Here is a 576,716-nt window from a genome sequence, read left to right as displayed (position 1 = left end):
TGCAACGGATGCTGTTCAACGCAAGTGTGAAAGTACCCTAAGACGGCAGTCTATTACAATCAGGTCAAGCAGCAGATGTTGGGGACAACAAAGCTACAGAGCAGCAGAGGGCGAAAGCGTCTCTCCACTGATTGGGATGACCGTCATCTTATTGGAATGTCACTCATCAACTGTAGGATGACATCAAATGACCCACAAAAGGAATGGCAAATGGCAGCTGTGGTGACGTGCATGGCAAGAACAGTTCTTAACAGGCTCCTAGAGGCAGGGCTCAAGTCATAGCTAGATGGCTGAAGTTTGCCAAAGACCATAAGAATTGGACCATAAAGGACTGGAGTAAGGTAATCTTCTCTGATGAGTCTAATTTTCAGCTTTGCCCAACACCTGGTCATCTAATTGTTAGACAGAGACCTGGAGAGGAGTACAAGTCACAGTGTCTTGCACCCACTGTGAAATTTGGGGAGGATTGGTGATGATCTGGGGATGCTTCAGCAAGGCTGGAATTGGGCAGATTTAACTTTGCGAAGGACGTATTAATGAAACCGCATACAAGGTTATCCTGGAAAAACATTTGCTTCCTTCTGTTCAGGCAATGTTCCCCAACACTGAGGACTGGTTTTTCCAGCAGGACAATGCACCATGCCACATAGCAAGGTCAATCAATGTGTGGATGAAGGACCACCACATCAAAACCCTGTCATGGCCAGCCCAATCTCCAGACCTGAACCCCATTGGAAACCTCTGGAATGTAATAAAGAAAAAGATGGATAGGCACAAGCCATCAAACAAAGAACTGGTTACAATTTTTGCACCAGGAGTGACATAAGGTCATCCAAAAACAGTGTGAAAGACTGGTGGAAAGCAGCCAAGACGCATGAAAACGGTGATTAAAAATCATGGTTATTCCACAAAATATTGATTTCTGAACTCTTCCTGAGAAAACATTAGTATTGTTGTTTCTAAATTATTATGAACTTGTTTTCTTTGCATTATTTGGAGGTCTGAAAGCAATGCTTTTTTTTGTTGTTTTAACCATTTCTCATTTTCAGAAAATAAATACAAAATGTATTGCCTGGAAATTTGGAGACATGTCAGTAGTTTATAGATAGAACAGAAGAAGACAGGGCAGCACTCACCGATAATCTGGGACTATTTTATTTTTCAATGCTGACAGGTGAAACGGACATGAGGGAATGCAGGGAGGGGGGCACGAGGACGACGGTACCGTTTCGCACCACTAGGGGTGCTTTCACGGGTCCATACCATACCATACCATGTCAGTAGTTTATAGAATAAAAGAACAATTTACATTTCACTCAAAAATATAAAGAGAAAAATCAGAAAAACTGACAATTTTGCAGTGGTCTCTTAATTTTTGCCAGAGCTGTATGTATGTATATATTTTTAATGCTGCAGCAGTGAACTGTTTAAAGAAAACCAGTAGAGTTCTGACCTCTCTTTAAATAAGAATTTAGAGGAAAATTTTGTGTAACCTGTTAGCAATAGAATGTAAGTATGGGGAAGTATTCGCTGTGTACATTGTGGTTTAAAGTTTTCCTTTAAATGTAGTGTTTTCCGGCTAGCGGCAGCACACGTACAATGTCTGTGGTCTTCATACTTTAATTCACAGACTGTTCTGAAATCTGTTTTGCTGAACATCGGCCTGCACTGACATCCCCTCTCAGGCTTCATAAACAGAGATTACATCCTTATCCCTTTAATCTTTTTTTACAACCTAACAAGACATCACATTGGATGTCTGCAAAATTGTATTCAGCTACTAAGGCGGCTTTCACACTACGTTTTTTTTAACATGCGTCAACGTTTTTTTTAACGCAAAAACGGATCCAGTGCAAATGCGTTTTCATTTCAATGCATTTGCAATGGACTCGCGTCAACATGCGTTCACCTGCGTTTGCGTGCGTTATAGTGAGGATCCAGCGAGTTGCAGTTTTTTAACTTTTTTCAAAAACTCTACTTGTAGCGTTTTTGAGCTGCGTCCAAATACTGCAAATCGCTGGATCCTGACTATACAGCACGCAAACGCATGTGAACACTGGCATGCTGATAGACAGGATCCTGCTTGCTCTACTGAGCATGCACAGAAACCAGCCTGGCGTGATCAGTCTCTCTCCCCCTTTCCTCTCTCCCCCTTTCCTCTCTCCCCCTTTCCGAGAGCGGCGGACGCTCGTAACCAAGGTAAATATCGGGTAACCAAGCAAAGCGCTTCTTAGTTACCCGATGTTTACCTTGGTTACGTGTGCAGGGAGCCGGCTCCTAGCAGCTGCTGACGCTCGTAACCAAGGTAAATATCAGGTATTCAAGCAAAGCACTTCACTTAGTTACCCGATATTTACCTTGGTTACAGCTAACCGCAGCTGTCAGATGCCGGCTCCCAGTCTCACATTCAGTTCCCCTCACTCCCGATCACATGACTCCAATGCCCGCCCATAAACTTCAAGTGACAGGATCCTGCAAAGTAACACATGCGTTTTCATGTGTTTTTCTCCGCAAAAACAGGATCCGCTTTTGCAGCAAAAAAATGTTCATGACGCATGTTAAAAAAACGTAGTGTGAAAGCAGCCTAAAGCTGCCTGAGGCTATGTGCGCACGTCGCGTAAAAACATGCAGTTACGCTGCGCTTTGTAGCGCAGCGTAACTGCATGCGTCCTGCGTCCCCTGCACAGTCTATGGAGACTGTGCAGGGGCCGTGCGCACGTGGCGTTTAAGAGCGCAGCGCTTCGGCTACTGCTGAAGCGCTGCGCAAAAAGAAGTGACATGTCACTTCTTTCCTGCGCTTTGCCGGCAGCTCCTGCTCTGTCTATGGCAGGAGCTGCAGGCAGAGCGCATGGAATCGGCGCTCACTACGGACATTTCTGCAGCGATCTAAAGCGCACATGTGCTCTTCAGATCGCTGCAGAAATTTCTGCAGGGCTTGTACGCAACGTGCGCACATAGCCTGAGAGTCATTGTTCACGGTGCCAGACCATGGTATATTATTCCTTTAGGGCTAATTCACACAACATTATAACAGTTGTATTTTGTCAGTCATATTAGCGCTTGAAGCCCCAGCCCAGCTGTGAGTGTCCTGAACTGAAATAATAACAGGTATGCTTGATGCTTAGTTGGCTTTTTTTATAAACTGGAACCGGAATTGAAGTGTAATTTTGACTGTATGGTTATCCGGTACGCTATCCCGTTACTCTAAAATCGCAGCAAAAATTATGCAGTTTTATCACAATTGCAAAGAAACGTAGCAAAATGATGCACTATGTGAACCTAGCATGTGCGTTAAGGAAGGCGTAAACTGTATAGAAAATGCCGCTAGTGATCAGGGAATTTGGGTGAGAAGTGGACCGGAGGTTATAGCATGAGACTTTGGCCATGATACTGGTCTCGTGACGAACGTTCCCTAGGTGCCAATGCTACTTTGTAAATTGGATGCCATTGTATGGATGGCATACTGTGACCGCAACAAGCAAGTTGCAAGACTTCCACTCCATCATATTTTTTATTACTTGTCGCAGAACCTTAGTGGTGTTCTGGACTTCAAAGCAACTGGTTGAATGATAGTCGTCATGTAGCCTCAGCTTAAATGCCCAAAAAAACAGCTACTACCATTTTAATGGTACATTAACTTAATTGAAGCTTTTTTTAATCAGTTTTATCACTTTTTAGAGCTGTATATATTGTTAATCCTCTTTATATTTATTAGATGTACACAATGCCATGTCATATTTGTTGGGATTTTTCATGTTCCTTTCTGATGGTCCTGGCCGTAATCCATGTCGGGGAGTGATAGAGCTAGAGTCCTGGAGTCATGAGTCTGCTCCGTGTCTCAAGAGCTTTATAGCCACAACTTAAGTGTGCTGAAGATCCACTTCTATACCTAGCAATGATTGTCATTGGCCCATTCACTTTATTGTAAGCAGTTTTTGGTTAATTGTGTGATGGAGCTATTACTATACTAATAGGAGTAATAACAATAATAGTCATATTCTAGGGCCGGAAATGCTAGAAAAGTAATATTTGCAGTATTACTGGCCCTTATTTAGGCTTTAAATCAATCTTATTTATTCCAAGCTTCAAGACAGCTCAAGCTCATGTGCTTCCAGCCATCCCAAGGTTATTAGTCATGACTTTGATTAAGGTTCTGCTCCCTTACTAGCCGTCACAGAGGTAACCCTGGAATGACTCCTATTAAGGACTGGTGAGCGGACGTTTTGCCTACTTATGTAGAAATAAAGCATGACCTACATTTGGAATATTGATTTGAGATTCATGCCATTTCCTTCATTGCAGTGTTACCAGGACTGCAGGGCCGGAAGAGAGGGACACTGAGTCACATCCATTATTGAACTAGCGGCAATGGAAGCAAGGCATTATTCACACACTCCCGTATTGTAGATACAACTACTATTACATATGAAGGAAAATACAGGTTTTTGCCATGTAGCCATCACATGTGACATGTAATTGTTTCATCTTCAACTGAATACATGGGCGTAGAGTTTGCTTGCCATGCAGCAGTTCCCATCACAATAGTCTTGCAACTAAAATACGTGCTGTTTTTTCCCGAAAATAAGCCTTACCCGACAATAAGCCCCAGCAGGAATTTTTGGTGTAAGAATTAAATATAAGCTCTACCTGGAAAATAAGGCCTAAAACACACGGCATGAAAATCGGTGTGAGTGGAATGCGATAAAACATCGCATTCCACTCGAACCAATATTAGCCTGTGTGCCAGCACCCATGAGCGATTATTTTTCAGCCCTAATCGGACAAAAAAACAACATGCATGCTGCAACTGTAATGTGCTCCTTTTTTCTCTCGCACCCATTCAAGTCTATGGGGCGAGAGAAACATCGCACTGCACTCGCATTAAACCGGTGTACCGCGAGTGCAGGGCGAGAATGGCAATAGCCGGCCACGGAGGAGAGAGTGAGATAAATCCCTCCCTCCACTCTGCAGCACTAGCCCGCCCCTTCTGAGAGCTGGGTCCACCCATCCCCCCCCCCCCCGCAGCTGAGGTCCGATCACATGATCAGACCTCAGTCTCTGTGACACTCGCATGACGCTCGGCTCCCGCTGTGCTGCCAGCATGAGCCGAGTGTCATGCGAGGATCGCACTAGTGCCCCATATGACCCCCAGCCTAAGCCCTATTCTTGGTTCAATAATGAGGTGTCCATGCAGCGAGAAAAGTTATAGAATACTGCAGGACACTTCATTAAAGACAATACACATCCCCATAAGAAAGAAGACAGACCCTGCAATCATACTTACTCAAGAGATGCTGAATGGGGGGGACCTGCGGAAGACCCACCCACATATATCAGATCGCACACCCACACACACATCAGATACCATACACTCACCACATCTGATGATGCCAATTGCTTCTGGCCAGCAGGGGACCTGGGATACAGTGCAACTGAGCACGAGGACCTGTGGCAGGTACATCTGGTGTTCCACCGCAGGTCCTCGCGCTCCACTGCACTGCGTCTCAGGTTCCCCTGCTGCCTGCTGGCCGAAGCAACATGTATCACCAGATGATGTGTGTGCAATCTGATGTGTGTGAGTGTGCCGGACAGAAGCAGGGGAGGACCGCTGTGGAGCATACCTGCTGGGTGCACCTGACAAATATATCAGGAGGACCTGGGAGTGATGCAGACGTCCAGGGTCTGGTAAGTATAAGTCCCCTGTGAAGGGGGTCTCTGCTTTTGTTTGGGGGGGTGTTAAACTTACCCGCAACCCGTGTTTCCCTGAGACTAAGCACTACCCTGAACATAAGCCCTATCGCATTTTTTAGGGCCAGCATTAATATAAGACAGTGTCTTATTTGCGGTAGTTTCACCAAGGTACAAAACACAGACCAAAATGAAAAATCACAGTAGAGTCCATGGCTATTATGGATCTCATCACCCTCTGTATGGTTGGGTTCACACAACCGTGTTTTCTCCATTGAGAAAGTGGTCTGATTATGCTGATCAGAGTGGGATCCGTTTTTTTCGGAGGTGGAGAATAATCTAATAATAGTAATAATAAGTTCTCCAGTCTGTCTGTATGTGAAAATTGTACTGCACTCTGATGTCATCAGAGTGTGGTCTCATTTTTTTCACAGACCCATAGCCTTGAGTGACTGAGTTCCATCCTATTCTCGGAGGTAAAGCCTTCATGCTGAGGTTTATTTTCTCGGGCCTGTGCACTGTCTCATTGAGTTAAAAGTGCCAGTTTCTTTAGAAGATCTTTTAGTTCCATACAACTACAAGATTTTAATTTTGTTTCTCCCACTGAGAGCAATCAATCACTGCCTCATTGAATAACATTTTTTGACACATTGTACTGGTAGAGAAAATATGGTCATCTGCACGAGCTAGTGGATATGGCTATGTTACTAACAGTAAAGCTTCATGTGTGTATTACAGGGAATCTGTCACCAGCTTTTTACAACCCCCATCTGAGCATAATGTAGGAAAGTGACCCTGATTCCAGCAATGTATCACTTAGTTTACTGAGTGCTGCAGTTGTGACACAGAGTTTTTAGATGTACCAGAGCTCAGAAAACTAACACCGTCTACATCAGAGCTTTCTGTGTATGGTGACTGTAAGCTGCCAATCAGTGCTAGAATTGTGGTAAGGCTAGCAGGCACAGGAGACCTAGTCCAGGCAGTGATAATACACTCATTGTACTGAAACAGCACACGGCGAGGTAAGTGACACATACCTGAAATCAGTGTCTCAGCCCCCTTAAATCTGCTGACAGATTCGCTTTAGATGGCCGACAACTGAATTGTAAGACCAAATCCTATCCCTCCAAACTCCCAAACACAGGATCACTTGGCCTTCTCAATGAGAGCCCCCAACCGGCTCCTCTGGCAGCAGCTTATCTGGAGAACACAAGTTCCGTCTTGCTGATCCTTCTTTCTTTCGGGTGAAAGGAGGCCGCCATACACATTGGATAGTTATGTGATCCTGTTGATATCAATGGGTTTGGCCACATCTGTCTGATGTGTAAGGGGGCCTTTAATAAAGCACTTCTAGAAACATTTTTCTCTTCTTCATCAGGTGAGTAGTAATGATGATGATTTATTTTATATCTGAATCATAACATTATTCTCGAAGCCCATTTTTATCTTGGTAGAACTGAGTAATAAAATAGTGGCGATCAGTTGAGCCATCTTTTCTGTGATGTCCAGTATCGGCCTATGTCGGTGCACATTTACGCAGCCTGTATTGGAGGAGCCGTTTCCTTCAGCAGGTATAATGCATTATTCTGAGGATCACCTGGTCCCTAGGATGCGATTCCCCTCCATACTAATGAACTTTAATAACTTCCGCAGAGCCCTTATTTCACTTGTCATAGTACAGTCATTTTATGTCTTTTCTCTTTTCCCCGGTTTTGAGCTGGATTTACAGAGCAGTCTTTGCATTTGCTTTGAAATAATCTGTGCAGACTGCCAGGCATCTGCTGTGCCGGGCACATTTGGTATAATCCTGCCAACATTAGAAATGATGAAGAGCGCTCATAGTGTAAAGTCACATCTAGTCAGCTCGTTGATATTGAATGCATAGAGAGTATCATTTTCCACACCGGATTTTGGATGCATACTTGCATTCTATTTTGTCTTATAAGAAGCCACCGGTAGGTAATGCTTGAAAATAACCCCATAGAAAAGTGAAGCCCCTGATGGAGTGTCGGGGCCTTCGCTTGGTAAGTAATGCGTATTATGTTGTTTTCAAATGTTTGGAAAATGGACAAGCACTTTAATGTGTATATATATTTTTTGGATACTTAAAATGGGCTACCTCTTTAAATATCACCATCTTTCCAAATTAGATAAGTTTTATTCCAACAAATGGTCAAAAAATGTTATAGGCACATCACCATAGGATTCCACCCTGTGACCGCCATCAGTGGCAAGTAAGCATTGTTATGCTCTTTGTACAGCCTTCTATCGCCCCTCATTTCGCATACAGAACTTCCCATGCCTTTCCTCATTTTTAGATTTACAGTGGAACCTTGGTTTACAAGTAACTTGGTGTGTGAGTATTTCACTATACGAGTAAAGCTTGCTGCAAATTTGTAACTCCGTTTACGAGAAAGCCTTGCTGTACGAGCAAATACTCACCGCACACACTTCCGGTTCCATACTTTCACCGCGCTCTAACCTGCTCTTGCAGTCTGCACAGACACACACAAACATGCGCACACACACACACATATTATGCTCACCTTCCGTTCCCTCGCCGGCCTCCTGGGTCTTGTAGTTCGCCGGCACAGGATATGTCTCGGGTAACCATCGCGACAATGGAGGAACTTCCGCTGTCAGCCGCTTCTCAAAGGCAGCGTGCAGACCAATCAGAGGCAAGTGGCTCATACCTTTGACGTGAGCCATCTGGCAGCGGAAGTTCCGGCATTGGTCGCGATGGTTACCCGATATGCATCCTGTAGCAGCTAACTACAAGAACCAAGAGGCCGGCGATGGAACGGAAGGTAAGATGAGCATAATATGTGTGTGTGTGCATATATTTGTGCGTGTGTGGGTCTTTGTGTGTGTGTGTGTGGAATGGCACAATAGGGGACCAGGATAGGACATTGCACAAGTTGTGGAACGAAATGTCTGAGCTTGCATTATTTCCTATGGGAAATTTTGCTTTGCTAGACGAGTAACTTGGTTAACAAGCACACTCCAAGAACGGATTGTTCTCGTAAACCAAGGTTCCACTGTATTTTTCTTCCTTTAAGGCTATGTTCACACCACCGTTTTTTCAGTCTGTGTACTATCCATAGAATACGGACAGTTTTCAGACCACTGTTATTCAATTGGGCTGTTCAGATGACCGTATCTTTACACACTAGTCTCTTCTGTATTTCGGATCACCCATTTAGAGTCCTATTATTATGGATACAGAGGAAGCTGGTTTTGGTCTTGTAAATTCCATTAACAGCTGATGTATAAAAAATGAGTGGCATAGGGATTACAATCCAGATAAAAAAAATTGTCTGTCTCAATAAAAATGAAAAACCATTCATTTTTATTTTTTCTTCGATTAATATTAGACGATTTTTTTTTTTTAATTTAGACTTTATGTGATGATAACCCAGAGACCTCTAATGGTATGTTCACACAGTGCATTTTGTCATTCCACCGGCAATGAGGAAGGAAGGAGGTGGGCGGCATGTTCCAGCCGCTCATCTCCGCCCCTCCTCTTCTACTGGACGGCTGCCGTGTGACGTCGCTGTGACGCCGCATGAACCGCCTCCTTTCTAAGGCAACAGCGACGTCGTTAGGCAGGTAACTCCTAGTGACGGGGGTAAGCGAGGTTGTGCGCCACGGGCAGCGATTTGCCCGTGACGCACAACCAACGGGGGCGGGTATGCTCGCTAGCGATATTGGTCCCGATATCGCAGTGTGTAAAGAGTCAGATGGCACTCACCCATTCAATTCTGTGGTCTGGGGAAAAAAATCAGACTGCACTCTGATGACCTCTGAGTGCGGTCCAATTTTCACAGACTGACATTATAGAGAAGGTGGAAAGGCTGGAGTGAGTCTGGACCACAAACATGATAGCCTGTTGTAAAAAGGTACTTGAAAGCATAGGAACCCATAAATGAACACTTGTAAGCAATATGCAGTGCAATTCTAATTTCTAGAAAAACCTCAGATATGTGTAATGGGACACCCGTTCAGTGGGGCAAACCTGAAATACATGTGTGGGAAAGCTTTACGATAGGCTTGACCCTGTCTCCTGAGTCCTTTATGACATTTCTAGTGTTACCCGATCTAGCAGCCTGTTCATTATGCTTTTCAGCACCCTTTTGGACAGACAAATTATGTTTTTCCATTGTCATTGATGGGGCTTTGTTTCTACTGACTGGTGTTTACAGACTATCCCTAGTATTTCTATCACCATAGATTTGAGGTCAGACACATACCAGAATCGGTGACAGGAAGGCCTCTTGAAGAAGAATGTAGAATGAATGAAGTCAGGAAATACCCACCCGAGAGTGTATGCTTGTCTCCTTTCACATGTCTGAGATGACCAAGGCACATAATGACTGAAGTAATAACTTGCATAGGAAAGCTCGAGAGAATGCGTTGTCATTTTCTTGTTTAAGTGGTAAATGCTTATCAATAAATCTTCTAGTCTTAAAGGTGTTGTCTAGGCTTTGTATGAGTGTGTACTGTCAGGATTCTCCGGTGCTGACTTCAGGAACAGGCGGGTGCATAGCCACAAGTATGTGATTTACTTACATGCGATCACATGCCAACTAGCTGTACGCATCCTCACTCAATACAAGTGGATTGAGTGACACCAGATGTGCAGTTGGAATATGGCCAGAAGTATGCAATTCACATACTATTGTTCACATGACTGCGCTCTCCCAGCGCTGGCACCGGAGAATCCTGACAGCATGCATACTGCGCACTGTGAGGATTCACAAGTCTGCATCACAAAGAGTGACTGCAGACATGCACCTTTAAGTCTGGACAACCCTTTTATCTTTATACCACCTGTCAGTTGGCTTATTTTGTGTCAGAACTGTGCAACCACAACCTTTTCGTTAAGCCTTGCCGTCTGTCAGTGAAATCCCATCCCCATGTCTGACAAGCCACAGATGGTGCAGATTGATGCAACATTTAATGTGTAGTGTAACTATAAGAATAACTCCTCTTCTGCAGCTCCTGGCACAACTGGAGGCCAGTGCAAAACAGTGTCGCACCAGTAGCAAGGAGTACAATACATGAAGCAGGGGTAGAGAGCAGTACTGTATATGTAGTTCAGAGGGAGAGCTGTACAGTACATGTATTACACATAACGGACATACATGGCTGTGTTACATATCGCATCTTTACAAAGAAGTACAGTACATGCAGTAGCTGGCAGTACCGTATTTACCAGGCCGGGGGGCTGCATTACATGTAGCACCTGTAACAAGCAGTACAGTACTAAGCACGGTGGCTCAGGGGTAGCACTGTTGTTTTGCAGAGCTGGGATCCTGAGTTCAAATCCAACCAAGGACCCTCCTCTGGAAGACGTTTGTATGTTTTCCCCGTGTTTACGTGTTTTCCTCCCACACTTCAAAGACATACTGGCAGGGAATTTATATAGTGAGCCCTTACATGACAGCAGTGATAATTTGTGTAAAGTTCTCTGTAAGCGAGTAAAATAAATAAGCAGTACTGTACACATACTACTGGTAGCGGGCAGTACAGTACACATACTACTGGTAGCGGGCAGTACAATACACATACTACTGGTAGTGGGCAGTACTGTACACAGACTACTAGTAGCGGGCAGTACAATACACATACTACTGGTAGCGGGCAGTATAGTACACATACTACTGGTAGCGGGCAGTAGAATACACATACTACTGGTAGCGGGCAGTACAGTACACATACTATTGGTAGCGGGCAAAAAAAAGGAGGGGAGCCAGCACTGCTTATGAGTGGCATGCAACAATGAAGAAATAAAAAGTGTAATATTCACAAATTCATTCCTACTGTAACAGTTCAATGAGATTTTTTGCAAATGATTGATCAATGATTTGAGCCCCCCTGCCCCGTCACGGCAAATTTTCATATGGTCCTGCTCATTATATGAGACCTTATGGTACAATAATAATTTATGATATAGCGTTAGGGACCCCCCTATAGAGATTTGCTGTGACGGGGCAGGGGGGCTCAAATCATTGATCAATCATTTGCAAAAAATCTCATTGAATTGTTACAGTAGGAATGAATTTGTGAATATTACACTTTTTATTTCTTCATTGTTGCATGCCATTCATAAGCAGTGCTGGCTCCCTTCCTTTTTCCGTTTACTGGTCAGGTGGTTGACCGCCACCATGCCGTGCACGCCCAGTGTGGTTTGCAAATTCCTTCTGTCGCCATCAAAATTCAGTTTGGTGCTTGTTCACACACAGCCACCGCCCCCTGCTCCAAGGCATCATTATTTAAACACCACCTGCCTGAACCTTGTTCCGCCCTCATCCATGTTTGCTGGTCTGGCACTGTGAGGGCCAGTCCTGACATTGTGCTGGTGTGTGTGGTTCTGCCACACACACTGGCACCTGGGCTGCCTTTATTCGCGGTTGTCAGTCCTGGCAGCATGGGAGCGGTTCAGACATGTCTCGGGTAAGTGGTGTTTTCATATGGGCCTGCTCATTATATGAGACTTTATGGTACAATAATAATTTATGATATAGCGTTAGGGACCCCCCTATAGAGATTTGCTGTGACAGGGCAGGGGGGCTCAAATCATTGATCAATCATTTGCAAAAAATCTCATTGAATTGTTACAATAGGAATGAATTTGTGAATATTACACTTTTTATTTCTTCATTGTTGCATGCCATTCATAAGCAGTGCTGGCTCCCCTTCCTTTTTTCGTTTACTGGTAGCGGGCAGTATAGTACACAGACTACTGGTAGCGGGCAGTGCAGTACGCATACTACTGGTAGTGGGCAGTATAGTACACAGACTACTGGTAGTGGGCAGTATAGTACACATACTACTGGTAGCGGGCAGTGCAGTACACAGACTACTGGTAGTGGGCAGTATAGTACACATACTACTGGTAGCGGGCAGTGCAGTACACATACTACTGGTAGTGGGCAGTATAGTACACAGACTACTGGTAGCGGGCAGTGCAGTACGCATACTACTGGTAGTGGGCAGTATAGTACACAGACTACTGGTAGCGGGCAGTACAGTACACATACTACTGGTAGTGGGCAGTATAGTACACATACTACTGGTAGTGGGCAGTATAGTACACATACTACTGGTAGCGGGCAGTACAGTACACATACTACTGGTAGTGGGCAGTATAGTACACATACTACTGGTAGTGGGCAGTATAGTACACATACTACTGGTAGCGGGCAGTATAGTACACAGACTACTGGTAGCGGGCAGTGCAGTACGCATACTACTGGTAGTGGGCAGTATAGTACACAGACTACTGGTAGTGGGCAGTATAGTACACATACTACTGGTAGCGGGCAGTGCAGTACACATACTACTGGTAGTGGGCAGTATAGTACACAGACTACTGGTAGCGGGCAGGCAGTACACATACTACTGGTAGCGGGCAGTACAGTACACATACTACTGGTAGCGGGCAGTACAGTACACAGACTACTGGTAGTGGGCAGTATAGTACACAGACTACTGGTAGCGGGCAGTGCAGTACACATACTACTGGTAGCGGGCAGTACAGTACACAGACTACTGGTAGCGGGCAGTACAGTACACATACTACTGGTAGCGGGCAGTACAGTACACAGACTACTGGTAGTGGGCAGTATAGTACACATACTACTGGTAGCGGGCAGGCAGTACACATACTACTGGTAGTGGGCAGTATAGTACACAGACTACTGGTAGCGGGCAGTACAGTACACATACTACTGGTAGCGGGCAGTACAGTACACAGACTACTGGTAGTGGGCAGTATAGTACACATACTACTGGTAGTGGGCAGTATAGTACACATACTACTGGTAGCGGGCAGTACAGTACACAGACTACTGGTAGCGGGCAGTACAGTACACAGACTACTGGTAGTGGGCAGTACAGTACACAGACTACTGGTAGTGGGCAGTACAGTACACAGACTACTGGTAGCGGGCAGTATAGTACACAGACTACTGGTAGCGGGCAGTACAGTACACGTCGGACTAGTGGAGAGCTGGTGGTCTCTGCCTGTAATATGGCACATGTACCTAGCATGGCCAGTATATACGGTAAGGTGGAGGAGCTGTTCATTACATGTAGTGTAGTGGTACAGGAACAATAGTACATGCTGCACAGGTAGATGGCTCAGGTTTACCTATTAAATAGCCATTGTTGCCAGAGATGGAGGCATTAAGGTAATCTACCTCTTGTGAAATCTGACAAATCCTATGTAAACCACACAGCAATATTTGTTTCCTATTTCCCTATAACATCCCTGCTTTCACGCTACATCGTAGGGGGTAGTACAGCCTGCTTAGTGCTGCTACCATGAGATGCTACGTAAGAATATGTTATTTTGTGTTCCACCTACTTACTGCAGCTTTGTACATTTGTGATTTATTGTGCACAGCCTGTACCACCACAGTAAGCCAGTGTCACAACATAGATCAGCTGTGATTATAGCTTTTTTCCCTTTTAAGCTTTAAAAGCAAGTAAGATCAGTGTGGCTTAATAAAATAGAACATGGGCCTGTAGCGCTAAGAGCTATATACTGGAAAGGTTTCCTCCTCTGTGTCAGCAGTATTCTTGTCACGATTTCCTTTACCGATGTCAAGTTGAAAGTCCACTTTCCGAGCACCGCCATGTACTTACAGATGGTTTCTAGCTTCTTCCAAAAACATCACAAATTGGTATCGTAGGATGAGTTATCTCCATCATTGTATGAAATGTGCTGCAAGATCCTCAGCATCCCTGCATAATAGATGCAGCCTGATCACTGGGATCTGTCTTATAAATATAGTGCCTATTTAGGACAATACATTGCTGGGACTGGTCCTAGTCTCCTTTTGGGCAAGTCTGACTGTCCTGTTAAAAATCAATTGGTACTATGCTATTATGTTCCCGGATGTTATTGGCATCAGGTATAACGTGGGGTTTTTTTTCTGTTTTGTTTTGTTTTGACCCAGCAAAAAAGAGAAATTGAGTACGTGTCAATCATAAGTCTGTAAACAGGTTCTCCAACATTCTGTATGTAGTATTAAGAAGGGCAGTTCAACTAATAGGTGCTAAGGGGCCTATAATATGCCGCTGACAACAATACAGATCCTGGGCTATTGCACAAATGGTCCAGATGGTGGCGCAGAATCGCTGATTGGTAGCCATTGAGTTACAGTGCCTTGCGAAAGTATTCGGCCCCCTTGAATTTTTCAACCTTTTCCCACATTTCAGGCTTCAAACATAAAGATAAAAATGTTAATGTTATGGTGAAGTATTAATAACAAGTGGGACACAATTGTGAAGTTGAACAAAATGTATTGCTTATTTTAACCTTTTGTAAAAAATAATAAACTGAAAAGTGGGACGTGCAATATTATTCGTCCCCTTTACTTTCAGTGCAGCAAACTCACTCCAGAAGTTCATTGAGGATCTCTGATCCAATGTTGTCCTAAATGACTGATGATGATAAATGTAAGCCACCTGTGTGTAATGAAGTCTCCGTACAAATGCACCTGCTCTGTGATAGTCTGTGTTCTGTTTAAAGCACAGATAGTGTAGTGGCCCGGTCCAGATTGTGTCTGTTTCTTTAAGAACATTTACTTGTATGTAATATTATGCTATATGTTATAAGTAAAGCATTTTTCATTTGTTGTGTTCTAGCACCATCTACTGGTGAAAACTGTAAGAATCTGAAGTGTTCATTGGGTGTTATCCTATTTGCTAGTTTTTGGTCACATGGCTCAATAGGTGGAGCTATTCTCCAGCCTCTGTCTAGAAACAACTGGAATGAGCTGGTTCTGGCTGAGTCTCCTCTGAGGGAAGACATTATGTGGAGAATCTCTTCACCACAAGACTCCTCCTAGGCCCGAGGCCTAGAATTTCATCATTTCCTGATTTTTACAGCCAATATGCTGAAGGCTTCCTATCCTGACATTGTGCATCTCTTCAGACAGTAGGGCATACTGACTATATACCAGACCCTACTGCACGCAGATTGGGGAAGTTTGAGGGTCTCCCGCCCCACTGCAATATTAGTGGCTTTCATGCCATTGTCCACGCACCAGGCGTCCGCTCCCTGTAGCACGCTGGGCAACTGTCTTCATTTGCTTACAAGTACTGCACGTGTCTGAACTAGCAGTGAAATTAACCCCAGGACTCCAGGTCTGTACAATGTTATCATATCTACCCTCTAAACTCAAGAGACTCTGAACCTAAAGTATACCAGTATTAATTCTGAAACAAATCGTGCACTTAAAGCTCCAGTACCCTAATTGCACTTCAGCATTCAACTCCAAGCTGTATTTGCCGTGGCCTACCCACGAGAGACTGTGAAACATATATTCCGTATTGATTTGCTTTGTTCCTGCTATATTAAAGCAACTGTTATCCCCAAGACCGTGTCTGTGGACTGTCCATCAGTTGTGGATACTGTGTGGGGGGGGATAGCAGGGAACATCTGGGCCCTTACAATAGCATCATGAAGACCAAGGAACACAACAGGCAGGTCCGTGATACTGTTGTGGAGAAGTTTAAAGCCGGATTTGGTTACAAAAAGATTTCCACAACTTTAAACATCCCAAGAAGCACTGTGCAGGCAATCATATTGAAATGGAAGGAGTATCATACAACTGCAAATCTACCAAGACCCAACCATCCCTCAAAAATTTAATCTCAAACAAGGAGAAGACTGATCAGAGATTCAGCCAAGAGGCCCATGATAACTCTGGATGAACTGCAGAGATTTACAGCTGAGGTGGGAGAGTTTGTCCATAGGACAACAATCAGTCGTAGACTGCACAAATCTGGCCTTTATAGAAGAGTGGCAAGGAGAAAGCCATTTCTCAAAGATATCCAGAAAAAGTGTTGTTTAAAGTTCGCCACAAACCACCTGGGAGACACACCTAACATGTGGAAGAAGGTGCTCTGGTCAGATGAAACCAAAATCAAACTATTTGGGCACAATGCCAAACGATATGTTTGGCGTAAAACCAACACAGCTCATCACCCTGAACACACCATCCCCTGTCAAACATGGTGGCGGCAGCATCATGGTTTAGGCCTGCTTTTCTTCAGCAGGGACAGGGAAGATGGTTGCAATTGATGGGAAGATGGATGGAGCCAAATACAGGACCATTCTTGAAGAAAACCTTTTGGAGTCTGCAAAAGACCTGAGACTGGGACGGAGATTTGTCTTCCAACAAGACAATGATCCAAAACATAAAGCAAAATGTACAATGGAATGGTTCACAAATAAACGTATCCAGGTGTTAGAATGGCTAAGTCAAAGTCCAGACCTGAATCCAATCGAGAATCTGTGGAAAGAGCTGAAAACTGCTGTTCACAAACGCTCTCCATCCAACCTCACTGAGCTTGAGCTGTTTGCAAAGGAAGAATGGGCAAGAATTTCAGTGTCTAGATGTGCAAAACTGATAGAGACATACCTCAAGCGACTTGCAGCTGTAATCGCAGCAAAAGGTGGCGCTACAAAGTATTAACTTAGAGGGGCCGAATAATATTGCACGCCCCAATTTTCAGTTTATTATTTTTTAAAAAAGTTTAAAATAAGCAATAAATTTCATTCACCTTCACAATTGTGTCCCACTTGTTGATTCTTCACCATAACATTAAAATTTTTATGTTTATATTTGAAGCCTGAAATGTGGGAAAAGCTTGAACAATTCAAAGGGGCCGAATACTTTCGCAAGGAACTGTATATAGAGTACTTTATACCCATGCCTGTTTCCGCTGGAAGTGTGTATCTTCCTGATTAAGTTAATTTCGACTTGTACGTTCTCGTGTCTTAATAGATTTTTTGTCTTAATTTGTCATTATGTGTTCTTAATCTTTTAATGAGTTCCCCTGTGGATTTAATTTGAGTCTTGAAGGATATCATGTTAATCACCGACTCGTCCAATGCACAAAATGTCACTGTTACAGGAAAGATTCTGATGGCAGGTATCCAATATCGAACTTATGTACAGGTGTACAGAGGATCCTAAATAGGAAACATATTCTTTTAACTCGTGGCATATTCACACTACATTTTCCTCCAACGTTTTTTTATGCAGAAAACGCACTTAAACCGCTCAAAGTAATGACCATATGAACAGCACGTTGTTTCGGCATAAAAATGAAAATGTTTTGAGCTACTGTTTAAATGCCTCGTGCTGACAAAAGATGATAAAAGTTTTAAAGAAGGTCATTCTTCTGGCATTTTCCAGTAGGAAGACACTCAATATTCTAGCGCTTTCTATATTTCATTAGTGAGTGATACTAAAAACTGGCCGGAAAAATGCGCAAAAATTCACCAACTAAAAAAGCACTTAGGAAATTAAAAGAAAAAAAACAGCTAGAAAAAGACCCAAAAGCGATACAAAACCCCAGATGGAAGGCGAGTTGCTTTTTATTGCTTTTGCCTAGTTTTGTGTGTTCTGCACCCCATTCACTGCTCTCTTGCATGGTTTTTTTTTGTAGTCTATTTTGTGTGCTTCCTGTTTTTTTTGTTTTTTTTTTATTATTTTGTAGGTGGAGTCTAGCAATGTGTTAGCCAAATTCATTAATTTAAAATTCACAAAATTTAGTGCAACTTTAATCCAGTCCCCTCCCTCACCAAGTCTCTGCAGTGTTTTTTTGAATATACTCAAATTCTGGCTCAATTTTTGTGTGTGTGTGTGTGTGTGTGGTGTGTGTGTGGTGTGTGTGGGGTGTGTGTAGGGTGTGTGTAGGGTGTGTGTGGGGGGGTGCCCCTATATGGTGCCAAAAGTCGCAAAAACGGTTAAAGACAGGAAGAAAGGTTGTTTGTTTTGTTTTTTTTTACTTTGCACCTAGTTCATGAATCGCTTGTGTCACATTGATTAATTTGGCCACAAAAAAGGCAACTAATACCACCAGATAAAAAATGGAGCAACGGTGTGACCATGCTCTTAGGGTATATCAAAACTAAGCAGTCAAAACTATTAACTTGCTTCTAAAAACTTATTTTGGGGAGTTTTTGGAATCTTCTTTTTTTTTTTTTTTGTTTTTTGAAATTAGCTTTGAAGTATCTCTTTAAAGTGTTTTGGAAGAGTGATTTTCTTCAGCCTTTTGATTGGATAGTGCCTAGTTTGGCATGTGTCCCAGCATGAGTCTCTTCAGAGAGTGACATGTACTATTTTCCCCAGGTGTTTTTCAAAACCTGAAGCAGAAAAAAAACGCTCAAAATACTGAACAAATCAACAGCAAAGTGGCAATAGAAATGGATAAGTAGAGTAATTTCAATCATTTTTTTTTTTTTTTAAAAGGGAACCTGTCTTGTCAAAAACCACAATTAAAGTGAACCAGTCACCAGATTTGGGGCGTATAGGCTGCGGCCACCACCAGTGAGCTCTTATAACATGCCTGCGCAGGACCTCAATACTGGCCTGTGTGTATGACGTAGGACGCATCATGCACGCTGGCTTCAGAAGAAGAAGGGCCTGGGCTCTTATATACAGCATGTTAGAATGCTGTATATAAGAACCCAGTGGTGATGGCTGCAGCTTATAGGCCCCAAATCTATGACAGGTTCCCTTTAACCTACAGAATAATAGCGTTCTGAAACTGTCCAGCTGCCACACTGAATCCCTGCTACCAGAAGGAAACAAACTTTATACCTCCCGGCATCCTTGGGCATTCAGTCATACATACTCAATACTTGGTCTTCTGAAGCAGCCCTGCGAAACACATGTCAGGACCTGTCCCATGCTCCAGTATTGGCGTACCCCTGGTATTTGACAGTAGGTATGGTCTCGAGGTGTCTATTCACTATTAATGTTTTCTCTAGTCCCTTCCACGACAGCATAGGAGGTTGTCTCTCCACGCCCTAATTGGGACAGGAAGCACAAGAGGTTTAAAAGGACCCTCCCACCTCCCATAGCCAGTGTCTTTCCTGTCCCCATGGGGCATGGAGGGGTTTTCTTTTTCTCCTATGCTGTGGTGGCCGGCGAACTACAGTATATATATTTTTTTTTTTTTTTGTTTGTTCCTACCTTAAGCCGGGCAGTATCGGTCGGGCCTTCGCCACTCCTCCCCTACTGTTCCCTCACGCTGTGGGGGACCGCTGCTCCAGCCTTCCGGAACTCCTCTGGGGTGATGCAGGCTGTGTAGCTCCCCGGCCGGCGTCCTCCCTGAGCCGCCGGCCGCTTCCTGCATGCACGCTGCTGGGCGATCCGGAAGTGCTACCGCGGGCGGGACTTCCGGTCTAGCGAACTTCCGGTTTGGCACTTCCGGTCGCGGAGGCAGCGAACGGCCTGTCAGAGACCGGATGCAGGAGGCGGGGAACGTTCCCGGTCACTGGGGGGGGGCAGGCCCTTGTGCATAAGGGCTGCCTTGAAGACTTCAGGTTCACGGTAAGGATTGCTGCTCTGCTCCCTGACATGTCTTCCCCTGCAGCTGCATCTGCAGAGCCCAGTGTTCCCCCTGCCACAGTAAGTACGGAGGGGGGGTGGTCCCTCATGCATAGGTCTCAGACGGATATTTATGGCTCTTTCTGGTCTGTGTTTTCCAGGAGGACAAGGCCACTAAGAAATTTGACAAAAATGAAAAGTCAGAGAAGTCTGAGAAGTCAGAGAGGTCCGATAAACCAGATAAACCTGACCGCTATGAACGGACTGAAAAGATTAAAAAGTGTCCAGTCTGTGTAAAAAAGCTACCTGCAGTCTGGGATAAGAAGCTTTGCCAACAGTGTACGGACCAGATTATTAGGGCTGAACAACCGTCCCTGGTAGACGAACTACAGTCCATGATGAAGCAGGAAATTCAGGCCTCACTAGCCTCCCTCCCTGCTCCTGGCCCCTCTTCCCCAAAGAAAAGGAAACTCCAGTCAGCCCTGTCTGATCATGAGGATGCTGATTCCGCCTCGGAGGGTCCCGATGAAGGTTCTTCCTCCGGGAGGTCTGACCAGTCCTTCCTTTTTCCCTCAGAAGATTTGGGGGATCTTATTGGGGCGGTTCGGAGTACTATGGGGTTAGAGGAAGTGCAGTCTCTTTCCTCTATCCAGGATGAAATGTTTGCTGGCCTGAAAACCGTCAAACAATTAGGGTTTGCGGTTCATGCCAATATTCTGGATATTGTCTCTCAGGAATGGGAATTTCCTGAGAAGCGTTTCCGGAGTGACCCCAGACGCCGGTTTCCTCTGGAAACTTCTGAGTTACATTGGGAGGTCCCCAAAGTAGATGTACAGGTGGCTAGGGTAGCCAAACAAACGGCGCTTCCTTTTGAAGATACTTCCCAACTTAGAGATCAGATGGATAGGAAGGTAGAGGGCCTCATGAAGCGATCCTGGGAGGCATCGTCTTCTACCATTCAGGCCAACATTGCCTCCACTTGTGTATCCCGGTCCCTACTTAGGTGGTTAGACCAGTTGGAGGCTCATATTTCCCAGGGTACCCCTCGGGATGAGTTGCTGGAATCCCTTCCCTTACTTAGGAAGGCTACCAGTTTTTTGGCAGATACCTTGGTGGAATCAGTCCGCCTGGCGACCAGGACCTCGGTTCTATCTAACTCTGCCAGACGTGCCCTCTGGCTTAAGGCCTGGAGTGGAGACTCCACCTCCAAAATGAGACTTTGCTCCCTTCTGTTTAAAGGGGATTTGGTGTTTGGGCCTGCCCTGGATGATATTCTGGACAAGGCGAATGATCGTAAGGCCTTGCCTGATCCTAGACCCCCCAGGAAGCGGTCCTTTCGTCCCTCGAAGCCTCAGGCCTCCCAGCCCAGAGGGAAAGGGAAGGCGGGCCGGTGGAGCTATCCTAAGGGTAGAGGGAGAAACATCCTCATCCCTCCCCATCAACAACGTCCTCAGCAGGACAAACAGTGACTCGGCTCGGGTGGGGGGACGACTCTCGGCGTTTCTTCCCCAGTGGCGGTCCATCACCTCCTGCCAATGGGTTCTGGAGATCGTCTCAGAGGGTCTCTTAATAGAATTCATCTCCCCCCCTCTTCCGGGTCTCCGAGTCACGGCTTTGGCATCGCAGGGTTCCCAGGCTCTACTGTACGCAAAGATTCAGGAGCTACTGCACTCGGGGGTCGTTTCCCCAGTCCCGAGTCAGGAAGAAGGGATAGGCCACTACTCCCGTCTCTTCCTTGTCAGAAAGCCGTCTGGCGACGTCCGGATTATCATCAATCTACGGCGTCTCAAACGGCAGGTCAGGTACCGGCGGTTCAAGATGGAGTCCGTGAAATCGGCTATTCCCCTGATAGGTCTGCACCACCAGATGGCCTCCATAGATCTGAAGGACGCCTACTTCCATGTGCCCATCCATCCGTGTCACAGGCAGTACCTCAAGTTTGCGGTTCTACACGGGGAGGAAGTGCTTCATTTCCAATTCAATGTACTTCCCTTCGGGATCTCCTCGGCTCCAAGGATCTTTTCAAAGATCATGGCAGAGGTGGTCGCCTTCATACGATTGCAGGGTATCTGTCTGGTTCCATATTTGGACGACTTTCTTCTAGTGGCTCCCTCCGCTCAGACCCTCCGGAGCCATGTGGAGAAGTCTTTTTAGGAATCCTTCGGTCCTTGGGATGGATCCCCAATCTCAAAAAATCACAGTTGCACCCTTCCTCCACTCGGCAGTTTCTCGGAGTGCTGCTGGACTCCGACAGGCAGGCATCCTTTCTCCCGGAGGGCCACAGGGTGGCCCTGCTAGCCAAAATCTCAAAGCTTCGCCATCAGGCTCGCCCGACCCTTCGAGCGGCTATGTCGGCTCTGGGTTCTATGAAGTCCTGCATTCCCTCAGTCAGGTGGGCTCAGGCCCATTCTCGGTGTCTCCAGGATCATATCCTGGCGCATTGGGACCGACTCCCGTCCTCCCTGAACAGACTGTTTCGCCTCTCAGGGACCGTCTCCTCATCCCTTCTCTGGTGGCTGCGGCTCGGGCAAACCCCCCATTTCAGGGGGTCTGGAGTCCTTATGTCAGCTCCCAATCCTCCAATTACCGGGAGCTCAGGGCAGTCAGGGAAGCCCTCCTTGCGGCTCGTCCGGGACTCTCACGTCCTGGTCTACTTGGACAATGTCACCACAGTGGCACATCTCCGCCATCAGGGCAGTACACGATCGAGCGCCCTGAAGTCTGTGTCCTCCCGGATCTTCCACTGGGCGGAACAGTCCGTGCTATCCCTTTCTGCAGTCCATCTAAAAGGCTCCCTAAACCTTCAGGCAGATTTCCTGAGTCGTCGGGATGTTCATCCGGGGGAATGGAGTCTGGATCAAGCGGTGTTCTGCTCTCTGGTGGCAAGGTGGGGTACTCCGGAGGTGGACCTCTTTGCTTCGGCAGGAAATCGCAAGGTCGCAACATATTTCTCCCTGAACCCTCGGGACAAGGCATTGGGGGTGGACGCCTTCTGCCACGTTTGGTCCTTTTTGCCTCGCCTACGCTTTCCCCCCACTTCCTCTTCTCGCACGGACCCTGAGGAAGATCAGAGACGACGGAGCCACAACTATCCTGGTAGCCCCTCTGTGGCCTCGGAGGAGTTGGTACAACCTGATCCTGACGCTCGGGATAGACGGGCCGGTCCTCCTGGGTTCCGACCCCAGTTTACTATCCCAGGGTCCGATTTTCCATCCGGATCCCCAGAAACTCAAATTTGCTGCCTGGCTTCTGAGGCCCGGGCACTGAGGGCCCAGGGACTTTCTGACAGGGTTGTGACTACTCTACAGAAGAACCGTAAACCAGTGACTAATAGTATTTACAATAAAATCTGGATGTAATTTTCCTCCTGGTGTGGCTCTCGGCCTCCTGACCCGCTCCGGCCTAACGTTGCGCAGATTCTAGACTTCCTCCAGAGTGGATTAGACCTGGGCCTTCGGCCTAGCACCCTGAAGGTTCAGGTCTCGGCACTCAGTGCAGTCTTTGACACGGCTCTGGCGGATCATCGCTGGATCCGCCGTTTCTTTGTGTCCGCTGGTAGACTCTGTCCATGTCAGAGGGTCCTGACGCCTCGCTGGGATCTCAATGTGGTCCTTACCGGACTGTCTCAGTCTCCCTTTGAGCCTCTGTCCTCCTGTAACATCCGTTCTCTTGGTCACAAGACTGCCTTTCTTTTGGCTATTACGTCTGCTCGTAGAGTCGGGGAACTTCAAGCATTGTCTATTTGGGAGCCTTACCTGACCGTCAGAGATGACAGCATTGTCTTTCAGCTGGACCCTTCCTTCCTTCCCAAGGTGGTTTCGGATTTTCACCGTTCTCAGTCCATCATCCTGCCTTCCTTCTGTCAGCATCCTAGGACTCCGGGTGAGGAAGTGTTTCATTCTTTGGACGTTCGTCGGACAGTGTTGCACTACCTGGATGTTACTGCACCTTGGCGTCTTGATCATAACCTATTCATCCAGCCCTTTGGTCGAAATAAGGGCAGGAAGGTGGCTAAGAGTACCGTCGCCAACTGGATTGTGCGGGCCATTAGAGACGCCTACCTCGCCCAGCATCTCTCTCCGCCTACCGGATTCACGGCGCACTCCACCAGGGCTACCTCTGCCTCCTGGGCTGAACGGGCAGGGGCTTCTCCTGAGCAGATCTGCAAGGCGGCTACGTGGTCTTCCCTCCATACTTTCACGAAGCATTATCGTTTGGATCTGGATTCCAACAGGGATTTGGCTTTTGGCAGGAAGGTCCTGCAGGCTGTGGTCCCCCCTAGGTATCAATTCGTTGGTATTCCTCCTATGCTGCCGTGGAAGGGACTAGAGAAATAAGAATTATTCTTACCATTAATTCGGTTTCTAGGACCTTCCACGACAGCAGGTAATTCCCTCCCTTATCCTCGATATTCCTGGATGTGTTTGTACTTCTCATATGCTATGGGTTCTTTGTAAGACACTGGCTATGGGAGGTGGGAGGGTCCTTTTTAAACCTCTTGTGCTTCCTGTCCCAATTAGGGCGTGGAGAGACAACCTCCTATGCTGTCGTGGAAGGTCCTAGAAACCGAATTAACGGTAAGAATAATTCTTATTTTGTACACATGCTTTCTGTATCTGGTACTGTCTGTAAGTGAATGGCCCTGATGAGACCTCCTCTGTCTACTATTGTTAACATATGAGGGTTTTTTCTTGTTGTTTTTTTTACTTGGACTGTGATCCTCGCTATTTTGTATTTATAACCCTATATGTTCTACTAGATATCATTGTCAATATATAAGGGTCTCCTATTTATTAGGACTTTGTTCCATACTATTTTGTATATGTGATCCTTTATGCTGTTTCCCCCTAACCTGCTATTCTGGTTTTTGTAAATCTTTTCATTTTTATGGATTTTTAATCCACTAGCCATCTTTGTCTGGCTGTACTTATGTGCACTTTATAATAAAAGCAGCTTAAAAGACTACGTGGCACGCTATCTATGTGTTATTACTTTCTTCATTTCTGCCATCAGGCTCCCCATTTTATCATTGTTTATATCTAGTTAATGAGCTACGGCATTTACTATGAGGACCTTATATCTTGGTATTTTTTTTATACTCAGTACATAGTGACTATCTGACTGATGGGACCTTCAATGATCCTGAGAACTGGGCTGTGGATGCCAAGAACCAGACCCTGCAGAGCCCCGCTTTAAAAGGAGAGGCGGTCCACTTGCTTGGCCCCAGACTCCTCCACTGCTTAAGGGAGTGCTGAAATAAGTCGAGCGCTGCACTTGGCGGTTTCCATCAGTCCCATAGGTGGTAAAAAAGTGGTGACCGAGCATGCATCCATTAAAGATGAGGCTTTGTAGAGCCCAGTTCTTGGGATCTACAGCTCCGTTTTTGGGTTTGGCTGAAGGTTCCATTTTTTTTATACAGTCCTAGTTTTTTCTGCATTACAAGATACATTGTTGTGAACACAAGTAAGAATGACAACATTGGGTGTTGGATGTAAATTTGAGAATACAATAGATGATGACCATTGAAATTGTAATGGAGTATATACTTCCCTAAAACAGAGGTAAGATTAAAATTTAATAAAAGCTTCTCTGTTTGTGTTAGAAAACCACACCTATTGTTTCAAGCCACACACATTTGGATACCACACCCATTGTGTTAGTCATACCATACTCATTTTAACTCCCTCTTTTCTGCACCATACAAAATAGAAGTAACAATAGCTAAATGTAAATGTGCTTCACAAGGGACAAATACCACACCGTGACCAGACCACATATTACAACCATATACTGACCAAATACTACTATAATGATCATTAATAAAAACCACAATACTAATTACATCACTAGTGACATTACAGACAGGAGCTTTGTAAATAGGGTACAATTGTACAGTTTATACAGTGATAACCGGTGACATACACCGGAGCTCTGTATATAGTGTATAGTATACATGTAATACTGTGATCACAGGTGACCTTATACACAGGAGCTCTGTAGATAGAATATATTATACATTGTAAGTGTACATGTAATATAGTTCACCAGTGACATTATGCACATTAGCTCTGTATATAGTGTCAGTGTACTGGTTATACAGTGATCACATTAAACACAGGAGCTCTTAATATACTATATAGTGTCAGTGTACAGTTAATACCGTGACTTACCAGTAGTGTCTCTAGTTGAAGTGATGCATCTTCGCTTTTCATCTTCATCCGGCGCAGAGCGCTCTCACCTCTTCCAGCCAGGATTCATCTCTGCAGGAATTGAAACAGTCATCTATAACTGTTCGTTTGATTAGCCCATTTCCCACTTTTTCCCCTATTTCTACACTGTGCCATATGAAGAAAAAAAGCAACATAGTGCTGCCCCTCACAGTAACAGGACCTCCATTTTTTTTTCCGCACCCTATTGAAAATTGTATCTTCAAAACTAAAATATATTACAGTAGTAATTATATCCTTTCATTAGCCCCTACGGTACTTATGTCCCCAAAGTAATAATTTATGTTCCTCATTCTGGCCACCACACAGTAATTATGTTACCAATCCTGGTCCCTTTCTGTAATAATCTCCTCCATTTTGGGTGCCTTTCTGTAGTAATGTGCCTCATCCATTGCCTCTTTATTTAATCATTTTCCCCATCCTGGCCTCTTAAAGTAATAATTTCTCTTATGTTGGGCCCTATGTCCCCCATCATGGGCCCCTTCCTGTAATATTGGCCCCCATCATGGGCCTCTTCCTGTAGAAATGTCCTCTATCTTGGGCTCTTTCCTTTAATAGTGCTTCATTCAGGACTCTTCCTTTTAATGTCCCACATCCTGGGCCTAATTATGTAGTAATTTACCTGCTCCTCATATGTCCCCCATATGTACTTAATCCTGGTCCTTAGATGTCCTCCATTCTGATCTCCTCATGTCTTCCATCCTGGTCCCTACATGTCTTCCATCCTGGACCCTACATTGTCTTCCATCCTGGACCCTACATTGTCTTCCATCCTGGACCCTACATTGTGTTCCATCCTGGACCCTACATTGTCTTCCATCCTGGACCCTACATTGTGTTCCATCCTGGACCCTACATTGTCTTCCATCCTGGACCCTACATTGTCTTCCATCCTGGACCCTACATTGTCGTCCATCCTGGTCCCTTTATGTAATCATTTCCCCATCCATGTCAGTGACCTCATACACTGGCACTGTTCACGCCAACGACCGCAGCCGGCCTCTAATAGGCTGGGGGGGCTATTGTAACTATTGCACTGCAGGAAGCTGGTGACTTTCTGCACTGCACTATATTTCAACTGAATGTGTGCCTGAGAACGTACAGACAGTTGAAACCTGGGTGCCCCCAGTATCGGATTAGGTCATTGCTTCTTGCCGATTCTGGCAACTGGCTGCAATTTTACCAGTCTGTTCCCCCGAACCGGTGAGAACCGGCTGAGTTTCACCACTGACCTAAAGAGATTTTAGTTTTTTTCTATATGTCTTTGATATAAATGCTAACATTGAAGTAGGTTGTATCAGGGCTGACATCAGCATTCTGAATTATAGTTATTTATCTGCACTCGTTCTGTCTGTGGATTTGTTGCTTATTATTATGCTGTAAATAGGCCCATTACCTTTCTGTATACATATAGCTCCATCTTTAACTACTCAAGACGTTTAGGGGTGAAGAGTACCCAGGCGACATCTATAGGTCATTGTCCCTTGACGGTTAATTATTATTTTGTTCTAAGTTAGAGTTGAGCAAGTTCCTAACTATTTGTACTCACTATACTCATAACGAGTTCTGTCTACTACTCGCATATTCATTCCGAATAGCGTGTGCACTGCAAGTCAATGGGGAAAAACTCGCAAAGTGATGAGTAACCTGAATTCCACACTATTCGCTACTCAAGCGAAAAGTACGGCATTCGAGATACTCGTTACATTGCAAGTTTTTCCCCATTGACTTGCATTGCACACGCTATTCGGAATGAATATGCGAGTAGTAGACAGAACTCGTTATGAGTATAGTGAGTACAAACTCACTCTATTCTAAGGCTGCGTGGCCATGATCAGTGTTTGCAGCGGTTTGGACACAGGAAGCTTCAGCTGCGTCCAAAACACTGCGTTGTACAGTACAAGCATAGTGGATTTCTATAAATCCTGTGTGCACTATGCTTGTTTTTTCTGTAGCAAACACTGTCCTGTGGTGCATCTTTCCAGACCCAGCATGTCAATTGTTTGCTCCGGAATTGCCTGCGTCCTCCGTGGGGAGAGCACAAGCAGGAGACCGCAGCGCACTGAACCCTGATCGTGGGTAATAACAGCTGTGGTCTCCTGCGGAGGAGACGCGCGGCCCCACGGCTCAGGACTCGCTGCACTCTGACCGCAGCGAGTCCTGATCATGGGCACATACCCTAAGGGTCTTTACCAACATGCGTTATACTCTATTCTGCATTGTAGTTTCCAGAGGCACAGATACTGCTGTCACAGCTTCCCTTTGTCTCATCTAAAGATCATTCTGATGGAAAGGATAAAACAAATTATAGATATTATCAGATTATTTTGTGCCGTGTATATTTACCATTCTTTTACAGCATTGGCAAAATGTCACTGTCATTGTCCGGTTGACAGCAATTAACATGTCTTAAAGTGAATGTGGTGTAAGAAAATAACCTTATTGTTTAAATAATTTTTTAATGTTAAAGGGAACATGTCACCTCAGAAAATCAAGTGTACCTGCAGGTATGGTATTAATCTGCAGGGAAATAGTGCCCAACTGCCTTACTGAAGGAGCAGCTACTGGAAAAAATAAACTTCTTTCCTCCCAGGAGCCGCAGGCATGTAAGCATGCGTCTGACAATTTGACAGATCTTTTCTGTACAGACGCTGCAGAGCTGGCTGTTCATCAGCTTGCTGAGGTGTGCTTACAATCGTTGCTCACAGTATAGTGTAGATGTGAGTGATGACTGGAAGTGCCCGGCATTCAGAAATGTGATCACCGCGGACACAGGTATGTGCATCACTGCTGGTGACGCTGCATTGAATAGCACGTTAGTACACTCCTTGGGCGTGCTAACATACTAAGAGGGTGGCTAGTCAGGGGATATAATGCCCTTGGGACTAGTCCCCTCACTTATTAGCATAAGATAAAGATCTTTAGAAATACTTTTTCTAAAGATCTCTTTATCTATGCTAGTGTATACAGGGATGGTTAGGCAGGGATTAGCAATATGCACCTAGAACTTCTCGTGGTTCTGGGTGCATATTGGACCTGACAGGTTCCCTCTAAATGCATGATTTGCTACAAAACGCCAAAATGCGTTTCCACAATGTGACCCAGTAGAGAGTATGGCTCCCACATGCTTGTAAGCACTCCCAACAACACCTGTGCATGTTCCTGATGAGATGGTGGATGTTCTCCTGGGGGATCTCCTCCTAGATCGTGGACCGGGATGTCAGTCAGCTACTGGAAAGCCTGTGCTGCTACTTGTCAGTGTCTGATGCATTGACACAGATTGTCCCATTGGATTCAGGTCTTGGAAACATTCGGGCCAGACAATGGCATCAATGCTTTCATCATCCATGAACTGAGGTTGGGCATTATCCTACACCAGGAGACCTGCTACACCAGCATAAGCTTTGACAGTGGTTCTAAGGATTTCATCCCAATACTTTATAGCGGTCAAGGTAATGTTCACCATCACATGGAATTTTATGCAACCCTCCAGAAAATTGCATCACCTGACCATCACTGACCCACTGCTGCATCAGTCATTCTGGATGATGATGTAAGAATCGTTCACCATAGCATCTCCAGACTGTTTCATGGCTATTTCTTATGCTAAATATCCTCTCACCTGTGCAAAGAACTGGACACTAAAGTGAGACTAGCCAATTCCTGTGAATTTTTGGCAAATGTCAGTCACATTTCATACTGCTGAGTTTTATGCACGTCACCCATTATAAGATGTCAGGTCTTCATGACACCCTCTTAGAGACTGATTCTTGCAGTTTGGTCAATGGGTATCCCGTTTCTCTTCACATAAAGGAGCAGGTACTAGTCCTGCTGTTGGGTTGAAGTCATATTTTTGGTGCAAAAAAAAAAAAATATTGTGACTTGTGAAACCTTTTACACCAGTTTTGTGGCTTAAAAGCTCTGATGAATCAGCCCGAAGAAATAAAGACCCTTGGCCTCAATTTCAAAGGCATTTTGCCGTTTTCTTCCCTGTATAAATGCATGTAGCTTATGTTTATATTTAGTAGCGTTAATATAAGCATTTTTGCGTTTTTCTGTTGTTTTTCCCTCTTGTCAATGATAGGAGTATGCCATGAAGAATGGATATTGGTGCATAATACAGTCATAAGGCTGCTTTACACACAACGATATAGTTAGCGATGTGACACGCCAGATCGTAGATACGATTTGCCGAGATCGCACATAGGTCGTTTTTGTAGCGCCGGCCACAAAACGACCTATGTGCGATCTCGGCAAATCGTATCTACAATCTGGCGTGTAACATCGCTAACGATATCGTTGTGTGTAAAGCAGCCTATAGTGTGTGTAGAGCAGATATATTTGTGTTCTTCATTTTATTGACTTTTTGTATCTCATTGAATTAGTAATCTTTTTCAGACTGGCCCGTGCCATGTTGCATTGGTCAAAATAAAAATGGCATTTTTCTTTATTTGAGGACGTTTGCCGGGTTCTATAATGCTGGCTTTTTGAATTTGCTGTAGCTGTCTTTTCTAAAGCGGACTGACATCACTAGAGGAAAGTATTGTACTTGGAGGCCTCACTTTTCTTCCGCAGTCTATGGACTAGCATATTAAGTAGGTGGAAATGGACAAGAAACCTTTTACAGGCAAGCAGGGAAGCACATTTTCCATGGTGTAATTGCATATGGCTTTAAAGATATTCCTGCAGACGGTTACATATTGGAATGAGTCTTCATGTGTTGTTCCTGTCTGAACTGAGGCTTCCCTGCCCTTTTATCATGATAAAGGTATGTTGTTGTTAAAGTAAATTAATCTGTCAGCAAGTTTTTGCTTTGAAATTTTAAAACCACAGGAGATAGAGGCTGACACACCGAGTTCAATGATGTAATTTATTATTCAGTCTTATTAACTAATAGTGAAGGTTTTCTCACCTGGGATTATCATTACTTTGTCTCTGACCAAGCCCCTCCCCCTCTGATTAGTACCTCACTGTCTATAGACTTTGTATATAGAAAGCCTAGAGTGAGTGGATTAGTTGTCTGAACTCTGTTGCATTTCTAAACCTAAGGGTACTGTCACACTAAGCAACGCAACCAGCGATCCCACCAGCGATCTGACCTGGCAGGGATCGTTGGTGCGTCGCTACATGGTCACTGGTGAGCTGTCAGTCAGGCAGATATCCACAGCGATCAGAGATCAGCCACCAGCGACCTGTGTAACGACGCTGTGCTTCGTAACTATGGTACACATCGGGTTACTAAGCAAAGTGATTTGCTTGAATACCCGATATGTACCTTGGTTACCAGCGTCCGCAGGTGCCAGAAGCCGGCTCCCTGCACACGTAACCATGGTACACATTGGGTTACTAAGCAAAGCGCCTTGCTTGGATACCAGATATGTACCTTGGTTACCAGCTTACCGCAGGCTGCCAGAAGCCGGCTCCCTGCACATTCAGATCGTTGGCTCCCGCTGTCAAAGACAGCGATGTGTGCTTCACAGCGGGAGAGCAACGACCAAAGAATGGTCCAGGACATTCAGCAACGATCGGCGACCTCACAGCAGGGGCCAGGTCGTTGCTGGATGTCACACACCGCGACATCGCTAGCAAGATCGCTGTTGCGTCACAAAAAACGTGACTCAGTAGCGATGTCGCTTTGTAAGACGTGGCCTTAAAACTCTGTCTCAACTGCTAATCCCAGTAAACTAAGTGATACATTGTTGGATTCAGAGTCTCTGGCTACATCATTCTGCTCTCAGATGAGGTAGCAAAAACCTGCTGACATATTCCCTTTATTGCTAGTCTCTTGTCTTCTAGCACCAGCTCAGTAAAGGTACATGTACCAATATGACAGTAGCAGCCGGTCTATATATTTAGGGCAATTTTTTTTATTTATTTTTGTTCATAAATAGATAACATTGATTATTCACAAGAAAATTTTCAAGATCAATCTGCAGTGGTTTAGTCCTTCATTGTAATCTTCACATGCCTAAATATTCACGTATTGTGGTATTTGTAAAGCTGTAACGCTACTGGTACAAAATCGCAACATGCTAAATTGTGCGGCTATAGTGTGACTCCATTATTTCATATCAGATAGACCTGACATGAATTATCTAAGGTGGCCGCTCGTATGAGCCCACCACAATTATACCGCTTGTACTTATACTGAACCTCTCATATTGAATCTAGTATATGATCTCCATGCAGGGGAATTGATCAGTGATGTACTATTTTGTGGGTAATGTTTCAGTAAAGCCTGCATTTTATTAATTGAAATCCCTGCTTTTTGTAGCATATGAGTCCAGTGGGCGGTCCTACTCAGTGATTGACGACTATCTTTTAATGCACAATCATACAAGGAAGACTGTCAATCACTGAGTAGGTCCATCCTCAGGACTAATACATACAAGCACAAATACGTTATTCTGAATCTGTTCCAACAAACCTATATATCATTTTGCTCAGCTTCTCTACATCATGCTGTGCTCAGATATGACTGCGCCTTCAACGTGACAGGTTCCTTTCTATCGCAAACTATTGTCTTCTGCCGAACCCGCTACAATGATGTCTCCAGAACACTAGAAATCCTAACTGAGCAACACTTGAGAGGACTACGAGATGAAATAACCTACCGTATTTTGACTATTTCAACCAGGCATCATTTTGGCCAGTTGTTGGCTGTTTTCGGCTGAAACAATGATTTGGCATTTTGGACTTTTTTGGCGACTGAAACTACAGTGTGTATAGCATAATTGTCTTATTACGATTCACCTATGTTCACCTATTAAGTTGTTTTTTTTTTTTTAAATTCACATTGTCTCTCATCTGCCCGTTTAGTCTAGCATAATGGTGGTCAGAACATTTGTACGAATGATCCAACATACCATTGGGTGTTCCTAAAGTGTCGTTGTGGCAGCTTCAATGCAGTTATGAAGGCAGCCTCTCTTCGTTGTGAGCGTACATTACCATGAACCAATATTGTTTGGGCTCATCTAGTAAGGCTCCCAATGGATTCTTCTCATCAGTGCCGATGTGACCGTGTATAGCCTATAATGGCAGAGACCCTGCTTGTGTGTTCAAATCCTCGGGGTATAAATTAGTGTTAATTTATACCTCCATGTTTCTGTTATATTCTTGAAGGTGTCGTTGGAGGAAGGCATGTATGATGAGAAGGACCTTCCTTGTACCCAGAGTAGCTGAATAAGCCCCATCATGGTAATTCGCTCCCTACTGTACTGGTAACTCCACACTAAGCATACACTAATATTCAGATAATATTCTAAAATAGTTGGTCGAGATCCAGTCGTCTTCATTCCCTGACCTGTAGCAACCTACTGTACAATATATTGTCATCTTCATGTCCCTGTAGGCACTTGTTGTGTCTCCGCTGGCTTTAAGTAGGGTGTTGGCATAACAACCAGGCACTACGCAGGCCTAATGGATAAGCCTGAGTTCACCTATGTGCACAATAGCAATTGTCTGCTGTTTATCTGTAGAAAACAGACAGTTCTCTCAGGAATAAAGGAAACCTGTGAACATAATGTATCTATTAAATAAACAATATGCATTAGCCTATATAAAATGTACTTACACCTATCAGGGTCTTTATAGCGTATGTGCTCACGATCAGGAGCAGAGCTCTCTGTTTCCTGGACGTGGTAGGTCCTGTCCTGCGGGGCAGCAAGTCACCTCCGCAGGAGACCGCAGCTGCTTGTGTCCATGATCCGGGCTCGGACAGTTGCGGTCTCTCGCTGTGTTCTCCCTGCAGAGAACGCTCGCGGCTCCGCTGCACTAACTTGACATGCTGCAGCTCGGAAAGCCGCACCGCAGGTCAGTTTTAGCTGCAGAAAAAACAAGCACAGTGGGCATGGGCTTTCTAGAATCCCATCTAGTAAAAGAAATGTATACTGTGCCATGTGCTTTATTTATTTATTGTTTATTTTCATTACAAGTTTGTATCTGAGCGCCACAAATAGTCATCATAATTCTTAGTTTCTACGGTTTAAGCCAGCCATAAAAACACATCTTTTTAGGCAAACCTATCTCTCCACATCGCTAGTCTAACTTTTTACCTATTGTGTACCCCCCTATTTCCTTGTAGATTTTAAGCCTATTAGCAGAGCCTCACTCCTTTTCTTTCAATTGTTATTACTGGTTAATGTCTGATATAAATTGTTCATGTAAGTTGTGAAGTGCTACTGAAATGTAAAAACCAAAAATGCTATATATTATAATAATTTTATTCAGAAATTTTGGATGACGCTACCAAAACAGTGTGGAAAGACCTGAGAATAGGTGCACATGAATACAGTGAAGACCATGATTTGTGCATATCGGGATGAGAATACAGGATGGGAGGACAGACCGTGACTCCAACGGGACAGCAAACCAATGGAGTGCTCAACGAAGAGTGCTGTATAAGGCTATGTTCATATTATTAATTATTATTATTATTATTAATTATTAAAAATATTATGTTTTACCCTCACATCAGTGCCTAGGTTTAAATCCCTGGAAAATGGGATTTGGACGTATGTGCTAATGGGGTCATTGACTAAGTATGCATAAAGGGTCACTGTGTGCTCTGTAAGATATTTTTGGGCAAATATGCCTATTTGAGTCAGGCTCCAAGACTCAGCCGACTCTGTTCTGGAGCCCACCTCAATCAGTTGTACATGGCCGAAAATGTCTGACAGAGCACACAGTGACTTTTTGCGTAATTTCAGTTATTGGCCCCATCATCGCATACGTCTTAATCCCATTTTCCTGGACTTCAGACTTGAGCTACAATGAACCACTGATCGTAGGCTGAAACACAATGTGAACCTAGCCTAAGTTGCTCATTGTGTCCCAATTTTTGCTATAGTCACTAAAACATTGGATAATCATTTGGACAGAATTGGTCTTTCCTTTCCTTGATGGTTCATTTTTAGACCTCATTCAGACGACCGATTTTCATGTGCATATTCTATCCATGTTCGTACCCATTATAATCTATGGCGTTATTCACAGGTACATGTGTTATATAGTTGAACATATGTCTGCAAAAATCAGAGACCTGTCCTTGTCAAAATTAACTATACAAGTCTATGTTGACCGCACACATTGATATCTGTGTGTAATCTGTGTTGTCCATTTCTAACATTTTAATGGTATGACTGTGTTTCCCAATTCCAGTCCTCAAGACCCGACAGATCATGTTGTTGGGATAGCCAAGATGAGGTAATTATAACCTGGGCAATACTAAGGAAACCTGATCTGTTGGTGGGTCTTGAGGACTGTCGTAGGAGAAGCTGATGGTTACAGCTGGCACCAATGACTGATCATTGATGTCTGAATGAGGCCTATGCGTGATTGATTAATTTGACTCATGGAATTATATAAATTTGGCATTCGGGTACATAGCCATCTCTCCAGTAATTGGTGACAGTTTTTAGACCAACTAATTGTTAGCATATTTTACTCCACTTTTTTGGCGTAGGTAATTCCTAAACGTGTGTAACTTTTAGCATGTCTCACACATTATTTTGGTGCAAAGAACTATTAAATAACATGCACATAAAATGCGCCATTAACCTTTCACAAAAATAGGTAAGAAAACTTGCATAAACACGATTATAAATGTTCCCCAATGTGTTTAGTTAACCTCCTAATACAAATGTTCTACTGTTCACAGGGTGTTTATCACTTCCTTCTGGGTTTTTTCCCGGCGTCATGGCTCTCGTTGGGCATATTTCAGGAATATTCCTATCTTGTAACTGTACTGCAGCAAATGGGGCAAAAGATTGTGTATTCAATGGACATACAGAGCAAGGAGGTGTATAAATCTCGTGCAAAGGAGGAACGTGAAGCAGCAGGCTGTAACCACCCAACGCTGTCTGACTGGTGGCAAAAGTGAATTCTCTATATTATTATGCATCATACTGCTAGTTTATACAGCTGGGTCAATATACAAATTGTAACACAGGTACTGGCATCCTCAGACTATTCTGCCCTCATCCCCTGGCAGAGACCCAGCACACTCGCCCTCCTGGCCGCTCAGCAGTGGCTGCTCTGTCCCCGGTCCGGGACGTCTGCTCCAAGGGTCTGTGTGTGCTGCACAGGCCTCCTGGGAGCACACTGAGCGCATGCGCACCTATTCTAAAAAGGGTCAGCTCGCCCAAACCCGGAAGTGCCTCTCAACCTATGGCTGGGAAGCACTAGGTATTTAAGTCACCCTGCCCTTATTGGTGGTGCCTGGGCAACATGGTCTATGCATTGCTAGTTGTCAGGTCCTTTGTGCTGATTGCTGTGTGCCGTATTTGAAACACCCATCTGTTCCAGTACCTAATGTATCCCTGCTGCACCTATCCTTACCAGCTGTATCTGCTGCACCCGCTGCTGCATCCATTCATTCCGGTCGTGACTGCTGCATCAGCCGTCCTGGCTGCAACTTGAATTCAACTCAATTTGAGAATGTCAGTGTTGTACCCCTGGGGCCAGCTGTCATAGCACCATGTCTCTCTGAGGGGCACCTGGTTGCTACTGGCAGCCAAATCCACCCTCACCATCAGAGGCGCTGGTGAATACCCAGTGTTTGCTGACGTTGCACCCCACAGGTGTAATGTGGCTCCACTGGTACCCATGAGTATTACACAAATAAAACTACAGTGTATATACTGTATTGGGCAAAGCTTTAATCTCCTCACCGTCAAGGTAAAGTTAGTAGGCACTTGGTACAGTTGCAACTTTTAGCTCTGTGCCCCTCTAGCTACACAATTTGCCAGAAAGCTAAGAGACAAAAACAAACAGGATTAGGTCGTCAAACCAAAATGGTCTACTTCTTCAAGAGGTTCATGATCACCCACTTCAAGTGGTAATGCGCTAATAAAAGTTATAAAACAGCTGCATTAGGAGTAAACTGTATTTATTAAGATCACGAGAAAATGCAACAAAAGCTGAAGGAACAGGAAAACATGATGTGCCTATTCCTATTGTCTGTTATCGTATCTCATCTATTGTGCATTAATCTGATGGATGAGTTTGACGCCCGGGTGCATGAGCCCTTGAGGTCTTCTAACAACCATGTTTTAGCAATCTGATTTCGCAGTAAATGAACAAATCGCCTCTTATCTGCAGAATCCACAGTGTTGGGAGAGCTTGTTCTGAATGAACAAATGCAATTCACACTCCTAAATGTGTTTGTATACAGATACAAACTTTCTACGGAGATCATCGAAATTCCAATTAATTTCATCAGACTCTTCACAGTTTTTATTACATGTATACTATAAAATTAAAAATGTGCCACAGGTTGTGCAGGTGGATTTACTCCATTGCATTGCTGCTAGGTACTGCTGTGTTAAAGCTGCGTGTTGGGTGTCACGCGTGGCATAACGTAGATATCATTGTAAAATTAAAGATCACCATGAAACTAAGAGAGACTTAAGGTGATATGCGCCCACCTTATGAGAATGTACTGCTTCCAGACCAAAATATGGTAAATCAGATGCAGGTGCGACCAAACAAAATTGCGGTAGTAGAGATAACTATGGAGGGCGCTGCCCTACACAGATGGGTGCTTAAATAAATAAATATATAGATAGATAGATATATATATATATATATATATATAGATATGTATATATATATATATATATATTTATTATATTATATTATATATATATATATATATATATATATATATATATATATATATATATATATATAATATGTTTGTGTATATATATATGAACCAATGGTACTGCTGACTTAGAAGACAGGCACAGTAGTTTTGTCAGGCTGGTTCACTGAAAATGGGGCTATGATTTTTGACATTGTGCCTACCTCACCCCATAGTAAAACCTTATGTGGCTCGGCGTAGAAGGAACCATACTGAGCTACATTTGTGCTGAGTGTGGAACGTGTATGAAACCAATACAAGTAAGTATCTGTGTTGGTTGGGATTTGTATCCAAGAACAAAGACAATTTGCCATAGTCCTGAATTGACTACCTCTTCTCCAAAATTGGCTGGAGAGGAACATCCACATGGAACTAAAGCTGAGCATACACATTAGATGGCTGTCAGATGATTATTTGTCCAACAGCCAGACGTCCGTCTCAGCCAACTCTCCTATATACAGGAGCGTTCTGGGAGTACAATGCGATCAGCAGTCCAAAATCTGACATCGGCAATCAATTTTTCTGTCAATCATCAGTCAGTGGGTGCCCGTATATGACCCGCCCCAGGGCCGTGGGGTACTCAGTTCCGGGTGTTGGTTAATCGGATTATGTCACGGGGGCCTGTGCCCGGTTCCGTGGCCCTGGTGGTCGCTGAAAGTCAATAAATAATAAAATTAAAAAAAAATAATGAAGAAAAAAATAAATAAAAGTATTTCGTGACGCCACCTACGGTTCCAGTATGGTTACTGGGGCTGCAGGTCAGACCTCTGGGGTGATGGTTAGACAGCCAGTTGTTTACGCTTCTCGTAGGTGAAGCGGGGTCCCCAGGGCAGTTTTAGTAGTACACAGATATGGTGGCAATTTTTCCTCACAGCCTTTTCAACTGTCACTTTAGTGCAGCAGCCTATGGCTCCTCAGATGAAGAAATAAAGTGCGTCACACCAATTCATTAAGGCTGGTTTCACACTACGTCTTTTTAACATCCGTTGAAAACGTTATTTTAACGGAAGTACGGATCCTGTGCAAATCCGTTTTCACTTCAATGCATTTTCAATGGACTCGCGTCCACCTGCGTTCGCATGCGTTTGCGTCCGTTAGACGCAGGATCCGTCCTTTTGCGTTATTTTAACATGTTTCAAAAACGCAACATGTAGCGTTTTTTTGCTTTGTCAAAATAACGCATCTCACAGGATCCTTCACATTGCGCCGCGAGCTGCAATGCATTTCAATGAGTGCTGGATCCTGCCTAGCAGAATGCGTTCAGTTGCGTTGTAACAGGATCCTGCTTTTGTACTGAGCATGCCCAGAAAGTACTGAGCATGCCCAGAACCAGTCTCCAGTGATCTGTCTATCTCTCTACTCCCTCCCTCACCCCCTCTCTCTCTATCTCTGTCTTTCCCCCTTCCTCTCTCTCCCACCTGAGAGCTGCGGACACTCGTAACCAAGGTAAATATCGCGTAACCACTTCTCTTAGTTACCCGATGTTTACGTTGGTTACGCGTGCAGGCAGCCCTGCTCCTAGCAGCTGCAGACACTCGTAACCAAGATAAATATCGGGTATCCAAGGCCGATGTTTACCTTGGTTACCAGCGTCTGCAGCTGTCAGAAGCCTCCTCCCAGTCTAGCTCCCCTCACTCCCGATCACATGACTCCAATGCCCGCCCCTAAATATCCAGTGCAGGATCCTGCAAAATAACATATGCGTTTGCATACGTTATTTGCTGTAAAAGCAGGATCCGTACTTCCGCTAAAAAAACGTTTTCAGCGGATGTTAAAAAGACGTAGTGGGAAACTAGCCTAACTCTGACCAGATTTTACTTGCAGGTGTTAAAAAGGGGTTCAGTTTCTGATGTTACAGTTTTTGGGTGATCTGGGAACAGTTCAGGATCTCTGCACCAGGTTAGTTGTGTGGCCTCCCTGCTGCGCTGTGTCTCTCCTTCGCACTAGGCTGCCTGTAGCTATACCTTGTCCCTCTCTCACTGTCTTCACCTGTATGGCAGGCGGCGGGAGCTTCTCTAAGGGGCACTGCTGTACTCACTGCGGTCCCTAAGCTCTGTGTAGCGGCTTTGCCTTCAGGTGCTGCTGCGGCCAGGAGATCTGCAGTCTCCCTGGCCCCCGGTCTTTATTGCTGGGCAGATTAGATCCCTCACAATCTCGGACACCGGTGTCCGATAATCAGCGCTGTTCCTTGGGGATGAACCGGTCAGGCTCCACCTCCCCGGTCACTCCTCTTTTGCCTCACTCTTGATCCCTCAGGCGGTCGCACAGTTACTTGTGCGGGCTAAGCACTGCCCTCTCCATTTTGATGTCTTCCGTCACTCTCTGCTCGCACAGTCTCCTTTTTTCCAACTGTCAACTGTCTCTCTGACTCCGCCTCCAAACCTGGCTTTAAAGGGGACCTCACCTGAACTCGACTTGTAGAGCTCCCCCTCCAGGCTTGGAGTGGAAATTTTGTATGTGGGATTACCTGATGTGGAGATCCTTCCCTGCCCAGGTATATTTGTGGCAACTGAACCCTGGGGTGCCACATATACACATTAGACTATTAGACTGTGGGCTGAACCCATTGATACTGATGGATTTGGTGACATTAGTCTGTGTTTGGCGCCGTAAGGGTGAGTAAGTATGCCAAAATTCATATTTGGCAGATTCGCTCAAATTTATCTGGAAAATTCTATCTGAAGCAGGTCATAATAAGCATTGAAAAAAAATAGAAAAATTATTTTTACCTCGCCGTCACTAGTTCGCCAGCTTCAGTCAAGTCTTCAGTGACAACGCTTTCACGCCTCTGGTGCTGAGGTTACTCCGCAACATCATGACTTAGCTTGGCCTAGTCAGGGTTGGAGGCACTAAAGAAGACCAGAGTATGGGCTGTATGCTGGGACAGGTGAGGACCGGGTGAGTATAAATTATACTCTCTAAATTCCTGCAAAATGGCACTTGAAATTAATAGCAAAAAATTTTTTTTTGAAAAATTAGATATATTTGTAAAACTCGATGAATGTAATTCACCTTGATGCAGTACATTTAGCAGAACATGGGATTTCTTACAGTGGAAATTCAACCCTGGCAAAATCCATACCATATACTTGTACTAATCAATCTTATGTGTATCGCTATAGGTTTACAGCAGCATACATTCATATGCTGAGGATTTCAGAGCTGGTCACTTTCTGCTGTGTATTTTCTTTTTAGCATGTGGATAAATTTTTGCCCCCCCAAAATATATACCGTATTTTCCATATTGCTGGTATCACGGTCAGGCCCTCACTCAGACTTTGTGATGTGGGATGGGGGACTATAAGTGTTACATGGCACCCTACAGTCACACACACACACACGACACTTAATGCTGCCACCACTAACCAATAATGCTGCCACCACTAACCAAAAGGACGGTAATTCCCTTGTCATGCATCCAATGTGTTCACTGCCCACAGGCCATAAACAGGTCACATGCACCAGATACCACTTGGTCTTTATGGAGACACTTAGGGGTACTTTACACGCTGCAACATCGCTACCAATATATCGTCAGGGTCACGTCGTTAGTGGCGCACATCCGACACCGGTAGCGACATCGCAACATGTAACACTAATGCTTGACAGATGGTGTCAGGCACTCTTCTAGCATCTTTTCAGTAGTTCTGCGTCTCACAAATGTTCTTCTGTGTGATCCAAACACCTCAAATTTCGATTTGTCTGTCCATAACACTTTTTTTCCAATCTTCCTTTGTCCAATGTCTGTGTTCTTTTGCCCATAGTAATCTTTTCCTTTTATTAGCCAGTCTCAGGTATGGCTTTTTCTTTACCACTCTGCCCTGAAGGCCAGCATCCCGGAGTCGCCTCTTCACTGTAGACATTGACACTGGCGTTTTGCGAGTACTATTCAATGAAGCTGTCAGTTGAGTACCTGTGAGGCGTCGATTTCTCAAACTAGAGACTCTAATTTACTTGGTACTTGTCTTATTGCTCATTTGTGCAGCGGGGCCTCCCACTTCTCTTTCTACTCTGGTTAAAGCCTGTTTGTGCTCTCCTCTGAAGGGAGTAGTAGACACCGTTGTAGGAAATTTCATTTTCTTGGCAATTTCTCCCATGGAATATCCTTCATTTCTAAGAACAAGAATAGACCATTAGCCTTCTAACACAGTTAGCAAACACTATGTACCATTAGAACACTGGAGTGGTGGTTGTTGGAAATGGGCTTCTATACACCTATGTCGATATTGCATTAAAAACCAGACGTTTGCAGCTAGAATAGTCATTTACCACATTAACAATGCAGAGAGTGTATTTCTGTTTAATTTAATGTTCGCTTCATTGAACAAAAATATGCTTTCCTTTCAAAAATAAGGAAATACGGTTTCTAAGTGATTCTAAACTTTTGAACTGTAGTGTATATAATCTGAATCTTGCTTAAAAAAGATATTACAGCCAAAGGATGGTGCTAATTTGGGGTAACAGCTATAGTAAAGGTGGTGTGTCAGAGATGAAAGTCACATGCTAATTGATTTCCCCCAAGCAGGATGAGGGAGATATTTACATTTCACAGGTATCATTAGATATTTGGGAGCCAGTGGACATAATATATATATCTCTCTGTGTATATATTATATATATATTATATATAACACATTATTTTTAGTTACACAGGACTTTTTATACAAGACAGCACATGTAAATTACAATGGGCTATCTTCACTACCGTTTGTAAGGTCATAGTGGATTTATTTTCCAAATGTAAAAATCTGTTGTGTATATAACCTGTCGGAACATTCGCCAAAACAGAATAATCATACTCCTTGTCATCCTAGAGCTTTGCATTGATAACTGCCCTGTAGGACATATGTAGTGAAGTACCGTATTTTTCGCTTTATAAGACGCACACCAAATTCAGAACAAGAAAAGGGGGGGGGGGTTGTGTGTCTTGTAATCCAGTCGTGTCTTACCGGAGGGGGCAGTAGCGGTGGTGGAGGAGTCGCAAGAGGCAGGGGTGGGGGGTATCCCAGAAACTGTAGGCTGTGCTGGTGCAGCGGTGGGGGCTCGGGCTGCAGCGGTGGCTCAGGCTGCTGTGCTCGGGTAGTTGTTGTGGCAGTGGCTGTGTGCAGTGAGGGCTTCAAAAAAATGGCACCCGGAGTCGGCGCAGATTGATCTCAAATTCGCAAGCGCCACCTCCAGGTGCCATTTTCCTGAAGTCCGCTGGAGGGAGAACAGTGGTCTGGAGGCGGCGCCTGCGCAGATAAGTGCTTGAGCTGAGAGCTCCATCTGCGCATGCGTAGTCTCCAGGCGCCATTATTTGAAGTCCAGCTGCCGGAGATCCCACGCAGACACTGAACAGCTGCTGCAGCCGCTGTAGACCCTGCACAGCCACTGCATATAGCGCACAGCCGCACCAGCCACCGGAGACCCCGCACAGCGGCTGCAGACACTGCACAGCCGCTGCAGCGCCTACACAGCCACCGCAGCTCCTGCACAGTGCCTTAGCATTCCCCCAGCCTCTTGTGACCTCTCTCCACCACCACGGTAAGTGGGAAAATTTGCATCTTTATAAGCATGTGGCGTAACTTTGGAACGGATGGGCACAGAAGAATATGAAAAACTGTTCCAGAATTGGTGGAGCAGCGGCAATTACAGGTGGTACTCCGTTTAAATAAAAAAATCAGTCAAACGGTTTTCTTAACCCCTTCACCAAGGTTTTTCGTTTTTTGTTCTTTTGGGGGATTTTTTTTTTTATTTTTTGTTTTTTTGCTCCCTTTCTTTCGAGAGCCGTTACCTTTTTTTATTTTTCCGTCAATCTTGCCATATGAGGGCTTGTTTTTTCCGGAACGAGTTGTACTTTTTAATGAAACCTAAGTTTTATCATAAAGTATACTGGAAAACGGCAAAAAAATTCTAAGTATGGAAAAATTGCAAAAAAAGTGCGATTGCATAATTGTTTGAGATTTTATTCACAGTATTTACTATGTGGTAAAGCTGCTGTGTTGGTGTGATGCCTCAGGTCGGTATGAGTTTGTAGACACCAAACATGTATAGTTTTACTTTTATCTAAGGGGTTAAAAAAAAATCAGAAGTGTGTCCAAAATAACAAATAGCGTCATTTTTTGGGATCTATGGCTCAGTGATTTATTTTTTCTTAAGCTGGCGTTTTTAACGGTACCATTTTTGCGCAGATGCTACGTTTTGATCGCCTGTTATTGCATTTTGCGCAAAATTTGTGGCGACCAAAAAAACTTAATTTTTGTCGTTTGGATTTTTCAAGCCACTACGCCATTTACCGATCAGATTAATTGATTTTATGTTTTGATAGATCGGGCATTTCTGAATATAGCAATACCAGATATGTGTATAGTTTTTAATTTTTTAACCCTTTAACTTTCAATGGGGCGAAAGGGGGATGATTTCAACTTTTAAGTTTTTTTAATTTATTTTTTTTTTTTAAACTTTTTTTTTTTTTTTTTTTTACCTCTTCTCTTTTTTTTTAAAATTTTACTAATCCCCCTAGGGTACTATAAGGATCAGCAGTCTGATTGCTCTTTTTTTTCTGTTGATCACAGCTATACAGCTGGGATAAGCAGAAAACCTCACCTCTTGTCACTGGCAGCAGCCTGCGGGGTGAAAGAGGAAGTGAGTCATGTGAGCTACAGGAGTCGTCACATGACCCTGTGCTACCATGACAACCATCGGCTTTCAGTGATCATGTCACTGCGACACCGATGAAGCCTGGTGAGTACAGCATATGGAATAAATGGTGCTATAATAATAAATAATAATAATAATAATAATAATAAATACAGATTTACCGGGCCGGGGATTTAAATAGCTGTCACATTTTGACAGCGCCATTTAAGGGGTTAACAGGCATGGGCAGAATGCGGATCCACTCGTACCTGCGAGGACTTCTGTAAAAATCAGCTGTTTTTGTGCGCTTATCCCTGTCGGCTGCTGGCAGCAGCCAGCGGGGATTAGACTATAACCGCTTAGGACTAGAGTTGAGCGCGGTTCGTGGTTCGTGGTTCTCCAGTTTTAGGCTCGAGTGATTTTTGGGCTGTTCGAGATCGAACTAGAACTCGAGCTTTTTTCTAAAAGCTCGATAGTTCTAGATACGTTCGAGAACGGTTCTAGCAGCAAAAAGCAGGGCTTTTTACAGCTACAGTGAGCAGGAGCCATCGCTGGCAGCCTGCCACAAGCTGGTAACCAAGATAAACATCGGGTATCCAAGCAAAGCGCTTTGGTTAGTAACCCGATGTTTATCTTAGTTACGTGCAGGAAGCCCACACTTTCCCGCTCAGCTCGCTCCACCCCCTCCTGCCCGCGGCATGTACACATACATACACATACACAAACACACACACACACACACACACATCGCTCGGCTTACCTGCGGTGATGAAGTCCCGCCATCCCGACCTCAGCGCTGTCACTGTCCTCCATGGCCGCCGCTTGTCACATCACCTATCGCTTCCGACCCGAGACTGACACTGGCGGTGACGTCACGGACCTCTCGCGATACTTGATGTGAAGGCGCCGGTAATTGACCTCAGTGACAGGGGCTGTCAGTGTGCTGGAGATCAGCGCAGGTAATGTACCTCACTGACAGCAGCACTTGTCACCCCCCTGCAGTGACCTGGGCTGACCCATTGATGTTAGCTCAGGTCACTGCACTGCTCTCCCAGCCAATGGGGAACATCCTGCTCTTCATTGACTGGGACAGTGTGCATCGTCATGGCAACCCCTTGGATTACACCAGACCTGGAATTGTTTTTCAATCTAATAAATTGGTTAAAGAGGGAATGTTTTGGGGAGTGTTTTTTCAAATAAAAATGTGTTTGTCGTGTATTTTTTTTTTATTACTGACTGGGTTGGTGATGTCGGGTATCTGATAGACGCCTGACCTCACCAACCCCAGGGCTTGATGCCAGGTGACATTACACATCTGGTATTAACCCCAAATATTACCCCGTTTGCCACCGCACCAGGGCGCGGGATGAGCTGGGGCGAAGCACCAGGATTGGCGCATCTAATGGATGCGCCACTTCTGGGGCGGCTGCGGCCTGCTATTTTTAGGCTGGGGAGATTCCAATAACCATGGACCTCCCTAGTCTGAGAATATCAGGCCCCAGCTGTCTGCTTTACCTTGGCTGGTGATCCAATTTTGGGGGACCCCTACGTGTTTTTTTTTTTAATTATTTATTTAATTTAAAATAACAGCGTGGGGTGCCCTCAGTTTTGGATTACCAGCCAAGGTGAGGTTGCCAGCTGTGGTCTGCAGGCTGCAGCCGTCTGCTTTACCCTAGCTGGCTACAAAACTAGGGGGAACCCTATGTCATTTTTTTTTCATTTTTTGGCTAAATACAAAGCTAAGCACCCCTTAGTGCCACATGAAAGGTACCAAAGGGTGTTCCACTTTTTCTCCATTTTTTTCTCCACTTTCTCTCCACTTTTTCTCCACTTTTTCTCCATTTTTTTCTCCACTTATTCTCCACTTTTTCTCCACTTTTTCTCCACTTTTTCTCCACTTTTTCTCCACTTTTTCTCCACTTTTTTCTCCACTTTTTCTCCTCTTATGCTCCACTTTTTCTCCTCTTAATCTCCACTTTTTCTCCACTTTTTCTCCACTTTTTCTCCACTTTTTTCTCCACTTTTTCTCCTCTTATGCTCCACTTTTTCTCCACTTTTTCTCCACTTTTTCTCCACTTTTTCTCCACTTTTTCTCCTCTTAATCTCCACTTTTTCTCCTCTTATGCTCCACTTTTTCTCCACTTTTTCTCCACTTTTTCTCCACGTTTTCTCCACTTTTTTCTCCACTTTTTTCTCCACTTTTTCTCCACTTTTTCTCCACGTTTTCTCCACGTTTTCTCCACTTTTTTCTCCACTTTTTCTCCTCTTATGCTCCACTTTTTCTCCACTTTTTCTCCTCTTAATCTCCACTTTTTCTCCACTTTTTCTCCACTTTTTCTCCACTTTTTCTCCACTTTTTCTCCACTTTTTCTCCACTTTTTCTCCACTTTTTCTCCTCTTATGCTCCACTTTTTCTCCACTTTTTCTCCTCTTATGCTCCACTTTTTCTCCACTTTTTTCTCCACTTTTTCTCCTCTTATGCTCCACTTTTTCTCCACTTTTTCTCCACTTTTTCTCCACTTTTTCTCCACTTTTTCTCCATTTTTTTCTCCACTTATTCTCCACTTTTTCTCCTCTTATTCTCCACTTTTTCTCCACTTTTTCTCCACTTTTTCTCCACTTTTTCTCCTCTTATTCTCCACTTTTTCTCCACTTTTTCTCCATTTTTTTCTCCACTTTCTCCACTTTTTCTCCACTTTTTTCTCCACTTTTTCTCCTCTTATGCTCCACTTTTTCTCCTCTTAATCTCCACTTTTTCTCCACTTTTTCTCCACTTTTTTCTCCACTTTTTCTCCTCTTATGCTCCACTTTTTCTCCACTTTTTCTCCACTTTTTCTCCACTTTTTCTCCACTTTTTCTCCACTTTTTCTCCACTTTTTCTCCACTTTTTCTCCTCTTAATCTCCACTTTTTCTCCTCTTATGCTCCACTTTTTCTCCACTTTTTCTCCACTTTTTCTCCACGTTTTCTCCACTTTTTTCTCCACTTTTTCTCCTCTTATGCTCCACTTTTTCTCCACTTTTTCTCCACTTTTTCTCCACTTTTTCTCCACGTTTTCTCCACGTTTTCTCCACTTTTTTCTCCACTTTTTCTCCTCTTATGCTCCACTTTTTCTCCACTTTTTCTCCTCTTAATCTCCACTTTTTCTCCACTTTTTTCTCCACTTTTTCTCCACTTTTTCTCCACTTTTTCTCCACTTTTTCTCCACTTTTTTCTCCACTTTTTCTCCACTTTTTCTCCACTTTTTCTCCTCTTATTCTCCACTTTTTCTCCACTTTTTCTCCACTTTTTCTCCACGTTTTCTCCACGTTTTCTCCACGTTTTCTCCACGTTTTCTCCACTTTTTTCTCCACTTTTTCTCCTCTTATGCTCCACTTTTTCTCCACTTTTTCTCCACTTTTTCTCCTCTTAATCTCCACTTTTTCTCCACTTTTTCTCCACTTTTTCTCCACTTTTTCTCCACTTTTTCTCCACTTTTTCTCCACTTTTTCTCCACTTTTTCTCCACTTTTTTCTCCACTTTTTCTCCACTTTTTCTCCTCTTATGCTCCACTTTTTCTCCACTTTTTCTCCTCTTATGCTCCACTTTTTCTCCACTTTTTTCTCCACTTTTTCTCCACTTTTTCTCCACTTTTTCTCCACTTTTTCTCCTCTTATGCTCCACTTTTTCTCCACTTTTTCTCCTCTTATGCTCCACTTTTTCTCCACTTTTTCTCCACTTTTTCTCCACTTTTTCTCCTCTTATGCTCCACTTTTTCTCCACTTTTTCTCCTCTTATTCTCCACTTTTTCTCCACTTTTTCTCCATTTTTTTCTCCACTTTCTCCACTTTTTCTCCACTTTTTTCTCCACTTTTTCTCCTCTTATGCTCCACTTTTTCTCCTCTTAATCTCCACTTTTTCTCCTCTTAATCTCCACTTTTTCTCCACTTTTTCTCCACTTTTTCTCCACTTTTTCTCCACTTTTTTCTCCACTTTTTCTCCTCTTATGCTCCACTTTTTCTCCACTTTTTCTCCACTTTTTCTCCACTTTTTCTCCACTTTTTCTCCACTTTTTCTCCTCTTATGCTCCACTTTTTCTCCACTTTTTCTCCACTTTTTCTCCACTTTTTCTCCACTTTTTCTCCTCTTATGCTCCACTTTTTCTCCACTTTTTCTCCACTTTTTTCTCCACTTTTTCTCCTCTTATGCTCCACTTTTTCTCCACTTTTTCTCCACTTTTTCTCCACTTTTTCTCCACTTTTTCTCCTCTTATGCTCCACTTTTTCTCCACTTTTTCTCCACTTTTTCTCCACTTTTTCTCCACTTTTTCTCCACTTTTTCTCCACTTTTTCTCCTCTTATGCTCCACTTTTTCTCCACTTTTTCTCCTCTTAATCTCCACTTTTTCTCCTCTTATGCTCCACTTTTTCTCCACTTTTTCTCCTCTTATGCTCCACTTTTTCTCCACTTTTTCTCCACTTTTTCTCCTCTTATGCTCCACTTTTTCTCCACTTTTTCTCCACTTTTTTCTCCACTTTTTCTCCTCTTATGCTCCACTTTTTCTCCACTTTTTCTCCACTTTTTTCTCCACTTTTTCTCCTCTTATGCTCCACTTTTTCTCCACTTTTTCTCCACTTTTTCTCCACTTTTTCTCCACTTTTTCTCCACTTATGCTCCACTTTTTCTCCACTTTTTCTCCACTTTTTTCTCCACTTTTTCTCCTCTTAATCTCCACTTTTTCTCCACTTTTTCTCCACTTTTTCTCCACTTTTTCTCCACTTTTTCTCCACTTTTTCTCCTCTTATGTTCCACTTATTCTCCACTTTTTCTCCACTTTTTCTCCACTTTTTCTCCTCTTATGCTCCACTTTTTCTCCACTTTTTCTCCACTTTTTTCTCCACTTTTTCTCCTCTTATGCTCCACTTTTTCTCCACTTTTTCTCCACTTATGCTCCACTTTTTCTCCACTTTTTCTCCACTTTTTTCTCCACTTTTTCTCCTCTTAATCTCCACTTTTTCTCCACTTTTTCTCCACTTTTTCTCCACTTTTTCTCCACTTTTTCTCCACTTTTTCTCCACTTTTTTCTCCACTTTTTCTCCACTTTTTCTCCTCTTATGTTCCACTTATTCTCCACTTTTTCTCCACTTTTTCTCTACTTTTTCTATGGTCGGTCTACCCATTAGCTCTGCCATGCATAGTGTAGCTCTACACCTACTGCACATGTTACTTTATGATTGACATCTCTTTCGTACCAGAGCTGTCTAAGTCTACTCTGACCCCATATTTGTCATTACTATATTGTCCTTGTACTGTATTATGACATTTGTATCATGTGTTTCATTTCTTGCTGTGTTGCAATTTTTTTGCTGCATCCCAATTGTACCTCTACATTGTTCGAGTTTATGTTATTGTTCTCTCACTCTTATGTGATACTGATTGTCATTTTTCATGATTACATGCAGATAAGTCCAATCTGACGAAGGCTCAGGCCGAAACGTCATTTGTAACTTGTTTTGGACAAAAACATATATGCTTATGAAAATTTTTTTTTCTTAATACGGACCATTAAAGAGTGATTTTGCATTACTATCCGTTGTGACTTACTGACTTAGTCTGGGAGATATAGAGTGCCGAGGTTACTCACTAATTTTATCTATTATTACCTCTGAGCACCTATATACCAGTGAGCAGAGCTTCCTCTACAGTAGTTCTCCTGATTAGGCATGCCCTTACCTCATGAGCAGGGCATTGCAGCTTTGGTAGCAACCATTACGACATGGACTCTGCTGCTGTGGACCCGGGGAGAGTGAGTGCAGATTCATTGCACCCACACTCCTCACATGAAGGGTCCGCACTCCTAGAAAATGGGGGATACGTTCCCTGAGTGTCTCCCCCCCATATTCTAGACGGTCCAGAGTCGTCGTGGGACCCCTTTATTTTTTTTCTTACAATAAATTGGTGAAAGAGGAAATGTTTTGGGGACTGTTTTTTCAAATAAATTTCTTTTGTCGATTTTTTGTTTTTGTTAGTACTGACAGTTTATGATGTTGGGTATCTAATAGACGCCATGACATCACAAACTGCTGGGCTTGATCTCAGGTGACTTTACAGCTAGTATCAACCCGATTTATTACCCCGTTTGCCACTGCACCAGGGCACGGGATGAGCTGGGGTGAAGCGCCAGGATTGGCGCATCTAGTGGATGCGCCACGTCTGGGGTGCCTGCGGCCTGCTATTTTTAGGCTGTGAAGGCCCAATAACTATGGACCTTCCCACCCTGAGAATACCAGACCACAGCTGTCCGCTTTACCTTGGCTGGTGATCCAATTTGGGGGGTCCCCTACTTTTATTGTGTAATTATTAATATTTATAAAATAATTATAAAAAAGAGCCTGAGGGGACCTCCACATTGGATCCCCAACCACGGTAAAGCTGCCAGCTGTGGTTTTCAGGCTACAGCCGTCTGCTTTACCCTAGCTGGCTATCAAAAATGGGGGGACCCAACGTAATTTTTTTTTTTTAACTATTTTTTAAATAGAAAAAATTAATGGGCTTCCCTGTATTTTGATTGCCAACACATCGACCACTATTAGAATAACAACCCAGGTGGAATTACACGAAAACCACTAAAACACACCTCTATAAAAAATTTATTTTTATTCAATTTATAATAGAAAATATAGATATGACACCAGATATCTGACAAAAACACAAAGACACTGTGCTCATCAAGGCCTAGTGAAGAGCAGAGGGAGCGTGCAGAGATAGATAGCTGAATAGCTCTCAGTGAACCAGGAGGGACTACGATACTCCTCAACTCCTCCTGCCTACTTGCGGAGAGTGTTATAAAGTATTGAACACTCCCCGCTCCGGGTGGCTGTCCCTATATATCCCTATGCTCCACTGACCTACACCACCACCACCAGGTGCATTGTGAAAAGACCAGGACAACATATAATGTATTAAAATCTGTTGGTTCCTGACTCGGACTGTAGGCTATGCTACAGTCCAGATACTGTAAACAGCAGTTTAGGACAGAGCTAATGGGCCCAACGAAATCGGTGCCCACAGCTCCTCCCGACGCGTTTCCCCCCCTCCTAAAAAAATGTTCGGGGGTTCATCAGGGGTGATTAGCCAACATACACCTGTGAATAGACAAAAACAGACAGTTGGTGTCTTTCAATATACAGTCCAGCCAATCTCCAAGAAATCCCCTTCACATACGAGACTTACTTGGAACAGCATCCAAGTGTGGTGTAAAAGCAGCAGCAGGGTGTGCTTGTACAATATAACTTGACACCATCAACACAAGGGACTATAGATGTCCTCCTGTAATTCCATATAGTAATACACCACATAGGTCATTGTGTCTCCAAGATATCTATGCACCATGCACTAATCACACCTATCAGTGCATATCATGCCACTACCTTCTTAGGTCCACTTTTCTTTTCCTCCAAAATGTGGTATTAATGTTGCTCAGTGTCTCACATCACCATATCTACATATACATTGACAATACAAAAATATAAAAATATAAATATGTGAGTCAATGCTTCAAGATAACATCTCTCCACAGTATTATGGTATCTAATACTAGAATGAAGCATACCCATTGTAGGTAAATGATGCATGATGTTCTCCAGGGACATTCAACCCTTTGGCGCCACTTCTAGGCCTTTGCTATAAGAGAAAGGAAAGCCATCTCTAAAGGCTAAGGGGGTTTACATACTTAAAGCTCACATGACCAAAAACAGACATCAATGTCAACAAATATCAACAATACCTATGAGTCTGAAAGAAGGTTTTTAGATGATGGACGATACACAGTTTGGCACTTGAGATAAGGTGCAGCATGCACTCTCTAGCAGAAAAAAGTCTATCTGCCCTCTCTTAGGTTGTGGATCCTGCTCTCTTGGTTCGCTCCCTATAGAGAAAAACATATTGTATGGCTCATATGTAGGGCAGAGACATATTGGCTTACATTGCCATCTCCCTTGTCATTACCTGGGCACTGATATTTCCTTAGTGGAAGCCCCAGGTGTTTCCTTAGTGGGAATCCTAGGTCACTACTTCAGATCCCTCTAGTAAATGGACACGTCCTATAAAGACATAATATACAGATAGCACTAGTGCTAGGTTATTTCCCCCTAGGCGTATCCAGATACTGGATGTCGTATACAGTCCTGATTAAATAAGGAGAGTCACCTACCAGCAGGAGGCTCGGTCTTCAGTGACCAAGGTACCAGGCGCTCAGACGTATGAAGTTCCCCAGGGCACAGCTAGATGGCCTCCCAGGCTAAAGATCTGAAGGTCCGTAATGTCCCTGCTGCTTGTCTGCCTCTCCACTGCCATCTGCTCTTTTAAAACGCCCGCATCCCGATATGGGGGTGGGACATCCTGTTCTCCGAGATTGACATGTTGATGGGCCAATCGGAGACGGATCTTATGTGGCCGGAAGTGACGCGTAAGGGACGGATTGACAGATCCCATATCCAATCCTTGTACCTAACGCTGCAGAGAGTGACGTCTAGCTCAATTGCAGCCACCCTCAATGGTAGTAACACATAAGCGTCCCAGCAACCGCATCGGCCTAGATGGAGACAGATCCTGCCCGGCCGGATGTAATGTAGCTCGATTAGATTGACAGCCCAATGGCCCTATCCTGGTTGCTCGCATTAAAGGGGGATGTATCACTGAATCGCATCTGCCCTCAGCGATACTGCATAGGGACGGATTGACACATCCCACATCCAATCCTAATGATTAACACTGCAGAGAGTGACGTATCACTCAGTTGCAGTCACCCTCTTATCTAAGCCCCTTTTTGGCTTTAGTGTAGGATAGGAAAGGCATCTTCTCGCCAACTTTGGGGTCATTTTTACCTAATTTTAGTATAAAGCAACTCCAAGAACCCTTAGAGACAGATAATGACATCTTTACAGATTTACATCCCCCTTTAATGCGAGCAACCAGGATAGGGCCATTGGGCTGTCAATCTAATCGAGCTACATTACATCCGGCCGGGCAGGATCTGTCTCCATCTAGGCCGATGCGGTTGCTGGGACGCTTATGTGTTACTACCATTGAGGGTGGCTGCAATTGAGCTAGACGTCACTCTCTGCAGCGTTAGGTACAAGGATTGGATATGGGATCTGTCAATCCGTCCCTTACGCGTCACTTCCGGCCACATAAGATCCGTCTCCGATTGGCCCATCAACATGTCAATCTCGGAGAACAGGATGTCCCACCCCCATATCGGGATGCGGGCGTTTTAAAAGAGCAGATGGCAGTGGAGAGGCAGACAAGCAGCAGGGACATTACGGACCTTCAGATCTTTAGCCTGGGAGGCCATCTAGCTGTGCCCTGGGGAACTTCATACGTCTGAGCGCCTGGTACCTTGGTCACTGAAGACCGAGCCTCCTGCTGGTAGGTGACTCTCCTTATTTAATCAGGACTGTATACGACATCCAGTATCTGGATACGCCTAGGGGGAAATAACCTAGCACTAGTGCTATCTGTATATTATGTCTTTATAGGACGTGTCCATTTACTAGAGGGATCTGAAGTAGTGACCTAGGATTCCCACTAAGGAAACACCTGGGGCTTCCACTAAGGAAATATCAGTGCCCAGGTAATGACAAGGGAGATGGCAATGTAAGCCAATATGTCTCTGCCCTACATATGAGCCATACAATATGTTTTTCTCTATAGGGAGCGAACCAAGAGAGCAGGATCCACAACCTAAGAGAGGGCAGATAGACTTTTTTCTGCTAGAGAGTGCATGCTGCACCTTATCTCAAGTGCCAAACTGTGTATCGTCCATCATCTAAAAACCTTCTTTCAGACTCATAGGTATTGTTGATATTTGTTGACATTGATGTCTGTTTTTGGTCATGTGAGCTTTAAGTATGTAAACCCCCTTAGCCTTTAGAGATGGCTTTCCTTTCTCTTATAGCAAAGGCCTAGAAGTGGCGCCAAAGGGTTGAATGTCCCTGGAGAACATCATGCATCATTTACCTACAATGGGTATGCTTCATTCTAGTATTAGATACCATAATACTGTGGAGAGATGTTATCTTGAAGCATTGACTCACATATTTATATTTTTATATTTTTGTATTGTCAATGTATATGTAGATATGGTGATGTGAGACACTGAGCAACATTAATACCACATTTTGGAGGAAAAGAAAAGTGGACCTAAGAAGGTAGTGGCATGATATGCACTGATAGGTGTGATTAGTGCATGGTGCATAGATATCTTGGAGACACAATGACCTATGTGGTGTATTACTATATGGAATTACAGGAGGACATCTATAGTCCCTTGTGTTGATGGTGTCAAGTTATATTGTACAAGCACACCCTGCTGCTGCTTTTACACCACACTTGGATGCTGTTCCAAGTAAGTCTCGTATGTGAAGGGGATTTCTTGGAGATTGGCTGGACTGTATATTGAAAGACACCAACTGTCTGTTTTTGTCTATTCACAGGTGTATGTTGGCTAATCACCCCTGATGAACCCCCGAACATTTTTTTAGGAGGGGGGGAAACGCGTCGGGAGGAGCTGTGGGCACCGATTTCGTTGGGCCCATTAGCTCTGTCCTAAACTGCTGTTTACAGTATCTGGACTGTAGCATAGCCTACAGTCCGAGTCAGGAACCAACAGATTTTAATACATTATATGTTGTCCTGGTCTTTTCACAATGCACCTGGTGGTGGTGGTGTAGGTCAGTGGAGCATAGGGATATATAGGGACAGCCACCCGGAGCGGGGAGTGTTCAATACTTTATAACACTCTCCGCAAGTAGGCAGGAGGAGTTGAGGAGTATCGTAGTCCCTCCTGGTTCACTGAGAGCTATTCAGCTATCTATCTCTGCACGCTCCCTCTGCTCTTCACTAGGCCTTGATGAGCACAGTGTCTTTGTGTTTTTGTCAGATATCTGGTGTCATATCTATATTTTCTATTATAAATTGAATAAAAATAAATTTTTTATAGAGGTGTGTTTTAGTGGTTTTCGCATTTTGATTGCCAACCAAGGTAACGGCAGGCAGATGGGGGTGGCAACCCATAGCTGTCTGCTTTATCTGCGCTGAGAATCAAAAATACCGCGGAGCGCTACGTCATTTTTTTAAAGATTTATTTTTACAGCACTGTGATGTCCAGCAATCAAAATACAGGGAAGCCCATTTTATTTTTAGTTATTTAAATAAATAATTAAAAAAAATATATGTTAGCTCCCACTGCATTTTTTGTATTGCTAGCTAAGGGTAATCCAAGCAGCTACTGGCTGCTAACCCCCACTGCTTGGTGTTACCTTCACTGGCAATGGAAAATCCAGGGAAGCATTTTTTTTTTTTTTTGCCAAAAAGCTACAAAAAAAGGACGTGAGCTTCGCCATATTTTTGTATGCTAGCCAGGTATAGCAGGCAGGTGCTGGAAGAGTTGGATACAGCGCCAGAAGATGGCGCTTCTATGAAAATGCCATTTTCTGAGGTGGCTGCAGACTGCAATTCGCAGCAGTGGGGCCCAGAAAGCTCAGGCCAACCGGTGGTGCGGATTCCAATCCCAGCTGCCTAGTTGTACCTGGCTGGACACAAAAATGGGGCAAAGCCTACGTCATTTGTTTTCTAATTATTTCATGAAATTCATGAAATAATAAAAAAAGGGCTTCCCTTTATTTTTGGTTCCCAGCCGGGTACAAATAGGCAACTGGGGGTTGGGGGCAGCCGTACCTGCCTGCTGTACCTGGCTAGCATACAAAAATATGGCGAAGCCACATAATTTTTTCAGGGGGCAAAAAACTTCTGCATACAGTCCTGGATGGAGTATGCTGAGCCTTGTAGTTCTGCAGCTGCTGTCTGTCTGTATGGAGAAGAGCAGACAGCAGCTGCAGAACTACAAGGCTCAGCATACTCCATCCAGGACTGTATGCAGAAGTTTTTTGCCCACCAAAAAAATGACGTGGGCTTCGCCATATTTTTGTATGCTAGCCAGGTACAGCTGGCAGCCACGGGCTGCCTCCAACCCCCAGTTGCCTATTTGTACCCGGCTGGGAACCAAAAATATAGGGAAGCCCGTTTTTTTTAATTATTTCACTTATTTCATGAAATAATTAAAAAACAAATGACGTGGGCTTCGCCCTATTTTTGTGTCCAGCCGGGTACAACTAGGCAGCTGGGGATTGGAATCCGCAGCACAGGTTAGCCCGAGGTTTGTGGGCGCCTCTGCTGCGGATTTCAGTCCGCAGCCGTCCCAGAAAATGGCGCTCTCATAGAAGCGCCATCATCTGGCGCTGTATCCAACTCTTCCAACAGCCCTGGAGCCGGGTGGCTTGTTGGGTAATCATGAGTTAATACTGGCTTTGTTTTACCAGCCAGTATTAAGCCAGAGATTCTTAATGTCAGGCACGTTTGACCCGGCCATTAAGAATCTCCAATAAAGGGTTAAAAAAAGACACCACACAGAGAAAAAATACTTTAATAGAAATAAATACACAGACACATTAGAGACTCCATCTTTATTACCCCTGTCAGCCCTCCACGATCCTGCTCTTCTGTCTTCTTTCTTTCTAGTGTAGTAGTAGTGACGATTGTAGTGAGGGGCATCACTTGGGGCTGGGGAACCTCCATCCTAACTACAATGCTCACTACAATCGGGAAGCAGCGTGCAGCCTTCACTCCGTGAGTGATCACTGCTGGCTGCTAGCGGTAACGCTGACAGACGCGTTACCATAGCAACGGTGCTCCCGGAGCCGCGGTTAGCGGTGACGTCACCGCTAACTGCGTTGCTATGGCAACGGTGATCTCCGTTAATGACCGGCTGTGTCAGCCGGTCCCTAACGGAACGGGGAGTCGACCGTGTGCTAGAGCATGTCGCCGGTACACGGCGATACACATATGTGCACCGTGTACCGGAGAGATGCACTCGCAGGTCCTACATGACGTGTCATAGTCATGTGACCAGTCTGTAGCCAATGAGATAATAGCCACGTGACTGGTCACATGGCTATTTTGACGTCACGATAGGTCCTGCTTCTCTGCTGGCAGTGCAGGTCACCGGGAGGATTCAGCGATCATCGGATGGAATAGCGGCAGGAGACAGAGTGCAGAAGGGATCGCGAGGACCGGTAAGTGTTATGGCAATGTTTATTAACTGTTTGTGTACATTTATAATGCATTTTTATGTGTTTGTGATTGCCTCCCATTATAGCCTATACGTTCGAGTTCGGTTCGTCGAACGTTCGACGAACCGAACTCGAACGGGACCCCCGTTCGGCGAACCGGCCTCGAGCCGAACCGGGACCGGTTCGCTCATCTCTACTTAGGACACAATATTACTGCCCACTGTCGTTAGTGGGTTAAACATGTCTGACCCTGTGTTGTCAAAGGAGATAAGGTTCTCTTACTATATGCTTGGTCTAATCAAGTGTGCTAACCTGTGGGGGAATCCGGAAGAATTGCTGTCAGCTCAACAAACATTTGTCTGACAGCTATGTATTATAATTAACGTAACGCCAAGATATCAGTCCAAAGGTTCTACTGTGTAGGAAGGAATTGTAAATACATAGCACATGCAAAACCTTTCCAAAGTACAGATCGAGAATGCATACAAATATCATGACCTAGTTTACTTTTCATTCATGTGTAGAGACATCATACACTTAATGATAACCATATTCTTCAAATTTTTAATCCAAAGGCTGTGTAAGTGCCCATCTGTCAGACCTACACTCTGTATTGGTTTTAGTCGAGTGGTATCTCAAGTATGCGGTGCCGCAACTCACTTGCTATGTTTTTTGGGGCTATCCTGACCACATAGGTGTTCGTCATACATTCAAATCATATGAGCTGCACGTATGTATATAATCACTGAGTACCTGTATGTTACTTAAGGTTATTAGGCTGACTTCTTATTGTTATATTGCTTATATTGCAGATAATTTAAGTGACACCTTGGAGAAATTGAAGCTAACTGGATCTGACTGCGCGGCTGACAAGTTAGATGGATGTTTGGATTGTCTGCTCCAGGCACTTGGTCAAAACAGTAAGTCCCGAATCATCTTTCTACTAATTACATGGTTGCAAATGTGCTAACATTGATTTGCCGTTGATGCTCTGCAAATATACCTGATAGAAGCGGGTATGTGCGTATTCTAGCAAAGATGGAAATCTGCAGGCAAGAAATACTGTGTGAATAATAAATCACTTTCTTCACATACTGGTTTAGTATATAGCAGTATAAAAGGCAAAGTAAGACAAAAAGGGGCTCACCTTAGCTTCATTCTATATAATGGCAGGATGGTCTAATGTGAACAGGCGCCAACTCCACTGCAGAACGTACTATTTCAAATGTGTATAGGAAAAAGTAAAAACTGCATGTCCAAATACAATAAAATGTATATATTCTTATTAGTACAAATCCATAAATCGCATTTATACAGTCACCAGAAACACGTCAGTCTATTACTATATGTGATCCCATTTGCATTTACGAACTTTTTTTATGGCTTTGTACTAATAAGGAAGAATATATACATTTTTATTTCATTGGGAAGTGCCGTTTCAACTTTTACCTATAGAGATTTTGAAGTAGTATATCGTGAGTGGATTTTCAAGTCACCACACTTCCGGTCATGTGCACTAGACCTCTCTGAAGTATGTTTACACTCGGCTTCATATTATGCATGACCGGAAGTGAGGGGCATTCTGATCCATGCACACAGGAATGCGCGTCACTGCCGATGATGACGCTAGGCCATGGGCATTCAATAGCATGTTAGCTCGCCCATGTGGATGTGCTAACATGCTAAAAGGGCAGAATGAACACAGGCACTAACACCCTTGCGACTAGTCCATGCGCTCATTAGCATATCAAAAAGGATCTTTAGAAATACTTTTTCTAAAGATCTCTTTATGGATGCTACCAGATGCAAGGACGGTTAGGCAGGGATTAGCAATATGCACCCAGAACTGCTCGTGGCTCTGGATGCATATTGCACCTGACAGGTTCCCTTTAAAGACTATTTTAAATTCTGGTCCACACTTACGCTTTTTGTAGCAGGCCTCATTAACCTTATCAAAATGGTTGACATGATCAAATGTCTTTATATACTACAACATGCACTGTATTTTTCGTTTAAAACGCACCAGATTATAAAACGCACCCTAAATTTAGAGGTAAAAAAAAAATGGGGTTAGTCTTATACTCCAGTGTTGTTTTACCGGAGGGGGGCGGCAACGGTGGTGGAGCGGGGTCACAAGAGGCAGAGGCTATGCTGGCAGCGGTGGCAGATCAGTGGTGGGTGGTCAGTGGTGACAGCGGCGGCGGCAGGTCAGTAGTCGCGGCAGTGACTGCTCAGTGGTGACAGCGGCGGGTCAGTGGTGGTTCTCATCCAAGAGCTCCCACTGCGCATGCGCTGACTCCCGGCGCCATCATTTGAAGCCAGACTGCGGACAGACTAGGACATGCGCCACATAGCCACCGCAGTCTGCACAGCGACCCAGTCCGCACGGCCGGCCACACAGAGTGGCAGCCAGCAGTCCGGCCGCCCACCCGCACAGAGAGGCCGCCGGCAGACAGGCACCCGGCCGCTCGCATGCACCCCGCCGCCCGCACACACAGCCGCGCACACAGCCCCCCTGCCAATTCACCTTCCATTAAGCTATATTTGGATTTTCCTTCCAAATTTTTGGGAGGAAAAGTGCGTCTTATAATCCGAAAAATATGGTATTTCATCCTATCCCTAAAGTATTCTTTATACTTTTGATTGCATTTATTTATATAGTCCTCCAGATCCAGACTAAAATTGACTAATTTGCAGAGGCGCTTCCTGATGTCTACATTATTATTATTATTATTATTATTAGGCAACTTTTCCTAAGGGAGACATTTAGCCTATTATTTAAATACTAGAAGGTGGCCCGATTCTACGCATCGGGTATTCTAGAATTTACGTATTGTGTAGTTCATGTATGATTTTTGTTATATATATATATATATATATATATATATATATATAGATGTTGTTGTGTGTAGTTACCAAGTGTTTGTGTAGGGGCTGTACATGTTCTGGGTGTTGTCTGGGTGTGACGGGGGGTGAGAGCGGTGTTGTATGTGTGTTGCGTTGTTTGTGGAGCACTGTGTGTCTGTAGCGTTGTGTGTGTGTTGCGCGGTTTGTGTGTGTGTGGTGTGTTTTGGGGGGAGGTATGTTTTGTGCAATGTGTGTGTTGCATGGTATGTGCGTATATTTGTGTGTGCCGCGGTGTTTGTGTGTTGGGTGTTGTGTGTGTGCAGCGTTGTCTGTGTGTGTGGGTGTCTGTGTAGGGCAGTTGTTTGTGGTTCCCAGTGTGTGTGTGTGTGGTGTGTGGTGTGTTGTGCAGTGCGCGCGTGTGTGTGTGTGTGTGTGTGTTGGGGGGAGGTGCGCACTCCCAAACGTGCTCCATCCCCCATGCAGCGCACTCCCCATCGTGCTCCATCCCCCATGCAGCGCACTCCCCATCGTGCTCCATCCCCTATGCTGCGCACCCCCCATTGTGCTCCATCTCCCATGCTGCGCACTCCCAAACGTGCTCCATCCGCCATGCTGCGCACTCCCAAACGTGCTCCATCCGCCATGCTGCGCACTCCCAAACGTGCTCCATCCGCCATGCTGCGCACTCCCAAACGTGCTCCATCCGCCATACTCCGCACTCCCCATCGTGCTCCATCCCCCATGCAGCGCACTCCCCATCGTGCTCCATCCCCTATGCTGCGCACCCCCCATCGTGCTCCATCTCCCATGCTGCGCACTCCCAAACGTGCTCCACCCGCCATGCTGCGCACTCCCAAACGTGCTCCATCCCCCATGCTGCGAACTCCCCATCGTGCTCCATCCCCATGCTGCGCACCCCCCCATCATGCTCCATCCCCGATGCTGCGCACCCCCCCATCGTGCTCCATCCCCCATGCTGCACCAGCATCAGCCTCTCTGCCCCCAGCATCAGCTTCTCTGCCCCCAGCATCAGCCTCTCTCCTCCCAGCATCAGCCTCTCTCCTCCCAGCATCAGCCTCTCTCCTCCCAGCATCAGCCTCTCTCCTCCCAGCATCAGCCTCTCTCCTCCCAGCATCAGCCTCTCTCCTCCCAGCATCAGCCTCTCTCATCCTAGCATCAGCCTCTCTCCTCCCAGCATCAGCCTCTCCTCTCTGTCCCCAGCATCAGCCTCTCTCCTCCCAGCCTTCCCCAGCATCAGCCTCTCTCCTCCCAGCCTCCCTCCTCCCACCCTCCCCCAGCATCAGCCTCCCTCTCCCAGCCTCCCCCAGCATCAACCTCCCCCAGCATCAGCCTCTCTTCTCTCAGCCTACCTCTCCCAGCCTCCCTCCTCCCAGCCTCCCTCAGCATCAGCCTCCCTCTCCCAGCCTCCCCAAGCATCAGCCTCCACCAGCATCAGCCTCTCTCCTTCCAGCCTCCCCCAGCATCAGCCTCCGCCAGCATCAGCCTCTCTCCTTCCAGCCTCCTCCAGCATCAGCCTCCCTCTCCCAGCCTTCCCCAGGATCAGCCTCTCTCCTCCCAGCCTCCGTCCTCCCAGCCTTCCCCAGCATCAGCTTTCCCCTCCCAGCCTCCCTCAGCATCAGCCTTCCCCAGCATCAGCCTCTCTCCTCCCAGCCTCAGCCTCTCTCCTTCCAGCCTCCCCCAGCATCAGCCTCTCTCCTTCCAGTCTACCCCAGCATCAGCCTCCCCCTCCCAGCCTTCCCCATGATCAGCCTCTCTGCTCCCAGCCTCCTCCAGCACGCCGTGCTCCTCTGCCGACACTCACACACCCGATCGCATCCACTCACACACACCCGATCGCATCCACTCACACACACCCGATCGCATCCACTCACACACAGCCGATCGCATCCACTCACACACACCCGATCGCATCCACTCACACACACCCGATCGCATCCACTCACACACACCCGATCGCATCCACTCACACACACCCGATCGCATCCACTCACACACACCCGATCGCATACACTCACACACACCCGATCGCATACACTCACACACACCCGATCGCATACACTCACACACACAGACACTGACGATATCGCACATACGCGCTCACACTCACAACATCCGGAGATACCACATGCCTCTGGCCATGTGATCCTCCGTCAGGTCCTGGAAGGTCACAACAGCACAGTATCGAGGCCGAGAAGCAAGCGATATCGCCGGATGCTGTGAGTGTGTGGATGCGATGTGAGGTGTGTGTGAGGTGTGTGTGAGGTGTGTGTGAGGTGTGTGTGAGGTGTGTGTGAGGTGTGTGTGAGGTGTGTGTGAGGTGTGTGTGAGAGTGAGTGTGATCTGATGTGTGTGTATGTTTGTGTGTGTGCTGTTATGTGTGTGCGTGTGGATCTTCCGCCGCAGCAGGACCTTGATGCGCTTGTAACCATGCGAGCATGGTTACCAACGTATCCACACCACTCCCGTGCGAGCGGGGGCCGGGGGGGTGGGGTGGGGGTGGGGGGGGGGGGGGGGGGGGGAGTACAGTACTCACCTCCGTGACAGCCGTGTCAGTTCGGGGAATGCGCGGGGGAGGGGGGGGAGGGGGGGGGGGTACAGTACTCACCTCCGTGACAGCCGTGTCAGTTCGGGAAATGCGCGGAGGGAGGGGGCGGGGCCAGAGCTAGCGTGCATTGCGTGAGGGGGGCGGAGCGTGGCGTGGCCGAATTGCCAATGCCTGCAGGGTGCCGGGGCGAGAGGCCAATCTGTGGGGGGGGCGGAGCCTGGCCAATCCGTGTGGGGGCGCAGCCTGGGCGAGCGGCCAATCCGTGTGGGGGGGCGGGGCCATGGCGAGCCCAGCGGCCAATCAGCTTTGTGTCACCGTAAGGACACAATTTTGGAGCATGACAGACAGACAGACAGACAGACAGAATAAGGCAATTATATATATAGATTCGTATGCTATGGCCCATTCTAGAATCTAATAGTACTTGTATTAAGAAATGACTGCCAATTTATAAACCACGAAAAACAAAAAACCTCAATTTCAATTAATATTAAACTTTTATTGATATATTTTAAAATTTAGACACCCATTAATAGTGAACACACAAAGGGCGTAGATGATGAAGGGGAGGAGCTAAATATATGGGGTCCCTATAGCACCCTATGGGACCTTGCTCCTACCTACCAACGGAGGGTATGACGCCGTAACTGTTTTGGGCGCCCCCGTTCCACGTCGGCTCACCCTCTAGTTGCCCTAGATAGTTAGTGAATTAAAATAATAATTACACTACGGATGGCCATACAATAGTACTAGAATGTATTAAGTACAAAGTGCTCATGTAATCACACTGTCTGATAGATAACAGCTTCCTATCAGGAAAATCAGGACAAAAAAATCAAAAATTAAGCCCCAATATAGGTAGGCTTCTGCAGAAAAATTAGTCCATAGTACATGATCCAGTACAAATTAGTACATGGTACAACAAAGTGCTCATATAATCACACTGTGATAGATAACAGCTTCCTATCAGGAAAACCAGGACAAAAAAAAAAAACAAAACACAAATATTAAGCCCCAGTATAGGCAGGCTTCTGCAGAAAAATTAGTCCATAGTACATGATCCAGTACAAATTAGTACATAGTACATAATACACAATCTACATTAACATAATGGAGGAGCACATTAACATAATGGAAAATTCAGTTCCATCTGTCAGTTTTTCCTCCCCTGTCCCAGTGTGATATAGTATGGTATGGCAATCACACATGGATAAACTTTTACACAATCATAATTGCACAGATCTGCACTGCATAAACCGATGCTGATACATGTAATGCAATGCCTGAGGGCAATCATGCAGATGATTCTTATAGAGCAGAAAATAGGGGTATAGATAACCCCACAGGGAAGAAAAAAAATGGTTACTTCCTTTTTAGCAGCATGCTCTGTATCGCCTCTACGCGTTTCCCCTTTCCATGATATAAGGATCTTCAGGAGGCTGGAGGATTGCAGTTATCAGATGTGAATGTAGGAGTAATCCATGGCTGTGTGCCTATCTAGGGCAACTAGAGGGTGAGCCGACGTGGAACGGGGGCGCCCAAAACAGTTACGGCGTCATACCCTCCGTTGGTAGGTAGGAGCAAGGTCCCATAGGGTGCTATAGGGACCCCATATATTTAGCTCCTCCCCTTCATCATCTACGCCCTTTGTGTGTTCACTATTAATGGGTGTCTAAATTTTAAAATATATCAATAAAAGTTTAATATTAATTGAAATTGAGGTTTTTTGTTTTTCGTATATTGAACTCAATTGGTCCTATTGTATATGGTTTTTTCTAAATTTATAAACCGCACAGAAAATTTGTAGGGAAACTAAATTATGTCTTATAATGATATTTCTGATGACATTATGGAGTAATTGGGGATTAGCTCATTTTATAGAAAGTCAAAGTCGTTATTGGTCAGAACATGGAGTCCAGATAATCTGTGATTTGTTTCAGAATATCATACTCTGTTTTGAGCAAGTTCAAGTGAAATTTCAAATAGCAAGATCCCAGGATTATAAATTCTTCCAAGTAATAAATGATCTCAATGCACTATTTCCACCTCACCTTATCAATATCCATGTAGCCCAATCCCATAATTGGGTTCATCTGCTCCCAGGGTCCGAGGGGACTCTTATCTATGATATACTCTTATTAGAGCTAAATCAACTTTACGCTTCTTGTAATACTAGACAATTGGAAACAGCTGATCCTTTCTTTTGTGTAGGAACAAATTGAAGATCTAGTGGATTCCTATTTGTGGTATCACCTGCAATAACTAAGAGACCTATTCAATTATATTACATACACCAAATTTATCTCACACCTGTAAGGTTGAATAAAGGGGTCAGGGTGCCATCCCCTAGTTGTCCTAATTGTCATACATACCCGGCTGATTTTTGGCATATGGTTTGGAGCCATTGCATTGTGGACCCGTTTGTGGGTATTAAAGTGAGATGCTAGATTTCCTATTTATTAAATTGAGTCCTCCAATTTCTAGAGATCCTACTCATCTGTATATTCAGGATGCTTGGTGAGAAAGAATAGTCACACTATCCCAGAATCGTCCTACGGGTGCATTCAGACAACTGTATAAGGCTAGTTTCACACATCCAGCTTTTCGCCGGATTGGCGGATCCGGACACTCCAGTACAGTTTGATACAATACAATGGCAACTTCGGCAACTTCTGGGTCACATGCTCCGGTCACATGACAGCTTGTCGCGCTGCCATTGTACTGCATACACTGTACTGGAGTGCGCCGGATCCGTCAATCCGGCGAAAAGACGGATGTGTGAAACTAGCTTAAATCAGACCGAGATCGGACCATATTGCGTGGACTAGCCACGCTTCTTCCCACCCGAGCCTGATAGGTGAAATATATGAAAGCCGTAAATGAGTGCTGACTTATTTAGTTATATCAGCAATCATGCCATTGTAACCCTGTCATTATTGAGTTCTGAAAATATTTCTATACTATCTAAATTTAGTGTGTGTAAATGAGCAATTGATCTATATGAAACAGGGAACTTAGAGAACAATTCTAGACTGGCCACTCATCTGTGATAAAATTAACTGAATAAAACAGTATTCTTCTTGCTGAGGTAAAAAAAAAATTGAATCTATCACATTAAAAAAACAAAACAAATCCTACTATAATGCCTACCATCACTGATTTTGAAATTGGTTAGAAATGTATTTGTGTAGACCCACAGTTTACTGTAAACACCCACAGTCTTTATGTAGACCCCCAGCCTTTACGCGGGCTCCCACCCGGCCTTTACGCGGGCTCCCACCCGGCCTTTGCGTGGGCTCCCCCCGGGCTTTGCGTGGGCTCCCCCCCGGGCTTTGCGTGGGCTCCCCCCCGGGCTTTGCGCGGGCTCCCCCCGGCCTTTGCGCGGGCTCCCCCCAGCCTTTGCTCGGGCTCCTCCCGGCCTTTGCGCGGGCCGATAGCCTAAAGGGCGCTTTACACGCTGCAATCTCGCTAGTGAGCGTACTCGCCCCCATCGTTTGTGCGTCATGGGCAAATCTCTGCCCGTGGTGCACAAAATCGCGCGGACCTGTCACACCACTTACCTGCCTAGCGACGTCGCTTTGACCAGCGAACCACCTCCTTTCTAAGGGGGGCGGTTCGTTCGGCGTCACAGCAACGTCACTAAGCGGCCACCCAATCAAAGCGGAGGGGCGGAGATGAGCGGTACGTAACATGCCCACCCACCTTCTTCCTTCCTCATTGCCGGTGGACGCAGGTAAGGTGAGGTTCCTCGTTCCTGCGGTGTCACACACAGCGATGTGTGCTGCCACAGGAACAACGAACATCGTACCTGCAGCAGCAACGATATTTGGGAATAGGGGGCATTTCACCGATTAGCGATTTTGCATGTTTTTGCGACGATTCAAAATCGCTCATAGGTGTCACACGCAACAACATCGCTAATGTGGCCGGATGTGCGTTACAAATTCCGTGACCCCGACGACATCGCTTTAGCGATCTCGTAGCGTGTAAAGCGGCCTTAAGGCTGATTAGAGAATTAAGAATTACTGTTCAGATGGAATATGACTGCCTCTTTGATCAGTACTTTATCCTGCCCCGAAGAGACAGTGTTCCATATGTGTGTTGTTTTTTTAAGCTCCTATTACAGTTGCAATTTTATAAACTGCTGACTTTAGATATGTTACTTTATTCTATGACAGACCTCGGTATTTTTATATTAGTCATGTCTTCCATAAAAAGTACAAAACCACCGACATTCCAGTTTTGCTTATGAAGTCTAAAAGTAATATATATTCAGATATACTAAAATAATAATTAAGACTAGTTTTGAGTCTGTCATATTTGACAATAGCCTGTCTTGCTTTAGTCATACCGTTCAGACAAAAATTTGTTAGACACCATCATAAGAAATAAAACCATACTGGAAGTCATTTTTAACTGTATCTATGAAACTCAACAGTCTTTATACAGTCAGGTCCAGAAATATTTGGACAGTGACACAAGTTTTGTTATTTTAGCTGTTTACAAAAACATGTTCAGAAATACAATTATATATATAATATGGGCTGAAAGTGCACACTCCCAGCTGCAATATGAGAGTTTTCACATCCAAATCGGAGAAAGGGTTTAGGAATCATAGCTCTGTAATGCATAGCCTTCTCTTTCTCAAGGGACCAAAAGTAATTGGACAAGGGACTCTAAGGGCTGCAATTAACTCTGAAGGCGTCTCCCTCGTTTAACCTGTAATCAATGAAGTAGTTAAAAGGTCTGGGGTTGATTACTGGTCACTGTCCAAATATTTCTGGACCTAACTGTATGTCATGCTGTATGACATATATTCGTGATGGGCGGACCCGCTAATACCCGGTATTAGCGGGTCCAAGTGGGTTTACAAAAAAAATAACCAGATTTGGGCCTGGAATTGATCCTGGATATCTGTCCGGATGCCCGTCCCCATGAAAGTACGGAGACCCGAATCAGGTGCTTAAAAATTGTGGTAGAAGGGATAGGTGGATTAGAGCAAGCACTTTATACTTGCCAGTCTCCACACTAGTGAGATTGCAAGCGATCATACCCGCCCCCATTGGTTGTGCGACACGGGCAAATCGCTGCCTGTGACGCATAACCCCGTCACACGGACTTACCGGCCCTGTGACGTCACTCTGGTTGGCGAACCGCCTCCTTTCTAAGGGGGCGGTTCTTGTGACGTCACACGGCAGTCGTCCAATAGAAGCGGAGGGGCGGAGACTAGCAGGACGTAACATCCCGCCCACCTCCTTCTTCCGCATTGCCGGTGGAGGCAGGTAAGGAGGTGTTAGTCTCTCCTGCGGTGTCACACACAGCGATGTGTGCTGCCGCAGGAAAGAGGAACAACATCGCTAATAAGCAGAAAACGATTTTTTATTTCAGGACGACCTCTCCGCGGCAAACGATTTTGACCGCTTTTGCGATCGTTTAAGATCGCTCATAAGTGTCATACACTGCGATATCGTTAATGACGCTGGATGTGCGTCACAAACACCGTGACCCCGACGATAATTCATTAACGATATCATAGCGTGTAAAGCCCGCTTAACTCTGCTTCCAGGCCACTGATTCTACTTCCGGGGCCCATCTTTATCTTCATGCATACGCACTGCTTTCCCCCCCACCGGCAGTCTTGCCGTCTCAGATTGGTTGCAGTCAGACATAATTATAGAACGTTATAAGTGCACCGCAATAAGAAAAATAGACGTTGGATGCTATCAATGCGGAGAGAAGATAATGTGCCGAAAAGAGTTAAAAAAATGACTCTTCATTTACTAGAGAGCACAACCAATATAATGATGTTATAGGAACAAACTTTATTTTTACCAAAAACCCATAAAATCAATTAAAACCACACAATGTGTATATACAGATACAATACAATTCCCAGGGAACAATAACAAATAACTACAGGTAAACAGAATCAATTAGTTATACTCTCAAGAAGCATGATAGTGTTAATATACAACAATCATGAATTACAAATGAAGCATAATATCCATTAAAAATCATCAGAGAATGTCTCCACAACATAATACACAGTCATCTGAATATGGCCCATAAAGAGGCAGTGTGCAGCAGATGGGAGGATGGAGCTGGATGGAAGAGGGCCCCTATCTAAAGTATAGGTAATGCACTGGTCACAGTAGATATTCCGGTCACAATAAGAGGTGAGGTGACATCAAGGCGCTGCCAGCAATGCCATGCAGCAAACTGAGCTATGGAATCAGCCAGTGGGGGGCACCCAAAGAGGGATCAGCGTACACATCTGACACTGACCAAAGATGCGGTAGGGCCCGTGTGGTAGTGGCGGGAGAGAAAGAGAGTAAGAACCCAGTAAGAACCCAGGAATCGACCTGAACCCCATGCGTATCGCCACTGATGCCGGGAAGTGACGTCAGCATTAGGGACGTCATTATAAATAATCATGTCGATTAGATTGTTGTATCACCTGTGTCAGTACCAGTCCTGAAAGGTAAGTAATTGGGAGCGTTGATACAGAGTAGCAAAAATGCGGCTGTGACAAAGTTGAGACAAACAAAATACAGAGAATACAGACAAATCCCAGCAGAAGTTGCTGAACCATGATGGAATATAACCCCATAATGTGTGTATGCAAGTAAATAGTGGAAATAAAATCACCAGTATCTGAAGAAGAAAAAAAAAAAGCTCATGTTTGTTCATATATAAAACATATCATAACACTGAGAAGTAAAAAAATTAGGATCATTGATACAAAGTAGCAAAATACTGCAGTGACAAGTAAAGTTGAAACGAACAAATGCAGGAAATATATACAAACCACAGCTTGATGGGCTGAACCACTATGGGATTTAACCACATAATGTGTGTACACATACAAACCATGAAGTTAAAACGATGAATATTTAGAGGAAGAAGCTCACGTTTGTTGAGCTATGGAACATATCTAATTGTTGCAACAATCCTGGGTGGCTGCAGGCTGCTATTTTTAGGTTAGATAGGGCCCAATAACCATGTGTCACCCCTGTCTGAGAATACCAGCTCCCAGCTGTCGACTGTATCATGGCTGGCTATCAAAATTAGGGGGACCGCATGACTTTTTTTTTTATTATTTAAATAATTAAAAAAAAACCCCACATGTGGTTTCTCCTATTTTGCTACACAGCCAAGATAAGAGCACGGCTGGGAGCTCCATCCTGTAGGTGTATACGTTATCTCTGCTGGGTATCATAATACCGGGGAACCCTAAGCCAGTTTTTGAAATTTATTTTTACATCAATTTACACACATACAGCGCCTCTGGTTGCAGTCAGACACATCACACAGGTTGGGGACGCTGTCGGAAAGCAACCAATCAGAAACGTGGCGACTGCTGGTGGGCGAGGGAAGCAGTGCATATGCATGAAAATAACAAGTGACAGTAAGTATAAAACACTTGTTTTATTCTTCTTTTCTTTCTTTTTTATTCGATTTTTTTTTTTTAATTACCTGGGTGGCCGGATCCAGATCATTAACAGGAGTTCCCTGAGAACTTCGGGGTCGCTTCTCGGGTTCTTTTGAACATGCGCATATCTGGACTTTTACAGTCCGGGTCCTCCCATCACTACATAAAATGTATGCTGTTCATACATCCCTGCAAACCAGAAACATTTCACTTTACTGTTGCTGTAAAATATATACACTTCTCTGGAAAAGTAACTATCTCTAGAAGACCGAAGAGATGCCCACACAGAAGTCATACGTTGGCTATAGTAAATCATTAATTGGTTTGTTGGATAGTTGTGTAAAAACAACTTGCGCCAAACTGAAATCTAGTAAAAATTGTCATCTGGGGGCATTTGATCATTTGGCATGTCGTGCATATGCATTTAACCCCTTAAATAGAGACGAGTTTGGGTGCTTTATGTATGAATTTCACTTGTACTCAGCTACACTTGGTGCTTTGCCCAGTGTGAGACGCTTGCTGTGTTTGAATGGCTTGCACTCGGGCTAACAACAGCGTTATCAGATGTAGTGTGCAACCCTACCCCCCCCAAATGGAAAACCCCTTTTCATCTGCCCATGAAAGTAATGTGCTTACGGCTGGCGGCACGTGGGCGGATACCCGCACTGCCAATAAGTGACTCCCATTGTAATTTGGGCCAAGTACGAACTCGTGAAGGTACGGTTTGGATGCAAGTGGCGAACCAAACATTCATGGAGTCGCTCATTTCTACCTTTATAGGGAATCTGTCAACAAGGATTTAAACCCAACCCCCCCCATCCCCAAATTATTTATATGCACATGTAGCTTCCTTCCTCGCCTTTTCATTGGGGGACACAGACAGTGGGTATTATGATGTCTCCAGGGAGGCGTGACTCTAGATTGAAAAAGTGTTAGCTCCTCCTCCCACAGCATATAACCTAGCTAGGCAGGAAACTAGCTCAGTTTTTTCTAGTGTCAGCAGGGAGGCTGACATGTCTGGCCTGAGCTCTATAAGTGCCTTAGGCCAGCTTATTTTGTTTTTATTTTTACTTTTTATTTTGTTTCTATTCATTCTATTTTTGATATGGGGCAATACCAGGCTGCCCTGCCACCCCCATTCCCCCCGTGTACGGGCAGAGGAAACCTGGCATGCACAAGCCGTCAGTCTTCCCTCGCGCTCAAGTGGTCGGGTCTGCGTACCCCTCCAGGCTCCCTGGAAGCACCTCACACCAAGGTAGCTCCAGAGGGCTAAGCAGAGCCGAGGACCTGCTTCAGCCTTGAGCCGAAGATGCGTCCCTGAGATCCCTGCATCCATCACCGACGCGTCTTCAGACGGAGCCAGGAGCAGGTAGGGAGAGGACGAGTCATCTGTCCCCTGCATCCAAACCGCCACCTGGAAAGGCGCCGGTGGGCCGATGCAGGCCGTGATCCCGGGGAGCATCATTAATTTAGCCCCTGGCTTCGGCCTGCATTCTAGCAATGCCCCCTCTCACTGCTCTGGAAGCCGCTCCCTCACTCAGGAGCCGCTCCTTTCCGATTGGCCGTCACGCTTAGTCCCAGCCCTGAGACCAATCAGTCTTCGGGGGCCGTCTCTCTCCTCCATGCTGCCAGGAACACTGGACGCCATTTTCCACGTGGGGAGCAGACTCGGGTGAGAGCGCCTCCTTGGCTCTGCACTTCTGCAGCACTATATACCGCTCTGCTCAGCGGTATATCGCTGTCTCTCTAGCGGTGTGCAACTGCTGGCTAGCGGTGTATATCAGCTATTAGCGGTATATACTGGCTCTGCCTGCAGGTATATGCCGACTGTTTGACAGTATATGCCATTTTGCTATCGGTATATACCGGCTGTGCATAGCAGTCACTGCTAGTGGCTCCTCACTCACACTAACAGCGGCATATCCCTATATAGGGCTGTAGGACTCTGTTGCTGACATGCGTAACCGCAAGGGTGATAAAGCTTCCCAGGTGTCCTTTACGGACCTGTACTATGCTTGTATCACTTGTGGACGCTCGTTTTCTAATGGACGAAGCTATCCAGTATGCCGGGGCTGCGATGCCCTACTACCGTGTCACAACAGACCCAGTTGCCTTGACCATGAGACCTCGCAGGTTTTGGATTCTGCACCGGCCAGGCAGCTCCCCCGTCTGATGACGTAATGCCTGCATGGGCTCTTCTAATGTCTAAAAGGTTAGATGACCTTACCGCTCAGATATCCCAGCCGTCCTCAGTCTCCCACAGCCTTCCCCCGGCCCAGCTCTCTCAGAGGAGCCCGCCTGCTTCTTCTGGTCCCTCTTCCCCAGAACGTAAAAAGGCTGTTTCCAAAAGGCGCCATTGCGACCTCTACGCCTCATCCGACTCGGACGATAGTCAGTCTGACCGAGGTTCCGTGACTTTTAGTAGTCACGATTCTCAAGACTCCGACTCTGACTGATTGAACCCTCGTCACGGGAACCTCATGCTTGTAGGTCCCTACACTATATATAATATAAAAAAAGCAAAAAAGAAAATATGGCCTGAGCAATATACAGCTGCAATTCCATCTTGCTGTAAGTAATGATATTTTCTTTTTTGCTTTTTTTATATTATATATAGTGTAGGGACCTACAAGCATGAGGTTCCCGTGACGAGGGTTGTAGGCTTACGTCTTATGGCCATAACGCTAACAAAAAACCTCAAAAACTTTTTTGTACAGGATACAGCCAGGCCCCTTTTTGTTAGGCCTTGCTATCAGAGTTTCTGTCCCTACGTAGCGCGCAGTGGGGGTACGGCTTGGCAGCCCGCCTGATCTAATAGTATGGGCGTCACCTAATAGGCTGCGGGTTTGTGACTGTGCGTCTGCTAGTGTGAACAGTGCTCTATGCAAGCCACCAGTGTGCAGTTTTACCATCCAGCCATCACCTCCTCCATATTTGGAAGTGAGTGTGAATGGCTCCACCTGCACCTGTGTTGCCTTCACCTAGTGGGGGTTTAGCTGTATCCTGCTGGAGTAGTAGTAGTCTTTTGGCCTGAGCAATATACAGCTGCAATTCCATCTTGCTGTAAGTAATGAACTTTCCGAATGGAATCATTGAGAGCAGTGCTAGCCGCCATGGAACCTGGAGGATTCCTAGCCTCTATAGATGTTCAAGATGCTTATTTACACATTCCCATATGTGTCTCTTATCAACGGTTCTTTCGCTTTGCCGTAGCACACAGTCATTTCCAATTCAGGGCCTTCCCCTTTGGGCTGGCCACTGCGCCTCGGGTCTTCACAAAGGTCATGGCGGCCGTCATGTCCATTTTACACCCCAAAGGCATCCTGGTCGTTCCCTATTTGGACGAAATTCTTGTCAAAGGGAGCTCTCTTCAAGTTTGCTCAGAAAGCATGCAGATTTGCCTAGACACGCTGTCAAGGCTAGGGTGGCTTATCAACTTCAACAAGTCATCCCTCATTCCTCATCAGTGCATCACCTTTTTAGGTATGCTGATAGACACGGCTCAGTCCTTGGTTTTTCTTCCAGAGGACAAGAGGTCTTCCCTGATCCGGGCCGCCCAATCCCTCCGCTCTCGCCGTCACACATCTCTTCGGAATGAAATGAGAGTGTTAGGCAAGATGGTGGCGGTCATAGAAGCCGTGTCCTTTGCCCAATTCCATCTGCGCCCTCTACAACTGGATCTTCTATCCTCCTGGGAGAAGAATCCAGCTTCCCTAGACCGGTCAGTCCGCCTATCTCGGTCTGCGCTCAGCTCCCTCGTCTGGTGGGCTCGAGCCTCATCCCTATCTCAAGGGAAGTTCTTCCGCCCGGTCCACTGGCAAGTAGTCACGACGGATGCCAGCCTGATAGGCTGGGGGGCGGTGTTTCTCCCCCACACTGTTCACGGACGCTGGTCTCCTTCCCAGCGCTCCCTGCACATCAATGTTCTGGAGATCAGAGCCATATTTTTGGCCCTTCAGAATTTTCAACCCTTACTATTGGGCCTCCCTGTTCGGATCCAGTCAGACAATGCCACGGCCGTGGCTTACATCAACCATCAGGGAGGAACTCGCAGCAGGGCAGCGATGAAAGAAGTATCCAGGATTCTTCTTTGGGCAGAGATGCACATTCCCATTATTTCATCTGTCTATATTCCGGGGGTAGACAACTGGGCCGCAGACTTTCTCAGCAGGCAAGGTCTAGCGGCAGGGGAATGGTCCCTCCACGACAAAGTGTTCCATCAGATCACTCTTCGTTGGGGACTCCCAGATGTGGACCTCATGGCTTCTCGGATGAACGCTAAAATACATCCCTTCATATCCCGGTCGAGAGACCCGCTAGCGCTCGGCTCTGACGCTCTAGTCTTTCCATGGTCGCAGTTTCGCCCACCCTACATCTTCCCTCCATTTCCCCTCATTCCGAGAGTAATCAAGAAAATCAAAGCGGAGGGAATCCCGGTGATCCTCGTGGCCCCGGACTGGTCCAGGAGAGCCTGCTACCCAGAGCTTCTCCAACTGCTCGGCGACACTCCCTGGCGTCTTCCCGACCGCACGGATCTTCTGTCGCAAGGTCCAATATTTCACCAGAATACAGCATAGCTGCATTTGACGGCGTGGCGCTTGAATCCTTGATTCTAGCAAAATCAGGTCTTTCTTCTAAGGTAGTTCATACCATGCTTAATGCTCTCCAAAAAGGTAGAGCAGAAAGCAGGCTCCAAAATCCGCGCCAAACCACAAAGAATCCAGATGCTTGTCAGTAAATTCTTTCTTTCTTTATTTTTTCACAGGTCTACGCGTTTCGAGGACATATATATAGGCTATATATATATATATATATATATAGGCTATAGTCTTTCTTTGTACTTTGTCCTGATGATGAGGACGGATATGTCCTCGAAACGCGTAGACCTGTGAAAAAATAAAAGAATTTACTGACAAGCATCTGGATTCTTTGTGGTTTGGCGCGGATTTTGGAGCCTGCTTTCTGCTCTACCTTTTTGGAGTGCATCTGTACTGCGGGACCGCTGCCTTCCACGGTTGCTGCGTGCCTTCATGGGGGTTGTGACTTGCACGGCCCCTTCAGGTGAGTGTGCTGGCCCGCACTTGCTCCCACGTGTCATGCCGGGTAAGACCCTATTTTGCGCCTTTTTCTCCACAGTTATCCTTAACATGCTTAATGCTCGGAAGCCCTCTTCCGCCAGTATCTACCACAGGACCTGGAAGACCTATCTTTCCTGGTGTGACCGTCATAATCGGTCGCCCCTTACCTTTTCAATCCCTAATGTTCTTGCCTTTCTGCAAGACGGTCTGGACTCGGGTCTAGCTCTCAGTACCCTTAAAGGACAAGTTTCTGCCTTGTCAGTATTTTTCCAGAAGCGGTTGGCTTCTTGCCCTTAGGTCCGTACCTTTCTTCAAGGGGTGGCACATTTGGTCCCTCCTTATCGTTATCCTTATTACCCCTTAGATCCCTGGGATCTGAATCTGGTTCTCGGAGCTCTTCAGCTTCCTCCCTTCGAACCTCTGAGAGAAATCTCTCTTCAACGACTGTCCTGGAAGGTTGCCTTTTTAGTCGCCATTACCTCTCTCAGGCGAGTGTCCGAACTAGCGGCTCTTTCCTGTCGCTCACCTTACCTGATTTTCCATCATGATAAGGTGGTTCTTCGGCCTTCCCCCGCCTTTCTCCCGAAAGTCGTATCTTCTTTCCACTTAAACAAGGACATTGTGTTGCCATCATTCTGCCCGATCCCGCTCCACTCTTTTGAAAAAGCCCTTCACACTCTAGATCTTGTCAGGGCTCTGCGGATCTACATCTCCAGAACAGCGCCGTTATGCAAGTCCGATGCCCTCTTCGTCCCCTTAGAAGGACACAAAAAGGGCAATCAGGCTTCTAAATCCACGATTTCTCGATTGATTAGGACTGCCATTTGTGAGGCTTACAAAGCACGAGGTGTTGTTCCTCCTCAATCTGCGCGGGCCCACTCTACGCGAGCAGTGGATGCTTCCTGGGCTATCCGCCATCAGGCTTCGGCGGCCCAACTTTGCAAGGCCGCTACCTGGTCCAGTGTGCACACGTTTACAAAATTCTACAGAGTGCATACGCATGCTTCCGCGGATGCTGCTCTTGGAAGACAAGTCCTTCAGGTGGCAGTGGCTCATTTATAAGTGGCCACTGCTCGGTTTCTTGACAGTGTTGATCAATGTGTTCACTGCAGTTCCAGTCGTTAGTCAGCTCTTAGTCTGATGTTATACACTGTTAATAGTTCAGCTCCCACCCAGGGACTGCTTTGGGACGTCCCACTGTCTGTGTCCCCCAATGAAAAGGCGAGAAAGGAAAGGACATTTTTGTGTACTCACCGTAAAATGTCTTTCTTGGAGCCTTTCATTGGGGGACACAGCTCCCACCCTTGTGTTTTCGCTGTTCTTCTCCTACTGCTTTTACACCAAACTGATCTAGTTTCCTGCCTACCTGGGGTTATATGCTGTGGGGGGAGGAGCTAACACTTTTTCAATCTAGTGTCACGCCTCCCCTGGAGACATCATAATACCCACTGTCTGTGTCCCCCAATGAAAGGCTCCAAGAAAGACATTTTACGGTGAGTACACAAAAATGTCATTTTTTAAAAGACAAGTCCAGCAATATCATTACCTAACCAGTATCTTCCTCCATTGCTGAGAGACATCAGTGTTTGACTTGATATGCAAATGAGGCTGAAGGATTATGATAGATCTGAAGCCTCTGTCACTCCAGCTCTATTCCCTGCCCAGCACGCCTCGTACAGCTTGACTGATGGCTATTTTGTCTGAAGTCACTATATGGGCTGTAGGTCAAGCAGGAGGAGATGACGCTGGGCGCAGAATAAATCTGGAGTCACATGCTTGTTTGTTGTATGATACGATGGATTATACCTATCGTGCTTAATTGATGCTTGCACTGTTTGCCTGCTTCAATTAATATTTCATCTTTTACTGTTATTTGATTCAATCAGGTCCTGCATTGGCACCCCTTCATCTGTGACTGGGTGTAGAACATTTAGACCATGTTCCCATATATCGTAAAAGCTGCTTTTTTGCCAACTGCATTTGTTTGAGTAGAAAATCTGCTTCATTTAACAGACCAAGAAAAGTGGATGAGATCTTCTGAATACTTGTGTTCACTGTGTGCTTAAAACCCTCATTGAACTGTGCACTTTTTGATCCATTTTTATTCAATATCTGCCTCTATGGGAAGTCCAAAAATAATCATGTAAAAAACACAATTGCGTTTTTAAATGCAAAATTCCATCAAATCATAAACACATGGTATTGTGAATTCTTGTGCCAAGACCTGAAGAAAAATTGCAGCTTTTTCACATGTTGGAACATTAAAAAACCTTACATAAGCTATCATTAATGGAGCTGTGGCCATAGATGTGTACGGACATTCAGCATCGAGGGATCGGTTGTGATGGCCAAGTGCTATGTGGGTAACCCTTCACTATCCTGTGGTGTGACATGGTGAGAATCCCAACTTCTAAGTGACGTGTACTGAATATGGCGATAACCTGCACATCAGCTGTAAGATGCGTAGTTTCTTCTTTCCCTGCTTTATATGGAGCCTCAGGATTAAGTCCGTGCAGCTGTGATTACTTCTTCTTCTCTTTCCATTGGCAATAATAATAGCAGACAGCCTTCCACACTCTGCTGCCCTATGTATTAATCTCCCACATTATTTTAGTGAGGACACTTTATTTAATAAGTGTAAACGAGATGCATTTCCACATGTGCGTATCTGGATTTTATCATGGCAGATTAGTGAAGGTAGTGCGTTATACTGGTTATTTCACATTGTATTAGAGGGTATGGGCGGCACGGTGGCTCAGTGGTTAGCACTGTAGTCTTGCACCGCTGGAGTCCTGGGTTCAAATCCCACCAAGGACAAGATCTGCAAGGAGTTTGTATGTTCTTCCCGTGTTTGTGTGAGTGCTCAGCGGAGTTCATCGTCACATCACTGCTGTGTGAGACCCTGCGGTGACCTGGGCTGACCTCATGAGGTTAGCTCAGGTCACTGCACTGCTTCTCACAGCAGGGTGTGAATGCACCCATTGACAACATCTGCAAGGAGTTTGTTCTCCCTGAGTTTGCGTGGGTTTTCTCCAGGTACTCTAGAGATATTCTGATATGGACCTTAGATTGTGTGCCCCGATGGACAGTGTTGCCAATGTCCCCATGAACATTAATGGTGCTATATAAGTGACTAAATTATTATTTATTTCCTCTTTACTGCACTTTACGTTGCCATGAAAATGCAGCAGATCCTTCAAGCGTCAAATCTTATGTTATGCCCATCCTCTAGATAAGATAACTCTGCATTAATGCTTTTACAGTAGAAGGAGACTGTAAGTGAAATACCTGTTACATTTCTGGTGCTGTTTTTAGGGTTGACATCTTTTAGAATATTTAGATCCTCAGGGCACAGTTTCTTATGAAAAAAAAAAACCTAAACACTCTTTATTCCAGTCCAGCGCTAAGTTTCTGATGCTCCTTCTGCTGCTCTGTTATTGGCTGCAGCTCTGAAATTAGGTTAATGGTTCCCAGCCAATCATTGAGCTCGGTGGCCTTGCCCTCATAGATGGAACTCCGCACTCAGAGCCGCTGAGCTCTCTGATTGTCTGCAATACTGAACCCTACCATTATCGAATACCAGAACAGGGTAAACTCCGATATGAACCCGGGGAGGGGGAATTAGGCCCTTTTTTTTTTTGTTATAACATGCTGAGCCTTGGAGACAATTCCTTTGTTGCCCATACATGAGTACTTCTTAATCACTTCATCTCTACCGAAGACCAGTTTCATAGGTCATCATTCATGGTCTGAGTACTCACCAAGTCACAAGTCTCATAACCCGAACTCAAGAGCCTTCAATATGACTGTGATACTGTTGAATTCGGCTCAGGAAACCTGTGGCTGTTCTGGATATTGTGATCTATACTCAAAACATGAATGATGGACATGTAAAACTGACCAAAAGAGGTCATGATCTACAATGGCTCCTTCCCATGTTCTTCCTTATACAGTAACTCCTTTAATGCAGTATGATGTATAGGTACGCCATTGCTTGGGGTGCTGAGCTGAGCTCCCTCATTACATGACATAGCCGGCATTTTTGTGTAACAGCAGTGGTCGGTGATCACTCTAATTGCTGCTGGTTAAATGCTCGGCCATTAAAGAGTTAAAGTGGACGACACGATGGCTCAGTGGTTAGCACTGCAGTCTTGCAGCGCTGGCGTCATGGGTTCAAATCCCACCAAGGACACCATCTGCAAGGAGTGTGTATGTTTTCCTTGTGTTTGCGTGGGTTTTTTTTCCAGGTGCTCCGGTTTCCTCCCACACTCCAAAAACATACTCATAGGGAACCTAGATTGTGAGCCCCAATGGGGACAGTGTTGCCAATGTATGTAAAGCGCTGTGGAATTAATGGCGCTATATAAATTAATTAATATATTATTTATTATAAAGTAGATTTGAATTATTTTGGGCTTGAGAAGGCTGGTATACTTACTATGAAAATCCATGTCTGAATGGCTGTATAGTCCTTGTTAAAAGCTTAGGCTACTTTCACACTTGCGTTGAACGGTATCCGTTGCATTGCGTTGTGTGACGGATGCAACGGATGTGTTGCATATAGTGACACAACGGATGCAACGGATGCTGCAAAACAACGCAATTCGTTTTGATTTTTTTTTTTTTTTTTTTCCCGGTTTTACCAGCGGCAGACTATAGTGAACGATCAGCTGATCGTTCCCTGCAGCCGGCCGCTGGGTGATCAGCTGATTGCTCCCAGTAGCCGGCCGCCGGGTGATCAGCTGATCGCTCCCGGCCGCCGGGTGATCAGCTGATCGCTCCCGGCTGCCGGGTGATCAGCTGATCGCTCCCTGCAGCCGGCTGCCGGGTGATCAGCTGATCGCTCCCGGCCGCCGGGTGATCAGCTGATCGCTCCCGGCCGCCGGGTGATCAGCTGATCGCTCCCTGCAGCCGGCCGCCGGGTGATCAGCTGATCGCTCCCTGCAGCCGGCCGCCGGGTGATCAGCTGATCGCTCCCTGCAGCCGGCCGCCGGGTGATCAGCTGATCGCTCCCTGCAGCCGGCTGCCGGGTGATCAGCTGATCGCTCCCGGCCGCCGGGTGATCAGCTGATCGCTCCCTGCAGCCGGCCGCCGGGTGATCAGCTGATCGCTGTCACTTGCCGGCGCCCGGGCATGCCGGCGGGCGGGCGCTCAGCTGAGCGCTGTGACTTGCCGGCGGCCGGGCATGCTGGTGGCCGGTCATTCAGCTGAGCGCTGTCGCTTGCCGACGGCCGGGCGCTCAGCTGAACGTTCGGCCACCGCGAGCCAAAATAAAGTTTGATTTAAAAAAAAAAAAAAAAGAGCATGCGCAGTGAAATCCAGAGGATTCCGCTGCTCAAAATAACGTTACATGCTGCGTTCCTCCCGCTGGGCGGAAGCAACGGAGCGTCGCCCAGCGGAAGCAACGCAGCTCCTTTTGGTACAATCCGTCAACCATACAAGTCTATGGGAAACAGCGGAATCCGTTAACGGATTCCGCTGTTTCCCAAAAGGGCGGATTGTAACGGAAGGAAAATAACGCAAGTGTGAAAGTACCCTTACCTGCGTAATATTAGAAGTCGGACTCCTAAAATACTCGTTAGTATTTAAAGAGTCATTCTAATTAGAATTTTCAATGAACGTACACCAGCCTTGTCAGGTCTAAGATATTTTTTAAGTCATGTAAACTGTTTGTATTGTGGAATCTGGCGAGCCTTTCATTTTTCTTTCATTTGCAATCAGAAAAGCTCTGTAACTAGTTCACAAATGTCCTCTACATAAAGCTTCAGTTTTGTTATTCAGAATATATACACAGTTGACCACTAAAATGGGCCTCTCCTTTAATCATGGCTCTATCATCTGTGGATGTGTTTTTAACATATTGGATAATAAAAGTGAAGTTACTGGATTTTTCTTTTTCTGTGATATAGTAACTTTGTGCAATTGAGGGATGGTATGAGGAGGCTGTGGACTAGCTGTTCCTCACAGATGAAGGTTTTATTATAGCATGCCCTTACTTGGCCCTTGCACAATTAATATGGATATTGAACAAAATTCGTAAGCAGCTTACATATAACATAATTCCACTCCAGTTTATGGGTAGAAATTGGATTGTTCTTAAAAATACATGTATCGCTATTTCTTTGTGCAATTTAATTGTGCAGTTTAAAGAGAATCTGTCAGTAGTATCAACCCTCCTAAGCTGTCTGCATGTACAAGGAAGATGAATAAATTCCAGAATAATCCACAATTTAACATGTAAATTAGTTGATAAGAACTTAGGGCACATTACCAGCGTGAGACATGTAATGACTGACAGTTTGCTCTCCTGATATACATGTCTCACATTTGGTAATGCTTCATTTATTTAAAATGAGCTCTAAAGGTAGATTCTCAGAGAGATCTATGTCCTGCTTGTAGATCTTAACAGATCTTTTACATGTTAAAGGGGTTGTCCACTTCTTGAACAACCCCTTCTCATTCCCCATGTTTGGCCCAATTAAAATAAAAAGGCATATACTCTCCTCCCGTGGCAGCACAGTTCTAGCAGTGTCGGCTCTCGCAGGAGCTCAGGTGGGGTTGTTATGTCACTGGAGCCCTGCGCCCAATCATACATCTGAAGGCAGCGAAGAGAGAAGCTGGCGATAATTGAATGTGGGAGCTCGCGCGACATAACAACCTTGCCTGAGCCCCGGAATAATGAGAGCCAACACTGCCGGAACATTGTCGGCATAGTGGCGAGTATATGGCTTTTTTATTTTAATTTGGTAAAACATTGGGAAAGAGAAGGAGTTGTAAAAGTAGTAGACAACCACTTTTAGAAAAAAGTTGGTTTTCTCTGAAATAAGACATCCAGATCACAAAGTATCATTTTATTCAACTTTTGTATGATTTACATGCACATATGCACAGCTTAGGCCTCTTTCAGTTTTTTGCCTTCAAGCACAATCTGGCAAATTGCAGATAAAACTGATTAAAACGGATCCGCGTTTGATGCTGCCAAATCCGTTTTTTTCCTCATTGACTTGTATTAGCCGGATTGTGCCGCTTGGCCTCGCGTTTCATCCATCGTTTGCTGGATCCAGCTAAATTTGTATGTGCAGCCACTGGAAGGAACGTCCAAAGCAACGTTTTTTTTTGTGACCGTCAAAAAACCGCAAGGCGCCGGATCCGGCACAGTAATCTTTTTTTTTTTTTTTTTTTTTACAATGAAAGCCCATGGGCGCTGCATCCATCGTAATCTGGCAAATGACGGAATCATGCGACGGATCAGTTTTTCGTTTCTGGCCATGCCCAGACATTGTGTAAATTCACTTCTGGTCACAAAAAAGTGTTTTTGTCTCTCTTCTCTTCTCCTCTCCTCTCCTCTTCCATAGCAAATAACCTTCGGCCTGAAGAGAAAAAATGAGACGGATCCGTTTTTTTACCGCATCCGTGGCATCAGTTTTCACACAATCTGCGACAGATCCGTCACATCAGACACAAACCGGATTGAGCCTGATCGCAAAAAAATGATGTGTGAAAGAGGCCTTACGAGGGTTGATGCTACTTGACACATTACTTTTAAATATACAGTATAGAGAAAAGATCAACTAACCTACAAAAGCCTACAGGGCTTCGGACAGTGCCAAAAATGGTCTCGTATATGACCTCACCAATGTGATTGTCTCACTTTTATCTGTCATTTTAACTTAATTTCCCTCAAAAATTTACATTAGAGGGCTTTTTTTATTTTTAAGAAAAGTAATTCCCAAATGATAGAATTGTGTAAAATAGTAAGATAAGATAGAGAGTGGTTAGGAGGTAGACGTTTAGTCAATGCTATGTACAGTCATGGCCAAAGGTTTTGAGAATGCTACAAATATTAATTTTTACAAAGTCTACTGCTTAAGTTTTTCTAATGGCAATTTGCATATACTCCAGAATGTCATAAAGAGTGATCAGCTTAACAGCAATTACTTGCAAAGTCAATATTGGCTAAGAAAATGAACTTTAACCCCCAAAACATGTTTCAACAGCATTGCATTCCTGCCTTAAAAGGAGCAGCTAACATTGTTTTAGTGATTGATCCATTAACACAGGTGTGGGTGTTGATGAGGACAGGGCTGGCGATCAATCAGTCATGATAAAGTAAGAATGATACCTGTTACGAGGGGGACCCGGGGAAGCGTGCCAAGATGGGGAATGGACAGCTTCCGCCGGTCAAGGTCCACTGTGCGGTGTAAGGGACCGCTGCTATGGTGGGTGAAGAGTGAGCGGGTTGCTGCTAGCGATCGTCTGGAATGTCACAGACGATCTATGTACACCGGTCTGCCCTAACCCGTGTGGGTTGTATGGCAGGGATCACACGGCTCGGTGTACCTGTTGCACGGGGAAGCACAGAGGTGCCCACGCACGTGTGCCAGTGGAAGTCACGAGAATATGGCACGAGGGTAGCACAGAGGTGCCCACGCACGTGTGCTTTCAATAACCAGGTGAGTCCAGTGGAGACTCGAGGAGCTCACCTGGGACAGGAACACGGCCTGTAGTAGGAGCTACTGCCGGAGCAGCAAGGCAGGGACACGGCCTGCAAACCAGGTGCTGCCTAAGCAGCAAGGGCCAAGCCCACAGAGGAAGATAATGCCTGAGCAGTGGCGTGGCAGCACGCTGCCAGACATCCAAACATAGAAGGACGGTCGCGCGCCGCCATGATGGCAGGAGGAGCTTTTAAGGAGGTGTAGCTCCAGCCAAGGGCGGGCGCGAGGCGGAGATGACGGACTTGACCCAATCAGGATCCACGACATCCCAGCCTGGCCAGTCAGGATTCACCACGTTACCAGCCTTGTCATCAAGCCGTGTGACGTCAGTGGGCGAATCAGGATCCACCAAGCATAGCACATGCTCACCCTCCTGCCTCTGGGAAATAGAGGCGGGATCCTCGGTCTCACAATGTGTAGAGATAACGGGAGTCTCACTGCTTCCCTGAGCAGCAAACCTCTGCACATTGCGCAACCTCACAGACCTTCGAGGCTGCTGAGCAGGAGGAGCTGCGGCAGGCAAGGAATGGGAGACCACCTCATTTCTTGCAACAGGAGTACCACTAGGTGTCACCCTTGTGCTGCCTCTGAGGAGGTTTCTCCTGCACTCTGCGCAGTCTGGCAGACCTTCGGCGCTGCTGAGCAGGAGCACTCGTGGCAGGCAAGGAGACTGTCTCATTCCTTGCCACAGGAGAGCCACGAGGTGTAACAGATACCACTGGACACTTTAAAAGGAGGTTGGTGCTTGGTATCATTGTTTCTCTTCAGTTAACCATGGTTATCTCTAAAGAAACACGTGCAGCCATCATTGCTCTGCACAAAAATGGCCTAACAGGGAAGAGTATCGCAGCTACAAAGATTGCACCTCAGTCAACAATCTATCGCATTATTAAGAACTTCAAGGAGAGCGCTTCCATTGTTGCCAAAAAGGCTCCAAGGCGCCCAAGAAGGACCAGCAAACGCCGGGACCGTATCTTAAAACTGTTTCAGCTGCGGGATCGGACTACCAGCAGTGCCGAGCTAGCTCAGCAATGGCAGCAGGCTGGTGTGAGTGCTTCTGCACGCACTGTGAGGCGTAGACTCTTTGAGCAAGGCCTGGTTTCAAGGAGGGCAGCAAAGAAGCCACTTCTCTCCAGAAAAAACATCAGGGACCGACTGATATTCTGCAAAAGGTACAGGGAGTGGACTGCTGAGGACTGGGGTAAAGTCATTTTCTCAGATGAATCCCCTTTTCGATTGTTTGGTACATCTGGAAAACCGCTTATTAGGAGAAGAAGAGGTGAGCGCTACCACCAGTCTTGTCTCATGCCAACTGTTAAGCATCCTGAAACGATTCATGTGTGGGGTTGCTTCTCAGCCAAGGGAATCGGCTCACTCACAGTCTTGCCTAAAAACACAGCCATGAATAAAGAATGGTTCCAGAATGTCCTCCAAGAGCAACTTCTCCCAACTGTCCAAGAGCAGTTTGGCGCCCAACAATGCCTTTTCCAGCATGATGGAGCACCTTGCCATAAAGCAAAGGTGATCACTAAATGGCTCATGGAACAAAACATAGAGATTTTGGGTCCATGGCCTGGAAACTCCTCAGATCTTAATCCCATTGAGAACTTGTGGGCAATCATCAAGAGACGGGTGGACAAACCAAAACCAACAAATTCTGGCAAAATGCAAACATTGCTTATGCAAGAATGGACAGCTATCAGTCAGGATTTGGTCCAGAAGTTGATTGAGAGCATGCCAGGGAGAATTGCAGAGGTCCTGAAGAAGAAGGGTCAACACTGCAAATATTGACTTGCTGCATTAACCCCTTCACGACCATGGACGGATATATCCGTCATGGAGCGTGTCCCGTTAGCTTGGCCTGTTTTCAACAGCTGACGTGTGCCTGCTAGCCGCGGGTGGAATCGCTTCCACCCGCGGCCATTAACCCCTTAAATCTTGCTGCCAAAGTCTGGCAGTAAGATCTAAATGCGCGCGGCCATGTTTTTTACTTACCGCCGCGTCCACCGGAAGTCACGTGCGTGATCACGTGACTATTGGTGGTTGCCATCGTAGCACAGGGTCATGTGATGACGCCTGCAGCTATGATGTTTCACTTTCGTTTTCCCTCGGCACGGAGCAGAGGGAGAAAGAAAGTGACTGTATCTGCTGTTTACAGCTGTATAGCTGTGATCAACAGATAGATAATAGCGATCGGATTGCTCATCGCTATAGCCCCCTAGGGGACTAGTTAAATAAAAAAAAAAGTAAGTTTTAAAAAATAAAAAATAAAAAAAAAACCCTAAAAGTTCAAATCACCCCCCTTTCCCCCCATTGAAAATTAAAGGGTTAAAAAATAAATAAATATACACATATTTGGTATCGCCGCGTTCAGAAATGCCCGCTCTATCAAAATATAAAATCAATTAATCTGATTGGTAAACGGCGTAGTGGCAAAAAAATTCCAAACGCCAAAATTACGTTTTTGGTCGCCGCAAGTTTTACGCAAAATGCAATAACAGGTGATCAAAACGTAGCATCTGCACAAAAATGGTACCATTAGAAACATCAGCTCGAGACGCAAAAAATAAGCAGTCACTGAGCCATAGATCCCAAAAAATAAGAACGCTACGTGTTTCGGAAAATGGCGCAAAACGTGCGCCACTTTTATTGGACAAACTTGTGAATTTTTTTAACCTCTTAGATACAAGTAAACCTATACATGTTTGGTGTCTACAAACTCGCACCGACCTCAGGCATCATACCCACACATCAGTTTTACCATATAGTGAACACCGTGAATAAAACATCCCAAAAACTATTGTGCCATCACACTTTTTTTTGCAATTTTTCCTCATTTGGAATTTTTTTGCTGTTTTCCAGTACACCATATGGTAAAACTTATGGTTTCATTTAAAAGTACAACTTGTCCCGCAAAAAACAAGCCCTCATGTGGCAAGATTGACGAAAAAATAAAAAAGTTACGCCTCTCGGAAGAAGGGGAGCAAAAAACAAAACCGCAAAAACAGAAAGTGCCTTGGGGCTGAAGGGGTTAACTCATTCTAACTGTCAATATAACCTTTTGGTACTCATAATATGATTGCAATTATATTTCTGTATGTGATGTAAACATCAGACAAACACAATTAAAAACCAGAGGGCAACAGATCATGTGAAAATATAATTTTGGTGTCATTCTCAAAAATTTTGGCCATGACTGTAGACAAAGTAGTCCTACGCTGGTAATCTAGTATTCGTTATGCAGTTTGGGTTCATACATGTTCAAACGTGTGAATAAAAATTACTGGCGACACATCTACCTGCATGGGACTACGCTGTCTATATTGTAGCGAGGTTACCTAAACGTCTAACCACTCTCCAACTTACATGCAGAAGAGACGTGACTGCAGCAGATAACCATACTGTGTGCATTTATTAAAGGGAACCAAACATCAGGTTTTTCGTCTATAAGGTGCAGCCAGTGCAGTACTGGCACTATCAGGCACATTGTTTACATTTCATTAGTGGGCAGCTCGAGTGTTTAGGCAGCGAAATCCAACTTTATAAAGTTTGAAAATTCGTGCACTTTTTGATTGACGTGTGCACCTCTTTCCTAATGTCCGGGCGTGTTATGCACTTGTATCCCCGCCCCCTCCCCCCCCGCTGCCTGTTCCTCCCTCTCTCTGGTTGTATTTAAATTTCCCTCTTCAGTAACATGACGTCGGAGTTGGCGCCTGCACATAGCGCTTATCTCTGGCGCCATGTTTCTGAAGCCCGCAGTACCGTGCAGCCGTGTGCACGAGAGGGCGGTGCATGCGCCCTCGCTTCTTCAGATTCCGTTGTGACCGCGGGAGCGCACGCGGTTACAACAGGACTGGAGATCAGCTGACAGGAGGATGCGATTAGCTGCAGCTACGCTACCAGCACAGCAGCCACCGGGGCTCAGGTGAGGTGAGTTCACAATGCTCTGTGTGCGCCCCTGCGTTGACCTGGGCTCACCTTCTGGATGCCAGGTCACCGCAGGCAAGCACTCACAGCTGTGTGTCCGTGCTCTGTGTGTGCGCAGTGTGTGTGCAGTGTAGTGTGCAGTGTGTGTGTCTGTGCTATGTGTGTGATTCTGTGCAGTGTGTGTGTTCAGTGTGTGCGTGCGTGTGTGCGCAGTGTGTGTGGTGTGTGTGTGCAGTGTGGTGTGTGTGTGTGCGCACACTGTGTGGTGTGTGTGTGCGCACGCTGTGTGTGGTGTGTGTGTGTGTGTGCGCACACTGTGTGGTGTGTGTGTGCGCACGCTGTGTGTGGTGTGTGTGTGTGTGTGTGTGTGTGCGCACGCTGTGTGGTGTGTGTGTGCGCACGCTGTGTGGTGTGTGTGTGTGTGTGTGTGTGTGTGTGTGTGTGTGTGTGTGCGCACGCTGTGTGGTGTGTGTGTGCACACGCTGTGTGGTGTGTGTGTGTGTGCGCGCACGCTGTGTGGTGTCTGTGTCCTGAATCCAGGCCTGGCATTACTGGAGTTTCCTCCGGTAGCCAGTCCGACGCTGCACTGAAGTGTGTGGTTTTTTTTTCCAGATGATATTGGATCCGGATTGGACGGCGCGGGACCCTTGACCCAGGATTACTGCGGAGGGGGGTTCTTTATTTCAATAAAGATGGAGTCATTAATTGTGTTGTGTTTTATTTCTAATAAAAATATTTTTCTGTGTTGTTTTTTTTGTTTTGTTTTTTTTTATCTTTACTAGAAATTCATGGTGGCTATGTCTAATATTGGCATGACACCATGAATTTCGGGCTTAGGGCTAGCTGATAATACACACCTAGCCCTAACCCCATTATTACCAGTGAGCCACCCGGCATCAGGGCAGCTGGAAGAGTTGGATACACCGCCAGAAGATGGCGCTTCTATGAAAGCGCCATTTTCTGGGGTGGCTGCGGACTGCAATTCGCAGCGGGGGTGCCAGAAAGCTTGGGCACTCTGCATTGCGGATTCCAATCCCCAGCTGCCTAGTTGTACCTGGCTGGAGTCAAAAATTGTAGGTCTGCTCCCCCTGCCTCTCCCTCCAGCATACAGTCCTCCGTATAGTAATGTGCCCCATATAGTCGTCCGTATAATCTAATGCACCTCATAGTCCTACATATATTATAAAGCACACCATAATACTAAGTGTCTGGAAACCACTACATGGAGGCAACAGAACCTATTCCCAAAAAACATTTTAAAATGTTTGTTTTTTAATTTAAACAAAGGTATTGAAATATTGAGAAAATATACAAGAACTACAAGGCTCAGCATACTTCATCCACTAGTGGATGCAGGAGAGCGGACAGCAGCTGCCAAACTACATATAGCCCTTTTTTTTTTTATTATTTCATGAATTTCATGAAATAATTAAAAAAAAAATGACATGGGCTTCGCCCAATTTTTGAGTCCAGTTCATGGTGTCACGTCAATATTAGACATGGCCACCATGAATTTCTAGTAAAGATCAAAAAAACACAGAAAAATATTTTTATTAGAAACAAAACACAACACAATTAATGACTCCATCTTTATTGAAATAAAGAACCCCGCTCCGCAGTAATCCTGGGTCAAGGGTCCCGCGCCGTCCAATCCGGATCCAATATCATCTGGAAAAAAAACCAAAACTACACACTTCAGTGCAGAACGGACTGGCTACCGGAGGAAACTCCAGTAATGCCAGGCCTGGATTCAGGACACACACACACACACACACGCACACGCACCACACAGCGTGCGCACACGCACCACACAGCGTGCGCACACACACCACACAGCGTGCGCACACACACTGCACAGAATCACACACACTGCACACACACAAAGCACAGACACACAGCTGTGAGCTCTTTCCTGCGGTGACCTGGCATTCAGAAGGTGAGCCCAGGTTAACGCAGGGGTGCACACACAGCATTGTGAACTCACCTCACCTGAGCCCCGGTGTCCTAGGCGGCTGCTGTGCTGGCAGCGTAGCTGCAGCTAATCACGTCCTCCTGTCAGCTGATCTCCAGTCCTGTTGTAACCGCGCGCGCTCCCGCGGTCACAATGGGATCTGAAGAAGCGAGGGCGCATGCGCCGCCCTCTCGTGCACACGGCTGCACGGTACTGCGTGCTTCAGAAACATGGCGCCGGAGATAAGCGCTATGCGCAGGCGCCAACTCCGACGTCATGTTACTGAAGAGGGAAATTTAAATACAACCAGAGAGAGGGAGGAACAGGCAGCGGGGCGGGGGGCGGGGATACAAGTGCATAACACGCCCGGACATTAGGAAAGAGGTGCACACGTCAATCAAAAAGTGCACGAATTTTCAAACTTTATAAAGTTGGATTTCGCTGCCTAAACACCCGAGCTGCCCGCTAATGGTATGTAAACACTGCACCTTATAGACGAAAAACCTGATGTTTGGTTCCCTTTAACTTACACACGCCCATCAGGTGAGCACCCTTCTCACCTCCCATTTTACCGCCATCCTATGATGATACCCTATGCGCGCTTGTCTCCTGCCACTCTCAGATAGTACTTCTCCTCCCTAGGTCCAGTGCTTGCTGCCCTCTGCTGCTTCTGTCTCCTTGTTTGGGCTGCAGTGGTGATGTCACAGCCACAGCTCGCGTCATTACTGCAGCCAATCAAAATCTTAGCGCCTCTACTGATATAGATGTCGTGAGTGATCGACTCCAGCAGTGATTATAGCTGTCGATGTGCCTTCACTGTTGCAAACAAAGCACTGAGATAGACGAGATCTATACATTAACAGACCACTTTTGTAAAAGTAGAAGCCCCCTTTAAATTACATGACCAATTTTTATATAATGGCCCACATTTAAGAAGACTGACATGTTGCATACAGGACTTAGTAGTGTTTGAAATCAAATATATTTGTTAAGAAATGTGGTCTCTTAGACCTTTTACTTTTAATCAAAAGAAAAAGTTGCAAATTTAACTTCAGATTTGTTGAACCTTATTGGTAAAGAAATGGTGTAAACCGTATTGTAAAAGTGGCCTGATCTGCTTTGACTGCATTGTAGAAGGATGAAGCAGATCGGCATACATAAAGCCCTGGCTGGATTATTCACCAGGTGTAATTCTCATTGTCTGTTGCAGTCGTCCCAATCTGTGAGGCACCCTCCACTTTTTGGCAGCGGGAAGCGGGAGGGGCAATTTTGACAAAAATTATTATATTGTGCTCAGGCTTTTTCCTGAGTGCATCAGACCTGTTGAAATCCACCAGACTGGCTTTTCTGCTTTTGTTGAAGATAGAATAAGGTAATTTTTAGAAACATTAGAAGCCAATTATATCGCAGTAAAACGTAAGAAGCCATTTTCTATTGAATTTTCTATTGAATCCGTGGACAACAATAAAAAACAAATGTTGATTGTGTTAAGAAAATTAATAAATATACATAACAGCTTATATGTATTTTGTTGGCATGTATTTGTAAGGTCCGAAGAGAATCCAGTGGGTCACAAACCGAGACAGAGGCAGAAATAAACAAGAATTCCTTTACTAGGTTGAGAATAAGAGTACGATCCAGAATAAATTATGATTGACTTAAGAACTCCTCAAAGCACCACATAAGTGAAATTAACACACTCAGCTTTTAGCCGGAATCAATGCGCCGATCTCAGTGTTCCCGGGTTATGTATATTACCAGAGGAACTGGGAATCAATTTACCTACTCACCAGGTTGAACAAAGAAAAAAAATTAACTATAAAGGCAAGAGGTGTAAATCCAATGGGGGCACTCTGAGGGAACCTATAACTTATCACTGCTAATAACAAGCCTTAAATTTTACCATCATCTGTTTTACGCTGAACAAAGGGATACTCTGGTATCTTAAAGCTATGGTACCATTAACCTCCACGGACGTTTGACACAGGCCTGTGGTCCCAGTTCGCTGTGTATAATTCCAAAGAAGGAAGAAAAAGGAAACACAAAAATCTTCTTGCTCTAAGGATGTCTTCACCCCAGTCCTGCCACACAGGGACCCCGGACTAGTGTGACGCCCTGGCAAAACCAGGTAGTCACAAAAGTGTCCATCCTCCTAGTCACCACCAAAAACCCACCCTCAGGCTCAACACACAGCCATAAAGCCTAGCCACCCCCTTGTGATAATAAGGACACACCAGTGGGCGGTATCAGGCGAATGAGAATGCCCACCTAGGGGTCCTGAGGTATCAGAGGCGGGAACACGTCAGATCAGTTTGTTATGCTTGAGTGAAGTGAAGTTGGAGTTCAAGTTAAGTGGAGGAGTAGTGAGTGGAAGTCAAGTGCAGACTGAGCAGTGGAGTCAAGGGTAGGGGCCCCTGGACTACCTGGCTAGGTGGCAGACAGTGAACAGGGCCACAGGCGACGGAGATCCGGTCGCGGGAGACCTAAAGTGGAATGGGGCAAGGTCGTAGCCCGCCGGTGCCGACAGCAGGAATCCAGTCCGGAGGCCGTGCACAGTTGGGGTGCCTGGACCCTAGGACAAGGAAGGTTGCATGCCCCTTGTTAATTCACCAGCATAGGACAAGGTTTCAGGCCTTGTTCTCCCGAAACCCAGAGAGCGAAACGGAAGCCCAACGCAGGGGATAGGGTGTCCGTCAGAACCCACAGAAATCCCAAGGGTCAGATTTCGCGGGCTACAGCTCCCAAACACATACAGAACCGGGAGTGGACTTCTCCATTCCATGCAAAGTTGTCCAACAGGAGAGACAAACATAACGTGCAGGAGGAAGGGACACCTGTTCACTAACCAGGGTGTGGGACCCGAATACACCCTCCAACGGCAGCCGGTCATTGGCAACTTGGTTTACCACTGGACTTGTGTGAAATTACTGAACTGTGAGTACACCATTGACCTCCGGTCCAGCCCGGCGCGCCTCCTCCAGCAGCCATCACTCCCGTGTACTGACACAGGGCCCCAGGACTACCCTTCCCTACCCGTGAAGGGGATTCCATCTAGCTGCCCCGTTACACCAGCCCCGGGCGCCCCATCACCAGGCAGCGGCAGTGTCACCATCCCTCAACGCGACCCATGGGTGGCGTCACAGACAAAATCCCCTGTAAATACCCCCTTTATGACGGTTGTGAGGACGGACGGACGTCCGGGTCCGGTCACCACTCCAGCTGCAGCAGTAACCCAGATCCGAGCAGCCCCAGAAGTGTTAGCGGCCCCCGCCCGCAACACTTAGTCGATATTAGCCAATTACTCCACACACAACACGCTCTCAGGCCCGGATCTCTGTAGTAATCCTCAGACAGAACACAGGCTTCCTCAGTCCAGAGAACAGCCCTCCCCTCAGGAAATTGGAGATCCTTCCTCTCACACAACGCAGTCCAGTTCCTTCAGCACCGCTCCTGGTTCTTTTTTGGGGAAAAGAAAAAGGAAAAAAAAAAATAGTCTCCAACAGTATCTCTGATCTCTTTCTCTTTACGGGCTCTTTAAGCCCGCAATCACGCAACTGTCTCCCTGAGACAGCCCGGGCTCAGCACTCTCCCTCTGAGGTAACTCCTGCAGCTACGGGGTCTCTGACCCAAAACCCTGCTGATCAGTGCAGGCAGGCAGAGCTCACAGGGTCCTACTGTACTGCTGACACAATCACATTTCAGACTCTCACATATTTGCAGGCTCGGACTGGTCCACAAGGGAACAGTGGCTCTCCCAGTGGGCCCTGTGCAGGAGCAACCTCCAATACATTTGATTCATTATGTACAGACAAAGCCATAATCTCCTCATTTAATCACCAAATTGCCTAGCTTATTATTATATAAGAAGCATAGATTAATTTGTGAGAGAGAACAATGTAATGTTTTGTATGTACCTGAAGAATGAGCCCCCAGAGTCAATGTTATCAGTGGGCTCTTGCCCCCTTGTCTGATGGTGGGTGTATGTATGTATAATCATAGCATCAATAGATGTCAATGTTTTGCAAATGATAAAGAAAATGAAAACTACATTTTCAAAACCTCTCGATTTAATTTGGAAATGCACCATAAATACTTTAACATGTTGTCAATAAGGTTATTAATGGCTGTCTGAAGGAATGTTCTACCACGCTGAATGCACACAAATCATCAAGAGCCGCTGCTGGCAGCTTCCATTGCAATTGCCGGCCAATGACGACTAAGATGTCCTCGATGGGAGCCAAGTCTGGAGATGCTGAAGGTCATTGTAGAACATTTAGACAATACAGGCAATTCCTAGTAGCACAAGCAACATATGACCTAGCATTTCTGAATTGAAAAAAACTGCTACTGGGACATTTTCTATAAATTAAGATTTTTTTTTTTCCATTTTTTTTTTTATCATCAGCATGTCTAGTGATCCTGTGATTTCCATAATTCTGCGATTCCTTTTTGTTTGCTGATGCAATATTAATGATGAAGTGTGCATGCGTGCTTATGTTTTTTATATATGCATGTTGCAGTTATTTCAAAGGGTATGCAACCAAATATTAAGTTAAGGGTGCAAACAATTGTGTGATGCTCATTTTTGGGGTTTTGTGTGAAATTTTACCCAATTTGTCTTTTTTTTTTTTTTCTCTCTGTGCATATTGGAACAACACACAAAAAACAACAAAGGAAATGTGTATAACAATATATGTAATTGCAATAATGCAATCATTTTCTGGGAGAAAGCCTTAATTTTCTTGAACAATTTAAAGCGTGCCAACCCTTTCCACCATGATTGTATAAATAATGTGTATGTATGTATGTACCGGTATGTGTGTGTGTGTGTATGTATGTATGTGTGTGTATATATATGTGTGTGTATGTGTGTGTATATATATAATATATATATATTGTGTGTGTGTGTATATATATATATCTATATATGATATATACTGTATATATATATATATATATATATATATATAATGTGTGTGTGTGTATACTGTGTGTAAATCTATTTTAAGCCACTGTAAACCTGTATTGGTGTAATGACAATTGCTGTCAGTTTGGCGCCTAGTCTTCTAGTATCAGAATTTGTATTAATCTAGCAGAATATTTTTATTTTTTCTTTCAGATGTACAGAGCAGTGAAAAAATCCTTCAGAGTGGCATTCTTCAAGTCTTTGCAAGTCTTTTGAATTCACAATCTTCATGCACAGCAAAAATAGCTCACATCATAGCCGAAATAGCAAAAAATGGTGAGGTTTTCCAGGAGAACTTTAACTGCTGGAACATCTTCAGTTATTCACCTCATTTGTCAGTATGTTTTTAATTCATTTCATTTCATTTTCGTATGTAGAGATACTTAATTTGCCGCTTTATTTCTGTTTACCTTTACCATGTTTTTCGAATTATAAGACACACCAGACCATATGACGCTGCTAGATTTTAGAGGAGGAACATATAAAAAAAATTGAAGCAAAAACTGTGATCTTGATGCACTGTTATGTGAGGGGATCTGCTGATGACACTGTTATAAGGGTAATGTCCCCCAAATCTCTACCAATATATCCATCCTGGTATATATTTCCTCCATTGTAGTATATATGTCTCCCATTCTGGTAAATATGTGGCCTATCCTGGTATATGTCTGGCCCATCCTGCAATACATGTCCCCCATTTTGGTATATAAGATCACCATCCTGGGCCCATCCTGTTATATATGATTCATCTTGGGCTCATCTGAGTATTTATGTCCCTCATCTTGGTATATATGTTCCCCATCCTGGTATATGTGTCTCACATCATGGGCTCAGTCTGTTATATACCGTATTTTTCGGACTATAAGACGCACCGGACTATAAGACGCACCCTGGTTTTAGAGGAGGAAAATAGGAAAATAAAATTTTAAGCAAAAAATGTGGTCATGACACACTGTTATGGGGCGAGGATCTGCTGCTGACACTTTTATGGGGGTAATGTCCCCAAATTCTCTACTAAGGTGCCGCATCCTGGTAATGATCCTCCCTGCCTGGTATAAACAGTATATGTCCCTCATCCTGCTATATACCGTAATCCTGCCATATGGCCGCATCCTGCTATATACTGGCATGTGGCCGCATCCTGCTATATAACCCATCATGGCATATGGCCCCATCTGGTTCATAATATGCCCCCATCTGGCTCATAATATGCCCCCATCTGGCTCATAATATGCCCCCATCCGGCTCATAATATGCCCCCATCCGGCTCATAATATGCCCCCATCCGGCTCATAATATGCCCCCATCTGGCTCATAATATGCCCCCATCTGGCTCATAATATGCCCCCATCTGGCTCATAATATGCCCCCATCTGGCTCATAATATGCCCCCATCTGGCTCATAATATGCCCCCATCTGGCTCATAATATGCCCCCATCTGGCTCATAATATGCCCCCATCCGGCTCATAATATGCCCCCATCCGGCTCATAATATGCCCCCATCCGGCTCATAATATGCCCCCATCTGGCTCATAATATGCCCCCATCCGGCTCATAATATGCCCCCATCCTGGTGTATGGCCGCATCCTGTGGCACATAAAAAAAAATAAACGTTCATACTCACCTCACTTTACCTCACTCCCTGCAGCATCGCTCGTCCTCCCGTCTGTGTCAGCGGCAGCGCTGATTGGAGCCGTCCCCATTACCCTGCTGCATCGCGATCATCTCCTGTGTCTGTGCCAGTGTCCCGGAGGCTGCGTGTGGACACGTGCGCACAGCGTTGACGTCATCGCTGTGCGCGCCGCTAGCTCCACTCAGCCGCCGGCACAAACACAGGAGATGATCGCCATCCAGCAGGGCAATGGGGACGGCTCCAATCAGCGGCGCTGCCGCTGACACAGACGGGAGGACGAGCGATGCTGCAGGGGAACGGTGAGTACTGTACACTGATTCACTGCTCCCCGCGCTGATGATGATGCACGGGGTGCAGTGAATACAGCCGCACATGATCACTCCAGGCCGTAGTTGCCAGGGGTGATCATGCGAGCCAGCTGTTTATCCCCCGCCCATCATCCCGCCCACCTGTCAGCGCCGGCTTCAGCGCTGAGGGATGATGGGCGGGGGATGGGCGTGCATATTAAATGAGCGGGTCCACGTGGTCACGGCAGGCTGCTACAGCCTGCTCGTGCCCCCGATGACCCGCTCCACCGCAGCACCCACATTCCCCGCAGCCACATTCAGACCATAAGACGCACCCCCCACTTTCCCCCAACATTTGGGGGAAAAAAAGTGCGTCTTATGGTCCGAAAAATACGGTATATTCCTCACGATATGCCGTACACATAAAAAAAAAAAAAATGATTCTACTCACCCTTCCCTACACTCCCCCGGTGCACAGCATCCTCTTCTAATGTCGGCAACTGACTTTGTCTTGTTTAGTGATGGACAGCGCATGACGTCACTGCCATGCGCCCCCAGTCACACACTGACATCAGATGTCGGCTAATCCAAAATGAATATTCACTATGGGCTTGGGGAGCAGTGAATATTCATATTGTTTTTAATATGCCGCTGCAGGAAGCCGATGTCTGGGGCAATCACGTGTGTCGCTATTAAAGAGAATGAATATTCACTGTTCCCAACTCCCATAATCCTGCCCACCTCTTGGCACCGGCTTCAGTGCAGAAAGGTGGGCGGGATTATGGTCATGGGAGCAGTGAATATTCATTTTCTTTAATAGTGGACACACTTGATCATCCCCAGACATCGGTTTTCTGCAACGGTGACCCTTTTCATGCCTTCTGCGACTTTCTCCACCACTGCCCCACCCATCCAGCACCACAACTAGCCAGGTACATGCAAACTATAAGACGCACATCCCACTCTCCTCCCAAATGATAGGGGGGAAAGTGCTTCTTATAGTCCAAAAATATGGTAATTTATGACATTAAAAGGCTCTCATTTTACGCATCCACCAAGCCTGTGTATTTTTCCATATTTTGTCTTTGCCAGAGCCTTAGCCCCATTGAAATGTATTTGAGTTTTTAATTAAGGATATTTTTTATTGTTCCTGTACTTAGCTGCACAGGCTAATTTATTAATTGAATGAAGGACTGAATCATCTACATTAAAATTTAAAGAACCCTCTGCCATAAAATAGTCATTGATTTTTTTTCCTTCTTTGTTGTACTGTAGAAAATTGCCCATATAAATCACCTTTACAGTTCCTAACCTGATAATTCTTGTTTATGCCGTTTATAAATGGCCATCGTATATGTCATTTCAGAACAATTGCGCATCCCATGTGTGGACGCGGGACTGATTCCACCTCTGGTGCAGCTCTTAAATTGCAAAGATCAGGAAATCTTGCTACAAACTGGTCGTGCCCTTGGAAATATTTGTTATGATAGCCGTAAGTACATCATGTTTGATTTCTGTATCCATTAGTTATTCTGTATTTATATGTCCTAAGCCCAAATTCAGTTTGAGCTAGAAACCCAGCAAAATGTGAGTGGATTTTCCCACCTAAAAACTAAACTGTGCATAGGTGATAACATGTATAATTACTGGGGGTCAAGGATGGAGCGGAGGCGCACATACTCAGCCACCGCCCCATTACCTGCTATTGGGCTTAGAGAACTGCTATTACTGGCAATGTATTTAGTGGAAAACCCCATCCAAGGATCTTCAGGGACATATGTATCATTGGAAAATAGTCAAGAACGGCCTCCTATAATTTACAGTCGTTGTAGAGCCCTAAAACAAGACTTGGATGGGGAAATTAATAATGCATTTCCTTCTGCAGTGTAATGAAAAGCTCGCTGCCACAATATATGCTTCATTTATTAGGAGTTACCCTCAATGCATTTAGCACATCTGTAGTCTACTTTTACACCAAAACAATGAAATCTACACATTAGTACGAGCTGGCATAGGTTAGTAAACAAACATTTTAGAAGATGTGTTGCGTTGCGATTAGCTATGTTGTACCTGCTAGTCCTCACACAGTTAAAAAATGCTTCATAGTGTCGAGGTAATGATGAATTCTGTACTATCTGGTTAATTAAATGGGTTACTACGCAAACCACTCCTTGTTTAATACTGTAGTCCCCAATGTATAAGAAAAAATTACAAAAACCTATCACAGTGTCGCAATTCTTTTGGTTCGTAAGAAATTGTTACGCCGTGTGAGCGCTGCAGCCTATCATTGGATACTAGTGGGCTGCAGTTCTCGCACTTCTTTCAGACGTTCACAGCTTGTCAGATGGAAGAGTGATTGAAGCATCCTGGTAGTGTCAGCTGATTGACTATAGGGTTCACATGGCATAAAAATGTCACCGGACCCCTGCCGCCAACATTGGGGGATCAGTGCCAGTGCTGGAGACTAGTATATGCTACTTGTACTTTACACTGGGGAATATAGTATTTAAGAAGGGGCTGTCCAACTATTAGATAGAGAGGCTAGATTTGATTCTGGTCCAGTTTGGCTAAATTCATAATATATTAGTCAGACTGCAAAGTGGTTAGCAACATAGACAGTAAGGCTAGGTTTCCCCGATCAGTTGAGTTTTTGACGCTGCAGAAACGTCTGCACCATCTCCACACTTTAGTTTACTTGCATCTTTTTTCATTGAGTTTTTGTGTTTGTTTTTATTGTGTTTTTGTCGCTGAATTTTAATGCATTTTTGAAACTGCATTTTTATTGCGTTTTTTGGCTCTGGTGTATCATCCCTTAAATAAAACTTTTATTTTGAAAGCTTCCTGGCATTGACATAGTTTGGTGTGGATTACGTGCGTTATTGGTTTTATTCCATTTCTTAAATATACCAAAAACGCATCTGTATCTTTTACTTGTAAATCTAATGCAAGCCTATGGGGAAAATCCGCCCTGAAAACTGAGCGTTTCCGCAAGAGAAATGCTTGGAAAAACGCACGCCAGGTGAGTTTGCAGCGTATGAAAGAAGCACCCCGTGGACATGAGATTTCTATAAATTCCATCCACTTTGCTGGTAGAGTAAAATGCAGCGTCCAGAACATGAGTAACACCGATTGTGGGACCTAAGTGGTGCACATGGCTTGGACATATTCTCTTATCTCATGTCTTGTTTCTACATGTTTGTGAGTGTTGGTGACGCCGCCATCTAATGACCTATGCATGTGATCTAATCTGTTTGCTCCCACTTGTATTCTCTGCGTATTTCTACTTTAAGCAGCTGCTCTTCTGCTGATGAACCTCCTCCGTCCCATTGCATGGACCTGGGCTGCACCGCATCTAATCTCTCTCTTCTCTCCACTGCGACCAATATGTTAATTCACATAGCTGGATGTTCATCAGTCTCTTAGCTACAAAGCTGAAACAATGGTTTCCAGACGTAAATGTGCCACTTTACCTGGCGGGAAGCAGTTCAGCTTTTGTGACCGTTTCCCGTGGTAACACAGAGCTAAGAGGCAGGTGTACAGATCCCGCTAAGACACAAGACGCTGTGACTTTTTCTCTGTTTTTCCTTTCCAGGGCACACCTCGCCGTTTCTTCTGTCTCCTGCATACTTGTCTGCGCACCACTCTTGTCTGTGTTTTAGGTGATGGTTGCTAAATAATTCACCCACAGGCTTTTGCTTTTAGCAGCACTTTAAACACTTTCAGATACGGCACGGAGAATTCTTTTTTACCTAGGGCACTTGCGTAAAATGAAGGAAGATTATATTTTTACATGTTGCCTTTTTTATTCTTAAAATTGTACTTCTTTTTATCGGATGTGATTTTAGTATTTGGAGATTCAGCAAGAGCAGTGGGGCACTAATTTGGGATATATTTTTCCCTTTTTATCTTCATAATACTTTTTCCAGAAATATTTAGACTGTAGATACAAGAATATGAAAAGATATTTATTAATAGGGTTGTCTCAACTTCCTTTCTCCAGGCGTGCACTTTATACTTTTCAGGGGACGTGCGTTCCTAAAGGTTGACCATTTAGTCCAGTAGCATTGTGGGGCTGCTGGCACAAGCTGTATCATCTCCCAGCTAGCAAGGTAGTTTTTTCTCTAAAACAATGGAAAAATGTAGGAGCACTGACGCTAATCTGTTCCAGCAATCTAGCCAGCTTCAGAGTGCCGTGCACAGGCTTTACAGTGCACCAATCACTAGGAATTTGCTATATAACCTAAACTCAATGCTATACTGGCACGATCATGCTGATTCTATTCATACCATTAGTTGTCAGCTAGGATGTATAGGTTTTAAAACATAAGCAAGTAAAGTTTGTAAAATGAGCAGCTTTTTGAGTTTCAGCCGCTGCTGATCAGTTGAAGGCTGGGGTGGGTATTGATTTGTGATTCCCGTCTCCCTACTTGTTCATCTTCCCCTTGTTATTTATGCTAATTCTTTTATGGAATCATTTTAGTAAGTGACTAGAAGGACCTGTGCTGATGTCATACCCATGTGACCAGAAGGGGAAGGGCCTCAGCCAACATAGCTGATACCAGTAAGCAACATTATTTTTCTGTTGGCTGAGGCCCCTCCCTTTTTGGTCACATGGGTATGACATCAGCACAGGTCCTTCTAGTCACTTAGTAAAATGATTCTATAATATTTATGCTAATTCTAACAGGGTAGACAGACAAGCAGGGGAACGGAAAGTACTATGAAAACCCACCCCAGCTATCAGCTGATTGGCAGCTGCTGACACGCAAAAAGCTGCTCATTTTACAAACTTTACTTGTTTGTGTTTCAAAACCTATACATCCTAGCTGACAACTAAAGGTATGTATAGAATCAGCCTGATAGTGCCAGTATAGCACTGGCTTTACGTTATATAGGAAAATCCTAGTGATTGGTGCTCTTTAAATCATAGAGCCTGCCAGCCAGTGTGCACTCATTACCAAGGTAACCAGCCACTCTCTGGTTCGAAGGGCGGCTGTAACCTAAGGAACGAGTGGTGCATCTTCAGAGCAAAGTGAATTTTTAACTCAAAGTAAATTTCAAAGTTGCTTATTTTTACAAGCAATATGCAATTTAACCACATAAGAACTTGAGATAACCCCTTTAAATTATCTTAGATTGTCTAGTGTAAGTGTCTGGCTCAGACGACCGTGTAAACAAAAAGCCCTTATGTCCTCCGTGGCAAAACCAGCACCGAAATGAGAAGTCTACTTTACTTTAATTTGCTCTTTTATATGCTTCAGTTCCTAAGATTGTAATTTTTTGACTGTAAGAGTCCAAATCTGCGCACGTTACTTAGTACCCGTGCACTCATTCCAGGCTTGGAGTTCTCAGGGAACTCCGGGTAATTATCCGGCAACCCAGGTAATTAAATGAAAAATTAAAATAAAAAAAGAAAATAAAGCAAGTATACTTACCAGTCTTCATGCCGTTGTAACTACTTCCGGGACCGCTCATTAACTTCATGCATATGCACTACTTCACCCGCCCATTGGCAGTTTCGGCGTCTGTGATTGTTTGCAGTCATACACGCCCCCACCCAGTGTGACAGCTTCAAATTACAGATGTTGTGTGTGTATCTATCGTGGTGTAAAAATAAATAAATCGACTTAGGTTGCTGCAGCCACCAGCCGAGTGCTTATCTTGGCTGTATATCAAAATAAGAGGGACCCCATGCGGCTTTTTTAAAACATTTTATTTAAATAAATATATATTTATTTTAAAAACAGCATGCAGTGCCCCCCCCCCCATTAGATGCAATAATCCTAGCACTTAACCCGACTCAACCTGATTGCCCTGGTGCGGTGGCAATCGGGGCAATTATGGTTTAATGACATCTCACAGTTGACATTAATCCCTAGATTAGTAATGGGAGGCATCTATGAGACCCCCCCCCATTACTAATCTAGTGAAAAGAAATAAAACACGAACACAGAAAAAATCCCTTATTTGAAATGAAATACAAAAACCCCACTCTCTTTTGCCCTATTATTAAAATCCCTCCAGGTCCAACGTAATCCACCCAGGTCTCTGCGAGTTCGCCCATCACTAGTATTAACGTATTTTGGCCACATTGTTATTCTGATATATTTGACAGGTTTTGATACATTTTAAATGTTCTACACAAAACCAACTACTAATAAGTAGCAGTTCCACTATATGTTTGTCCACGTCTCATCTATGGCTGGTATAGAGACAGAACTACAGTATTAGTAGACCCTGTAATGTGAGCATTAGCAACATATTAATTATGAACTCCCAGCCCCGACTTTGCACATAAAACGTTCAGGGCCTGTAAACCTGGTGTTCTGTACTAAGCATTTTGTTTTTCTGTCATACCTGACCTCCATCAGATACTTTGTCTTGCACCCATATTATTTAATGGGCTCATTGATCTTTAGGCCGCTGTCACATTGTACAGACTTCTCAAGCTCTCAGAAGAACATCCATCTTTCTGATACTTGAGGGTGAGCTTCACCTGGACAGCATCTTAAGTCTATAGTAGATTGAAGTTTTCACAACGTAAAATAGGTAAAAATAAAAAATAGGCCGTATAACAAGTATAAACCATTTCACACAGCAGAGCCACAGCTCCTATGGTTGGGTATGCAGAGTTATTTTGTGTGCTCTCAATATGATTTCAACTTTCCCATTCAGGTTTACGTAGTTAAAACAATAAAAAAAAATCCCATGGCTTAATTTAATGTAAAGTTTGTAAAGTCTACAACCCCTCCAGCCATGATGTCCTTTCACTTGTTGAAATATGCTCTTTGTGGGGAAAAAAAATCCAAAATGGATGACAGAAGTTAGATCGCAGGGGACCCCACCGATTACCAGCACTACACGGAGGAGCTGTTTGTATGCACCACGCCATACAGCACAAAGGTTCCAGAAACAGCCGAGCGCTCCCACTGAGGACCCACATACTGGGAATCACTGAGGTCACAAGCCACGAAGCATTTATCACCCACACTGGGAATAGGTAAATGTTCTTTCGGGAAATCTCTCGGGTAACCATTGTTTTAATTTTTATTTCATAAATCAATAGTACACATGAAAATAAGCAACTTTTTAATGTATCTTATCAGACAAATCTGCTTCTTTCTCTGCCAAAATGGATCAGTCATTATCAAAATTCTTCATTCTGCTGTAAAATTTGTATTCAATGAAGACTTTCTTATTACTGAGCTAGAAGATGGCAGTTCTTACTCATGAGAATCCATGACTATGGGGGGAGCTGTGGGCTGGGGCGGGGAGCTGTGGGCTGGGGCGGGGAGCTGTGGGCTGGGGCGGGGAGCTGTGGGCTGGGGCGGGGAGCTGTGGGCTGGGGCGGGGAGCTGTGGGCTGGGGCGGGGAGCTGTGGGCTGGGGCGGGGAGCTGTGGGCTGGGGCGGGGAGCTGTGGGCTGGGGCGGGGAGCTGTGGGCTGGGGCGGGGAGCTGTGGGCAGAGGGAAAAGCTAGAGACAGAGCTCCTCCCTCTTCTATCTCCATAGAATCTCAGAATTGGACATTTTGATAATGACTGATCCATTTTGGCAGAGAAAGAAGCAAATTTCTCGATAAGATATATTATAAAGTTGCTTATTTTCATGTGTCCTATTGAATAATGAAATAAGAATTAGAATGATGGTTATGCTTTAAAGTTGGGTTTATATAACACACATATTCATATACTATATTGTTAAATGAAAAAAACAAATGTTTTTCTTACAGAGTATGAAATAGTTAAAGCGAATCTGTCCCCGGATTTCACAGTATAAGCTGTATACATTATTCAATAGATCTTAGACCTGAGCTGGTTTACTTACTTTGAAAATCCAGATTAGAGCGGTTGTATAATTGTTTCTGACAGTTTTCCCACCTGAAATTAAAATGAAGTTATTATGCGTCTAGACACAGCCGAGCATTTTGGCATCATAGAGGAAAACTCTCAAAACAGATTAGACAGCCATTATTTTGAAGGGGATTTCACAGTACATCAGCCTCCTCAGGTCTAAGAGATCTATTGTGTACTGTGAAATGCACAGGTCTCCGGACCTGAACTTGATAGCCTGGTATGTTTTGAGACTTACAAGTTCAGGTCAGGAGACCCCTGCCAGTCCTTGCATCATGAGCAATACACAAGCTGTGCTACCCAGGCATCGAAATGAGCCTTCAGGTTGATTGATTAATAAGCATTAGGCCATATTCTCACAGCCTTATGTTCCGTCCAAGTGCTATGTGTGAAAAAAACACCCCGCACTCGGACCAATGTTATTCAGTGGGGCAGATGAGCGATTTTTTTTTTTTTATATTTTTTTTTTTTACACTGAAGGAATCTGTATGTGGAAAAAAAAATCACTGCATTCTCAACTTCCCTATATATGGGTGTAAGAAAAAATCGATATAACATCCAATATTAACGGATACATTGCAACTCTGTAACTGTAAGTGGGCCCGTAAAGTATTAACTGCCGCAATAAAAAAATGGATTGTATGTGGACAGCACAAGGATGACAAGTGTGAAAAAAAATACCACTTTTCTAGAAGAAAATCAGACCGATATTTATATTTTATATATATATATATATATATATATATATATATATATATATATATATATATATATATATATATATATATATATATAATATATATATATGTAATGTGTGTGTGTGTGTAATATATACACACACACATCTATATATAGATAGCTGGAGATATACAGTATATAGATAGAGATAGATATAGATAGATAGATATGTCATGTAACCCTTATTCTTAGACTGATTAGGAGTCCTCCATATAAATGTACGTTCAGTTCATCCAAGAAATCCTGTATTTGTAATGGGGAGAGAGAAGTAAGTTGCTGCATGACTCTTCTGGTAGTGGCATTTATCTGATGAGATCAAAGGGATAAATCTTTTATTTTCAAACTACTTGATCTCCCCTGGCCTCATTTGTTTGGGTGGCGCGCAGAGGCCCCATACATATTAGATGGTCGCTTGGTGCGGTGGACATTAATGTATATGGAGGTCTTTATTTGTTGAAGTTGTTGAATATTTTATTTGCTGGACAATAGTTTGATTCTTTGCTTTTTTAAATTAATAGCAATAGATTAATAAAGTGACTGATGTGATCACACTTCCTGTATATAGAAGCCTGAACACAATGAATGGGTTATGGAAGCCATCTAAGGCTAGGTTCACACTTCTGTTAAATTGTATCAGTCACAATCCGCTGCTCTGGTAAACAACGGAATCCGTTTGGCGGATTCCGCTATTCCCATAGACGTGTATGAGCGGCGGATTGTGACTGATGATTCTGCGTTGCACCCTCCGCCCGACTGATCAGTCGTGGAACGACTGACCGCCGGGCGGGAGGAACACAGCATGTATCGTTTTTTGAGCAGCGCGATCCGTAGGATTTTGCTGCGTATGCGCTTTCTGGCTCCCTGCACCCGTAACCAGGATACACATCGGGTAACCAAGCAATGCGCTTTGGTTAGTTACCCGATATTTACACTGGTTACGTGTGCAGGGAGCCAGTGCTAAGCGGTGTATGCTGGTAACCAAGATAAATATCGGGTAACCAAGCAAAAAGTGCTTTGCTTATACCCGATATTTACCCTGGCTGTGCAGGGAGCCTGACACTTCCCCGCTCGGCTCCGCCCCCTCCCGCACACACACACACACACACACACACACACACACACACACCTGTCCCCAGCCCTGCAGTCCCCACGACATTGAAGTCCTCAGCGCCACGGCCCCGTTCGGCTCCACCCACCCCGAACTCCGACCCCCGCACACAACGGACTCCGACAAAGAATTCTGTTCTTTGTCATCCGTTGTACAGCGCATCAGTCACATGTGTCAAGCGATGCATGTGACTGATGCAAAACAATGGAAATGGGAACTTAGCCTAAACAGTACATTATCAGTTTGTCACTGTGAAACGCTGTTTGCCATGAAGTGAATATATACAAATTTCTAGGACCCGTGTGATCAGTCGCAGAATTTAGAGCTACCATGTAGCAAAAGGGAGTAAATGATAAAGAATAGAAAGATAAAAAGAACACAAAAAGGATAATACATAAAACATTGTAAGCGGAGCTAGATGTGTTCATGTTGACACAATTACAAATGAGAAGTCCAGAAAGTAGATAAAATGATGCCCAAATCTAATAAAGGAAGCCAGGAACATGGAGGTATTCCAGAAATAACAGTCAGGCTTGCATATGCCAAAATTCACATTAATTAGGGAGCAAGTATTTTAAGTCACTGTCATCTGCATAAAATGTATAAAAATGTTGCACACTGCATAGTAAGAAAACAATCTGCGTAGTGAACCCTGCTCTTACTTTCACCACCTAATAGCTGTAATATATGTGTGCCAGTAATTTTCACATATTGAAGAAGCAGCCAGCACTGAGGCTTTTCCATGCAAATGTGATCCTTAGGGTACCTTCACACTTTAGCGATGCAGCAGCGATCCGACCAGCGATCTGACCTGGTCAGGATCGCTGCTGCATCGCTACATGGTCGCTGGTGAGCTGTCAAGCAGGCAGATCTCACCAGCGACCAGTGACCAGAGCGACGCTGCGCTTGCACGGAGCCGGCGTCTGGAAGCTGCGGACACTGGTAACTAAGGTAAACATCAGGTATGGTTACCCGATGTTTACATTAGTTACCAGCGCACACCGCTTAGCTGTGTGTGCAGGGAGCAGGGAGCCGCGCACACTGAGCGCTGGCTCCTTGCTCTCCTAGCTACAGTACACATCGGGTTAATTAACCCGATGTGTACAGCAGCTACATGTGCAGAGAGCCGGAGCCGGCAGCACAGGCAGCGTGAGAGCGGCGGAGGCTGGTAACTAAGGTAAATATCGGGTAACCACCTTGGTTACCCGATGTTTATCTTGGTTACAGCTTACCGCAGCTGCCAGACGCCGGCTCCTGCTCCCTGCTCGCTTCATTTGTCGCTCTCTCGCTGTCACACACAGCGATCTGTGTGTCACAGTGGGAGAGCGCCTTTGAAGAAAACGAACCAGGGCTGTGTGTAACGAGCAGCGATCTCGCAGCAGGGGCCAGATCGCTGCTCAGTGTCACACACAGCGAGATCGCTAATGAGGTCACTGCTGCGTCACAAAAAGCATGACTCAGCAGCGATCTCGGCAGCGAGCTCGCTGTGTGTGAAGCACCCCTTTAGAAATCCAGAAATAACAATAATTGTCTCTGGAATGAAAGGTTAGGGATAAGGAAGCTGGGGCAGAAAGCCCCCGTGATAAGGCAGAATGGCCTCCGCTACTGATCTGACCAGTGGACGATTACTATATTGATCTTCATTTCCACCATTCTGTTTTGAGGTCACACATTTTATGCTGATTTTAATTTTATAATGTATTTGTATAAGGAGCTGTGTTCTAATTTAATAAACGGTAGAGTTCTGACTGCATGCATCTGCCACCAGAGGCGCTAAAAACATGGATTTTTATTATTCGCATTGAACGCAACAATAACTTCATTTGCAACCAAAATTATTCAACCCCCATTGCAAATTAGGTTCGTTAGCAAAATTTATAAAACTTTTTGCCGTTTGCAATAAACCAGTCAAACAAGAACAATTTAAAGAATCTCAACATAACTAATATAACTAGTGGGTTCTCCAAATTCAACACAAAAATAAACTTAATTCAATCTCTTTATTACTAGCATTTTACTACTTAGAAGAGCACCTTTTGGCTGTTATGAGCTCATGCAAATGTAACACATACCCAGACACTAGATTTAGGCAGCGTTTCTGAGAAATTTTAGCCCATTACTCATACACCTTTAGTTCACTAATTTGCTTGGGTTGTTGAAGGGGCAAAAAAAAAAAACAAAAAAAAATCAAGAGCAGAGTTAATAGCCTTACGCATAAAAGGAAATAAATAATAGGGTATAAAAAGATAGGAAAGGTATTGATGTTCCTAGATATACAGTTAGAAAAAAGAAGCACTGGGTACACTACCTGGTCGTGACAGAAAGTCAAAACTATCACCGCAATCAGATACCTGAGGACCCTTGAAATCACTTCAGCAACATTTAGAGGCAGCAGTGTCAGTTTGTACAATACACTATACACTGAGGGTCTCCATACCCGAACTCCAAGCCGTGCATCTCTGCGGACCTAAAAGAACAAGAAAAGTTGGCACTAAACTGCTCAAAACCTCTAATTTGTGGTTCAATGAAAATAACTTGAACTTTTTGCGCTTATGGATCAGTAGTATGTCTGAGGGAGAAAATAATTACGCATATGCTGTACAGAACAACATGCCTATAATGAAGAATGATGGAGGCTTGGTAATGCTCTGGGGCTGTGGTGCTTCCTCAGTCTTGTAAACTTGCAACATGAGGAGGGCAAATGAATGCAAGAAGTATTAAGAAATCAAAAGAGAAAACGTCACGCCATCTATGAGAAAGTGAAAGCTTGGATGTCATTGGCCCTTCCAAACAGGACAGTGATCCCAAGCATACTTTAAAGTCAACCCAGGCTTGGTTTAAGAAATGTCCAGAAAAATCCTGTAATAACCATCAGTCGCCTGATTTGAAACCCATAGAAACTCTTTGAGATTTGGGGAAGGAGGTTTCACCATACATATCCAAGAATTGGTGAACTGTTGCTTATAGTGAATGGGCTAAGATTCCTAAGAATCGCTGCCAAAGCTGATGAATCTAGTGTGCAACAGATCAGAACAGCCAAAGGTACTGTACTAAGTAGTGAAATGCTTGTGATGAAGGGGTTGATTCATTCTGGGAGTGCAGTATTCAACAACAGTTACATTTAGTGTTGAAATTTAAGAAATCCCTTGTTATGTTATTTGTGTTGAATGATTTACGTTGTTTAATTGTTCTGCAAACTACAGACAGTTTCTACATTTTGGTACTAAACTTAATTTACAATTATGGTTGAACATTTTTGACTGCAACTGTATATAAATCTATAGTGGCAGCTGCAGGAATGCGCTGATGGGCCCGTTTAGTGTTAGGCCTTTATGGTTGGAAAGACATGCCTGCTGGATAATAGTGGTATACTGCCATTTCCAACTGTACAATACAGATTTAAAGGAAATGACTAATTTTATGGTTCCAAAAAAATGTCCAAAAAGGAGCCTCCCCCACCAGCATTTAAGTGCCACCTGTGCTAGAACATTTCCTCCACCCCTTCGATAATTTCTATTCTATTTTCATCTGGTGTATCGTGGGAAGGTTAGCTGGTGTAAGCAGTTTGGAAGGATCTAAACTACAGCAGAATTTAGTAGCAGGTGAAAAAGTTGTGTTCTGTTCTGACCTAATGTTATATCGATCACACACAAGCTTTGTGCATTATCTATTTTCTAGAATCTCATGCTATACAGTAATATCCAGTATATTACAGAAGAATATTTACTATAAGGCCGGGGCCACACAGGGACTAATGCGATCCTCGCATGACACTCGGTTCACGTTGGCAGCATAGCAGGAGCCGAGTGTCACTGCGACTGAGGTCCGATCATGCGATTGGACCACAGCTGCGGGGGGCGGGCCTGCTCGGAGGAGGGGCGGTCCAGTGCTGAGGAGGGTCGGGCAGGCGCTGAGGAGGGGAGGGAGGGATTTATCTCCCTCTCTCCTCCGTTGCCGGCTATTACCATTCTCGCCCTGCACTCGCAGTACACCGGTGTACCATAAGTGCAGTGCGATCGTTCTCTCGCCCCATACACTTGAATGAGTGCGAAAGAAACCAGGAACACATTACTGTCGCAGCATGCTGCGATTGTTTTGTCGGTCCGATTGGGGCTGAGAAAATAATGGCTCATGTGTGCTGACACATAGGCTAATATTGGTCCAAGTGGAATGCGATTTTTTTTTTTTATCGCACTCCACTCGCACCGATTTTCATGCCGTGTGTCCTATTCCTAATATATAGTAGGACCTTTTAGTTGTATGGTACTTGGTAAAATGTTTGGGGGGCTTTTATGGTATCGGCAGGGGCGTAAATAAGATATATATCCTCCTATAAGATTGATTGTATAGTGTGTAAGTTGAAGTGAGGTTTCCATTGTATTTAATGTGCCTTTTTGTTTGTTTCCAGATGAGGGCAGGCGAGCAGTTGACCAAGCGGGTGGTGCACAAATTGTAGTTGACCATTTACGGTCAATATGCGCATTAACAGATCCAGCAAATGAGAAGCTCATGACTGTCTTTTGTGGCATGCTGATGAACTATAGCAATGAGAATGGTAAACCAACCGCTTTATCCACACCATAAAGGCAGCTCAGTCATGTAGACGCTACCCTCACCATTGTAGTTCAGTATTGTATATTGTAGACTGAATAGAAAGAAAGCCCTGTGCATTCCCCAATGCCATAGCCGTGCACTCAGCGAGCGGAGGTTGGAATACGATAACATCATTCTTTATCTGTTCCAAAATCTGGTGTCAGAAATGTGAGAGAGACGCAAAGTGTTAACTACAAGATAATTCCCTCCATTATGCTTTTAATTCAAGTTTCAACATTGTTCTGCCAGATGGATGTGCACTGAGTCTCCGAAGCAATCTGTTCTGTGCCCGGCTGTTCTGTAGGGATTTTTATATGGGTATTCAAAGCTCCTTCTTTCTTGTTGTAATTATTCCCTTACCTATTGTGTTACTTTTTCCTTTAGGTGGAGCAAGCAGACATTTAGATTGTTTACACTGTAAGATCACTTTGCCTCTATTGATTCCTGACAGCCGCTTCCCTTCTTTAGAGGAATCGCCTTAAAATAAAGTGTTATTATTCTAAGGATCTGTATGTCCTTACCAAGATCAAATGTATACCTGTCATTGTTACCTGCTAGCCATATTTACTACAAATCCCAATATTATGTCAATCGCATCAATATATTTCTTTGTGTTTTGCAATCAATTCATACAAATTAAGAAAGTTAATTGGGAAAATATAGACCCATTTTTGCTAAGGAACGATGCGAAATCTGTTCCTTTCACAGTGATAATCGGGACTGTAGTGTCTTGAGAAAATATTCATACCCTGTGAACTTTTCCACATTTTTTTCGCTTTAAGCCTGCTTTACACGTTACGATTAAGCATACAATATCGTATGCGATCATAACCGCCCTTATCGTATGTGTGGCACGTTCAATTTGTTGAACGTGTCACACAAACGATTATTTGCCGTCACACGTACCCTTCCATACGACCTCGATGTGGGTGGCAAACGTCCACTTCCTGGAGTGGGAGGGACGTTCGGCGTCACATCGACGTCACGCGGCAGTCGGCCAATAGGGGCGGAGATGAGCGGGAGGTAAACATCCCGCCCACCTCCTTCCTTCAGCATTGCCGGTGGGAGCCGCAGGAAGCAGGTAAGATCTGTTCATCGTTCCCGGGGTGTCACACACTGGGATGTGTGCTGCCTCAGGAACATTGAACAACCTCACGTTCAATTTTTAGCAATTGAACGACGTGCATGCGATGAACGTTTTACCGTTCAATCGCAATCGCACGTAGCTGTCACACGCTACAATATAACTTACGATGCCGGATGTGAGTCACTTACGACGTGACCCCGCCGACACATCGTAAGATATATTGCAGCGTGTAAAGCCCGCTTTACACCCAGAAACGTAAAAGTATTTTGCTGTGATATAATGTGATATACCAACACTAAGTAGCAAGTATTTGGGAAGTGTAAAGGAAATGATACATTGTTTTCTAAATATTTTAAAAAGGTTTATCTCCAAATTGTGACGTGCGTTTGTTTTCAGCCCCCCTGAGACAATATTTTATAGGACCACTTTTTGCTGCAATTACTCCTGAAAGTTTTTTGGCATATGTCTTTAGAAGTTTCGTACATCTACTGACTGAAATTTTCCCAGTATTGTTTAAGTAGCCCTAGCTCAGGGAGAGTGGATGGAGAGTATCTATGAACACCAGTTTTGCAATGGGATTTAGGTCTGGACTATTCAAAGACATGAATTTGCTTTGACCTAAACCATTCCTTTGTTGCTCTTGTGGAATGCATAGAGTTGTTGTCTTGCTAGAGGGTGGACCTACACCATAGTCTCAGGCGTTTTTCTGCCTTCAACAGGTTTTCCTCCGAATTGCCCTGTATTCAGCTCCATCCATCTTTCAGTCAACTCTGACCAGCTTCCCTGCCTTTGCTGAAGAAAAGCCTCCTCACAACATGAGGCTGCCACCACCATGTTTGATGGTGGGAATGGTGTTTTCAGGGTGATGTGTACTGTTAGTTTCCACCATACATAGTGTTTATCATTTATCGCAAAAAGTTCTACTTTGGTCTCATTTGACCAGAGCACCTTCTTCCACATACTAGCTGTGCCCACTACATAGATTTTTAAAAACTGCAAACAGTACTTCCTATGGATTATTTTCAAAATGGTTTTCATCTTGCTACCCTTCCATAGTGTATAGATTTTGCGAAGGAGAAAATGCACCAAATAATCATCCCAACTACAGCTTCAGTTGCTTTATCAGAGAGATGCTTGTCACCCCTTGTGCTTTATGATTTGAGGAATTATGGCTACCAAGTAGCAATGTTGGCCTATTCTGTGTTTTGCAGAAAAATATTTATTTTGCAAAATTTTTTTCTATTGGCTCATGTATTTTATTACTGTAGAAGGTATGGTGCTTTTCACTTAATCAGGGGCTCACATTTAACATCAGCACATTCATGGTGTGCTAAAACGATGTGTAGAAACTTGGTGTATGTAGAACAATATTTTAAAACGTTTATACAGTTGAAACCAGAAGTTTCCATACACTATGTAAAAACACACATCTGCATGTTTTTCTCACTATCTGACATGAAATCAGAATAAACCTTTCCTGTTTTTTAGGTCAATTAGGAACCAAACGTATTTATATTTGCCAAATACCAGAATAATGATAGAATGTTTTAAGGCAGTTTTATTACTTTCTGCAAAATCAAAAGTTTACATACATTTCATAAGTATTTGGTAACATTGCCCTTAAACTGTATGATCTGGGTGAAGCGTTTTGGATATCCTTCCACTAGCTTCTCACAATAGTTGGTAGGAATTTGGGCCCATTGCTCCTGACAGAACTGGTGTAACTGAGCCATGTTTGTAGGTCGTCTTGCTTGCACCGGCCTTTTCAGCTTTGCTCATAAATTTTCAGTAGGCTTGAGATCAGGGTTTTGTGATAGCCACTCCAAAACATTGACTTTGTTATCCTTGAGCCACTTTGTAACCAGTTTGGTAGTATGCTTTGGGTCATTGTCCATTTGGCAGACCCATTTCCACCCAAAGTTTCTGACTGATGTCTTGAGATGTTGCTTCAGTATTGCCACATAATCTTCTTTCCTCATGATGCCATCTATTTTGTGAAGTGCACCAGTCCCTCCTGCAGCAAAATAACCCTACAACATGATGCTGTTACCCCCGTGTTTCAAAGTTGGGATGGTGCTCTTAGGCTTCAAAGCTTCTCCCTTTTTCCTCCAAACATAACAATGGTCATTATGGCCAAACCGTTCCATTTTAGGTTCGTCAGACCACAAAACATGTCTCCAAAAATGAAAGTCTTTGTTTCTGTGTGCATTTGCAAACATTAATCTGGATTTTTTCTTTTTCTTTTGGAGTTATGGCTTCTTTCTGGCAGAGTGGCATTTCAGCTCATGTTGATACAGTACTCGTTTCATTGTGGATAAAGACACAATCTTACCAGCTTCTGCCTAAAGGCCCCGTCACACACAGCAACATCGCTAGCAACAACGCTGCTGAGGCACGACTGTTGTGACGTAACAGCGATGTTGCTAGCGATGTTGCTGTATGTGACATCCAGCAACAACCTGGCCCCTGCTGTGAGGTCGCTGGTTGTTGCTGAATGTCCTGGACCATTTTTTAGTTGTTGCTGTCCCGCTGTGAAGCACAGATCGCTGTGTGTGACAGCGAGAGAGCAACAACTGAATGTGCAGGCAGCAGGAGCCGGCTTCTGCGGACGCTAGTAACCACGGTAAACATCGGGTAACCAAGAAGCCCTTTCCTCGGTTACCCGATATTTACCTTCGTTATCAGCGTCCGCCGCTCTCACGCTGTCAGTGCCTGCTCCCTGCTTCCTGCACACATAGCCAGACTACACATCGGGTAATTAACCCGATGTGTACTCTGGCTAGGAGTGCAGGGAGCCAGCGCTAAGCGGTGTGCGCTGGTAACCAAGGTAAATATCTGGCTGGGGGCTGGTCACTGGTTGCTGGTGAGATCTGCCTATGTGACAGCTCACCAGCAACCCGTGTAGCGACGCTCCAGCGATCTCTGCCAGGTCAGGTTGCTGGTGGGATCACTGGAGCGTCGCTTTGTGTGACAGTAGCTTAAATCTTCACAAGGTTTCAGGTGTGCATTAAAATACATCCACTGGTTTGTCTAATTAACTCAGATGTTGCCAATAAACTTATCAGAAGCTCCCAAAGACATGACATCATCATATGGGCTGTCCTATATTGTTTAAAGGCATAACACGCTTAGTGTATGTAAACTTTTGCCTTTGAAGAAAGTCGGAAAAAGGTTTTAATCATTCTCTCGCTCTCTCTCTCATTATTCTGACATTTGGCAAATATAAATAATTTAGGTTCCTAGTTTACCTAAAATGGGATAGTTTTATTCTGATTTCATGTCAGATAGTGAGAAAAACATGCAGATGTGTCTTTTTATGATAGTGTATGTAAACTTCTGGTTTCAACTGTATATATATAGGGAAGTAAATATAGATATCTTATGTCCTTTATATTTCAGTCCCATGTAGGTGAATTAAGCTTTCTTAAAGTCCATTGTACACTTGGTTTGAATAGTCATTGTGCAGGGACAAATTCTGTTGCTCCCATCATTCTAAAGGCCCCGTCACACTAAGCAACATCGCTAGCAACATCGCTGCTAACGAACAACTTTTGTGACGTTGCTAGCGATGTTGCTGTGTGTGACATCCAGCAACAACCTGGCCCCTGCTGTGAGGTCGTTGGTTGTTGCTGAATGTCCTGGGCCATTTTTTAGTTGTTGCTGTCCTGCTGTGAAGCACAGATCGCTGTGTGTGACAGCGAGACAGCAACAACTAAATGTGCAGGCAGCAGGAGCCGGCTTCTGCAGAGGCTGGTAACCAATGTAAACATCGGGTAACCAAGAAGCCCTGTCCTTGGTTACCCGATATTTACCTTTGTTACCAGCCTCCGCCGCTCTCACTGCCTGTGCTGCCGGCTCCTGCTCTGTGCACATGTAGCTGCAGCACACATCGGGTTAATTAACCCGATGTGTGCTGTAACTAGGAGAGCAAGGAGCCAGCGCTAAGCAGTGTGCACTGCTCCCTGCTCTGTGCACATTTAGCTGCAGCACACATCGGGTAATTAACCCGATGTGTGCTGTAACTAGGAGAGCAAGGAGCCAGCGCTAAGCATTGTGCGCTGCTCCCTGCTCTGTACACATTTAGCTGCAGCACACATCGGGTAATTAACCCGATGTGTGCTGTAACTAGGAGAGCAGGGAGCCAGCGCTCAGTGTGCGCTGCTCCCTGCTCTCTGCACGTGCGGTGGTAACCAAGGTAAATATCGGGTTGGTTACCCGATATTTACCTTAGTTACCAAGCGCAGCATCTTCCACGCGGCGCTGGGGGCTTGTCACTGGTTGCTGGTGAGCTCACCAGCAACTCGTGTAGCCACGCTCCAGCGATCCCTGCCAGGTCAGGTTGCTGGTGGGATCGCTGGAGCGTTGCAGTGTGACATCTCACCAGCAACCTCCTAGCAACTTACCAGCGATCCCTATCGTTGTTGGGATCGCTGGTAAGTTGCTTAGTGTGACGGTACCTTAAGGTTTGTGCGGGTCATTTGGATTTATTACCCAACAATTAGCAAGTGATAACCTTTGAAGTGTCATGAACAGTAGCTTACCAATTACGTTATTTTTTTATTAATTATTGGATCATCTCCTGTCAGTTAGTGTTTTTGTCTTGTCTGCTTTAGGCTCCTTTCACTTTGCGTTTTTCTCTACGTCCACAGGTCCCGTCGGAGGATCCATCCGAACCGACCCTCCCCCACTCTGCCAAGCGTGTTCCAGACGCATGCACCCGGCAGGGCCATTCACTGTTATGGAGCGCACTGCGTTAGTGTGTGCTCTGTTTCATGCAATTTTGTGCACATATACGTTTCTGCAGACGGACATCCGAACGTAGACCACCTACATTCGGGTGTCTGTCTGCAGAAACGTATATATGCACAAAATGGCACAAAACAGAGCACACGCTAACGCAGTGCGCTCCATTAACAGTGAATGGCCCTGTCGGGCGCATGCGTCCGGAGCACGCTTTGCAGAGTGGGAGAAGGGCGGTCCGGACGGATGCCCCGACGGGACCTGTGGATGTAGAGAAAAACCCAATGTGAAAGGAGCTTTAGATATGATAAATACTCACTTCTGATATTTGGGTTATAATCACAGTTTAAGGAAATAAATTAAAATAAACTGTGTCATGTGATCTATAATATACTTTTAGCCTATTTTCAAATATTTTGTATTTGTGTATTATGTAAAAGGGATCTGCCAGCAGGTTTTTGCTTTGTAATCTGAGAGCACCATAATGTAGGAACAGAGTCCTGATCACAGTGATATGTCACATACTTGGCTGTATTTTGCAGTTTCAATACATCGTGTTTTATGGACATCAGAGGAGAACTATGGGACAACTGACCTCGTGCCTGATAGTCCAGCCACTTCCCCAACACTGATTAGCAGCTGTCTGTCACTATATATTGTACCTAAAAATCGGTGGTGTTGATGACGTTATACACAGCTCAGGAGGGAAAACCGTTATTCTGTCATGCCTGCTGAACCCAGTAAAATAAGTGATACATAGTTGGAATCTGAATCTCTGTTCCCAAGTCATGCTGCTGACAGATTATCTTTAACACTTAACCTATTTCAGAAACTGTCAGTGTTTACAATGTCCCCATTTTCACTTACACTGCTGTCACCATCACGCTAAATTGTTTATTGCTTTTTGTCCTTTGTGTGTCTGTGTTAAGTTCTACACTGATGGGTATGCTATTTTTCCATATACAGTTAAGGGATTGTCCAGGAATATATATATTTTTTTTTATTTTTTTTTACTTTGGGCCTAAGAAATGACAGGCGTAGTTGCTAACTATCTGCCTGTTGTGCTTGGTTCAGATCTCTGCCAGTACAGAACAGTCACAGACCGCTTCTGCCGGTGACTCTATGGCTTCTACTGATATTGTGTCAACACAACAGTAGCTTCCCTTTCACTCTTCTCCATTGATTGTGCGGGACTGCTGACTTTATGCTCATTGACAGCCAACAATCTAAAGGCCACATCACACTAAGCAACATCGCTAGCGACATCGCTGCTAAGGAACAACTTTTGTGACGTAGTAGCGATGTTGCTAGTGATGTTGCTGTGTGTGACATCCAGCAACAACCTGGCCCCTGCTGTGAGGTCGCTGGTTGTTGCTGAATGTCCTGGACCATTTTTTAGTTGTTGCTCTCCCGCTGTGAAGCACACATCGCTGTGTGTGACAGCGAGAGAGCAACAACTGAATGTGCAGGCAGCAGGAGCCGGCTTCTGCAGACGCTGGTAACCAATGTAAATATCTGGTAACCAAGAAGCCCTTTCCTTGGTTACCCGATATTTACCTTAGTTACCAAGCGCAGCATGCTTCCACGCGTCGCTGCTGGCTGGGGGCTGGTCAATGGTTGCTGGTGAGATCTGCCTGTGTGACAGCTCACCAGCAACCCGTGTAGCGACGCTCCAGCGATCCCTGCCAGGTCAGGTTGCTGGTGGGATCGCTGGAGCGTCGCTTAGTGTGAAGGTAACTTAACTGCGGGGAACCAGCTATCAATCAGCATGATGTCTGCAATCACACCCGTCAACAGAATATCCCAGAAGCGGAAGAGCTGCTCTGTTGACGTGAAGCTGCAGACTTGCCCAAAGGAGCAGACGCGCAGGTAGTTGGCATCTAATTGCCTTTTAGTTCTTAAACCAATAATTAGAAAAAAAATCATCCCGGACAACCCCTTTAACCTGGAAAACCGTTCACAGCATAGGGAGTGTATTTATTTTTGGCTTATAAAAGTTGATGTGTATAGTTTCTGCGCACTTTTCTTGCACACTGTAAGTCTATTACATAGAACAGAAGTTTCCCTTTAGTAGGGTATTATTGGATGTGGTATTTAATGTGTGTTAATGGTATTCACCTTTTAAACTTTTTCCCATTTTATGGTTTCATATTTATGGCAGCACGTACAAAACTACTTGGAATGGAACCGATTTCCGTCTGTTGCTTTTAGTGTCATCAGTCAGCATTTTAAAAATGAGTAGATTAAGTCATATTCTCTGGTTTGTTTCTAGATTCTCTGCAAGCTCAGCTCATAAATATGGGAGTGATTCCTACATTAGTGACGCTCCTCGGAGTTCATTCTCAGAATACTCCGTTGACAGAAATGTGCCTTGTTGCCTTTGGTAATTTAGCGGAGCTTGGTAAGTATGCTAAACCTGTATACACTAGATAGTACAATATGGTTTTGAGTTTTTTTACTTTTTCAATGCATCTAACAAAATGTTTAGCTTGGTATCATTGTAAATACATAAAAATAGTAGAGTTCACTGCTCTGCAATATTGACCACTTCTTTGTGAAACTGATAGGGAAGGCTTTATCTAAATAACTTGATTAGCCAATTCTGCTTCTATTCCGCTATTGTGATTCGCTCATCCCCATGAAGTGACCCCTCCCCTTCCCCCAAGAGCCCCGTGACTTCTGGGATCCAGTGATGACACATCAACTTCCAGTTGACCGGACATCACCACGGCCGGCCCCAGTCTTCCTGAGTGGCTGGGCTGTTGGCAAAGTTTCACCGCTCGTCACAGCCCAGCATCACTCATGCTTGCGGCACCCTGGAGTGATGGAGGGAGTGCACGACATGCTGCACTACAATGCACTTGTGATGAGTGTCAAAACTCCGCCCACAGCCCAGTCACTCAGGAAGACTGGGGCCTGCCTCGGTGATGTCAGGTCAACTGGAAATAGACGTGACATCACCGGATCCCGGGGGTCACTTCATGGAGATGCGTGTTCCGCAATAGTGCCGTTCATAGGCAGAATTGGCTGATTAAGGTATTTAGAAAAAGCATTCCCTATCAGTTTTACAGGGATGTGGTCACTACTGCAGAGCAGGGAACCACCCCTTTTAATGCATTGAATTTTCAATGTAATTCTTCTAGTTATCTTAGTTATTTTAAATGAATGGACACTGCTGAAAGAGTATTAATGACAGACGTTTTACCTAAGGCATTATGTACGCAGCAGTTGCACGTTTTATGCCATTGTATGACTCTGGGGTACAAAGACAAGGGAGATCACCTCTTGTGAACTGAGTAGCGTGTAGAAGTATAGCTGGACCCCAAAAAGCTTTTATTGGTGCTCATTCTCTGTGATAAATTTTGTGACTCTTTAGACTCTGTTACAGTATGTTTACATCATGTGTTGTTTGGCTTAATTTGTGCCATCATTTTGGCACCCTTTTATTTCTCAGCTTGGTAAAGGTACCATCACACTTAGCGACGCTCCAGCGAGCCAACCAGCAATCTGACCTGGCAGGGATCGTTGGAGCGTCGCTACATGGTCGCTGGTGAGCTGTCAATTAGGCAGATCTCCACAGCGATCAGAGATCAGCCACCAGCGACCCGTGTAACGATGCTGTGCTTGGTAACCATAGTACACATCGGGTTACTAAGCAAAGCGCTTTGCTTATAGTTACCCGATGTGTACCTTGGCTACGTGTGCAGGGAGCTGGGTGTCGGCTTCTAGAAGCTACGGATGGTGCTAACCAAGGTAAATATTGGGTAACCAAGCAAAGCACTTTGCTTGCTTACCCGATGTGTACCTTGGTTACCAGCATCCGCAGAAGCCGGCTCCCTGCACATTCAGATCGTTGCTCTCTCGCTGTCAAACACAGCGATGTGTGCTTCACAGCAGGAGAGCAATGAACAAAAAATGGTTCAGGACATTCAGCAACGACCGGCAACCTCACAGCAGGGGCCAGGTCGTCACTGGATGTCACACACCGCGACATCACTAGCAAGATCGCTGTTGCGTCACAAAAACCGTGACTCAGCAGCGATGTCGCTAGCGTTGTCGCTTAGTGAGACGTGGTCTTTAGTCATGCCTCTTTTCTGCCTGATTGAAAGTGTACAAATTGCATCAGAATTGTGGCGTATTTAGCTTGGAATCCTGTCCCCACCCTCCTAATTGTCTTAGTACAAGTAATACATTTCAAGATTTTTTTTTTTTCATTTAGAATCAAGTAAAGAGCAGTTTGCTTCTACAAACGTTGCAGATGAACTTGTTAAGCTTTTTAAAAAGCAAACTGAGCATGAAAAAAGAGAAATGATTTTTGAAGTTCTTGCTCCTCTTGCGGAAAATGGTAAGAATAAGTGATTCTCATTGATTTCCGAAATGTAATCTGTTTTAAAGTGATAATGAACCATTTTGTTTCTCTTCTATTCTTCCCTGCTATCAGTGTCTTGTGTATGTACTTCCAGACAGCTGGGATCACTTCCAGTTCTATCCGGATTCCTAAGGACGTAGCCAATTATAAAGATCAGATTAGTAACATAATATAAAAGTGTTATATTTGCACAGATGGAGAATTTCCTAGTCTTATCTATAAAATAGGTTCCCTTTTAAGCAGATTTCCTATCATGTGGAAAAATGCTACTGCAAGTTAATAGCATTCTGAACGTGCCCAGAGGAAATTAACTTTATTTCTCTGGGCAGCGTTCTGGTTTCAGTCATCAGGGAGGCACCAGTGCGGGTTCAGTCACCGCTCTGTGTATGCAGAGCAGCGGCAGTAATCACTTTTCCCGCACTGACTGACAGCCGCTCAGCACTAGAGTAAGCTGCCAGTCAATGCGGGGGCACGGTTACAGCTGCTGCTCTCCATATTCAGAGCTTTGACTGAACCTGCGCCGTCCTGTAATTGGCATCATCTGTATCTACAAAAACTTGTAATCAGTCCCTCTGTCTATTTAGAGGGTGAAAAGTAGTCACCATGCTCTTTGGTATTATGCTGTGTACCACACTGACCATGAACCAAAGAGAGCAAAGGAGAGGGTTGTCTAAGGAGCTTAGAAGGAAAGCTTTAGACCAACATGGTAAAGGCTATAAACCATCTCCAAACAGCTTGATGTTCCTGTTATTATAGGTGCACATATTATTCAGAACTTTATGTATATGGGACTGTAGAGAACCTCCATGGACATGACCACAAGTGGGAAAATTGATAACAAATTGAAACGACAGATAATACGAATGGAAACCAAAGAGACTAGAACTACTTGTAAAGAAATTAGAGGTGAACTCGAAGGTCAAGGTACATTAGTGTCAGATCGCAACGTCCATCATTGTCTTGTCAGTTGAAAACAACTGCTATAAGCAAACTTTAAAAAAGTAAGACTGGAATTTGCCAAAGTACATATTGACAAGCCTGAAAACTTTTTAGATAGCGTCCTTTGGACAAATAGGACAAAAATGGGACTTTTTGGCAATTCATAAGAATGAAGCATACAAAAAAAGCAACTTTGTACCTACTCTGAAACATGACAGTGGCTTGGTTATGTTTTGAGACTGCTCTGCTGCATCTTGCACAGTGTGTCTTGAATCTGTGCAAGGAATAATGACGTCTGTAGACTACCAAGGCATTCTGGAGCGAAATGTGCTGTCCTGTATTAGAAAGCTTGTTCTGAGCCACAGATTAATAGACCTAAAACAGGTTAAAGGGAACCTGTCACCTACTCTCCTGCGGGGCGATATGGTAAGGTCCGATGCGCTTAGCTGCTCTCTGTTCTGGCGCCTCCCCTCTGCTTGCAATCGCCTTCATCCTTACTTCATGTGGATGACGTGTCCTAAGTCATCCACACAGTTCCCTCCATTACACACTCACACTTTGTTCTGTCCTGTTGAGGGTAGAACAAAGTACTGTAATGCATAGGCGCGGGATAAGGTCAAAGAATGCCCACGCCTATCCATTACAGTACTTTGCTCTGGCCTCTGCAGGGCAGAGCAAAGTGCGTGAGCGCAATGGAGGCCTCTGTGTGGATGACGTAGGATGCATCATGCACATTAAGCAAGGAGGACTGCAATGTCACAAGATGGAGGAGGTGTTGGACCCAAGAGCAGCAATGCTCATCGGACTGGACCATATTGGACCGCCCCACATGTGAGTAGGTGACAGGTTCCCTTTAATGATAAAACTCACAGCTAAAAACATCCAAAAATGGTTAAGAGCAAAGCATTGGACTATTCTGAAGTGGCTTCTATGAGCCCTGATCTAAATCGTATTGAGCATCAGTGGATGGAACTGAAACATACAGTCTGGAGACAACGACTTCACACCCGAGACAGCTGGAGCAGTTTACTCACAAGGAGTGGGCCAAAATTACTGTGGACAGGTGCAGAAGTCTCATTGAGAATTACAGACAGAAATTGTTTGCTGTGATTGCCTCAAAAGGTTGTGCAACAAAATATTGTGTTACTAATAGGGATGATCGAATATCACAAATATTCGGCAATATACGGTTTCGCGAATATCCAACGAATAGGTCGCCGCTATGTGAATATTTGATGCGCAGTGTAAGTCTATGGGAAGCCCGAATAGTTGCTATTTGGCAACTATTCGGGTTTCCCATAGACTTAGGCGGGCTTTGCACACTACGACATCGCAGGCCGATGCTGCGATGCCGAGTGCGATAGTGCCCGCCCCCGTCGCAGCAGCGATATGTGGTGATAGCTGGCGTAGCGAAAGTTATCGCTACGCCAGCTTCACACACACACTCACCTGCCGTGCGACGTCCCTGTGGCCGGCGACCCGCCTCCTTGTTAAGGGGGCGGGTCGTGCGGCGTCACTGCGACGTCACACGGCAGGCGGCCAATCAGAGCGGAGGGGCGGAGATGAGCAGGATGTAAACATCCTGCCCACCTCCTTCCTTCCGCATATCCTACGGAAGCCGCAGTGAGGCCGGTAGGAGACGTTCCTCGCTCCTGCGACTTCACACACAGCGATGTGTGCGGCCGCAGGAGCGAGGAACAACATCGGACCATTGCGTCAGCGTAATTATGAATTACGTCGACGCTGTACCGATGATACGATTACGACGCTTTTGCGCTCGTTAATCGTATCATCCAGCCTTTACACACTGCGATGTCGCATGCGATGCCGGAAGTGCATCATTTTCAATTTGACCCCACCGACATCGCACCTGCGATGTCGCAGTGTGCAAAGTGCCCCTTACATTGCGCATCGAATATTTGCAAATAGTCGAATAGCGGCGACCTATTCTGCGAATATGGGCGTAGCCGAATATTTGAGGTATTCGATCATCCCTAGTTACTAACACTTTTGTCCAGGTCATTTTCATTAGTTTGTTGGTTTTTTTTTTTTTTTTTAATTCTTTTCAACCATAATTCTAAAGCAATGTCTCGTTTTCATTAGTTGCTATTCAGTAAATTTAAATGGACTTTTCTCAGTTTCACGGGTCTCACATGATGTAACAACTTTACGTGGGCCCCGAGAGCAAGTGCTGACACTGCTGGAACAGCACCGTAGGGGAGAATAAGTGATTCTATTTTAACGGGGCAAACACTCAGATTGAGAAGGTGCTGTCCTTGTAGTAGACAACCCCTTTAACAGAAGGGTACCAATAATTTTTTTTCTACTTGTCTAATCAAGAAATCAGATACTTTACGTAAATACTGATAGTTTACAGCCGAAAATCTTGCTGATAGGTTCCCTTTAATTAATTCACATAAATTTACACTAAAAACAATGGATACTCCCTTCTCATAGCTGCGCTGTTTTATGACATCAGCACTGCTATTTCCAGTGGGTGATGTGACAATGTTTTGTCACGCGCCTGCTGCTGCCAATCCGCTTTGACTGAATATTGCTGTCCTGCAGACAAACGGCGTCCACCGATTGGCTGTCACACAGCAATGTCAAGTCACTCGCCAAAAAATGCAGCTTCAACATTGTAGTAAAGATGTGACTGTCAATGTGAAAGGTACAGTGCGTATCCACTGTTTTTATTTTAATTGGGGTCCTGAATTGGTTAAGCAATGGTTGTTCAGTAACAGACAACCCTTTTAAATGAAACGTAATGGGGTATTCTCATCTCCAAGATCCTATCCCAGTATGTAGTAGGCATAATAATAATAATAGCAAATTCCTTCAATTAGAAATGTTGCATAGTTCTGATATAGCCATATCTCTTATCTCGTGTGCAGGACATTACAGCCTAGGTATCTATGGTTATGACCACACGAACTGTCACTAAAATGAGTGAACGTAACCATGGATACCTAAGCTGCAATGCCCTGCAAATGAGGTAAGTGTCATCGTGAATTAGAAGAATTATACTATATTTCTAATTGGAGGTATTTGATGAAATTATTATTCTTAAACCTACTACATATTGGGATAGGATCTTGAAGATGGGAAAACCCCTTTAATTTTTGGCTTTTATAACTTGTTTATTTCAGAAAGTATATTTCTATTAACCCAGTGCCCTCATTGTTACCTTTTTATACTCAGTTTAGATGATAATGACAGATTCTGTCTTTACTTTGCACTGAAATATGAAGAGTGCTGAAAGGTTCCTTCTTTCATTGTATGTATTGAGTGCTACCTGTTCCTAACAGTTTAATTGCTTGTAACACATGATAAACAACTCGCTACCAACTACTGTGTTATGACTTGTCTGAAAAGCCAAAGTGACCTTTCTGTAAGACGCGGAGTGCTGTATTCCCGCTGACATGGCTCCTACTGAGACTTTCTGACAGAGGTTGTTAACACAATAGCAGAAATGCAATTTGCAACCAGAAAGAAACCATGATGTGTTGTACACAAAGGCCTGTACATTCCTTATCTGTCATGATATGGCTGTAGTGTATATTGAAAAGATACAGCTACATTATGCACTACCCTGTCCTGGAGGCATCATTGCCTATTGAAAAGAAGAAAGTCCGCTGACCAGCCATAACAATAAAACTACCGGCTTAATAGTGCATTGAAGAAGGGACCAATGTGTAAAAGAATATGGCATTTGTTGCACTGAGACACCTTTTTCCATTGTTCCATGGTCCGGATCCTTGTCTGGGGCTTTCAGAGTGAATGCTCTTCAGCTATCCAGCCCAATGCACAGCTGGCTACAATGCATTTTATGTTTTGACACTTTTCTATTGTAGTCAGCGCTGATGTTGATAACCATTTGTGTTGCAAAAGGTCTGGGATTGCAGCTGTAGTTGTGGTATTGGACTAGACGAGCTAAACTCTGCTGTCCCTGCTCATCAATGTGATTGGAGAACTCATGGCCCTAGTCACTAGTTCTCCAGTTTTCTTTAGAATTGTATGTTGAAACAAAAGAAACTCTGTGGCATGAGAAAAGTCTATCATTTTTCCACAGTTGACTCTTACCACTATTCCTCAGGTAGGTAGCAAATATGTAGTCGATGGGGATCTTACTGTTGGGGCAACCACTAATCACCAGAACGGGTCCTGAGCCCCTAGTTGTTCCTTGAGTTTCAATGCAATGTCAATCGACCATGAACGCTGCTGATCCATTTGGAGACCCTTCAGTACTATGCGCCATACGATTATGGTGGAGCAGAATGCCATAACAGTCAGTGATGAGCATAAAGTGTGACAATTATCAGCGTGATGATGATTCTGGTATACTTGTGTTAGTGGTGAACATACCATAAAGTGACTCAAAGCTGAAATAAAAGCACTTATACTTTTAATATTGGGATCTTTACACGTATAGAAGTCATATCTATAGTACAGATTGCAACTTATTTTATACTAAAACCTATTTATTAGCTATGTGAATGAGGGGGTCCTCAGTCCATCTTTGGCATGGCCAAGGACTCGGTACAAATGTTCTGCCATCTTCGTTACAATCTTTCACAGTTCCCATTATATTGAACAGTGATCACTTTGGAATTCTGCTTGGATTGAACTTCCAGCCTTGCACACACTGACTCTGCAGGAGTGGAGCACACACACACAGTGTCAGTGTGGGCGATCTCCGGGTAGCTGACGCTGAAAGTAGTGGGGAATGAGAGCACGCCCAGACTGACATGTGGGTGTGATCTCCGCTCCAAATTGAGCACTGTTATTTATCAAAAAGGGAGGTGGGGAGGATTGTAATTGAGGGGGCAAAATGGTGCACTGAACCCTTGGACGCCCCAAAGGTGCACCGAGGACCCTTATTCATATATGTAATTAACAGTTTCTGTATAAAACAAAATTAGTGAAATCCTTTTTTTTTACAGATAGTCTCCTCTATGAATGTGTAAGTGATTTATTTTGCATTTTGGGGAGTGGTAGTGACACTCCCTTTATTGTATCCACCTTGACATTGCCCTAGGTACAGTTGGTCTTCCCTTTCTTCTCTATGGTAAATGTCATCTGCTGCAGAAGGAAGAATGGGAGTACCAGACTCCACAATTATACTATTCTATAACCAATGGACAGGAGAAGCAGCAGCCCCATATACACTGTGTGCGGAATTATTAGGCAAATGAGTATTTTGATCACGTGATACTTTTTATACATGTTGTCCTACTCCAAGCTGTATAGGCTTGAGAGCCAACTACCAATTAAGTAAATCAGGTGATGTGCATCTCTGTAATGAGGAGGGGTGTGGTGTAATGACATCAACACCCTACATAAGTTGTGCTTAATTATTAGGCAACTTCCTTTCCTTTGACAAAATGGGTCAGAAGAGAGATTTGACGGGCTCTGAAAAGTCCAAAATTGTGAGATGTCTTGCAGAGGGATGCAGCAGTCTTGAAATTGCCAAAGATTTAAAGCGTAATCACCAAGCAATGAAGTGTTTCATGGCAAGTAGCCAACAGGGTCACAAGAAGCGTGTTGGGCAAAAAAGGCGCAAAATAACTGCCCATGAATTGAGGATAATAAAGTGTGAAGCTGCCAAGATGCCATTTGCCACCAGTTTGCCCATATTTTAGAGCTGCAACATTAGTGGAGTATCAAAAAGCACAAGGTGTGCCATATTCAGGGACATGGCCAAGGTAAGGAAGGCTGAAAAACGACCACCTTTGAAGAAGAAACATAAGATAAAACGTCAAGACTGGGCCAAGAAATATCTTAAGACTGATTTTTCAAAGGTTTTATGGACTGATGAAATGAGTGACTCTTGATCGGCCAGATGGATGGGCCAGAGGCTGGATCAGTAAAGGGCAGAGAGCTCCACTCCGACTCAGACGCCAGCAAGGTGGAGGTGGGGTACTGGTATGGGCTGGTATCATCAAAGATGAACTTGTGGGATCTTTTTCAGTTGAGGATGGAGTGAAGCTCACTCCCAGACCTACTGCCAGTTTCTGGAAGACAACTTCTTCAAGCAGTGGTACAGGAAGAAGTCGATATCGTTCAAGAAAAAAAAATTATTTTCATGCAGGACAGTGCTCCATCACATGCATCCAACTACTCCACAGCGTGGCTGGCCAGTAAAGGTCTAAAAGAGGAAAAAAATAATGACATGGTTCACCTGATCTGAACCCCAAAGAGAACCTGTGGTCTCTTATAAAATGTAAGATCTACAGGGAGAGAAAACAGTACACCTCTCGGAACAGTGTCTGGGAGGCTGTGGTGGCTGCTGAACGCAATGTTGATCGTAATCAGATCAAGCAACTGACAGAATCTATGGATGGTAGGCTGCTGAGTGTCATCATAAAGAAAGTTGGCTATATTGGTCACTCATTTTTTGGGGGGTTTTTTTGCATGTCAGAAATGTTTATTTCTAAATTTTCTGAGGTTATATTGGTTTACCTGGTGAAAATAAACAAGTGAGATGGGAATATATTTGGTTTTTATAAAGTTGCCTAATAATTCTGCACAGTAATAGTTACCTGCACAAACAGATCCTCCTAAGATAGCCAAATCTTAAAAAAAAAACCACTCCAACTTCCAAAAATATTAAGCTTTGATATTTATGAGTCTTTTGGGATGATTGAGAACATACTGTAGTTGTTGATCAATAATAAAAAAATCCTCTAAAATACAACTTGCCTAATAATTCTGCACACGGTGTAAAGGAGTTGTGTTGTCATAGACCAGAACAAGAAAGGAGTTTAAATTGTAGTTTCCTCAGACTTCATACATGGGCAAGTAACCTTTGAAGTGTAATTCATGAAATCGCTGAACCTCTTCATGGTAGACCACAGTATTCTGTAATCCTTTACTGTCCATTTCTGAAATTCCGGCAGTGACTAAATACATTTACCAAGCTGCTATATATTGAAGAAAAATGGAGGGCAACATTTTATAGCCTTAAAATTCCACTTTTTTCAAATCTATGTTCTTGTGTTGCCATGGTTATGAAAGTTGAATACTTTTTCTACTCCTGATTACCGCAAAATGCCTGAACACTTTTGTTATAGCTTGTTGAAGTGATTCACTTGAGTCACTCATACAGAAATAACTTGGGAAAGTGGTGACACGGAGAACATCTACATTAATTATGCAAAGAATAAAAAGGTTGAAATTCTTCATAAGCTAAATTTTACCTGAACCTAGCTCTGAAATTGTACACAGCCTCCTTAACGGGAATCTGTCAGTGGAATCCTCAGTACCAAGACAGGTTATTAAACTTGAGGTTATGTAGCTTGGAAAAACAAAGGCTTGGGGCGATCTTAATACAATGAACAAATACATGCGGTGACAGTACAGAGCTCTCTCTAATGATCTTTTTACACCTAGGCCTGCAATAGGGACTAGGGGGCATCCACTAGGGCGGCACAGTGGCTCAGTGGTTAGCACTGCAGTCCTGAAGCGCTGGGGTTCTGGGTTCAAATCCCACCAAGGACACCATCTGCAAGGAGTCTGTATGTTCTCCCCTTGTTTGCGTGTGTTTCCTCCCGGTACTCCGGTTTCCTCCCACACGCCAAAAAAACATACTGATAGGGACTTTAGATTGTGAGCCCCATTAGGGACAGTATTGCCATTTTATGTAAAGCACTGTGGAATTAATAGTGATATATAAATTAATAAATATTATTATTATCCACTACGGCTAGCGGAAAGGAGATTTCATCATAATCACAGATGCAGATTCTTTACTGTAAGAGCAGTGAGACTATGGAACTTTCTGCCACATAATGTTCTAATGGATGATTCACTACTAAAATATAAGAGAGGCCTGGATGCCTTTCTAGAAAATATTATTACTGGTTATGTGCACTAGATTCTATGAAGGGGCGATGATCCAGGGAACTAGTCTGATTGCCGTATGTGTAGTCGGGAAGGAATTTTTTTCCCTTTAATATGGTGTTACTGTTGGCTCCATGGGGTTTTTTGTCTTCCTCTTGATTAACATGTTTATGTTAGGTCATGGGTTGAACTCGACGGACCTAAGTCTACTTTCAAGCTTAAAGACTATGAAACTATGAATCACAACCCTCCTAAGCAGTCTGTATGGGCATGCAAGTCCTAGAAAGTTGAATAAATTAACACCTTGATATCTGCGATCCTATGTCTTTTTCCAGAGAAATCCACTTTTTTCTTATATGTAAAAGACCTGTAAGGATGTATGGACCAAACACAGATCAATATGATGATTTGCCTTCATAGCTTATTTTCCATGAAAGGGAGCATTACCAGTGTGTGACATGTAATGACTGACAGTCTGCTCTCTTAATCCCACACATAAGGTTAGAACTAACAAAGTACAATAGAGCTAATAGTACAGCAGAGCTGAATCTTGACTCATTATAAACATTTGCAGCAGCATGTGCTCTCTCATATTGCTGACAGTTCTGCTACAGAGCTATTCCTGTAGCACAGTACAGCAAAGTTGAACCTTGTCTCATTACGAACACAACAAGCACGTCTGCAGCTGTTCTCTCACGGAGCTGTTAGCTCTGCTGTACTTCCCTTCCATCACATTGGATGCCTGTGAGATGGAAGCTGAAGTACTGTGAGAGGACTGCAGCTATAAACGCTTACTGCTGCTGTACTGTTGGCTCTGATCTTACTGTGGAGTTGTGTGTGACAATTGAGAGAAAAATGTCAGTCATTATATGTCTCACAATGGTAATGATCCCTTTCATTTACAATAAGCCCTGGAGGTAGATTGTCAGAGAGATCTATAACAGCTCATTTACATATAAGTAAAATGTGAATTTCTCTGGAATAAAACATTGGATCACAGATATCAAGGTATCATTTTATTCAGTGTTCTATAACCTGCATGCCAACATAAATGACTTAGGAGGGTTGATCCTACTGTCAGATTTCCCTTAAAATTGTTCACAAGTCTCTAGACCCATGTATTTCACCTATAGGAGTGAAAGTTCATAAATTGCAATGGTCAAAACAGTGTTTGAAAGAATAGAATCACATCCTAGAGGTGGCATCCTACAGGTGGTATATTAAAATGTTTCCTCTGGAAGTGGGCACATTCAGCAGTACCTAGTGCTGTCCATGTCTGAAAGAAGGTTCTTAGGAACAGAATGACGTGTCTTTATTCTTAAGTCCCTCCAGTTGGTGTTCAGTCACAAAGTTACCACAATCTCCGTAATACATATGGAACATTTCTTGGTAAGAGTATAAGCTGTCCCAATTGCCAAAACCATTTTCTCCTCAAGGGGAAGGCAGACAAAAGGGAGAAATAATTTTTATTTTCTGGTCAATTGACAATAATGTACACCATCAAGTCGTAATATTCCCAACACAGATAAACTAATGTTGTGATGGCGCCCCCTGATACCCAAAACAGCTCTAACTTTTAAAGGGAACCTGTCACCAAATTTGGCCCCTATAAGCTGCAGCCACCATTAGGGAGCTCTTATATACAGTATTCCAGATTACTGTATATTAGTGCCTTTTATTATTCTCACCTAGGTAATGGTCTAGTCCGATAAGTGTCGCTGCTCTCCGGTCTGGCGCCTCCACTCTGCGGCGATCGACGTCCTCCTTCTATCCAGCACAGTACGGATGACATGTCCTACGTCATCCACACAGGCTGACATTGTGGTCCTCTGCAGGCGCACTTTGATCTACTCTGTTCAGGGCAGATCAAAGTACTGTAATGCACGGGCGCGAAGAAAGGTTAAGACCGCCCAGATGTGCACTACAGTATTTTCATCAGCCCTGAGCAGGGCAGATCAAAGTGCGCCTGTGGACCGCAATGCCGGCCTGTGTGGATGACATAGGACACGTTATCCATACTGGGCTGGGTAGGAGGCATTGGACTGGAGAGCAGCAACACCCATCGGACCGGACCGCCCCCTAGGTGAGTATAATAAGTGATTTTTACGTTCTACATCATGGCCCGGGCTCTTGTATACAGTATTCTGGAATGCTATACATAAGAGCTCACTGGGGGTGGCCGCAGTTTATAGTTGGCAAATCTGGTGACCGGTTCCCTTTAAGGAGGTGGCCTTCATAAGACCTGTGAAAGTGTAGTTTTTATCTGGCACCAACACATTAGCAGTTACTCTAAATAAGGCTACATGTGCACACTGCTTTTTTTGCTGCGTTTTTGGTGTGTTTTTGGCTGCAGTTTATTTGTCAGAACTTTCTGACATTTGACTTCCCAGCAAAGTCTATGAGAAGTCAGATTTTCTATGCGCACATTGCAGTTTATTTGTCAGCGTTTTATTTGTCAAAAGTTTGTGACAAAAAAAATGCAGCATGTTCATTCTTCCTGCGTTTGTCAACATTTGTCGCAAAAACGCAGGTTGTGAAAAAACGCACCAAAAACGCACCAAAAATGCACCTATAATTACAAGCATTTTTTGTGACATTTCCAGGCTCTCTCCAGTGTTGGCTGCAGTTTGTGAACACAAAAAGATGCAGCGTGCGCATGTAGCCTAAGTCCTGATATTATGAGGTCGGTCCTCTATGGACCAGCACATGGATCAGACAGAGGATACAGGCATTCCCTAGTTACAGTTTACTGGATGTTCTTCCATTTGCATACTTGGAACACCCCACAAGACTTGTCATTTAGGAAATGGTCTGACCCTGTCACCTTGTCATCACAATTTGTCGTTCAGTTCCTTACGCTAGCCCATTTTTCTTGCTTTCAACACATCAATTACAGAAGCTGACTAGTATAACCCACTCCTGTAACAGGTGCATTTGTATTAAATTGATCACTAGTAATAAATATGTTTATTTTTATTAGATCATCTAGAACTACATATGACCAGCTGGACATTATTAAAGAGGACCTGTCACTTGGCATAAATATGTCTTTACCTGGTGTAAATGCTGCTGCTCTCCTGAATCTGGGGATATTATTTTGTTCCTCCATTGTAAATATATGTTCCTATTGTCCCTCCTAGTCTTTTTCGCCAGGGTTCATGGTTCTCACCTATTGTCTTCTTGAGGGCCAAGTCCCCTTGGCCGAAAAGACTATCGTCATATGACGGAAAAAAGGGGGCCATAACTCAGAAATGGGGAGGTGCAGGCACAAAAAATAAACAATGCCAGATTAAGGAGAACAGCACCATTTAAGCCAGTTATAAGAAGACATATTTGTTTAGGTCCTCTTCAACCTTAAATTTAAAAATAGCAATTAGTCGGTCAGTATCTTCCCTGAAATGATCAATCGGTGAAGGGGCAGAAAGCTTTTTGAAGGTCTCCTAGGTTTATGCGTCCAACATGTTAGTTATTCTCAATAACTTAAATTTGGTGAACTCTGTTACGTGTATATGTCTTCAGCCACATCTGAATATTGTCAATAAGAATAAAACCAGCTTTTCTGTGGGGGATAAATCTGAAATGTCTGAGGCACGCTTGGCATCAGACAGGCGAATTGTGTGCATGTCAGCTGTTCTGTGTTGGAAAAGCTTTGCCATTTAATATGCACTTAAAGCAACATCTGTTACACAAAATAATCATCCTGACAAGTGACTGCCTCTGGAAGGTTGATGTTTATTTAAGGCGCTGCGTGGGTTTTGCATTGAAATGCATATTGGTAATCTACATAATATTAACATTTGATGCTCTCTTGTATGCAAAGATCTGGCATTGACTATCTAGTACAGTGGAATTGCACTGCCAAGGTGGGGTAGACATATTTACCTGGACTTGTGTTCACAATGCAAAGAGTGAAACCGCATGCAAATGTATATGGAGTGCATGTAGATCTTACCATCTACATACAAAAATATTGTCAGTCAAAATGGATTTGTCTTTGACTTCATTTTGAAATCTTTCATTCCATAGGTTAAAATTATTAGAGGGCTGTCTGTTTTTGGTTTTTTTTTTGTTTCTTGTTTTTTTTTTGTTTTAAGGTTACCAGAGACTAGGGATTCTTATAAACGCATGAAACACATTGTTGCTCTGATAGGCCGTAAGTGATGACACCCTAACCACAATGCAGACAATTGGTGGCCTCAGGAGTCAGGTCACTGGCGATCAAGATCTGTAAATAGAACAATATATGAAATAGGAAAGAAGGAAGCGCTGTGAAGGAGCTTAGTAAATTGGATCCTTGCAAAAATTCCAAGGGCGCTCACCTAGGGGGGGTTGCACACCCTAGTACAACAGCGGTGAATTGTGAAACAAAGTAGGACAATAATCAAGCCAGACGCTGACACTCCACCTGATGAAGATAGTTTGCCTACTGAAACGAAGCGTTGTGGTTTATGCTCAATAAAGGCTTTTAAAAGACAGAAGAAAATCTCCTTTTTGGCCCTCCACCGGAACATTTGTAAATAGAACAAGGCACTTCTGAAAGGGCGTGCTGATCAAGTAGGGTAATATCCCTTAAAATTATTGCGACACTTAAAGATCCAAGATAGAATTCTTTATTGGTTAACGAAATCCACATTTAATTATTACACTTGTCAAAACTCCAAGCAGCAGAGACATGGGTTCCAGAACAGCCTGATGAATATTATTAGAAGAAAGCGCTGAGTATAAGGCGACAACCCGCTGCGGGAATAGAGCAAGTGAAAGGTTTCAGTCTGGGAATCATGATGTTCTCATTTCTAGTTCATTGGATTCCAGCAGTAAATGCGACTTTTTTTTTTTTTTTTTTTTTTTATAAGCACCCCTACACTTTTGTAACTTAAAAATAAAAACTACCTTTAAGGCTAGGTTCACACACTGCGTTTTTTTGACGCTGCGTTTTTGTGCGTTTTTTGCGGCAAAAACTGCACAAAAACGCACCCGCGGCAAAAAAACGCGGCAAAAAACGCACGCGATTTGGTGCGTTTTTTTGCTGCGTTTTTGCTCACTGTGTCCTTATGCGTTTTTTATCAGTGAACAAAAAAAAAAGGTCTGATGTCATTTCCTTCTTCAATGTGTTCTTCATTCTCCACTAGTGTATGCAGAAGAGCAGACAGCTGCAGAACTACAAGGCTCAGCATACTCCATCCAATATTGTATGCAGGAGAGCAGACAGCAGCTGCAGAACTACAAGGCTCAGCATGCTCCATCCAGGACTGTATGCTTGAGGGAGAGTCAGGGGGAGCAGACCTACAAGGCTCAGCATCCTCCATCCAATAGTGTTTGCAGGAGAGCAGACAGCAGCTGTCGAACTACAAGGCTCAGCATCCTCCTTCCAGGACTGTATGCAGGATTTCTTTGCCCCCCCAAACAAAAAAAATGACGTGGGCTTCGCCATATTTTTGTATGCTAGCCGGGTACAGCAGGCAGGTACGGGCTGCCCCCAACCCCCAGCTGCCTATTTGTACCCGGCTGGGAACCAAAAATATAGGGAAGCCCTTTTTTTTTAAATTATTTCATGAATTTCATGAAATAATTTTAAAAAAAAATGACGTGAGCTTCGCCCAATTTTTGAGTCCAGCCGGGTACAACTAGGCAGCTGGGGATTGGAATCCACAGTGCAGGGTGCCCATGCTTTCTGGGCACCCCCGCTGTGAATTGCAGTCCCGCAGCCACCCCAGAAAATGGCGCTTTCATAGAAGCGCCATCTTCTGGCGCTGTATCCAACTCTTCCAGCTGCCCTGATGCCTTGTGGCTCGCTGGGTAATAATGGGGTTAGGGCTAGCTGTATAGCTGGCCCTAAGCCCGAAATTCATGGTGTCACGCCAATATTAGACATGGCCACCATGAATTTCTAGTAAAGATAAAAAAAAACACAACACACAGAAAAATATTTTTATTAGAAATAAAACACAACACAATTAGTGACTCCATCTTTATTGAAATAAAGAACCCCCCCTCCGCAGTAATCCTGGGTCAGGGTCCCGCGCCGTCCAATCCGGATCCAATATCATCTGATCGGTTTGCTGGAAGGCAAAGCGATCAGATGATGTGTCAGGATCAAGTGCCTGAATCCCATCACACATCAGCTGATTGTATAAAAGCCGATTATACAATCAGCTGATGCATCGGTGCAAAAACAAAAAAAAAAAAAAATAATACTCACTTATGTGCTGATTACCGGCAGCTCCTGCAGCGATGGGGCGGGAGTCTGATCCTGTCCGATCGCTGCAGCAGCTGCCGGTAATCAGGGATGAAGTCTCCTGACGCATCCGCTGATACCGGCCGGGCGCCCGCGTCACCGCGATACTTACGATCAGCTGATGCGTCAGGTGACTGCATCAGGTGATCCATCGCCAGGTCCTGCATCCATCGGAGGTTTCCCGGCCGTCTGCACACAGCCGGAGCGGGGGTGGCGATACCGTGAGAGGAGATGGGAGCGGGCATGGCACCGGGAGTCTGCAGACAGGTGAGTATAACTTTTTTTTTTTTCTACTGTTAACTTTTGTTTTCGCAGCCGCTTCCACCTCCTGCCTGTACATGGCGCCGCACGGGAGCATACATGCACAGGACTGGAGGTGGAAGCGGCGGTGACGGTACCGGGAGGATTCACGCTTCTGTATATACTGACAGAAGGAATCCTCTTCCTGTACACGTCACTTTACTACCCACCTCCTGCGTTTATAGCTGCATTTTTGGTCTTAGAAACGCACCAAAACGCAGCTATTTGCGTTTCTCATTGCGTCTTTCAACATCCCATTGAACTCAATGGATGAAAAGCGCAGTGAAAAACGCGGGAATAATTGACATGCTGCGTTTTTGTGGCACCACAAAAACACAGCTGAAAAAAAACAGATGTGTGCGGACAGCAAAAATGAAAACTCATAGACTTTGCTGGGGAAGCAAAGTCCTGCAGTTTTGAGGCCAAAAACGCACCCGAAAAACGCGCAAAAACGCCGCGAAAAACGCACTGTGCGCACATAGCCTAAAGCTTTCTTCCAAGAAAGAAATTTCCATAGAATTCAGCTATTTGACTAAAGGCTATCACAAACAGAAGTCTTGACAGCCAATGAATCCTAGAACCGTGGAGGTTCACTGTAGTTAAAAATCTTGAAGCCTTTAAATCTTATCGCTGTCAGCTTGTATCTCTGCAGTCTTGTCATTAATAGTATATGCTGTTGTTTTTTGTAGATGCCATAAAGCTTCAGCTGGTGGAGGCTGGTCTGGTTGAATGTTTACTTGATATAGTCCATCAAACTGTGAATAGTGAAAAGGATGATGACATGGCGGAGCTGAAAACCTCCTCTGATCTAATGGTCCTTCTGCTTTTAGGAGGTAAGTACACGTCCAATTTAAGAGTCCAGGAAGACAGGTGCTGAGCGAGAGGTGGCATATGTCCAAGATGAGAATCACCAGTTAAATCCCACTGTCAATCCGACAGGGGGATTTAGCGCACGTCGTTCTCCGCCCCCATTGGCGGCCCTGTGACATGATCACTGGGTTCTGATGGGTTGTCATGACAGTCGGGGGTCAGCTGATGACTCTTGTCACTGTGATGACGTAGTTCCTGTGGACATCGGCTGAGCACTCTGTACAGGACAAGCGATTGGCCTATACTAGCTTCAAGTTCTCTAAGGGGACTAGTAAAAATTTATAAAAGTGTACAAAATTTTTTTTAAAAAAATATGACAAATTAAAAGTAAAAAATTCACATTTGGCATCGCTCAGAAATGCCCAATCTATCAAAATATAAAAATAATCTGATCAGTTAAATCCGTAACAAAAAAAATCAAGATGCTAGAATTACGTTTTTCTGGTTGCTGCAACATTGCAATAAAATCCAATAAAAGGTGATCAAAGCAGCGCATCTACCCAAAAATATCAGTAAAAACGTCAGCTCAGGTGCAAAATATAAGCCCTCACACAGCCCCAGATCGCGAAAAATGAGAACGCTACAGGTCTCGGAAAATGGGGACAAAAGCGCAAATTTTTATTGGCAAATTTCAACATTTTTTTCACTACTTAAATTAAATAAATATATTCATGTTTGGTATCTACTTGTAGTTGTACTGACCTGGTGAATCATAATGCCAGGTCTGTTTTACCATATAGTGAACATAAGTAAAAACCCCAAACACAATTCTGAAATTGCACTTTTCTTTGCGATTTCCCTGCGCTTGGATTTCTTTCCCCGTTTTCCAGTACAATATAGGGCAGAATGAATGGTGTCGTTGAAAAGTAAAATTTGTCCAGCAAAAAACAAGCCTTCATAGGGCTATATTGACGGAAAAATAAAAAAGTTATGACTCTTGGAAGAAGGGAAGGAAAAAACGAAAAATGGAAAATCGCCATTTCATAGTTGGTGAAGGGGTTCAGGTCCATTAACCCCTTCACGACTGGCCGATTTTTCGCCATTCTTCCGAGAGATGTACCTTTTTTATTTTTCAGTCAATATGGTAATATGAGGGCTCATTTTTTGCGGAACGAGTTGTACGTTTAAATGAAACCATAAGTTTTACCATATAGTGTACTGGAAAATGGCAAAAAAATTCCAAATGCAGAAAAATTGCTAAAAAAAAGTGCGATAGCACTATGGTTTTTGAGATATTTTATTCACTGTGTTCACTATATAGTAAAACTGATGTGTGGGTGTGATACCTCAGGTCAGTGCGAGTTTGTACACACCTAACATGTATAGGTTTACTTTTATATGAGGTGTTAAAAAAAAATCGGACGTTTGTCTGAAAAAAAGTGGCACACGTACGCCATATTCCGTGACCTGTAGTGTTCTCATTTTTTGGGATCTATGGCTTAGTGACGGCTTATTTTTTGCATCTCGAGCTGAGCTTTTAACTGTACCGTTTTTGCGTAGATGCTACATTTTGATCTCCTGTTATTGCATGTTGCGCAAAATTTGTGGTGACCAAAAAACGTAATTTTGGCGTTTGGAGTTTTTTTTGCCGCTGCGCCGTTTACTGATCAGATTAATTGATTTTATATTTTGATAGATCGAGCGTTTCTGAACGCGGCGATACCAAATGAATGTGTATTTTTTATTGTTTTAACCCTTTAATTTTCAATCGGGCGAAAGGGGGGAGATTTGAACTTTAAGGTTTGTTGGGTTTTTTTTTTTAATTTTTTAAAACTTTTTTTTTAACTTTTTTTTTTTTTTTTTTTTTTTTTATCAGTCCCCCTATGGGGCTATATGGATCCACAATCCGATCGCTCTGCCATATCTGCTTTGCACAGCTATACAGCTATAAATAGCAGATATGCTCACTTTTTGCTTCACTCGGCTCTGGGCCGAGTGAAACAGAAAGTAGTTCATGTCAGGTATAGGAGTCATTACATGACCCTGTTCTACCATGACAACCACTGAAAGTCACGTGATCATGTCACGTGACTTCCGGTATCGGGCGGTAAGTAAAAGTTTACTGCCGATGCCGTTATAATGGCGCTGTCACATATTGACAGCGCCATTTAAGGGGTTAAACGGCATGAGCAGATAACGATTCTGCTCGTGCCTAGCAGGCACACATCTCAGCTGTGAAAATCAGCTGAGATATGCGCCGATCGTGGCATGCTGAAGGCAACAGACCGCGGGCAGTAACATTTTGACTGCTAGGACGTAATATTACTACCTGCGGTCGTTAAGGGGTTAAAAGGGGTAATCATGTGAAAATAAATTTTCACCTATGTGCTGAATAGGTGATAATTTGCTAATCGGTGGGTATCCCACTAAGGGACCCAGACTGATTGACAGATAAGGAAATTAACCTTTGGTTGGTAGAAAACTATTGTAAAGTCTTTTTGAAAATTTAATTGTATGTACTTCCAAAACAGTATGTAATGGAATGGTTGTAAAAAGAGTTGAAATATATATATATACCGTATTTTTCGCTTTATAAGCCGCACTTTTCCTCCCAAAAATTTGGAAGGAAAATGGGGGGTGCGTCTTATAATCCAAATATAGCGGTACCTGGGGGTCCTGTCTGTGCGGCGATCGGGCGGCCGGGTGCCTGTGGCTGCGTGCAAGCGGCCGGGTACATGTGCTTGCATGCAGTGTCAGCCGGGTACCCGTGTCTGTGTGCGAGCGGCAGCCGGGCGCTCTGTGCGGGCGGCAGCCGGGCGCTCTGTGCGGGCGGCAGCCGGGCGCTCTGTGCGGGCGGCAGCCGGGCGCTCTGTGCGGGCGGCAGTCGGGTGCCGCCCGCACGCAAGCACAGCTACCCGGACGCTTGCACGCAGGGTGGGCGGGCAGCCTGCTGGCTGCCACTTTGCGTGCGGGGCGGGCAGCTGTGCAGCAATTTACCCAGTTTGTCCGCGCTCCCACTTTCAAATGATGGCGCCGGGGGAGCTCTTGGGGGCGCCATCACTTGAATCGGGACCGCAGACACACTGGGAAATCGCTGCATCGGTCTGCTCCACCACTGAGCCGTCACCGCCGCTGCCACCACTGAGCCGTCACCGCCGCTGCCACCACTGAGCCGTCACCGCCGCTGCCACCACTGAGCCGTCACCGCCGCTGCCACCACTGAGCCGTCACCGCCGCTGCCACCACTGAGCCGTCACCGCCGCTGCCACCAGTGAGCCGTCACCGCCGCTGCCACCAGTGAGCCGTCACCGCCGCTGCCACCAGTGAGCCGTCACCGCCGCTGCCACCAGTGAGCCGTCACCGCCGCTGCCACCAGTGAGCCGTCACCGCCGCTGCCACCAGTGAGCCGTCACCGCCGCTGCCACCAGTGAGCCGTCACCGCCGCTGCCACCACTGAGCCGTCACCGCCGCTGCCACCACTGAGCCGTCACCGCCGCTGCCACCACTGAGCCGTCACCGCCGCTGCCACCACTGAGCCGTCACCGCCGCTCCCACACTGAGCTGTCACCGCTGCTGCTACCACTGAGCCATCATTTGAACCGGGACCGCGGACACTGGGACATTCACTGCACCGGCCTGCTGCACGATTCACCCGCCGCCGCTGCTGCCGCCACCACGGACCCCACGGCTCCTGCCACCACGGACCCGCTGCCACTGACCCGCCGCGCCTGCCAGCACAACCTGTGCCTCCTGTGACCCCGCTTCACCACCACTGCTGCCTTCCTCCGGTAAGAGAACACCGGAGGATAAGACGGACCCCGTTTTTCTTTTTTTTTACCTTTTTTTATGTCTAAATTTGGGGTGCGTCTTATAATCCGTGCGTCTTATAAAGCGAAAAATATGGTATATAACATATATGTATGTATGTATTTATATATTACACAACATGTCAACATAGCCTAAGGGGAACCATCTATTATATAAATAGTAAATATTTTTGCCGTATATAAAAAAAAGTGAATATACCCCTCACATTTTTGTAATTATTTTATATCTTTTCACGAGATAAAACTGAAGATATGACACTTTGATGCAATGTAAAGTAGTCAGTGTCCACCTCCGTGGTGTCATGTCACCCATTAGTGTTAGTTGTAAATTCTAATAAGTGTGTTAAATTTGGTGTTATCGCTCACACACACTCATAATGGTCACTGGAAGTTAAACATGGCACCTCATAGCAAAGAATTTCCCTGAGGATGTGAAGAAAGAATTGTGGCGCTACATAAACATGGCCTAGGCTGTAAGACGATTGCCAACACCTGAAACTGAACTGCAGCACTGTGAGCAAGACAGGTTCCACTCAGAACAGGCCTCAACATGGTCGACCACAGAAGTTCAGTGTACATGCTTAGTGTCATATCCACAGGTTGTATTTTCAAAATAGACATATGAGTGCTGCCACACAAACAATACATCAAATTGGTCTGCATGGCTGTCGTCCCAGAAGGAAGCCTCTGCTAAAGCGGATGCACAAGAAAGCCCACAACAGTTTGCTGAAGCAAGCAGGCCTGTACTGTGCGTTCGTTCTTTCACGGATGAAACATCCGAGCACCTGTGATACTCGACCGAGTACCCCGATGCTTGATAGAGTGCCGAGCATGCTCGCCCATCGTTAATGGCCCCACAATATATTGACACTTTGGGCACAATTTGGCCATTGTCACTTAGGGGTAATAGCGGTGTGTTGAGTTATTTAGAAGGCACACCAAATTTACACTGGTATAAAAGCTTCACACTAACTACTTTACATTGCATCAAAATGTCATATCTTCAGTATTGTCCCATTAAAGATATAATTATTTACAAAAATGTAAGGGGGTACTCACTTTTTTATATATATTATACACACAGATGGTTCCTCTTAGGCTATTTTCGCACGTTGCATTTTTGTGGTGCAGATTACGTGTCGTTTGTCTAGTGTACATGTACAGTGAAGGAAATAATCATTTGATCCCTTGCTGATTTTGTAAAGTTTGCCCATTGACAAAGACATGAGCAGTCTATAATTTTCAGGGTAGGTTAATTTTAACAGTGAGAGATAGAATATCCAAAATAAAATCCAGAAAATCACATTGTATAAATGAACCGGTAGAGATATAGAATATAAAGGGATTACGATACACTCACCTTTTCAGGTTGTGCAATTCCCAATCCCTATGTAGCACATTCAGTAGCGGTATCAGCCGCAGCCCCGAAGGTGTATAGGATGTAGTAGGACGTAAGTAGAAATCGGGTATATACCGCTCTGATACTAAACGGTATATTAATATAATCTCTTTATTGTTCATACAGGTCTACGTGTTTCAGAGACATCAGTCGCCTTCCTCAGGACTACAAAAGAACCTTCTTTTGATGTCCTGAGGAAGGAGACGAATGTCTCTGAAACGCGTAGACCTGTACAAACAATAAAGAGATTATATTAATACACCATTGAGTATCAGCGGGGTATATACCCGATTTCTACTTTTGTCCTACTACATTGTATAAATTATATAAATGTATTTGCATTTTGCAGAGAGAAATAAGTATTTGATCCCCTACCAACCATTAAGAGTTCTGGCTCCTACAGACCACTTAGACGCTCCTAATCAACTCATTACCTGCACTAAAGACAGCTGTCTTAAAATGTCACCTGTATAAAAGACTCCTGTCCATAGACTCAATTAATGAGTCACTCTAACCTCTGCAACATGGGCAAGACCGAAGAGCTTTCTCAGAATGTCAGGACAAGATCATAGACCTGCAGAAGGCTGGAATGGGCTACAAAACCATAAGTAAGACGCTGGGTGAGAAGTAGACAACTGTTGGTGCAATAGTAAGAAAATAGAAGAAATACAAAATGATTGTCAATCGACATCGATCTGGGGCTCCATGCAAAATCTCTCCTCGTTAGGTATCCAGCATCTTGAGGAAGGTGAGAGATCAGCCTAAAACTACACGGGGGGAACTTTTTAATAATCTCAAGGCAGCTGGGACCACTGTCACCAAGAAAACCATTGGTAACTCATTACGCCGTAATGGCTTAAAATCCTGCAGTGGCCCCAAACTCCCACTGCTCAACAAGGCACATGTACAGGCCCGTCTGAAGTTTGCCAATGAATATCTGAATGACTTGGAGTGATTGGGAGAATGAGCTGTGGTCAGATGAGACAAAAATTGAGCTCTTTGACCTGAACTCAACTCGCCATGTTAGAAATGCTGCTTATGACCCAAAGAACATTGTCCCCGCTGTCAAGCATAGAGGTGGAAACATTATGTTTTCGGGATGTTTCTCTGCTAAGGGCACAGGACTACTTCACCGCATTAATGGGACAATGGATGGCATTATGTACCGTAAAATCCTGAATGACAATCTCCTTCCCTCCGCAAGGACATTATAAATGGGTCGTGGCTGGGTCTTCCAGCACGACAATGACCCAAAACATAACAGCCAAGGCAACAAAGGAGTGGCTCAAGAAGAAGCACATTAAGGTCATGGAGTGGCCTAGCCAGTCTCCAGACCTCAATCCCATAGAAAACGTACGGAGGGAGCTGAAGCTCCGATTTGCTAAGCGACAGCCTCAACATCTTAATGATTTAGAGATGATCTGCAAAGAGGAGTGGACCAAAATTCCTCCTCACATGTGTGCAAACCTCATCATCAACTACGAAAAAAACTTGCCAACAAGGTTTTTGCCACCAAGTATTAAGTCTTGTTTGCCAGAGGGATCAAATACTTATTTCTCTCTGCAAAATGCAAATACATTTTCATAATTTAAGAAATCAGACACTCACTGGTTTGTAGCAAAATCAAAAGACTGATTTACTCAGGCATAGGGAAAAGGTGCTGGGATTGCGTGCACATGGACAACGGCCTTTTCGCAACGATTACCGATGCTTCCACGGGTCCAATACGGTTAGTTTTGTTGACCATAAAACACAGGAAATGTATGATTATGTGTTTTGAAGCATTTGTGCATGTCCCCATTGCTCTTTATGGTGACAAACGCTGCAAGAATGCTGAAATAAGTGACATGCTCAAGTTTTAAAAAATGCAGCAGTGAAGGCTTTGAGAAAGCAATTTAACGATGAGTACATAAATTCTAATTTCTTGTGTGCTTCAATGGGGGACACAGGAACCATGGGATGTCCTAAAGCAGTCCCTGTTGTGGAAAACTAATGGCAGTACTGCAAAAGGAAGAATAACAATCACTCAGGTTACTACACAAGCAACTGCCACTTGCAGTACCTTTCCACTAGGATTTGTATTCATTAACGCAAAAGTAAGAGGTCCATAAAGATGTGGACACTAAGTAGAGGCCCAATGTATTAGAACAACAGATACTTTGAGGCATGTGTCCCAAGGAAGCTTTTACCACATGGGAGGAGTGAGCCGTGACCTGGCAGGGGTAGCCTATCTTAGCCCAATCTTCCACATGAGTAAATAGAGCCCCAACACTGGTCCAATCTCTGCAAAAGCATGCTGGGAAGACCAACAAAGAGCTGTGAGAGAAAGCTAAAGCTACACAGCTGTAATGATCTCACATTGTGTAAGAGCCTCTCAGGAAGATGAGACAAAGTACCTAAAGGATGGAGAGCTATCTCCTCATTAAGGTGGAAGACTGAGAACCCGATAGGGAGAATGCAGGGTGCTGAGTTGAAGACTACTCTGTCCCAGAGGAGGAGAGAGACAGGTGAGAGCCACAACTCTGAGCCTCGCCTGATGGATGAGATCACTAGGAGGACTCGGACTGGCTGAAGAAGCCTATATGAGTGTGACCTTCCAGCATCTCCCACTTCAAAATAAAACTGATTAGCTGGGTGACGCACTCACTATGCCGTCCCCATACACGTTAACTCGGTGTGTAGGGTGACATGTAGGTAAACCCCCTGTCTTAAGAAATAGGCTGTGAAGTTGTAACCTTCTCTTTACAGATAGTAGATTGTGGCAGCAAAGGCGAAACTACAAGATGCAAGAACAGCTGTATTTCAGAATATATAACTGTACAGTACATAGAATACAGGTAGTCTGGAATATACAGCATAATGTGAGGCAATAATACAAGTTGTCGATTATCTAATACAACAAACGTACAATAAAACCCAGCATTGTAACATACAGATTGTACTCTTTCCAGCTATGCTTGGAGCTTGGCTGCACAGAGTACAAGGTACAAAATGACTGATAAGGTGACTTCTGGATCAGAAGTGAGGAGAAGAAAGGCCAATGCCCAAACTGTGACAGAACAGGACCACAATGCACAGCAAACTAAACCTAGAGCAAATACTTGAAATCACCAGCAGACAGTGCTGTTACCAAGCAATATAACATAGACAGGATTCAATGCAGACAACATAATGTAAGAGATGATCTACATATCCCTGGATAGCTAAGGCCAGAACACTCACCACTGAATCTATAGGGGAAACTTCCTTGTAAAAGTTTAATTCATCAACCAAAAGGAAGCAACATGAAAATATGGACCAGGTGAGATACAGCTGCTGGACCACCGATAATGTTTCTTTCCCGGCAAACAAAGAGCCTACATGTAAGTAGAGGGTGACTTTGCAGAGCTGCGAGCAGCCAGTGGTTTGTAATAGTGTGAGGTGAAGCCAGACGGTAGCCTGGAGAGGTCAGGCAGCAGCGTGGCAAAAGCAGTGGTCGGCGCTTCTGGGGAGTTCGGATAGCGGCCTACCAGGTGAGACCAGTTGCGATTGAAGGTGCCCCCCAAAAAAATCGGCAGGTACCCATGGATGTGGCATCTTAAAGCTGCTGGTGCTGCCGATGTTCAGAAGGAGCGTAACCTACTCGGAAGGCAAAAGGCAAGCCTGATTGGCCAATGGGAAAGGGAGGTGCGACCTGCCAGGAGCTGGCTTGGCCACAATGAAGCTGTGGAATGAATGAGAATCACAGCCATGTTTGCTGTTAGAGTGACAGCATATCACCCATGGTTCCTGTGTCCCCCAAAGAAGTTGCTTAGAAAAGGGTCTATATATTTAAGCTGTGATGAATTGTGTTGTGAGTTATAAAGATGTTTGAGTTATAGAAACTATCCAGCTGCATTATGGGTTTACATTTTTTCCCACTTTGTGACAAAATTGGATACGATCACCTTCGAAACATGTTTGTTTCACTTCCTTCTAGGTAAGTTAGGCCTGTACAAGATTATCCTGAATAAAAAGTAAATCATTTTATTGCTTTTTTTTTTTTTAATTTTGCTTTTCCTATATCTATGAATTGAGGTTTGTGTTGAAAGTTGTTTTTCTTTGCACAGATGAGTCAATGCAGAAGCTGTTTGAAGGTGGAAAAGGCAGCGTCTTTCAGAGGGTTCTGTCCTGGCTCCCATCACACAATCATCAGCTACAGCTGGCTGGTGCCCTGGCAATAGCCAATTTTGCTAGAAATGGTAATTATCTTTTTGTTTTATGAAGCTGAGTTCATATCTATGGTACAAACGCCATTTTTCTGCTCCATCGTAGAAACAAGAAAAAATATTTTTTAAGTTGTGATGGATCATCAAATGACGGACACCAGCAGACAAGTACTTCATTTTCTGGAGCCATTTCAAGGGTGCCAACACTTTCGGCCATAACTGTGTATCCCTTACTAGTACTAATTTAAAGCAATGTTATCTGCCAGGCTTGATAGTAATATGTTTAATTTAGATGGAAACTGCATTCATATGGTGGACAACGGCATTGTGCAGAAGCTCATAGATCTTTTGGACAGACATGTGGAGGAGGGGAACGTAACGGTACAGCATGCTGCTCTTAGTGCTCTACGAAACTTGGCAATTCCTGGTAAGTGATCCAAGGACTAACATAATTTCGTATTGAACTGGTGTTTGTATTGAATTATCCATTGCTTGTCTTTTTCTCAACCCCGTAAAATAAATTATTATGTTCTCTCATATGATGTGTAAACTAATCCATCATCGTAAAACAGTCCACAAGTGGGTGTATCCTGATTATCCTGTTGACATTCAATCTGCTTAAAGAAAATGGTTTAGCACAAACTATTTTTTGTTTAATTATCCTCTAGGAATTAAGTTACAATCTTTAACAAAATACTTTATTAATTAATTTCACTTCCTTTTGCCCTAAATACCATGCTGCAGTACTTCAATGTCCAGTCCATGTTCCTTTAAAAACTCCATTTAACTGCTGCTCTCGAAAAATCAAAATACTATATTCAAGCAATCTGAATTTCAGAGTTTCCCATAGCTGAGTACCAGGCTAGGGAGCAAGAAATCGCAATTAGGGAAAGTATAATACAAAGAGTGTTTCAGCACGGCGTGGGGATCTGGCTGAGCAGCAGTTGAAAGCAGCTTCTAAAAGAGCTGCATTGAAACATCATTGCAGCATTGTATATGGCAGAAAGACAGAAGCAGGGTAAATTAATTAAGTATATTACAAAGATTCATAATTTTGTAAAGATATAAAACAAAAATCAGTTGTGACCCAATTTTCTCATCTATTCTTGTCAATTTTATACCATTGTACATTTTGTTCATCGGATTTTTCATGAGTCAAGTTCAGGATATTTCCATTACTTCACAAAGCCACCAAATCTGTGTCAGTGCCGCATGTCAAAGATCTCTAATGGGCCCCTGTCATTACGACCCCAGGAAGCACTTACTGACCTAGCTGTGCGAACATTAACATAAAATTGCTTTTGTGCCGTCTTACGAGCAGCAATTTTCTTTTATGCTTGATCTTTTGTTGAGCGAGAGATTTTATTAAAAGATGTAGCACGAGGTGAAAAAAATAAAGCAGAAAATGACATGTACAAGTAAAGGTAAATTAGGCTGGTATTCTGACACATAATTATAAGCCAACATGAACCAGCCTGTGCCCTTTCCCATAGATCTATGTAGGCCACAGAAACGTGTTCACATAAGAATAGCTCGTGTTATGACATTTTCTTTTTATCTTTTCATAGTGGTGAATAAAGCAAAAATGTTGTCAGCTGGAGTAGCGGAAGAAGTGCTGAAGTTTCTGAAGTCCGAAATGCCTCCAGTACAGTTTAAATTACTGGGAACACTACGGATGTTAATAGATGCTCAAGGTAAGACCGAGCTGTGGAGGGTGCCGAGACTTATCCAATGGGTAATGCTGTGTTCCTGTGCGGTCAGGGGCACAAATTTGTGTAATGAGATTCTAGAACCTACTAAAGAGTATGTCACCCTTACTTCCCTTGTGTGGAGAGCCACATACAGTATTCATGGCTGCCTTTCTATTGATAGTAGCCACAAACAGAGGCCAGAAATGAGAATGTAATCCTTTAATTCAACCCTTGACTTAAAATAAAGTGAATTGAATGAACTGCAAATGATGACTCTTTCTCTACATCTTCCTTCAGCTGAAGCTGCTGAACAACTGGGGAAGAACACCAAACTGGTTGAGCGTCTTGTAGAATGGTGTGAAGCCAAAGACCACGCTGGGGTTATGGGGGAATCAAACCGGCTGCTCTCCGCTCTTATACGGCACAGCAAATCAAAGGTCGGTAAACATTTCAACTGTGGAAAAAGCTAAAAACTCTAAAGGAAGTTTTCTACAAAGCAACTATTGTGCTGATGCGCAGGTCCTTCTGTAAGTTGTGTTGTGAATGCCCACTCTACATAGGAGAGGTTTGCTTAATGGGAAGAAACTAGAAATTGGTAATTTTCCGAGAAATAATTCAATTAGTAACTTAAGAAACTACTATTATGCCATCCAAAAATGGCCCAGATTTGTAGATAAGATGGGTCTACAATTTTACTAATGTAATAGATATATGGCTGAACTAGAAACAAATCAGCGATCCTGAATCAAGCCTCCGTCAAAACGTTTCCTTAAAGGAATTTTGTCATCTTATTCATGCTGCCCAAATCATATGCAACATGAATCAGAGCCTGGCTGGACGATTCTATCCAGGTATATTTTCCTTTCAAACACTCCAACGTCCCAGTGATATGCATGATATACATGCGTGTATATATATATATATATATATATATATATATATATATATATATATATATATATATATATACACATGTATATACATGTATCTATGTATGTATGTATGTATTCATGTATGTATGTATGTATGCATGTATGCACACACACACACACACACACACACAACACACACTATATGTGTGTATTAGACCCAGCCATAGCCAGAACTGAGACTAGTCCTGCTCCGCTTCCAGCCCGCCTTTTCCAAATACTGTTGCAGAGAAACCAGCTGGGGGCAGAGCCAGTCTAGTCTGGCCTCCAGGTATCGTCCTCGGCCAGCTATTTTAACAAACCATATCAGCTTGTGGGGTTTTTTTTTTGGTTTTGTTTTTATTTCACCTCTGGAGTGCTGTTTTAAATGCAAATCTACTGCACCTGTCTTATACTCACCTGCCATCCTCTTCATCTGTTTCCACCATTGCTCCGGTCAGTCTCCCGTGATTTGTGACCTGCCCGGTAGCTCCTGTGTTTTGTGGAGCGCACTGGACGTCACAGCTAAATGCAACTCTATGAGAGCCTCGTTCTGGCCCTCATAGACTTGCATTGAGCGCTTGTGACGTAACTTCTGACATCCAGCCAGTCAGAAGTTATGGGTACAAGATATCTCCATGGGAACGGAGCGATGTCTGTAGAAGGCGCCAGAGGTGCGTACACAACAAAGCACCACTCCAGGGTTGAAAAAAAAAAATCTTTCGTGGTGTGGGTTTTTTTTTTTTTTGTTTTTTTTTTTTTCCTTTTTCTGTCAATTTTGCCGTATGAGGGCTTGTTTTTGCGGGACGATTTCTACTTTTAAAGAAACCATAATTTTTACCATATAGTGTAATGAAAAACGCCGGAAAAATTGCAAAAAATAATGCAATTGCATGATATTTTTGGGATATTTTATTCACTGTGTTTACTATATGGTAAAACTGATGTGTCGGTGTGATGCCTCAGGTCGGTAACACTTCGTACATACCAAACTTGTATAGGTTTACTTTTATCTAAGGGGTTAAAAAAATTCAGAAGTTTATCCAAAAAAAGTGGCGCACTTTTTGCATCATTTTCCTCGTCACATAGCGTTCTCATTTTTCGTGATCTATAGCTCAGTGACTGCTTATTCTTTAGCGTCTCAACCTGACGTTTTTAATGGTGCAATTTTTGCGCAGATGTTCTGTTTTGATCGCCTGTTATTGCATTATACGCAAAAATTTGAAATAAAAAAACCGTAATTTTGGCATTTGGAATTTTTTTGCCATTTGCCGATCAGATTAATTGATTTGATATTTTCACAGATCTAGCATTTCTGAATCCGTCGATTCCAAATGTGTGCATTTTTTTTAACCTTTTAATTGTCAATGGGGCAAAAGGGGGATGATTTGAACTGTTAGGCTTTTTATTTTTTTTATTAATTTTTTAAGACCTTTTTTACTTTTATTTTTTTTTTTTTATTTTATTAATTTTACTAGTCCCCCTAGGGCACTACAAGGATCAGCAGTCTGATCGCTCATTCATTTCTGTTGATCACAGCTACACGGCTCAGATCACTAGAAATGCTCATCTCTTGTAACAGAGGCTGGTCTGCCGGCTATTACAGGAAGTCATGTGAGCTACAGGAGTCATCACATGACCTTGTGCTACTATGGCAACCATCGGCTCCCCGTGATCACTTCACAGCACCGCCGATGGAGGCGGGTAAATGCACGGTTACCGCTGAAGGCATTTAAATCGCACTATCACAGTATGACAGCGCGATCTAAGGGGTTAACAGAGGCGGGTGGATCGCGGATCCACCCGTGCCTACGAGGCACCCATGTCAGCTGTTCAAATCAGCTGACATGTGCACGAATCACCTCCGGTTGCCCGCAACAGCTTGAGATATGTCCTCGGTCGTTAAGGGGATAGAGTGCACTGTTGACAGCAGTAGCCGTTCGGTAGCCCATTGCATGTAGTCATTGCTGGATTTTTCTCCTTCTAGAATAAGAAGCTAATGCTCCTACTGTACTGATGTGTGACACGTCTGGCCACATTTGACTACAACTTTCTTATTAGTTTGTATTTGACCATTGGAGACTTAAATGATAACCATTTTTTGCAAATCTGTTTTCTTTCATTGCTGCTTTCTCTTTGCCATAGGATGTAATTAGAACTATTGTGGAAAGTGGTGGCATCAAGCACTTAGTCACCATGGCAACCAGCGAACATGTAATAATGCAGAACGAAGCACTTGTTGCCCTGGGATTAATAGCAGCATTAGAATTACGTGAGTATTTTAAAGGATATATTCCTTCCTGTTATTAACTTACTGATGCTGCTCTTCATTTGTTGGGAATTATGGCCGCTAATCCTTTCCTTTTTCTCTTACTTATGAGGTGCAGAGGTTATACTGATCTTATAAATTATCTAAACATTTGTCCACCACAGTACATTCTAGATTTCACAAAATATATGATCTGAGTTTTTACATTTTCAGTTTTACTGTCACACAAAAATAATGATGCGCGGACCCGCAGATACCCGGGAGCGGTGGGGTCCAGCCGGGTTTAAAACTAAAACCCGGTTCCAGGTGGAATTGATTCCAGATATCTGCCCAGACGCCGCTCCCCATATAAGTCTATAGGGACCAGAATCCGGCGCTTCAAAATGGTGGTAGAATGGAATGGAGTATTGGAGCAGGTTCATTATACTTACCAGTCTCCCTTGCGGCTGTAACACTACTTCCAGGACCAATCATTATCCTTCATACATATGCACTGCTTCTCCTGCCCACCGGCAGTCCCCGAGTCTCTGGTTGTAGTTTGACTCGCCCCCACCCTGTGTGACAGCATATCTGACTGCTTTCAATCACAGACTCTGTGTGCGTACCTATAGTATAAAAATAAATAAAATTGGCTTAGGATCCTCCCATATTATGATACCCAGCACATATAAAGCATACAGCTGCAGGCTGCAGCCTGCAGCCATGCGCTTATCTTGGCTGTGTATCAAAATAAGATGGTCCGCAAAATGGCATTTGGTCTCCACTAATTTTGATACCCAGTCAATATTAAAGCCAAGAGCTGGGGGCTGGTATTCTCAGGATGGGGAGGATCCATGGTTATTGGGCCCCCCAGCCTAAAACTAGCTACCCAAGATTGTCGCATCCATTAAATGCGACAGTTCTGAAACTTTACCCGGCTCATCCCAATTGCCCTGGTTCGTCTGAGACCCTCCCCCATTACTAATCTGTAAGTGAAAAGAAATAAAACACAAAACACGAAAAATCCTTTATTTGAAATACAATACAAAAATAACCCAACCGCTTTCTCACCCTTTATTAACCCCAAAAATTCAGTTCCGACGTAATCCACATAAGGTGCCACAACGATTCCAGCTCTGCTACATACATAATGAAGGCACAATGTGCGGGCTCAAAACATGATTGTACGCTGTGAGATTCAGGTAGAGACTGAGCCACAGCTAATGAGGGGTGATGTCATTCAGTTTATTTGTGGTCACAACTGAAGGTTCCCATGGCACCCCCCCAGCTTTGACTGCAGGTAAACTCACCTTATGTGACTTCATTAAAATCAGTGACCACACTTTAGGTAGTTCACTGAGTTCACCAGATTTCAGCACCAAATTTGCACCTCCTGGCAGAAAACCATACCGTTATGATGTGGTTTTGCTATGTTTTTTTGGCCAGGAGATGCAGATTTGGTGCAGGAATATGGTATATAAACTTCAGCGCTAAATCTGCATTTCTTGGCAAAAAAAATGAACAAAATGGTTTTGAAGCCATTTCAGTGCAGCATGATATAGGGGCAGAGCATTTGATTTCAGAAATGTCACATACTGGCCTGCTTACTGTAGTTTCAAGAAAATCAATATTTTTTCAGCAGGAATTTATCACTTAAGGACTAGTTGTCCTGTGCCACATAGTCCACATGCTCTGTGTAACCCAGTCCCCACCATTGGTTGACAGCTTTCTACCTATTCACAGTGTGCACAGAAAGCTGTCAATCAGTGGTGTGGGTGGTGTTATACAGAACTGAACATTTAGAGAACTGGTAGATCTGCAGGAGAAAAAGCAGTGATTTTATCAAAATTGCAACAAGCTGCACAGTATGTGATGCATCACTGGAATCTGGGTCTCTGCCCCTACATCATGATGCTCTCAGGGCAGCAAAAGCTTTGTAACAGATTCCCTTTAATGGTTACTCTGCTTCAGATAATTTGATCTCATTTGATGTAGTGCTAAATATGGAATATGCAAATCACTTAAGTAATTATGTTGAGATACCTTGCATGCAAATTAATAAAGTGCTGCCCACCTGTTTTCTCCCTTCTGTCTAACTTGCTGCACCCTGCCTTTTCTAAAGTGTAATGTGTCACTAGTAGCAGAAACAGATTATGAGAGTAGCAGCGAGTCTTTGTCTCTCTACTCCTATATTCATGTCTGACAAACAGACATAATAGAGGTAGGCTTTCAGTTTAAAGGGGTTCTCCGAGAATGAGATAAAAGGGTGTCCCTGGTATAATTCAAACTGCAGTCTCTCCTAGTCATGTGTCAGAACTAGCTACAGACTGAAAATATATAGCTCCCAAGAGCTGTATCACACGTACCTCAGCCATGCTGTCATATGTGAAGAAATATATCCCTTCCTCTTTGACCATAACAGGGTTATCTCCAGGTTCATTCTCCTCAGTGTATTTGTTTTGTAGTTGGGCATAGTTAGTCTCTGTGCACTGCTATAAATTTATCAGACTGACAAAGGAGGGGGATGAATTGGGGATCTCCTCGTCATGCACAACATGAGATAAAATATTTTTTCACACATTGCAACCAGTAGCTGACTGAGGTATGTGATCCAGCTTTTGTGAGTTTACACACAGAAGCTGTATGTCTTCTGTCTGCAGCCCGTACTAACACGTGACTAGGAAGGGCTGCAGTTTGAATATCAGGGTCGCCATTTTATCTCCTTCTCAGAGAACCCCTTTAAGCTGTTGGCCAGTGACCATAGTAATGCATTCTGGGAAATGAGAGCAAGGAAGTTGCTGCACATAAAGTGAAATGCTATCTTTTTGCATTATGTATTTTTTCAATAATTTTTGGAACATACTATTTGTTAACGTGTTTTTATGTTCCTTAGGGCTAAGCCACACGGCGAGAAAAACAGTGCGAGTGGAGTGCGATAAAACATCGCATTCCCCTCGGACCAATTCTAGCCTGTGTGTCAGCACACATGGGCGATTATTTTCTCAGCCCTAATCGGACTGAGAAAACAATCGCAGCATGCTGCGATTGTAAGCTGAGTCTCTTTCTCTCGCACCCATTCAAGTGAATGGGGCGAGAGAAAAATCGCACTGCACTCGCGGTACACCGGTGTACTGCTAGTGCAGTGCGAGAATGGCAATAGCCGGCTACGCAGTAGAGAGGGAGAGAAATCCCTCCCTCCCCTCCTGAGTGCCGGCCCGCCCCCCGCAGCTGAGGTCTGCTCGCACGAACGGACCTCAGTTGCAAAGACACAGGCATGACACTCGGCTCTGCTGTACTGCCAGCACGAGCCGAGTCTCATGCAAGTGGATCGCAGTAGTGCCCGTGTGGCCCCAGCCTAACAAGTACACGGATAGCAATGAAACACAATTAAAATGTTCAGTGAAATCCCAAGGTAAAATCACAACATATAGGGCCAGCATACTATGCGCAGGCACATGTTATGTCTGTCCCGTGTTCTTGTTTCTGACCCTCTCTCATCTGTCTGTTCCAGAAAGCGCAGAATGTGAGCTAGAAAGTGCCAAGCTGGTCCATGTGCTGCACCGACTGTTATCAGATGAGAGGAGCGCTCCAGAGATAAAGTACAATTCCATGGTTCTGATCTGTGCTGTAATGGGCTCTGGTAAGTCAAATACCAAGCGTTATAAATTGGGGTATATTTAATAAATATATGATGGAATCTGGGATATTTGATTTTGACTCTTAAATAGCAGAATTTATTAAGTGATATTAGTTTTAAGGGGTTATGCCGTGCCTCCTTCTTCTTCAAGTCAGGCAAGTCACATGTCAAGGTAACCGTACACACCCGACAGCTATAATGGCACGTCTTTGTAATTTGCATAGGACTCTTATTTCCTGAATTCATTGAATATTTGAAATATTTCTTGCTTCTGTTTCGCAGAGCCCCTGCACAAGGAAGTCCAAAGCCTGGCATTCCTGGACGTTGTCTCCAAACTACGCAGCCATGAGAACAAAACTGTAGCCCAGCAGGCCTCGCTAACAGAGCAGAAGCTGACCGTACAGAGCTGAGAGTGGTCGGCCCACATTGTCCATCCTGCTGACTCCATTGTCTTGTGTGCTCTGCCCCAGCCATATCCCCTCCAACTGTATCACTTGTGCATGTGTTATGTTGCCACACAAACAGATGAACTGCTGTAGGTACAGTCGTAGGCACAGAAAGGTGAAAACTAAGCCAGTCTCTTCATACTGTCTCCCTTGTATACTTGTTGCTTACCTCAAAGGGGAATATGTGCATGTTGTAGTCCTCTAATGTAAAAGTGATACTCACTGACCCCCGTAACAACCCTGACCTGCATACTAGAGTATTACTAGAGTCTGGACAATACAGGAAATTGCCAGTTCTTTTTGGAATTGGATTATCATATGTAGTCACAACAGCTCCATTTTTGGTGCTTTGGTTGCAGGCTAGAAAGGGATTATATTGCCACTCATTCACTAGTCTTGCCTGTTGCTGTCAAACTTGTGGTACAATGCCCAGAGTCAATTAATAAAAATACCAATGCCCTCTTATTTTGTGTTTGTGTTTCATCGCGTCCTTTTCAGACAGGCTCCTTTCAGATGTCAGTGTTTAACCAGGTACAAGCCACACGCATCGATAAGGTCATACGTGTGTACAATTGTGACAACATGTGACATCAGTGTTTGCATATGTCTGACATCAGTGTGACGCATACTAGAGAAACCACGGGTCTTTGAAATAAAAATATTTTCTATGTTCACCTGTATCCAGCGCTGTTTTCTTCGGCTCTGCTGCCTCCCGCTTCTGACTCTCGCTCATTATATTCATTGATTACTCACTGCATGGAGGATCTGAAAGTCGGAGCATCGCGGGGACCGCATCACCAGGGACAGGTGAGTATTTAGAAAGCAGTGTGTGCAGTAACATCCAGGAGGTCATTGGAGTTTGTAAATAGAATATGTCCAGCTCACCGATCAGCTGCTTGCTGATAAACAGGTCCAGCAGGAATTAGAAGAAAAGGGAAGTCCAGGGCAGTCCATAAATTAAAATATCCCAGTTTATTGAAGATAATAATAAAAATTCCAGCAAGTAGCAGCTCATGTCATGGTAATCCAGTTAGAACTATCTACAGTTAGGTCCAGAAATATTTGGACAGTGACACAATTTTCGCGAGTTGGGCTCTGCATGCCACCACATTGGATTTGAAATGAAACCTCTACAACAGAATTCAAGTGCAGATTGTAACGTTTAATTTGAAGGTTTGAACAAAAATATCTGATAGAAATTGTAGGAATTGTACACATTTCTTTACAAACACTCCACATTTTAGGAGGTCAAAAGTAATTGGACAAATAAACCAAACCCAAACAAAATATTTTTATGTTCAATATTTTGTTGCGAATCCTTTGGAGGCAATCACTGCCTTAAGTCTGGAACCCATGGACATCACCAAACGCTGGGTTTCCTCCTTCTTAATGCTTTGCCAGGCCTTTACAGCCGCAGCCTTCAGGTCTTGCTTGTTTGTGGGTCTTTCCGTCTTAAGTCTGGATTTGAGCAAGTGAAATGCATGCTCAATTGGGTTAAGATCTGGTGATTGACTTGGCCATTGCAGAATGTTCCACTTTTTTGCACTCATGAACTCCTGGGTAGCTTTGGCTGTATGCTTGGGGTCATTGTCCATCTGTACTATGAAGCGCCGTCCGATCAACTTTGCGGCATTTGGCTGAATCTGGGCTGAAAGTATATCCCGGTACACTTCAGAATTCATCCGGCTACTCTTGTCTGCTGTTATGTCATCAATAAACACAAGTGAACCAGTGCCATTGAAAGCCATGCATGCCCATGCCATCACGTTGCCTCCACCATGTTTTACAGAGGATGTGGTGTGCCTTGGATCATGTGCCGTTCCCTTTCTTCTCCAAACTTTTTTCTTCCCATCATTCTGCTACAGGTTGGTCTTTGTCTCATCTGTCCATAGAATACTTTTCCAGAACTGAGCTGGCTTCATGAGGTGTTTTTCAGCAAATTTAACTCTGGCCTGTCTATTTTTGGAATTGATGAATGGTTTGCATCTAGATGTGAACCCTTTGTATTTACTTTCATGGAGTCTTCTCTTTACTGTTGACTTAGAGACAGATACACCTACTTCACTGAGAGTATTCTGGACTTCAGTTGATGTTGTGAACGGGTTCTTCTTCACCAAAGAAAGTATGCGGCGATCATCCACCACTGTTGTCATCTGTGGACGCCCAGGCCTTTTTGAGTTCCCAAGCTCACCAGTCAATTCCTTTTTTCTCAGAATGTACCCGACTGTTGATTTTGCTACTCCAAGCATGTCTGCTATCTCTCTGATGGATTTTTTCTTTTTTTTCAGCCTCAGGATGTTCTGCTTCACCTCAATTGAGAGTTCCTTAGACCGCATGTTGTCTGGTCACAGCAACAGCTTCCAAATGCAAAACCACACACCTGTAATCAGCCCCAGACCTTTTAACTACTTCATTGATTACAGGTTAACGAGGGAGACGCCTTCAGAGTTAATTGCAGCCCTTAGAGTCACTTGTCCAATTACTTTTGGTCCCTTGAAAAAGAGGAGGCTATGCATTACAGAGCTATGATTCCTAAACCCTTTCTCCGATTTGGATGTGAAAACTCTCATATTGCAGCTGGGAGTGTGCACTTTCAGCCCATATTATATATATAATTGTATTTCTGAACATGTTTTTGTAAACAGCTAAAATAACAAAACTTGTGTCACTGTCCAAATATTTCTGGACCTAACTGTAGTTATTATCATTATCTTTAATAAACTTGGATATTTTAATTTATGGACTGCGCTGGATTTCCATTTTCTTCTTAGTCATTGGAGTTCCCAGTGAACTCTGATGACATCCTGATGACACACCCGCTACAGTGGGTGTCACCCCGGTGACTTCATGGGTTCATCAGAGTTCATTGGGAGCTCCAATGACCTGGACGTCACTGCACACACACTGCTTTCTGAAAATTCACCTGTCATCGGCGATGCTGTCCCTGGCGCTGTACCCGGCGATGCTGTCCCTGCGATGCTCTGGCGATGCTGTCCTCAACGATGTCCCCGGCAGTGCTGACCCCAGCGATGCTGTCCCCGCAGTGCTCCGGATTCCGGGTCCTCAGTGCAGTGAATAATCAATGAATATAATGAGCCGGGGACAGAAGCGGGAGACAGCAGCACCAAAGACAACAGCGCTGGATAAAGGTAAATATAGAAAATCTTTTTATTTCAAAGACCCGTGTTTTCTCAAGTATCTGTCACACTGATTTCACACGGATCACATCAGTGTGCGATCCGTGTGACAGCCGTACTGCTGGAGAAAAAACGGACATGTCTCTGTGTGTGCATGCGGGACCACGAGGGGTCACATGGTCAGTGTGAAAACACAGCCGTGTGAGTAACACCTGAGAATAACATGGGTACGTGTGGCATCCATGTTAAACGGATGTCACGCGTACCTGAAACACGGACCTCTGAAAGGGGCCTTATATTGTTTGAGGAGTCTTCCCTGAGGATTCAGTGTTTGTGTGGATTTCCTTCCAATCATGCTGCATAGTTACTTGGCTTTCATTGTGTATAGGTAAGTATTAGAATGTGTGCCCCCCTGAGGACGAGGACTGATGAGAATGTTGACAATCTCTATACACATCAGAGGGGGGTTTCTTGTTTTATGTTTTTTTATTCATATGGCTCCCGCAATTAACTCACAACTTCTACCATAAAGGAGTTTTCCAGAATTAGAGTTCCTGGTCAGTTTTATAGGAATTCCATTATACTTTACTGTATATCCTGGGTCTGGAATATATGCATGGTGAGAATATACAAATTCTGTACTACACGTACGGATGGATATGGCTTCTCTGTCACGATTAGTCACGCTCTTGCTGCACAGTTATACCTATTGTAGATGAACACTTGTACACCCGTTTCTCAAACTCCAGCCCTCCCGACCCCCAACAAACCTTGTTTTCAGGATTTCCTTAGTATTGCACAGGTGATGAAATTACCGTATTTTTTCAGACTATAAGACGCACCTGACCATAAGACGCACCCTGGTTTTAAAGCAGGAAAATAGGAAAATAAAATTTTACGCAAAAAATGGAGTCATGACACACTGTTATGGGGCGAGGATCTGCAGCATCCTCATTCCACGCAGCCCTACATTCAGACCATAAGACGTACCCCCCATTTTCCCCCAACATTTGGGGGGAAAAAAGTGCGTCTTATGGTCCGAAAAATACGGTATTATGAAGTCATCAGAAATTGACACAGGTTATCTCACCTGGGCAATACAAAGGAAATCCTGAAAACAAGATCTGTTGGGAGCTGGAAGGGCCGGAGTTTGGGAAACACTGATCTATATGGTATACATTTTCTTTTCAAAGCACTTCTGTGTATTGTAATAATCTAGTACTCATTCATCTTTTACTGATTCTCTACCTTTTGGTTTGCTCCAATTTAGTGGCTTTCGTATAGGTGCATTATTTCTGTTAGATTTTGCACCATTTTTTAAGATTTTTTTTATGTCTTTTTGTTTTTATTTTCACATGACAACTTTGTATATCTAGATGTTTTAGGTATAATTATGAAATACAGCTTTTACCAAATGTTTCATTTTTGGGGTGCATCCCACTCCAGTCCCTTACTGGAGCAAAGTTTCTAGAGTTTTAATTTTGGCTCATTTTTAAACACACATTCGACTTTTTAAAAAGTTTACAACTTTTGATACTAATAATAATAATAATAATAATCTTTATTTCTATAGCGCCAACATATTCCGCAGCGCTTTACAATTCAGGAGGAACATATACATATCATATACATAAACATATACAAACAAGTAACAATTATAGAGGCTACAGTATTTAAAAGGAAAAATGGCAACCCTGCTCGTGAGAGCTTACAATCTACAATGAGATGGGGGGAGGGGCAAGGTACAAGTGTTTATTTAAAATGACAATCCAGCCAGCTCATGGGGGATAGATGATGGCTTCCTGGACCAGTTGGCAAGAGCCTTGAGATGCATTTGGGTGCCAAGGAGTTTGACGTGGGGTTATGTATACTATACTGAATACTATCAAAGACAAAGATTTATACATTTTAGATTTGGTGCCAAATTCATGGACAGTGTGCACTATTTTAAAAATTTGGAATAAGAAAAATTAGCGAATACCTCAAGAAAAAATGAAAAGTGACTTCAGGAAATTGCAAATGTTAAATCCGGCCCTCTTATTATCAGTCATAGTTTGCATTTATTACAGAAGCCACAATTTATTTTTCCCTGTCCAATATATCTAAATCTTTGATGATGGCCTCTCACCGTGGTCTCTGTTGTAGAGACTAGTGACATGATCTATGCCAGAGTTTCTTCTGCCTTGAGAGTCTGCAGTTTAAATGTCTTCCCTTTCCTTTGGGGAAGACAGGGTTAATGTGAGTATTCCTTACCAGCAAGCATTCTCATTACCTTCCGGTTTGGACCACTCCCAGTCCCTATATATACCCTCTGCTTCCAGTAGAGGGTGCAGATTATTCTCTCACTAATTTGGATGCATGGCCTAGAGGTGGAAGGAGCTGGTGGAGCCCTCTCTCTAAGTTGCTGTGTAGGCTGCAGTCTTGGTGCTGACTGCAGCAGTGTGTTGTTTTTCTCCTGTCTGTCTTTCTTTCCCTTGAGGTTTTCTTAGTGTAGCAGTGGGGCTAGAGTGCCAGCCAGCACTGCCAGCCAGCACTGCCATACCTGCCAGCACACTAGTCGGACCTACTACAGAGTCTGCCAGGGTCTCCGGTATCCTGTTCGGCAACAGGTATGGAACCTGTATAGGGACTGGCTAGGAGTGTAGGGTACAGCTGCAGGTCAGTGAAGGTGTACATCTTCCTCCTTACTAGCGCTAGGGTCCACCGTTTTTATAGTGTCCCCCGTGTACCCTTGTTTTGTTGCGTGTCGTGCGCCATACTTTCCATTGTCACTCACGTGACATAGCCCTGAATAGACCAAGTAAGATGTTAGCAGAGCATAAGAGTGTTCAATGATGTACAGAAAACCTATAGTTTAGTATCTTAAAAGCTAGAACCTCAAAGCTTTAAAGAACATTTCTTGTTCTGGAGGACCTCTCTTATTGCATTACATAGACAAACCATTGATTATCATTGATTATTCTTCGTTGGCACTGCAGGGAAGTTGAATACCTATTCATCAAAGCATTATGTGAAACTCTTTGAAAATCGCTACATTTGCTCACTGAAGAGTTTCACAAATATTTTGCGACTTTTGCCTTTGTTTTGCCAATTTGGTTCATCTAAGGCAAATAGATGGCACGTTGTGATGCCCCACACGTCAATTTCACAATGAGCTGCGGCGTGCCATACGTAATAGACTGAAATAAGATTTGTGGCTCATCGTACAGAGGCGCACACCACTTTTCAAACGCTCTTGAGTAAGAGGCGTGCGCCTCTTAATCAGGCGCCTGTGAATCCTGTATGCCTCCTCATCAAGGCTGTTGTGAACAACACCAATCTTGAGGAATTGAGACCTTACTACCTCATTTTCCCTCATTATAGCGAATTCCTGGGGGAGAGAGTACACTGTATGAGCTTAATGTCAAGGGGCTCTTTTAATAAGGAGGGTTTGTCCAACGCCGAGAACCACTTTGATCGTTAATATCAAACCAACATCCAAAGGGTGGGAGAAGAATTTGTTTGTTCTTCAATGATTTTAAGGTCACGTGATTAAGACTACAGATTTTTTTAAAAGAGATAACAATCTCACCAAATTTTATCGATATCAAAAAGGAAAAAAGAAAAACAGGTCAAGGTCACCCACTATGTTTCTATAGACCACTACCTTTCTAGTATTAGACTTGTGCTACATGATTGATGTAACTGAAGAAGCATTATATCTTCTGGAATGACCCAAAAATATGGTGGAGCGTTTTATCAATCTGACAGCTGAATTAATGGGATAACCCACTATTTCAGTTATCTGTAGGCACTTCATCTCTGAAATACTGTCATACGTGTAGCCCTGCTTGAGTCAAGGTGTAGATATTTGCAGAGGTTCATGGTTGTAAGAATTAGAAATCGTACTAACATTCCTATTGTAGGTTGCAATGATTCCGGACATTAACATATTGACATACTTACAGCTATGTGATCACTTTATTTCAGTGTTCCATGTTGTGACATTTTCTGGTCATGAGATGGTGCTAATCGTTTATTTGATTTGATTTGGAATCACATCAGATTGTGCTAGAAAAGTTATAACCTGATCATAACTCGTACGGTAGCAAACAATTTGATTATGTAACCTGTAATTACCTTTGCTAAGATAAAAAGAAAATATATGGTAATATATATTATTTTTGCCAGCACTGGCCATTTTAATCCTATATTCCACAAGGAATTGAGGTCAAATGTGGATTGTGCATTTGAAGTCTGATTTGGGGTAAGGTTAGTAGCTGTACACCACTGCCCTCTGGTGGCAAATGTGTAGATTGCAAGTTATGAGATGAATATACTGTACACTGCTCAACACTAAAGTCTCACAACTCACAACATAATCTTAAGTCTAATAAACTTTAGAGATTTCAGTCTGTCCAGTTAGGAATCATAAGCAATTTCACCTGCCTTCCTGCAAATGAAAGTGACACTAAATGCATTGAAGCCAACGGCAAGATGGCCTCCAAAAAGGGAATGGTTTTGCAAGTGCTGTCCACAGACAATCAGTCTCTCTTTATTCTTTTTGCTTGATTCGTCTTTAATTTGGGATTTTGCTAGAGTCTGTCACTAATAATAACATAATCCAGTACCTGCAGAACTTTCAGGTTGCACAGGTTGTCTTGTTCCTCAAAGATGGCACATATATTAGTGCCCTCATAAGAACATTTGCTATTTCTCCCACCACAAACCTGGCAGGGCATCGACCAACCAGTAGGATCGTTATGTGGTCCTTTGTACATACAGTCCCTGTTAGAAGTTCTGTCACTTATTCATGTTGTGTAAAGAAAAGCGTATAACCTAAATTTAAATTCATCCTTTGGTTTCATAAATTACTCTTTTGAAAGCCGAAACCCTCCCAAATTTGGTTTAGGTTATGACAATAAAGTTGCTGAAATATTGATCATTTAATGAACACAGAAAAGTCAGATTTTGGCAAGATAAAAGTTTTGTCGCCCACAGAAAATAATGTGAAATTCAAAAAATAATTAACTTCTAATACAAAGATATGTTGCATAACATTGGTGACTGAAGTTATGGTGCTATTAGAGCCATATTTAATATTTTGTAACTTCCATGAGCTTGAAGGACTGCATCCATGCGGTTCAACAATGATTCATATAATTTATTGATGAAGTCATCAGGAATAGCAAAAAATGCAGTCTTACATGCCTCGCAGAGTTAGTCTAGATTCTTTGGTTTTGTCTTCCAAGCTTCCTCTTTCATCCTACCCCAAACATGCTCAATGATGTTCATGTCTGGTGACTGGGCTGGCCAGTACTTGAGCACCTTGATCTTCTTTGCCAGGAGGAACTTTGTTGTAGAGATAGACGTATGGGATGGAGCACTATCCTGCTGCAGAATTTGACCCCTTTTATGATTGGGAATGTAAGAGGTAGCTAATACTTATTGATATTTTAGGCTATTGATATTGCCTTCGACCTTGCAAATGTTTCACACACCCTCATACTGAATGTAACCCCAGACCGTGATCTTTCCACCACTAAACTTAACTGTTTTCTGGATCCATACGGGCTCCAGTAGGTCTCCTGCAGTATTTGCAGCTGCTGTGGTGTAATTCAACTGAAGATTCATCAAAGAAATCCACCTTCTGCCACTTTTCCAGCGTCCAACTCTTTAGCAGGCTGTGGGACTTGGTAAATGTCACACGTTTTTTTTAATTACCTTTTGTTTAGTGCTGGTTTCTGGGCACTGATTCGACCATGGAGGCCATTTCGAGACAGAATCCTACAAACTGTTTTAGTTGACACAGGGACTTGAAGTGACCAGGCCTTTTGGAGCTCTGCTGCAGTGGAAGAGGGGCTGGCTTTGGATTTTCTAACCAACAAACGTTCCTCCTGAGCAGTTGTCTTGCGGGGTCTGCCGGACCTGGGCCTGTCAAAAACATCTCCAGTCTCTTCAAATCTTTTTTTAATTCTTTGTACTTGACGCTGAGACACATTAAAGGTGCTAGCCACCTCTGCAGAGGATCTGTTCTTCAGCCTCTTGATAATCAAGGCTTTGGTCGCAGGGTGGATTTTTGGCATGTTGTCAGATGTCAAGTTGCAGTTCATCTGAAGGTCTGGGGTGCTGGGTTTCTTTGTATACACACCCACTAATTAACTGATCATTTAGTGAGCACAGGTGAGGATATAAACTAGGATTGGGTGCATTATATGACAAGGCGACAAAACTTTTGTCTTGCCAAAATCTGACCTTTCTGTGTTCATTAAATGATCAATATTTCAGCTTTGCAGCAACTTTATTTTCATAACTTAAACCAAATTTGGGAGGGTTTCAGCTTTCAATAGAGTAATTTATGAAACCAATGGATGAATTTAAAGTCAGGTTATAAGCTTTTATTTACATAACATGGATAAGCGACAGAACGTCTATCGGACTGTAGGAGAAACAAGAGGAGAACTTTTGGAACCCTACAAAATGACTTGTAGGGGGCTATTGGTGTGCGTGCTTCCTGTTGTGGCACATGTGCTCAAAGCACTGCATCATGCAAAACTGGAATTTTCAGCTTCACCTTTAGCTCCTTGTTCTCTCAAAAGAGCAAAGGAACAATTCCCTCTGAGCAAATGTGACAGATGTGGACAAGTCTTGAGATGCCGTAATTAACCGTATACTGCTTGCAACGTCATCCAGCATGCCCAGTTTAGCAGTATGTCGATGATGGTCTGGGAAGTCATATTCTTGGAGGGTGTCACAAACTTCCTCAAAGTGCAATAGAAGACCTTACGATGGTGCAGTAGGCCCTTGGTCTCTAATAGTGCAGGGCAATACTTATCCTCATGCAATCAAAGTGTTCAGTCAGTTTCTGGATGACAATGCCAATGATTGGTCTTAATGTTCCCAGATCTGAATCCAAATGATAACCTATGGGATATTTATCTGTACATACGACACCAATTAGTGCCAGGTTATTCAGGAACTCACTGATTCCTAATCCCGTTCTTAGGTGATCCCAAAGACACCATCCGCCATCTCATTAGGATAATACCCAGATGTAAATAGTGTATACAGCCACATTAGGAAATTGATGCAAATTGGATACACTTGTCAGTGCAATTTTTTGCACTCTTGCAATTTCATGGTGAGTTGGAATCCAGCCACAATTAACGGATAATTGTTTTTATTAACTGTATTCCTGCCTCACACCATAAGCCTTCGGCCATGGTCTTCTCTTCAATGCACTTGTCTCCGTAATGTTTTTCATCAATACTGTATATACAGTTCAGAAACCTCTTAATATTGTATATGACCTTGTCTTGTTGCCGAATCTGTTCCCAGGCAATTTATTCATGGAGTCCACCATAAGACCTCTGAAGGTGACCTTTACCATCGGACACCAATATGTTACCATTTCCTTTAAGCTGTATTTACATTTAAGGTAATTATGAACCAGCAGTCTTAAAAACGTTTGCTTCATGATGATATTGCCATGTAAGCAGGCTGTGGATCAAAACACTCATTTATTGGATAAATAATATTTTGTGTACCACATAAAAGGATCGTTCTCTGTGGTGTATTGTCGTGTATTTATAGGATTTGCACATCTGAGAAGCTTTGCAGGCACACTCAGAGATATATTACAGATCGTTTCAGAGCTGGGAAATTTGAGGCAAAGTCCATACTGTAAACTTAACGTTCTATATAACATAAGGATCCAGAAATTATAGGCAACAACTCGAAAATGATGCATTTAAACACAGAGCACAAGAGTCTTTAGATTCACCAAGATATAGAAATACCCCATAGACACCGTAATGCAAATGTATAAAACATTTTATTTAATAGCGCACAGGGTATTACAAAATATACAGAACAACAATCATGAAAAACCGGAATGGGTAAGTGAAGGAAGAGGGGAGAACCCCACGTGACCCAGGATAGATGTCAAGTATTATATAGGACCTGCTGATACAGATATATATTATTGTAGTAGCCTCATGCCCCTAGGAAAAGCCCACATGGGGGCCGAGGATCCATTGTGCCGCTAGTTAATGGCCCAATACATAAACTTATGGCTTTCTATCAGGCCATACCTCAAATATAACTGCAGGCCTATATATAAGACTGGCACAATGGCCAAAGGTCGCATTACAACTAGGCTATAACCTCATATGCAATTCGGAAGTGCCCAGACAGTGTCGCATTAATCAATCACTAATAAGGCATGAGGGCTTACCACAAACAGGCAGAACGTCCGGGAATCCTGGAGGGCACGTGGGGACCGACGTCCCAACACGTGTTTCGTCAAGTACTTCGTCGGGGGACGATAGTTAAAAAGTGCAGGAAGTGGGGTTTAAGAAGGGAACCTGATTATCAATGACACGCCTCCATTTCCCCATGTGCACTGAAGTAGGTGACCGCTGCAGAGCGCGCCGTGGTTCAGTATCGGCGGCCGGAAGCCGACGGAGCAAGAACTTCCGGTGACGTCACCATATGGTACTTCCGGTTCCCCGCCGCAACGAGCGTTGCCACGGACGCGAATCAACAAGCGGAAACCACTGTAGTGCTGGGTAGGATGGACCTGCCCCTAATGGAAACGCTAATCCAACCTCCACAATCCCATCAACAGCAATATGGTATATAATGCGTAAACATATACTAAGCATTTTTTGTATATGAAATATCCCCTCATAACACCTATCAGGGGAATTATAAGGCACATATATGTTATGCATTATTCATATACAATCACCAAAAGTGGTGCGTATTTAAAGAAGATAGAGGGAAGAGGAAGAGGATAGATAGAAAAGATAGGCAGACGTCTGCAAGGGAGTATAGATGTAAGAACATAGACATAGATGTGTACACAGCGATTTCAGCATGAAAACAATTACAGATATTCCATGTCCATGTACGCCACAGTTCCGTAGCCTCCCAATTTTGGTTCTGTAAACGTATACGAGCCTCCGTTTCTTCCAGGTCGAAATTGATAACAGAACCCGAATGGAGGGGGCGCTTTTGGAGGAGTGGGAGAAGGGGGGGGGGCCAAGATGAGGGAGGTTCATGACAAAAACAGGTCCCTTAAAATTAAACAAAAGATAAAAAGACACACTGTTAAAAGAGTCATAAGATCACCATATATGCAGCATGAAAAGGTAACATTAAAAATACACTAGGGGTTACGTAACTGTTCACACCTCTGTTACGTATTCATGGTGGACTCAACCACCCCGAAAACCAACTCTCGAGTTAATTGAATCCGACTGGGAGGAGCTCAACCCCCCTCTTTCTTCTCTCCAGTCGGACCCATTTAGGATACCATTATTATGGGGATAAGAACGGTAGTTATAAAAATGGGGCGAAAGAAAGCCGTTCATTCAGCCCATCTGGAGCCTGAGTGCCCAGAACAAAAATCCAACGGCACTCCACCTGTGCCAGCCGTTTTTTGAGGTCACCGCCCCGAATTCCCAGATGTACCCTATCGATACCACGGACCTGAAGGGATGTAGGGTCACAATTGTGAACCTCCCTAAAATGTCTGGGTATCGTTTTTAGGGATTCGGGATTGGTGGCCTCTTTGGCCGCCAGAACATCACGCACATGCTCCCTCGTGCGAATTCGGAGCTCACGTGAGGTCAAACCGACATATATCTTGTTACAGCCACACGTGGCGTAATATATTACGCCAGATGTGCTGCAAGAGATATATGCCCGAATGGAAAACTCCCTCTTACCGTCCGCTGAGCAGAAGGTTGTGGCCCGAATGATGTTCTGGCAGCCACGGCAGCTACCACAAGGGTAGCAGCCGACACGTTGGGGGCCACATCCAAAAAGGGGGGTTCTTTTGGCAACATAGTGACTATGCACCAATGCATCCCTGAGACTCCTCCCCCTCCTTGCCGTCATCAAGGGGCATTCTGGTAAATAGCCACGAAGAGAGGGCTCAGTATGGAGAATGGCCCAATGTTTATTTAGTACACCTCTGATTTGGTCCCACTGTCGGCAATAGGTGGAAATAAATCTCGCCACTGGACTAGACGTGGGTTTTGTGATTACATTCCCAGATAGAAGCTGGTCCCGCTGGGAGTGTTTAGCACGCTGGTAGCCTTTTTTGATGGATCTCTTACTGTACCCCCTCATTATGAACCTCTCCCTCATATCCCCTGATACGGATTCAAATCCATCATCCGACGAGCACAGCCTGCGTAACCGCAGAAACTGGCCCGTCGGGATGGCGTTCACCGTCGACCTGGGGTGACCCGAGGTGGCATGGAGGAGGGAATTAACCGAAGTGGCTTTCCGGAAGATGGTAGTAGAGACCGCCCCGCTAGATTCCACCGAGACTCGAATGTCCAAAAATTCGATGGTCCTTGGTCCGACCTGATGAGTTAGGTAGATGTTATAGCTGTTGGAGTTAAGATGACGCACAAAATCCTCCAGCCCAGAGCCGGTTCCCCCCCAGACGACCCTTGTGTATTTTTAATGTTACCTTTTCATGCTGCATATATGGTGATCTTATGACTCTTTTAACAGTGTGTCTTTTTATCTTTTGTTTAATTTTAAGGGACCTGTTTTTGTCATGAACCTCCCTCATCTTGCCCCCCCCCCCCCTTCTCCCACTCCTCCAAAAGCGCCCCCTCCATTCGGGTTCTGTTATCAATTTCGACCTGGAAGAAACGGAGGCATGTATACGTTTACAGAACCAAAATTGGGAGGCTACGGAACTGTGGCGTACATGGACATGGAATATCTGTAATTGTTTTCATGCTGAAATTGCTGTGTACACATCTATGTCTATGTTCTTACATCTATACTCCCTTGCAGACGTCTGCCTATCTTTTCTATCTATCCTCTTCCTCTTCCCTCTATCTTCTTTAAATACGCACCACTTTTGGTGATTGTATATGAATAATGCATAACATATATGTGCCTTATAATTCCCCTGATAGGTGTTATGAGGGGATATTTCATATACAAAAAATGCTTAGTATATGTTTACGCATTATATACCATATTGCTGTTGATGGGATTGTGGAGGTTGGATTAGCGTTTCCATTAGGGGCAGGTCCATCCTACCCAGCACTACAGTGGTTTCCGCTTGTTGATTCGCGTCCGTGGCAACGCTCGTTGCGGCGGGGAACCGGAAGTACCATATGGTGACGTCACCGGAAGTTCTTGCTCCGTCGGCTTCCGGCCGCCGATACTGAACCACGGCGCGCTCTGCAGCGGTCACCTACTTCAGTGCACATGGGGAAATGGAGGCGTGTCATTGATAATCAGGTTCCCTTCTTAAACCCCACTTCCTGCACTTTTTAACTATCGTCCCCCGACGAAGCACTTGACGAAACACGTGTTGGGACGTCGGTCCCCACGTGCCCTCCAGGATTCCCGGACGTTCTGCCTGTTTGTGGTAAGCCCTCATGCCTTATTAGTGATTGATTAATGCGACACTGTCTGGGCACCTCCGAATTGCATATGAGGTTATAGCCTAGTTGTAATGCGACCTTTGGCCATTGTGCCAGTCTTATATATAGGCCTGCAGTTATATTTGAGGTATGGCCTGATAGAAGGCCATAAGTTTATGTATTGGGCCATTAACTAGCGGCACAATGGATCCTCGGCCCCCATGTGGGCTTTTCCTAGGGGCATGAGGCTACTACAATAATATATATCTGTATCAGCAGGTCCTATATAATACTTGACATCTATCCTGGGTCACGTGGGGTTCTCCCCTCTTCCTTCACTTACCCATTCCGGTTTTTCATGATTGTTGTTCTGTATATTTTGTAATACCCTGTGCGCTATTAAATAAAATGTTTTATACATTTGCATTACGGTGTCTATGGGGTATTTCTATATCTTGGTGAATCTAAAGACTCTTGTGCTCTGTGTTTAAATTAAACTTAACGTTCTGTTCCTCACCTGATCACTGAAAATATGACTCACTATCCTACTGAAAGAGCCATTGTCGTTAGGGCATATTCCGGCCATGAAGGGGCGTACTTCGTCTACAACAATTTTTTTTGTAGCTGGTACTTGTTATAGGAAAATCCACATGATTGCCAAGATCCAAGATTTCCCAGGAGAACATTGCGAAGAAAATCAAACTGCTTCTTCCAGATTGCCTTCTTCCCATAGTGTATCTCGGTTCGATCACTTCTCTAGGTAAGTGACACTCACTTAACTGGTCTTTCACATAACAGAAAAAATATTCTAACTGACGAAGTATGATTCACCCGACCAGGTCAGTTTTCCACTGCTCCATGATCTAGCTCTGATGTTCATGTGCATGTTGTAGGTGTTTTTGTCAGTGGACAAGGATCATGTGACGAATCTGGGTTATGACACCTTTCCATCATAGTTAATATTAACTTGATTAGCAATTTGTGCTACGGAAGCTTTTCTGTATACTCAGAGCTGATGGGCTAGACATTGCCCCACATGCACATCAGTGAAGTTCAAGAACTCATGACACTTGCTGGTTCACCAGTTGTCCTTCCTTGGACCAGTGTTGGTAGGATCATATGGAGATGCTCTACCCCATTAATTTAGCGACCACAATTTGGTCCTTGTCAGAATGTGTTGCATCCTTACACTTGCTCTTTTTTGCTTCAATCCCAACAAACTTCAAAAACTGAGAATTCGCCTATCCCGAATACATCCAATTCCTTGTCAGATTTTTTTGTACTCGTTCGTATTTTCACCTGACAGTAGTTTAAGGCATGCATGGCACCACATCAGCACTGTGTGGCTGAGGTCTTACTATTGTTTCCCTCCCCAAAATCTTAATTTTACAGGGAAATATCTGTTTCACCTTCAAGATTGAGTTTTTCACCTTTAATGGTATAATGACCTTGTCATAATGTTATCACTGTTTAATGGCAGTTTAGTGTGAATGTAGACTTAATGTTATGCCTTCTTAGTGCATGTTTATGTATTTATACGTAATATACCATGATATGTCTCTATCTCGTACTTGAAGGATTGAAAGACACAATTTGGCTGAAAAGTGAAAACTTTTATTTATATGGCCCGTTTCCCAAGAACAATCACACTGGATCAGTTTTTCAGTTTCTAATAAAACATTATAACTCGTTGGGGACCTTATTTTATGGATATTGCACTGATAAATTACTTGTTTAGAAGCCTTGTCAGCAAAAAGTTTATAGCTTGCTGAACACTCATGTTTTATTATTTCACCAATATGAGAAAAGCATACCCCAGTGAAGGTTACTTGCAGTCTGTAATATTTTGTGGATTCCTAATGCTGCATAGGGTAAAAGTTCTATATTACAGAGCAAAATAACTTTTAGCCTTTATCAGAAAATAGTCCGATAAACCATGCAGTGTGAACAGTACAAGTTTTAGATTGTGTTCTTAAGCACGCCTCATGGTGAAAAGCAGTCCTAGTGAAAACACCAGACATCAAACTAAAGGAAAAAGGAAGCGGCATGCTTGAGAGCCCTGGCAGACAGAGACAGAAGAGGGCCCCTGTGCAAGAATATATAGAGCATCGGAAGCGATATGCTAATGACGCTCTGCTGCAAGCGTCAACCGAGGGTCATGCAACTGTGATGCGATCTTTCGATTATATCACAGCAGCGGAGAAGATAGAGGGAGCGCTTCCTCCCCATCTTCTCCCCTGCCTGTGTCTCTTCATATATCTCATTGCACTTGGATTACATGAAAGTGCAGTGCGATGTTTCACATGCTCCCATAGACTTGTATGGGGGTGTGTGAGCCGAGAATCGCTGCCAAACGCAGTATGCTGCCATTCATTCTGTATGCCGCTATAGCATGACAAATCAATCACAGATGGACACTGCCCTATCGTTTTGTACTTGAGGTAGAGCAATCCAATGTTTTATTGGATTGCACTCGTCCATGCAAAACTCAAGTGGAACCGTAGCCTTCACCTGTTGATTTTCATCATCTTATGCAAGTCTATGGGGAAAATCAGCATATTTGCAAGAGAAATTGACATATTTTGGATTTGAAACATGCTCCACAGATTGGTTTATTCTGATTAAGGCCCCCTTCATACATGTGTAGAAAACACGTATGTGAAAAACCATTGCCGATGTCATCCGTGTGTCTTGTATTTTACCATCAGTGTCATCCATGTTTTTCCGGTATGGCTATAGAAATAAAGATATACTTTAACTTTCAATGTTATACATGTGCTGTACGTATTTTTCCACGAACCTATAGACTTGTAATGGCCTTTGTCATCTGTGCTGTCTGGAAAAAAACGGACATGATTCCAGGTGTACGGTGTAAAAACGCAGATATGTGAGCAGCATCATAGGTTCTAATGGGTACGTGTAGTATTCGTGAAAAAAAATGGATGCTACACGAACCAGAAATATGAACATATGAAGGAGGCATAAAGAAAAACCCAACTGGCATGACATTTTGCTGGAACTCTAAAGTGCTGAATTTTGGCGCCGTGAAAATACATTGTCAAAAACTCTTTTTGGGAACTTGGCCTAAAGGTCCAAACACAGAAATGTGAACTTTAGGTGAATGTTGGAAATAAAGCAATAAAAAAAGGAACCGGGCACCGCCACTCCCAAAAGTAAATTGCTATTTGATCTTGGTTCAGCAGATATCGGGTGCACCATCCACATAGAAAAGACAGTCCACATGTATTATCCAGTAAGGAGGAAGAAAGAGGGCAGCACTCGCCGAAACTCTAATGCGATTTTTTTATTCCATGTTTGGACCCGTTGAAGCACAGCAAGTGCGAAATGGCCTGCCGTTCTTCGGTGTTGGCTTTTCCTCACCCTCCCCAACCACTTGTACCCGTTCCTCACATGGAATAAAAAAATGGCATCAGAGTTTCGGTGAGTGCTGCCCTCTTTCTTCCTCCTTACTGGATAATGAATGTTGGAAATGTTTCATGTGGCTACTGACATTGCAGAGAGAAGTCTTAAAATAAGCATGAAATATTCACTATTTAAAAGATTATAAGCTTACATGGGCAAGTGGATTACAGCAGAAATGATATGGGTGTAAGGTGTAGATAATGCATTTAGATGTATTTAAGATAATCAATTTGCATAGGAAGTTGTCATCAGGCCATTTCCATGTAACAGAAATACAGCATGTTTTTTGTGCACAAAATCTGCTGCTTTTACCAGTCCAATCAAAATCAATTGTATTTGATTTCATGAAAACTCCTGCTCTCTCTGTATTCCCTGGTGCATTTTTTCTCCATAGAGAGACAAAAAAACACGTATAAAATACAAAACGTAAAAAAATCAAGCCACCACGTCAAGGTGTATCTAATCAGGATGGACCCTAACTCTAGTACTTCATCTCACTATGTGTCAGCAGACCTGAAAATAGACTTGGGCAGAGCCATTGCACTGCGACAAGGCGTACTAATCAGGATGATCTCGATTTCCAGTAGTTCACCTTGCTATGTGCTGCTACTAGAGATGAGATCAAAATAGTACATGAAGTAAATAAGTAGTACATGTAATTTACATGTACCACTACTATTTATTTACTGCAGGATATTTGCTCATTTTGCTTTTATCCTAGGTTTTGTCTGTTAAATGGTCACAGTGTGAATTTGCACTTATGCCAACAGTTGTCTTTTTAAGTTCAGCATCAAAGCTTTCCTGTACAAAAAAAGCGATAAAAAAACTCAGCTTCAAATCAACACATAATGAAAACATAGTAATCAGACAAATAACACCTGCAGAAAACATGCAGATAAAAAGTGGCAGAATAAAATGCTGTGTGAACAAGCACTTATAGTCAGTATTCATCCATATAGAGCTAGCTGTGCTAGAAATACACAGTGCTGCCTTCTCAGTTTTAATTTTAAAATGTGTTCTAATTATTTAGGCTGCGTTGATCAGAAGCACATTCTGGCGATGGTATAGTCACTATGTGGCCAAAAAGGATAATGATTATAACTAAAATCTAGTGTTAAGCAAAATGACTCCCATTGTCCATGCCCGAATCCTAGTCCAGTCTTCCATTACAGACAGATCACTGCAGTCTTTCACTTCTGTGCCTGGCATCATGGACGCTGCTTACAATTGCATCACCGTAGAGTTATGTATGGGTCTAAAGGCCACTTTACACACTGCGATATCGGTACCGATATCGCCATCGTGCGTACCCGCCCCCATCGGTTGTGCGACACTGGCAAATCTCTGCCCGTGTCGCACAACATCGCCTGGACCTGTCACACATACTTACCTTCCCTGCGACGTCGCTGTGACCGGCGAAACTCCTCCTTTCTAAGGGGGCGGTTCGTTCAGCGTCACAGCAGCGTCACTGAACCGCCGCCCAATAGAAGCGGAGGGGCGGAGATGAGCGGGACAAACATCCCACCCACCTCCTTCCTTCCGCATTGTGGCCGGGTGGCAGGTAATGAGAGCTTCCTCGTTCCTGCGGTGTCACACGGAGCGATGTGTGCTGCCGCAGGAACGAGGAACAACTTCGTTACTGCTGCAGTAACGATATTTGAGAATGGACCCCCATGTCACCGATGAGCGATTTTGCACGTTTTTGCGACGATGCAAAATCACTCATAGGTGTTACACACAACGGCATCTCTACAGCGGCCGGATGTGCGTCACAAATTCCGTGACCCCAACGAGATCTCGTAGCATGTAAAGCCCGCTTTAGTTGAGCTCAGTATAGCTGCAGGCTTGGTTCATCTTATAGATATCTGAATCTGAATCTTACCTACTTTTCCAAAATTGAAAAGCAAAATAACCATGACATTAAAATGTAAATACTCCCTTCTAAGTTCTAGAACCACAGCAGAAGAGGCTCAGAAAGAGCTGGCACCTATTTCACATAAGCATTATTGCTATAAAAACATCTAGATTATGGATCCTAAATACTGTTCCTACATATTGTTACCCCTCAATAAATCACTTGTAAGGTCACATCTGGAATATGGGATCCAGTTTTGGGCTCCACATTTTAAGAAGGACATTCAGAAGTTAGAATCAGTTCAAAAGCTGAATGGAAGGCCTCCCATATGATGACAGGTTTGAAAAGTTAGATATGTTTAGCTTAGAAAAAAGACGTCTCAGAGGAGATCTCATTTATATGTATACATGCATGTCTGGCCAATACAAAGGACAGGACATGACTTATTCCTCCAAAGACAATACAAGGACCAAGGGGCATACCCTGCAAGTGGAAGAAAAGTGATTCCGGCAGCTAAATAGGGGAGGGTTCTTTCCAGTTAGAGCAGTCAGACTCTGGAATCCCCTACCAACAACAACATTGTCGGTTATAAATGATTTAGTGACAAATTGTATAATTAGTGGAAAAAGGCTGAACTAGATGGACCTAGGTCTTATATTTCAACCTACGTAGCTATATAACTAAGTACATCTACACAACTAGAGTATTTGACCTCTAACTATACTGTGTTTTCTGGAAATCTCACTTTTACTGTGTATGCAAAGAATTTAGTCATTGGTTTGCCAAATAAATACTCCATCCATCAATAAATGGCTTAATGGGTCAGGGAGGTTTAATATTTATATCACAACTGCCTAACTTTAAGTTGGGAAAAAATAAATGTGCATGATAGAGGGGTTTTTCATAAATACATGCTTTCTACATTAGCAGGGAAAATCACTTATAAACTCACCCGATGCCAATAATTCCAGTTTCGGTCAGTAGGTGGCAGCACTGAACCCCAAGTTTAAGCAAGATTACATTAGCTTTCGATAAGAGCCATGTTTCATGTTTGTTGTTTACATATATAGAATTTCTTGTTTATTAGATGAGATATTCAGACTAGTTCAAAGAGTTATTCACAAGGTAACACGTTATCCCTAGAGTTGAGCGAGTACCTAACTATTCGTACTCACTATACTCATGAGTACTGTCTAACATAGGCGTACCCAGCAAGAGGCAAGGGGGGGCAGCTGCCCCCCCCCCTTAGAAGCAGGGGCACGGTGTAGTGGGCTGGTGCCTGTAGGGGGCCGCTGTATCTGCATCTGCATGCACACACTGCTGAGGAGTGCGGCGGTGACGGTGACTGCAGCTTCCTCCTTCCGTTCCTATTCAAATGTATTTGCGTCTTTCAGACGTAAATACATTTAGACAGCGTGCCGGGACTGGGCCCCGCCCCTGACGTGCAGCAACGTGATGAGATCAGCACCTTGCTGACGTCATTACAGTGCTGCGGGCGCCACACAGGATGCATCAGGCAGCGGTAAGCGCTCCATAGAGGAGCCGAAGAGACAGATTTAATTAATGGGGATGAGTGTGGAGGGGCTAAGGACACATAACGGGGAACATTTGTGAAGGAACACAGCTTTGTGACAGGCAGAGGGGGAGTACTGTATTCTGAGGGAGGGGGGAGGCACGAGTGTGTAGTGATGGGGTAGTGTAATTGGTGTGTGTAGGGGGTGATGGGGGGGTGCAATGTATTATGTCTGGGGAGGGAGTAATGGAGGGTGCATTGTATTCTGTGTGGGGAGGGGGTAATGGGGGGTGCATTGTGTGTGTGTGTGTATGTGTATGTGTATAAAGAGGGTGATGGAGGTGCATTGTATTGTGTGGGGAGGGGGTAATGGGGGTGAATTGTATTTGTGTGTGTGCAGGGGGTGATGGGGTGCATTGTATTGTGTGTGTGTAGTGAGTGATGGGGGGTGCATTGTGTGTGTGTGTGTGTGTGTGTGTGTGTGTGTGTGTGTGTGGAGTAATGGGGGGTGCATTGTAGTGTGTGTGTGTGTAGGGGGTGATGGGGTGCATTGTATTGTGTGTGTGTAGTGAGTGATGGGGGGGTGCATTGTGTGTGTGAGTGTGTGGGGAGTAATGGGGGGTGCATTGTAGTGTGTGTGTGTGTGTGTGTAGGGGGTGATGGAGGGTGCATTGTATTGTGTGCGTGGGGAGGTGGTTATGGGGGGTGCATTGTATTTGTGTGTGGGGGGAGGGGTTATGGAGCGTGCATTGTAGTGTGTGTGTATGTGTGTGTGTGTAATGGGGGTGAATTGTAGTGTGTGTGTGTGTGGAGGGGCGCAAAGTCATTAATCGAGCTATGATTACATTTAATTCTCTTAAAATTTCTGTTTCATTCACCTTTTCCGTTCTAATATTTTACAACCTGAATGACCATGGCTTGCCCCCTCCTAGTTTTGATCCTAGGTACGCCCATGCTGTCTAATACTGGCATATTTGTTCCAAATAGCATGTGCAATGCAAGTCAATGGGGAATACTCGCAATGTAACGAGTAACCCAAATTCCGCACTATTTGCTACTTGTAAGAATAGTGTGGAATTCTGGTTACTCGTTACTTTGCGAGTATTCCCCATTGATTTGCATTGTACATGCTATTCGGAATGAATACGCAAGTATTAGACTGCATTCGTTATGAGTATAGCGAGTACGAATAGTTAGGTACTCGCTCAACTCCAATTATCCCCTGTCCATAGGAAAGGGAATTTACTGATCACTGGTGGCACCTCCAGCTATCCCAAGATCGGGGCTCTGCAGCACCGAGAATGAAGTTCTGCATCCCTATTATGAATAAATTGCCTGTGCAGATGCTTGGCTTCCTTTCCATTCGTTGTCTATTGTACTGCTAAGCACAGCGCTTGGCTATTTCTGGTAGTCCTATAGCCTTGGAGAGGAGATTCAGCATGGGCATCTCAGCTCTATTCAAAACGAGGCTGTAGAGCCCTATATCCGAGGTTCCAGAGATATGTTGTAAAAGGTTTGATGAATCGGACCCTTTGTGCCCAAATCATTAAGGTGTCTATGCCAAAATATATACCTTAAAAAGATTGCAATATTTTTTTTTTTGTTTATTTTTTTTTTTAGTAAAGAAAAAAATAAAAAAGATCTGAAAATGACAGTGCTCCTATTGAAAATATGTGCAAGAGGTGGAAAGGAATAAGGCTGGAGTCACACTTGCGTATGGCATCTGATGTGAGAGAATCGGAAGCGGTCTACTAATGATCCTCAGCTCAGGCTCTGCTGCGAGCATGAGCCGGGCATCATTCAGAGAGATTAGTCTCCCTCCATTGCCCGTCTGTTTGTATATCGCACAGCAATCAGATGTCATCAGTGCAGTCCAATGTTTCACACCCACCCATAGACTTGTATGGGTGCGTGTGATGTGAGACTCACTGACATTCTCAGTAAGCTGCAATTTTTTTTCTTCATTCTGATTAAAGCTGAGAAAAAAATTGCAGATCTGAGCTGCAGCATTGTCTTACATGGGGCCGAGTGCAATGTGACATTTTCTCGCCTTGCATTAGTGCGAGTCATATGCTAGTATGACTCCAGCCTAAGGAGAACTATGGAACCTACACCCTGTGAGGCCTCTTTCACATGTCTGTGCAAAAACACACATTTTGCACGGTCCGTGGTGTAGGTGCGTATGTGTGTGCGAGTGTCTGTGTGTGTGTTCAGCGTGTGTTGTCAGTGTGCTTATCCGTGTGACATTCGCATAGCACACTGACAGCATGAACGTCTATACTTACCTGTCCGTGGTGCTGATGTCTCCGGCGCTGCTGCTGCTTCCGGTCCTGAGAGCAGTGCATATACAATGAGCATAATTAGCGGGATCGGAAGCAAGTGACAGCAGTGGCAGAGACAGCAGCGCTGGAGAAGGTGAGTACAGAAATTCATTTTATTTCACAGAAACATGGTTTTCTCTAGTACATGTCACACTGATGTCACACTGATGTCACACGGATCACATCTGTGCAGTCAGTGTGACACCCGTGCTGCCGGAGAAAAATGGACATGTCTACGTGTGGAGCACATGGACACACTTATGCTCCAAACAAACACACGGTCCATGTGAAAACACGCAGGTGTGCGCAGACCCATGGATTTTAATGGGTCTATGTGTGCCCATGTCTCCGGTATGTGTGAAAACGGGGGTCATGTGTACTATACACCTGTGAGAAAGTCCCTGGAACCCTGGTCGAATGGCGCCCCCCTGTGGCCAGACGCATAAGGTAACTGCTTGATCTGTATGCCTGCTTGTGATCCATAACTTACCTGTAAATGTACTCTGACCTATGTATATATATTCTGTAAATTCCATACTGTATATATTGTAGTTTCTAGTGTGCCTTCAGCCGATTAAAATATATCATTTAATCTTGGGCTGTTCTGTTATCTCGATCCTGAATTCCACGTCTGTGTGCTTGGCATAATAGTTATCGAAATCGATTGGTGGCAGCGAGTTTATGCCAAGGATCATTGTGGGGCAACCAGTGAGATCTGAGGGAGGTTTAGATATATTCCGTCCGCAGCGGTCGGGGGAATATATACCTTACTCTCACCGGGAACCCTTCAATCATCGGCATAGTAGAATAGCAGCCTTCTTGCTTATTGTCAGGCAATTCCATAATTGGCCTGACTATAAGAGGGGCGCTAGAGAGCGCGTCACGTGCTTGGTCTGTTGGGTGGTGAAAAGGGGGGCTGTAACCTTCACTTCCTACCCCCCGTTTCGTTTTCGTGACCTCACACATACCAGAAACACAGACGTGTGAAGAAGGCCTAAGGGCCTGAAAACCACTCTCAGGCCTCTTTCACACATCAGTGATTCTGGTACGTATGTGACAGTTTTTATATATACCAGAATCACAGACATACGCAGACCTATTAAAATCCATTTGTCTGTAAACACGTGATTTTTTACTGACCGTGTTTCTGTGCGGCGTACATGCGTGTCCTGTTTTCCGCACTGAGACACGTCCATTTTTTCTGACATCACTGATGTCCCACGGACCACACTATGGTGTGATCCATGAAACACATACCAGAAAAACACGTACATTTAAAACAAAAAGTTTTTTAAACTCACCTGTTTAGCTGCTGCTGTCTCCTGCTTCCTGGCTGCCTAATTATGCTCATGAATATGCGGTTATGCACTGCGCAGCCAACCCTGAAGTAGCTGCAGAGGGGACACAGTGATGGCCAGAGACATCAGAGTCGAAGATTCAGCACCACAGACAGTAGGAGTGGGAAGAGGTGAGTTTGAAGTACCTGATCTCCATGTGATATCACGCATTGCACATGGAGAACACACATGTGCCATGAAATCATGGCACATGGAGGGACATATGCGCTTTTAATACGTCTGTGAAAAACGTCTGGGTGAAACAAGCCTCACACATACCCAAGCCTTCAGCTTTTACCCGGACATCTGCCTTGATGCTGCAAAGAGAGCACTGAAAGAATAAAAAAGAAGGGACAGACGGCAATTCGTAAACCGTTTTGGGGGAGCCGCCATCCTCAGGCATAAGACATATGCAATAAAAAATACAGAATTAATTTTGACTCTTATCGAATTGGTCTTTATACACCCTCCCTTCATCATCCTTATTAGCCCTCACAAGACTGCATGCAATTAACCATTTGTGGGGCAAGGTGCTGCCAACACCAGTGTGTTAACTGGGAAAAAAACAAACATGCAATAAACTATTCATGGGCAGAATACTGCCATTACCAGTGTGATAACATTACTGGAAAAACTTTAAAAAAAAAAATAATAAACAAAAAACATGCAATAAACCATTCATGGGGCAGAATGCTGTAGTGACCTTAATGGAAATAAAAAAACAAAATATGCAATAAACTATTCATGGGGCAGAGTACTGCCATCACCAGTGTGACCTTACTGAAAAAGCAAAAAAACAAAACAAAACAAAAAAAAACAACCTTTTATGTTGACATTAAAAATCTTTTTCACAATACCCATTGATATCCGTGGGAGTTATCCATCTTTACACACAGAAAGAGGAGTTAATGGTATGCAGCTGTGTTACAACTCTGCTGACCCGCCATCCTGACAGCGCATGTAGAGCTGAAGGCTTCACACCACGTTCAGCGGGACGGCAGCAGTGTGCGCATCATATATTGAAGATAATCCTGACAGGGATCCCTTGCACCAGGATACAAGGGTTGAGGGCCACCTGCTTCCCCCCCAGCATATGAGTTTCCTCATTTCTACCATCACCTTCCACGGTTTACAAATTATCGGCTGGTGCTTCTTTCTTTGTTTTTTTTGCTTCTTTCAGTGCTATTTTTTTTTACGGAAGTTGAAGTTGTTACAAATTTTTGTGACTTATGGCGCTTTAATGCAAGTCCCAGCTAGCTTTGCCAAAATGGGTGTACCATGGGTGGGATGGGGCATTGAAACCTGCCCAATTAATTCATGAAACGTTATGCCATTTTAGTAATTTACACATGAAATGTACTTCAGTCCCTGATTAAAGTACTGTACATCTCTGGCGAAGGCACCTAATTCATTAAGTGGCATGAGCCTCTTAATGCACAGCTTACTCCTGCTCACTTCTCTATGGCTATGTGTGCACACTGAGTATTTGGTGCAGAAATTTTCTGCATCCAATCTGCACCTTCTAGAAGAAAAAAAGCACCATAAAAGCATGCATTTTTTTGTTATTATTTCATAATGAAGGCAATGAAAGGGAAGGCTGAAAAATGCACCAAGAATTGACATGCTGCAGAGTATCTTCTGCATCAAATCTGCAAAGAAAAAATAATCAACATGTCCGCATTACTTCAGAATTCTCATTGGCTTTGCTGGCATAAAGATTGTGACATGTAGATTTCTGACAAAACTGCACTTGAAAACGCAGAATGTGTTGCGAGAGGCTTCAGTCGCCACAGAGGTACTGCACCTCGGCCAGAGGTGTGGTATCCCATCCCTGGGTAAGGAAGAGGTCATCCACCAGTTCACACAAAACACAGACACACACTCATTTAGCAGCTCCCCTCTGGGTCAGTCAGGGTTAGGGCCTGGTGATATTAATGCTATGAATAGCCACCACTGGTGATGGCACCTTCCTTCCCCTGCCCGACCTGGCTGGGGGTGAGTCTAGTTAGTGTAAGTGGACTGTAGAGAGTTAGGGAGTTGAGAAGGAGCAGTGGAGGAGTGAAGACCTGTGGGTCTTGAGCTGGGGCAGCTTGACCCAGGCGCAAGACAGAAAAGGGTCCTTGGGCCCACGGTGAGTGCGCCAAAACCCCCTGTGGACTCGTTCCACATACAGAACATTGGAGTGGAGGGACTTGGCCACAAACGGGGATCCGGTCCGTAGACTAGAGGAGAAGAACCAACGTGCTCATTTAGTAAAACCGGAGGCTTAGGTCACTTCAGAGGCCGAAGCCTAACCCGCACACAAATCCGCTGGAAGGTGACACATAGGACTAAAGGGACTAGGCCGACAGGCTCCACTTGTGAAGGATCCGCGGACACAGTCTCAGGGCACTGTGTGCGTAGGCGCAGGACAGGAGGGCGAGAAGTCAGCGCAGGAAGACGACCAGGGGAAGGAACACACAAAGGGTGAACCGGTATTGACCTCAAAACTATCTGGGATCGATTGGAGCCCATCACAGTGAAACACAGCACTCCAAAAGAGGTCAATGACTAGTCATGTTACCTTGAAACCTGCTACAGTGAGTAAAAACCCTTGAGACTGCATCCCTGTGTCACTCCCTTTATTCGCCTGTGCCCGAGCCCTGCACCCCTGCCATCATAGACTACTACTCCCATCTACCCTGGGGCCCAGCTCTACCTGTGGAGAGCTATACCAACCAAGCTGTGCCATCATCAGCCCCAGAGGTCCCATCCCGCAGCGTCGGCTATCACTGGCCGAGTACCACAGGTGGCAAAACTACAAACTATAACTACTACCCCCTTCATTGCCCTCTTTACTTTAACTGACGCCACCAGGGTTACGGAGCCAGGCCTAGCCACCGCAGCATCCCAGAACCATAACCGCGGCCCGGTAACGACTGCCCCATGGCCCCGATGCGGGCACGTCATTTGCACACACAGCCTATTAAGACTGGTGTGTACAACGCTGGTCTTAATAAATCAGCCTCTACTGGTGATAATACAGTATATGATCATGGTATGCAAGCATTATTTTGCTCCTGTATAATTTCATAATACTGGTGTAGCGCCCCTGAACCCATCAGGATGCTACAAGGTTCTGCATCCCCACCAGGATACAGGGCCTTACCCCCTTAGGGACCCAGAACCCCAGTGCCAGTAACACCAAAAACCCAGGTAATCCCAGTTTTCCCCAAAGATCCCCCATACAATGGTACCCAGATAGGGTGGGACCATGGATGGCCGCCTAGAGGTGGAGCCACTCCAGTCCACTAGTTGACCAGGTGGGAGGGGCAGACTGTGCATTAGGCGGACAGAAGTGGACAAACCACAAAACGAGGACCCCCAATGTTCTATACCACGGGGACCAACTTACCAGAGACAGGTGCAGGGGAAGAAGGTACCAGAGAAACCAGACTGGCACTGGGATGAAGGGAACCTAGAGGCGAAACCAGCCGGCCTCGAGCCCCCAGTTACGAACTCAAAACAAGTGAGTAAAAGTGAGTAAACCAGTTGCACTGAATATGTGTGTGAACTCCCTTCTTCCGACGCCTACTGCACCATACACCTGCTGGGACAAATCCCTACTTGTGGAGGGACCACCATACTAGCTGCCAACACCACCGGCCCCAGTAGAGACATTCTGCAGCGGCGGCTCCCCAAAGTTAGCTGAAACACCACAAGTGGCATTACAAGTGAACATTATCATAATCTCCCCTGTAAATATCCCCATTACAAAAAGGGCCCAGGGCATGGCCACCACCGTGACATTCCCAAGAGAGACACTGCCCGGGACCAAGTACCCCATATCCCTGGGTGCTATACTGGTCTTCATAGTGTATTGTGTTTATTAACAGTATGACCATAATATTTGTTATTCAATAAGTGTGTGAATTTATTATCTAGAAGTATAACATAAAATTATCTTATTATTGTGTTTTCAGAGAAATTTATATGTTTGTAATTTTTATTTGTAAGGGGCCATTGGGTTCATTCGTTTGTGCAACATGCTGGTTGGAGGTGGGGGATGGATCCAAGTTTTGGCCTGGAGCCCAAACGAGTCTACACCTCCTCGCCGCCACACTGCTTCTGGAGCTTCTCGCCGTCCCACCCTTAACATATTTCTGCTCTCTCTTGATGCTGAATTTCTGATTGATTTCAGTTTATTGAAATAATAAGTCACAGCTGGCAGCTGGTTTCTTTGAAGATGGTGATGGGCTCACCAGGAGTCCGGTGGCAGCATACCATTTCGCACGCAATAATTTAACTTAATTACAAAACTTAGTGAAGTTTAAAATTGATGATAAAAAATAAAGATGTTGTCTATCCAGTCCATAAAACTTAGATTGCTGACGCTGTTGAATTTATTGGTTGGGCTGAAACAATTACGGTCAGCTTTTATATATCTTCTTTTCACTATCTTTTGACCACAGTTTACCAATATTCTAATGCCTCCTATTAGAAAGAAAATGCTATACATCCCCAGTCAAAGATAACCTTAAAGGGATTGACGCACTGTTCTTAGTATGGTTCATCAATATCTGATCAGTGGGGGTGCGACACCCATAAGCCCCGTTGTCCTCAGTTGTAGAGCTGCACAGCATAGCTCCATCAAATATATAGTGGCCACGACCATGTACTGCACAATCGTCTCCTTTTCGAATCAATAGGAGGTGGATGTGCAGTACCTGACTGTATATAGTTGATGAAGCTGTGTTATGCAGCTCTGCAATTAAGCCTATCCGGCCTCTCATACCCCCACTACCTATTTTTAGGAGAGGCCATCATAAGAAAAGTAGCGGACAACCTCTTTAACCCCTTCACAACCTTTGACATATGGGTACGTCAGAGGTCATGTCCCCTGCTTTGATACAGGCTCACAGACAAAGCCTACATGTTTCCCATGTCGGCTGATCTGATCACACTGCAATTTGATCTGTTGTCCCACCAGTTCACTTCAAACTGGGCCAAAGTGGCCTTTCTGATGTCCCATCTGGGAGGTTTAGGCTCTCGCCTAGATCAACCCCATCTGGGAGAAAAGAGACCCCATCATTGCGGACATTCATGTCTTCTTGGGGGCCTTCGGCAAAGGTCTTTGATGAGCCAGGTCAAATTTCCTCTGCAGTTACCTTCCTTCTCAGGCTGTGTCAGGGTAGCCAGACTGTGGGACAATATGCTTTGCTATTTTCTGCCCTATCATCAGAACTAGAATTGAGTAATAAGGTGCTGAAAGCCACTTTCTGGGAGGGTCTGTTAAGAAGGATGGACAATGACCTGGTTGGCCGAGATACCTCTGCTACCCTTGATCGATATCAGGTTCCTAGAACACACTAGAGAGGTGACATGTGAGAGGAGATCCCTGCGCCTAACTCCATCATTCCAGAGACCTCTCTCCAATGCAGGTTGGCTGTGTTAAGCTAATCGAGCAATGACAGGAACATCATTGTGCCAAAGGGACTATGCTTACCGTATACTGTGGAAACAGAGCATCTCATCCCTTCTTGTCCTGGAGGACAGGATGCAGTTCCCTGTAGCACCCTGATGTAGTCAGGGGTGCTACACAGCAAGCCGTGGTGGAGAAATATCAGATTCCAGTTCCATGTCTGCAAAGTTTCTTTGATGGTATGGTCTGTGAATTTCAAGGACTTTAGGCATCTTTAGTGCATCTTTGAGGTCACAAAGACGCACCTAAATGCATGCATTTCCTTCTCCAAGCAAAGTCTATGAGATTTTGATTTTGCTGTCCACACTGAGCATCTTTTGTTGGCTGCATCTTGGCTGCATTATTGAAGATGCAGCCAAGATGCAGCATGTCAATTTTTTTGTGGTTTTCCAGCATATTTGAGCCTTTCCAGATTTGACTCAAAAAATGCATTGGGGAAAACGCGGTAAAACACTTCGAAAACGCGACAAAAACACATTGCATTTTTAATGCGTTTTTGCCACGGTGCTTTTTTTGGGACAAAAACGCTGCATCTTTGTGGTAAAAAAAAAAAAAGATGCCACGTGGTGTGAACATACCCTTATCCAAGTTCATAAACTTTGCTAACAAACAGGTGGAACTATGGGTCGAAATGTAGCATACGGAGACAACTTCCTTTCTGGTGCTTCCAAAACTGTCATACCCTCTCCTCCTGGGTCTGCTTTGGCTCCGAACTCATGAACCCGTTCTGGATTTGAGTTCCAGAAAGGTGCTCTATTGGGGATAATCTTGCCACGAAAGGGTGTCTCAACTCAGTATGATCTGTTTGTCTGACTGTGACACCATCTAGCCTTCAGGCTTGACTCCTGCCTTTGGTCTTAAACTGATAAAAGAGTTCATTCAGCATATCTTCCATCTTCACGATTTCCCACTTCACATCGTGTATCATAGGGGCATTCAGTTCCCATCCAGATTATGGAGAGGTAGGTTTAAACTTTTCAAGGTGTCCTTGGATTTTTCATCCACATACCTTCCTCTGTCCAATGTCCAGGTAGAGCAGGTCAACCAGATTCTTAAAACGTTTCTGCGACATTTCAAAACTGCGCCCCGCGACGACTGGGCCACGCTGTTGTTTTGGACGGAATTCTCATACAATAATTACCTTTCTACATTGTGTATGGTGAACAGCCTAACATCCCTATCCTGATGACAACCACTTCTGGTATCCCTGCAGCCAACGCTCTAGCTAGGGATTTCTCCGAAATCTGGGAGCACACTAACACCTCTCTTAAGAAATTGTCCAAGTGGATGAAGGAATATGCTGACAAGAGGCACAGAGATTTGACACATTTCCATCCTGAGGACAAGATATGGATCACCTCGAAATATATTCAACTCAAGATGCCATCTTATAAGTTGGGTCCACGCTTCATTTGACCTTTGAAGTCATCAAGTGGATCAACATTATTTCCTACAAACTGGTTTCCTGTCTCGTTACACGTGTCCAACTCCATGTTTCCCTTCTCAAGCCAGTTGTTATGAGCTGCTTCTCTAAGGATCCTTGCTCCGCTCCTACACCTGTCTGCTCTGAAAAAATCTTTGTGGTGATGAACATCCTGGCTATGTAGAAAATCAAAGGAAAAACCTTATTCCTAGTTGACTGGAAGCGATTTGGTCCTGAATAGAGGTCATGGAAACCTAAGGAAAATATTCATGCCCCACTTATTTAGATGAGATTCCTTTTAGGCCTTTTGAGGAGGGGGGTGTCAGCAGGGGGTACAGTAACGCTGACGTCCCTGCATGGTCCAGCCTCCTCTCCTTGGCAGAGATTTCAATGTACTTAACACTGCAGGCAATCTGCTCACTCCCCTGTTCCTTCCCCAGTCTTTACGCTCCAGGACCTGCGCAAGTTGCACAGGTCTCCTGCCAACATCCTTAGGGCGGGCGCACTTGTGACGCCCTGGGCAAGCCAGGGGTCACAGGTCATCACACCACCACACCCTACACCCCAGTAGGAACACCAAAGCTACCGAAATCCTTGTTGCCTTCCTCCAGGGGCTGATGTTCACACCAGGGGGTGGGCCAGGCGGTTGGCTCCGCCCACCGAGGAGTACACAGCCCTGGAGGCGGGAAGAACCAGGCAGAAGGAGTCTGGAGTTGAGTTGAGAGGAGGAAAGTAGAAGGAAGTAGTAGAGAAACAGAAGAAAAGAGTAAAAGTGTCAGTAAGAAAGCCTGAAGTTGGTCCGGCTGTGTGCCTGGACAGTGTCAGCAAGGTCAGCAACCGCAGTGACAGTCTGGAGGGGGACTGCTCGGAGGTTGCTGGAAGGACCGCGGACGGGTAGTGGCCGAACAGTCAGCACCAGGGCAGGGGCCTCTCGGACCCCGGCAAGGCTAGGAGTCGCCGTAAATTTGCCAAATCCGTCAGTGAAGGGGACGTCTGTCTCCAAACAACCAAGTCCCGATTGAAGGCAACAGTCCAACCATTGAGGAGAGACACCGCCACCGCCAGGGCACCAGTTTCTCAGGGCCAGCGCCTGCGGGCAAAGTAGGGCTCCTTCGGTCCAGCTTGAAGCCGGGGAGCGGGTTACCGGTGGGAACCCATCGCAACCATTGTAAACTTAGGTGCAGGACAGAGGGACCGTCACCGTCACCTATTGGGGAAAGCAAGTGCAGCCGTCCGTGGGAACCGTCTTTCCAGCCGTGTGTTTTACCGAGAACTGTGTCATCGTCTCGGGCTGAGTGAGTACCACAGTGCCGCAAGGCACAGCGCTGCCCCCGCGTCCCTGCGCCCACCAAGCCCTGCATCTCCCACCTCATCACTGGGCCCCGGGATCACCAACCCCTACCCACGGAGGGGCAACACAACAACTGGCTGCTCCATACCATCCTTCCCGGGATCCCCATACCGAGCAGCGGTGGTGCTAACAAATCACCACAACCGTGGGTGGCGTCACGGACAATAAACAATTCCCCACACCCAAAAACAACCCCTTTTCACTCACGGGCGAGTAGCGCCGCTCGAGTCCCCGGGATCCGGCCCATCGCTCGAGCCACCGAGCAGCGGCAGCAGCAGGCCGCAGTGCCAGCCGGACCCGAGCAGCAGAAGGGAGAGCGCGGCGTCCCCTCCTCCGCCCGCGACACACTCTCCACCTCTTAAAAGAGTAGCATGTTCTCTGAAAGTGTTCCCTATTTATGGCTGGTAGACACTGGGTATTTAAGACACCTTCCTCTGTAGGGAGGAGCAATTAGGTTCCTGGTCAGTTTGATCCCATTAGTACTCCAGTTTGCTGTCTGCCTGCTACGTGTGGGCCTGCCTGTCTTTTGTACTTGAAGCTGTCCTGTCCATCTCCTGTACCTGAAACTGTTCTGCCAGTCTCCTGTAAATTTATCTCTGATGATGGGTTGTGCGGAGTCCCAGTGTATAGGCAAGTGAACAAAAGTATACTAGTATGAACTGCCCATGTGAAAGTCACCTAAGGTGAGGCATTAATTCTCCATTTGGCTTAACAGTTCATGTGTTCATCACTCAGTTCTTACTCTGGCAGAACGACACTAAAGCTCGGCTTTGTCCTGCTTTGACTTGTCTTTAAAATTTTACAAATAAATTCAATGCATTCTATTTCCCAGATTCAATTAAAATATTAATCATGTTTATGCAGAAAGCAATAGAAGTGGTTTTATTTTCTCTTTGTGTTATATTTCTGCTTGTGCCTAGAGGCCATGTACAAGTTATATGGACAACAGGCAGATCACGTTCATTTGACTGTAGAAATATGCAGACAACTGATTGCGGAAAATCATCTAAACAATGCAGAGGCTTGTACAAAGGAACTGCATGAGAAAACATGGAGAGAAAAAGGGAAGATTTACCAAATATATTTTTAACACTTGCAGTTACACCTGAGGCACAGTTCAATTTTGCTTTCTAAAAGAGGCCCTGTGAGGCTTTAGTTTGTTTGGATTCTGTAAGACATTTTCCAGTTTTATAAAAATTATACTTAACCCCTTAGAGACAGTGTAGACTATGTATCGGGGTGGTCTCCCTAGGATACAGCGAAACCATGAACGAGGAAAGCTACCAACACCAAATTTGCCACATAAATTTCTACTGAAGAACTTTGTTAGAATGCTTTTCCAACCACAAAAGAACAACCACAATATTAACTCCCACACATCCAGTTAAGACCACTGTGCTCCATAACGCAGTATGCCCGGAAGTAGTAAGTGTGATGCTGTAATTTGCCTAATCATGCACCCACCTATTGCAGTCACCAAGCATTTACCTAGATTGTACCTGGAACAATCAAATTAATGTAAGGGATGGTCGATTGGTGGTGGAGCACAGCAGTTCACATACTTAGCGAAATGACTCTAAACCCACTTCTCTACATCCCGCGGGTAACTTCAATCCAAGAATGATTGATCTACCATGGGGTTCACTTTAAGAAAAATGTGAGTACTATGCGGGCTTCTCCCAGAATACCTCTGTATGCCCCGAAGGATTCTGCTTTACTTGAGTCTCTATAAAGACACTGGTAGTTCAGGGAGTTGATTCTGCTGTCACTGACGATATAGAGTGCCTGTAACTGCCTGTCTGAGTTTAGCGCCAAACTAACTGTATGTATGTATGCAGATATAGTACATGTGTGTGGGTGGCCTAGGTGGTCGTGTGTTCCTGCCCCCGAAGACATGAATTGCATGTATGTCTTGCAATCTGATGTGTCATGAATAGTGATAATAGATAGGACTGTTATGTAGGATATAAGATAAGATACATAGGAAATAGAGATGAGCCACCCCTATGTTTGGTGTTCGGAGTTCGTATCAAACACAGACTTTTCTAAAATATGCAGGGTTCGAAGTTTGGGTGATTTATGTGTGCAAACTACTCAAGCGAGCATCGCTGTGCTCGGGTATGCTTGATGCTCAGCCCAGTAAGAGCCACTTACAGTATTTCAATGGCTCACACTGGGGGGAAAATCAGCATAAACGGATGTACCGTGTTTCCCCAAAAATAAAACCGTGTCATATTATTTTTTGCTACAAGAAATGAGCTACAACTTATTTTCAGGGGATTTTTTCCATGAACAACAATCCACATTTATTTTTCAACAAAAAAAACCCCCAACATTTATTCAAATAATCTTATTATGTTCTGGATCAATATACAGTAACTCTCCAAACCCTGTGTAACACATTTGTAGCTATCTATCTACCTATCTACCTATCTCATATCTATGTTCTATCTATCTATCTATCTATCTATCTATCTATCTATCTATCTATCTCTAATCCATCCATCCATACACACACACACACACTGCAGATACATGCCAGCCTGTCTCCTCTTCAGCTTTCGGTTCCTGCAATGACCTTTGGTCATATGATGGGATGTCATCATTATATAAACCCTGGGGCCCCAAGGAGAATGGGGGCCCTGTGAAATTTCCCAGTTTGCTCTTCCATCCCCTTACTACCAGTTCTGCATACCATCCTGTCTCTTGTTCAGTTCTTTTAGACTTCTGCAATTAAACATTTGGTCACATGACTGTGAACTCATCAAAGGCCCTTAAACAATCTGAACCTCGGAATATAACTGTTTGGGTCCTGAAAAGACTGAGGCCCTGATAAATTATGAAGTTTGATTTCCCTTAACGCCGGTCCTGACTGTAATCAAGACTTATTTTTGTAGTAGGGCTTATATTTCAAGCATACTTCAAAAATCCTGTAAAATCATTCTAGGGCTTATTTTCAGGGTAGGTCTTATTTTTGGGGAAACACGGTAGTGTGGACACAAAAAAGAAATAAAAAAAAAAACCTGCACACCCTCCACCAGACTTGTTCTGTTTATGGCTAGCTGCATGTGAGTGGAGACCCAAACTGCTAATCAGTGACTTCAAATGAAGTTCAGGTCACGTCCTGGTCCAGAAGAGAACTTTATAAAAAGTTCAGCTGAACCCCCAGGACCTAAACCTCCACGGATCCACTCATCTCTAATATGAATGCTATGTAGGATGTAGAGTCTGATAAGCAACATTATGTAGGCAAAATGTATAATGTTGGTAATGCATAACAATTTAAGATGTAGCAGAGTTATGTAAAGTATGTTTACTAAGAAAGGTCTGCTCAGCAACAAGATGACTGCAGGGCAGAAATATTTAAATGTGGGGTTATCCCACAATCTATGGGCTTAGCTTTTAGGGTAATTGACTGTGTTTCTTGGTAGTAAAGATAGGGATCCGCTAGTGACTAGTACGGACGTGCAAATCAAAGAGGTGCTAAAGGCCACAACTAGTGGGTGACCTGTGGCAACTACTACAACAGAAAAGACCAGAGTGAAACAGCGAGATCTGAGGACATATATTGACATTCTGGATGGTCAGCTTCAAAATCTAATAATGAGCCAAGAATGGACTAACCCTTGTAGAGAAAGGTCTGGGGAAGTACGCTTAGCATAAGACCCGATGTAGCTTACAGTTCATTGGGGATGGACCGAAACATGAGTGAACGTGAAACTAATAAGGAGTCCTGTGCAGCAGATTCAAAAGCGTTGTGAATCTCTGTTGGTGGAAAGACGTGGAACCATGAGTGGACTAGAATGACTTTCGTGTACGGTACTGTGATGCTAGGCTGGTTGGCGGTGTAAGGACAGAAAGTAGAGAAAGTAACGGTTGAAGAGAGGGAGACGTAAGTGTGTCCAATGGAGCCTTGTACTTTGGAAATCATGCTTAAGTTATATGTACACTGTCTCCCATGTAAAGTTGTATTGGACGAACTGTTGAACTTGTTCAGTAAAGAACTGATTAATAAGAATTGTTGGCCTCTATTACTGTCTTCACTGCGAATTGGTCCTGGTTCATCTGAAGCAACAGTTACAAAAAGCCTGCAAAAAGCTATGACCTGCACCACACAAGTCCACGCACACAGCCAGGATGATAAGCCCCCTGTAGAATGCTGGAGGAGAACAAGAACTGTGCCTCATTCGTAACTGTCAACCCGTGTACCTTCACATATACACACTTCCACTGTGATTCCTGCTCAGAATTTACCAAACTGGTTCTGGTCTCTTCATCACTTCAGACTTGCGTCCACCTGACCGACGACTTTGTAAGCAGGGGGATGGCAAATCGTCAACCGGTGCATGGTTCCACTACGACAGTGTTTCTCAACTCCAGTCCTCAAGACCCACCAACAGATCATGTTTTCAGGTTTTCCTCAATCAGGTTTTCAGGATTTCCTTAATGTTGCACAGGTGATGGAATTATTCCCCATCTAATATTGAGGAAAACCTGAAAACATGATCTGTTGGTGGGTCTTGAGGACTGGAGTTGAGAAACACTGCACTACGAGCTTGCTGGAGGGCCCTCCTGTCGACATTGTCACTGGAAACTTCTCTCTTGCCGGCAGAACTGGAACACAATGGTATCCTCTGTCATCCAGAGAAGTCTTCGTTTTCCCAGGACACAGGTGGATGGAGATGCAACATGTTCTCCCTCTTTCGGCTCTCACCTTTCTCCACCGAGATGGCCACAATCACCCACTTACTGTGATGCACTTCCTCCTGGTTGCTTGTGACGCGCCCACTGGGTCGGGGGTTACTTGTTACCAGGCTGTGGTTTTTCTCCTCGGTAGCTGTGGTGGCCTTGCCCGGTTCTGTGACCGCGGTGGTGTCAATAATGACAGGAATGGGGGTGACCTGATTTGTTTGTGATGCCACCTGTGGTGTGCGGCCAATGTTAGCCGCCACTGCGGGACTTCTCTGCTGGAGCAGATGACAATGCAGCTTGGATGGTTCAGCTCTCCACAGGCAGAGCTCAGGCCCCAGGGAGGATGATGATGGTAGTGGTCGCCTATGGCGCAGGGGCGCGATGATGAGAGCGCTGGCAATGATGAGACGACACAGATGGTGCAGTTCAAGTTCTTAACTCACGGGAAGCACACTGCCATTGGAGTACTGGGCTACAGCCGATGGGATGGGCTTCAGCCAATCCCGGATACTTCAGAGGTCGAGGCTGGTGTTTCCGTCTGTGTTTCACCTTCCGATGGTTTCCCTCCACCCTAGCTCCTAGGATGTGGAATGGGTCACGGGTGCCTTCTGCACTCCTCACGAACCCTGTGATCCCCCTTCTTTCCTAAAAACCCGGGTTGAGCTTCCAGCTCCAGACCACAGACCCCGAACGGTCCGTGTCTTTGCTGGCTTGTTCCCAAGTCCTCCCGGTGCTTGCTGCACCTCTGGAGTCCTTGACTTCCTTGACTTACTGAATTGTGTGAGAGATGGCTCCTAACTTATCCTGTGGATGCCCCGCCTCCCGGGTTCCTGAACTAGTGGGCAAGAGGTCCCATACCTCGTGATGACCACCCCTGCACCTATCCTAGCCCGGTCTCAGTGGAAGAGCTCCCATGTTTATGTGTTGAATGAGTGTGTTTGTGGTGGTTACCAGCAACGACATCCTCTGAGGTAAGTGAGTTGAAGTACCCTGTGGCGCCTGAAGCCGCAGGGGTGCCACACTTGCACTGTCCCCCAGCCTGGGCTCTGTCTGATTCTGTCAAACTTCAATTCAAACTCACAGAATAGAGTCTGTTTGACATGGCATAAATCTCTGCCAACAAAGGACCTGTTTTTACATCTCCTGACTGCACTGAGTATATCTCCATGTATTCTGTAAACAAGATCCAACAAGACTCTTTAGGGGTGTAACAGGAGAAATGGTGGACCCAGCTGATTGATGGTTAGTACTGTGGGCAACAGTGTTCTCAATGTCCCTGCAGGGTCATGCCATATACAATGTTATTGAAACAGACCAGCAGCTGTAAATAGAATATTAGTATCATGCAAATAGTTAATGGTGGGTGCTAGTCAGCTACATATTCTTCATCACCTCACAACAGAGACAATTTGACCAAACTCCATTTTTCTAATCTGAGCAGTGACACTTTATGTGGTAATAAGTCTGGAATGCGTTTGTATTTCCTAGTGATTGTAAGTTTTATTTCTTTACACATTGTACGTTATGTTAGCGGTAAATTTAAGTCAATACGTGTTCCTTTTTTTTGTGTGAAAATATATGAAATTTGATAAACATCTTGAAAAATGTGTGATTTTCAAACTGTTAATATTTTTATCCTGAAACCAGATAGTCATGTCAGACAAAATAGTTAATAACATTTCCCATATGTCTAACTTATATCAATATCAGTTTTCAAATGTCCTGTTATTTTGTTACAATGTTAGAAGGGTTAAAATGTAGCATAAAGTTTTCTTTTTTTTTTTTTTTCAAGAAAATTTACACATCCAATTTTTTACGAACCTTCATTCAGTTTTGAAGGGACATTGAGGGGCTGATATATATCGGAAAGCCCCCCCTAAGCGACACCATTTTAAAATCTGAACCCTTAAAATTCTTCTAAACTGCTGTAAGGAAATTTTTTAACCCTTCAGCAGCCACGCAATATTTAAGGCAAAGTGGATTGAAAAATATAAAGATGACATTTTTTAAACTAAAATATGACTTTAGGTGCAAATTTTTAATTATCACAAGTGATAATAGAAAAAAATGGACCTTACGATGTACACCGATGACCAAAAGGGTAACAATGTTTTGAACTTTTGACATTCATGTTCCATATCTCTCCATCCACTACAGCTTCGAACGTGAGACTACATTCATTTTATACAGTCATCTTGGCAATTTCATACATAAATTTGACTTGCAACTATTTAGCATATGATTAGTTATGCATCTTTGTATCATGTCACTGCATTGTTACTGTTTCGCTTCTGATAGTGGGAAAAAAAATTCTTCCTGTAAATTACAAATTGCAACCTGTTCTCACATTCCCTATTAGCTCAGGGTGTTATTAAGTTGATTCCCAAACGAAAAGGTCATTGGTTCGAATTGAGGAGCAGGAGAATTAATCTATGCGTGTGTTGAGCATATTGATCCCATAGGTGATACACAAATCTTTATTTCATTTACATGGGAAAACAAAAAAAATGTTCACAAGGGGTAATAGGAGATAATTGACCCCATAATGTTATGCAATTTTTCCAGAATGCAGTGATGTAGTCAGGGCCGTATTTGCCATTAGGCACTTGAGGGCACGTGCCTAGGGCGGTGCCTTCCAGGGGGGCGGCGCCCAAACCAAAATTTAAAAAAAAAAAAAAAAATTTTTTTTTTTAAATCTTCCTCCCTCCTCCAAACTCTTTATTAAATCCGGCGCCTTTTTGGAGGAGGGAGGGGGCGCACAGTCATTTATAGTCGCGTCTATAACACGCGAATATAAATGAAACTGTGAGCGTGCCGACACTTACTTCCGGGGTCAGAGGAGCTGTAATCAGCTCCCCGCCCCGACGTGCTGCCGTGCGCTCACTGTGCAGAGGTCACAGGAGCGTGAGGCAGCGCCGCGCAGAGGAGGACGGGACATGGAGCCGCCGCCGAGGAAGATGTGAGTTGATGATCCTGCCACCGCCACCACCACCGCGGAGAACGGGAGGTGCAGCCGCCGGAGATGCCGCCTGGAGCAGGTAAGCGCTTTACAGCCGAAGACAGCGCCGAACAAGCAACCCGGGGGGGGGGAGCAACATGGAGGATGAGGGGGATGGAACATGATATGGGGGCGCAACATGGAGGATGGGGGGATGGAACATGATATGGGGGCGCAACATGGAGGATGGGGGGATGGAACATGATATGGGGGCGCAACATGGAGGATGGGGGGATGGAACATGATATGGGGGTGCAACATGGAGGATGGGGGGGATCTAGCATGATGTGGGGGCGCAACATGGAGGATGGGGGGGATGCAGCATGATGTGGGGGCGCAACATGGAGGATGGGGGGGATGCAGCATGATGTGGGGGTGCAACATGGAGGATGGGGGGGATGCAGCATGATGTGGGGGTGCAACATGGAGGATGGGGGGGATGCAGCATGATGTGGGGGTGCAACATGGAGGATGGGGGGATGCAGCATGATGTGGGGGCGCAACATGGAGGCTGGGGGGGATGCCGCATGATGTGGGGGCGCAACATGGAGGATGGGGGGATGGAACATGATATGGGGGCGCAACATGGAGGATGGGGGGATGGAACTTGATATGGGGGCGCAACATGGAGTATGGGGGGATGGAACTTGATATGGGGGTGCAACATGGAGGATGGGGGGATGGAACTTGATATGGGGGCGCAACATGGAGGATGGGGGGGGATGCAGCATGATGTGGGGGTGCAACATGGAGGCTGGGGGGAGGATGCCGCATGATGTGGGGGCGCAACATGGAGGATGGGGGATGGAACATGATGTGGGGGCGCAACATGGAGGATGGGGGGGATGCAGCATGATGTGGGGGCGCAACATGTAGGATGGGGGGGATGAAGCATGATGTGGGGGCGCAGCATGGAGGATGGGGGGGATGAAGCATGATGTGGGGGCGCAGCATGGAGGATGGGGGGGATGAAGCATGATGTGGGGGTGCAGCATGGAGGATGGGGGGGATGAAGCATGATGTGGGGGCGCAGCATGGAGGATGGGGGGGATGAAGCATGATGTGGGGGCGCAGCATGGAGGATGGGGGGATGAAGCATGATGTGGGGGCGCAGCATGGAGGATGGGGGGATGGAACATGATATGGGGGCGCAACATGGAGGATGGGGGGATGGAACTTGATATGGGGGCGCAACATGGAGTATGGGGGGATGGAACTTGATATGGGGGCGCAACATGGAGGATGGGGGATGGAACATGATGTGGGGGCGCAACATGGAGGATGGGGGGGGATGCAGCATGATGTGGGGGCGCAACATGGAGGATGGGGGGGATGCAGCATGATGTGGGGGCGCAGCATGGAGGATGGGGGGATGAAGCATGATGTGGGGGCGCAGCATGGAGGATGGGGGGGATGAAGCATGATGTGGGGGCGCAGCATGGAGGATGGGGGGGATGAAGCATGATGTGGGGGCGCAGCATGGAGGATGGGGGGGATGAAGCATGATGTGGGGGCGCAGCATGGAGGATGGGGGGGATGAAGCATGATGTGGGGGCGCAGCATGGAGGATGGGGGGGATGAAGCATGATGTGGGGGCGCAACATTGAGGATGGAGGATGGGGGGGATGCAGCATGATGTGGGGGCGCAACATGGAGGATGGGGGGGATGCAGCATGATGTGGGGGTGAAACATGGAGGATGGGTGGGATGCAGCATGATGTGGGGGTGCAACATGGAGGATGGGGGGGGATGCAGCATGATGTGGGGGTGCAACATGGAGGATGGGGGGATGCAGCATGATGTGGGGGTGCAACATGGAGGATGGGGGGGATGCAGCATGATGTGGGGGCGCAACATGGAGGATGGGGGGATGGAACTTGATATGGGGGCGCAACATGGAGTATGGGGGGATGGAACTTGATATGGGGGTGCAACATGGAGGATGGGGGGATGGAACTTGATATGGGGGCGCAACATGGAGGATGGGGGGATGCAGCATGATGTGGGGGTGCAACATGGAGGCTGGGGGGAGGATGCCGCATGATGTGGGGGCGCAACATGGAGGATGGGGGATGGAACATGATGTGGGGGCGCAACATGGAGGATGGGGGGGATGCAGCATGATGTGGGGGTGCAACATGGAGGATGGGGGGGATGCAGCATGATGTGGGGGTGCAACATGGAGGATGGGGGGGATGCAGCATGATGTGGGGGCGCAACATGGAGGCTGGGGGGATGCCGCATGATGTGGGGGCGCAACATGGAGGATGGGGGGATGGAATATGATATGGGGGCGCAACATGGAGGATGGGGGGATGGAACTTGATATGGGGGCGCAACATGGAGGATGGGGGGATGGAATATGATATGGGGGCGCAACATGGAGGATGGGGGGATGGAACTTGATATGGGGGCGCAACATGTAGGATGGGGGTGGATGCAGCATGATGTGGGGGTGCAACATGGAGGATGGGGGGATGGAACTTGATATGGGGGCGCAGCATGGAGGATGGGGGGGATGAAGCATGATGTGGGGGTGCAGCATGGAGGATGTGGGGGCGCAGCATGGAGGATGGGGGGGATGAAGCATGATGTGGGGGCGCAGCATGGAGGATGGGGGGGATGAAGCATGATGTGGGGGCGCAGCATGGAGGATGGGGGGATGAAGCATGATGTGGGGGTGCAGCATGGAGGATGGGGGGGATGAAGCATGATGTGGGGGCGCAGCATGGAGGATGGGGGGGATGAAGCATGATGTGGGGGCGCAGCATGGAGGATGGGGGGGATGAAGCATGATGTGGGGGCGCAACATGGAGGATGGGGGGGATGAAGCATGATGTGGGGGCGCAACATGGAGGATGGGGGGATGAAGCATGATGTGGGGGCGCAACATGGAGGATGGGGGGATGAAGCATGATGTGGGGGCGCAACATGGAGGATGGGGGGATGAAGCATGATGTGGGGGCGCAACATGGAGGATGGGGGGGGATGAAGCATGATGTGGGGGCGCAACATGGGGATGGAGCATGATGTGGGGGCGCAGCATGGGGGATGGAGCAGAATGGGAAAATGGGGGGGGGAGGGAAAATGAGGGAGGGTGGTGGACAGTATAGCAAATGGGAGTTACAGTATGGAGAATGAGAGGCATGGTATGGAGAATGGGGTAGCACGGGGGGAGGCATGGTATGGTGAATGGGGTAGCATGGGGGGAGGCATGGTATGGAGAATGGGGTAGCACAGGGGGAGGTATGGTATGGTGAATGGGGTAGCATGGGGGGAGGCATGGTATGGTGAATGGGGTAGCACAGGGGGAGGCATGGTATGGAGAATGGGGTAGCACGGGGGGAGGCATGGTATGGTGAATGGGGTAGCACGGGGGGAGGCATGGTATGGAGAATGGGGTAGCACAGGGGGAGGCATGGTATGGTGAATGGGGTAGCACGGGGGGAGGCATGGTATGGTGAATGGGGTAGCACAGGGGGAGGCATGGTATGGTGAATGGGGTAGCACAGGGGGAGGCATGGTATGGTGAATGGGGTAGCACAGGGGGAGGCATGGTATGGAGAATGGGAAAGCATGGGGGGTACTCTGTATGGAAGGGGAACCATGGTGGGCTTGGTATGGAGGGGGCTTGATATGGAGAAGGGGCAGCATGGGGAGCGCTCAGTTAGGAGCCTGGAAGGGCTGGGTATACAGAATGCGAAGCATAAGGCTCATTATAGAGTGGGGACATCATGAGGGGGGCAGTGAAGTGGGGGCTGCATGGAGAGGTGGGGACAGTGGAGGTCATAGTTCATAAGTGAGGAAGGTCTGGAGGGTATAATTCAGTGGGGAGGACAGTGGGGGTTTTCATGTGAGGGGGCAGTGTAGTGGAAATGTTATAGGAGAGAATGTGGAGGCTGTATACTGTAAGTGACACGGTGTGGGGTCATTCTTTGTGCTGTAAGCTCAGTGATGGGCAGTTATTTATTCTTGGGCACAGTCTTGGGCTTACTTAGGGTGGTTACTCTTTAGTGAGGAGAATTATGAGTCTGTCACCAGATTTTTGCCACCTAATTTGAGAGCAGCATAATGTAGGGGCAGAGATCCTGATTCCAGTGTTGTCACTTACTGGGCTGCTTAGTGTAGTTTTGATAACATCACTGTTTAATCAGCAGTAGTTATCATTACAGGACTACTTGGTGTGCTGCAGGTAGTCCAGCATATTCATGAGCTCTGTATAACTGCGAGATCTGCAGCAGAGAAAATGACAGCAAACAGCTCAGTAAGTGACACATTGCTGGAATCAGGGGCTCTGTCTCTACATTATGCTGCTCTTAGATGGGGGAGCAAAACCTGGTGACAGATTCCCTATACGAGCACCATTGCAGTATATGCTGCAGCAGACCAGACAAGAGGGAAGTCTTGGGAGACGCAGGACAATGTGTTGCTAAGAGCGATGACATTTTACTTTTACTCCCAAAATGCCAATTAATCTGCAGACACATTTATACAGGGGACGTCGCTCTGGCATGTACAGTTTTAACTTAATATTTTATTATATATATGCAAACTGTTCTGTCCCCCCTGGTGCGGCCGATGTCTTGGTGCAGATGTGCACCGTCCTATTTGCATATTAAAGACAGTCCCTCGTCCTTAGGTGAGAGTCAGTGCTGTCTAAAATCACTTAGCATTTCTGCACGTGTCCTGACACTGGAGGAGCAGAGTAGCACTCCAAGTGTCAGTGTGGGTGCGCCTGCAGTGTGACTGCAGTGTCCGCGTGGGTGCGCCTGCAGTGTGACTGCAGTGTCCGCATGGGTGCGCCTGCAGTGTGACTGCAGTGTCCGCGTGGGTGCGCCTGCAGTGTCCGCGTGGGTGCGCCTGCAATGTGACTGCAGTGTCCGCGTGGGTGCGCCTGCAATGTGATGCAGGTACGTTCTGACACCTGGTTGCTGCCTGTATTTGACTGCCGATTCAATGAGGAAGGTTGTTGAAGTGAGCAGAGAGCACATCACAGCGCCGTGTCCCCCTCCTCACTGTACTCCTCCTGTGTTGTGTGCACACCCGCACTGACGCTTGGAGTGTGCTGCTGTGCTCCTTCTGTGTTGTGTGCACACCCGCACTGACGCTTGGAGTGTGCTGCTGTGCTCCTTCTGTGTTGTGTGCACACCCGCACTGACGCTTGGAGTGTGCCGCTGTGCTCCTCCTGTGTTGGATGCACACATGCACTGACGCTTGGAGTGTGCTGCTGTGCTCCTTCTGTGTTGTGTGCACACATGCACTGACGCTTGGAGTGTGCCGCTGTGCTCCTCCTGTGTTGTGTGCACACATGCACTGACGCTTGGAGTGTGCCGCTGTGCTCCTCCTGTGTTGTGTGCACACCCGCACTGACGCTTGGAGTGTGCCGCTGTGCTCCTCCTGTGTTGTGTGCACACCCGCACTGACGCTTGGAGTGTGCCGCTGTGCTCCTCCTGTGTTGTGTGCACACCCGCACTGACCCTTGGAGTGTGCCGCAGTGTTGGGTGCGGTGCAGTCAGGAGATCTGGTGTTATGGTGCTCACTCTCACCAATGGATCACTATTAATCAAGACAAAGGCCTGGCTAATATTTTCCTATATTAGGTGGTAATGGTGCACCCAGGCTTAGGCCGCGCAGAAATGTCCTCATTTTCATATCAAATGTGGCTTTTTCAGTGAATATTAAAGGGAACCTGTTACACCCTTTTTCAATTTTAAACTGCCCCCCCTCTTGTTAGTGACGCAACGTAAGTGATGCACATTTTCTGACTAACAAGACAATGGAGCAGTTTAATATTAAAGGTTGTGACCAGTTCCTTTTAAGCTCAACTATATGGGTGAGTTTATTTCTCCACAGATCATGTCCCCCATATAAATATTTCCGCAGTCTAGGTGTCATTTTGGGGTGACAGATTCCCTTTAAGTCAGCTTAAAAATCATCTCACCTGACGAATGAAAGTTTTTTTGCTCGTGCATCGGGTGATGGACACTGTTTAGATAAATCAGTTTCCCATCTTTGGCTGCAGTGTGAATGCTGCTTTTAAAGGGGTTTTCTCACATTGGGAACTTACCCCCTATCCTTGGGATGGGGAATAACTTTCCAATCGCTGGGGGTCCGACTACCGTGGCCCCGAGTGTTTCCCAGAACCAGAACATGCAGACAGAATGGATTCCGGGAGTAAAATTTCATAGTCCTGTCTCCTGAGCTGTGCACTTAAGAGGTCTTTTGAGCAATTGGTGGGGGTCTCAAGTCCCACCCCATGATGCCCCTTCTCCCTACTGAGCCCACCTCTGCCCTACTAATCTCCTCAGAATTAATGGACCTAAACCTATAAGATCTCGTCCAAAAGTTAAGTCTACTGCCTGGGACTAATCAGTATTGTGGTTCTTATATGGTCCACAGTCTAATGATGGCTGGTAACAACTACCAGCATCTCCTTACCATTGTTAAGGACATGCTGAGAGTTGTACGTTAATGCAATACATAGATGTATATGGGTCTAACCTGACACTGCACTTGATTGCTGTGTGAAGTTGGCAATGTATTCATGTACTGATGGTGGTTTTGGCGATGTATTGTCTTCAGGGTGGGTTTGGTGATGTATTATTGTATTTAGGGTGGTTTTGGTGATATTACTGTATTGACAGTAGTTCTGTTGATGTATTACTGTACTAACTGTGGTTTTGGTTACGTATTCTTGTATGTAGTGTGGTTTTAGTTATGTATTACTGTACTGATGGTGGTTCTGGTGATAGTCATGTGGCTGTTGTAATCTTTACCTTATCAGTCTTGATCCTAAAACATAGGGTCAGCGTGCTGGACTAAAATACAGCTATCTGCATGTCTGTCAGGCGAATAAGTAATAGACTAAAGCCCCCATACACTATAGTCTGATTTTTAGGCCGGCAGCTATCTTGCTCGGCTCTCCCATATACAGGAGCACTCATTCTGCCAAGTGTTTCTGTGTTCTTTATTAGAGCCGCTGCTGGACATCTCCGGCAGCAGCTTATCATTTAGAGGATAATAGGATCTACACTCCGTAATTGGACATGCTGGATCCTTATTCCCCTGACAATCAGAAGTTAGAGCCCCCATTCACATTGGGCTATCTGCAGAACCTGTTGATATTGGCGGGTTTAGACAACTTTAGGTTAATGTGTATGGAGGTCTTAACTACTATCTGAAGGCTCTGGGCTCTATCAGGGAATGTGCTCACGTCTTGTAGATGTCTGTGAACCCCCGGAATTATTCAGACAGAAAACACTTCAGGACAGTCATCATTTTATCCTGAAGCAAATATTTATTTTTTTTTTTTGCTGTGGCTTCTTGGTTGTTTTTTCCAACATCTTTTAGCTACTGGATTTTACTTATTTTTTAAATGAACTAGTAAGCGGCATCCAAGCAGCAGCCGCCATATAATGGCCGGTCACAACTAGTAAGCGGCATCCAAGCAGCAGCCGCCATATAATGGCCGGTCACAACTAGTAAGCGGCATCCAAGCAGAAGCCGCCATATAATGGCCGGTCACAACTAGTAAGCGGTATCCAAGCAGCAGGCGCCATATAATGGACCGGTCACAACTAGTAAGCGGCATCCAAGCAGAAGCCGCCATATAATGGCCGGTCACAACTAGTAAGCGGCATCCAAGCAGAAGCCGCCATATAATGGCCGGTCACAACTAGTAAGCGGCATCCAAGCAGTAGGCGCCATATAATGGACCGGTCACAACTAGTAAGCGGCATCCAAGCAGAAGCCGCCATATAATGGACCGGTCACAACTAGTAAGCGGCATCCAAGCAGTAGGCGCCATATAATAGACCGGTCACAACTAGTAAGCGGCATCCAAGCAGAAGCCGCCATATAATGGACCGGTCACAACTAGTAAGCGGCATCCAAGCAGTAGGCGCCATATAATGGACCGGTCACAACTAGTAAGCGGCATCCAAGCAGAAGCCGCCATATAATGGACCGGTCACAACTAGTAAGCGGCATCCAAGCAGTAGGCGCCATATAATGGACCGGTCACTGTCAGCCGCTTCATGTCTGAGGAAACCTGACGCGCTTAAAAAAAACTCCAAAGACTGAACATATGGACAGCAAGTCGTTTTACACTGCAGTGTATGAGTTCATTTCTTTAATATTTAGAGTTTGAGTTTTTTGGGCGGGTTATAGGGCGGATCTGTCTGAAAAAAAAAAAAGCTGTGTGCACATACCCGTAATCTGACTGATCAGAAGGGGGCGCCACCACTGACAGTGCCTAGGGCAGCAAAAACCCCAAATACGGCCCTGGATGTAGTAAAAAATTAATCTTTGGGCATATGGCAAAACTTGGAAAGCAAAGAGCACTATTTCATTTTTGAAATACAAATTTGGACACTGTGTTGCATTTGCAGAGCCCCCTGAAATACCAAAAAAGCAGAAACACCAACATGTAATGTGGCGCCCCTGACCTGGTCAGGCACCAGTGAGTATTGCACCCATGCTGGGTGAGTGCAAACAGGTAATCCTGAAGGCTGAGTAGGGTGTGTACGCACAGACACATAGTGACCAGGTCTGACACACACATCTTAGAGGGGACCCCTGGGCAGACCCAGGAGGGGACGTGGCCTCCACATCTCAGCTAGTGGTGGGGTGGAGAGGCTGGAATCTAGTATGGCAGTGGCAGTGAGTCAGAGAGAAGCAGTGGAGGAGGACACATGTCAGTCTGAAGCGGAGAGCGGGTACGCAGACACACTAGTCAGACCTTGCCCGTGTAGTGGTTGTTGGCGGGGGAGAACAGTCACCAGAAGTTGGACAGAAAGACGCTGAGGAAATCAGTTAGTCTGGAGGACGCTGAGGGAACCAGCTGGTCGTGTACGGAGACTTCTGGGAGGGCTAGGCATGCAGGGGAAACAGGTTCCCGAAGTAGGCTTAAGTTTAATTACCTGCTAAACCTGCCGGTGGGGTGGACAACACGTCCCACACCAACCAACACAGAGTCCGAGCATCAGCAGCAACGAGGGGGCCCATAAGGAGGATTGAGCCTGAAGCTATCCACCTTGGTCCACGCTGCCAGCAAACGGGCCAGAAAGGGGAGAAAAGGCAGATGCGACTTCCCTGGATGAATCCCACGGTACTTTAAGTCAGGGGTTGTCCGAAACAAGAAGCGCTAGGAAGGTGAGTCAGCAGTCACCCCTACACCAGCCTGAAGGATACCTGGTTCTCTCTGGTCTATCTCAGTATCGCCCGGGTTACCTCACAAAAGCAGCTGAACGTGAGTAAACAAGTTGAAAGACATTTCTGGACTGAGACTGAGTTCTTCTGCGACCTTTTGTTCCACACACATACACCCGAGCCCCTGGGGCCAGACTCACTCTCGGGAGGCAATACCACCAGACTGCAGACACCATCAGCTCCAGACGCTCGTTAAACTACAGTGGCGGTCCCTCATCACCCTGACCGCAAAACCGAGAGTGGCGTCACGACTCCTATGAAAGTGAACCTGACATACCTGTTGCCAGAAGGGGCCCTACAGAGAAGTCCCCGCAGTGTCCTGCAGGCGACCTCTGCAGCGCTGGGGTGGGTGACTCAGTAACACTATATTGGAAACATCCCTGCTTAAGGAATGTTAGGGGAAGAGTGAGTATCTGGAATCCACAAATGCCTGAAAAGTGGAAATATAACATTTTCATATTAAAATTAAAAAACTTTAACTGCAAATTTTTCAATTACCCAAAGGTTAATAGGTAAAACTGGACCCCATAAATTCTTGCACTATGTCTTCCAAAAGGTTCAATATATCCTCAGAAGTGACTGTTTGTCACCACAGCAGTGCTTAATAGGAAGAAATGCTATTTGGCTATTGAAGTTTGCGGGTGACATTTGGGGAGCATGTAAGGTGCCAGAACAACAAAAAACCTGCAAAAGTGGCATACAAATTTTTAGGCACCCACACAATTTCGTAGTCTACACTTGTGCATGAACTTTATGGGACACCTCCAGAACTGAGACCAGACTGTCATGATCCAGGACCGGTACTCCCCGCTCCAGAGTTTCCCAGACCCGACCTGGTCATGTCAGGGGTTAAGTACCATCTCCCTCGTTCTGGTTTCAGGAGATACTATTTCTGGCCTCTGCACTTGCATTCCTGTGCTGGTTATAGTTTTGCTCTGCAGCCTGTGACTGGCTGTGGTGAGATTTCCTGTTTGATCTGACTCCTTGTTACTGTGCCCTGACCTGTACCCTCCCCCGTTCGTCCATCTGTCCCAGTCACTGACTTCCCACTCTTGTCATTTGTTTGTTTTTCCCTTTGCATACCTGATCTCCCAGCTTCCGATTCAGTTCTGTTTTCTGACTTGATTTTGATCCTCCCTTTGCAGTGACTTTACTTTCCTGGCTTGACCCTGACTGCTTGACCACTCTATTGCCGCCTGGTGGTTCGGCTGTGAACTGCTTGCTTAAGTTACTCTGTTGTACTTCAGCTGCCTTTCTGTTAGTGTTACTCTGACTCTCCTTCACTACTCTGTTGCCACCTAGTGGGGAATACGCTGTACTACGTCTTACTAGCCCTTTGTACAGTATGACACAGAGAAGAGTCCAAAACTCCTCCATCTGCCTCATTAAAGTAAGTGGCTCTATCGGGGGTTTTGCATGAATCTTGTTTTGGGGAATTTACACGGAAACCCAGCATAACCTCTCAGCAGAGAGCACAGGATAAAAGTTTACCAAGCTTTTTTCCGATTTTTGGAAGCCAAAATTACAAATAGGTACTATTAGAAGGGAGATAAATAGGCCGCTGCGCATATCACTGTACAAAAAGGTACGCCACAGGGATTGGTAAGATCACTAATGGTTAGATAGTGGAGGAATTGGTTTGACTACCAGAAAAATGAAAAAATCTACTCAGTCAGGGGACAAAAGAAAAGATACCTGACGAAGCAACCCGTCTGTTTTGAAACACGTTGGATTGGGTTTTGGCCGTTCCAGGCCTCCGTACTCGATGACGTCACTCGTTTCAAATCCTCCGGCATCACACTTAGCAGTACGAGGATTCCTTCTGCTGTGTCTGGATAGATCCACACAGCACCCCACACCTGATATCTTCTCCACTGCTCAATCCATCTTAGGACCGCGGACCATGCAACGGACCTAATAAGTTTGGGGGAACTTCTTTCAGCTTTCCCGTATGCTGGTGGATTCTATCCTGTATCGTGTGCTGCATCACTGACTCATTAACCATCTGGATTGGTTTGACACTTTATGCCATCAGTGTCCAGTGTATCTATGACGTCACAAGGAGTTTATATATCTCTGTTTGGTTATGTCATGTACTGCACTTTGTGGAGTTTTTTTTATTTATATTTCCTCTCTTTTCCCTGACTAAACATATCTTTTAATTTTTCTGGGAATCAAACCAATTCCTCCACTATCAAACCATTCGTGATCTAACCAATCCCTGTGGTGTAGGTTTTTGAAGACTGATATGCGCAGTGGCCTTTTTCTCTCCCTTCTAATTATACCGATACATTTTGGTACATTGACAGAAGTGTCTTATATATACTGTGTATATACATATATTTTATTTTTTTTTGTGCACAGTTCAGCGTGTGTTAAAAGTGAAAAGATTGATTTATTTTTTGGGTCAGTACGAATATGCACTATTACATGAAATGGGATCCTATGACCTGGTATTGTTTAGAACCTTCAGATGAAAAAGACATGACTCTAACAATGTATGGGAATATCACATAGAATCCACAAGGGAAGCAGCCATGTTTTTGTCCTCTGGTGTTGAATGGTGTACTGTTTTTTTGCCACATAGTGGCTCTTAACCAAAGGATCTTTAAGGTTTCAACTTCTTCTAGTTATCATCCTGGGTGTTTGGGGCAACTAAATTGCTAGTGTATTCTCAGTAAATAATACAGACCAGTGTTTTTTCAATATTGAGCATAGTGTATCTGATCCCAATGACAGTTGGAGGTAGAGATAAAACTAATCTGATTATCATTACTGTTCTTTTTGTTGGGATGCATTAAGAGATCTTCCATTGATGTAGCTTTGGCTCTCTTGTAGCCATTTCTAATGCTTCTCCCATTATATCCCCTATATTTAAATCTCTCTTTGAGGATGGAAGATTGTTGCTCAAATTTCTGGTCTGAGAGTAAATCCGTCGAGTTCTTAGGAACTGACCGACCGGGATGGCCTTGATGACATGATTATAGCTTAACAAAGACCCAGACTTGTACTATGGTTCGAAATGTTGTTGTTGTTTCTGTAATTGTGATGCCACAATAGAGCAAAATTATCATCATCATTGGATGTTGAAGACAATTTTTCTTTGGATACTTACATAATGACTAAGCCTTTGGCCATTTGTGTGGGGGTGCAATCTTCCTAACTAGGCCAGACATATGGGTCCTTGGTTTGTTAAATCAAATTAAGCTAGTCATTGTCTCTTGCCAGACTGATTGGAGCCCTGTTGTCTGTAAATGTGTTTTCCATCAGCCCTTCTGACTGCATAATTCAGAGGAACATTATGCAGTCGGATTGAACTTGCAACTAATGAGAGAGGCAGCCCTCTCCACTAATCCTGTAAGAGAACTGAGTGGTATAAAAAGGCCTTGCTTCTGTCACCAGAGATGGATTCTACATAATCTCAGCCGAGGAATTTCAGTTCCAGCTGAGGAATCAGAAACTGCTTCACTTCAGATATTTTATATGACATCAGGTGAAGAGCTCCAGTTCCAGCTGTGAGGGATCTCAGAACTGCTTCACTTTGGATATGCTAGAGGATTTCAGCCGAGGAGCTACAGTTCCAGCTGAAGGAGCATAGAACTACTTAACTGCTCAATGCTTGCGAACCCAGGTGGGACTACTCGGCCGCCTCGCTACATATCTTTCTGTGCTTTGCCAGCTGCCTAAGCTTGCCGCTATCTCTTCTCAGTGAATGCCCGCCAAAAGCAGGCTGCTGCTGGAATAAGATAGTTGGCCCTGGAAACCCCATAGTCACGAAAATTCTAATCCCTGGCAAGACAGTGTAAAGGTGAGACCTTGTCACTTGTGCCATAATGTGTTTTGCTGTAATTGTACAATATGTTTTTACCTGTTGCTGTCTTACTATTGTGTGGTTCCCTAACCCTGTGTTGTCTGAGTAGTGTTTTGCCCTCGGGGAAGGAGTGTGAGTGTTCAGTGGGATGAGCCCTGGTCTGTGCGATCTTTCTGCAGACAGGCTAGCGGACGAGAGGACCCACTGATACTGGTGTCTTTAGAACTTCTTGTAGCAGGGTGTAACAGGTCACCTTACCCTGGGGTCATTAGATTGCCTCAGGGTACCCTGGCAACTATCGACGTAATTACAACCACGGGGCGCCGATAAAGTTAAAGGGGAGTCCTCGCCCCCTTTTAAGCACTTAGATTCCGTTGCCACAATTGACAGTAACATTTAAGGAGTTAATTGGCCCTGAATGGTTGGGGCCAATATCACAGAGGTTCAGCTGTTATATACTGTTAACACCTACGGGATTTTTGCCCGCTGGGGGCGCTACACTCTAATGCCTTAGTGCAATGAAAACATGGTGCTGAGGAATAAGGACCCTTAACCGCCATTGTGAAAAGGCATATCAGCGGTTGATAAGGGGTTAAAAGGGTTTTCTCAAGTTTCTTGTTTAGGAGTGCACTAATCCTCTGACTCTTGGCTTCCTGCTTTCCCTTGGCCGCCAGGATGGTTTTACCTCTGGCCCAAACCGTGCACTTTCCCAAAGGCCGCATGTGAGAAGCGCATGGAGACTCATATACTTGTAAGCTTTAAAGCAAAATGTTTGCAAATTCGCACTCTTGGCAGGAAACATCCACCTCAGATAACTTAGGCAATGAGCAATAAACTATAGAATTAACAATCCCTCTGTTCTTCAGAACAGAAACAAGTTTTACTAAAAGGTAATTTGCAAAGTTGCTTGTTTTTACAAGCACTTTGCATTTTTTAATAATTTAACAAGATGACAAAATCCCTTTAATTGCTAAATAAGTGAAAAGTTCTGCAATTTTCCAGTATACTTTATTGCAATTCATCATCATTTTTAACAATTTTGTTTGCTGTCAGTTAATGAGAAGCAGCAAACCCAAATATACATTACCAAGTTCTGCTCTTAATTGTCATGTACAGCCCCATGGAATCAATGGTGCTGAATAAATAAATATTAATAATAATGGAAAAGTGAATGAAACTGTGTGCTGTATAGGCAATGCTCTGTGAGCTAAACAGCCTGGACTGCAGGCTGATGGACTGCAGTAAACTAACAGAAATGTGTGCAACGCCTGCTGATGTATTTACATATTACAGAACACCATTGATTGAAAGCTTTATGCCGGCACAGTGCAAAGGCAGAAGACTGCCAATCAATGGCGTGGGGGAGGTGATAGCCAGAGCCCATGAATGTCATAGACTGGACACCAAAATGTCATCACTGAGCAGCCTAGAGCTGCAGGAGATAAATCAGACCTTTTTCAAAACTACAGCAAGAAGCCCAATAAGTGACCCACTGTTAAGGCTGCTTTACACGCAGCGACATCGCTAGCGATGTCGCTTGTGAAAGCACCCGCCCCCGTCATTTGTGCGTCACGGGCAAATCGCTGCCCATGGCGTACAAAATTGCTAGGACCCATCACACCAACTTACCTTCCTAATGACGTCACAGCGACGTCACACGGCAGGCGTCCAATAGAAGCGGAGGGGCAGAGAGCAACCGCATGAAAGTCACGCCCACCTCATTGCCGGAGGACGCAGGTACGGTGTTGTTCGTCGTTCCTGGGGTGTTACATGTAGCGATGTGTGCTGCCTCAGGAACGACGAACAACCTGCGTCCTGCGCCAGCAACGATTTTTTGAAAATGAACGACGTGTCAATGATCAACGATTAGGTGAGTATTTTTGATCATTAACACTCGCTCATAGGTGTCACGCAACAACGTCGCTAACGACGCCGGATGTGCGTCACGAATTCCGTGACCCCGACGACATATCATTAGCGTTATCGTTGCGTGTAAAGCCTCCTTTAGAACCAATGTTTTTCACCCTACTTTATTTTGCCTCAGATGAACGAACCTACTTGGAGCATAGGAGCAGCAGATATTCCTCATCATATGGACTTGCTAAACCCATTTAGTGTAACTACATGCAAGAAACTGGCTACTTTCTTTCACATGAGTTCCCAAATTGTTAATATATCTCTTTCTATTTTCAATAAATATACGGTGACAAGCGAATGGTAACAATGTTTTGAATCTTGAGGCTCCATATCTCATATCCACTAGATCTTCATTTTATAGACAATCATCTTGGCTATCACATACATAAATTTGACTTGCAACTATTTAGCATTTTTATTGGTTTGCTACTAGTGTTTGAAACATTTTTTTCTTCCTGTCTACCACAAATTACAACCTGTTCTCACATTACCTAATAGCTCAGTGTGTTATCAGGGTGATTTCTAAGCGAAAGGTCACTGATTCGAATCAAGGGGCAGCCATGAAGAAGATTTCCCAAGAAAAGAGAAATAGCATCATCCAGCTCATCGATAGCGGTCTCTTGGCCAAGTAAATTACCAATTGCCTGTATCATGTGAGTGGCATGACAGTTGGAAGAACACAAAATGAAGTTCATCCATCCACACAAAAGACAAGAGGTGGATGGCCAGGAAAAATATCGGAGTTAACAAGTTGGCTCATCATAAGGTCGATCAGTTTTGGCGCGACAAACACAGCAATGGAGGTGGTTCATATGCTTCATAATAGGGAGATCACAGGTGTCCAAGCAAGCTTCTTGCGATGCATGTTACACAAGTCCGGAATGGTGGCGTGAAAAAAGGTGAAGAAGCCTAAACTGCAATCTCATCATAAAAAGCGTTGGCTCAAGTTTGCAAATAAGTCCGAAAAGAGGACAGTAGACGATTGGAAACGGGTGATTTGGAGAGATGAGACGAAAGTCAACAGACTAGGCTCTGAAGTGTGTAAATGGGTCTTGGAAGAAACAAGGGAAACTGGGGCTAATGGATCAAGAAATTGAAGGAACTGTAAAGTTTGGTGGAGGAAACCTGATGATATGGGATTGTTTCACAGCCAAAGGCGTTTGATACTTGATGAGAATTGATGGTGGTCTCAATGCTGAGCTATATGTGAGTGTCATATAAGACGAGCTACTTTTATACACTCGAGTAGAATAGGTATGAAAAGGACGACAAAGTGTTACAACAGGCCAAGGATCCAAAGCATACATTTAGATTGGTGAAGAAATGGTTCAATGACAAAGAAGTAGAGGTGCTTGTTTGATCCCCAGATCCAATAGAACATTTGTGGGTAGAGTTGAAGGAAAAGCTGCATGCATACCCTAGTGAGTCAACCAGTATGCACCAACATTGGGACCATGTAGAAGAGATCAGATTTTGGTCAAGACATGCGTCATTCTGATCGAGAACATGCCCAGAAGGATTTAGGCAGTGTTGAAAGTCAAAGGTGGATTAACAAAATAATAAGTGAAATTTAGATTTTTAAGAGCAAAACAGTAACAATGCAGTGACAAGACAAGAATCTGCATAACTAATTAAATGCTAAATAGTTGCACGTCAAATTTATGTATGAGATAGGCAAGATAGTTGTCTATAAAATGAAGGTAGTCTCACGCTCAAAGCTGTAATGGTTGGTGAGATAAGGAAAGTTAAAAGTTCAAACATTGTTACCCTTTTGCTTGTTACTGTATATACAATGAATAAAAAACGTCTACACTCTGAGGCAGGCCCTGGAAGAAATCTGTGCAAAAACTGTGCTTTGGACCCATAGGTGAGCTATCCTAAGATTAGACCATCAATAAAAAAAAACAAACGAAAAAAAAAACAGACAACCCTTTTAAATTTTATTAATTTCACCATTTGAATGCACCATGGTGCCACCATCTCCCCCAACAGTGGCTACCCATCATTCAAGGGAGCAGATGCTGCAGGTGAAGGAAAGTTATTGAGCAAAAGCAAGGACTGTACAGCTATAATCCCTCCTTATATGCCTCTAATCCAAATTTATCCCTCCCCCAGCAGCTATCCCTACACTTTTTTCGAGGTAGTGTGCGCCAAACATCATGTCACCAGGCCTTATATATACCCAATGACGTGTTGCGGCTGACCATTCACAGTAATACCAGTAGGCAACATGGCTGCGGCATTACAGTAATTGGCAGGCAATCCCACATGTTTAGTGGCTGAAAAGAGCCACAAAACATGTGGGGCTGGGAATCGAGCATGGCGCTGGAACACCTGTGATACTCGATTGAGTACCAAGAGTGCACAAGCTCCCCAATGCTCGATCTAGTATCGAGCAGTGGTGAAATCACTCGCCCATCTCGAATAGAAGCATCTGTTATCCATAGGATGTTATGGTTAAACAATTAGTTACTTAGGACACTGTGGTATTATATAAAGTCGTCTACTGCACTATTCAAACCCTTTTTTATGGATTATATATATTGACCAGATGGAAGACAATAGAAGGCTTACTTTCCATCTCTTATCCAATCCTAAATTATAGCCTAGTCCCCAAACTGCTCTCCTCCTTTCAACTACATAATAAATGAATAATAAAATCATTGTCCCCTCCTCACCTCTCAATGAATAAAGGAACTTAACTAGTGATGGGCGGACTCACAAATAACCGGGACTGGTGGGTCCTGGTTATCTGGTTTTTAAAACTCAATCCGGACTCGACGCCGGTCCCCATATAAGTCTATGGGAAGTAGAATCCTGCGATTAAAAATTATGGTAGAAGAGATAGGGGGATAGGAGCAAGTACGCTGTACTTACCGAGGCTCTGTCACAGCTGTAACTGCTTCCAGGCCACTCATTCACTTCCAGGGGCCATGCATTATTCTTCATTGCATATGCACTGCTTTCTCTGCTCACCTGCATCTGTGAGTAGTTGCAGTCAGATGTGCCCCCACTCTGAGTGGCAGCATGTCAGCTAACTACTTCCAATCACAGACGCTACGTGCATCTATCGTGATATAAAATAAATAAAATTGGCATAGAGTCCAACCATATTATGATACCCAGCCATGTGCATATATTGGCTATGTATCAAAATAAGAGGAACCACATGCAGCTTTTTTTTTTATTATTTAAATAATTTAAAAAACTGACGTGCGGTTGCCCCCAATTTTAATACCCAGCCATGATATTGCCCGAAATCTTTGGGCTGGTATTCTCAGGCTGGAGAGACCCATGCTTATTGGGCCACCCCCAGCCTAAAAACAACAGCCTGCAGTCGCCCAGAATTGTCACATCCATTAGATGCAACAATTCCAGCACTTTACTTGGCTCCTCCTGATTGCCCTGGTGTGGTGGCAATCGGGGTAATAAGGGCAATAAGGGACAGCCTACAGCTGTCACTAAGCCCTAGATTAGTAATGGGGAGGATCTATGAGACACCCCCATTACTAATCTGTAAATGAAAGTAAATAAACACAAACACCAAAAAAAATCCTTTATCTGAAGTAAAATACAAAAAATACCCTCTTTCACCCCTTTATCAATGCCAAAACACCCCTCCAGGTGCGACGTAATCCACACGAGGTCCCATAGACGATTCCAGCACTGTTACATTTGAACTGACAGCGTGATCATGGAACATGACTGCCCACTGTGAACTCCAGACAGAGAATGATTGAGCTTCAGGTTATTTGCGGTCACAGCTGGAGATTCCCATGGTCCTCCACCTGTGACCACAGGTAACCTGACTTCAGAGGACCTCAGGTGACCTCATTAAGCTCAGTGAACTCACCTGCATCTCCTGACAGAAAACTACATTTTTTTTGCCAAGAAGTGCAGATTTGGTGCTGAAATTTTTACACCATATTTATGCACCCATTCTACACTTGCTGGCAAAAAAATTGCATCACTACTGCATCATCCCACATGCGGTTTTGATGTGGGTTTTTTTGCCAGGAAGTGTAGATTGGCTGCATGCATATGGTGTACAAATTTAATCATCAAATTTGCATCTCTTGGTCCAAAAATGTAAAAAAAAACAAAAATGTTTTTTTCTGCCAGGAGGTGCAAAATGGCATCAAAACCCCTTTTTTAATATATTTATTTGATGATAAAATGTTCACTCCAAATTCATGCACCCAATCTATACCTCCTGGCAAAAACCCCCCATTAAAATGCGGAATGATGTAGTAGTGATGCGATTTTTTTTTTTTGTCCAGGAGGTGTATATTGGGTGCAGGAATATGGTGTAACATTTTCAGCACCAAATCTATATCTCTTGGTAAAAAAAACGCAGTTTCCTGCCATGAGATGCAGGTCTCACCTGAGGTGAGGTTACTAACTTTACTGAGGTTACCTGAGGACAGGTGTTAGGGCCAGGTGGAAGGGCAGACCCAGGAGGTGGATCCACTGGGCCGAACTCCTTGATGATGGTAAGGGGTCCGGTAGCTGGAGCACTACAGGTAGCAGGGCAGTCTGTGCACAAGAGTATAATGGAGAAGTCCCTGGGACCACGGAGTCTCTGATTGTAGTCCGGGTGACGGAGCTCAGGTTCGGAAGCCGAGATGATGTCAGGCGGAGTCCGGAACCATTGGAGCGAGATGACGGGTCACCACAGGGATCCGAGATGGTACGGACTGTCAGGATGGCAGATAAGCAGCGTTCGGGGGTGCGGGATGCGGCAGGACCGGATGGCGAGGCAGGATCGGCTCTAGAAGAGAGATACGTAAGTATGGCAGAGAGACACAAGGAGACCTGACTCCTAGCTTGGGAAACACGAAGATCAGGCCCCGCCCACTTGGACATTACACCCCTTTATACCCTGAACCTGTGTGCTTTATTTCCTGTCAATGGACGCTGGCCCTTTAAGAAAGGGTCAATGACCGCGCGCGCGCCCTAATGCGCATGCGCGCGGCCCGGGTGCCAGAAGCCAGAGCAGGAAGCTGAGAGGAGGAAGCAGCACAGCCGGGCTGGGGCTGAGACGCCGACGGGCGCCGGGAGCGGGGACCTGGGCGCCTGGGAAGCGCCGGCAATGGATGCTGGAGAGCGGGGAGCGGTGGAGACCGGACTGAAGAACCGGGGAGCGAGGCAGGGGAGCCGGGGAGCGTGACAACAGGTTACCTGTGGTCACAGGTGGAGGACCGTGGTAACCTCCAGCTGTGACCGCAAATAACCTGAGTGATGTCACCGCTGATCGCGAGGCTCAGGATCTGCATGAAGTCCGTAGCGGATGACCGCCCGCTATGGACTTCACGATCGCACTCTGTGACTTCAGATATGTAGCAGAGCTGGAATCACCGTGGGACCAAGTGTGGATTACGTCGGACCTCCAGGGGTGTTTTGGGGTTAATAAAGTGGTGAAAGAGTGTGTTTTTTGTATTTTATTTCAAATAAAGGATTTTCTCAGTGTTTGTGTTTATTTACTTTTACTTACAGATTAGTAATGGTGGGAGTCTTATAGACCCTCCCCATTACTAAACTAGAGCTTAGTGGCAGCTGTGGGCTGTTATTAACCCCTTATTACTCTGATTGCACCCTGCTGGGATTGTCAGATCTAATGGATGCAGCAATCATGGACGGCTGCAGGCTACTATTTTTAGGCTGGGGGTGGCCCAATAAGCATGGGTGTCCCCAGCCGGAGAATACCAGCCCCCAGTTGTCGGGCTTTATCATGGCTGGGTATCAAATTTGGGGGGACAGCACGCTGTTTTTTTTAATTATCTATTTATTTTAATTGTACGATTTAGACCCACAGAAAGGGTCTGTGATTGGTTGCAGGCAGACGCTGTCACACAAGCTGGGGGCGCGTCTGACTGCAACCAATCACAGACACTGATGGGTGGGGAAAGCAGTGCATGCGTGAGGCTAATAAGCATCCCCAGAAGTGAATGGGTTGCTGTGGAAGCAGTTACAGTCGCGCCGGAGCCTCGGTAAGTATGAAGTGCTTGATTCATTCTTATTTCCATAGTTACATAGGTTGATAAAAGACCTAGGTCCATCTAGTTCAATCTTCCTCCACCAATTATACATATTGTCATTAAGACATTTATAACCGACAATGTTGTGTGTACTGAGAAAATCATCCAGCCCTTTTTTAAAAGCTGTTATAGTATCTGCCATTACTACCTCTTGTGGTAGAGCATTCCACAGTCTGACTGCTCTAACTGTAAAGAACCCTTTCCTATTTAGCTGTCGGAATCGCTTTTCTTCCACTTGCAGCGAGTGCCCCCTGGTCCTTAGTATTGTCTTTGGAAGAAATACGTCATGTGCGAGTCCTTTATAATGACCACAGATATATTTATACATATAAATGAGATCTCCTCTGAGACGTCTTTTTTTCTAAGCTAAACATATCTAACTTTTACAACCTGTCATCATATGGGAGGCCTTCCATTCCTTGTAGTAGTCTAGTTGCCTGCCTTTGAACTGACTCTAACTTCTGAATGTCCTTTTTAAAATGTGGAGCCCAAAACTGAATCCCATATTCCAGATGTGGCCTTACAAGTGATTTATAGAGGGGTAACAATACGTTGGGATCTCGGGATCTAATCTCTCTTTTTATACACCCTAGCATCTTGTTTGCTTTTGCAGCTGCTGCCTGACATTGAGTGCTGCTGCTCAACTTATTTGTAATGAGAATACCCAAGTCCTTCTCCTGTTCTGTAGCCCCGAGTTTACTTCCATTTAATGTATACGCAGCTATAGGATTACTCCATCCTAACTGCATTACTTTACATTTATTAATATTAAATCTCATTTGCCAGGTATCTGCCCATTCTGACATCTTATCCAAATCATTTTGTAATATTGTACTATCAAGGTCCGTTTTTAATATCCTACATAGTTTGGTGTCATCGGCAAAGACTGACACTGTACTATCAATCCCATCCACAAGGTCATTAATAAAGAGATTAAAAAGAATTGGTCCTAGCACAGATCCCTGCGGCACCCCACTGCTGACTATGGCCCATTTAGAGAATGTACCATTTATGACTAATCTTTGTTTCCTATATTTTAGCCAATTCCTTACCCAGTTGCATATAGTTTTGCCTAGTCCTTGCTTCTGGAGCTTTAGTATAATGCTATTATGTGGTAGGGATTTTTCATATATGCACAGCATACCTCTTTCCATTGCCTTTAACAGCAACATACATTTCTAATATAATCATAATACATAATCACATATTATTATTTGCACTTGCTTATTAATGTATTTTGTTTGCTATCATGTAAAAGGTCCTGTATATGCACTTTCGGATTTTTGTGTTCTGCTGCCATAATCTGGGATTGTCCCAGTCTCATATCTTTTCTATATGGTTGTTACAAGATTTTAATTTTTGATTCAATAAAATATCTTTTATATATTCTACTTAATTTGGTCACGTTTTTCTCCACGGGTTATATGCCTATACTCAGTGGAGGGATTATTGGATTTGGTATTATGTGGTACAGTATCAAATGCCTTTGCAAAGTCCAAATAAATCACATCAGCTGCATTACCAATATCCAGATTTGCACTTACCGCCTCATAGAACCCCAACAGGTTGGTTAGACACGACTTGTCTTTCATGAATCCATGCTGTTTGTCAGGTATTATATTATTTTCTGCAATATATTTTTGCATGTCATCCCTTAAAATGCCCTCAAAATTTTGCATACTACTGATGTCAGGCTTACTGGACGGTAGATGCCTGGATCTACCCTCTTACCTTTCTTAAATATCGGTACCACATCAGCAATCCTCCAATCCTGAGACACCAACCCTGTTACAAGCGAGTCTAAAAAGATGAGATACAGTGGCCTGTCGATTACTGAGCTCAATTCCCTCAATATTCGTGGATGAATGGTATCTGTCCCGGGGTATTTGTCATTGTTTAATTTACTCAGAAGCAGGCATACTTCTTCTTGTGTTAAATTAATTATATCGGGTAGGTAACTTTGATTTTTAACTATTGGAATGATCCCTGGAACAGTCAGTTCCTTTAATTTTTTTTATTTCCCAAGCTGCCGAATGCTGATCAACACCCGGAATCTGGGTCCGATACTCAGGTAAGTTTGAAACCACACAGATCCGGACTTTTACAGTCTGGGTCCGTTCACCACTAAACTTAACCCTTGCAGACCATTCTTTTTCGAGTACTGATTGCACTATATAAGTGGTTTAAAGGGAACCATAGAATAGATTAAATCAATCTGCTGCAGCATCCTGATGGCTTCTCCTTTCGCCAATCCAATTGATTGACAGGTGTGGCCTGATGTACACACATGAAACAGATCTGTCAATCAACTAGAGCAGTATTGAGAGAATCCGACCTTTAACCCCTTAACGACCGCGGGCCGTAAAATTACGTCCTAGCGGTCATAACGTTACTGCCTCGGTCTCCTGGTAGCAGCTTGCTGCGATCGGCGCACATCTCAGCTGATTTTCACAGCTGAGATGTGTGCCTGCTAGTCACGAGCAGAATCATTATCTGCTCGTGCCGTTTAACCCTTGTAATGGCGCTGTCAATATGTGACAGCGCCATTATAAACGCGATCGCGGTAAAGTTTTACTTACCGCCCGATACCGGACGTCACGTGACATGATCACGTGACTTTCGATGGTTGTCATGGTAGCACAGGGTCATGTGATGACTCCTGTGCTAGACATGAACTACTTTCACTTTCGCTTTCCACGGAGGCCAGGGAGGCAGAAAGTGCACGTATCTGCTGTTTACAGCTGTGTAGCTGTGATCAGCAGATAGTGCAGAGCGATCGGATTGCTGATCGCTATAGCCCCTTAGGGGGACTAGTAAAATAAAAAAAAAAAGTAAAAAAAAAGTTTTAAAAAATTAAAAAAAAAAACAAAAAAACATAAGTTCAAATCACCCCCTTTTCGCCCCATTGAAAATTAAAGGGTTAAAAAAATAAAAAATATACACACATTTGGTATCGCCGCGTTCAGAAACGCCCGATCTATCAAAATGTAAAATCAATTAATCTGATAAGTAAACGGCGTAGCGGCAAAAAAATTCCAAACGCCAAAATGACGTTTTTTTGTCGCCACAACTTTTGCGCAAAATGCAATAACAGGTGATCAAAACGTAGCATCTGTGCAAAAATTATACCGTTAAAAACGTCAGCTCGAGTCGCAAAAAATAAGCCATCACTGAGCTTCAGATCCCGAAAAATGAGAACGGTACGGGTCACGGAATATGGCGTAAAACGTGCGCCACTTTTTTCAGACAAACTTCTGAATTTTTTTTAACCCCTTATATAAAAGTAAACCTATACATGTTTGGTGTCTACGAACTCGCACTGACCTGAGGCATCACACCCACATATCAGTTTTACCATACAGTGAACACAGTGAATAAAATATCTCAAAAACAATAATGCTATTGCACTTTTTTTGCAATTTTTCTGCATTTGGAATTTTTTTGACATTTTCCAGTACACTATATGGTAAAACCTATGGTTTCATTGAAACGTACAGCTCGTTCCGCAAAAAATGAGCCCTCAAATGACCGTATTGACTGAAAAATAAAAAAGTTACGTCTCTTAGAAAAAGAATGGCGAAAAAAAAAACCGGAAAGCGAAAAATCGGCCGGTCGTGAAGGGGTTAAGCTATATTTTTTCTGAAACCTTGCAGTGTTTAAGATAAAAATATACCCAGTGCAATTGCGTAGTCAGGCTGCAACTCATGCTGTCCACAGCTTGATTGAGATATATATATATATATATATATATATATATATACACACAGTACAGACCAAAAGTTTGGACACACCTTCTCATCTCTAGAAAAACTATTAAGAGGAGACTTTGTGCAGCAGGCCTTCATGGTAAAATAGCTGCTAGGAAACCACTGCTAAGGACAGGCAACAAGCACCAGAGACTTGTTTGGGCCAAAGAACACAAGAAATGGACATTAGACCAGTGGAAATCTGTGCTTTGGTCTGATGAGTCCAAATTTGAGACCTTTGGTTCCAACCACCGTGTCTTTGTAGAAAAGGTGAACGGATGGACTCTACATGGCTGGTTCCCACCGTGAAGCATGGAGGAGGTGTGATGGTGTGGGGGTGCTATATTGGTGACACTGTTGGGGATTTATTCAAAACTGATGGCATACTGAACCAGCATGGCTACCACAGCATCTTGCAGCGGCATGCTATTCCATCCGGTTTGCGTTTAGTTGAACCATCATTTATTTTTCAACAGGACAATGACCCCAAACACACCTCCAGGCTGTGTAAGGGCTATTTGACTAAGAAGGAGAGTGATGGGGTGCTACGCCAGATGACCTGGCCTCCACAGTCACCAGACCTGAACACAATCGAGATGGTTTGGGGTGAGCTGGACCGCAGAGTGAAGGCAAAAGGGTCAACAAGTGCTAAGCATTTCTGGGAACTCATTCAAGACTGTTGGAAAACCATTTCTGGTGACTACCTCTTGACGCTCATCAAGAGAATGCCAAGAGTATGCAAAGTAGTAATGAAAACAAAAAGTGGCTACTTTGAAGAACCTAGAATATAAGACATATTTTCAGTTGTTTCACACTTTTTTAAGTATTTCATTCCACATGTTTTAATTCATAGTTTTGATCCCTTCAATGTGAATCTACAATTTTCAGAGTCCTGAAAATAAAGAAAACTCTTTGAATGAGAAGGTGTGTCCAAACTTTTGGTCTGTAAAATATATAAATATATAAATATATATATATATATAATATATTTTATATATATATATGTATATATATATATATATATATATATATATATATATATATACATATATATGACTGTACACAATGTCTAATATTGGAAAAAAAATATTGCAATCTTCTCGGGTACCGTGGGGAGCTGCAGTGATGTGACTGTTCATATATAGGCACTGATATAACTGGAGGCTAATGATAGTAGCATGTGTTGTCTATAGGATGTTATGGTTAAACAATTAGATTTTAAACCTTTTTTGTGGGTTATACATATTGACCAGAGGACAGAAGAAAACTATTGGCATACTTAGCATCTATAGTGAGTGCTTTCCAAACATACATACGAAAAATGGATGCAAAAGATTTTGTGAACAGAGACTAATATTGCTCAAAGTCTGTCTGTCAGGTTAAAAAAAAAACTACAGCATAAAAGCTTACTGTAAAACTGCAATCATACATACACAAGAATCTAGATAAATATCACATACACTCATTTATACACAGAAATCCACACAGAAGGAATTAACATAGTTTATACACATAGGGGCCAATTCATCAAGATGCTTATGCCAGAAATGTGGCGTAAACACCGTAATAAGTCACAATATTTTTGCACAACTTGCAGTTCTGCAAAATTATTCTGACTTTTGGCATTAACATGCCAGTCCTGGCCAGCTACACCTTTATGCGGCCAATCACTGGTTACACCAGGACGTCTGAACTAAGCACTCATCCTGAACTGGCGAGGACCTCCGGAGTGGCCTGCATTGGATCTACCGGGCTGCTGGAACATGGATATACCTCTATGTTTTAACACTAGAAGTCCCAGAGAGGGGTCATTTAACATTTTTACCTTTGGAACCCAGAGACGGGTCGAATGACCTGAAGGATTTTAGCTAACTTCCTATAATCAGTCTATTGTTCTGTAATTAAGGCCATTACTGTCGCACCACAGGAGGTTGTTGTTTTCCATTGAGTTTAGCCATTTAGTTTCTAGTTCTATTCAGTTTGGACAAAAGGGTACTTTACATGATGCGACATCGCTAGTGATCTCGTTAGCGATGTGAAATTCTAGAGCGCAAGTGCGATCTTTCGAGATCGCACATGCGTAAAATGACCTATGTGCGATCTCGAAAGATCGCACTTGCTATCTAGAATTTCACATTGCTAACGAGATCGCTAGCGATGTCGCAGCATGTAAAGTACCCTTTAGGGTCATTTGACCCTCTTTCGGGACTTCAGGGGGGAGCTCGAAATTTCTGTGACTTCTAGTGTTAAAACTATCCACATTTAGTAAAAATAATTATTTCAAAGTTGGGCAACCCCTTTAAATAGAATGCGTGAAGTCTCTATGGTAGCTGCTGTTGCCCCCGAAACCTCCACCTTTTCAGACTGTACTTTTACACATTTTTTCCGAAGATACATCAGTCAGTTGAATGCAGCACAGAAGATGATTAGGAGATCTGATTATTCAGATCATGGATTACAATTGATATAAAACATGACTGATCATATCCAAAACCAGAACATGGCAGCTCAGAAAGTGCAAGAATATGCATTAATGTGCGTGTGTCCGTAATAAATCTGCTTTTTTGTCTTCAGGACACGGAATAGGTTTTATACCGCACCTGTCACCCGCAGTGGAGCAGCTGCTGTAAAGTTAATGGTCCTGCAAGCAAAACACATGGAAGAACTAAGACATTTATCTGCATTGTAATGAAGCTTGCAACAAGCAATCAAATAATACAACTCAGGACACACTACATCTTGTCTTTATTGTATATTTAATTACAACTATTAACAATCCCAGGCTGCACTGATTGCCTGGACCTTTAAAAACTGTACAGTTGTACTTTCATTGTGTCAAAGTGGTAAAAAAACATCCATCGCTCTCAAAGAAGTGAGAACATTCAGAATGACTCACAATAGGATCAAGAAGTGATAAATAACTTTACAGGTTATATAACTGTATAAAACAGAGCAAAACACTGGCAGGCCTGAAATCAAGCCTATCATTCACTTAGCACAAGGTCAATGGTTCTTGAGCAGTCATCATTTCTTTAATGGTATCTTTCACTTTATACGCTGCACACCCTTCTACTATACCATCGATATAAAATATTAAATATTGTATGCCACCTCTGCTCTGGTATAAATACAGAAAACTGTTATAACTATTATAACTATAACTCACTTTTCCTTTAAAGTGAATCTGTCACCCCAAATTATGTGATATCTGTCCCTGTGCAGGAGCAAACAGAACTCACTCTCTCCTCACTTCTGACATTGCTTTTCCTCCTGGCTATTACTTCAGTGCAGGAGTGCGCACAGAAATCACTCTCTCCGTGCTTTGGCCATCACCCCGACTCCTCAACTATCACTTCAGTGCGGGAGCGAGCACAGAAATCACTCTCCTCTCTTTGGACATGACCTCGACTCCTCTGCAATCTCACTTCACTGCAGGAGCGGACATAGAGATCACTCTCTCCTCTGCTATCTCACTTCAGTGCGGGAGCGAGCACAGAAATCACTCTCTCCTCTCTTTGGACATCACCTCGACTCCTCTGCTATCTTACTTCAGTGCAGGAGAAAGCATAGAGATCACTCTCTCCTCTTTTCTGACATTACCCCGACTCCTCTGCTACCACTTCCGTGCAGGAGCAGACTCAGAAATCACTCTCTCCTCTCTTTGGACATCACCTCGACTCCTCTGCTATCTTACTTCAGTGCAGGAGCGAGCATAGAGATCACTCTCTCCTCTTTTCTGACATTACCCCGACTCCTCTGCTACCACTTCCGTGCAGGAGCAAACTCAGAAATCACTCTCTCCTCTCTTCGGACATCAACCTGACTCCTCTGCCATCACTTCAGTGCAGTAGGAAGCACAGAGATCACTCTCTCCTCACTTTGGACATCACCCCGACTCCTCTGCTATCACTTCAGTGCAGGAGGGAGCACAAAATTCACTCTATCCTCGCTTTGGACCTCGCCCCAACTCTTCTGCTATCACTTCAATATGGAAGTGAGCACAGAAATGAGTCTCCTCGCAGTTGACATTATTTCATAAGCTATACCTGAGTGATGTGGTCAGCAATGAGAGAAGGATTTCTGTGCTCCCTCCTCCACTTAAGTAATAGTAGAGGAGTCTTGGTGATGTCCGAAGCAAGAAGAGAGTGATTTCTGTGCCTTCTCCTGTACAGGAAAGTGATTACATAACTGAGGCTTTTCTTCAGACAACGCTGGCTACGGGCAAGCCTACGCTATCAATCAGAATGGAAAGAGTGACATTAAATATGTGGGTACAGCAGTGCATTTTTAGCCATGCTAAGGGTGAATGAGCACCTTCATTTGCATATTACAATAAAGTGGTAAAAGATGAACAGATTTAAAAACAAAAAGAATGAGTTTATTGTTGCCCCATCTCCGCCTTGTCCTACAAGGCGATATGGTTAATTTGAAGTGTAAATTTGGGGTGACAGACATCCCTTGGAAGCACAGAATAACTGATGAAACCAAGCACAGGCCTAGCATTAAAGTGCTCCTTCTCACCTGCTTGTTTTCACTCTATCCCCACCCTGCCTTTTTTGATTGACAGCTCTGGCTTGATAGAGCAAAAAAATGGTAGAGGTAGATGGAAAACAACTAGGTGGGAAGGTGCACTTATTTGGTGTGAATAGTCATTTTGTGCTGGTAGAGTTCCTTTAATGGTTGGAGAGTATACGATTTCCTAGATGTACAGAACATAAACTGTGAGAGGTTTTTCCTGTAACTGATCTTCACATTAATTATGTCATGATGTATTTCTAATAAAGCTGTGTGATTTTTCACATGAAAGTCATTGTAGTCATCTCATTTCTCTACTATAATCTTGAAAAATATACAAATTTTTGACTGACAAGATAACTAGTATTCCTGTGGTTTTCAGTCAGGCATAGAACTTTAATGACTTGTGTCAACCCCAAATGAAATGTGTTGTCCATGATTAGAAAAACATTCCAAAAATAGTGCTGTGCACAATCGTTTTGCAGCATTTGACAAAAAAAAATAATAAAAAGTAGAACCCTGTACAACCCTTTTAAAGATTTTAGGTCAGTGCTAATAGGTCCCTTTAATTTATCCAGCCCATGAGGAAAAATGTCAACATAATGTGTTTTGCCATTTAAACAGGAATATAAAAAATAATAAAAGGTTATAATAATGTAAAGTCAAAAATGTTAACTAAAATATCTAAATATATAGTGTGTGTTCCACCCATTGAAGTTAAAGAGTTATTCCCATCTCTGCCTTTCATGGTCAGAGAGTAGAATCACCGCTTGTAGGTCCCGGCCACAAAAGGTGGAGTCAAGAAACCAGCGGCACACATCTAGACTATTGCTCCCATCCAAGAAGAATGGGGTTACGGGAACAACACAGCAACGCGATCTGTACTATTGGCATAATTCTTATTCATTCCAATCACAGTTACACAAAGAGCGTAACGCAGTTGCATTTCCGCTGTTTTTGTTCCCCTGCCTCTAATGACCAGGAGCTAGAAGCAGTTACTTCTGTGTCCGAATTACAGGCAGAGATGAGATTAACCTTAATTTACCACAATCCGTAGCCTTTTTATTCCAAATCTGCCATGGATGGAATACTGGATTCGAAAAGTGAACAAGTATCTTTTGAATCCTATACACATGCATGCGCTTTTTTTGAGTACATATTTATTTGTATGGTATAAAAATCAATCGGCATTTTTTCTTTTCGCTTAATTGACTTTTCTTTTACATCTTGTAGTATATGTTGTGTTTTAGTTGCCAAATTCTTCAAAATGGTGCTTATTTCTTCATAAATTTTGCACAGAATAAAACATGTTTCTTTGTTTTTGCCTTTTGCTTTTTTTTCGCCTTTTCAAAAAAGTTGCATGATGCGTTACAATGTCACGTGCAACTCTAACATTTATGCAAAAAAATTCTGCCATACAAAATCACTACACGGAGATACTAGACTATATTTATGTTAAAATTTTGCGGCTTTTTAAAAAGTTGGAAATAAGAACTAGGCAACAAACATCTGGATTACAAAAAAACACACGCACATTGGGGCACAAAAAAATGAACAAAAGAACAAATAGAAAATAAGCTTCAAAATAGTTGCAATCTAGAAGAAAAATTTGGACTAAGACAAAAGTAATTCTTAAAAGGCTGCAGACACACGACCGTATATTCTCTCTGCCAGAGAATCGGATCAGTTATGTTAATGACACTCCGATCAAACGCTGATCAGAGTGTCAGCTTAATGTGATCTGATAGCATACTGTCAGGAGATGTTGGAGAACAAATTATCTCCATCAACTCCATTCTGTGAGTTCGTGGAAATTGGATGTCATTCAAGTACAGTTTGATGATCTTCACACACCCATAGACTTGAATGGGTGCACGCCATCCAAGTTGCGAAGCCACTCACAGCATGAGAAAAAAAGTGCTGAACATTACTGCCCCATATTTTAACATTGGATTGGGGGCTATTCGATAAAACATCGAAAATACTCGTCCGAGTTCTAAGCTCATGTGAGCGAGCCATAACATGAGGAATTAAAAACATAGATGCAAATGTAATAATGAATAGAGCTCATTGTTTTAGTGAAAAAGGTACAAGAGGCTGTACAGTACGATGTGCCAGTGCGGAGAACTCAAACTGTGCCCTTTCAATGCTTTTCCTGGCTAATTTGCATATTTCTTCAAAATTTGATTTCTTACCGCTGGCACATCAGATTGATAATAAACATATACAGCCATATCACTACTTTCAGTAGTAAAACCATTTAGAAATATTCTTTTTAAAACACCAAGGGTAAAACTAAAAAGGTTTGCAGAGTAACTACTTCACAGTTTGGCCCTTTCACAGGTCCGTATAAAACACCTATATGTGGCACAGTTCGTTTTTACCATGCGCATTCATTTTTATCACCCATCCTTGTGTATGTTTTTAAAAAATGTGTGTAGTTCGTGTTTTCCGGTGAGGATATAGAAAATGAAATTACAAACCTTCTCCTATACTTTAAATGTTAAACATGTACAGTATATGGATGATTCATAGATGGCATACTAAGTGACCAGAGGAAGCTGTGCTTTGGCTCCCAGGTTGTATCAAAAACAGATATTTTGAAATGTTATCATCTATGGCCTTAGAGTAATATTCACTACTCACAAAAAAGTTAGAGATATTTGGCTTTCAGGTGACAATTATGGAAAATGTAAAATGTTCACACTATACTGATATTTTTTGAAGAAAGTAGGGCATTTAAGTAGAATCATGCAATGGTGATTTCCACATTTCAAACTATTTATTGAAACAAAAGCCAACAACAGTTGTGGGTATGTCTTACCCAAAAATGTCAATGTCTCCATAACTTGTTATGTGGCCTTGAGCATCAATTACAATTTGACAACAACGTCTCATGCTATTCACAAGTGGTATTATTGTCTACTGAGGCATAGCATTCCGATTCATCTGATCCCATAGGTTGTCTATGGAATTTAGGTCTGGATAAAGTGCAGGCCAATTCATTTGTGGTACCCCAGTCTCTAGCAGATGTTCCCTAATGATGCGACCTCCGATGAGCTTTGATCATTGTCATCCATGAAGATGAAATTAGGCCTTAGTTGTTTATGCAGAGGCATAATGCCTGGATTAATGAGGCTATTCAAGTAGTAGGGGCTTGTCACTTTACCATACACAAAGTGTACGGCAGTTCTGTATTGACTAGACACACATGCCTACAATGTAAAACCACAACCACCAAAGGCTCATCACCTGATATACCGCGCTCTCATTGATGCCTCCAACATCATTGGTCGCCATAATTTCTGTTCAGATTGAATTGAGTTTCATCACTGAACAGCACTGAGGACCCAGTGTAGATGCTCCCTGGCTCATACAAGACCATTGTGCCTGTGCCTGGTGGTGTGGTTTGGTCAGGTACCCTTGCAGATCATCTAGCAAGGAGACCAGGCTGATGTTAAAGGTTTCGAATGGTCTGACGTGACACTTGGTTGTATGGCATTCATCATCTGTTTTCAAAAAGTTTTGTTCACAATGAAGCAGTCATCATTGTGGGATGTGGCCAAAGGACATCCACTTCTATGCTTTTCTGTGACTCTCCCAGTCTCTCTGTATCTATGTTGAAACCTGCTAATGACACTCTGTGACACTTTAAGTTCAATGGCCACTTACGTCTGAGAACATCCTGCTTGAAACCTCACAATAGTGAGGTGCTGTTGATAAATTGTTAGGTGTCGACCTTGTCTCATGATCACAAAATATGAACAACATGATGAGGAGGACTGTTTAACCCCTTAGCGACCCATGACGTACTGGGTACTTCATGGATCGTGTGCCGGTAAGCCCCGCCCCCTGCCGCCGGCAGGCGGCCGCGATCCGCGCACATATCAACTGTTATCAACAGCTGACATGTGTGCCTGCTAGCTGCGGGTTGAATCGCTTCCACCCGCGCCCATTAACCCCTTACATTTCGCTGCCAAAATCTTGGCAGCGATATGTGTATGGGCGCCGCCATGACAGTGACTTACCCCGCCCCCACCGGAAGTCACGTGACATGACCACGTGACTTTCGGCGGTTGCCATGGTAGCACAGGGTCATGTGATGACGCCTGTAGCTAACATGACTCACTTCCTCTCAATGCCGGAATACAGCCGGCATTGAAAGTGAAGCAGCAAATCTGCAGTTCTCAGCTCTGTAGCTGAGATCTGCAGATAGTGCAGAGTGACCGGATTGCTGATCGCAATAGCCCCCTAGGGGGACTAGTAAAATAAAAAAAAAGTAAAAAAAAAGTTTTAAAAAATTAAAGAAAAATAAAAAAAAGCTAAAAGTTCAAATCACCCCCCTTTCACCCCATTGAAAATTAATGGGTTAAAAAAATAAAAAATACATACATATTTGGTATCGCCACGTTCAGAAATAACCGATCTATCAAAATATAAAATCAATGAATCTGATCAGTAAACGGCGTAGCGGCAAAAAAATTCCAAACGCCAAAATTACGTTTTTTGGTCGCCACAAATTTTGCGCAAAATGCAATAACAGGCGATCAAAATGTAGCATCTGCGCAAAAATTGTACCGTTAAAAACGTCAGGTCGAGACGCAAAAAATAAGCCATCACTTTGCCTCAGATCCTGAAAAATGAGAACGCTACGGGTTTTGGAAAATGGCGCAAAACGTGCGCCACGTTTTTTGGACAAGCTTGTTAATTTTTTTTAACCCCTTAGATACAAGTAAACCTATACATGTTTGGTGTCTACAAACTCGCACCGACCTGAGGCATCACATAGATACCTCAGTTTTACCATATAGTGAACACAGTGAATTAAATATTCCAAAAACTATTGTACGATCACACTGCAATTTTTCCGCACTTGGAATTTTTTTGCCGTTTTCCAGTACACTATATGGTAAAACTTATGGTTTCATTTAAAAGTACAACTCGTCCCGCAAAAAACAAGCCCTCATATGGCAAGATTGATGGAAAAATAAAAAAGTTACGCCTCTCAGAAGAAGGGGAGCAAAAAACAAAAACGCAAAAACGGAAAGTGCCCGGGGGCTGAAGGGGTTAAATAACAATCCTAATTGAACCCCAAAATGAATTGGTGATTCATGGATGAAACACCTGTTGTGAATTTTGCCATCAAACTTGTTGTTAGAGAACAGCAAGTTGTGCAAAAACTACGGAAAGATTGAACAGTTGGACATGTGCATTCAAAAGTTTAGAAAAGGTCACATTAAGTTCACATGACAAGGATAGAGGGCATTTTAGGATCATCCTGAAATTTCACCCAAAAGCCAAATATCCCTTTTTGTGAGTAGTGTAATTTAAAGTAAACTTGTCACATCCAGAAACACTATTTATGTACAAATTCTGCAGTGTTTTATGGATAAATCCTTTGTAGCCAGTTTACTAGAGAAGTGGCTGCAACAAGAAAATGTGCATGCTCATTTCTAGAGATCAAAGGACCCGTTAAAATTCGTTTCATCTGGACTGTAGATAAAGTTCCGTTTTGGACCTGAACTCCAGTGGAAGTCACTGATTGGCAGTTCGGGTCTCCGCCCACATACAGCCTGCCATAAACTAATAACTTCTGGGGGTGGGTGGATGGGGTTTTTCCATTTTTTTTTTTTGGTGCACACTACATTGATAATTCTGAATTTACCCCCAGTGTGAGATATTTAAACACTGCAAGCGGCTCGCACTGAGCGGAGCACCGAGTGTATCCAAGCACAGCGATGCTTGCACAGGTGGTGACTTGCATACATTAAGCATCTAAGCTCCGAACTTGAACACTATTTTTTTTAGTAAAGTCCGCGTTCGGTATGAACACCAAACTTTACTTTTTAGTTTTGAACATATCTACTGATTTCCTGTAATAGGGTTAATGCAGGGAGCTGTTAGAGTCACCATTCAATACACAGTAAGTGCCACTCCACGATGCATTGCCCTGCACACATACACTGCATACATGCTGCAGAGCTGTCAATCATAGTACCAGGGAGTGGTGACAATGTGCTCACAGTATAGTGAGCAGTGACTAACTGTTCCCTGTTTCACCCCGAAATGAGCGACTGCAGAGGGAATATAACTTCATTTTCTCCTTGTAATTGCTGCTCGAGTAAGTCAGCTACATGGGTGTTCTAAGCTATTTATCTATAGAATTACATTATATCTGCAGATAATGAGTGTTTCGAAACTGGTTAAGGCAGACTGTTATTAATAGTGATCAGCAGAACAGCAGTAGTCACTGAGAGAGGAGGTTTCATTGTTGCTAAGCAACCTAAAGTTAAAAAGTCTTTTTATGTTTCCTATAAAAATGTAGTTGATCTTTTTCGCTCTCGCAGTAGGATACTGATTCACAAGGAAATACATGTGGTATGTCAGATATTTGCATCAAAGGTCTTTGAAGACTGCAGATTATAGTAGAGATAATGACTTCAACGCTTTCCGTTTAATTTTCTCGGTCAAACAAAACTCCACCGACTTTAAGTGACTCAATTACCCCCACAATTAATCATTTATCAAATGGTGATGTGTGTTTTGCCAAAAATGTCTGTCATTCTGCCGATTACATTTCCAGTTTGGTGATTTTGTGTGACAGTCGTAGGACAGGCACAATGACCACATTAGCACATCGCCGCGTCTTACCAAAACATCACCAAAAGCACAAACAAGTTGTGAAAGAGAGATCTCTGCCCTAACAAGGTGTATATGAGACGCTGGCCGTGATATCACGTGGGGCCGTGGACTGGAATATGAGAAATATATCATTTACTGACATCTGGTGTACTGTAGTATATACAAGACAGTGCTATCATGTAAAACATACCGGGCCGATCACATCTCTGACCATTGTGCTATCAATAAAGAAATGATATATCTGCCAATAGTGTGCGATCATTGTGTGCTGCATGATAGTGAGAAAATGTTCTTTTCACAAGTATTCTGTAAACCTTATCACATGCAATCAAAAACACAATAAAAGCTCCAGGATTGTCCGTTTCCACCATCACTTCTCTGTAAAGGATTTAATGCTTTGTTGCATGGAAAAGATCCGAGCTATTAGCTTGTGCCATTAGTTATGAGAAAAGCCGCCAAGGAATTCTCCTACACCGCTCAAAAATGGGATGTGAACATTCTTGGCCCTGAACCACAGTATCGAGCTGCCAGGCTGAGGATCTGCTTCCAGTGTCTTCTACGCAGCTTGGTCTCTAGAGGATTAGCTTTACCAACTGGCTCTGACAGCTTCAATGTCGCTTACCAAATTCTGAGCAAGACATATGCCAAATATCTAGGAGGGAAAAAACAGAAATGCTTGTATTATGTGAACGTGGGACATATAGTGTACAAATTATGTTAGGACATTCATTCACTGTCATGTATGCAGCACCAACATATAGGAACAACTAGGAACAATCTCTAGAAGGCACCCAGTTTTGAGAATTTTGAAGAAATCGACAAAAGCACAAAGAGAACAAAAAAACGTCATGCAGTATTACCTTTGGGTGGGTTCACACCCAGAAATCAAATGTGCACGGCAACTACCAACCATGGAGAAAATATGCAAGATATACTGTGTATATGTATATATATATACACATATATATATATATATACCTGGCTCATCCCAATTGCCCTGGTGCAGTGGCAATTGGGGTAATAATTAGTTAATGGCAGCCCATAGCAGCTTCTAAATCCTAGATTAGTCATGGCAGGCGTTTATGAGACACCCCCTCATCACTAATCTGTTAGTGAAAGTAAATAAACACTAACACCGAAAAATCCTTTATTTGATATAAAAGACAAAAAAACCACTCTCTTTCACCACCACCACCCTTCTTCACCACCCCCAAACACCTCTCCAGGTCTGACGTAATCCACACGAAGTCCCACAACGCTTCCAGCACTCCTACATCTGACACTCACAGTGAGCGCCATAGAACAAGACTGCCCGCTGTGAGCTGCATGCAGCAACTGAAATAAGTCACGCTATGAGCGGTGACGTCACTCAGAATAGCCGCTGCCACAGCTGGAGTCTTCCACCTGTGACCTCAAATCACCTGAGTGACTGATATGAGCCACGCGATTAGCGGTGCCATCACTCATGTGATTTCTGGTCAATGCTGGAGTCCTTGACCTGTAACCACAAATCAGGCCGTGATACAGAGACAGAACTATGAGATGAGAATTAACTCGGGTGAACCTCTGATGTCACAACAGTGGGCCAAGCACAACTGCCTGTGTTGTGGAACTGACGTCAGAGGTTCACCCAAGCTCATGACAGAACACAGAGACACAGCCGTGCGATGACAATGAACTTGGGTGAACCTCTGACATCACAGCTGTGGGCTCCGCCCTATTGCCTGTGTCGCGGCACTGACATCAAAGATTCACTCGAGTTCATTCTTATCGTGTGCCTCTGTCTTTGCCTGCTGTCAGCAGGCTGTCATGCTCTATGATGCTGCTGTGACAGGACATGGATTTAGCAGAGCTTAATTGCTGTGGGACCTCATGTGGATTACTTTGTACCTGCAGGGGTATTCAGGGGTTAATAAAGTGGTGAAAAAGGATGTTTTTTGTATTTTATTCCAAATAAAGGATTTTGTGGGGTGTATATGTTTATTTTTTTTCACTTACAGATTAGTGATGGGGCGGTGTCTCATAGACGACTGCCATCACTAATCTAGGACTTAGTGGCTGCTGTGGGCTGCCATTAACTCCTTATTACCCCGAATGCCACCGCACCAAGGCAATGGGAAGAGCCGGGTCCAGCGCCAGAATTGGCGCTTCTTATGGATGCGCCACTCTAAGGCGGCTGTGGGCTGCTATTGTTAGGCTGAAAAGGGCCAAATAACGATGGCCCTTCCCACCTTAGTAATATCAGCCCCCAGTTGTCTGCTGTACCTTGACTAGTTTTAGAAAAATTAGGGGACCCCACGTCATTTTTTTTTTTTTTTAAATAAAGCAATAAAAATAAAAAGTGTGCGATCCCCTTTATTTTTCATAACCAGCCAAGGTACAGCACACAGTTGAGGGTTGCAGCCTGCAGCTGCTGCTGTTCCTGTGCTGGATATGAAAAATGGGGGGGACCCCGCATCATTTTTTACCCCAAAAAATGAAAAAAAAGGTCTGTCCAACCTAGTTGTTGCTCTGTCGAACTATTCTGTTATTTCTTTCTATCTATTTTGTATGTTCTTTCTTATCTATTCTATATGTTCTATTATATATGTTATTTCTAGCTATCTATGCTTTCTCTCTATCTATTCTAGCTAGCTATCATTTATCCTATTATATTTATTTCTCCCTTAAAAACACACTGTCAAAAACGCATCCAAAACGCATACGTTTTGGGTGCGTTTTTTTGTCAAACGCAGTGTTTACAGTTGTTAAGTCTGCCAGAGGGTTCATTTTTTTGTCAAATTAAAAACACAGCTTGCGCACATACCCTAATATTCTACCTGCTGGCACTGCTGGCTTTTCCAAATGTACTTGTTTAAAGGGAAGGTGTCGTAAAAAAAAACAAAAATTCAATACCTGAAAAAAATATAAAGTATTAATGTTTTGTTTAAATATTATTATTTGTTTTTAATTGAGCAAAATATAAAAAAATTAAAAAGTTTGATATTTTCCACTGTTAAACACTAGGGGAGCAGCTGCTGAAAACCTACAGAAATCCCACTGTAGAAATAGTGTTTACAACAGATAAGAGAGAATGAAATGTGGGGACACAGTGCGGAGCCATTTTGTTGGTGACCAGAAATGTCTAAAGTGTCACCAAGGACAGCTGGAGTATCACACAGGACAGGATTAGATACACAGCTCAGAAGACAGTATCACACACGATAGCATTAGATACACGGCTCAGCAGACAGTATCACGCAGGATAGAATTAGATACACAGCCCTGCATACAGTATCACACACGATAGGATTAGATACACAGCCCTGCATACAGTATTACACAGGAGAGGATTAGATACACAGCCCTGCATACAGTATCACACAGGATAAGATTAGATAAACGGATCAGCAGACAGTATCACACAGGATAGGAATAGATACACAGCTCAGCAGACAGTATCACACAGGAGAGGATTAGATACACGGCTCAGCAGACAGTATCACACAGGAGAGGATTAGATACATGGCTCAGCAGACAGTATCACACAGGATAGGATTAGATACACAGCTCAGCAGACAGTATCACACAGGAGAGGATTAGATACATGGCTCAGCTGACAGTATCACACAGGATAGGATTAGATACACGGATCAGCAGACAGTTTCACACAGGATAGGATTAGATACACGGCTCAGCAGACAGTATCACACAGGAGAGAATTATATACATAGCTCAGCAGACAGTATCACACAGGAGAGGATTAGATACACGGCTCAGCAGACAGTATCACACAGGAGAGGATTAGATACACGGCTAAGCAGACAGTATCACACAGGAGAGGATTAGATACACGGCTAAGCAGACAGTATCACACAGGAGAGGATTAGATACACGGCTAAGCAGACAATATCACACAGGAGAGGATTAGATACACAGCTTAGCAGACAGTATCACAGGAGAGGATTAGATACACAGCTCAGCAGACAGTATCACAGGATAGGATTAAATACACAGCCCTGCATACAGTATTACACAGGATAGGATTAGATACACAGCCCTGCATACAGTATCACACAGGATAGGATTAGATACACAGCCCTGCATACAGTATCACACAGGATAAGATTAGATACACGGATCAGCAGACAGTATCACACAGGATAGGAATAGATACACAGCTCAGCAGACAGTATCACACAGGATAGGATTAGATACACGGCTCAGCAGACAGTATCACACAGGAGAGGATTAGATACACGGCTCAGCAGACAGTATCACACAGGAGAGGATTAGATACATGGCTCAGCAGACAGTATCACACAGGATAGGATTAGATACACAGCTCAGCAGACAGTATCACACAGGAGAGGATTAGATACATGGCTCAGCTGACAGTATCACACAGGATAGGATTAGATACACGGATCAGCAGACAGTATCACACAGGAGAGGATTAGATACACGGCTCAGCAGACAGTATCACACAGGAGAGAATTATATACACAGCTCAGCAGACAGTATCACACAGGAGAGGATTAGATACACGGCTCAGCAGACAGTATCACACAGGAAAGGATTAGATACACGGCTAAGCAGACAGTATCACACAGGAGAGGATTAGATACACGGCTAAGCAGACAGTATCACAGAGGAGAGGATTAGATACACGGCTCAGCAGACAATAACACACAGGAGACGATTAGATACACAGCTCAGCAGACAGTATCACAGAAGAGGATTAGATACACAGCTCAGCAGACAGTATCACAGGATAGGATTAGATACACAGCCCTGCATACAGTATTACACAGGATAGAATTAGATACACAGCTCAGCAGACAGTATCACACAGGATAGGATTAGATAGACAGCTCAGCAGACAATATCACACAGGAGAGGATTAGATACACAGCTCAGCAGACAGTATCACAGGATAGAATTAGATACACAGCTCAGCAGACAGTATCACAGGATAGGATTAGATACACAACCCTGCATACAGTATCACCGGTTCACGCACAGGCCGACAGGTGGCAAGAGGAAGGGGGGGGTTGAGCGGCGGTGTTTTTGGAGATGGTAGCAGCGGCGTTGGTGGTGAAGGAGCACCGGTACTCACATGCAGAATCACAAACACACACAGCAGCGGCGGGCAAAGCGGCGGCTGGGTAGAGCGGAAGGAGGGAATGTCATTGGAGACAGTAACGGTGGGGGGGAGGGGCGGCGGCAGCAGTAGCGAGGGGAGAGCGGGGCTGGGTAGAGCGGAGGGAGGGGGTGTCATTGGAGACAGTAATGCCGGGGGGAGGGGAGAGTAGGCGGCCCGTACTCACACATCCCGGCGGTTGACAGGGGTAAAGTGGAGCAACCAGTATACGCTGTGAGCTCCACAATGATGGCGCCGATCTCCTCCCTCTGCTGTGATCTGGACAGCCCAGGGGGCGCGTCCAGGTCACAGCAGATGCCTACTGTAACATTACTAAATGGGGTCGGATCCCGACCACTGTTCTCTATGCACAGGGGCTGCCATAAAGGATTGAGTAACTGTCATTACACACACAGCAAATCCAGCATGGGAGCCCCCAGTGCCTTCAGTAAAATTAGAGTTAAATAAAAACTAAATAAGCGGTGATTTTAATTTTGTATAAAAAATACTTTATTTCATAATCACTATTTTTAATATAAAAATATAAAACTGCGACACCTTCCCTTTAAGGTAATGAAATGGCCAAGTGTAGCTCTCAGTGTACTATTACTTTAGTGTGCCTTTAAACTCAGCCTTTGTTCACAAGGCCAGTAAAGATACTTAGTTAATATACTGCTTACTGCTCTGCACAAACCAATACCTAATATGATGTACACGTCATGAACATATTTACCTTTGTACAAGTACCCATCTTATCAATGGGAATATTGCTCCTTAGTGGCATTCTATTGAATGTAGATAGCAGCTGCGGGAGGTCTGTCAGTGAGTGACTTAGAGATATACAGGGGACTGATGACTAATGCATTTCATTGCAGCAGTGAGCTTGAAATTCATACTGCAGTGAACGAAGAATTTGATGTATAGTATGTGTTATAACACTGGCATTCATCCATGGCCAGCTGCTGCAGACTTGGATTATCACACCACAAAGTTATGCTCCATGGTAAAAGAACATTGGAAAGGCAGTAAACCAAGCTGACATTACTAGCACTGTACAATAATCACAAGATAAAGAAATTCTGATAAATGGTGATAAGAGCTGAATATGCATACAATGAAAAATGTCAAGAAAAGGGCAGCTATGTGTACCAGAAAAGCAACGGATAAAATCTGTAAGGACTGGGCGAAAATTAATTCTAACTACTATTTACTACATATACTAATGCAGAGATTTAGTTGCTGTTTTCTGCAGAAAACTGAAAAACAGAGCCTTTAATTTTGCAGACTACAGGTAAAAGCTGCTTTCACATTTTTGTTAGGTATTTCAGATTTTCTATTGTCATAGGAATAGAAAAACAGTCTCTAATAGATCCCATTGACTATCCCTTTGGGTTAATTTCAGTGTATAACGTTACTGAATCCATTTACCTGCAGTAATGCAATGCCTATGAACACCCCGGCCACAATGGTTAGATTATCTTGCAGCCATTTCTCAAACTGGGGAACACAACCTTTGGTATGTATGGTTGCTTGCTGGTCAAGTTCCTGCAAGAGAACAAAAACTCAATTATAAACTTTTAAGACCCCATTCACATCACATTTCTGTTTTGTTAAGGCTATGTGCGCAGAGTGCGTTTTTCGCGGCGTTTTTGCGCGTTTTTCGGGTGCGTTTTTGGCCTCAAAACTGCAGGACTTTGCTTCCCCAGCAAAGTCTATGAGTTTTCATTTTTGCTGTCCGCACACATCTGTTTTTTTTCAGCTGCGTTTTTATGGTGCCACAAAAACGCAGCATGTCAATTATTCCCGCGTTTTTCACTGCGCTTTTCATCCATTGAGTGCAATGGGATGTTGAAAGACGCAATGAGAAACGCAAATAGCTGCGTTTTGGTGCATTTCTAAGACCAAAAACGCAGCTATAAACGCAGGAGGTGGGTAGTAAAGTGACGTGTACAGGAAGAGGATTCCTTCTCTCAGTAAACACAGAAGCGTGAATCCTCCCGGTACCGTCACCGTCGCTTCCACCTCCCGTCCTGTGCATGTATGCTGCCGTGCAGCGCCATGTACAGGCAGGAGGTGGAAGCGGCTGCGAAAACAAAAGTTAACAGTAGAAAAAAAAAAAAAAAGTTATACTCACCTGTCTGCAGGGTCCCGGTGCCATGCCCGCTCCCAGCTCCTCTCACGGTATCGCCACCCCTGCTCCGGCTGTGTGCAGACCGCCGGAAAAGCTCCGATGGATGCAGGACCTGGCGATGGATCACCTGATGCAGTCACCTGACGCATCAGGTGATCGTAAGTATCGCGGTGACGCGGGCGCCCGGCCGGTATCAGTGGATGCGTCAGGAGACTTCATCCCTGATTACCGGCAGCTGCTGCAGCGATCGGACAGGATCAGACTCCCGCCCCATCGCTGCAGGAGCTGCCGGTAATCAGCACATAAGTGAGTATTATTTTTTTTATTTTTTTTTGCACCGATGCATCTGCTGATTGTATAATCGGCTTTTATACAATCAGCTGATGTGTGATGGGATTCAGGCACTTGATCCTGACACATCATCTGATCGCTTTGCCTTCCAGCAAACCCATCAGATGATATTGGATCCGGATTGGACGGCGCGGGACCCTTGACCCAAGATTACTGCGGAGGGGGGGTTCTTTATTTCAATAAAGATGGAGTCACTAATTGTGTTGTGTTTTATTTCTAATAAAAATATTTTTCTGTGTGTTGTGGTTTTTTTTTATCTTTACTAGAAATTCATGGTGGCCATGTCTAATATTGGCGTGACACCATGAATTTCGGGCTTAGGGCCAGCTATACAGCTAGCCCTAACCCCATTATTACCCAGCGAGCCACCCGGCATCAGGGCAGCTGGAAGAGTTGGATACAGCACCAGAATATGGCGCTTCTATGAAAGCGCCATTTTCTGGGGTGGCTGCGGGACTGCAATTCACAGCGGGGGTGCCCAGAAAGCATGGGCACCCTGCACTGTGGATTCCAATCCCCAGCTGCCTAGTTGTACCCGGCTGGACTCAAAAATTGGGCGAAGCTCATGTCATTTTTTTTTTTAATTATTTCATGAAATTCATGAAATAATTTTAAAAAAAAGGGCTTCCCTATATTTTTGGTTCCCAGCCGGGTACAAATAGGCAGTTGGGGGTTGGGGGCAGCCCGTACCTGCCTGCTGTACCCGGCTAGCATACAAAAATATGGCGAAGCCCACGTCATTTTTTTTGTTTGGGGGGGCAAAGAAATCCTGCATACAGTCCTGGAAGGAGGATGCTGAGCCTTGTAGTTCGACAGCTGCTGTCTGCTCTCCTGCATACACTATGGGATGGAGGATGCTGAGCCTTGTAGTTCTGCAGCTGCTGTCTGCTCTCCTGCATACACTATTGGATGGAGTATGCTGAGCCTTGTAGTTCTGCAGCTGTCTGCTCTTCTGCATACACTAGTGGAGAATGAAGAACACATTAAAGAAGGAAATGACATCAGACCTTTTTTTTTTGTTCACTGATAAAAAACGCATAAGGACGCAGTGAGCAAAAACGCAGCAAAACGCAGCAAAAAAACGCACCAAATCGCGGCAAAACGCGTGCGTTTTTTGCCGCGTTTTTTCGACGCAGGTGCGTTTTTGTGCGTTTTTAGCGGCCAAAAACGCACAAAAACGCAGCGTCAAAAAAACGCAGTGTGCGCACATAGCCTTAAGCTCCCAGCAAGGATAGATCCTAGAATGGATGCTAGATATGTCCAGAGGGTTACAGCAATAAGGGCAAGTCCAAAAGGTAAGTCCAAGAGAGGCCAAAAGAGTGTCCTATCATAGATAGATAGATTGATAGATAGATAAATAGATAGATAGGTGTTATTGACATCACCGCTCTTACCAGGTCATGCAGAGGGCAGCGCGAGACCTGGTGGCTGTAAGGAGCGGTGACGTTAATGAAGTCACCGCTCTTCGGACCGGGAATGACTGCTGCTGAAACCAATGACGTTTTGTTCTTACAACGAGGCTCCATAGGCTTTGGACTACAGATTCGAGATGACGAGGAAACACCATGGACTACATTGGACCTGTGTGGGCTAATTTTTTTCTAATAAACTGGTGAAAGAGGGATGGTGTCTTGTCTTTGCCTCTTTTTATGTCTTTCAGGTTTCCCTTTCTGGACTACACTGGATTCACTGGACTACATTGAATCTGCATGGTTTTTTTTTTCACATTTTTTTTAAATAAATTAGTGAGCCACTGAAAGTGTCGGGGAGAGATTTTTCAAATAAAGTATTTTTGTTTCTGTGTTTATTTATTTTGACTTACTGGGTTAGTAATGGGGGTGTCACACATGAGCCGAGGCCAGAGCTGTTACATCTAATGTGATGCATGAATCCTGGGATGGCTGAGGGCTGGTATTTTTAGGCTCGAAAGGGCCCAATATGCATTGACCTTCCCAGTTTGATAATATCAGCCCACAGCTGTCTGCTTCACTTTTGCTTGTTATCAAAAATAGGAGGGACCTCACATTGATTTGTTTTAAATTATTTATTTATTTTATTAGTTAAACCAGGCTAAAAACCCTTTAGTGCCACATCAAAGGCACTAAAGGGTGTAAGTGTACAATATGTATCTATAGCTTTAGCTAATTTTTCATTTTCCTTGGAGATGTGTGCATAAAAATCAGAAGCCACATGCATGGTCTGTTTGATGTCCGATTTTATCTTGCATCCATTGACTTACATTGGCGACTCTCGTGTGAGCTACCCAGCCACTCGCAGCATGCTGTAATTGTTTCTGCATGCCAAATCTGGTTGAAATAAAAATCGCAAATCTGCTCTGCTTCATTCACTAACATTGGTCAAAGTGCATTTGTAGATTTTCTCGCATTGCACTTGTCCAATTTAAATGCTAATGTGATACTAAAAGGTTAGGTTCACACAAGTGATCCAATTTTCATCCAGAAAAGTGTCATAACATTTTTCTCACTTGTCTTTAGTGATGAGAGAGCACTAAAGTGCTCCAACACCCGTTACGCAAATTGAGTAGGTCGGATGCTCGGACAGACTCAATTTGAGTAATGAGAATAATGGAAGTCAATGGGGACCTCAAGCGTTTTTCAGAAGACCCTAACAGGAGAGCTGTGGAGGGGGGGGGCAGGAAAATTGCTAAAATGGATTTAAACAACATTTAAATGGAATGAGAATAGCCTGGGGAAGATGTCTTGACTCCCAGTTCGCTGCTGAGAACTAATTTATTAAAAAAAAATGACGTTGGGTCCCCCTCATTTTTAATAATTTGCCAAGGTAAAGCAGGCAGCTGGGGGCTGATATTATCAGACTGGGGAGGTTCATTGATATTGGCCTCTTTCTAACCTAAAAATACCAGCCTGCAACCACCTCAGAATTGGGGTATCATACATGCACTAATTTTGGCGCTTTGCCAGACTCTTCCCCACTGCCGTGGTGTGATGGCAATTGGGGTATTATTTTTTGGCTTGATGTCAGCTGTGTAATGTCAGCTGAAGCTCGAAGGTTATTAATGGTGAGGCGTCTATCAGACACCCTATTACTAACCCATCTCAATTCTCATGATGGGTATTTATTGCACTTTAGTTTTCATGCTATTGAAAAAGTGAGAAAACCCATCTGTGAAGACAATTGGACAAGCTCTTAGTTGAATAGGGAGGTTTTTTTTATTTCATTGCTTAATACATCTCACCTGTCAGGTTGGAACAGAAAATCTAATTTGATATTACTATATTAAGATCTTTAATGTTTTATTTTAATATTGTTGTATAATTCTGTTTATTTACAAAAGAAATTATTTATGCATATATTTTATATGTTTAGAACAAAAGATTTGATTTAATATTTTCAATATTTACAGTATTTATATATTCTAATACGTTTTACTTGCTCACACAGGTGTTTATTCGTTCGTATATGTTGTGTGTTATGACATTTTTGTATGTGATGTGATAACCTACATGAGTATACACAGTATGCAGAATTATTAGGTAAGTTGTATTTTAGAGAATTTTTTTTATTATTGATCAACAATTCTGTTCTCAATCAACCCAAAAGACTCATACATATCAAAGCTTAATATTTTTGGAAGTTGGAGTGTTTTTTTTTTAGATTTGGCTATCTTAGGAGGATATCTGTTTGTGCAGGTAACTATTACTGTGCAGAATTATTATGTAACTTAATATAAACAAAATATATTCCCATCTCACTTGTTTATTTTCACCAGGTAAACCAATATAACTGCACAAAATTTAGAAATAAACATTTCTGACATGCAAAAACAAAACCCAAAAAAATTAGTGACCAATATAGCCACCTTTCTTTATGATGACACTCAACAGCCTACCATCCATAGATTCTGTCAGTTGCTTGATCTGTGTTCGATCAATATTGCGTGCAGCAGCCACCACAGCCTCCCAGACACTGTTCCGAGAGGTGTACTCTTTTCCCTCCCTGTAGATCTTATATTTTATGGGGGACCACATGTTCTCTATGGGGTTCAGATCAGGTGAACAAGTGGGCCATGTCATTATTTTTTCATCTCTTAGACAATTACTGGCCAGCCACGCTTTGGAATAGTTGGATGCATGTAATGGAGCATTGTCTTGCATGAAAATCATATTTTTCTTGAACGATACTGACTTCTTCCAGTACCACTACTTGAAGAAATTGTCTTCCAGAAACTGGCAGTAGGTCTGGGACTTGAGCTTCACTCCATCCTCAACCTGAAAAGGTCCCACATGTTCATCTTTGATGATACCAGCCCATACCAGTACCCCGCCTCCACCTTACTGGCGTCTGAGTCGGAGTGGAGCTCTCTGCCCTTTACTGATCCAGCCTCTGTCCCATCCATCTGGCCCATCAAGAGTCACTCTCATTTCATCAGTCCATAAAAGCTTTGAAAAATCAGTCTTAAGATATTTCTTGGCCCAGTCTTGACGTTTTATCTTATGTTTCTTGTTCAAAGGTGGTCATTTTTTAGCCTTCCTTACCTTGGCCATGTCCCTGAGTATGGCACACCTTGTGCTTTTTGATACTCCAGTAACGTTGCAGCTCTGAAATATGGCCAAACTGGTGGCAAATGGCATCTTGGCAGCTTCATGCTTGATTTTCCTCAAGTCATGGGCAGTTATTTTGCGCTTTTTTTTGCCCAACACGCTTCTTGCAACCCTATTGGCTATTTGCCATGAAACGCTTGATTGTTCAGTGATCACGCTTCAAAAAGTTTGGCAATTTCAAGACTGCTGCATCCCTTTCAAGATATCTCACAATTTTGGACTTTTCAGAACCCGTCAAATCTCTCTTCTGACTCATTTTGCCAAAGGAAAGGAAGTTGCCTAATAATTAAGCACACCTTGTATAGGGTGTTGATGTCATTACACCACACCCCTCCTCATTACAGAGATGCACATCACCTGATTTACGTAATTGGTAGTTGGCTCTCAAGCCTATACAGCTTGGAGTAGGACAACATGTATAAAAATTATGTGATCAACATGCTCATTTGCCTAATATTTCTGCACACAGTGTATACTGTATATTTTTCTGATAAACATATTTTGTGGTTTATTTTCTTAGATGTAGTTTATATATGTTAATCTAAGTTAATTACCTTGCTTATATGTAGCAACATTATGTGTATTTTATGTTCATCTAATTTATGTCATTATTCTATTATGGTTTTTCTTATCATTTCTATTATTATGTATTTACTTTATTAATTCTTTTTTGTTATTTTGTATAGGATTAGTATAATTTTATTGATCGATTTGTACAAGTTATTATTTTGCCATGTATGTTTATAAAATATGTGTTTTCATGAGAATCTTCTATAACCATTTTGCAGCACTTTAGTCTTCCAGCAATTATCATGGATACTGATGGGTTTCGCATTCAGCAGGAGAAGAAATTGCACTGCGCGATGTCTGAATGATCTAGCAATAACCACGTGTATCGATAAGGATCACATTCAATGGGAGAGGAAACTGCAGTGCTCGATATTTAAATTAGACCATCGGGATCACCTTCTCATAACTAAAGTGACTAAACATGTGTTAAAAAAATTGTTTAAAAAAACTGAGAGTCCACTGTGGTTGATACCCTTTAATGGCTAACTGAAAAGATGGTAATAATAGCAAGCTTTTGAGACTACTCAAGTCTCCTCATCAGGCTCAGTATAACACAAAATCTAAAGAGTCGAATATTTATATACAGCAGGACATAGAATGGAGCAGTAAATAAGACAAGTTATGTGAAGCAGAACTATCAGTATGGCAAGAGGACAAACTATTGTGGTCATAAATATTGCAGCAGTTCATAGATAAGCAGTGTGAAAGTTTTATTGACCTCTGATTGAGGTCTGGTCCAGAGTTAAGATGCCCCCAGATGGTCTGAGGAGGACATTTCTTAATTGATGTAAAAATACATAAAGCCATGTGACACATTAATTCCTGCTCTGAATGTGTCAAAGGTCATCATAGGCTTGTATCCCAGACTCTCCTGTCTCTCTGGGATTTGAAATCTTCTTTCAAAACCAGCAATTTCATGTCCATGATGCTGTGGTCTTGGTTACAAAAATGTTTGGCCACAGGTAGATCTGTCCTTTTTTCTCTAATTGTGTGGCAATGAGAATTCATCCTTGTTCTGAGCTGTTGTCTTGTCTCTCCTACATACAGACCCCCAGTTGGACATTTGGTACATATAATTAAGTACACCACATTGGTTGTGGTGCAGCTGAAGGTACCTGGGATCTTGTAGTAATGATGTGATCTGGGAATCTTTATCTTGTCCGTTGTCAGTATAAATGGATATGTCTTACATTTTTTCAGGTTACAGAGAAGTGTTCCTGTTGTTGTTGGAGAGGACATTGACATTGAGCTTCTGACAATTATGCTTCTTAGATTCGGGGGCTGCCTAAGACACAGAAGTGGGGGGTCTGGAAGAATTGATTTTAATTGGACATCTTTTTGCAATAATGGTTGTAGTTTCCGTACAGCTCTTCTTAACACCTCCAAATTTGGATTGTAGGTGATCACAAGAGGTACCTGGTTATTTTCTTCTTTAGTTTTATAATGTAGGAGATGGTTTATTGATATTCTAGTGGGTCTTGTAATCTGGTTTTCAATTGTTCTTGGTTGGTAGCCTTGATTCAAAAAGGTCTTTCTGAGGCCCTCAAGGTGATTGTCTCTATCTGTAGTGTTGGAACATATCCGATTGTATCTGATGGCCTGACTGTACACAATAGAGTTTTTTATGTGTTTTGGATGAAAACTGTGCCATTTCAGGTATGTTGGACGGTCAACTGGTTTCTAGTACAGGGATGTCTCTTTCATTGTTTTTTAGTTTGATGATGGTGTCCAAAAAGTTGATTTCAGTGAAAGAGTAGTTGAGCGTTAAGTTGTTGGTGGGATGAAACTGATTAAAGTGTTCATGAAATGTCTTCAGCTGCTCCTCAGACTGTCCAGATGATTAAAATATCATCAATGTAACGGTAGTAGGCCAGAGGCCTGATAGGACAAGAGGATAAAAAGTCACTTTCAAGCTTTACCATGAAAATATTTGCATATTTTGGTGCCATTTTGCTTCCCATTGCTGTTCCAGTCTTCTGTAGATATATATTATTATCAAATGCGAAGTAATTATGGGTGAGGATGAATTTTGTAAGCTTCACCACAGAATCGGCATCAATTCCTGTATTTTCCAGGAAGACTTTGCAACAATTTAATCCATTCTGGTATAGAATATGCGAGTACAAAGATTCCACTTCCATGGTGGCAAGGATGGTTCCATCTGGTGGAGGACCTATTGCTGATAGATTTTCAATAGGTCAGTAGTGTCCTGGATGTAGCTGGTTGTATCCCTTTACCCATCCAGAGACTTGTTCAGTGAGGGGCCCACACATGAAATGATGGGTCTTCCTGGATTTCCAGATTTGTGAATTTTGGGAAGCATGTAGAATGTACCTATTCTTGGACTTACCGGTATCAGTTCATCAGCTCTTAAGGATTTGTCAGACAGACAAGAGATCAACTTGTTTAGTTCCTTGCAGTAGTCCTGTGTAGGGTCAGACTCCAATTTTTTAAAGTAGCGTGTGTTGTCTGTGTGCTTCCTTCATGTAGTATGATTTGTTCATCACGACTATTGCACCTCCCTTGTCTGCAGGTTTAATGATGATTTCTTTGTTGGTTTTCAAAGATTTTATTGTCCTTCTCTACTGGGCACTGATGTTGGATGGTTGCCTCCTGTGTGTGTCTAGGATAGTGGAGTTTACCAAATGTCTCAAAGTGTCTATATATTTATCCAAATGAGGGTTGTGTCTAGGTAGAGGTTTCCAATCTAAACATGTGTTATCACTATGTGATTGTTAATTAATGAATGTTGGGTGATATTTAAGTCCAATGGTTCTTAGTGAGTTTTTAGGCACTTTTTGACTAAGGACCACATGGGTCAGAAAGCGTTGCCTTGTACTCCTAGAACGACTGATAGCCTTATACTTCAACTCCAGAAGCAAGGACTAGGGGAAACTATATGCAACTGGGTAACAAATTGGCTAAAAGATAGGAAACAAAGAGTAGTCATAAATGGTACATTCTCTAAATGGGCTATAGTCAGCAGTGGTGTACCGCAGAGATCTGTGCTAGGACCGATTCTTTTTAATCTATTTATTAATGACCTTGTGGATGGGATTGATAGTAAAGTGTCAGTCTTTGCTGAGGACACCAAACTATATAGGATATTAAAAACTGACCTTGATAATACAATATTACAAAAAGATATGAATAAGATGTCCGAATGGGCAGATACTTGGCAAATGAGATTTAATGTTGATAAATGTAAAGTAATACACCTAGGACGGAGTAATCCTATAGCTGTGTATACATTAAATGGAAGTAAACTGAGGACTATAGAACAGGAGAAGGACTTGGGTATCCTCATTACAAATAAGCTGAGCAGCAGTACGAAATGTCAAGCAGCAGCTGCTAAAGCCCTCAAGATTTTAGGGTGTATAAAAAGAGAGATTAGATCTCAGGATCCCAATGTATTGTTACCCCTCTATAAATCATTTGTAGGGACACATCTGGAATATGGGATCCAGTTTTAGGCTCCACATTTTAAGAAGGACATTCAGAAGTTAGAATCAGTTCAAAGGCGGCTAACTAGACTACTACAAGGAATAGAAGGCCTCCCATATGATGAGAGGTTGAAAAAGTTAGATATGTTTAGCTTAGAAAAAATACATTAAAGAGGAGATCTCATTTATATGTATAAATACATGTGTGGTCAATATAAAGGACTGGCACATGACTTATTTCTTCCAAAGACAGTACTAAGGACCATGGGGCATACACTGCGAGTGGAAGAAAAGTGATTACGGCAGCTAAATAGGAAAGGGTTCTTTACAGTTAGAGCAGTCAGACTGTGGAATACACTACCACAAGAGGTAGTAATGGCAGATACTATAACAGCTTTTAAAAGAGGGCTGGATGATTTCCTCAGTACACACAACATTGTTGGTTATAAGTGGCTTAGGGACAAATAGTAGAACTGGTGGAGGAAGGTTGAACTAGATGGACCTAGGTCTTTTTTGAACCTATGTAACTATGTAACTATGATTACAAGTTTGTAGACACCTGTGATGTTCATTACAAGATACATGTTAGTTTTTCATGTCGTTAGAGTCAAACTATTTTCAAATCTTTCTAGGAGTCCAATCAATTTTGTCATGGCAATTTTCATTAGTTTTTTTTTTTTTACATTTTTCTATTAAACCACAATTTAAAAGGCAATGTCTGATTTTCATTATTTGATACTCTGTAAATTAAATTGAAAATTACTTTTGTCAGTTGCAAGTTATTTGAGTGTCCAACACAAGGTTTTCTTGCTTTAACAGAAGGCTACCAACAATTTTGTCTATGTGTGATATCAGGGCCGGCGTCACCACACGGCACACCCGGGAAAATGCCGGGGCCCTGGACAGCCGGCAGAGCTTTATGAATATGTGCTGTTTGGGCAGCGTAGCAGATGTGTGCAGCAAAGCTGTGTTTATATATAGTCTTCAGACAGCAGAGATGTGTATATGTACAGCAGAGCTGTGTGTGTGTTTGTGTCTGTACAAATGCAGCAGAGATGTGTGCAACAGTGCTATCAAGGTGTGTGTGTGTGTGTGTGTGTGTGTAGCAAAGCTGTATGAGTGTGTATGTATGGATCAGAACTGTGAATGTGGCCCCCCCATAGCTATCTGTGCAGCCCCCCAGAGCCGTATGTGCAGCCCCCCAGAGCACTATGCAACCCACCCCAGTAATGTGTAGACCCCCAGAGCTGTTTGTTATTCCAGTAACATCTATGCCCTCCAGTAATGTCTATGCCCCCAGCCCCTCCTGTGATGTATATATTGTAGCTCGCAGCCCCACCTGTGATGTATATACAGCAGTGTGAGTGTGCACTGTGCGTGGCTATGTCTGTTAGTGATGACCATCATGCAGCACAGCCACATGCCCAGGAGGATCTGGATGGAGACAAGCGGGAATGTGTCTGTATGCATGTATGATGTTTATCCATGTAAGTCACTGTAAATGACTGTATAGATTTGTCTGTTTATAAGTGTTTTTGTGAGTTTGTCTTCAAATACGTATATGTTCGTATGCCTGTATGTGTACGTATCTGTGTATATGCATGTCTGCATGTAGATGGGGCCCACTGAGACTCTTCCGCCCGGGGCCCACAAAAACCTGGAGCCGGTCCTGTGTGATATATACAGTATATGTAGCTTCGCTGAAAATGCATGTGATCTGTATAAGGAGAAGGAGATAAGTCTCTGTCAGCAATAGGGTATCTTTAGAGTTGGTGCAAATCCATTGGCATGTTACATTCTATGGGCTACAAGAGCGAGCTGTGGCTGCTGCATGGGAGTGGGAATATCACCTCTTATCTGGCAGCATCCTCGGATCTTCTTGCAATTAGCTAGCCAGGTGTGATGTGCGTTATGGCACAGTGTTGATATCAATCCAGGCCAACTAATCAAAATCAGAGCTGCGGATGTAAGACGGAAAGAAGCAATACTCTAAGGCCGGGGCCACACGGGGATTACTGCGATCCTCTCGCATGACACTCGGCTCACACCGGCAGTACAGCAGAGCCGAGTGTTATGCGAGTGTCCCTGCGACTGAGGTCTGATCATGCGATCGGACCTCAGCTGCAGGGGGCGGGACGGCACTGAGGAGGGGCGGGCCAGCGCTGCGGAGGGGAGGGAGGGATTTCTCTCCCTCTCTCCTCCGTAGCCAGCTATTGCCATTCTCGCCCTGCACTCGCGGTACACCGGTCTACCGCAAGTGCAGTGCGATTTTTCTCTAGAATGGGTGCGAGAGAAACAATGATCGCATTACAATCGCAGCATGCTGCGATTGTTTTCTCAGTCCGATTAGGGCTGAGAAAATAATTGCTCATGTGTGCTGACACATAGGCAAATATTGGCCCGAGTGGAATGCAATGTATTATCGCACTCCACTCGCACCGATTTTCATGCCGTGTGGCTTAGGCCTAATACAGTGTTTATAGTCCACTGTCATGGCCAATACAATGGGACATACATATACAGTACATTCCCACTAGCTCTACTTATCTCCCCTGAGAGCATAACAATTGGATAACTTGATGCCTGGAAAAGATAATCAAGAGGTCCAACATTCAATGTTTGGCCAGTGTCTCCGGAATCATCTAATATGTATGGCTAGCTTGATTTTGTTATGTTTTTGGGGAACATTTTTTGGACATTTATCTTGTGTTTTCATATGTAGTACTTTGGTGAAGTGTCTCAATGTAATATTAAATCTCTTAAGATTCCCAAGTGTAAAACATGAACCCAATTTGCAGAAAAGTAATGACTTATACTTACTGGCTTTTGTCTGACATCATAACCACATTGAGTGTTAATCACGTCTTCCTATTAGTGATAAAAAACAAACATTAATATCAGAAATAGAGAAACACACAAAGCACATTTATTTTTCTTATGCTGTCCTACTAGAATCACCTGGTAATAGGCAATAATCTGAGATTTCTACAATGTGGAGGTCACACACATACCCTGGTTTCCTGGAGGAGCTTAAGGAATAACAGGGGTGCTGCTGTCTCCCCCTGTGCAGAGTGCACCAAATTTAACACCAGGGCACCGGTCAGACATAGTAATCCATAACGTAAGTAGAAACGAGCTGCTGGACTTCATATATCTATGTCACTTGTCTCAACACCACACTTTTAAAACTATTTAATTCATGGACATTAAATATTACTACAAATTAAATCGGTATAATTTATTTCATGTTATCAGAGGTGTAAACGTACGGTACATGCCCTAAGGATATGGGATCTAAAGAAGTAACGTACAGCAGGGTCTTTAGTACAGCAGGAGAATGGCACACCACAGCGCTCTCGACTAGCATTGGCATCGGTGCAGTTGAAGTAAATATTCAGATTCCAGTCATCAGCTCCAAATGCCCCGCAGCACTGCCACTATGGAGAGAAACAAAGAAGACACATTAGAAATGACTGTTTTCCATCAATCCTCCCCTAGAACAATGCTTCACCCTGCAAGAACTTTCTTTCCCTAACAAAGTACAATTCAATTTAAGTGAATGAGATTTACAAGACTCGTTTAGTACAAATCTCCAAGGACTATTTAGCTGCAGAAATTGGCATTACAAAAAGTGAAATTTGAGCTTAAATGGAGTATGGTGCAGATTTTCTGTGAAAACTAGATGCAGATTTGGAACAGATCTCTCAGTGTGATCCCTTTGACACAGATCAGCCACTCACTGTGTGATAAGGATGCTGTGAATGTGTAACGCTGCTCTCTTAATGGGCCAGCGTGCCAATCCCAGGAAGTGCCTCTTAGCCTATTACTGAGAAGCATTGGGTATTCAGGGCAAGCTTCCACTAGGGGAGTTGCCTGATAAATGCCTTAGCTTAACTAATCAGTGTCCAGTACTACAGGTAGCTAGTTGACAGGTCCCTTTGTCCCATCCATTTAGTCCTGTTGGTTCCCTGCCTGTTAGTCCTGTCCTGTTGGTGCCAGTGTCCCTGCCTGTCCATCCCTCCAGCCTCAGTTATCCCGGTGGCTCTTGGCTATATAGCTGACTGGCAGTGGTCAGATCATTACCAGTTGTAGCTTTAGCTCGGTGATTTTTCGTGCCTGTTGTTCCTGTGCTCAGTCTGATTTATTGTTTTCCTGACCTTAGACCTTGCTCCTGAGGATCGATTTGCCTAGCCCCTTTGTCTTGATCTGCCACATACCTGGAATTTTGACCTCGGACAGTGAGTTGACTATGCTTTTTGTTTCACACCTTTGTATATTGCTAACCCTCCAGTTATATGACCTGGAACCTCTTGACTACCTCTTGACTACCCAGCCTCATGGCTAGCCCATGACTTGTGACTTTCGTCAAACCCTTATTATTAGACCTGTTCTCACTGCAATAGTGTTCTAACCCTGCTTCAATAGAACAAAAAGATTCAGTCAATTTACTATCAGCACCTATATAACATTAAAGAGGCCCCTAGATATTTATTTGCCTCTAATTTGTCCTAAAAGTATTTTATTAGTCTATGCAAAGCATTCACTATTACAGAAATTACAGATGTTAGCTGGCAACTATTAGACTATGTTCACACACTGCATCTTTTACTGCATTTTTGGTGCATTTTTGAGGTCACAAAGATGCACCTAAATGCATGCATTTCCTTCTCCCAGCAAAGTCTATGAGATTTCTTTTTTGCTGTTTACACAGTGCATCTTTTTTTAGGCTGCATTTTTGAAGATGCAGCCAAGATGTGCCATGTCAATTCTTTTTGCGTTTTTGCCAGCATTTTTGAGCCCTTCCAGTCAGTAGAAGCATGCTAAATGCTATTTTTTTATGCGTTTTTGCCGCGGGTGCCATTTTTGGTGCCAAAAACGCTGTATCTTTGTGATTAAGAAAAGATGCAGTGTGTGAACATAGCCTAAATGGGAAGACATAAAAGTCACTGCCCACGAGGATTGCCATGATGCTTTACATATACCCTGAGTAGCACATCATTCTGCATTACTGAATTCTGTAATAATGTGGATTAATTAATTCTTGGTAAACTGGGTACCAGTGCAGTGACTGCCATAAGTAGTTATCACCTAACAACTTTTAGGAGAGCAGAAGAATAGCTGATAAGAAAGTTGAAGGACTCATCAGCGACGTCTATGTCCATATGTTTTTATAGGAAAATCTTCATAATCTAACCTGAGCAATTTAGTATCAGCTTTGACTTTATAGCTACATTTTTATTGTTGATGTCACTAAGACTAAATTCAAACCAGCTTTTACATACAGTAGGCAGAATATGTCTGTAACAAAAAAATCCTACGCTGTACAGTATACGTAGATATGTATGGGGCAGGCGTATAATAATAGAGCCTTTTTTGGAACACATCTGGCAGATTAATGTTTTGGAGTGTACCCAACCGAAAAGGGATGGTGCGCCTTGACTGATTGGGGTCATTATCTTTTCTCTGTTAATCTGCAGCATGCAAGGTTGCCAAATGCACACAACTATTTTCCAACAATATACCTTAATTGACTGTCCTCTTTAACAGATCTCTGAAAAAGTATACCGTTCCATATCCTTTTTTTATAATGTGTACATCTGGAAACAAATGAACCTAGTCATAAAAGATTTCTTAGAATAGGCCAACTATTAATGGAGGTCCAAACCATAGGAAACAACATTTCAGCCCTCATCAAGTTATAAGGGGCTGAGCTATAGTATCAGACACAGCTATACAGACAAGAGAGAAAATTGAGTACAATGGTGAAAGGGTCAAGATGCTCCATTGTTATGCTTCTTGGCCTAGATGACTAGCCATCACATTAATGCCCTATACTAATAACAGTTCAACAATAATATTTACTTAAAAATAGATCTGTATTTATTATGTGCAAAAAAATCCTCCATAAATAAATAATTTTTAAAATGTTACAAAGATCTTAAGGTTTTGTTAAGTGAATTTTGGATGGGGTCAGCAGTGGGCTTGGTTAGGAGTCACCATCTCCCCTTCTCTAGACACTGGGTTTCTCTTTTGCTGTTCGCTTGGTACTTCCCCGTACCTAGCGTGACACCCAGCCTAAGATACTGAAAAAGTATGCAGAGTAAAAAGCGCACCAAAAACTAATTGTAATCACTAAAGAAACACATTTATATGTTTTACTAAATTTATGTATACGTGTATGTAATGTATGTAATGTCATGTGTAGGTGCTAATATACTCACCTACCGCTGCCTTCTATTGTATCCAGCACCATTCTGCTCCTCTTCTCAGTGACTCAATGTAAGCACTTCAGACTATACGGCTAACTCTGATGCTCAATAGGCTTAAGACAATTCATGATCACACAGAGCACAGTGTGACCTAGAGAGTCTGCAGAGTGGTGACTTCCCTACACTTTGGACTATCCGACTCACTGATGCTGAATAGACTTACACTGTAGAAGCCAATTCATGGTGACGCAGAGCACAGTGTGACCCAGAGAGTCTGCAGAGTGGTGACGTCACCGAACTTCGGACTATCCGGCTCACTCTGATGCTCAATAAGCTTACACTGTACACGCCAATTTATGGTCATGCAGAGCGCAGTGTAACCCAGAGAGTCTGAAGAGTGGTAATGTCACCGCACTTCAGACTATGCGGCTAAGGGTACCTTCACACTTTAGCGATGCAGCAGCGATCCGACCAGCGATCTGACCTGGTTAGGATCGCTGCTGCATTGCTACATGGTCGCTGGTGAGCTGTCAAACAGGCAGATCTCACCAGCGACCAGTGACCAGCCCCCAGCCAGCAGCGATGTGCAAGCGACGCTGCGCTTGCATGGAGCCGGCGTCTGGAAGCTGCGGACACTTGTAACTAAGGTAAACATCGGGTATGGTTACCCAATGTTTACCTTAGTTACCAGCTCACACCGCTTAACTTAGCATGTGCAGGGAGCAGGAGCCGGCACTGGCAGCGTGAGAGCTGCGGAGGCTGGTAACGAAGGTAAATATCGGGTAACCACCTTGGTTACCCGATGTTTACTTTGGTTACAGCTTACCGCAGGCTGTCAGACGCCGGCTCCTGCTCCCTTCACATTCAGGATTGTTGCTCTCTCGCTGTCACACACAGCGATGTGCGCTTATCAGCGGGAGAGCAACAATAAAAAAATTAACCAGCACTGTGTGTAACGAGCAGCGATCTCACAGCAGGGGCCAGATCGCTGCTCAGTGTCACACACAGCGAGATCGCTAATGAGATCACAAAAAACGTGACTCAGCAGCGATCTCAGTAGCGATCTCGCTGTGTGTGAAGTACCCCTAACTCTGATGCTCAATAGGCTTACACTATAGAAACCAATTCATGATCATGCAGAGCACAGTGTGACCCAGAGTGTCTGCAGAGTGGTGACTTCCCTACACTTCAGACTATCCAACTCACTGGCGCTCAATAAGCTTACTCTGTAGAAGTCAATTCATGGTGATGCAGAGAGCAGTTTGACCCAGAGAGTCTGCAGAGTAGTGACATCACCGCACTTCAGACTATCCAGATCACTCTGATGTTCATTAGGCTTACACTGTAGAAGTCAAATCATGATCATGCAGAGCACAGTGTGACCCAGAGAGTCTGCAGAGTGGTGACTTCCCTACACTTCGGACTATCCGACTCACTGGCGCTCAATAAGCTTACTCTGTAAAGGCCAATTTATGGTGACGGAGAGAGCAGTGTGACCCAGAGAGTCTGCAGAGTGGTGACATTACCAAACATCAGACTATCCAGCTCACTCTGACGCTTAATAGGCTTACACTGTAGAAGCCAATTCATGGTCACGCAGAGAGCAGTGTGACCTAGAGTGATGATGCCCCCGAGAAGAGGAGCAGATTCAAAGGTGGAGGTAGGTGAGTATATTAACACATACTCACATTACATACATATATACTCAGATTTATTTAACTGGAACCTGTCAGGTACAATATGCATCAAGAACCACAAGCAGTTCTGGTTGCATATTGCTAATCCCTGCCTAGCAGTCCCAGCTTATAGCAGCATGCATAAAATAATCTTTAGTAATAGTAATTCTAAAGATCCTTAATTATATGCTAATGAGGCCAGGGACTAGTTCCCCTGGCTAGTCGGCTCCCTTAGCATGTTAGCACGCCCCTGTGGGCTTGATAACATGCTAATGAATGCGCAGCGTCAGAGGCATGGTTGCGCTCATCTCTGCTGCCACCACGTCTGATGCTGGATTTTGACTCAGTGTGCATGATCCTCGGACTTCCAGTCATACGCACTATTAAGCCGGGTGTAAGCATCCCAGCTTCAAACTGGTCTAGTGCGCATGACCAGAAGTTCCGGGGACTTCTGATCATGTGCACTGACCCTAAGGCCCAGCATTTTGAGGGGGTGCAATGGACACAGGTACACCTGTCACTGCCGATGATGACGGTGGGCAGTGGGCATTAAATAGCCTGTTAGTACACCCCTGTGGGCGTGCAACCAGGGCTGTGGGGTTGGAGTCGTGGAGTCAGTGTCCATTTTGGTGGAGTCGGAGTTGGAGTCTGTATAAAATGGACCGACTCAACTGCTAAAATATATAATTAATTGGATACAGTAATTGAATGCAGAATGTGATGAATATTTTTTCATAAGAATTTGGGAAAGTTATGAAATGTCCTATAAATGTCTGTTCTATTCCTGATCTGAATTTCTCGGCTTTTAGTTGGGATGAATCTGTGCTGCACTTCAGCTACATGATATAAGTAGTGATGTCACCATTTTACTACAATAAATTTATCACAAACATGAGTCATGTACAGTTGAAACCAGAATTTTCCATCCTCTCTCTATAAAGTCACATCTCAAGATGTGTCTTTATAGAGAGTGGATGGAAACTTCTGGTTTTAACTATTTGAGGGAATCGGAGTAGTGCAGTCAGAGTCGGAGTCGGTATCAGGGAAATTGAGGAGTCGGAGGTTTACCTTACCGACTCCACAACTCTGGTGCTAACATGCTAAGAGGGCGGAATGAGCACAAGAACTAACGACCTTGCGACTAGTCCCTGCACTCAGTAGCATATCATAAAAGATCTTTTGAAGTACTTTTTCTAAAGATCTCTTTATCTAGGCTTCTAGACACAGGGATGGTTAGGCAGGGATTAGCAATATGCACCCAGAACTGCTTGCGGGTCTGGGTGCATATTGCACCTGACAGGTTCACTTTAAACAAGAAATCTTCATGGAAGTGATTCTTTAGCCTCAAGGAGTTTTATGTTAAGAGAAACTTTTCCATATCAGTGAATATGCAGTCATATGAAAAAGTTTGGGCACCCCTATTAATGTTAACCTTTTTTCTTTATAACAATTTGGGGTTTTGCAACAGCTATTTCAGTTTCATATATCTATTAACTGATGGACTGAGTAATATTTCTGGATTGAAATGAGGTTTATTGTACTAATAGAAAATTTGCAATCCGCATTTAAACAAAATTTGACTGGTGCAAAAGTATGGGCACCTCAACATAAAAGTGACATTAATATTTTGTAGATCCTCCTTTTCCAAAAATATCAGCCTCTAGTTGCTTCCTGCAGCTTTTAATGAGTTCCTGGATCCTGGATGAAGGTATATTTGACCATTCCTGCTTACAAAACAATTCCAGTTCAGTTAAGTTTGATGGTCGCTGAGCATGGACAGCCCGCTTCAAATCATCCCACAGATGTTCAATGATATTCAAGTCTGGGGACTGGGATGGCCATTCCAGAACATTGTAATTGTTCCTCTTCATGAATGCCTGAGTAGCTTTGGAGCGGTGTTTTGGATCATTGTCTTGCTGAAATATCCATCCCCTGCGTAACTTCAACTTCATCACTGATTCTTGCACATTATTGTCAAGAATCTACTGATACTGAGTTGAATCCATGCGATCCTCAACTTTAACAAGATTCCCGCTGCCGGCATTGGCCACACAGCCCCAAAGCATGATGGACCTCCACCAAATTTTACTGTGGGTAGCAAGTGCTTTTCTTGGAATGCCGTGTTTTTTTGCCTCCATACATAACGCCTTTTTGTATGACCAAACAACTCAATCTTTGTTTCATCAGTCCACAGGACCTTCTTCCAAAATGTAACTGGCTTGTCCAAATGTGCTGTTGCATACCTCAGGCGACTCTGTTTGTGGCGTGCTTGCAGAAACGGCTTCTTTCGCATCACTCTCCCATACAGCTTCTCCTTGTGCAACGTGCGCTGTATTGTTGACCGATGCACATTTACACCATCTGCAGCAAGATGATGCTGCAGGTCTTTGGAGGTGGTCTGTGGATTGTCCTTGACTGTTCTCACCATTCTTCTTCTCTGCCTTTCTGATATTTTTCTTGGCCTGCCACTTCTGGGCTTCACAAGAACTGTACCTGTGTTCTTCCATTTCCTTACTATGTTCCTCACAGTGGAAACTGACAGTTTAAATCTCTGAGACAATTTTTTGTATCCTTCCCCTGAACAATTATGTTGAATAATCTTTGTTTTCAGATCATTTGAGAGTTGTTTTGAGGAGCCCATGATGCCACTCTTCATAGGAGATTAAAATAGGAGAACAATTTGCAAGTGGCCACCTTAAATACCTTTTTCTCTCTTGATTGGATACACCTGCCTATGAAGTTCAAAGCTCAATGAGGTTACAAAACCAATTTAGTGCTGTAGTAAGTCAGTAAAAAGTAGTTACGTGTGTTCAAATCAAGAAATTGATAAGGGTGCCCATACTTTTGCACCGGTCAAATTTAGTTTAAATGCGGATTGCACATTTTCTGTTAGTACAATAAACCTCATTTCAATCCAGAAATATTACTCAGTCCATCAGTTATTAGATATATGAAACTGAAATAGCTGTTGCAAAACCCCAAATTGTTATAAAGAAAAAAGGTTAACATTAATAGGGTTGCCCAAACTTTTTCATATGACTGTATCAGAAAAAACATGATATTTAGATAGAAGGCAAAGAGCAAAGCGCCCAACCAGACATAGGATGTAGAAGTCAGCTGATGAGATCAGGAGATGTAATTATGTCCTCAGAAGTAAATCAGGAAGGACACTAATTCACTCGCTTTCCTGATAGAACTTTAGCTCAGAGATGTCTTGTATAGTAATGACAGTCAGTGATTTACAGCGACAATTTGTGAATTAAATAATGTGGATTTCAGCAAAATATTCTATATTTTGACCAACAGCCAGATCGCACTTAAGCAATATATCTAAGTGACATTGAAATAAAGTTTATGCCTGGAAAGTTTTAGGAACAGATGGAAATCCAGTTTCCTGACAAATAATGCTCACTGCTTTAGACGATTATGTTACAAAATGATTGATGATTGGAAGTAGCTATCTGAAGCCCCAAATGACTCCTGGCTCTAATTCTCATTGTTAGATAAAACTGTTCATCTGTTTCCGTTCTCTACAGATAGCAATTGTTACCACAAGATAGGCTCTGCAATTTGGAGGCACCATTCTTCTCTGGAAGGAGTCCAGCAATCAAGAGGAACTCTCCTCTAGACTTTAATCAAAACCAGTGGAGATGCAACAACCATTCAGGCCACTGCGCTCATTTTCTATCCAAGAATAGAAAAACTGCAAACTAAACCTATACTTTTTCTTATAAAGCCATCTTTATGGATTAACCCCTCCAGGACTTGCCCACTTTAGATCTTCACAATTGGAAGCTTTTGTTTTTCAATGTCATGATATAATTTTAATTTAACTCTAGAAGAGTTACTCAAAGTGACCATTTATGAGTGCATGAGTAAAAAGGAATAATTTTGGGAAGATACCTAGTTTTTATAAATAGTATAATAGAAATGTTGCTATGGAGATGCCAAATATCTTTACCTTAATGTAGGACTGAAAACACAAAGAGGCCCAGATGGTGTCTAAAGGCTGCTTTACACCTTACGTTATCACATACGATATCGTATGCGATCGTACCCGCCCCCATCATATGTGCGGCACGTTCAATTTGTTGACCGTGTCACACAAACGATTAATTGCCGTCAGACGTACTTACCCTTCCATACGACCTTGATGTGGGTGGCGAACATCCACTTCCTGGAGTGGGAGGGACGTTCGGCGTCACAGCGACGTCACGCGGCAGCCGGCCAATAGAAGCGGAGGGGCAGAGATGAGCGGGACGTAAACATCCCGCCCACCTCCTTCCTTCCGCATTGCCAGTGGGAGCCGCGGGACACAGGTAAGCTGCAGTTCATCGTTCCCGGGGTGTCACACACTGCAATATGTGCTGCCTCGGGAACATTGAACAACCCGACGTGCAATTTTAAGGAAATGAACGATGTGTATACGATGAACGGTTTTACGTTCAAACACAATCGCATGTAGCTGTCACACGCTACAACAACACTAACGATGCCGGATGTGCGTCACTTACGACGTGACCCCGCCGACACATTGTTAGATTTGCTGTAGCATGTAAAGCCCGCTTTACCTGGCGGCACCAGATAAGACATTCAATAATTGCATTAACCTGATTTGGTTGTGTATAGACACAACCACTAGACACGTAACCAAAGGCTGGCTGCTGCAGAACCCACATTGAAAGATGATAAAGGTTAGGAAATAGGAACGGTTAATCCGCGCTGCCAAAGGAAGTAGGATCACTGAAGATCGATCAAGTTAAAACATCTGATTTTTGTTTTCTACATGTTTCAGAGTTATTTCAACTCCTTCTTCAGGATACAATCAGTAATGTACACTACATTCCTTTCTCCGAACCTTTATCAAATATCATTACTAATCTGATGTATTCACATGAATATTTACTGCATTGTATATATTGCAAAAATGGTTTATATTTACATTATTAATTTTTTAATGCATATTTTATTTATCTTTTTACTTTTTTTGAAGGGTATTATTATTATTATTAGCATATTACCCCATGTATGATAAATACTGAGGCATTGGTTTGGGCATAAGTAACACAATGTTTTTCTTCTATGGGAATCCCAGTGATCAGGGGCAAATGGTAGAGGTGGCCCAGTCAGGAAACTAATGTGTGCTGGAGACACTTTTTGGCATTTCCAGTGCTGATTTATACATGACACTGCTGTGTTTTCTCAACATATCTTTTTATACAACCTTGGGTGAATGGGACCTCTAGGAAGCCTTTTTTTGGGATCTGTTTTAGGGGGAAGATAGAAACCCTAAGGCGGGCTTTGCACACTACGACATCGCAGGTGCGATGTCGGTGGGGTCAAATTGAAAATGACGCACTTCCGGCATCTCATGCGACATCGTAGTGTGTAAAGGCTCGATGATACGATTAACGAGCGCAAAAGCGTCGTAATCGTATCATCGGTGCAGCGTCGGCGTAATCCATGATTACGCTGACGCGACAGTCCGATGTTGTTCCTCGCTCCTGCGGCAGTACACATCGCTGTGTGTGAAGCCGCAGGAGCGAGGAACATCTCCTACCGGCGTCACTGCGGCTTCCGTAGGATATGCGGAAGGAAGGAGATGGGCGGGATGTTTACATCCCACTCATCTCCGCCCCTCCGCTCCGATTGGCCGCCTGGCGTGTGACGTCGCTATGACGCCGCACGACCCGCCCCCTTAACAAGGAGGCGGGTCGCCGGCCAGAGCGACGGTCGCAGGACAGGTGAGTCCATTTGAAGCTGCCATAGCGATAATGTTCACTACGGCAGCTATCACAAGGATATCGCTGCTGCGACGGGGGCGGGTACTATCGCGCTCGGCATCGCAGCATCGGCCTGCGATGTCGCAGCGTGCAAAGTACCCCTAAGGCCGTGGTCACACAAGCGTTGATTTTCTCATACAAGAGAATTACATTGATTATGCCAATGACACTCTGATCAAACTCCGATCAAAGTATCAGCCTAGTGTGATCCGATTCTCTCGCATATAGCACACTATCAGGAGATGATGGAGAACAAAATATCTCCATCTTCTCCATTATGTGAGTCTGCAGATGTCATCCGAGAGCAGTCCGATGATTTCCATGCACCAATGGGTATGTGCACTGCGATTTACTTTGCCATTCGCAGCACGCTGTGATTAAACCTCATGCTGATCTGGCATGAAAAAGAAAGCTGATTGGCACTGCCCCATAGAATAAAATTGGTCTAAGGCGGGCTTTGCACACTACGACATCGCAGGTGAAATGTCGGTGGGGTCAAATTGAAAATGCCGCACTTCCGGCATCGCATGCGACATCGTAGTGTGTAAAGGCTCGATGATACGATTAACAAGCGCAAAAGCGTCGTAATCGTATCATCGGTGCAGCGTCGGCGTAATCCATGATTACGCTGAAGCGACGGTCCGATGTTGTTCCTCGCTCCTGCGGCTGCACACATCGCTGTGTGTGAAGTCGCAGGAGCGAGGAACATCTCCTACCGGCGTCACTGCGGCTTCCGTAGGATATGCGGAAGGAAGGAGATGGGCGGGATGTTTACATCCCACTCATCTCCGCCCCTCCGCTCCGATTGGCCGCCTGGCGTGTGACGTCGCTATGACGCCGCAAGACCCGCCCCCTTAACAAGGAGGCGGGTCGCCGGCCAGAGCGACGGTCGCAGGACAGGTGAGTCCATGTGAAGCTGCCGTAGCGATAATGTTCGCTATGGCAGCTATCACAAGGAAATCGCTGCTGCGACAGGGGCGGGGACTATCGCGCTCGGCATCGCAGCATCGGCCTGAGATGTCGCAGCGTGCAAAGTACCCCTAAGTGCTATCCTGTAAGACATTGGATAGCCCTTGTCCGATGTACAATATACACTCATCTGAGCTAGCCCTAATGGTAAGCCACAGGCTGCACTGTTATGAATGAACATTCATGTAATATTTTTCTTCACAGGCATAATGTACTGAAATATATACATATACTATGTATCTGTATCTGTCAGTAGTTTAGAAAGTTAAAAAAGCTGACAAGTAAAAGATTTTTTTTCATAAAGTTACTAATAAAAAGATGTAGTTTAAACATTGAGGCACTAATATTTCAGAGTATTAGATTACAAACTTGAACAGCTGTACCTCTCCTTTTGGAAAATGATTTTCTGCGTTCTTTGGTTGAAAATATAGAAAAATACATTTCAGTTATATGTCATTTTAAAATAAATGTACTATCTGTGTATGTGAGTAATGTGTATATGCATACATGTATGTGTATAGGTGTGTAATGTGTATATGCATTTGTAATGTATTAATAGGTGTGTTATACCGTATAAGTATGCATCTGTACTGCATATATAATATATATATATATATATATATACACACACCGTGTACAGAATTATTAGGCAAGTTGTATTTTAGAGGATTTTTTTTATTATTGATCAACAACTATGTTCTCAATCAACCCAAAAGACTCATAAATATCAAAGCTTAATATTTTTGGAAGTTGGAGTGTTTTTTTTTTAAATTTAGCTATCTTAGGAGAATATCTGTTTGTGCAGGTAACTAAGACTGTGCAGAATTATTAGGCAACTTAATAAAAAACAAATATATTCCCATCTCACTTGTTTATTTTTACCAGGTAAACCAATATAACTGTACAAAATTAAAAAATAAACATTTCTGACATGCAAAAACAAAACCCAAAAAAATTAGTGACCAATATAGCCACCTTTCTTTATGATGACACTCAACAGCCTACCATCCATAGATTCTGTCAGTTGCTTGATCTGTTTACGATCAACATTGCATGCAGCAGCCACCACAGCCTCCCAGACACTGTTCCGAGAGGTTACTGTTTTCCCTCCCTGTAGATCTTACATTTTATGAGGGACCACAGGTTCTCTATGGGGTTCAGATCAGGTGAACAAGGGGGCCATGTCATTATTTTTTCATCTTTCAGACCTTTACTGGCCAGCCACGCTGTGGAGTAGTTGGATGCATGTGATGGAGCATTGTTCTGCGTGAAAATCATGTTTTTCATGAACGATACTGACTTCTTCCTGTACCACTGCTTGAAGAAGTTGTCTTCCAGAAACTGGCAGTAGGTCTGGGAGTTAAGCTTCACTCCATCCTGAACCAGAAAAGGTCCCACAAGTTCATCTTTGATGATACCAGCCCATACCAGTACCCCACATCCACCTTGCTGGCGTCTGAGTTGGAGTGGAGCTCTCTGCCCTTTACTGATCCCGCCTCTGGCCCATAAGGAGTCACTCTCATTTCATCAGTCCATTAAACCTTTGAAAAATCAGTCTTAAGATATTTCTTGGCCCAGTCTTGACATTTTATCTTAAGTTTCTTGTTCAAAGGTGGTCATTTTTCAGCCTTCCTTACCTTGGCCATGTCCCTGAGTATGGCACACCTTGCGGTTTTTGATACTCCAGTAACGTTGCAGCTCTGAAATATGGCCAAACTGGTGACAAATGGCAGCTTCACGCCTGATTTTCCTCATTTCATGGGCAGTTATTTTGCACGTCTTTTGCCCAACACGCTTCTTGCGACAGTGTTGACTATTTGCCATAAAACGCTTGATTGTTCGGTGATCATGCTTCAAAAGTTTGGCAATTTCAAGACTGCTGCATCCCTCTGCAAGAAATCTCACAATTTTGGACTTTACAGAGCCCGTCCAACCTCTCTTCTGACCCATTTTGCCAAAGGAAAGGAAGTTGCCTAATAAGTATGCACCCTTTATATAGGGTGTTGATGTCATTACACCACACCCCTCCTCATTACAGAGATGCACATCACCTGATTTACTTAATTGGTAGTTGGCTCTCAAGCCTATACAGCTTGGAGTAGGACAACATGTATAAAAAGTATCATGTGATCAAAATACTCATTTGCCTAATAATTCATATATATATATATATATATATATATATATATATACTATATACAGTATATCACAAAAAGTGAATACACCCTTCACATTTGTGTAATTATTTTATTATAACTTTTCTTGGGACAACACTGAAGATATGACACTTTGATACAATGTAGTGTAGTCAGTGTACAGCTTGTACAACAGTGTAAATTTGGTGTGCTCTCTATATAACTCAACCTATAGCCATTAATGTCAAAACTGCTGGCAACAAAAGTGAAGCAAGAAGACTCTGTGTGCACATAGCCATACATTAAAAAAAAAAAAGACAGCAGCAAAGCTCATAAAAAATGATTAAAGCGAGGCAAAAAAGATGATTCAGGAATAACACCTCCGGCTTTTTCCTGAAATCTCTGCTGCTTCAAAAACTCAGCAGGTACACTGGCGTCTAAAAGACGTTGTGTGCAGATATTCTTAGGATTTTGGCAACACTCTGCCACATGCAAACTAGCAAATCAGGTTTGCTGTGTACGACGCGTTTCAAGTTTCCAACTGTTTTTCATTTGTTATTCTTTAGCACAGTAGTCTTGTCCAATGTTCTTTCTGGATCTGCGTCTTTCACAAATCTGTCACTTAGGATTTACTTAGGAGTTCCCTTAATGTAACTCGCTTTCCTTGTTCTTTTTTCTGGCTCCAAAAAGCTTGCATCGCCGTAAAGTGCACTTATGTGTACACCCTGCTGTGCGATACAACACTTCCTAGCTGCACATTTGACAAGCTCAGAGTTGTACTTTTATGTAATTCCCATGTGCATAGTGTAGAAAGAGAAAAGTCATGTTAAATCTTTGTAAGTTTTTTGCTCACTCTGCCTTGCCAGTTATTCATTTTTCCCTATCTCACAATAATTCATTGGAGAATAGATAATAAAAACTTCATGAATAGAAATGAATTAAGTAGGAAAATGAATCCGGAAAACATCATCCTTTACAAAATATCTGGCATTCTCCATTATATATGGACATATTAAGACACACGTATAAGAACAATATTTATACAGTATTATCTTGGGCGCCATAAACATTTATTATAACTTATAATAACCACATGCCGGACTATTACATACGTATTCTTGAGTGAAGTCAATGAGGTTTTGTAGGTCAATATCGTCTCTGTAGGCTTTAATATTGCTGTTGATAAATATATATAGCTGGTCCTTAATCCAGTCTTTAAAGACAAATGCCAGGACTCCGGCTGTGAGCTCCAAGAAAAATATAATTCCCAAGAAAACAGAGAACTGTAAAGAAAATAGACACGGTTATAGCTATCTTTATGGATTACATAGGTTCTCGCATAACGAATCACATAACTTGATGCTATCACTTCATGTGATAAATTTATGTTTTGAGGCATTCAAAAACTCTGAGGTCTTCTCTTCAATCAAAAATGATTCAGGAAATGTTATTTCTTGGGGAAATTTTTGGAAGATTTGGGTTTTTTTCCCCTCAAATTGTTCCCTGAAACAGTGTTGAAGAGTTTTTAAGGTATGTTCCCAAGGTGGTGTTTTTTCAGGCATTTTTGGAGCAAATTCAATACCTACCTAAAGAAATTGCTAAAAAAAAGCCTTAAAATAATATCAATTAACATTTATGTAAAAATGACTTGTTGTTCATATGTTCAGGGTTTTGAGTGTCTTTTAAGATTCTACAAATGCCAAGAGGTAGAAGTGAACTGCCCATTCTTCAGGTGTTTTCTTCTATAAAGACGCTCTATGCTTACAACATAAGTCAATTGGAAGGCTCAAAAGACACAAGGGCAAATTTAAGAGTAATTTTCAGTGTTTTTGCTTCAAAAACTGCTACTGGTTTCATCATTGTTGAGTGAAGTTTAAAAAATGTCTGAAAAATGAAAGAAGCCCAAAAACACTATAAAAAAATGCTGATTATCACAAACATCGAAAAATGCATTGCTGCATATAGCAAAAATCACAGTCTCGTTTAAAGTCCAGCCACAGACAGACTTTCACAGGAGAGCTGTAATGACAAGCATGGACGCTCTTTAACAGACCGCCCGCTGTCACTGAAGTCTATCGGCGATCCGCGATCACATCACGGGTGCATCAATGGACACTTAAAATGGTATGCCCCCATGCCAGCGCATATTTTTCAGATATGCTTATTTGGACTACAATGGATTAGTTGGACTACGATGATTTCTTTGTACTATGGCGTCTCTGCATGTTTTTTTTTTTAAATAAAATGTTAAACAAGGGAAAGTTTTGGGGAGTGTATAGAAGTAAATTATTTTTTAGTGTGTGTGTGTGTGTGTGTGTGTCTTTTTTTGATTACTTGGTGAGTAATGGGGGTGTCTGATAGACACCTCTCCATTACTAATAGCAGGGCTTGATGCCAGCTGACACTACAGAGCTAACATCAATCACATAAACCTCTGTCCAGGTTCTAGGGTAATTGGGAAGAGCAGAGGTAAAGCGCCAGAATTGGTGCAGGAGGGCAGCTATGGGCTGGTAATTTTAGGCTGGGAAGAGCAAAATAATCATGCACCTTTCTAGCCTGATTGTCACAATGTCACTTCAGGATAGTGAGGCATAGAGAGCTCCTGTATTGCCCTCATGCTAGAGGACCCTGGGCTATCCCTAACTCCTGGATTACCTCTGATGGTGGAGATGCCAGAGCCCCGTGCCTTACTATTCTCCTCTCCAGAACTAAACTGCTCTTCCACCCAGGAAAGGTAGGGGCAGGAGTGTGATGGCAACACAGATAAAGATAGACAGGGAAAAACCAAAACTCAGACACACTGCAAACTCATAGGAACAAACAGTAAAAAAACAAAGGAGAAAAGCAAGAGGAGTAAGGCAGCAATAAAAAGACAACAAGGGTTAACACCCCAACAATGAAGTACTGCAACTACCAATAAGTCTGGATCACAACACATCAGCAGACTAGTATAGAAAAGCTATAGCTGGCATTAATGGAATAGTCTAGTCAGCATATACAGTATAGGAGGGGAACGAATGATAAAGGCTCCCAAGCAGCATGTAATCAAAGGAGACTAACAAACAGCCCAGCAGAGATTAACTATTGCAAGCTTGTCTATAAACCACTAGTATGCGGGTATACATCCAAGTCTACCTGTGCTGATCACAGACATCAGAGAAGTTAGCAGGCAAAGAGCCAGAATATGTAGTCTCCACAAATCCTGATGCTGCCATGACAGTCGCGATGTTTATAAAAACCTCCTTGTGATACTGATAATACCAGCCCCCACCTCTCTGCTTTACCTTTGCTCTTTATCAAAAATGGGGGTGTGAAAATTGGAGTTTTTAATGACTTTGCTTGTGAATGTGTCTCCAGTACTTGTGAAAATGGATACCACACGTACCGGAGACACTGATGTGTGAAGGGGCCTTAAAGGAATACCCATACTAAGAACATTTATCTCAAAAATACAGGGTAATAAATGTATGATTACTGGGCTCCCCATCTATGACTAGAACAATAATCTAGTATTCACTATTTCTCCTCAACACACAACTAGCTGTCCTCACCCTCTACATACAGTATACTATTCCCCCTTTTTTTCCACTGTGTGAGTCTCACACACAGGCTGAAGAAAAGGGACTGTCACATGTTGCTCTTCTCTCACAGACTTAATCTCACATATAATTTAAGGTCTAAGGGGGCTGTCAACTGCTTAAACACTGATGATCTATCCTTAAGATCAGTTATACATAGCTTTGGCTGTAACTGGATGTAAATGGTGTACAGAGCAAAAAAAGTACACCTCAATACACTGTGTAGGGGCTGTTCTTAGATACTGCAGTTGAGACTTCAATTAGAATATGTCACGCAGTAACTCCTGGGGTTCCGCCAGGTACATGGGAACCCCCGACAAGCTCTGCAACACACAGGGTACACAATACAATGGTGGGCCCTGGTGCTAGTGTGGTGCCCCTGAGCGTCAGGTGCCACAGGGTACTGCATCTAACCCCGGATTCCTGGAAGACCAGTGCCGGTAAATAACATTCAAACACACACATCCACGCCCTTTTCCCCAGACTGGGTAACAGGCTAGAGACGGAACTAAGGGATGGCCACCTATTAGTTGGGACTCATCCAATACACTAGTCAGAGCACTGGGAGGAGGAGGGGCTAGTCAGTGAAGTGGACGGAAGACAGACAGCTTGTCAGATAGTAAAAAAGTCAGACAGTCAGTCAGAAGTTGACGTGCTGACAGAAAGTGTAAAGTGGCTTATTGGGCTAAAGGAGTATGGTTGCCAGGGAGAGTACGGTGTGAGTACTCACTGGACTGAGCACCGGCGGGGTGCAGAGCCCTAGTTCAGGAAGACACTTCAAGCTCACCTGATAAATCTGCCCGGTAAGGGAATTATCACGGTTCCTCACCAACGTTAGTGTCCGGGGCACAGCAGCAAAGAGGGAACACGGGAACAGAGGTCCGACCCAAGAGAGGTTCAAGCTGCCTGCCATACAGGACAAGACTGTGACAACAGGAGGGGACCCCAGAACGTTTCAGGCCACAGGGACCCACCAACTACAGATGGGTTCATGGAAGTAAAGCTCACCAGGTCACTACACTGGCACTGGGATCGAGGGAATACTGAAACACCTGAGGCCCAGATTGGTAGAGACCAGCACCAGCCGGGTTGAAGCTACTCCAAACCAGTGAGTAAAGCACAAGTTAAACAGCAGCCCCTGTGTTGTGTGAATTCTTCTTACACGTCTGCATGATCATACTACAACCACCATCATCCTCCCCTGGGGCCTAGCTCTACTTGCGGAGAGCCATAACATCCAAGCTTCCCAATACCACGAGCCCCAGCAGTGAGAAACTTTGCAGAGGCGGCTTTCCCCATATAGCCGCATACCGCACGTGACGTCACGAAAAACATTTTACTTTTTACAATTCTCCTTATTATTTATTCAACTTTGTAAGCGACCCACAGGGTCACGGAACTGGGCAACGACCACCCGTGATAGGTCCCAGTGAAACAAAGCCCGGGACCGAGTACCCCAAAGCTCTGGGGTGCGTCACTTACAGAGTATGCTTCCATTTCATCCACCAACAAACTGTTATCAGGTAATTCATTCTATGCCTTATCTTGTGCCCACATGGTGTTTTAATCAATAGCTGCCTGCACAGCTCAAACCATAGAGCATTTTGGGGTTCCCTCAGTCCTTCACCTGTGACTGCAAATAACCAGTTTGATGTCACCGCTCATTGCTGCGGCTTAGTCTCTGTCTGAAGCCCACAGCATGCGGACATGTTCTGTGCCCGTGAGGTGTGTCTTCAGTATATATGTAGCAGACCTGAAATCGTCAAGGGATCTCGTGTGGATTACATTGGTTCTGCAGGGGTGTTTTGGGAGTTAATAAAGGGGTGAAAGTGGGTGGGTTTTTTTGTATTGTATTTCAAATAAAGGATTTTTCGGTGTTTGTGTTTATTTCTTTACACTTACAGATTAGTAATGGGCGACTCATAGATGCCTCCCATTACTAATCTAGGGCTTAGTGGCAGCTTTGAGCTGCAATTAACCTCCTATTACCCCAACTTCCATAGCATCATGGCAATCAGAAAGAGCTGGGTAAAGTTCCAGGATTGTCGCATCTAATGGATGCGGCAAACCATGGCTGCTGCAGTCTGCTATTTTTGGGTTTGGTTGGGCCAATAAGCATGGGTCTCCCCTGCAGAGTGAAGATGAAAAATCCAGCAACAGCAACTGGAAAAATTAAAACACAGTTTATTGAAGAAAATTAAAAAACGATCATATAAGCAAATATAGGGCATATTTTAAGACCCAGGAAATGTCAACGTTAATTTTTCCATTTGCTGGTGCTGGATTTTCTTGTGTTTTCTCTACTGCTAACCTGGGAGCCGGACCAGGTTATCTGAGCACCGCACCCTTAACTTCCTCCTTTTGGTTAATGGGTCTCCCCTACCTAAGAATACCAGCCCCCAGCTGTCAGCTTTATCATGGCTGGGTATCAAAACTGGGGGGGACCACACGCCAGTTTTTAAAAAGTTTTATTCAACTAATTTTTTTAAAAAAGCAGCATGCTGTCACTCTTATTTTGATATACAGCCAAGATAAGCTCACGTCTGGGGGCTGCAGCCACTAGCCGCATTCTTTATCTGTGCTGGGTGTCATATTATTGGGTGACCCTGCACAATATATTTATTCAATTATTTTTACACCAATATAGACACACACACAGCGTCTCTGATTGAAAGCAGTCAGACACGCTGTCACACGGTGCAACCAATCAGAGATTCCGGACTGCCGGTGGAAGGGAGAAACAGTGAATATGCATGAGGTTAATGAGTGGCCCCAGGAGTAGTGTGAGCAACCCAGAAGCAGTGTTACAGCTGTGCAGGAGACTCAGTATGTACAATGCGCTTGTTTTCCCCTTTTTTTCTTTGTTTTTCCTTTGTGTTTTTATTTTTTATTACCCGAGGTTCCGGATCTGGATCGTAGGATCGGTTTTGAACCTGCGCGGATCCGGACTTTTGCAGTCTGGGTCCACCCATCACTACTATCAAGCAAACATTGTGTCACCGTCTACTTAAGTCACTCACTAAGAGCCAAACATGTTAAATGGCACAGAAATAGCTGGTGAGTTTGAACAAAAATTAGTATGTATATTTAATCTAAAATATCATTTTGAAACAATCCTCATTACGGCTTCTTTCACACTTGAAGCAGTGGCTGTAGTTTTCCACCGAACATTGGGAGCAGTAAGAGCACCTCGTCGATACATGACTGTAAGTGCACAGATCTCATATAAGTGGTCACACATGACTACTGAAACCGCTTGAGGAAGGGAGCGTGCCAAACTGAATCCTCTAGATGCTGGGAAATCTAGATCTGCCACTGCTCAGTAATGTGCTGTGCTGCAATTATCAGTCAAACCTCGTGATGTACACTGCCTATGCCTGCCCTGTTCAGTGACATCAGTGAAACAGCGCATGTGCCATTTCACTGAACAGGTAAGAAAGCCACTTGAATGCTGACCTGAAAAAGAACAATTACTAAAAGGTGCAACCCCTGCTAATCGGGTAAAAAGTTACATCTACCAGGAGCACTTTTTGTATAAATTGCTCTGGCTACATGTATTTTTGATGTACTTCATTTATAAAAAAAAAAAAGAACCCTTTTTGCATTGTAGGAATATTAAAAAAAATACTAATGTAAAATATGTGAAAGTGTCCCAATTAGCATTAATAGTTACTGACCTAAAAGACATATTTTCGATATGTTCAACCATTTACCAACCAACTGTATGAAGATCTAAACAATCAGGAATAGACATACATTGCATTGTCATGGCAGCTAGTAAAAAAATAAATAAATTAGTGAACATGTTTTGAGATGTTTTGCATACAAAATGTGTTATGGTCAGGAGACCACAAAAGATCTTGCAAAAATCCCATAAAAACAGGATGAAGATAATACACAAGAGTAGTTGGAAACTTAGCTGGCTGCAATCCACTGACTACACAAACACCATTAGATGTAGCGGTGGAGCGTTCCTAACAAACCTAGACGCCTCGTCACCGTTGGAGAACTAACTAACCTCAAAGATGGAATGAGGAATGGAATGAGGGATCCTGACTTGCCTCAGAGCAGCCCCAAAGGAAAGTCAAAGCCCCCAATATAGAATGACGGTGATCTAAGAAAAAAAAACAACAACACACAGATGGTAGATATAGATTTAAGCAAAGTGAGGCCCTGCTAGCTAGATACGAAAGTATAGGATAGATTGCTGGATGCAGCCAGTTAAAACCCTGAATAATACCAAGACTTGATAATCAAAAATTCCCTTAAAGATCACACAATCTTTCCTCCTACTATATCAGGAACTCTTGTGCAAATACGTTTAAATAGAAAATGCAAATATAATAGAGAAGATCTTAACTACAAAAACACATGAGATACAAAAAACTCCCTTTCTTGCTGGGAATAATCGTCCTTCAAAAATAGTGCAGGAAGAGCACTTATTCACTTGCAAGAAACAAAAAGGGAATATTCTCAAACACTGATTTATAAAAAAACATAGATTAAGCAGAAATGCCCTTCACTGCAAATTCAGTCTTTAACCAAGCCCAGACTAAGAGAACAAAATACTTATCAGGCATAGCTGCAGACTCAGGATAACATCGAAACAAAACTGATGGAAAGGAACAAAAAACGCTGTCTAAATCATTCTTGGAGAATCCAAAAAAGGCACAAAAAAGCCAAAACAAAAAACTTAAAGAGAAAGGCAAAAGCCTAAAGCTGGATGACAAAATTCAGGACATCTTCACATGGAGCAGAAACAATTATCACCGGCAAAGGTTAGACAGCGACTGCCTTCCTATATCCCCCCAGGCTGGACTCCATAGGCTTCCTGAAGCAGCAATCATCTCCAACACCTGTCTGAGCGACAGATGGAGAATCAGACTCCCTACCAGCACTAGCCACCAGATGGAGCCCAGAAACACTGCCGGGAACAGCACCATCTCTGATGATATTCACAACAAAAATGGCCATTTTAATACCTGTCCAATAGCCATGTCACGGCAATCTCATTGTACTGGGTCCTACTCTATTTGACTACCTCTCTCTGGGTTTTAAAACCTACACTGGAGATCAAAATTAGAGAACAACACACAATTTCCTAAATGTTAAGGTCATTGTGTAATCCTATGTGATTATAGTCAAACATGAGTAAACTAGCAGTATTATCAGCTTATTTCATAAATTGAATTTTTTCAAACACACATAAAAATGTAAATGAGATAAATGAAAAAAGAACACTTTTAGATACCTGCATGTTATTGGTGTTCATCTGGCACCTGGTGCTAATTTCCTTAATTATCGGACAAGTCCTATTTAACTGCCTAAATTTAAAGCCTAACTTTCCAGTTTGCACTGACTTTGCAAAAATAGTGTGCCGCTCCAAAGTGAATGAACCCCTCCGGCAGCAGGTTGTCCAGATTAAGGTGAAAGTGATGAGTCTATCAGCCATAGAAAGAGAAGTTGGTTGTTCAAAGTCTGTAATTTCAAGAATATTGCATCTTTACAACATCGCAAACTCTTTCAAGTCCCACAAGAAGGCTGGTCACCCTCAAAAGACAAATGCAAGAAATGACAGGATAATAGGGAGAATCTCAATGGGTAATCGTTTCAACACTGCAGCTAGAATTGCTTGCCAGTTCAGCACTGAGCAGGGTAAGGAACTGTCTCATCAAACAGTGTCACAATGTTGAAGAGCATTTGGAGTGAAAGCTCACTCTGCAATAACCAAACCTCCCATTAGCAGAAAGAATCAAAACCTTGGGTAAGGAGCATGTTGTATGACCAGAGGAGAAGTGGTCCACAGTTCATTTTAGTGATGAAAGCAAGTTTAATTTATTTGGGTCTGTTGGGAAACATTATGTTTGTTGACAAACTGGCGAAAGACTCAACCCAAAGTGTGTTAAAAAGTCAGTGAAAGGTGGTGGAGGAAGTATCATGGTTTGGGGAATGTTTTCTGCAGCAGGAGTTGGACCTCTCATACAGCTACATGGCAGAGTGAATGCAAGTGTGTATTAGAACCTTCTTCAACAACACGTGGTTCCTTACTTACGCTCATCACTCTATCAGCCACCAATTTTCATGCAGGACAATGCCCCCTGTCACACAGCAAAACAGGCAAAGCAGTTCTTTAAAAGAGAAAACATTGAAACAATGAAATGGCCAGCCCAGAGTTCTGATCTAAACACTATAGAAAAACTATGGAAAATACTTGGTGACAAAGTTATGGCCAAGAAATCCACAACAGTCAAAGAACTGTGGAAGAGACTGGAAGAAGAGTGGACCAAAATTACACCAGGACAGTGTGAGAGACTAATGATGTCCTGTGACCGCAGATGTGCTGAAGTCATTCAAAGCAAAGGCCTGTACATTTCCTACTGATTGGTGACTGTTACCTTCAGAAAATTTAGCTGTAATCTTTCTCTGTGCTACAGTCATTGATGTTCTCTAATGTTCTCTAATTATGATCATCACATTTTGGGAAAAATAAAGGTTTTATGTTGATAAACTTTGGATCGCTTGTAAAAGACGGTTCTAGTGGCACCTCTTATAAAAAAAAACCTTCAAATGTTGATCAATGTAGATTACATTATTTCTGAAAAAAAGGAAGTCTACATATATGGGCAAAGAGAGACCTGCCATTAAAAGATAAAAACATCTGTGTATGATGAGGGAGAGGAGACCTGGAAACATGGTCAGTCAAATAGACATAATCCATATATATTACAAGCAAACAAACAAACAAAAAAGAGACTGATATGCCAGAGCTTTAAACTACTAAAAAAAAAAGAGATGTTTTGCATATCAAAATGGCCATTCTAATACCTGCCCAGTAGCCATGTCACGGCAATCTCATTGTATTGGATCCTACTCTACTTTACTACCTCTCTCTGAGTTTTAAATCCTACATATATGGGCAAAGATAGACCCTCTAATAAAGGATAAAAACACCTGTGGCTAATGAGGGAGGGGTCCAGTACAATGAGAATGCCATGATATGGCTAGTGAGCAGGTATTAAAATGGCCATTTTGTATGCAAAACATCTCAATTTTTTTTTATTTTTTAGTAATTTAAAGCTCTGGCATGGAAGTCTCTTTTTTCTTTGTTTGTTTATTTGTAATGTATGTGGATTATGTCCATTTGACTGACCATGCTCCTTTATTAGTGGGTCTCTTTTTGCCCATATATGTAAGTTTTAAATCCCAGAGAGAGGTAGTAAAATAGAGTAGGACCCAGCACAATGAGATTGCCGTGACGTGGCTAATGGGAAGGTATTAAAATGGCTATTTTGATATGCACAACATCTCAAACATTTTTTAATTATATTTTCTTTTTTTTTATTAATTTAAAGCTCTGGCATATGACTCTTTTTTTTTTGTTTGATTGTCATGGGAGCTGTCTGATACTGACAGAGATATCACATCAACTAACTCTAACATACTTTGTACAGCAAGGTGCACAGAATGATACCGTCATACAGTGCATCGCAGTGAGTTCTCCAGTTGCCCTGGCAATCTATACTGTCTTACACTGTCATATCATGTCACTGATGACTCAAGCTGTACAGCTGTAGACAACCGACTGTGAGCCTTCTTCAAGAATAAAAGTAAATGTCACTCAAGCTAAAGATACATGGCGATGTGTGGTGTGACAGCAATTCTTGGAAAAGTCGTGCGGAAAAAAACATCTGTGCAAATTGTCCACTACTTGTTGCTACAGTACAGACCAAAGGTTTGGACCACACCTTCTCATTCAAAGAGTTTTCTTTATTTTCAGGACTCTTAAAATTGTAGATTCGCATTGAAGACATGAAAACTATGAATTAACACATGTGGAATGAAATACTTAAAAAAGTGTGAAACAACTGAAAATATGTCTTATATTCTAGGTTCTTCAAAGTAGCCACCTTTTGCTTTCATTACTACTTTGCACACTCTTGGCATTCTCTTGATGAGCTTCAAGAGGTAGTCACCGGAAATGGTTTTCTAACAGTCTTGAAGGAGTTCCCAGAGATGCTTAGCACTTGTTGGCCCTTTTGCCTTCACTCTGCGGTCCAGCTCACCCCAAACCATCTCGATTGGGTTCAGGTCTGGTGACTGTGGATACCAGGTCATCTGGCGTAGCACCCCATCACTCTCCTTCTTAGTCAAATAGCGCTTACACAGCCTGGAGGTGTGTTTGGGGTCATTGTCCTGTTGAAAAATAAATGATGGTCCAACTAAACGCAAACCGGATGCAATAGCACGCCGCTGCAAGATGCTGTGGTAGGCAGGCTGGTTCTGTATGCCTTCAATTTTGAATAAATCCCCAACAGTGTCACCAGCAAAGCACCCCCACACCGTCACACCTCCTCCTCCATGCTTCACGGTGGGAACCAGCCATGTAGAGTCCATCCGGTCACCTTTTCTACAAAGACACGGTGGTTGGATGCAAAGATCTCAAATTTGGACTCATCAGACCAAAGCACAGATTTTCACTGGTCTAATGTCCATTTCTTGTGTTCTTTAGCCCAAACAAGTCTCTTTGGCTTGTTGCCTGTCCTTAGCAGTGGTTTCCTAGCAGCTATTTTACCATGAAGGCCTGCTGCATAAAGTCTTCTCTTAACAGTTGTTCTAGAGATGAGAAGATGTGTACTGTATATTAGAGATGTCATGTTGCTGTAAGAAAATGTTGCACGCAAATCACAGTTGAGTGTGTATGGCCATAGACAAGTCACAAGTCTACAAGGAAATTATTAGATATGCTGTCACACTACAAAACTGTGATTTCAGTGTCACCAACGTATGTTGCTTTGCAGCCCGAGACAAAATTTTAATTTTTTGATATAGTGCAGATGTTCTAAAGAATCCTAAACCTTAGTATAATGCTCTCATACTGTTTACTGTAAATAAGATGTGTATCAGAAGTTTTTTTGTAAATAATAAGTACAATAAGTAGATCACAATCTCATTTCCCAATTATCAACTGCATAAAATGTAGCAAATACAAGAGGCAGCAAAATTTCACTTTCTAAATATATAAAGCTACTTTACATACACTGTTAGCAACTATCGGCCCCTGTGGTTCTGTGAAAAGGTGTTCTGTATCTCAGCATGTTTTTTTACAGCCCTCGCTGGCCAAACTAGTGCCTAAAGGGGTGTTCCAAAGGCCAAAGACATGTTCATCTAAATCCCTATCTACATTCCTTGCCCAGAATGTTGGCACCCTTGAAATTGTTTGCGAAAATGAAGTATTTATCCCTGAAAATTACACGTTTTATTATATGCATTTTTATTTCCTTTGTGTATATTGGAACAACACAAAAAAAAGAGAAGAAAAGGAAAACTGGACATAATTTCACACACAAAAAAAAAATGTGCCAGACAAGATTGTTGGCACCCTCAACTTAATATTTGGCTGCACACTCTTTGGAATAAATAATTGCAGAAAATTGCTTCCTATAACCATCAACAGGCTTCTTACACCTCTCAACTGGAATTTTGGACCACTCTTCTTTTGAAAACTGCTCTAGGTCTCTTATATTTGAAGGTGCCTTCTCCCAACAGCGATTTTAAGATCTCTTCACAGGTGTTCAATGGTATTTAGACCCAGACTCATTGCTGACACTTCAAAACTCTCCTGGGCTTTGTTTCTATCCATTTTTGGGTGCTTCTTGAAGTATGGCTGGGGATGTTACGGGGGACTGGCGGATTAGGATAAAGGTGATCAATATCCCAATCGCCAGTCGGTGTCCACCGTGTTCCAAGATGGTAAAGGAGCTGCTGGCAACCCATTGGTCAGGCAGATAATATAGAGCTAGGTGGCTTCAAAATAATATGAGCCTGATCCAAGTTAAACGTCACTTGGACCGGGACGATTGTGAACCCTGTTTACGCCACAGGGTCCACACACCCAAACCAGGAACTCCCCTGTTAGCACCACAGGAGTCCTGGGGTACACTGTCCGTGTGCGTAGGGGACACACCGGGACAGTTGGCGTAGCAGCCACAGCCCAGTTAACCCCACTGGGCTGCTACAACAGGACTGGAACGGCAGGAAGGGAAGTGTGGCACCTGACCCTAACATGCCAAGTCACGAAATATTGGTGTAACAGGCAACGGACGCCTAACCCTATCTACCGCTTCCAGAACTAGTGTTTGAGGCCACAATGTGACTCTATCATGTGCTGGAGCATGTATATCTGAAGACTGCGCACCTCCATGCAGTCTCCAGGCCTTTAAACAACTAGCGTCCACCCCAAACCTAGGGTGAGCCACAATGGCGCCTCCAGGGGCCAGTAGTGGAGTACCACATCATCAGTGACGTCACCAGCGGCCTATCCAGAGCCGCCACGTAACTGATGGCAGCACCGCCCCAAACACCCTACCAGTCATCGTCTGATGACCAATGGTGAGGTGCCAGGTCATTAGGTTGGGCCTCCGCGAGCCAGTCCAGAGTGGCCACATCATCAGGACACCTGACACTATCCAACCTATCAGGGCCTGCCACCTCATGGACATGCCCAGTGAAGTCCTTACCGGACTTACCTCTGTTGCAATAAGTGCCTGAGCATGCTCAGTAGCCTGAACAACAGACTTAAGCGGGCTTTATACACAACGACATCGCTATCAAGATGTCGTTGGGCTCACGGAATTCGTGACGCACATCTGGCCTCGTTAGCGACGTCGTTGCATGTGAAACGCACGAACGACCGTTAACGATCAAAATTACTCACCTAATCGTTGATCGTTGACCAGTCGTTCTAATCCCGATTATCGTTGCTGTTGCACGACGCAGGTTGTTCATCGTTCCTGCGCAGCACACATCGCTATGTGTGACACCGCAGGAAGAAGGAACATCACCGTACCTGTGGCCACCCGCAATGAGGAAGGAAGGAGGTGGGCGGGATGTTCTGCCCGCTCATCTCCGCCCCTCTGCTTCTACTGGGCGGTTGCTTAGTGACGCTGCTGTGACCCCGAACGAACCTCCCCCTTTAAAAGGAGGCGGTTCGCCGGCCACAGCGACATCGCTAAGCAGGTAAGTCCGTGTGACAGATCCTAGTGATGTTGTGTGCCACGGACAGCAATTTGCCCGTGACGCACAACCGACGGGGGCGGGTGCTTTCACCAGCGAAATTGCTAGCGATGTCGCTGTGTGTAAAGCCCGCTTTAGTCTCAGAAATCAGACTATCATTGGCTCTGGCTGGGGCAAATCGGCACACACATGCACCCTAGCCGCTTCTCCAAAATTAGATGTGGAGAATTAAGCAGCCAACTGGACGACCCGAGGCACGGCCAAAAATGGCAGCCTGCGCTTAGGCGTAGCAGGAACCACAGCAGGATGCTTGTGGCTAGGGCGCCGCCGATTTGTAACAGGGGACATTGACCTGACCTAAGATGCAAACCCATCTCTCTGACACTGGGCACAAAAGTGGGACCCCAAATCATTTGTTTATATTCACATTTCATAATGACTTGCACACATTCATGGCAGCCAGTGCCAGAGGCAGCAAATCAACCCAAAAACTTTGACCCTCCACCATATTTGACTGTAGATACTACATTATATTCTTTGTAGACGTCATTCAATTTTTAGTAAACAGTAGAATGATGTGCTTTACCAAAAAGCTCTATGTTGATCTCCTCTCTCTACAAGACGCTTTCCCAAAAGGATTTTGGCAAACTGCAGTCTAGCTTTTTTATGTTTCTGTATTAGCAGTGGGGTCCTCCTGAGACACCTGCCATAGCATTTAATTCAAATGTTGACGGATAGTTTGCACTGACACTAATGAACCCTGAGACTGAGGGACAGCTTGAATATCTTTGGAACTTGATTGGGCTCCTTATCCACCTTCTGGACTATCCTCAGTTGCAACCTCTGCCTTCCACATCCAGGAGGATTAACTGCAGTGCCGTGGGTTGTATACTTTTAGATTATGTTGAACATTCTGGACAAAAGAACATCAAGATCTCTGGAGATCAAATTCTTACCTTGAAATTGTTGATATTTTTCAACAAATTTGTATCTCAAGTCTTTAAACGGTTCTCTTCTCCTCTTTCTGCATTGCATGCTTGGTGTGGCACACATAGACACACAATGCAAACATTGAGTCAACTCCCCTTTTTATCCGGTTCCAGGTGTGATTTTCATATTCCTTACAAGTGTTCACTGCCACAGGTGAGTTTGAATGAGCATCACATACTTTAAACAAAGTTTAATTTTTGAAAGGTGGCAACAATTTTGTCCAGCCCATTTTGGGGTTTTATGTGAAATTATGTCCAGTTTACCTTTTTTTCCCTCAGTTTTTTGTTGTTCTAATACACACAAAAGAAATGAGCATATGTATAACAAAAAATGTGTAATGCAATAATTTTCTGGGAAAAATACTTTGTTTTCTGGTACAACTTCAAAGGTGTCAACACTTTCAGCCATGACTGTATTTACTGCCATAATCTAAACTTAATTCCCTAACTACACTGTTTAACTTTGATTGTATTATTTCTCCCTACTTCTTGGGAGAGGGCACTTTGTTTAAGAATCCCAGTGCTTCCAGCATTATGTCATTGTGCAATGTGCACAATGACAGCACGCTTAATTCAGTTGTACTAGCTGGAAACAGAAGAGAACTCTGGGTATTCTGATATCCTATACTGACAGTGTGTTCTGCTCTGTTGCCGGATCGTAACTACTGAACTGAGTCAGCAACACAGAGCGTGCTGTCATTGTGCACATCACACAATGACAGAACAGGGGCAGAGCAGGAACTAGACCAGCCACGGAAACAAGCGTCACTGGTGACTCTTAAGCCCACTTTACACGTTGCAATTAGTTGTACAATCGCATTTGCGATGTGACACGCCCAGGTTGCATACTGGATCTATGAGATTTCACGTTGGTCGTTCATTTGCTGTCACACGAGCGTTAGTAGTCTATGTTAAATTGGACAATTTTGTGTGCGATCCTTTAGATCATGTGTTCTGTGACGTATGCATAGAGCACCTTTTCTTTTTTTTTTATTTATTGACTTGCCAAGTGTGTGTAATGTGTAGGGATGCGTTTTTACTATGTCATCTGCCATTCAGCTCTGCTACATGGCCGCTAACAGCAGCCACAGACAGCCATGTAGCAGAGCTGAATGGCAGATGACAGCAGACACAGACAGAGCCGCACTGTCAGAATGAACTCGGGTGAACTTCACCCGACTTCATTGTGATGCTGCGGCTCTGTCTGTGTCGCGTCCTTATTAGCGGTCACCAGTGAAGACTCACCGGTGACCGCTAATCTCCTGAGTAACTGAAGTTAGCAGCCCTCTCTCATATACTCACCAATCCCCGATCCCCGGCGCTGCACAGCATTCACACTGCTCCGGCGGCTTTTACTGTTTTGAAAAAGCCGGCCGCCCATTAAACAATTTCGTATTCCCTGCTTTCCCCGCCCACCAGCGCCTATGATTGGTTACAGTGAGACACGCCCCCACTCTGAGTGACAGGTGTCACACTGCACCCAATCACAGCAGCCGGTGGGCGTGTCTATACTGTGTAGTGAAATAAATAATTAAATAATTAAAAAAAACGGCGTGCGGTTCCCCCCATTTTTAAAACCAGCCAGATAAAGCCATACGGCTGAAGGCTGGTATTCTCAGGATGGGGAGCTCCACGTTATGGGGAGCCCCCCACCCTAACAATATCAGCCAACAGCCGCCCAGAATTGCCGCATACATTAGATGCGACAGTTCTGGGACTGTACCCGGCTCTTCCCGATTTACCCTGGTGCGTTGGCAAATCGGGGTAATAAGGAGTTATTGGCAGCCCATAGCTGCCAATAAGTCCTAGATTAATCATGTCAGGCGTCTATGAGATACCTTCCATGATTAATCTGTAAGTTACAGTAAATAAAAAGTGGCCGCGGGTAACCTCAGTGACAGCAGCTGATCGCACGGCTGTCTTCATTTGCTGCATGGAGGTGACCGGAGCGGCTGTGTCTGCTGCGGCTCTGGTCACCTCTATGCAGCTGCGGTGGAAGCGACGCTGGATCATCCTGGATTACGCCGGACATGGAGGGCTTTTTGGGGCTGATTAAAGTGGTGAACCAGGGTATATGTGTGTGTTTTTATTTCTAATAAAGGATTTTTTTCTGGTGTGTGTGTTTATTTACTGTCACTTACAGATTAATCATGGAGGGTGTCTCATAGACGCCTGACATGATTAATCTAGGACTTATTGGCAGCTATGGGCTGCCAATAACTCCTTATTACCCCGATTTGCCAACGCACCAGGGTAAATCGGGAAGAGCCGGGTACAGTCCCAGAACTGTCGCATCTAATGTATGCGGCAATTCTGGGCGGCTGTTGGCTGATATTGTTAGGGTGGGGGGCTCCCCATAACGTGGAGCTCCCCATCCTGAGAATACCAGCCTTCAGCCGTATGGCTTTATCTGGCTGGTTTTAAAAATGGGGGGAACCGCACGCCGTTTTTTTTAATTATTTAATTATTTATTTCACTACACAGTATAGACACGCCCACCGGCTGCTGTGATTGGGTGCAGTGTGACACCTGTCACTCAGAGTGGGGGCGTGTCTCACTGTAACCAATCATAGGCGCTGGTGGGCGGGGAAAGCAGGGAATACGAAATTGTTTAATGGGCGGCCGGCTTTTTCAAAACAGTAAAAGCCGCCGGAGCAGTGTGAATGCCGTGCAGCGCCAGGGATCGGGGATCGGTGAGTATATGAGAGAGGGGGATAGACTGACATGGACTGAGAGTGAGGGACAGAGATAGTGACGGACTGACAGAGATTAGTGAATGACAGACATTGTGAGGCGCTTCAGAACGCAGCTTTTCAGCTGCGCTCTGAAGCAGACCTTTTTTAAGCTGCGGTGCAGAGCGCACACCTGCGCACATAGCATCAGACAACAAAATCGTATGAGGGATGTCACACGTTACAATTCACTAGGTTCGTGCAACAAAACGCTCAATTCTAGAGAATGATACAATGTGTTTGCGATCAACGGTTTTGCGTTCAATCCTGATCGCATGTAGCTGTCACACGCAGATACCTCACAAACGATGCCGGATGTGCGTCACTTACAACTTGACCCCAACGACGGATTGTGAGATATATTGAAGCGTGTGTAGCGGGCTTTAGTTTACAGGAGGGGGCCGAGGTTGTGGCAGTGATGTCAGCCTCTAACCCCTCATGACACATCATTTGAATATCCCTGGATGCAATGGGATTCTCAAATGAAGCGTCATCACACAGGAAGTAGGGGAAAAATAGAACAGCCGTTAGATAGTGTAGTTAGGGAACAGTAGGGAATTTTTAATGCAAGCATATTAGAAATTAATTTAGATTATGGCACTAAATAGGAATCTACAGTAAAATTTCTTTCGCTTTCAGTTCACTCCTTTACATACATTTAATTTAGGAAATGAAAATAATAAAAACCATTTAATAATTAATACTTTATAAGAAAATGCATGGATTTTCTAATAAAAGTTACAGTGTGGCACACAAGTGACAGTCTTCATAACGTCCTTGGTCAGAAAGGGGTTAACGCAATCTATCCAGAGTGTTGTGTTAGCAGTGTTCCCCAACTGCAATCCTTAGGAGCCACCATCAGTGCATATCTTCAGGATTTGCTCAGGTAATACAGTTAGGTCCAGAAATATTTGGACAGTGACACAAGTTTTGTTATTTTAGCTGTTTACAAAAACATGTTCAGAAATACAATTATATATATAATATGGGCTGAAAGTGCACACTCCCAGCTGCAATACGAGAGTTTTCACATCCAAATCGGAGAAAGGGTTTAGGAATCATAGCTCTGTAATGCATAGCCTCCTCTTTTTCAAGGGACCAAAAGTAATTGGACAAGGGACTCTAAGGGCTGCAATTAACTCTGAAGGCGTCTCCCTTGGTAACCTGTAATCAATGAAGTAGTTAAAAGGTCTGGGGTTGATTACAGGTGTGTGGTTTTGCATTTGGAAGCTGTTGCTGTGACCAGACAACATGCGGTCTAAGGAACTCTCAATTGAGGTGAAGCAGAACATCCTGAGGCTGAAAAAAAAGAAAAAATCCATCAGAGAGATAGCAGACATGCTTGGAGTAGCAAAATCAACAGTCGGGTACATTCTGAGAAAAAAGGAATTGACTGGTGAGCTTGGGAACTCAAAAAGGCCTGGGCGTCCACGGATGACAACAGTGGTGGATGATCGCCGCATACTTTCTTTGGTGAAGAAGAACCCGTTCACAACATCAACTGAAGTCCAGAACACTCTCAGTGAAGTAGGTGTATCTGTCTCTAAGTCAACAGTAAAGAGAAGACTCCATGAAAGTAAATACAAAGGGTTCACATCTAGATGCAAACCATTCATCAATTCCAAAAATAGACAGACCAGAGTTAAATTTGCTGAAAAACACCTCATGAAGCCAGCTCAGTTCTGGAAAAGTATTCTATGGACAGATGAGACAAAGATCAACCTGTACCAGAATGATGGGAAGAAAAAAGTTTGGAGAAGAAAGGTAACAGCACATGATCCAAGGCACACCACATCCTCTGTAAAACATGGTGGAGGCAATGTGATGGCATGGGCATGCATGGCTTTCAATGGCACTGGGTCACTTGTGTTTATTGATGACATATCAGCAGACAAGAGTAGCCGGATGAATTCTGAAGTGTACCGGGATATGCTTTCAGCCCAGATTCAGCCAAATGCCGCAAAGTTGATCGGACGGCGCTTCATAGTACAGATGGACAATGACCCCAAGCATACAGCCAAAGCTACCCAGGAGTTCATGAGTGCAAAAAAGTGGAACATTCTTCAATGGCCAAGTCAATCACCAGATCTTAACCCAATTGAGCATGCATTTCACTTGCTCAAATACAGACTTAAGACGGAAAGACCCACAAACAAGCAAGACCTGAAGGCTGCGGCTGTAAAGGCCTGGCAAAGCATTAAGAAGGAGGAAACCCAGCGTTTGGTGATGTCCATGGATTCCAGACTTAAGGCAGTGATTGCCTCCAAAGGTTTCGCAACAAAATATTGAAAATAAAATTTTTTTTTTTGGGTTTGGTTTATTTGTCCAATTACTTTTGACCTCCTAAAATGTGGAGTGTTTGTAAAGAAATGTGTACAATTCCTACAATTTCTATCAGATATTTTTGTTCAAACCTTCAAATTAAACGTTACAATCTGCACTTGAATTCTGTTGTAGAGGTTTCATTTCAAATCCAATGTGGTGGCATGCAGAGCCCAACTTGCGAAAATTGTGTCACTGTCCAAATATTTCTGGACCTAACTGTAGGTGAAAGGGAATCTTGAAAACATGATCTGTTGTACGCTCCTGAGGACTGGAGTTGGGGAACACTGCTAACACAACACTCGGGATAGATTGCTTAGATTGCTTTAACCCCTTTCCGACCAAGGACATACCGGTAGGCCCTATTTTAAGGTGACTTAGCGATCAAGGATGTACTGATACGTCCTGAAAATCGCGGGGGCACAGGGGGCTGTGAACCTGCAATCGCAGAAAAGGACTTGGCTTTCCCAATAGCAAAGGCCTGGGCCTCAGAGCCAGGGATGGTGCCTGCTCCATCCCTGGATGTTTAACCCTCTAAATGCTGTATGAGCTTCAAATGAGAAGGAATGGCGGCAACTCACTGGTGAATATTAACGGCAACTTTTATTGCACAGTCTGCGGCATTGTTACAATGTAACCAGGGAGGGGGGAGTGCAGGGGCGCCGGACGACGGCCGTTTCGCACCGTAACAGGTGCTTCCATTCGGACCTGTGGAAGCACCTGTTACGGTGCGAAACGGCCGTCGTCCGGCGCCCCTGCACTCCCCCCTCCCTGGTTACATTGTAACAATGCCGCAGATTGTGCAATTAAAGTTGCCGTTAATATTCACCAGTGAGTTGCCGCCATTCCTTCTCATTTGAAGCTCATATTGGATTCCTATACCTTGGCAGAGCACCACAGGGGTCGGCTGGAGATCTGTGATCCAAGGAAAAACTACAGACTCGTGAGTACACACCTGGGCTTGCAGTGCCTAGCCTTCTCTTTTTTTATTACCTCTAAATGCTGTGATCAATACCGTTTGCGACACTTGAAGGATTGGGAGAGGGATCACACACCCTCTCCCCTCTGGTCAGGACCCCTGGGATGTAATCGCGAGAGCCCGAGAATTGTCATGGTGACCCGAGGTCATCATGACAACCTCCGGGTCATCTGACTATGGAAAGCTTGTGTGATCATGCCTCCACAACTCTGACAGTTGCAATGTTCTGCAGTGATTGAGCAGTACAGAACTTTGCAACTGCAATCAGAGTTCTGTCAGGTGATATCCCATAAAGGGACTAAGGGAAAAAGTAAAAAAAGTTAAATAAAGGAAAAATATTTTTTTAAAAAATTCAGATAATAAAGAACAAACAATTACAAAATTCCAAGATCGTTATATTTGTGTAAAAAAAAGAAATATGAAATAAGCAAAAAAGTACACATATTTAGTATCGCTGCGTGTGCAACAAGCCGATCTATAAAACTGTTACACTAGTTAATCCCTTCAGTGAACACGATAAAAAAAAATAAGAAATGGAGCAAAAACTGTCTTTGCATCATACAGCTGATGAGAAAAGTGGAATGAAACGTGCCATATGTAAATTAAAATGGTGCCACTGAAAACATCATCTTGCCCCACAAAATACAAGCCACCATACAGCTCTATCAGCCAAAGAATAAAAAAGTTATAGATCTCTGAATACAGCAATGTTTTTTGCTATAAAATAGCTTTTATGGTGTAAAAGTGGCAAAATGAAAAAAAACTATATAAATGTGGAATTGCTGTAATCATAGTGACTGGACACAACAAGGACTTATGTGCAATTTTTAATTCTGCAACATTCACTGCATTTGACATCATAAGTGTTTTCCAGAGACTAAATCGTCACTACACCTGTAGATGAATTCCCAGAGGGGTGTAATTTCCAAAATGTGGTCACTTGCGGGGATTTCTTCTGTTCTGGCACTTAGGAGCTCTGTAAATGGAGTCTGTATACTATTCTAGGAAAATATATCCTTCAAAAATCAAATGGCACTCCTTCCCTTCTGTGCCCTGCCGTGTGGCCAAACAGTACTGTACAGTCAAATGTTGGGTATTGCCATGTTCAGGAGAAATTGTGTAACACATTATGTGGCCTTTTTTACCTATTCCTCTTGTGAAAATTTGAAATCTGGGGTTAAAACAACATGTTAGTGGCAAAAATGTAATTATTTTTTGCTCACCGCCCAATAGTATAAAATTTTGTGACACACCTGTAGTGTCAATATGCTCAATGTACCCCTAGATAAATTCATTGAGGGGTGCAGTTTGTAAAATGGGGTAACATTGTGGGAGGTTTTTAATGTTCTGGAACCTCAGGGGCTCTGCCAATGTGACATGGCACCCGCAAACCATTCCAAATAAATCTGCTCTTCTTCCCTTCTTCACTTTGTACTGTGCCTCAAAAGTATTTTTCGACCACATATGGGGTACTTCCATACTCATGAGAAATTGTACAACAAATTCTATGGTTAATTATCTCCTGTTACCCTAGTAAATATGAAAAATGTATTGTTAACGCAACATTTTTGTGGTTAAAAATGTATTTTTTTTATTTTCACACCTTAACATTGTAAAATTCTGTGAACCCCCTATGGTTCCAGGTGCTCACCAACCATCTAGGTAAATTTATTGAAGGGTCTAGTTTTTTAAATTGGGTCACTTGTGGGGGGATCTCTACTGTTTAGGCACACCACGGGCTCTCCAAACGCAACATGGTGTCCGCTAATGATTCCAGCCAATTTTACAGTCAAATGGCGTTCCTGCCCTCCAAGCCCTGCTGTGCGCCCAAACAGATGATTTCCACCACATATGAGATATCTGTGTACTTAGGAGAAAGTACACAATAAAATTTTAGGGCACATTTTTTCCTGTTAGCCTTGTGAAAAAAAGCTACTTGGTTGCAGTAACAATTTTGTGATAAAAATGTATTTTTTTATTTTCATGGCTCAACGTTATAAACTTCTCTGAAGCCCCTGGGGTTCAAGGTACTCACCAAACATCTAGATAAATTCCTTGAGGGGTCTAATTTCCAAAATGGGGTAACTTGTAGAGGAGATCCCTTTTAGCATATCAGTGTGTCTGCAAACACTACATGGCATCCGCTAATGATTTCAGCTAATTTTGCTTTCAAAAATTCAAATGGCGCTTCTTTCCTTCCGAGCTCTGCCGTGCGCCCAAACAGTTGATTTCCACCACATATGAGGTATCAGCATACTCAGGAGAAATTGCACAATAAGTTTTATGGTGCATTTTTCCTGATACCCTTTAGAAAATGCTAAATTTTATGACTAAAAAAACATTTTTGTGGAAAAAAAGTAAAATTTTCATTTTTTTCCTTCCACATTTTTTTGGTTCCTGTGAAGGACCTAAAAGATTAATAACCTTCTTGTATGTGGTTTTGAGCAGTGTGAGCTGTGAAGTTTTAGAATGGTGTTACTTTTTGGTATTTTTTTGTCACCTAGGCCTCTCAAAGTCACTTAAAATGTTGCGTGGTCCCTAAAAAATGGTTTTGTAAATTTTGTTGGAAAAATTAGAAATTGCTGATGAACTTTGAACCCTTCTAACTTCCTAACAAAAAAAAATTATATTTCAAAAATTACGCTGATGTAAAGTAAAGTGTTATTTAGGAGGAAAAAATATCGGCACATCCAACGTAAAATAATTTCTTTCTTTATTTTCACATAGTATTAAAAAAGTCCATCCATATTCAGAAGACCCTGACACGTTTCCAACGCAAAAGAGCGTCCTTAATCATAGCCTATGATTAAGGACGCTCTTTTGCGTCGGAAACGCGTCATGGTCTTCTGAATATGGATGGACTTTTTTAATACTATGTGAAAATAAAGAAAGAAATTATTTTACGTTGGATGTGCCGATATTTTTTCCTCTTATTCAAGTTATAGTCCACCTGGCAGACTTCATATCGTTGCACTCCATGGATGTGTGGTGACCTATTCCATTGGGCGTGTCAAGCTTTCCTCCACTTCGTCTAAAGTGTTATTTAGTAACTATCTTGTGTGATATTTTCAAACTATTCTCCAAATTTCCTATATTTTCACAAATAAACACAAAAAATATCATCCTAATTTTACCACTATCATGAAGTACAATACGTCACGAAAAAAACAATTTCAGAATTACGAGGATCACTTGAAGCGTTCCAGAGTTATAACCTTGCAAAGTGACACTGGTCAGAATTGCAAAAAATGAGCTGGTTAGGAAGGTGAAATGGGCTCGGGGGTAAAGGAGTTAATGTAGGGCCTAAGAGGGCAGTGCATGACAAAGAGCAATAAACTAAAAATTCTTATGTCATGCTCCTCAAGCCTCCAACATATATTGTTTTCTTAATGTAATTTCTATGGACAAGTTGTGCATATTGATATCTCATTATGCAGCATATGTATAAAAGGAACCAGCTATGCAAACCATGATGTTACATTTACATTATTAAAAATACTTAAAGAGTAACTGGCGTTTTATTTTTTTTTATTTTAATTTTTTTCCCCATAAATCAATAGTAGATGTGAAAATAAGAAATTTTGTAATATATCTTATGAGAGAAATGTGCTTCTTTCTCTTCCTGGACTGATCTTTCTTTTACAAAAGTCTCAATTCAGGGGTAAAATCCGTCTTTCGTCACAGATTTTACCATTTCAGAGATAGCAAATAATTATTGTTTAAGGAAAACTTGAATGCATGTGACGCCAGCTTCTCCCTCCTCCACAGAATTTTAAAAACACCAACAGTCAAGTTGGATACTAAGAGATCCCAAGTTTTAGCATTTTTTTTTAAATGTAAACTCTAAAACACTAGTGATATAAGGAATTTTCATTTAGACCTCTTTCATGTAAAAGAAGAAAAGTTTTGGACGTCGGAATTTATTTTTAGGTTAAGGCTGTGTGCACACGTTGCGTTTTTTACCGCGGAAACGCTGCGTTTAGAACCGCAGCGTTTCAGTGGCAAATTGCATGCGTTCAGCTTTCCCAGCAAAGTGTATGGGAAAGCTGAAAAATCAGTGCACATGCTGCGTTTCTAAACGCAGCGTTTTGGATGCCAAAAATCGGTGCGGAAAGAAAAGCAGCATGTCACTTCTTTTGTGCGTTGTGGCTGCGTTCTCTCCCCCATTGAATCAATGATGTGGGTCAGAACGCAGCTACACCGCATGGAGCTGCTTTTTTGTTGCGGTCCGCGGCCTTTGTCGGCACACAGAACGCAGGCATTTACCTGGAAGTGAGGTCAAGAGGCTTCCTGTTGACCTCACTTCCTGGCAAAGTCCAGGAAAGCCCCCGGTGTCACCAAAGTGCCCGCCCCGACCCCCAACACCCCCCCCCCTCCCGAAAATCCAACATGGCCGCGCGCACAGTAGCGCACCGGCCGCCCTGCTCCTATGATTTCTGTCGCATGTGCAATAACACATGCGACAGAAAAATGCCCCCCAGGCCCTGCCTGGTCACCCCCTATTCCCCCGGTATTCCCACTTACGTGTCCGGTCGCAGCGCTGATCCCCCGCGGCCTCCTCCTCCTCCTTCACAGCAGACGCCGGCCGGTCACATGTGCAGAGCAGCTGACAGCCAGCACTGTGTTCAGTGTGAGCTGTGCTGGCTGCTCGCACTCTGCAGCTGTGACCCGGGGAGAGTGGGTGCAGATTTTTGGCACCCACTCTCCTCAAATGGAGGGTCTGCCCTCCTAGAAAATGGGGGATACGTTCCCTGAACGTGCCCCCATATTCTAGAAGGTCCAGAGGCGACGTGGGACGTCCATATGGATTTCTGCGGACCCATTTTTTTCAAATTTTTTGATTAAATTGGAGAACAAGGGAATGATTTGGGGAGTGTTTTTTCTAATAAAAAATGTTTTGTCTTTTTTTTGCTTTTGTTTACTGTCAATTAGTTATGTCGGGTATCTAATAGACGCCGTGACATCACTAATTGCTGGGCTTGATGCCAGGTGACATTACACATCTGGTATCAACCCCATTTATTACCCCGTTTGCCAACGCACCAGGGCGCGGGATGAGTTGGGGCGAAGCGCCAGGATTGGCGCATCTAATGGATGCGCCACTTCTGGGGCGGCTGCGGCCTGCTATTTTTAGGCTGGGAAGAGTCCAATAACCATGGCTCTTCCCACCCTGAGAATACCAGACCCCAGCTGTCAGCTTCACCTTGGCTGGTGATCTAATTTGGGGGGACCCCACGTTATTTTTTTTTTTATTCTTTATTTATAAATAAAAAAAAAAAGCCTGGGGAGCCCTCCAAATTGATCACCAGCCAAGATGAAGCTGCCAGCTGTGGTTTGCAGGCTACAGCTGTCTGCTTTACCCTGACTGGCTATCAAAAATACGGGGGACCCCACGCCATTTTTTTCATTTTTTTATTTTTTTTTTTATTGGATAAATACTAAGCTAGGCACCCTTTAGTGCCACATGAAAGGTACTAAAGGTGCCAGCTTAGAATATGCAGGCGGGGGTGGGACGTTCTATATATTTGACATCCCTTCATCCATTGACGCTTTTTAGGCTGTGTGTCCACAATCAGGGTTTGCAGCGTTATGGGCGCTGAGTGTTTTCCCTGCGTCCATAACGCTGCGTTGTGCAGTAGAAGCACAGTGGAAGGATTTTTGGAGATCCCATGCCCACTGTGCTTCTTTTCTCCGCAGCATAAACTGACCGGTAGCGTGGCTTCCCGAGCCTCAGCATGTCAATTTATGCTGCGGAGACGAGAGTGTTCTCTGCAGGTAGCATAGAGTTCCACAGCAGCCTGAACCCAAATCGTGGGCATGGGCAGCTGCAGGAAGGCTGACACTGTGTACTAGACGCCATGTCGCTGGATCATGGCCACATAGCCTTAGGCCCCTTTCACACGTCAGTGATTCTGGTACGTTTGTGCTTTTTTTTAAACGTACCAGGATCACTGACATACGCAGACCCATTATAATGAATGGGTCTGCTCACACATCAGTGATTTTTCACTGCACGTGTCTCCATGCGGCGTACCCGCGTGTGCGTGATTGCCGCACGGAGACATGTCCATTTTTTTCTGGCATCACTGATGTTCCACGGACCACGCAGTGGTGTGATCCGTGAAACACGTGCCAGAAAAAAACGTGCTTTTAAAATAAAAATCATTTTAACTCACCCGGCGTCCAGCGATGTCCTCTGCAGCCCGTGCAGCTTGCTGCTTCTGAGCCGGCTCATTATTGTCGCGCATATTCATGATGCACGACACAGCGAACCCGGAAGCAGCTGCTGCGGGGGTCAGCGCCGGCCGGATGCTGCACCGCGGGAGCGATCAGCACCATGGAGAGCGGGAGCGGGTGCAGGTGAGGTAATCTCTAAGTGCAATCACGGGCCACGGAGAACGGAGCCCGGATTGCACTTACACAACCCATGTGTGCCGTGATTCACGGCACACGGAGGGACATGTGCGTGTTTTACACGCCAGTGAAAAACGTCAGTGTTTTTCACTGACGTGTGAAACGGGCCTAAAAGTGAGAATATTGTTGCTACAGCAACATTTTGGGTGAAGTAGCTGTGGATTCAAAATGCTTAATATACTCCTGAATAAAATCCTTGATGGGTGCAGATTCCAAAATGGGGTCACTTGTGGGGGTTTTCTGACGTATAGGTACCTAAGGGGCTTGGTGCGCGAAGTTTATTTCAACTTTTCCAAAATTCAAATGGTGCTCCTTCCATTCCAAGCCCTCCCATTTATCCAAACAGAATGTGGAGAAGGAAATTACATCACAGGTTTTTTTTTTCCAAAGGTCTGTGTTCAACCAACTTTATTAACACTGACAAGTCTTAAAAAACGCACCTAAAAAAACGCATGAAAAACGCATGAAAAACGCATGAAAAACGCATGCGTTTTCGATGCGTTGTTTCTCAAAAAGCATTGTTTACAATTCTCCCCTCTGCCAGAGGGTGCGTTTTTTTCCGCGCGGAAAAAAAAGCAACGTGTGCACATACCCTTAATGACAAACCTCAAACCCAAAAACGTACCGATCTACTAAAGTAGTTCAATCAAGTTCTTAAAATATACTTACAAATTTTAGAAGGAAAGTGTTTTCCCGCAGCGCTCCAATGCAACCAGCAAAACCCAGGATAAACATCACTCCTCCCACTACCAGGAACAGCCAAACTGGATCAAATCCACCAAGGTCAGTGATGGAGGAGATATTGGAGAGCACACCCTGCAAAACAAAAGACAGATGGAAGACCCATTAATAAGATTTACATAGAGCAGTCTTACAAAGAAATCATAGGGCACATAAAAAGGCACTCATAAGTTTTCAAAATGTAGGTTGTTTCTAATTTCTGGAAAACATTTAAAGGCTATGGACAACTCTGTAGACTTTTTTTATATTTGGATACATCCATCTCTCTAGGTCAAAGTGAAAAAGCTTTTTCTGACCTATTGGGTTTTTTTTTTCCTTTGTATGTTGTTGAATTCTTATGAATGGGCAATGTCATATAGAGGAAAAAGTAAACGCCCCCAAAGAAAAATCTCTGTTACTGTCCCTTTGGTTAAGTTGAATTGTATATTAGTATATTAGGTGACTTTAGAAGCCAATGGACCTGAGTGAACAACGCGTTTATGCCAGTATCCTAATGTAAAAAGCTTTGAAAAGTTAATAAATGTTAGCAAAACTTGAGGTTACACTAAAATTTAGCGACTTTTGGTGCGTTACACCATTTTTGCCTACTTCCAATAAAGAGAATGAAGCCCGGGCAGGACAGGGTGTGGCGACAGCTGCTCTGCAAACTCATGATGATTCCTACATTACAAATAGTTTTCCAGGCAAGACTCAAGTAGGGTTTGTGGCAAGGTACATACGGAAATTTACGCCACTCATCCGAAGCTCCTGAATACTGAATAGGCAATCGAGAGAAGAAATATAAAAAGGAAAAACACATCTTATTCAGCTCTTCAGCTTGGATAGGGCAGAGATGAGGGTGGTAAAGTAGGCTTGTGTAGAAAGGTAAAGGACATAGTTATAGTTTTTAAGCATAAACATGAAGTGGATGAAGTCTGCTGATAAATTCAATTTTCTCTACAGAAATTAGGAACACATAGAGCATTACTGAAGACAATGTGTTTACAGGGAGTGCCAGGCTTTCTTCTGTATGTGTCAGAAAGTTTGCGGTGTAGGAGGCGCTGATTCATCCAGGGTACTTTTAAAAGTCTTATTTAAGTTTAAAGCTTTGCTCTGAAAAACCCAATTTGAAGGAAAGAAAACGCTACTTATAAATCTAGTTTCTGCATGGACAATTGTTCCTCCAGTCATTTTTCATATCAATGAGTGGTGGATAGTAAATGCTGAGTGTGTAAGCTGTTAAGATCCATGTCTTTCACTCACACCTCATTACTTCCCTGCAGTCTAAATTCAGAAAAGTGCAGTCAGCCAAAACAATATTCCTTATTTAATGTCTTTAAAAAAAGAAGTCTGCAGTTCTGACAGTTCCATAAATACTTAAACACATGAAGGAGAAAGTGAGGAGGAAAATATTTTTAGCTTAGAATCGTGTTAGTTTACATGAAGGCCTTGAGAAGAGAAGTTTCAAACCTATGCACAACGAAAAAAGAAGGTCTAAAAATCCAAAAATGCAAGGTACGGCCTAATTTAACTGTATACCATTACCACACTTGAAATTAAACTGTCCAGAATACAAGAATAGTGTACTACCCACGTTTTCTGCATAAATAATATCTAATTGATTAGCACAATTTGTCTAATTTTAAATTATGGCCCTGTGCGCATGCTGAGTTTTTTGCCACGGATTTGCCACGGTTTTGCTGCATGATTTGCTACACAAAATGTTCATAACCTTTCTGTAGTCCTTCCCCAGCAAAACCTATGGTAAAAAAAAAAATGCTGTGCGCACACTACGTTTTTTTCCCCTACAGGATTTGCTGCAGAATTTCTGCAGCAAAAAGAATGAGCATGACACTTCTTTTCCGCAGGTACCTGCGGTTTTTGCCATAGATAATGGTAAAAAAACACAAGGAACATCCTGCAGAAAATTTGCTGCAATACCGCGGTTAAACCGCATGCGGTTTTCGGGTGTGGTTTGCTGCGGTTTTGTACCGCAGGTGCAGTAATCTTTCAAAGGGTGCGGAATTTTCTTAAGAAAATTCCATTTTCTAGTGCGCACAAGGCCCAAAGGTTTTTTTTTTAATCAACATTAAAAGGAACATGTCACTTACTCAAATATGTATTGCTACATTATTTATGTTCTTTGCTTAAAGGGGTTGTCTGTCTTTAGGGTACAACTGCAGTCACTCAATGTGACAGCAGACTTGTGAATCTTCAATAAGCGTCAGGATTCTCCAGTGCAGGTGGGTGCATGAACACTAGTAAGACACTTGCATATACAACTCTGGCAAAAATTAAGAGACCACTGCAAAATTTTCTGTTTTTCTGTTTTTTTCTCTTTATAGTATATTTTTGAGTAAAATGTAAATTGTTCTTTTATTCTATAAACTACTGACATGTCTTCAAATTTCTAAGCAATAAATTTTGTACTTATTTTTTGAAAATGAGAAATGGTCAAAATATCAAAAAAATAATTGCTTTCAGACCTCAAATAATGCAAAGAAAACAAGTTCACAATCATTTAGAAACAAGAATACTAATGTTTTAACTCAGGAAGAGTTCAGAAATCAATATTTTGTGGAATAACCATGATTTTCAATCACAGCTTTCATGTATCTTGGCATGCTTTCCACCAGTCTTTCACACTGCTTTTGGGTGACTTTATGCCACTCCTGGTGTAAACATTTAAGCAGTTCATCTGTGTTTGATGGCTTGTGACTATCCATTTTCCTCTTGATTACATTCCAGAGGTTTTCAATGAGGTTCAGGTCTGGAGATTGTGCTGGCCATGACAGTGACCACCAAAAGGAATGGAAAATTGCAGCTGGGGTGAGGTGCACGGCAAGAACAGTTCCTAACAGGCTCCTAGAGGCAAGGCTCAATTCATGTAAAGCTAGAAAAAAGCCTTATATCAATGAGAAGCAAAGGAGAGCCAGGCTGAAGTTTGCCAAAGACCATAAGGATTGTACCATAGAGGACTGGAGTAAGGTAATCTTCTCTGATGAGTCTAATTTTCCGCTTTGCCCAACACCTGGTCATCTAATGATTAGACAGACACCTGGAGAGGCGTACAAGCCACAGTGTCTTGCACCCAGTGGGAAATTTGGTGGAGGATTGGTGATGATCTGGGGATGCTTCAGCAAGGCTGGAATTGGTCAGATTAAACTTTGCGAAAGATGTATTAATCAAGCCGCATACAAGGTTATCCTGGAAAGACAGTTGCTTTTTTCTGCTCAGGTAATGTTTCCTAACTCCGAGGAATGATTTTTCCAGCAGGACAATGCACCATGCCACACAGCTAAGTCAATCAATGTGTGGATGAAGGACCACCACATAAAACTTCTGTCATGGCCAGCCCAATCTCCAGACCTAAATCCCATTGAAAACCTCTGGAATGTAATCAAGAGGAAGATGGATAGTCACAAGCCATCAAAGAACTGCTTACATTTTTGCACCAGGAGTGGCATAAGCTCACCCAAAAGCAGTGTGAAAGACTGGTGTAAAGCATGCCAAGACACATGAAAGCTGTGATTAAAAATCATGGTTATTCCACAAAATATTGATTTCTGAACTCTCCTTGAGTTAAATATTATGAGTATTGTTGTTTCTAAATGATTATGAACTTGTTTTTTCTTGCATTATTTGAGGTGTGACCACTCACTCCTACCGCCGGCAGGAGTGCACAGCACTGTGATAATTCACAAGCCTGCAGTCACATAAAATTATTACAGACTTGTACCCAGAGGCCGAACTACCCCTTTAAAGAACACCTGTCACTTGATAAAAAAAAATATTGAGTTAAATATTTTGTAGAAATCCCTGCGCTCCCCTGAATTTACTGCTTTTTTTTCAATTCTACACTTCAACACTCCTTTGCAGAGATATTCACATGTGTTGTTTTTAGCGTGCAGTATGTGAAATCTCTGTAAGCAATGCAAGTTCCATTGCTTCACAGTTTTTTTCAGGGAATGCGCTTTCATCTTTTCCTTTCAGATGAAGACAATCAGAGCTCAACAGTGTCTCGGACTCTAGAATACTTATTCAGCTACCAAATAGTGATTGCCAGCATCCAGTAGGGAGAGTTGAAAGTGCACGCCCCCCAAAAAAGGCTGCCAGAAGATAACATAGAGAGGGAGAGAGGTAACAATAGGGATTAATTTATTAAACTATAGTAGAAAAAGTGATTAAATTATTACATTAAATAGATATTTAGGGTCAAATTAAACTTTGGTTTTAGACCACCCCTTTAAAGCTTTTTTGCCCCAAAAACCTTAAATAAAATCTGTATCCTATCATGTATCACTTATAATGCTTGTTTTTAATGTAGCAAAACACCTTTGTGGCCCCCTTTGGCATCAGGACTACAAGTACAACTGCAACCCCCTGAATTTACACCTCGGTGGCTCACAGACCCAACTTCAAAACGTTCTGAAAATCGTAATCACATCCTATTTTGACCTAACATGTATTCCTGTGTCATGTCATGGAGTCAACATCTCTACAGGGATGCTCAATATGTTTCAGATTTTTAAGATTGAAATAAGACACAATACAATTGAGTTCAACTGTTAACCTAACATGTTGATCCAGAGAAATGCAAAAACCCCATTGAGCAGATGATAATTACCCAAACTGGGATAAAAATGTATTTTCAACTTTAGATATGACAATGAGACTAGCTCCCTGAATCAATGTGCCATCTGAGAATCCAGTAGCCATAGCCTATAATAATATATTTTTCAAGAAAGACATCTAGACTATCCTTGAACTTTTTTAGTGAGTCAATGATTACAACATTTTGTAGTAAAGAGATCCATAGTCTCACTGTACTATAAAGCATCGTCTGTGATGAGTATTAAACCTTTATTTCTCTAGAAATAGAGGATGCTCCATTATTCTTGTTGCCCTTGGTGTAATAAAAAAAATCATTAGAAAGATCTCTGCACTTTCCATCAAAACATTTGTACATTGTAATAAGATCTCCCCAAACGCTTCATTTTTACAAACTGAATAACCTCAAGTTTGATAGCATGACGTGTAAAGAGGCAAAACCTTGTTATTGTCATGAGGGCCTATGCCTCTATTAATGCATCCTGTTATTTTATTTGCTGCCTGGCACTGGTCATTATAGGTGAGTTTGTTATATACTGTGGTAATACAACCAAGTCTTTTCAGTGACAGGTTTACCCAGTGTTATACTATTTAGTACATTCCGTAATTGTCCATTTTATTTCCTTAGCATAGTTACATTTATTTACCTTTAGGGTATGTGCACACGTTAAGTATTTGGATGCAGACACTTATTCCAATTTTGCATCTCTTGGCAGGAAAAATGCAACTGCAAAACCGTATATTTATGTGGCTTCATAGCCTTTGACCAGCAGCCAGTACCAGCTGTGTTCCATGAAACCTAGCGGCTGTGATAAGCGGTGACATCAGGAAAGTCACCGTTCATCAGAGTGATGAGCGGTGATGTTTCTGACATCATCGTTCATCAGAGTCGCTGGGTCTCACATATAGCAGCATGAGTCAGGCCTGGCTTATGTTCAAAGCCTATAGAGCCTCATACTGAGGCTCCTTAGACTTTGATCTATACCAGTGATTCTCAGCTCCAGTCCTCAAGACCCACCAACAGATCATGTTTTCAGGTTTTTCTCAATCAGGTTTCTCGGATTTCCTAAATATTGCACAGGTGATGGAATTATTCCCTGTCTAATATTGAGGAAAACCTAAAAACATGATCTGTTGGTGGGTCTTGAGGATTGGAGTTGAGAAACACTGATCTATATAATTGAGGAATGTTGTGAAAACCAGTGGACTATGTCGGTCCTGGGAACTTTGTTTCTTAATAAATTGTTAAACGAGGGACAGTCTTGTTTTTCTTTCTCTCTTTTTATATATTTTTGGTTTACATTTGTGGACTACTTCAGAATCCCTGGATTACATTAGACCTGCATAGGTTTTTTTTTAATAAAATGGTGAACCAGGGAAAGTGTGGGTTGAGAGTTTGTATAAAGTATTTTTGTGTGTGTGATTTTTTTCTTTTTATTTACTTGGTTAGTAATGGGGTGTCTGATAGAGGCCTCCTCATTACTAACCCCTGGATTTGATGCCAGGTGACACTACATAGCTGAAATACACCTCAGTTACCATTACCTCGATTGCTATTGCACCAGGGCAATCGAGAAGAGCTGAGGCGAAGTGCCAGAATTGGTGCATCTAATGTGATGTGCCACTTCTGGGGTGGCTGTGGGCTGGTATTTTTAGCCTGAGAAAGGACCAATAACCATTGACCTTCCCAGCCTGATAATATCAGCTGTCTGTTTACCTTTGCTGGTTACAAAAACTTAGGGATACCAAGTATTTTTTACAATTATTTAATCATAAAGAGCTGTCCAATAAGCTCCACAGCGTGCAATTTTATTATGTACAATTGCATCTCAATAAATTAGAATATCAAACAGTTAATTTATTTCAGTTATTCAATAAAAAAGGGAAACTCATGTACTATATAGAGTCATTACACACAGAGTGATCTGTTTCAAGTGTTTATTTCTGTTAATGTTGTTGATTATAGAGCCAATGAAAACCCAAAATAATTTTCTCAGAAAATTAGAATATTTACCAGAAAACACCTGCAAAGGCTTCCTAAAGCGTTTAAAATGGTCCCTTAGTCTGTTTCAGTAGGCTACACAATTATTGGGAAGACTGCTGACTTGACAGATGTCCAGAAGGCAGTCACTGACACACTCCAAAAGGAGGGTAAGCCACAAAAGGTCATTGCTAAAGAAGCTGGCTGTTCACAGAGTGCTTTATCCAAGTATATTAATAGAAGGTTGAGTGGAAGGAAAAAGTGTGGTAGAAAAAGGTACACAAGCAACCGGGATAACCGCAGTCTTGATACGATTGTTAAGAAAAGGCAATTCAAAAATTTGGGGGAGATTCACAAGGAGTGGACTGCTGCTGGAGTCATTGCTTCAAGAGCCACCAACCACAGACATATCCAGGACATGGGCTACAACTGTTACATTCCTTGTGTCAAGCCACTCATGACCAATAGACAATGCCAGAAGCGTCTTACCTGGGTCAAGGAGAAAAAGAACTGGACTGTTGCTTAGTGGTCCAAGGTGTTGTTTTAAATTTTGCATTTTATTTGATAAAAAATTGTTTAAAAGAACTGAGAGTCATCAGTGGTTGATACCTTTTAATGGCTAACTGAAAAGATGGTAATTTTATTTGCAAATCAAGGTCTCAGCGTCTGGAGGAAGAGTGGAAAGGCACACAATCCAAGCTGCTTCAGGTCTAGTGTGAAGATTCCACAATCAGTGATTGTTTGGGGAGCCATGTCATCTGCTGGTGTAGGTCCACTATGTTTTCTCAAGACCAAAAACAGCATAGCTGTCTACCAGGAAATTTTAGAGCACGTCATGCTTCCCTCTGCAGACAAGCTTTTTAGAGATGGAAATTTCATTTTCCAGCAGGACTTGGCAGCTGTCCACACTGTCAAAAGTACCAATACCTGGTTTAATAACCACAGTATCACTGTGCTTGATTGGCCAGCAAACTTACCTGACCTAAATCCCATAGAGAATCTATGGGATATTGTCAAGAGGAAGATGACATAGACCAGACCCAACAATGCAGATGAGCAGAAGCCTGCTATCAAAGCAACCTGGGCTTCCATAACACCTCAGCAGTGCCACAGGCTGATCGCCTCCATGCCACACCGCATTGATGCAGTAATTCACGCAAAAGGAGCCCCGACTAAGTATTGAGTGCATTTACTGTACAAACTTTTCAGTAGGCCAACATTTCTGAGTGTAAAATCATTTTTTCAGTTGGTCTTGTATAATATTCTAATTTTCTGAGATAATGACTTTTAGGTTTTCATTGGCTGTAAGCCATAATCATCAACATTAACAGAAAAAAACACTTGAAATAGATCACTCTGTTTGTAATGATGCTATATAATATGTGTGCTTCACTTTTTGTATAGAATTACTGACATAAATTAACTTTTTGATGATATTCTAATTTATTGAGCTGCACTTGCATCTGTTGCTTTGTCTGTTGCTCTCTATGTCCCTCAGTCTGTCACTCTGTCGTTCTGTCACTCTCTCTCTTGCTCTCTCTGTTGCTGTATTGCTCTCTCTGTTGTTCCATCTGTATCTCATTCTGTTGCTCTCTGTCGCTCTCTCTATTTCAACCTATCATCTTTCTCTATAGATCTGACAGACAAAAAGAGACTCTGTTCTCCAATGACTAGCCAGGGATTGTAAGGCCGCCGCTGCCGGTCCTCTCTGGGGATGATGGATGGGGCAGCTTGGATGGTGAAGCCCTCCGCAAGTAGGGCTTTTTCCCCAGGGGTAGGTAGGGGTTAACGTGGAGGCGCAGGGAAATAACTCAGTCCAGACAGAGGAGTGCAATTTGGTCGCTTTTACTTACAGCTGGATTCGCACCCTGGGAAAGTGCTGGATCCCAGGTGTGCCCGAGTACTGTGTCCCTGTGCCAGCCGACCTGGTGCCACTCGCCCACTAATGCACTCGTGTCTGTTTGAGGGTCCTCCCTGGCTTGAAGCACCCGGAGGTCCGTCTGGTCTCTGGGTCCCGCCGCAGGCAGCTTGGACTATTTAAGAGAATATATCCCGGTCCTCCCTTTGCTACTGATGCCTTGGACATTAGTGGTGGCAGATGAGTCCTGGAAACCCACCCACCTGGCAGAGTTAACAGATGGCTTGAAGTCCCGGTGTGTTCTGGGATCTGCATTCTGTGTGTGTAAAGTACTGGGAGCCCTGGATTTCCACCTCCACAGAATTCCACTGTCCCTGGAGCTTGATCTCCCGCTCTCCAGCTATTTTGTCCCCTTAGTGGCTGATGTTTCTGCTCAGGTCCTGGCGGTGTCTTTTCTACTACTCCGTCGGCTTTCTTACTCCTCACTTTTCTTCCAGTTTCCTTCCTCTTTTTCTGTGTCTCAAGATTCCTTTGTTTGTCTTGACACCTGTTCTGTCAACTCTCTTTCTTACTACTGCTCACTTCAGACTCCTCTCAACAACAACAACCTTCTGCCTTCTTCTCTCCCCTCTTTTTCACTCACTCCCCCCCCCCGGCCACTCACTCCTCCCCCACATGGCTGCCTGTTTGCTCACAGTGCTCAGCCCTGTCACCTGGTTCTAAGTGTAAGGGGCACTTTGCACACTATGACATCGCAAGCCGATGCTGCAATGCCGTGCGCGATAGTCCCCGCCCCCGTCGCAGCTGCGATATCATGGTGATAGCTGCCGTAGCGAACATTATCGCTACGGCAGCTTCACATGCACTCACCTGCCCTGCGACATCGCTCTGGCCGGCGAACCGCCTCCTTATTAAGGGGGCGGGTCGTGTGGCGTCATAGCGACGTCACACGGCAGGCGGCCAATAGAAGCGGAGGGGCGGAGATGAGCGGGACGTAAACATCCCGCCCACCTCCTTCCTTCCGCATAGCCCGCGAGAGACGCAGGACGCAGGTAGGAGATGTTCCTCGCTCCTGCGGCTTCACACACAGCGATGTGTGCTGCCGCAGGAACGAGGAACAACATCGTAACATTGGTATTTCCCAATTCATGGAAATGCCGGACCCTACACCGATGATACAATAACGACGCTTTTGCGCTTGTTAAAAGGATTTACACACTACGATATCGACTGCGACGCTGGATGTGCGTCACTTTCGATTTGACCCCACCGACATCGCAGCTGCGATGTCGTAGTGTGCAAAGTGCCCCTAAGTGTGCTGGTGTGTGTACTGACTGGCACAGTTATGTAGGATCCGAGCTGTTACAGTGATGTTACCTTGTTTTGTTACACCTGGTTACCGCAGGGGCGTCACAGATGCATGGGGTAAATAGGTAAACATGTAGATATAAAGAAAGGAAACAGAGTGTGTGTGAATTGTGCCAAGGAGTGAAGGTATAGGAGACTCACAAAGGGAGAACTAAGCCAGTGCAAACAAACAAGTAGACCAAGGAGCAAAATGAAATAACAGCCATATGAATATGCACCAGGGATGCCCAAGGGGCATTGACACTCATACTGACACTGAGGCCTAATAGGAGTGACAAATATGATGCAAATCCACAAACATTTTTATGCCTGTGTTTCTATAGCAGTTTTGACATTGAAGATGGTCCTCACCTCAGCCAAAAAGGACTGTTTCACATCCATCACATCATTTTTATCCCACAACCCTAAACAGTTATTCAATACTTTTAACTCTCTCCTCCATCCAACACTGCCCCATCCAATCTTCCTCAGTTCTGCAGAAAACTTTGCTGCTAATTTAAAAACTAGATCAACCACTACAACTCTTCCATACAATAGACCAACACCCTTCCTCCATAATCTTCCTCCCCACCATAGCTGAAAGAAAGCTTACTCATCTTCTCTCCAAATTACACATCACCACTTGTACACTTGACCCAATCTCATCCCACCTCCTCCCCAATCTCACCACTATGCGTATACCAACCCTAACCAATCTCTTCCACCTATCATTGACTTCTGGTTCCTTCACTTTCAAACATTCCACAATCACACTTTATTCAGGACAACCATCCCTTAATCTTAGCTCTGCATTCAGCTATCGTCCCATATATATGTTCCCTTTTGACTCCAAACTCTTCGAACAACACGTTCACACTGAACTTTCCTCCCACCTCTCACCTAACTCACTCTTTGACAGCCTACAATCTGGTTTCCATCCTCACCGCTCCACTAAAACTGCTCTAACCAAAATTACTAACAACCACTAAAGCTAACAGGAAGTCCTTTATAGTCCTCTTTTTAAACCTGTCCTTTGCCTTCAACACAATTGATAATTTCCTCCTACTAGAGATACTCTATTCCCTTGGTGTCATAGACCTTGCATTCTCCTGTATATTCTCATACCTTTCTAACCGCAAATTTAGCATCTCCCTTTACCACACTATCTTCTCATCACATCCTCTCTGTTAGTGTCCCTCAAGGCTCTGTCTTGGGACCCCTAATTTTCTCTATTGATACCTTTAGCCTGGGACAACTCATATTCCCATGGCTTCTAGCACCATCTATATGCTGATCTACCTCTTTGGCTCAGACATCACCTCTCTGCTGTCCAGAATCCCAAAGTGTCTACCAGCCATATCTTCCTTGTTCTCATCATGCTTCCTAAAGATCAATGTTGACAAATCCAAACTCATCATCTTTCCTCCATTTCACATAACTCCCTTACCCGATCTTTCTATTCCAATAAATAACATCACACTTTCTCGTGTACCGTAAATCTGCTGCCACAGAATAACTATCGAATCTTTCTTGTCCTTCAAACCGCACATCCAAGCCCTTACAACCTCCAACTCAAAAATATTGCCAGAATCCATACTTTCCTCAACCCGAAATCTAGTAAAATGTTAGTGCATTCCCTCATCATCTCCTGCCCCAATTACTTCCTCCTCCTCTGTGATGTTCCTGCTAACAGTCTCATACCTCTTCAGTCTGTCCTTTACTCTGTTTCCCAACTAATCCACCTCACTCCTGGCTATTACTGCACATCTCCCCTCTACAAATCCCTTCATTGGCTCCCAATTCCACAAAGTATCCAGTTCAAACGATTAACATTGGCCTACAAAGCTGTCCATTATATGTCTCTGCCATATATCTCATGTATCACTCAACTAATCTCCCGAATATCTTTCCTCATGTAATCTCTGGCCTCAAAAGACCTCTTTCTCTCCTCCACACTTGTACATTCCTCACCAAATTGCCAAGACTTCTTCCAAGTATAACCCATTCTTTGAATTCTGTGCCCTAACAAGCTCGATTATCCACAACACTTGGAACTTTCAGACAGAATGTGAAGACCCATCTTTTCAAAAAAGCCTACAGCCTGCAACAAGCCCACTGCCACCTCACAACTTCTGGAGCCCTCGCAACTTCCCAACCTACTATCTCCTCCCCAATATCCTGTAGACTCTAAGCCTACAAGCGCAGGGCCCTCTCCCATCTGTACCAGTCTGTCATTTTTAATTTGTTCACTATAAGGCCAAGGACACACAGGGATTTGTGTGAGTGCTCGCGTGACACTTGGCACACGCTCACAGCATGGCGGGAGCCGAGTGTCATGCGAGTGTCATGCGATTGTGGTCCGATCGTGCGATAGACCACAGTTTTAGAGGGGAGGGCCGGCGCTGCGAAGGGGAGTGGCGGCGCTGTGGAGGAGAGGGATTTATCTCCCTATCTCCTCCGTTGCCTGCTATTGTGATTCTCGCACTGCGCTCGCATTACACCAGTGTAACACGAGAGCAATGCAATGTTTTTCTCACCCCATAGACTTGCATGGGTGCAAGTGGAACAGGATTGCATCCCACTCGCAGCATGCTGCGACTGTTTTCTTGGTTCGATAAGGGCTGGGAAAATAATCGCTCATGGGTGCTACCCCATAGACTAATATTGATCCGAGTGGAATGCGATTTTTCATTGCATTCCACTTGCACCGTTTTTCTCGCCGTGTGTCTTAGGCCTAATAAATATTCATATTTTGAATGTAACTCTTTTTACATGTACAGCACCATGGGATCAATGGTGCGCTAAAAATAAATGATAATACAAATAATCTAGGCAGCAGGTTTTTGCACATTATTGTTCAGCACTCTCTTAAGAAAGAATACATCTCAGTGGAATATGATTCCTTTAGGACGAAGACTTGACAATTGTGCTTTTTTCCTTTACAGTCGCCTGTGGTCCAGTGGTAAGAGCTTAAAGTTAGATTCAGGAAGGCCAAGGCTCCAGCTTTAAGTTATTAGAGTATTGAGTTATAATATTACTGTAGTTAATAATTAATCTACGTGCTCTTGTATTAGTAAAGGACATCTGTTAATATTTTACTTGCCCAGAACAAAAATTCCAGTCTTCGGTTTAAAGCATGGCTGGATGAAATAGGACCCATTATTTTCTTTTTTTTCTATCAATGTAATATTACAGTAAGGGATTCATCCAAGCTCTTTTTATCCACTAAATGACTTCTTCTCTCTGCACCACTGGACTGGAAAATTTGTATTGCCAGCAGGGATAACTATTTTGCACAATACAAGAAAAGAATGCTCTTCAACAATTGAAAATCTTGACACTTAAAGAGCATCATCTACACAGGGTGCGAATGGGAATAAAGCTGTGCAAATAGGTTTTTTATTGTATTAAACATGCAGACAGCTATATGCCCACAGCAGATTGGCATCCATGAATTACTGCCTATAGGGGTTTTTAACCACAAAGCAATAAACTACATCCATATTATAAAGGCTTTTCGGTGCAGATCTGCCTGTAATCCATTACATACTCTACAGCTATGAGTGTAGCTAAAACATCGGCTCCAATAGAACTTTTTACTGCGCTCATCAGAGTCAGACTGATGTTACAGTTGGCATTAAAATAATTCAACCCCATGGCAAATTAGGTTTAGTAGAAAAACATAAAAATTTCTGCTGTTTGCAATATCCTTGTTTGATTGGTTTATTGCAGTCTTAGAATTATTCAACCCCTTCATGACAGGCATCTGTAGTACTTAGAAGAACATTTTTGGCTATGATAACTTGCTGCAAATGTGATACCAGCTTCTGACAACATATGCATGATAGCTAATAGTGTCCATGGAGTTCACTAATATTACTGGGTTTGCATACTGCATTGCTTTCTTAAAATCCAACCAAAGATTTTCTATAGTATTCTAGTCAAGTAACTGTCTTGACTACTCCAGAAACTTCCAGAACTTCTATTGAAAAGAATCCCAAACTTCAGCTTCTTCCTAGAAGGCATGATGTTTTCTATTGGATTTCCTGATACTTCATTGAATCCATCTTGTTTTCCGCATGCTTCAGATTTCAAGTACCGAGGAAGCAAAGCAATCCCAGAGCATCTACAAGACCTATTCCTCCAAATATCCAACTGATCCATAGCCCCCAAAAGTTCCAGTTTTGCTTCATTGCTCCATAGAATAGCATCCCAAAACATATATGGTTTATTTAAATTGTTTTGAACATATTAAAGCAGACTTTTCTTGTGCTTTTCCGTTAGTAGAGGTGAACATCTTGTAGACATTCAGAACATCTGAAAGTATAAACTGAAATGACAGTGGCTGCTGCCAACAAATCTTGCAGCAGGTCTTTTGTAGTCATTTGAGGGTTTGTCATCACCTGCCTTCTGTTACTCACGTGTCTTGTCTCCACTGCTGAGCTCTGCTGACACCTTTCCTGGGGCCAGCTCCTTTTTGTGTGTGTTGGGCTATAATGGCTAGCACTTCTGTTTTCACATGCTACGACCTTCTAGGCTGGCTCAGGAGGAGTGTGTAGCTTGAGATTTCAGTGAAGAGATTGATGTTCTCATCACTACCACATCTCTGGACTATGTTTTGGTGGTCCCAATACAAACCCAGGTCTTCATTAATACTGGGCTTAGTTTATATCTCCCAAAGTTAATCTACTGACAAATTCACCTATGCTACTCCGCATATTTGGTTCTGCTCTTCCAAGGTGCTTAACATCTAACTCAGCTCAAATATTCGAAGGTGCTAGTTTGCATACTTGGCTGTACTGTCAGCATATTCATCTCTTTAATTCCATGTTGTCTTCCTGCATAAACAGCAATGCGGCTCCATGACCAAGTTGCCATCCTACATAGCCAACTTTGCCATTCCATAACCAAGGTGCCATCCAGCCTATCCAGGTTTAGTAATCCACATTGGTCCAAGACCAAGAGCTGTCCATCATATCCAGCTTGTCTATTCAATGCTGTATCAACTCCTGTGGTCCGTGCTCTTCATCCAGACCAGTGGCATTAAGAGGGTGAGGCATAACACCTCACAAACACTTTGGTGAAAGGCTGTGATAACTTCCTCTTCCTACCACATCCAAGTAGTGTAGACAGCGTTCTTTTAACTTTAAACTTGCAAACTAAGCTTCTAATTTTACCTCTAGGAACATAGAATACCTTTGCAATCTTTTCATTGGGAGAGCAGCATGTCCAATGTGACACGTTTACTGCCATTTTAGCAATATAGGTTATGGCAGATTGTATGGATATGCTATTGTTTACTTTTGGATATTACAAAACTTATTTAGGTGACAAAAACGCTTTAAAAGTATTTTTCCATCTTGATTGTGGTCTAGTCAGTCTTATTTCTTGTTGTTTCTACTTGCTGTGCCTTGCATAAAAGAAGATGAATTTTGTTGGAGAAATTGTTCAGCATGTAAATTGGTTTGTTCTACTATATACTGAATGAATTCATCTGAAAAAAAAACCAGCTTAAAAAATCCATTACAAAATAACCAGCCGCTTCTTCTCTGCAGCAACTATAAATTCAGTAATCTGTGAGCTGTGACTAGCTTGTTGATTCAAGCAATCCTTCAGTACTACCCAGTCTTATGTGCTTTCAGGAGTGGTACAATGTAATGTTTCCAGCTATCAATACTAAGTACATCAATAGAAAAGTACAGTCCATATTCCTGATTTCATAACTTTTTACATTCCACCCAAATAATTTTGGGTTTTTTTATATCACAAAAAAACTACTTATTGCTTACTGTTAAGGGCTCTCTTGGTTAGGTAGATTTGTGAATCTACAGTGGGCCACGTACGAGAAACGAGACAAGACTAGGTTTCAACCCAACTCTTTATAACCCGATAAGAGAAACGGGAAGTGAAACTAGTGTAGAAAGCAAATATCAATACAAACGAATGTACAAACACCCAGTGACTGAACCAGGATCAGTAGGCTGAGCTAGGGACCGATTCCAGTAGGACAGGAACCACCGGAACAATTACCTAACTGAGAACTCCAAGAAGGAACTAGAAGGTTTAACTCACTGGATGTTTTAAGGAGCTGTCCCTGGACCAGCACACCAATTAACAATCTTAGCCAAATCTCTAATTCCCCACCCTTCCCCCACACATGTATGCAACACAGGAAAGTACCACGGGGTTAAACACCTGGTAGCAGGAATACACAATCAGTAAGGTTCAGTACTGCAGCCATGACTGCTGCGTATTATGTATTATACCTGGTTTGGCACCAAACCACTACTACGCATAAGTGTGCACACTTGTCCGCAAAACCAAAAAGATATAGGCCAGGCCTGAGCTCAGGACTTACAGTTACAATGGATTTATCCAGAAAGGTCTCTGGTACAAAGGGGTATCTGCTCCGCATCCGGTTCCACAGCAGTTCTCTTTATCACCGACACTCACAGGGACAGATCGCCTCAAGGCTTGGCTCCGCAACAGTTCTTTTTAGCACAGGCAATTATGGGAACAGATCACCTCAGGGCTTGGCTCCGCACCAGTTCTCTCGTAGCCGTTTATATCCACTCACATGCAGATGAGTGGACTTTGCTCACACAGCAATCAGCAGGCTCTCTCTCGCACTCCAGGTCTGCTCGCAAGGCCATCTTCAGGCCGTTTCCAACACTCCAGGATTTCAGCTCCGACTAGAAAATAGGAAGCTACTTCTCTCTAAAATGTCTTTGCTCTGAGTCCTTTTCTTAACCCTCCATCCAAACTGCGCAGACTTCCCTAGTGGACAGGAGGAGGCAGTGCAGGAGTGGGCATTGCAGCTGGCTCACTAGGAGACACTGCTGCTGTCTCATCAGTCCTCTCACAGGTTCTCCAATCTGTAGGTCAGAGTGAGCAGCATGGGCTACAAGCAATAATGCAGAAATGGACTTGCTGTATATGGACAATTGAGGACCAGATGTATAAGCAAACTGATGTCTTGCTTGCAGAAGTGCAGTTACACACAGGAATGGCAGAGATTTATAGGCAAACTGGTAACTTGCCTGCAGATATGTAGCTGCACACAGTAATAGCCCATTGGTATAGAAAAACAGAATGTATGAACCAATAACTGAGGAAAACTCAAGATTGTAAAAGCCAAAATAGACAGAACAAGACTCAACTTACTCGGCATTAGCGAACTAAGATGGACTCAATCTGGACATTTCCAGTCAAACAAATATTTGATCTACTATTCCAGCAATGAGAACCAAAGGAAAAATGGTGTTGCTTTTATTTTCAACTGAAGATTATCCGGCAATGTCCTGAAGTACAATGCAGTCGGTGATAAGAGTCATGCAGGTCTACTCATCAACAACAGATGCTGAGGAAGGGGAAAGTAAACTGTTCTATTATCAAGTTCAAAGGAAAATTACCAAAATGTCAAAACAAGACTTAAGGCAGCGTTACACGGGACGATATATCGTGCGATCGCATGAGCGATCGCACCCGCCCCCGTCATTTGTGCGTCACGGGCAATTAGTTGCTCGTGGCGCACATAGTCGTTAAACCCCCGTCACACGGACTTACCTCCCTAACGACGCCGCTGTGGTCGGCGAACATCCTCTTCCTGAAGGGGGAGGGACGTTCGGCGTCACCACGACATCACACAGTGGCCGGCCAATAGAAGCGGAGGGGCGGAGATGAGCAAGACGTAACATCCCGCCCACCTCCTTCCTTCCGCATTGCAGGCAGGATGCAGGTAAGCTGTGTTCGTCGTTCCCCGGGTGTCACACATAGCAATGTGTGCTGCCACGGGAACGACGAACACCCGGCGCGCAGAAGGAGGAACGACATTATGAAAATGAACGATGTGTCAACGAGCAACGATAAGGTGAGTATTTTTGCTCGTTAACAGTCGTTCGGAGGTGTCACACGATACGACATCTCTAACGATGCCGGATGTGCGGCACGGAATCCGTGACCCCGGCGACATATCGCACGATATATCGTACCGTGTAACGCCGCCTTTACTCATTATCATGGGAGACTTGAATACCAAAGTGGAATACAGCAAACATAGAACCGTTATTGAAAACTTTGGACTTGATGAACGAAAATAGGCTGGAGGAAGATTAATTGACTTTTGTATAACAAATCAACAGTCCATCATGAACACATTCTTTCAAAATCACAATCAGAGACTATATATGTGGACATCACCAAATAGGGCCTATAAGAATGAGATTGACTATATGTAGTTGTTGACTATCATTACCGTGAAAACAAGTCAAGGAGCTGACAGTGGAACTGATCACAAACTTTTGCCATCAAAGATTAGAGTCAAGCTGCACAAATGGACTAGACAGCGGGCCGTTATCAACTTTGATTTGACCACATACCTAAAGACATACCTGAGGATTTTTAACAGGTCTGCACAACCAATTTACATCACTGAACATGGATGAAAAAAAGCCTTATCATCTATGGACACATATAAAGACTATTATTACTGAACAAGCCAGCAAGACAATATCAAGAGATAGAGAGAACCCCCACTACCAAGGTTAACAGACAAGACTCTAAAAATCATCGAAAAAGATGAATGGCAAAGGCAAAAAGTAACAATTAGGCTGCATACAACCTCAGTAAAAGACTAAACAGTCATTCTAGCATACAAAGAACTTTATTACCATATTTACAGAGATAGTGTAATGCCTATATTCCAGAGTTCGAATCGGTGATCTCCGGTTGTTGGTCAGTTTCCCTCTTGGTTGGCCCATGGCCTATTTTGTGTTGGTTCAGCTGCTGAAGGATCTCTTGTCTTTCTTTCTTATGTTGTACCTTCCTGTTTCACTTCTATTCAAATGTGTCCACTTTTTCATTTGGTTTGCCCAATCATGTTTTGGAAGGGGCTGTTTATACTTACTACTTACATGCTTCAGTGCTGGCTATATTTCTGGATTGATGCTTGTCTGGAGTCCCATCTCTTCTGTGAAGGCTTAAGGTTTTCTTATGGAGACGTTCTTATTGCTATTCTCTATAGTTTATGAGAATTCCTTCCTAGTAATTTCTTATTTTGTTTCATTTAAGTTTGGGAGGGTTCTTACATATTCTGTTATTGTTTTTGGTTTCTTTTATTCCATCATTCCTATACGACTGTGTTTGCATGTTCCTAGCCCTGTGTCCCACCCGCTACATGTGTGTACTTCATTTATGTTTATTGTTGTTTTGAGTTACATTTGGTGTATAGCTTAGAGTGCAGATAAAGACAATCAGGATCAGCTGTCATTGATTGGTGGCATCATTACTTAATCTTAGGGGGCCAGCCTGTGCTGTCAGGCTGGGACAAATCAGGGCCAGGCTTAGGTAAAGAACTAGCCTGTTTTGGGACCTGTGTATTTCTGGTTTTACATTTCCCGTGGTTTGTCCTTCTCTGTGAGAGTGTTAGGGTTCAGTTATAAAAGATAGCAAACAAACATCTGAGGGGCAAGATCAGGAAGGCACACCTAAGGATAAAGAGTATAATGAAAGTTTCAACCAAGAGTGGGCAGGTTGAAAGATGCCAGTGGGAACAATCTCATTCAGCCAGAACAGATCAAGGAAAGATGGAAAGAGTACATGAAGCACCTCTTCAAGAACAAGTGAAGCAGGATGAAACTTAGACTGGAAATTATATAGAACTGAGCATTTTGAAAGACAAAGTTGTTGCTGCAATAAAAATTCTGTCAAACAACAAAGTGCATGTATGTGACAATATTTCAATAGAGCTAATAAAGTCTTCTGAAGCAGCAGTTGGTGTCATCACATGCCAGTGTCAACAAATATGAATTACTGAAAAATGGCACAAGGAGTGGACAAGATTGGTGTTTATTCCTATTCTGAAGAAAGGAGATGCTGCTGACTGTGAAACTATTGTTCTGTTGCACTCATGCCTCATAACAGAAAAATACTAGTGAAGATCCTACAAAGTCGGTTACAGCCTAAAGGTACCGTCACACTTAGCGACGCTCCAGTGATCCCACCAGCGATCTGACCTGGCAGGGATCGCTGGAGCGTCGCTACATGGTCGCTGGTCAGCTGTCAAACAGGCAGATCTCCACAGCGATCAGAGATCAGCCACCAGCCACCAGCGACCCGTGTAACGACGCTGTGCTTGGTAACCATAGTACACATCGGGTTACTAAGCAAAGCGCTTTGCTTATAGTTACCCAATGTGTACCTTGGCTACGTGTGCAGGGAGCAGGGAGCCGGCTTCTAGAACATCGGATGCTGGTAACCAAGGTAAATATCGGGTAACCAAGCAAAGCCTTTGCTTGGTTACCCGATGTGTACCTTGGTTACCAGCGTCCGCGGAAGCTGTCTCCCTGCTCCCTGCACATTCAAATCGTTGCTCTCTCGCTGTCAAACACAGCGATGTGTGCTTCACAGCGGGAGAGCAACATCCAAAAAATGGTCCAGGTCATTCAGCAACGACCGGCGATCTCACAGCAGGGGCCAGGTCGTTGCTAGATGTAACACACAGCGACATCGCTAGCAAAATTGCTGTTGTGTCACAAAAAACGTGACTCAGCAGCGATGTCGCTTAGTGAGACGTGGCCTTAACTTTGACAAAGAGCTGCCAGAGGAACAAACAGGATTCACAAAAGGCAGAGTAGCAAGAGATTTGATTCCTAACATTAAATGGATAATGGAAAAAGCCAAAGAATACAAGATGTATTTTTGCTTTGACTACAGCAAAGTCTTTCACTTTGTTAATCACGAGAAACTATTGAATACCATGAAAGATATGGGAGTGCAGAACCATCTGATCACAGTCTGAACGGACACAGCGACACCTCATGGTTCAAAGTAGAGCAGAGCATCAGACAAGGTTACATCCTGTGACCATTACTCTTCAATTTATAAGCAGAAGCTATTTTCAGGAATGCTGGATTTGTCAAAAAAGATGGAAGCAAGCAAAATTGCTGGACGAATCATCAACAATCTTAAATACCCAGGTGATACAACATTGATAGCAACAAGTATAGATGGAATGAAAGACTTGTTACAGAGTATCAAGCTGGAAAGCTGGAACATAGGATTGCTACTCAACACAAAGAAGACAAAGATATTGACTACTGCCAAGTACAACCAGGACACATTTGAGATAGATGGCGAAGAACTGGAATTTGTAAAGAATTTCAACCTACTCGGATTGATGATCACTCAAGATGCAGCGATGACACCGAACGTCAATAGAAAAATAGCTATGGGCAAATCAATAATGAAGTCATTTGACAGGGTCTTCAAATCAAAGAACATTTCACAGGTGACGAAGACAAGGCTCTGATACAGTGTTTGATATTTTTTGTGGTAACATGAATGCAAAACCTGGACAATAAAGAAACAAGACAGAAGGATTGATGCCTTTGAAATATAGTGCTGGAGAAGGATGTTATCAATACCATAGATGGCAAGAAGAACAAATAAATCCATTTTCAAACAACTCGAGCCAGACATTGTGACCTGAAGCAAGGATCCCCAAGCTATGACTTGCCTATTTTGGACACATCATACAAAGAGAAAAATCGCTGGAGAAGGACATAGTGGTCAGATGAATACAAAGCAAAGAGGATGACCAGCAAACTGAATGGCTTGATAACTACTAACCCTGACGTACAAAGCCATTCATAATCTGCACCCTCCGTATATCTCTGAACTAATCTCCCAATATCCTGCAACACATAATCTTGCGTCCTCTGAAGATCTCCTTCTCTACTCCTCACTTATACATTCCTCATCCTAATGCCTCCAAGACTTTCTAAAGTATCCCCCATCGTCTGGAATTCTGTGCCCCAACACGTCTAATTATCAGTCACATTTAGAACTTTCAGATAGAACTTGAAAACTTATTTCTTCAAGAAAGTGCACTGAACCCCCACTGCTGCCACCTCACCACCAGTAAGAGCTGCCACAAACACTGTAACCTACTGTCTCCTTCGCCATTATCATATAGAATGTAAGCCTGCAAGAGAAGCGCCCTCTCCTTTCTGTATCAATCTGCCATGCTTATTTTTTTTGCTGTTATTTATATTTTTATTTTCTATGTACAGAACCATGGAATTAATGGTGCTCTAAAAATAAATAATAATAATAATAATAATAATACAATCAAAGCAACAGCTGAGAAGACCCTGGTTGACCTATCAAGAATTGCACAAGATCGATCTTCCATACAGATTGTTCTTCAATCAAGTAACCATAGTTCAAGATCGAGCCAAAGGACATTAAAAAGTTGCTAGAAAACTGGTAACTTGCTTGCAGAGATGTGGTTACTCAAAGAAATACCAAAGCAGCAAATGTGTACATCATTAGGAAAGTAGAGTTGAACTTGTTAACATAACTGAACACACCAGAGCTAAGAATGCAATATCCCAAGAATTGTTGGACTGAGTTTGGAAGTAGTTTGGAAGACACCTGCTATACTTCCATAATCCAGCCAAGGAGGAAGGAAGCAAGACTTGGCACTGGAGCCAGGACAAGTGTGTTACTGTGCTTAATTTAGTACTTAAACTAAGCCTAAAATGAATGTAGTGCTCTATATTATGAAAATATATTCTATCACTCCGTGCTCTAGGTAGGCGTGCATTTTTCTAACATGACAATGATCCAAAACTCATATCTGAATAATAGAGTGAAAGTGATTCAGTGACCAAATACGTCTCCTGATCTGACCCAAACCGAAACACCTAAGGGGAATTCTGAAGAGACAAGTTGAGCATCACGCTCCATCCAGCATCAAGGCTCTAAGAGAGGTTGTTCTTCAAGAATGTACAAAGAAAGATGTTACAGTATGTCGCCATTTTTTTTTAATTCCATGCCTAGAAGAATTGGTGTTGTCCTTAAAAATCATGGAGGTCATACATAATACTAGTTGTAGTAGTTTTTGATGTGGGATGTAGTCATTTGTTCATCAACTATGGTGAATGTCTATTTTATTTTTTCTACTTTCAGTTCACCCGCTGTGTATGTCCTAATCTAATGTATAATGTTCTTCTGTCAACTCTACTGTCTCGTCAATTATGTAATTCATGTTATGATTTAAGTTGTGCTGCTGTGATACCATAATTTCCCACGGGATCAATAAAGTGTATCGTATCGTATCGTAACTAAGTTGAATAGAACTGAAGATTTTGTATAGAATTAACCTTAGTTAAATGTTATATGTAAATGGTTAAACTGACAAAAGTAATATATATATATATATATATACAGTTAGGTCCAGAAATATTTGGACAGTGACACAATTTTCGCGAGTTGGGCTCTGCATGCCACCACATTGGATTTGAAATGAAACCTCTACAACAGAATTCAAGTGCAGATTGTAACATTTAATTTGAAGGTTTGAACAAAAATATCTGATAGAAATTGTAGGAATTGTACACATTTCTTTACAAACACTCCACATTTTAGGAGGTCAAAAGTAATTGGACAAATAAACCAAACCCAAACAAAATATTTTTATTTTCAATATTTTGTTGCGAATCCTTTGGAGGCAATCACTGCCTTAAGTCTGGAACCCATGGACATCACCAAACGCTGGGTTTCCTCCTTCTTAATGCTTTGCCAGGCCTTTACAGCCGCAGCCTTCAGGTCTTGCTTGTTTGTGGGTCTTTCCGTCTTAAGTCTGGATTTGAGCAAGTGGAATGCATGCTCAATTGGGTTAAGATCTGGTGATTGACTTGGCCATTGCAGAATGTTCCACTTTTTTGCACTCATGAACTCCTGGGTAGCTTTGGCTGTATGCTTGGGGTCATTGTCCATCTGTACTATGAAGCGCCGTCCGATCAACTTTGCGGCATTTGGCTGAATCTGGGCTGAAAGTATATCCCGGTACACTTCAGAATTCATCCGGCTACTCTTGTCTGCTGTTATGTCATCAATAAACACAAGTGACCCAGTGGCATTGAAAGCCATGCATGCCCATGCCATCACGTTGCCGCCACCATGTTTTACAGAGGATGTGGTGTGCCTTGGATCAGGTGCCGTTCCCTTTCTTCTCCAAACTTTTTTCTTCCCATCATTCTGGTACAGGTTGATCTTTGTCTCATCTGTCCATAGAATACTTTTCCAGAACTGAGCTGGCTTCATGAGGTGTTTTTCAGCAAATTTAACTCTGGCCTGTCTATTTTTGGAATTGATGAATGGTTTGCATCTAGATGTGACCCCTTTGTATTTACTTTCATGGAGTCTTCTCTTTACTGTTGACTTAGAGACAGATACACCTACTTCACTGAGAGTGTTCTGGACTTCAGTTGATGTTGTGAACGGGTTCTTCTTCACCAAAGAAAGTATGCGGCGATCATCCACCACTGTTGTCATCCGTGGACGCCCAGGCCTTTTTGAGTTCCCCAGCTCACCTGTCAATTCCTTTTTTCTCAGAATGTACCCGACTGTTGATTTTGCTACTCCAAGCATGTCTGCTATCTCTCTGATGGATTTTTTCTATTTTTTCAGCCTCAGGATGTTCTGCTTCACCTCAATTGAGAGTTCCTTAGACCGCATGTTGTCTGGTCACAGCAACAGCTTCCAAATGCAAAACCACACACCTGTAATCAACCCCAGACCTTTTAACTACTTCATTGATTACAGGTTAACGAGGGAGACGCCTTCAGAGTTAATTGCAGCCCTTAGAGTCCCTTGTCCAATTACTTTTGGTCCCTTGAAAAAGAGGAGGCTATGCATTACAGAGCTATGATTCCTAAACCCTTTCTCCAATTTGGATGTGAAAACTCTCATATTGCAGCTGGGAGTGTGCACTTTCAGCCCATATTATATATATAATTGCTATAAGTCCCCTTACTTGGCAGCCAGACTGGCTTGCAAAGTCTCCTTAAGGAGAATAGTGTTCCCCCGTGGTCCCCACATAGCTTTCTCATGAGCCAGATCAGACACCCCCATACTTTGCACTGACGAGGGGCAAGCACCCCGAAACACCGTGTCTGCAAATTGGGATTCTGATCTGGCTTATATATCCTGAGTCATATTGCAAAGGATTGTTGAAAATCCACTTGTGACTTTTAGGATCGCTACTTCCAATAGGTGGCGCTGTGCTAGAGTTTGTCTCCTCTACTGGAGAGACAATTTGAATATTTCTTAGAGGGGCGTGGCAGCTATAAGTCCCCTTACTTGGCAGCCAGACTGGCTTGCAAAGTCTCCTTAAGGAGAATAGTGTTCCCCCGTGGTCCCCACATAGCTTTCTCATGAGCCAGATCAGACACCCCCATACTTTGCACTGACGAGGGGCAAGCACCCCGAAACACCGTGTCTGCAAATTGGGATTCTGATCTGGCTTATATATCCTGAGTCATATTGCAAAGGATTGTTGAAAATCCACTTGTGACTTTTAGGATCGCTACTTCCAATAGGTGGCGCTGTGCTAGAGTTTGTCTCCTTTACTGGAGAGACAATTTGAATATTTTTGAACATGTTTTTGTAAACTGCTAAAATAACAAAACTTGTGTCACTGTCCAAATATTTCTGGCCCTGACTGTATATATATACACACATACTGTATATATAAAATTATATCACACCATAATCATATATCATTGTGATCTATTTTTCATTTGCTTATGGTATACCTCTAATGAAGATTTTCATACAAGAAAGCAGAGAAGTCATCACTTTTTCTTTCTATTCAATAAATAGTTTTTAGAAACCTCTTCGGGCTTAAAAAATGCCATTTAGTGTGAAACTGTAAAGCCCATCACACACAAACATGGAGTAAAAAAAAATATGTAGCTTGGTTACAGACTCGGATTGGCACATGGGGGAACAGGTGACTTCTCTGGTGGGCCCCCCAACTCCCACTATGAGCAATAGTTGGCATAATACACTTGATTCACTATGTACAGACAAATGCTGTATCTTAAACAATCATCTTAATCAGCATGCAATCAATCCATCAATCCATAGTTATTATTTGGAAGCATAAATTTGTGAATGATAATTATGAAATATTTGAATTGAGCTAAACATTAGGACCCCAGTGTCAATGTTACCAGAGGGCCCTTGGGAACCCAGTTTGAATACTAATATGATGATGATCCACAACTCTTCTGGCTTCACTACATATAATATGTACAGCTGCCTTATGTAGGATTATGACTTTTTTACTAATAGATACAGTCTGCTTTAATTGTAAAGAAAAAAAGAAAAAAAAACAAAAAGCATAACCATAGACTATATTATATACTGTAAAATATAAAAGCTAGAACCGAGTGTAACTATATTGATTCGAAATAGCTCGGGGTTGGATAGGAAAATTCTGGACATTCTGCAAATGCATTTTATTCTAAGCCCTTGCTGCAGGCTGCTCCCTGTGCTAAATATGATTCATTGCATAGACACAACCTTGTGCCAGGCAGACAGTATGCATTTCATGAAGGCCTTTAATTTTAACTTACTCCATCTTCTTAGGTTTCTGCTAAATACAAAACATAGATTTTTCTTCTCCTTACATTAGTGGTACCTGATCTGACCAGACTGGGATGGAAATTGAATTTTGTTCTGGCCCACTCTGTAAGAAAACCAATTGTGAATTCATTGAGAGAAGAAATATTCTTCCAGTGTAAGCACACAGGAAGATTATGTTTAAATGATTAGTAGTATATGTATATATATATATATATATATATATATATATATATATATATATATATATATATGTATATACAGTCAGGGCCAGAAATATTTGGACAGTGACACAAGTTTTGTTATTTTGGCTGTTTACAAAAACATGTTCAGAAATACAATTATATATATAATATGGGCTGAAAGTGCACACTCCCAGCTGCAATATGAGAGTTTTCACATCCAAATCGGAGAAAGGGTTTAGGAATCATAGCTCTGTAATGCATAGCCTCCTCTTTTTCAAGGGACCAAAAGTAATTGGACAAGGGACTCTAAGGGCTGTAATTAACTCTGAAGGCATCTCCCTCGTTAAACTGTAATCAATGAAGTAGTTAAAAGGTCTGGGGTTGATTACAGGTGTGTGGTTTTGCATTTGGAAGCTGTTGCTGTGACCAGGCAACATGCGGTCTAAGGAACTCTCAATTGAGGTGAAGCAGAACATCCTGAGGCTGAAAAAAAAGAAAAAATCCATCAGAGAGATAGCAGACATGCTTGGAGTAGCAAAATCAACAGTCGGGTACATTCTGAGAAAAAAGGAATTGACTGGTGAGCTTGGGAACTCAAAAAGGCCTGGGCGTCCACGGATGACAACAGTGGTGGATGATCGCCGCATACTTTCTTTGGTGAAGAAGAACCCGTTCACAACATCAACTGAAGTCCAGAACACTCTCAGTGAAGTAGGTGTATCTGTCTCTAAGTCAACAGTAAAGAGAAGACTCCATGAAAGTAAATACAAAGGGTTCACATCTAGATGCAAACCATTCATCAATTCCAAAAATAGACAGGCCAGAGTTAAATTTGCTGAAAAGCACCTCATGAAGCCAGCTCAGTTCTAGAAAAGTATTCTATGGACAGATGAGACAAAGATCAACCTGTACCAGAATGATGGGAAGAAAAAAGTTTGGAGAAGAAAGGGAACGGCACCTGATCCAAGGCACACCACATCCTCTGTAAAACATGGTGGAGGCAACGTGATGGCATGGGCATGCATGGCTTTCAATGGCACTGGGTCACTTGTGTTTATTGATGACATAACAGCAGACAAGAGTAGCCGGATGAATTCTGAAGTGTACCGGGATATACTTTCAGCCCAGATTCAGCCAAATGCCGCAAAGTTGATCGGACGGCGCTTCATAGTACAGATGGACAATGACCCCAAGCATACAGCCAAAGCTACCCAGGAGTTCATGAGTGCAAAAAAGTGGAACATTCTGCAATGGCCAAGTCAATCACCAGATCTTAACCCAATTGAGCATGCATTTCACTTGCTCAAATCCAGACTTAAGACGGAAAGACCCACAAACAAGCAAGACCTTAAGGCTGCGGCTGTAAAGGCCTGGCAAAGCATTAAGAAGGAGGAAACCCAGAGTTTGGTGATGTCCATGGGTTCCAGACTTAAGGCAGTGATTGCCTCCAAAGGATTCACAACAAAATATTGAAAATAAAAATATTTTGTTTGGGTTTGGTTTATTTGTCCAATTACTTTTGACCTCCTAAAATGTGGAGTGTTTGTAAAGAAATGTGTACAATTCCTACAATTTCTATCAGATATTTTTGTTCAAACCTTCAAATTAAACGTTACAATCTGCACTTGAATTCTGTTGTAGAGGTTTCATTTCAAATCCAATGTGGTGGCATGCAGAGCCCAACTCGCGAAAATTGTGTCACTGTCCAAATATTTCTGGACCTAACTGTATATATATATATATATATATATATATATATATATATATATATTACTGTTAAGAATACAAATATGTTTTGATGTTTTTTTTGTCAGATTGTAAGTTCTAATTCTCCTGTGAGCTATTCTATCAGAAGAATAATTTTCAAGATAAAGGTAAAAATACAGTTAAGTCAATAATGATGGGAAATCGAATATGATAAGCAATCACCTTCCATACTTTAATAAAAGAAAATAACTCAGTGACTATGGTTTCCACTATATTTCCTATATACGCATGTCTGTGAAAGAATAACGAACCATATTGGAAAGTTTATTATTTTCTGTACAATATGGATAAATATTGAAGCAATGCTCATTTCTGCCTGTGTCTGCCAGTGGTGCATACATAGCCTTGTCTTTGTGTATTGGATAGCTATTCTGTCTCCTAAGCTTCCAGCAGGACAATAGATGGGTCCTTAAATTCCCATGCTGCTGATCCTGCCCCAGTCTATACAGTAAAGCGTAATGCTCAACATAATGGTTGTGCTCTTCTGGCCAGTGTTAACTGTGATAAATCAAGTTTTTCTTATGATAATAGTCAAACAACAAAATAAATCTCTGATGAAAGCAGTATGACAATTGATTGAGTCCCTCGGGTTTACTCCTCCCAACTAGTGATGGGCGATCTTCCAGGTTGTCGGGATCAGGGAGACTGGCCTGATCGTTTTGTAAAGATCGAGATCGAAATAACACGATCTTGCGTCCGATCACAGATCTTGGACTTTACAGTTATGTGATGGGGCGGAGGAGGAGGGGCTGTAAAATAAAGAATATAGTTAATAATAAACATTGTCATTATACTTACAGGTCCCGCGACTCGTCCTGCATACTCTGTCTCCTCACGCTTCTGTTTCTGAGTTCCGATCATCGCTTGCCCTCCTGGTAACCACCGCTGACTAAAGGACCCTCATAGCCATGTGACGTCATAGCCATGTGACCAGTCAGGTGGGATTTTTTTATTACCTCGTTGGTTACGGACTGGTCAGATGGCTATGACATCATGCAAGGTCCTATAGTGTCAGTAGATAGGGATGGGTAAGCATGCTATATACCATTGCTAAAGTAACCCGCTTGTTAGGTTACTATGGCAACGGTGGCAGTGGTAACATCACCGCTTACCAATCTGCAGTCTCTGATCACTCAATGAGTGATTAGATTGCACGGGGAGCAGAAACGTTCTTCTTACCCCCATGCTTTTTGATATAGCATACATAGATTGATGACAGAAGACCAGGATCGTGGAGGGGTGAGAGGGAGTAATAAAGATGCAGTCCCTGAGTGTGTCAGTGTAATTAGATGTATTAAAGTATTTTTTTTGTGTGGGGTGTCTTGTTTTTAACTCTTTATTGGAGATTCTTAATGGCCGGGTCAAACTTGACCTGACATTAAGAATCTCAGGCTTAATACCAGCTGGTAAAACAAAGCTGGTATTAACCCCTTAAAGGAGCCCCGAGCAAGTATTGAGTGCATTTACTGTACATACTTTTCAGTAGGCCAACATTTCTGAATTTAAAATAATTTTTTCAGTTGGGCTTATATAATATTCTAATTTTCTGAGATAATGCCTTCTGGGTTTTCATTGGCTGTAAGCCATAATCATTAACATTACCAGAAATAAACACTTGAAATAGATCACTCTGTTTGTAATGACTCTATATAATATATGAGTTTCCCTTTTTGTATTGAATTACTTAAATAAATGAACTTTTTGATGATATTCTAATTTATTGAGATGCACTTGTAACTGCCTGCTCCCAGCGCCTGAGAAACCTAACAGCATGCACTGTGACGATTGACAAGTCTACATATCATGACTGCAGACTGAAATCTTAAGCCTGGTCAACCCCGTTAAATTCTATTTACCAACAGATTAGTCATATATCTGCAGGTAAATAGTTTCTAGAGGTGATAGCTTCTCTTTAAATGTGTTATTTCCATAAAACTACAAATAAAGAGTTCCAGCAAAAAAAGAGTAAACTTTATTATACTGTGGGGAAGTAATATATAAACCAACTTTCATACGGTCACTGTTCATTGATTACATGGCCTAGCACTTCATCACCAATGCAGTGAATAGTGTAAGTGGAATGAGTCATAACATTGGCAACTACCATGGGGCCATGTGCCATCTGCTCCTTTTGGCCAAATCCATTAGCTGCCTGTGGCTTATAGATAAAAGCTGTTCTTTGCTGTCATTTACAATGTCAGTGAGGCAGAAATGTAATATAAAGAAAAGTTAGGCAAAAGAAAGCAAGCAGCAATACTGAGTAAAGATTGAGCCAGAATTATAGTAGCACAGTTATTTGATGTTATTTCTTTTTTTTACATAAGGCTTTTTTGTAAAAGCATAAATTAAAAACTGGGTTTAAAAAAATAATCTAACCTTTTATCTAAAAGATATTTTAAAAATAGATTATTTAATTCTCACAGGTTGTAGAAATAATGTTCGTAATGTTGAAAAACCTTTAAACTGTGACTGCCATAATTGCTGCCCTCATCAGCAGGACCAGAGCTCTAAAATTAGAGGAATAGATACCATGGTAAAGGGTGCTCCTGACCTATATCGGCAGTAGTAGAACGTAGGAGGTGCAAATGTCTTAAAGTTAACGTGCCACCACCTTTTACAGCATTCTATTAAGCTGGATGTTAGTCCTCCCTCCCTTCTTCATGTGGATGACACGTCCTACGTCATCCACACAGTATCTCCCAATGGAGCTCCTGTGCAGAAGTTCTTTGCTCTGCCCTGCTGCACCACAAAGAGAAGTGAGCGTGCGCAGGAGAACGATTGGGAGTCACTGTGCTGATGACATAGGATGCATCTTTCACACTCCAAGAATGGAGGCACCAGATCAAGACCAGAAATGCCCATTGAAAGAGCACCAGGTCAAGACGTGAGACATCCATTGAAAGGGCACCAGATCAAGACCAGAGACGCCCATTTAAAGGGCACCAGATCAAGACCAGAGACGCCCATTTAAAAAGCACCAGATCAAGACCAGAGACGCCCATTGAAAGGGCACCAGATCAAGACCAGAGACGCCCATTGAAAGGGCACCAGATCAAGACCAGAGACGCCAATGAAAGGGTACCAGATCAAGACTAGAGACGCCCATTTAAAGGGTACCAGATCAAGACCAGAGACACCAATGAAAGGGCACCAGATCAAGACTAGAGACGCCCATTTAAAGGGCACCAGATCAAGACCAAAGACACCCATTGAAAGGACACAAGATCAAGACAGAGACGCCAATGAAAGGGCACCAGATCAAGACTAGAGACGCCCATTTAAAGGGCACCAGATCAAGACCAGAGACACCCATTGAAAGGACACAAGATCAAGACCAGAGACGCCCATTGAAAGGGTACCAGATCAAGACCAGAGACGCCCATTGAAAGGGCACCAGATCAAGACCAGAGACGCCCATTGAAAGGGCACCAGATCAAGACCAGAGACACCCATTGAAAGGGCACCAGATCAAGACCAAAGACACCCACTGAAAGGGCACCAGATCAAGACCTGAAACATCCATTGAAAGGGCACCAGATTAAGACTAGAGACACTCATTGAAACGAACCGCACTGTCTGTGGGTTTAATAAAAGGTCTTTTTGTGCTATGCAGAGAAGATTGGGGACATAATGTAAATGCTGCTTATTAGAATGCTGTAAAAGTGGGCCTAAAGGCAGTGGCTGTACTTTATGTTGGGAAAACCTAGTTAGAGGTTCCCTATAAGTTCTATTATGGGCATGTTTAAGTATGTCAGACGCTGCTGTGGTTGAATGGTGGTCATCAACTATTAATTTTGCTAAATATATTACAGGACAACTCTGTACCCAAGAAAAATAAAATTAAAAGCTGCATACAATGGAGTAATACATCTATAGAAAGAGCACAAAATAGGAAACACTCCAAGTAAAGGTAACAAGTTTTGAAAATATTTAGAAATCACATCTGAAAAATGATTCAAAGTATACAAATGATGTGAACAACCTATAGCTAAGAATTAAAGGGAATCTGTCACCAGGTTTTTGCTCCCCCATCTGAGAGCAGCATAATCTAGAGACAGAGACCCTGATTCCAGCGATGTGTCACTTACTGAGTTGTTTGCAGTCATTTTGATAAAATTAATGTTTTCTCTGCTGCAGATCTAGCAGTTATACAGAGCTCATGAATATGCTGGACTACCTGTCAGGAGGCAAACTAGTCCTCTAATGATAATCTACTGCTGATTAATTAGTACTACTACACTAAGCAACCGAGTAAGTGACATATCGCTGGAATCAGGGTCTCTGCCCCTACATTATGCTGCTTTCAGATTGGGTGGCAAAAAACATGTGACATATTCCCTTTAAGTAGACTCTAGTGAAACAATCTGATATGCTTAGACGTAAAAATGATCAATAACAATAAAAATATTATTTTCATGTAAGATTTTGTATAGCTGTATATGGAGAGTCATAGTTTTACAGTGAATCGACTGTGCTGGGCCAAGAAAATAACAGATCAAGCTCTAATCAATTAAAATCATTGCCTCACTTTAGCCATATGAGAAAATAGGTCTTGTGAAGAAGATTAAGGAGTGTTAAGACGCTGAAGTATTGGCTAGCTGTCCAAATCCAAGATTCAGAATGAAACAATACGCAGTCTGGTCTTGAGTGTAAATTAGGATGTCATAAGGCACATAGTGAATAACACTATGTTAGAAAGAATAAAAAATTCTGTTTCTGGGTTAAAAGTGTTATTTCTTGTTTAATTGTGCATTACTTATTTTGGAAAAAGGTGATGTAACCCTGAAACTTCGCTTTTGTGGCTGCTACAATGATTTTAGGATACCTATGAAGTCCAATAGAAAACTCACTATATTCGAATGTCATTGTTCATATGAACTACACATTACTATCATTTCATTAGTCTGATAAGATTTGTTTTCTACTTTCATGGTAACCAAAGTATGAAAGATGTTCAGGACGTCAGGATTCCAGACTTTACATCATTCAAAGCTATTGATACACATAAGTATTACTCCATAATGGTAACCAGTATCCGTCTCTTCCCCTTGCACATTCGGCAAAGCTTAAAGAATACTATAAAAATGTGAAGAGATTGTTAATGTGATGAAATATGATGAATATGGTTGAGAAGTAATTTGAGATTTCAAAATGGTTGCATTCTTGATGGGTTTTTAAGGAGGCTATACTAAGCTTCCATGCTTTGTTTGCCTTTGGGATAGCAGGGACGCAACTATAGACAATATTGGCCTGAATGTACTGAGTTTCTGTGGGGAACAACAACATTAAATGGAAGTCACTTGTAGACCCTCAGAAGGTACTAATGCCACCTTTCCACATCAAACCAAGCCTCATGAATCAATTTGTCACAGCTTTGGACAAGGAATCAGTGCCATTCAAGTATCTACAAGATCTCTTCCAAAAGTTTTCAGAAGCAAAAGTTAAAGCTGGCGTTTTATGTTGGCCCTCAAATCAAGAAAGTTATGGAGTGTCAAGAGTTTCCCAAACTCCTCAAAAGAAAAGAGAAAGAAGCATGGATCAGTTTTGTTAATGTAGTTACAGGATTGCTCTTGAAATCATAAAGCTGAAAACTATGTTGTATTGGTTAAGACTGGTGAAGCAAAATGGGTTGCAGGAGGTCTCAAAGTCCATATCCTTGATGTTCATCTTGATAGACTCAAACAGAAGATGGATTCCGAGGAGCAAGGAGAGCGCTTTCATCAAGATAGAAAATGTCAAAATATTGGATGCCAGGGAAACTACAAGGAAAACCTAATGGGGGACAACATTTGGGGATTAATGCGTAAAAGTGATATGACATACCCTCACAAAAGTAAATATTTCTAGGTACTTTTCATCAATTTGTAGCATTTTCATTAAAATATACTAATGATTTGAAATATATTGTATTTTGTTTTCATTATGAACTTAAACCCAAACATTTGTAATTTTCCTTAAGATGGTATTCCAATTTCAACTCTTCAGTGTCCTGACCGCAAAATCAAAGTTTTTGAAGGCTAATACATTTTTTCTATGTTATTATGATATAACTAATTAAGAAATTACATTTATTCCCTGGGAACAAATATCATGTTACATAATGTAATACAAGATTATATAGAACAGGCCTGCATAACATTACATTTGAGCACTATCCCGCCAGGACTGGCGCAGAGGAGCAAAGGAGCTCCCGTCATCCCCATCCTCTGTGTGCAGCAGCGTGATGAGCTTAGTACTCTTTGACCTCATCATACGGCTGCTGGCACAGAGCCAGGGGAGATGGCTAGGACAAAAGTAAGCGCACTATCAAGGAGCCGAAGATTAAACGCCTGATTGTGAATGGGGGGAGGGGGTGCACAGTTTTGCCTGTAGGTTGTACAGTGTGTGCTGCCTATGGGGGGTACTATGTGTGTGTGCGCACTCCCTGTGGGGAGTACTGTGTGTGTTTCTTGTGGGGGTACTGTGTGTGCATGCTGCCTGTGGGGGGTACTGTTGGGGGGGTGCATGCATGTGTGTGTGGTACTGTATGTATGTGCTGCCTGTGGGGGATATTGTGTGTGTGTCAGTGTGTGTTTGTGTGTATTTTGAACAGGGGAAGTGTGGGGGTATTATAGAGAGAGGCAATGTGTGTGGTGGGTATTTTACAGAGGGACAGTGTGGGGTGATATTTTACAGAGGGGCAGTGTAGGGGAGAATATTATGGAGAGGGGGACTATAGGGGGGATATTTTGTGCAGAAAGAACAACAATCATTTATTCAGGGCCACAGTATAGTAGATATTTTTATTTATTAAGCAGTATAATGATACTTTTAATTTTAAGGGCACTGTTTCAGGAAGTGCTACTGAAGACTTACAATAGGGTAATCTTTAGAGACGAGCTCTAGGCATGAAGTTTCACATTGGTGTCTGTTCTACATGCAGACAAAAAGCATGGGAATGACTCCAATCAGAGAGAAGATGTCACCTATAAGGTACCTGGACGTAAATGTTTATTTGTGATTTTTCCTACGTCTCATCAGTACTGTGGTTCCTGTATGGTCCACAGTCTGATGATGACTTTTAACAACAACTCCCAGTATCTACTTACCCTTGTTAAAGGCATATTAGGAATTGTAGTTTTATGCAATACAGTTGTACATGTCACTGACCTGAAATTGCAATTCATCGCTGTACTAAGCTTGATTTGTTCATGTACTGATGTACTGACGGTGGTTCTGACACTGCATTCATGTACTGACAGTTGTTCTCATGCTGCATTCATGTACTGATGGTGGTTCTGATGCTGAATGCATGTACTGATGGTGGTTTAGATGCTGCAGTCATGTACTGACAGTGATTCTGAAGTTGCATTTATGAACTGATAGTGGTTCTGCCACTGCATTCATTTACTGATGGTAGTTCTGACACTGCACTTATGGAAATACAGTGGTTCTGGGACTGCACTCATGTATGGGAAGTGGTTCTAATCTTGTACATATGTACCAATCAAAAACATACTACATAGCTATGTTAAAACTTAAAAATTGTCAAACTTTTTGAGGAGGACTTGGTGAGATTCTGCTCCAAAAACTCAGTGTAAGTTAGCATATGTTTATATCTAATTTTTCGCAGCAGAAACTGACTATAATCTCTCCAAATCCTAATACAATAGTCAAAACTTGGTTCTGTTGATTATTAATGTACTGATGGTGGTTTTGGTGATGTATTCATATAAGTATTCCCTTAATTTTTTTGCGAGTCTTGGGATTGGTTTAATACGGCAACGCAGCCAATGGACCAAAAAATGTTATGCTCCTGATATACGAGGGGCTGCTAAGTCTTTGCCTTTGTGATTTTTTTTGTTTCTATGCTAACGAATGTTACATCACATGAAATCCTTATGTGTCAAATATATGTTTTAAAAATTTTGAGTTTGCTGCTTATGGGAACAGTGTTCTACGCACGCGGGAAAACAAAATCGCAGAGTCTAATGCGATATTCACAGCATCTGAGAGCAGAGTGATAAAATTCTTGTTTCTGCAAGGAAAGTCTGCAAATGATATTCATGGTGATATGTCACAGACATTAGTGCATCAATACCCTTCATATTCCACAGTTAAGAGGAGAGTTGCCAAATTTAAAACGGGCCACTTCAGCACCAATAATGAGGAACATCCTGGACGACCAAGAGTGATTGATGTTACGGAGATCGTCGATGCAGTGCACACCCTCATACTGGAGAATCAACGAATTTCAGCTAAAGCAATAGTAGATATCATGGAGATTTCCCGTGAACATGTTTGTGTCATTATTAGGGATGATCGAATATCACAAATATTTGGCAATATTCGGCTTTGCGAATATCTGACGAATAGTTCGCCGCTATGTGAATATTCGATGCGCAATGTAAGTCTATGGGAAGCCCGAACAGTTGCTATTCGGTAACTATTCGGGTTTCCCATAGACTTACATTGCGCATCGAATATTCGCAAATCGTCGAATAGTGGCGACCTATTCGACGAATATGGGCGTTGCCGAATATTTGCGGTATTCGATCATCCCTAGTCATTATCCATGAACATTTGGACATGAGGAAGCTATCTGCAAAGTGGGTCCCCAAATGTTTGACAACAGATCAGAGAAGCATGCGAGTGAAAACTTCCTGGTCCATTTGTCAGCCTTTCCGGACTTATATAACTTCCTGGATCGAATGGTCACTATGAATGAGACCTAGATTTATTTGTGTGACCCTGAAAACAAGGAGCAGTGAAAAGAGTGGAGGCACAGTGGTTCTCCTCGTCCAAAGAAGTTTGGGGTGCAAACATCAGCCACTAAGGTGATGGTGTCTGTGTTCTGGGATAAGGAGGGCGTGCTGCTAGTGGACTACCTTCAAAAGGGTTCCACCATCAATGCAAGGTATTACATTAAACTTTTGGATAACAGAAAGAGATGGAGAGAGGTGTTCAATTGCTGCACCAAAAGATCACTTGTTCAGAAGATCAGATCAATGTCACTTTATTTTCATACAGGTCTACGCGTTTCAGGAGCACCTGCCCCCTTCCTCAAGACCATCAGGCATAAGAATAACATCAAATAAAAAAAAAAGATTTGATGTTATTCTTATGCCTGACGGTCCTGAGGAAAGGGGCAGGTGCTCCTGAAACGCGTAGACCTGTATGAAAATAAAGTGACATTGATCTGATCTTCTGAACAAGTGATCTTTTGGCGTGGCAATTGAACACCTCTCTCCATCTCTTTCTGTTATCTGCCGTTTGGGTGGCTGCAGCCGTGGATCGATCTGTACATGCGATTATAGTAGCTGTGACTTTCACAACTACAATTGGTGAGTAACATTACTGGGTGTGCTGCTAGTGGACTACCTTCAAAAGGGTTCCACCATTAATGCAAGGTATTACATTGAACTTTTGGACCAATTGAAGGCAGCTCTGAAGGCCAAAAGGCGTGGCAAGCTGTCCAAAGGAATCTTGTTCCTGCAAGACAACGCCTCCGCTCACACTGCACAAGCGACCATGGCAAAACTGGCAGAGCTGAGCTTCCAGCTAGTTGACCACCCACCTTATTAACCAGATCTAGATCCCTCCGACTATCATCTGTTTCCAAACCTGAAGAAACACCTCAAGGGTTCCAAATTTCACAGCATTTCTGATGCCATGGCTGCTACAGATGCCTGGTTTGAGGCACAACCAAAATCCTTCTTTTTTGCAAGGCTTACAGAACTTAGAATACCGATGTAAGAAGTGTGTTCACATCAGTGGAGAGTATGTGGAATAAATGTAAAGTTTCATCATCCTATCTCGTTTTTTTCTGGGTAAAGCCAAACATTGATCAGCAGCTCCTCGTAGAGCCTTAGAATACATGGAAAACAATGGAGTTGATATGACTGAGGGTATGTTCCTATGGGAAGAATGTGCAGTGGATTTCATGGAAAATCTGCATAATACAGTAATATCACTTTGGCTGAGATTTCACTAAATATCACTAATAAAACCATGGGAAACATCTGAAGTGTAAATTTACAAGAACTGCTATGCTGTGGATTCAACCCTGCAATTCAAAAGATACACAGCATTTCTGCAAATAAATTCACAGCATTTTCTGCAGCTCCATCAATGGTTGGAGCCTAAACAGAGTAATTCCCATCTCAGCCATGAAAAGTAAAAATACAGCTGAGAGAGCAGTTGTTTTCGCATGCTTGTTAGTCTGCAAAAGTTCAAGTATAGTCAGCTAAGTGTGCATGTATTCTCATTGGGGAGAGGGGAGTAATCCGTGAAAAATGGTGTACAACCAATCATACTATTAGACAAGATATCAGATTGCTGTGTTAGCTTGGAGTAATAATAATAATAATAATTTTATTCATTTATATAGCGCTATTAATTCCATAGCACTTTACATACATTGGCAACACTGTCCCCATTGGGGCTCACAATCTAGAGTCCCTATCTGTATGTCTTTGGAATGTGGGAGGAAACCGGAGTACCCGGAGGAAACCCACGCAAACACGGGGAGAACATACAAACTCCTTGCAGATGGTGTCCTTGGTGGGATTTGAACCCAGGACCCCAGCGCTGCACAGCAGCTTAGACTTTTCATCCTGTAATATTGTGGCTAATTATTCATAAATCTTTCTCCATTGTAGATTTATTGACTTATGATACAATGGCAAAAATGTATAAACTTATATGGTATTAATCTGCAATGATAATAGTGAATTGACATGTGTTTTTAATGAAAACTAGAATAATAGTATGTCAAGGTCTCGTTTCATTAACAGAGTACACAAAACACAATGATCATATTTTCAGCTTACCTTTTCACTCCATGCCCATAGACCGACTCCAAGAAATGCTATCCCCAAAAACTGAAAAACATAAAAAAATTGGATTTGATACAACTTGCTACACACTGTATATCACTAAATATATAATACAGTTCAAAAGTTTAGGGTCACTTAGATATTTCCTTATTTTTGATAGGAAAGCACATTTTTTTCAATGAAGGTAACATTAAATTAAACAGAAATACTCTCTATACATTGTTAATGTGGTAAATGACTATTCTAGCTTTAAACGTCTGGTTTTTAATGCAATATCTACATTGGTGTATAGAGGTCCATTTCCAACAACCACCACTCCAGTGTTTTAATGGTACATTGTTTTTGCTATCTGTGTTAGAAGGCTAATGGATGTTTAGAAATCCATTGAAAACCCTTGTGCAATTATGTTAACACAGCTGTGAGGTAAATCCGGAGATATGACGATAAATCGTGATATTCAAGTATGTCAGGAAGCCCTCTCCTGGTGTCACCCCCCCTTTCCTTCACACAACTGGTTTAGCAACAAATCCCATGGCCATCTCCTGTGATATGGAGATGAGGTGGTGTGGGAACAATGGACACAGGATGACTCCCTGCCGTCACCCTGTAACAAGAGTTGTATCTCATTAGCAAGGCTATGGAACTAGCAGACAGAACGACTCCAGTAAAAAATGGTTCATATCTCGCAAGCCATATTTCCGATAAATATGGCAACCATAAAAATGGTGTCTCCGCATGCGGACGATGCCGGCACACCCTTTTTATGGGAGCAGGACATTGGGAAATGCCCCAGGCGTGATATCAGCCAATGGGGAACTGGCAGACAGGTCATGAGTCCCCTCGTTCTGTAGCTAAATTCATAACTGTCACAATGAGAGCATTGGCGTCCGCCTACGACGCTCCCAGGCAAAGTTATGGCCCATATTCCATGTTGTGGATTGTCCATAACTCAAGCCAGGGGTGGAGCAGTGCTCCCTCTGAGGTCACTAAGGTAGGAGGGGACCTGGATTTGCCCAGGTTGATAACCCTACTTCGGCCATTTTCCAGGGTTCTTTCGCTGGGGGCACGTGTAGGAAACATCTGTGGGAGTTCCTGGAAACCTGGTCTACAGCGCCCCCCTGTGGCCAGACGCACAAGGTAACTGATTGAACTGTGTATGCCTGTTTGTAAACCATGCTTTATCTGTAACTGTACTCTGACATATGTATATTCTGTAGATTCCCTATTGTATATATTGTAGTTTCTAGTGTGCTTTAGGCTGATTAAATTATATAATTAATCTTGGGCTGTTCTGTTATCTCGATCTTGAATCCCACGTCTGTGTGTTCGGCTAATAGTTACCGTAAATCGGTTGGTGGCAGCGAATTGTGCCAAGGATTATTGTGGGGAGGCCAGTGAGATCCGGGGAGATTTTATATATTCCGCCCGCGGAGGTCGGGGGAATATATACCTTACTCTCACCGGGGACCCTTCAATAATCGGCATAAGTAGTATAGCGGCCTCCTTGCTTATTGTCGGGCAATTCCATAATTGGCCTGACTATAAGAGGGGCGCTAGAGAGCGCGTCACGTGCTCTGTCTGTCGGTCGGGAGGTATAAAGGAGGGGTGACCCCCACTTGTTACCCCCCGATTGTGACGTACTGGTAGCCAGCGCGGGGGATTTCTGAGTGACCCCCCCGGTGGTTTGTGACATATTGGTGGCATAGCGGTGGGATCGAGATAATAGTGTGTGTGAGTGTGAGACCCATACTCCCAGACACTAAAGACTGCCTGCAGCAGCTGTGGCTGCTGGGGTCTTCAGACTAGCTCAACACTAGAGTGTCAGAGTGCAGATACTGTAAGGTGTGTGGAGGCATCAGGTGTCAGTTCTGTGTCAGTGACCAAAAGTCTGCAAGAATGGCTGATGGCACCAGGAGCAGAGCTATGCAACTGGCCAATGCTAAGGCAGGAGCCGAAGAGAGGGAGGACGGTGCTGTGGACAGCAATGAGGAGGTTGCCCACGAGTCCTCCTGGAGCTCGACGCCAGAAAACCGTTCTGCCGAGGACATTGCGCAACCTGGCACTGCTGGACAAGATGAGGAGGAGCTCACCCAAGGTTCCTCAACGAGCCAGATGCCAGCCCTCCGCTCTGAAAGGGACAGTGAATCGCCTAGCTCTGCAGCGTGCCGCAGATCACCACGTGCCATTCCACCGAGCCTGGGAGGCTCGGATAGCCTTCTTCAAATGGCTATGGCCCTTCTCCAGGCTGGAGACCAGAAGGGCTACAAGGAACTCCTGGCAGAGCGCAGGGCAGAGCGGCACGCAGAGCGTGAGGCTGCGGAGCGAGAGCGGCAGGCAGCGCGTGAAGAGCGAGAGCGACAGGCAGACCGTGACTACCAGCTGCAGCTAGCTCAGCTCCGGCCCTCATCAGCCACACGTGACCTTCAAGACACCAAACTTCCAAAGGTCCGTGTTGAGGACTTCCCAGTGCTGGAGAAGGATGGAGACTTGGACTCTTTCTTGACTGCTTTTGAACGGACTTGCTTGCAGCACCATCTGGACAAGGACCAGTGGGCCAAATACCTGACCCCCCGTTTAAGGGGTAAGGCCCTGGATGTCCTTGGGGACTTGCCTGCTGAGGCAGATCAGGGCTACGACACCATCAAGCGGGCCCTGATCCAACAGTACAACCTCACTCCAGAGTCCTACCGCAAGAAGTTCCGGAGCCTACAGAAGGGACCAAAGGACTCCTGGGCTGACCACCGGCGGGCACTTGCCCGAGCTGCCGACCACTGGACCCAAGGCCTGCAGCTTTCCACCGGACCGGAGATCCTGGACTTGTTCATCACGGAGCAACTCTTGTGGAACTGCCCTGAGGATCTCCGCCAGTTCATCCGAGACCAGAAGCCAAAGGGGTCCACGGCTACAGCTGCCCTTGCCGATGACTACACCAACAACCGGGCCCCTGAGGCCAGGAGAGCGGCCACCAGCAGCACCTGGAGAGGGGGTAAGATGAATTCTGCGACGGCCCCACCTGCCCCTAGACTGCAGGGGGTGTCCCCCTCAACTCCCCTCTCCAGGCCCGTGGCGGAACCAAGACGGTGCCACCAGTGCAACCTACCTGGACACTTCAAGGCCATGTGCCCTCAGCGTCCCAAGGCCCCGGCTCCGTCCCCGTCCCAAGGGCCGCCCAAGGTGTATTGTGTGGGTGGGGGTGGTGGTAGGTCCCTGGACAGCTTCCAACCTGTCACCGTCGGCCGGTCTGTGACCATAGGACTGCGAGACAGCGCCTCGGAGGTGACTCTGGTGCGGCCTGAGATGGTGTCCCCCCAAGACTTGATCCCTGGAAAAACCCTCGCTGTCTCCGGGATTGGAGGCACTGACCCGGCGCTGCCTGTTGCTGACATTTATGTGGACTGGGGCGCAGGGCGGGGGGTGAGGGAGGTGGGGGTAACTGATCGGATCCCTGCAAACGTGCTACTTGGGACAGATTTGGGGCAGATAACCTCCCAGTTTGGGCCCCCCCCAAGGGCTGAACCTTCAGCCAGTACTGACATGACTCCTGACAATGTTAATGTGTTATCTATGAATGATGTAAGGGAGGAGGGAGTGAACTCTGATATTTCTGCTTGCACAGACACCATAGACACACACGCAGCTGCAGCTGTGACAGGAGGGGAGGGGGTCAGAGAAAGGTGTGACAATGCCTCTACAAGTAACCAGCCTGTGAGCTGGGATCTGTTGCCCTCTGCAGGGATAAGCAGAGAGCAGGGTGCTGCAGGGGGAGGACCAGTGTGTGGGGTGGGGGCTACCACAGCAAATGTGGGGTCCCCAGAGATTTCACAGCGGGGTTCTGTTGCTGCAGGAGGGGAACAGGCAGGTGAGATTGGGGCCGGTCCAGGAGCGGAAGTGCTCCCAGGTAAGATCTCGGTGCATGGTTCCCCCACAACCGGGGTGTCAGGAAGCCAGGTAGGTCTGCCTGAACCGGCGACTTGGTCAGGAACGGAGGAGGAGCAGGCACGACCCACGGTCGCAGCGGCTGTGGCCGCTGTCACCCGCAGTGGGAGTGCTGGAAGCCAAGGGGCCTCCCGGAGGTCCGATAGCTCTTCCCCTTCTGACCAAGTGGCAGCCGAGTCAGGTGGAGGCCAGGACACAGGTCCCGGGGTACTGACTGAAGATGTGACAGTCTCGTCGATTCTGGCCACATCAAGTCAGGGGTTTCAGGCAGCGTTAGAAGCTGACGACAGCCTGAAAGCTCTTAAGGAGCAGGCGGCACAGCCTCCCTCGGACTCGGACCCGGAGCGAGTGGTCTGGGACCAAGGACGGCTGTACCGGGCCACGGTCCAGCAGGGTTCACCGGAGGCGTGGCCCAGGGACCGACAGTTGGTGGTACCCTATCCGTTCCGGACGGAGTTGTTGCGGATCGCACATGAGATTCCGATGGCCGGACACCTAGGGATCGCTAAGACCAAGGCCAGGTTAAACCAGCATTTCTACTGGCCAAAAATGGGGGCCGATGTGGCTGCCTACTGCCGTTCGTGTGAAACCTGTCAGAGAGTGGGGAAGGCGGGGCCACGCCCCAAAGCCCCACTGGTATCTCTGCCAATCATCGATGAGCCTTTCAGGAGGGTGGCTGTGGATCTGGTCGGCCCGCTGGCCATCCCCAGCAGCTCCGGGAAACGCTTCATACTGACGGTAGTGGACTATGCCACCCGGTACCCAGAAGCAGTGGCCTTGTCGTCCATTCGGGCTGACAAGGTGGCCACCGCATTGCTGGAGATTTTCTCCCGAGTGGGTTTTCCCCAGGAAATGCTCACTGACCGGGGGACCCAATTCATGTCCCAGCTGATGGAGGCCCTCTGTAAGCAAGTCCAGGTGCGACATCTGGTGGCCAGCCCGTACCATCCACAGACTAATGGCCTGTGCGAGCGGTTCAATGGCACCTTAAAGCAGATGCTTAAGATGTTGGTCGACTCCCATGGGCGTGACTGGGAGCGGTATCTCCCACACCTGTTATTTGCTTACCGGGAGGTTCCACAGGCCTCAACAGGATTCTCACCGTTTGAGCTCCTGTACGGGCAACGTGTGCGGGGCCCCCTGGCTCTGGTGAAAGAGGCTTGGGAAGGGGATTTGGCCACCCCTGGAGTGTCGGTTATCGAGTATGTCATGCGCTTCCGGGACAAAATGCAGGCCTTGACGCAACTGGTACACGACAATATGGCTCAAGCCCAGGCCGATCAGAAGCGTTGGTACGACCAGAACGCTTGTGAGAGGACCTACCAAGTGGGTCAAAAGGTGTGGGTACTGGTCCCCGTACCACAGGACAAGCTTCAGGCAGCCTGGGAAGGCCCATACCTCGTGTACCAGCAGCTCAACCCTGTAACGTACCTGGTCACCCTGGACCCTGCCCGTGGAAGGCGGAAGCCCTTCCATGTGAACATGATGAAGGCACATCATGAGCGGGAGGCATGTGCGCTCCCCGTGTGCAACCTGCCCGAGGAGGGAGAAGCGGAAACCCTCTTGGATATGCTAGCCCAGGTTAGGGCAGGCGGATCCATTGAGGATGTGGAGGTTGGCCACCAGCTCTTGGAAGACCAACGGTCCCAGCTGTGGGCCACCCTCCTCCCCTTCCGGGGGTTGTTTACCAACCAGCCCGGAAGGACTGACTTGGCTGTCCATCACGTGGACACTGGGGATCATCCCCCGATCCGGCGTTCAGCATATCGGGTCTCCCTGGAGGTGCAGCAACACATGCGCCAGGAGATTGACGAGATGCTGAAGCTGGGGGTGATCCAGGCATCCAACAGCGCTTGGGCCTCGCCTGTAGTCCTCGTCCCTAAGAAGGACCGAACCACTCGGTTCTGCGTGGACTACAGGGGGCTCAATGCGGTCACGGTCGCCGATGCGTACCCAATGCCACGCATCGATGACCTGCTCGATCAGTTGGCCGGGGCTCAGTACCTGACCATCATGGATCTGAGCCGGGGATATTGGCAGATCCCCCTGACTCGCAAGGCCAGGGAACGCTCTGCCTTTATTACCCCATTTGGACTGTACGAGTCCACGGTGATGCCATTCGGGATGAGGAATGCCCCTGCCACTTTCCAGCGGATGGTCAACACCCTGCTCAAGGGACTTGAAGGGTACGCGGCCGCGTACCTGGATGACATTGCCGTCTTCAGTCCCACCTGGGAGGACCACCTAGAGCATCTAGCACAGGTGCTCAGGCGGATCCACCGGGCAGGTTTGACCATCAAGCCGGGAAAGTGTCAGCTGGCCATGAGCGAGGTCCAGTACCTCGGTCACCGGGTAGGTGGGAGAACACTGAAGCCCGAGCCTGAGAAAGTGGAAGCCATCGCATCCTGGCCCACCCCCAGGACCAAGAAGCAGGTGATGTCCTTCTTGGGGACCGCTGGGTACTATAGGAGGTTTGTTCCATGCTATAGTAGCCTGGCAAAGCCCTTGACGGACCTCACCAAGAAGAAGCTGCCCTCTGCAGTCGATTGGACAATGGACTGCGAGACAGCCTTCCGGGCCCTAAAGGACGCCCCGTCCAGCCCGCCCGTGCTACAGGCAGCCGACTTCACGCGGCCGTTTGTAGTACAGACCGACGCCAGTGACTTCGGCCTCGGTGCGGTGCTCAGCCAGGTGGACTCTGCGAGCCAAGAGCACCCAGTCTTGTACCTGAGCAGGAAGCTGTTACCAAGGGAAGTTGCCTATTCCACGATGGAGAAGGAGTGCCTGGCCATAGTGTGGGCCCTGCAGCGTCTGCAACCCTATCTATACGGGCGCCACTTCATCGTGGAGACGGACCACAATCCCCTCAGCTGGTTGCACACCGTCTCTGGGACGAATGGGCGATTGTTGCGATGGAGCCTTGCGCTCCAGCAATACAACTTCACCATTCGCCACAAAAGGGGCCGTGACCACGGTAACGCAGACGGGCTGTCCCGACAAGGAGAGGTCGCGGACGGGCGCACGGGGGAACACCGGAGTGTGCTGCCCCCTAGCGCCCTCAAAAGGGGGGAGGTGTGAGGTAAATCCGGAGATATGACGATAAATCGTGATATTCAAGTATGTCAGGAAGCCCTCTCCTGGTGTCACCCCCCCTTTCCTTCACACAACTGGTTTAGCAACAAATCCCATGGCCATCTCCTGTGATATGGAGATGAGGTGGTGTGGGAACAATGGACACAGGATGACTCCCTGCCGTCACCCTGTAACAAGAGTTGTATCTCATTAGCAAGGCTATGGAACTAGCAGACAGAACGACTCCAGTAAAAAATGGTTCATATCTCGCAAGCCATATTTCCGATAAATATGGCAACCATAAAAATGGTGTCTCCGCATGCGGACGATGCCGGCACACCCTTTTTATGGGAGCAGGACATTGGGAAATGCCCCAGGCGTGATATCAGCCAATGGGGAACTGGCAGACAGGTCATGAGTCCCCTCGTTCTGTAGCTAAATTCATAACTGTCACAATGAGAGCATTGGCGTCCGCCTACGACGCTCCCAGGCAAAGTTATGGCCCATATTCCATGTTGTGGATTGTCCATAACTCAAGCCAGGGGTGGAGCAGTGCTCCCTCTGAGATCACTAAGGTAGGAGGGGACCTGGATTTGCCCAGGTTGATAACCCTACTTCGGCCATTTTCCAGGGTTCTTTCGCTGGGGGCACGTGTAGGAAACATCTGTGGGAGTTCCTGGAAACCTGGTCTACAGCGCCCCCCTGTGGCCAGACGCACAAGGTAACTGATTGAACTGTGTATGCCTGTTTGTAAACCATGCTTTCTCTGTAACTGTACTCTGACATATGTATATTCTGTAGATTCCCTATTGTATATATTGTAGTTTCTAGTGTGCTTTAGGCTGATTAAATTATATAATTAATCTTGGGCTGTTCTGTTATCTCGATCTTGAATCCCACGTCTGTGTGTTCGGCTAATAGTTACCGTAAATCGGTTGGTGGCAGCGAATTGTGCCAAGGATTATTGTGGGGAGGCCAGTGAGATCCGGGGAGATTTTATATATTCCGCCCGCGGAGGTCGGGGGAATATATACCTTACTCTCACCGGGGACCCTTCAATAATCGGCATAAGTAGTATAGCGGCCTCCTTGCTTATTGTCGGGCAATTCCATAATTGGCCTGACTATAAGAGGGGCGCTAGAGAGCGCGTCACGTGCTCTGTCTGTCGGTCGGGAGGTATAAAGGAGGGGTGACCCCCACTTGTTACCCCCCGATTGTGACGTACTGGTAGCCAGCGCGGGGGATTTCTGAGTGACCCCCCCGGTGGTTTGTGACAACAGCTGAAAACAGTTTTGCTGATTAGAGAAGCTATAAAACTAGCTCGTTTGAGCTAGTTGAGAATCTGGAGCATTACATTTGTTGGTTCCATTAAACTCTCAAAATGACCAGAAAAAGAGAACTTTCATGTGAAACTTGACAATCTATTCTTGTTCTTAGAAATAAAGGATATTCCATGAGATGAATTTCCAAGAAACTGAAGATTTCCTACAACAGTGTGTACTACTCCCTTCAGAGGAGAGCATAAACAGGCTCTAACCAGAGTAGAAAGAGAAGTGGGAGGCCCCGCTGCACCACTGAGCAACAAGACAAGTACATTAGAGTCTCTAGTTTGAGAAATCAACGCCTCACAGGTCCTCAACTGGCAGCTTCATTAAATAGTACCCGCAAAACGCCAGTGTCAACGTCTACAGTGAATAGTATGATTTTTCATGGAAAAGACAAAATTGTCTAGGTGACCCCAAACTTTTGAACGGTAGTGTATTTATATTACACCCCTGTACTACTGCGGACCTGCATGGCTTTGAACCAGAGAAAGTGTTGGGGAGTGTTTATTTAAAGTATTTTTGTGTGTGTTTTCTTTTTACTTACTTGGTTAGTAATGGGGATGTCTGTTTGATGCCTCTCCATTACTAACACCAAAGCTTGATGCCAGCTGAGACTACACTGCTGACATCAACCCCAACTACCATTACTGATTGCCACTGCACCAAAGCAATCAGGAAGAGCCGAGGCAAAGAGGCCAGAATTGAAGCATCTAAAGGGATGCTCCACTTCTGAGGCAGGTGCGAGCTGGTATTTTTTGGCTGGGAAAGGCCAAATAGCTATGAACTTTCCCAGCTTGATAATACCACCATTACCTTTGCTGGTTCTCAAATATAGGTGGGACCCCACGTCGTTTTTTTTTTTAATTATTTATTTATTAGGGTAAACCAAGCTAAACAACCATTAATGCCACATAAAAGATACTAAAAGGGTGTAAGGCTATGTGCCCACGGGGACAGTGTCCTGCGGATATATCCGCAGGACATTCCGCAGGTGCTCCCAGGAAACAGCACCACAACTTTTGTCTGTTTCCATGCTGTAGAATGTCCTGCGGATATGGTGCGGGCATTCTGCATTGAGGATACAGTACCATGGCTTCGGCACTGCATCCTCAATGCAGAACAAGTGCTGCAGTGATCAGGGGAGTTCATACTTACCTCCATCACGCAGCACCTCGCTTTCCGGCAGCCGGGTCACTCTCTCAGCGTCTGCAGGAGAAGGTGGGCGGGCCTGAACTAGCTCCGGCTGTCACATGACCGGAGCTCGTGCAGGCTCCGCCCACCTCTTCCTTCCTGTACCTGGATTCACCGCGCTCCTGTACACCGGACGGAGAAAGTGACTCCGGTGAGGCAGGTAAGTATATGGGACCCTGCGGAGAAATCCGCAACAATAATTGACATGCTGCAGATTTTTCCGCATGAAAATCTGCACGATTTCCGCTGCGGAAAAATCCGCAGCGTGGGCACAGCATTTCCCAAATGCCATAGAAATGGCTGGGGAGTAGCTGTGCTGCAGATTTCTGGAAAATCCGCGGCTTTTCCGCAAGAAATCCGCGGCAAAATCCGCGCATTTTCCGCAGTGTGGGCACATAGCCTAAAGGCTACTTTACACACTGCGATATCGGTCCCGATATCGCTAGTGTGGGTACCCGCCCCCATCTGTTGCGCGACACGGGCAAATCGCTGCCCGTGCCGCACAACAGCCGTCACACATACTTACCTGTCCGGCGACGTCGCTGTGACGGGCGAACCGCCTCCTTTCTAAGGGGGCGGTCCGTGCAGCGTCACAGCGACGTCACTGAAGCGTCACTGAACCGCCGCCCAATAGCAGCGGAGGGGCGGAGATGAGCGGGATGTAACATCCCGCCCACCTCCTTCCTTCCTCATAGCGGCCGGGAGGCAGGTAAGGGGAGCTTCCTCGTTCCTGCGGCGTCACACGCAGCGATGTGTGCTGCCGCAGGAACGAGGAACAACTTCGTTACTGCTGCAGTAACGATTTTTAAGAATGGACCCCCATGTCGCCGATTAGCGATTTTGCACGTTTTTGCAACGATGCAAAATCGCTTATCGGTGTCACACGCAACGGCATCGCTAATGCGGCCGGATGTGCGTCACAAATTCCGTGACCCCAACGACTCCGCATTAGCGATGTCGCAGCGTGTAAAGCCCCCTTAAGTGTATAATATGTAGGGGGTTTAGCTGCAGAATATCTATTCTATCCAATGTATTTCTATCATCTATCTAGCTTATGTTTATAATTTTTTGTGTGTCTGTATATGTGTGTTTGTGTGTATTTCTTATGACAGGGTGACAGTTATAATTATGTATTAATTTATTTCACAATAATCTGTAATATTAAACTTGTTTTTTTGCTTTGGGCAACTTCCTGTTTGCTCTGTTTCCTGTGTTTTAACCAATTTTATTGAGACAAAAACGCTTGAGTCAAAAACGCATCAAAATGCATGTAACAAAAATGCAAGCAAACTAAGGGTATGTTTCCACAATCCGTGTTTGCAGCATTTTTTTCATGATGACAATGGGGATAGCAGGAAACCGGGGCTCCTAAGCTGACCCTCAGGCTACTGGGCCCTAGCTATCTCTAGTCTCAGGGATACTCCTAAAGGTGGGGATGCCTGAGACTCCTTCCTTGCCCTGCTCCTGAGCAGCCATGATCTGAAACCACATCCCTCAGGAACAGGAGTGAGATTAAACGCACTCTAATAGACAGACAGGGGAAACCAAAAGTCTGTCACACAGCACGCACTTAAAGAGGTATAAGACAATAAAAGATAAGGAGGAAAATAAAGAGCAGGGAGGAAACAACTAGCTGACGGGTAAACTTCACAACTACGCTAGGCAAAAAGCAACACTTTCCAGATAGACTGGGACACCAAAACACACAGACCACCACAGTATAGCCTATGGCTGGCATGGGTAGAAGATTTCATTGAGCTCTAATATGAGAGAAGAAGACCTAACTGGCTTCCTCACAACATCAGATCAAAGGAGCCTAACAAGCAAGCTAGCAGAAGTTAACTCTCGCTAGCCTGCTGTGACTGAGCACACAGCAGGTCGATGGCCGAGTCTCCCTGTTTTTATTAAAGACTGTAGAGAAATCATTCGGTAGAGTGTCAGAATCTGCAATGTGAACAGAGCTTGATGCCACCATGACAGCCTGCGAAGTTCATGCAAAACTCTGTGTGACAGTTTTGAACACAGCCTGTTTTCGTTGAGTCCAAAAAGCTGAGTTGTACAGTACAAGCACAGGTGTTGGGATTTATAGAAATCCCATTCCCACTGTGCTTCTTTTTTCCGCAGAGTAAATTGACATAGTATGGCATGTCAATTTATGCTTGAGGAGATGCAAGTGTTTTCAGTGGGGAGAACAATGGGAAAGTCCGCAGCACCTAGAACCATGTTCGTAGGCATGGCCTCTGTGTTCTCCTGAGGAGTATATTTGCGTCTCTGCAGGAGGGAAGACACTGTCTCTAGAACACAGTGTCTTCCAGATCATGGGCACATACCCTAAAGTGCGGAATTGGTGCAGGAATTCTGCAGCATCAGAAACTGAACAAACACTGAACGTGGGAATATAACCTCATGGTGTGTAATATACAAACCATTAGGACTTGGCTCCTCTTGTCACTATCAGTAGTTGTCATGTGATAGTAAGTATGTTATTTGCATACTTGTAGTCATATACTGACTAGAATATTGAATGAAGTATGCAAATTGAACACATGACAACTGCTGGAATCGGCAAGCAAAGTGAATCCTAACAGTGTGTATATTACACACCATTAGGAATCAGCAGACTGCACTACCACTTCCCAAATGCTTACTCGGGGGTGTACAACTCCATTAACTATAAGTATAATGGCATGATTCTGTCACTATGTGGTGTATTATGTACTCATGATGTAACAGCATTATTTAATCTTATATTGTGCTGTTAATTCCATTATTGGTCTTGTAATAAAACATGGTTTCCTCCAGGCAGGTTAATATTTGTAATAATCAACTTTCTGGGGAAGGGGGTGGCAGCAAATGCTAGGGCTGAATTTCAGTCCCAGTCCGGCCCTGACCCCAACTATACAGTGCAGATATACATGTTGCTCACCCTGCGTATAGTTATGTACAGTGGAACCTCGCTTAACGAGTAACCTAGTTAAAGAAAATTTCGCTTAACAAGCAAAACTTTCTGTAAATTCGTAACTCGATTTACGAGAAAGCTTTGCTGTACAAGCAAAATCCTCACCGCACACACTTCCGCTTCCGAACATCCACCGCGCTCTGACTCGCACTTGCAGTCCACACAAACATACACAAGTACGCACCAAACACACACAAACACACACACACACACACATACAGTATTATGCTCATCTTACCTTCTGTTCCTCATGGTTCTTGTAGTTCGCCGGTACATTGTGACGAGGGAGGAATCCTCTCGATGAACTACAAGACCCAGGAGGCCGGCGATGGAACGGAAGGTAAGGTGAGCATAATATGTGTACCTTACGTTCAATCGCCGGCCTCCTGGGTCCTGTAGTTCGCCGCTCCAGGATGTGTATCGGCAACCATCGCGGTGAGGCAGGAACTTCCTCTGTCAGCCACTACTCAATGGCAATGCGCTGACCAATCAGAGGCAAGCGGCTCCCGCCTTTGACATCAGCGCTCTGGGTGCGGAAGTTCCTCCCTTGTAGTGATGGTTACCCGATACACAGCCCGTACTAGCGAACAGCAAGTCCCAGGAGGCCGGCGATGGAACGGAAGGTAAAGTGAGCATAATATGTGTGTGTTTGTGCGTGCTTGTGTGTGTTTGTGTGTGTTTGTGTGAGTTTGTGCGTGTTTGTACGTGTTTGTGTGTGTTTGTGTGAGTTTGTGCGTGTTTGTACGTGTTTGTGTGTGTTTGTAGGTGTGTGGAATGGCACAATAGGGCACCAGGATGGGACATTTAACAAGTTGTGGAAGGAATTGTCAGCATTGCAATGATTTCCTATGGGAAATCTTGCTTTGCTGAACGAGTAACTTGGTTAACAAGCACAGTCCCAGAACAGATTGTTATCGTTAACCAAGGTTCCACTGTATTGCTATTTATATTTATTTATACTGTACATCATATGCAGAAATGTTCTAATATATTCCATTCTGACAAGAAGCACATCATCCACTCTGATTAGTATGGTGGGAAGGAGACTTTTCCAGACTATGCTGAAGAGCTTTCTTTATATAGCAGTTACATTGTGTTACCTGGAGCAGAATTATACACCAGTGGATGGATTATTAATGACTAGAATATGTCAGGCAATCACCTTTGTGAACATTTTTATCATTTACAAGGGCGCACCCCGCAGCACTGGGATTTATTACTCAAATCCATTTCTTTCAGCAATAATGCCAAGTTTCTTGGCTTAATTTCGCTTTTAAAATGCTAACAGATCGGATTGTTACTCCAAATGTCATCATTGCATAATTTAGGAATTCACAGCGTTGTAATTTTCAACATTTTTTTTGCAAGTAACTGAAAACACCACATTTGTACTGAAACGTATCCCCAGATGTGCAGACCAGCAATATATGCTACAGCCCAATTATAAAGATTATGTCCCTAGGATAGATGGGAGGAGAAATCAATTCATTAGCAAAAGAAATGGTAAATGTGTTTCTTTTTAATCTGGTATACGAAATTCAATATCTAAAGTGAATTGATGAGCAGAAAAGCTTAAAACTGCGAAAAATCCAGCAAAAAGCAATACCATCAGATGATTAGATTTAGTAAAATAACACATGTACTCCATGTTTATATCATTATACAAGCCAAATCCCATCCATAGAGCAAAAGTAACCCAATGAAGGCCAAAAAAGTGTATTTTTAGTTTTCATCGGGCTGGTGAATATAGACATTTTTTGTAGTTTAGAATAGTGTAGTACATGTATTTTTCCATACAAAAGTCTACAGTAAAAATGTATACCATGCATCCATGTGTTATACGTTTGTGCAATAGGAGCCAATGGGCTACATATCTTACTATATGTGTTATGCCCTCATCATCTCCCGCCTTGACTACTGCAACCTCCTGCTCTCTGGCCTCCCTTCCAATACTCTTGCACCCCTCCAATCTATCCTAAACTCTGCGGCCTGCTTAATCCACCTCACCCCTCGCTACTCCCCGACCTCTTCTCTCTGCCAATCCCTTCACTGGCTTCCCATCGCCCAACTCCAGTTCAAAACATTAACCATGACATACAAAGCCATGCACAACCTTTCTCCTCCCTACATCTGTGACCTAGTCTCCCGGTACCCACCTGCATGCAACCTCAGATCCTCACAAGATCTCCTTCTCTGCTCCTCTCTTATCGCCTCTTCCCACAATCGCGTACAAGATTTCTCCCGTGCATCCCCCATACTCTGGAATGCTCTACCTCAGCACATCAGACTCTCTCCTACCGTGGAAAGCTTCAAGAGGAACCTCAAGACCCACCTCTTCCAACAAGCCTACAACCTACAATAACCCTCAGTCCAGAAGACCACTGCGCAACCAGCTCTGTCCTCACCTACTGTACCATCACCCATTCCCTGTAGACTGTGAGCCCTCGCGGGCAGGGTCCTCTCTCCTCCTATACCAGTCTGTTTTGTACTGTTAATGATTGTTGTACGTATACCCTCTTTCACTTGTAAAGTGCCATGGAATAAATGGCGCTATAATAATAAATAATAATAATAATAATGGGTGTGTCACGGGTGACAGACAGTCAAGTGGTTTCTGACCATAGAAGGTCACAGTGTTTGGCTGTGCAAAGTTCTCCCTGACTTTCTATTGTTTCTGCTGTTAGTATTCATTGTAATAGATCACTTTCCTGCTGGTTTTTCATCTCTCCCTCCCCCTTTTGGACCCAGCAGGAGCTCTCCTTCCACCCAGCTGCTGATCATCAGTATTTTCTTGGTGATGAAATACTCCCTTCTCCCCTGGACAGGTGCTGTTGATATTATCCAACTCATTCTAGCTCTGGTTGCAAGCAGGTGGTTTGTTCTCATCTGTAGTATCGTTGCTGAAGCTTGCTGAACGCCTGCCTGTGTCATCTGTGGATAATTAGTTCATGCTTTTTCCCCCGTGTGTCCTCCTTGTGTCTTCCTTTAACATTTAGTGAGGTTGATGAAGAGCTCATCCCACACTTTCCCTATTTAGTATCCAGCACTAGGGATACCTAGGGTCAGGTATCCGGCTCAGCGCATAGGTACAGAATCTATATAGGGTGGTGAGGGACCTCAATGACCAGCTGTAGGTTTAGTCAGGGGTCACCATCTACCCCTTCCCTAGACGCAGGGGTCTCCTTCCTTTACCTTTCACCGCTCGCTTGGTACTTCCCCGTACGTAGCGAGATATTATGTCTATACAGGGAGATATGTTGCAGCCTTCCACTTGGGTTATACTTTACAGCAGGAGGTCCTCTTGACAAACAGACCCTTGAACAGAGCCTTATTTCAATAGTAGTTACACTTTAACTTCATAAACAGTGCCTCAAAAAAGTATTCATACCCCATGGACTTTTCAAATTTTTTTCACATTACTCCCACACATCTACATGTATTTTATTGGGATATTATGTGATATACCAAAACTAAGTATTAGGTATTCATGGCGTGTAAAGGAAATGATACGTGGTTTTCTAAATATTTAGAAATATAAATCTGAAAATTGTGACATGCATTTGTATTCAGCCCCTTGTAGTCTAAAACCAATAAATAAAATCCTGAGTGACCAACTGCCTCCAGGAGTCACTTAATTAGTAAATTGAGTCCACCTGTGTGTAATAGATTCTCAGTATAACTACAGCTGTTCTGTGAAGGCCTCAGAGGATTGTTTGAGAACATTAGGGAACAAACAGCATCATGAAGACCAAGGAACACACCGGACAAGTCAGGGATGAAGTTGTGGAGTAGAATAAAGCAGGGTTAGGTTACAGGGCAATGTTCAATTCATGAAATCAATAGATACAAATGCATGTCATAATTTTAAGTTTCATATTTTTAAAATATTTAGAAAACCCTGTATCATTTCCTTTATACTTCATAAAAATACTTGTTAGTTAGTGTTGGTATATAAAAAAAATTGCAATAAAGTACATTTAAGTTGGTGACTGTAATGTGGAAAAAAGTAGAAGAGTTCATGGGGTATGAATACTTTTTCAAGACTCTGTATTAACAGGATAAGTGTCAGTCACTCTCTCCTGGACTGATCTCCTGCACTCCTCTCATAAGCTGATTAAATCTATCTTGAGGGAGGGACCAAATTATACCTTCTGCCTATAGAAATCTACGGATAGCAGAGGAAGAAGAAATTGGTGGTAGACAAGAGCATGGAGAAACCTAAAGAACGCTTTTAGGCAGGATGAAACTCCTAAAAATGCAGCATCCAAGTCAAATAGTTAAATATCGTGGTATGCCGCATGCACACATTATATCTTGTTAACTCAATCATTTCCCAAGCTTCTTCTCATTTATATCTTATCGAATTGCCTTCTCAGAAGTTGACTACAAAGTTTTATTTTTTATCTTATCCATCCTTCAGCATGGAACAAGAACAATGACGCATGTGCTCATAGATTTTCCATAGCTAAACATATTTGAAAGGAACGTCCTTTTTGGCATACATTTGTCCGGTTTATTTTTTTTTAATTGTTCTTAGCACTTTGAACACACTGAAACTAATGCTGACAGCAATGTAAGGACAAACAAGAGAATTCCCCAAAGCCTTGAGAAAGATAGGGGTTTATGGAAATCAGTAATTCGCAGTTATAAAGTTGGAACAAAGTGAATGAAGTACTCCAGAAATTCAGTAAAAAATGGTCTTGTGACAAGTTGCCTAGAACATTCAGGCTTTTGCCATAAGCGTTCACCTTGTACATTTTGCTGAATAAAGTATAGGAAATTTGCCAAGTAAGTCCTCAGTGCTGCCAACACCTATGGCAAACCAAGCTGGAGTGACTATATTAGTGGGATGCTTGGTTGTCATCAACACAGGGAGCTGCTGCCAAAGCCAGGCCACAAGAAAGTTTCTTTAGTTTTAGCAATTTTCATATTAAGAATTTTGAAAATCTATAATCTGATCTGACAACATCATCATTTTTTTTATCTGGTATACACCTGCATGGTTTGCAATCCGAAGATGAGAAGTGCATCATCCCCACAGTAATGCATAGTGGTGGTAAGCGTATAATATAGTGATGTAGTGAAATATGAGCTCTAAATGTGTTAAAGAGAATCTGTCAGAAGGTTTTTGCTACTTCATCAAAGGGGCACTTTGCACACTACGACATCACAGGTGCGATGTCTTTGGGGTCAAATCGAAAGTGAAGCACTTCCGGCGTCGCTCTCGACATCGTAGTGTGTAAAGCATTTTTGATACGTTTAACAAGCGCAAAAGCGTTGTAATGGTATCATCGGTGTAGCCTCGGTCATTTCCATGAATTGGGAAAGACCGATGTTACGATGTTGTTCCTCGTTCCTGCGGCAGCACACATCGCTGTGTGTGAAGCCGCAGGAGCGAGGAACATCTCCAACCGGCGTCCTGGCCGGCTATGCGGAAGGAAGGAGGTAGGCGGGATGTTTAAGTCCTGCTCATTTCCGCCCTTCCGCTTCTATTGGCCGCCTGCCGTGTGACAACGCTATGACGCCGCACGACCCGCCCCCTTAGGAAGGAGGCAGTTCGTCAGCCAGTGCGACATTGCAGGGCAGGTGAGTGCATGGGAAGCTGCCGTAGCGATAATGTTCGCTACAGCAGCTATCACCATGATATCGCAGCTGCGACGGGGGCGGGGACTATCACGCTTGGCATCGCAACATCGGCTTGCGATGTCGTAGTGTGCAAAGTGCCCCTAAGAGCAGCATGATGTAGGCAAAGATATCCTGAATCCAATGATGTATCACTTAGATTACTGGCAGCAGCCGTTCTGGCAAACCAGAATTTTTAGATTTAGCCATGTAGCAAAGTTGAGAGAGCTCCCACCCACACCAGGCTCTCAATATAGATTGTACATTAAGGCTATGTGCGCACGTTGCGTACTAGCCCTGCAGAATTTTCTGCAGCGATCTGAAGAGCACATGTGCGCTTCAAATCGCTGCAGAAAATGTCCGTAGAGAAAAAAAAAAAGCCGATTCCATGCGCTCTGCCTGCAGCTCCTGCCATAGACAGAGCAGGAGCTGCCGGCAAAGCGCACGGAAGAAGTGACATGTCACTTCTTGAACGCAGCACTTCAGGCAGCAGCCGAAGTGCTGCGCTCTAAGACGCCAGGTGCGCACGGCCCCTGCACAATCTCCATAGACTGTGCAGGGGATGCAGGATGCATGCAGTTACGCTGCGCTACAAAACGCAGCGTAACTGCATGAATTACGCACACGTGCGCACATAGCCTAACAGTGAGGTGTCAATCACAGCAGTGGATGTGTCGACTGCTGTGAACATGACTGTCTAGTCCTGAAATTGTCTCTCCAGTAAAGGAGACAAACTCTAGCACAGCGCCACCTATTGGAAGTAGCGATCCTAAAAGTCACAAGTGGATTTTTGACAATCCTTTGCAATATGACTCAGGATATATAAGCCAGATCAGAATCCCAATTTGCAGACACGGTGTTTCGGGGTGCTTGCCCCTCGTCAGTGCAAAGTATGGGGGTGTCTGATCTGGCTCATGAGAAAGCTATGTGGGGACCACGGGGGAACACTATTCTCCTTAAGGAGACTTTGCAAGCCAGTCTGGCTGCCAGGTAAGGGGACTTATAGCTGCAATGCCCCTAAAATTCCACGGGGGAACACTATTCTCCTTAAGGAGACTTTGCAAGCCAGTCTGGCTGCCAGGTAAGGGGACTTATAGCTGCAATGCCCCTCTGGGAAATATTCAAATTGTCTCTCCAGTAAAGGAGACAAACTCTAGCACAGCGCCACCTATTGGAAGTAGCGATCCTAAAAGTCACAAGTGGATTTTTGACAATCCTTTGCAATATGACTCAGGATATATAAGCCAGATCAGAATCCCAATTTGCAGACACGGTGTTTCGGGGTGCTTGCCCCTCGTCAGTGCAAAGTATGGGGGTGTCTGATCTGGCTCATGAGAAAGCTATGTGGGGACCACGGGGGAACACTATTCTCCTTAAGGAGACTTTGCAAGCCAGTCTGGCTGCCAGGTAAGGGGACTTATAGCTGCAATGCCCCTAAAATTCCACGGGGGAACACTATTCTCCTTAAGGAGACTTTGCAAGCCAGTCTGGCTGCCAGGTAAGGGGACTTATAGCTGCAATGCCCCTCTGGGAAATATTCAAATTGTCTCTCCAGTAAAGGAGACAAACTCTAGCACAGCGCCACCTATTGGAAGTAGCGATCCTAAAAGTCACAAGTGGATTTTTGACAATCCTTTGCAATATGACTCAGGATATATAAGCCAGATCAGAATCCCAATTTGCAGACACGGTGTTTCGGGGTGCTTGCCCCTCGTCAGTGCAAAGTATGGGGGTGTCTGATCTGGCTCATGAGAAAGCTATGTGGGGACCACGGGGGAACACTATTCTCCTTAAGGAGACTTTGCAAGCCAGTCTGGCTGCCAGGTAAGGGGACTTATAGCTGCAATGCCCCTAAAATTCCACGGGGGAACACTATTCTCCTTAAGGAGACTTTGCAAGCCAGTCTGGCTGCCAGGTAAGGGGACTTATAGCTGCAATGCCCCTCTGGGAAATATTCAAATTGTCTCTCCAGTAAAGGAGACAAACTCTAGCACAGCGCCACCTATTGGAAGTAGCGATCCTAAAAGTCACAAGTGGATTTTTGACAATCCTTTGCAATATGACTCAGGATATATAAGCCAGATCAGAATCCCAATTTGCAGACACGGTGTTTCGGGGTGCTTGCCCCTCGTCAGTGCAAAGTATGGGGGTGTCTGATCTGGCTCATGAGAAAGCTATGTGGGGACCACGGGGGAACACTATTCTCCTTAAGGAGACTTTGCAAGCCAGTCTGGCTGCCAGGTAAGGGGACTTATAGCTGCAATGCCCCTAAAATTCCACGGGGGAACACTATTCTCCTTAAGGAGACTTTGCAAGCCAGTCTGGCTGCCAGGTAAGGGGACTTATAGCTGCAATGCCCCTCTGGGAAATATTCAAATTGTCTCTCCAGTAAAGGAGACAAACTCTAGCACAGCGCCACCTATTGGAAGTAGCGATCCTAAAAGTCACAAGTGGATTTTTGACAATCCTTTGCAATATGACTCAGGATATATAAGCCAGATCAGAATCCCAATTTGCAGACACGGTGTTTCGGGGTGCTTGCCCCTCGTCAGTGCAAAGTATGGGGGTGTCTGATCTGGCTCATGAGAAAGCTATGTGGGGACCACGGGGGAACACTATTCTCCTTAAGGAGACTTTGCAAGCCAGTCTGGCTGCCAGGTAAGGGGACTTATAGCTGCAATGCCCCTAAAATTCCACGGGGGAACACTATTCTCCTTAAGGAGACTTTGCAAGCCAGTCTGGCTGCCAGGTAAGGGGACTTATAGCTGCAATGCCCCTCTGGGAAATATTCAAATTGTCTCTCCAGTAAAGGAGACAAACTCTAGCACAGCGCCACCTATTGGAAGTAGCGATCCTAAAAGTCACAAGTGGATTTTTGACAATCCTTTGCAATATGACTCAGGATATATAAGCCAGATCAGAATCCCAATTTGCAGACACGGTGTTTCGGGGTGCTTGCCCCTCGTCAGTGCAAAGTATGGGGGTGTCTGATCTGGCTCATGAGAAAGCTATGTGGGGACCACGGGGGAACACTATTCTCCTTAAGGAGACTTTGCAAGCCAGTCTGGCTGCCAGGTAAGGGGACTTATAGCTGCAATGCCCCTAAAATTCCACGGGGGAACACTATTCTCCTTAAGGAGACTTTGCAAGCCAGTCTGGCTGCCAGGTAAGGGGACTTATAGCTGCAATGCCCCTCTGGGAAATATTCAAATTGTCTCTCCAGTAAAGGAGACAAACTCTAGCACAGCGCCACCTATTGGAAGTAGCGATCCTAAAAGTCACAAGTGGATTTTTGACAATCCTTTGCAATATGACTCAGGATATATAAGCCAGATCAGAATCCCAATTTGCAGACACGGTGTTTCGGGGTGCTTGCCCCTCGTCAGTGCAAAGTCCTGTAAACAAACGTAGAAATAAACAAAAGATCTGACTGTGATAAGACAGGCATTGTTGAAATTTCTATATTAACCCTTGCAGCATGCTGACCAGCTTACATGGCAAAAACCTGCTGACAGATTCCCTTTAAAGAATGATATCATTAATATAATGAACTCCAAGAGCTACTGTAAAATATTGAAAAAGATGCTGCCATCTCTGTACTGAAGCAAGGACACCCAATTATGGCTGCCATATTCCCTCATAGACCATGGAAAAAGATTTTTTATTATCTGAGCTACTTCTTCTATGTGTCATTCTCTCCTTTCGTGTTACCAAATGAAACATTTCACATAGCAAAGTCCAATTCTCAGGATATGTGATTTAGAACTTTGTTATATAATTGAGAAAACAAGCACAGCACGCTGGCTAAATTTTAAGATCTTTACCTACTCATACCGCACCCGCTGATCACCTCCACTTTGGAATGTTTTTTTTCCCATTTAGTAATGATCTCAATGATATCACTACCTGGTGATAACTAGATGCCTCAGAATTCTGAATGTGGAACTTTTATCATTTCCACAATGCACTACATCATTACTGGCTTTTATAACATCTTTTCTGAACTTTACTATTTTATGTGTATACATACATATATACTCTTTCATTGGCAGATGCCACCGTAAAGGGAATCTGTCAGTAGCATCAATCCTCCTACCTATCTACATGGGCACCAAAGTTTAATAAAATATGTTGATATCTAATATCGATGTCTTATTCCAGAGAAATCCATGTTTTTGTTATATGTAAATGAGCTGCTAAAACCTATGGGACCCGGTCAATGACTGACAGATGGCTCTAAAATAGTCCAAAGAAGGATGTTCTCCAGCACCACAGTAGTTAAAAAAAGTCTGTAGGATAAAAACAAAATTGGCAAAATGTGCACATAAAAAAAAAATATATATTATATATATATTCTTACTCGTTTTGGGTGGAAAAACCCATAATGTTGTAATTACAGACAGATTTACATTGAGATCAAAAGTAACACAGTACAGCAGAGTTGAGCCTTGTATCATTACAAACATTTGCAGCAGCATCTGTCATCTCATAGTGCTATCAGCTCTGCAGCAGAGCTGTGCCTGATTATAACCAACAAGGCATAGTAAAGATGAACCTTGTCTCATTACAAACAAAATAAGCACTTTTGCAGTTGCCCTCTCACAGTGCTATGCCTGATTATAACCAACACAGTATAGCAGTGATGAATCTTGTCTTATTACAGTTATTTGCAGCATCACTTGTCCTCTCAGTGTTGTCAGCTCTGTTGCAGACCTGTGTCTAATTATAACCAAGAAAGTATACCAGAGATGAACTTTGTATCATTGCAAACAATATAAGCCCTTTTGCACTTGCCCTTTCTCAGAGCTGTCAGCTCTGCTGTACTGCCTTTCCCTTACAATAGCTGCCTAAGGCCTTGGTTCCACTTGTGTTTTGCACAGACAAGTGCAATCTGATAAAACATCAGATTGCTCTCACTCTAGTGCAAAACTATGGGGCAGTGTCCATCCGCAATTGATTTCTCATGCCATATCGGCATGAGAAATGAATCACAGCATGCTGCGTTTGGCAGTGAGTCTCGGCTCACACGCACCCATACAAGTCTATGGATGCGTGTGAAACATCGTACTGCACTGACATGTCATTCAAGTGCAGTGCGATATACGCAGAAACAGGCCATGGAGGAGAGAAAATGTTCCCTCCCTCTTCTCTGCAGCGGTGATCTGATCGCAAGATTGGATCACAATCGCATGATCTTCAGCTCATACTCGCAGCAAAGGGTCATTAGCATATCGCTCCCGATGCTCTCGCATTGGCAGCTATGCGCAAGTGGAACCGAGGCTTAAGAGATAAAAACTGAAGCACAGTGAGAGGACTGCAGCTACAAATGTTTTTGTAATGAAACAAAGTTCACTTCTGCTGTACTGTTAGCTTTGCTGTATTGTTTGTGTTGCTGTACTTTATTTGTTCTAATCTCACTACAGAGCTGTGTGTGATTATGAGAGAAAAGTGTCAGTCAAGAGTAAATCTAGAGTATAACTCGGACGAACGTGATCCTATGTTTCATCGGATAGCACTCACTCCAATGTTATATTATTGAAACAGTGCCAACCAGAATTTTTTTCTCATGCCGATTCAGCATGAGAAAAAAAAATCACGGCATGCTGCGATAGGTAGAGTATATAGGATTGTGCACACCCATTCAAGTGTATGGTGAGTGCAAAACATCGGAGAGTTAGTGTACTCTAAAATAAGCCATGAAGGCAGATTCTCCAGTAGATCTACAGTACAGACCAAACGTTTGGACACACCTTCTCATTCAAAGAGTTTTCTTTATTTTCATGACTCTGAAAATTGTAGATTCACATTGAAGGCATCAAAACTATGAATTAACACGTGTGGAATGAAATACTTAACAAAAAAGTGTGAAACAACTGATAATATGTCTTATATTCTAGGTTCTTCAAAGTAGCCACCTTTTGCTTTGATTACTGCTTTGCACACTCTTGCATTCTCTGATGAGCTTCAAGAGGTAGTCACCGGAACTGGTCTTCCAACAGTCTTAAAGGAGTTCCCAGAGATGCTTAGCACTTGTTGGCCCTTTTTGCCTTCACTCACCATCACACCTCCCCCTCCATGCTACACGGTGGGAACCAGGCCTGCAGTGGTTTCCTAGCAGCTATTTTACCATGAAGGCCTGCTGCACAGTCTCCTCTTAAAAGTTGTTCTAGAAATGTGTCTGCCGCTAGAACTCTGTGTGGCATTGACCTGGTCTCTAATCTGAGCTGCTGTTAAACTGTGATTTCTGAGGCTGGTGACTTGGATAAACTTATCCTCCGCAGCAGAAGTGACTCTTGGTCTTCCTTTCCTGCGGCGGTCCTCATGTGAGCCAGTTTCTCTGTAGCGTTTGATGGTTTTTGCCACTGCACTTGGGGACACTTTCAAAGATTTCCCAATTTTTCGGACTGACTGACCTTCATTTCTTAAAGTAATTATGGCCACTCGTTTTTCTTTACTTAGCTTAGCTTTACTTAGCTGTTTTTACCTTGCACAGTCTTTTCAGTAGGACTATCAGCTGTGTATCCACCAGACTTCTGCACAAGACAACTGATGGTCCCAACCCCATTTATAAGGCAAGAAATCCCACTTATTAAACCTGACAGGGCACACCTGTGAAGTGAAAACCATTTCCAGTGACTACCTCTTGAAGCTCATCAAGAGAATGCCAAGAGTGTGCAAAGTAGTAATCAAAGCAAAAGGTGGCTACTTTGAAGAACCTAGAATATAAGACATATTTTCAGTTGTTTCACACTGTTTTGTTAAGTATTTCATTCCACATTTGTTAATTCATAGTATTGATGCCTTCAATGTAAATCTGCAATTTTCAGAGTCATGAAAATAAAGAAAACTCTTTGAATGAGAAGGTGTGTCCAAACTTTTGGTCTGTACTGTATGTCCAGCTGTAAGCGAAATGATAACATCAGTAAAATAACATTAGATTAAAGGTCCAGTCACACTAAGCAACTTACCAGCGATCCCAACAACGATAGGGATCGCTGGTAAGTTGCTAGGAGGTTGCTGGTGAGATGTCACACTGCGACGCTCCAGCGATCCCACCAGCAACCTGACCTGGCAGGGATCGCTGGAGCGTCGCTACACGAGTTGCTGGTGAGCTCACCAGCAACCAGTGTCCCAGCCCCCAGTGCTGCGTGGAAGATGCTGCGCTTGGTAACTAAGGTAAATATCGGGTAACCAACCCGATATTTACCTTGGTTACCAGCGCACGGAGCTACACGTGCAGAGAGCAGGGAGCAGCGCACACTGAGCGCTGGCTCCCTGCTCTCCTAGTTACAGCACACATCGGGTTAATTACCCGATGTGAGCTGCAGCTACATGTGCACAGAGCAGGGAGCAGCGCACACCGCTTAGCGCTGGCTCCTTGCTCTCCTAGTTACAGCACACATCGGGTTAATTACCCAATGTGTGCTGCAGCTAAATGTGCACAGAGCAGGGAGCAGCGCACAATGCTTAGTGCCGGCTCCTGCTCTCCTAGCTACAGCACACATCGGGTTAATTAACCCGATGTGTCCTGCAGCTACATGTGCACAGAGCAGGAGCCAGCACTGACAGTGAGAGCGGCGGAGGCTGGTAACAAAGGTAAATATCGGGTAACCAAGGACAGGGCTTCTTGGTTAACTGATGTTTACATTGGTTACCAGCCTCCGCAGAAACCGGCTCCTGCTGCCTGCACATTTAGTTGTTGCTGTCTCGCTGTCACACACAGCGATCTGTGCTTCACAGCGGGACAACAACAACTAAAAAATGGCCCAGGACATTCAGCAACAACCAACGACCTCACAGCAGGGGCCAGGTTGTTGCTGGATGTCACACACAGCAACATCGCTAGCAACGTCACAAAAGTTGTTCGTTAGCAGCGATGTTGCTTAGTGTGACGGGGCCTTAAGTCTACCATTCTGATGATTCACACTACATAAAGGGCCATAACATCTATGTACTCTTATTACAGGAACTCAGAACCAAGGAGGGTATCATTGGGACAATGGAGTGTGTCATTCCTGACACCCTGATTTGGTGAGCCCAAGTTTCAAAGCTTGCATAGATTGTCCTTTTTGGACAACCTGCACACTTATTTACTATAGGGAAGGGGTAGATAAAACTGCACAATACCACTTTCTTGTTTAAAAACATCCAAATTGTACTCCATCTTGGTTAAAAAAAAAACCTGCACAATGTAATATTTCTAATAACCCATAGAAAATATCTGGCAAATTCACTAGGACTAAGGGAGGCTACACTGGAGAACGGAGTCAGATGTTTTCTATAGATTATTAGCAATACTACGATATGCTATTGTTTAAATCAAGATGGACTAAAATTTGGATGTTTTTATACAAGGAATTGGGATGTGTAGTTTTCTCTACTTTCTTCATTAATCTAGGTTGCAGATGGTCTACAACGATAAACGGCACTCCTACACCCAGAGACCGGTTTCTATTAATATCAGCAGGCAACTGGATTACAATTTTGTTTGATCTTTTTGCTTCTCTTGTATATATAGGGGGTGGATTTGAAGAAACAACGTATTTAATATACAATGTGCTCATGGTCCAAAGTCCATCAATTTCAGCAATATGATAGAGGCCGTCTTGAAAACTTGAGCCCAGGACCAGGCATATAAAAAATGGGCTTACACAATGGAAAGGTGATCCCATGTTGGGGTCAGTTAGAGCTGCATGTGATCCATAAGCACTTTCACCTACCATCAAATAAACAGAAGAATAACTTTTGACAAAAAAATGTAGCTATTTCTGTTATTTCTCCATTTTATAACTGTTTTGCTTATTAGTGTGTCAATTTATTTTCTTTTTATACCTTTTCTTGTAAGCACTTTATTTTATTTATATTAAAACTTTCAATTTTAATAAGTTTGGTCCTTGTATGGCTACAGCAGTGGTTTTCAACCTTTCTGACCATGAGAGGTACAGTCAGCTCTGAGAAAAGTTCATGAGCCACATCCAGCTCCCTCCCTATTCACTCAAATCCAAAGGCCTCATTACTGGTACAATGACAGCCAAAGCTATTCCACAGAAATCACACCAAGGTAGTCAAGATCCAGGGATTCCGACAATACCCCCATTCAGTATTTCCACAACAAGCACTCCCACCACACTGTGCGGTTCAACACCTCCTATAATAGTATAATCCTGTCTTCAGTTCACCTTGATTAAATCTCTAAACCTTCCAAGGCAGTATATGGGCATCCAGATCTGCTCTGCTGTGCAGGTCACATAATTCACCATCTGGAAGCCTGTTCTTCATAGCGGTTTTCTAGACCTGATGATAATGCAACAAGCTGGCAGACAGCCGCGAGCAACACATCCTGAGCCACTGGTTGGGGACTTTTGCTTTAACACTAGAACTACTGAGGTAGTCATTTTGACTACTTCGCACTATGTAGTTCTAGTAGGTGTCACGAGTCCAGTAGTTCTAGTGTTAGGCTATGTGCCCACGCTGCGGATTTACCGCGGATTTTGCCGCGGATTTGCCGCGGATTTACCGCGGATTTGCCGAAAATCTGCAGCAGCAGCACTTCCAAGCCATTTCAATGGCATTTTTGAAATGCTGTGTCCATGCTGCGGATTTTTCCGCTGCGGATTTGCCGCGGATTTTGATGCGGAAAAATCTGCAGCATGTCAATTGTTTGTTGCGGATTTTGGTGCGGATTTGGGTATAGAATGGGAAAAAAAAAAAAAATCCGCATCAAAATCCGCGGCAAATCCGCGGTAAATCCGCGGCAAATCCGCGGGTGCGGATTTGCCGCGAAAGTCGCGGATTTTCAGGCAGAAAAGTCCGCAGGTACATTCTACCGTGGACACATAGCCTTAAAGAATCCATAGCCTTTCAGAGAGTGTGTGACCCATTTAATTGTCGGACAGTAAAATACTTCGGGGACTCATCACCCTATGTGTTTGATGGGTGGCGGCAGTGTGCTGTGTATCCGGGGTGTATGGACTGTGACAGAGTGTTAGTTACATTCACTTTGCCTTTGCAGCCTATAACAGAGGTTGAGTGCAAGACTGAGTGAGAGGAAATAAACTAACCCTTGAAGTTGCAACCCACATCACGTGCTGAGAAGTGTGTACAGTGGAACCTTGGATTCCGAGCATAATTGGTTCCGAGAGTGAGCTCTTAAACCAAGTTACTCTTATATCAAAGCAAATTTTCCCATAGGAAATAATTGAAATGCAGACAATTCGTTCCACAACCCAATAATATTTATAGTATTTATAAAAACCTATTACAGTAATACAAAATAATGCACTGTATTCATATAAAATTATTACAGTGCACTAATACAAAAAACTGTACAGTAGAAAACATAAAACAAATTAACCTGCACATTAGGTTCCAATAGAATTGTTGGTGTGCAGTAGGTACAGTATAAGCAATGTGTAGTACTGGTTAGCCGAAAGAGAGTACAATACTGTATCCAAAAATGCAAATTGATAGAAATGCTATATAGTATATACTGTACTGTGCAATAGTATACTGTATACAGTGCATAGGGACAGAAAGTTACCTCCAGAGCGGGTCAGAGCGCGATGAAAGGATAGAACCGGAAGTGTACACGGTGTGAATTTGCTCTTATTGCAAAGCATTGCTCTTAAACCAAGTTACAAATTTTTAAAAAGCTTTGTTTGTCTTGCAAAACTCTCTCAAACCAAGTTACTCTTAAACCAAGGCTCCACTGTACTTGACACCAGCTCATAGCTCTTAACAGCTCATTTAGATATAAAGAAAATGTGGATATTTCTGGAATAAGACATCAGATATCAAGGTATCATTTTAGTTAAGTTTTTATGACCTACATGGCCATATAGAAGGCTTAGAGCGTTGATCCTACTAACAAATTCCCTTTAACCCCTTACCGACATGCATCATATGCACAGTTATGGCTCCTTGACTTTGATACAGAGCTCCAACCTAATAAGTACAAAAAAGTGGAATAAAATGTTTTTAGAAATATAAAAATATATATAAAAGTTTAAAGCACCTGTTTCCCCACATTAAAAATAAAGGAATTCAAAATGAAATACACATATTTGACATAGCTGCCTTTGTATTAGTCCGATATATCAAAATATAAAATAAACCGATCAGTAAGTGACGTAATAAAAAAAACCCTAAACAACAGAATTACATTTTTTTCGGCTACCGCAACACTACATGCAGCTCAATGAGGGGCGATCAAAACATTGTATCTACCCAAAATAGTATCAATAAAAATGTTGGGGTGCACGTACACAACCCCATCGATCAAAAAAAATTAAAAATATTACAGGTCTCAGAAACTTTCACAGTTTTTTCACCACTTAAATAAAAAACAGCTATCGTACCTATGTTTGGTATATCAGTAATTGAACAGATCATATTTCCAGGTCATTTTTAACATATAGCAAACATGGTAATAATAAAAAACAATTGCCAAATTGCACTTTCTTTTTTTCAATTTTGCCGCATTTGCAATTTTGTTTGCTGCTTTCCATTTCCACTACATTCCATGATAAAATGAAAAGTACAGCCTTGTGCCACAAAAAAAACAAGCCCTTGCATGGCTAGGTGGATGGAAAAATAAAAAAAGTTATGGATCTTGGAACAAGAAGAAGAGGAAGGAGGAAAAAATAAAAACCAAAATTAGAAAATAGCCATGTCAGGAAAGGGTTAAACAACAGAATTTTGAGTACAATTTCTAGCATTGTAAATGCATTCAGTCTTGAGACTCGAGAGTCTAGATGTTATAAATTAGCCATAAACTTAGCTATTTGGTATGATTAATTGATAAAGCACAAAAAGTTATATTTGTCTGTAAGTCTCTACAGATGAAGATGCCATTCGTTACAAATATAAAATGCCAATAAAGCTCAGCATCTGTCCGTGAATTGGCACAACAAGGGGCAGTAGATGGAGTGACTACAAAAGAGACGAGCAAATTGATGCCAATGTGTCTTTTATTATTCCAGATTTCGCTACACGTTATTTGAACTTTGGTCAACATCTGGCACGGTATTCTATCCTTATCTCACTCTACATCATGTGTCGGGGGAGAGTCGGGAGGTCCCAATACTCATTACACGGTCAGTCAGTCCTGCCAAAATTATTAGCTATGGATGACGTTAGTCTAATGTGTATAGGAGGTTTTACAGGAGGTCAAAAGGAGGCGAGAGGCATGTAATAATCCTTCCTAACCTCACTTTGAGATCAGACTGAAATAACATTTAACCAAGTATTCGCATACATGTACATGTTTTCCTTACTAGCCTCCTCTAATGAAATATTGGGCCAGATGTTGACCACCGTCAATTTGAGTTTAAGCACCTGTCACCAGAATTTTCTCCACTCGGCTTTCTCCACCCAACTTATTGAAAACACTCAGCTGAGATAAGCATTAATATATGGGGAGTTTGGAGAGATCGCTGTCAGCCAAACAACTATCTAAGACCCCTTCATAAGTCAGTGAATCTGGTGCGTATCTTGCAGTTTTTATACATACCAGAATCACGGACAGACACAGACCCATTAAAATCAATGGGTCTGCACACACATCAGTGATTTCTCACTGACCGTGTTTTCATGCAGCGTACACGCGTGCCTGTGTAATCCGTACGTAGACATGTCCATTTTTCTCTGGCATCATTGATGTCTCAAGGACCCCACAGTCGTGTCATCTGTGTTACACGTACCAGAGAAAACATGTATCTTTGAAATAAAATGATTTTTATACTCACCTGTCTCCAGCGATGCTGTCTTCGGCTGCTGTGTCCTGCTTCCAGACCGCCTAATTATGCTCATGAATATTCAGTACAAGGAAACCTGGAAGTAACAGCCTCGGCCAGAGACAGCATCGCGGGAGACACCAGCACCAGATGAGTATAGAAGTCTCTGATCTCCGAGTGTTATCACAGATCATGGATAGCACACAGAGAACACACGTGTGCCAAAATCACGGCACACGGATGGCCAAATGCAAAACGTGTGTGTTTTTCACTGATGTGTGAAGGGGCCTAATGTGTATAGTCATCTTAACACACAGGAACAGGCATAGAGTATGACAGAAATTTCAGCTTAGGCATGTAGGGAAACATGGAAGCAACACAATGGGTCGGCCCCAACTATAATTTTAATGGATGGCCATAAGGCAAAGCAACACAGAACTTCTCCGTCGAGAGACACGGCAAGCCTCATAGGCTAGCCACTGTTTTATAGAACTTCACCCAAGACATTGAAGATTCTCAGATATCACAGCTCACACCCAGGTGGCTTTCCTCAGCTCCCTATTAATAAGGTGTAAGGACAATCTCACATAAATCCACAAGGTCTGTCTGCAGCACCAGTGTCTTTCCTCAGCTCTAGTCTCCTCCACTTCTCCACTAAATGCCCATAGCCTCGTCACAGTTTATGTCTATTCTGTTGTGGACACAACTTCTATCCTTCCTAATCACTTAATGGTAGCACTACAGGCAGACATATCATTGGTGCAACCTGTGCTGCACAGGGGCCCAAGCACTAAGAGGGCCCATATCCACCTCCAAAGCAGGTAGAGTTGTGCTTTTTGATGAGTTATTGGACTGAAAAGGGTCGATACACTGTTTTTGAACATGTATATTGCCCGAACAAATGGAATCAACAATTATCCCTCTGCTTACCTGTGTTATAGCATACATGTTGTGTGAACATTGCACCTTATACAGCCCTTCCTTGATACCTTACCACTTTTTCCACTACGTTGTTGTTCTCTGCTGCTCTTTTTGCCTATTTTTCACTGATGGACTCATGTTTTTATTGTGATTTTTTATTCAATAAAGTTTATATCTTTTGTCATATGTTGCTATAATCCTGAGCTTATTACCATTACTTAGTACCATTTATTACCATTTACCGTTTATTGTTTGTCTGTAAATTTGGTCTTATATTAGTTCCCCCTACTATGGATCAAACACATATACAGCTGGTGAAATAAATATGGAACACATCACCAATTTTCTAAGTAAATATATTTCTAAACATGCAATTGACATGAACTTATCACCAGATGTCGGTAACAACCCATCCAATCCACACAGGTATAAAAATCAAACCATAGCTGTTTAAAAATTAACTTATGTGTAATAATAAGAAATGACAGGGAAAAAGTATTGAAAACCTGAAGAAAGATAAAGGCAAATAGCCATGGATAGTCATGACATCAGATGAAGTCCATTAGTAATTAGAAAGCAATCCTGCCACGTAATGAAAAGTATCAGCTGGTTCAACTGATGACCTATAAAACTTGTCTCATTACCAAGGTGCTCCACAAGAAACATTTCATGATGGGTAAAACTAGTGAGCTGTCTCAAGATCTTTTTGTTGCAAAACATACTGATGACATTCGTTACAGAATAATTAATAAACTATTGTAGGTTTTAGTGAGCACTGTTGGGACAGTGGAAAGAACATCATTTCACCATAAACCAGCCACGGCCAGGTGCTCCCCGCAAGATTTCAGACAGAGGAATGAAAATTATCAGAAGAGTTGTCAAAAAGCCAAAAAGACCTGAAATCAGCCAATACAATTGTTTCAAAAAGAGCAATAAGTAATACACTCAGCCTCCATGCCTGTATGCACACTCACCATGCAAGACTCCATTGCTGAATAAAACAGCATGTTCAAGCACATTTAAAGTTTACTCAACAACATTTAGACTATCTTGTGAAATACTGGATGAATAAAGTCTGGTTGAATGAGAGCAAAATTGAACTCTTTAGATCTCAAAATACACGCCATGTCTGGAGGCAAAAAGGCAAAGCATATCACCCCCAAAACACCATACCAACAGAGAAGTGTGGAGGTAGGAACATCATGGTGTGGGTCTGTTTTACAGCATATGAGGTGATACATACAGCACTTCTGGGGTGGTGCTCAAGTAGGGTCCAAAACCGTCTCAAGTAGATGTAGAAACTTTGCACTCAAGATCAATGTGAATAGTGCTTTTTTATTCTGAAGAACCTGTAGGACCAGCACAAGCACTGCTGATAGTTAAGTAATGTCCTCATTTTGACCACAATGCATGGAAATGGCAGCACCCCGAACTGTGTATGAATTGTACACAGATCCCCAAACCAAACTGTATTCTTGAGTACAGCAAGAACATTAGAAGAGTTGATCTCTCTGATCAAGTCCTCAAGCTTCAAAGAGCCAAACGAACAAAATGTGGTACAAAGAGCTAGCAGTGCACGTCGTATAGATGGCACTGGATATACAATATATCACAAATGTGAGTACACCCTTCACATTTTTGTAAATATTTTATTATATCTTACATGGGACAACACTGAAGATATGACACAGTAAGATGTAAAGTAGTCTGTCTACAACTTGTATAGCAGTGTAAATTTGGTGTGCCCTCCAAATAACTCAACACGCAGTCATTAATGTCTAAACTGCTAGCAACAAAAGTGATTACATCCATAGGTGAAAATGGCCAAATTATGCCCAAAGTGTCAATGTTTTGTGTGGCTGCCATATTTTCCAGCACTGTCTTAACTCTCTTGAGCAAGGAGCTCACTGGAGCTTCTCAGATTGCCACTCTTTCTCTCATCCACGACGATATCAAGTTGCTAGTGGATGTTAGAGTCCTTGCGTTCCTCGACCTTCTGTTTGAGAATGCCCCACAGATGCTTAATAGGGTTTAAGTCTGGAGACATGTTTGGCCAGTACAGCACCTTTACCTTCAGTTTCTTTAGCAAGGCAGTGATCATATTGGAGGTGTTTGGGATCGTTATTGGAATACTGCCCTGCAGCCCAGTTTTATAAGGGAAGGGATAATGCTCTTTCTCAGTATACCACAGAACATGATGGCAATCATGATTCCCTCAATGAACTGTAGCTCTCCACAGCCAGCAGCACTCATGTAGCCCCAAACCATGACACTCCCACCTCCATGCTTGACTGTAGGCAAGACACACTTGTCTTTGTACTCCTCACCTGGTTGCCGCCACACAGCTTGACACCATCTGAATCAATAATTTTACATTGGTTTCATTAGACCATAGGACATGGTTCTAGAAATCCATGTTCTTAGTCTGCTTGTCTCCAGCAAATAGCAGACTTTCTTGTGCATCATCTTTAGAAGAGGCTTCCTTCTAGGACAAAAGCCATGCAGACCAATTTGGTGCAGTGTGCGGTGTATGGTCTGAGCACTGACAGGTTGACCTCCCCCCACCCCTTTAACCTTTGCAGCAATGCCGGCAGCACTCATATGCCTATTTTGAAAGCACCACCTCTGGATGTGATCCTGAGCATGTATACTCAACTTCTTTGGTCGACCATGGCAAGGCCTTTTCGGAGTAGAGCATGTCTTGTTAAACTACTGTATGGTCTTGGCCACCGTGCTGCACCTCAGTTTCAGAGTACTGGCAATCTTCTTATAAAAAATACCATATATATGTAGAGGAACAATTCTTTTTTTCAGATTCTCAGAAAATTCTTTGTCATGAGGTGCCATGTTGAACATCCAGTGACCAGTATGACAGTGTGTCAGCAATAACAGAAAATTGAATACACCTGCTCCACATTCACACCTCAGACCTTGTTGCACTAATGAATCAAATGCCAACGGGGAGGAAAAATGGCTAATTGGGCACAATATGCCCATTTTCACTTAGGAGTGTACTCACTTTTGTTTCCAGCACTTTAGACATTAGTGTCTGTGTCTTGAGTTATTTAGTGGGCACACCAAATTTAAACTTTTATACAAACTGCACAATGACTACTTACCTTGTTGAGGGCATTATGGTAACACAATACTATATTGCAGGCACTATGGAGACATTATATTTTGCTAGGGGCACGGTAGGGTCATCATACTGTATGTGGAGAAAGTACTATGGGAGAATTAATTGTGGGGGCATCATGCAATATGGGGGGCATGTTTGTTGGCATTATACTCTAAAGGATCATGAAAGGGATCGTAGTGAGGGAGAACACTAAAAGGCTTTGATAGGGGCAAAATTACTGTGTAGGTGTCACAATATATATCCCTTTAGCGACCCCATCAACACCTGGTGATTTTCCGGTTTTGTTTTTTCCATCCCTCCATTTTAGAGCCATGGCTCTTTTTATTTTTCTGTCAACATAGCCATATGAGGGCTTGTATTTTGCGAGACAAGTTGTACTATTAAACAACACTATTCATTCTGCCCCATATTGGACTGGAAACGAAGAAAAAAATCCAAGTGCGGTAAAACTGCAAACAAAGTGCAATGTTTTTTTATTTACCATGTGCACTATATTGTAAAAATGACCTGGCAGTACGATTCTCCAGGTCAATAAAAATACATAGACACCAAACATGTATGTGTGGCACCCCAGTGTCACGGGAGCCACAGTGGCATTGTTCTCCTCACCGGGATCAATGCTATACTGGAGGCAGCTTGGGGACCTCTCCTTGTCAGGAACATCACATGCAACATCTCCTACTCCAGGCCAGCAGGGGGAGCTCATAACCTGTTTTGAAGGGAGTCTCTATGTACATGCTGACCTGGGGGGAAGTGTTAGAGTAAACAGGAAGGAAGTCAGGCAGAACAGTGTTGGCGAGGAGAAAGAGCGGTCACTGTTTGAGAGCTTCTGAGTGAGCTTTCCAGGACCGAGTCCTAGGACAGGACACCGGGGTCGGTCCTCGGTTATTGGGTGCTAATGGCCCAGTAGCAAAACCCGGAGGGCAAAAGATTCTACATTCCTACGTTCCAAGACGCAGCAGCAATATAGAACCCGGGATCGCAGTAATACAAGCGGGTCCCATAACGTTGCCCGTCACAGAGGACAGTCATCTTCAAGTATAGAGAGAGAAGGGGACGCTGTGCTGCTCCAGACCGCAGCGGCTCCCACCAAGAGCGCATTAAGGAAGGCCTCCAACCTGCCAGGCAAGGAGAGACTCACACAGCTTCTGGGCTGACCGGACTATGGTAAACCTTGACCCTAGCACCTGACCAGTAAAGGTAAAGAGGAAACTATCAACTTGTGTCCAGTTACTGTCGGTCATCCCAGCCCTGCACCTCATTGCACCACAACAATACCTACCATCCTCCTGGAGCCCACTCCACCTGTGGGGAGTGATCACACCCGAGCTGCAATACCACCAGGCCCAGCAAGGAACTGACTCACCCACCCCAGGGCTATGGGACACCCGATGCCAGGACGGACTAGTTCGGGGGACGTTAGTGGTGGCTGGGCCCGACTCCGTACCCTGGTGGGGTCAATTAATATGGCTTCAGTGGGGGTGATTATTAAAGTTTATATTCGTGACGCCACCTGTGGTTTGCGGGGTGATGGAACAGCAGCAATGGTGGTACTGCTCCCCACAGGTGGAGCTGGACCCCGGGGCAACAGTTGGTGCTTGTGAGTGTCGACGTAATGCCGGCGGAATAACTGAGGCAACTCCAGAGGGTGCAATTTCAAGGTATTTACTCACAGTTCCTGGTTGGTGCACACTGGTGCCTCTGGACAGCTGAGACCCACTGTCAGGGACCTCCGCCGATCCTGGGTAGATCCTGGAATGAAAGCCGGTGCACCCCTCTCTGTGTTCCTTTCTTCAGTTGTCTCAAGACTAGCCCTTGTTGGCTGAACCTGGCTCGGCCTCCACTACAGCCTCCGGGCCAGGGGCTTGCCTGTCGGTAATTTACCCCCTTTCTAGAGGTTCTGCTGTGGGCTGTGGCCCGGGGAGCTTGCAGCTTTCCCTGGGCCTCGGTTTTTACTTTTGGAGATGACTTTTCCTCCTCCAGTTTCTAGGGATCGTCCCCTGTGTGCAGCTTGATCCCTCCACCGAATCTTCTTATTGTGGAACAGGCCACGAGCCTGAAAGCTATCTGTGGCCCTGGAATCCCTTCTTTTCTCTACTTGGTGTCACCTGGACCCTCTGAGTCCCAGGGTCTTCACCAGGAAACGTCACTTTCTTCTCTTGCTCCTGACTGACTAGAGCACTACTCTTCTCATTCTTATGCCTCCCGCAGAACTCCTTCCTTCTCCTTCACTTCCACTTCGTCTCTCTCTAACTTCAGCTGCTTCTCACTACTCCTCTAACTCCTCACTCCTCTGCTCCTCCTGGCAGACTCCCTAAACTTGACCTTCCTTTTTCACTCTGCACTCAGCTGGCTCCTCCCACCCAGTTGCTAAGCTACCACCCTATGGGAGCAGGGATGGGTCTTACGGCCCCTCCCAGCATGCAGCATGGGAGGGTTTCTGCCACTGTCCCTGGTCCCTGTGTGTACCTAACAATGGATGTAGTGTGAATTTGCCTGTGGACCGGCGTTCACCCCTTTCCTTACCCAGGATGGGACATCACACCTCTGGCTGGGGTGCAATGTCTCTGTGGCGACGGAAGCCTCAGGGGCACCACAGAACCCTGCAGCGGCAGCTAATCCCTGCCTGCATACCACAGGTGGCATCACGACAAACTTTCCCAACTACCCCACTTTCCCTTCATTTGCTGTACGCCTCGGGGCAACGGAACTGTGCAAGTCCACCTGTGACATCGCCTGATCTGACCCGAAACGGCCCGGCAACGAGTAGGTTAATCACTTGCCCTGTGGGGCGCTACATATAGTTTTTTTACTTTGTGAAAAAAAATTCACAAGTTTGTCCCAAAATGTTTTTACTTTTGGTGCCATATTCCGAGACCCAAAACGTTTTCATTTTTCAGGATCTGGGGCTGTGTGAGGGCTTATTTTTTGTGCCCTAAACTGACGTTTTTACTGATACAATTTTTAGGTAGATGCGATGTTTTGATCGCCACTTATTGCATTTTATTGTAAGGTTGCTGAGTCAGAAAGAAACATATTTCTGGCATTTATAATTTTTTTCTGTTACACTGTTTACCAATCGGATTATTTATTTTATATTTTGATATATATGATATTTCTGAAAGCAGCAATACCAAATATGTAGAAAAAACAAAAAGCCAGCACCAAATGTGCACTACAGCACTAAACATTCCAAACTGTACTTATTTTAAAAATTTTTGAGATTTTTGGCAAAAAATTGCAATTTCTTGAGCTGCTTCGCCACGTCACGGCAAATCTCATTTGAAGCAGTCCTACACAGGCTTTGTCCACAGGCTATTTACTTCATGCAGCATTTGCTTGGACCTGTCCCGCCCACAGCCATGACTCAGTCATGGGTACGGGATTGAAATAGACCAGGTGAGTGCTGCTAAGAGCAGTTCTACTATTCATATGTGAGGCCGTATGGCACATTTTATAAAAATATTTTAGTGTAGGACTGCTTCAAATGAGATTTGCCGTGACGTGGCGAAGCAGCTCAAGAAATTGCAATTTTTTGCCAAAAATCTCAAAATTTTTAAAATAAGTACAGTTTGGAATGTTTAGTGCTGTAGTGCACATTTGGTGCTGCTTTTTTGTTTTTTCTTCATTGAATTGGTCGGTGGTTGACCTCCACCTTGCTTTGCACCCCAATTTGGGATGTATTCCATCTGTCTAGATTTTGGCGGTTGGTGACTGTTCACATTAAGTCATCAGGCTTTGTCCACAGGCTATTTACTTCATGCAGCATTTGCTTGGACCTGTCCCGCCCACAGCCATGACTCAGTCATGGGTACGGGATTGAAATAGACCAGGTGAGTGCTGCTAAGAGCAGTTCTACTATTCATATGTGAGGCCGTATGGCACATTTTATAAAAATATTTTAGTGTAGGACTGCTTCAAATGAGATTTGCCGTGACGTGGCGAAGCAGCTCAAGAAATTGCAATTTTTTGCCAAAAATCTCAAAATTTTTAAAATAAGTACAGTTTGGAATGTTTAGTGCTGTAGTGCACATTTGGTGCTGCTTTTTTGTTTAATACCAAATATGTGTTGTTTTTTATTATTGTTTTATTTTCAATGGGGCAAAAGGGGGGTGATTTGAACTGTTATGCTTTTTTTTCATATTTTTTTCATTTTTTTTACACTTTTTATTGTATTTACTAGTCCCTTTAGGGGACTTGAAGCTGCGATCATCCGATTGCTTGTGCTGTACAGAGCAGTGTATCATCATCACTCTGTATAGCTAAAATCACGATGAAGTTCCTCATGACACACACAGAGGTCATCAGCTGACCCCTGATTGTCATGTCAACCCATTGTCACCTCGCCATCAAGGGGCCACCGATGGCTGCGGGGAATAGCACTCTCCAACGGCGAGTGTTAAATCCCGCTGTCAGAGATTGACAGAGGGATTTGACTGGTAAACAGCTGGGGGCGAATCTCCAATCTACCCGCTTGCTGTTAGAGACACATGTCGCCTGGTCAGATCAGCCAACATGTGCAGGGAAAGATGCGGGCTCGGCATACGAGCCTGCATCAAAAACAGGGACACGATATATATCATACCAGTACATCCAAGGTCGTGAAGGAGTAAAATGTTGGAGGCATGCATTTCTGTCACTGTGCCTATACGCAGTGACACTTACAATATACCAACATTTTCTTTGTAGAAGCAAGGGGGGTCACAATTAGGACTTTGCTATGGGGTCCCCATGATTGCTATGTACATTCCTAACAGAGGACCATGAATAAAGGTACGGTATTTGTTCAGCTGCAGCCGATCAGAGCAGACCAAGTGTCAGTAGGATTTATAGAAAGAAGAGGGCCACATGTTGTGAAGAGTTGAAGTTTAAAGGGGGCTTTACACGGTAGTGATATCGCTAGCAATTTCTAGCGATAGCGACCGTGTAAGTACCCGCCCCCGTCGCGCATGCGATTGTTTGTGATCGCTGCCGTAGCGAACATTATCGCTACGCAGTGTCACACATACTTACCTGGTCGGCGGCGTCGCTGTGACTGCCGAACAATCCCTCCTTCAAGGGGGAGGGACGTTTGGCATCACAGCGACGTCACCGCAACGTCACTTAGCGGCCGGCCAATCAAAGCAGAGGGGCGGAGATGAGCAGGACGTAACATCCCGCCCACTTCCTTCCTTCTGCATTGTGGCCGGCGGCAGGTAAGGAGACGTTCCTCGCTCATGCGGTGTCACACATAGCGATGTGTGCTGCCGCATGAGCGATGAACCACGACGCTAAACAACCCTTACCGAATTTTGACTTTGGGACGACCTCTCCATGGTGAACGATTTTCACCATTTTTGAGGTCGCCTAAGGTCGCTGGTAAGTATTACACGCTGCGATATCGTTAATGACGCCGGATGTGCGTCACTAACAACTTGACCCCGGCGACCAAACATTAACGATATCGTAGCGTGTAAAGCCCCCTTAATAGTTAAGACAGATGAAGCATGAAGACCAAAGATTGGATCTATTGCTTGATATCGCGATTGACGTTTTTACAGAATAGTGTTTATACACGTGGTTAATTCTCAGTTTTACAATTCAGGTAAATGATTCTCTATGCTGCTCATATACAGTCATGGCCGAAAGTGTTTGCCTAAAGGGTGCTTTACACGCTGCGACATCGCTAGCGATTGCTAGTGATGTCGAGCGCGATAGCACCCGTCCCGTCGTATGTGCGACATTTGGTGATCGCTGCCGTAGCGAACATTATCGCTACGGCAGCGTCACATGCACATACCTTGTCAGCGACGTCGCTGTGACCGCCGAACAATCCCTCCTTCAAGGGGGAGGTGCGTTCGATGTTACAGCGACATCACTGTGACGTCACTAAGCGGCCGCCCAATAGCAGAGGAGGGGCGGAGATGAGCGGGACGTAACATCCCGCCCACGTCCTTCCTTCCGCATTGCCGGTGGACGCAGGTAAGGAGATGTTTGTCTTTCCTGCGGTGTCACATATAGCGATGTGTGGAGCTGCAGGAACAACGAACAACATCGTATCTGCAGCAGCAGCGATATTAAGGAAAGGAGCGACGTGTCAATGATCACCGTTTTTGGACGATTTTGCAATCGTTGATTGCCGCTCCTTGGTGTCACACGTTGCGATGTCGCTACCGGCACCGGATGTGTGTCACTAACGACGTGAACCCGACGATATATCGGTAGCGATGTTGCAGCGTGTAAAGCACCCTTTATTCTTTTCTTCTACTTGAAGAGAAGATCCATTCTGGCATGATGCATCCAGCTGACGTTCCTCTGGGAAGTTCTGTTGTGCCCCATTTTTTACACTACATCTATATCAGCCTTCAGATCACTTACAGGAGGCAATATCTAGGGTTTGGAGAGGATTTGCATCTGGTTATATGCTCAGCACAGCTTGATTTATGCTTTTCATATTTTATCAAGGTCAGATGGCGTCAGATTTCATCTTGTAGAAAAAAATCCTTTAAAAGTACTTTAAGCTAGCAGCGGGAGGAATAACATCGAGGACAGAAATGTAAAGGTTTGGAAGATTTTTGTCTGCTTCTGTACTTGAAAATACATGTTTTGGTGTCTATTGAATGTGTCTTGTACAGGTGTGTTTGTAGTTGGTAGTATAGCAATAGAGAAACACTACTATGCGGCCTCCTAATTATTCAGTTCAGGTATTTCAACCACACAATGCAAACATGCATGAAAACAATCACAAGCAATGTCCAAAGACAGCATTGGCAGTATGAATCCTAAAAGGAATATATCAACAGGGTTTTTACTACCCCATCTGATAACAGCATAATGTAGGGACCGAGATCATGATTCATGATGACTGTGTCATTTACAGGGCTGTTTACTGCAGTTTTGCTAAATTCAATGTTTTATCTGTTGCTGATCTACTGTACCAGTTCTCTGAATGCTGAGCTCTATATAGCCCGCCCACACCACAGATTGACAGGTTTCTGTATACACTGTGCATAGGCAGAAAGCTGACAATCAATTGTAGAGTCAGTGTTATACAAAGCTTATGTATATGTAGGACATGGCAGCATGTTTACTAGTCCTCCAGTGATAATCTACTGCTGATAAAACAGTGATTTAATCAAAACTACAGGGATCAACCCACTAAGTGATACATCGCTGTAATCACAGTCTCTGCACCTACATTATGCTGCTGTCAGATTAGGTGGCAAAAACCTGGTAATAGATTCCCTTCAAAAGGAACCTGGCAGTTAATTCATGCCACTCGAAGCACGGGGAGCATACATCAGAGTTTTGCAGCTCTGTATGTTACACTCTGAAATCAGTGTTTCAGAGAAAAAATAGTTTAAAATCCTGGCCAGGTATCTAGGCTGACTAGTCACAGATGTATGTTCCTGCTAGATTTTCTCCTCTGCTCCCCTTGACTGACAGGTTTTTCCCCATACACACATACAGGAAGAGATCGAAGCCAATGGGGACCTGCCTCTTCTTAGGCGGGCTTTGCACACTACGATATCGCAGGTGCGATGTCGGTGGGGTCAAATTGAAAATGACGCACATCCGGCATCGCATGCGACATCGTAGTGTGTAAAGGCTCGATGATACGATTAACGAGCGCAAAAGCGTCGTAATCGTATCATCGGTGCAGCGTCGGCGTAATCCATAATTACGCTGACGCGACAGTCCGATGTTGTTCCTCGCTCCTGTGGCAGCACACATCGCTGTGTGTGAAGCCGCAGGAGCGAGAAACATCTCCTACCGGCGTCACTGCGGCTTCCATAGGATATGCGGAAGGAAGGAGGTGGGCGGGATGTTTACATCCCACTCATCTCCGCCCCTCCGCTCCGATTGGCCGCCTGCTGTGTGACGTCGCAGTGGCGCCGCACCATCCGCCCCCTTAACAAGGAGGCGGGTCGCCGGCCAGAGCGACGGTCGCAGGGCAGGTGAGTCCGTGTGAAGCTGCCGTAGCGATAATGTTCGCTACGGCAGCTATCACAAGGATATCGCTGCTGCGACGGGGGCGGGGACTATCGCGCTCGGCATCGCAGCATCGGCCTGCGATGTCGCAGCGTGCAAGTACCCCTTAGTGTCACGATCCCTGACTGGCACTAGGTTTTCTCTGATTCTCTGAAATGCTGCAGTGATATATATATATATATATATATGTATGTTTGTGTTTGATTTGTTAGGTCCGCCTCACGACTGTAAAGGCCACTTTACACACAGAGATAAATCTGTGGCAGATCTGTGGTAGATCTGTGGTTGCAGTGAAATTGTGGACAATCAGTGCCAGGTTTGTGGCTGTGTACAAATGGAACAATATGTCCATGATTTCACTGCAACCACAGATCTGCCAAAGATTTATCTCTGTGTGTGACGGGGCCTAGTGCTGTTATCTAAAAGTGGCAACGGCTAAACTACAAAGCGTTAAACAGCACAGACTCACTTGGCAGACGCAGAGAACGCTACCTATTGGAATTCATATTCAGACAATAGTATGGCCCCTGTCTTTAAGGTTTGGGCTAATCTCCATGTTTTTTGCATGGAGTAATTTTAATTCTGCAGCATACAAAGCCATTTTAGACAAGTGTATGCTTCTAATTTTGTGGCAAAGATATGGGGATGACCCTTTCTGGTTTTAGCATGGCTGTATCCAAGTGCATTAAGAGAGATTCATACAGACAATGACAAGTTTAAAGGAATTCTCCACTACTTTTGCATTAATGACCTATCCTTAGGATAGGTCATCAATGTCTGATCCACCGGGGTTCGACACACGGCTCCCCTGCCGATCAGTTAAATTTGGTGTCGCTCACAGCAAGTTGGGCTGCAGTGTGTACAGTACATCGCCCAGGCCAAAAACTAGTGCTCTACCAGGATACAGCTAAACCCCTACTAAAGTGGAAGCATCACAGGTGCAGGAGGAGCAAATCACACACACACCTCCATGGAATGGAGGGGGGCAAATGCTAGATGATAAAACTGCAAACTAGTGGCTTGAATAGAGCGCTGTTCACACATGCAGATAACACAGTCACAAACCCGCAGCCTATTAGGTGACGCCCATACTATTAGATCAGGTGGGCTGCCAAGCCGTACCCCACCTGTGTATCATGCACGGACAGACACTCTACAATGCAAGGCCCAACAGAAAGGGTCCTGGCGGTATCCTGTACAAACAAAAAAATATGAGGTTTTTGTTGGTATTTATGGCCATAAAACGTAAGCCTACAATCCTCGTCACGGGACCTCATGCTTGTAGGTCCCTACACTAAATGTCCGTGCATGATACAAAGGTGGAGTACGGCTTGGCAGCCCGCCTGATCTAATAGTATGGGCGTCACCTAATAGGCTGCGGGTTTGTGACTGTGTTATCTGCATGTGTGAACAGCGCTCTATGCAAGCCACTAGTGTGCAGTTTTATCATCTAGCATTCGCCCCCCCCTCCATCCCATGGAAGTGTGTGTGTGATTTGCTCCTCCTGCACCTGTGATGCCTCCACTTAGTGGGGGTTTAGCTGTATCCTGGTAGAGCACTCGTTTTTGGCCTGGGCGATGTACACACTGCAGCTCAACTTGCTGTGAGTAATACTTAATTTTTGGAGGATATTATCCTCTTTTTGTTGCTATTTTTAAAATTGGTGTCGGCGGCAGCAGGCAGCCGGAGATGCTCAGTTCTGTAGCTGCCCCATCTTCTGATAGAAGCCGCGGCTGGGTACGGCACATCCGCTTCTTATTGATTTGAATGGGAGGTGGATGTGCAGTACCCAGCAGCGGCCACTATCAGTTGATAGAGCAACTCCAGAACTGAGCATCTCTGGCCCCCTGCTCCTGCCGTACCTGGCACCATCAAGAAATGATCAGTGGGGGTTCCAGACATCAGACCCTGGCCAATCAGACATCGACGACCTATCCTAATGCGGGCTTTACATGAGACGATATATTGTGCGATATGTCATCGGGGTCACGGTTTTCGTGACGCACATCCAGCATAGTGCACGACGTCGTCTCATGTGACACCTCTTAGCGACGCAGTATCGCTCACAAATCGTGAGTCGTGTACTCGTTAACTTTCATAATATCGTTTATTTTCATGGGTGCAGGTTGTTCATCGTTTCCGTGGCATCACACGTTGCTCCGTGTGACACCACAGGAACGATGAACACAGCGTACTTGCGTCCCACGGCACCCGCCGGCTTAATGGAAGGAAGGAGGTGGGTGGGATGTTTACTTCCGGCTCATCTCCGCCCCTCAGCTTCTATTGGCCGGTTGTCGTGTGACGTCGCTGTGACGCTGAACGTCCCTCCCACTTCAGGAAGTGGACGTTCGTCGCCCACAGCGAGGTCTTTCGGAAGGTAAGTGCGTGTGACAGGGATTAAACGAATTTGTGCGCCACGGGCAGCGATTTGCTCGTGACGCAAAAACGACGGGGGCGGGTACGATCGCTCGTGCTATCGCACGATAGATCGACTCGTGTAAAGCAGGCTTTAGGATTGGCCTTGAATGTAAAAGTAGTGAACAACCTCAATAACTCCAAGACTTTCCCAAAAGAAGATCCAATTCTATGTTTATACAACAGAATTTTCAGGGGTCCACATACTTTAGGAAGATGTGCTTTTACAGGCTACAATCAGAAGAGAACAATTTCAGGTACTTCATTTGCAAGCTCCAAAATAAATAATCTGTTCGCTATGTTGTATATAGTGGTATTCTGTATTAGCTATTTAGAAGACATAAAACTTTTATATGTGCGGAATAAACGTCTATCAAAAACTTCCAAGATGCAGACCCTTTAATCTCATGACCTAACTTCACTGAACATAGGTTTGTATCACCGCATCTCTGACACTGGTAATCTGCATACTCATTTGTAAAGGGTGGCTTGGTTTGATGAGTTTAATTTACTGTTTATCTCATTACACTGGCAATGGGGATTCCAGAAATAGAAAATGCAATTTCAGGTGCCTTCAGGCATCAAGCAAGGATGTGTAATTATTTTCTCTTGATGCATACAGATAGATAAAAAGTGGAATTGAACAGTGTCTCGCTATTAACAGAGGGCACAGGAGAGTTGTCTTACAAGCCCCCTAAGCATCATCTGTGATGTTGTGGGAAAACAAAATGACAGGGAATGGAAGTCAAATCCTCTTTAACCCAATATCAGAAACATAAATGAAACAGATTGTGTGTATCACACTGTATTAACAGGCAATGTAACATATGGGGGAGATGAAAACTTTGGTCTTTATTGCTGAGGCTTGTTTCATACTTCTATTTTTAAATACAAATGAATGGAAAGAAATATATATATATATATATTATATATATGTGTATATATATATTTATATTTACATATCTTACAATTTTCTTTGCAGAACCTTTAACATATCCATAATTTGGTAAAACATAACAAACTTTGTAGTTTTACAATTCCAAGAGTAGCCATTTGTAAGCCAGAGGCGCTCAAGGTATAAAATAATAAATCCCATACTTCCCATATTACCACTTTAGGCAATCAGTGACCTCAATGGTCATATCCAGTACGAGGGGCTGCTGATAAGTCTTTGGCTTTGTGATCTTTTTTGTTTGTATGGTAATGAATCCTACATCACATGAAAGCCTTATGTGTCTTATAGGTTTCCAAATTTTTTTGTTTGTTGCTTTATGGCAACAGTGTTCTACGCACGCGGGAAAACAAAATGGCGGAGTCAAAGGTGATATTCACAGCAACTGAGAGCAGAGGAGTGATAAAATTCTTGTTTCTGCAAGGAAAGTCCGCAAAGGATATTCCTGGTGATATGTTGCAGACATTGAGGATCAATGCCCTTCATATTCCATTGTTAAGAACTGGGTTGCCAAATTTAAAACGGGCCACTTCAGTACCAATGATGAGGAACGTCCTGGACAACCGAAAGTGGTTGTTTTTTCGAAGATCGTCGATGCTGTGCACAACCTCATACTGAACAATCGATAAATTTCAACTAAAGCAATAGCAGACATCATGGGAATTTGCCGTGAACGTGTTTGTGTCATTATCCATAAATATTTGGACATGAGGAAGCTATCTGCAAAATGGGTCCCCAAATGTTTGACAACAGATCAGAGAAGCGTGCGAGTTAAAATTTCCCGGTCAATTTGGCAGTGTTTCCAGACTGATAAGAACTTCCTGGATCGACTGGTCACTATGGATGAGACCTGGATTTATTTGTATGACCCTGAAAAGAAGAAACAAAGAGTGGAGGAACAGTGGTTCTCCTCGTTCAAAAAAGTTTAGGGTGCAAAAATCTGCCACTAAGGTGGTGGCATCTGTGTTCTGGGATAAGGAGGGCGTGCTGTTAGTGGACTACCTTCAAAAGGGTTCCACCATCAATGCAAGGTATTACATAGAACGTTTCGACCAATTGAAGGCAGCTCTGAAGGCCAAAAGGCGCTGCAAGCTGTCCAAAGGAATCTTGTTCCTGCAAAACAATACCTCCACTCACACTACACAAGCAACCACAGAAAAACTGGCAGAGCTGGACTTCCAGCTGGTTGACCACCCACCTTATTCACCAGATCTAGCTCCCTGCAACTATCATCTGTTTCCAAACCTGAAGGAACACCTCAAGGGTACCAAATTTTCCACCATTTCTGACTCCATGGCTGCTACGGATGCCTGGTTTGAGGCACAACCAAAATCCTTCTTTTTGCTAGGCTTACAGAACTTGGAATACTGATGTAAGAAGTTTGTTGACAAAAGTTGAGAGTATGTGGAATAAATGTAAAGTTTCATCATCCTATCTCATTTCTTTCTGGCTAAAGCCAAAGATTTATCAGTGCCCCTTTTATACAATGAAGAAAACTAATATGCAACAGAAGTCACATGTGGTGTACGGGGCATGACTACTGCAACCAATGTAAAGAGAGGATTAGCAAAAAGGTTCGGGAATGTAGTGCAGGAACCACAGGGATGAAAATGATGAGTTTAAAGTTTATTTCTTTAGCTATTTTGTTGGGTCAAATTTTTAATTAAAGGGGTTGTCTACTAATAGGACAACTTTCTGATTTCACATTTCCCCCAGGTAAAATAATAAAGCCTATACTCACCTTCCATACCCCTTCCAGAGGTGTCCAGGCTTGCGATACCAGGGCTCACATTTGGTTGTGAAGTCATGCAAGCCTTATGTCCAATCAGCACAGGCTTCCTTCTCCTTGCCTTCTGACCAAACGAGATAGTCAACTGGAAGTAAGTGCTGCGGCTGGGCTCACTTCCAGTTGATTGCTTGTTTGGTCCAAATGACAGGGAGAAGGAGGCAGATGCTGATTGGAAGTGAGGCTTGCATGACGTCACAAGAAAACGTGAGCCGCGGCAGCGTGACACCACTGGAAGGGCACTGGTACGAGAGGTTAGTATAGACTTTATTTATAATATAGAAAAAAAACATCAAAAAGTTAAAAATAGATAATTTTCAGATGAATAAGATAGCAAAAGACTAGGATCAGAAAAAGCTCCCTTGGATATCTGATTCTGGTTTACTATAAGGGGGTAGTCCGGTCTAAGAAGCCAAGTCTTCAGTCATAGACTGCCGAATCGCACACTGTCACTCGCCCTGAAGGAATATTTCCCAGTAGCGTTATCTTGTTATCAGATGAAGTGATGTAAAATCCGTCTGTTATTAACTTACAATTTTGCGTGATGACATTTTTCAGTTATAAGGTGCAGATTGTTGCCCTAAAAGTGACAGCACAGGTATGTTGTTTTAGATATAGGACTATGCGCTGTGAACGATAGATGGATGCAATACAAAATCTATTCACGCAGATCAACTTAATAGATGCTTCATTTTTTAAAAATGAGGTAAAGGTTTTTGGCTTTTCTGTCTTGCAGATGGATTCACAATATAACTCAAGCATATACAGTACTGTACGTGCAAACATACGCCATATGTTTGGATCTGTCTACCACTATGACGTAAACCTGACAAATGTATACGCCAAGAGGACACAGTTTTGGCCCACGTTTGACACATAGGAACCTGTCAGTGATGTATTATACATTTATATATATACACATTACTGACATTTTTTTTAATGGATGCCTAATAATGGGATTTTTAGAAAGCATGATTCATTTTTAGTTCATTATTTACAGAATACCCAAGGCCATTTCTTTACATTTAATATTATAATCCATCACGTAATGAAGAGAGAACTTTGACCCAAAAACTCTGTACACATCTGCGTTTAAATAATTAGATTTAATAATTAGTATAAATTAGTTTTAATAATTGGATTAAAGGGAACCTGTCACCTAAAATATGCATTCTGAGCTATCAGCAGACGCATGTGTGCCCTAATTACACCTCCCTACGCATCCTTGTGTTATAAAATTGTATAATATGAAAGTAATAAAAAAGTTTTATTACCTTCATATTTCCTATATAAATAGCAGGGAATATGGTCACAGGGCCGGCGCCTTGGCCTGCATACTTTCCGTGGTATCACGCCCCTGTGGGCGTGATACCATGGAGTCACATGAGCAACGTCACCGTCACTCTTTCTTTCCTGTGCACGTTTACACTTACTATTGCGGCAGGCTTCTCTTACGGGTTCTCCTTGTCAGTTTCAGACGCGCTGCGCGTCTGAAGCCAGCACGTGAACACCCGGAATCGAAGCCTGCCACAATGCGCGCAGGATAGAATGAGCGACGGTGACGTTGCTCATGTGACTCCATGGTATAACAACCACAGTGGCGTGATACCACGGAAAGTATGCAGGCCAAGGCGCCGCCCCTGTGACCATATTCCCTGCTATTTACAAAGGTAATATGAAGGTAATAAAACATTTTTTAATTACTTTCTTATTATACAATTTTATAACACAAGGAATGGTAGGGAGGTGTAATTAGGGCACACATGCGTCTGCTGATAGCTCAGAACGCATATTTTAGGTGACAGGTTCCCTTTAAGTTGTTCCAGATGATTCTATGATAATCGTCAGAGTATATGCATGTTTAGTATATTCACCTCCAATTAATGAAGTTAGGATGAATCCTATCCGCCGATCTCCAGTATTTCTAACAATTTAGCGTTCTACATGCCATTCATGTGAAACAGAAAATGGGGGGGATCACTTTTTGAATGTGGAAAAAAAAAGAGTAAAGCTTTTATCTTTTCTATCCTTAATTCTAGAGCAAAAAAACCCTGAAAGCAATGAATATAAAACTGAAGTGCAAGAGATTTATTTAACCCCTTCCTGTCTGCACAAAAAGATGGATTTAGCAACGACTGAGACTATGTTTGCCTTGGTGAACATATAGCAGCCAAACCAGAGACATCCACACCAGGGCCGGCTCCAGGTTTTTGTGGGCCCACACACAGACACCGATACGAACACGTACATATACATATTTAAAGACAAACTCACAAAAATACATATAAACAGACAAATCTATACAGTCATATACACTTACAGACAGACACACACAACTCTGCTGCATACAGACAAACACACACAACTCTGTTGCATACAGACAAACACACACAACTCTGCTGCATACAGACAAACACACACAACTCTGCTGCATACAGACAAACACACACAACTCTGCTGCATACAGACAAACACACACAACTCTGCTACATACAGACAAACACACAACTCTGCTACATACAGACAGCCAAACACACACAACTCTGCTACATACAGACAAACAAACACACACAACTCTGCTGCTCTACGCACCCACACACCCGCGGCCCTGCGGGGCCAGCTCACGCGGCAGCGGGGAGGGGTGGGGGGGATTGGCAGGGCATACATCCAGGGGGTAGAAGCAGCTCACCGGGGCCCATAATCGGGAGGCGGGGAGGGCACTTACCCGCTTAGGTCACGGTGGAGAGGGGGCCCACACAGCGCCGGACAGAAGCTTGCCTCCTTCATCTGTGGGACTGAGCAGGCAGGGTAGCTCCGCCCACAGATGAAGTTCAAAGCAGGATGTCTGCGCGCCTTAAAGGGACGGCGCTGCAGATTGCTGCCGAGGACTGCGGTCCCCGGAACTCGGCCCGGGGCAGCAGAACTGTAAAGGCGAGTGGGCCCCGGCCAAGAGACAGCAGGACTGACGAGGCCGAGTGGGTCCCCCCGGCTCTCCAGGGCCCCGGCATTTGCCCGGGTTTGCCGGGTGCTGACGCCGGCCCTGATCCACACCCATGTGTAGACAACGTTGTTTCAATGTTCTTAACCCTCATCGGTACAGAGCAAATAGTAGTTGGTTGAATGTGATGGCTTTGATGCAATTCAGAGGGGTTCATGCTTACTTTTAAGAGTCCAAGCGGGTGAATAGGGGCTTATTCACAGGCAACACTCCATGGAAAAATAAGTGTGCAGATTGGGAAAAACAGTGACATCTATTTGTAGACAGCCCTGTTTCTTGTTCCTAGTAGTGGCAGCCAAGGCAAAGTCTGCATAATGACCCCCACCTCTCAGATTTAGTGAAGGGGGGCTGTATTGGGGACACCGTGTGTCATGCAAGCATCCATCCTTTATGTGCTCATGGTCGTCTTCATGCTTCTGCTCTTGCACTTGCAGGAAGCCCCTGATTGACTCAAGCATGCACTTGTCCAAGAATATAGGCTACTCCGGAGTGGAAACCAAAAAACTGCATCTCCAAAGAGAACATAGCATGTGTGAACAGGTGCCAGTTGCTATAACAACAAGAAACACAAACAAAAAACTACAGCAGCACTCTGTAAGCGCTAAGATATATACAAACATAGACTATATGAAATTCAAACTGCATTAATGCTATATGGAATATACTTTAAAAATATTTTTAACATCAGTGGGTCCTCCATTTTTCCATTTGCTGCCTCCTCTTATGGTGTCTTTCATGAGCTGTAATTCCAATATAATGTTGAGTGTTATGTAATAAAATGTATACTTTTTGAGCAGTTTAACTCTTTCTTGACTTCTTTTTGTATGTCATTTATGGAATTGCCTTCTAGACAGAACTTCCTTTGCTTTATCTTCTGATGGGTTTTGTCTTGATTCTTTCATTGATTTTGTGTTGCTATATGGTAAAGGCTCCGCAAAGTGCTGGCAATTACTTTTATCTTACCCCAGAACCAGGAGCCGTCCCATTACAAATTGAAGTATGTCACCACTTTCTGAGCTGAAGGGGGTCCACCTTTGGGCCCTCCCACTGATTAACAGTCAGAAGGTGCCTGGAAAATATGGATTGTGCCAAGATAAATGTTCATCGACTCACATAATATTAAGTGGATTCCAGTTAGCCAGAAGAAGTAGTTATTAAGTCATCATAAATTATGTGGAACTCAAGGTCTAGATCAAAGGTCTTACGGGCTGATGTGGGGAATATTTCTGTCTTATCTTATGGAAATTTTGCATCCTTCCAGTTTAGCGCACATTACTCATAGAAGGCATGATTGCTATTTCCTTTCCCTACAAAGTCTTTCCCCGTAGAAGCTTTAGTTCTTTTTCCATTGTTAAATCCGTTTTGTGGAATCAATATAATTCACATGAAGTGCCAGAAAATCAGCTTTGTGTAAAAAAGTATTCTCTGCTTTCAGGTAATAATACATACATACATTCTCCGTAGGTCTTTATATATTGGCCTCTTACACGCTGATATCTTTCATTATTGTTTTGCTCTACCTTTTTACTTTACTTTTTTTCGCTGTAATATAATCCAATTTACACTATTAAGTTTAAATCAAGGCTTGAAATATTGTTCCCCGTCCAGTGATGTACCCGTCAAATGCTGCCACGTCACATCCGTGCAGCCGGCTACAGTCTTCCAGACTCTGAGCTGTGAGCGGTGTTTCACTGCTGTCACAGCCCATTTGCTCCCCCCTCCTCCTCCCTCCTAGCACGGCGCGTCTCCTGCTCCCCCCTCCCTCCTCCCTCCTAGCACGGCGCGTCTCCTGCTCCCCCCTCCCTCCTCCCTCCTAGCACGGCGCGTCTCCTGCTCCCCCCTCCCTTCTAGCACGGCGCATCTCCTGCTCCCCCCTCCCTCCTCCCTCCCTCCTCCCTCCTAGCACAGCACGGCGCGTCTCCTGCTCTCCCCTCCCTCCAGAACGCAGCAAGCAAGAGACGTGCTGTGAGGGAGGAGGGAGGAGGAGCAGGGAGCAGATGGGCTCAGAATGTAGCCGGCTGCACGGATGTGACGAGGCAGCATTGGACGGGTACGTCACTGGACGGGGAGCAGCGGTCTGCAATAGTGCCTCTCACAGGCACTATTGACAACACAAGGTATTTGAGAGAAACATTGTTTCTCAATATAATATCGATCTAGACACTGTTCTTGTTCATTTTTTGCTCGTTGGTCTCCCGGTGTGCAGCACACATCGGTGTGTTTGATGGTGGGACACCAACGAGCACCGACTGTGTGTAATCAGCGTACGCTGGTGACCAGGGTAAATATCGGGTAACCAAGCAAAGTGCTCTGCTTAGTTACCCGATATTTACCCTGGTTACCAGCGTACACCGCTTAGCACTGGCTCCCTGCACACGTAGCCAGGGTAAATATCGGGTAACCAAGCAAAGCGCTTTGCTTAGTAACCCAATGTGTACCCTAGCTACGTATACAGGGAGCCAGCGCTGGCAGCCTGTAAGCGGTGTACGCTGGTAACCAGGGTAAATATCGGGTAACCAAGCAAAGCGCTTTGCTTAGTTAACCGATATTTACCCTGGTTACCAAGTGCAGCATCATTACACGAGTCAGTGGTGGCTGGTGGCTGGTCGCTGGTGAGATCTGCCTGATTGACAGCTCACCAGCGACGCACCAGCGATCCTGACCAGGTCGTATCGTGGTTGCAATCGCTGGTACGTCGTTTAGTGAGACGGTAACCTTACATTTACTGGCTATGATCGCCCACTGTAAATCAACAGAGGAGACAGAAGAATTATGACAGAACAAAAGATCTACTGTAACGCCTTAGATAAGACAGGAAAGAAAGAGTGTATAAACTCACATAGAGCTGACAGCACTGAGATATCTGGAAAGGGCTGGTGGTGATGTTCTCCAGACCTAACTTACAGTAAAGCATCACTTTCTCATTGTGAAATGAGGGTGGAGAAATACCTCCAGAAAGAGAAATTATAATACAAAATTAACATTACAAGAAATTCCATGCTAACTTTATAAAAATGTATTCCTTAGGGGTAAATGAAAACAGCCATACTCCTTTAGTATTCAATCTGTACAGTTTTTCAGGCTCTGTATGTTCAAACAATGTTCCCACCAACCCAGTGGTGGACATATTGCACAGGGGTCCAAGGGGTAAAGGGGGCCCATTTCTACCTCCAAATAAGTGGAATTGTGCATTTTGAAGACTTTTTGGACTGAAATGGACCCACATATTGTTCTTGCACAGGTGCCCTTTTCTGTCTAAGTCCACACCTACCGCTAACAGAGAAAGACAGTACTGGAGGTAACTATTGGTTATTGCTCATACACACCAGTATTGAGCCATAGTCTCTTGTGCATCCGTATAAGCTCCGTCGCATATTATATTTATGAATGCACTCCATATTGGCCTGTTTCTTAGGCCTGTTTCACATGTCAGTGATTCTGGTACGTATGTGCTAGTTTTTATACGTACCAGAATCACGGACATACGCAGACCCATTATAATCAATGGGTCTGCGCACACATCTGTGATTTATCAATGGCCATGTCTCCGTGTGGCGTACACGCATGTTCCTGATTGCCGCACACATTGTCCATTTTTTTCTGGCATCACTAATGTCCCACAGACCACACTATGGTGTGATCCATGAAACACGTACCAGAAAAACACAGACATTGAAAATAAAAAACATTTTAAACTCACCCGTCTCCAGCGCTGCTTGTCTCTGGCCTCAGCTGCCTCTGCTTCAGAGCCGGCTGCTTATTCTCATACATATTCATGTATGGAGGAGCAGCAGACATGGAAGTAGCTGCAGCGGGGGCAGAAACACAGCAGAGCTAAAGAGTTCCGCACCACGGACAGCAGGAGCAGGGACAGGTGAGTTTATCTCCATGTGCAATCAGGTATCACGGAGCATGGATAACGGATTGCACATGGACAAACCGCATGGGACGTGAATCACGGCACACAAAGGGACATATGCGTTTTTTTACACGTCAGTGAAAAGTGTCTGTGTTTTTCACTGATGTGTGAAACAGGCCTTAGCGAGTATCTGTAGTTACTGCACTCAATGGACATACGCAGGATGGCACACAGAGGCCGTATGCATCAATACTAGTTTGTGCATGAGCACTAATCTCTTAATTACCATAAGCACTTGTTTTTCTTTGTTAGCAGTTGGTGATTTTAGCATATTGTATTTATCTTGAGATGCCAGAAATATATATATCAATCAATTCTCACAGCTGTTGACTAGAGTTACAAACCTAATGGACTGCATAAAAAAGGCACATGTTCATCAAGTTAAGCCAAGGAATGGAAGAGGATATGGACAGATTTGTAATAATGATGGATACAGGGGTTGTCGTGAACTAAAGTCACCATCTTTAACAGGGCTGTGGAGTCGGTAAGCCAAACCTTCGACTCCGACTCCGACTCCTCAAATTCTCTTGCACCGACTCCGACTCCGGCTCCGACTCCGGCTCCGACTCCGACTCCTACATATATTGCTTAGTTAGGTGAAAAATTTATTGTAGCACATGAATATGTGTATGTGAACATCAGACATTTAATAATTTTTATGATACGATAATCAAGATATTTGGATAGAACATAAAATATATTTATTGGAATACAACTTTAGAACACAAAAAACTGTAATAAATTGTAAATATGTAATACACTATGTAATATACAGTAGATTACATATATATCTTGTGTGTGTATATACACTGTGTATATATATATATATATATATATATATATATATATATATATATATATATATATATATTACATATTTACAATTTATTAGTTTTTTGTGTTCTAAAGTTGTATTCCAATAAATATTTTATGTTCTATCCAAATATCTTGATTATTGTATCATAAAAACAATTAAATGTCTGATGTTCACATTGTACTACAATAAATTTTTCACTTAAATATAAGCATTATACTAAATGTTATTATTTAGTAAAATATTCAGCACATTCTGCATTGCACTCCTGTCCCCAATTTATTATATATTTTAGGAGTCGGAGTCGGTGCATTTTATACCGACTCCGACTCCGACTCCACCAAAATGAGCTCCGACTCCGACTCCACGACTCCGACTCCGACTCCACCAAAATGAGCTCCGACTCCGACTCCACGACTCCGACTCCGACTCCACAGCCCTGATCTTTAACTGCTCTATTAACATAGTTAGTTACCCTGTATATCACCCAACTGTACCTGGAAAAATGATCTTTTATAAGTGTCATGCGCAATATGCTAATCAGTACTGTCCAGTCTCATGTACATCGTGAGTCTGGAGTCTTCACTTTCCTTTATTGGCAGAATTGTCTTGATTGACATGACTGACGCTTTCTATATCATCTATAGATCAACTGCATAACTGCAAGATTTGCAGGGAAGTGCAGGCCTGTGTAGGCGCACTATGCATTAGCCTAAAAAGTATCTGCTTTCTAAACCTCTCTTTAATTATGCTTATATGAACCATAAATGCAAAATGTTAATTTTAAAAAACTAGTTTCAATTGTCCTTGCTCTCCTTGCCTGTGGACTAGTCCGGGACCACTGTCAATCAATGTCACAGTGTGTGTGGGAAGCATGCTCATATTAGTGTAACGGACATCCTAGCATGTCCAGAGAAAACAGGGTGGAGGGTAAGAAACTGTGCCTTTTTTCCTCCTCTCTTCTCCTCTCCCCACACACACCGGGATGTGAGTTACACTGCTGTGGACATGCTGCCCACCCACACAGTGGCATTGATTGACAGTGGTCCTGGACTAGTGGAGAGCAGAGACAAGAAGGTATTATGAGGCTGATTAGACGCTCCTAATACTTTCTAGAAGTACATGGTTCCCTTTAAGAACCCTTGGTTGTAATCATTCTGACTTTTAAGGCCCCATCACACACAATGAGATCGCTAACGAGATCTTTGCTGAAACACGGTTTCTGTGACACAGCAATGATCTCGCCAGCGATCTCGTTATGTGTGATACCTACCAGCAATCAGGCCCCTGCTGTGAGATCGATAGTCGTTGCCGAATGGTCCAGACCATTTTCTTCAAAGCCGATATCATGCTGGGCAGGACGCATCGCTGTGTTTGACGCCTACCAACGACCTCCTAACAGGGTCCCAACGCCCGCTGAGATCATTATACAGGTCACTGATCATTACTGTGTTGTTTTTAAGGTCTAACTGTGTGACATCTCACCAGCGACCTCCCAGCGACTTACCAGCGATCCTTATCAGGTCGTATCGTTGTCGGGATCGCTGGTAAGTCATTGTGCGTGACTGGGCCGTTAGAGCCTTGTTCATATTTACTTTAACTTAGCCTGAATCACACTCAGTTTAGTGTATTAATTAATATATTACCTGTGCTGGCACCACCTGGATCAGCTGCTCTTCTTTTGAATGTACAGAACGAAACAACTCATTATGTGGCTCTGACTTCTCTTGATCTCCAGTGACTCCCTTTCACCATTATTTAGGGCCCTAAATCTTGAGCATTTATTCTTTATTTAGATACTTCAAGAAATGTTTTTGATTTGTTTTACTTTCTTTGGTAACCAGTTGTATCCAGCTTAAAACACCATTTCAGCGTTTTCCTTTATTTCACCGCTGGAGTAGTGCTTTAAATCTATGTCGCCTGCCCCCTTTTTTATACTCACCTACCGATGTCTTCATCTTCTACCACCATCGCGCCAGTTGGTCTCCGGCGATTTGTGACCTGCTGGCAGCTCAGTATTTCATGGAGCACGTCAGAGGTCACAACTCAATACAAATCTATGAGAGCCTCGTTCTGGCTCTCATAGACTTTGTGACATAACTTGTGACTTCCAGCCAGGAGCAGCCTTGGTAGAACGTGGAGACACTGGAATGTGAGCATATGACAGGAGGCAGGGACGTTACATATAACGTGCCACTCCAGCAGTGAAAAACAAACAAGCGCTGGAATGACGCTTTTAAGCAATCTATTGTGTGACAGCGATAATGGACGCTTGATTACCTAGCATAGCCCAAAGGGAATGAGTGGGATTTTCTAATAAAATGACTTTAAATCTTCAACATACTAACTGCTTCTTTTTCCATTTAGACCTACTTTACATACGCTATTATAAATGCGATTTACATGTGGTTTTTCACACTGTATACAGGTGTTATTTCAAGACATTTTACATTTACCAAGAAGAGACTATGGAGAAAAAAATACAGCAAAAAGTGATGTATGGAAAGCATGCTCTTTGGGTACAAATTTGCAAAAATTACAATAAATTATACCACTAAAAATGTGACACCCACTTTAAGGCTCATTTTCAGCAGACAAAGGGGGATATTTGTTCTTTGAGATTATTTTTCCTTTCTTTTGGTAGACTCAATCTTATTGTTTTTTTAATATATATTTTTTAGCAAGTATAAAGACACAAACAGAACATTTAACATCTTTTTCTTGGTTTACAGGGTAAGCTAAGTTCATTATTAAATAAAAATTAGAATAATCACTAACAAACAATCATTTGTTTATCTAGAATCCGTATGAACACTCAGTAAAATGTACGCGTGTGAAATCATTGACCTAAGTCATGTTCTTTTCCGCTAATCAAAATCTTTACTAACTGGAACAATTCAGAAACAGTAATTAAAATGACTTTAATCGTTCATATTGCTAGAGCGCTGATTGCCAAGTATTAAATTAAGGAAACATAACAGTAAATGCAGTAAATAGAATCTTGGCACGTTTGTTTCCAAACTAATTCCGTATCTACAGTTTAACACTGCAGAGTTCATTTACACATTGTGCGAGGTTTGGCAATTTTAGATGATAATTTACAGAAACAATAAAAGTAAGCAATTATCTTCCAGTAACTAAACAGGCCTGATTTATCAGTATGGTTTACACAGTAATTCTATAATATCCAGAAAATCCTTTCAGCAGCATCCTAACAAAAGATGTCAGTTTGTTCCAGACGAGAAATGTATCTTTTCTTTTCTTAACCTAAATTTATAATATAAAACCAATTAGATCTCCCATTGGTCAAAAACACATAGAAGGGAAAATTTATTGCTATTAAAACAAAAAAAGAAGGGCTGGAACACGTTGGTAAAAGTGCAATGTGTATGTGTGCGTTCACACTTTGGCCATTTAACAAACAGAACCTAATATAAAAACTAGATGAGCAAATATTCTGTAGTAAGTAAATAATTAAAAGTGATAGTACAAGTAAAAACCTTGCTTAATACAACTTTGATCAAAAAAGCTTAAAAGCCATCCTACCGCGACAAGGTGTACCTGATTAGATTAGACCCTAACTCTTGTAGTTGACCTCGCTATAGCTGGTGTCACACATAACGACAACGACAACGACGTCGCTGCTACGTCACCATATTCTGTGACGTAGCAGCGACCATAGATGATCGTTAGTAAGCTGTCAAACATGTTATATAAAGCAGCGACGGAGCAGCGATCATAGCGACGTCGACGGTCGTTGTGTGGTTTCAGACGTAGCGTAGCGTAGCGATCGTCGCTGCTGCGGTGTCAAACACAAAGATTATCAGCTTATCAGCATGGCGCAGCGGGATAGCAGCGATCAAAAAATGACCTGGAACATTCAGGAGCGAGCAACGATTTCGCAGCAGGGGTCTGATCGTTGTTATGTGTCACACACAGCGACGTCGCTGTTGAGGTCGCTGCTACGTCACAGAATATGGTGACGTAGCAGCGACGTCGTTGTCGTTGTCGTTATGTGTGACACCAGCTTATGTGTCAGTAGAAATCAAAATAGATAAGGGCAGAGTAGAACCAGGAGACAACTATAGTATTAAAATACTATAGTAGAAAAGTTAGAGGTCAGAAAGTTCTGGAAAATCGAGAAACATGGTAGGAAGAATATATATGCAGTATACTTAAAAAAAAAGTTAAGAATCATATGGGCATCCATCTTCAATATAACAGTATAATACTTCACAGGCAATAACCAGGAAAAATGCATCCAGGTAGTAATATTAATAATAATACATAATGCTAAAAATACACATTAGATGCATAGCCCAGGTGAACTATGATTAGCAAAGTTCTATATACTACAGTCCTATGATTGTCTACTATCAGTAAAATAATAATTTTATTAATTTAAAAGCACATGATATTAATACAGGAAAAAATCATGTATATCAGGAAAAAAATGCTAAATAAAAAAAGGAATGTAGTTTAACGTTATGGAGAGAGTGTAGTATAAAAGAATAGTATGCAGATATAGAACTTGATGTCTGTAGGACAAATCAAAGGACAGTGATGGACCAACAATGAGTCTACAATACAGTGTGTAATGGAAATCATGAGAAGATAAATCACAAGTACATGTACCGGTATTACCACAAAAAAATCCCCACTATGCAGACAGCCACCCTTTCCCAACGTGCGTTTCGCATTCACCACTTCATGTGGGGGTCAGATGTTTGCACACTGTTCCTATTAGGTTTCCAACTGTGTTTTCTTCCCAGTTTGTGTGTAATTCAGTCTTTTTTACCTTTTTCCATGCAGTGTTTTTAATGAATCAACTAATAAAATCATATAACATGATCTGTTATTACAAATTTATATGTTATATCCTGGGGAAACCCTTTAAGAGGAATAATTTAATTCAAGAACTAGAATAAAATAGTATCTCACACAGGCAAGCAGATAAAAAAGTATGAATTATGTAGGAATAACACCTTTGAATCAGGGCTGCCTATATATGGGTATCTCTGGATAAGCTGATAACCCAATTATATTTCAAGGCTTTTAAAGGGATGTGTCATCAGAAAATGGTCTTCTGTTGAATTAGTGGGTGCAAATGCCATTGCAAAGGAGGATTATCAGCTGTGTGGATAGGTGTTACCTGTCATTCTAATCCTGCCTGTGATGATAATGAAACATTTGAAAAGTCTTCTGAAAATAACAAGATGTATGAATTTAACCTAGGTACAGAAGCCAGTGTGAGAATTGCAAGTAGTTTTCTAATTTATTTAATCCAGATTGTGATATAAAAAAATGCTAAAAGTAAAAAAAATATGTCATTCTCTTATAATATATACTGTCATCAGTTTATTGCCACTTAATCGGAGAGCAACATAATGTGGTGACAGAGACCCTGATTTGAAGTATATATCACTTCATGAGAGGACTAGTAAGCTTCTTCCATGTAGTTCTCCACATTCAAAAGCTCTATATGACCCCACCTACACCTCTTATTAGCATTTTTCTACCTATGCAGAGTGTACACAGAGAGCTGCAAGTAGTGTGGCCGGGTTACACAGAGCTCAGCATTCAGAGAACTGCTAGATCTGCAGCAGATACAACACTGATTTTATCAAAACTGTAAGCAGCCCAGTAAATGATACATTGCTAAAGTCAAGGTCTACGTCATACTGCTCTTAGCAAAAACTTGGTAACAGATTCCCTATAACCTCTTTAGAACTAATGACGTGCTATGCTTGTTATGAGTCATCTCTCTGCCTTTGATGCAGGCTCACATGCCGAATCCACATCTTTCCCTGCAGATGAAGACTTAGTGATTCAGCCTTCATCTTCCCCTAACAGCAGTGGGCAGAGTGGCGTTCCATCCATGGCTGTTAACCTGTTAGAAGCCACTGTCAATCTCTGCCAGCGGCCTTCATCACACTCTGGCGGGGGGTTGCACCCTTCTGAGCCCTCATCGGTGTGCCCATGAAGTGATCGCAGGATGCCGATGTATTGTCTTGCAAGCTAGTTGTCAGCTGATGACACCTGTGACTGTCATCTTACTACTTCTATGAAAGCCAGCCCGTGGAAAGCGTTCATAGGAGACTGTGATTTCTTCTATATACAGCAATGACTTGGCAACTCATCCAGCAAAAATGACAAAGTTAGAGGTAGGTGGAAGGTCCTTAAAGATGATTTCAGGGAATTAGGTTGTAAGCTTAAAGCATGGACTTCAAAGGTGGTATTTTCGGAAATACTACCTGTGCCACGAGCCACACCAGAGAGGCAAAGAGAGATCAGGGAGGTTAACAGGTGGCTCAGGAATTGGTGTAGGAAAGAGGGTTTTGGGTTCCTGGAGAATTGGGCCGACTTTTCAGTTGGCTACAGATTCTATGCTAGGGATGGGCTGCATCTTAATGGGGAAGGTGCAGCTCTGCTGGGGCAGAAAATGGCTAGAAGGTTGGAGGAGTGTTTAAACTAGGAATGGGGGGCGAGGGTATTCACTTTATAGAAGGGGAATGTAGTGCAGATAGTGACCAGGGCACAAGTAATGAAATTGGGGGTGGTACGGGGGGAAGGGTTAGGACAGTTAATACAGTAAGCAGGAATACAGGTACAGAGTCATACGTAACGTGCATGTACACTAATGCCCGAAGCCTCACAAATAAGGTGGAGGAATTAGAATTAATATTGTTGGAAGAAAATTATGATATAGTGGGGATATCAGAGACATGGCTGGATGAGAGCTATGACTGGGCTGTTAATTTACAGGGTTATAGCCTATTCAGGAATGACCGTACAAATAAGCGAGGGGGAGGTGTGTGTCTATATGTAAAATCATCCTTAAAACCCATCCTGCGTGACAACATATGTGAGGGTACTGAGAATGTAGAGTCCCTATGGGTGGAGATAAGGGGGTGGAGAATGAATAATAAAATACTGATAGGGGTGTGTTATAAGACGCCGAATATTATGGAAGAGGTAGAGAATCTCCTCATAAAGCAAATTGATAAAGCAGCGAGTCTCGGAGAGGTAATTATTATGGGGGACTTTAACTATCCTGATATAAATTGGGGAACAGAAACTTGCAGTTCCAGCAAAGGAAATAGATTTTTGATAACAATGAAAGATAATTACCTTTCACAAATGGTACAGGACCCCACAAGAGGGGGAGCACTACTAGACCTTGTACTAACCAATAGGCCAGACCGCATATCAAATATACAAGTTGGGGGTTACTTGGGGAATAGTGATCACAAAATAATAAGTTTTCATGTATTCTTTAGTAAGATGTCTAGTAGAGGGGCTACAAGGACACTAAACTTCAGGAAAGCAAATTTTAAACGGTTGAGAGATGATCTTAGTGCAATAAACTGGGATGATGTACTAAGTAATAAAAGTACACAAAGCAAATGGGAGACTTTTATGAGCATCCTGAATAGGGCTTGTGCAGAAAATATACCCTATGGGAACAAACATGCTAGAAATAGGAGGAAACCCCTATGGCTAAATAGAGCTGTAAGGGAAGCAATAAAAGAAAAACAGAAAGCCTTAAAAGAATTAAAGAGGGTAGGTAGTGATGAGGCATTATATAATTATAGAAAATTAAATAAAATATGTAAAAAGCAAATTAAGTTAGCTAAGTTTGAGACAGAGAGACTCATTGCGAGAGAAAGTAAAAATAATCCAAAAATACTCTTTAACTACATAAACAGTAAAAAACTGAAAAGCGATAGTGTTGGCCCCCTTAAAAATAGTCTTGGTGAAATGGTGGAAGGGGATGAGGGTAAAGCCAACCTGCTGAATGACTTTTTTTCTACGGTTTTTATACAAGAAAATGCCATGGCAGATGACATGACCAGTGATACCATAAATTCACCCTTGAATATTACCTGCTTAACCCAGCAGGAAGTACGCCGCCGCCTCGAAATCACTAAGGTTGACAAATCTCCGGGCCCGGATGGCATACACCCCAGAGTGCTACAGGAATTGAGTTCTGTGATAGATAGACCATTATTTTTAATCTTCACAGATTCCTTAATAACAGGGTCGGTACCGCAGGACTGGCGCATAGCAAATGTGGTGCCAATATTCAAAAAGGGGACAAAAACTGAACCGGGAAATTATAGGCCGGTAAGTTTAACCTCTACGGTTGGTAAAATCCTTGAGGGTTTCTTGAGAGATGCTATACTGGAGTATCTCAAGAAAAATAACCTTATGACAGAGTATCAACATGGGTTTATGAGGGATCGATCCTGTCAAACTAATTTGATCAGCTTCTATGAAGAGGTAAGTTCAAGTCTGGACCAGGGAAATGCAGTGGATGTTGTGTATATGGACTTTTCAAAAGCTTTTGATACGGTGCCACACAAAAGGTTGGTACATAAAATGAGAATAATGGGGATAGGGGAAAATATGTGTAACTGGGTTAAAAACTGGCTCAGTGATAGGAAACAAAGGGTGGTTATTAATGGTACGTACTCGGACTGGGTCTCAGTTCATAGTGGGGTACCACAGGGGTCAGTATTGGGCCCGCTTCTTTTCAACATATTTATAAATGACCTTGTTGGGGGCATGCGGAGTAGAATTTCAATATTTGCAGATGATACTAAACTCTGCAGGGTAATCAATACAGAAGAGGATAATTTTATATTACAGGGAGATTTATGTAAATTGGAGGATTGGGCTGAGAAGTGGCAATTGAAGTTTAATGTAGATAAATGTAAGGTCATGCACTTGGGTAGAGGAAATAACATTTATGATTATGTACTTAATTGTAGAACACTGGGTAAAACAGACACAGAAAAAGACTTGGGTGTATGGGTGGATGGTAAACTTCACTTTAGTGGACAGTGTCAGGCAACTGCTGCCAGGGCTAATAAAATAATGGGATGTATTAAAAGAGGTATAAGTGTTCATGAAAAAAATATAGTTCTACCTCTGTACAAGTCACTAGTGCGACCGCACTTGGAATACTGTGTACAATTCTGGTCACCGATATATAAGAAGGACATAGCTGAACTGGAGAGGGTGCAGAGAAGAGCCACCAAGATTATTAGAGAAATGGGTGGGCTGCAATACCAAGACAGGTTATTAAACTTGGGGTTATTTAGTTTGGAAAAACGAAGGCTTAGGGGGGATCTAATCACAATGTATAAATATATGAGGGGACAGTACAGAGACCTTTCCAAAGATCTTTTTACACCTAGGCCTGCGACTGGAACACGGGGGCATCTGCTACGTCTTGAGGAAAGAAGGTTTAATCATAATCACAGACAAGGATTCTTTACTGTACGAGCAGTGAGACTATGGAACTCTCTGCCGCATGATGTTGTAATGAGTGATTCACTACTAACATTTAAGCAGAGCCTGGATGCCTTTCTTGAAAAATTTAATATTACCAGTGTATATGTATATTAGATTAATGTATATTAGATTTTATGACAGGGTATTGATCCAGGGAACTAGTCTGATTGCCGGATGTGGAGTCAGGAAGGAAATTTTTTCCCCATTGGAACTTGTTTGCCACATTGGGGTTTTTTTTGCCTTCCTCTGGATCAACATGTTAGGCTACGGGTTGAACTAGATGGACTTAGAGTCTCCCTTCAACCTTAAAAACTATGATACTATGATACTATGAAAAAACAAGCCCTCACACAGCTATATTGATGGAAAATAAAAAAGTTATGGCTCTTGGAATAAGAGAAGGAAAAAAACGAAAGAGCAAAAACGATAAATCGCTCAGGCCTTAACACTAGAAGTCCCAGAAATTTCGAGCTCCATAGGGTTCTAATGGTAGAAATGTTAAATGACCCCTCTCTGACCCCACTTCTAGTGTTAAGGGGTTAAAGAGGTTGAAACTTAGTTCATGGCAGCCCCCTATAGGTGGCATTTCATTTTTCCTGGGGGAGAGTTATTTTTGTATATGTGTTTCTTTTTAATGACAGATTTTACTTTCTAATAGTATCAAAAATAAAAAAAAAACACCCTGTATTTCTTATTTGTAATAGAATAATTTAGTAGGAGGTAGACAGTATTGGGGTTTATAAAGTTTATATTGATTTTTTATCCATTGTACGCAATGGTTCAATAAAAAGTCTAAATATTATATTCTCAATTTCAGTGGTCCTCTTTGTGGCAATGCGCTTGGTACAAAGTACACTTCTATACCTTTAGCTATATAATAACCTAAAGAATAAAAAATACACTTAGCTGCAGGTAATGTGGGTCCAATCAACATTCAATTTTTCACTGTTTCCACCCACGATTATCCGCAGGTGGAACAAGGATGCCTAACATAGCACTTGTTCTAATAATGTTCTGTTATGAGTCACCAGATCAAATAATTCAGAAGTGCAGCTCTCCGGCCAGTATGAAATACCACATTAATAATACACATGGATGTTTATACGCTTGCATGATAAAGTCGCTACTTCTGTAAGGTAAATGCACTGCCGAGACTCCGTATTAAATGTCTAGAGGCCAGTAGTGACCTTCTCAGTACCACAGTACTCTATGTAATCTAATAGCACATAACTTCCCATTAGACGGGGGTATTCCTGGAAGTAGAGATAAGCAAATAGATGTTAGTGGAATTAAATTCTTCAAAAAATCCGTATTCACCAAAATGCAGATTTTTTGTAATTCAGTTTCGTACGTATTAAGCAAAATGGTCGTCGCCATTTTACTGGACCATAAAGGGTCAATTAAATGTCAAATTTATAAAAAATACATATGATGACCTTACCACTCACCTCTTTGGGCCACTTTGCTCTTCACAGTCACCTGTCCTACATCATTGGCGCCTAGTGCTGAACCCCTACACCTCACCATGCCAGCCCATGACTCCGATTCTGATGAGACCCAGGACATTTCATATGCACACATGGTCGCGGCGCATGTCATGATATCTTTGCGTTGTGATCTTATGCGCGCTTCACAGAGCCATTCCAGGCCTCATCTTAGCTGAAAGTCCAAGCTTAACATCTTCTTGGTTTGTCATGCTTTAAATAAAGCTGCTTTGTTTTTGATACTTCCTAGTATTTGGCTTTTCGTTCAAAGGGAGTAGGACGTGAAGGGGTTAACCACCGCGCTGCTGTATGATTTATCAGACTGGAAACTTCTTTGGAACATATGGTGATTTATTTCTATGCGTTTCAGAGCAATTGCTAATTTTTCAGGATCAAATCACAGATGTACCTATTTGGTATTTACTACTCAGAGCCAATTACTATTAGTATTTGGCTTTGACAAAACTGTAATGCTACAGTCAGGCGCAGATTACATGCGTTTTTGATGTGGAACCACAGTAGATATGAGATCTCTATAAATCCATCTATTTTGCTGGAACTGTAAGACGCTGCGTTCTTGACGCATCGAAAATATGCAGCATTGTGGGCAGACAGCCTTACCCTTCTTATGCTCTGGGGTTTAACACTAGAACTACTGGACTCGTGACACCTATATAGAAATACATAGTGCAAAGTAGTCAAAATGACTACCTCAGTAGTTCTAGTGTTAAAGACACCACAGAACATAATACCGAAGTTTCAAGTCGTGAAGGTTAACTTCTCTACAAATCGAATTTCTTAGGAAAATCCACACAAACAGGCAAATACACATTTTCCTAATCCACTCATCTACTTGAAAGCTAACTCAGCATGCATGTTAACAGAGGAATCTGAAAGGGAATCTGTCAGCAGGTTTTTGCTATGTAGTCTGAAGCCAGCATGCAGCAAGGGTTAACACAGAGAATTCAGGGAGGTCTGTCTTGTCAAGGTCCCATATGTTATTTATTTGCTATGTTTGTTTAAGCAGCAGCATGTCTCATTGCTCGAACTACAATGTCATGACACACCCCTTCCTCTGATTGACATCTCACTGTCAATGTACAATCTCTATAGAGAGCTTGTTATGGGCGGGATTAGCTTTCTCAGCTCTACTCTATGACTAAATCTAAAAATTCTGATTGTGTCAGAACGGCTGCATCCAGTAATCTAAGTGATACATAGTTGGATTCAGGATCTCTTTTCCTATATTATGTTGCTTTCAGATGAGGTAGCAAAAACCTGCTGGCAGATTCCCTTAAACCTTTGAATGCACATAGAAAATTTAAAAAAAAATATTAACTTTCAGACAATGATAAATGAACACCAGCGGCTCCGCAGCAATAAATGACTTGTTGGGACTCTGGAAGAACAAGCATAGTGTGCAGGAGATTTCTATAAATCCAATCCGCTGTGCTTTTACTCTACAATGCAGAGTTTTGAACAAAGCGAAAACACGCTGCGTCCAAAACACTGTGAACCCTGATTGTGGCCTTACGCTAAAAAAGCCAGGACACATCTTCCACAAGACTCCAAACAAAAAGAAATAATATCAAAGGATAATAAAGGTGAGACAGGCATTGACAAACATTTCTTTGAAACTAGATATGCTCAAATGAGTAATTCTTAAGCGGGCTTTACACACTGCGACATCGCTAGCGATGTCGCTAGCATTCGCATCCGCCCCGTCGGTACTGCGTCACAGGCAAATTGCTGCCCGTGGCGCACAACATCGCTAACACCCGTCACACATACTTACCTTCCTAGCGGCGTGGCTGTGGCCGGCAAACCGCCTCCTTTCTAAGGGGGCGGTTCGTGCGGCGTCACAGCGGCGTCACTAAGCGACCGCCCAATAGAAGCAGAGGGGCGGAGATGAGCGGGCGGAACATCCCACCCACCTCCTTCCTTCCTCATTGCCGGAGGCCGTATGTAAGCTGTGTTCCTCGTTCCTGTGGTGTCACACAAAGCGATGTGTGCTGCCTTTGGAACGACGAACAACCTGCTTCATGCAACAGCAACAATATTTGGGATTAGAACGATGCGTCAACGATCAACGATTAGGTGAGTATTTTTAATCGTTAGCGGTCGTTCGTGCGTTTCACACGCAACAACGTCGCTAACGAGGCCGGATGTGCGTCACGAATTCCGTGACTCAAACAACATGTCGTTAGTGATGTTGTTGCGTGAAAAGCCCCCTTTAGGGGTTCATTCAGATGAATTAACATTGGTTATTACAGAGAGAAGCCTTTTGTATTTTACTATGAATTCTTTGTCTCCTATGGGATTAAATGAACAATTAATATGGAATGGTTTCCTTTAATTACTATTGCGATATATATTTTATATTGATGGACTATAATCCTTCTCTGATATACATTATTGTTGAAATACCAATAAAATTGTATAACATTGAATGTTTAATATGGAATGTCATGTCCATCAATATGTTGTGACTATTTATGACGATTCCTATAGGATGTCTATGTAAACTTGTCAGTTAATGAATAAGTATTTATACTTCTGATGTGTTCCAAGTCCGCATGTATGAGAAAGGAGGAGTGTCACCGAAACATAGCCTGTGTTAGTGCGTTTTTAACTAGCTTTCCCGGTGGCTGTAATTCTTTCTCGGAGTCTGGATTTTCTTCTAAAGGCATTCTTAAGCGGGCTTTACACGATACGAGATCGCTACAGCGATCTCATTAGGGTCACGGAATTTGTGACGCACATCCGGCCGCTGTAGCGATGCCGTTGCGTGTGACACCTATGAGCGATTTTGCATCGTCGCAAAAACGTGCAAAATCGCTCATCGGTAACATGGGGGTCCATTCTCAAATATCGTTACTGCCGCAGTAACGAAGTTGTTCCTCGTTCCTACGGCAGCACACATCGCTCCGTGTGACACCGCAGGAACGGGGAAGCTCTCCTTACCTGCCTCCCGGCCACAATGCGGAAGGAAGGAGGTGTTCGGGATGTTACATCCCGCTCATCTCCGCCCCTCCGCTTCTATTGGGCGGCGGTTCAGTGACGCTGCTGTGACGTCGCTGTGACGCTGAACGAACCGCCCCCTTAGAAAGGAGGCGGTTCGCCGGTCTCAGCGACGTCGCAGGGAAGGTAAGTAGTGTGACGGGTCCGGGCGATGTTGTGCGACACGGGCAGAGATTTGCCCGTGTCGCACAACCGATGGGGGCGGGTACGCACGCTGGCAATATCGGTACCGATATCGCAGTGTGTAAAGCGGCCTTTATTCTTATGATTTGACTTTGATCGTTTGCTAAAGGTCTGAACATTTTTCTACTGTACACGGTAATATATGAACATTGAATATTGTTACTAATATTGAACCAGATTTAATTATTTTAAATAGGAAGAATCATTTATAGCATAACTAATGGTGCTTGAAGTGCCTTCTTTTTCATATTGACTTTAATATCGAGTGGAAAAATCTATATGTGCCCTTATATCAATGACTCCTTTTCATAATCTTTGTTAAAATTGGTTTCACAAACAGAATACCATGATTCTTTAAGGCCTCCTTCACACGTCAGTGATTCTGGTATGTATGTTAATTGTCACGCCCTGGACTAGCCAGGTCGTCACAGATAACACTCAAACACCCCCACCCCCATTAGATAGTGACACCAGCCAAACACAAAACCCTTGTTGCCTCCCTCCAGTGTCTGATGTCCACACCAGGTGGGGCGGAGCCAAGCAGTTGGCCCCACCCACTGAGGAGTTCACAGGTCTGGAGGCGGGAAAAGTTTTAGTTTTAGTCCAGGAGGTGGAAGTGAGAGGAGTAAACACTTGGGTGTCTGGGTTTGTGGCCCAGGCACTGACAGCAAGGTTGGCAGACGGTGGTGGCCGTCTGAAGGAGTGGTGAAGCAACGCGGAACCGTAGGACCGGGGTCGGGCGTTGGCCCGCCGGTACCGACCGGGGAGCGAAGTGAAGCCAGCACACACAGGTAGGGCCATCGGACCCCGACCAGGCTTGGAGCCGCCGACAATAGTCAAATCCGAATGTGACCGGAACCCCAGGGGTTTCCTAACAACCAAAGACCCGATAGAAGACAACCGCCCACACCGTGAGGGTATACAGCAACTGCCTAAGGCTAGAGACCCAAGGGCCAGCGCCTGCGGGCAAACAGGCTCCTCCGGTACCCATACACCGGGGAGCGGACTACCGTTGGGGATCCATAGTAGTCAATCAAGTACATCAAGGTGCAGGGAAAGACAGCCGCCATCACCTGTCCGGGGAGAGACACTGCAGCCGGCTGCGGGACCCGTCCATCCAGCCGTTTGGTTTACCGAGGACTTTGTGCATCTCTTACTGAGTGAGTACACCCGTGCCATCCGGCACCGCGCCGCCCCGTCCCTGCGACCCTGCACCTCACCAACCCAGCCTCCCCGTCACATCACCGGGCCCCGGGACCACCGACCCCTACCCACGAAGGGGGAAAACAACATCCCAGCTGCTCCATACAATCGCTCCCGGGATCCCCGTCACCAGCAGCGGTGGTGCCCATCTTCACCACGACCCGTGGGTGGTGTCACGGACTAAATCCCCCAAACCAACCACCCCTTTCACTCACGGGCGAGGAGCGCCGCTCGAGTCCCCAGATTAGGGCCCACAGCTCGAGCCACCGAGCAGCAGCCGCAGCGTTGGCGAGCGACCAGCAGCGGCGGCGTCCTCCCCGCTCGCGACATTAATGATTTTATACATACCAGAATCACGGCCATATGTAGACCCATTAAAATCAATGGGTCTGTGCACAGATCAGTGATTTCTCACTGACCGTGTTTTTGTGCAACGCACATGCGTGTCTGTGTGCATTACATGGAGACAAGTCGATTTTTCTCCAGCATCACTGATGTCACACGGAACCCACAGTGGTGTGATCCATGTAACACTTACCAGAAAAAACACGTATCTTTGAAATAAAATGATTTTTATACTCACCTGTCTCCAGCGATGCTGTCCCAGCTGCTGCTGTCTCCTGCTTCCAGGATGGATAATTATGCTCATGCATATTCACTGCACTGCGACCCGGAAGTAACAGCAGAAGGGAAACAGCAGCGGCCGGAGACAGCAGAGCTGGAGACTTCAGCACCATGGAAAGCAGGAGCATGGACAGGTGAGTATAAAGACCCTGTCACACACAGAGATAAATCTGCGGCAGATCTGTGGTTGCGGTGAAATTGTGGACAATCAGTGCCAGGTTTGTGGCTGTGTACAAATGGAACAATATGTCCATGATTTCACTGCAACCACAGATCTGCTAAAGATTTTTCTCTGTGTGTGACAGGGCCTTAAGTGCCTGATCTCTATGTGCTATCACGGATAGCACACGGAGATTACACTTGTGCCAAAATCACGGTACATGGAGGGCCTTATGCGTCTTTAACACATTAGTGAAAAACATGTGTGTTTTTCACTGACGTGTGAAAGAGCCCTTAGGGTACGTGTACACACTGCAGTTTTGTTCTCCAGCGAAAAACGCATCCTCTGGCAGAAAAACGCACCTCTGGCCAAAAAAAAAAGCATCAAAAAGCGCATGCGTTTTTGCCGTGTTTTCTGTAAATTTTTGCTGCGTTTTTGCCCATGCATTTTTTCAACATTGTGAATGGCAAAAGTCAGGGAAAAACGCATAAAAAAAGTGACATGCTCCTGCTTTTTTTCTGCAACCAAAACTGCACGCAAAAAAGAAGCAACGTGCGCACAGCCTTTCGGATTTCTCATGAACTTTGCGGGGGAAGGTCATACCTGCAGTTTAGGACCACAAACTGCATCCAAACTTCACCACAAGAGCAGCAAGAACACAGCAAAAAAAAAAAAGCAGCGTGCGCACAAGACCTAAGACAGTCTTAATAAGGTGTGTGCAGAAATAAGATGCGCCAAATTCATTAAGAGACGCACACCACTTAAGGAATTAGGTGAATCCTATCAGTGGAGTGTGCCCCACCAGAAATGTTACTACAGTCAGGGCCTGGAGTAACATTTCTGAAGTGATATACATCACCACTTTTGATGAATTTGTCGGGTGAACGTTACCCCACCCCACCACGGATCATTCCCAACGTCGGCCACTGGCTGAAAGTGGAGTGAAAACGCCAAAAGATGCACTTATTTCTGCAACTTTGCATTGTGCATACATTCTGCCATGCACATGAATGGGCACTACCTCTCTACCTACAGAAACTAATTTTGGCCAATATACTAATATTGTGCTACATAGGATTTCTACTTTAGAAAAATAACTTTCATACAATGTATTAGAGAATTCTAAGTAAAACAAATAGGGGTGCCCTCCTTAGACTATACAGATCTATCAGGTGCCAAAATGACGGCTACATTAGTAGTGCAGCACTATTAACGCTTGACGATTTGCCAGTTCTTTTGGATAATACGTAAGGTATGAAAATAGCATTCATCTGAAAAATAATTATAGAATTACCAGACACTGATCAGAGCGTCCATAGTACCCCCACTAGTTATTACTGATTATATGTCATGTCATTGTATCTGAAATCATGTCCCACCGCCTCTGGATCTCTACAAAGTAATGTTCCATATTTTATTACCGATATTACTTTCACATATTGCTTATCATATTTGTGTCAGTAAAGGTATGTCAATACATGATCTGAATGAAAGCATCACTCCAGCATTTTTTTTATTTCACCGCTGAAGTGGTGCTTTAACCTCTTTGTGACTGAGCTAATTTTGACCTTAATGACCAAGCTAAAGTATTGAAAGGGAACCTGTCTAGTGCAATATGCCCCCGGACCACGAGCAGTTCTGGGTGTATATTGCTAATCCCTGCCTAACCGTCCCTGTATACATTAGCATAGATAGAGATCTTTAGAAAAAGTATTGCTAAAGATCTTATATCACATGTTAATGAGCGCGAGGACTAGGCATAAGGGCGTTACTTCCCACGACTAGCCGCTCTCTAAAGAGGGACGTGCTAACATGCTACTCAATGCAACATCACCTGCGGTGACGTGTGTACCTGTGTCTGCTTCTTCGCTGTTCAGATATTGCTGATTGGCTGTGGTATTTAAGGGGTTTATTGGCCCCAATCGGTATTGGTCGGTGTCAATGCCGGTGGGTGTCAACTGTTATACACAGCTGTCACCAGCGGGAATTTTCAACAAGGTGGAGTGCTATTCACTTGTTTATTAGCACCATGAGGACTAAGGCCCCTAACTGACGACCCTTAAAAGGTGTACCGGTGGTCTTTATAGGGTTAAATTTAAGTCCACTGCCCCTACTCTTATACTCACCCTCTGGCATATTCATGTTTTATCACTGCTGCCCCTGTCAGTCCTCTGCAGTTTGTGACCTGCTGACTGCTCGTGTGTTCCATAGAGCGAGCTGCAGGTCACTCTTCAATGTAGGTCTATGAGAGCCTCGTTCTGGCTCCAATAGACTTGCATTGAGCGCTTGTGACGTAACTACTGACTTCCGGCCAGTCAGAAGTTGCAGTCACAAGTTGGCGCTGCAGGACTGGAGTGGCGTGGGTAAAAGGTGGTTTAAATGCCAGCGTGTGAGTAAATGAGTAGGTGCAGGAAATAATCATAGATTAAGCGGTGAAAAAAAACAAAACGCTGGACTGGTGCTTTCTATGGGAAAAAACCTCCACAGATTTATCCACTAATCTGCGGCAAACTCTGCAACAAATCTACTACATAAAAATTAGATTTTACTAATTAGCTGCATTGTAAAAGTTTACTTTCTGTGTGGATTCCAATGTGGTTTCTTCTACAGCGGATGCTTGAGAGTCTGTAAATTCTCATCCACTTTACTGGTACTGAAATATGTGGCAGATATTCAAGCCTGGAAATTCTGGATTGAAAATTTGCAGTGTATCCGTCCGAGATGAATATACCCTAGGTTTTCATACATCAGTGATTATTCTTGTACACAAAAAAAAACAGATCTATTTTCATCTGTGTTTTGGATCATTTCCATCAGAATTTGGTGAGAGTCAGTTTTTACCATCAGTGTTTCATCACTTTTTTATGCCCAAAAAGATACTGATAGAAGTTTCCTAAGCTTATCTCATCAAAAAAATCCTGAAAAACAGACAATGCTATGATGGAGCTAGGATGGCGTCAGCGCGCTGTCTGGACTTTTTCATAGACCCATACAGTTGTATGGATGGGTTTGATCAATTTTTTTGCTGAACACTCGGTCTACGAAACTATGGCCACGTGAACAGCGACACAGACTATAATGGTGGATATGTGCTCTCTCCTTGAAAAACATGGATAGAACTCCTACATGATAAACACATCTGAATAAGCCCCAAGAGTTTGTTCACATAAGCGTATTTTCGGTCCGAGTGCTGTCAGTGTGGAAAATAGTCTGTGCATGAACAGCACATGAACTAATACTAATTAACTTGTTTTCACAAAGGCCTGTGTGAAAAAAATTCATAGTATGCTCTAGTTTCTATAGTTTTTCAGGTAAGACTCAGCTATATATTTAAATCCATGCACTAAAAAATACCTAAAGGCCGCTTTACACGCTGCGACATCGCTAACATTTGCTGGCGACGTCGAGCGCGATAGCACCCGCCCCCGTCGTACGGCCGATATATGGTGATCGCTGCCGTAGCGAACATTATCGCTACGGCAGCGTCACACGCACATACCTGCTCTGCGACGTCGCTGTGACAGGCGAACCGCCGCCCAATAGCGGAGGGGCGGAGATGAACAGGACGAACATCCCGCCCACCTTCTTCCTTCCTCATTGCCGGTGGACGCAGGTAAGGTGAGGTTCCTCATTCCTGCGGTGTCACACGTACCGATGTGTGCTGCTGCAGGAACGACGAACAACATCGTACATGCAGCAGCAACGATAATTGAGAATAGGGGGGAATGTCTCCGATTAGCGATTTTGAACGTTTTTGCGACGATTCAAAATCGCTCATAGGTGTCACACGCAACGACATCGCTAACGCGACCGGATATGCGTCACAAATTCCGTGACCCCAACGACAACGCTTTAGTGATGTCGTAGCGTGTAAAGCGGCCTTTAGACAATATGTAGACCCTCAATTTTAGGCTGGAGTCATACTCAGGTGTGACTCATGCGAGGTTCACATAGCCCGGGCCGACCGCCGGCTCTCCTGACTGGAGCATGCAGCTGCATAGAAATACATGACGCTGACCCGCTCCTGTCAGGAGAGCCAGTTGTTATGGCGACTCCAGAAGCTATTGACATTACAGAGTCTGGCAGGCAGCCGGATGCTAGTTGCTCAGCCAGAGTCAGGTGTCAACTGTTTTGTGCTCTCTGCTCTTCAGTTTAGCAAGAGTTAATTCCTGCTGGCTGATGAATGGCTGCTGGGGGCACAGGTTGCTGACATCCTATCACAGCCGCCTCCACCATTTAAAAGATGGTGAAACCTTGCCTCACAAGCTGAAGATAGCTCTAGATTTGCTCTAGCATTATCAGTCTTTGTGCATGGTGATCCAGTTGTTGGTGAACGATTGTATGCTATTTGCTGTGCAGGGGAAATATGCTTGTTGTTTGTTTATTTCCTCCCTGTACTTTATTTCACCCTGAGCACGTGTTGTCTCTTCTCCTGTGTGTGCTTGCAGTGTGTTTGAAGTTTGGTTTCCCTCTGTCAGTATTTGTGGGATTTTTCTACTCTGATCCCAGCCCTCCCCAGGAAGTGGCGGAAAGGGGCTGTTAGACCAGGGCTGCTCAGGAGTTAGGCCCTGTGCCCATGCTGCATATTTTGATGTGGCTTTTGATGCAAATTTTCAGAAATCTGCAGAAAAATCTGCATGTCCATTGTGAAGCCAGCAAAGTCTATGCGAATTTAGAAGTGCTATGCCCACGTTGAGTATTTTTCCCTTGTGTATTTGGTGCAGATTTCTTTTTTTCTCCACCAAATCTGCACTAAAAACGCAAGGCAAAAATAAGCAACGTGCGCACAGCACTTCTGAATTTTCATAGACTTTGCTGGCTTCACAATGGACATGCATATTTTACTGCAGATTTCTGAAAATACACGTCAAAACTACACAGCGTGGGCACTGGGCCTTAAGGCCACTTTACACACAGAGATAAATCTTTGGCAGATCTGTGGTTGCAGTGAAATCATGGACATATTGTTCCATTTGTACACAGCCACAAACCTGGCACTGCTTGTCCACAATTTCACTGCAACCATAGATCTGCCGCAGATTTATCTGTGTGTAAAGTGGCCCTTAGAGTCACGTTGGTGGTCCAGACCTGGCTACCATTGAGCCTACCTCTGGAATAAAGGACAGTTTAGGGCCCGTAACCTGAGGGCAAGTCTAGGAGCCCTTACTCCTGGTTCCTGTGTCATACCCGTGACACCAGCGGCCGGTCCGGGCTATATGAACCTCGCACGAGTCACACCCAAGTGTGACTCCAGCCTTAAGCAGATCTATTGCTATTATTAACATAGGAAACTATATTTGTCCTTGTAGAATTTTTTTGACTATAGATATATAAAAATTGATGTAATATGTATGTAAATAAACAAACACGTGGAAGGCAGACAAGGGACAATATGGATGAAAAATCAACTCGTTTTTTTCCAGGGTGAACGAAGAGACAATTTTTAATGTGCTCGTGTGAACATAGCCTAGGTTATAGGACTTAAGCCTGCTTTACACGCGTCAATTTCTCGTGCGATCGCACCCGCCCCCATCGTTTGTGCGGCACGGGCAATTTGTTGCCCGTGTCGCACAAAGTCGTAAACCCCCGTCACATGGACTTACCTTCCAAACGACCTCGCTGTGGGCAGCGAACATCCACTTCCTGAAGGGGGAGGGACGTTCGGCGTCACTGCAACGTCACACAGCGGCCGGCCAATAGAAGCGGAGGGGCGGAGATGAGCGGGAAGTAAACATCCCGCCCACCTCCTTCCTAAGCTGCAGTTCATCGTTCCCGGGGTGTCACACGGAGCACACGGATGTGTGCTGCCCCGGGAACGTTAAACAACCGGAGCGCAGAAGGACGCTCGATTTTTAGGAAATGACCTATGTGTCAACGAGCAACGATAAGGTGAGTATTTTTGCTCGATCACAGACGCTCGTAGCTGTCACACGCTATGATATGTCAAACGATGCCGGATGTGCGTCACTACTGACGTGACCCCGACGACATATCATTAGATATATCGTAGCGTGTAACATGCCCTATAATTTGCTGTAACAATGTTTAATATGTTTTAATTGGTTTAGTGTCCATGAGAGAAAGCACTAACATGTTAAATACATAAAATACATAAATGGCAGTGAGAAGGAGCAATAGCTTTCCGAACTTTCTGCCTGATTTTCTGACTTTATCCATCTACAGTCATGGCCAAATGTTTTGAGAATGCTACAAAAATTAATTTTTACAAAGTCTACTGCTTAAGTTTTTCTAATGGCAATTTGCATATACTCCAGAATGTCATAAAGAGTGATCAGCTTAACAGCAATTACTTGCAAAGTCAATATTGGCTAAGAAAATGAACTTTAACCCCCAAAACACATTTCAACATCATTGCATTCCTGCCTTAAAAGGAGCAGCTAACATTGTTTTAGTGATTGTTCCATTAACACAGGTGTGTGTGTTGATGAGGACAGGGCTGGCGATCAATCAGTCATGATTAAGTAAGAATGACACCACTGGACACTTTAAAAGGAGGCTGGTGCTTGGTATCATTGTTTCCCTCTAGTTAACCATGGTTATCTCTAAAGAAACACGTGCAGCCATCATTGCTCTGCACAAAAATGGCCTAACAGGGAAGAGTACCGCAGCTACATAGATTGCACCTCAGTCAACAATCTATCGCATCATCAAGAACTTCAAGGAGAGAGCTTCCATTCTTGCCAAAAAGGCTCCAGGGCGCCCAAGAAGGACCGGCAAACACCAGGACCGTATCTTAAAACTGTTTCAGCTGCGGGATCGGACTACCAGCAGTGCCGAGCTAGCTCAGCAATGGCAGCAGGCTGGTGTGAGTGCTTCTGCACACACTGTGAGGCGGAGACTGCTTAAGCAAGGCCTGGTTTTAAGGAGGGCAGCAAAGAAGCCACTTCTCTCCAGAAAAAACATCAGGGACCGACTGATATTCTGCAAAAGGTACAGGGAGTGGACTGCTGAGGACTGGGGTAAAGTCATTTTCTCAGATGAATCCCCTTTTCGATTGTTTGGGACATCTGGAAAACAGCTTATTAGGAGAAGAAGAGGTGAGCGCTACCACCAGTCTTGTATCATGCCAACTGTTAATCATCCTGAAACGATTCATGTGTGGGGTTGCTTCTCAGCCAAGGGAATCGGCTCACTCACAGTCTTGCCTAAAAACACAGCCATGAATAAAGAATGGTACCAGAATGTCCTCCAAGAGCAACTTCTCCCAACTGTCCAAGAGCAGTTTGGCGCCCAACAATGCCTTTTCCAGCATGATGGAGCACCTTGCCATAAAGCAAAGGTGATCACTAAATGGCTCATGGAACAAAACATAGAGATTTTGGATCCATGGCCTGGAAACTCCCCAGATCTTAATCCCATTGAGAACTTGTGGGCAATCATCAAGAGACGGGTGGACAAACAAAAACCAACAAATTCTGGCAAAATGCAAGCATTGCTTATGCAAGAATGGACAGCTATCAGTCAGGATTTGGTCCAGAAGTTGATTGAGAGCATGCCAGGGAGAATTGCAGAGGTCCTGAAGAAGAAGGGTCAACACTGCAAATATTGACTTGCTGCATTAACTCATTCTGTCAATATAACCTTTTGGTACTCATAATATGATTGCAATTATATTTCTGTATGTGATGTAAACATCAGACAAACACAATTAAAAATCAGAGGGCAACAGATCATGTGAAAATATAATTTTGGTGTCATTCTCAAAACTTTTGGCCATGACTGTACAAGTAAAAGATATCATTCTTTAACCAGAACTCATCAACAACAGTAACTTAGTTGTGACATTCTAAATTGTGGCAATGAGCCGAATATGTGAATGACGGCCGACCTTCCCCTTTAGATTCTTCGGTTTGCTAAGGTCTCCGTTTCCTAGTTTTTATATGTTGTAACAGCTTTCTCCACTATTTCCTTCTATTATCACAGAAAATCAAGCCCTGCAAAAAAAACAACAAAAAAAAAACCTATTTGTTCAGTGATACTATGGGGAAATAATTATGCACAATGAACCTGCCTAAAATCAACAGATTTTACTTCTACTGACGTTATTGCTGAGGCAATTTCCCAGTATGGCACGGTTCTCTACTGTGTTGTAAATATGGGAGTTTGGCAAGTGAATTTATGGGCATTAGTGTATATCTTCCATTGACCTAGATAGAAATCTGTATAGTGAGCATATAAAAAACAGTCTGGACTCACAAGACGCTTCTGTTTCTAGCTAATTTGTTGGTTATGTCATTCAAGTGATATATGGGAAGCTGTTGTGTGGTAGTGAATGTATTCTTGTTCCATCCAAACTGTATGCTTTAAATGCACTGTAAAAAGTGCCCCACTCACAAAAATGGAGAAAAGGGAACCTGTCATGGAAAATGTACCAGGGTTTATTGAAAAAGATCTCTGTGTGAACTTATTGTTTACTAGCTATAGTACCCGGGTGTTGCCCGGGATAGTAACTGTCTTTCTGTCTCTCTCCCAGTCTCTGTATGTGTGTCGCTGTCTGTCTCTCTGTCTGTCTCTTTCCTTGTCTGTCTCTGTCTGTTTCTATCTCTCTGTCTGTATTTGTATCAGTCTATCTGTCTCCATCTCTGTGTCTGTCTCTATCTCTGTGTCTGTCTCTATGTGTGTCTCTTTGTCCATCTGTCTCTTTGTCCGTCTGTCTCTTTGCCCTTCTGTCTCTTTGCCTGTCTGTTTCTTTCCAGGGCTGTGTCTTTCCCCGTCTGTCTCTGTCTGTCTGTCTCTTTCTGTCTCTCTCTATCCGTCTCCCCACAGACATCTTATTACCTCACACATAAGCTTCTTATACTAAGTTTATTTTGCTCCTATAGCAACCACTGACAGTTGCTATTAATAACCTATAGCTCCCACCTCCATTCAGTTTAATGGATGCAGGATTTTTGGAGAGTAACTGTAAAGTGCGGGGTTACATTTTCCCGCCCAAACATAGTCTATGACGTTCCCTGAGTCACATGGAGTGTCTGTGCAAAATTTCGTGATTGTAAATGCGACAGGGCGGATTCCTATAGCGGACATACATACATACACACATACACTCAGCTTTATATATTAAATGTCTTTTTACATTGGGTCCGGGAATTGCATTTCTATAAAAGTTATGCAACGCAACCCAGAGTTGGAGGGGACAGCACCAACAAAGAGCGTCATGAACTTACACCCAAGCTTATCTGTGACATCACAGGATGGGTCGATAAAGACCGAGTTTTAGAAACCTATGTAAATCTCTTTCAGATCTCAGTTTTTCTAATTAAGTTCTATCCTTGGTTTTCACTAATGGAGTTACAGTTTATGGAGCTGTTCCTATTTCTCTGTATTCTTGAAGGATGAGTGGTCTGCACACAATCACGGAGACATGATCAATCTAGATCCATTCTTGGATCAAATCCGCCAATGCAAGTCCACATGTCCCTGAAAAAAAATCAGACAGCTGCCACAGCAGATGTTATCTGCGTGTCGTCCATTTTTTATGGACTGTTTGTTATGAAAAGCTTGAGGAACTTCCATCAGCTTTTTTTCACCTTCGAAAAACTGATGAAACTCTGACCACATTCTTCTGTAAAAACTGACACACTGAGAAGAATAGATGATAAAACTTATTTTTTGCATACGAGAAAATTACTATTGTCTGAACAGGGCCTAAGGGGTACTTTGCACACTACGACATCGCAAGCCGATGCTGCGATGCTGCGATGCCGAGCGCGATAAGCCCCGCCCCCGTCGCAGCTGCGATATCATTGTGATAGCTGCCGTAGCAAACATTATCGCTACGGCAGCTTCACATGCACTCACCTGCTGTGCGGCCAATAGGAGCGGAGGGGCGGAGATGAGTGGGATGTAATCATCCCGCCCACCTCCTTCCTTCCGCATAGCCGACGGGAGCCGCGGTGACGCAGGTAAGAAATGTTCCTTGCTCCTGCGACTTCACACACAGCGATGTGTGCTGCCGCAGGAGCGAGGAAGAACATCGGACCATCACGTCAGTGCAATTATGGAATTCGCCGACGCTACACCGATGATACGATTACGACGCTTTTGCGATCGTTAATCGTATCATCTAGGATTTACACACTACGATATCGAGAGCGACGCAGGAAGTGCGTCACTTTTGACATGACCCCACCGACATCGTACCTGCGATGTCGTAGTGTGCAAAGTACCTCTAAGACTTTGGATGTTGGTCATTTCATGGAGAGGTTAATCAAATTGTAGCTTTGTCTTGGTTTCTGCTACCATCAGGCACTGGATCATACATGAGTTGTATTAGGTTTCTGGTTTATTTCCTTTTATTTTAAAAGACTTGTTTGCATCTTTTTACTGTATTTCATATGTCATCTATTTTTTTGTATTAATTAAGCATTGTTTTTGTCATATTAATTGTGTCTTGGCTAAGCTGGTTAACTGAAGGCTTCCCGTGAGGCCAAGTTCACATAATGTCCAGATGTGAGGCCAAGTTCAGATGTATTTTCCATCTGAGTGCCGTCCATGAAATAGCGGACATCTCACACACAGCACTCAGGCTAATGTTATTCAAAGGGGCAAAGCAGATGACTGTTTTTGTCACCGACTGAATCTGAGTGTGAAAAAAACGCAAGATACACTAGTTTATTCCATGTGTTGGATAAGACTTGCCCATTCAAGTCTACGGGTGTGCAAATCAGATAGCCATCTGATTTTTATGGATATATTGCAATTCTCTAACATAGGAAACTATATTTAGTCTTCTACAATTTAAACAGCTGATGGATTGTATATGGAGTGTTTGCTCTTCAGCCAACTATAGTCGTAGCAGTTTCGGGTGATTATTCATCAGTGTGATATATCTTTATTTGGGTTATTATTGTTACACCACGCACATAGTGGAGTGAGATACTAGTCACTATGGGGTGTAGTATAGAGTTTGCAACTAGATGGCACAGTGAGCATCAGCGTGCTGCGAGAGCAGAGGGGCAGTCAGATAGACTGAGTCAATACCGAGAGGACACAACAAAACACTGGGAGAAGACAGGAATGAAGTCAAGATTCAGGCCGGGGGTCAGGTAACCAGAAGAGAACATATGGGACACAAGGGGCAGGCAAAGACGTAGTCAGGAGGAGGTCAGACAGGAACGACAAGATCAGGGGGGCAGGCAGAGCAAAGTCAGATGACAGTCCAGGGTCGAGTAGCCAGGATCAAGTCACAAGACAAACCAGGAGCCAGGCATTTACTGCAACAAACCAGGAAATACGACTGGCAGCACTCTGGCCGGGAACGCACGCTGATAAAGAAGAGCAATTAATCAGAATGCAGAGCATGTGGGCAAGCACATCCCATCACCAACGAAAGACTCGGTGCAGGGAAACAGCCTGTCACAGGAATACAAAACGGCACCGAGACCCCGGCAAGATGTTTCGCGTGGCACACAGGCAGATACCGGCTCCACTGGAAGGCGCAACAGAAGTCACAGTACAGAAGACTCACCACAAGTCAGGACCATGACAATTATGAGCCAGATAGGCGAAACCAGGAGAAGATTTGATAGTCTTACTGTTCAATCCGTAAATTTTCCAAAACCATCAATAAGAAAAACTGAAATAGTCCCAAGATTCTGCACACATTGAGGGTAATGTATGATGAGAGGAAAGAATATGCTTTACACCCATGCTGAAAAACAATACTGTGGAGATGTTTCCTGACTTTAAGGCCTGTTTCACACGTCAGTGATTCTGGTACGTTTGTGCTTTTTTTTCTACGTACCAGAATCACTGACATACGCAGACCCATTATAATCAATGGGTGTGCTCACACATCTGTGATTTTTCACTGAACATGTCTCCGTGCGGCGTACCCGCATGTCCGTGACTGCCGCACGGAGACATGTCCATTTTTTTTTAGCATCACTGATGTCCCATGGACCACGCAGTGGTGTGATCCGTGAAACACGTGCCAGAAAAAAACGTGTATATAAAATAAAAATCATTTTCACTCACCCGGCTTCAGCGGCGCTCTCTGCAGCCTGTTCTGCCTGCTTCTTCTGAGCCGGCTCATTATTGTCATGCATATTCATGAATGCACGACACAGCCGACCCAGAAGCAGCTGCTGCAGGGGTCAGAGCCGGCCGGATGCTGCGCCGCGGGAGCGTTCAGCACCATGGAGAGCGGGAGCGGGCACAGGTGAGTTAATCTCTATGTGCAATCACGGACCACGGAGAACGGAGCCCGGATTGCACTTAGACAACCCATGTGTGCCGTGAATCACGGCACACGGAGGGACATGTGCGTGTTTTACACGTCAGTGAAGAACGTCTGTGTTTTTCACTGACGTGTGAAACGGGCCTTAGGCTGTGTTTCCATGATGAGTTTTTAGTGAATTTTTGATGCTGCGTATTTTTGTTGCGTCAAAAACACAGTGTCAAACAATTCTAGCAAAGTGGATGGGATTTATTGAAATCGCAAGCCCATTGTGCTTTTTTTAAACAGTGTAAATGACATGCGGTGCATTTTCAACATGTCAAGTTCTCTTGCTGTACGCATAGTTTTATGTGCAGATATTCTCATAGACTAAATCCGAGAGTAAAAAATGCACAGGCGTTTTTAGAGCGTTTCCACCGCAGAAATGCATAAAAAATGCATGTGATCCACACATAATACCGTATATACGGTAAGTTTTTTCAAAGCCAAATACCAAGGCGTATCAAAACCAAAGCAACTTTGTTTAAAAAATGACATAAGAACAAGATGCTTATGATGACAATACGAAGTCAACTGAACCAATGGTCATTACAGAACAGGAAGTAAAAACAGCAAGATATCATCATTTTTTTAAAATATTATTAGAGACATAAAAATTTAAAAAAGACAAAAAATTCCTAAAAAAAACTTATATAAAATAAAAACTCCATTTAAACAATACCGTTAGTTCATTTTCTGATTACACATTACATTGGAAGGAATTGTCCAGCCTGAAAAATCTTTTAGAATTGTGTTTAAAATGCAGATTTATCAATCTTAGATAAGTGTTATTATGTTTTCAGCCATATTATTCACCATCATTTCCTCTGCATTATCAGGTTCAGTCTTAGGCCCAGTGCGCACGCTGCGGATATACCGCGGATTTGCCGCGGAATTGCTGCAGAAAATGTGTCTAACATTGCTGCAGTCAATTCCCCAGCAAAACCTATGGGTTTTAAAAAATGCTGTGCGCACATTGCGTCTTTTTATACCCGCGTATTTTCCGCTGCGGAATTAATGAGCATGTCACTTCTTTTCCGCAGGTACCTGCGTTTTTTTTCCACAGATAATGGTAAAAATCCGCGGGGACCAACTTGCGGTAAATCCACAATAAATCGCTGCAAAAACGTGGGTGCAGTTTTTACCGCGGGGGCGGGATTCTTTCAGAGGGTCAGTTTTTTTCTTAAGAAATAGTCACTTTCTAGTACACACATATCCTCATACAGGCGGTCACTGGGTTACAAAGCAGACAGGCTCTCTAAAATTGTTCTCAATTTGCATGTAATTTGGTAAAAAGTACAAGACCAGCATAAAAATGGTAAACTTACCTCTCCGCCACCCCACTGCTTGCTATCCAGTTCTCTTCTTTCCACCATTGTGCGCCACATCTCTGGCCTCTTCACTATAGGCTGGGACTTCCATCAGTGCTCAGGCCTTGGCGGTCAATGCATGTAAGGTTGCTATGTCATCATGTCAAGATGTGTGCTGCGACTTTATAATGTGCAGTGACTTCCAAAGCCTGGATGTGGCTGGAAGTCCTGGCCTGTAGTGAACAGGCTGGTCATGTGAAGTGCCGTGGTGGAAAGAAGAGGACTGGACAGGGTGCATTGAGCAGTGGGGCAGCAAGAGACGTGAATATTAGTTTGGGATTTTTTTAACCACAGTCATTCCTCCCCTCCCAGCCACCCATCTCTTCCAGAAATGTGCATCAGCTGATCACAGCAGCCCTCTGCTTCCATTCATAAAACCTAGCTGCCATTAAGAATGAGGGCTGCCGATCACCATCACTAGAATCCATACGCCAAGCTTGTAGAGCGAGCAATCTTCGTAATACACATTAGCACATTGCTAATATTAAATGTTTCGAGTGGCTACAAATTGTAATCTAACTCAATATGATGGAGTTTAGAGATTAACTGAACATGAATGTATTTTCAGCCAGGGTAAATGAGGACGATCCTGTAGCCGCTTCAGATCATTTCCAGAGGATCAGTATTTATAGAAGTGGATACTATAATAAAGCTGAAAACAAATTATACATAAAACCGGATTATGATTATTTGGTTTCAGCGCTGTATCCTCAGGCAAAATGATGTGATATTCAGTTTTTAAATGTTACAGGCTTTGTCTTCAAGGAGCAGATTAAAAATGTGTTTGCCACTTACTAACGAAATTTCTAAAATCACATAAAATTATGTGAACTGGCTCATCGCAAAAGCCTCACAGAAGCCCTGCGGCAGCCTGTTTATATAGGACTAGGCGGTCAATGCATCCATAGCTCCCAAACATGGCCGCAATTACGTGGTTCACCCTCAAAACCACCTCCCCTCTGTGCCCTCTTAGGTACAGGAACAGAAACATAGCACATGCAGAAATACAAAAAGCAGAATATATCTGTGAATGCGCTCTATACTTATAGCACTGATGCTTTAAAGTGAATCTGTCAGCAGGCTTTTGCTACCTCATGTGAGAGCAGCATGATGTAGGCAAAGAGATCCTGAAATTAATGATGTATCACTTAGATTACTGCGTGCAGCCGCTCTCACATAATCAAAGATTTGAGTTTATCTGAGCTGGGAGAGCTGTCCTGCACACACCAGGCTCTCAAAAGAGATTGTGCATTGATGGTGAGGTGTCAATCACAGCAGGGGGCATGCTGCATTGCTATGCACATACATTGGTACACTGGTCCTGCAATGTTAATCACAGGGTAATAAACTCATGTTTGCTATCTCATCTGAGAGCAACATGATGTAGGCAAAGAGATTCTGAATCCAACCATGTATCACTTAGATTACTGGGTGCAGCCATTCTCACATAATCAAAAAATTGAGTTTATCTGAGCTGGTAAAGCTGTCATACCAACACCAGGCTTTCAATAAAGATTGTGAATTGACTGTGAGGTAGAAAACACAGCAGGTAGCATCTTGGACTTCTCTGCACATGTCTTTTTAGTCCTGCAATGTTAATCACAGGGTAATAAAGCCAGTAGTTTAAGTAAACAATTGCACACACACAGATAAAAGAGGCATAGTTGCTTTGCTTTTCGTTTTTTAACCCTTACATCATGCTGCCCTCAGCTTACATAGCAAAACCCTGCTGACAAATCACCCATCCACTCTAATACATAAGCTTATACTGAACATGTTATTTTAACTTTTCACAAGTAAAAGCTATGTATTAGAGCAGATGGGTGACTTATTTTCAAGGGAATCTGTCAGCACATTTTTGCTCTGTAAGCTCAGGACAACAGGATGTAAGGGTTAAAAAAAAAAAAAGCAACCATGCCTCTCTTATCTGTGTGTGCTATTAAACTTAAACTAATAACTTTATTACCCTGTGATTAACATTGCAGTACTAGAAATGCATGTCCAGAGAAGTCCAACATGCTCCCTGCTGTGATTGACTCCTCACAGTCATTGTACAATCTTTACTGAAAGCCTGATGTGGGCAGGACAGCTCTCCCAGCTCAGATAAAGTCAATTCTTAGATTACTGGGTGCAGCTGTTCTCAGATAATCAAAGTGATACATCGTTGGATTCAGGATCTCTTTGCCTACATCAGGCTGCTCTCACATGAGGTAGCAAAAACCTACTGACAAATTCCCTTTAAAATAAGTCACCCATCTGCTCTAATACATAGCTTCTACAGAACATGTGAAAAGTGCAGAAGCTAAAATAACCAGGAGGAAGACATTGACCACATCTAGCTGTCCCTTTTAAATGTATATTCTTTTTTATAATTTTTCTGTTTATTGAATATTTTAACAAACAATAAAATACATTGAAGAAATAGTATCATAATATAATCTACATAACAGAAGAACACAGGAGACACAAAAAGAAGAAGGCACCTTGAACTATATATAGCTTATCATAGTGCACAATTCCACCTGCTATGGAGGTACAAGTAGCCTCCTTACCTCTTTAGGCCTCCGTCACACTCGCGTGCCTTCGGTACGTGTGTGCCTTTTTTTTCACGTACCCGAGACACGGGCCCACGTTTTCCTATGTTTTGTTATTGTTTTGGACACACATAAGTATTCAGGAACGGAACGTGTGTCCGTTCTGTACTTACGTGTGTCCGTTTTTAAAAGCGCTCACCTGTCCGTGTTGATCCGGCAGCACGGGTGTCACGTGGCCCGCACCCGTACCACACGGATGTAGTGTGGATGCGGGCCCGTGTGACACGTGCCGGAGAAAACACACGCGTCAGTGTAAAAATAATAAAAACACATACTCACCTCCACCATACCTGCAGTCTCTGCCGCGGCTGTCACCTGCATCCGTCCCCCAGTGATTTTGAACAACGCTTCTCCTTCACTGGGGGCCGGACGCAGCGTCAGCGGGGCGTGGCCTGTGTCGGACGCTGTCATTCAGCACCACTGACAGCGCCGGATGATGCAAGTAAGGCGGGGCTTTCCGTTCTCCGTGTGTTATAACGTATAACACACGAAGAACACGTACGTGCCACAAAAATGGCACACGGGGACAAAACCACACTTTTAACACGTACGTGACAAAAATGTAACGTTTTGTCACGTAAGTGTGGCAGAGGCCTTAGGCACAGGATGCACAAATGATATGTCCGACCCTGGAAGAATACAGAGTAATGAATATCTTTTGATAGGTTCAATACAACTGAGTTCATTATTTTCCATAGTGTTAACCCTAAAGCCTCCCATACGCATTACAGTGACTACTGTGGGACGATCCCACCTATATCGATAGGTTCTGTCAACAGCCTAATGTGTATGGGAGCACCGGACAATATCGATCTGGCATATCCCATTTCAGACTACCAATCGTATCGTCTCCTGGAGATAAGCTGCCGCCAGATATATCTGATGATGGCACAATCGTAGAGAACACCCAGATCTCTGTTTATACAGCGTGCATTTACAGAGCCCAAAGATAAAACTTCAGCTCAGTGCGCAGATTTGGTGCTTTCATCAGCCAAATGCAAAGCTGGAACAATTCCTAACTCCGACAAAGAAAAAAAACACAAAAATGAACAAATCTTCATAGTGTGAACAAATGTTTTTATTTTCATTAATGGCAAAATGCCCCACTAAGTCCAATCTTAGAAAAGTGTGTTTATATCCAAAGTGTATACAAATAATTAGAATGACTTTTTACTTTATTTTGACGAATCATTTGCTTTTATTCTTTCGTTCTGGAAGAGGTGGGCAAGTGGAGACGGACATATTATTAAATATACATTGCAGAGGCATGGATTTGGACACACGGGGGCACGATAAGAGAGGGGTGCAGAAGCGGCAAACCCCCAATGAATCAACATGAGTCCCCCTAAACAAAGTGGAGCTATTGATAAGCTTAAAGAGTATGCAAGGGGTGGTCAGGCAGATGCCCCTAAAGCCAGGAGAAATACCACTCTAAAAGATCAAGCACCACTGGCTGATGGGTCAGAAGAGCAAGATGATTTAACCCTAAGACAGGTGTATGAACAGCTTCTACAAGCAATTTCTACAAGCAATAGCTCCCTCACAGGGAAGATTGAGGAGGTACACTCAGAGGTGGGCCGCTTGCGTCAAGACATGCAATCCCTGAGGGCCCGAACAACAGAAGTTGAGACACGAGTGTCAGAACTGGAAGATCAAATAAAACCACTTAAAACTAAAATGACTACAATGGCCGGATCAACAAATGCATGGCGCCAGAAAGCAGATGATCTGGAGAATCGCATGCGTCGAAACAATATACGGATCATAGGACTGCCAGAACACTCGGAGGGTCAGCATCCGGAACGGTTCCTGGAGGAGTGGCTGAAATCTAATCTTGGGATCGAGTTCTCCTCGACGTTTGCGTTGGAGAGGGCGCACAGAGTTTCAATGAGACCTCCTATTCCAGGTGCACCGCCGCGTCCCTTCTTAGCAAGGATGCACAACTGCAGAGATAGAGACACAGCACTCCGCCTAGCCCGACAGAAGAGCCCACTTAAGTTTAACAACGTTACACTCTCGATCTTCCCAGACTTTTCGGTGGACCTCCAGAAACAGAGGGCCCACTTCATGAATGTGAAGAAAAAATTAAGGGAGCGAAACATCATCTATTCTATGCTATACCCTGCCCGGCTCCGCATAGTGCATGAAGGGTTGTCTCTGTTTTTCACTACACCTGTTGAGGCTGAGGACTGGTTACAGTTACACCCGAGACCTAAGGGGCAGAAGCAATGAGGCTACGTCTACTAAGTGACATTTGCTGAGCCCCCTGGTGCCCTTCATCTCCCATAAAAGCTTGAATCCCCCTTTGGAGAAAGACAAGACTTCTCCGTGCCTTGAGTGATGGAGGAATTGGCCAGGAGTTGGTTCCTGTGAGATGGGAGCCCTATTTTGTGCACTCTAATACCACCTATACCAGGACACTGCATTCAGTGGTGGTATCCCCATTGATGTTTGAAATGTTTTACAGGACTTATCGGAAAGGTCCTGAAGTTCGATATTGTTTTTCTATGTTTACAGCTGCTATTGCATTAACTTTATTTCTTCGCAGTGATAGGCTTAAAACTATTGGTGGGTTAACCACATCTAATTGCGGGGTGAAACGCGCCTTATACTTGGGATACTGGTTCTATAAACAGATTTATATGATATGGGGTCAGAGATGATAGTTATGACCTGGTATGTCAGAGGCCTTAAGTCGCCCAAAAAACGTATCAAGGTATTTCCCCAAATTAAGCAAATCAGGGCTCAGCTGGTAGCACTAGTAGAAACTCACCTCACACGAGACACAGCCAGACTAGTAAACAAACCATGGGTACAATGGTCGACGCATGCGTTCCACACCACCTACTCCAGAGGAGTCTCTTTATTGGTCCATAAAAACATACGATGGGAAGCAAAGGTGGTAAGGCGTGACCCGGAGGGGCGGTTTGTGTTTATATATGCGTCTATAGATTCTAGAGATTATGTGCTACTATGCATTTATAACCCCCCACCGGCTCGCGTTTCCGTTCTTAAACAGGCACTGAGCTTTGCCCTCAGCTACCCAGATGCATATGTGTTATGCATGGGGGATTTTAACCTTGTGATGAATGAGGAGCAGGACAGGTTTCGGGTAGATGGGGGGAGACAACAATCGACCCCGGATTCGACTGACTTACAGCAATGCGTGGAGGGAGGCGGGTGGATAGACCTTTGGCGACTCCGACACCCTAATACTCGAGAATACACATGTCACTCCTCCACTAGACGTACGCTGTCCAGACTGGATTATATTTTTGGGTCAAGCAACGTTGCGACCTGGGTGGATGATGTGATACACAGGGTCAGGGGCATATCAGATCATAGCCCAGTGATCCTCACTCTTAAGACTAATCAAAATGTTAGCAAACCCTTTTGGAGGTTAAACCCCTTTTGGCTGAAATTAATTGATCAAAGCGATAGGACCCGGACCCAAATAGAAGATTTTCTAAAAATCCACCCTAAACCCTGGAATATTAACTTGGTGTGGGATACTCTCAAGGCTTACCTTCGGGGGTGTCTTTCTTCAACCATAACATATCTTAAAAGAGCAACTAGAAATGAGGATGACATGGTGGAGGGGAGACTTAAGGACCTAGAGGCAGAATATATTACAGCCCCAACCAATGGGAACAGAGCAGCCTGGATGCATTCATACAGGCTGTATATGCAACACTCTGAAACCAAGTCCAAACGCAAACTGTTCTTCACTCGACAATCTTATTTTGAGCTTGGAAACCAGTCCAGTAAATTACTGGCATATATTGTTCGGCAGCATAACACCTCAAATACAATACTAGGTATACGGAGGGCGGACGGCTCCACAGCCACATCCCCTGAAGATATCTTGGAGTGCTTCCATGAATATTATAAAACCCTATATACTTCTAGAAGCCCTCATGGAGTTCAAAGCTTTGGGGAATATCTATCGGATCTGGAGTTTCCCACTTTGAGCAGATCGCAACGGGAGTCTCTGGAGGCAGACATCACACTGGACGAAGTGATTACAGCCATCTCAGATATGGCTAGGGGAAAATCTCCAGGTCCAGACGGTCTCCCCATAGAATTCTATAGTAAATATTGTGATGTATTGGCCCCGATTTTATTAGATGTTTTCTCTCATTTCTCAATCGGTGACTCTCTACCTGCCTCCTTATACGAAGCGCACATAGTTGTGCTGAGGAAGGAGGGCAAAGACCCATTCGAATGCGGCTCATACCGCATTATATCCCTAGTCAATGTGGATTATAAGATCTTTACCAAAATATTGGCGTCCAGGCTCAATTCAGTTATATTGAGTATAGTTCACCCAGATCAAACAGGATTTATGCCTGGGAAAAACACCTCTATAAATATAAGACGGGTCCAATCCATAGTACAGTATAGTACATTGATCCAGGAAAATGAGTGGGCCTTGGCCTCGCTGGACACGGCCAAGGCATTTGACTCGGTAGAATGGCCATTTTTATTTGCCTGCCTCCAGAGATTCGCCTTTGGGCCTAAATTCAGCAATTGGATTCATATATTGTATAAGTCCCCGACGGCCAGGGTACTGGTCAATGGCATTATATCTGCACCTTTCTCACTGAGACGGGGCACGAGACAGGGATGCCCTCTGTCTCCTGCATTGTTTGCACTAGTTATTGAAGCCTTGGCAATTAGAATCCGCTCTCATCCACAGATCACTGGAATCACTATAGCCGACCGCACAGATCAAATAGGATTGTATGCGGATGACATGGTTGTCTTTTTGGACAGAGTACAAGAGACCTTGCCTGTGGTTATAGATACTATAGATAAATTTGGGGAGTTTTCGGGACTGCACATCAATTGGGATAAGTCGGCTCTGATGCCATTAACACAGGGGTCTAGAACTTCAATGGAGGGTAGGTCACCTCTGCAAGTGGTGACTAGCTTCAAGTACCTGGGAATACACATACAGAAGGACCATACACTAGACTATCAGACGTGTATAACACCACTCCTGGAACACGTTAAACTTAAATATAACTCGTGGAGCAAGTTACCCCTGTCGAAAGTTGGCAGAATCAACTTAATCAAAATGATATTACTTCCAAAGCTTAGTTATACACTACAACATAGTGCAGTATCAGTTACCAAGTACTTCTTCTCTACGCTGAACTCGCTTACTACTACTTTCATATGGGGGAGATCCAGACCCAAACTCCGGTTATCCATTTTACAGAGATCCAAGAGACTGGGAGGGATGGCTCTGCCGGAGTTCTTCCTGTACTATCTGGCGGGGCAGCTTAAAGCACTAGTGGCCTGGATGCCTGGTTGTCAACTGCCGAACTCCGAGAGTCACTTGGCACACGCGGCCGGGACTGACTGTTTGGTGGGTTTTTTGGAATCAGATGGACTGAGAATATCACGGTAACTACCCCTCCTCAAGCTGGCAAGATTGGTCTGGCGACAAGCTAAGAGAGTAGCACATTTTGAGGGAGTGGTGGCGGAGCTCCCACTATGGGGGAATAGCTACTTCCATACTCTGAGAGATCACCCCCAGCACAATTTTGGGTCACTCACAATGTCATTACACTGGGTGATCTATATGCCCCGGGAACCACAACCTTCAAATCCTTTGACCAGATCCAAACTGAATATAATATCCCAAGGTCGCAATTTTTTAGATACCTGCAGATTCGCACAGCGATTCAGTCCCATATGCAGAAAATTGGAACGGGGAAACTGATATCAACACTCCCGATGATAGGTATCCTAAAATCACAGGGACCTCGGGGTTTAATCTCAGCCATATATACTTACCTGTTGTCGGTGGGGGTGGAGTCGGACCCCTTGCCAGCCCAGGATAGATGGAGATCTCTAATTCCCTCTCTATAGGGAGAGGAATGGGAAGAGATATTGGAATCTCCGACTGTGGTATCCCCTTCGGTTAATAATAAGTTGATTCAATGTTACATTGTTCACCAAGCGTACCTTACTCCAACTCGATTATTTAGTATGGGCCGTTCTCGCACATCGGAGTGCCCGAGGTGTCATCTCTCAGGGGCAAATTTCATACATATGATCTGGAGCTGTCCTAATATATCCTCTTATTGGAGGGGAGTGACATCCCTGCTATCATTGATTGTGTCAATTCCTGTTTCATGCGACCCATTGATATGCCTATTTGGGGTAATGGAGGAAGAGTCCTGGGATCATTATATGATAACATTCCTCAGAGGGGCATTATTTTTGGCTAGAAAAGTAATAGCCTTGTGGTGGATGGGGGATTCGAGTCCAACTGTGCGGTCCTGGGTTAAATTAGTCAATGCAACTATAGTCTATGAGCGGGTGGTATACTACAACAGGGGGTGCCCAGAAAAATTTAACAAAATATGGGGTTTATGGAACTCTTCTCCAGATACACTTACAGAGGCTTAGAGGAATCTATGCGAATAGAGGTGGTTCCCGTTAGATGTTGGGAGATGGAAGCTATCCTACGGTATCTTGCGGTAAAGTGATGCAATGTAGCTGTTGTTGTTCTTTCTTTTCACCTTTTTATTCCCTTTTCTACCCTGTTTCTTAAAATATGGTCATGCTGATCTTTAGAGCTGTTCTTATGCTTAATATAAAACTGGATATATATGCAAATGATAAGAAGAATGGATAATACTATTTTATCTTGAGTACAACAGATACTATGGACTCTAATATGATTCTTCAGTGTTGTGAACGTATAGCACTATCCATGTACTGAGCTATTTCTCACATTGTAAATGTCAGCTATACCATGTTTAAAACTGTTAATAAAACGAAGTTAAAAAAAAAAAATTACTAAGACGTGTCCTACAGCTGCGCTTTCTTCACCCCACACAAGAATGTGAATTGTGGGTGGAATGTTGTGGTAAATCTCACAGTCCACTCACTGGATCTGCTAGTTAGTAATGCTTTTGTTCATTATTCATCACTACTGTGCATTTAGGGCCTCTTGTATTTACCAGATCAACTCTTAAGGCATGTTCTGTAGATTCAGCACTGATCTCATCTCTCCTGACTCCTACAACCATCCAGATGTTTAAATGGATAAACTGAACATTCGCTTGTAATATGAGATGTTTGTAGGATCAAGTAACACAGCACCACCCACCATTATATGAATAGAATGTGATCTGACGCAATGGGTTGGCCAAAATTATATAATTACCAGATATTTTGTAAAGAAAAGTTCAACTATGGGATAAGAAAACCCATGTGCAAAAGCAATGGTGTTCAATTTCTATGATAGATACAACAGGTACATATTACTGCACTACATGTCGCTCCTGACGCTTACCGGTGTTATGTGGGACTTTTATATTGATGGATTATCATTAGGATGTCATCAAGATCTTATTGGTAAAAGAACAACACCCGGCCACTGAACCTGTGTCGCCTGACACTGATTCAAATAGGATGTGGATGAGAGTATCCAGCCGCCACCACTATACCATTGGCAGAGCTGAGCTGTACAACTGAGACTTTCCAGCTGCCACCAGAAGCGGGAACAGCTGATCAGTGAGTTTTGCTGCTCAGATCATATTGATAGCCTATATTAGCGATAAGCCATTAATGTAAAAGTCTGGGACAACCCCTTTAAAATGTAAACTTATGGGAAAAAAGTGAAGGAAATTGAAGTGTAATTATGAACACATAACATCAGGATTGTTTTATTGAAGGGTTTTCTGTGAATTGTAAAATAATTCGTCTGCACCACGAAAATGTACCTCAGAGCTTCAGAAAAACAACCCTGATATGAAGGTCTTGATTTGTATACTTATATACTTAAAGAAGCACTCACATCAAAGTTTTTATTCCCTTAATATATTCCAATCATCATATTACACAGCACTGTGTACTTAAAATTGTTCATTTTGCCTTTCTACCCAGTAAATTCTTCTCTTTTCTCTGCTCTATGTAGAAACAGGAAGTCTCTTTTCCCTATCATTCCCCTCCTCATATCCTGACCCTAAAGCTCCACTCCTCTCCCTGCCATTGATTTTTGCAGCAATTCATGACTCATGCAGAGAAAAGACTTCCTGATTCTATATATAACTTAGAAGGATTCAGCTAGTCGGTTTTTAATCACATAATGTCATAGACCTAATAGAAAACAGAAGAATTAACTATATAGAAGGGCAAAATGAGCAATTGTAAGTACACAGTGCTATATAATATGATGATTGCAAAATATTAAGAGCATAAAAACTTTGAAGGGATTTCATCTTCAACACTGCTTCTACCAACGCAAAAGACAAAAAGAGTCAATAAAGGTATCTACTTAAAGTACCAACATGTAACAGACTGAGGAATAGAGGATTTTAAAATCTTGAATTGTGTCTTTTAACATGGTATGGGGAAAAGTATTGGCTGCTAAAGTTGACAGTTTAAATAAATCTTGACTATGGATTAATTTTGGAATATAGTCTGAGACCTAATTTATTATGTTGCAATACTGTGTGTCTCTGAAAAAGCAAATCCTCAGATGGAACATTCATGGTAGTCTGGCTGGGATAGTGGCATTGTGAATTTGGTAACAAATAATGGTGTCCTCAATGCTAAGATATACAGGAAAATACTTATCTACCATGTAATTCTATCAGATTGGCTCCAAATTTATTTTACAGCAGAACAATGAACCAAAACACACAGGCAATGTAATTAAGAATTATCTTCTGTTTACAAAAGAAGGAGTCCTGGAAGTGATAATATGGCTCCTCAGTAGAGATGAGCGAACCGGTCGCGGTTCGGCTCGAGGCGGTTCGCCGAACGGAGGGTCCCGTTCGAGTTCGGCTCGTCGAACGTTCGACGAACCGAACTCGAACCAATAGGCTATAATGGGAGGCAATCACAAACACATAAAAATGCATTATAAATGTACACAAACAGTTAATAAACACTTACCGGTCCCCGCGATCCCTTCTGCACTCTGTCTCCTGCCGCTATTCCATCCGATGATCGCTGAATCCTCCCGGTGACTGGCACTGCAGCAGTGATGCAGGACCTATCGTGACGTCAAAATAGCCATGTGACCAGTCACGTGGCTATTATCTCATTGGCTACAGACTGGTCACATGACTATGACACGTCATGTAGGACCTGCGAGTGCATCTCTCCGGTACACGGTGCACATATGTGTATCGCCGTGTACCGGCGACATGCTCTAGCACACGGTCGACTCCCCGTTCCGTTAGGGACCGGCTGACACAGCCGGTCATTAACGGAGGTTGCCATAGCAACGCAGTTAGCGGTGACGTCACCGCTAACCGCGGCTCCGAGAGCACCGTTGCTATGGTAACGCATCTGTCAGCGTTGGAGCCGGCTTCTGCGGAGGCTGGTAACCACAGTAAACATCGGGTAACCAAGAAGCCCTGTCCTTGGTTACCCGATATTTACCTTAGTTACCAGCCTCCGCCGCTCTCACTGTCAGTGCCGGCTCCTGCTCTGTGCACATGTAGCTGCAGGACACATCGGGTTAATTAACCCGATGTGTGCTGTAGCTAGGAGAGCAGGGAGCCAGCGCTAAGCATTGTGCGCTGCTCCCTGCTCTGTGCACATGTAGCTGCAGCACACATCGGGTAATTAACCCCATGTGTGCTGTAACTAGGAGAGCAGGGAGCCAGCGCTCAGTGTGCGCTGCTCCCTGCTCTCTGCACGTGTAACTGCGTGCGCTTGGTAACCAAGGTAAATATCGGGTTGGTTACCCGATATTTACCTTAGTTACCAAGCGCAGCATCTTCCACGCGGCGCTGGGGGCTGGTCACTGGTTGCTGGTGAGCTCACCAGCAACTCGTGTAGCGACGCTCCAGCGATCCCTGCCAGGTCAGGTTGCTGGTGGGATCGCTGGAGCGTCACTAGTGTGACATCTCACCAGCAACCTCCTAGCAACTTACCAGCGATCCCTATCGTTGTTGGGATCGCTGGTAAGTTGCTTAGTGTGACGGGGCCTTTACCGCTGTTACCGCTGACAGCCAGCACTGATCTGCACGCTGCACGCTGCTTCCCGATTGTAGTGATGATTGTAGTGAGGATGAGGTTCCCCAGCCCCAAGTGATGAGCTGGGTAAACTCATCCTCACTACAATCGTCACTACTACTACACTAGAAAGAAAGAAGACAGAAGAGCAGGATCGTGGAGGGCTGACAGGGGGTAATAAAGATGGAGTCTCTAATGTGTCTGTGTATTTATTTCTATTAAAGTATTTTTTCTCTGTGTGGTGTTTTTTTTTTAACCCTTTATTGGAGATTCTTAATGGCCGGGTCAAACGTGCCTGACATTAAGAATCTCTGGCTTAATACTGGCTAGTAAAACAAAGCCAGTATTAACTCATGATTACCCAACAAGCCACCCGGCTCCAGGGCTGTTGGAAGAGTTGGATACAGCGCCAGATGATGGCGCTTCTATGAGAGCGCCATTTTCTGGGACGGCTGCGGACTGAAATTCGCAGCAGAGGCGCCCAGAAACCTCGACCTAACCTGTGCTGCGGATTCCAATCCCCAGCTGCCTAGTTGTACCCGGCTGGACACAAAAATGGGGCGAAGCCCACGTCATTTGTTTTTTAATTATTTCATGAAATAAGTGAAATAATTAAAAAAAACGGGCTTCCCTATATTTTTGGTTCCCAGCCGGGTACAAATAGGCAACTGGGGGTTGGAGGCAGCCCGTGGCTGCCTGCTGTACCTGGCTAGCATACAAAAATATGGCGAAGCCCACGTCATTTTTTTGGTGGGAAAAAAAATTCTGCATACAGTCCTGGATGGAGTATGGTGAGCCTTGTAGTTCTGCAGCTGATGTCTGCTCTTCTCCATACAGACAGACAGCAGCTGCAGAACTACAAGGCTCAGCATACTCCATCCAGGACTGTATGCAGAAGTTTTTTGCCCCCTGAAAAAATTATGTGGGCTTCGCCATATTTTTGTATGCTAGCCAGGTACAGCAGGCAGGTACGGCTGCCCCCAACCCCCAGTTGCCTATTTGTACCCGGCTGGGAACCAAAAATAAAGGGAAGCCCTTTTTTTATTATTTCATGAATTTCATGAAATAATTAGAAAACAAATGACGTAGGCTTCGCCCCATTTTTGTGTCCAGCCAGGTACAACTAGGCAGCTGGGGATTGGAATCCGCAGCACAGGTTGGCCTGAGATTTCTGGGCCCCACTGCTGCGAATTGCAGTCTGCAGCCGCCTCAGAAAATGGCATTTTCATAGAAGCGCCATCTTCTGGCGCTGTATCCAACTCTTCCATCACCTGCCTGCTATACCTGGCTAGCATACAAAAATATGGAGAAGCTCACGTCCTTTTTTTTGTAGTTTTTTGGCAAAAAAAATAAAAAATGCTTCCCTGGATTTTCCATTGCCAGTGAAGGTAACACCAAGCAGTGGGGGTTAGCAGCCAGTAGCTGCTTGGATTACCCTTAGCTAGCAATACAAAAAATGCAGCGGGAGCCCATATATATTTTTTTTAATTATTTATTTAAATAACTAAAAACAAAATGGGCTTCCCTGTATTTTGATTGCTGGACATCACAGTGCTGTAAAAATAAATCTTTAAAAAAATGACGTAGCGCTCCGCGGTATTTTTGATTCTCAGCGCAGATAAAGCAGACAGCTATGGGTTGCCACCCCAGTCTGCCTGCCGTTACCTTGGTTGGCAATCAAAATACAGGGAAGCCCATTAATTTTTTCTATTTAAAAAATAGTTAAAAAAAAAAATGACATTGGGTCCCCCCATTTTTGATAGCCAGCTAGGGTAAAGCAGACGGCTGTAGCCTGAAAACCACAGCTGGCAGCTTTACCGTGGTTGGGGATCCAATGTGGAGGTTCCCTCAGGCTCTTTTTTATAATTATTTTATAAATATTAATAATTACACAATAAAAGTAGGGTCCCCCCCAAATTGGATCACCAGCCAAGGTAAAGCGGACAGCTGTGGTCTGGTATTCTCAGGGTGGGAAGGTCCATAGTTATTGGGCCTTCACAGCCTAAAAATAGCAGGCCGCAGGCACCCCAGACGTGGCGCATCCACTAGATGCGCCAATCCTGGCGCTTCACCCCAGCTCATCCCGTGCCCTGGTGCAGTGGCAAACGGGGTAATAAATCGGGTTGATACTAGCTGTAAAGTAACCTGAGATCAAGCCCAGCAGTTTGTGATGTCATGGCGTCTATTAGATACCCAACATCATAAACTGTCAGTACTAACAAAAAAAAAAAATCGACAAAAGAAATTTATTTGAAAAAACAGTCCCCAAAACATTTCCTCTTTCACCAATTTATTGTAAGAAAAAAAATAAAGGGGTCCCACGACGACTCTGGACCGTCTAGAATATGGGGGTGAGACACTCAGGGAACGTATCCCCCATTTTCTAGGAGTGCGGACCCTTCATGTGAGGAGTGTGGGTGCAATGAATCTGCACTCACTCTTCTCGGGTCCACAGCAGCAGAGTCCATGTCGTAATGGCTGCTACCAAAGCTGCAATGCCCTGCTCATGAGGTAAGGGCATGCCTAATCAGGAGAACTACTGTAGAGGAAGCTCTGCTCACTGGTATATAGGTGCTCAGAGGTAATAATAGATAAAATTAGTGAGTAACCTCGGCACTCTAAATCTCCCAGACTAAGTCAGTAAGTCACAACGGATAGTAATGCAAAATCACTCTTTATTGGTCCGTATTAAGAAAAAAAAAATTTTCATAAGCATATATGTTTTTGTCCAAAACAAGTTACAAATGACGTTTCGGCCTGAGCCTTCGTCAGATTGGACTTATCTGCATGTAATCATGAAAAATGACAATAATCAGTATCACATAAGAGTGAGAGAACAATAACATAAACTCGAACAATGTAGAGGTACAATTGGGATGCAGCAAAAAAATTGCAACACAGCAAGAAATGAAACACATGATACAAATGTCATAATACAGTACAAGGACAATATAGTAATGACAAATATGGCGTCAGAGTAGGCTTAGACAGCTCTGGTACGAAAGAGATGTCAATCATAAAGTAACATGTGCAGTAGGTGTAGAGCTACAGTATGCATGGCAGAGCTAATGGGTAGACCGACCATAGAAAAAGAACGGAGAAAAAGAACGCAGAAAAAGTGGAGAATAAGTGGAGAAAAAGTGGAGAAAAAGTGGAGAAAAAGTGGAGAAAAAGTGGAGAAAAAGTGGAGAAAAAGTGGAGAAAAAGTGGAGAATAAGTGGAGAATAAGTGGAGAAAAAGTGGAGAAAAAGTGGAGAAAAAAGTGGAGAAAAAATTGGAGAAAAAGTGGAGAAAAAAGTGGAGAAAAAATTGGAGAAAAAGTGGAGAAAAAGTGGAGAAAAAGTGGAGACAAAATGGAGAAAAAATGGAGAAAAAAGTGGATAAAAAGTGGAGAAAAAGTGGAGAATAAGTGGAGAAAAAGTGGAGAAAAAGTGGAGAAAAAGTGGAGAAAAAGTGGAGAAAAAGTGGAGAAAAAAGTGGAGAAAAAGTGGAGAATAAGTGGAGAAAAAGTGGAGAAAAAGTGGAGAATAAGTGGAGAAAAAGTGGAGAAAAAGTGGAGAATAAGTGGAGAAAAGGTGGAGAAAAAGTGGAGCACGCTTTGGTGCCTTTCATGTGGCACTAAGGGGTGCTTAGCTTTGTATTTAGCCAAAAAAATGAAAAAAAAAATGACGTAGGGTTCCCCCTAGTTTTGTAGCCAGCTAGGGTAAAGCAGACGGCTGCAGCCTGCAGACCACAGCTGGCAACCTCACCTTGGCTGGTAATCCAAAACTGAGGGCACCCCACGCTGTTATTTTAAATTAAATAAATAATTTAAAAGAAAAACACGTAGGGGTCCCCCAAAATTGGATCACCAGCCAAGGTAAAGCAGACAGCTGGGGCCTGATATTCTCAGACTAGGGAGGTCCATGGTTATTGGACTCTCCCCAGCCTAAAAATAGCAGGCCGCAGCCGCCCCAGAAGTGGCGCATCCATTAGATGCGCCAATCCTGGTGCTTCGCCCCAGCTCATCCCGCGCCCTGGTGCGGTGGCAAACGGGGTAATATATGGGGTTAATACCAGATGTGTAATGTCACCTGGCATCAAGCCCTGGGGTTGGTGAGGTCAGGCGTCTATCAGATACCCGACATCACCAACCCAGTCAGTAATAAAAAAAAAAATAGACGACAAACACATTTTTATTTGAAAAAACACTCCCCAAAACATTCCCTCTTTAACCAATTTATTAGAATGAAAAACAAATCCAGGTCTGGTGTAATCCAAGGGGTTGCCATGACGATCCACACTGTCCCAGTCAATGAAGAGCAGGATGTTCCCCATTGGCTGGGAGAGCAGTGCAGTGACCTGAGCTAACATCAATGGGTCAGCCCAGGTCACTGCAGGGCATGACAAGTGCTGCTGTCAGCGAGGTACATTACCTGCGCTGATCTCCTGCACACTGACAGCCCCTGTCACTGAGTTCAATGACCGCCGCCTTCACAGCCAAGAATCGCGAGAGGCCCGTGACGTCACCGCTAGTCAGTCTCGGGTCGGAAGCGAGAGAAGGTGATGTGACAAGCGGCGGCCATGGAGGACAGTGACAGCGCTGAGGTCGGGATGGCGGGACTTCATCACCGCAGGCAGGGCCGGCTCCAGGTTTTTGTGGGCCCCGGGCGGAAGAGTCCCAGTGGGCCCCATAAACACGCAGACACACACACATACACAGATACATACACGTACATATACATATTTAAAGACAAACTCACAAAAATACATATAAACAGACAAATCTATACAGTCATATACACTGACATACATAGATACACATCATACATGCATACATACAGAGACACACACTGCTATGCTGCATACATACATACATACAGACACACACATACTGCTCTGCATGCATACATACATATAGACAGACACACACACACTGCTCTGCTACATACATACATATAGACAGACACACACATACTGCTCTGCTGCATACATACATACAGACACACACACACACACTGCTCTGCTGCATACATACATACAGACAGACACGCATACTGCTCTGCTGCATACATACATACAGACAGACACGCATACTGCTCTGCTGCATACATACAGACACGCATACTGCTCTGCTGCATACATACAGACACGCATACTGCTCTGCTGCATACATACATGCATACATACAGACAGACACGCATACTGCTCTGCTGCATACATACATGCATACATACATACAGACAGACACGCATACTGCTCTTCTGCATACATACATACATACAGACAGACACGCATACTGCTCTGCATGCATACATACAGACACGCATACTGCTCTGCTGCATACATACATGCATACATACAGACAGACACGCATACTGCTCTGCATGCATACATACATGCATACATACAGACAGACACGCATACTGCTCTGCTGCATACATACATGCATACATACAGACAGACACGCATACTGCTCTGCATGCATACATAGACACGCATATTGCTCTGCTGCATACATACATGCATACATACAGACAGACACGCATATTGCTCTGCTGCATATATACATACATATAGACACGCATACTGCTCTGCTGCATATATACATACATATAGACAGGCATACTGCTCTGCTGCATATATACATACATACAGACACGCATACTGCTCTGCTGCATATATACATACATATAGACACGCATACTGCTCTGCTGCATATATACATACATACAGACACGCATACTGCTCTGCTGCATATATACATACATACACGCATACTGCTCTGCTACATATATACATACATACATACAGACACGCATACTGCTCTGCTGCATATATACATACATATAGACACGCATACTGCTCTGCTGCATATATACATACATATAGACACGCATACTGCTCTGCTGCATACATACATGCATACATACAGACACGCATACTGCTCTGCTGCATATATACATACATATAGACACGCATACTGCTCTGCTGCATATATACATACATATAGACACGCATACTGCTCTGCTGCATATATACATGCATACATACAGACACGCATACTGCTCTGCTGCATATATACATACATACAGACACGCATACTGCTCTGCTGCATATATACATACATATAGACACGCATACTGCTCTGCTGCATATATACATACATATAGACACGCATACTGCTCTGCTGCATATATACATGCATACATACAGACACGCATACTGCTCTGCTGCATATATACATACATATAGACACGCATACTGCTCTGCTGCATATATACATACATATAGACACGCATACTGCTCTGCTGCATATATACATGCATACATACAGACACGCATACTGCTCTGCTGCATATATACATACATACAGACACGCATACTGCTCTGCTGCATATATACATACATATAGACACGCATACTGCTCTGCTGCATATATACATACATATAGACACGCATACTGCTCTGCTACATATATACATACATACATACAGACACGCATACTGCTCTGCTGCATATATACATACATATAGACACGCATACTGCTCTGCTGCATATATACATACATATAGACACGCATACTGCTCTGCTGCATATATACATGCATACATACAGACACGCATACTGCTCTGCTGCATATATACATACATATAGACACGCATACTGCTCTGCTGCATATATACATACATATAGACACGCATACTGCTCTGCTGCATATATACATACATACAGACACGCATACTGCTCTGCTGCATATATACATACATATAGACACGCATACTGCTCTGCTGCATATATACATACATATAGACACGCATACTGCTCTGCTGCATATATACATACATATAGACACGCATACTGCTCTGCTGCATGCATACATACAAACACACACCTTGCTCTGCGGGGCCCACACACGCACGGGGGGACAGGGAGGGGCGGGGAGGGAGTGATGTCCCACATACTGATCAGGTCACGGTGCAGATGGGGCCCACACAGCGCCGGAGGGAAGCGATGTGCTGGGGGTCGCTGGCTGGCACTGTGACTCCTTCATCTGTGCGACCGAGCAGGACGCCGGGCGGTAGCTCCGCCCACAGATGATGCTCAATGCAGCAGAACACAGTGAGCCTTAAAGGGCCGGCAGCCACAGTTTCCAGTGCCAAGGACTGCTGCCCCCGGACCGACCGCAGGTAAGCCGAGCGGGACCATGTGTGTGTGTGTGTGTGTGTATATGTGTGTGTGTGTGTGTGTGTGTGTGTGTGTGTATATGTGTATGTGTGTGTGTGTATGTATGTATGTGTACATGCCGCGGGCAGGAGGGGGCGGAGCGAGCTGAGCGGGAAAGTGTGGGCTTCCTGCACGTAACTAAGATAAACATCGGGTTACTAACCAAAGCGCTTTGCTTGGATACCCGATGTTTATCTTGGTTACCAGCTTCTGGCAGGCTGCCAGCGATGGCTCCTGCACACTGTAGCTGTAAAAAGCCCTGCTTTTTGCTGCTAGAACCGTTCTCGAACGTATCTAGAACTATCGAGCTTTTAGCAAAAAGCTCGAGTTCTAGTTCGATCTCGAACAGCCCAAAAATCACTCGAGCCTAGAACTGGAGAACCACGAACCACGAACCGCGCTCAACTCTACTCCTCAGAGCCCTGGTAAGGCCTAAAGGGTGCTTTACACGCTGCGACATCGCTAGCGATGTGACACGCCAGATCGCAGATAAGATTTGCCGAGATTGTACATAGGTCATTTTTTTTTTTAAGCCCCGGTCATATGTGCGATCTCGGCAAATCGTATGTGCGATCTGGCGTGTTACAAAGCTAACGAGATTGCTAGCGATGTCGTAGCGTGTAAAGCACCCTTAAGACACACGGCATGAACATGGAACCGAGTGGAATGTCATAAAACATCACATTCCATTCGGACCAAAATTAGCCTATGTGTCAGCACCCATGAGCGATTATTTTCTTGGCCCCAATCGAACCGAGAAAACAATCGCAGCATGCTGTGACTTTAATGCGAGACTCTTTCTCTCACATCCATTCAAGTCTATGGGGTGAGAGAAAGATCGCAATGCACTCGCATTACACCGGTGTACCGCGAGTGCAGAGCGAGAATGGCAATAGCCGGCTACGGAGGAGAGAGGGAGATAAATCGCTGCCTCCCCTCCGCAGCGCCGGCCCTCCCCTCCTCAGCGACGACCCGCCCCCGCAGCTGAGGTCCGATTGCACGAGTGGCATGCGAGGATCGCATTAATCCCCGTGTGGCCCCAGCCTAAAGACCCCGTCACACTAAGCAACATCGCTAGCAACATCGCTGCTGATGGACAACTTTTGTGACGTAGTAGCGATGTTGCTAGTGATGTCGCTGTGTGTGACATCCAGCAACAACCTGGCCCCTGCTGTGAGGTCGCTGGTTGTTGCTGAATGGCCTGGGCCATTTTTTAGTTGTTGCTCTCCCGCTGTGAAGCACACATCGCTGTGTGTGACAGCGACAGAGCAACAACTAAATGTGCAGGCAGCAGGAGCCGGCTTCTGCGGACACTGGTAACCACAGTAAACATCGGGTAACCAAGAAGCCCTGTCCTTGGTTACCCGATATTTACCTTCGTTACCAGCCTCCGCCGCTCTCAGCTCTCAGTGCCGGCTCCCTGCTCTCTGCACATGTAGCTGCAGTACACATCGGGTAATTAACCCCATGTGTACTGTAGCTAGGAGAGCAGGGAGCCAGCGCTAAGCAGTGTGCGCGGCTCCTGCTCTGTGCACATGTAGCTGCAGCACACATCGGGTAATTAACCCAATGTGTGCTGTAACTAGGAGAGCAGGGAGCCAGCGCTAAGCGGTGTGCGCTGCTCCCTGCTCTCTGCACGTGTAGCTGCGTGCGCTGGTAACCAAGGTAAATATCGGGTTGGTTACCTGATATTTACCTTAGTTACCAAGCGCAGCATCGCTTCAGTGTGTCGCTGCTGGCTGGGGGCTGGTCACTGGTTGCTGGTGAAAGCTCACCAGCAACCCGTGTAGCGATGCTCCAGCGATCCCTGCCAGGTCAGGTTGCTGGTGGGATCGCTGGAGCGTCTGACTGTGTGACCTCTCACCAGCGACCTCCTAGCAACTTACCAGCGATCCCTATCAGGTTGTATCGTTGTTGGGATCGCTGGTAAGTTGTTTAGTGTGACGGTACCTTAACACTGAGTCAGTTTGAGATTAAATGAAGCAACCAAAGGATTTGCATGAACCAACATTCACAGATGATCTGTGGTTACTTCTACAAGATGTTTGGAACAACCTGGCTGCCGAGCGTTCCAGCAAAAACTGTGTGCAAGTGTACCTAGGAGAAATGATGCTTTTAAAAATAATTGGATTTTTTTCACAATTTCACCCCTTTTGGAATTTTTTCCCCATTTCTCAGTACATAATGTAGTAAAATGAATGTTGTCATACAAAACCACAACTCATCCTACAAAAAACAATATGACTATATTGACGGAACAATATAAAAGTTATGACTCTTGGAAGAATTGAAAAAAATGAAAGCGCAGTCTTGAAAGCATTAAAATAAACCACTGTGACATCACTAGTGAGTTTAAAAAGAACCTGTCATGTAAAAAATGCTATTAACCTGCAGACATGGGGTTAATGTGCAGGCTAATAGCATTCTGACACTTTGTGGTCACCATATTGAGAGTAGAGATGAGCGAACCGGTCCCGGTTCGGCTCGAGGTCGGTTCGCCGAACGGACCTCCCGTTCGAGTTCGGCTCGTCGAACGTTCGACGAACCGAACTCGAGCCAATAGGAAACAATGGCAGGCAATCACAAACACAGTAAAACACCTAGAAAACACCCTCAAAGGTGTCCAAAAGGTGACAAACAACTCAAACACATTGGAAAGTGACAAGGACATATACTCATGCGAAAACAAAAGAGCAGGACAAGGAAAAAGAGGAGGACACACAGATATAGGCATGGCACGCCATTCTAAAATCATGTAAAACACCGCAAGGTGACTCCAAGCATAGTCTCCCTTTTTTTCCAAAAATTGGGCCCCACACCCACCCACCCATTCAGTGGCAGCAGTTGGGCCCCAGTTGTACAATTCACAGCTAGATTTGCAGCAAGCACATTCAAAAATATGCCATTCTTATCCGTCCCCAGGATGACACCGGGGTAGGTAGCAAAGTCTTTCCTGATCCCAGCTCTGTTCATCTTGGCTTCTTTTAAAAACACAGCAAGCAAGGGTTACTCCAAGCGGAGTCTCCCTTTTTTTCCAAAAATTGTGCCCCATACACACCCACCCATTCAGTGGCAGCACTTGTGCCCTAGTTGTACACTTCACAGCTAGATTTGCATCAAGCACATTCAAAAATACGCCATTCTTATCCGTCCCCAGGATGACACCGGGGTAGGTAGCAAAGTCTTTCCTGATCCCAGCTCTGTTCATCTTGGCTTCTTTTAAAAACACAGCAAGCAAGGGTTACTCCAAGCGGAGTCTCCCTTTTTTCCAAAAATTGGGCCACACAGACACCCACCCCATCAGTGGCAGCACTTGGGCCCTAGTTGCAAACAGGATGTTTTGATTTGCATCAAGCACATTCAAAAATACGCCATAATTAACCGTCCCCAGCATGACACCGGGGTAGGTAGATAAAGTCTTTGCTGACCCATGACTTGTTCATCTTGGCTTCTTTTAAAAACAATGTAAGCAAGGGTTACTCCAAGCGGAGTCTCCCTTTTTTTCCAAAAATTGGGCCACACAGACACCCACCCCATCAGTGGCAGCACTTGGGCCCTAGTTGCAAACAGGATGTTTTGATTTGAATCAAGCACATTCAAAAATACGCCATTCTTATCTGTCCCCAGGATGACACCGGGGTAGGTAGCAAAGTCTTTCCTGATCCCAGCTCTGTTCATCTTGGCTTCTTTTAAAAACACAGCAAGCAAGGGTTACTCCAAGCGGAGTCTCCCTTTTTTCCAAAAATTGGGCCACACAGACACCCACCCCATCAGTGGCAGCACTTGGGCCCTAGTTGCAAACAGGATGTTTTGATTTGCATCAAGCACATTCAAAAATACGCCATAATTAACCGTCCCCAGCATGACACCGGGGTAGGTAGATAAAGTCTTTGCTGACCCATGACTTGTTCATCTTGGCTTCTTTTAAAAACAATGTAAGCAAGGGTTACTCCAAGCGGAGTCTCCCTTTTTTTCCAAAAATTGGGCCACACAGACACCCACCCCATCAGTGGCAGCACTTGGGCCCTAGTTGCAAACAGGATGTTTTGATTTGCATCAAGCACATTCCAAATCCACAAGCATTTACTCTCCCCAGGATGACACAGGGGTAGTAAATTCCTTCTGGATCCATGACTTGTTCATTTTGATGAACGTCAGTCTGTCCACATTGTCACTGGACAGACGCGTGCGCTTATCTGTCAGCACACACCCAGCAGCACTGAATACACGTTCAGAGACAACTCTGGCAGCTGGACACGACAAAATCTCCAAGGCGTAAGTTGCGAGCTCTGGCCATTTTTCTAGGTTTGAAGCCCAAAAGGAGCAAGGCTCCAGTTGCACAGTCATGGCATCGATGTTCATTTGGAGATACTCCTGTATCATCCTCTCCAGCCGTTGACTATGTGTCAGACTTGTTGTCTCTGGTGGCCTTGCAAAAGAGGGTCTAAAAAAATTATGAAAAGATTCCATAAAATTGCTGTTACCGGCACCAGATACGGTCCTACTGGTACGGGTAGACTGTTGAAGATGACGAGACCGTCCCATGTTTGTCAAGTTACAACTGGGAGATTCACTCCCTGCACCTGCACGGTTGTTTGGTGGAAAAGCCGAGCTAAGATCTAGTAACAGCTTCTGCTGATACTCCTGCATACGTGCGTCCCTTTCTATGGCTGGAATTATGTCACAAAATTTGGACTTGTACCGGGGATCTAATAGTGTGGCAATCCAGTAGTCATCATCACTTCTAATTTTGACAATACGACTGTCATGTTGGAGGTAGTGCAACAAAAAGGCACTCATGTGTCTTGCGCAGCCATGCGGACCAAGTCCACGCTGTGTTTGTGGCATAGAGGTGCTACCCGTTCTTTCTTCCTCTGACATCTCCCCCCAACCTCTTTCAACTGAAATTTGACCAAGGTCTCCCTCATCCGCTGAGTCTTCCATGTCCATGGACAGTTCGTCCTCCATTTCTTCATGTTCTCCTGCACCTTGCTCAACATTTCGCCTGCTACTATGCGCCCTTGTCGATCCCTGTCCCCCATGGTCCCATGCCTGCTGCGTTGGTGATGATGAACGTCTGGACCTTGGTGATGTTGTTGTCCCTTGCGCATATGAATCCTCCTGTAGTTCCTCCCCTTCATGTTGTCCCACCCCCTGACTCCGAATAGTGTTTAGCGTGTGCTCCAGCATGTAAATGACTGGAATCGTCATGCTGATAATGGCATTGTCAGAGCTAAACATATTCGTCGCCATGTCGAAACTATGCAGAAGGGTGCATAGGTCCTTGATCTGAGACCACTCCATCAGGGTGATCTGCCCCACCTCTGCATCTCGTTGGCCCAGGCTATACGTCATGACGTATTGCACCAGGGCTCTGCGGTGCTGCCACAGTCGCTGTAACATGTGGAGAGTTGAATTCCAGCGTGTCGCCACATCGCATTTCAGGCGATGAACCGGCAGGCCGAAAGACTTCTGGAGCGATGCAAGTCGCTCTGCTGCGGCGCTTGAACGGCAGAAGTGAGCTGACAGTTTTCGTGCCCTGTTCAGAAGGCCATCTAGGCCGGGATAGTGTGTTAAAAATTGCTGGACGACAAGGTTCAACACGTGAGCCATACAAGGTACGTGTGTCACCTTGCCCTGGCGAAGTGCCGCACCCAGGTTTGCAGCATTGTCGCACACGGCCTTACCAGGCTGCAGTTTGAGTGGAGACAACCATTTATTAAACTCGGACCGCAGAGCTGACCACAACTCCTCAGCTGTGTGACTCTTATTCCCAAGACATGTCAAGCTAAAGACCGCCTGATGCCGTTGCGCTCTGCTGCCAGCATAGTAATGAGGGCTGCGTGATTCCTTCTGCGCAGTGAGAACGCTGGTGGCCTGACCAGGCAGGCTTGGGGCGGAGGTGGAGGACCCAGATGAGGTGGAGGATGCAGAAGCTGTGGCGGAACTTGGACAGACAGAGGATTGACACACAAGTCGTGGGGACGGCAAGACTTGTGCAGCAGACCCTTCACCATCTATCACCATAGTTACCCAGTGCCCAGTCAGCGACATGTAACGTCCCTGTCCATGCTTACTGGTCCAAGTATCGGTGGTGAAATGCACCCGTTCACACACAGAGTTTCTCAAGGAAGCGGTGATGTTGTGTGCGACATGCTGGTGTAGCGCGGGCACACCTTTCTTAGAGAAGTAGTGGCGACTAGGCATCTGGTACTGGGGCACAGCGACAGACATAAGGTCTCTAAAATCCTGTGTGTCCACTAGGCGGAAAGGCAGCATTTCGGTAGCCAACAGCTTACAGAGGGATAGAGTCAACCTCTTAGCTTTGTCATGGGTCGGAGGAAGTGGCCTTTTATTTGACCACATCTGAGGGACAGAGATCTGGCTGCTGTGTGTAGACGGTGTTGAGTAGGGTGTCCCTGGAAAAATGCAGGTTTGTGAGGAAAGTGCAGGCGGAGACATGATGTTGCCTTCATCCAACGTTGGTGCTATCGATGTCTGAGAGAGCTGTACACACTCACTTGTTTCCCCTTCCAAACCAACTGACGACCTTACAAGCAAACTGCCTGTTGCGGTTACAGTGGTGGAAGTTTTGCGTGGAAAAACAGGTGTGACAGCTGTCCCCACAGTCCTAGAAGATGAAGAGCGCGCGGATGCACTGGAAGGGGCGGGCGGTGGATGGTTCGCTCCGCTAGGCCGCATTGCAGCACGGTGAGCTTCCCACCGGGACTTATGATATTTATTCATGTGACGATTCATGGAAGAAGTTGTCAAACTGCTGAGGTTTTGACCTCTACTAAGAGAATCATGACAAATGTTACATATCACATGAGTTGGGCGATCTTTTTCGATGTCAAAAAAGGACCAGGCTAGGCAAGGCTTAGAGGCCATGCGACCTGTTGATCCACCCCGAATAATGCTCATAGGCAGAGTGGTGGCTGAGGATGCAGTTGTAGACGTGCTACCAGTGCTCCGACTCTGTCCAGGAAGGCGCAAGGTAACTTCGTCATCGGTTGCATCCTCCTCCACCGCCTCTGTTGACCTCCTCGAGTGCCTGACTGGGGGTTGACAGTAGGTGGGATCTAGAACGTCATCATCAATTGTTGTGTTTGCACTCCCCTCCCCCTCAGACCGAGCCTCTTCTTGCCCTGACCGAATATTTAAGTTGTCATCCCAATCGGGTATCTGCGTCTCATCTTCATCAGTATGTTCCTCATTGTCTATAACCACAGGTGTTACAGTTTGTGACAAAGGGTCAACATTATGCTCAGAAACTTGGTCCTCACGGCCTGAATCTGAGTCACAAAGGTTCTGGGCATCACTGCAGACCATTTCCTGTTCTGTACTCACTGTAGCTTGGGAGCAGACCTCTGATTCCCAGGCTATAGTGTGACTGAACAGCTCTGCAGACTCAGCCATCTCAGTTCCACCATACTGTGCAGGGCTGATGGAGACTTCAGAGCTGGGAGAAATCAAGTGTGATTGGGATGACAACTCAGAGGACTGGTGTTTTTTGGATGCGGTACTTGAAGTGGCTGAGAGGGCACTTGTTGGACCACTTGAGATCCATTCAAGCATTTTCCTTTTTTGCCCATCATCTACCTTTCTTCCTGTTGTTCGTGTCCGTAAAAAAGGGAGCACATCGGATTGTCCACGGTAAGTAGTAGACATCTTACTTTTGCTGGTAGATGGTCTATCTTCAGCAGATGATAATGGAGCTTTGCCACCTTCCCCACGGACAAAACCTTTTTTGCCTTTTCCACCACGCCTCTTCCCCTTTCCACCAGCATGTGTCATTTTGCCACTCATGTTGATTGCGACATGATTGTGGACTGAAAATGTGGTAGTAAAAATTGAGAGGTGGTGAAGATTGCAGTGGTGGTCTAGCTTTATTAACAGCAGAATAATAAAGAATAAATATCCCTGACAATGCAACTTAGTTATAATTAGTTGGAGTGTGCAACGCAGGCAGACGTGCTGCAAATGTCTTGGCACTAGTGGGACTATAGCAAAGTCCAATAGCCACGTATAGGATGCCACTAGGTACACTGAGTGTTTGCTAGTATAATGGCTTAGTTATAATTAGTTGGAGTGTGCAACGCAGGCAGACGTGCTGCAAATGTCTTGGCACTAGTGGGACTATAGCAAAGTCCAATAGCCACGTATAGGATGCCACTAGGTACACTGAGTGTTTGCTAGTATAATGGCTTAGTTATAATTAGTTGGAGTGTGCAACGCAGGCAGACGTGCTGCAAATGTCTTGGCACTAGTGGGACTATAGCAAAGTCCAATAGCCACGTATAGGATGCCACTAGGTACACTGAGTGTTTGCTAGTATAATGGCTTAGTTATAATTAGTTGGAGTGTGCAACGCAGGCAGACGTGCTGCAAATGTCTTGACACTAGTGGGACTATAGCAAAGTCCAATAGCCACGTACAGGATGCCACTAGGTACACTGAGTGTTTGCTAGTATAATGGCTTAGTTATAATTAGTTGGAGTGTGCAACGCAGGCAGACGTGCTGCAAATGTCTTGGCACTAGTGGGACTATAGCAAAGTCCAATAGCCACGTATAGGATGCCACTAGGTACACTGAGTGTTTGCTAGTATAATGGCTTAGTTATAATTAGTTGGAGTGTGCAACGCAGGCAGACGTGCTGCAAATGTCTTGGCACTAGTGGGACTATAGCAAAGTCCAATAGCCACGTATAGGATGCCACTAGGTACACTGAGTGTTTGCTAGTATAATGGCTTAGTTATAATTAGTTGGAGTGTGCAACGCAGGCAGACGTGCTGCAAATGTCTTGGCACTAGTGGGACTATAGCAAAGTCCAATAGCCACGTATAGGATGCCACTAGGTACACTGAGTGTTTGCTAGTATAATGGCTTAGTTATAATTAGTTGGAGTGTGCAACGCAGGCAGACGTGCTGCAAATGTCTTGGCACTAGTGGGACTATAGCAAAGTCCAATAGCCACGTACAGGATGCCACTAGGTACACTGAGTGTTTGCTAGTATAATGGCTTAGTTATAATTAGTTGGAGTGTGCAACGCAGGCAGACGTGCTGCAAATGTCTTGGCACTAGTGGGACTATAGCAAAGTCCAATAGCCACGTATAGGATGCCACTAGGTACACTGAGTGTTTGCTAGTATAATGGCTTAGTTATAATTAGTTGGAGTGTGCAACGCAGGCAGACGTGCTGCAAATGTCTTGGCACTAGTGGGACTATAGCAAAGTCCAATAGCCACGTATAGGATGCCACTAGGTACACTGAGTGTTTGCTAGTATAATGGCTTAGTTATAATTAGTTGGAGTGTGCAACGCAGGCAGACGTGCTGCAAATGTCTTGGCACTAGTGGGACTATAGCAAAGTCCAATAGCCACGTATAGGATGCCACTAGGTACACTGAGTGTTTGCTAGTATAATGGCTTAGTTATAATTAGTTGGAGTGTGCAACGCAGGCAGACGTGCTGCAAATGTCTTGGCACTAGTGGGACTATAGCAAAGTCCAATAGCCACGTATAGGATGCCACTAGGTACACTGAGTGTTTGCTAGTATAATGGCTTAGTTATAATTAGTTGGAGTGTGCAACGCAGGCAGACGTGCTGCAAATGTCTTGGCACTAGTGGGACTATAGCAAAGACCAATAGCCACGTATAGGATGCCACTAGGTACACTGAGTGTTTGCTAGTATAATGGCTTAGTTATAATTAGTTGGAGTGTGCAACGCAGGCAGACGTGCTGCAAATGTCTTGGCACTAGTGGGACTATAGCAAAGTCCAATAGCCACGTATAGGATGCCACTAGGTACACTGAGTGTTTGCTAGTATAATGGCTTAGTTATAATTAGTTGGAGTGTGCAACGCAGGCAGACGTGCTGCAAATGTCTTGGCACTAGTGGGACTATAGCAAAGTCCAATAGCCACGTATAGGATGCCACTAGGTACACTGAGTGTTTGCTAGTATAATGGCTTAGTTAAAAATTAGTTGGAGTGTGCAACGCAGGCAGATGCGCTCTGCAAATGTCTTGGCACTAGTGGGACTAAAGGAAAGTCCAATAGCCACAGATAGGATGCCACTAGGTACACTGAGTGTTTGCTAGTATAATGGCTTAGTTATCAGTTGGAGTGTGCAGAGGACAAGAGGGTACAGTGGCAGGATTGTGGTGCTCTGGGTAGAGGAATGGAAGCCTGCCTTTCTATTCCCTCCTAATGGTGAAATGCAGGGAGGAAATCCCTGACCTTGGCTGCACAGACGCTGACGCTGTTTTCAGGACCTGTCACCTTAACTCTGACCCTGCCGGTTTGAGCCCTTAAAAGGACTGCTATAAAGTGCTCTCCCTATGCTGTCTAACGCTGTGTATGCAGCGCATACAGCTGTATCGGCTATAGGACTCAGGAGGACGGAGCTGCGACAGTGATGTCTGACACCAAAGACGCAGAAGGCAGATAATGGCGTCCGTGAAGAAAATGTCCGGTTTTATAATGCAGGGACATGTGACATGCAGATCCTATCACACATGCCGTTGCTTCTCTGGCTCAAAGTCCACTTAGCTGTGTGTGTGTCTGTGATTGGCTGACATGCTGGCCCGCCCCACAAGACGCGCGCGCTTAGGGAAGGAAGACAAGAAAAAAAAAAAAATGGCGATCGCCATTATAGAAACAGCAGTGATCTGAAGGCGCTGTTCACGCACACTATACACTGAAATGTGATAATAGTTTGATTCACAGAGTGACTTACACTATTACAGCAGAAACCAAGCTATGATTCAGCTGTTTTTTGGCTGCTAGAACCGTTCTCGAACGTTTCTAGAACTATCGAGCTTTTGCAAAAAGCTCGAGTTCTAGTTCGATCTAGAACATGCCCCAAAATCACTCGAGCCTAGAACTGGAGAACCACGAACCACGAACCGCGCTCAACTCTAATTGAGAGCCCCGCAGCCGGGAAATTAACTCCCGGTAGTCTTGGGTTTTTAGTAATAAGGGAGAGCCCTGCGAAGTTTCAATCAGTGCTCAGTACAAAGTGAGCAGTGGCTGTAACCAAGCGCCTGCCACTGATTGACAGCTATCTCAGCACTGCATCAGTACAGAGTTGGTTGTCAGTCAATGCCAGAGTGTAGTTACAGGTGATGCTCACTATGTACTGAGGTGTGACTGGAACCACGCTGGAAGTTCCCCTATTGCTGAAAGCCTAAGGTTGCCGGGAGGGATAAATTTCCTTTCTTCTCCACAGTGGAGCTCGAAGTGTTGCGGCTGCATTACATGCTGTGACATCACAAGTGTTGCTCAGGAAAGATATAGTTGGAATTGCAGTCATGTAATTAACTGTGACGTAACAACCAGTGCTAGATATTTAAAGTACCACTCTGGGTTATTTTACACCACCGGATAGGTACCAATTATATAGTTCCCTTTGTATATTAAAATACTTACTGGTTCCTATTGACTGCTGTTCCCAGCGCTGCTCCAGTCCACTTTTGCCCCACGTGACCGAAGTTGTGATTGGCAAGATCACTCCAGTGTTTGCTGTGTGGACCAGAAATCACTTCTAAATGTACACTACTCAAAAATTTAGGGCTTTCGGGTGAAATTTATGTAAAATGTAAAAAGTTCACGCTACAGTGAAATTTCATCATGACAGTAGGATATTTAAGCAGAAGCATGCAATGGGGAATTCCTCATCTCAAACAATTGTTTAAAACAAAAGCCAACAACAGTGTTGGGTATATCCCTAACAATGTCAATGTCTCAATAACTTGTCACGTGGTCTTGAGCATCAATTGCAGCTTGACAACGATGTCTCATGCTGTTCACAAGTCGAGTTATTGTTTCCTGGGGCATGGCATCCCACTCTTCTTGAAGGGCAGGCCTCAAGTTATTGAGGTTGTGGGGTACAGAGTTACGAGAATCTACATGGCAACTCAGCTGGTCCCATAGGTTTTCTATTGGATCTAGGCCTGGAGAAAATGCAGGTCACTTCATTTGAGGTACCCCAGTCTCTAGCAGCTGTTCCCTACTGATGTGACCTAGATGAGCTGGAGCATTGTCTTCCATGAAAATGAAATTAGGCCTGTCTTGTTCATGTAGAAGCATAATGATTGGATAAATGATGTTATGCAAGAAGTAGGGGCTTGTTATTGTACCATTTACAAATGGTAGGGTAGTTTTGTATTAACTAGACACACCTGCGCACACTGTAACACCACCACCACCACCAACAAAGGCTTGTCTGGTGACAATGGTGGCTGATGCATAGCGCTCTCCTTAGCATTACCAACATCACTGATGGGCATAAATTCTGTTCAGGATAATCAACTTTCATCAGTTAACAGCACTGATGCCCACTGGTCAGGTACACTTGTAGGTCATTTAGCATGCGGACCAAGCTGAAGCAAAAGGTTTTGAATGGTCTGATGAGACACTTGGGTGCTCACTTCCCTTAAGTGTGTCTGGAGTTGTGTAGCACATTCATCATCCAGTTCCGAAGGGCATTGTTCACAATGAAGCAGTCATTAGCGTGGAATGTGGCCAAAGGATGTCTACTTATATGCCTTTCTGTTTCTCTTACACTCTCTCTAGCTCTGTATCAACCTGCTGATGACACTCTGTGCCACTTCTGTCTGAGAACATCTTGCTTGAAGCCTCACAATGTCGAGGTACTGCTGATCAATTGTTAGGTGTCGTCTTGATCTCATGATGTCAGAATGTGAACAGCACGATTAGGTGGACTGTTTAAATACTGATTCTAATTGTACCCCAAAATGTATTGGCCTATCCATGTGCCAAACACCTGTTGTGAATTTTGCCATTAAGCTCATTGTTAGAGAACAAGAAGTTGTGCAAAAAGTACTGAAACATTGAACAGGTGGACATGTGCATTCAACAGTTTAGAGGATGTCACAATAAGTTCACCTGAAAAGGTTAGAGGGCATATTAGGATCATCCAGAAGTTTCACCCGAAACTAAATATCCCTAACTTTTTCGGAGTAGTGCAAGTCTGTAAGTTTGAGACTCGGAAAGAGGCTCTTATAAACTTACATTAAGAGAGATAGTAAACATTATCAATGCCTACCAGCAGGTCAGAGCAGCGGACATGTTGAGAGATGGATTGGAGCGGCACTGGAAATAGTCAAATCAACCAACGGTAAGTATTTTGGTAGTGGTAAAATAAAAGAAAAACCCACAGAGTGGTGCTTTATGATCCGACTAGAAAAAAACTCTTGTGCCATCAAATTAGTAGATGAAATTCAAGGAACCCGCTTATTCTTCTTCTACAGAGGCCCTCATATTTGGGTGTCCATCACTGAACTCAACTATGAAACATAACCTTTGAACACCAGAGTTTTTTATTTTTTGCAAAGTCCTACTTGTGAAACTCATGTATAAAACTTGCATCAGAACAAAAGTACCTTTCACCTGGGTCAGCAGCAAATCTTCAGTTTGGGAACTAGTTTGTATTTGTGCCAGTCACTTTGGCACTCAGTTGCCGCTTTACAACAATATTTAGATGTTTTCTGTGTGACACATCTGTTAATAATAACAGCGAACATATCTTTACAATGTATTTCCCATGCGTCATTAGACGCTCAGAGGGCCAAAATAATAAATACAAACAGAAACAAAGTCAGTTTCTAGTTTTAGTGGCCAAAGAATCCGGGTTTCTCCCTTATACAATAACTTAATTTTTAACAAAACAATTGTTTTACGGTTCAGGGTTCTGTTGTGCCTCGAACTGGTCTAGTCCCGTCATTGACTCCCACATTGGGGTCGGTCAACTCTGCAACGCCACCTGGCCGTCGCTTGAGGCATCAGGTGGCTAGAGTTTTGTACCATGTTGAGCCTAAGTGCTCATTCAGCCATACTGAACATGTTCGTGATGTCATCAATAACAATTTACCTCTATGAGAACTCTTAAGGTGTTAAAATAATTCCAAACTGCAGAGTTTTCCTTTGTCGTTAGGTGTAGAAATCTGGATTGACTAAAGAGGATGCTGCACCTCAAAAGCAGATCACAAAAATTAGAGCTATCCTGTTAGATCAAAGAGAATTTCAGCCAACACCCTAATATCATGCCAGAATGTTCTGTAAAAAGAAGTCAGACGTAAAGAATTCACTGAAAAAGCATCATTAGAAAATTCACTAGAGAAATTTGCTTTCACATTCATGAAATTCCTGTATCATTAGCTGTCAGTTCAACACACAACACTGGAAACCAGATTTAGATCTATTAAGAATCCAAAGAGAATGTGCAATGCATTTGTTTATACAAAAGTATTATTTTATGGTGTTTTGATCTCAAGCTGTGACTATTGTGGTTCCGCCAGATATTAGGGAACCCCTAATGAGCGCCTCTACAAACAGGGTAAATCGGGGACACAATACAACGGTGGACTCTGGCGCTAGAGAAATGGGAGTGGGGTCACCACCTGCACTCACTTGCGGCTGATCCCTGAACTCCCTAATGTCCCTATACGAGTTTTTCACCCTGTCACCAAGCACATGCCTAGGCCCTTGCTAGCTTTGATCTCACCCTGGCTAGTGAGAAGGCCGGCGAGAGCACTAGTCCTACCAATACAATAATCAAGCACAAAGGTAGGAGAGACAGGCTGGGGGAATTAGTCAAAAGGATATAACATAACTGCAAGGCTGCAGCCAGACACTAAGGCTGCAGGCAACATGGCTCCAAACAGCGAACTACAGAAACAAAAGCTCTAGCAGCTGCTAGGTGCCTCTTCCCTTCAATGTGGACAGGACACAATAAATCTTCTATTTCTGGTATTAGGTGATCTATAATATAACTATTTGAAGGAGATGAAAGTGGTCAAAAACTGACTGCATGTGTGGTGAATTAACCAAAAGCTAATAGCAATGAAAATGACATTAACCCTTGCAGTACCAACAGAATGTAAATATATTTAATATATAGAGCCTCACCACTAGATGGAGCTCAGAACTGTCACAAATATCACAAGGACGGAAGACACTTGTGAAATTTTAACTACATTGGCATTGCACTTGAGCAATGTGTCATCCTCTCCATAAATAAGCAGGCTTTTAGTATGGAAGGATTTTGTTTTCAAATGGAAATGAACTACCAATGACTAAACACCTCCTGCAGGAACAAGGGACTGGGCATATAGAAACCCAACATGACCAATCCTTTTTTACCCACACATCTGGTCATAGAAGGCTCATAACATCAGAAAAAAGTCTAAGGTTTTGGCCAACCTTCATCTCATGTACCACTAGTTTAACTGGGGTTCTGTCACCACCGTTAGTAAAGGAAAGGCATAAGTCTATGATGATATGCCATCACTATATGATCAATGGTGCTCCGACTACCCGGATGCCCACCAACACTGAAGTCAATAAGAAGTTGAAGCTTTAATTAAAAAGAGCCTGTCAGCAATTTTGATCCTGCACAATAGTTGACAGTGTTAGATACAATAGGTGTAAAGAAATTTTTTAACATACACTGTTGCATCCTTTTAGCAGTAGTGCAACTATGAAAATGAAGCTTTTTTTCAAGCACTCCACTGCCGCAAATTTTGCAGACAAAAGCTGGTTCAATGCTACAACTGCCTTTCACTCAAGAATAGAGGGAAGAGGTTGAGAAACTTTTAATACAGAGAGTGATGAGCACATCATTAACAGGATTAGGACGCGCCAATGTAAATATACGTCCTTACTTGTTCTTGTCTTACTTAAACTTATTAGCTAATGTTCATAAAGAAGGAAAAACGCGACCACAACGCCTGATAGTGCAAGAGTGATATCTTTATTGAAACCAGGAGAGGTGAATGGCGGTACAATTACAAGTGAGACAGCAGGAAATAGGAGGTCCAAGGCAAAAAATGTAGTCAATCAGATTAGAGATTAAACCAGTGCACATATAATTATACAAATACCGTCCCATTGATTAAATAAGTAGTTGGAGCGGTACAATATGTCAACCAGGAGAAAGATAGAGCAGGTGTCAAAACAATGTAATAGCCAGACCATAATGTATCGCAGTTAAGCGATTAGACACCCATAGCAGTTGTGGAGTAAAAGGGCATATAGTTAAGCCATAGTTATCTGCATGTAAGATATACTAACATACCTGGGAGGACAAAACCTTGAAGTGCACCGTGACCTGCGTCACCCGACGGCCGTTTCGGCTTTCCAAGCCTTGGTCAGGGGGAGTGGATTTTTTTAACATACACTGTTGCATCCTTTTAGCAGTAGCGCAACTATGAAAATTAAGTTTTTTTCAAGCACTCCACTGCCTCAAATTTTGCAGACAAAAGCTGGTTCAATGCTACAACTGCCTTTCACTCAAGAATAGAGGGAAGAGGTTGAGAAACTTTTAATACAGAGAGTGATGAGTACATCATTAACAGGATTAGGATGAGCCAATGTAAATATACGTCCTTACTTGTTCTTGTCTCACTTAAACTTATTAGTTAATGTTGCAGTCTCCAGTCCCCTGTTGGTCTCAACTCTATCTCTTAGGGCTCGTGTACCCAACTGTTTAAATTAGAGGAGTGCTATCTATGGTTTTGAGCAATAGATCTTGTACCAATTTTATTCTATATGTACCTATGTTATTCTATATGGCTGTGCACATGTCTGATTTGTTTTCCTCAGACCGAGTGGTACAATATTTTCCACATACCCAAAGAATTACATTGCAGATTTTGATCCAACACATGTCAAAATCAAAAATGCCACAGATCTTTTTCTTTGGACCTCTCGGTACGAGAAAAAAAATCTGACATGTGAGCAACCCCATAGAATAACATTGGTCTGAGTGCTATCTGTCAACGCTATGGATAGCACTCGACCGATTTAAACAGTCGTGTGCATGAACCTTTAAAGGGAATCTGTCACCAGGTTTTTTCTCCTTCATCTGAGAGCAGCATAATGTAGGCAAAGAGATTCTGAAACTAACCATGTTTATCTTAGATCACTGCCCTTCTGACTTTATCTCAGAATTGAGTGTAGCAGAACTGGGAGCTGTTCCCACCCACACCAGGAACACAATAAAGATTGTACACTGACTGAGGTGTCAATCATAACCGGGAGCATGTCGGTATGCCCTGAACCTGCAGAGGAGTTGCACCAATGTTTATCACAGAGAAATAAACACTTTAGTATGAGTCAACAATAGCTTGTACACAGATAAGAGAAACACAGATGTTTTTTCTGTTAATACTCGCAGCATGCTGTCCTTAGCTTACACTGCAACATCCTGGTGACAGATTCCCTTTAAGGAGAGATCTGATGGGTTGCAGTGGTGTCACACATCAACACCACTGGAAAAGGAAATGAGGAGGCCAGCAGGAGACAAACAGTGGTATGAAGGAGTGGCAGGGGATTGGCTGGTGAGAATGTGGTTAATTTTATTCTTCAAGAACCGATGACCCATTTTTGTTTTTGTTTTAAAGGGTGGACAACCCTTTATACATTAAATCGAGAATAAATAGCTTTCTTTCCCTATAACAGGCATAGACAAGTACTATATGCTATTAGAGACAGCTGATTCCAAGAGGCAGTAAATCTAAATAAACCAAGTATATGACCACCATTGACATGCCACAAGCACTATACGTAAAGTGATAACAAAGCTTCTGATTCATTATACATTCTCAACAGTAAGATAAATAAATAATGAAAAGACTATTTGCATCTCATACACTAAGCTGCCACATCGTATTTTAGAATCAACTTTTCAGCCATTCTCGATAAATTTTACAATTATTGGTGCTTGATAAATAATACTATTGAGTGGAATTTGCTTGTTCCAATTGTAGCTGTAGATGAAAATCAATTGAGAGGTTTAGAACATATTTCTATGTATGCCAACTACATTAATGATGCTCACAGGCAAGTAAGTGCTTGCTGAAACATTTACATCTCTAAAACAATCAGATTTAGGATACCAGTCAAATCCAAATAGCATTTAATATGCAATATTCAGAATTACTTCTACACTCCTCCCCACTCAAAGTGTGAAACCAAGAAGGAAAAGTCAAAGAATGATGAAACTTGCAATCGATAGACATGCAAACAATGGGAACAACATTTTCAAAACAAACATCTCCATTAGTTCAGTATGAGCACCATGAATACCAGCACTTACACAGCTCGGCATGCTATAAATTAAGTTATTAATGGTTGTCTAAGGAATGTTCTGCCACATTGAAAGCACTTGGGCACAAAAATCTTCAAGATCTGCTGCCAGTAGCTTCTTTTTCCAACCAATGATGTCCCAGTTCTGTTCACTGGAAGAGAAGTCTTGCTGCAGGCCAAGGGCGTACTGTCCATAGTGGCAGACCATGAGTGACCTAGAACTGATCTCTCTGTGTGCGTCATTTTCTTTGGTCTCAAAAAACAAAAATACTTATCAGTGACTTCACCACCATCTGCAATTCCTAGTATAGAGAAAGGCATGCACAGATCAGAGTCCAGCTGGTCACCAGAAGAAGCAATCCAAAAAAATAAAAAAAAATCTAGCAATCCCAAACGATAAAAAATTCCAAAACTTTATTTCACATTTTAATATTCCATGGTTAGGACTCCATTAAAAAGGAAATAGATGACACGTTTCGGATCCAACAGATCCTTACTCATATCTCTGAGACAAATCATACTCATATCTCTTAAAGTCACAAATGCAACATGCAGCCTCGAATTGCTGTGTTGACAAGCGGGCATTTCTAACCATTTATATGTTTCCATAATAGGGAAATAAACTGAATCGTGCTCATATAAACATGTAAGGTGAAGCGTCATCTTTGTTCTACTATCACTCACATCCAGTATGCTTCACGCTGTGTAAAATCGCTACATGGAAACTGTTACAGGCTTCTGTTGTTGGATATGTTTTTTCATTAGGCCAGTATTTTATCTCTGAATGCTCTATGCTGAGTAGCTTTGCTATGATTTTCAGAACTGAAAACAAAATGATGGCCATAATTAGTCATAAAAAACAAAACAAAACAGAAATCCCAGATGACCAGAGATCTAATGAGTGACCAAGCTAACAACATCCTGGAGATTTATGACACTGTTAGTTGGAGCCATTAGACCCACCTCCAGGCCAGGAATTTGCAGTCATAGTATGGACGCTACATTATGGCTTGTCTGAATAATGCCTTTACATTTTTTGTTGATTACAATGGAAGTCGAGAACACAGATCCAAACATTTACAAAGTTTCCATTTATATCAAAGTACCGTCATGTGTATAAGGGGTACTTTGCACATTGCGACATCGCTAGCAAATGCTAGAGATGACGAGCGCGATAGTACCTGCCCCCATCGCACATGCAATATATGGTGATTGCTGCCGTAGCGAACATTATCGCTACAGCAGCTTCACACGCACATACCTGGTCGGCGACGTCGCGGCGACCGTCGAACAATCCCTCCTTCAAGGGGGAAGTGCGTTCGGCGTCATTTAGACGTCACAGCAACGTCACTAAGCGGCCGGCCAATAGAAGCGGAGGGGCGGAGATGAGCGGGACAAAACATCCCGCCCACCTCCTTCCTTCCGCATTGCCGCTGGAAGTAGGTAAGGAAATGTTTGTTGTTCCTGCGACTTCACACACAGCGATGTGTGGTGCTGCACGAACGACAAACAATATCGTACCTGCAGCAGGAGCAACATTATGAAAATGAACGATGTGACACAGATCAGCGATTTTTGACTGTTTCACGCTCGTTCATCGTCACTCCTAGGATTTACACATTGCGATGTCGCTACCGGCGCCGGATGTGCGTCACAACAACCGTGACCCCGACGATATTTCGGTAGCAATGTCGCAACGTGTAAAGCCCCCCTAAGACTATGAAATGGAACAAATATTGGATGTAAACATGTTAGGAATATACTACAGTAAGGCTACTTTCACACATCCGGTTTGAGCCGTGCGGCTCAATCCGGCTGTGAAACCTATGTAACGGATGCGGCGAAAACACCGCATCCTTTGCATAAGTTTTTACATGCGGCCGGTCCGTTTTTTTCCGGTTGCGGCACGCTACTGAGCATGCGCAGTGGAAAAAAACGCATGCGGCGGCCGGATGCGGTATTTTCCGCATCGCGCCGCATCCGGCATCCATAGGCATGCATTGATCATGCGCCGCAGCGGCCGGATGCGGCGCGATGCGGGTTTTTTTGCCGGAGCAAAAAACGTTGCAGGCAACGTTCTATCCGGCCGCCGCATCGGCTAAATCTGCCGCATGCAGCAAAAACCGGACCGAACGCAAGCCCCTGCGGCACAATACGGCACTAATGTAAGTCTATGCAAAAAAAACGCAACCGGCGTTACAAAAGCCGGTTGCGGTTTTTCTGCAGAACGCCGTATTGTGCCGCAGAGCAAAAATCCGGATGTGTGAAAGTAGCCTTAATGAATAGTATCCATTTGAAAAAAAAAAAGCAAACATTTGTTTGTACAGCCATGTTTTCAATGTGTGTTTCCTTAAACAAAAAAATATATGACTCAGAGACTTGGTATGACAATGTAACAATGCGACATGTTCCATAAACAGCGTGACTCACAGCAATAAACGCTACGTCGATAGTTTTATGAGTCAAATACATATTCCTGGCCTGGAAATTATTTTCTGCAATATGATGCTCTAGTGTAACATAATAATGGCAAAACCAGCTGTATATTGTGAGATTGCCGTCAGTATGCTCCACGGAGGACAACGCACAAGCTACTGTTTATGAAGTTCATTTTGCCTATGCTAACATAACTGTCATATTGTAATCAATGGGAATGTTTCCAACTATTCAAGTCTTCCGAAAACACATAAAAAGCTTGTTTTCACATAAAATACACACACAGAAAACAGTTATTGCGATACAATGGAGCTGACATGGCCTGTATAACATCAAAATATGCTCTAAAGAAACAATAGTAGTTTCTAACTTCAATAAAAAAATCTTCAATTTCCAAAAGTGGTTTCAACTCATCAATTTTCCTATTTACCTTTCACACCAGGATACTCATGGTACTTAATGCAAATTTAGTCAGATGGGTGTTGGTAGAGATTGACAATAAAATGTTAAAAAAGCATCAAAAACAATGTATGCTTTTCATAAGTGTTTTTAAAATTTAATCAATATAAAATCAATATTAAACTATCAATCCTCAATGTGCACAATGCACCCAAATGTCTCATGCCCAAAAATACATTGGCTAAACATGCTTCTGTGCTGTTTTGCCGATTTCTCCGCAGGTCACACACTACATCTTCATTCCATTGTAGGACCAACTCTACATTTTTATGTTAAAGGTTTTTTCTGAAATATTGATTGTCTATGCTTAATGTACAGCCTCAATATTATGCTGGTGGTAAAATGACTGTCCGCCAATCAGTGAAGTGGCTGTGCACCGCTGTAACTACATTGTCTACAAGGCACAGCACTGTACATTTTATCACTTGTGTCTGGTCTTGCAGCATACTCCTGTCCTCCTTTCCAGGTCAAAAGAATGAACTGCGCTAATATCACGCACAGCCGCCACCAGATGAACGTCCAGTACAAAAAGATGGGTCACAGAGCTTGATGGTCTCTTCTTTCAGGCCAGGGGTAGACATTAGCTATGCTGGGGCCCAGAGGTGGTGGAGGGCACTCACAAGGGTGACTTATATGAGGGCAAATCTGTAATGTCGAGACTGAGACTCCTGGAGGTCAATGGCCAGATTGACTTCATCGTTAGGAGCATGCCAAGCAGGGTGAATTCCTGCAGCTTCGCTGCCTATAGTAGAAGAATGCAGCAGAGCCAGAGTGAACCATCCTCAGCTTTCTGTCTCTCCATGAAGCAGGCATACGTAGTGTTATGATGTCAGCATGCCACATGCTTCATTTAGAAAGAAGACAAAATAAGACAAAAGAAACAATGCCACTGGTGACCATCTAGAGAGGTGAGTGATTATTATTATTTTTTTTTTTTTAAAGGGGTTGCCCACTACCTTTACATTAATGGCCTATCCTTAGGATAGGTCATCAATGTGTGATTGGCCGATCTGATCTGCTAGTGCCCCCACATGTTCTTGGTGCCAGCAGACTGTGGATGGAAATGCTCAGTTCCAGAGCTGCCCTGTCTTCTGATAGCAGCCGCAGCTGGGTACTGTACATCCTCTTCCCATAATAGGAGGTGGATGTGCAGTACCTAGCAGAGCACGCTATTAGATGGCTGGGCAGATTCAGAACTGAGCATTTCTGGCCACTTGTTGCTGCCGCCACAGCTGAATGGTGAGATTGCTGGCTGTTGGACTGCAGCCGATCAGATACTGATGACCTATCGTAAAAATAGGCCATCAATATTACAGTAGTGGAGAACCTGTTTAATACACTGGAGAAAGCATGATGGGGGTGATGGAAAGAGGGAGATAGGAGTCTTTGCAATCAATTGGGGAGTGGGAAAAGATTATATCAGGAACTTATAATGAATTGGGGGTGTAGACATTATACAAGGACTTATAGGATTTATAATTAATTGGGAGTGGGAGAGGATGCTAAATCCCTGATAACATCCTACTCCTACCCCACCCGCAATTCAGTATGATGCTATAAGGGACTTATAATCAACTGGGGGGGTGGGGAAGGAGGAGGTAAAGTGGATAGGATGTTTTGTAATGAATTGGGGGGGTGAGAGGATACCATGAGGATTTTTTTGGGTTTGTTTACTTTCACTTACAGGTTAATCATTGGGGGTGTCTCATGTACGCCTGCAATGATTAATGTAGGACTTAGTGGCAGCTATGGGCTGCCATTAACTCCTTATTACCCAGATTGCCACTGCACCAGGGCAGTTCTGGATGAGCCGGGTAGAGTCCCGGGACTGTCGTATCTAATCGATGTGGCAATTCCGGGCAGCTGCTGGCTGATATTTTTAGGCGGGGGGGTCTCCATAACGTGGGGCTCCCCATCCTGAGAATACCAGCCTTCAGCCGTGTGGCTTTATCTTGGCTGGTATCAAAATTCGGGGGACCGCACGCCGTTTTTTTTTAATTATTTATTTATTTATTTTAATGCACTACATAGACCCGCCCACCGGCGGCTGTGAATGGTTGCAGTAAGACAGCTGTCACTCAACGTGGTGGCATATCTGACTGCAACCAATCATAGGCGCCGGTGGGCGGGGGAAGCAGGGAATACGAGATTGAATAATAAGCGGTTGGCATTTTCAAAAGCAGGAGAAGCAGCCAGAGCAGTGTGACAGCTGTGCAGCACCGCGCCGGTGTTCAGTCAGTGATCGATGAGTATGAGAGAGGGGGGTAGAGGGATAGACCAAGAGAGAGAGGGAGACCAACCGACAGGGAGACAGAGAAGGAGACCGACATTGCAACCAAAACGCACAAAAGAAGTGACATGTTGCTTTTTAGAACGCAGCGTTTTGGCAGCATGCAAATCATTGCGTTCTAAAACGCAATGTGCGCATGGATTAGGACGCATGCAGTTACGCTGCAGTGCAATATGCAGCGTAACTGCACGCAAATACGCAACACTGGCACATAGCCTCACAGTGAAAGAAAGAATATCCAAAATAAAATCCAGAAAATTATATTGTAGAAATTATATAAATTTATTTGCATTTTACATAGAGAAATAAGTATTTAATCCCCTACCAACCATTAAGAGTTCCTACAGACCACTTAAATGCTCCTAATCAACTCATTACCTGCATTAAAGACAGCTGTCTTAAATTGTCACCTGTATAAAAGACTCCTGTCCACACACGCAATCAGTCAGACTCTAACCTCTACGACATGGGCAAGACCAAAGAGCTTTCTAATGATGTCAGGGACAAGATCATAGACCTGCAGAATGCTGGAATGGGCTAAAAACCATAAGTAAGATCCTGGGTGAAAAGGAGACAACTGTTGGTGCAATAGTAAGAAAATGGAAGAAATACAAAATGAGTATCAATTGACATCGATCTGGGGCACCATGCAAAATCTCACTTCGTGAGGTATCCAGGATCATGAGGAAGGTGGGAGATCAACCTAAAACTATGTGGGGTAATTTGTTAATGATCTCAAGGCAGCTGGGACCACTGTAACCAAGAAAACCATTGGTAACTCATTACACAATAATGGCTTAGAATCCTTCAGTGCCTGCAAAGTCCCACTGCTCAAGAAGGCACATGTGCTGGCCGGTCTGAAGTTTGCCAATGAACACCCAGATGATTCTGGGAGTGATTGGGAGAAGGTGCTGTGGCCAGATGAGAAAAAAATGTAACTCTTTGGTCTGAACTCAACTCGCCATGTTTAGAGGAAGAGAAATGCTGCCTATGACCCAAAGAACACAGTCCCCACTGTCAAGCATGGAGGTTGAAACATTATGTTTTGGGGGTGTTTTTCTGCTAAGTGTACAGGACTACTTTACTGCATCAATGGGACAATGGAAAGAGCCATGTACAGTAAAATCCTGAGTGACAACCTACTTTACTATGCCAGGACATTAAAAATGGGTCATGGCTGACTCTTCTAACACGACAATGACCCAAAACATAAAGCCAAGGCAACAAAGGAATGGCTCAAAAAGAAGCACATTAAGGTCATAGAGTGGCCCAGCCAGTCTCCAGATCTCAATCTCATAGAAAACTTATGGAGGGAACTGAAGCTCCGAGTTACCAAGCGCCAGTCTCAAAATCTTAATCATTTAGAGACGATCTGCAAAGAGGAGTGGACCAAAATTCCTCCTGACATGTGTGCAAACCTCATCATCAACCAGAAAAAACGTCTGAATGCTGTGCTTGCCAACAAGAGTTTTGACACCAATTATTAAGTCTTGTTTGCCAGAGGGATCAAATACTTATTTATCTCTGGAAAATGCAAATAAATTTATATAATGTATACAATGTGATTTTCTGGATTTTATTTTGGATATTCTCTCACTGTTAAAATTAACCTACCCTTTAAATTAAAGATTGTTCATGTCTGTCTGTGGGCAAACTTACAAAATCAGCACGAGATCAAATAATTATTTCCTTCACTGTTTAGCACCATCCCATTATTACATAGTGTCATCCCACGTTACTTTTGTTATTCATAGCACCCACTCTTTATTACATACTGTAGAGTCCTAGCTTGTTAGAAATAAAATAAAATGACTGCTGATAGAGCAGAATTATCTGACCAGAAGACCACTTCAGAAGTCTTCTCCATTAGAAAATAAACCTTCTCATATTCTATGAGCAATCATTTAATTTTAGATCTCACAAGAGAGAATGCTATAAAATAAAGAGAGGGTGCTATAAATAACAAGCACTATGTAATAAGAGATGGTGCTATACATAATAGTAGAAGAAACATATGTGTGTAGATATTTGTGTCTGAACCCTATAACAAAGCCACACATATATATTATATATTCTATATAAAATCTGTGGCTTTGTTACCATAAAAGGATAAAAGCCCAAACACACTTCTTCAACAGGGGATCCAAGCTTTCAGTGTCTACTGTGCAAACACGAGGGTCAATGGGTGCACTCGTCCGCTGGTCTGGCTGCTTTTAGAAAGAACACACAGACCAGGGCTCATCACATTGAATGCCTGTACTTCTTTTCTTTGGGCAGAACACTACACAGACAAGAAAGGGTGAAGGCACTATGCTTTGGTAAGACTTTATTGGGTCACCAACAGTCAACATCATATAATGCATTCCCGGTGAGACCACAAGATGGTACAAGAGACAGAGTCCTACTCTTTTTCTGGCCTGCCAGGGATTAGAATCTTCATGACTTCAGGGCATTCAGGAACTATCCCAGCTAGCAGCACCCCGCTTTTGGCAAGCACCCACTGAAAGGAGATAGCGGCAAGCTTGGGAATCTGACCGAGCACAGAGATGTATGTAGCCAGGTGAATGGGTTATTCCAACCTGGGTTCCTCAAGTACATTTGTGGGCTTACTGTTGAGCAGTGGAGCAGTTCTGTAACCCTCCAGCTGGATCCAAAGACCCTAGGCTGAAGTCCTCTGGAATGACACTGGTGACAAGAGCAACACCCTTTTCATATTTTTCAAATCCCATTACAGGGTATTGTGTCTTACAAGACTGATGGAAGACAATCATGGCTGTTCCTGAATCATGTGCTGATTCAAATAAACTGCATAATTGTCCTCTAAAGGTAGAATAATACACCGCAAGGTGCTGATGCAATCCATAATCAGCAGATATTCCAAAAATTAACATAAAGAAAGAGGCATCGAACAATCTAACATGAAACAATAGCTAATGTTTCTTGAATTACCAAACATAGGAACAATACGTCTAGCATAATTAAGAATAGTTCACCCCCACACAAGTGGTCAGCTATTGCTCATTGAGAAATCACATCTGCCTCTAGCAGAAAAATCTTTGCTCCTGTCAAATATATGCCAATAGCACAATTTTTTTTTACATACGACTCACTGACGGATACCTATAAATACAGTGTAGTAAACATGGGGTGAAAGGAGTTTAGGTCGGAATAATATTTAATGGAAAAAGGATTATATTCCATTTCTCATTTGTTTCTTATCTTTTAAATCTTCATAAACAGGAAATAAAATCTTTGAACAGGAAACTGAATCTTGGCTTATTTAAAACTCGATAAGAAACAGACTGACATAACGGATATCATAAGTATTAGCAACAAAATGACTTCTTTTTTTCCTATCTGCCTGGATCAGTAAGTAAATTAAAAAATCCTACCGAATACAGGAATTCTACAGAAAAAATTAAACATCTCATTGCTGTCACTTTCTCTCCAATGTCCATGCCTCCCGAGGGTCCTAGAGGCTGAGACATGAGGATTAGTAGATGGGATCTACAAACTGCAGAATTTCTTTACATATTCATTGGCCTGCTTCTTCACATTTAGGGAACACTGTGGTTTTAAGACATTTTTCTTTCTCTTGGTAATTAAACAACATGATCAAAAATAGATTTTTATGAACCTACAAAGTAACTTTTTTTTAACTAAATTTTTGGGACAGAGGCACACAAGGAAACAGAAAGCTGCTGTTCAGTTTGACAACACCTCATATCTCAGCATCTTGGCCTACTTTTAGTATTGCATAGGCATAGAATAAAGTAGTCAAATACAGAGAAAAGCCTAGGTTGAGGGTCACCTAAATCTATACAGTGGCATGTGATATTATATTACTTTGTATTTATTATTTTAAGACAATTAGGCTGTTAATGTTTTTCTTCACAAGCTCATTATAAATACTAAAAATGAATCTGTCAGAAACATCTACGCCCCAAACCATTTATATGTGTTGCCAGGGCTGCAACCAGGACTTTCAAGGCCCTATACTGGCAAAAATTTCTGTCCCCCTTGAGACTTCGCCCAGGCTCCCCCCCAGCTCCCCCTCCACCCCTCAAACTTTCCACAGTCCCACCGCCACTCTTGGAAAAACTCCACTTCTGCACTACACCCTCACCAAACACACATTAGCAGTTCCCATCAAACACCATCTGCTGGCTAAAAATATTATTTGTACAATTTAAATATATATTTATTATAGAGGCCGCTGGCTGTGTGTATATATATATATATATATATATATATATATATAAATATATATATATATATATATATATACTTTATATATATTATCAAAGTTGTGGCCGATAGTGTTAAGTTGCTCATAACAATGAAGTATTTAACTCAGAAAATTAATAATGCAACTGCTTCACTATCCCTCTCTATAATACACCCTCCACACTGGCCCCCATCCATAATATCTCTCCCACAGTCTCTCTATTTATAATACCCCCCGCACACACTGCCCCTCTGTATAATACCTATCCCACACACTGCGCCTCTGTATATCTCTCCCACATACCCTACCACTCTGTATAATATCCCTACACACACACTGACACACTGCCCTTTTGTATAGTATATCCCCCCACACACTGCCCCTCTGCATAATATTCCTCCAGACACTGCCTTTCTGTATATTATCCCCACACACTGCCTCTCTGAATAATATCCCCACACACACAGACCCTCTGTATAATATCCCCCAATAGACTGCTCCTTTCTATAATGTACCACCACAAACACTCTCCCCTCTGTATAATATCCCCCACACACGCTCCCCTTTGTATAATATCCCCTCCACACAATGCTCCTTGCAACACTTTTTTAAGAAAGATGTAGTGGGCACTACAGAGTAATACATTTAAATAAAGGGAGGGGTCCTAACAAAAGCTATGCAAAAAAATAATTATAACATGAGAGGAAAAAAGCTGCATACTAAAAAAAAATCTGCACACCCAGTTATTTATATAGAAACATGGCTTTTATGGATACAAAACAAATAAGGCTGGCAAAACAAAGGTTAAAAACAAGACTGACAAGAAAAAAAGAATGGTTGAAATAAGGGGATGGACATAATAATCCTTTACTTTTTCCCAAGGAACTATCAGTGCACTGATAATAAAATGCACAATAAGTATGTAAACAAGGCAGTGTCTGTAGTTTTATAATATAATCGCAAAACACACAATACCTGGCTGTAGAGCAGGGGTGGGCAATTAATTTTCCCATGGGGCCGCATGAAAAATTGAGATGGTTTTAGGGGGCTGGACAAACATAATTAACTCAGTTCTACCCAATACTGTATATAGTATATATACTATCCCTTCATAAATAAACAGTAAGGTAAATAATACAAAGATTCAATGAAAATATGGAGGTCAGTGGGGGGCATAGACATTACTGGGATCAGTGGGGGGCATACACATAACGGGGATCAGTAGGGGGCATGCACATTACTGGGGTCAGTGGGGGGCATACACATTACTGGGGTCATATCCAGAAATAGAAAAAAATGGTATCTGCTCACCTATAGCCGGAGGGAGGCCACCACATCCAGGACTCGTGCAAGGAAAAGAGGGAACTGGCAATCCAGGCTGAAAAGGCAAAAATCCAGCAACAAAGTCCAAGGGATAATAAAACTGAAAATGTATTCGATCATATTAAAAGGTCCATTAAAAAGGTCCAGACAAGGTACTGAGCATAACAGAGAGACGCGTTTCAAACCAGACGGTTCTTAGTCAGTCTCAGTCAGAGACTGATTAAGAACCGTCTGGTTTGAAACGCGTCTTCTCTGTTATGCTCAGTACCTTGTCTGGACCTTTTTAATGGACCTTTTAATATGATCGAATAAATTTTCAGTTTTATTATCCCTTGGACTTTGTTGCTGGATTTTTGCCTTTTCAGCCTGGATTACTGGGGTCAATGGGGGGCATACACATTACTGGGGTCAGTGGGGGACATACACATTACTGGTGTTAGTAGGGGGCATACACATTAATGGGGCCTGTGAAGCATACATACTGGCCCTGGTGGCTTGTGGAGCATACATACTGACCCTGGTGGCCGGTGGAGCATACATACTGACCCTGGTGGCCTGTGGAGCATACATACTGCCCTTGTGGCCAGTGGAGCATACATACTGACAGTGGTGGCCAGTGGAGCATACATTCTGACAGTGGTGGCCAGTGGAGCATACATTCTGACACTGGTGGCCAGTGGAGCATACATACTGACAGTGGTGACCTGTGGGGCATATATACTGACAGTGGTGGCCTGTGGAGCATACATACTGACAGTGGTGGCCTGTGGGGCATATATTCTGACAGTGGTGGCCAGTGGAGAAAACATATTGACAGTGGTGGCCAATGGAGCATACATACTGACAGTGGTGGCCTGTGGGGCATACATACTGGCAGTGGTGGCCTGTGGGGCATATATACTGACAGTAGTGGCCAATGAAGCATACATATTGACAGTGGTGGCCAGTGGAGCATACATACTGACAGTGGTGGCCAGTGGAGCATACATACTGACAGTGGTGGCCTGTGGGGCATACATACTGACAGTGGTGGCCTGTGGGGCATAAATACTGACAGTGGGGGCCAGTGAAGCATACATACTGACAGTGGTGGCCAGTGGAGCATACATACTGATAGTGATGGTCTGTGGGGCATACATACTGACAGTGGTGGCCTGTGGGGCATAAATACTGACAGGGGTGGCCTGTGGGGCATAAATACTGACAGGGGTGGCCTGTGGGGCATAAATACTGACAGTTGGGGCCAGTGAAGCATACATATTGACAGTGGTGGTCAATGGAGCATACATACTGACAGTGGTGGCCTATGGGGCATACATACTGACAGTGGTGGCCTGTGGGGCATATATACTGACAGTGGGGGCCAGTGAAGCATACATACTGACAGTGGTGGCCAGTGGAGCATACATACTGATAGTGATGGTCTGTGGGGCATACATACTGACAGTGGTGGCCTGTGGGGCATAAATACTGACAGTGGTGGCCTGTGGGGCATACATACTGACAGTGGGGGCCAGTGAAGCATACATACTGACAGTGGTGACCAGTGGAGCATACATACTGACAGTGGTGACCAGTGGAGCATACATACTGACAGTGGTGGCCTGTGGGGCATATATTCTGACAGTGGTGGCCAGTGGAGAAAACATATTGACAGTGGTGGCCAATGGAGCATACATACTGACAGTGGTGGCTAGTGGAGCATACATTCTGACAGTGGTGGCCAGTGGAGCATACATACTGACAGTAGTGGCCAATGCAGCATACATATTAACAGTGGTGGCCTGTGGGGCATAAATACTGACAGTGGTGGCCTGTGGGGCATATATACTGACAGTGGGGGCCAGTGAAGCATACATATTGACAGTGGTGGCCAGTGGAGCACACATACTGATAGTGGTGACCAGTGGAGCATACATACTGACAGTGGGGGCCAGTGGAGCATACATACTGACAGTGGGGGCCAGTGAAGCATACATATTCACAGTGGTGGCCAGTGGAGCATACATACTGACAGTGGTGGCCTGTGGGGCATACATACTGACAGTGGTGGCCTGTGGGGCATACATACTGACAGTGGGGGTCAGTGCGGCATACATATTGACAGTGGTGGCCAGTGGAGCATACATACTGACAGTGGTGACCAGTGGAGCATACATACTGACAGTGGGGGCCAGTGAAGCATACATATTCACAGTGGTGGCCAGTGGAGCATACATACTGACAGTGGTGTCCAGTGGAGCATACATACTGACAGTGGTGGCCTGTGGGGCATATATTCTGACAGTGGTGGCCAGTGGAGCATACATACTGACAGTGGGGGTCAGTGGGGCATACATATTGACAGTGGTGGCCAGTGGAGCATACATACTGACAGTGGTGACCAGTGGAGCATACATACTGACAGTGGGGGCCAGTGAAGCATACATATTCACAGATTCACAGTGGTGGCCAGTGGAGCATACATACTGACAGTGGTGACCAGTGGAGCATACATACTGACAGTGGTGGCCTGTGGGGCATACATACTGACAGTGGTGGCCTGTGGGGCATACATACTGACAGTGGGGGCCAGTGAAGCATACATATTGACAGTGGTGGCCAGTGGAGCATACATACTGACAGTGGTGACCAGTGGAGCATACATACTGACAGTGGTGGCCTGTGGGGCATACATACTGACAAAGGTGGCCTGTGGGGCATACATACTGACAGTGGGGGTCAGTGGGGCATACATATTGACAGTGGTGACCAGTGGAGCATACATACTGACAGTGGGGGCCAGTGAAGCATACATATTAACAGTGGTGGCCTGTGGGGCATACATACTGACAGTGGTGGCCTGTGGGGCATTAATACTGACAGTGGTGGCCTGTGGGGCATACATACTGACAGTGGGGGCCAGTAAAGCATACATATTGACAGTGGTGGCCAGTGGAGCACACATACTGACAGTGGTGACCAGTGGAGCATACATACTGACAGTGGGAGCCAGTGGAGCATACATACTGACAGTGGTGGCCTGTGGGGCATACATACTGACAGTGGTGGCCTGTGGGGCATACATACTGACAGTGGGGGTCAGTGAAGCATACATATTGACAGTGGTGGCCAGTGGAGCATACATACTGACAGTGGTGACCAGTGGAGCATACATACTGACAGTGGGGGCCAGTGAAGCATACATATTAACAGTGGTGGCCTGTGGGGCATACATACTGACAGTGGTGGCCTGTGGGGCATAAATACTGACAGTGGTGGCTTGTGGGGCATACATACTGACAGTGGGGGCCAGTGAAGCATACATATTGACAGTGGTGGCCAGTGGAGCACACATACTGACAGTGGTGACCAGTGGAGCATACATACTGACAGTGGGGGCCAGTGGAGCATACATACTGACAGTGGGGGCCAGTGAAGCATACATCTTCACAGTGGTGGCCAGTGGAGCATACATACTGACAGTGGTGACCAGTGGAGCATACATACTGACAGTGGTGGCCTGTGGGGCATACATACAGACAGTGGTGGCCTGTGGGGCATACATACTGACAGTGGGGGCCAGTGAAGCATACATATTCACAGTGGTGGCCAGTGGAGCATACATACTGACAGTGGTGACCAGTGGAGCATACATACTGACAGTGGTGGCCTGTGGGGCATACATACTGACAGTGGTGGCCTGTGGGGCATACATACTGACAGTGGGGGTCAGTGGGGCATACATATTGACAGTGGTGGCCAGTGGAGCATACATACTGACAGTGGTGACCAGTGGAGCATACATACTGACAGTGGGGGCCAGTGAAGCATACATATTCACAGTGGTGGCCAGTGGAGCATACATACTGACAGTGGTGACCAGTGGAGCATATATACTGACAGTGGTGGCCTGTGGGGCATATATTCTGACAGTGGTGGCCAGTGGAGCATACATACTGACAGTGGTGGCCAGTGGAGCATACATACTGACAGTGGTGGCTAGTGGAGCATACATTCTGACAGTGGTGGCCAGTGGAGCATATATACTGACAGTGGTGGCCAGTGAAGCATACATATTGACAGTGGTGGCCAGTGGAGCATACATACTGACAGTGGTGACCAGTGGAGCATACATACTGACAGTGGTGGCCAGTGGAGCAAATATATTGACAGTGGTGGCTAGTGGAGCATACATGCTGACAGTGGTGGCTAGTGAAGCATACATACTGACAGTGGTGGCTAGTGGAGCATATATACTGACAGTGGTGGCCTGTCGGGCATACATACTACTGAGGTCAGTAAGTGGCATACACATTACTGGGACCTGTGAAGCATACATACTGGCCCTGGTGACCTGTGGAGCATACATACAGACCCTGGTGGCTTATGGAGTATACATACTGGCCCTGGTGTCCTGTAGAGCATACATACTGGCCCTGGTGGCCTGTGGAGCATAAATACTGGCCCTGGTGGCCAGTGGAGCATACATACTGACAGTGGTGTTATGAGACAATTTCTCAAGGACTGAGCCATAAGGTAAATACTCCGCCAGTACACTTGCGCTGGCGGGGTATATGCACCACTCGTAATAGCATACAAGAAGGAGAACATTCGAGTGTATATGCAAATAGAAATTTATTTATTATCAAAAGAGACAAACGCAAGACAGCAATATAAAGGGAGTTAAAAACTACCACTGAATCAAGGGGGGCAAACACTGTGATGAAAATGTACAGTATAGTTGTTATCAATAGCCGTGGGAGAGGTGAACATATATGGCTATTCTGTTAAACCATCAAAAATAGATGTGATATAATGATAATATCTATTGTTCACACTCTCTACTAGTCCTGGGAGAGGCATGCGGTTTAAAACAATGGAGGAAACAATTAGCCGTGGGAGGAGAGGTGCTGAATGTTTTACAATCCTCTAGTCGTAGAATGAGGGAAGGTAAAGGTATACTGAAAGATAGTCAAACACACTGGGGTAGGTGGAATATATCAATACTCTATTCAACTGACAATTGCAGTATATATACTGGTAAAGCCCAACCCCACCCAGGTATGTAAAAAACCATATCGGCAGTTTCCAACCAAAGGCCAATAGTTACCAATAGTTCTCTGGCAGACAAATTATCACAAAGTCTAAAGTGCAAGTGCATATCAATAGAAAATGTCCAATGTCAAAGAAAAAAAAAAAAAAAAAAAGTCACAGTAAAAAACCACATGCCAACAAGAAACCAGCCATGGAAGTCAAAGGTATAGAATCACATGATGCACATACCCAAAGAGGAAGACGGGATCGCCACCAACGCGCGTTTCGCGAGGTGTTGTTGCTTCTTCAAGGAGGAGACCCTCATGTGGTTTTTTACTGTGACTTTTTTTTTTTTTTTTTCAACATCGTACCTGCAGCTGCAACGATAATTGGGAATGGACCCCCATGTCACCGATTAGCGATTTTGAACGTTTTTGCAACGATTCAAAATCGCTCATAGGTATCACACGCAACGACATCGCTAACGCGGCTGGATGTGCGTCAAAAATTCCATGACCCCAACGACATCGCTTTTGCGATGTCGTAGCGTGTAAAGCGGCCCTATTTCTCAATGGTGAAAAAATACTTTGGCGGCAAAGAGAGATCAACTTGCTTATCTTTTAAAGGCATTGACATATAAATGGTTTGGATGCCAGAAGTGCCTGACAGGTTCCCTTTAAGGGGTTAGTATTGGTAATCAGACGATATCTTAATGTACATACACTATATAATAAAAGTGAACACACCCCTCACATTTTTGTAAATACTTTATTATATATTTTCATGGGACAACACTGACTAGTGACCAGTATTAGAGAGTGTGAGAGAGATAACACCAAATTTAACACAACTGGTCCCCATTCACATCTGAGTCCTTGTAACACTAATGATTCACACGCCCCCAGGGAGGGAAAATGGCTAATTTGGCACAATTTGGCTATTCTCACGTAGGGTTGTACTTACTTTTTTGCCAGCAGTTTTGATGTTAATGCCTGTGTGTTCAGTTATTTAGAGGGCACATCAAATATCCACTGCTATACAAGCTGGACACTGCCTACTTTATATTGTATCAAAGTGTCATATCTTCAGTGTTGTCGCATGAAAAGATATAATAAAATATTTCCAAAAATGTGAGGGGTGTTTTGTGATATACTGCAAAATAGGTGGATGCACATTTGGCTGAATTTAGTGAATCAAAGTAAATGGCATGGTTAGGCCTCCATGTTTCCAGAATTGTGACAAGGGGCAATAGCCCTGGCCACTATTTCATGCGGTCAATATTATAAGACTGGTGCACGTGGGAGCCCTGTGACCAACTGGAAAATCTCAGAAGCATGAGAACACTGTGATATGACATTCTTGCATTCTTGTGGGTAGAGTAAGGGGAGTAAGCATAAGGCATGTTTTGATGTCAAGAGAAGAGTCCCACTGATACTGGGAGATGAATTAGTGATACAAGTTGTTCTAGACTGAAACAATGCAGTGATGGTTACAGATAGAGAAAAGTGAACTGAGATCAGAATGAAATTTCTGATGAATATTTGGGAATTTGCTGGATTTTGAACAATATGCAATTTGCTTCACAAAATTCACCAAAAATGACTAGCCAGAGAAGGCTCACATAGCCTCAAGATGTGGTTAGGCTAGCTTCCTTGTAATGCCTTGTAGCAATCGCATCACATGGTATAGCACAGCCAATCAGGAAATACTATAAAAAAAAAGTGTCTAGCTGAGAGAGAACATTTCTTCGATATTGGCCATTGGCGAAAATGTAAGTAAGTGTACTTTCTTATGAAAAGATGTTAAAAGTGCCCAGTAAAGTTTGGGCACCGTTTGGGCACTTTTGTTTTCCGAGTGGGCACAAGTACCCCAGAGAACTTAGTGATTGTACCCATCACATTGGGCATTACATCGACCCAATGCAAGGAGCTGATGGTGAACTAAAAAGCGGGAATAAGAGCAAGTCTGGCAAAGCTAACCAATCTAGCATCAACAGTCTTGCAATACCTGTCTTTAGAGTATGGCAGAAAAAGTAGGGCCAATTTATGTAAAGGGTCATCCCATAGGCCCTATTATGATATTTGGATGCTGCTCATAATCCCCCTATATGTGCCACAATGAAGATTCTCTCATTGGGATCATAACCTGCTGTAGTAGATGCAGACATTTCATACAATGAATGCGAAAATATATGGCCATCTGAAGATCTGGCATGGTATGTCCGCCTCTGAAATATATATTTTCAATTATAGGTTCCCCATATATTAACAATATAACTCCCGCTGTGTGCTATGCGCTTTAGAGTTCAAGTATAGACAAAAAATGTACAGCTTTAATGTGTTTTCTCTAATCCAAGATGAAGAAAACATATAGTATAGAAATAATAAAGTACAACATAACCACTAATTGTTCTAGACACATTTCATGTGGTTGGACTGACATTCAGAGCCAGATATTTCATTTTATAAAGCTGATGGAGCTATGAAAAAAATGCTAAAGCCTGGTTTGGCCGCGTAGTAAGCCATAATTACAAAATCTTTGATCAAGATGCTTTTTTGAGCACTTAAAACTATACAGTAAATAAACTTGAGAAAACCACAACTTCTTTGAAACCACTGTGGCCACATATGGATTTGGCCTTACCTAACCCGATACCGCCCAAGGAGCCATAAAGTCTATAGCCTAAATGAACATGCAGTGTTCTCCTATAATATATACCCATTATATTAAGACTATACAATCAGGAAGTTCTGATCCATGGATAAAAAAGGATGCTCTAAACAGGACCTGTCACTGCTCCCTCGAGGATTCAGTTGTTTATTGATTTATTTATTTTTTTATTATGAATCCTCCATACCAAGAGTGGGCAATTAATTTTCCCAAGGGGCCACATGAGAGACTGTAACTATTGTGCAGGGCAGTATGTGACGGGGTGTACAGCAGAGCAAGGAGAGACAACAGGCCGAGGAACGATCCAACAGGTTTATTCACAAGAACACTGGAACAGCACACGATAAGTCCACGTAAAACAGATTCGGGGGCCCTTCCCGACAATCCTCGGACCGGATTACAAAGCAATCGTCCTTACAGTAGTCCAAAGAGTTCCACACAATCCCACGGGCCGCCACACAGGCCTAGCTCCGTCCGTGTCCACAGCCAGACAGGCTGGAGCTCCTGCTCCCTTCAAGTTTCAGCTCACTCTGACTGAATCTCCCAGGTAAGCAGAGTTTACACTAGTTGGACTCTAGGCCCACCTCCCCCTACTCCCAGGGATGGAAGTGCCTCAAGAGGATATAACCTTGCATTTTAGGGGGTGATTACCTACAACAATAGAAATGTACACAGAAGTAGTTCAAATAAGACAATGAACCCAGCTTGAAATAGGAATCTGTACAGCATATACAGTGAGAGGGTAAATTACATCTTCACAATCCCTCCCCCTCCCAACTTGTGTACGTACTAGGGACCTCTACAGGTCACTAGTTAAGTACACACAGGCAGAGCGTTACTTACATGTGGCTTCATGCAGCCACGAATTGGCATCGTAGCTCTCCCACATCATTGCCCAGGAGAACAGCTGCAGGCAGACCACCCATCACCCCAACCACGCATCGCCTGACCCCAAAACCAAAGTTCAGATCCACAGTGGCTGTGGGAATAGTCCTCCATTGTCCACCAGCCAGTTCAATAACAATCCCAGGTCCTCTATGGATTGCCTCAGGCCGAACCACTCGGGGATCAGCCAGTGTGAGGAAAGCACCCGAGTCACAGAATCCAACAAGTCTCTGTCCATCCAGCACAACCTCCTGCAAGTGCTTACCTCGATGAGCAGAAGTCGTCATAACTGCGGGTCGCACCCCGTAAACTCCTGGTGGTGCAACATGGGGGGCTGAGTCACTAGGCCAGTCCTCACATAACGGTGCCACATCTTCCTCCATGGCACTGGGCTGTAAATAATTAACAATCCGATTGGGTGCAGGATCAGTCCTCATTTGAACAGCTGGGCAGGAGACTTGCCGATGCCCTGGCTGTCCACATTGATAGCATCTGAGCTGGGTCTCCCTCCATCCAAGGCGTCCTCTTGGGTAAGGGGTAGGGGAACTTGGAGGCCGGCTCCCACCTGAAGGTGCTGTAGGGGTTTGAGGATGATTCCTCCATGGCCTGGCTGGGCATGAGGCCTGCAAATGCCCGGGATGCCTACAAACATAACACCTGTGCTCTGTTACTTCCTCTCCCCGGCGTATTCCAGAAAGTGCAGTAGAAGCAACTGGAGGCACATTAACACGGGTATCAACATGTGGTGGCTTAGAGGAACGGGGAACAATGGGGACAGAATAACTGGGGGCATCCGGTGTTGTGGAGCTGTTAGGCGTCTCTCCATCCTCCAACAGAACCCTCCACTGAGGCTTGATGGTGAGAGCCTCATCAGCGAGAGCAGCAGCTTCCTCCACTGTCGCTGGTTTTCTCTCACGCACCCATTCCCGGATCTCAGCGGGGCACTGGGCAAAGAATTGTTCTTTTAGGATGACCTGCAGGAAGGTCTCCCAAGATAAGGCCTCCTCTGCCTCCAGCCAGCGATTACATATTTGTTTGAGTCTATGAGCATATATCTTAAAAGACACTTCCCCATCACAGGCTAAAGCACGGAACTGAGTCCTGTAAGTGTCTGGGGTCACAGCATAATGTTTTAGAATAGTCTGTTTAATCTCCGCATACTCACAGTTCCACCGAGGGTCCATAGCTCTATAGGCTTCAGCAGCTCCCCCCTCTAGGAGCCCAACCAGATGCCGGACACGCTCCCTGTCCGGGACTTCCATTAATCGACACTGATGCTCAAAGTCCTGGAAGAAGCACTCAATGTCGCCTGCAGCCTCATTGAACGGCTTAAAGTCTTTGCGGGACACCCTGGGAAGTTCCCTTATGATGGGTGCTGGGGTTACAGTCTGTCTGGAACCTCTCGCGGCTTCCACAGCGAGCTCCTTATCCAGCAGTGCCATCTCCTCCATCCTGCGCTCCTTCTCTTCAGCTCCACGCATGGCCTCCCTCTTATCTTCTATGGTGGCCTCATCTCCAAGCAGTGCCATCTTTTCCTTGTACCACACAATCCATTGACTTTTTTGGGTATTTACCTCCAGCTCCCGTCTTTCCTCCCTTTGCTGTGAGGATCCTTCCTCCACGTCATTTTGCGAGCAGACTCCTTCTAGCGCCTCAATCAGCTGCTCCTTGGAGAGTCCTTTGAAACGAACTCCTACTTCACGGGCCTTTGATTGCAGGCTCCCCAAAGTCCAGGTCTTGTACTCTGCAGTGCTGGTTCCTGATGTTGAGCCATTGTCCTCCATTCCTTCTGCTCTGATCCCACCGCTGCCACCAGTTTGTGACGGGGTGTACAGCAGAGCAAGGAGAGACAACAGGCCGAGGAACGATCCAACAGGTTTATTCACAAGAACACTGGAACAGCACACGATAAGTCCACGTAAAACAGATTCGGGGGCCCTTCCCGACAATCCTCGGACCGGATTACAAAGCAATCGTCCTTACAGTAGTCCAAAGAGTTCCACACAATCCCACGGGCCGCCACACAGGCCTAGCTCCGTCCGTGTCCACAGCCACACAGGCTGGAGCTCCTGCTCCCTTCAAGTTTCAGCTCACTCTGACTGAATCTCCCAGGTAAGCAGAGTTTACACTAGTTGGACTCTAGGCCCACCTCCCCCTACTCCCAGGGATGGAAGTGCCTCAAGAGGATATAACCTTGCATTTTAGGGGGTGATTACCTACAACAATAGAAATGTACACAGAAGTAGTTCAAATAAGACAATGAACCCAGCTTGAAATAGGAATCTGTACAGCATATACAGTGAGAGGGTAAATTACATCTTCACACAGTATCAATAGGCTAAACTTAATTCTGCTCATTTTTATTACTATTGGACACTTTATTGCTTAATATTGAGCATTAAGTATGTTAACTAGTTGCTACTGATAAAACATGTTACAATAGGGCAGTATGATGGTCCCACACATTGTCCCACACACAATGTGATGCCCATAGTGACCCTCACACAGTATGATTCCACCACAGCTTCCCCACTGTGTAATGTCCCCATAGCTCTGCCACACAGTATGATATCTCCAAAGTGCACATATAAAGTATGATGGACCCCACAGCCCCTCACACACACTACGATGGACCGAAAGCCCACCATGCATAGTATAATGAGCACCACAGTTCTCCTCCACATATGATACCCCTACAGCACGCCCCACAAAGTATGATGGCCCCCACAGCTCCCCACACACAGTATGATTAACCCAACCGCCTCCCCCTTTTTCCCACAGTATGATGGATCGCACAACCCTCCAAACATAGCATGATGGACCAAATAACTCCCCTTAAAGGGGTTGTCCACTACTTGGACAACCCCTTCTCATTTCCCTTGTTTACCCCCTATATATATAAATAACCCTATACTCCCTTTCAGTGCAGCCACGCTCCCGTGGCACACATACCACTGTTATGACATGTGGGCCACGAGACCATTCATTGCTGGCTTCCTTCTCCCCATCTTTGGATGTTTTAGCAGGAAGTCAGCGCAACGTTTACATCGTGTGCAAATGTCTGAAGGCGGGGAGAAAATTGCAGGGCGCTGATTGGCCGCGGCGTTATCGTGTCATAACAATGTCTGGCTTTAGACATTGCTGGAACTGAGGCCGCACTGGAGGTGAGTATAGGCTTATTTATTTTTACAAGGGCAAACAAGGGGAATGGGAATGGCCTCTGTAGATGTCAGACTGTATGGGCTGCATTTCTAACAAGCCCCTATCATATGACAGAAATGAGTCATAACTGGAAGGAGCCCATACATTCTACAGAGGCCAGGCAGCAGACAGGGGCGGGAATAGATAGCAAAACCCAACCCACATATTAACTGTTCGGCAGCTGCTGCCAATCAAAAAGCAGTGCATTTCTGTAACTTTACTTGCCTGTATTTCAAAAACTATACATCGAATCTGACTACTACAGGTATGTATAGAATCAGCATGATAGTGCCAGTATAGCAATGGCTTTAGTTTATATAGGAAAATCCTGGTGATTGGTGCGCTTTAACTTAAAATGAATTTAAGACTTAATTTGATTCTCCAAATTAGACCATAAAATTAATTAAGACCAGATGCCAAATTAATTGAGACCCCAAACTACGCCATAGACCCCATAATATTGTTATTTTAATGACTGCCTCTATACTATAGTAGGAATTCATAGATGTTTCTGTGACGCCCTGGACTAGCTAGATAGTCACAGGTAGACCCCCTGCACAAACACCAGCCCCTAAAAAGGTGTAACCAGCCAACCTAAAAACCCTGAGTCACCCCTCTCACGTCTTGACGTTCACACCCGGGGCGGAGCCAGGCAGTTGGCCTTGCCCTTCGAGGAGTTTGGAGAGCCTGAGGCGGGAAAAACACAAAAAAACAAATTAGTTAGGGAGGAGAGGAGAGCAGTAGCAATGTGTCAACGTCTGTCAGGGATCTGGGTTGAAGCCCAAATTCCCTGTGACCAGGAGGCAGACGGTGGTTGCCGCCTGCAGGAGCCGGGCAGATGGCTGGTGGAACCGTAAGGGACCGGGACAGGGTAGTGGCCTGCCGGTACCGAACCGGGGAGCCAACTGGAAACCGGAGCACCAGGAGGGGTATTTAGACCCAGAACGAGGTCCAGAAGCCACTGGACCATGTCGAATTCACTGATTGAGGTCTGTATTTTAGGTCCTTTCCCGTCCCAAGACCCGAAAGACGGCAACAGCCCACCGAGGGGGATAGAAAGCCACCGCACAGGCAGAGAGATCCCACGGGCCAGCGCCTGCGGGCAAACAGGTTCCCCGACACACATAAAGCTGGGGAGTGGACTACCGTTGCTGAAGCATAGGCAGTCATGTTCTACCACAGAGATGCAGGAGAAAGGCCGGAACCACCAACCTGAGAAAGGGGCAAAGCGCAGCCGGCTGCGGGCACCAACCACCATCCTTTTTGGCTTACCAGAGACTCCAGTGTATCTGTCATAACAGTGCCCTCGGGCCGCGCATTGCACCGCACCACACTGCCCGCACCTCGCAACCACCGGGCCCCGGGACCATCACCCCCTTCCCACGGAGGGGTCAACACCAGGCTGCATAACACCGTCCCTGGGAGCCTAGTTAACGGTAGAGGTGGTGTCCACATTCACCACAACCCGTGGGTGTCATCACGAACTTAGACCCCTAAACTCCACGGCCTCGGCCGTGAACCTTCCCCACCGAAATCCCTACACGTAGCGCCAGCTTCCCTTCAGAGCGACGTGACCCCCGGGTCCGGGAGGAGCTCGAGCCACCCACCGACGAGCACGGATCCGAGCGGCTCGGCAGCCGGCCGAGCCCTGGGGCGGTACATTTCCACTTCTCACATGCCACAAGGTGCACAGTCCAGAGGACAGGTTTGTCTGCAAAGTGATGGAGACGCTAACTACATACAATGTGAGTGACTGATAAACAAAGAGTAAGCAATGCTCCAGAATACAATTTTTTATTCCATTTGCAAGGTGTAGTTAACTGACGTTCTAGCAAGCATATCTCTAATCTCTAATTGTAAACCCAATTTTTTAGAAAGGAATTTTTTTGACTTCTTGGGGCAATGTCCTGGAGTGTTTCTATAGAAACGGCATATACCGTATGATGTGACAAACTGCTTGAAATGAAGAACAGAGAATTTATACTGAATATCCCATTTGTGTCCATGTTATAACCTGGGCAAATTAGCACAGGAAATTGAGGAAATCTTCATAATATCCTAAGGATTATTTTCTACACGCAAACTACTTCCCTTGAACGTTTCCAAAGGATGTGTAACAAGATGCTCTATGAAGGAAGTCAGAAAATATATTTGTTTTAATTTTATAGTATCTTTTTTAGATCGCCATGTTATCCTTGGTTTGCCCAAACAACTGTATTAAAAGCTATCTAACCAGAAATTCATAGCATCCATCTCCTAAAGAAGGATTTGTAGTTTTTATTATAAACATTTTTAATTTTTTATAACAATACATAAAAGTCCTTAAAGGGGTTGTCCGGTCTAAAATAATAATCTTGTAGTCACTCTATGTGACTGCAGACTTATGAATCTTTCCAGTGCAAACCCCGCGGGGATTTGCCAGTTTCTGAGATGGGAATGGTGGTCACATGACCACAATTGTACAATATGTATGTTCCCAGCCAGAATCCGACTAGTGGGTATGACCTAACGCAATACAAGTATATTGAGCAAGGCCATGCCCACTAGACTGCCGTGCCTACTAGTCGGACGTGCCCACTTCATACACTTGTATTGAGCGAGACCGTGCTCACTAGATGGCCAAGCTTACTATTTGTACAAGCCTACTCCATACACTTGTATTGAGCGAGGTCAAGCCTACTAGTCGGGTTCTTGCCAGGAACATGCATATTGCACAATTGCAGTCATGCGACCGCTGTTCCCAGCTCAGAGACTGGCGAATGTGTGCGCTGAAAGAATTCATTAGTCTGTAGTCACATAGAGTAACTGCAGACTTATCACTTTAGACCAGACAACCACTTTAAGTATTCCAGTTTTTATATTGGCCATTAGAACCAATTCAGTAAACTGACATCTGCAGTTTACAGCTGAGTGTGCCCAATCACATAGCTGACGGATAAAGGAGCTTCCTGCTATTTGCAAACTTGTCTGGTCCATAAATCAGACAAATACTAGGGCATACTGAGATTTATTTTCACGTAAGACCCAAGTTCAAGTGAAAAATAGCTTGTGTGAAGAAGCACCTAGGCTAACATTGGGTCTGTATGCTCTCTATGTATAAAATGACAAAAAATACTTTAAGCTGAACTTACCCTTCAAGTGGTATTCTGGAATCTAAACTATAAAATAAATGTACTGTATTTACTTTGGTAATTCTTTTACTGATTCCACAGTTGTCCCCGATACTGGTCTCGGACAACCCTTCACTCCCTCTTGTCCTTTGCTACATCGGTTAACCATCGCAGCCAACCATGATCATTGCTTTGGCTTGTTATCTCTTTTGGGACGTCTTTTAATTTTAGTCATAACTGTACTTGGTGACAATAGCCATATAAATGTCGCATTGAGTTTTTCAAAACCATTGAATAGAATATCTGCCCAGTAATTAGGTTTTACTCTTTCTTATGACAGTGAATAACTAAGAAGATATGCCATCTATGAGTATTAAGAATATGGGTGACAATATAAATGGCTATTATACACATAATCATAAAGGGATCTTGCCATCTTGTAAAGTTAGTGAACAAGCAATATGCTATCACTTTGGGATCAGTTGGGTCAGACCTTAGGGACCCTGATCCATCATGCCAATGAAAGGACTTCAGCACTGATCCCATGCCTGCACAGTGTAAAAAAAATACATGGTAGACTACATTTTTCCTTTTGTCAACCAAACAGTATCCAGATGTAAAGATATCCTAAAAGTACACTTTATCGATTTATGTTTGGCCATAGAATCGTATGGATATCTTTGCATAAGTTTTGTAGTAAGCAACACTACACTCCCTATGTACAGTATATAGCAAATACATCCATTTTCACGTATTGACATATCTTTATTATCAAATCCTACAAGTCTTTTTTTGTACTTTTCTCAACAAATGTTAAACACATTTTGAATATTAACTGGTTCCCAAAATTGCCATTCCTTAAGGTTTTCTCATTATTTCTCAAACTGTAAGTTCTCTGGAGATTTTTAAGTATAAGTGGGCAGAAGTATTGATGTGCATTGGATTTTCTAATTGTCCATACAATTCCTATCCGCTTTGTTACACACACTGTTTCTATTGTATTCAGTTTTTTTTCCATGTGCCATGATGGCCTAAATAGCAAAAAAAAACAGGAATCAAAAAAAATATTTATTAGAATCTTTTGAAGTCAAATTCGCCAGCTTTGCCAAATTTTTCACAACAATATAATCTCCTACAAATTGATTTGGTGCAAATCAAAACTACTACAAAGTCTTCAGTTGCCTTGAAAAACCATGTGTAACACTCTGAGGTCTCCTAGAACCCGATTAAAACTTATTGACACAAACACTTCCTTAGGCCTCACTGTGATGTCCATAAGTCACAAAAAATGTTTTATCTGGGGGGGTTTAGGACACATACCCATTCCAGGCTTTGGGTTATTCACATATCCGTGTGTTTTGTGGACAGAGTCGACCGTAAAAAAATCATGGTGATGATCACAGCCATCATATGATCTGACTTGAAAAACCCAATAGCTATATGCAAGAGTGAATATGTGAAAAATGGAATCTGCATTACTGCCATGAACATATGAATCAAGAGAAATTTAGCTACTGAATTGATCAATGCAATAGAGCCCCAACACTACGCCAAAGTATTTCTCTACGATTCATATGTTCATGGCAGTAATGCAGATTCCATTTTTCACATATTCACTCTTGCATATAGCTATTGGATTTTTCAAGTCAGTATTCACACAGCAGTTTCTGCTATTTCATGTATTCCCCTTACATAGTCACTGGTGTGCATACCTTATCTCCCCATAGTGATGTTTTTTTAGGTTTTTGCACCCAGTTCGGACTTAGAATGGTGTTCCAAACGTTATTCCTATTTTTTATCATATGATCTGAGTCATGGGTTAAAATTACCCATACAAGTCTATTGGCCAGTGAAAATCACAGACAGCGTAAGGATGACATCAGTGTACACTCCGCGTGCTGTCCGTGATTAACACTCCAGTGTTGTAGTTGATTTAGTTATTTTTTCATCTGTGAAAATCTCTAATGAAACACTGACAGTAAAAACTGACACACTGACCAAATACTGATGAAACATAGATAAAAAACACTGACGAACGGTCCGTTTTTTTTACGAACGTTAAAAATCGTGGACTTCCTCATTTATATCTTATGGGAATTTTGTTCTAGAGGGCCTCATCCCCATTCACCTTCCCCAGGGCTACCCTAAATCACTTACTGAATGTTCCCACACCAGGGGACTGGGAAATAAATCAGCCCAAGGGCAGACATAATACAGGGGCCTAAGCGGTTGAGGGTCCCATTTCTACATCCAAAGCAGTTGGAGTTGGCATTATTATGAGCTCTTGGACTGCAAAGGGCCCATATATTGTTCTTGCACAGGGGGCCTCTTCTTTTGTCTCTGCCAGTGAGTCAGCCACAATGATCCTATATATGTATAGCAGTTTCTGCTCTGAAAATTCAGCAGAGACTCAGTGTGCACATACCCAGCATCCATTCTTCCCTCACTTGCTATGTACACACAAAGGTTTGAGGAGGTTGTGGAGCAGAAACTGAGACAAATCTCTCTAAATCTTCCTAAAAAATGCAAAACTTTTCAAAAACTTGGAGGTTATGCTCAGTTTCCTCAAAAAGACTCCATGTGCAGATAGCCATTGAGAGTTTTTAGAGGAGGTCTTTTTTTCTGAAGTATTTTGCAAAGCAATTTTGAAATGTTTTTGAAGGATTTCGGAAGAGATTTTTTTTTCACAAATCATTTTTGCAGCCTTTTAATAATACATTACTGAATTTAGAGCTGATTACTTCATGAGTCGCTTTAAATAAGGCCTGAGTCACACTAACGAGTGACTCGCGCCAGTCTCGCATCGTATCACCAGGCACGGCTGCACACTCTCCTGCAGCAGGTCGGCTGCATATATTTCTATGCAGCTGAGATTCTTGTGTCGACAGAGCGTCAGGCCGTGCCGGGTGATGCAGTGCGAAACTCTGGCCTTAGTGAAATACATTTTCTCTTTTCCCTTTTTCCAACCTGGTATTTTTCAAAACTGAAAATAGAAAAGAAGTTCAGAAAAATAAACACAAGAACAGCAAAATGGTTTAATAGTAAAAGTGAATACAAGAAGTCTTTCAAGCATTTCTAGGGTATGTGAACACTGCATTTTTGAGGATCTTATAGAGCAGGAACTGAAAAGAAACTCTGCAAACCTTCCTTCAAACCTCAAAACTCCTCAAAAATGTGGAGTTTCCTCTCAGTTTCTGTTCAGAAAACTCTGAAAAAAGACTTCATGTACACAAAGCCTTAGGGCTCGCTCACTCAAGCATATAACATGGACGAGGGCTATCCAGTGTTTTATTAGACAGCCCTCGAATCATTGCTATGCTATGGGACAGTGCCGACCAGCAATTATTTTTCTGATGTCAATTTGGCATGAGAAAAAAATCACAGCATGCTGCGAGCGGCAGCGTAAATCTGACAGCGCACACCTATTCAAGTCTATAGGTGTGTGCAAAACATTGGACTGCACTCGGATTCCACTCAGACAATGGAGAAGATGTAGAAATTAAGTTCTGCATCTTCTCTGCATCTGTGATGTGATTTTCTCATGTGAAAGAATCAGAGACCAGTAGAACGACACTCGGGTCAAACTCTGATCAGAGTATGAGACAAGTGTCATTACCATAATCGATCCGACTCTCGGAAAAGAGAACATAAATTTGTGTGACCCCAGCCATAGAGTAATTTTTACATGTTGTTTAAAGTGCATCCACTCAAAAAAAGCTCCTAATAAAACTCTAAGGCGGGCTTTGCACACTACGACATTGCAGGGGCGATGTCTGTGGGGTCAAATCAAAAGTGACGCACATCCGGCGTCGCAGTCAATATCGTAGTGTGCAAATCCTTTTTGATACGATTAACGAGCGCAAAAGCGTCGTTATCGTATCATCGGTGTAGGGTCCGACATTTCCATAATGCCAGTGCAGCGACAGGTACGATGTAGTTCCTCGTTCCTGCGGCAGCACACATCGCTGTGTGTGAAGCCGCAGGAGCGAGGAACATCTCCTACCTGCGTCCCGGCTGCAACGTGGAAGGACGGAGGTGGGCGGGATGTTTACGTCCCGCTCATCTCCGCCCCTCCACTGCTATTGGCCGCCTGCCGTGTGACGCTGTGACGCTGCACGACCCGCCCCCTTAGGAAGGAGGCGGGTCGCCGGCCAGAGCGACGTCGCAGGACAGGTAAGTGCATGTGAAGCTGGCGTAGCGATAATGTTCGCTATGCCAGCAATCACAAGATATCGCTGCTGCGACGGGGGCGGGGACTATCGCGCTCGACATCGCAGCATCGGCTTGCGATGTCGCAGCGTGCAAAGTACCCCTTAGCTTATATACACACCGCATCATGTAGACGCTGGTACAGCCAATAATTTTTCTCAGGCCTGAAACACACATCCGTGAAAAGAACGCACGTGTAATATGGGCCAATTTTCAGGTCCGTGATCCATTTTTATGTCCGTTTTCATGGTCCGTGTGGCATCCGTGGGAACGGCGTATGCTAGCCACGTGTGCGTATGTAATGCCCGTGTGTGCGTGAGATTCGTAACTGACATGTGAGTGTGATGTCCGTGTGCAATGGTACATGTGTGATGCTAAATGTCGTTGATGCATACCCGCAGACAGCAGACAGAGTCACGCGCTGAGAATGAACTCGGGTGAACTTCAACCGACTTCATTGTCATACCGCGGCTCTGTCTGTGTCACGTACTGATTAGCGGTCACCCGTGAAGGACTCACCGGTGACCACTAATCCCCTGAGTGACTGAAGTGAGCAGCGCAATTAGCACTGCCGTCACTCAGGCTACCCACAGCCAGCTGGATCCTCCACCCGAGACCGCAACTCACCTGTGACTTCATCGCTGTCACTCCAGCGACTTGCTGTCACAGTTGGAGGATCCAGCGGTGGCCGCGAGTAACCTCAGTGACAGCACAGCTGATCGCGCGGCTCACCTCAGTTGCTGCGTGGAGCTGTCAGGAGCGGCGGGGTTCTTCTGCAGTTCCTATCACCTTTATGTAGCAGAGCTGGAAGCGACGCGGGACCTCCGTGGATTACGCCGGACATGGATGGGATTTTGGGGATTAATAAATTGGTGAATGAGGGTATTTGTTAGTGTTTATTATTGTAAAGAAAGGATTTTTTGTTGTGTGTGTTTATTTACTGTAACTTACAGATTAATCATGGAAGGTATCTCGGGGAGACACCTGCAATGATTAATCTTGGACTTAGTGGCAGCTATGGGCTGCCATTAACTCTTTATTACCCCGATTGCCAACGCACCAGGGCAATTCGGGATGAGCCGGGTAGAGTCCCAGAACTGTCGCATCTAATGGATGCGGCAATTCTGGGCAGCCGCTGGCTGATATTGTTAGGCTGGGGGGCTCCCCATAACATGGAGCTCCCCATCCTGAGAATACCAGCCTTCAGCCGTGTGACTTTACCTGGCTGGTATCAAAATGGGGGGAAACCGCATCTCGTTTTTTTTTAAATTATTTATTTATTTTTTTTACTGCACAGTATAGACCCACCCACCGGCGGCTGTGATTGGTGTCAGTGAGACAGCTGTCACTCAGCGTGGGGGCGTGTCTCACTGCAACCAATCATAGGCACCGGTGGGCGGGGAAAGCAGGGAATACGAGATTGATTAATGAGCTATTTTTCAAAATAGTAAAAGCCGCCGGAGTTTATTTAACAGGCGTGCAGCACTGCGCCGGTGATCGGGGATCGGTAAGTATGAGAGAGAGGGGAGACTGACCGACAGACAGAGAGAGGGACAGACAAGACATAGAGAGAGAGAGACAGACAGACAGAGAGAGACCGACCGACGGACTGAGGGAGATTGACCGACATACACAGGAAAAGAAAGAATGACCGACATCACTACAAAAAAGCACAAAACGTACACGGAGCATAGGGAGATGAATCCGTGTCACGTACTTGTGCGCACAGACCCATTGACTTTCATGGTGTCCGTGTGTGCGTGTTCCGTGCAGAAAACAGACATGCTTCTGTCGCGGGCGGAGGAGGGGACGCCGCGCTCCCCCACTTCTCGGGTCCGGCTGCCGCGGCTGCTGCGGCCTGCTGCTGCTCGGTGGCTCGAGCGATGGGCCGGATCCCGGGGACTATAGCGGCGCTCCGCGCTCGTGAGTGAAAGGGGATTGGGTTTTGGGATAGTTTATTGTCCGTGACGCCACCCACGGTTGTGGTGATTAAGTGGACACCACCGCTGCTCTGTCTGGGGAGCCCGGGAGTGATGGTACGGAGCAGCCAGTTGTTGATTTGCCCCTCCGTGGGTAGGGGTTTTGGTGATCACGGGGTCCAGTGATGGGGTTGGTATGGTGGACAGGCGGGTATGGGGCCTGTGGAGGTGCAGGGGCGCAGGGGCAGCGCTGTGCCGCACGGCACGGAGGTACTCACTCAGCCAGTAAACACGACACAGTTCTCGGTAAACAAACGGCTGGTTGGACGGGTCCCTCGGATGGTTACGGTGCTGATGTTCCCTGCAGTTAGCGGTGACGGTCTCTTCCCTGCACCTATGTAAAGTCTCTTGGTAGCGATGGGTCCCCACCGGTTACCCGCTCCCCGGCTTGGATATGAGCCGGAGGAGCCCCTCTCTTGCCCGCAGGCGCTGGCCCTGGGAAACTGGTGCCTTGGCGGTGGTGGTGTCTCCCCTTAACGGTCAGACTGTTGCCTTCAATCGGGACTTGGTTGTTAGGAGACAGAGGTCCCCTTCACTGATGGATTTGGCAAATTATGGCGACTCCTAGCCTTGCCGGGATCCGAAAGGCCCCTGCCCTGGTGCTGACTGTTCTTCGTATACTGCTCCGGTACCGCCGGGTCACCACCCGTCCGCGGTCCTTCCAGCAACCTCCAAGCAGTCCCCCTGCAGACTATCACCGCCGTCTGCTGACCTTGCTGTCTCAGTCCGGGGCACACACCCGGACCAACTTCAGGCTTTCTTAACTGTCACTTAGTTTTCCACTTCTTCACTCAAGCTCCTCTCCTTTGCTCCTCTACCACTTCACTTCCTTCTTCTTTCACTTCCATAACTTCACTGCCTGGTTTTCCCGCCTCCGGGGCTGTGAACTCCTCGGTGGGCGGAGCCAACCGCCTGGCCCACCCCCTGGTGTGGACATCAGCCCCTGGAGGAAGGCAACAAGGATTTTAGGTTAGCTTAGGTGTACCTGCGGGGTGCATGTGATGTTGTGACCTGTGACCCCTGGCTTGCCCAGGGCGTCACACTTCCGTGCAAAACAGAAACACATACAGATCACGTACACACACACGCGGACATTATGGCATAACGCACGTGTGACCTCAAACTTAGCCTAACATTGGTGCACGTTTGTCCGTGTCTCCGGTATATACGGAAACGGGCCAAACACGCACGTGTTTAACGAATGTGTGTTGGAGGCCTCAGGCAAAGCCGCTTCAGGAAGACGCTGGTGGGCATTTTCCTCCTGAGGTGGCTTCACCTACAGTTTTTTGTTGTTGCTTTTGTGACGGGTCTGCTGCTGGTATCTTTTATTTTATACATTTCATTTTCTTCTGTGAAGTTTAGCAAGCAAGTGGCTTCAGAGCAGAAGTTCCCTGAAGAATGATCATGTCCCTTTTAACCACACAAACACTCAAGCGGTTAAAAGAAGTGTCATAGGTCAGAATATGTGCACAGCAATGCCATTTTAACATTGCTGTGCATTATGTACATTTTATGGGGCATTTTTTCAGGTCTGCCTTAAAACCAGAGTGAAAAAGAACTCAGAAAACACTCAAAAAATGAGGTTACGCATTTCTATGTAGAAACAACTTGCCATGCATTTGGTCAGGCTTTTGAGTGTCCTTCTTATCACTGCAGGATTAAAATGAAATTAAGCTTCTAAGGCCGCGGTTCCACTTGCGTTTTGCAGGGACAAGTGAAAAATCTGATAACAAATCAGATTGCACTCGCACCAGTGCAAAACTATGGGGCAGTGTCCATCTGCCATTGATTTCTGATGCGTTGTTGGTATGAGAAATGAATCACAGCATGCTGCGTTTGGCAGCGAGTCTCAGTTCCCCCGCACCCATACAAGTCTATGGGTGTTTGTGAAACATTGCACTGCACTCGCATGTCATCCAACCGCAGTGCGACAGGCCGTGGAGGAGAGGGAGAAAGTGTTCCCTCCCTCTTCTCTGCAGCTGTAATGCGATTGCAAGATCAGATCACAGTCGCATGGCCCTTGGCTGATGCTTGCAGTAGAGGGTCATTAACATATCTCTTCCGATTCTCTGCACAAGTGGAACCGAGGCCTTAAGGCTATGTGCACACTAGAAAGTGCCTTTTTCATAAGAAAAAAATGGAAGAATCCTGATTCTGAAAAGATTCTGAAAGAATCCCGCACCCTTTTACCGCGGTAAAACCGCACCCGCGTTATTGCCGCGATTTGCCACGGTTTTGCCACGGATTTACCGCGAATTTTCCGCAAATTGGTCCTCGCAGTTTTTACCATTATCTATGGCAAAAACCGCAGGTACCTGCGGAAAAGAAGTGACATTCACATTAATTCCGCAGCGGAAAATCCGCGGGTAAATCCGCAAGTATGAAAAAACGCAGTGTGTGCACAGCATTTTTTCAAACCCATAGGATTTTCTGAGGTATGACTGCAGCAATGTTAGACACATTTTCTGCAGCAATTCAGCGGCAAATCCACGGCAAAATCCGCTGTAAATCCGCAGCGTGCGCACAGGGCCTAAAGAAGCAATCTGATCATTCTATAGGTGATTTCTACTTGGAACATGCTCTACATGTTGCAATACAAGTCAATGGGAAGGCTTAAAAACACCTGGGTACCTTTTAGAGCATGTTCCCAACATTTTCACTTCAGAAGGTTATAGTTTCTTCTTTGCTAAATGGAGAAAAAAAATGACCGGACAACACCAGTAAAAAGGATGATTCAAATTGATGTAAAAACACCCAAAAAAATGAGTTGGCATTCCCAAACAATAAAGCAAACGCTCAGGAAACAACCAAAAAGATGCACAAAAACAAGACAAAAATGCAGATGTGTCCTGAAGCATCTTCTACTTGAGAAACTTGATGAATTCATCTGAAAAAAATGGTCGTGAGCACAATCCCTTGGTTTGCTTGTTGGGAGTTTTTGCAAACAAAAAAAAGTTTTATTCTGCATTGGATTAAATGAACGGAAAAATAGATAAAAAATACCAAACGGCTAATAAGAGTACATTATAATCGGTAATCCGTGATAGGAGGTGAGACTGATTTTCAGGAATCATGCACACCAGAGTCCTATGCATTGATAACTCTATCGTACTTCGAGAGCAGCAAGAATACCATTGTTCACAGGGCAATGAGTGGAATCTGCCGGAAAAAGCTCTATAAATTGGATATATATCAGGGTACACTAAAATAACCTTTATGAAAGCTACATTACTAATGTGTACTAAATAAATCAGACATAAAAATCTGTGGCATACTTCACATGTTAATTGTATGTAATATAATTTTCTCCCCTAAAACACTAAAGCCCAAAGTTTCACAGTGTGAAAGTACATCACAATATTACAAGCTATATTCTGTAATGTAATGATACTCGTAAAGCTATATCACATGCCTTTGGGCCTGGAGAATAGAAAGGTGGGGGGTGAAATTGCATGTGGCCTTCAATTTTACACAAGTATTTTGACATCACTGTCATTGCTATTTTTCCCACGAAAAATGAAGAAATCAGTAATGGAGGCCTTGACGCATTTGTGAATATAGCTTATATATAGTATTATTATTATTATTATTATTATTATTATTATTATTATTATTATTATTACACCTACTACATATTGGGATAGGATCTTGGGGATGGGAATACCCTTTAAGCTACACTCACAGAGAAGTCAGGCCCCCATTGCTGGTTTCTTCATTTTTTTCATTTGCTAACAATATTTTTATTACACCTACTACATATTGGGATAGGATGTTGGAGATAGGAATACCCCTTTAAAGCTGGGTTCACACATAGCGACAGCGACGTCGCTGTTACGTCACCATTTTCTGTGACGCAACAGCGACCTTGTAAGTCGCTGTTATGATCACTGCTTAGGCTGCTTTCACACATCCGGTTTAAACCGTGTGGCTCAATCCGGCTGTGAAACCTATGCAACGGATGCGGTGAAAACACCGCATCCTGTGCATAAGTTTTTTACATGCGGCCGTCCGGTTTTTGCCGCTTGCGGCATGCTACTGAGCATGCGCAGTGGCAAAAACCGCATGCGGCGGCCGGATGCGGTTTTTGCCGCATCGCGCCGCATCCGGTATCCATAGGGATGCATTGAGAAAAGCGCCGCATTGGCCGGATGCGGCGCGATGCAGTTTTTTTTGCCGCACAAAAAAACGTGCCAGGCAACGTTCCATCCGGCCACCGCATCGGCTAAATCTGCCACATGTGGCAAAAACCGGACTGAACGCAAGGCCATGCGGCACAATGCGGCACTAATTAAAGTCTATGCAGGAAAAACGCAACCGGCAGCAAAAAAAAACGGTTGCGTTTTTCCTGCAAAGTGCCGGATTGTGCCGCATAGCAAAAAACGGAGGTGTGAAAGCAGCCTTAGCTGTCAAACACAGCAGACGCAGCAGCGATCATAATGGCACGCGTCGCTGTGCTACATGTGCAGAGAGCAGGGAGCCGCGCACACTGCTTAGCGCTTGCTCCCTGCTCTCCTAGCTACAGTACACATCGGGTTAATTACCCGATGTGTACTGCAGCTACTTGTGCAGAGAGCAGGAGCCGGCACTGGCAGCGAGAGCGGCGGACCCTGGTAACGAAGGTAAATATCGGGTAACCAGGGAAAAGTCTTCCCTTGGTTACCCGATGTTTACCCTGGTTACAGCTTACCGCAGCTGCGAGATGCCGGCCCCCTGCTCCCTGCTCGCTTCAGTTTGTCGCTCTCTCGCTGTCACACACAGCGATGTGTGCGTCACAGCGGGAGAGCGACGACCAAAAAATGAAGCTGGACATTCAGCAACGAGCGGTGACCTCACAGCAGGTGCCAGCTCGTTGCTGGATGTCACACACAGCGACAGCGACGGGACGTCGCTGCTACGTCACAGAAAATGGTGACGTAGCAGCGACGTCGTTGTCGTCGTCGCTGTGTGTGACACCACCTTAAGGCTCTATTCACAATGTACCTATTCATACATGCATTCCCTGGAAAATCTCTGAATGTATAGTCCCTACATGTATACATTATTGTATTACACAATTTATGGCCTCATTCAAACATCTGGGGCGGGGTTTGTTGTATGTATAAATGGTCCGGCTTTCAACAGTCTTTTGGATCTGAATTTCAGCCATTTTGGCTCAGTGTGTCAGTTTTTACTATCAGTTCTTCTCGTATTTAAAAAAAAAAACTAACTCATGGAGTTTTCTCAATCTTCCCCATCAAACAATCAGTTAAAAACTGTTTCTGAGTTGAATATGGGCCAATAGACATACCGTATTTTTCGGATTATAAGATGCACTTTTCCTCCAAAAGATTTGGGAGGAAAGCGAGGGGTCGCACGAGGCCGGGTGAATGCTTTGGCAGCTGTGCAGGGGCTGCAGTGGCTGGGCTGGTGCTGCAGCGGCTTTGTAGGGGCTACAGCGGCTGTGTGGGATCTGCGGCGGCTGGTGCTGCGGTGGCTGTGCTGGGTCTACAGCGGCTGTGCGGGGTCTGCGGCAGCTGTACGAGGTCTGAGGTGGCTGTGTGGGGTCTGCAGCGGCTGGTGCTAGGTCTGCAGCAGCTGGTACTGGGGCTGTGGTGGCTGGATGACATTGCTGGGCGGGCGGTAAGGACTTCAAATAATGGCGCTTGAAGTCGGCGTATGCGCAGATGGAGCTCCCAGTTCAAGATCTTATCTATGCACCCGTTGCCTTCGGTCCAATGATCTGCCAGCAGCGGACTTAAGGAAAATGGCGCCCGGAGGGGGCACTTGCACACAAAAGATCTCAGCTTGCCATTGAGCCAAGCGCTCAATCTGCACACTCGCTAACTCCGGGCGTCATTTCTTTGAAGCCCTTACAGCCCGAGCCCCAGCCCAAGCCCCAGCACCAGCACGTCTGACAGTTTTTGGGACAGCCTCTCGAACACCTACCACTCCTGCCTCCTGTGACCCCGCTCCACCACCGCTGCCGCCCCCTCTGGTAAGATACCACTGGATTATAAGATGGATCCCTATTTTTTCACTCTTTTTTTCTCTGAATTTGGGGTGTGCCTTATAATCCGGGGCATCTTATAAACTGAAAAATACGGTAAATGTGCAATTTTTATCCATGACACTCAGTTTGCAATAAAACATATGTGAGAAAACTACAGTATATATGTAAAATACGGATAGAACATACAGGCGGTACAAATAGAAGACATCTACACATTTGTGAGAAAATGAGTGAACTAGCATAGCATACAATGTACCCACAACATATAGAGCTTGTATTATCATAGTGATAGAGAAATGTAAGTGTACATTTTCCATTGGTATGATCCCAGCTTGCTTAGCAGACTCTATGCATAACATTAGGTTATAATTATGCCTAATTTCCACAATACTCATAAATGCATTCAGCACCTTATAAATAAATGATAACAAGTGTCTGTCACTAAGAATCGCCCCAGATTCATGACAGCTGCTATAAGTGGATCCCGGACTGCAGAAAACACCAGGCGAAATCAAGGCGTAAATCCCCACCCTTCCAAAATATTCATGATACAGATCTTCTTGTTCCAACTGTCTTCCCCCCAAAAATGGAAGGTAGTGGGGCGCTGTCAGACGGTCTTGAGTATGCACCATCATCGGACATTTGGACAACCATATTTTTTTTTTCAAGACATTTTTTTGTGTTAAAACCAAACCCTAAACCAGGTTAACTAAATGCATGTTTGATGGAGACAAATGTTTATATTAGTAGAGGGGATAAGCTGTTGGCTCAAACTTCATTTATCTGGTAGCACAGCTGACAATTGTATTAATGTATCAGTAGCAAGATTTCATCCAAAAATATCTTACATTTTGAGTTAAAAATGTGTGCAACATTTTTATGATGTCACCATGGTTCAAACTTTGACAAAGGTATTGGGCATTTTAGTCCTTTTACTAAACTTCATTGGCATCTTAAAGGAATATTCCAGGAACTACTTTTAAATGGCTGATCGCTGCTTCACTGCCTGGACTCTCCCTCATCACTCAGACAATTACTAGCCACTCCCTGTACTCACACTCATCACTCAGCCAATCACTAGCCACTCCCTGGACTCACCCTCATCACTCAGCCAATCACTAGCCACTCCCCGGACTCTCCCTCATCACTCAGCCAATCACTAGCCACTCCCTGTACTCACCCTCATCCCTCAGCCAATTAGTTAATTACCGGATGTGTACTCCGGCTACGTGTGCAGAGAGCAGGGAGCCAGCACTGACAGCGTGAGAGCGGCGGACGCTGGTAACGAAGGTAAATATCAGGTAACCAAGGAAAGTGCTTCTTGGTTACCCGATGTCTACCTTGGTTACCATCCTCAGCAGAAGCTGGATCCCTGCTGCCTGCACATTAGTTGTTGCTGTCTCGCTGTCACACACAGCGATCTGTGCTTCACAGCGGGAGAGCAACAACAAAAAAATGGCCCAGGACATTCAGCAACAACCAACGACCTCACAGCAGGGGCCGGGTTGTTGCTGGATGTCACACACAGCAACATCGCTAGCAAGTTGTGCCTTAGGCTATGTGCGCACTAGAAATGTGAAGTTTCTCAAAAAAATTTCTTGAGAAACTTCTGGGCGTGAAAGATTTCCGGACCTCCGGAAAAAATCCGCACCAAATTGTTTTTTTTTCTAGTCTTGAGGCTGCAATTCACATGCTTGTAATGTTGCATGTTTATTGAACATTTGTCACAGCTCAGTTTTTTGGTGTTTTTTGACTGAGCCTGACTGTTGCACTGTTGTTGTTATTATAGTTCTGGTGCATTAAAGATGTGGTCCAACACCTAAAATGTATTTTCTAACAATCTATCTTTACCCCCTAAGCACTTTTGTAATTATCTTTATTATACAACTCATTACACTTCTCCCCTATTTATCTAGTCCATAAGGCTATGTACACACATTGAATATTTGGGTGCAGAAATTTCTGCATCTCTTGGTAGGAAAAACGGAGCACCAAATAGAGCATTTTACGTTTTTGATATGTTTTTGCTTGCGTTTTTCATTGCTTTCAATGTTAAAAAACGCAGAAAGAATTGACATGCAACAGATTATTTTCTGCACCAAATCTGCAAGGAAACAAACCTCAACATGTGCACTACACTTTAGGCTTTTTATTGACTTTGCTGGCACCAGCATTTGCTTGTAGTTTTGTGACAAAATTGCACTAAAAAAAACACATAAAAAAAACAATAAAAATGCACTATGTTGACACAGCCTAAAGATGTTTCTTTTACAGCACTTCCTGTGACGTTTTGCTTGAGAGGAGTCTTAAATGTAACGTTACAGTAGGCTGGAGCTGCACTCACTTCCCACAGCGTCCATCTCCCCTCCTCGAACAGGACATCATGAGGGGGCGGTATTGCAGTTACTTACTAGTTTCTTGCATTGCCACCCCTGATGATGTACTGAATCCTGGATGATGGAACCTGTGGCCAGGGTTAGTGGAGCGCCGACATGTTATTCACGCCTCTGCAGCCGCTTCCATTGTTTGTGTGAAAGACGTCAGCTGAGGAAGGTGCTGGACTAAGGGATTGACAACAGTACCACCCCACAGGCTCTAGCACTGCCCTCAAACAAACCATCATTATGCGGTGGTGCTGATGTCCCTTAGTCGTGTTAGGACTGCCCACAAATGAAGCATCATCAGGGGGCAGTCCTAAAAGTAGTGAGTGACACAAGCACCGCAACCTGATGATGCTTCATTTGAGGGTGCTGACAGAGGCTGTGAAGCAGTGCTGTTGTCACTCACTGAATTTATCACCTCCCCCAGCCGACATCTTTTATATAAGCAATGGAAGTGGCCTCAGAGAGATAAGTAACAAGCCATCGGTCCACTAACCTTGGCCACAGCGTTCATCACTCATCATCAACGTCATCATCAGGGGGCGGCAAAGCAAGAAACTAGTAAGTATCTGCGGTGCTGTCCCCACGTGATGTCCTGTTGCAGCAGGGGTAATGGACACTGCAGGGAGTAAGTGCAGCTTCAGCCTGCTTTGACATCACATGTGAAACTCGTCTCAAACGAAACGTCGCAGGAAGTGCAGTAATAAAAAACCTTTAGGGATTAGATAGATAGGGGAGAAGTGTAGGGCATTATATAATAAAGATAATTACAAAAGTGGTTAGGGGGTAAAGATAGATAGTTCATGTCATATCAGACCACCCCTTTAAGCTTCATTATCATGCTGTAGTTCAGTGATCCCAAACTTTTCTTACCTCGAGAGCAACATTTATCTCTGAGAGAGAGTCGTAAGCCACATTTAGAGCCCCCCAAATAGTGATCATTCAGTTCCTGCCTCCACCTCAGAAATTACACTCATAGCCTCAATTCTTGGTATAATAACAGCCAAAGCTTCCCCACAGAAATGACACCAAGGCAGTGCATGTAGGGGTTCCACCTTACCCTCATTAGGTACTTGTGCACCAAGCACTCCCAGCACACTATTGGTTCCAGCTTCAAGCATCCCCTCATATCTCCCCAACCTCAAGGACAATATAAGCATCCATATCTACTCTTCGGCAATGGGCTACTCATAAAAGTCATCATCTGGGGACCCATTCTTTATAGCTGTTACCTAGACCTGGTGCTAATGCCCCAGGTTGGTAGACAAACACAAGCCACACATCATGGTCCTATGAGCCACATGTGGCTCTCAAGCCACAGGTTGGGGCTCCCTACTGTAGTTGTACTTGAAACTTTTAATTAAATGGGATGTAGCATAAAGTTGGGAAACCTGCTGCCTCTTCCCCTAACATGGAACCCAACCCGACTATCTGCACATATCAATAATACAAGTTTCACATATAGTTATGGTACTCATAATGTTGGTAACTAGTTTGATATTGTAACCTCGAAGAGGAGGCTCTTCATAGGAAACTACTGTTATATACAATAAGATTTAACATTTCACATTAGGGTATAGTTGTTTGGACTATTGTAGTTATTTTATTACAATAATATATGGTGTATATCAAATATTGTCCTTCTTTAGTCATAGAACAAGTTTCTGATTGGAGAACATGGTGGCTACCATAAACACAGATTTTATTTCATTCAAGTAGGGAACTGTTGTTACAATTATGACTCCTACAACACAACAAGGCCTATGTCATATGGGCAACTGCAAGACTTAGCTACAGGTTCTTGATCCTGTGACCCCAAATGACCAGAGAGGGCACAACTGCTACATAGTCATTGGCATTGGCCACCCACGAGCCCCAGAATGTATAAATCATGTATAAATCATCGATGTTCTAATATATAAACATCAAGACAATAGAATCCACCATCCCTTGGAGTGATGCACCTAGCCCAGTGCAGGCTCCTGGTAGATTATTAACTACCCCAAGTGAAGAAGTGGAAATAGGAGAATAATGACACTTACCCAGAAGATGACATTGAAGGCGAATATAAAATACTTGATGCAGCAGCTGACCTCAGGACCCTTGTAATGCTTCCCGGACATTGTGCGGGTGCATGAAGGCAAATCCCCTAGCTGGCTGCGGGGGAGATCAGGACTCAGAGCCCGGGAAGGAGCCAGGTGTAAGCCGTAGCGCCAGGCCTATAGCCTAGGGTGCTCCAATCACTGTGTGCTCTGCTCACTGTGTATGTGGGGGAGAGCGTGCTTCAGCTACAGCCCATATTGGTATTGCAGTGTACTGGTCACAGTCTGTGTACACTGAGAGAATGCATCATCCGTATGTGTGTGTGTATATATATATATATATACATATATAGATTCCGTATGGATGCAAGCAGTATATGCAGCAGATCTACCACAGTGTGTCACTTATCCATGCAGAGTGGACGTCAGTCCATGTTATGCCCTATGTGACAGCTTAATCCTCCGTCCGTCCCGCCCTCCCGGGTGATGTAGAGGATCCAGACTGATAGCAGCAGACAGAATAGCCGGCTTCCTCCAGCAGACACTCCTTCCATCCTGTCAGTGCGTGCACTCCTCCCTTCTCTGTGCTCCAGCCCCCTCCCCTCATACTAGCCTCAATGTACAGGGGTGGAAGTGCATTGTACAACATATGTACCATCAACCATGATACTGTTCACATCCCTCCTCACCTTATCATTATACCCAAGTATACATGGTTCTGATTTATGTTACGCATGGATGTGTATATTGTATAAAGCAAATACACATCTATATGGCTAGAGAAATGGGGGTCATTGTTTGGTGTGGGGTAGAGGGGAGGTGGGACGTTTTCTGTGTCCTATGGACGATAGATAGAGAGATAGATAGATAGATAGATAGATAGATAGAAACATATGGGATAGATAGATAGATAGAGAGATAGAAAGATATGGGATAGATAGATAGATAGATAGATAGATAGATAGATATGGGATGGATAGCTAGATGGAAAGATGGATAGATAGATAGAGGGATAGATATGGGATAGATAGATAGATAGATAGATAGATAGATAGATAGATAGAAAGATATGGGATAGATAGATAGATAGATAGATATGGGATGGATAGATAGATGGAAAGATGGATAGATAGAGAGATATGCGATAGTTAAAAGGATAAATAGATAATGGATAGATAGATGGATAGATAGATAGATAGAATAATTGGTACAATTGATAAATACATAGAATATTTCATAATAACATAGACCTTAATACCGCTGGCTGTTCCCATTCAGCATCGCAATAACAGCAAAAGGGAAACAATACCAAGGCAGAACATCAGCAGAAATAAGACATATCTGCGAAGATCTGGGGATCACAATGGAAAAATATCCATAGCTAGAAATACACCACTCGACGTCCACGCTACAGCCGCTTCCTGAGTCGTCACCATGGCATACCCGCACGCCGAAGAACCATAGATCCAGGTGCAAAGCGGCAAAGAAACATCTGATGAACTCAGAAAGCATACCCTGCTGAGGGGGTCTAGGCGCCGGTCAATTACTGGATATTACTGTTCACATATGATAAAGATGTGAAGTCATTCTAGGGGTATCACACTTACTGCTCCCTACTGAAGCGCATTTATATTGTTCTCAAATCTCAAAATGTTGGTATTATTGAATTCGTTACCTCACTCTACTTACAAATCTTTCCATGTATTTGGTTTTCTTTATCTTTGTTTCTTCTCTCTTTGTTCTAGGTCTGGTCCATTCATCTTCCTAAAAATAAGCTCTTCTACCCGCAGTTATGACTATGTCGCCACATCATAAGGTATTTAATGTGATAAGTCTTAATGCACATGGGCTAAACTCACCTATACCAAGGTCTCAAACACTATCTAGCTTACACAAGAGACATGTGAATATAGTATTTTTACAGGAAACCCACTTCTAAGAAGGAAAAATTCCATGCTTCGAAAAATCACACTATAATCTCTGGTTTCATGCCCTTTCCAAAAGTAGAGGTTCCAGGGGGGTCTCAGTGGCCCTTGCTAAAAATATACCTTTCCTGCCACGCAACGTAACCATAGATCCCGAAGGTTGATACATCTTCATCAAAGGCTTATTAGCTGGATCAATGGTGACCTTAGAGAATCTATATGCTCCAAATGTCAAACAGATAAGATGGCTTTTGTCAGCAATCAAAAAATTGGGGGCATTTCTGGAAGATACCCCTATATTCTGCGGGGATTTTAATCTTGCCTTGGAAGCTAAATTAGACGACACTGCAAATAAGAGCCACATTTATCTCCGTGACCTGTCTTGGATCAAAAGCTCTCTCCTTTCCCTTGCCTTGATTGATATTTGGCGCTACCAACACCCAATAACTAAAGACTTTACCTTCTTCTCTCACCCCCACAAATCATACCACAGGCTAGACTACATTTTCCTGCCAAGATATCTACTGCCAAATGTCGTGGACACAGGAATTCAATCAACACCTTATTCTGACCATGCACTAGTCTCGGCTAGTTTCTCACTTCAGAAACCATACCTAGTTCACCGTACGTGGAGATTAAATGAATCAATTCTCTCCTCTGACGACAATAGAAAAAGTATCTCCGAATGCCTTCATAACTACTCTGTGGCGAACAAGACACAGTACATCACAACCCCAATATTGTGGGAAGCGCACAAAGCAGTCATACGGGGAGAATTGATTTCCATTTCATCACATCTCAATAAGCAGAGGAAAGCATATCTACAAAACTTACACTAAGAGATAGCCACATTGGAAACTCAACATAAGAAATCTTTATCCCAACAGACGTTGGAACAATTGACCGCCAGACGTGTGGCTCTCAGAGACTTGGGCAACAAACAGGCCGCCAAGCTATATTTATGTTGATAAAATCGCATGTTCCTCCATGGGGATAAAGCCTCAAAACTAATGATGTCACTGATTAAAAAAAAGCAAGCTCGCACCTATATACACACAATTGAAACTTCCCAAGGCCAACAAATGCAGGATTACCCTCAAATATCAAAAGAATTCCTACGTTTTATAAACACATATACCAAATTAGACCAGACGAAACAGCGACAGAAGGGAATAAGAAGAAGTGCGACATACACAATTATCTAGCCAAACTTAACCTTCCGAAACTCTCCACTACAACAATTATCCCTATCGAAACCATTCACTCGCGCTTAGGTTCAGTCTATCCTGTGAAGAAGTCCAGTGGGGAGAGACCCGGGTCCAGATGGCCTTCCTTTGGTATATTACAAAACATTTTTCAATATCCTGGGAGACCATCTCTTAATGACATGTAATGCTCTACTTCTCGGCGATCCTATTCCTAAACAAGCTCTGAAAGCACATCTATCATTAATATATAAGGAAGGGAAGGACCCGGAGTATTGTGGAAGTTATAGACCCATTTCACTCCTGAACGTGGACTTAAAAATTTATGCTAGTTTAATTGCCAACCAAGTACCAATCATACTACCAAAATTTATCTATCTTTTCCACATGTTACCCATACCAGCTCCCAAGTCATTCCTCTCCAAAAGCAACTCTTTAATATCCAATTATGTCTGGAGCAAACATAAACCAAGAACTAGTTGTCGTACACTGAGCCTCCCAAGATGTAAAGGGGGCATGGGACTACCTAATATCTCCATATATTATCAAGCGGCTATTCTCTCTAGAGCAGTAGACTGGATAAGACGCCCGCAGAATAAATTATGGAGACGGTGGAGGAATATCTGTCCCCTACCCCTTTACGAGCAAAAGTCCCTGTGACAGATCTTTTGATCGAAGGCTCATTGGTTTCTAAACAAGACGTGTAAGATCCCTCTCCTTACCAAACTTACTTTTCTTCACTACATGAAGATAAAACAAGTGATCCAACCGATACTGACACAATCTTGTCTCGATAGGCCCCTAACTACTTTTGAATCCTTTTGTGCACAAACAAAGACACCCAAAAAGATACTTTCGCATTTATACAACACCCTACTCACTAAAAAACTGACGATGAAAAGAGCATATCTGCTGGGGTGAGAGAGAGATTTGAATATTACGTTCACTGAAGCATAACGAACCAAATATACAGAGCATCGCATGGGCCATCATGCTGTGTTAGAGTTCAGGAGAATTCGTTTAAAGTAGTTGCGAGATGGTACATTGTTACCACAGTATCTAATACCTGAAGCACCTCCTCCTCCGACCAATGTTGGCGATGCGAGGAGGCCAGAGGGTCTTATTTTTACATGTGGTGGACATGCCCGATTTTACAACCCTTTGGGAAGATTATGTCCCAACTACTATCTGAACTCACAGGCAAAGCGGTACACCAGGACCCGAGACAAATCCTTTTAAATCTCCCGATGTGGCCTGAAGAAAGGACCAACTCGAAACTGGTAACATTCGTCGGTTCGGCTTGTAAGCTTCTTATTGTACAACTGTGGTGCACAACAAAGACACCCACCCTTGCACACAACTCCTGTTGAAAATTGATCAATTATATTATGCAGAAGAGCTCTCAGCTCTTGCACAGCAGAAAATGCCTTCTTTCACACGAGTCTGGAACGCTTGGCAAGTCTATAGGACTAAACCCTGTTTCCTAGCAATTACGGCAGAAAGGGGGGCACATGAAGTACCCCAGCAAAAGGAGGCAGAACAGAGGCCTGCGAGACACTCATCACCACATAAGAGGTGACGAACTACTGATAGAGCATTTAATATACTAAATATTGGATGAATGGATCCTAGACCATCTACTCCCAACCCTCTACCCCTCTTCTTTCTTCTCTTACTCCCTATCTAATTCCTCGACTTTTTTTTTCTAGGGGCTGAATCTCCTGACTTAAATCGCTGCTTTCTTTGATCTCAGCCGTCAACTCTTACCTCCCAATTCCTTTTGTATTAATTTTGAAAAACAGATACATTACAATTTAGATAACAAGTTAACCCTAGAACGCATACCTGGGGCCTCGCAGGCCTGCTAGGTCATTTGTTTTCTATGGTAGATTGAATTGCTTGCGTGTTCTAGGGTTAATGATGTTGCTCTGATTAACGCACCTCCCTATTGAATGTTTTTACACTATGTTCAGCTCCAAGTGTATCTAGATCAATGGGACTCGATTATAGTGGGATGAGCTAAATGTTATTCGATTATTTTAAATGATATTAAACATGATTGTATGCATTGTTGAATATGTTATGCTAAAACTGTATCAATAAATAAAACATTAAAACAAACAAACAGACCTTAATGCAGAATATACACGTAATACAGTCCTATAATTACGGTATGTAATTTGCCCTTGATTGACCTGGGTGTCTTTTTATCCTGATCCCTAGCAATATAATAAGAATTGTAAGTTTTTTTTATATTTGCTTATTTTTCTTTTATTGATTTTATTCTTTTTCTTCCTTACAGGGTGCTTGTACCCTTTAAGAAGACAACTCACTCATCTCTGCCACCAATTATGTGATTAACTTGGGATTATATATATATAAGAGAATAATCAGAAAAACTGAAAATTTTGCAATGGTCTCTTAATTTTTGCCAGAGCTGTATATATATATATGGCAATTAATTGTAATTTCTCCATTGTTCCATTTCCACACAGTTGTCTACACTTTATACCCAACCCCTCCTTCTTTCGCTATACAACATTTAGGCGGGCTTTGCACACTACGACATCGCAGGTGCGATGTCGGTGGGGTCAAATTGAAAGTGACGCACATCCGGCATCGCATGCGACATCGTAGTGTGTAAAGCCTAGATGATACGATTAACGAGCGCAAAAGCGTCGTAATCGTATCATCGGTGTAGCATCGGTGTAATCTATAATTACGCTGACGCGACGGTCCGATGTTGTTCATCGCTCCTGCGGCAGCACACATTGCTGTGTGTGAAGTCGCAGGAGCGAGGAACATCTACTACCGGCGTCACCGCGGCTTCCGTAGGATATGCAGAAGGAAGGAGGTGGGCGTGATGTTTACATGTTTACGGGATGTTTCCCCCTCCGCTCCTATTGGCCGCCTGCCGAGTGACGTCGCAGTGACACCGTATGACCCGCCCCCTTAATAAGGAGGCAGGTCGCCGGCCAGAGCGAAGTCCCAGGACAGGTGAGTCCATGCGATAATGTTTGCTACGGCAGCTATCACAAGGATATCGCAGCTGCGACGGGGGCGGGGACTATCGCGCTCGGCATCGCAGCATCGGCTTGCGATGTCGCAGCGTGCAAAGTACCCCTTAGTCCCGGGTAAAGAGCCTATTCCTGTTATTTCTCCCCTTTTCTCTTTTTTTCTGCTGTAATTCTCTACAATTTTCTAAACGTTTACATTCAGACACATACATCCAGGTAAGTTTTACATTGTCTTTTTTCTTTTGCTCGCCTATCTTCTATTTTTTCCCTTTAAGGTATCTGTGGCTTATACACCATGCTCGTCCCTTTTATCCCCTTTTCCTTTTCCCTATTCGCTCCCTACTTTACATGTATTGTTCGTTATTGTACGTAATACGTAATATATTTGTTTTCAACCCTTGACATACTTTTTTCTAGTGTGTACACTATTGGATCTTCACTTTGTGTATATTGGAATTGGACATTATTACCTATGTTAATCTTCTTCTATTTTGTACATATTTGCATACCAGTTCCTATTGTTGAAGGTCGATATTGTGACCGAAACGTCTGATGATGACTGAACTGTTGGCTGTTTTTAATAATAAAAAAATCATCAATTTTGCATCATTTTGGAGTGCCTAGCCTGATTATACAGGTCTGGAGATTGGGCTGGCCATAACAGGGTTTTGATGTGATGGTCCTTCATCCACACATTGATTGACCTAGCTGTATGGCCTGGCGCATTGCCCTGCTGGAAAAACCAGTCCTCAGAGTTGGAGAATATTGCCTGAGCAGAAGGAATTAACTGTTTTTCCAGGATAACCTTGTATGCGGCTTGATTCATATGTGGCGCTCTGGCCTAGCCAGGTCGTCACAGATAACACACAAACACTCCATCCCCATCAGACAGGGACACCAGCCAAACACAAAACCCTTGTTGCCTCCCTCCAGTGTCTGATATCCACACCAGGTGGGGCGGAGCCAAGCGGTTGGCTCCACCCACCGAGGAGTTCACAGGCCTGGAGGCGGGAAAAGTGGAGTTTAGTCCAGGAGGTGGAAGTGAGAGGAGTAAACACTTGGGTGTCTGGGTTTGTGGCCCAGGCACTAACAGCAAGGTTGGCAGACGGTGGTGGCTGTCTGCATGAGTGGTGGAGCAACGCGGAACCGTAGGACCGGGGTCGGGCAACGGCCCGCCGGTACCGACCGGGGAGCGAAGTGAAGCCAGCACACACAGGCAGGGCCATCGGACCCCGACCAGGCTTGGAGCCGCCAACTATAGTCAGATCTGAATGTGACTGGAACCCCAGGGGTTTCACAACAAAAAAAGTCCCGATTGAAGGCAACCGCCCACACCGTGAGGGTATACAGCTACCACCTAAGGCTAGAGACCCAAGGGCCAGCGCCTGCGGGCAAACGGGCTCCTCCGGTACCCATACGCCGTGGAGCGGACTACCGTTGGGAATCCATAGTAGTCAGAAGGAGAACATCAAGGTGCAGGGAAAGACAGCCGCCATCACCTGTCTGGGGAGAGACAATGCAGCCAGATGCGGGACCCGTCCATCCAGCCATTTGGTTTACAGAGGACTTTGTACCTTTCTTGCTGAGTGAGTACACCCGTGCCATCCGGCACTGCGCCGCACTGTCCCTGCAACCCTGCACCTCACCGACCCTGCCTCCCCGTCACATCATCGGGCACCGGGACCACCGACCCCTACCCACGGAGGGGGGAAACAACATCCCAGCTGCTCCCTACCATTGCTCTCGGGATCCCCGTCACCAGCAGTGGTGGTGCCTATCTTCACCAAGACCCGTGGGTGGCGTCACGGACTAAATCCCCCAAACCAACCACCCCTTTCACTCACGGGCGAGGAGCGCCGCTCGAGTCCCCGGATCCGGCCCACCGCTCGAGCCATCGAGCAGCAGTCGCAGCAGCACCGGACCCGAGCGTTAGCGAGAGCGCAGCAGCGGCGGCGTCCTCCCCGCCCGCGACACATACGTCCTTTGCAAAGCTAATACACTGTGAGAGTGCTGATATTCAAGCTGCAGTGTCTCCTCCGGTCCACCGGAGGTATATCTGTGCAGACTTGGAGGAGGATTCTGTGAGGAGCAAGAGAGAGGAGGAGGAAAGGAGACAGGGGGACAGAGCAAGAGGGATCCTGAAGTATGGTGGCTGACTTTCCCTGCAGTGGTCTGAGATCCCTGGACTGCTGAAGACTGACTGCTGATTGCTGTGTGAATAGAGGCCACGCAGGTAAGTGCCAGTGTGCCACCCCCGTGGAAGTGTGAAGCCCCACAGGTGTTGTGTCGGTGCATTACCTTCAGGGGCTCCACATGGGATGGTCTGGTCACAGGTAGGGAACCTTCTCTTTAGGATTTTCGTGACGCCACTCTCGGTTTTGCGGTCAGGGTGACCGCCACTGCAAATTAAGGGGTGCCTGGGGCTGATGGCGTGTGCAGTCAGTTGTAGTGGCCTCCCGAGAGTGAGGCAAGCCCCAGAGCCGTGTGTAAGTGTGTGGAACCATAGGTCGCAGAATGACTCAGGCACAGTCCAAGCAGTCTTTCAGGGTTTTTACTCACAGTTGATGGCAGGTGAGTAACCCGGGCGTAGCTGGGATGAACCGGGATGGAATCAGGTATCCTTCCAGCTGGCTGATGAGGGTGACTACCAACTCGCCTTCCTAGCCCTGTGTGTTTTAGGGTGACCCCTACTTGAAGCCCTGCTGGGGTCGCCCAGGGAAGTTGCTGATGCCTCTCTCCCCTTCTTTTTTCCCGTTTGCTTGTAGCCTGGACCAGGTCACTCCGGCTGCTTGCCTCCTGTGAACTATGGGCCCTCTCTTTGCTACGTGGCTGCGGACTCTGGTGGTATGGCGTGGGTCTGAAGTGCCCCCACCGGCAGGTTTGGCAGGAGAAAATTGAATAAATCTCTGCACTGGGACCTGTTACCCTTGCGGGCCTTGTACCTCCCTGGCAGTCCCCTTACTCTGCCACCCCTTTGCTCTCTCTAGCCTAGGGTGGATTTCGGGTGGCACTACCAGGTGACCGATCTCCCTCGTCGGTAGTCACTGCGCGTACGTTGTCTGACTAGTGGCAGCTTCATGTCTCCTCTTTGCATCTGCTCTCCCTGAGCTCCACTTCAGACTCAGCTCCCTCCTTCCTACTCTGTCTGCCTACGCAACCTAGCAACCAGGCTCTCTACCACACCCCTTGAGTAAACATGGAGGCCACGCCCCCTCCTGGATTCCCCAGGAGTCCCTATCAAAGGTAGATGTGTGAGACCTGATTACTATGCACCTGTGTAGTCACACCTCGGTCAGCCTTCTGTATTACCTGTATTGTACTGCCCCCAGCATGGGTGCAGTACTCAATGGTGCCTGACCAGGTCAGGGGCGCCACAGAAGCAGCAGAGCTGCTCGGATCCGGGTTTGCTGTGGCTCGAGGGTCTCTGGACCCGAGGGTCGTGTGGCCACTCAAATGAAAGGGGATTTTTACAGTGGAGTTGATATATAGTTCGTGACACCAGCCGTGGTGTACGGTAATCTGGGGAGTACCGCCGCTGCCACTGGGAGTACCCAGGGTGATGAAGTGGGGCAGCAAGGTGTTGTTGCCCTCCACGGGTAAGGGGGATGCCCCGGGACTCGGTGAGGAGTGCCGTGGGGTGCAGGGGTCACTCTCGTACTCACTCAGTTCATAAGCAGACACTGAAAACCGGGTAAACCAAGTCTCTGGGTACCGCTGCCGCTGAGGGGAGCTCGTCCGGGTCCCGTCCCCAATAGTGTTGCCTGGTGATCCGTGACCTGCCTCCTGGCACTTAGTTTGACTTCAACTTGGTGGCCCGGTAGTATGGAACTAGCCGGGCCCCACTCCCTACTATGGCTAAGTATGGGAGCTTGCTCTCAGGGCTCACACTTGGGATTTTCTGGACCGTTTTGGATTGGAAAGTCATATCCCCCTCATTGCGCTGATGCCCCGATTCTGGAACGGGTGGGAACAGATCATAAAGGCTCCGTTCTCCTCAGGTGAATTGTCGGGTTGCCTGAAGCTACTCCCCGACCTAGAGTCTGTGTACCCCATCGTGCCTTCGGTCCCGGACCGGTGACAGTGCTAGGCTGCCAGCTGTCCTACTCGACAGGTCCAGACACCTTGCCACAATCCCCTGCGCCTGGGGTTCCGACTCCTCTAGGCCTAGACCACCGTCTGCAACCTAGACACTTCCTTCAGAAGCCACCGCTTCCGACTTCCTCTGAGCTCCTCACAGCTCAAGGGCTCCTTCACCACCCTCTCTCAACTCTCAGACTAACTACACTCCTCACCTCCCCTCCCTGACCCCTCCGATGGTTGACTCTCTTCGACTCAAGCCGTCCACTGGTGTGTCTGGAGGGTGTGGTGCAGGGTGTATCTAGGATTTGATTTGCTGTTGGAGGCAACACCATTTAGTTAGGGACCCAGAACCAAGAGGGAGGCAGAATACTGCACGGAAGGGCAGCTTGTGCAGTACCCTGTGACGGCCTGATAGACCAGGGGCGTCACACCAGCATTCATAGACTGTTGCCAATGAGGAAACTGTGATCAGAGCCGTTTCCCTGGTCACCTCGGCCTTTTCACCGGACTGCTGATTCTGCCCTGAGGAGATCCGTTCCTGAGACGATTCCTACTGGACTGCTGATACTGCCTTAAGGTGATTTCCACTGCTTAATGAACTTGCCTTGGAGCTGAAAGCTGCCTGGAGTTCCCCTTTGTACTGAAACTTCCCTGGATCCATCCATCGGTATTGTAAGTCCTGAGCTCAGGCCCAGCGCATTTTTTCTATTTTTGCAGGCAAAATGTGCACACACGTGTTAGTGACTTTGGTGCCAAAATGGTTAAGGTGTGCTGCAGTCACTTAAGGCCGCTTTATACACTGCGATATCGGTACCAATATTGCCAGCGTGCGTACCCGCCCCCATTGGTTGTGCGACATAGGCAAATCGCTGCCCGTGTTGCACAACATCGCCCGGACCCATCACACGGACTTACCATCCCTGCGATGTCGCTGTGACCGGCGAACCGCCTCCTTTCTAAGGGGGCGGTTCGTTCAGCGTCACAGCGACGTCACAGCAGCGTCACTGAACCGCCACCCAATAGAAGCGGTGGGGTGCAGATAAGCGGGACGTAACATCCCGCCCACCTCCTTCCTTCCGCATTGTGGCCGGGACTCAAGTAAGGTGAGGTTCCTCGTTCCTGCGGTGTCACACGGAGTGATGTGTGCTGCCGCAGGAACGAGGAACAACTTTGTTACTGCTGCAGTAACGATATTTGAGAATAGACCCCCATGTCACCGATGAGCGATTTTGCACGTTTTTGCGACGATGCAAAATCGCTCATAGGTGTCACACGCAACGGCATCGCTAAAGCGACTGGATGTTTGTCACAAATTCTGTGACCCCAACGAGATCACTTGAGCGATGTCGTAGCGTGTAAAGCCCGCTTTACGCAAAACTGAACTTGAACTACTGTTATACTACTGCTAACAAGTGTTTAACTTGGGTAATTTACTATTGTGCACATGTATGAGGGGAGGGGGGGGATAGATCTATAAATAAAATTGTTAATAGGTGTGATAGTCCAGAGATAGGTCCTAATTGCACTCAGTAATTTACACTTCATATTAGTTTATAAGTGCTGTTCTAGCATTGTTTTTGGTTTTCCTGTTCGATAAATTGTGTTCCGGTAGTTCCTGAGATATTAGAAGGGGTTCCCGGACCAGCACACTGATCCTGGCTTTCTGAGCCGGGTGTATGTACATTTATTTGCATTTCCCAGTTTCCAAATCCGTTTATAAAGCAAAAGAGTTTGCACTCAGCCCTAGTCTGGTCTCGTTCCTCGTTCATGACCCACTGTATCCTGGAAGCAACTTCTCAGTTCCACAACACCATGCAGACATACGCACTGGAAAAATTTAGGATGAACATTTTTTACTGCAATATGGATGGGTGACTCTAATGCCTGCTTTACACGCTTCAATAAATCTTTCAATCCGTCGTCGGGGTCAAGTTGTAAGTGACGCACATCCTGCATCGTTCGTGACGTATTTGCGTGTGACACCTACGTGCAATCAAGATTGAACGAAATACGGTGATCGCATACACGTCGTTTATTCCTCATACATTGGATGTTTTGTTGTATGAACCTAGTCAATTGTAACGTGTGACTTCCCTCATACGATTTTGATGTCTGATGCTATGTGCGCAGGTGTGCGCTCTGCACCGCAGCCTAAAAAAGGTCTGCTTCAGAGCGTAGCTGAAAAGCTGCGTTCTGAAGCACCTCACAATGTCTGTCATTCACTAATCTCTGTCAGTCCGTCACTATCTCTGTCCCTCTCTCTCTGTCCATGTCAGTCTATCCCTCTTATCCGCTCTCTCATACTCACCGATCTCCGATCCCCGGCCCGACTCTGCACGGCATTCACACTGCTCCGGCGGCTTTTACTGTTTTGAAAAAGCCAGCCGCCCATTAAACAATCTCGTATTCCCTGCTTTCCCCGCCCACCGGCGCCTATGATTGGTTACAGTGAGACACGCCCCTACGCTGAGTGACAGGTGTCACACTGCACCCAATCACAGCAGCCGGTGGGCGTGTCTATACTGTGCAGTGAAATAAATAATTAAATAATTAAAAAAACGGCGTGCGGTCCCCCCCAATTTTAAAACCAGCCAGATAAAGCCATACGGCTGAAGGCTGGTATTCTCAGGATGGGGAGCTCCACGTTATGGGGAGCCCCCCAGCCTAACAATATCAGCCAACAGCCGCCCAGAATTGCCGCATACATTAGATGCGACAGTTCTGGGACTGTACCCGGCTCTTCCCGATTTGCCCTGGTGCGTTGGCAAATCGGGGTAATAAGGAGTTATTGGCAGCCCATAGCTGGCAATAAGTCCTAGATTAATCATGTCAGGCATCTATGAGACACCTTCCATGATTAATCTGTAAATTACAGTAAATAAACACACACACGCCCGAAAAAATCCTTTATTAGAAATAAAAAACGCAAACATATACCCTGGTTAACCACTTTAATCAGCCCCAAAAAGCCCTCCATGTCCGGCGTACTCCAGGATGGTCCAGCGTCGCATCCAGCGCTGCTGCATGGAGGTGACCGGAGCTGCAGCAGACACAGCCGCTCCGGTCACCTCCACACAGCAAATGAAGACAGCCGCGCGATCAGCTGAGCTGTCACTGAGGTTACCCGCTGTCACTGGATCCAGCGGTGGATGCAGCGGTGGCCGCGGGTAACCTCAGTGACAGCTCAGCTGATCGCGCTACTCACCTCAGTTTCTGCGTGGAGGTGAGAGGAGCAGCGGTGAGTAGCGCGATCAGCTGAGCTGTCACTGAGGTTACCCGCGGCCACCGCTGCATCCACCGCTGGATCCAGTGACAGCGGGTAACCTCAGTGACAGCTCAGCTGATCGCGCGGCTGTCTTCATTTGCTGTGTGGAGGTGATCGGAGCGGCTGTGTCTGCTGCAGCTCCGGTCACCTCCATGCAGCAGCGCTGGATGCGACGCTGGACCATCCTGGATTACGCCGGACATGGAGGGCTTTTTGGGGCTGATTAAAGTGGTTAACCAGGGTATATGTTTGTGTTTTTTATTTATAATAAAGGATTGTTCGGGTGTGTGTGTTTATTTGCTGTAATTTACAGATTAATCATGGAAGGTATCTCGGGGAGACGCCTGACATGATTAATCTAGGACTTATTGGCAGCTATGGGCTGCCAATAACTCCTTATTACCCCGATTTGCCAACGCACCAGGGCAAATCGGGAAGAGCCGGGTACAGTCCCAGAACTGTCGCATCTAATGTATGCGGCAATTCTGGGCGGCTGCTGACTGATATTGTTAGGCTGGGGGGCTCCCCATAACGTGGAGCTCCCCATCCTGAGAATACCAGCCTTCAGCCGTATGGCTTTATCTGGCTGGTTTTAAAATTGGGGGGGACCGCACGCCGTTTGTTTTAATTATTTAATTATTTATTTCACTGCACAGTATAGACACGCCAACCGGCTGCTGTGATTGGGTGCAGTGTGACACCTGTCACTCAGCGTGGGGGGCGTGTCTCACTGTAACCAATCATAGGCGCCGGTGGGCGGGGAAAGCAGGGAATACGAGATTGTTTAATGGGCGGCTGGCTTTTTCAAAACAGTAAAAGCCGCCGGAGCAGTGTGAATGCCGTGCAGCGCCGGGGATCGGGGATCGGTGAGTATGAGAGAGGGCTGCTCAATTCAGTCACTCAGGAGTTTAGCGGTCACCGGTGAGTCCTTCACTGGTGACCGCTAATCAGGACGCGACACAGACAGAGCCGCAGCATGACAATGAAGTCGGGTGAGGTTCACCCGAGTTCATTCTGACAGTGCGGCTCTGTCTGTGTCTGCTGTCATCTGCCATTCAGCTCTGCTACATGGCTGTCTGTGTCTGCTGTCAGCGGCCATGTAGCAGAGCTGAATGGCAGATGACATAGTAAAAACGCATCCCTACACATTACACACGCTTGGCAAGTCAATAAAAAAAAAAAAAAAGGGTGCCCAATGCATACGTCACAGAACACATGATCTAAAGGATCGGACACAAAATTGATCAATTTAACATAGACTACTAACGCTCGTGTGACAGCAAATGAACGACCTACATGCAATCTCATTCAATCGCATATGCGACCTGGGCGTGTCACATCGCATACGAGATCGCACACCTAATTTTAAGGTGTAAAGCTGGCTTAAGTCTAATAAATGGTAAGTAACTTATAGTAAGCACCTGGATAATTATTTATCTATTTTAAAGCACTATGGCACATTACCCTATCAAATATTGAACTGTGAATTTGGCAATATAATATTTGCGATTATTCAGTTATTTGGCACTATGCACATTGTTCACTATGTCCTTTTTTATTATAAAATATTCTATGTATTTATAAATTGTATGGAATAAATTGATTGATGATGGGTGCTATTGTAAGGGGTGGGTAGACCCCTCACCAGATAGTCTAGTTAACCCGGAAACGTTATTAATAAAAATGTTTTATATTGTATTCATGTATGCTGTTGTCAGGGTACCCTATAGTGGCCGGGTGGGACGGCTGTCACCACATTAGGGAGGAGGAGCCGGCAGGGTAGGAGGGAGGAAAGTGTGTAACACAGGCAGTGAAGTCTGGGACAGAGAAGAAAAAGGAACAGCCAGGGGCAGAGTGTGGCAGCTGAAGTACAGGGGAGCCGGAGAAGACAGGAGCTGGCGGAACCTCGTAGGGTGAAGCAGTCCGGTGTGGGTCCGGGCTGTGGGTAGCCAGAAGTGGGAGCCGGGCGAAGTGAAGTAGTCAGGCACGTCGCCCACTTGAGGGAACGCTATAGTAGACCCCCCCTCAGCTGAAGGAAGCGCCATAGCATTGTGCTGTATTACTGCCAAGTGTGAAGAGCTGCAGAGAATAAAAGATGTTTGTTGTTTGCATTGACCCACGCCTGAAGAGTATTTGTGCGCCGGACAACACCTGCACCACCACACTCTACCCCACAAAGGCACCTCCTGTCCCCCCAGTGACGGCGACGCCAGGGGTAAGCCTGTATGTAAGGGCCACGACTACAAGGCCGGAGGCACCCCTGGCACCCCGTTACACTATAAAGCCAAGAGGGGCATAGATGCTGTTTAAAACAGATAAGCCACTCCATTTTGTGCAAGGTTTATCGTAGGCTGATACCTGGAATGTGAACGTGTCCTGTTTAATGTCCCACATCATACCAAGGCTGCGTTGCATGGGAGGAAGATCACAACCCAGATCGAGGGCGTTTAAGCCCGTTGCATGGTCTTCAGATTGAAGGGCCTTCAATACCTCCTAGCTGTTTGAGATGATCTTATGAAGTCTGAGGTTGATTCAGACATAATTTCTTGTGTTCTAGAAAGCAGATCAATTGCCTCTAGACTTGTGGGCAAAGACTTGAGCCCATTGTCTACGTAGAAGTTCTTCTCCACAAAATGACGAGCATCTGTACTCTCTCTCACCTTCCTGGGCTGTCCATCACCATATATAGATTGCCAGAGCAGGTGAGGGGCTGTTGCTAAAGACATGTACCTTTATCCAGTAATCTATGATTTCGTCGTAGGATGTCATTTGAGCTGTAAGAACCTGAGGTAATTTCTACTGACTTCTCTCATGATAAAAAAGAAACATTTGCTGGATGTCGGCAATTACTGCAACAGGTTCTTGTCTGAAGCGAATTAACACTTCTATAAGGCTGTTATTTTCGTAAGGCCCAGTAATTAGGAAGTTATTGAGAGAGATGCCTTCATACTGAAAACTGGAGTCAAACACCACTATGATTTGGTTAGGTTTGTGAGGGTAATGAATGTCACACAATGGAAGGTACCAGCATTCTTCTTCCATCAGTGGGGGTGCATGTTCTGCATGATCACCATCAAAGTAGTTCTGCATGAAGTAAAAAAAATGTTTTTACATCTGTGGTTTCCTCTTTAGGGTGCGTTTTAAAGACGAAAACTTTGCAGTTGCTTGCTGCAGATTGTTTGGCAACCTTGTTCATGGAGAACAAAGAGGTAAAGGTGTTACCCAGCTGTTGGAATCATCTTGAGCAAATTCCTTTTCCATAATCCTTATGAATTCCTTATCCTCTCTTGCAGGTTCCAACTTCTTGTCTTTATTTGCTGAATTGAACACCATTGACCCAAGGCTGTCGTCACAGAGCAGGTTCATGTTGTCGAGGAACTCTTGTCACCAGTTACTGTCACTCAGCTTTTCCATCACCTTGTAATGATTTGGGCATGGCTGAAAATAAGTGCTGTGACCATTTGACAAGATATGCTGTTTTTGCCGATGATCACCTAGCCTAGATCAAAGCATTGGGCAAATGGCGCATCATATTGTCTGTTGATTTGCTGACGTACCTTGTGCAGCCAGAGAATGTCTCTGCCAAGCAGAATCAGGGTGTCTGCATAGTTGTCAAGGGCTGATATCTTGTTGGTTATAGTCCTCAGATGAGGATGATGAAGAGTGGCCTATGGCATTGGGATCTCTTCCATACTGGATTTTATCAGGTTGCACTTGACAAATGTAGGTAAAGATATCTCCTCTCAACAAGGTTTTCAAGAGACGTTACTATAAGACCACTGACTCTTCTCCCAGAGACCTCTGTAACACCACTACAGGTGCCCAAGGTGTAAGGATAAGCATTTCCCTTTAGGTTGAACATATGTTCAGGCCTTTCAAGTGATCAGTTGCTATAATTGTAACGCCCAGAGATATGAGGTACTCGGTTCCGGGCAGTATACGTCTTGGGAATGTCTCTGGGGTAGCCGTTGCCAGGTTCCGTGCCCTGGGCCCTTTTTGTAATGGGGTGTATTTACAGGGAATTTAGGTTAGTGTTCATACGTGATGCCACTTGCGGTGTTGTGGCTATATATGTGAAGCCGCCGCTGCAGAATGTCACTACTGGGGCAGGTGGTAATTGCAGCCTGGATGGTAGGCCTTCTGCAAGCAGGGCCGGACCCCAGAGGATGGGTGTTTTGAAGGTAGTCCACACAGAGGTATAGTGCAACTGGTTTTTACTCACTGCTGGTTGGTGGTAAGAGGTTACCAGAGGCCGGCTGGTTTCACCTTCAGGTCCCCTTCGTCCTAGTGCCAGTGTAGTAATCTGGTACCTTCTTCCCCTGCACCTGTCTCTGGTAAATGGGTCTCCGTGCATAGAGCAACTGGGGTTCCCTGTCCGGTGGTTTATCCACTTCTATCCGCCTGACGGTAGCGTGAACCCTGTGGGGATGGAGTCTCTGGTCCTGTCCCCAGTTCTCCCTTTCCTACTGAGTCTTCGGATTTTTAGGGTCAGCGAGGTCCTTGATGGTCCCCTCTCTGTGCAGCTGTTAACAGGTCGGCTTGAAGCTCTTTCTTGTCCTACGGTCCTGTACCCCGTCGGTGCATAATTCTGGGAATTCTCTACCGTACTCCACCAGCAGCAACTACTCTCCTGGGTACCAGGTCACTGTCAACCCGAGTCAGGACGTCACTTTGCTTCCACATTCACTCCTCGCCTGTCTGACACTTGTCTGACTACTCTCCACAGTCTGCCCCTCCCACTTGGTCAACTAGTGGATTGGTTTGGCTCCACCTCTAGGCGGTCATCCATTGGTCCGACCTTAGCTAAGTACCATTGTATGGGGGATTGTTGAGGAAAAACTGGGATTACCTGGGTTTTTGGTGTTACCGGCACTGGTCTCCCGGGCTCCTAGGGGGTAGACCCTGCAACATTGTGGGGATGCAGAACCTTGTAGCACCCTGATGGGTTCAGGAGCGCTACAAAAAAATCATCCAGGATGACATACAAGCTTACAGTTTTCTCTGGGAGACCCTTGGGCTCTGCATTCACCAGACATATCTTTGAACAGGACTTGTCCCAAAGACTTTCTCTACAGACTTCTGTGCATGAAGAAGACATTGTGGTACAACTTGCTGCTTGATCTGCATCGTCCCTGCCATGGCTTGTGGTGGGAGAAGGCGTAAATGCAGGGTTAGATTGGGATGAATGGAGCGCTTGTATGTTGTCCTTGCTGTCACACTCCAAACAATTGCATTTTTACAGTCTTAAGCAAAGCGTTCAGTAGAAACACAACATCTGTAACATAAGCCACACTTCTTTAGAAACTCCTTGAGTTCTTGGAGCAGTTTCCTTCTGAACCCAATGCACTTTGTCAGGGGATGTGGCTTCTTATGAATAGGACCCAAACTGGTAGAGTTTTTGATCTTTCACCTTTGTTGCTCTTGTCCAGAGCTAATGTAGGTGTGGGGAGAATAGCAGTCTTTTTACTGACACTGGACCGGTTTTTGTTGTTCGAACGCGGACTCTCATATTTAGGAGGAGATGAATCTGGGCTGCTGAGCTCTTCTTAGGAAAAGATTGAGTAAGCCTTAAGCCACACGGCATGAAAATTGGAGCGAGTGGAATGCAATGTTTTATCGCATTTCACTTGGACCAATATTAGTCTGTGTGTCAGCATCCTGCAATTGTAATGCGAGTCTTGTTTCTCTCGCACCCATTCAAGTCTATGGGGCGAGAGAAAAATCGCACTGCACTCGTAGTACACCGGTGTACCGCGAGTGCAGGGCGAGAATGGCAATAGCCAGCTACGGAGGAGAGAGGGAGATAAATCCCTCCCTCCCCTCCGCACCGCCTGCCCACCCCTCCGCAGAGCCAGCCCGTCACCACTCAGAGCCGCCTGCCGCAGCTGAGGTCTGATCGTATGATCGGACCTCAGTCGAAGTGACACTCGCATGACACTCGGCTCCTGCTGTGCTGCCAGTGTGAGCCGAGTGTCATGCGAGGATCGCAGTAGACCCCCGTGTGGCCCCGGCCTACGTCTTATACTCTGCATTATTTTTGATAAACTTACAGAAGTAGGAGAAAGAAGGAAAGAGACGATGTTCTCTTTTGTATCTTGACCTGAGTGTGGTCCACTTTTATTAGATATTATATGGCAGCTTAAAAACTATTGGGTTCACCCCACGAGCAGTGTCCAGGTAGCTGAGGCCAGGTAGGTGCTTTTCTGCCTTGGCCAGCTGGAGCTCTAGCAGTAAGTCACTGAGCTCTTGGAATTTTGAACTGTCCCTACTGTATATTTTTGGAAAATCTTGTAGTCACTCGAACAGTGCATTTTCTAAGGACTGGCAAAGCTATGTTCTAGTCTCTCCCATGCAGCCATGAGACTAGCCATTGCACTACTGTAGATTGTGGTCCTAGTCATCTGATCAGGAGGTCAAGCTCTTCAGCAGCAGTAATGCCAAAGTCACTAATTACGATTCTAAAGGCACATATTCAACCTATCTACTTCTCAGGTTGATTATTGAACCTTTTGAGGCCGGTATTAGTAAGTTTCTGGCAAACTATGTACCTTGCAAAGTCAGACATATCAATTTTCTCTAATTTTGGAAGAACAATTGCTGAGTAATGCGATTCCTATGGTCTGTAGCATTTTGACCTAGAAACATGGGAAAGTATGGGGCAGACACACAACATTTATGTGGTTCACACGGACACATAGTCCTTGTGAATACCCGGTAACAAAACAGATGCCACACTTACTGACATGTGGCCTAATTGTGATTTTGCTATTTTATTGTTATGTTTTTCGGATTTTTTGTTTGTTGCACTTTTTTTGCTGCAATTGGGACAAGAAATCCAGTTTGATGTGATTGTTTTAAAATGGCAGTGAAAACTTTCCAGTGGCAAAAAAAATGCACAGCAGCTGCAACATGTGAATGCAAAGTTCACACAGTGCATTTTTTGTGGCGTTTTTGGGCGTTTTTCGGGTGCGTTTTTGCTCAGAAAACTGCATGAATTTGCTTCCCCAGCAAAGTCTATGAGTTTTCATTTTTGCTGTCTGCACACAGCGGTTTTTTTAGCTGCGTTTTTGTGGTGCCCACAGAAACGCAGCATGTCAATGATTTTTGCGCTTTTCACTGCGTTTTCCACCCATTGAGTTCAATGAGATGTTCAAAAACGCAATGAAAACAGCAAATTGCAAATATAGCTGCGTTTGAGTGCGTTTTTATTACTAAAAACGCAGCTATAAACGCAAGGAGTGGGTAGTAAAGTGACATGTACAGGAAGAGGATTACTTCTGTCAGTAAATACAGAAGCATGAATCCTCCCGGTACCGTCACCGCTGCTTCCATTTCCCGCCCGGTGCCATGTCCACTCCCGTACAGGAGGTGGAAGCGGCTGCTAAATCAAAAGTGAACAGTAGAAAAATGTCATACTCACCTGTCTGCAGACTCCCGGTGCCATGTCCGCTCCCAGCTCCTCTCCTGGTCCCGCCACCCCCGCTCCGGCTGTGTGCCGGCTCCCAGGCACGCCCGATAGCTGCATGACCTGGCTGTGAGGACCTGGCGGTGATCACCTGATGCAGTTACCTGATGCATCAGCTGATCATAAGTCTCGCGGTGACGCCGGATTTTACCGCCAAGTGACTGATTCCCCAGTGCTTGCAGTCAGTTCATGACAGCTGCAGACAGGCTGGGGTGATCTCCGGAGTTCAGGTGAGAGCACAGGAGATTAGCCCGGGATGTCTGCAGCTGTTATGAACTGAATCGCAAGTGCCAGGGAATCAGTCACTCGGTGCTCGCTGTAAAGTCCAGGCTGCACTCTGGAGAGAACTCCGGCGTGCAGTGCAGGTACCTGAATCCAGGCCTGGCATTACTGGAGATTTCTCAGGTAGCCAGTCCAACGCTGCACAGAAGTGTTTTTTTTTTGTTTTATTTTTTTGCACTGATGCATCAGCTGATTGTATAAAAGCCGTTTATACAATCAGCTGCTGTCTCATGTGATTCAGGCCTTGAACCTGACACATCATCTGATCGCTTTGCCTTTCAGCAAACCGATCAGATGATATTGGATCCGGATTGGACGGCGCGGGACCCTTGACCCAGGATTACTGCAAAGGGGGGTTCTTTATTCTTTATTTCAATAAAGATGGAGTCACTAATTGTGTTGTGTTTTATTTCTAATAAAAATATTTTTGTGTGTTGTGTTTTTTTTTTTATCTTTACTAGAAATTCATGGTGGCCATGTCTAGTATTGGCGTGACACCATGAATTTTGGGCTTAAGGCCAGCTGATATTACACAGCTAGCCCTAACCCCATTATTACCCAGCGAGCCACCCGGCATCAGGGCAGCTGGAAGAGTTGGATACAGCACCAGAAGATGGTGCTTCTATGAAAGCGCCATTTTCTGGGGTGGCTGCGGACTGCAATTCGCAGCAGGGGTGCCCAGAAAGCTTGGGCACCCTGCATTGCGGATTCCAATCCCCAGCTGCCTAGTTGTACCTGGCTGGACACAAAAATTAGGCGAAGCCCACGTCATTTTTTTTTTTTTTATTATTTCATGAAATTCATGAAATAATTAAAAAAAAAAGGGCTTCCCTATATTTTTGGTTCCCAGCCAGGTACAAATAGGCAGCTGGGGGTTGGGGGCAGCCCATACCTGCCTGCTGTACCCGGCTAGCATACAAAAATATGGCGAAGCCCACGCCATTTTTTTTGTTTGGGGGGCAAAGAAATCCTGCATACAGTCCTGGAAGGAGGATGCTGAGCCTTGTAGTTGACAGCTGCTGTCTGCTCTCCTGCATCCACTAGTGGATGGAGTATGCTGAGCCTTGTAAGTCTGCTCCCCCTGACTCTCCCTCCAGCATACAGTCGTGGATGTAGCATGCTGAGCCTTGTAATTCTGCAGCTGTCTGCTCTCCTGCATACACTAGTGGAGAATGAAGAACATATGGAAGAAGGAAATGACATCAGACCTTTTTTTTATTTTCAACAATCTTTAATGGCAATGTTCACTGATAGAAAAACGCAGTGAGTAAAAACGCAGCAAAACGCAGCCAAAAACGCACCAAAACGCGGTAAAAATGCATGCGTTTTCTTCATGCGTTTTTTAAAGACGCTGCGTTTCTGTGCATTTTTAGCGCTAAAAAACGCACAAAAACGCAGTGTGTGCACATAGCCTAAAGGGAATCTGTCACCACTTTGACCTTTTTAAACTGTTAATATGGCCATACAGGTTATAGAATGCTGAAAAATGTCATACCTGTATGTCTCATATCAGATGCCTTGTTGTGGAAATATTATCCTTTATGACTTTGTGTAAATGAGCTCTTCCAGGCTATGGGGGGATGGTGCCTGAAAGATAACTCCGCCTCCAGAGATTATTATAAATAAATGGGGCGCCAAGGACACCAAATGCGGAAGGAAGGAAGGTGGGCGGGATGTTACGTCCTGCTCATCTCCGCCCCTCCGCTTCTATTGGACGCTTGCCGTGTGACATTGCTGTGACGCCGCATGAACCGCCCCCCTTAGAAAGGAGGCGGTTTGCCTGCCAGAGCTACGTCGCAGAGCAGTTATGTGTGTGTGTGACGCTGCCGTAGCGATAATGTTCGCTACGACAGCGATCACACAATATCGCACGTACGACGGGGGCGGGTGCTATCACGCTCGACATCGCTAGCCAATGCTAGCGATGTCACAGCGTGTAAACCCCGCCTTTAGAGATTCAAGGGACTTGACAGTTGTCATGGTCAAGAATCGGACAGCATTAACACCAGTGGAGGAAAAAAGGCACAGGCACTTGGTAGCTTGCGGATTAGTTCAAAAATAGCAGGCCGAAAGAGAGTACCCCAAAGTACAAAAACATCTGAATCATAGGATTGAGGCCATGTCTGTCATAATGGTGTGAAGGAATATAAACTGTTCAAGTTATGGTTGCCAAAAGAAGTCATGTGGCAATTATTTCACTACTGCTCTATGACAGCGACCAGCTGCGGAGTGATGGACACCTCCCTGAAGAGAACAGTAAGTGTCATACACCCCGCTTAAAGTGATCTACACACTTGGACTCTTTCTAGCGTAAGAGTGCAGCGCCACCACGGACCGGTGATATCTATTGTAAATTTTACAATACAATATCACCCTCCCAAAGGGCAACCTGCCCCCTATAATTAATATACAGCAGTCCCACAGGGCCCAGCCTGCCCCCTCATCCTTCACATATATTAGCCTCCCACAGGGTCCAGCCTGCTCCCTCATCCTTAACGTATATCATACTCCCAAGGCCTATTTTGCTTACAGTCAGAAAAGTTGGGATCACTGGAAGAGGAACTTATAGCCACTGGGCCCAAGATGACGATGTGGTACTTCCTGAGGTGAGGTGTGAAGGTACCCTCCCTGCTGTCACTCAAGAAGCTGATGATTTTATAAACTTTACTTTCTTGGATTTCAAAACCTATATGTGCCGCCCCCATGCCAGCAGTCAGGGCTGCTCAGATCCGGATCCGCAATGTGGCTCGAGGGATTCTCCGGACCCGGGTGTCGCGTGGACACTTCGAATAAAAGGGGACGTATATATACGGGGATTATTGTAATCACTTGGTGACGCCACCCACGGTGTGTGGTGAGATGTAGCTGTTGGGGAGCACCCGGGGGCAATGGGATAGCAGCTGGATATTAACCCCTCCGTGGGTAGGGATGGATGCCCTGGGGCCCAGTGTCTCTGTGCTGAGGATGGTGATTGCAGGGGCCGGCGCACCTGGTCAGACCGGGGAATGTCAGTGTACTCACAGTCAATGAATCACACGAGTCCAATGGTAAACCAAGGTGCTGGTGGCCGGCCGCCGCGGCCGGGTGTATTCTGGTCCCTCACCCAGGGTGATGGTCTGTGTCACTTTCCTCTGCACTGCTCTTAGTTTCCCTTGGACTTCTCGGTATAGAACACGGGAGTCCACTTCCAGAAGTATAGGTGGGAGCCTTGCCCACAGACGCTGACCCGTGGGATCTAAAGGGGCCCTGGCGGATGCCCTATCCCTCTCGTTGGGCTGCTGGGCTGCTTTTGGGACTTTGGGTGGGACAGGACCTGTAATCCTGTCCTCAACTGGTTAATTAACAAAGTCAGTGGTTCCAATCTCTGCTTCAGGGTCCAGGTACCCCCTCTGTGCACGGTTTCCGGGTAGGTTCTCCGGTGTCGGTACCGGCGGGCTCCTACCCTGTCCCGGTCCACCTCGGATCTCCGGCAGCCGTCTTCCTGTCTCCTGACAGACACGGACCACCGTCTTCCACCTAGCCAGTACGCCGGGGCTCCAACCCCGACGTCTTTCCTCTCTGGCTTCACTTGAACTTGACTCACTCCTCTGAACTACCACCTTTCAACTCAACTCCAAACAGAGAACTCTCTACAACTCCACTTTTCCCCCCCCGGGTTCTCTAGACCCCTAGGTCGGCGTTTCCTTTACTGGTCCCGCCCACTGGTGTGCCTTTCCTACCCTTGGAGGTGACTAGGGTTTTGTTGGCTCTGATGTAACCCTGTGAGGGAAGGTGTTATGCGGGGACCTAATGTGTGTGCGTCACCTGGCGGCGCCAGGGCGTCACATATACATCCGAGCTGCCCACTAAAGGTATGTATAGAATCAGCATGATAGTGCTAGTACAGTACTGTCTATAGGTTATATACGAAAATCCTGGTGATTGTTCCCTTTAATCTGCCTTAAACTGATTACAAACGCTAATTATCTCATTTGTGTCAGAGAAGTTATAAATACCTGCAACATATATTATCCACTCTCCCCCAAATCAATACACAGCCTTTCTTCACTGCTAACATCTTCATCTATAAACACAGCTTTGTTTCTGTCTTATTTAGTCATAATGTACTAAATAAAATGAAGTAGATTTAGTTACTATATTCTTCAACCTTAAAGAAGCATTCTTATCTATAATTTTTTCTATTAAATTTGTGCATATATGCATGTAGCGTAGTGTGACTGTATTAATATACTCACCTACAAAGCCCACAGCATATAACAGTATAAGTTATACAACTTATAATTAATTCACAGACTAAAATAGCAAAAAGAAAAACACTCCATGTGACAAGCCACCCCTGGTAAACACAGTACTCAGTTGCCTGCCATAATACACTCCATTTTGGAGGTCAAAAAGAACTGCATATCATCCCAGAATCACCAAACCAACAGTGAAGTTTGGAGGTGAGAACATCATGGTGTAGGGCTGTTTATCAGCACACGGCACTGGCAATCTTCATATAATTGAAGGAAGGATGAATGGACAAGTTAAGGGCGCTTTACACGCTACAATATATCTTACGATGTGTCAGCGGGGTCACGTCGTAAGTGACTCACATCCGGCATCGTAAGTTACATTGTAGCATGTAACAGCTACGTGCGATTGCGATTGAACGGTAAAACGTTCATCGCATGCACGTCGTTCAATTCCTAAAAATTGAACGTCAGGTTGTTCATCGTACCCGGGGTAGCACACATCGCGGTGTGTGACACCCCGGGAACGATGAACAGATCTTACCTACGTCCTGCGGCTCCCGCCGGCAATGCGGAAGTAAGGAGGTGGACGAGATGTTTACGTCCCGCTCATCTCCGCCCCTCCGCTTCTATTGGCCGGCTGCCGTGTGACGTCGATGTGACGCCGAACGTCCCTCCCACTCCGCCCACATCGAGGTAGTATGGACGGTTAAGTACATGTGACGGGGGGTTATTCGTTTGTGCGACACGTTCAACAAATTGAACGTGCCGAACATACGATGGGGGCGGGTACGATCGCATACGATATCGTATGCTGGATCGTATGGTCTAAAGCAGGCTTAAGTGTACTGAGACATTCTTGATACAACTCTGATGCCATCTGCCAGGATGATGAAGATGAAACGAGGGTGGACATTTCAGCGAGACAATGATCCAAAACACACAGCAAAGGACACTCTCAATTAGTTTTAAATAAAGCTGCTAGCATTGCCCAGCCAATCACCTGACCATAATCCAAAAGAAAATTTATGGAAGGAACAAAAGCTTAGAGCTCAAAGAGGGAGCCCACATAACCTTTAGTCAGGATATGAGGACTGTTTGTATGGTAGATTGGGTCAAAATCTGATCTGAGCAATGCATGCGACTAGTTTCTCCATGCAAGAGGCATCTTCTCATCACCAAAAAAAGGCTTTTGTACGAAGCATTAAAAAAATTTCAGTAAGGGTGTTCAATACGTTTTCCCTCTGTCATTTCTCATTATTATACATCACTAAATATATGAACATTTATGATTTGATTTGTTTAACTGTGTGAATTTGATGATTTGTTACCAACATCTGGTGAGAAATTCATGTTAATAGCACCTTTAGAAATATATTTACTTAGAAAATTGGTGATGTGTTCAATACTTATTTCACCCACTGTCAATAACTTGGCTTTCTACAGTTTATGCTACTGTATTTTGCAATTTTTACTATGGTCTCTAAGGGCGAATTGAAGTTGAGTGGGGACGCCATTTGCACATAATAATAATAACCTCCATGGTCAGGGAGGGTAACTTTTTAAGGTTTATCAGTGCCCTATAAGATAGGAACTCATTATTGGCTTACCATCCTATGTGATTTTTTTTTTGACCAGATTCAACTGAGTACCGTGTAATTTGTTTGCCTCACCTGGGATTACTTGTCAAATGGAGTGTTTTTATTTCTGTTATTTTAGTCTTATTATGGGCTTCTGTCAAAGCATAGCTAATAAAATATCTTTTAAGAGGTATATACAAATATTTTCTGTAATATACACACCAACCGCGCTCTCTCTGGCATCCAGTACCGTTCTTCTCCTCTTCTCAGTGATGGCTCCCCTAGATGCAAGTGCTTCTTTAACTTATCAACACCAAAACTAAATGTTGGGATTTAAAGGCCCTTTTTCACAACAGTCAAGCTAATGTACCCCAAAAAATTAAGCAGTCTTCTCTGTTTAAGGATACGATAGCAGCCTGGAGGCTAGTGAGGAAGCATTACAAGTTGGCATATAAAATTTCTAAATATCTACCCCTATGGGATAATCCAGGGTTCAGCCGGGGAATTAGCAATAAACTATTTGAAGAATGGAGGCGGAAAGGTATACAGAGGGTCTCCCATCTTTTCATCCTTCTGAGCCAAGATGGTTGGGGAGGGAAGAATTGGTAGTCAATTATGAGTTATATCCTAACCAAATAATCCAGTATGATCAGGTGAAGTATAAGGTTATGGCTCAATTGCAAGACATATCTTTGGAGGTGTCACTTAATACATTTGACGGCCTGGTCAAGTGGCACAAACGTCCTCGTCAATTTCATCTCTATATGGGGCAATGCGAGACCAGTTGACTGGCTTTCAGCCAGAGAGTTTCTTTAAGCCATGGGAAAAGAAACTAGGGGACCCCGACATTGGAACAAAGATCAGGGAGGGGTGGAGGGCCCTATGAATGGCAATACTGAATGAACAGTGGTGGGAGACTCAGTATAAAGTGATGCATCAGGCGATCTATGCAATCAATTTGCCCAGAAAGCTTGAGAATCCTGAGAGGATTACTCGTCCGAAATGTAATTTAGAAGCAACGGATCTCTACCATGGATTGTGGCTGTGTCCCCACCTTGAGCCACTGTGGGCCCAAGTATCAAAGTGTGTTGCTAAACTCTGGGACATCAAACTCCTTCTCTCCCCTACTCTGGTTCTGTTCCATGCGTGGGAAGAGGTGAACGTCGAGGGGAGGAGGAGTAAACATCCTCCTTCACTATTACATGTAATCATACTTGCAACAAAGAGGATGATGCTGAAATATTGGTTGGAGTCAAAAGTACCCTCTTTCAAAGAAGTAACAATCCACATAAAATGGCTGATGGAGTTAGAGAGCCTTGATGCTGGAAGGAAGTCGGAACAATTGGGTAGTCACTTCAAAAAGTGGAGGGAGTTTATTATAACCTACTTCAATTCGGAGGAAATAGAACGCTTAATGTCACCATTTAAGGAGACGGCGTGGTATCACTCTGAGAAATTAGGTGGTACACTTGGAGGATTGGACGTGGGGGTTGAAGGTGACTAGGTGGGAGTGGGTTTGAGTAGAGGGGAGTTCGGGGGGAGTAGGAGAGTTTAACAGGATGGTTGCAAATTCATTCATATAGTTAGTTATAAGGGTTTCCGTGAGGTATTAATGATTCTGAGTCTTACTGTGAACACTGTGAACATTGATTAGATGTTGTAGTACTGACTTGTAAAAGGAGCGATATACGATTTTCTTGTCATTTTGCTGATAATATTGTTGATATTATTAATATTATTTGTTCTATGTAATGATTTGCTTGCTTTTGAAAATCAATAAAAATTATAATTTAAAAAAAAACCTAAATGTTGCGAAATTATGAAATGGCAGGATTGGTAGACATGACAATGATATGTAAATTATAAAATAATGGGAAAAAAAATAAAAATCTCGATTTATTTAGTATTGACTATGGGTACCATGCACAAAATTTACAAAACCATTTTTTTAGAGACCACATCACATTTGAAGTAACTTTGAGAGGCCTAGGTGACAGAAAATACCAAAAGTGACACCATTCTAAAAACTGCACCCCTCAAACTGTTCGAAACCACATCCAGGAAGTATATTAACCCATTAGGTGCTTCACAAGAACAAAAACAATGTGGAAGGAAAAAAATGAAAATTTTACTTTTTTATACAAAAATGTTACTTTAGCCATAAAGTTTTGCATATTCACAAGGGCAACAGGAAAAAAATGCACCACAAAATGTATTGTGCAATTTCTCCTGAGTACGCCAATACCTTATATTTTAGTGGAAATCAATTCTTTGGGCGCACGGCAGGGCTCGGAACGGAAAGAGTGCCATTTGAAATTTTTAAACCAAAATTAGGTGGACTCATTAGCGGATGCCATATCAAGTTTGGAGACCCTTTGAGGTGCCTAAACAATGGAGCTCCTCACAAGTGACCCCATTTTGGAAACTAGACCCTTCAAGTAATTTATCTAGATGTTTGGTGAGCCCTTTGATCCCCCGGGGGCTTCATAGAAGTTTGAAACGTTGAGCCGTGAAAATATATATTTTTTTTTTACCACAAAATTGTTGCTTCAACAAGATAGCTTCTATTTTCACAAGGGTACCAGGAGAAAAATGCACCATAAAATTTATTGTGCAATTTCTCTTGAGTACGCCGATACCTCATATGTGGTGGAAATCAATTGTTTGGGCACATGGCAGGGCTCGGAATAGAAAGAGTGCCATTTGACTGCAACATTGGCTGGAATCATTAGCGTACGCAATGTTGCATTTGGAGACCCCTTGAGTAGAGATGAGCGAACCGGTCCCGGTTCGGCTCGAGGTCGGCTCGACGAACGGGGTCCCGTTCGAGTTCAGTTCGTCGAACGTTCGACGAACCGAACTCGAACCAATAGGCTATAATGGGAGGCAATAACAAACACATAAAAATGCATGATAAATGTACACAAACAGTTAATAAACATTGCCATAACACTTACCGGTCCCCGCGATCCCTTCTGCACTCTGTCTCCTGCCGCTATTCCATCCGATGATCGCTGAATCCTCCCGGCGACCGGCACTGCCAGCAGAGATGCAGGACCTATCGTGACGTCAAAATAGCCATGTGACCAGTCACGTGGCTATTATCTCATTGGCTACAGACTGGTCACATGACTATGACACGTCATGTAGGACCTGCGAGTGCATCTCTCCGGTACACGGTGCACATATGTGTATCGCCGTGTACCGGCGACATGCTCTACCACACGGTCGACTCCCCATTCCGTTAGGGACCGGCTGACACAGCCGGTCATTAACGGAGATCACCGTTGCCATAGCAACGCAGTTAGCGGTGACGTCACCGCTAACCGCGGCTCCGAGAGCACCATTGCTATGGTAACGCGTCTGTCAGCGGTACCGCTGTTACCGCTGACAGCCAGCACTGATCACTCACGGAGTGAAGGCTGCACGATTGTAGTGAGCATTGTAGTGAGGATGAGGTTCCCCAGCCCCAAGTGATGAGCTGGTGAACCTCATCCTTCCTCACTACAATCGTCACTACTACTACACTAGAAAGAAGACAGAAGAGCAGGATCGTGGAGGGCTGACAGGGGGTAATAAAGATGGAGTCTCTAATGTGTCTGTGTATTTATTTCTATTAAAGTATTTTTTCTCTGTGTGGTGTCTTTTTTTTAACCCTTTATTGGAGATTCTTAATGGCCGGGTCAAACGTGCCTGACATTAAGAATCTCTGGCTTAATACTGGCTAGTAAAACAAAGCCAGTATTAACTCATGATTACCCAACAAGCCACCCGGCTCCAGGGCTGTTGGAAGAGTTGGATACAGCGCCAGATGATGGCGCTTCTATGAGAGCGCCATTTTCTGGGACGGCTGCGGACTGAAATCCGCAGCAGAGGCGCCCACAAACCTCGGGCTAACCTGTGCTGCGGATTCCAATCCCCAGCTGCCTAGTTGTACCCGGCTGGACACAAAAATAGGGCGAAGCCCACGTCATTTGTTTTTTAATTATTTCATGAAATAAGTGAAATAATTAAAAAAAACGGGCTTCCCTATATTTTTGGTTCCCAGCCGGGTACAAATAGGCAACTGGGGGTTGGAGGCAGCCCGTGGCTGCCAGCTGTACCTGGCTAGCATACAAAAATATGGCGAAGCCCACGTCATTTTTTTGGTGGGCAAAAAACTTCTGCATACAGTCCTGGATGGAGTATGCTGAGCCTTGTAGTTCTGCAGCTGCTGTCTGCTCTTCTCCATACAGACAGACAGCAGCTGCAGAACTACAAGGCTCAGCATACTCCATCCAGGACTGTATGCAGAAGTTTTTTGCCCCCTGAAAAAATTATGTGGGCTTCGCCATATTTTTGTATGCTAGCCAGGTACAGCAGGCAGGTACGGCTGCCCCCAACCCCCAGTTGTCTATTTGTACCCGGCTGGGAACCAAAAATAAAGGGAAGCCCTTTTTTTATTATTTCATGAATTTCATGAAATAATTAGAAAACAAATGACGTAGGCTTTGCCCCATTTTTGTGTCCAGCCAGGTACAACTAGGCAGCTGGGGATTGGAATCCGCACCACCGGTTGGCCTGAGCTTTCTGGGCCCCACTGCTGCGAATTGCAGTCTGCAGCCACCTCAGAAAATGGCATTTTCATAGAAGCGCCATCTTCTGGCGCTGTATCCAACTCTTCCAGCACCTGCCTGCTATACCTGGCTAGCATACAAAAATATGGCGAAGCTCACGTCCTTTTTTTGTAGCTTTTTGGCAAAAAAAATAAAAAATGCTTCCCTGGATTTTCCATTGCCAGTGAAGGTAACACCAAGCAGTGGGGGTTAGCAGCCAGTAGCTGCTTGGATTACCCTTAGCTAGCAATACAAAAAATGCAGCGGGAGCCCATATATATTTTTTTTAATTATTTATTTAAATAACTAAAAATAAAATGGGCTTCCCTGTATTTTGATTGCTGGACATCACAGTGCTGTAAAAATAAATCTTTAAAAAAATGACGTAGCGCTCCGCGGTATTTTTGATTCTCAGCGCAGATAAAGCAGACAGCTATGGGTTGCCACCCCCATCTGCCTGCCGTTACCTTGGTTGTCAATCAAAATACAGGGAAGCCCATTAATTTTTTCTATTTAAAAAATAGTTAAAAAAAAAAAATTACGTTGGGTCCCCCCATTTTTGATAGCCAGCTAGGGTAAAGCAGACGGCTGTAGCCTGAAAACCACAGCTGGCAGCTTTACCGTGGTTGGGGATCCAATGTGGAGGTCCCCTCAGGCTCTTTTTTATAATTATTTTATAAATATTAATAATTACACAATAAAAGTAGGGTCCCCCCCAAATTGGATCACCAGCCAAGGTAAAGCGGACAGCTGTGGTCTGGTATTCTCAGGGTGGGAAGGTCCATAGTTATTGGGCCTTCACAGCCTAAAAATAGCAGGCCGCAGGCACCCCAGACGTGGCGCATCCACTAGATGCGCCAATCCTGGCGCTTCACCCCAGCTCATCCCGTGCCCTGGTGCAGTGGCAAACGGGGTAATAAATCGGGTTGATACTAGCTGTAAAGTCACCTGAGATAAAGCCCAGCAGTTTGTGATGTCATGGCGTCTATTAGATACCCAACATCATAAACTGTCAGTACTAACAAAAAAAAAAATCGACAAAAGAAATTTATTTGAAAAAACAGTCCCCAAAACATTTCCTCTTTCAACAATTTATTGTAAGAAAAAAAATAAAGGGGTCCCACGACGACTCTGGACCGTCTAGAATATGGGGGGGAGACACTCAGGGAACGTATCCCCCATTTTCTAGGAGTGCGGACCCTTCATGTGAGGAGTGTGGGTGCAATGAATCTGCACTCACTCTCCCCGGGTCCACAGCAGCAGAGTCCATGTCGTAATGGTTGCTACCAAAGCTGCAATGCCCTGCTCATGAGGTAAGGGCATGCCTAATCAGGAGAACTACTGTAGAGGAAGCTCTGCTCACTGGTATATAGGTGCTCAGAGGTAATAATAGATAAAATTAGTGAGTAACCTCGGCACTCTATATCTCCCAGACTAAGTCAGTAAGTCACAATGGATAGTAATGCAAAATCACTCTTTATTGGTCCGTATTAAGAAAATTTTTTTTTCATAAGCATATATGTTTTTGTCCAAAACAAGTTACAAATGACGTTTCGGCCTGAGCCTTCGTCAGATTGGACTTATCTGCATGTAATCATGAAAAATGACAATAATCAGTATCACATAAGAGTGAGAGAACAATAACATAAACTCGAACAATGTAGAGGTACAATTGGGATGCAGCAAAAAAATTGCAACACAGCAAGAAATGAAACACATGATACAAATGTCATAATACAGTACAAGGACAATATAGTAATGACAAATATGGGGTCAGAGTAGGCTTAGACAGCTCTGGTACGAAAGAGATGTCAATCATAAAGTAACATGTGCAGTAGGTGTAGAGCTACAGTATGCATGGCAGAGCTAATGGGTAGACCGACCATAGAAAAAGAACGGAGAAAAAGTGGAGAAAAAGTGGAGCATAAGAGGAGAAAAAGTGGAGAAAAAAGTGGAGAAAAAAGTGGAGAAAAAAGTGGAGAAAAAAGTGGAGAAAAAGTGGAGAAAAAAGTGGAGAAAAAGTGGAGAAAAAGTGGAGCATAAGAGGAGAAAAAGTGGAGAAAAAGTGGAGAAAAAGTGGAGAAAAAGTGGAGCATAAGAGGAGAAAAAGTGGAGAAAAAGTGGAGAAAAAAGTGGAGAAAAAGTGGAGAAAAAGTGGAGCATAAGAGGAGAAAAAGTGGAGAAAAAGTGGAGAAAAAGTGGAGCATAAGAGGAGAAAAAGTGGAGATTAAGAGGAGAAAAAGTGGAGAAAAAGTGGAGCATAAGAGGAGAAAAAGTGGAGAAAAAGTGGAGTAAAAGTGGAGAAAAAGTGGAGAAAAAGTGGAGAAAAAGTGGAGCATAAGAGGAGAAAAAGTGGAGAAAAAGTGGAGAAAAAAGTGGAGAAAAAGTGGAGAAAAAGTGGAGCATAAGAGGAGAAAAAGTGGAGATTAAGAGGAGAAAAAGTGGAGAAAAAGTGGAGCATAAGAGGAGAAAAAGTGGAGCATAAGAGGAGAAAAAGTGGAGAAAAAGTGGAGAAAAAAGTGGAGAAAAAAGTGGAGCATAAGAGGAGAAAAAGTGGAGAAAAAGTGGAGAAAAAAGTGGAGAAAAAAGTGGAGAAAAAAGTGGAGAAAAAGTGGAGAAAAAGTGGAGAAAAAGTGGAGCATAAGAGGAGAAAAAGTGGAGAAAAAGTGGAGAAAAAGTGGAGAAAAAGTGGAGCATAAGAGGAGAAAAAGTGGAGAAAAAGTGGAGAAAAAAGTGGAGAAAAAAGTGGAGAAAAAGTGGAGAAAAAGTGGAGAAAAAGTGGAGAAAAAGTGGAGCATAAGAGGAGAAAAAGTGGAGAAAAAGTGGAGAAAAAGTGGAGCATAAGAGGAGAAAAAGTGGAGAAAAAGTGGAGAAAAAAGTGGAGGAAAAAGTGGAGAAAAAGTGGAGCATAAGAGGAGAAAAAGTGGAGAAAAAGTGGAGAAAAAGTGGAGCATAAGAGGAGAAAAAGTGGAGATTAAGAGGAGAAAAAGTGGAGAAAAAGTGGAGCATAAGAGGAGAAAAAGTGGAGAAAAAGTGGAGAAAAAGTGGAGTAAAAGTGGAGAAAAAGTGGAGAAAAAGTGGAGAAAAAGTGGAGCATAAGAGGAGAAAAAGTGGAGAAAAAGTGGAGAAAAAAGTGGAGAAAAAAGTGGAGAAAAAGTGGAGAAAAAGTGGAGAAAAAGTGGAGCATAAGAGGAGAAAAAGTGGAGCATAAGAGGAGAAAAAGTGGAGAAAAAGTGGAGAAAAAAGTGGAGAAAAAAGTGGAGAAAAAGTGGAGCATAAGAGGAGAAAAAGTGGAGATTAAGAGGAGAAAAAGTGGAGCATAAGAGGAGAAAAAGTGGAGAAAAAAAGGAGAAAAAGTGGAGAAAAAAGTGGAGAAAAAAGTGGAGAAAAAGTGGAGAAAAAGTGGAGAAAAAGTGGAGAAAAAGTGGAGCATAAGAGGAGAAAAAGTGGAGAAAAAGTGGAGAAAAAGTGGAGAAAAAGTGGAGCATAAGAGGAGAAAAAGTGGAGAAAAAGTGGAGAAAAAAATGGAGAAAAAAGTGGAGAAAAAGTGGAGAAAAAGTGGAGAAAAAGTGGAGAAAAAGTGGAGCATAAGAGGAGAAAAAGTGGAGAAAAAGTGGAGCAGAAGAGGAGAAAAAGTGGAGAAAAAGTGGAGAAAAAAGTGGAGAAAAAGTGGAGAAAAAGTGGAGAAAAAGTGGAGAAAAAGTGGAGCATAAGAGGAGAAAAAGTGGAGAAAAAGTGGAGAAAAAGTGGAGCATAAGAGGAGAAAAAGTGGAGATTAAGAGGAGAAAAAGTGGATAAAAAGTGGAGCATAAGTAGAGAAAAAGTGGAGAAAAAGTGGAGAAAAAGTGGAGTAAAAGTGTAGAAAAAGTGGAGAAAAAGTGGAGAAAAAGTGGAGCATAAGAGGAGAAAAAGTGGAGAAAAAGTGGAGAAAAAAGTGGAGAAAAAGTGGAGAAAAAGTGGAGCATAAGAGGAGAAAAAGTGGAGATTAAGAGGAGAAAAAGTGGAGAAAAAGTGGAGCATAAGAGGAGAAAAAGTGGAGCATAAGAGGAGAAAAAGTGGAGAAAAAGTGGAGAAAAAAGTGGAGAAAAAAGTGGAGAAAAAGTGGAGCATAAGAGGAGAAAAAGTGGAGAAAAAGTGGAGAAAAAGTGGAGAAAAAAGTGGAGAAAAAAGTGGAGAAAAAGTGGAGAAAAAGTGGAGAAAAAGTGGAGCATAAGAGGAGAAAAAGTGGAGAAAAAGTGGAGAAAAAGTGGAGCATAAGAGGAGAAAAAGTGGAGAAAAAGTGGAGAAAAAAGTGAAGAAAAAAGTGGAGAAAAAGTGGAGAAAAAGTGGAGAAAAAGTGGAGAAAAAGTGGAGAAAAAGTGGAGCATAAGAGGAGAAAAAGTGGAGCATAAGAGGAGAAAAAGTGGAGAAAAAGTGGAGCATAAGAGGAGAAAAAGTGGAGAAAAAGTGGAGAAAAAGTGGAGCATAAGAGGAGAAAAATTGGAGAAAAAGTGGAGAAAAAAGTGGAGAAAAAGTGGAGAAAAAGTGGAGCATAAGAGGAGAAAAAGTGGAGATTAAGAGGAGAAATAGTGGAGAAAAAGTGGAGCATAAGAGGAGAAAAAGTGGAGCATAAGAGGAGAAAAAGTGGAGAAAAAGTGGAGAAAAAAGTGGAGAAAAAAGTGGAGAAAAAGTGGAGCATAAGAGGAGAAAAAGTGGAGAAAAAGTGGAGAAAAAGTGGAGTAAAAGTGGAGAAAAACTGGAGAAAAAGTGGAGAAAAAGTGGAGCATAAGAGGAGAAAAAGTGGAGAAAAAGTGGAGAAAAAGTGGAGAAAAAGTGGAGCATAAGAGGAGAAAAAGTGGAGAAAAAAGTGGAGAAAAAGTGGAGAAAAAGTGGAGCATAAGAGGAGAAAAAGTGGAGAAAAAGTGGAGAAAAAGTGGAGCATAAGAGGAGAAAAAGTGGAGAAAAAAGTGGAGAAAAAGTGGAGAAAAAGTGGAGAAAAAGTGGAGAAAAAGTGGAGCATAAGAGGAGAAAAAGTGGAGAAAAAGTGGAGAAAAAGTGGAGAAAAAGTGGAGCATAAGAGGAGAAAAAGTGGAGAAAAAAGTGGAGAAAAAGTGGAGAAAAAGTGGAGCATAAGAGGAGAAAAAGTGGAGAAAAAGTGGAGCATAAGAGGAGAAAAAGTGGAGAAAAAGTGGAGAAAAAAGTGGAGAAAAAGTGGAGAAAAAGTGGAGCATAAGAGGAGAAAAAGTGGAGATTAAGAGGAGAAAAAGTGGAGAAAAAGTGGAGCATAAGAGGAGAAAAAGTGGAGCATAAGAGGAGAAAAAGTGGAGAAAAAAGTGGAGAAAAAGTGGAGCATAAGAGGAGAAAAAGTGGAGATTAAGAGGAGAAAAAGTGGAGAAAAAGTGGAGCATAAGAGGAGAAAAAGTGGAGAAAAAGTGGAGAAAAAGTGGAGTAAAAGTGGAGAAAAAGTGGAGAAAAAGTGGAGAAAAAGTGGAGCATAAGAGGAGAAAAAGTGGAGAAAAAGTGGAGAAAAAGTGGAGAAAAAGTGGAGCATAAGAGGAGAAAAAGTGGAGAAAAAAGTGGAGAAAAAGTGGAGAAAAAGTGGAGCATAAGAGGAGAAAAAGTGGAGAAAAAGTGGAGCATAAGAGGAGAAAAAGTGGAGAAAAAAGTGGAGAAAAAGTGGAGAAAAAGTGGAGAAAAAGTGGAGCATAAGAGGAGAAAAAGTGGAGATTAAGAGGAGAAAAAGTGGAGAGAAAGTGGAGAAAAAGTGGAGAAAAAGTGGAGAAAAAGTGGAGAAAAAAATGGAGAAAAAGTGGAGAAAAAGTGGAGAATAAATGGAGAAAAAGTGGAGAAAAAGTGGAGAATAAATGGAGAAAAAGTGGAGAATAAGTGGAGAAAAAGTGGAGAAAAAGTGGAGAAAAAGTGGAGAAAAAGTGGAGAAAAAGTGGAGCACCCTTTGGTGCCTTTCATGTGGCACTAAGGGGTGCTTAGCTTTGTATTTAGCCAAAAAAATGAAAAAAAAAAAATGACGTAGGGTTCCCCCTAGTTTTGTAGCCATCTAGGGTAAAGCAGACGGCTGCAGCCTGCAGACCACAGCTGGCAACCTCACCTTGGCTGGTAATCCAAAACTGAGGGCACCCCACGCTGTTATTTTAAATTAAATAAATAATTTAAAAAAAAAAACACGTAGGGGTCCCCCAAAATTGGATCACCAGCCAAGGTAAAGCAGACAGCTGGGGCCTGATATTCTCAGACTAGGGAGGTCCATGGTTATTGGACTCTCCCAAGCCTAAAAATAGCAGGCCGCAGCCGCCCCAGAAGTGGCGCATCCATTAGATGCGCCAATCCTGGTGCTTCGCCCCAGCTCATCCCGCGCCCTGGTGCGGTGGCAAACGGGGTAATATATGGGGTTAATACCAGATGTGTAATGTCACCTGGCATCAAGCCCTGGGGTTGGTGAGGTCAGGCGTCTATCAGATACCCGACATCACCAACCCAGTCAGTAATAAAAAAAAATAGACGACAAACACATTTTTATTTGAAAAAACACTCCCCAAAACATTCCCTCTTTAACCAATTTATTAGAAAGAAAAACAAATCCAGGTCTGGTGTAATCCAAGGGGTTGCCATGACGATCCACACTGTCCCAGTCAATGAAGAGCAGGATGTTCCCCATTGGCTGGGAGAGCAATGCAGTGACCTGAGCTAACATCAATGGGTCAGCCCAGGTCACTGCAGGGGGGTGACAAGTGCTGCTGTCAGCGAGGTACATTACCTGCGCTGATCTCCAGCACACTGACAGCACCTGTCACTGAGGTCAATGACCGGCGCCTTCACATCAAGTATCGCGAGAGGTCCGTGACGTCACCGCCAGTGTTAGTCTCGGGTCGGAAGCGATAGGTGATGTGATAAGCGGCGGCCATGGAGGACAGTGACAGCGCTGAGGTCGGGATGGCGGGACTTCATCGCCGCAGGTAAGCCGAGCGGGGGGGGGGGTGAGAGTGTGTGTGTGCGTGTGTGTATATGTATGTGTACATGCCGCGGGCAGGAGGGGGCGGAGCGAGCTGAGCGGGGAAGTGTGGGCTTCCTGCACGTAACTAAGATAAACATCGGGTTACTAACCAAAGCGCTTTGCTTGGATACCCGATGTTTATCTTGGTTACCAGCTTGTGGCAGGCTGCCAGCGATGGCTCCTGCACACTGTAGCTGGGAGGGGGGGGTGTGCGTGAGTGAGAGTGTGTGTGTGTGTGTGTGTATATGTATGTATACATGCCGCGGGCAGGAGGGGGCGGAGTGAGCTGAGCGGGAAGTGTGGGCTTCCTGCACGTAACTAAGATAAACATCGGGTTACTAACCAAAGCGCTTTGCTTGGATACCCGATGTTTATCTTGGTTACCAGCTTCTGGCAGGCTGCCAGCGATGACTCCTGCACACTGTAGCTGTAAAAAGCCCTGCTTTTTGCTGCTAGAACCGTTCTCGAACGTATCTAGAACTATCGAGCTTTTAGCAAAAAGCTCGAGTTCTAGTTCGATCTCGAACAGCCCAAAAATCACTCGAGCCTAGAACTGGAGAACCACGAACCGCGAACCGCGCTCAACTCTACCCTTGAGGTGCCTAAACAATGGAGGTGACCCCATTTTGGAAATTCACCACTCAAGGAATTTATCTAGCTGTTTGGTGAGCACTTTGAACCCCTGCAGGTCTCAGAGAGGTTTATAACATTGAGCCATGAAAATAATAATAATTTTTATTTTTTTTTTACCACAAAACTGTTACTTCAACCAGGTAGCTTTTTTCACAAGGTAATCAGGAAAAAAACACACCATAAAATTATTTATTGTGCAATCTCTCTCATATGTTGTGGAAATCAATTGTTTGTGCGCGCGGCGGGGCTTAGAAGGGAAGGAGCACCATTTGAATTTCTTAAAGTAAAATTAGCTGGAATCATTAGCGGATGCCATGTCACGTTTGCAGACCCCCTGAGGTACCTAAACAGTGGAAACCTCCCACGAGTGTCCCCAATTTGGAAACTAGACCCCCCCAGGAACCTATGTAGATATGTGCTGAGCACTTTGAGCCCCCAGGTGCTTAAGTGAATTTTATAATGTTGTGCAGTGAAAATGAAAAAATGCATTTTTACCACAAAAATGTTCTCTTAGTCTCTATTTTTTCATTTTCACAAGGGCAAGAGGATAAATTGGACCCGGATGTGCCTAAACAGGTGAAACCCCACATGTGCCACCCCCGCCCCCCCAAGGAACTTATCTGTGGGACATTGTGTAGAGTGTGTGGAGCATGTGTAAAAAAAAGAGCTAAACTTTGTGTGTGCTTCTGTGAATCTATTTTCTTTGAGTAGATAAAACACATAGAAAGAAAAAGAGAAAATAGAAAGGAGATTCAAAGTTGGTAACATAAAAAAGAAATATACTAAGTGGACGTCAGTAAGAAACAAAAAAATTTGTGCCCAAAATTGAGCACGGATGCCGATCTGTGACATGCATCACAGATCAGCGCTCAGCGGCTTGGAGGATGCATGGACGGATAGAGTGCAAAAAGCGGCATGGGATGAAGGATAAAAAAAAATCCTGACCAAAATGCAGGACAGATGCCAATCTGTGATGTTTATCATGGATCGGCGATCTGCAGCTGCAAGACGCACAGACGAATTGGGTGCAAAAAGCATAGTGGGATTACCAACAAAAATAAAAGTCCTGACCAAAATGGAGCACAGATGCCGATCTGTCATGTGCATAACAGATTGGCAATCGATGGCTGCAGGACGCACGGATGGATGGGGTGCAAAAACAACCTGAGTAAATTTGAGCACGGATGCCGATCTGTGATGTGCATCATGGATCGGCGATTGGTGGCTGGGCTGCAGAACGCACGGACGCACTGACGGATGGGGTGCAAAAAGCGATGTGGGATGACGGACAGAAACATAAGAATAAAGTCCTGCCCAAAATTGAGCACAAATGGCGGCTCCAGGATGCACGAACGGATAAGGTGCAATAAGGAAGGGGATGATAGACAAAAACAAAAAAAATATTCTCACCGGACCTGGAAGATCAGTGACAAGAGGAACTCTGTAGCAGGCAGCTAGATGGACGACTGATGCTAGGACCCAGGAAAGACCCAGCGATGGAGGCACTCAGTGGCAGATGAGTTCAGATGGATGAAGACCTCGTACGACCTGGCAGGAGGAACCGGACAGCATCAGCAGCAGGCAATGGGACATCAAAGAGGGACAGGAGAAGCCGAGGTGGAGGAAAGTGAGGAGGGGCGTGAAGACAGGAGAAGCCATGGGGAAGGAGGGACAGAGATTTGAGGGCTGGAGAGAATGGAGGAGGGGCAGTACTTATGGGCAGCATGGCAGAGATCGGACAGCTCAGCGGAGATCGCGCAGCAGAAATCGGGCAGCGGTGACAGCTGCGGCATTGGAACTACAAGTCCCAGCAGGGGCACAGCACAGAATGGCTGGAGGAGGGCTCTCCAGACAAAATAAACCTTGGGAGAGACGTCATCGCCAGATCAGCCCGCCTCCCTGCACGTTGACTGTAGCGATGGCGTGTCATAGCACGATCGCTCCAATCAGTGCTGCAGGGGGAGGGGGGGGTGCCGTGTTTGCTGGCTTCCAGCCAATGGTTGGTGCTCCTGAAGCACTGATCATAGCTGGATCGCACTATTTTAGGCATTTATTTTGCGTGAAACAGTGCGATTGCTGTGATTGGCGGTGCAGATTTGAACAGCCAATCACAACGATCATAGCGGGGGGGTGGCAATGCCACCCCACCGGGGTCAGGCGAAGGTACCCTGCTGTAAAGAACAACAGGGGGCATCATTTGAAAGTCATTGCTATGGCCACGGCAATCAAAGGAATTTTAAGCAGTAAAATTACGTCCCTGGTCGTTAAGTCACGTACAAATTGGACGTAACTTTACTGCCCAAGGTCGTGAAGGGGTTAAAATGTGATCATTTGCATATCTAAGCTACAAATGCTACTTCTTTGATTTGCATAAATTTATGGCTTGTCCTTCTTGCTGTTGCGATCTAAAAGTAGAGGAGTGGTTTTACATATAGTAAGTGGAAGGTAAACTTCTAAAAAAAATGAATTAAATTCCAGCAACACAAAGAAAACTTACTTTTTATTTCTTCATTTTAATAACACACTCACACATATGTGACAGTCAGCAGTGATAGTAACTCTCCAATATAACATGTACATACGACAAAGAGGAAAACCTCTAATTCACTTCCAAACCAACTCCAGTTCTATCCATTAAAGTCGAGTGTGATTGTAATTTTCCAGCTGCAGTACTGTGAGATTTAGTGAAACTGTGTGAACTTTCACACACAGATACTACAAAATCTACCATCAATATAATCAGCTCAAGCATTGCAGTGAGTTGCAGGTTGTATTGCAGCTAAGGGAAAAGGAAACTATTTATATAATCTTCCATTGTGAAAGAGCGGGTGAGTGTGATTTGTGTCGTGTGCTTTGGATTAAGTTTGTGACTAGTGATTCAGTGATAAGGTAATTGGGAATGATGCATCAGTCACCTGTGTGCATTGCGGAGTGCATTTCTACCTGTGTGCATTGCTGATTGCATTTCTTCATGCTTACATTGCTGAGTGCATTTCTTCATGCTTACATTGCAGAGTGCATTTCTACCTTTGTGCATTGTTGATTGCATCTCTACCTGTGTGCATTGCGGAGTGTATTTTTACCTTTGTGCATTGTTGAGTGCATGTCTACCTGTGTGCATTGCTGATTGCATTTCTTCCTGTTTACATTGCAGAGTGCATTTCTACCTGTGGGCATTGTTGATTGCATTTCTTCCTGTTTACATTGCAGAGTGCATTTCTACCTTTGTGCATTGTTGAGTGCATCTCTACATGTGTGCATTACGGAGTGTATTTATACTTTTGTGCATTGTTGAGTGCATGTCTACCTGTGTGCATTGCTGATTGCATTTCTTCCTGTTTACATTGCAGAGTGCATTTCTACCTTTATGCATTGTTGAGTGCATCTCTACATGTGTGCATTGCGGAGTGTATTTTTACCTTTGTGCATTGTTGAGTGCATCTCTACCTGTGTGCATTGCTGATTGCATTTCCTGTTTACATTGCAGAGTGCATTTCTACCTGTGGGCATTGTTGAATGCATTTCTACCTGTGTGCATTGCTGAGTGCATTTCTACCTTTGTGCATTGTTGAGTGCATGACTACCTCTGTGCATTGTTGAGTGCATTTCTACCTGTGTGAATTGCTGATTGCATTTCTTCATGCTTACATTGCCGAGTGCATCTCTACCTGTGTGCATTGCGGAGTGCATTTTTACCTTTGTGCATTGTTGAATGCATTTCTACCTGTGTGCATTGCTGAGTGCATTTCTACCTGTGTGCATTGTTCAGTGCATTTCTATATATGTGCATTGCTGAGTACATTTCTACTTGTGTGCATTACTGAGTTCAATTCTATTGTCACAGGTTACTGGAGGCCTATTACAGTCTCCTCTGCCATTTAAAGGTTGGTGTAGCCTGTTCGTCGATGCTGATTATATCTTCATTTGTAAATACTGTCCTTGTGCTGTGGTGAACCTGTTCTGGTGATCTCCTATACGGTATTTTGTGTGTTGTGGAAATATCCTTGTTGTTTGTTATTTCTCCCTGATTCTTTATTGCCTCCTGAGCACGTATTGTCTTGCTGTGTGCAGTGAGTTTGAGTTTTGTTTTTTCCCTGTCTATTTGTGTGGGATTAACTACTCCTTTCCCACCCCTCCCCATGGGTATAGAACAGGGCTATTCAGGAGCTAGGGTTAGGCTGGAAGTCCAGACCTCTTCACCTTCAGAAGTACCTCATGGATATAGGTCAGCGAGGGCCCCCCTGGCCAGTGCAGGTGCTCCTATTCTAAGTTACCTTGTCATACCCTGTGACAGCTTCACTGTGATTGGTCTGTCTATACAGACAGACCAATAACATAATTCACCAGGGGGGATCATCGCTGATTGGTCCCAAGCTGGTTAGCTGTATTTCTCCTCTATAGACAGCAGTTTTTATTAAACTGTTACTGTGTAATTTCGTGCTGTAACATTTTCATTCAATCATGTACATGTACAGCAAAATGCAGGAAGGCACCACATCCACCAATACATGTGATTTTGCATTAAGGGGTTAAAGGGAACCTGACAGGCTTTGTGCTATCCAAACAGTGGTCAACATGAATCACAGCCTGGCTGCATGATTGAGCCAAATACTGTATATTATATTATACTTGGAAGATCAGGGATCATAACCAGAGTCCAGACTAGTCCATCTCCACCGCCAGTCAGCTTCTCTCAGTACTGCTATAGGGGACTGACAAGTCTCTCAATATGTATATTCAAGTGAGAGACTTGTCAATCACCTGCAGCGGCGCTGGGAAGAATTGGGTGGGGACAGAGGTAGACTACACTGCGTGCACAATTAGGAAATTTGGTTGCGCCATATCTGTTACTTGCTGGTTGGAGAACTACAAGTTCCATTGACTCAAAGCAAGTACTGCTAAATGCAGGGGCTGCAAATAAGTGCATAGTTAAACACAATATCATTTGTTTTTTTCAGGACACATTGTACTTCATGTTAGCAGTAAATTTTAGTCAATATGATTTGCATTTATTTATGAAAATATCAAACATTTTGCAAAACGTGAAAATTTCACAAGTTTTCAAACTTTTAAATTTAATGCTTTTAAACTAAGTATAAAACCCAAAATAGTTGTAAATAATAGTTTCCGCATGTCTACCTTATATCAGCAGTTCACCATTTTTGAAACAATTTTTTTTGGTTAGGAAGTTAAAAGTTTTTCAGCAAAGTCTCATTTTTCCACGAAAATTTTCAAAACCAATTTTGTTTTTACGGACCACATCACATTTGAAGTGACTTTAGGGGTCTGTTTGATGGAAAATACGAAAAGTGACACCATTCTAAAATCTGTACCCCTCACACTGCTCAAAACCACATCCAAGAAGTTTCTTAACCCTTCTGGAGCGTCAAAGGAATTATAGCAATGTGGAAGGAAAAAAATGAACATTTTACTTTTCCACACAAAAATGTTGCTTTAGCAACAAATTGTACATTTTCTAAATGATAACAGGAAAAATGGATCACACAATTTGTTGCACAATTTCTCCTGAGTACGCCGATACTCCATATGTGGTGGAAAACTACTGTATGGGCACATGGCGGGGCTCGGAAGGGAAGGAGCACCAGTTGACTTTTGGAACTCAAAATTGGCTAGAATAGCTAGCTGACACCATGTCATGTTTACAGAGACCCTGATGTGCCTAAACAGTGGAAACCACCCACAAGTGACCCAATTCTGGAAATTACACATCTCAAGAATTTATCTAGAGGTGTGGTGAGCACTTTGAACACACAGGTGCTTCACATAATTTTATAATGTTGAGCCATGATGACGGGAAAATACATTTTTCCACAAAAATGTTTCTTTAACTCCACATTTTTCCCTTTCTCAGGGGTAAAAGGAGAAAATAGACAATAAAATTTGTTTTGCAATTTCTCCTCAGTACACTGATACCCCATATGTGAGGGAATACTATAGTTTCTATGCAAAGCATGGCTCCGAAGGTAAGGAGAGCCATTTGACTTTTATTGCGCAAAAGTAGCTGGCACCATGTCTCTTTTGCAGAACCCTTGATGTGTCTAAACTGTGGAAACCCCCATAAGTAACCCCAATTTGCAAACTACACCCCTTTATCTAGAGATGTGATGAGTATTTTTAAGCCCCAAGTGCTTCATAGAATTTTAAAGCATTGGACCATGAAAATTAAAACATTTTTTTCCTAAAAAATATTATATTAGCCCCAAATTATTCATTTTTACAAGAGTAACAAGGGAAAATGGACCACATCATTTGTTGTGCAATTTCTGATGAGTACAAGGATATCCCATATGTGGTTAGAAATTTTTATTTAGACACATGGCAGGGCTTGGAAGGAAAAAAGCATTATTTCAGTTTTGGAGTGCAAAATTGTCTGGAATAGATTTTGGAAACCATATCGCATTTGCAGAGCTACCAAGGTTCTCAAACAGCAGAAATCCCAAAAAGTTACACCATTTTGGAAACTACAACCCACAAGGAATTTATCTAGGGGTGTGATGACCATCTTGTAACCATTTGTTCTGCACAGAATTTTATAGTATTGGACAGTGAAAATGAAATATTACGTTTTTTTTCAAACAAAATGATGCTTAAGGCACAAAATTTAAATTTTACACAGGTAACAGGAGAAAATGGACCACAAAATTTGTTACGCACTTTCTCCTGAGTACGGCCCGTGTGAAATTACTTTTCGGGTACAGTGCAAATCTCAGAAGGGAAGAAGCGCCATATCAGAGTGCAGATTTGGCTAGAATGGTTTGCAGATGTCATGTCTCATTGGCAGAACCCCTGCGTTGCCAGAACAGCATAAATCCCCCATAAGTGACCCCATTTTAAAAGCTAAACCCCTTAATGAAATCATCAAGTAGTGCAGTGAGCATATTGACCAACATTTGTTTCACAAAATGGTATACCATTGGGCGGTGAAGAAAAAATAATTACATTTTTACCACTAAAATGTTCTTTTAGCCACAAATGTTACATTTTCACAAGAGCAAATGTATGAAAAGAACAACATGATTTTTACACAATTTCTCGTGAACGTTACAATACTCTATATGTGACTGTACAGTACTATCTGGCCACAAGGTGAAACTAAGGAAAGAAGGAGCGTTTGGACAGTATTATTTCCTAGAATAGTTTCCAGACTCCAAATACAGAGTCCCTAACTGCCAGAAAATTAGAAACCTCCTTCAAGTAACCCTAATTTGGAAATTACACACCACTGGGAATTAATTTACGGGTGTAGTGATCATTTTGACTCAATGGGTATTTTCTAAAAACAAACAGCAATGGATACTACAGAGTGAAAATGGAAATCTGCCATTGTAGTGCCCAGTATATTATAGCACTGGGCACTACATTGTGCCCAGCTTGAGTCATAAATTAAGAGTGCTCTTGTGGCTCCTCGGAGTGTCAGGTGCCACAGGGTACTACATCCAACCCCGGATTCCGAGAAGACCAGTGCTGGTAAAACACCACAACACACACACAAACCACGCCTATGCTCTCAGATTTGGTAACAGGCTGGAAATGGACCCACTAGTCAGAAACCTGGGAGGAGGAGGGGGCAAGTCAGTGAAGCGGACAGACATCTTATCAGATAGAAAGTAACCAGACACCAAGTCAGTCAGAAGTTGACATGCTGATGGGAAAGTGTGCAGCGACCTACTGAGTAAAAAGGAGTACGGTTGCCAGGAAGAGTATGGTGAAGTACTTACTGGACCGAGCACCGACGGGGTACAGAACCCTAGTTCAGGGGGACACTTTAGGCTCATATGATAACAAGCTGCCCGGTGAGGGGACCATCAAGGACCTTACTGACATTAGTGTCTGGGGCCCAACAGCTGAGAGGGAGCCTGGGAACGGGGACAGAGGTCCGACCCACGAAAGGTTCAAGCTGCCTGACGTATGGGCCAAAACGGAGACAACAGGAAGGGATTCCAAAATGCTCCAAGCCACGGGGACCCACCGACTACTACTACAGGGTGCATGGAGGTAAATCTCACCAGTTCACTACACCGGCACTGGAACAAAGGGAATACCGGATTGGTAAAGACCAGCATGAACCAGGTGGCAACAACTTAAAACCAGTGAGTAAAGCACAAGTTAAACGCAGCCCCTGTGTCGTCTGAGCTATTCCTACACCTCTGCACCCATAGACTACTACAACCACCATCATCCTCCCCTGGAGCCTAGCTCTACTTGCAGAGAGTATTTACACCTAAGCTGCCCAATACCACCAGCCCCAGCACAGAGAGAGAGAGACTTTGCAGTGGCTGTTCTCTCCATATAACCGCACACCGCAAGTGGTGTCCTGAAAAACTATTTTCATTTTATTGTTTTTTCCCTTGTACAAATTCCCCTTTTAAGCGATCCCCAGGGTCATGGAACCAGGCCACGGCCACCCAGTGAACTATCTCAGTAAAAATACTGCTCAGAACTGAGTACCCCAAAGCCCTGGGGTGCATCACTCACCTCATTCAAATATGCCAAACATGTGGACGCTAACTGTGGTTTAGGTACACCGTGGGGCTCAGGACGGAGGGTGTAAATTTGAATTTGGGAGCTCAGATTGCAATGGATTTCTTTTGCAGAGCAAAGAGCCACAGTGCTTTTCCAAAGCCTTTGTGCTACCAATATTGTGAAAACCCCCAATATTAATGTTAAGATATGACCGAAGTGGAGACTTGTTTCTTGTGGGTTGAGTAGAAGCTTTTATTGGTGGCATTTTGGAGCAGTTCACCTTTATCCTGTGCTTTACCCTAAGAGCTTACATTGAGGTTTCTATCTAAATCTGCAAAATACCTGATTCAGATGAAACTCCCAATGGATCCATTCACTAATGAGGCAGCAGAGATACTTCTGTTCAGCAGTGTTCTGCTTTTAAGTTGTGGACAAAAGGTGATACACTACACTTTTATGCACACCTAAGAGGACAGGCACAGGCGGATCATAGGCCAGAGAGAGTCCAAGGTGACTCTATTTGCCTCATTATAGTGAATGTTCCATCTTCCATCAGGAGCTCTGTTTGAATCACGTATTTCAGAGATTCACACGAAAACCCTGGTGTAAGCGCTCGGCTTAGAGCACAGAATAAATGTAAGTTGAGGCTTACTGTGATCTTTGGGAGGCAGAATGAGCAAATTACCAGCAGGTCAAGAATTTATTTAATTTTTTACTTCGGTCACCGTGCATTTGACAACTTTATTCTTCGAGTTGGTGTGATTGCGGCGATACTAAATTTGTATTGATTTCTTATGTTTGGCTACTATCATACACTAAAAAATGCTGGGTCTTTTTCCAAAAAAAGTTTTTGCATCATCAAATTTTGAGGGCTATAATGTTTCTATATTTCAACCGATAGAGTCAGGTGAGTGCTTCTTTTTTTTGCAGAATGTGTTGCCATTTTAGTAGTACCATTTTTGGGCACATAATAGTTTGATTGCTTTCTATTCCAATTTTTGGGATGCAGCATGTGATCTCATGTGATTTTAATATTAAGAAGCATATAAGCCACCTCCACTGCTGTGTTTGGCGTTCCAGAACTGCTAGACCTTGTGATGAGCCAACTTGTTGACTGCGATATTTTGCTTGGATGTCAACCTCTTGGGTTTTGAATTGATGGACGGACTTCATTTCGTATTCATCCAACTGTCATGGCACTTACATGATGTAGTTTGTCAATTTTCTTGGCTAAAAGATTGCTATCGGTGTACTGAATGATGTTTCTTTTCTTGGAAAATGTCTACTCCTTGATTCACATCAGTGACCTTTCACTTGGGAGTCAACCTAATAAAACTGAGCTATTAGGGAATGTATAGTATACAGAAGAAAAAAAATGTGAACACCAGGGGCAAAACAGTAACTATGCAGTAACATGACAAGAGTCTGCAGAACTAATCATATGCTAAATAGCTACAAATCAAATTTATGTATGAGATAGCCAAGGTGACTGTCTATAAAATTAAGGTAGTCTCATGCTCAAAGCTGTGGTGGATGGTGAGATATGAGCCTGAAAGTCAAAAGTTCAAAATATTGTTACCCTTTTGGGCATCACTGTACATGGTCCTGTCTAATAGAATAGATACAATTTCTGATGTATTGGTTTGAGAACATTTGTGATACAGCAACCAAAATGTGGTAAGTTTCAATATTCAATAAAACATTTCAGAGATAAAATGAAACAACCTGGAATTTTAGGAAACCTAATTTCAACACATTAAGGCAAGAGTTTAATCATGTAGACAGGGACCATGTCATTTTAACTGGAGATACCGAAAATAAATAGGACAGGTTTAACCCTTTATTGCTGAAGATTGTTTTCACCTTATGACAAGGCCAATTTTTTCAATTCTGACGTGTCACTTTATGAGGTAATAACTCTTGAAAGCTTCAACAGAACCCAATGATTCTAAGTTTGTTTTTTCGTGACACATTGTACTTTACTTTAGTGGTACATTTATTAAAAAAAAAAAAAACACTTGTTTATTTGTGAAAATATAGGCCTTTCGTTGAAAATAACTCTGGAACGCTTCAACAGATCCCGGTAATTCTGACCTTGTTTTATCGTGACATATTGTACTTCGTGATAGTGGTAAATTTAGGCTAATATTTTTTGCATTTATTTGTTAAAATTTCAGAAACTTGGAGAAAATGTAGCAATTTTCAAATTTTGAAATTTTATGCACATAAATCTGAGATATACAGTATGTCTCACAAACTAGTTAATAAATAACATTTCCCACTTGACTACTTTACATCAGCGCAATTTCTCAAACATTATTTTTTTTTGTTAGGAAGTTAGAAGGGTTCAAAGTTTATCAGCAATTTCTAATTTTTACAACAAAATTTACAAAACCATTTTTTTTAGGGACCACATCACATTTGAAGTGACTTTGAGAGGCCTAGGTGACAGAAAATACCCAGAAGTAACACCATTGTAAAAATTGCACCCCTCACACTGCTCAAAAGCACATTCAAGAAGTTTATTAACCCTTTAGGTGCTTCACAGGAACCAAAGCAATGTGGAAGGAAAAAAATGAAAATTTTACTTTTTCCCACAAAAATGTTACTTTAGCCATAAAATTTTGAATATTCGCAAGTGTAACAGGAGAAAATGCACCAAACAATTTGTTGTGCAAATTCTCCTGAGTACGCCAATACCTCATATGTGGTAGAAATCTACTCTTTGGATGCATAGCAGGGCTCGGAAGGTAAGAAGTGCAATTTGAATTTTTGAATGCAAAATTAGCTGGAATCATTAGTGGACACCATGCTGCATTTGGAGAGCCCCTGATGTGCCTAAACAGTGGAACTCCCACACAAGTGACCACATTTTGGAAACTAGACCCCTCAAGCAATTTTGGTGAGCACCTTGATCCCCCAAGTGCTTCACAGAGTTTTATAACACACTGCATCCAAAATGCTGCTATTCCTGATTGTGAGCATGTACCCTTACATGTAACCCCTGGTGTAAGTACTGACAGTAGAGCGCAGGATAAATATGAGCCGTGACACACTGCAATCTTTTACAGGCGGCATAAATAAATGAATAGCAGCTGAAGAATTGGCCATTTATTTATTTTCTATTTTTCTGCTGACAGAGTCATGTGAGGGCTTGTTTTTTGCGGGACCAGTTAGAGTTTTTATTGGCTCTATTTTTGGCCAAATAATACTTTTTATCACTTTCTATTCAACTTTTTGTGAGGCAGAATCAAGAAGAAACAGCAACTTAAGGTTTCTGTGACGCAGTAGCGATCTCGTTAGCGATCTCGTTATGTGTGATATCTGCCAGTGACCTGGCCCCTGCTGTGAGATTGCTAGTCGTTGCAGAATGGTCCAGGCCATTTTCTTCAAAGGCGATGTCCTGCTGGGCAGGACACATCGCTGTGTTTGACACTGTGTGACAGGGTCACAGTGACTGCTGAGATCGTTATACAGGTCGCTACTGCGACCTGTATCGTTCCTGCATCGTTGGTAATGTCTGACTGTGTGACATCTCACCTGTCTACTGAAAACTCATTCTATCAGTCAGCGTAGGGGTAGACAGCAATCAATTTACAATTTGCCATTGGCAACTAAAGCCCTAAACTAAAGACTGATCTATTTAAAATGTAACTTTTATTCCATTGTTTAAGATATAAGGACATACAAATTAAAACCACTGAACATTGTGGTCTATCTCTGATTGATATAGATAATCGTTCCTTATGGAGAAGTTTCTAATCCAGACCGAAGTCTGTGAGTAATCTCTATATCATTCCTGTCATGAATGACCACTAATGTTCACTATTTAAAAGACATAATGCAGTAGCCTCCGCAACATGTTTCACCACACTGGCGTCATCAGGGGGCTGAGGCTAATACTGACTTACTCTGTATTGGAGGACCTTTTATAGTCTAAACTAAATACTGACAGCAGTATTGGCCAATAATAATCAATGTCATTCAGTGTGAGGAGAAAGAAAAGCCTGTCATATTGAGAGGAGTGTATCTCCCTTCAAATGCCATGACAGACAGATCTTTCCGAGACTGATTTTTCGGAATCAGACAACTCTACAGGTGGTAATTCCAATAGTAATCCCTCCAAACGGAAGGGTGGTCCAAATAGAATCAACAAGGAGAGGAAAAGTTCTTTCTCTAGATCATGCACAGCAGAACGAATCGGAAAAAATCGCGATCTGTCAAACAGCAATTCCTTTTCCTTTTTATCATCTGTCTCACAAACCCTGAGAGGGGAGACACAAAACACACAGACTGTCTCCGCCCCTGGGAATATGACATCTATTCCAATTGTGACTATCTCGTCACAGCATGGAACACTAAATCAGATGCAAAATCTAGCTGGTCCAATACAGACCCCGGTCGCTTTTGGAAATACATCTACTGTTCCAGTTGTGACGGGCTTATTACAAAATATAACCCACGGTCAATTGCCGGTGCAAAAAGGTCTGGTCCAGAATACTCTCCAAACAGGAGATGTAACACAATTAAATACGACCACGAGGGTGGGAAATATACAACTAACTACGGGTCAGTTACAACAGGCTATGCTCCCCCCGAGTATATCCCAACAGAGTATGGCAAATTCAATAGTAACCCCACAAACGAGCACGAACGAGATGATGTTGACAAATCAGTCTTTTTTGGGGAGATAGCTGATAGCGCAACAGATACAGTGATGCCACCAGAAAGAGACTTGCGAATTTTCAACCTATCAATTGAACTGGAAGAGACACATACGCGGTTATTGAAAAAAGGATTATCTTTTACACCAGTTCCTAAATAGGATCCATTTATTTGGACAAAGGATTTAAGTCTTTTTGCAAGAAGGTTGGCACTACATAAGTATCACACTATAAAAAACAGGGATCCTGTGATGATGAAAGAGAAAGAGGATGAAGCAATCAGAATCTTGGAAAGTCTAGAGGAGGGTAATGATGGGAATATGAATGAGCCTGTACCCCCATTCTCATCATTAAAACCAAAAAGTAAGAATACCCCTCCTTTCTCCCAATATCATAATATTGACACGTTTGTAAATATATGGTAAGAGAGGATTTTAAAAAAAAAAAAATCAACCGTAGTATACATTACCCCCTAAAAAATCTCAGTACATCTGAACAAAGAGCTCTGAATGACCTTGAAAATCTAGAGGAGGTTACTATAAAAGGGTTCAGATAAAGGGGGTAATATTGTCCTGATGGACACGAATGACTATGTGAAAATGGCAAGAAAACTACTGGATGATAAGAAAACCTACAAGATTCTGAGTGCGGATCCTACTAATAAATATCTTTCAGATCTACAGACCTTATTGAAAGTTGCGCTATCGGCATCATTGATCTCTGAGGATGAATATAAAGAGATGTATAATCCTCATCCCACTTTGGCCACGTTCTATGCACTTCCCAAAGTGCATAAGAACGTGGTCCCAATACCCGGTAGACCGATCGTCTCGGGTAATGATTCCCTTACAGAGGGGGCCAGCAGGTATATAGATGAACTATTATCCCCATTTGTACAAGTGTTGCCATCCTTCATCAGGGACACAAAAGATCTTGTCCTAAAGTTGCGTTGCCTCAATGTTTCAAAGACAACCATTTTGACCAGCTTGGATGTAGAAGGGCTATATAGTAACATCGATCATGAATTGGGAATAGGAGCAGTTGCCCACTTCCTAGCAGCAAAGGGAAAACAATTCACATCTCACAATGAATTTTTGTTATCACTCTTGCGTTTTGTTCTGACGCACAGTTTTTTTTTACCTTTGGCGGTACCCTATATCATCAGATCAGGGGTACCGCCATGGGTACGACTTGTGCGCCTACTTTCGCAAATTTATTTCTAGGGTGGTGGGAGGATGTTTTGTGTTTTCTGAGGATTTGAGTTTTTACACCAGTCACATTTTGTTTTGGGGTAGGTACATTGACGATGTACTTATCCTATGGGAGGGTGAAATAGATATTTTCCAGGATTTTGTCACAATTTTGAATAATAACAAGATCGGTATGTATTACACCCATGAAATTGGAAATAAAACCATCAGTTTCCTGGATTTGACAATCACCATTGATGGGGATGGCAACATACAAACAAATACCTACAGAAAACCGACTGCAACAAACAATCTGTTGCATTGGGACAGCTGGCACCCTATCCCACTGAAAGCAGGGATTCCAGTGGGACAATATATGAGAGCCCGTAGAAACTGCTCTGATGACAAGAGTTTTGGACTAGAGTGTGGCAGATTATTCAAATTCTTTACTGCAAGAGGCTACCGAAAAAAAGTCTTACATAAAGCCTTTAATAGGGCAAAAGGAATGAACCGTGATGACCTTTTGACAAAGAACAAGAAGAAAAACGAAAGTTCACTGGTAAGGGTCATAGGTACATATGACGAATGCTCTAGAGAGGTCTATAACATCTTAAAAAAATATTGGCCTATTCTTAGAGCCGATCCGGACTTAAAATCAGTAATTGGAGTTACCCCCAATATTACATACCGTAGGGGGAAGAATCTGAGAGAATCCTTGACTCATAGTCATTTCACTCAGTCTAAGGTGAATCCGGAAAGAGATTGGTTAACAAGACTACAGGAGGGATCTCATCCATGTGGAAGCTGCTCTTTTTGCAGCTATCTATTTAAACAGAGAGTTTACCAACCCGTTAGACAATCGGACATATGTCATAAAAGATAAAATCAACTGTAAATCGAAGGGAGTGGTCTATGGAGCAATGTGCCCATGTAAAAAGCTATACATGGGAAAAACGATCCAAGAGTTCCGGAGGAGGATTTCGAAACATATTAGTACAATTAACACCAAAGTGGATACACCCCTCTCTAGACATATGAGATACTATTACAGTGAAAATCCCCTAGATTTGAAGTTTTGGGGTATTAGACAAGTTAAACTGGGAGTAAGGAAAGGAAATCTGGACAGACTTTTACTAAAAGAGGAGGCGAGGTGGATTTTTAGATTAAACTGAATGAGCCCAAATGGCCTGAATGAAGGCTTCACATATACAGCCTTTATTTAATGATCTGAAAGATTATTCTGTGTGATAGCTTTTACCTCCATACAAAATAAATAATTATCTTGTACCATATATAGATATAGAAAGTTTGTGGACATCTATTATATAGGACCTTATCAGACAGATAATAAAGATATATATATATTTTTTTGCTGACTCAATTATCAGTGTTTTTGAGGATTGAAATCTGAATATATCATGGAAAAGCCTGTTTTCTGATATATAATCCTGTCCCAGTTCAAGCATGGATATATATATATATATATATATATATATATATATATGATAAAACAGCTTTGAATATGATGTACATATAGTATATAATATGCCTTATATGCCTTCCTGCTGTTCTAACAGGGATACATACACAGCATAAAATAACCCCTTTAGAGTCTAAGTGTGGATGCATGCGCTTCATACTTTAAGTATAGATGCAGGCGCGATCGAGGAAATTATGTCCCGTGCCTCTAAGTGCAGACGCACGCGTACTCTGTACAATTACTTTTCCTGGTTTCTAAGTACAGATGCAGGCGCAGTTAAGAGAAACTGTCTTTCCTGCTTTCAAGTGCGGGCGCATGCGCATAAGGTAGAACTTTATCCTCTGACTCTAAGAGGGGACGCATGCGCGGTAAGTAAAACCTCTCTCTTTAGACTCTAAGTGCGGACGCATGCGCGATTGAGCTTATTCCACGCAAATGCGATTACATTAGCAGTGGATGATCGGGATTGATTTCTGACGCTATGATAAGAATGTATTCATTGGACAAAGTCCTAATATGGCGATTAGATCATAATATTCGGCATTTTATTGGGAATATAGTGTCAGATAGATTTGGCCAATATACAAGCAGCGTTCTAACAGACAGTTGAACTGGCATTTGAAGGGAGATACACTCCTCTCAATTTGACAGGCTTTTCTTTCTCCTCACACTGAATGACATTGATTATTATTGGCCAATACTGCTGTCAGTATTTAGTTTAGACTATAAAAGGTCCTCCAATACAGAGTAAGTCAGTATTAGCCTCAGCCCCCTGATGACGCCAGTGTGGTGAAACATGTTGGGGAGGCTACTGCTTTATGTCTTTTAAATAGCGTACATTAGTGGTCATTCAGGAATGATATAGAGATTACTCACAGACTTCGGTCTGGATTAGAAACTTCTCCATAAGGAACGATTATCTATATCAATCAGAGATAGACCACAATGTTCAGTGGTTTTAATTTGTATGTCCTTATATCTTAAACAATGGAATAAAAGTTAAATTTTAAATAGATCAATCTTTAGTTTAGGGCTTTAGTTGCCAATGGCAAATTGTAAATTGATTACATCTCACCTGTGCCCTCCCAGCGACTTACCAGCGATCCCTATCAGGTCGCATCGTTTTCGGGATCGCTGGTAAGTCGTTGTGTGTGACTTGGCACTTAGAAATAGCTTTTTTTTACGCCAGTCTTTGTGCCATAAAAGTAATAAGACAGTTTTATTCTTTGGGTCAGTATGATTACATGATACCACATTTATATAGTTTTTTTTAATGTTTTCCCTCTTTTACACCATAAAAACTATTTTATAGGGAAAAAAACAGTTTCTGTATTGCTGTATTCTGAGTACAAGAAAGGCATAGCATTTAGAGTAGAACCCAGTGGCGGTATGGTGCAGCACTAGAAAGGCAAACTTTGATTTCAGTAAGGAGGCCTGTGTATACTCCTAGTCACATGTAATGTAGAAAAGAATTGATGGCTTAAAGAGCATGGAATTAAGAAATTGAATGCCACTGGACAGATTAACTGTTTAAACCTGCTGAGCTCTATTGTTACCTGCACAGCATGGGTCTAATCAGACCCTTGATAAGCTCTTAGAAAGGACAAAATAAACGCCACATTTGGGAGTCTCCTGTTGCCTGTGTAGTTTTATGCTCTTTGCATTTTTAGGCCAAAAGTAGAATTTGTTTGGGATTTATTCATGAAGTTTTTATGCAGTTTTGATGTCAGAAGATGGATCTGTTCTTTTAGATGTATACCTGGAGTCGGAGATAAAACAAAACCAAAACGTTACTTGAGCCTGACACAAATGTGCAATTTATGAACTTATCCAGGTAGAGAAACTGCATTAGGCCTCCTCACATGTCCGTGTTTCTGGTACGTGTGTCTTCCATTACTTTCACGGATACCACACTTACCCATTATAACCTATGGGATCCTCACATGCCCGTGTTTCCGGTATGTGTGGCATTCATTACTTTCACGGATACTGCACGTACCCATTATAACCTATATGGTTCCTCACATGTCCATGTTTCCAGTATCTATGGCATCAGCTACTTTCACAGATACTGCACGTGTCCATTATACCTATGGAGCTCCTAACATGTCCATGTTTCCGGTACGAGTAGCAGTTGTTACTTTCACAGACACTGCACGTACCCAATATAACCTATGGGGCTCCTCACATGTCCATGTTTCCAGTATGTGTGGCACCCATTATGTTCACAGATACTGCATGTACCCATTATAACCTATAGGGCGCCTCACATGTCAGTGTTTCCAGTATGTGTGGCACCCATTACTTTCACAGATACTGCACTTACCCATTATAACCTATGGTACTCCTCACATGTCCAAGTTACCGGTACGTGTGGCATCAGACACTTTCAAGGATACTGCACAAACCCATTATAACCTATAGGGCTCCTCACATGTCCATGTTTCCAGTATGTGTGGCGCCCATTACTTTCACGGATACTGCTTGTACAAATTATAACCTATGGAGCTCCTCACATGTCCATTTTTTCAGTATGTGTGGCACCCATTACTTTCACGGATACTGGACATACCCATTATAACCTATGGGGCTCCTCACATGCCTGTGTTTCTATTATGTGTGGCATCAGTTACTTTTACGGATACCGCACGTACCCATTATAACCTATGGTGCTCCTCACATGTCCATGTTTCTGGTACGTGTGGCATCAGATACTTTCACGGATACTGCACGAACCCATTATAACCTATGGGGCTCCTCACATGTCCATATTTCCAGTATGTGTGGTGTGCCGCCCCCGCATCAGCAGCCTGCCGCTGCTGCTCGGATCTGGATCCGCGGTGGCTCGAGGGGTCTCCGGACTCGGGGGTCGGGGTCATGCGGCCACTCGGAATAAAGGGGGTTATTTACAGGGGATTGTATTGACAGTTTGTGACGCCACCCATGGTGCGTGGTAAGATGGAGTACCACCGCTGCAAAGGGGAGTACCCGGTGGCAATGGTGTGGGCAGCCAGATGTTTAACCCCTCCACGGGTAGGGGGGATGCCCCGGGACTCTGTGTAAGTGACAGGGAGGTGCCGTTGGGACAGTCAGGGATCACTTAAGTACTCACTCGGTCCAATAACGCTGACACCGACAACCGTGGTAAACCAAAGTTCTTGATATCGCTGCAGCAGGGAGGGAGCACGCCTGGATCCTGTGCCCGTTGGTGTTGCTTGTTAGCCTGTGGCCTTTTCTGTGGCACCTTACTTCTAACTGGTCCCTTTAGCATAGAACTATCGGGTCCCACTCACCAGTGTGGCTAACTGGATGAGCTTGCTCTGAAGGTTCACGCTTGGGACTTTCTGGACTATGTATTGGGAAAGTCCTATCCCCCTCGTTGCGCCAGTACCCCGATTTTGGAGCGGGTGGAGAACGGATCTTGAAGGCTCCGACCTCGTCGGGTAAATTGCCAGGATGCCTGAAGCTCCTTCCTAACCTAGGGTCCACGTACCCCGTCAAGGCCACCGGCTGTCCTCCTCGACAGTCCGTGCCCCTTGTCACGATCCCCTGCGATTGGGGTCCAGCTCCTACAAGGCCCAGACCAACGTCTGCCACCTAGTAGCCTCAAGGAGCCCAGCTCCTGACCTCTCCTCTTGAGAGTCACTCCACAACTGTCTTGTAACCTCTCCTCTTGAGAGTCACTCCTCAACTGACTGTCTCCTGACACTCCTGACCTCTCCTTAATCAACCCCCAAGTGGGCGACCCTATTCCCTTCAGGTCAGCCACTGGTTTGTCTGGTGGGTGTGGTGCAGAGTGTTCCTAGGATTTTGATTAGCTTGTTCTTGGCAACACCAAAGGTCAGGGACCTGTAACCAAGGAGGTGGTGGATATTGTAGAGGAGGGCAGATTGCACAATACCCTGTGACGACCTGATAGGCCAGGGCACCACATGTGGCACCCGTTACTTTCACAGATACTGCATGTACCCATTATAACCTATGGGGATCCTCACATGTCTGTGTTTGCAGTATGTGTGGCATCAGTTATTTTCACAGATACAGCACATATCCATTATAACTTATGGGGCTCCTCACATGTCCATGTCCATGTTTCCAGTATGTGTGGCACCCATTACTTTCACGGATACTGCATGTACCCATTATAACCTATAGGGGTCCTCACATGTCTGTGTTTCCAGTATGTGTGGCATCAGTTACTTTCACAGATACAGCATGTACCCATTATAACTAGGGCTCAACGGATCCGGACTGTAAAAGTGCGGATTTCAACGCTTTCCGGGTGCCGGACCCGGGTGCGGGATTCCGGATGCACGATCCGGATTCGGCAATTAAAGTAAAACTAAAGAAAAGAAGAAATAAGTGAGAGTTTCATACTCACCGAGACTCGGTGTCATGGCGGCACACTGCTTCCGGGTCGCACATTCACTTCCTGTACTATATAATCACATACACACAGCTTTCCGTGTTTTCCCTGCCCACCAGCCGTCCTCTCGTCTGTGATTGGCTACTGCCTGTGACAGTCTCTGCTACAGTCATCGCTTATCGTGGCTCAGTAATAGGCTACACTCAGAGCTGGCAGTCTTCTCTATGGCTGCTCGCTCTGACATGTAGCAGACCTGGATGTGTCGTCGTGGGACCTCTTGTGGATTACGCCGGAGCTGCAGGCTGTTGGGGGTTAATAAAGTGGTGAGGAGGGTGTGCTTTGTACTTTATGTATTTATTCCAAATAAAAGATTTTTCTGTGTGTGTTAATTTACTGTCATTTACAGGTTAGTGTGATGCAGGTATTTGATAGATGCTTGTGCCATCACAAACCTAGGGTTTAGTAGCAGCTTTGTGCTGCTATTAACCTCTCATTACCCCGATTGCCACTGCACCAGGGCAACGGAAATTTACATATTCCAAGTATCAAATAGGCAGGTCAGATTACGCTGAGTTATAAGAAAAAGCGCAGTGGGTAGATTTCTATACATCCCTTCCACTTTTGCTAGAATTGTAGGACGCTTCTTTCTTTACGCAGTGAAATTACGCAGGATCAGAAGCTGTACGTGGATAGGTCTATATAGAAATCATAGAGTCCTATGGCAGAAGTCCTAGATGTGCCCCTCTTCCCCAAAAAATATTGGCGGGGGTGACGGGTCATATTAGAGCATATCTCACAACTTTGCAGCCTTTACAAAGTTCTCCATACATAGAGCAGTGACTGAACCCGCATCGGCACCTGAATGCTGCCAGGAGGAATAAAGTTAATTTCCTCCTAGCAGTGGGGTTCAATGTGCAGGTATCAAACGCTATTACCCTGCAGATTAACCTCATATCTGCAGGTTAATAGCATTTTTTTGACCTAACAGGTTCCCTTTAAGGGTGGAAAAAGTTCTTGGTGTGATGTATTTTTTTTTTACATTTTTAACAAAGGTGAGTAGTCTTTTAGATCTACTGAATACATGTCAACTTTCAGGCAAAATGTCAATTTTCACACAGCTGTAACCGCACCCATATAGCAGTCAGGATGGATACACATTATTATGACATGATAGCTGCATACCTAACTGAACTGAACACAATACTACTAACAACTACATTTCTGGCGGTACACAGCAGGCACAATAGATCCCATAGTACAGCATAACATTAGCATAGAAAGAAGCCAATTTAGGTGGTATCTCCACTGCGTCAGGATTAACAATAACCCATTGCAACCAACAAATTCAATTCATGACTATCTGCATTACCATATTGCTATACGATGGCAAGCGAGTGCTGCCACCTAGTGGTTGAAAATAATTTTGCATTCTCTATAGTGCAACAACTGAGAAACTGAAGACTATCTCACTAGAGTACAAAAGTGTTAGGCAGACGTGGGAAAGAATGCTGTAAAGTAAACATGCTTTAAAAAATAGAAGTGCTAATAGTTTTTTTCTATCAAGTACCAACATGCAAAGTAAAAGAACAAAACACAAATCTAAACGTAGTAAGTATTCGGTGTGACCACCCTTTTCTTTCAAAAGAGCATCAACTCTTCTAGGTCTACTTGCACAAAGTCAGGGTTTTGTAGGATTATAGTCAAGCAGGTGATAATGAGCATCATTTTCATACATAGGTTGAAACAGTAAAACTAAAACAGAAACAGCTGTGTAGGAGGCTTAAAACTGAGTAAGGAACAGCCAAACTCTTCTCACCTTTAGGCTCCCTTCACATGAGAGTATAATAATAATATAATATAATATTTATTAATTTATATAGCGCTATTAATTCCACAGCGCTTTACATACATTGGCAACACTGTCCCCATTGGGGCTCACAATCTAAGTTCCCTATCAGTATATTTTTGAATTGTGGGAGGAAACCGGAGAACCCGGAGGAAACCCACACAAACACAGAGAGAACATACAAACTCCTTGCAGATGTTGTCCTTGGTGGGATTTAAACCGAGGACCCCAGCGCTGCAAGATTGCAGTGCTAACCACTGAGCCACCGTATATAAAACACGTATGTGACAAACTGGTACCGGTGTCATGGTTTCCATCAGTGGGCCATGAATTTGTCATCCGTCATTTTCACAGATTGCTAAAGAAAGTGCAAAGTTTCTCCTATACTTTCAAAGCTAAAACGTGCAGCACATGGATGCCATCCGTGTGGTTGTGTTTTTCATGGACCCATAGAGTTGTATTTGCTCTTGTCATCCATGCTGTCGGAAAAAATGGAAATGAGAGCAATCCCATAGGTTATAATGGGTACCTGTGGATCCGTGAAAGAATCGGATACCACCAGTACCGAAAACATGGACATGTGACGGTCGTGGAAAAGTTATTTTACTTACTAGGGTAGCTCCACTACCCCTTAGTGACCACCAATACGCCTTTTTACTGACTTGATATATAGTAGTATATCACCCCCCGACGGATGGAAATGCAGCAGCTATCAGGGGCACACTATAGCTGACGACCGGCTGCATCATTCACGATCAGTGTTCACATCGGCCATGTCCATTTTACCTCTTAGATGCTGTTAATAATGAAAACAACATCTAAATAGTTAACAGAGAATGGAGGCTCTCTTTTACCCCATCAGCATAGTGAGATTGTTTGGTTCTGATGGTTGCCATGGCAATCCAAGGCCAAGTTATGGCCTTAGTCTGTCATCTATAGTGGTGTGTTCAGATGTGAGCAATATTTTAGTGCTAAACATATAATGTTTCCTGTTATTCCACTTTGCTTTAATTTTAATAAACTACCTTACAGCAGTTTTGAAAATATAAAATGATATCACTTGTGGGGGTTTTGAAATATAAAAGTCTCCCCCAAAGTCACTTCAAAACTGAATAGGTCCTTAAAGGGAACCTGTCATCAAATTCGGCCCCTATGAGCTGCGGCCACCACCAGTGAGCTCTTATATACAGTGTTCTAGAATGCTGCATATAAGAGCCCAGGCCGATCTGCATAACATAAAATCTTAATTACTTACCGGTAATGGGATTTTCAGAAGCCCATGACAGCACCACCTGAAAGATAGGTTCCGCCCACATCAGGACAGGAAACCCACTGATAAAAAGGCGGTACCTCTCCTCCACATCAGTAGGTTTACAGAGCCAGAGAGGACCAGCAAAACACAAACAAAAATGTTAATCACACCACCACCAAAGGAATACACCATTAACTCTAACACTCCCCGAAGGGTGCCCATAACCAGTGAATAGGGGGGGAACTAAGGGTGCTGTCATGGGCTTCTGAAAATCCCATTACCGGTAAGTAATTAAGATTTTGCCCTTTCACCCATGACAGCACCACCTGAGAGATTCTAGAGACCAATCACCTTAGGGAGGGACCACCGCCTGTAATACCCGTCTACCAAGAAGGGTCGGCCGTGGAGGACAAGTCAAGTCTATAGTGACAGAAAAAGGTAGAGGAAGAGGACCAAGTGGCGGCCCTGCATATATGATCAATAGACACCTCTGTCCGCTCAGCCCAAGTAGTAGAAAGTGACCCAGTGGAAAGGCCCTAACTGCAGGGGAACTGGCACCCCCTTAGCCTTAGCTGAGTAGGTCAGCGACATAGCATCCCGGGCCCACCTAGCCAAGGTGCTTGTAGATACGTTCTAGGGAAAGTCCGGGGGCTGTAAAATAACAAAAACAGGGCCTGAGATTCTCGCAATTCCCTGGTCCTATCTAAGTAGGTTATCAGGGCAAGTCTTACATCCAAGCTATGGAGCCTGTCCACTTTGTCATTGGAAGGAGGGTCACAATGGAAGGCAGTATAAATTTCTGGGACCTGTGAAGGGCTTGACCACTTTAGGCTATGAGGGATCTGTATGCAATACCACCTTATCGACCAAAATTTGGGTATATGGATGGACAATGGAGAGCGCCTGTAGGTCACCCACCCGTCTAGCGGACGTCAAGCAATGAGTAGTGCCACCTTCAGGGTCTTGGAGGGAACATCTGAAAGGGGCTCAATGGGGTGTCTATAAGGGCAACAAGGACAAGATTTAATCCCAGGGAGGCATGCGAGGAGAAGGGACAGGAGTTGCTCTAGCATAGGATTTAATGAACCTGCTAATCCATCTATTCTCTGAGGTTATGTTTATAAAGGGCTCCTAGGGCCAAAACTTGTACCTTCAAGGTGCTAGTGGATAAGTTCAATCCAACCCTTACTGAAGGATTTCTAGGATGGCCGGGAAGAGAGGGGGACCCCCGATCTGTGCCCAGGAAACTTGCTGGATTTTTCACCAGACCCTTCCCTAAATACCAGTGGCGACCGGTTTCCTACTTTTAAGGAGAGTTTTACTAAATTCTCAGGAGAATCCCTGCGCTAGGAGCAGCCGCCTTTCAAATGCCACGCTGTCAAGTGGAGGGTAGGAGCCTTGGGTTGGCACATTGGTCCCTGGACTAGTAGGTCTGTCCTGTCCGGCAGTATCCAAGGGTCTGATATTGCCAGTCTTTGGAGCCAACAGAACCAGGCTCTTTTTGGCCAGAAGGATAATGAGGGCCTCTTCTTCCCGAACCTTCCTGAGCACCGCCGGAAGAAGAACCAGGGGTGGAAAGCCATATAGAAGACCCTGTGACCAGGGGATCAGCATTGCATCTATTGTCATGGGATGATCCCTGGCTGATTTTATTGCAGTTAGTTCACTGAAGTTTGAGGACAGAGTCCTCACATGATCGTCCCATAGTCCTTGTAACAGGTGAGTTCTCAGGTAAGCTCCCCAGTCTAAGTGACCTGCATCTGTTGGGATGATATCCGTGATGTTGGGACACCCAGACACCCCTGCGGACAATAGAGTTAAGTCCTGCCACCAGGACAGAGAAAGCAACACCTTTGGATCCAAGCGGAGTCTCATATCCAAGAAGCCTCCTGACTGTTGCTGTCAGACCAGGACCTCCATCTGAAGGGATCTCATATCTATCTGAGCCCAAGGAACCGTGGGGATGCAGGATGTGAGGGTCCCCACAAGAGACATAGCCTGTCTGAGGGTCATGACTGGTTTTTCAGTCGCCAAGGTGACCAGGGATTGTGACTTCAGTATCTGCTCCTCCAGGAGAAAAGACTTCTGAGCGACTGAATCCAGGATCAGCCCCAAGAAAGACCGATACTGTTGAGGTTTGTGTTCTAGATTTTTCCTGATTTATGATCCACCCTAAGTGCTCTAGGATGGAGATCACTATTCTTTTCTCTCCCTGTCACATAGATGTTACAATAAAATACCCCCAAGGGGGCGACTTCAGTTGTAATGTCAGCCCTTTTGCAACGATCTGTAGAATCCACGGGCTGGAGGACACAGTCTCAAGGAAGAGGGAGAGCCTCCCCCCCACTGGGATGGTGGAGTCATTGAAGGCCTCGTGGCTTGGTAGAGGATGATGGGTCAAACATAATCCTGAGGACCTCTTCCGTCTATCCTTCCAGGAGTTCTGGTCTCTGGGAGGCTCCTTATGGAAAATTGCTTCCTCCGAAACGGACGGCTACGAGGGAATGGAGTTCTTACAGCTGGAAATTCTTGTTTATTGTTTGCCGCTTTGGACAGAAGGTCATCCAGTTGTGATCCAAACAAAAAGTCTCCTTCACAAGGTATCCTGCATAGTCTGTTCCTGGACTGTATGTCTCCCTTCCAGCATTTCAACTATAGGGCCCTTCTGGCTGAATTGGAAAGAGCGGCTACCTTTGCAGATAATTTGAGCGAGTCGATGGAAGCATCCGCTAGAAGTCTGCCGCCCCCTGTATACGTGGAAATGAGGAAATAATGTCCTTACTAGACACGGTACCCTTAAGTTAGTCTTCTAATTGTTGGACCCAGACCATTATGGACCTTGTTACACATGTACCTGCCACCGCCGGGCAAAGAGCTCCTGCTGCAGCCTTCCAGGTACCATGAACCTGCAATCCAGGCCTCCAACATGAGGTCTTACAGTGCCTACAAGTAGTAGTCAACCCCCTGCAGATTTAGCAGGTTTGATAAGATGCAAATAAGTTAGAGCCTGCAAACTTCAAACAAGAGCAGAATTTATTAACAGATGCATAAACCTTACAAACCAACAAATTTTGTTGCTCAGTTAAATTTTAATAAATTTTCAACATAAAAGTGTGGGTCAATTATTATTCAACCCCTAGGTTTAATATTTTGTGGAATAACCCTTGTTTGCAATTACAGCTAATAATCGTCTTTTATAAGACCTGATCAGGCCGGCACAGGTCTCTGGAGTTACAGTTAGGTCCAGAAATATTTGGACAGTGACACAAGTTTTGTTATTTTAGCTGTTTACAAAAACATGTTCAGAAATACAATTATATATATAATATGGGCTGAAAGTGCACACTCCCAGCTGCAATATGAGAGTTTTCACATCCAAATCGGAGAAAGGGTTTAGGAATCATAGCTCTGTAATGCATAGCCTCCTCTTTTTAAAGGGACCAAAAGTAATTGGACAAGCGACTCTAAGGGCTGCAATTAACTCTGAAGGCATCTCCCTCGTTAACCTGTAATCAATGAAGTAGTTAAAAGGTCTGGGGTTGATTACAGGTGTGTGGTTTTGCATTTGGAAGCTGTTGCTGTGACCAGACAACATGCGGTCTAAGGAACTCTCAATTGAGGTGAAGCAGAACATCCTGAGGCTGAAAAAAAAAAATCCATCAGAGAGATAGCAGACATGCTTGGAGTAGCAAAATCAACAGTCGGGTACATTCTGAGAAAAAAGGAATTGACTGGTGAGCTTGAGAACTCAAAAAGGCCTGGGCGTCCACGGATGACAACAGTGGTGGATGATCGCCGCATACTTTCTTTGGTGAAGAAGAACCCGTTCACAACATCAACTGAAGTCCAGAACACTCTCAGTGAAGTAGGTGTATCTGTCTCTAAGTCAACAGTAAAGAGAAGACTCCATGAAAGTAAATACAAAGGGTTCACATCTATGCAAACCATTCATCAATTCCAAAAATAGACAGGACAGAGTTAAATTTGCTGAAAAACACCTCATGAAGCCAGCTCAGTTCTGGAAAAGTATTCTATGGACAGATGAGACAAAGATCAACCTGTACCAGAATGATGGGAAGAAAAAAGTTTGGAGAAGAAAGGGAACGGCACATGATCCAAGGCACACCACATCCTCTGTAAAACATGGTGGAGGCAACGTGATGGCATGGGCATGCATGGCTTTCAATGGCACTGGGTCACTTGTGTTTATTGATGACATAACAGCAGACAAGAGTAGCCGGATGAATTCTGAAGTGTACCGGGATATACTTTCAGCCCAGATTCAGCCAAATGCCACAAAGTTGATCGGACGGCGCTTCATAGTACAGATGGACAATGATCCCAAGCATACAGCCAAAGCTACCCAGGAGTTCATGAGTGCAAAAAAGTGGAACATTCTGCAATGGCCAAGTCAATCACCAGATCTTAACCCAATTGAGCATGCATTTCACTTGCTCAAATCCAGACTTAAGACGGAAAGACCCACAAACAAGCAAGACCTGAAGGCTGCGGCTGTAAAGGCCTGGCAAAGCATTAAGAAGGAGGAAACCCAGCGTTTGGTGATGTCCATGGGTTCCAGACTTAAGGCAGTGATTGCCTCCAAAGGATTCGCAACAAAATATTGAAAATAGAAATATTTTGTTTGGGTTTGGTTTATTTGTCCAATTACTTTTGACCTCCTAAAATGTGGAGTGTTTGTAAAGAAATGTGTACAATTCCTACAATTTCTATCAGATATTTTTGTTCAAACCTTCAAATTAAACGTTACAATCTGCACTTGAATTCTGTTGTAGAGGTTTCATTTCAAATCCAATGTGGTGGCATGCAGAGCCCAACTCGCGAAAATTGTGTCACTGTCCAAATATTTCTGGACCTAACTGTATCTTGGCCCACTCCTCCATGCAGATCTTCTCCAAGTTATCTAGGTTCTTTGGGTGTCTCATGTGGACTTTAATCTTGAGCTCCTTCCACAAGTTTTCAATTGGGTTAAGGTCAGGAGACTGACTAGGCCACTGCAACACCTTGATTTTTTTCCCTCTTGAACCAGGCCTTGGTTTTCTTGGCTGTGTGCTTTGGGTCGTTGTTTTGTTGGAAGATGAAATGACGACGCATCTTATGATCCTTGATGGAGGAGCGGAGGTTCTTGGCCAAAATCTCCAGGTAGGCCGTGCTATCCATCTTCCCATGGATGCGGACCAGATGGCCAGGCCCCTTGGCTGAGAAACAGCCCCACAGCATGATGTTGCCACCACCATGCTTGACTGTAGGGATGGTATTCTTGGGGTCGTATGCAGTGCCATCCAGTCTCCAAACGTCACGTGTGTGGTTGGCACCAAAGATCTCGATCTAGGTCTCATCAGACCAGAGAACCTTGAACCAGTCTGTCTCAGAGTCCTCCAAGTGATCATGAGCAAACTGTAGATGAGCCTTGACATGACGCTTTGAAAGTAAAGGTACCTTACGGGCTCGTCTGGAACGGAGACCATTGCGGTGGAGTACGTTACTTATGGTATTGACTGAAACCAATGTCCCCACTGCCATGAGATCTTCCCGGAGCTCCTTCCTTGTTGTCCTTGGGTTAGCCTTGACTCTTCGGACAAGCCTGACCTCGGCACGGGTGGAAACTTTCAAAGGCTGTCCAGGCCGTGGAAGGCTAACAGTAGTTCCATAAGCCTTCCACTTCCGGATGATGCTCCCAACAGTGGAGACAGGTAGGCCCAACTCCTTGGAAAGGGTTTTGTACCCCTTGCCAGCCTTGTGACCCTCCACGAACTTGTCTCTGATGGCCTTGGAATGCTCTTTTGTCTTTCCCATGTTGACCAAGTATGAGTGCTGTTTACAAGTTTGGGGAGGGTCTTAATTAGTCAGAAAAGGCTGGAAAAAGAGATAATTAATCCAAACATGTGAAGCTCATTGTTCTTTGTGCCTGAAATACTTCTTAATACTTTAGGGGAACCAAACAGAATTCTGGTGGATTGAGGGGTTGAATAATAAATGACCCTCTGAATAAACTTTTCACAATTTAAAAAAAAAAATAAAAAAAGAAATGACATTCTTTTTTGCTGCAGTGCATTTCACACTTCCAGGCTGATCTACAGTCCAAATGTCACAATGCCAAGTTCATTCCGAATGTGTAAACCTGCTAAATCTGCAGGGGGTTGAATACTACTTGTAGGCACTGTATGTGGATTCAGGATCTTTACCATCCACCAGCCCCATAGTGGAGTGGACAGCTTCCACTAGGGGTGTTACCTCAGAGGATGGGAAGCATAGTCTGCCGTCCACGTCTGAGGAAGATGAGGAGTCCAAGGATGAGGAAGAGGCAGGTGACAATTTTCTGGAACCCCGTTCAGAGCCGCCTGATTTATCTGAAGTTCCCCCATCTTTCCTAGTGGATTGTTTATGTGTTTCCCAGACTTCAGCACGGCTAATATCTCTCAACTCAGCCTTGAGGCTTGGTGCTTCCATACATAAGCCAAAACCAAAGAGTAAGAGATGCAGTTTCCTTCTACTAAAATTACCCCTTCCCCCCCCCCCCAGCTTGTATGGCTGAGAACAGAGAACAATAGACGTTAGTTTCCATATTGCAATAGTTTCTTACCTAGCCTGTTAAGGTTGAAAATAGAGAATGGTGGATGTGGTTCCCCCATATTATAACAGCCTTTTCTTGGTTAGTAATAGCTGACAACAGAGAATAAGGGTACCTTCACACTTAGCGATGCAGCAGCGATCCGACCAGCGATCTGACCTGGTCAGGATCGCTGCTGCATCGCTACATGGTCGCTGGTGAGCTGTCAAACAGGCAGATCTCACCAGCGACCAGTGAACAGCCCCCAGCCAGCAGCGACGTGCAAGCGACGCTGCGCTTGCACGGAGCCGCTGTCTGGAAGCTGCGGAGACTGGTAACTAAGGTAAACATCGGGTATGGTTACCCGATATTTACATTAGTTACCAGTGTGAGCAGGGAGCAGGGAGCCGCGCACACTGAGCGCTGGCTCCTTGCTCTCCTAGCTACAGTACACATCGGGTTAATTAACCCGATGTGTAATGCAGCTACATGTGCAGAGAGCAGGGAGCCATGCACACTGCTTAGCGCTGGCTCCTTGCTCTCCTAGCTGCTGTACACATCGGGATAATTAACCCTATGTGTACAGCAGCTACATGTGCAGAGAGCCGGAGCCGGCCGGCAGCACAGGCAGCGTGAGAGCTGCAGAGGCTCGTAACTAAGGTAAATATCGGGTAACCACCTTGGTTACCCGATGTTTATCTTGGATACAGCTTACCTCAGCTGTCAGACGCCGGCTCCTGCTCCCTGCTCGCTTCATTTGTCGCTCTCTCGCTGTCACACACAGCGATCTGTGTGTCACAGCAGGAGAGCGGCTTTGAAGAAAACGAACCAGGGCTGCGTGTAACGAGCAGCGATCTCACAGCAGGGGCCAGATCGCTGCTCAGTGTTACACACAGCGAGATCGCTAATGAGGTCACTGCTGCGTCACAAAAACCGTGACTCAGCAGCGATCTCGGCAGCGAGCTCGCTGTGTGTGAAGCACCCCTAAAAGCAGTAGTTCTCCCACATTATAACAGTTAATCTGTGACTTGTAAGATTGACAACAAGGGATAATAGTTGCAGCCTCTCTATACCAATAACAGTTGTGTATAAAGGCTGACAACAGAGAACAATAGAAGCAGTCTTTTCGGGTGCTGAGGGATTCGCTTATTTACACTTTACAACATCTGGAATGATATAATTATAAACTATGTATCTTTGATCACACCTAGAGTGTCACAATGGTATATTAAGCTTTTTGTGGTAACATTATGTGTGTTGGTTTTTTTTTTTAACAGTGCTTTGATTTGCTTTGGGATTTTCTGGCCAGGCACCACCCTTCCTCAGTCATCAGAGGACAGTAACCACCTGATCCACATAGCACAATCGGGACCAGAACTGAGAATCACAAGAGATACAACAGTCCAAGCCTCCCAATACAGGCAGGGTTACAGGCGCACCACAACACTCAGCAGCCTCTTTTTTTTTGTTCATTTAAGACAAGACAGGGAGCAATCAGTCTACAACAGATGTTCTCACTGATTCACTGAGACAAGTTCATGTTTCCTCTTATAAATTCAGCATACATATTTGTCCATGTTACCTAAGAATAAGGACCCTGTTCTAGGGTCCGAAACATGTCAGGATTTGGTCATGTTGTATGTAATTTCAACATTATGATCTACATAAAACAGAACTCTCTGATACAGGTGGGACAAGGCCCCCTTGGTAATCTGAGGATAGACTGTCCTTGTAAACCGCACAATTCCTATGATTCCTCTTAGAGGTACCTCCTGAAGAAAGAAGGGAACATAGGGGGGAGACTTTTAACCCTTTCACGACCGGCCGATTTTTCGCTTTCCGTTTTTTTTTTTCGCCATTCTTTTTCTGAGAGACGTAACTTTTTTATTTTTCAGTCAATATGGTCATGTGAGGGCTCATTTTTTGCGGAACGAGCTGTACTTTTAAATGAAACCATCAGTGTTACCATATTGTGTACTAGAAAATGGCAAAAAAATTCCAAATGCTGAAAAATTGCAAAAAAAGTGTGATAGCACTATGGTTTTTGAGATATTTTATTCACTGTGTTCACTATATGGTAAAACTGATGTGTGGGTGTGATGCCTCAGGTCAGTGCGAGTTCGTAGACACCAAACATGTATAGGTTTACTTTTATATAAGGGGTTAAAAAAAAATCGGAAGTTTGTCCGAAAAAAGTGGTGCACGTTTTACGCCATATTCCGTGACCCGTAGCGTTCTCATTTTTCGGGATCTTAGGCTCAATGACGGCTTATTTTTTGCGTCTCGAGCTGACGTTTTTAACGGTACCATTTTTGCGCAGATGCTACGTTTTGATCGCCTCTTATTGCATTTTGCGCAAAAGTTGTGGCGACAAAAAAACGTCGTTTTGGCGTTTGGAATTTTTTTGCCGCTACGCCGTTTACTGATCAGATTAATTGATTTTATATTTTGATAGATCGGGCGTTTCTGAACGCGGTGATACCAAATGTGTGTATATTTTTTATTTTTTTAACCCTTTAATTTTCAATGGGGCGAATGGGGGGTGATTTGAACTTTTAGGTTTTTTTGTTTTTTTTTAATTTTTTAAAACTTATTTTTTTACTTTTTTTTTTTATTTTACTAGTCCCCCTAGGGGGCTATTGCGATCAGCATTCCGATCGCTCTGCAGTATCTGCAGAAAGTGAAAGTGAAACCAATTCATGTGTAGTACAGGAGTCATCACATGACCCTGTGCTACCATGACAACTATCGGGAGTCACGTGATCGCGTCACGTGACTTCCGGTTTCGGCGGTAAGTAAAACTTTACCGCGATCGCGCTTATAATGGCGCTGTCATGTATTGACAGCGCCATATAAGGGGTTAATCGGCACGAGCAGATAACGATTCTGCTCGTGCCTAGCAGGCACACATCTCAGCTGTGAAAATCAGCTGAGATGTGTGCCGATCGCGGCATGCTGCCGCCGGAGGACCGCGGGCAGTAAGATTATGTCATTTAGGACGTAATTTTACGGCCCGCGGTCGTTAAGGGGTTAAACAATGAAATGCTGCAGCAGACACTCACCCCCCAAGATGGCGGATCTGGTACCGGTTTCGGAGGCAGTTTATGACTTCCAGATTTGGATTTCTCAGATCCCCTGGAATGTCGACTTGCCGGACTGGAGGGACTAGCCCTGCCGGAGGAGCGCTCCCCTTGCTGCCCTGGGAATCCGTATGCTGTTCCAGCACATCCTGCTCTGGAGGAGAGTTGTCTTCCAATAGGGGAGAAGTCATACTCACCAGAATGCAGCGAAGGTGACTCCTCATACCTCCCTGGTTCAAATTTCCCGCCCGAAGTCCGTTCACTGGGCGCCGCCATCTTGGAACACCTTGCACATGCACAGGTGATGAACTTCCGGGTGCCGCGTCACTTCCTCTTCACCCCGGCGTTCCGTCAGCAGGGCGCCTGTCCCGCGTGCTTCATGTGAGGATCACATAGCCTGGGGCGACGCAGAGCCGAGCTCACGCTCCAGGCCCGCGCCCCACCACCGCAGACAGCCGAAGCCCTGGGGAGGTGCATCCAGGCCTGAATGCCGGCTTTTGGTAAGAAGCCAAACTTCCACACCGGGTCAGACCTGGGAGAATTCATGGGTTGTCCCATCAGGACAGGAAACCAAACTGATGTGGAGGAGAGGTACCGCCTTTTTATCAGTGGGTTTCCTGTCCTGATGTGGGCGGAACCTATCTCTCAGGTGGTGCTGTCATGGGCGAAAGGGAAAAAAAAACACCTTTATAATACTCACCAAGGGGGCGGTCCAGTTCGATGAATGTCGTTGCTCCCCAGTCCGGCGTCTCCTCTCTGCTGTGATCACCGTTCTCCTTCTACCCATCCCAGAGTGTATGACTTGTCCTACGTCATCAACACACGTCGGTATTTCGGTCCTGCGGAAGGCAGATCAAAGTACTGTAATGCGCAGGTGCGAGGAAAGGTGAAAGATGGCATGTGCATGCACACTACAATACTTTGATCTTCCCTGAGCAGTGCAGAGAGAAGTGCACCTGTGCAGGACCGCAATGTCAGTCTGTTTGGATGATGTAGGATGCGTCATGCACATGGGTATCAGAAAAAGGAGAACAGAGATCGCTGCAGAGAGGCGGTTCTGGGCCCAGAGAGCAGCGACACCCATTGGACAGGACCGCTCCTAGGTGAGTATTATAATGGTGTTTTTTTACCTTCTACACATAGTTTCATAGTTTTTAAGGTTGAAGGGAGACTCTAAGTCTATCTAGTTCAACCCGTAGCCTAACATGTTGATCCAGAGGAAGGCAAAAAAACCCCAATGTGTCAAATAGGCTCCAATGGGGAAAAAAATTCCTTCTTGACGTCACATACGGCAATCAGACTAGTTCCCTGGATCAACACCCTGTCATAAAATCTAATATACATAACTGGTAATATTAAATTTTTTAAGAAAGGCATCCAGGCTCTGCTTAAATGTTAGTAGTGAATCACTCATTACAACATCATGCGGCAGAGAGTTCCATAGTCTCACTGCTCGTACAGTAAAGAATCCTCGTCTGTGATTATGATTAAACCTTCTTTCCTCAAGACGTAGCGGATGCCCCTGTGTTCCAGTCGCAGGCCTAGGTGTAAAAAGATCTTTGGAAAGGTCTCTGTACTGTCCCCTCATATGTTTATACATTGTGATTAGATCCCCCCTAAGCCTTTGTTTTTCCAAACTAAATAACCCCAAGTTTAATAACCTGTCTTGGTATTGCAGCCCACCCATTCCGCTAATAATCTTGGTCGCTCTTCTGTCTACCTGTAAGATTATGCTATTTATAACCTTCTATACTTTTGCTATCAAGAAAAGCATTCCTCTCTTAAATTCATTCAGTGAGTTGTCCATCACCACTTCCTCAGGAAGAGAGTTCCAGAGCCTCACTGCTCTTACCGTGAAGAACCCTCTTCTATGCTGATGTAGGAATTTTCTTTCCTCCAATCGAAGAGAGAGGCCTGGACTCTTATATTCAGTATTCTGGAATACTATATATAAGAGCTCACTGGTGGTGGCCGCAGATTATAGGGGCCAAATCTGGTGACAGGTTCCCTTAAAAAAAAGAGGTTTTGTAAATTTTCTTGAAACAATAAAAAATTGCTGCAAAATGTTTAAACCTCTGCACATCCTAGTAGAGGTAAGGGGAATGTTATTTACTACCTATTATGTGTGGTAAGTAGTGACGAGTGACCCCTAAAAAGCTTGGCACCCAAAACGAGATGGTTGGATGCTTAGATTGGCTCCACTCGAGTACCGAGTATAATGGAGGTCAATGGGGAACTCGAGCATTTTTCCGGAAGAGTCTTGCAGAAAAATACTTGAGTTTCTTATTAATTTCCATTATATTTGGTAATTGAGTTAATCCCATCCAAGTGACCAACCTGCTCAATTTCAGTCCCAAGTACTTGAGCATCTTAGTGCTCGCTCATCACTAGTGGTATGACTATAAAGATATAAAAATTCAAATTTTGAAAATTGCTAATTTTTTTTTCAAATATCTGATCATTTTTAATAACTCAAAACATATTGACCTTAATTTACCACTAACAACGTAAAATGTGTCTGTGCCAAAATCACAGGGATGTTACAACATTCCAGAGTGATTGGTGGATAAAGTGACACGTCAGATTTCAAATATTTGGCTTGGTCTATAAGGGGTTAATTCCACAGCGCTTTACAGGCATCATCACCGTTATCCCCACTGGGGCTCACAATCTAAATTCCCTTTAGGTCTCCTTCAGACATCCGTGTTTCTGGTACGTATGACGTCTGTTTTCACATATGATGGAGACATGGACACACGTACTGTAGATCCACTAACATCAATGGGTTTGGTCATACATCACATGGACTATTTGTCAGTGTGCTCCACACGGCGATGTCTGTTTTCTACCGGCAGCACTGGTGTCACACGGCTCGCACACTGATGTGATCCATGTGACACGTACCAGAGAAAACACAGGTGACCTAAATATAAGGAATTTTTATACTTACCTGCGGTCTCTGCCTCTGCTGTTGCTTCCAGGTCTCGCTCATTATGCTCATTGCATATTCGCTGCACTCACCGCAGACCCGCAAGAAGCAGCAGCGCCACAGAGAGCAGTGACGGAGACAAGTAAATATACCAGCTCATGCTGTCCGTGTGCCATCCGGATGTCACATGGATAGCACAGGGACAGCACACGTAAAACACACAAACATACGTAGCTTCACCATGGACCGTGCAAAACATTAATGCTTTGCAGGACGTGTGAAGGAGGCCTTAGATCTCTGTTACAGGCAAATATTCCAAATTTTGACTTGTCGGCCCAGAGAACCTGCTGCCATTTTTCTTCACCCTCGGTCCCATGTTTTTGGACATAGTTGGATCGCTTGGCTTTGTTTCCATGTCAAACCTATAGCATCTTGGCTGCAATCCTACCATGAAAACCACTTCTGGCCAGCCCTCTCCAAAAGTTAGTGAGTGAAGCTGGACCCCACAGCCTATAGTCCATGTGGGGGGCTTTCAATATCAAGTGTGGAAATTACAGAAAAGAATACATTTTTCCAATATATTTTTTTCTGTAGATTCCAGTCCTGAAAAAATACTGTCCAGAAGAAATTCATTGTAAAGTGATCCTTCAAGCCTGGACTGAAACTTCCTCTATATTTCTCATGTAGTCACCCTACTGGATGCCCACCAGTTGCCAGGTCCACACAAGTTGGCATTCCATCTGTCCGGCTTCCATGATGGTCTTCCTTCTGTTGTAAGAGGAAAGGCAGGGGAGATGTTCAGTTTTATCTCTGCACTCTGTGTGCCACTGAGGTGGGTATCTTGCAAACAGGAGAAATGGAATACCAATCTGATCGAGGAGGCAACAAAAGTAAAGGGCATCATGAAGGGTGGCAAGACATAAGAAACAGCCATTTTTTAATCGCAAAGTGGAATATCTCTTTAATGAAAAATTAGGTCCAACAAATGTTCATCAAAAGGGAACCAACCACCATGTATTGCAATAAAAACTAGAGGCAGGGCCATAATGGCGCTAGGATGCTCATTAAAATGAGACCTTTAGATAAGAAATCCGAGGCTTGATTGCAGAATAATCCTTGTTCAAACCTTCAGAAATTACGTCATTGATGCACAGGCTTGACCATCAGGGCGGGACTTTGTGGGTCCAGTCCTCTGTAATGATTCATCCTCCTGTTCTGCCTCCTTTTATTTCAATTTAACGCTGCTCCCATTACTGCTGTTAGTGGTGCATGCGGATTCCTATTGTGATGTCTTCAATAAAATGGCGTCGGAATCAACGCATGCGCCTACTGAGATCTCCGGCGCCACTTTACTGAAGACCCTGGGAGATGACTAGGAGTGGCGGCAGCACATGCTCTGATGACACAAAAAATATTGAATCTGCGCATATACTGCTGCTCATATTTGCCTCCCTAGTGTCTTCAATAAAATGGTGACGGAGAACGCAGTACGCGCATGCACTGATCCTGGCACCATTTTATTGACGGCAACATCACATTAGCAATGTGCAGGCGCAGTCAACAATGGTAATGGCGGCAACGCGAAATTTAAATAAAGAAAAGGAGGCAAGTCAGGAGGAGGAATTATTACAGAGGACCCAACCCACAAAGTCCTGTCCCGATGGTCAAGCCTGTGCACAAATTACACCATTTCTGAAGGTTTGAACAAGGATTATTTTGCAATCAAGCCTCATATTTCTTATCTAAAGGTATCAATTTATTCAGCATCCTAGCACCATTATGACACTGCCTCTAGTTTATAGGCTAAAAACCTGGTGGTTGGCTACCTTTATCGTATTGCTGGCTATACTTTGTCCTCATATTTTTCAGGATTGCTGCAAGCTTCAAATAAACAAAAAAAATCCCCTCAACCTGGCCAAAACGTAAAGACGGTTAAATAAGTTATATCAATTATAAGGTTTAGGATGTCAGTAATTCACCCTCATTATCGTGGCCCAAACGTTCGATCAGGAGAGGGAATGGTGTGCATCTTAATCCAGGAAACGAGAAGCATATAAAGCTTTCTTCCAAGTGTCTCCAAAACCTAGAGTGCCACGTCTGTAAAAGCTTCAGCTATTTAGTGCCATAAAACAGATATGTGATAACTGGTCAAGTACGAAGTATAATGAAAGTCAATGGGAAACGCAAGCATTTTTAAACTCCAATGCTCGATTGGGTAAAAAGCAGTGGTGAGCATGATCACTTATCACTAGAAGAAACCAAAAAGCCCACTCACATTTTGTGAATGTATTTCCTCGAATCTCCCCTTCATCTTTAAAGGGAATCAATCAGCAGGTTATTGCTACCACATCTGAGAGCAGCATAACATAGGGGCAGAGACTCTGATTACAGCGATGTGTCACTAATCACTAACTGAGCTGTTTGCTGTCATTTTGATACAATCAATGTCTTCTCTGCTGCAGATCTAGAAGTTATACAGAGCTAATGAATATGCTGGACTACCTGGATGCACGCCAATTAGTCCTCTAATGATAATCTCCTGCTGATTAAACAGTGAATGAATCAAAACTACACTAAGCAGCCCAGTAAGTGACACGGCTGAAATCGGGGTCTCCGCCCCTAAGTTATGCTGCTCCCAGATAAGGTGGGAAAAACCTGGTGACATATTCCCTTTAAAGAATTGTCCTCTACCTGGACAAGTCCTAATACCCCTTATTTTTATTTCACAACATCGGGCATGGCATTCTTTGTCAGGTTAGCCCGGTAGCCATTCAGCGGCCACTATTAAGCTGCTGTGTTTTCACTTCCCTCAGATGAATGCTGAACAAGCAGGAATAATGAGAAT

General features: G+C 44.1%; 2 protein-coding genes and 2 long non-coding RNA genes across 6 annotated transcripts in view; 2 read left to right on the top strand and 2 right to left on the bottom strand.

The window, feature by feature from the left end:
* RAP1GDS1 (Rap1 GTPase-GDP dissociation stimulator 1) overlaps positions 1-156,249 on the top strand; it is a 174,784-nt gene extending 18,535 nt beyond the window's left edge. The window contains exons 2-15 of one of the 2 annotated variants that reach the window (XM_075350939.1): positions 58,457-58,564; positions 95,060-95,182; positions 98,196-98,321; positions 110,935-111,081; positions 119,219-119,347; positions 121,166-121,291; positions 137,321-137,464; positions 146,756-146,887; positions 147,147-147,281; positions 148,423-148,548; positions 148,843-148,982; positions 151,599-151,725; positions 155,213-155,341; positions 155,621-156,249. In XM_075350939.1, coding sequence (XP_075207054.1) covers positions 58,457-58,564; positions 95,060-95,182; positions 98,196-98,321; positions 110,935-111,081; positions 119,219-119,347; positions 121,166-121,291; positions 137,321-137,464; positions 146,756-146,887; positions 147,147-147,281; positions 148,423-148,548; positions 148,843-148,982; positions 151,599-151,725; positions 155,213-155,341; positions 155,621-155,748 — 1,820 coding nt within the window. In that variant the 3' untranslated portion in view covers positions 155,749-156,249. The remainder of the gene's footprint in view (positions 1-58,456; positions 58,565-95,059; positions 95,183-98,195; positions 98,322-110,934; positions 111,082-119,218; positions 119,348-121,165; positions 121,292-137,320; positions 137,465-146,755; positions 146,888-147,146; positions 147,282-148,422; positions 148,549-148,842; positions 148,983-151,598; positions 151,726-155,212; positions 155,342-155,620) is intronic. The other variant, XM_075350945.1, reaches the window with a different exon arrangement.
* LOC142292014 (uncharacterized) lies at positions 51,546-52,016 on the bottom strand. The gene is made up of 3 exons (XR_012750563.1): positions 51,945-52,016; positions 51,748-51,843; positions 51,546-51,659 (listed from the first exon to the last, which is right to left on the bottom strand). It is a non-coding gene; the product is annotated as an uncharacterized LOC142292014 (long non-coding RNA).
* On the top strand, positions 54,654-55,124 carry LOC142292009 (uncharacterized). The gene is made up of 3 exons (XR_012750562.1): positions 54,654-54,725; positions 54,827-54,922; positions 55,011-55,124. It is a non-coding gene; the product is annotated as an uncharacterized LOC142292009 (long non-coding RNA).
* Positions 156,250-224,129: 67,880 nt separating the features above from the next.
* TSPAN5 (tetraspanin 5) lies at positions 224,130-499,248 on the bottom strand. 2 transcript variants are annotated; one of them, XM_075350919.1, is made up of 8 exons: positions 498,746-499,248; positions 333,272-333,322; positions 294,227-294,373; positions 266,643-266,813; positions 252,070-252,195; positions 251,579-251,626; positions 239,109-239,225; positions 224,130-233,210 (listed from the first exon to the last, which is right to left on the bottom strand). In XM_075350919.1, the coding sequence occupies exons 1-8, from the start codon at positions 498,824-498,826 to the stop codon at positions 233,145-233,147; spliced, it is 807 nt and encodes a 268-aa protein (XP_075207034.1). In that variant the 5' UTR covers positions 498,827-499,248; the 3' UTR covers positions 224,130-233,144. The 2 variants fall into 2 exon arrangements, with proteins under 2 accessions (XP_075207034.1, XP_075207042.1); XM_075350927.1 differs by lacking the exon at positions 294,227-294,373.
* Positions 499,249-576,716: the final 77,468 nt, after the last annotated feature.

The sequence above is a fragment of the Anomaloglossus baeobatrachus genome, chromosome 1, assembly GCF_048569485.1.
Source record: "Anomaloglossus baeobatrachus isolate aAnoBae1 chromosome 1, aAnoBae1.hap1, whole genome shotgun sequence".
Taxonomy (NCBI): Eukaryota; Metazoa; Chordata; class Amphibia; order Anura; family Aromobatidae; genus Anomaloglossus; species Anomaloglossus baeobatrachus.
This window is presented reverse-complemented; position numbering and strand designations above follow the sequence as displayed.

Coding starts and splice junctions, on each gene's coding strand:
- TSPAN5 (XM_075350919.1), bottom strand. CDS start 498,826: ATGTCCGGGAAGCATTACAAGGGTCCTGAGGTCAGCTGCTGCATCAAG. Junction 251,627..252,069: donor GCTGTACTAAAGACCCTGCT/GTACGTTACTTC, acceptor TATCACTAATAG/GAAGACGTGATTAACACTCA. Junction 239,226..251,578: donor ATGATGTCAGACAAAAGCCA/GTAAGTATAAGT, acceptor GTTCTCTTGCAG/GAACTTGACCAGCAAGCAAC.